Source organism: Balaenoptera borealis (assembly GCF_965194805.1).
Source record: "Balaenoptera borealis genome assembly, chromosome: 11".
In the NCBI taxonomy this organism is placed as follows: Eukaryota; Metazoa; Chordata; class Mammalia; order Artiodactyla; family Balaenopteridae; genus Balaenoptera; species Balaenoptera borealis.
The window spans coordinates 95,077,975-95,654,690 of NC_138868.1; the positions used below are offsets into that span (position 1 = coordinate 95,077,975).

Below are 576,716 nucleotides of genomic sequence, written 5' to 3' on the forward strand. Positions count from 1 at the left end.
CATTTTTGGGGTGCCCCCCACAGCTGGGGACCATTTCATGTTTTTATGTGGGTGTGACCGATGCCCCGGTTGGTCTCCAGAGATGATCTTACACTTCCCTGTGTTTCTCACGACGCTGAACATACAGCAGGCGCCCAGTAACTGCATGTCCGATTAGCAGATTTTTACAGAGACAGGCGAGAGACCAGGCCAGGATGGAAGGGCTGAAATGAAGTACGCAGCCTTTGGTTTTTCCGGAGCTTACCTTTTCTCCCACTGCTGAACCTTCCCCACCACCTGCCCGAGAGAGAAAAGGGGAACTCAGCTACAGCTGGGTGGACAGTGGGAAAGGGCCATTCGGGGCGGCTCACGTGTGAGCTGAGCATTTGAAAGATCGGTCACCATGAAGTGCAGTCATTGCTCGCCTCGGCCTGCAAGGCAAGGGGGACGGTGACAGACTGAATCCTGCTGTACACCCGGCCCGGAAGCACCAGCAGCCTAAACAGTAAGTGAGAACAATCTTCCGTTGGCGGCCAGGCTCGTCCTCTGCAGATCACGTCTTTTTGTTAAAGGAGAGAGAACTTGAAACGAAGAAGGATGAATTGTGAAGACACGAAATCCCAAAGGAAGAGACAAGTGGAGCAGCCAACACAGGGGAGTGGGTGTGGGGTGCTGGGTGGAAATAGGGGAGTGAGGGCGGGAGACGCATCCACGGGAGGGGCCGTCCCGGGCTGGCCCGCGTTGCAGCCTGTGCACCTGCACAGATCGCTGAGTCCGCGATGCCAGAGCACCTGGCCCACCTGTCCGCTGAGAGGGGAGGAGAGATCAAGTACAGGAAGGATGAGCAGAGGAGAGAAGGCGGTCCCAAGGAGCCCAGCCGGCAGCACCTCCTAGCATCTACCGCCCGTGCTCCTGGCCCTGCGCGAGGTGCTAAGGAGGAAGCCGGACCAGGGGCCCATCTTCTCCCAGGCCGAGACGTCCGTAAGAAGTCCATAATGAGAAAAAAGGATCACTTGGTAACATTAATTTTTTTTATTAAGAAGACAGATATTTTATAGTACTTCTTTTTTTTTCTTTTTTTTTTGTAAAAATGGTATACATGAACCAATACAAAATGCGAATGGAACATATGGATATGGAGTTTCATACACCGTAACATCGTCCATGTACACCTCAAAAACAGAACTGCCTAAAGGGAAAAGTCAGACGTCAGTGTGACTAAAGAACAAGCTTATTTGGCATCAATTATACATCCTTCATTATTTTATATTCCTTTAAAAAACACAAAAAACAAGTTTGTTCTTTCTTCACTCTAAAAAAAGTGATCAACCTGTACAAAGTAATACTCAACAATACATTTCAAACAGTGCACTGTATACTTAAGAAAAAAATACATAAACCAATATACAACTAAAATCCATAATTTCCTGTTTTTGCTTTGTTTTATTATTATTATTATCTTTTTCCAATGCATGGGGCCTACACTTTGCAATCTACCTGAGACGGAAAACACCAATCAAAACACATGAACCTGAGACATGTCAACATTGTAAGCCATAGAGTCACATCAGGAGCACTGCACTACTGTACACTTTTCAAAACGGAAAGATGGGAGGTCCCCAAAATGAGATGCCAATTCAGTGAGCAATGGTAGGGTTTGTGGGGTTTTTTTTTCGTTTTTTTTTTTTTTTTTTTTCCTAAAAAGAACAACTGAAAAAAACCTTTCAACGACATGCTAAATGGTTCTCACCCTTCGATACGATTATACTATGGTCGGAATGAGTGCTAAGGGCTCGGAATAGAGCTGCACATTATAAAATTCACTGAAAAAGGGATGTTTGTCGTGGCTTTTTGTCTTGGTTAAGTGCCTAGGGATAGGAGAGGGGAAAACAAAACGCTGCTCGATATGGATTTGCTTTTACATACCAGTCCGTTCCCAAAAGGCCCCCGTATTGCAATGGTTCTATCAAAGGTTAAAATAAAGACAAGAAAAATAAACACGCTTTCAAACAACAAAGAGTTGACACTTTTTTTCCCCTTAAATAAATCAGCGTAAGTTTTCCACATAATGTAACAATAGTAAAAATGCATCTTGCAAAATCCAAAATTACTCACTGAAAATGTTATATAATATATATTTATATATATATAGATCTATCTTTTTTTTGATGCCATCTTTCCATAGGGACTGTATTCTGGAGTCTGGAGCCTTACCAAAACATATGGTAAGAGTTTAGTTTTCGTCCTTCAGGACTACTTCTAGATTTCCTAGACGTTTCAGTGAAAATCCCCACATTTCTTTAAAAAAATGTAAATGGTAACTTGACTCCTCTACCTTTTCCCAAGGCTCCCCATCTAAGATATGTTCAAGGTAACTTATTTTAGTAGCTATGCACTATGGCTGCCATCATGCGAGGATCAGTAATTTTTTGGCAGATGGTTCTTAAGGCTGAGGAAAGAGGCCAAGGCTAGTGTATGAAAGGTAAAAAGATAAAAACACTCACATTTGAGTTTTGATTAAGTAACTGAAAAATCCCTACATGCTGTTTTTCCACCTCTGCTCTGACCTTTTGAGAACTGAGATGGACGGCAGACCAGTTTGAGAACAATACTGGCCCTTCTTTTGTACCTCTTGCCTTTGTCAAGCCTAATCTGAAGGAATGAAAGTTTCACACGGATTCGAGTTGGAAATCCCAGCATGACAAATATCTGTAATATACAGTACATGCAGGCCACATCCTACTGCCTTCCTAACTAAGCACAAAGGAAAAAACAAAACAAAACAAAAACAAAACCAAAAAAACCCCTGTCCCATTCAGTCATTCGCACATGACACAGACTTGCTTTTTCCTACAAATTAGTGAGAAGTAAGGCCGATTGGGAAAGGTGGATGGAATCATTTGGAACAGAAATAACCAGAGCAGAACTATCTTTCCCCCCTCCCTACTTCCCCTTCTGTGGCAACTCAAATTTGTCCACTTATATAAAAGGAACAGACCTCACCTGTCAGGTCTGTTTAGGGCACTGAAAAAGGAGGAGGCCTTTCCGCCCCAAACCTTTCTGGACAGCGTGGGGTATCTATACTGAGCCGTCTACAGATACAGAATTAAAGACAGATTCAATCTCATTGTGACACACCTCACTTGCAGATAACCCTGTACAGTAATGTAGTTCCACAGCAAACAGAACAGTTTCTGAATCACAGTCTAAGTTTTCTAGTCTTCACTGCTCTAAGTATTTGAAACATGGGCAGCAGCAAAGAGTTCTCATTGTTTGTTCACCCAAATCTTTACGACAACAGAGAAGAAATGCATTATGGATACACTAAATTCTGAACTATGAAATCTAAACTGTGCTGGTTCTCCTTTTATGAAACTGAATTTTGAACAGAAAGCAGTTACTTCAAAAAATAAACAAAGGAAAGGAAAAACAATAAGAAAATAAGGGGGGGGGGGTAAGATTCTAAGGAATCCCAGCAGGCAAATTCCAAAATGGGAGATTTTGGAAAAAAAAAAATCCAAAGTTTTTTGGGAAAAATAAATGCACACAAAGGAGGGAGGAAAAAAAAAAAAAAAAGGAACACAACCAACAAACAAAAAACAAGGCACAGAATTTTCTGCAATCTATCCAAACTAAATCCAAGTGTCCAAGTTTGACTTGGTAGGAAGAAATAAAAATTGAAAAACCAAACAAACAAAAAAGAGGTGTCAAACAGCAGAGTGTACTTTTCAAAGAACATTTCTTTCTTTTCTTTTTTTTTTTTTTTGTTTACACAGCAAATCCCAAGCCTTCCCAGTCTCACACCTTTCCACCCATTCGTAAAAAAACACACGAATTTCTCGCAAGTTCCAATATCACTGTCTCTTTATCATCTAAATAGGGCCAGTTGGACACCTCATTGAAACAAAAAGGCTGATCTAGATGAAGTACTCTTTCTTTTCTTCGGAGTTGTTCTGTCCTCCTTCTGCATTGATTATAGCTGTGTCTGCGTCTGCTGCGTCATCGGCTCCTTTGGCTTCATGAGTGAAGTATGTACCTGAAAGATGAAGGGGTAAAGCACCGTGACTGTCTGATGGCCTCTGTGTAAAGTGGTACAGAGATGGCAACTTGCTTTATGGCCATCATCAGCCGAAGTGGTGTGCAGGCAGCAGAGGGGAAAAAACAATTGGAAGAAGAGAGCGAGGTGGGTGAGACAAATGGGGATCCGGGGGTTCCAAAGGCACCACTCCAACTGAACCGCTGCGATATAATTCAGCAAATGAGACATTAGAGCCGTGATTATGACCAGAGGATGTCAGCAGAAGAAGACGTGAGTGGGAGCTAAAAATGCAGAAAGCTGGAGAGCTGCTGACAGTAAACGCCCAGGACCAATGGCCAGATATGTGCACGTACATGGTTAAAGACCAAAGCAAGGAAGAGCAATTAGCCAATAAATGAATTAGGGCCCTGCTGATGTTCTACTGTCATCTCAAATCATTTATCTGAACCCTCGTCTCCTGTCTTCAGGAAGCACTGTTGCCTGTCCGTAAGTGAGAATGTGCTTGAATTTGTACAAGTAGGTTTGGTTTTCTTCTGCCTTCCATCACAGAGTGGGCTTCCAGATCGAGAAATAATTTGATATTGTAACAGCTGGAATCAAGGCGTGGGATCTGCCTTAAGGAACAAGTGATTCTCGCTCCTGATGTCACTCTAGCCCGGACCCAGATTCATGGATTTGCTAATTGGCATAGTCACTTTATAATGACAATAGACAGAACGTTACGGAGTTGGTGACACTCTTTATCAGCAAGTCCCAATGGTTTACACGGAGAAAGACAAGGGTTGCACCTCAGTATGAAATACAGGTAGAGCTTCCACTGCCCATCATAATCAAATCACCCTCCTCCCATTAGGTATTGTATTCTCCAGGATTCTTAAGTAAGAAAGGCTGATCTATTTGTTGTATTTTCAAGTTTTCAAAGTGACAAGTCTGAGAAGGCAGGCGGTCAGATGGTCCCCCCATGTCCCTTTCCGCTATAGAGTATGCCCTCTTCCCTGGGTCCCCTCAGCTGCTGTGCAGACTCTGGCCCTGCTCTCTGGCCGAACAGACTGCCTCCTGGGCGTGGGCAGAGGGTAGACAGAGCGCTGGGCATGGGCAGCACTCATTGAAGGACCCCCAGTACTGAGGGCCCCAAACCGTTTTACACTCGAGATGGGCACTTCGGATTCTTAAGGTGATTGTCAAACACCTTGGACCTCTGTTGCTGTGCTCAGGGGACCCTCCCCAAACCCGAGTTCTACAATCAAGCAGACTGCCGGTGCCTGGAGTTTATACTATAGGAAAGGCTTGGGAGCCCACTGCACAGCGCTTGAGAAAAATACCCGAGAAAGACAAGGGCCGACAAACAAAAGGAAGGATAAATTATGGAGAGGGGAGAAGAGGCTCAGAGCAGCACGGGGCAGAGAGGAGGAGCCTTCCCAAAGATGATTGCCCATCCAGACGGCACAGTTGATAAGTGTGATGATTAATGGCAATTTAAATCAATTGCACTCATAATTTTAAAAATACATATTTATGTGGCTTTTAAGGCACATCAAACCACAAAAGTATTCTAGCCGCTGTGACCAGCTTACCCAGAGTTGGGGGTCGGGGAGCAGGGCTAGTCTACCTGCATCCCGCAAAGCAGAAGGTTATGCAGCTGCTTTTTCCCTGTTTATCATTTTGGGGTTTACGCCACACCTCACACACCAGCCCCTTATAATTTTTACTCTATCCCCAATAATGAACTGTAGAATAACACACCTATAAAGCTTTTCATTTAGAGAAAAATCCAAATCAAGGAGTGCTACTCATCAGCTCTCAGAGTCCTAATCAGCCGCTGCTAAGATTTCTATTTTTTTCTCTCCCAGTTTCAGGAATCAAGGAGGCTGTGTGGCCACAGAAACCGAACTGCCTATCAAGGACAACCTTGCCAAGTCCCCCAAAGGCAGGCGCCGTGGTGATACAAGGCCTCCTGGCTGCCCAAGCGCCTGGCTTACCTTTATGTCTGGCAAAATAGCGCCCCAGGATGATGAGCAAACACAGCATGGCAAACACCACCACGGCCACGACGCCGCCAATCACGGCGTGATCCACTGCCCTGATCGTGCCTTCTTCACCTGCTCGAGAATCTGTTGAAATCAGAAGAGGAATAGGGATGTAGAGGGTATTACGAGACACCAGAAGCCCTGGCGACACTGCCTCCAGGGTCAGAGGTCACCTTCTTTCTTAATGGAAGAGTCAGAGAGAACAGTCAAGATGGATCAAGTTCCACCGAGGGGACCTGTTCAGTGCTGCACTGATCTGTTCTCCCCTCAAGGCATTTCATTCTAAGCGGCATCGGATGCTAACGCATGTAAACAAGCTTAGGGGGCAGGGAGAGAAGAAATAGAGTCTGTCCAGTCCTGACCTGGTCTTGGCATTCCCTCTCTCTGTATCCAGCTGCAGATCCTATTCAGGAGGCCGACCTAACTAGTTAAGGGCGCTCAGAATGGCACCTTCAGGCCGTAACGGGAGCTGTGGAGGGGTGGCTCGAGCATCTTTCTAGAGACGCCCAGGGACTTATTCCCTGCCAGGCATTTGCATGGGAAAAGTAAGGAGCTCAAAAGCCCCAGCTGCCTAGAGATAAAACAAGGATCAGGGGACTAGAGACAAGTGACGTACCTGCTACATTTGGGATGTATGAGGGAGTAAGCCTCAGTCTAAAAACCTAAAAACCTATTTCAAAAAAGACAGCAAGGAATAATTGTCCATTGCCACAGATGGTTTTTCTTTTATTTATTTAACACTTCACGATGCAATTAATTTTCCTTTATAAGCATCACTCCCTCGGGATGTCTTCTTTCGACTGAGGAACGACATGTTTGGCTGGGGAACAAATCCAAAGTGAACCCCGAATGAGCTATGGCCATGCAGAATGGATGTATGGCAGTGTAAACAATTTTAATTTAGGAATGTGTCTACATCACCCCTTGCTGAAATCCTAATGGCACCCGAGATTTATAATGTAGTAAAAAACAATTATTCTCCCGTTGATTAATACATTAACATTTTGGAGTGGAAGCCAAACCATTGTCTTTTTTTTTTTTTATTGAGTCAAGTACGACACCTCCATTAAAATGATTTACTAGCTGCACCTTACAATTTAAGCACAGCAGCAACAGAAACGGTAAAAAACTTTTAACTTTACATGATTTGTGAAGTCATATGTGAAGGATTTACCATTTAAATCTTTCAGTACAAGAAGCACATGGCCTATAAATCTGTCCCCATAGCAGTTGCTGGACGCCTAAGAGAAATGCATTTCACCAGGAAGACGGAGAGTGCAAATTCGAGTCAATTTTTAAGAAAGATTTATCTCTGTCTCTCTCCAAAGAACAGAGCAAATCTCTGAAGCCTCCACCTCTAATAATATTTGAAGTTTATCGATCAAGGGTACAGATCCGTGACAGCTAAAGGTAATGGTGCTCTTCTGAGCCGAAACCTGATACAACGCTCTCAGCAGGAGGGCATGATTTACACTTTCTATCGATATTTCCAATTCTGCTCTGAGATTAAGTACTGAAGGATGTGGGGAAATAACTTGTGACTGAGGGTTCCATGAAAAGTGCTTTAATTAAGAGTTTAAATTAAAAAATGAAGTATTTAAAGTATTTCATTAAGTTACCTTTGAAAGGATGACCAAAAAAAAAAAAAAAAAAAATCCCAAATCCAAACCCAAACAGAAGTGCCAAATCAGAGGCAGCAGCGGGTCGCCCAGGACAACAGGGTGAAGGGAGTTTAATAGGAGAATGGAGATGGGTTGGAGGCGGAGTGCACTGCAGCTAATTAGCCCACTCCGTGATGTGTGGGCCCCTCCAGCCACATGTCTAATAAGCTCGACTTGAAATGTGGCAGAGTGGAATCTCCCTTCGCAGCCCAACGTGCTGCCTACTGCAGAGTCAACAGCCTCTGTGTCTTGAAAGTCATTTCAACGAGGCAGAACTCAGCTACGGAAACGTTTTTTTTTTTATTTTTCTTTTAAGACAACAGAGCTTGTTGAAGGGGAGCGTGCCCTGGAGGGTGCCCCTGGACACGGGGTATCTGCTGGAGGATGGTGCTTTACACGCTGGAGACTCTCACCCCAACTGCACACGTTCAAAATTGCTCACGGGGAGACCAAAGTCCTCGAAAAGCCAGAAAGTTGTGCTTTCCTTAGGGAGCTGTCAAAATAGGGGATCTTGTGGGAATGAGAATTAACTCATCTCCAATGGCCATGAGCTTCAGACCTATTGAGAGATAAGGCTCTTTCTATTAACTCCCTGTGTCTTAAGAATTGGGTGAGAAAAGCAAAGTGATGCCAGCTACTGAGCAGCGGGGAAAGTTAGGTACAAGAGGCGAGAGGTGAAGAGAGGTCCCGTCCCAGGAAGACGGAGGGGAGGGAAGCTGCCCCAGCACAGGCTTAACCCACCGGGGGAAGCACTCCCCTGTCCTCTGTTACAGGGCTGACTTCTCCATGCCTAGGCACAGGAACATTCTAGAAGCCTAGGAAAAGAGAGCCAGAGAGAGAACAGGGGGGAGGGAGGGAGAGAGGGAGGAGAGATGAGGAAGGAGGGGGAAGCTCTGTGATAAAGAAGAACCAACCAACCAACCTCACAGGGTACGTATCCGTGGGATTAGTTTTTCCAGCCAAAATCATTCTTTTGACCTTTGCTCCCCATGAGCTCAGAGCTGAAGAGGCTCAGTGCAGCTCCTTTCTCCCTGCCCTGTGCCCACATTAAATACCTGGGTTCTAATTATCTTCCCTACCCTCAAGGACATACATATTTTACAGATACTTATTTATAGGGGTAATCTCTCCAGCTATCTTCTGATACTCACTTTGATCAGAAAGTTTACTACCACCAGTTAATCCCCGAGACATCTTTCCTGCCTTCAGTTACTGCAGACGGACCCAGAAGGTAAGTGATGCTGAATTCACAGGGCACAGTGTGGGTTGCAGCTCTGCCCCGCCTCTTCCCACCCCTGGCTCGCCCCGGGGTTTACTGCAGCGGGCACTGATGCAGTCCTGGCCATCCTCCATTGCCTGGCATGGCCTGGCGTCCGCTACGAAGAGTGGCGCTGTTTCCAGACTCGTCTCACTCCTTTTTATGTGTTCACGTGTGGGTTGGGTGGGGAGTTTTTACAGTGCCATTGATTGGTCCAAGGTGGTGAGGGGCACAGTTGAAGGCTGGTTACCTACCCCTAGATGCTGTGGACTGGTGCCTCATTCACTGCACGAAGCAGGAACACAAGACTCTACACAGAGAGGCACTGGGCTAAAGCAGTAGGATGCAAACTGGAACCCAGGGTAGTATCAGCCACCAACAGGAGCGCGGCTCTGACAAAGTCCATCAGCTGTGTGGCCTTTCCTGTTCTGCTCACAGAGCAAAAGCTCTGGCCAGTTCCGTGAGCGACTACCTCGAATTGAAAACCCTGGGAAAGTCTATGACTTTCACCGTCACCCACAGATCCTGCTCCTCTTGGGGTGCAGACCCTTTCCCTCAGGTCCCGTGAACTTGCCGGGGGACATCCTCTCCAGATTTCGGGCTGCTTTTCTCAATCAGGCAGAGAAGGAAACCTACAGATTCTACAGCTGTCCTCAGCTTCTACACTGAAAAATAAACACTAGCAACATGCCCGGTCCTCAGGCAAGTGGACAGCTCTTTGGTTTAGAGGGAGTATTTTCCTGTCTCTAAGGGACACGATTGCCCCTCTCAGTAACGGCTGTAACCGTGTTCATCCTGCTGGGACTTAGCTTTTCCCCATCATCGCAAAGAGGAAAGCCACGTTTTGACCTGGTGTACATTTATGGCACAAAGGTTATTCCAGCCTTGAAGAACTAAGCAAGTTTGGGTGACACATTCCCACTGGAGTGTGGAATGCCATCCCGGATCACTTCACACGGGACTTCAAGTAACGGAGGCGTTGTCCTTCCATGAGCCTGATTTTCAGGGGCACTTTGTAGATGCTGGGAAGTGTCAACTCAGAGTTGGGGCACAATCCTTCCTGCCTGCACTGTCCCGTGCTGCAGCCCCGTCTACGGCTCTAAGTGTAGCACGAGACTCTTTAAGGACAGCTCAGTCATGAACTGTTCAGCATTCGTGAGTTAGCTCTTCTTTGGGCAAAAAGCTGGAACAACTTGGCTCCAGGTGAGGGTTTACGAGCTGCTTACAGAATGCTAAGTTGGCCACCACTGCCTGGGTCACAGCTTCACCCACGCGGGGTTCCCATTAGCATCTGAGAAACCGCCAGGACAAAAAAATGCAAAGACTCTCCCAAGAGTGATGTCCCAATCTGCTCAGTTTTCTTTACTTTGGGCCAGGTGAGCTGGCTTGATCTTTTCCTCGTGGGCAATATGCAAGGGGGAGTTCTAAAGACGCTCATTCCTTAGGGCCTGACAAGAAGAGTGACTGCTAGTGGAAGTTCAGCCTCCTTCCCCTCCCTGCAGGGGCTTCCTTTTCTCTACTCGTTCCTGCTCCTCAAATGACTGAGTGCAGGGACTCGGGCAGTCACGCTGCCTAACAGATCCCGGTTGCTTTGGCTACTTTACCACCTGGCACGGGATGCCTGACATAAACTGCCATGTGAATGCCTTAATCGTGGATCTGTGAAAAGCCTGGGAGGCTCTGTTGCCCGAGGCAGAGATCCGTGGATAGCCAGGGAATGGCCAGGATGTCCTAGACAAGCTCCTGGCAGACAGCGACGTTGGCAGAGGGGCCGCTGAGCAGACAGCCCGCTGCAGCTGCAGCCGGCCTACCTTCAGCCCAGGCCACAGAGACGGCGGACACTAAGATCGCCACCTCGGACGAGCGGAAGTGCGATACAGTAATACGGTTCAAGCACACGGCAGAGGGCGGGAGGACCACCCTGCCTTGGCTTTCCTTCACCTTTCAACCCACCCTTGGCCTGGGCTAGAAAGCACGCTTAAAAACTTGGGGAGAGCTAGACACTCCCCTTAAATGCACATGCTATTTTTAAACAAAGGTTATAAACTACCTGAGGTCTCATCTTTAAAATTAATCCCTAAAACATAGGGGAGGTTCTAAGGAGATGGGTCTTCCTACCTCTATTTATTGGACAATTCATATGGTCAACCTTCCATAATTTCTCTATCGATGAATAGCTGGGAAAAAAGTGAAACTGTTGACTTTTCACAGCAGTTCTGTCACTTGCTTTAGTTCTAGTCTTTTTCCCGGGCTGAGGTCTGGCTAGACAAGTCAGTTTAATTAGAAACTTCGAGAAGCGGTGCTGACGGTGGAATCGCTGCCCCCTGCTTCCTAGGGCTGTAGGGATTAGTCTATCGCATAGGAAGCTTAATGACTATGATGTCATTTGTTACTTCTTACTAGAAAGAAAGAAAAAGCCTGACAGTGGATTTTCCACATCTGAGACAAACCCAAAATCTGACCTCAAAGACTAAACAAAACCAAGCCCCAAACCTGGCACCATCTGAAAACCGCAGCTTTTCATTCTCATCACCTATCGCAGCTCCCGCCATGGCAACAAAAATAAGTGTGCATTTTTAAAAAGCACAACTTTATTACTGAAGGGGAACAAACTGAATGGCATGCGCTGACAAAATGCCACATTATTTGCTAATCCTAATATGTTATTCTTCTTTAAGATTTGCTTTTCTCAGCAGCAATTCAATTACAGATGCTACAAATCCTTCTGACATTTAATTCCCTCTTGTCAGAGAGTAGTAAATGTATACAGTACATGCACAGCTTTCCCATTAAGATGTTAATATATATTGGAGCACACTAGCCTCCGTGCAGCATAACATTTCTTTTCTGTCTTCTGAGAAAGTGGAAGGGAAGGAATAAATGTAAGGCAAGAAAAATCATGAAGGTTCTCATACAGCATCCCAGGCATCTAGGACTACCCCTCGGCTGCATCTCATTCTAGCAACGTAACTGCAGCTACGCTATCGTTTCAAAGGAACTATGTTAAGCTACTTAAAGGAAAACTGCAGTCACCATCATCATCATCATCCTGCCACCCAGAGCTCCGCAGGCATTCACAGAAATCAGAAGTACCGCACACGGGCTCTGGCTGTACGTTGATCAAGACCTGGGGCTCTTAGGTGGTTACTGCCTATGTTATCCTCCAGGAACAGGCCCAAACAGGAGATGCAGGAAGAGTTAGGACTTCACCTCCTGTATGGCCCGCTGGAAAGTGCGCTGGATTTGCCCACAGATCTGGCCTACAAGCTGGGCTTCACTGCTTTTCTGTGAGACTTCAGGCAGGTCAATCAGCTACTCTGGGCCATGGTGCACCATCATACAATTCACAGGGGTGTTTTGAGAGGCCAGTGTGTCGCTGAATATGAAGCGGCCTCTCTGGGCCAGGGCTTGGCATATCGTAGGCACTCAGTAAGTGTTTGCCAAATTGAAATCTGCTGTAATAAAGCCTACAGAGGGCTTTATTCCAGTTCTAATCCCTGATTCCAGGCAAATACTTATTAGCTCTTTGGGGTAAGGGTCGTACTGCACACTCAACATTGTTCTCAGAGGGTAAGATGCCCCACAGACACTAGCTGAGTTGAAGTCACCAAACCCCTTCTTTTCATTTATGTAGAATGGCACACAGTGTGACTGGTGGTCCTGGGTGGTGGTCAAGGCTGTGGGCCTGGCGGCTGAAGGCCACCCAATCCAAGTTATCACTCAGGTGTACCATTTAAGTATCAGGATATTAAATTCTTGTTGTCAGCTAAACATGAGAACAAGATTTTTTTTTTTTTAATGTTGATTTTTCTCCCTTCTCAAGTAACTTGATTTTGTTAATGTAACCAACAGTGGAAATGACTTGAGGCAACAGGATGCAAATCCCCCCAAAGACATTAAGCATCACCAAAGAGACCACAAGGCACGCTCCTGAGTCCTCTCTATTCATCTAACAATAAGGACTTAAAAGTGTGGTTGCCTTTTCCATTTTAAGCAACAGGAAAGTACTGAGGATGAGACTGGAGTTTTCCTTAAAGGAGTATACATCTGATAAAGAGAACAGGGTTGTAAAAGTATTTCTAAACATACATTTCCCACTAGAATCTCTCTCTGGAGAAAGATGCTTCAGTGGACCTCAGGCATTTGGGGGTGTGAGGATGGATTAATGAATATGGTGAAGTCACCCCAAAGCAGTGTCCAACCTGTAGAAGTGGAATTCATATTTTGTGTTGTAGCCTGCCAACTCTTTAATTTGGAGGAAAATTTCCTATTTGATGGTCTCCTTCCTCCCCATGGGGGAAACAGTAGCATGTTGGATTATGGGAAGATCAGCAATACCATGAAATTCAAACTTACATCGTGGTGGTAAAGTCATGGCCAAGCTGGCATGGACCCAATATGATTTGTCAGTCTACTGCCTTGTACTAAAAGGAATTTTAAAATAAGGGGATCTACATGTTTTAACCTTCTGCAACTCAACACTTTCCCATGGCATTTAGGACCGTCTCAGTGGGAAGTCCATCCCATAATTTAGGAGATCAATGGGACAGTGGCACTGAAAACATCTGAGCAGAGTTTAAGGTCCCCTTTGAATGGGAAAGAGCATGATTCAACGCTGGAAGAGATCTTTCCCGGTCGTCAGCACGTGGCTCTATACCTGATGGGCTCTGGAGAGCCCAGCTTTCCCTGCTTCATTCCTTGGATGCACAGTCTGAATCGAAAAGGGTCCAAGAGGGAAAGAATTCCCAAGAAGATACCAGAGCAAAGTAAGTGTGGATTTCACAGGGGAAGGATAACCACTTTAAACCTAAGTCTCTGTTTCCTGAAGAGCCAGGAAGACCCATATGTTTAAATTCTGTCTCTTGAGTAAATTATTTACCCTCTGGAGCCCCAGTTCCCTCACTTGTGAACAACCCCTTCCTTAACAATCTCCCAGAATTTTCAGGACAATCCTCCCATGGCTGGCTCATGCTCTCATGCTCATCTCTTGGTCTTCCTGTCCCAATGGCCTCCCCTGGTGAGCATTTCTAAGCTACCCTCCACCTCTTCCCAGCCCCAGTCACTCACTTTCACTTTACCCAGGTTTATTTTTTCCCACAGCATTAGGCTGACGTTATCTTGTGTTTTGAGCTTGTCTCCCTGACTAGAATGTAACGTGTATGAGGGCAGGATCCTGGCACGTGAAATCTGGGGCAGCTCCAGCCTCTGGTTGGTGTTGTTCACTGCTGTATCCCTGGTGCCCAGGCCAGAGCCTAGCACGTAGGAGGAGCTCAAACAATTGTTGAATGAATGCGGATCAAATGAGTGCACAAGCTTCCTGAGCGGTCAAGTACTATACAAATACAAGCTAAATAAGACCTCACCTGCGATTTAGGGGCCAGATCTTGAATTTGTCTACATAGTCCAGCTGGTTTTTGATGTTTTTCTTTATCATCATCATTATTATTACTAGCCTAACAAAAAAATGCAATTGCCTGTTTGCCAAGTCTGGGCCATACTTTATGTGGGAACCAGTAAGGAAAGAGTCCCCCCAGATGCTACGTCTATTGACAGTTTCTTACACACATTTCAAGCAAGTTTAGCCAGACTTTGCGGACACTCAACGACAGCCAGATGGTCTTATATCCCACCCCAGAACTGATAATCTGGATCTGAAGGCCTTTAAGTGCTTCCATTAACTAAATCTAGACCATATTTTGAGCCCATGTTTCCTCTGTAATCCATTTAAGGAACTATAGCTGGCTCACCTAGATTCTTCCTTAACACCTGGCATGGATTTTCAAAGCCACTTAGAATCTGCCTTCCATCCGTACTTTTCTATGCACTGTGAGGGAGACGTTGATTTTTCCGGATCACTTTCTTGTATGTAGGGCCAGAGTTGAAAACGTGTCTCTCTCTGGGAAGCATGAGAGCTCTGAAATTTCTTGTTGGTGCCTTTGCTTTAAAAGCAGAAGCCTGATGGATTGCTCTGATTGTGCCGGAGGGCCATTCCCTGGCACGCGGCATATTTACCACCGCACTCCACTAAACAGTCCCCGAAGGACCTTCCTTCCATTGCTGAAGGGAGGGAGGCAGTTGGAGGCATTTTTTAAAAAGTTTTAAACTAAAATAGAAGGATAAATAGGCTTGAAGCTATTCTATTCCACATGGGTGGCCATAACCACCAGCTGTCACCAGGAAATAGCAGATGTAATTGATAAAGCAATGCAAAACTCTTGTGGATCCGTCATCAATAAAGTTAACACCCAAAAAGTCCATGAAAGGGTTCAAAGTAGAACTGGAGAAGCTCCCCAGGTCCTCCAATAATTAAATCACTGAACTACACACAAGCGTAATTTTTTAATGCAGATTGAAGAGGAGGATCAGCTGGGCAGCTTGCTTTTCTGGGTGAGGCTGGGGCACCATATGGTGCTTAGGAAACCGTCATTAGCTGAGGCGGCAGTGGTGTATGGGGGAGGAAGGGGGACGAGGGGCCAGCCGAAGACAGACCATCATTATTGTGAAGGAAACGCAGGATATAACATTTATCCACAATAAGGAAAGAATGAAATTTCTACCCAGATGGAGCAGGGAATGGATGGTAATATTATTCATTACCACAGTTTAGCATTACATGTACCACACCTCCTCTAATTTATTGATGGACTGTTTAAGACGGGTGTTAACCTGTTTGTCTTGTATTATAATTGAATTCAGTCTCTGGGCTACAGAAATTTAAGAAGTTCATCCTTTCTCAATCAATATGCTCTCCTTCAGTGACCCATTTCAAGACAGCTTCATAAAAAATAATGTATTTTGTTTTAATAAATTTAAACACTATGACAGCTGCTCAATTTTTATCGGGTGTTTTTTTTTTTCCCTTCAGATGTCTCTTTGCTGCCGAGTGAAGCCACGCTCACAATCAATAGTAATTGATTAATCAGCATCCCCTTTGAACAAAGGTGCTAATCAGTTTTTGATTAGTTCATCAAACCGGATGTGAAGGCAGCCCAGCCCCAGCCTGATAGACCATCAGGGTTCTACCTGACTTATGGCTCCTTCGCAATGCACAACTGCAGCGTTCCTGGACGGGGGAGGGGAGGGGGACAACGTAATTATTAATTTAACCAAATTATTATGAACACACACAGTTGTTGGTTTATCACTCCCGACTCAGGGGTGATTGACAGAGCTGCCGCAAGGCTGCCTCTGACTTGGTGCAGAGCCGAGAGACCTGGACTATTCCTTAACTGATGATGTTCGGGGAAGGGATAAGGGCTGATTTAGTCCCCTTTTCCTAAAGAGGAGAAAAATGACTTCTGCGTATCCGAGTGATCCTTGTCTGGCTGATATGCTGAGAGGGATCAGGGCCAAGGAGAACGTGGTCCCTTCTTAGGATCCTTGAGAAGATGCAATTGCCACTGTGTCAGAGGGCTCTTTTATTTAGGGTCAGGGCCCGAACTGAGGAGTCAGTCTTCTTACACTCAGCATGATATTCTAAGCAGGGAGAAGGACTCACTTGCTCCTATTTCCAAAGACTATCAGGCTGACGTGTTTGCGACTTCTCTAAATATACCACAAACAAGAGGCAAAAATAAAACACTCCTTTGATGGCCGGCTATGTTTCTAATCGTCTATTTATTTATCTATCTAAACTCCTTGGGATTTGGGATTCATTTATTCGTCCCAACAAGTATCAACTGCGTGCTTATGATACGACAGGTGTACAGCAGTGAACAAAACCAATATGGCCTCCTGGAGCTTCCACTCTGTGGGAAAATCCATCAGCCAAGTTCAAACTGGGACATGCTACGTAGCAGAAAAATAAAGGCGTCCCTGAGGTTTGACAGAAGCACAGAGGAGGCAATAAATCTATTGCTTGTGAAAGACAGTGGTACTATCTTATTCTCTCACTGGGTAAGTAAGACCTGTAGTTAAAGCTGCACCTCAGCAACCAGCTATTCAAGGGAGCTGCAGTGAAATCTCTTCAAGAAGGGCAACATGGAACCCTTGTTTCCAAAAGGCTGGAGTCAGCGCCTACAGTCCTCTGCCTTGGTTTCTCCTGATGAGGAAGGGCCCTTCCTTATTGACTTATTAAGAAGCAACTGATCAAAATGTTTCAAAAGCTGCAGCTGGTTGGCAGTGAAGTCCCACAACATCATGGGAGCTCATATAATTGTTTAGCTCTGACCATTTTAAATCTCCTTCCCCTCCTTTTTAGGATATGCTTCTTATTTTGGATTAGTAACACCTAAATCCTGGAATCAAGCATGAAACCTACTTTTGCAAGAGCTCAGTGTGCTGTGAAAAAGGTCTGAGGTGGATAATTAGTTTGCATCATGGTGTGTGACAAAACAATTGCCCCCCCCTTCCTTCCTTCCCCTCCCCTCCCCCTCCTTCTAAGATTAACTATGACCTGGCTTTTCTAGTCTATTCCACAGAAGGAGATGGTCAATATGAGGGTTTGTTTTTTTAAAAAATAAAGATCTTGTCTCATAATCCAACATCCTTAAACAGCTTTGAAATGCAACAAATTTCTCATGAACCATTATATGCCTAGAACATAAAAATTATTTTCAGCCACTGAACAGAGTGGCTTTGGTGTAATCCCAAAGATGATTCGACCTGGAGGTCATTATTGACCTGGAGGTCATTACAGCAGGTCAGCCCCCAATCTGAAATATACACGCAATATACAATCTGAAAATACACAGGGAAGAGAGGTGGGGGGAGGAAGAAAGTGTTCATAAAAATCTGTTTTTTTTTCTTTAGTCTTAAAATCCACAATTGCGAATTGACTGCTCAGCGATCCAAATGGCCGTATTGTGGAAGTGGATGGAGGGCCCACAGGTTGGACACTGCAGAGCCTTTTACCTAATGACTAGCCCTTACCTGAGAGGTCCTCACTGGCCAGCTCTTCTGCGGAATTGGGCAACTGAGTAACGCCTTACAAGTAAAAACAAATCGTTTTTCTTTTCATTCCTCAAGGCACATAAACAAAACACTTAAGAACTGAGGATGAATTTCTTAAAAAAAAAACATGAGCCAAATCTCTTGCCATCTCTCGCTCTCTTTTATGGATAGCTTGAATGTATTAATCCATAAGTACGTTTCTCCAATCATTTCATTTTGTTATAGATACACAATTGAGGCAGAAAGATTCCTCAGTCTCCACTTTCAAAGCACATGAAACGTGAAGGTGAATGTTTCAAATCACTCGTTCATAACAGCATGCAGAAAGAAAACAATAAAGCCTGATTGTTAGCTATTGATGTTCTGATAGATCTCTTAAATACAAATATATTTAGAGGTTACATACTGATGTATGTAAGTTTTAGTTCACATTTTACTGTAAATTGAAATCCTTGGGCAAGAATGACAAACACAGTTCATTATCAATTGATGATGATCTTGGATCATCTATTTCAAAATGGTATGGCATCTGCTAACTGCAGTTTGCCTTCATCAGAAAATCTGATTTGCAAAATGATTTTTTTTTTCAAAAAGAGAATTTCAAAAATCAGTGGTATTCCTGAAAAAATGAAACCCTCAAAGCTGAAAAAGCAGTTAGGTCAGGAGATAATCAAGTGGAGCTTGAAATGCCTGTATCCAAGTTAGCACCAATGTTGCCCAGCTGGGATGGCTCTCGGCTAGCTCTGCCTGGAAGGAAAAGAGGTGAAGGGGAAAGCAGATAGACCATGGGGGGCGCAGTTAGGAGATGGCTTCCCTTTCCTCTTCCTGTATTTGCAGGCTGCTCCTTTAATGAAGTCAAAAACACCACAAAGTCGTGTCTGGTTTGTGCAGACCTCCAGGTCTTCTCATTTGCACAACAATTGGCTAATCCTTCTCTGATGAGATTTGTCACTTTTGAAGATACTTGCGGACCTATTAAACAGGAATGAGGGGCATGTCTTGTTTCTTTGTTCATCTTTCCCTTCTCTTATAGCCAAGCGCAAAATATAAGCTCAGTAAGTATTTGCTGAATTAATGATTTGGGAGTAATGCTAAGTGAACTACCAACTAAAACAAATGCTCTGGAAACAAGCAATGTCAAACTGACCGCACTATTCAAAAGCTCCCAAATCAACAGAAACACTTAATGTAGAAATGGACAGTAAAAGCTTGGATTTTGTAAGTTGTTTTATAAAGAAGCCAAATGAATATTGATAGCTAGGTTGGTGCTGTGAAAGGAAGCGTCATACCAGCTCTTGAAGAATTTCCATCATGACCCTTGCCAATATTCAATGGCATGTGCCAATTAAAAATGGGATGATTTGAAGTCCACGGATGTTCCCAAACTATGGATTTAGGCAACTATGGGAAAGCAATGAGTAATGCAATAAATTATAGAGGCAACTGAGTAGGGATGTTATCCACTGGTTCTGAAATCTGATTGGTTGAAAGTGTTCCTAATTCTAATTGGCTTTATTCATTGTATAAAGACTGATGAATACAATTATTTGAATAATTGTTATAAATGGGCAACATAAAGTTCTCCTCTGTAGTTAATTATGAATTTGCAGTTCTCAGGAGGCTAATCCCTCACTTCTAGGTGGCCCAACGAATATCAAAGCATTCTACATACACGCTTGGCAGCCACTGAACCATATTAAACGAGGATGTTTCAAGTAGGTATCTTTACTGCTGAAGGCTTGTTTCCCTGGGGAGGGCATTAGAAAGCTAATTTTAAAAAATAAAGACAAATATGTTTATGAAATATCATTGATATGCAAAGTTTCCCATTAAAAAGCGACAGTTTATACACACCTCATTAAAGATGAAACTGTCATTTTTAATGGCATAAAAATATACCAAATCATCTGGAATCTACAGCTCAGATTATGTCTGAAAGTGGGAAGCCATCTAGGTTAGTGACATTAAATTTGTTTTTGCACTACTATTGTATTTTATGAATCTATAGTGCTCCGCCATAGTTGGATAATTTCAAAATAAATATAATTAGGAAGAGTTTGCTGAAGCACTGAGTGTACAAGTGAGGACAAGCAAAATTTACCTCCTAAAAATTGCTTTGGCTTAGGTAGCTTTCTTTCGTGATAAAAATTATACAGGTCTCATTTTTCTCAAAGAAAAAGACAAAGATGCATTTTGTGAGGCAGAGAATAGTCTTCAAAAGGAAACTCCACCATTTAACAGTAAGTGGGAAATTACTTCTGGGGTTTTTCTCTTGAACTTTTCATATCATCCACTCAAGCCCTTCCTGGTCACTTCAATTAAAATGTATTCAACACATTTCTTTAAACTTTGTTAAACAAATGAAAGTTTACTTTTGGTCCATATGGGATCTTCTTTTGAGCAATTAATAAAATCCTAAGGTGCAAACACGATAATTTAATACACGCACGAGAATCGTCTCTTCCGCAGACGTGATTTTTGCTCCTTCGTGTTGCTGTCAATCACGTGCTGCACGTGCCCTAAGCCTCCTCAGACAGTGCTTCTGCTGTTGGTATTGTTACTTCTCCTTTCCAGCAGAAATCGCTGGCTTCTAAAAATGGTATGTATGGCGTAGCAATTTTAAACCAGGTTAAGGAAAACCTCAAAAATTAGAAACAGCAAGAAATCCTAGAGTTAGTTAAATTCAAGGTCAAGGTCAAGTAAAATCTAAATGTTTGGGGCTCAATTCATCAGGGTTTCCATTTTTTTTTTTTTTTCCTGAAAATTTCAAGATAGAATGATCAAATAAAACCTCTAGGAAACAAAAACTTCCCACTGGCCCTAGTATCATTCCCATTATGAAAAAGTAGGCGATGGTCTCTCTCTTACCTAAGCAGCATATGTCTGATCACTTGGCCATATTATGGAATCTGTTACTTCCATCACCAGCCATAAGAGTTCAGACGCCCCGGCAGTTTTAATCTAAATGCTCAGTCAGTCATCCTGTTCTTCCTGCTTTGTCAGCTTTTGTGGAGAGTTTTTCCCTTCGTCCCATTAGCAGATATTTGGTTCACGCCGTTAAACAGTAGCACATTGTTTCCAAACTGCATATCAAGGCTGAAACACAATCTTCAGGTCCTGCAGCCATTCGTACATAAACCTCTTTAGCTTTGTTCTTGAGTAGAACATACAATGTCTGCAGAGTCCCTTGACTGAATGACAGCCTTCGAATGCCACTGTTGTGTACTCATACAGAGAGATGTGCAGAGGGGTGCATACACAGATGGTGGACATAGAGGTTGTAATAATGCGCACTGCTGGCTATTTTTCTTTAAAATGGGCTTCAGAATTTCCCCACAATTGAATAGAAAGAGAAGAAATTTCATGTGCTTTTAGAATTCCATCACGGCTTGCACGACTTATGAAGTAAGTCAGGGAAAGGGAGAGATCCATGGGGTAGTTGCCTAAGGGCAGAGGTCTAGGGGATAAGCATGTATCTAGCACACGCCAAACATTTTGAAACCAAAACTGAAAGTGAAAAATTATGTCACAGGGGTTCCCAGTTTGAGTCTCACTACAATTGCATACTAAATTAAAAACTAGTTAATAACTCATTTGGGATTATAAATTCATGAGATCATCAGCTTCTACTGTACCAAGAGGTAGAAAGCAAAAGGACAGGTAGACTTGAAAATAATGAAATAGCGGTGGGGCGGAGGGGGGGAGAGACAGAGAAAGAGAAAGACAGAGAGAGAGAGAGAGAAAGAGAAAGAGAGAGAGAGAGAGAGAGAACCCCAAACCCAGAGGAAGCCAGCTGACCGCAGTGCAGCAAAAGCACAAGCACTATTCCAGACCACGGGCATGCTGTCACCCAAAACCTCACACGAGGGAGGTGGGTGGGGGAAGGGAGAGGGGACACACGGGGCAGAAAAAGAACAAGGCACAAGACACTTACAGAGAAGCGCCCCACATTGGAACAAACAAAGAAAAACCATCACACGCACCCACACATCTATAATCATAGGAACGAGTACACCATCCGTGCTTAACGTCACTCATGCATTTCTGCCACAAATTTCAGACCATGTGGTACCAGGATTTGGCAGAGTGTTTTTTTGCATTGCTCAACATGCACACATAACACAGGATTCTTCCCTGTCCAGGCCTTAAGGATGAGCTCCAAAAACACAAATGCTCAAGATCTTTCTTCAAAGATCCCTTCCGTCACCCTAGTCTAGGAATCCCATTCTTACACTCACATTTATCTTCACTGTACTATCAATTATATCCTTAAAGACACACTGTGGCTGACTGTTGTTTGATTTCTTTTTGGAGAAAATCCATTTGCTTTTGAATCATGCCCATGCACTTCTAACCTTCCAATACATGCTTATTCTAATCAGATATTGGTAAGAACAAAAGGTCGACATACATAAACAACTGATATACTTCATACATACTCTAGCAACACAAGCTTGAATAAAATATTTTAATGAGTCTTCAAAGGGAAAACATTTTGTAAAATTATTTTTTTTCCTTTTTAGAAAAGAAAAGAGAAGTATGGAGGGAAATCCAGTATGAAAACTTCTAAGACCAGTACAATGGTCACAAATGGCTGACCCAGTACGTCTTGTCATTTAAGTTGCCAAGTTATCAAACCACAACATTTTTCTAGGCCCAGATCTCCAACATGAGCATCTCAAGATTATTCTCAAATGAATCTAAGTCACATGGTTGTTATACGGAAGAAGCTGGGTTTTACCCATAAGTCATTTGAATAAAATCAGTTCTATATCCTCATCTCCTTGGAAATGTGGTCCCCTGCTTTCTAACTCCAATCATATTCTATTGCCTTTTCTATCCTGACAACTGACCTGGAAGACTTTCTCCCCCTGTCAAGTAAAATTCTAGATATTACTTTGGCTTTCATTAAAGCCTTTTGCTGTGGGCTGGAGAGTATGCTGTTGAAAAGAGGGGTCAGATCCCTTTGGGAGAATGCTGTGAGGGTTGTAGACAAGTTGGAGCATGTATTTATAAATGCATTTTATAGGAATCAACCTGGGTTATCACTTCTCTCTACCTGCTAAGGAATCATATATTATATATGATGATCATATATTATATATATATATATATATATACACACACATACACACATATATATATATTATACTGTTCTTACTTCCTTTTTTTTCTCCCCAAATTTCTTGGCTGTAGGTATACTTCTCATTCACTGCTGGTCAATAACATCCTACTGAGACATTGCTGGCTTGAACACTATTCCTGAACTAATAAGACAGTGGTTGTTTCTCACAGTACACAGGCATCTCTGTTTCCTGTCACATGAATGCTAGAGTCCTATTCCAAGTGTCTCTTTATTATACCACAAAAAGAGATCACCTTCACTTTCTTTCTCCATAGAGAAATACATGTTGAAATACCAGTATCCTAACATCAGGACTGGCCCCTAAATTAATTTCTCATTTTTCAGCTCAGGGGACATATTTTTTACCTTGAATACCCCACCCAACTCCAAGACCTACAACTATTAGAGTCATGTAACTACACAAATGTTACTGAAGGGACCTAGAAAACAGAAGTCTGGAGTCTTGAGATAAATGATCAGTATCTCTTCAAAGATCTCACAGAATTCAGGAATCTTATGATTACATTTGACCCTGGAGTTAATTATAGAAAGCTCAGAACTTAAAGCATCTTGAAAAGAATAGAACAAAAGTCTCTTGAACTACATTAAAATAGCCTTAAAGCTCTGAGAATAATCGATAAAAGTCAGAAAGTGCCCAATTAATGATGAAACTTACAAATAACTGAGCTTAATGGAGTGCAGTGTCTGAGATGTAGAAAACACCATGGGGCATTACCTTGGAAAGTGGAAGTTTTTTACCTAATTGATTTCTCATGATTGTCGGTGTATCTGGCCCTTTAACTAATTTTATGAACTTTTCCCTTTGTGCCAGTGACAGGGAGGGCATGGGGAGGTGGGTTAGGGTGGGGAGGGATACTGCCCCATACCCAAGTCTGTTTTGCTTTCTCAGAATTTCTCATCAGAAGGTCCAAATATGGGGGTTGGTCAGCCAAGCATAAAGGCCTGACCTTCAAGGACAGCTCACACAGCACAGGTTTTGCTCAGAGATTTCTAACTGGTTAAGTCCTCAAATGCAGGTCTGTTTAAGAAGGTCAGTCGTGCCAGGAAGAATTCTTTCTCCAGAAGTTGAATGAACACCATAGGGTTGGCTGATCACCTCTTGTCATTTAACTGATAGATTTCAATCCTGCACAATGTGCAAAGCGATGTAAAAAGGCCCTTTACCAAATAATTCCCTTGAATTCAGTTATTAAAATTCAGCCCATTTTTAACCAACGTATCTTTCTCCAAAGCACAATATCGCCAGGGTGAGATGTGAGCTAAGTAATAAAGTAATATACGGATGAAACATGATTCTCATTTTCTGATTGGAGACATATAGAAAAGTGAATGGACCTATTCCAACCTAGGAAGTCAGTGGAGAAATTCGGAAAAGTATTTCCTGATGTCCCCTGCTGAGCTTCATTTACTCGGTTTTTATCAGCTTTTGGCTAACATCGTGACGAGTTTTTTCTTTTTTAGTATTCTGCCTACAAGGTACCCACACAGAAATTATTTTTTCTAAGTCCCAGTTAATGCTGTTGAAACGTACATATGGTATCATTCTTGTTTGGAGATGTTTCCTGCCAAAGGGTAGCATAAACTTTTATGCACACATGGAGATTAAGGGTGAACCTGCAAGAGGCCGTGGAGGTAAATATGATAATTAAAGAAGAACAATGTTCTTCCTCATCCCTACGTCATGAATTTAAACAGGAATCTTCCGCCCTGACCTGTCCTTCAGTCTCGACTACTAAGTGACATAAATGACTCCTCTGCAAAAATGTACCTAAGATTCTAGCCTATGAACGAAGAAAGCAACTGGGCCTTTAATTCAGATGCTATGATTTTTAGGCAAATAGCAGGTTTTTTTTTGGAGTCCCGTATATTTCAATGTCTGGCGGCATTATAGAATTAAGGGCTACCGTGCAGCTAAAACTCCTGCAGCCCAGCCAGCCGACAGGGAGGCCTGATCTCAGATTGCAACCACTGAACACTGAACTCACAACAGAAATGACAAGACTCGAAATCCTTTCAAGCCTCACAAATTAGAGTGTATTTATGAGGTCCGTCTACTCGGAACACAGTTTCCCTTGAAGACTCCATTGCTCTTTTTCCCAGGCTTGCCTTGCCGTTCAGCAGTGCTGAGAAAGTAGATAAACAGTAATGTGGTACCAACCGTGGACTGCTGGTTCTGTCGTCGCCGTGGTGTCTACAGACGGGAACAGAGGATTGGAGGAAGGGAAGAAACAGGAGGAACGGCATGCAAAAAAAAGGGAAAATGGAAAAAAAATGGAACAGATAATATATGAGCAAGCCGTCAAAGAACATCGCGTGACAAGCAATAATAAATGAAAAGCCAAAAGCATTTGAAGTGAGTTGCACTGTTTTAAGACATGCCTTCAGCTCAAAGCTGCGAGCCAGTGAGGAAAACAGTAGATTCTTTGGTTCTGGGGGTCTTGCCAGGATACATCTACTTGCTAGTCAATAGTCAGGGGAACATGCGAAGTGATGAGAAACACCAGTGCCAACTCAGTGACTGATAGATGGCTCGGAACGCATCAAGGCTCAGGACGGTGACAGGGTAGCTCAGTCGGAAGGCTGGCTGAACAACAGATTCATACATTCAAACATTGCCTTTGTTTTCACCCAACCCACCCAGGCGCTCAGGCTTTACGACTGCCAATCAGGCGTCGCTGAATCAACTGCACGTTTAGGATCCTTTTATGGCTCATGCGCAGATGCCTGTAGATGAATATATGGGTTCAAGTTTTCCATCCAGTGTGTTATTTCAGCAGGGTTCAGCTGGAAAGTTCAATTAACTGGGAGGTTGAACATGTTAAAGGTTTTCAGATTAGTTTCTATACACACACACACACACACACACACACACACACTCATACTCACCACTCACCCATCTTCCACTCTGCGGATCTTACTATGTTACAATCTAAGGGCAAGAAGTCTTGCATGGAAAACACCCAAGTCCACATAATTTGCCAAATGCCACTTCTCATCATGTGACATTCCAAAAATTAAAGCATCCAGCCGTCCCTTTGCTCACGATCCAGAACCACATTCACTGTTGTGAGCTGCCAGGAGTCCTGCCTTCAGGGTGAATCAGGAGATGGCACGTGAGGTTTTTTCACTGCCAGATGCACTTGTTATGGAAGAAACCGTGGTTTGTCTCTTCTTCTATTTCTAATGCCGTTCAAGTTTTCTCCTTCTACCAGGCTTCAAAACCAGGCCTGCTATATTGGTTCCTCTTCACAGGAAATTCCTCAGGGGACTCCAGAAATTTTCTTTTTCTTTTTGGCTCGAGGGGAAGTGGGATAAATATCTAACAAAATGCACGGCAACTTTCTTTTCCCAGAGTCGTTTTAATACCCTTCTTCTAGCCAACTTCATTCCAATGTCAACCCATCTGGCCGGGTTTTAATTTTCAGTTCTGTCTTCTCAAGGTGTCTCCCTCCACGATCCCCTTCTGGCCAGAAAGGAGTGGAGACACTCACACATGAGCTGGTCATGTCGAGCTGTAGTGGGATTCTGGGTTGACACTGCAAGTAGTTACCCATCCTTTTTTTATCATGCAGCTATTTAATAAGCTGGTAATTATTTTCATGAGTTCTGGAGACACCAAAAGACTCTTTTGGATTTGACAGAGGCAATGTTTAAATGCACCAGAATGCCAAATGTAACTTTTTTTTTTTTTTTTTTTGGTCTAACAAGCCTGGTGCTTCTGATTTATAAATATGACACATGAATTCACACCAGTGTTCCCCTTCAATTCCCCTTTCCTCAGAACCCTAGACCATCGAAAAATCAGAGCCCTTCTAAGGAGCCAGAATTAACCAGAAGTCCGAGAGGCCACTACAGCTTAATATAACTTATAGCTAAGTTTCTGAAGAACAAATGAAGGAAAGAAAAACATAAAATAAACCACATCAGAACGCAATACTTACTTACAAGTCTGTATGCATAAAGAAGCAGTTAAAAAACAATACCGAAAATTGTTCATATGAAACATCTCTACATCAGATGCTCATGACACGTCTGACATGTCTCCTTACTTGAAACATCCAAGTCAAGGGTTAGTTTGAGGTGCTTTCAATTGGAGGGGCAAAATCAAATGCACATTTGTACAGAAACACTTATATGAAAGTTAATATATTTTATGGCTAGACACTGGCTTTTTTCCAAAATTAATTTTTTAAAAAAGCAATAAACATTTTGGCTCGTTATTTTTGTAGCAGCACTTCTAATATGCTTTATTTTCACCAGGTAAATCATTAGTATAAAATGAAAGAAAGGGGTTGGAGTAAAATCTAAGGGTCCTCAAAAATAATGTCTTAGCATTAACCGACAACTCCCCAATTTACTGCCTGCCTACGTCACAACATCATGTCAGCTTTATGACGAAATCAAGCTAAGGGAAGCTGGGTGTACACTTCCCTGGGTGTACACTTCCAGGGAATAAATGAAGAAAAGTTCACAGTGCAGCTTGCCTCCCCATTCTGGGGATGGGAAATCCATCAATTGCACCCAACAGGGAAGAGAAAGGGATGTTGAGAAGGAAAACACACGGTTCTAAAACAGTGAAAAGCAAACACATGTTCAAGTCAAACAACACAGTTACTGCAGCTGGGAATGGCAAAACCAGGGATCAGTAATGGAGCGGGAGACGGCAGCAGACACACAGGCTTGGCTACAAAGTTGAGACGGAGATTGAGGGTGTTATCGGGGGAGTCGCTGATTCCATTTCTCTAAGAGCATCTGGTGTGGTATCTGAACAGAGGCTATTTCAAGTAAAGAATGAAAAAAAAAAAAATCTTTAGAAGTGACTTTGTGCTCCCCGCAGGAGAGCATTGTGACAGAATCTAATTCTCCTTCATAATTGCATTACGACTTCATGCAGAAACCACAGACACCCTGGCTCTGAAGTGAGTGCGGCTCTGTGAAGTAGGATTTATTAAGGTATCCTAATCAGGAGACTGGAGAGATGTGCTAGCCCACCCCTGTGCATCAACTTGTGGGGTCACTATGTTGTTTGATAACATTCTAAGTGTACAGGCAAAATGCAAACAGTAACTTTCCAATAGAAAATAACGGAGGCTCTAATTAACTTGAAAAATGAGAGTGCCTAATTGCCCTAACAGAGGCTGTTTCAAACTTCATTCTGCGGCTGCCTTTAAAAAATAATCTTTGCGCTAGGCCTAGGAGAAAAATAGGTCACAGAAAGTTGAGCTGGACTTATGGTGGTGTAGCGTTATGAAATTAAAAAAGCCTCTTTGAGCTACTGTCTCTATTTTAATTTTAATTACAATGAGGGAGAAATTTATTGTACATTTATTTTATATGGTCAAGAAAAAACAATCCCACGTTCCTGCAAACCCAGTTAAGTGTGTATGGTCTCAACAGTCACTCTCTAGCTGTTTTATGAGTATAATTAAACAAGGTATCCAAGGGCAGGGCCTGCACTGCTATTTGAAAGATGAACATTTCACTGAATATCGACTTTCAGTCTCCCAGCCATACAAACAGTTTATGGGACCCTACCTTGAATAAATTAAACATCACCTATATTTCACATGGCAGTATCAGATATTTTCAAAATCAAAAGGCTCAGACAATGTGTCAGATTAGAGACACCATCCATTTAACCAAGTAGCAAAAAAAAACCCCAAAACCAAAAACAACAACAAAAAAACCGCATGCGAGGCAGCTGGACAATGTTTAGCTGAAACAGTCATGTGTAAGCTCCACTGTGGCACATTCTAATCCTTTCATATGGATTCTCTCCAACTTAGAATTGTTCATTGAGTGTGACAGACTGGGGGTTTAAAACTAATCCATAAATTAGTCCGTGGTCTCAAACACAACGGGTGCCATAAATGAAAATGAAAATCCAGGAACGAAATCAAATTCACAACCTTAAATACTTTTTCTTCTCCAACTGCTCTATGGTACTCCTGCTTTATAATGCCCAGATTCACTGCAAGGCTGCATTTGGGGGGGAGGGGGGAGGGTGTGAGTAGGGTGTACATTAAAAATTGCATAGGGTAATAACCCGGAGAACCCAATCTGCTCGAAAGCAGAGCTTAATTGTAAAGAATTTAAATTCTGCCATTTTGATTGTCATAAGCTTAAATGAAAGCATGTTAAGCAGTCCAGACATATTTTAATACACTTTCCCTCGGTTTATTTTCTTAACTAAAGTCAATAAGGAGCCAATGGGTTTTCTTAATTGAATTCCCCTTCAGTCTGTGTTATGGAGCTGCTTTAAAGCTAGACGCTAGGGTAGGCAAGGAATTCCCCTGATGGTTTTATTCTCACGATGGTGCTGTGCTGGCCAATATATATTAAGTATAGTTCCCTCTTTTTCTTTCTTTTTGACATATTTGAAATCTATTGAAAGCAAACATAGCTGCTGGAAAATTAAACTTTGAAATTTATTTTCTACTGGTTTCCCGGTTAATTTTCTTTCCATCTATGTTCAGCTTTAATTAAACTCCCATTGCTCAGGGATGGGAGAAATGGATAGGAACGGAACTGAAGCTAAAAGGCCCGAATAGGAGACCCATAAGAAAGCTTTCTTCTGTCTTCCTGTCATCTCCCCTTTGAGTGAAGAGGTAGTGTGCCCCGTAACAGCAGGAAGGGGAGTAGGTTGTTTTTCTTCTCTTTTCGGTTAATTTCAAGTTTTGTTAAAAGCTTCTTCAGAATTGTTCACAAGTGCTACTGTGCCCCTGAGATCTTTTCATTTGCAAACCAGATGTTCTCAAAATAATAATAATAATAACCACCTGTACCGTGGTTTCATTTAACAAGGAAAACAATTCCTATCCTATGTTGTGTGTCAGTGCTGGGCGGGAGGAGGGGCAGAGACGGGTGAGGCACCCGTGAGGGGAGGAAAAGAGGGATGCAGGAGGGCGATGGCGGGGAGGGGGGAGCAGCTCTAGAAGTAGTAGTTTATATTCATCTCCTGGAGGGCTGGGTCCTTCCTGCCAAGTCCTTTATTTCCCACCACTGAGATAGCTCCAACTTTCTAATCCTAAGAAACCTGTATTTATGAGATTATTCTTTTGCACTGTTGTGCATGAATCTTTAGTATGAAAACATGTCAATTCCCTCTCTCTTGGGTTATTTTTCAACAAGGAACATAAGAGTATGGAAATGATGATAGAAGCATTAGGAAAAAAAAAATCTCACTGACTTCCCATCTCTCGTTCCTTTTATAAAAAAAATGCAGAATCAGGTGACCTTCATCACTAATTTCTTCCATTCCCTCATAAGTCAATACGGGTCAAAAACTGGTTGGCTATGATGCTATTTGTAATAAGTTTATCATCATCAAAAAAAATAAAAATGTACACACTTAAGACAGTATGGAAAAACATGGTCCATGCACTTTTGGGGCAAAAACTTGGAAAGGGAGCTCATTACAAAACAGGTGGCTCATGAGTGTCTACTAGTGCCCTAATAATATTCTTGTCACCAGGCATACTGGTATGTGTATCACTAACATTCGATAAGTATTCAATAAATGATGAATGAAAAACAGTCTTAATGGAGTAGATGCCAACTCTCGAAAAAAGGCAATTTAGTAAACATTCTAGGATGAGAGCTGTATATTTCCTAGCAACAGTGCCTTAATATATATCCCGAACATAAATACACACAACAGACACAAACACTGACGATGGATGCGTGAAGTAAAGTTAGGCCTTCATGCTTAATTTCCCAAATGCCATCCTTTCTTATCCACATTCTATCCATTCTTTGATGGCACAGACCAAATTCTACGTCTCCTGTGACAGTCTCTTCAATCTTCTGAATTAGCCCTAAGTGCACAGTATCTCCTGCTAAGGAGTTCCAGTGGGTATAACCTATTACCTCAGCTATATTTTAAGGGGTTCCAAGAATTTTCTGTCTCCGTGGGCACTAGCACAGTGCTGTACATATTATGGGTCCTTGATACGCGTTGAATGAATGCCTAAAAGCATTACCCCTTACGTCATGCAGATATCAAGAGCACAGAGTAGCAATCATGACGCTAAGACCCTGGAGAACAGACAGCTCTATGTGGAGCAAAGCTCTCTATTGTAATTTAGCTGGTCATGCTACAGAGTCAGTCTTAAGACAGGTGTACTTCTTTCCTTTGTACTTAGGAAACTGAAAACATGTGCTTGGTTGTTGAGTTTCCCCAATTTGGCATCCGCCTGAAGGATAAGGGCTGTTCTCACCTTCTTTATTTATGTGACCTGACCCACGTTACACACACAAAAAAGCTTAGGATGGGAGGCTATGAATGCCAAAATAATAATGTGAGCCTGGGGGTGGGACTCACTTTCTCCAAGGTATATTGGGTACTGAGTGATTAGATAACAATAAGAAAAACCTTACTGTTTTCTTTTCCAAGAAACACAAAATATTTAATTGGATATGTACTTTCAAAAAGAGAAAAACTCATTTAGAAATGACCTACTTCATTCTTATGAAAGGATTCTTAAATGTGTTTCAGAATTTGGCCCTGTAGCTATTCATTTCTTATTCTAAGGTGATTTTAATTTTTTAATTTATGACAGTCACATGTATAAATGTGACCTACAGGTTGAGCTCCTCCTGGCCTGAATTTTATATTTAAGCTGCTAAGGGTGTTTAAAACTGAGCGCTGAGTGTTTTCTATGGTACTTCTCATCAAGCATGTAACTCAGGGCAAAACCAGGCAGAAATAAAACAATATCCACATTAACTAGGGAGGGAAACACAGAATATTTTCCTAAGATGATTGATCCAACTGGCAGACCGGGGCAAAAGCTATCACCAAACACAAAAACAGGTATTTTTATGTACATCTAATATACAAAGTCAACTAATTTCAAAGAAAGTTCAAAACAAAACAAACAACGCCCTCCCCCCTCCCCACCCTCCCATGGCAGTAGATTTTTCTTTGATTCTGGCTTTTGAAAGGAATTTGCATGGAGGCCTCTTACCCCGGGTAATGGTTGGCTGTCTCTGTATTTTCGCAGAGGATGCCAGGGATGGATTTAAAGTGCAATTTAAATTAGGCATTTTGCTCTCCCATATTATACCATATATCTTCATGAGTGAAACCACATGGACAACTTGATATTAAAAAAAAAAAAAAAGGGAGTGGGGGTCTGCCAGTAGCAATAGTCAAAACAGAAATATATGGTCAGAAGATGAACGTACATGAAAGAGAACAGAGACACCAAAGAATCTTATGGGAAATCACAGGAGGCTCTGCGTGGCTCCCATCCCAATTTTATCCCTCAGATGGTTTCTTATTTGGAAAGCGATTCTAATGACATTAATGGCTGAATAGTTAGAAAACCATAACAATGTTGATATGGCAAATTGACATCAAACACTCCTTTCAGTACTCTAGAGCCTGCAAAAATCTTCCGCAGGTGAATCTATCTTTAGACGTGGACTTCACAGGTAAGTCAGGAGAGCTTCCCCACGCAGGACGGATGGGAGGCAGAGACGCCCTGCTCCTCCCTCCCACCTGTGATTCTGGGCGGGCAGCATCGGGTCAGATTGAGCTTACAATTCCTCTTTTTCAAGGGCCTCCAGGATGAAAATTTAACGTATTTTGAGGGAGTCAGGCGACTGGGAACTCACGAAGGCCTGCCTCCCTAACAGGGAGAACAATTCGATTATTCTGGTTATGGAAGATAAAAGACAACACTGGAACACTTCCTTTCAGAGACATCAGAAATCAACTATGACCTTTCAAGTTTAAAAACATTTTTCGATTGCATTTAAAAACAATTTGTATGTTTTTCTTGTAACCAAACGCTGACCTAGGGAATGGGTTTCAGTCACTGCATTTGCCTGGGAGAAAAGAAATAGATGCCCGTGGGCTTCCTCTTCCTCTTCTCTCTCTTTTTTTTTTTTTTAAGCTGAGGCTTTATGTTAATATCACTAGATTTAGCTGTTGAAGCTTTTAAGGCTAATGGTGGCTGTAATGTACCAAACAGTACAAGAGAGAAGAAGAGTGGAGATTAATTTAGCTCTCCATTTGTCAGGATTCAGTCTGGAAGATTTCTTAGGAACCAATCTAAATCTAGGGGATAGCCTGGACCTTTAAAATGGGACACGGAATCATTCAGCTCCATAACCTTTCATCTGTTTGAAGAAAGGAGCAAATGTTAAATTCCACAAGTACACTTTCTGGGCAAGATAAATATATGTAAGACTGCTTGTTAAGACACAGCAAGCCTGTAAGATCACATCCATTAAGGCAGTGGATTCTACAATGTTGTTTCAGTGGCAATTTTAGTGTAACGACTCTTGGGTGTGCCAGAGAGAATCAGGGAATTCATCACCACAAATGCATTTTGTGTGTAGAGCGGGTTCAGCTACTAATACCAAGAGGCCAAAGTGCACCTATGAGATCATCTTATATTACCTTGAGCAAAGAGGCCAGGAGGAGAGACAGAGGAGCAGACAAGTCCCTATAAAGGTACCTGGGATGTGGACAGAAATATAGCATTGTTTGTTTTTAAAATTTCCTCTTAAATGGAGTCTCTGTGGTTGTAACTGTGATAACAGAGTTGTAGCTGTTTGAAGACATGCGATTAGCGTTAGTCCGGAGTGAAGGCTTAGGAGCTGTGAACTGAGGCACCTCTGCTGAGTTGCTGAGATTGATGGTGAGGGGGGAGGATTTCAGAGAGTGTTAAGAAAGGTCTATTTTAAAAAAAGCCTAAGCTAGTGAGAGGCCAGCCACAAATGAAAAGTGCTGTTCCACATTAAAGAGAAATGTGGTATTTATGCCGAATGAATGAAGGCCTTGACCGCCTTAAAATGTAAACCTGACTAGCTACCTAGACGGAACCTTCTACAAGGAGAGGTAATCAAGGCTGGCTCACACCCGGACAACTTCCGCAAAGACAAAACAGACCACGGAAGGGTTTTCTTAATGGGTTCACACATGCAGGGCAGTGGCGAAAGGGGCGATGTAATTTACACTGACATCCAAAGGGCCGTTTGTAGGAAACTATGAAAACCTGGTACACAGCAGCTCAAGCTTAATTGGTTTACTACCCGGATAAGGTAAGAAATCATGAAAGGTAAACACCTGGTTCGCAGCAAGGGAAGTTGTTAGCATGGTTGCTCTGGAAATCAGTCAGGGAGGAGCATCTTTGTTGCGCTTATTAAGGATGCAGAAAGTGGGAGGAATCTCTCCGCTCTGCTAACAAACTGAGTTTACTTAAGAAGCAGAAGAAACTAACAAAAAGCTAAAAGGGGAATACACACAGACAAGAATTTAGGAAGCAGCCTGGATGGAGCTGAGTTTAGGGTGAGACACAAAAACCAACTGGATGGATGGATGGATTTTCAGAAGCTTTTCAATTAAGTGCAGGCACCGATGTTTTCGCAAACATCATTCAGAACCATGCTCACTAGTGGCTTATTTAAAAGTTCTTTGTTCCACTGTAATGGTTAGAAAGGTGAAGAAAACTGAAATTAGACAATCTATTGTTATATTTCATAAACCGATGAGGCCTCCTCTTTCCCTGAACACTTAGAATTTTCATCATGTCTATCACACCAACTCCTGTGAAAACTGAAAATGTCTCCAGAAAGTCAATGTAAAGGATGGTCTTACCTAAGGAGATCCTGCACGTCTAGTCGACATGGTGCGGCCATAACCTTTCCCACCCTGGTCGGCAGAGAAAACTCCAACAAGTCTCCCGGACAAGCGACATCAAGCACTGAGAGCCGCTGGAGACCAACCAGGAAGGGGCTGGAGGGCATAACCTCCTCCCTCAGTGACGGTCAGAAAAAGGAGACCGCGAAACTCACTTTGAATAGGAGTTTCAGACAGTCCAAAGAGCTAAACCACAGAGTGACAACCGCGGTGGTTCCTCCAATGTTTAACAGAGGGCAGGAAGGGGTACTCGAGTGCCTGGAGTGGAACAGATGGTGACTACCCAGGTGACACACGGTCAGTGGGTACTCTCTGGGGCAGAAAGGATGATGCATTTAGGAACATGGCCCACGTGGACATGTTAAAGGGTGTGTATTTTCCTTCACGTAGATTAAGATGAAATTAAGGCAAGAAGAAGATCCAAAGCCGGGATACTTACCGTTTCGTCAACCGTGGCTCAGCGCAAGCTATCCGCGTGTTCTCTAAGAGCCAGGCTGCCATTTTCCCCCTAGCATTTTGCTTTGCATGATGATGCTTAAAAAAGAATTCTGCAAAATATCTGATCTACTGTTAAATGCTTGGATGTTAAAGACTTTTCTGAGGTCCTTAAGAGTCGACTTGAGAACACAGTATCTAATGTCTGTCAAGTTCCCAAATAAAGGAATAATTCCATTCCAAGGAGTTAAAGGGACCTTTTAGGCTTCTTGTTATACATACCAGAAAGACACTGTACATTCAGGACATCTGCAATGGCAATGAAGGTACCATACCTGCGATGATGGTAAGGATGGTGGTGGTGGTGGTGGTGGTGGTGGTGGTGGTGGTTGTTGTGAGAGGAGGGATAGTTGTGGGGGGATCTGGATAAAGAAAAAAAGGAGAATCAAACCCACAATGCTGAGCACAGCGGTGATCAGTAACGACACAACAAAGGCGTGAAGACACTGACACGTTGTTTGATGACTTCTCCCTTTAAAATCCAAAGACTCCCCACCCCACCCACCCCCGGCCCTGCAAAGATTTATGTCTTATAATCATATCCCAAGGCCTTATTCGGAAAAGCTAAGAAAAGAAGAAAAGAGATTTGGGGGCTTCCCTGGTGGCGCAGTGGTTAAGAATCCGCCTGCCAATGCAGGGGACATGGGTTTGAGCCCCGGTCCGGGAAGATCCCACATGCCGCAGAGCAACTAAGCCCGTGCGCCACAACTACTGAGCCTGTGCTCTAGAGCCTGCGAGCCACAACTACTGAGCCCGCGTGCTGCAACTACTGAGCCCACACACGTAGAGCCCGTGCTCCGCAGCGAGAAGCCACCGCAATGAGAAGCCCGCGCACCACGACAAAGAGTAGCCCCCGCTCGGCGCAACTAGAGAAAAGCCTACGCATAGCAACGAAGACCCAATGCAGCCATAAATAAATAAAATAAATTTCAAAAATTAAAAAAAAAAAAGAGATTTGTATCAATGAAGTGAACTAGGGATGAGGAGATGAGAAGTAGAGAAGGGAGGAAAAATCAAAACATATGACACGCACCCCCCCCCCCCATCCTATTTCAAAAGGTGAGGTTAGACCAACTCAGCCCCTGAGAGGGTCCGACGGTTGTCATTTCGTTTTATACTTTCACCGGTGGGAGAAAAGAGGAGATGGCGCTGATCTATCTAAAGGGCTCCTATCGGCCAAGGGAAAGTGTGCGCCTGCCTCTTGCTCTCTGACTGTTAACTTCATTATTCTCCATCAATACATCCCAGCAGGAAGTAAAACTACTTCTATACTTGTAATAAATACACAGAAGAGAGAATGTCACCACTAAATATCAAGTTCCAGGCATGTGAGATTTTACTGAGATTTTATTTTTTAAAAGTCAGTAAATTTTACAACTTGTAAATATTAATCAGTTCATTGCCTTTGCTCAAGCCTGACCTACGTGGGTGACAATGATAAAACTGAAGAACGTTTCCATCTTGTAAACCAAAGAATTAAATACAAACAAGGCTTAACCCTCCAAGCCAGGAATCTGATAGGGAATCCTCTGTCAGGTGTCTGATATACTGTATATTCTTCTATCATCTCCAAAATCATTTAGGGGAAAAGGGAAGGCAAATATGAAAGAGAAAAAAAAAATTCTCAGCCCAACTGATCAAACTGAATGTGTTAAATTGTCAGCAAGACTTTGACCTAATCAATCATTCTGCTATAATAGAGCGTAAGATGATTTGAAGGCTTTTGATTTTAAATTTTATCTAATGCCCGTCAACTTTTTCTCCCTGACACATCTGTTGTCCTTTTATCTCCAAGTGAGCTCTCAGACTGTCTAATTAATACATCCTAACTTTAATTATATACTGTGTCTTTATTGGGTTTGGTGGAACTTCCTGGAAGTTTACGAAAACATTATCCTGGCGTTTGGTTATGAGGTCTGCTTAAAAGATTCCTACCGTTGATCAATAATCAGTTTTAATTTTCCTCACAAACTTCTCTCACACGTACACAAATGTACGAATTTGACAGGGAAGAATCAAGAGCAAACCTGTCTGTTTTAGGGGAGACTCTGTTCATTGAAGTTGGGGATGCCAGCAGTTTAAACGACTATTGAAAGCAGCCTCACACGTGAGTGCAAAAAAAGAATCCATTAAAAAAAAATCTCATTTTCTTCTTTTCTCAAGAAGTAGAAATGATTCATAATTTCAAACTACCTTGTTAGAAGAAGAACGGACATTACACGTCCAGTCTTGCTTTTTGGAGTACTTTCTTATGGAGGCCACAGGTGGGGAAGCATTTTGTGACCTGGGAGACCACTGGATGCACCTACATCCTGCGGCAGGTGCAGGTACAGGTGCAGGTAGGGACGCAGGTGAGCGAGGGGCACCGGTCCCTGAAGACAACCTGCTCTCTCCACGCCCCAATTCAGCTGTACCCAGAGATGTGCCTTCTCTGTTCTGATTCAATGACAATATTTATCACTGAAAAGGAACATCTGTAGCTGGTATGCTATAATGCTATTTCTGTCTCTATTTCTAAAAGTATTGGCACAAAATGTGTGATGTCCACAATACAATCAAAGTGCACCTGAAGGTGATTTGAAATTACGATTACCAACAGGAGTGGAACAGAGACTAACTAACGAGGGCAGAGACTTCAGAAAAAAGGTCACTAATTCCTTTCATTTTGTGAAAATCACACACTTTCAATTATTTTCATCACTACTGGGGTAACTCGTCCTTCACATGTGGCTCAAGTGACCTAAATGAATTAGATTCCGTTACCAGGTGTAATGCTTAGATCATTTCTAGCGATAAGAGCAATGTGAGGTCACTATTTAATACAGAGTTGGAGCTAATAAGCTATGTTTGACACATAGAGGCTAAAAGAACAAAACCAACTGGGGCTCAGGCGCTAACCAGATAGATTCGCCAAGTATAGAAGTTACTTCTAGAGAATTAAACATTTTAAAAGCATGTTAACTCTGAGTTCATAAAGAACTTTGAAAGCTACTGTAGTAGGACAATAAATTGGCTTTGAAAAGAAAACCTACTCACCATCTTCTCAAACTGCTAGAATATTTTATTACTGGACAAGCAACGCCTCAGGTGAGTATTCTAGCCTGTCATCCCAAACATTACTGCTAGTACAGGTTACGGGAGAGAGGTAGCATATTGTGGATCTAGCAAATTCCTAGACCAGGCGAAGTGCACCATCTTGGGTTGGGGAGATAGTTGGATGTAGATGCGCTTGCCTACATGGGCAGGTCTCTGTTTCCTGGCTTTCAAATAATGCATTCTGGCCCAGCGAGTTCATTCCCAAACGACAATCTTGCATTGGAGGGAACTGTTCTACCGGGAAGCAGAGAGAGTAAGAGAAACTACAAAGAAAGACACACATTTCACTGTAGACTTTGGAGTCAAAGTATCGTGGCTCTGAAACATATTTAGTAACCGTGTGAACTTGGGCAACTTAGGTGACCTTTCTAAGCTTCCTTTTATCACCTGTAAAATGGCATGATGATGGCGCTTACCTCGTCATGTTATCGTGGAGATCAGAGGTGATCGTGCATGTAAAACTGTCACCCTAGTGCATGGAACGAAGTGAGCAAGCCCTCAATAAATGCTAGCCAGAGCTAGGATCCAAAATTATTCAAATCTATCTGTCTATCAAAACGTTTCTCATCTTGAGATGTCGGAACAGTGGGTACAATAAGTCAAAACTGTTTTTCCAGATACCTGAGTCTTCTGAATCAAGGAAGCACATAATAGACTGGTGGAAATTTGTCTCTGCTTTTCATAATCTGCCGTTTTTAAAAAGAGCTGAATGAAAGTCTGTAAACCTGGATAACAGCAAGGTTGGGGCCTCACATGAGGCTCAAACCCTGATGCTGAGCATGGGAGGGATGCAGAAGCAAAAGGGGGATGGCTGGAAATGGGGCACTCGGCACCTCCTTGCACCTACACGGAGAGCCATTCCCTTCACTCTGATCTCCTTAACTACCGGGGAGAATTAATGCTATTATGTGTAGACCACAGACAACATGGGTAGTGTGCAAAGAAATCACACCTCAGAAGTCTATACATAAAGTGATTAGATGTGAGCCTTTAACTTTGCATTATGCTAAGGAAAACAAAACTCAGGTAAGGCTAAAGATTATATTTTAATATCCATGTAGATATGAGGTAAAGCATGCTTCTATTTCATCAAAGAGACTGCTACTCCTATTTTCTTCATAAGGAAAGTGGCCAGGTTCTAAGACGTTATGGTGTAAATATCCCATATGTAGATTTACATGTGTATATGTGTATATTCACATACACTTACACTTGGATTATTTACATGGCTCACATGAAGAGAGAAATGCACACACATGTTCATATATTTACAAGATACTGAAATTGTCATGCCTATGGTTACTCATTCTGTGTCATGTCAGCTCATGACTATTTTTCCTGGTGTAAAAGTAACCGAGAGAGTCAACTGGACAGAAGAGACTCAATTCGTCATCATAAGACTAGATAGGCAGTGCACTCCTCAACTAAACAGAGAATATTCACCAGACACAAAATTGACCATGAGCTATAAATGGGAAATAAGTTTAAAATGGCTGGTACAAGTAGGTGCACAATAAATATTTGTTGACTAGAAAGTGAAATTCATGATCATATGCTTTAATAATCCTGCAAAAAGATATTAAGAAAACAGACAAATTAAAAAAAAAGCACTTGTGTCTAAAGCAGTAGCTATAGGTGGTTAACAGAGCTACCAAGGACCTTCTATTTTTTTTTCCAAGTATTTACTGGCTTGCGACATATGGAATGTAATAGCTTCATGCTGAAAATAGGATAGTTCTGTTCATCAAAGCAGGAGAAAGGCTAGCCCAGGTATCATCGGAAAATACCGCTGGGAATAGACTTTCTGAGTTGAAAAGCCATTAATTGGTAAGGTTGAATTTCGCAGTCATTATTTCTAACATAATCTCCATAGCGTGCGCCTGAGGACAGAGCTTTCCTACTCAGCATGACCAGAGCCTGTGATCTAGAGGGAAGCCCCCATGATTAGAAGGGGAGAAGAAAAGTTGCTGTCCTCCTAGTAGTAGCACTGGGGTCCACCTTGGGCCAGGCTTCTTTTAATTCTTGAAGGAAACAAACTGTTTTTTTGGTTTTCAACTTGACCAAAAGCTCTAGGAGTGAATCACAAGCAGCAGCTACATAATAAATGAGTCAAATGGAAGAGGGCTTCGTCTTCTCACGTACCGTATACATACAGCATATAATCCGAATGAGCTTTGCCCACTATGTTTGAAGCCTCACAGCGGTATGTACCGTTATCTGTTTTGTTTAGGTTATTGATGAACAGGTTGGGCCCCGACAGTACGGCGTGTTGAGGCATTTCATCATCGACTCTCACCCAAGTTACCATCACAGGCCTGCAGAGGGAATGGCAGAGAGACAGGTTGCATTATGATTTCCCACCAAGATGTCTGCATCAAACCTCTCACCCACACAGTAAATGAATCCCATGCAGGATGACACAATTAAAGAGGACCTATTTTAAGTTCAGAGAATTACAGCGGTGAAGGCTTCACAAATCTGTTTGGAATATAATTTTTAAAAAAAATATTATCAGGTGTTGAAAAACTTTCAACAGACCACAAGCAGGAGTCTCATTATTTCCAATTCATCTTCAACAAATCAGCAAATAAACCAATGTGCCCTATTTTTATGCCCTGCTGTGTGCTTTCACACCAATTCAGACAGGACAGAGCTCACCCATTGTTAATCATCTCATTAATTAGGGGGAAAAAATCAAATCCTGGGCTAGTGATACATACATTAATCTCATGGTTACTAACACGCCGAGATAGTGGCATAGAAAGTTGTGATATTTAAGTGGATTTCGAGTTTCGCAGAAAGGAATGGACTTTTACAACTGAATAGTGCTTTCTTTGGCCTCTGCTGTTTGAAAAAAAATTACCTCTTCTCATTCTGGAAAGATGTAATCACTTCCTGTCCCCTTACCCCCTACCCATAACACACCCTCCGGCAACCCAAGACCCCACCGCACCTTCCGAGGCCCCAAGCCACCTTATCTATGTGCTCTTTGGCAAAATGCCTGTCTTCCCTGGCTCTCCAAGGCCCTCACGCTGCTCCCGTTCCCCTGTGTGTGCACCTGCAGGCCCCCAGCTTGAGGGACAGGCTCCCAGATCAATGGCTGTGGAGTGACAGCACCTCCACGTGAACTCCTGGGGTCCTACGGCACTTGCTCATCAGAGGGGAGGTTTGCTTCCGTGATTTAAAGACCACATTTGTATCCATCAGGAAAAGGCAAATTTCACAAGATGCTCCAGGGCCCAAATTGCACACACACAGAGTCTTTTTCAAACTCACTGAATTTATAATCCTTCAAGGCAGCCCCTATGAAATCGAGGCCACATCTAGGGCTGGGCCTGAAAGCTGCCATTTCCAAGGCAGGGCCACAGAGATTCGGGCACAGAAGCAGCTTCCTTTCATTTCCTGCACTACCTCTAGGAGCGGCATCGGAACCTAAGACCTGCGCTTCATAGGAATGGGTACTCAAGACAGCCCTGTCAAGTAGCATTCCGGTTTTCCAGTGGGATGTGAAGTCACAATTTTTCTTTAATGACACATGGGTTTGTTATCACAACCCAGTAAATTATTTCAAAATGAGCCCTGCATCCGTCCTCCTCGCAGGCAAAGGCGAACGGCTCTGCCTGGCGGCAATCAGACCTATTGTCCCGCTGCTTGACAGCTGAAACCATCAGTGGGGGTAAATGCTGAGAACATTCACAGCATTTAATGGCAAGTTAAATTACCATTTTTATTGTATGCAATTTCTTGAGAAAATAAATAGGTGATATGCTAGAAGGGCTAGCAGTCAAGTAACCCGTGCTTTGCTCAGACAACCGTGGACCCGGGCCGATTTGAGAGGAACAAGCAAATACCCTCTCTGGCATCAATGTCCCGAAGGAAGCATACAATTTACTGTCCCCGTGGCACATTCGACTGAACACAGTACCTTCTTCAGGGGGAAAAAAATATAGAAACAAAATATAGGTTAGCAAGCCATAGTCTGTAAATGTAGTTAATGTGGATGGTACTTTTAAGTGGCAAGAGGCCTGAGAGAATTAATTTTTTTTGCCACTGGATTGTTTTGGAAGGAAGGCAATTTGCTACCTGGGGCCTAATTCAAACAGTTTACGCAAAGAAAGAGCTGAATCTTTTGCAGTGTTCAAAGCAGAAGAAGACTGCTCTGGTGAAGCTGGAAGTACTTAAATCCAAATAACTTTGAAACACCCAAGGAAAAGCAAAGCAGAAGCAAGACCACCTCCTCCTTCCTAAAGGCCATCTTTACAACTCCAAACAGTGAGTAGAGAGAGAAGCAAATCCTTGGCCCTGGAGAAGGACACACAAAATAGGGAGGGCTGACGTGGGGAGAGAGACCATTGCAGCTAGGCTCCCGCCGGCTCTCTGTTCTCTCAGAGATCATCGCTTAGCTGTCATGGGGAGAATTCTTTCCAAAGACTTGGGGGAAGCTTTGTGAAAATGCTCTGAGGTCCTTGTATGAATATGCTAGTTAGCAAAACTCTGAGGGGGGAGAAAATCATAGCGAGGGGACAGCAGAGGGAGCTCAATGCTGTTTTTTGTTGGGGACCAATAAGAATCTGAGTGAACCCAATCACTAGGTTGACCTGTTGTTCCATGTGAAATGGATTGTTTTTTTCCCTCAGAAACAGTTAAGAACAATCTTCACTCTATTAGAAAGATGAAAGGATTCTTCCTCCTCCCCAAACGAAACGGAATAATAGCTAAAGTGGTACCACCACATGGCTTTTGCTTTATTAGTGATAATACATGTAGTTTCTCTAATTCACTTTCATTAATTTAGCAGGGGCAAGTGCAGTAGCTTTTTTTACACTTTTCAATAAAATAAGAGTGTAAGTCTTTTCCCTTACGCAGTATGTATACATATTCCTTGAGAAAAAGTCCCAAACCATTCCTTACTAACAAAAATATTTCTAGTAGTCACTTTTCCTTGAGGGAAGAAGCAAAATGAAAAGTAAGGCAAATTCATTTGCCTACAGCTGGCCCTAAACACAGCAGCTTAATTTAAGTCTGAAAACCATCTTTCCAACAGCTTAGTTAGACATTAACACAGAAGGTAGCAGATATATCATTAGATTGTGGGCACGCTAAAAAGTTATTAGGATTATTTTATGTGGGTGAGAGAAAATAGTTCTGACAATCATGTTGATGATGATAAAAGAGAATTAGCTGAGATTTCAATCTTAGCTGGCATTTCATTTTTCTCCCAATCCTCACCCTTAAGAACCACAGATATTTATTCCCCTTTTCACTGAATATTCTTTCAGTTCCTGAAAAATCTTCCATCCTTTACAGCAGGAGACAGGTGACAGGCCAATGAGTTGTGAATGCACATCTGTGTGTTGTCACATTTACTGCTCGTGACCCTCTGCCAACCTTGGCCTTCAGAACTTACTGGGGCTTCCCGATGGCTTCACATGTTAACTCAAGCGCGTCCCCTTCCCGGGTTAGGCCTTGTAGAGGATAAGTCATCTGAATATGCACTTGAGGCTTATCTGTGTGACAACAACACAAAGTACAATGTTTAGCAAATGATATCATCAGTCAGAACCAGACTTGCATGCTGTCACAAACCCCATACTACCAGCACTCACGTGCTTCCCATCCTCGTGCCTTCAGTAAAATCCTTCTAATTAGTAAGTAATCCTGGCATTTGCTCAAATTAAATTGACTAATAACTCTAAGGAGTGAACCACGAACAGATAAGAGATTCATAAGCCAACCACGCCACATCAAACATTTCCTGTGAAATACATTTTGTTACATTTAAGTTTATCTCCAGACTCACTCAAGCTAAAGGAAACTCATTTGCCTTCATGCTGAGGTGAAGCCACAGATATCTGCGGTGCTCAGAATTGATACATTTTATCATAGATCATATATTACTATGTGACAATATGTTGTGACACTGCATATTAATAAGTTTGCCCCTTCTATGCTCTTGTTTTCAAATGGGAAAGGCAAAACTCCTGAATTCCACTCAGATGTCTCTAAGAATAAAGAACTGGGAGGTTCTGGTGGCCCCTAATGAAACTCTATGATGGCTCAACGTAAACAAATCAGAAGGAAGGAAACTGACAGTTACCGAGTCTACTATGGTAGGAACCATCCTTGGTGGCGGAAAAAGCCCAGTTTTAGGGACGAGAACATTGGTACCTAGAGAATGATGTAGGTTGTCCAAGGTCATAGAGATAACATAATGAGAGACAGCCCCATGAAATGTATGTTTGGAGGGATTATTGATTCAAACCCACGTTTCCCAGTGGCAATCCATAATTAAAGCCAAGTATACTGAGTATAGCTTCCTAACGCAGTCAAGTATTTAGGTATTCCTAAGTGATGTATTCCTAAGTGTAAGTGAATACTTTAGTGATGTAGGTATTCTTATTTCCACTAGCTATTTAAAAACTGTGTTTGTGAGTTTGTGGGGCTGTGGGAATGAGAGAGGAACGCTAGGAGGTACAGGGAATGGGGAGGGGTTGGAATTAACTTAGATACACACACAAATACATTTACAAATAAAACCTGAATGGAATTGGGAGGATTTTTTTTTTCCCTTTGTTGAACTAATAAACTATTAATCCCTACATCATTTTTCTCATTTAATTTCATGACTTTGTAAATGTATATTTTTGGAAATGTACCCAAGAGGTAATAAATGTGAGAGGGCACGACATCAGTTGGCTGAAAGGTCAAAACAATTGCCATAACTTTACTTTCTCGGACAATCACACCACCCAAACAACAGCCCCTTGGCCTTTTACAAGCAGTGGTTCGCTCATTATCATTCACCCTATGGTATCAGGGAGCAAAGAGAAATATGGCAGGGCTCAAACATCTCTACCTGTACACAGCCAAACAAGCTGCACGAGGTCCTCTCTAGGGATGGCTGTTTTCTGGATGTGTTTTTACAGTCGTGTTACTAGCGCTGGATCTTTCTGTCTCTGAAAACCACGTGGCATTCAAAACCTTTTAAGAGAGGCTTCTTGTACATCGGTGGGCACTGCACGCTGAATTGGTAATGCTTTCTGAGGAGCTAAGTCACTTGCCAGAGAACGTAAGTGAACTGGGACCGAAAGCTCCAGCTGACCCCTGAAAGTAACACGATTCTATTCTTAGACTTGTTGGCAAAGGCCATGTTTAAGAGGAAAATGGCGTAGAGGTCTCCAGATACTGATAGCTGGGTGGGGAAGCTAATCATTAAAGAAAGGCAAAAATACTCAAAAAGGATAAACAGGATGACCTTAAATGAACACTGGCTGCTGGGCAAGTGTCCTGGGTGCCCACCTTTGAGAGCTATAGACAATACTGTAGGCTAAATACAACCATTGGGTGACATATGTGGGTCTATTATTTTTGGTGGTATAATACACTTGCACACAGAGCTAGTTGGTAAAGTTTATTAAAAAAACAACCCACAAGATACCAAGAAAAAAAAAAAAAATGGTAGAAGGTTATGCCACTGAAAACACAGACAACAAAATACCGGCTCCCTTACAGTTCATGCTCAGAAACAGCAGTACTTCCGGAGTTCCTGGTTAGGGAACCTCTGTCATCCTTATCCAGGAACCATTCTGAGGAAAGCTAAATTTAAAGCCCCAAATTTGGGCTGAAATGTAACATTTTCTTATAGGTTAATCTCTGATCCACAGAAGGTCTACATTTTCCATGCACTGCTGACTTTGGCCCATTAATTAAGGAGAAGCAGAATGCTTGCTGGCCAACGTGGAAGGCTCTTTTGTCCTTTTTTCTCCTTTGTGTAATTTACAAGCAAACAGAGAGAGTATATTTTTCAGCACGGTGCACTAAGGGTTTTTACACGCTCAACTTCCATTAATAATAAAGACGGTGTTGAAAATCCATCCACCCTGCCTTTTCAGTACCACTGAGTTTGTTTTAGTTAAATGCTTTTTATGTTCCTAATGGCTGTTTGCCAGTTGTCAATTACTCACATAAATTAGGAATAACAAGCTAAGGCCTTGCTATACCTGGAATTTATGTTTAAAAAAATCATATACTAAGCCACAGGAAATACACCTTCAATTTTGATAACTGATTTTCCCAATTTACTCTCTAGGTTTCTGGAGAAACATCTACCATCTACTTATGGGTACAGCTGCCACAGTTACCTTAATAGCTCACTGGAAAGGTAAATATTAATCTTGCTTGCATTATACAGAAAAATGTCCTCCTCTGTTGACACGTGCAGTATTTATAGGCATATTATTCGACTGTGGGCAGCTGAGCTATCTTCACGCCCAGCTTAGGAGCCAAATAGAGGGTCTGTGTGCCAAGATCCGTCTCTGGGTGAAGGAAACTTAAAAAACAAATTCAATTCCCCCTCCTTTGCCCTGAAAGAGGAACTTGAGCCTTCCCAACAGGTGGAATAGAAACCCTGGGACTCCACTGGCACCTCTAGAACCCAGGGCTGCTACATCTTCCCAGGATGATCCTGACCACAATCCGAGTATGTCAAAATACTGAACAATCCAGATGGCTGATTGCATAGCCCAGAAGCTCATCATTTATATTTTAATTATGTTCATAAATCAAACGTTATAACCCGCCGAATCTTTTCTGAAACAGAACCAGACTCCAAGATTTATTTTTAAGTAATGAGGTAAGGCCCAGAACATTTTCTGGGTGATCATTTTATGCCTCGGTTGGTGTTGGAAGGCACAAGGCTAAAAGCCAGCTGACACTTTCTGCCCAAGTACAATAACTGTCTAGAAATGTACTGCAGAATGGCTTAATGTCACTATAAAATGGAACTGCTATATAAAAATAAGAAAAATAGTTAGGTCTGTGCACTCATGGAACATTACAGCTACAGAGATGGTACCACCAACAGCCAATCAATTAGGTCGAGGGATCTGAGGTTTTCATAATACACTGTAATTGTTTAAAAACCCCATAAAAGACATTTAGCAAGACTACTACAGCAGACAAAATTCGTCCATTGGTCAAAGTCGCACAGAGGGTTAAATACCAGGAGGCTTTAGGTCACACTACAGTAGCAGCCAATTAAAAAAATCATATTAGAAAGACATTCTGATTTGATGAGACTTTCTTTAAATGGACTTTGCTCTCTCTATAAAGGGAAAAAATATATTTATAAAAGGAAACTCTTAAAAGAGGTTAGAATGGCTTGCTGGCAGATTACAATTGATTTCATGCCAGTCTGACCTTGCACCATATTCTATGATCTTTTCAGAAGATGAAACTCAAGACTCTGGAACGTGTATTTCACTTTCCTATGTAAATGAAAAGTCACAGTCTCCTTCCCTCTAGATTACCGCAGTAACATATCAGGTCTTTAAAATTTCTTAGTTAAAAAAAGTACACTGCGGTTTCCTTTTGCCTGGGATATTATCCTCCCCATGTACCAGAGAGGAGCATTGCTGAGATAAGAGGGAAGGTGCCCTGACACCGCGGCAGGAGGAGACCTGTTAGCCCAGGGGCTCCTGACGCTTTCCCTGCCTGAGATTTTCTAAAGCAGGGGACGTGGGCCTCAAATGTTCATTGATGCGCTGACTGCAAGCAGGTCCAGGACCCCAAGTGCAAATCTGTTCCTGCAGGCTCTTTGTGTCCCTTACTTAGATTTCATCCAACATTCTGAAACACCTGTTAGAGTGAGACTGGATGCCTGTCGACCAAGTGTTCATTGTTTCGGGCCCACCAGGGAGAACTCAAGGGCAGTGTGGGCCCAGATGGATCAGAATGGCTGCGAGGACGGTTTGGGTCAGTGCCTGTGCATTCAGGTGGGGAAGCACTGACAGAAGGGCCTTTGTCAATCATGGGGGATTATGGCAGTTTGGAGAAGCACGACAATGCCGAGATGCACCTGAGATTTGGTGAGTATGAGGGGCTGCTTGAGCTCAAAGCAAGAATCAACCCCTATAACACGGCCGCCTAAGCTGCTGGGAGAGCCCAGCTTTGCTCTGAAGGAGGGCGATGTATCACGAGGTCATTGGGGCTGGTGAGAGAACACAGTCACAGCGAGCTCTCAGAGGACTTAAAGAGAACATCTTGCAAAAGGTTTGCTTCCCAGTGTCACAATACGTTCACGAATAATTTTCACTGCCGTTTATTTTGTTTGTTTGCAAGGTGAAGGACCTCCTGCTGTTACATCTGTTGTATGAATCGGAGCACTTAAACTGTTCTTCTTGAGGAGGGCTGAGCTATGATGAGTGGGGTGAGTCAAACCTGAGGGGACGGATGTGGGACCGAAGAGCATGTGCCACATTACGCAGTAAAATGCAGTTTCCTCTTGTTGCAACTTGTGAGTAGTTCTGTGGATATTGAGATTACTGTTTACCCAACAGAATCAAATTTTATTCTGTGATGTTGTGGCAGAGAGTAGTTTCCAGTGCCTTTGAAGTGGGGTGCACACTCACCCACACAGCACTCTTCCATATCTTTGAGAAATCTTCAGAATTAGAAAGTGAACACTGGGTGAGAAAATTCTCACAGCAAGATTTTCTGCACAAGAACGTTAGCTCTGTAACAAGAAAAGGTTTTTTTTGTATCCCTGGTGCCTAGAACAGTGTCAGTGCCTGGCACATAGTAGGCGTTCAATACATATTTACCAAGTGAATGAATGAATGAGAAAGTGGGGAAACATTGGGGCATGGACTTCTAGCTCTGCTACCGGTTAAACAAAAACAAAACAAAAACAAGCAGACCCTGAATCCCTCTAAGCCCTGTTATAAGATAGACAAGGCACATGAAAATTTTCAAGTGTTTATTTGAGCATCCATTTGAACAGGGCAGCCCAAACTGAAAGTGCTCCAATAGGAGCTGGGGGAAAGGTTTTAATAGAAAAGACACGGAAGTAAAGAAAGTGAATTATTTGATTGGCTAGAGCTTGAGCAGTTGCCTAATTTGGGAAGCCTGGTTAGCTATTTGTGATTGGCTGGGCTTGAGTTTCATTGCCTTGGAGGGCATTGGCTTTGGTTTAGGTTTTGGTTTGCCTACATAAGCTACCAAGGTATCAGAGTCACCTTATTAGATTGGTCTAATGGCCTCCTTGTTTAATCACTTTAACAGCCCTCATTGCAAAATACAATTCTATTTTTCTTTTAGAAGGTCAATCCAGCTCCCAAAATTTGAGGTTCAACCCGCTTGTCTGATTTACATACTTCCACTTCACTACACATTTATTTAGCATTTTGGGTATATTTCAAGGTGGTATCTTAAATGAAATCATAAAGAATGTTGTTGAACCATTCTTTTTATTTATTTTTTGTTAACCACCTTAAGTATAGGAAGTTTTATTTGGTTGTCCAACATTTTTAAAAACATATTTTTTTTTAAATTGAAGTATAGTTAATTTACAATGTTGTGTTGGTTTCAAGTGTACAGCAAAGGGATTCAGGTTTATATATATATATATTCTTTTTCAGATTCTTTTCCATTATAGGTTATTATCAATACAAGATATTGAGTATAGTTCCCTGTGCTATACAGTAGGTCCTTGTTGTTTACCTATTTTACATATAGTCGTGTGTATATGTTAATCCCAAACTCCTGATTAATCCCCCACTTCCCCCAGCGATCCCCCTTGGACCATTCTTTTTAGATTTTGAGATGTTAGCTTTACAACCGTTTAACCTTCCACAGAATCAAAATCTGACCTTGAGTTAAAAACCATTAAGAGCGCACATTAGAAGAACTGTTTCACTACATAGTATTCAATGTCCACGGCCACAGAGACACACCTTTTCCAAATACATTAGGTCAGACAGTGAGATGTGGGAAGAGGCCTCTTTCTACAGGGTGTGCCTTCAGAAGGCAGGGATGATGGCAAAGGCTTTCTTCCCTAAGAGTCATGTCATTCAAGTCTTGCTCACAATGGAGTTGGCCCAATATTTACTCTTTGTTTTTTGAGTATTAGTGACTCAGTCTCCCGCCCCCTTTGGCACTGCAGAATGCCTCGCTAACACTCTATAGAGTTAATGGCATCAGGAACTTGGACCCGCTTCTACTGTGTGTTAACACAAAAAAATGATAGGTTAGAACATTAGTTTGAATCAGGGGGTCTCCATGCCTTGATTATTTTTCAGGAGGAATAATAAATACTGAAATAACTTCCCTGGAACTCAATTCATTGCTTTAAAAAAATAAAAGAAAGGGAGAGTGGGAGGAAGAGCATATTCTGTTAAAAAAAAGAGACCGGAGATCAGAGAGAAACAGGCCAAATATGAGAACGCCAGCTATTATGCTTTGAAGAATATAACCTGGGAGCAGAATCGATGGGGGAGAGGATGGGATATGGGAGCTGCCGTGGTAAACTGTGTGTTATCCTCCACTCCAAACAGGAAAGATTTTCCCATTTCCAGGTTTTTCTCCCTCCTTCACTGCAGGACACTATCGATACCAGAGAAACATTTATTTTGGCACAAAGAACAGGTTTTGATCATCTCCTCAATGCCCAATTTTCCCCCAACTGAGGGAATGAAAGAAAAAAAAAATCTAGCCTTCTGTGGACCCTCGATGAACAGGAATATGGATGTACAAAATACCTGGCTACACTGAGTCAATACAACTCATTTTGAAAATGATGCCCACGAACATAATTAACTAGCAGATGATAATCAGAGCAGGGAAGGCATTCAAACACCCATTTTTTGAGTCTTTGGTTTCATTCTCCATTTCAAAACCTATCTCTTAAATTTTTTTTTTTTCAGATATGCACACACACAAAATCCTCACTAGATGAGGATTTTTGCAAAACATTTTAAAGAGCAAGGCTACGACGGGGGAAAGCAAAAGACACACAGCAGTAATTCCAGAGCTTCCGATTCACCTCGGTCCAGAGTAAGGCTTCCCCCCTTGCACAGCAATCTGAATTCCATACTGAGGGTCACACCTTTTCTTTGAATTCCCAGCTTATGTCGCTATGTGTTTCCACCTTGATGCTATTTAGACAGTTTTCTTTTAACGCGCAGACAGTGAACTGTTCTCCTTTAAACAGGCTTTTATTTGACAAGAGTATGTTCGCTCAGATCTGAAGCTCCACTAACCGTGCTACAATTCTACCACATTCTGCTATAATCAACCCTGTTGTAAATTTGAGCAACGCTATATACACAGACATTGGAAAGAAAAAACTGCACAGAAAGAGTTTAGGGTCATATAGCTCAGAACATTAAAAAGCAAAACTGTTCTCTGCCTAACATCTAAGGAAAGAGAGCTTTGAATTCCAGGTCGCGAGCACAATTACTTTCTGTTTTAAACATTTAACTGCGTGCTGCCGTATCCTTGCTGAGTCTCAGAATGAAAGCTAGAAAACTAAGAGCCCTACTGTATGTTCTTCCTTCCCAGCAACGGTCCTATGAGAAAACCTTATTAATGAGCTTGCAAACGAGCACCCAACAGGGAAATGCCACAAACAAGAGCAGCTAATGCCCCGGAAAATCAAATAACTGAACACTTGGCTGATTGTGGTGCCTTCCATATTTATAATAAAAAAAAGGGAGGGGGGACTTTAATTCACTAATTCTGAGAGGTCAACACCTTGCTGAACAAAACAACTCACTTATTTATGTTCAGAAATCTCCAGATGATAAATTACATTGACGTTAATCACTTCAATGCATACTACACAATTAATATCTGTACTCACCAAAAACTTAAGGATTATTTAAAGTATGACAGCATACACATCTGGCTGATTTTTCACATAATTGGGCACCACAATTTCTGCTGGTACCACATACAAGTGTCTTAACAAACAAACGCTGCAAAATTCTGTGTTCAATTAATTGGGACTTAAATCCACACCACAAAAGGGATTCCAAGTTGGAGCTCAAGCCTTGTCTTCTAGACAATATGGTGGCTCTCCGTGTCAAGGGGAGTGTGCAACCCTTCCCTTCATTTTATCCCTCCTCCTTGCTCCTGTCAATTTTAAAGTAAGATATTTAGTGGCATACAACGTAGGTTTTCATTGCCTTTTTAAAAAATAGTATTTTCTAAAAGGACATAATTTATACAGCATTCAAATCCATTATCTGTCATTTTACTCTGTTCTTATCCTGATTAATATCCATCCACCTTAGATGAGGTAGAGAGAGGTTTCCAAAAAACTTCATGTAGCAAAATGGGCTAAGGTTGAACTGAGTATACTTAACACCAATCCTATCAGGTTAGATTTGCCTCGAAGGTAGTCTCATTTCCCCAGAGTAGAGTAATTCTTAATCTGAGGTCCATGGACCAGTTCAGGATGTCCTGGTGATAAACTAATGTTTATCACTGATAGTATAAGAAATCTTTTTAGGTGGCAAAGGAAAGGACATTAAAAAATAATAGTTGTATATTTATCTTAAAGTTTACTAGATAGAATATACATAGCAAATAAAACTCATAATTTTACAGGTGCTTTTACACAGGTCTTGGTTAGGTTAAAGCAATAAAATGACTTAAAAATTCTAAATGTGATACGAACACAGATGACCTGTGGATTTGGTAAAACTTGTGAAAGTGGCCCTTGAATACCTAAAATTAGGAAAACTGTAAATACACTCCTTATACTGGAAGTAAAATGTGGTGAATGTCATAATTTCCAGCTCTATAGCTGTCAAAGGATTTTTAAAGGGGTCAACGATCCCCAAAAGTTTAAGAACTGCTGAGTCCAGAGTTTGGGCCAATTAAAAAATAATGGTCTTGGGCCTCCCTGGTGGTGCAGTGGTTGAGAATCTGCCTGCCAATGCAGGGGACACGGGTTCGAGCCCTGGTCTGGGAAGATCCCACATGCCGTGGAGCAACTGGGCCCGTGAGCCACAATTACTGAGCCTGCACGTCTGGAGCCTGTGCTCCGCAACAAGAGAGGCCGCGATAGTGAGAGGCCCGCGCACCGCGATGAAGAGTGGCCCCCGCTTGCCGCAACTAGAGAAAGTCCTCGCACAGAAACGAAGACCCAACACAGCCAAAAATAAATAAATAAATAAATAAAACTTTAAAAAAAAAAAAAAAAAGGTCTAATGTTACTCCTCACAGAGTATCCAAAATAATTCACCATCCACGCAGACTGGCTACTGAATCTCACGCATTCAAGTATCTCTTCTTTTTTCATGGCCACCAAGAATGTATATATGTGTATAACCGAGTCACTTTGCTGTACAGCAGAGACTGGCACAACACTGTAAATCAACTATACTTCAAAAAAAAAAAAGAGAGAGACATGGTGTGGCTTGTCTGCAGAGAGGGGCCTCCTATGGGGGGAATGGAGCTGAATCCCCAACACCACTGGCCAAGGTCTGAGAAAGTTCTAGCACCCAATGACCGAGTGCCTTGAGCACCTGAGACATGAGGCTTTTTGTTGTCCATAGCTGCTGGTGTTCAAGGAGAGTAAAGCTGGTAGGTAATGAAGTAGAGAATTCCGATGTGTCTGAAGATGCTACGTAAGGAATTCCTGGCTGACTCTGCAAATTTTTCAGTAGTGTTCTATAGAGGGAGGGTAGTGAACTGTCATGTGACTTTCTTGAGCATGAAGCATCGTATTAAGATGCCAGATCAGACTCTAAACTCCATTCAGATTAACACAATGCTTTGTAATTCTTAACCTTCTTTTATGCAAAAAGACATTTTTCCTTATATACATTCCAAGAAATGGAATATCAAAGGATAAAATGTTTGTGTGGCTTACGTTGGGTAAAAGAACAGAGTCTCCCATAAAAAGGTGCCATGTTAAAGTTAAAAATGACCCAGGGATGTGTCTTCAATTTGGGGAAGGCATTAAAGTCACTTTCGGGCAGTTAAGGGCTAGCAGTACTTTGTAAGATTGAAGTCAAATGGATTTAGATATGCAGCTTTATTCCTTTTCTTAGAAGGACAAATCTCACTTGAATCTTCAAAAGAAAAGGCTTTATAAAGATCATTGGCAAGTCTTCCAAGGGGTAGGAGGTGTAGTGCTTGAAATATTTTGCATTTGGAAATGAGTATAATTTTGTCGGTGGGTGGGGCTATATTCTATTTAGAAGATACTCTGGGAAACTAAGAGTTTAGGGGTGGGAACTGGGTGAACAGCTACTCAGGTCTCACAAAGGAGCTAATGTATTATTAAAGCTAATGGGCCCCTACAAGGAAAGTTAATGGGTATTAAGTTTGCTTAAATGAATTACATATTAACAAAGTCACAAGAAATCTACTATCTACCAATTTAGATAATATCTGATCTTTTCTGTTTTCCCATTATAGGGACATTACACCACAATAGTTTTAGTGATATGAAAATTATAAGCATGATGCCCATAATGAAGCCACATAATGAAGTAGATGAAATGAATTAACAAGAAAAACTGGCATTATGTAATGTTAAATTGAGCCAAGCTCACAAAGTGGAATGGGATGGCCTCGTAGAAGCAACTTTTTATAACTTTCTCCATCCCCTGTTTTGCTCAGGCAACCTAAGCAGGTGATACAAATCATAGGGGGATTAATGATGCCCACCCCTGCCACCACCAAATACATACCTAATTCCTAACCTCTGGAACCTGTGACTGTGGCCTTATTTGGAAAAGGATTCTTTGCAGATGTAATTAAGTTAAGGATATTGAATTGAGACCATTCTGGGTTAGCCGGGTGGGCCCCAAGTCCAATGACAAGTGTCCTTATAAGAGACACACAGAGAAGAGAAGAAGGCCAGGTCAAGATGGAGACAGAGAGTGGAGTGATGTGGCCACAAGCCAAGGAACACCTGGAGCCACCAGAAGCCAGAAAAGGCAAGGAAGGATCCTCTCCCTAGAGCCTTCGGAGGGAATTTGGCCCTGTCGACACCTTGATTTCAGACTTCTGTCCCCTGTGAGAGAATAAATGTCTGTTGTTTATTAAGCCATTCAATTTGTGGTAATCTGCTATGGCAGCCCTAGAAAATTAATAGAATAATTCACAGAGAGTAATGCTTTTCCTTTATCTGATGCCCAATCATTGACATCCAATCAAACTCCTGCAACATTTTCACTAGGCACACTCAAATGCCACCTGGAATTTTGCAGAGGTCAAGTTACAGAAGTCTTTTGATAAAAAGTGAGAAGCTGGCTACTCAGCCACAACTTTGGTGCAAGGATAATTTTGTGCAGAAAGCAGATATTTTTTCCACAAGTAGGAGAGCCCAGAGGAGAAGATGAGGAGAGCATCTTTAGTCCATAGGGCACAGTGAGGAGAAACCTCACTCACCATGAGCCAGCTTTTACTGATGAAGCCATCAAGACCACGGCACTCATCCCAAAGAGTTCCACTTTTAAACTCATCACTATCATTTAAGCTAAAATAGAAGAGAACTTGCAATCTAAAACAAGATGCCGATGTTCAGTGGGAATAAAATCACTTCTATAAAAAAATTCAGCACTTATGATGGGGTTAATAAAGCCAGGGGCGGGGGGGGGGGGCGGCTGGAATTACCCTAGATTTTGAAGTTGGCATAGAAATGATTACAGTCAATATTCACAAAATTTAATTAATTAAGTCATGCGCTAGAGCAGATGGAATCATTTTCAAGTTTTACATTTGGGTTAAATGTAGTATTTTCAAAATCCTCACTGGCACTCTATAATATGGCAGTGTTTCAGTAAAATAATCCTTTGATTATTTTTCTACCAAGACAACAAGATAAAAATTCTACCTAAACTATATAAAAACATATGTATTCAATAAGTGGCTTCTGAAGTATTTTTAAAAAACTGCTACTCTATACCCTCAGGATAAAATACTTGGGTAATGCTATGGTTTGAGTGTTTGTGCCCCCCCCCCCACCCCACAAAACTTATACGTTGAAATGCTGATCCCCAATGTGATGGCATTAGGAGGTGGGGCCTTTGGGAGGTGATTAGGTCAGGAGGGTGAAACCCTCATGCCTGGGATTAGTGCCCTTATAAAAGAGGCTGCAGAGAGATCTCTAGCCCCTTCCACCATGTAAGGACACAGTGAGAAGGTGCCAGCCATGAACCAGGAAGAGGGATCTCACTGGAACTTGACCATGCTGGTACCCTGACCTTGGACTTCCCAGCCTCCAGAACTGTGAGCAGTAGATTTCTGTGGTTTATAAGCCACCAGCCTGTGGTAGTTTGTCACAGTGGCCAGAAAGGGCTAAGACAGGTACTCACACTGTACTTCTAGATACCGCTGGGTCTGCAAGTTTCCAGTGACGGCAGGATGCTCCACCTGACAGATCACCGGGACCCCGTCATCCTCCTTGTGCACCTTCAGCATCAGCTGACTGGTCACAGTGTACATGTCTGACCACTCCTCCACCTCCGATTTGCCTGGGGGGACATACCAAGGAACCAGAGCTGAGTGAATCTCCCTCTTTTCTTAAATATCTTCCCCTCCCTCCCTCCCTCTGCCCCAACATTACTATTTTAATAAACATAATGGAAGTCACTCCAGATAAGGGTAATCTGGGGGGTAGATAACTGACAAAATGATAATTTCCTACTTTTCAGCCTTGCAGGATAGTACTTAAGATAAAATCAACTCCACATACTATTTATTATTTTTATGTAAATATATGTTTCTTCTGTCTTAAATTTTCCCACAAAAAATGCAGCTGAAAGTTGACCCATTTTGACATTTGACTGCTCAAGGCATTAGGGAGGAAGAAAAGAGAAGTGCTTTTTCCCCCTACAACCATCTGAACTTAACACATCTACTAGGCTGTCATGCGGTTTAAAAATTCCAGGACGTCATCCAAATCCCTTAAGTAATTCAATCAGGAGTAAAGATATAAACAACCCCCTTTGCCCACCCCCATCAGCAACCATTAACAGGGAAAGCAACTACAATTAAATGAAATTGGAATTGAAATGTTTAAACTCGGAGACTTTTGGAAGAACACAAAAAAATGCAGTGGCAGTGGGTAGAGCAAAGTAAGATATAGGCTTCAGGCCAGAAGGGAGCCACATCCAAGAACACCCAGAAAAGGGGGGAGGAGGCTTCCGGATGGGATGAATAGGCCAAGGAGGCCCCTTTCCTGAACTCAGCACTCCCTGGGACATGGCGCACCATTAACTTTCTTTTAATGTTTTGTACTTATTGGTACACATTTAATGGCTCAATTCACTTAGACAGAAAAGCAGAGGGGAAATGAGAAACTCCTTCCTTCCAAAACCATACCTAGCAAATAGGAGATTAAAACAGAGCAAGCTTTTTGAAACTTAAGCCATTATATATAGATTTTTCTGTTTCTAGATATAGATTTTTATATCCTCTTTCTAAAAGGACTTTCTTTTCTTCCTGGAACTATTTATTTATTTAACAAGCACATACAGAGCACTTACCTTGGCCCAGACACTAAGCCCCATGCTTTACAAATATTCACTCATTTCATCTTCGTAAGAATCACACAAGGTATGTAAATATTAATATCCCCATTTTAGAGGAAACTGAGGCACACAGCAAGCATTTCTGTCAAATGATCAGAGGAGTTCAGGCCCTGAGTCCTCTGTCCTGGGTACTACTTGCAAGGCAACCTTTTGCAAAGAAAGGAATCGGAATGCAGACATGCATGAGGAACTTAGGATAACTGGCAAAAGAGAGTCAAAAATAGGGGCTAGGCTGTATCCTTCAGCCGATGCAGTGGCTAAGAGGGCAGGTGTCCAAGGATCCAGGAATCAAATCTGGATGGCCTGGTACTGAGGGAAAGACAATAGGAGCAGGGTTAAAAAAGTTGCCTGTGCTGCCAGCACAAAGTCAGAAACGTTGCAGAAGAATAGGCTGCTGACACGGGCAACTGAATCACAGATTTCTCAAGAAGGGTGGTGCCTGCAAGTTCGCTATGAAGATAGATTTTCAGCTGCTTAGCACAAGCACCCTTGCAGGAAAGCACGTTGTCAAAACAACCGATAGTCCAATAGATGTTAGAATGACTTGGTATTCATCATGGCCAGGACTGCTATACATTTTTTTCAAGGTGTAACACAAGAATCTGGGGTCCTGACCCACCCTGGGTCACATGGTAAAAGCAAGGAGAACTAAGGGTACGGACATGGCCAGCCTGAGCTCAGGGGATACCTCAGTGATTCTAACTGGTCTAGAGAGTTCTAGTTTACAGGCCTGGTTCTCTCTGAGCCTCTGAGTAAACATCTAGCAGCACATATCACCATGAACCCTCAAACAACAGAATGAGGATATGAATTAGAACAGTAAAATGCTGTTACGCCTTGGGCTCAGACACACTTAGTAACTGATTGCAAACCATATGTTAGGTTGGCCAAAAAGTTCGTTCGGTTAAGAAATACGTTGTTTGATAAAAGTTCTCGGTGAAAATGAAAAATGTGTCTTTCATTTTTGCTTATAACAGAACGGACTTTTTGGCCAACCCAATATAAATGAGCATTTTTGTTCAGGGGTGTGTTTTGCATTTGTCTTTAACGTCCACAAAGGTGTACTCCTGCTGGGATTGACTGTGGACTGGCTACCTCAGTACAAGGCAATTCGCATCTTACCTTTGAGCTCCTTGTTCCCTTTGAACCACCTGATGGTCGTGGCTGGTTTGCTGGCCATGGCAGTGCAGTTGACTTCAATCTCCTCACCTTCCACCGCAGTGTCTTTCTGGATATCGATCATCAGATTACGTGGTGGGACTACAAATTAAACATGTGTGCTTTTTAAACACAGAATCTATTTCTGGGCATATTCTTCTATTCATTAGAAACTAGGACCATTGCTCTCAAAAAAAGGAGATAAATAATAGACATTCCTGATGGGAATTTAAAACAAACTGCCACTGGAGGAAACAGAAGAAAGACAAAGTCATTATCAAGTAAAGTGAGTTACGTAAAATCTCTTACTTTAGAATCTGTCCTAAAGTTATCTGATAAAATGACCAGTCTTCCACTCCTAAGTTATCAGTGACCAAGTTATAAAAATATAGATACTAGATTTGCTATCAATCGGTCATTAGAAAATTGACCAGAAAGTAGATATAAAAGCAAGAGGAGTACACACTATTGACATTACCCTCCTTATCTGGAAGTCTCTGAAAGGAATATTTCTCCTTAAACTCAACCCTTGGATTTCAATCTTCATATGAAAGATTCCAAAGTCAATCAGCAAAGATCAAAAACATGGAGTCCCGTAAAAGAATCACTCCCCATAAACATACACAGAAAAACTGTGCCTCAGAGCCACTTCCATTTAATTCAAATTATTTATAGAGATCTAGAATATGATCTTGACCTCTGATGGATGGTGTAGTAATAAAATCCTTTAGCTATGAAGATGTAGTAATATAGGAAATGCCAGTTAATTTGTAATGATTTTCTATATTCTGAAATCTAAAGCTACAAATTTTGGAAACCAAAGGTGAAAAAGACTATTGAGTGTTTGTAGGTTAGATTTCTACCTCAGAATTAAAACCACTCTTCTCTAAGCATATTAAACATATATGTAATAAAATGATTAGAATAAAATATTTGGGGGCTAAAATGCTGAATATCAAATAAAGAGTAATGATGGTGGTTGATAAAGAAAGCATGTTATCTTTTCGGAAACTGAGTTGACAATGAAACTTCATATAAGTGCAACCTTATGTCAAGACTGAGCTTCTTGAAATAAAAATCAGTAAGAATACTGAATTCAGCAGACTGAATCTAAGAATATATGTCCTGACCACCATGAATAAGCAAAGACGGTTCTAAGACTTATGATTAATAAGTTTCTCGACTCAGAAGAGAAACAAGAAATTAAATATGTATAAACATGCCATCCTGATGATCAAGTTGAATAATACATCTCTGATACTGCTTCAATAAATTATGGGATTAAACCATGTATTTGAGATTTCCAACTGTTCTAGTCCAATGTGAAAATTCTACCCACAGGAAGACTTTTACACTGAATTGAAGCAGTTGAAAATTTCTATAGAGAATTATGGAAAAGGAAAAGGAAAATGATTTGTTGTTTATGATTCTCAGCAAGATAGTTGGTAGGCAGAGTGTAACTATTAGAGCAAAAGCAGGCCTCTTCTTTGTTCCCTGTATAACCGGAAGCTAACACAGTTGCTCAACTGGACGTGTTGCTAAAGTGGTGTGGCCCCAATGAGTAGTTAAACATGGCAAAGAACTACCCTAGTTTACATTTTAAGAAAAAATAAGCATAAAGAGAGATAGTCTAACATCCAGTTTGGAGTTGCACATCTGCCAACATTTTAAGAGACAGAAAGGCAGGTATAAAAGTAAATGGGATGACTTTGGCTAGCTATTTCCTCAACGCAGTTTATCCTTCCTAGATGACAATCAGGTAGGTTAAAGATTTTCATTACACGTATCTAGATAGCTGATATGGAGTACACAGAGAGACTAGATGTTTACGTCTAGGAATATTGAAAAAAATGCTTTGTTAGAGCAAATGTCAGAGGAAAAGATTGTCCAAGCCTAAAGAAAATAAGATCTTGGTGAGCTATGAGGAACAGAAAGAGGCTTAGATAAAAAGGGAATAACTAAGGAGTAAAAGAGCTAGGAATGTCCTCCCAACAAATGTAGGGCTGAAAGTCAAACAGTATTAATTCTTTTCAAGGTCCAGGCAGAAATAAAAACGGAGTGATGAAAATAATTTCTGATATTGACATGTGCAATGATTTTCAACGAGAAATGTAATTGAGTAATGTAATTGACGGGGTACTACTCAATTTAAGGAAACTCAAATTGAGTATGGGATACTCACAGAAGGGGTTCTCTTCGGATGAGACAAAGAGGGCAAATAGCTAAAGATACTGGTAATATACAAAGCTCTCTTCCTTGGAAAATACTACAGGATGGGATAGAGCAGATTTCAGTATGCATGGATAACTTTGGGAGAAACACTTTGATGGTCATTCTGTGGTAACCTGGGAATCTTCCTGATGGGAACAGATCCAGGAGTTGTTAAAAGGTTCCAGCAAATATCAATTGTCAGGTCTTGACGGCATTAAGGCTCAAACATAGTCTTTGTCAGATATTAGTTTTCTGCGTGTTCCTGGGTATCTTTCCTTCATCCTCTCCTTTTTCGTGTTGAGTCTGAAGACACTGGAGAGCTCTCTCTCCTCCTCATAGGCTTCTTCTCACCTCCACTAGCAATTCACCTTCAGTGGTATTTCTTAGTAGAGGAAGTACTCAATTCTCTCCATAAGATGGAGAAGGTCATAAGGATGATGGCGTATTCTTTTCACATTATCAATAATGTCTGCTAGTTCAAAGCAAGGAAATGGCAAGCGGTATGTATAAATTAGGCCAGAGGAAAATTTACCAATGTCTCTTAGATTTTGTGTGGGGGTTGAGAGTGTGAATGGCAGCAAATAGGTCCTTATCTAGATTACCTGTTGCTTGGTTTTATCCATGTTAATACCTCCTCTACTGCAGCAGGTATAATCTACACTTCCCTAATCCTTCCTAGTGATTCCTGTACTAATGCTAGCTCCTCCTGGAGAGCTGACATCACCTGTAACTTGACAGCCAAGGTAGACATGTGGAAAACTTCAAAAGTGGTGGAAAATATGACCAGTGTAGAAAAATAAAGGACTTGTTTATTGTTGACAAGAACATCCTGAGAAATGGCTGAATGACTTTTTCCAAGTCCATAAACAGTTTTCTCAAGATTGTGACCGGTATTATTGATCTTTACAAAGCTTAGAAGAAGAAAGAGTCAAATGTAGTAGGAGTTGTTTGGTTTACAAATATAAAATAAAATGTGAGTCATAATGGTTCACTGATATCAGTTATAAAGTTAACTTCTCTCAGATTTTTTTTTAAAGCAAGAGAGCTATAGAAAATATAAATGAAGTGATTTAAGTCTATCTTTCTGAAAAGAAGGGGGGTAGGACAAGAAAATCTTAAAGTTTATTATGGTCTATTCATTCTCCCATTTTTCCCTTTAACTTCATAATGTCTACTCAAATACGAAAGTGGTTAGTAAGGTATCAAAATCCATCTATAAGAAAAAAATGAATTAGAACTGCTACTAACCAGAGAATACACTTATACATGGTCCATGAAACAGACACATTTAGTGAAAATTGCCTGCAGCCATGAATGAAAATAACCAAAGATATATCTAAGGAGGTGCATAGAGATGGAAACCTGGATAAAAGTCATGTAGAGGGAAGTAGTAGAAAATAGCAAAGAAATGTTGACGTTCTTCTTAGCTAACCTCACATCTGTAAGAGTGCTAATTATAAACATTACGCCTACAACTTTAAAAAAAATCAGCAATATCAAGATGAGTCACGTTAATTACAACAAAAGAGGAGACTTAAAGCTGATGGGTATGTGGAATCTCACTCTAAGATCCTTTAAAATAATTAGGTTCTCCTGCTCCTGGAATCTTAACAGTGAACACTAATCTTAGAGGGACAGGACTGTAATAATATTAGCTACTATAATCAGTAACTATACTAATGTTAAGGCAGTCTATTCTCTCTCTCACTCATCTCCTCTCATGAACAGCAGTATGATCTGGAGAAAGAAACAAACTCATCACAAGTGGAAGGAGTGAACGAATATCCTAAAAGGCACCCAAATGCATGCAAAATATCGTAGGGGAGTTTTCAGTTTTTACACGGATAAGATAATAAACATAATAGTAACTAACAAATACCCATCTCTATGTCTTATAATTATGCTGAAATTTTTGCTGAATGCTTCAAACAACAAATAAAGATGCATGCACTAAAATGAGCATCTTCATCCGATCAAGAAGTTTGACAGCTGTGTAAGTACATATGGGGTCCTTTTCAGAGGACCACAGACAGAAACGAAGACGATGCTAATAGATCATTCTTCATTCATTATAATACCTGAAAACTCTAAACCTTAGGAGGAAGCTTTGAATATAGGAGTATCCAGTGGAAATTGTCAGATTTGGGAATATGAAAGACTCAAGCACTGATGACAACAATTTGACTCCGTCAAGGAATCCTAGAATAAATTCAGTGGAAGGAATATTAAATGAATGCATAATACCTGCAAAAAGAGCATCTACCCGTATTACTTTCAAGTATATTTAAGTTAATGTTTCTATACAATACAAGCAAGGAACCTATTATTTCTAGAACAATCAGACCTCCAAAAGGATTACAGGCATAATGCTTCTCAAAAGACTAATGCTGGGTGTATTCAGTCCAACTGGCCCAGTCTAGTGGGTCTGAGAACAAATGTACCAAACACTGAAAACTGACAGGCAGTAACTGCTTGTCAAAGACCAGATACACTCCTGCAAACAGAAGATGTGCACCTTCAGGGAGAAAATCTTGAAACAGCAGCCTTCAGAATTTTGTTGAAAATAACCTAGACTAGAAGACCCAGAGGTTCTGAAGCAGAAGAGTAAGGTCTGTTTCGAAGTCTAAGATTCTTGATTCTCACCACGTGCTTTGTAACCTGGGCAAGACGGCTAACCTCTATTATTAACATCTCTTTCTTTGAAATAAAGACATTCATACTTAAAGGTATATGTAGCGAAACATTCTGAAAATGCAAAATGCCGTTAAGTATATTCCATCTAATTGCCGTCACTTTCGTGGACACACCATAAACAATGGTGGGCCAGTGGGAAGATGGCCTATTTGAAGTTTATGCAGCTGATGACTTACTCCAACAAGCAAACAGTGTTTCAAAGATTTCTCCAGAAAACTTTCGGTACATCTGCCAAATTCCAAAACGGTCATCCCAGCCAAACCTTCTACACTTACTATTTCTGCAGATCTAATAGGGATCAAAGGCGCAATTAGAGATAAACATGTACACATCACCAAACACAGACCACAGCAGAAGCAACATGGCCAGACATGAAACCTGACTGTCTAAAATCAGTGTTCCTCTTATCAATAACATATATGTAAGCATTAGGGATATGTTTTAGTTTAATGAATTAAAAAAATGTTCCCTATTACAGCTGTGTTTAAATAAAGTAATGAGGCAGCAGATCAATACATACACCCATAAATACATATATGTTCACACACACTAAGCAAAAACATCCTTCATATTTATCTTTCCCCTTTAATCTTCATATCATTGCACTGAAAAGCTGCAGTCTGCCGCCTCAAATAGGCTTTGATTCATCATCTTTCCGAAGGTGTAAATCAGAGATCTTGCCTCACGCTATAGTGTAGGTCCTTGAAAACTCAGTTTCAAAAATCCAAATTGGCTGGTGTTAGGCACTGGAGTATATGTTTGTCTAAAAGGTGACTAGTTCAGACCACCTTCACCACAGGAATATCTGCTGACTCTATCAAAACATACACATGGAAACCTGGCTACCGGGATTCTGCTGAAAGTCGCAATCTAGCCATCGTACCTGAAGATACTTAACCCGCTAGAGACAGGTGTACCCAGCAGCCAATCCACAGTCCTTGCTTATTATCAGCCTTCTCTCCCTAGAAGCTCTTCATTCTTTTACATTCTTTTACACATTCTTTTACACCTAATGGTTGCAATTTGTGGCAAAGTATGTGTTCATGGGGTATGATTTTTACAGCATAATCTTGAGTGGGAGCAATAAATGAGGCAATAAGTCAAGCCGAAGAAAAGGAGATCAACAATATTAAACGAGATGTAACTCAGAAGGAAAAATCATTAAGTGGATTTCATATCAGAGCTCTGCCACAGGGTGCAGATGCGGTAGCCTGTTTCCCCCTCTACTGCACAGAAGGGAAAAAAAAAAGTCCTGGTAGTTAGAAGCAACGACATTACATGTGGTGAGTGATTCATTTGAGGGCTCTAAATTCTCTTGATCTTTGCTTCTGAAGCTGGAGGGTTGAAACCCAAGAGCAGGTGAAATCTAGAAAGCCTGCTGATTGCCATTCCTTAGAGTGTTTGGTAAAATAGGCTATTTTTAAAATTCAGCAAGATGGGCGGTGAGTCCTCCTAAAACAGTAAAATTTACTGTTAACCTTTTCCTAGCTGCTGGAAGCCATGTGGAAGTAAGTACCACCCCCTCGTTGCCCAGGACAAGCCCTGGTGCGTTGCTTACCCAGGACAGTGATGGTGGTGTAACTTTCCTGAGGGGGGTCAGTGTAGAGCTGGCAGAAGTATCTTCCTTCATCAGAAATTGAGACATTTGTCAACGACACTTTGAGTTCACTGCTTGAAAAATTCAGCAGCTGGAACCTGCTGTCCTTCAAAGCTGGAAAACAAAACACAGAGTTAGTGTTGTGAGAAAGACGACAGTCTATTTGCCTTCCCGAGGGGAGGCAAAAGGCAGGTGACTAGAAAGGCAGCTACAGAGCAGACACACAGATTAAGTCTTTCTGCACCTGGTGGGTACTTCTTTGTGCTTCTTGAGTTCCTAGTTAGGGCTTCTGCAATAACTGCTTGTAGACACATATATATCCCTGCCCCAAAAGGAAACTCACACACATGGGTGTGTGTGTCTGTGTACACACGCATATCCCTTGCTGTCAGTTTTGAGCACTTATTCATAAATTGTTTCGGATCTTCTATTGGAGACAGGCAGAATGAGAACAGGAGGAAAGGGCAGGCAATGAGCCCCCTTTGGCACTGAAATTTCAGGGAGTAGAACCTACAGGCTTTTAAATTGTCTCTAAAAATCTGAGGCCTTAAAAGAAATAGAGGTTCTAATATTATGAGAGAAAATTTTAAAAAAGCATTATTAGTAATTTCAAAAGCAAAATGAAAATCATTAAAAAAAAAAAAACTTTATAGCAAAACAATCCAATTTAACTCTGATGCATCTTTGCGTTTGATGTGGTTTGAGGTGGCACTGCCAAAAGTCCATGGCCTGGGGCCTACAGGGGCCTTAGACCTGACCCCATTTTCTAACTGCATTCAGCTCCACGGGGATGAAACTGATTAGGTATAAAGTAGGAAGTCAGAGTCATCCCAAAAGTAATGTATGTGGGCTTTTTATTGATTTCTAATAGTCACTTTTAAAATCCTTATATTAATTTGGCAAAGGCTAGATCAGTATATACTAATGACAAAAATGCATTCTAACAATGAGAAGCTGGCTTCTCTCCTTTTACCCTCCATAGTCCTCTTAATGTTCCATAGGTTTATAACTCTTTCCACAGGTCATGAATGTTCTGAGGTGGTGGGGGGAATGGGGACAAGTGGGCAGGAGGCGACATGCCTGACACCCGCTTTGGTTAGGCACCAATGCTCTCAAATCACAGTTTTTCAAAAGACCTGATTCTTGCTCTTGCCAAACCCTGACACCCATTTGAACCATTGCTATGATATACAATTAAGTTTCGATTACTGGCTTTTGTGATCTTACATTTGGAAGGATTTCAGCACATGGGCACCTCCATCTACCACAGGCTATGATGACAGGAGATTTGGTTTTGTCTTTATAGGCACAGATTGCCTAGGAAACTTCAGTCTTCAAACCAAACAGATTACCTTTGAGAATGCTATATTTTCCTTGCTTTACCCTATTTGAGTTGTTTGTGTCAGCTAAGTATTTGGGACTCAACGGCAATTCACCTTGAATTACTACAATCAATTCCTATTGCAAAGGAAGACTGTCTTACTTTTAAAAAAGGACCATTCAAGGTTTCTATTAAGTAGGAAGATTATGATTGCATGTCTCTTCTTCCCTCTGAAGAACTGATTAAACTTTAAGCATCTAACATTAAATTAAAAAGAAAAAAAAAAGAAAGAGGCCTTGGCAATCTCTTTATCAAGACAACATGTAGGAAAAAAAGTTGCCATCTAATGCTATAGAGATGGAAACTTACGCCGGAAGTCCCTGAAATAAATGGTCTGTCTGTTGGGATTCAGTAGTTGGATAACAGAGTCGTCACTCTTATTGACCTGGCAGCTGATGGTTGCAACTTCTCCCTCGATCACTGTCACGTCTTTCGTAAACAAATTCTGTCCATCACCTTTAAAAAAAGGAGAAAAAAATTCCACCAATTAAAATTTGGTTAATAGGATCAATTAAAATGAGAAACAAGAAGTGAATTAGAAAACAGACACGATGGGAATTCCCTGACGGTCCAGTGGTTAGGACTCCGAGCTTTCACTGCCAAGGGAGCGGGTTCATGCCCTGGTCGGCGAACTAACATCCCACAAGCTGCGCGGCCAAAAAAGAAAATAGACAGGAGTAGCCACATTTGGTAAGGCTCACACACCTTTCTCCATAGTCCACAAAACGAGTCGATTAAGCTGAGCTAGATCTAGGGGCAAAATACAACTAAGCCTGGAATCAACGTGCTGTCAGAAGTTGTGGTGTCCACGCTCCAGCCTCCAATGTTTTTACTAGCCAAGTAGTATGCTGGAGAGGTACAGAAAGGTAAGAGTATTGGCCGTCATGAGGAACAGCAGCTCCCACAAACGGAGTAGGGGAAATACGTATACATCATCCTTCCTTATCTGTGGGTTCGGCATCTGCAGATTCAACCAACCACAGATAGAAAATACTAAAAAAAAAAAAAAAAAAAAAAATTCCAGAATGTTCCCCAAAACTTGAATTTGCACGACAGCAACTATTTACATAGTGCTTACATTGTTTTTACCACTATTTACATAACATTTACATTGTACTGGGTATTATAAGTAATCTAGAGATGACTTCAAGTATACATTTTATAGAAGGGACTTGAGCATCCTGAGATTTTTGGTGTCCGTGGGGGTCCTGGAACCAATCCCCCATGGATACCAAGGAATGACTGTACTCAACCTCAGCTCACATGCCCTTGAGCTATTTGGTCACCTCACAGAAAACTCAAGGGGTCACTTAATAGAAGTAGGTGGGAGGGCTCAGTAAACAATCTCACCTTGTTAGTAGATGTCAAGATTCCCAAAGTATAGGCAGTCCCGTTATTTATTGCGTAGGGGTGGGGACCTGACTGTGACCCTTTGGAAACTCAGTAAAATCCTGGGAACCTTACAGTTCACTTTGTTACTCTGTTCTCAGAAACTACATCTTCATGACTCACCCAAAGCTCCAGGCAGTCCTGAACCACGCCCCTTCTACAGACTACCCCCTTCCAGCCATTTAGAAAATCTCTTACAGAACATGTCAAAAAGTCTAGGCTTTCAGATCCACTGATATCTGGATTATCTCCAGGTCGGCTCTAGTTTGTTACTTCTAAGATAAGTGACAGTAGCCAGGGCCCCTCATAAATGTCCTAAACGATCCACAGCACAGGTAGGAGGAGAGGAGACTCCAAAAGCAAAAGATGAAATAATTGTTGAATGTCCAATTCCGCACTGGGCATAGCAGGGGATTTAGCAGTATAAGACATTGTCCTAGCCTCTAAGAAGCTGCAATGTTGGTGAAAACTGATCCCTAATTCCCACTTACAGAACAAAAAGTATAATACAGGCAATAGGTACAACGGTCAATCAGGGAGGGGACAAGAGAGATTGCTTTTTAGCTATAAGATTTTAGGCAAACTATTTAAAGTCCCTGAGACAATGTCTCATCTGTAAAGTGGGGATAGTAATTAAAAGCTATCTCACAGAGCTGTTGGGAGGATTAAGAAAGATAATCAGGGACTTCCCTGGTGGCACAGTGGTTAAGAATCCACCTGCCAATGCAGGTGACACGAGTTCGAACCCTGATCTGGGAAGATCCCACATGCCGCGGAGCAACTAAGCCCATGCGCCACAACTACTGAGCCTGCGCTCTAGAGTCCGCGAGCCACAATTGCTGAGCCTGCGTGCCACAACTACTGAGCCTGCGCTCTAGAGCCCGTGCTCCGCAACGAAGAGTAGCCCCCGCTCACCACAACTAGAGAAAGCTCGCGCACAGCAACGAAGACCCAACGCAGCCAAAAATAAATACATAAATAAACAAATTTAAAGGAAAAAAAAAGAAAGATAATCAATGTAAAGCACTTAGCACTGTGGCTACCTTTCGTAAAACTGAATAAACGGTAGCTGTGATCATCAGCACCACCATCACTTCTCTAGATGTCAAATCCCAACTAAGCAACTGTACATGTTGCGAGTAGTGTGGATACAAGAATGAAAGCTCACAGTCCCTGCTCTCAAGGAGCTCTCTATGTATTATATATCAACTCAGGGTGGCTTATTCACTCTCTAAAAAAAACCTGTCACATTAAGAAACAAAGGTCAAAGATAAGTACTATTCTAAAAAAAAAAATGAGACCGCATAAATAGAGACACAATTTGAGTAAATGGAGGATTTCCACCTGCTCTCATATTTCTGCTGAAGGATCCTTTTTTGGCGGGACACAGCAGGGAAGTGTGAGAAGGGACGTCTAAGATGGCTTTAAGCCAAATCCACCTAGAAATAAACCAGCCTATGGGAGAGGATTAGAAAAGAGGCAACTAGAGGGATAAGGAAAACATTATTAGAGCCACAGATAAACAAAAATTCTTGATGCTTGAGGAGCAGAGCAAAATGAAACCCAACCTTGAGACCTCTGATCCAGGGAAGAAACCTGGGTGTGAGAACGAGGTCCACAGGGCTTGTAGCAAGTGAAAAGGTAAATCCAGCAGTGAAAGCTTAGTGGGCTGAAGAGTGTTAGAGAATAATAACAAAGAGGAAGGGTGATCAGAGGAGACGAAGTCATGCTTATTTTTTCCTCAGTGGGTCACCGTGACAAACACAGAATTCAGAACCCAGCTGGGGGGAGCAGTTTATTCCCAGATCTGAGACTAAAACAAGGGAAAGGGAATTCCTGCCAATTGAGCAAGCTTTTCAAGGTGGTTTTGCTGGCCCTGGCGGAGGTCTGTACAGAAAGGACAATACCCTATTTCCTCAGGGTAACCCAATCTAGTAAGGAAACATTAAACTGCATGATTCAAAAGCTATTCTGTCTCAAAACATGGGACTTGCCTTGAGGAGATTAGACTATCAAACCAGTCTACCTGGATTGTGGAGGAGATTTCTTCTACCTAAAGGAAGTCTATTAGCAACACAAATAAGAATCTTCAGCTTATAAAAGGAACACATGGGAAGGCTACCCAGTGAAAGGCCTTAATCCCTTTGGACTTATAGATCCTGACTACCATCTTGCAGATGCTGGGACTTAAAGCCAAGTGCAATTCAATTAAGCTCTAATAGAATAGTTTCTGTGGAAATAACCATCCACTCTAATTTTAGTCTTTACTCAGAACCCTAGTATATTCTGTCTATATTCATATTAAGGCTATAAAACATTTGCAAAGGAGACAGGAGCAGAGGAGTTGACTGTGATTTTGTATTTAAAGCAAGGAAAGTAATAAAACAGAACCAGAGGGACTTTTTTGTTTGTACGTTTCTTAAAAAGTCTAAACATTCTTATTTATTACTTATAATCAAATAATATAAGACCAGATCCCTTTAATGTGTCATTGCTGAATAAATCATTCAGGTAAAACTTTTGCCATCTGCAAATGTTTGCCCTTGCTGTGCTCTGGCACATAACAGGCTCTGCAAATCCATGGTGGTAACATCATCATTATTGTATTATTTTTTGAAATTGCTAAGGCCAACCTAAAATCCAGTGTCTCAGAAAATGACAATTCCTAGCTATGTTAACATGGTTACGATACAAATGCTAAAATATTATAAGTGCTGAAAGATATCAAAGTGCCTTGACGGATGGTGGTGGCCCAAGGATGTCACTCTGTAAAAATCACCAATAAATTATATGGGTCAGCTGGACAGTAGTTACATTACACAGAGCTCCATACTTGGAGCGTCGTAAGATGGCTGCAATGGAATAATAATGACCTATTTATTTGAGGCAAAGGAAGCGAATGACAGTGATGAAAATATGATATGTATGTCAGTACTCCTAACCGCCTGAAGCCTTTATGTAAAAATAATTTCTGCTCACGTCCTCAACTATTTCTTCCAAACAGAAGGGTTCACTGTGACTTGATAAATTTCCCCGTGAAACAGATATCATGACAATTAGGTTGTTACAAACAATCTGATGTGTAGCAGAAGACTACAAACAGGTAACTTTGGTGCCTTTCTTAAATAATCCATTTAAAAAACCCTTCTGATTTTCTAAAATTCTATTAGCAGATATACCGCCAGGGCAGAAATAGCACACGTTCTGGGCAAAAGAAATCAAGTAGGTACAATATACTGTAGCCATTAAATAAGGCTGTTATCAGCAAGGTAATTTATTTTAAGGGTGGAACAACGTCTGACACGTATAGACATCTTTGACTGCTCATTGGTATACGTGGGTGAGGTTTAAGAGACGGAATCAAACTGGCTTTTAATTTATACCAGCAACTGTATTCCCTATAACTTCCCTATCTGCCCCACAAATTCTAAAAATAAAACTCTGGCATTAGAGAGGCCCATTCACTCGCAAGCAGGTCTCCCAAAGTACTCTAGAAGTTGCCAGGACATTCATTACAAGGAAGAAAACGCATATTACCTAAAGCAAAAAAAAAAAAAAGATAAAATTTATTCTGATGATCAGTAAAGACCATTTCAGCTGAGTTGGTTAGGGCTGGAGTGGGGCTGGGAAGGCGGTGGACTCAGAAACCCCCCATTAATTCAATCATCAATTGACTTAACTCATGGATTCTTTCCTGAAACCTCATTTTGTTATAAACACTATGTAAATGCATTACACAGAACACTAAGCCTGGGTTGGAATCTATTTGACCAACAAGAGAACTGCCTGAAGCGGGTGATGGGGCAAATCTTCGAGCAAGAAGCTGAAATGAGAAATAGCTCAGGCACTGGGACTTGGGGAAGGGAACGTATGTTGCTCTGACGCCAGGCGTTATGTTAGTGGCTTTGCACGCTTTTCCTTCTCAAACTCCTGGGGTTTTCAATGTCCCCACTTTAAAGATTAAGAACCTGAGACACGGAGAAATTGAAATAAGCTGCCTAATGGAATTCAGCTTAAGTGGCCGAGCTGGTGTTTGAACCCAGTTACATCAGCTTCTCCAGCCCATACAGTTTGTACTTTTTAACCGGCCAACCTCAAGATTTGTTGCCAAGGTTCTACTGGCTCTGCCTTGGAAAATTTACTTGTTTTTAAAGAGGGTGATTTCCCTATGAGCAACTTCTGATTTTTTTTTATTTCCATAATTTATCCAGAACACAATTACACACTTCAAGATGAGAGAGAGACTGTCCTGAATGTAAAACACCTTGTTTACTACTGCTTCCTTCTTCTGGCACTCAGCACACTGCCCCTGGAGAATGCCTTTATTACCAGTGCACGGCCAGCGTTTGCCAGCACTGAGAGCTCTGGCCCCCACTGCCTGTCTGTTAATAAATAAAGCACTTCATTTACACCGGGGAAGTCTCTCCAGTCAAGTCTATAATAAAAGGGCAAGTCACAGTTGGAACAGAATTCGGTTTATACTACGGCAACTATGTAAACTCTTCCTGACTCCGGAGGAGCACCAATGACTCTTTACTGGGAAGACAGCTTGCCCAGAGAAAGAGCAAATAAGGTCCCCTGTTCTACTCCTTCAGTTGCAAAATCGTTATTAGGGGAACCTTTTTTTAAATCCTCTGCTGTGTGGAAGACTGAACCTAACATTAAATCAGAATAGTCAGGTTGTCTAAAATAGGCAAAAGTCCAACCAACAATACAGGCTGTCCAAAAAAAACCAACCAAACCAACAAAAAAATCATCCTGCCAATGATTAACGTAGCCATTAAAAAAGCCACCAGAGTTATCGAAATTGTACACTAATTAAAGCTTTGGGGTTATTAATTCTTCCCCTCCAAATGGTATCTAAGTTGAGACTTTCTAAAGAAGCAAAAGACTTGCATGTTTTTGAAACACTTATTTCTTAGTGGTATGTGAGCCCTGTGTCTTAAAGCTTCAAATGGCTTTTCCCCCATTCTCATTTCTGTTGGATCCCATTTTTACAATCATATCAGTTACGTGCCCAACTTGAAAGAGAAATCCCTTACCTCAACCCAAATACAACCATCACCAACAGAGGCACTGCAATTCCTGCTAACGTTTCTGAGAGCTAGCCTTAGAATTGAGTACATTTCAGGAAAAGAAAAAAAAAATTAAGATTCTGTTGAAACCCAGAGGGAGAAATCTTTCTAACTGCACATGTTCCTCCAAGTCAACGTAAACAGTGTTCACTATAAATCATTAACAAAGCCATTAAGATTTGATTTCTATCTAAGCAATTATTGTCAGCATATTTCGTACACTTCCTTTAAAAGACTCAATCTTATCTTTCAATTCATTAAACTGTTCCTTGCGTTTACAGAGTTTTATATCAAATCAGAAACCTATTTGAATTAATAAGAATTACAGTAAAAGTAATTTGAAAATAAATGATTTGAAGTTCAAGCCACAAAAGCTTTTGATGAAAGAATTTAGTCCCCTTTAAATATTACAGTAACATTTTCAGTCATCCAATGTGCAAATAAAAGACAGTGAGAACCTGTGTCGAAAACGATGGGTCCAGGGCTTCCCTGGCGGTCCAGTGGTTAAGACTCCACGCTTCCACTGCAGGGGGCGCAGATTCCATCCCTGGTCGGGGAACTGAGGTCCCACGTGCCGCGAGGCGCGGCCAAAGAAAAAAAAAAAACCGAAACAGAAAACGATGGGTCTATCAACCGTGGATTAAGGTCAAGGGTGAGCCCTCTTCAACATAAATACAATTCTTTATTTCAAAGAGAGACAATACTTCAACCTTTGTGAATACTAGAATATTTATTTGAAGTCAAAAGCATTCAATCTGCCTGCTGTTTACAAAGCTACTCTTAACCTTTTTGATCCCCATCCACGTTTTGCTATCCCAAACAGTAAAGTCGAATTTGTTGACTGTCTGCTCCAAGAACTGTCTACTCAATGGTCAAAATAAGTATGAATGCAAATCATACAGTTCATAAGCTGGGAGTTAAAATAAGCTAAACCAACTCAATAAATAACCGAGTGGGCAAGAGTGTGTGGCATGGACCAAAACACTTCCTTTGGGTCACCTTCTTTTTCATAGAACCCTTGCGGAAACAAAGGTCAACAGAACTAAAAGGAACCTCCAGATCAACTCTCTCATTTTATAGATAAAGACAGTGAGGTCCAGGGAGGAGATATGTAAGTAAGATCATATGGCATTTATGAGGCCCCATCTCCTAATGGCTCATCAAGGTATTTCTATTCTTGGTTATTTCTAAATAACATTTATTGATTTGCTTCTAATTACAAAAGCAATATATGCTCAAGGTTTGTTTATTTATTTATTTATCTATTAAAAGCTTTGTTTCAAGTGTAGTATTCGTAACACTTTATCCTATGGCATGGAGATGGTCAGGATCTCCTAAGAATCTCCTGTAATATAATTACTGCTGTATCACTTGAACTTATGGAAGGAAAAAAAAATATTGAATTTAATCTAATCTCCTTTTATAATCAGTAAAAGGTGAGGCAAATTTTTGAATGGCAAGTTAAAGAGTAATCTTCCCTCAGTGCTGGTTTTTTCTTCAATTAAAATTGTTGATGTCCCCTGAATACAAAACAAAAAAATATCATCTGACACAACATTAAGCAATTCATGAATATTCTGTATACACGTTCTTGTTTAGTTGACTAATGGCAAATTAACGTTCTCTATTTTAGCTTAAACACATACTATAGGTATGTTTGATTAGCATTGAATTCCAAAAGCTGATTACTATGCATGCTTTGATTATGTAATTACATAATAGAGTGTAATGGCTCCTTTGGAGTCATTATGATCTATATTGCAAATATGTTTCAGTTTTGCTATAGTTTAAATACGTTGAGATGAGAGCTCATAACAAGGCTCCACTTTTTAGTCTTATCAGCTAAATGGGCATTTCCCCATTCATCCCAACATCTCCTTGACACCAATTAAGGCCTATTGTGTCAAGCTGCATACACTTTTCCAGAAGTTCCCTTTGTTTTCTCGGCATTCAAAAAAGGACATTGATTTTAAAAGCTGTATGATGCAAAAGGCCTGGTTTCAAAAAAAAAAAGGCTGAAATTCCATCCGTCATCCACCCTTTGAAAGGTCTGCAAGGAATCACATCTAGTTCATTAATCACTGTTCAGACAACCACAGGGGGGTTAAAGATGGAATTTCACCTTTAACTCGAAAAGGCACACGAAGGAGGGACAGCCGAGAATACTGATGGTCACAGTGGTGACTTGTCACAATGCGTTCAGCCACAGCAACTTACACAAAGGTCCAGTTCTGCAAATCTCATGTCTTGCAATATCCCTTTTAGAAGGGGTAGCTCTGAAAGAGCACGGCCAGATTTTGCCTTCAGAGTTCCCACACCCAGGTTTTGATGGATCTAAGGCTAACAAAATCGACCTAGTGAATAGATTTTGATAATTCCACCATCACCTTACAAATTGGAAAGTTCAGGATTTAAAACAGGACAAAAGTTTTTGCAAAGAACGATGTCAAGATTCTCTTGTCCCCGTGAAATCCTTTAATCTTGTGCTATTTCATTTGTAAGAAGATCTGTTTCTGCTTTTCTCTTCCAAGAGAATGAGCTCTTATACCATGCCAAACCAAAGGTGACCCGAGTCTTAACTTGAAAGACCAATAAGCATCAAGCTGTTTTTACCTTTGGGTCTATTGGTTTTCAGCATTAAGGCTGAAGAACCGCGGTCAAGCAGTTCAACTGTATTGACTGTTGGTCAATACAGTCCAACTGGTATTTACATATAGGATGAGAACCTCTCTTGTGAAAGGAAACATTGATTAGATGTGTGAAAACTCTTTTCCAGGAATACTGTGACAAAAGAAAGTAGTTACAGCAGCTGCGCCTATGCTATTTCAGTTTTAACCATCACATTAGAAGCCTTCCTCTTAAGACTGAGCTCAATAGGACTTTTTAATCAGAGCCCACAGCACTAAGGGGGCCCAGCAATTATGATGCCTATGATCTGAGCTGCCTGATCCCATAAAGCACAGAGGTTCAATGCCCTCTATAGAATGTTTGTGGGGAGTGATACCCATCCGCTAAACATGAAGATCTGAATTAGCTCTTCCATTAAAATCCACTTATCCAAGAAGCGAAGGCAATCAAAGAAAGAGGAATATAAGAATAAACCATAAAAGATAATAATAATCACTGAATCCTTTTGCTCTTCACACTGAAACGTGAAAATCCCAGACTTTCTTCTCCTCTCACTCCTTTTCATAGCTGGACAGCTTTCACGGCCTTTTCGTTCATCAAAAAGATAGCATCGGGCTTCCCTGGTGGCGCAGTGGTTGAGAGTCTGCCTGCCAATGCAGGCGACACGGGTTCGAGCCCTGGTCTGGGAGGATCCCACGTGCCGCGGAGCAACTGGGCCCGTGAGCCACAATTACTGAGCCTGCGCGTCTGGAGCCTGTGCTCCGCAACAAGAGAGGCCGCGATAGTGAGAGGCCCGCGCACCACGATGAAGAGCGGCCCCCGCTTGCCACAACTAGAGAAAGCCCTCGCACGGCAACGAAGACCCAACACAGCCAAAAATAAATAAATAAATAAATAATGAAGATTTCATTAAAAAAAAAAAAAAAGATAGCATCTTTTTTGGAGAGAAGATAGCCTCACCCTGAAGAAAAACTTCCTCCAGTGGACAGGTTTTCTGAGAATTAAAAGAGAGAGGAAAAAACAGAGCCCCCGAAGTAGGAAAGTCACTGTTTTATTTGCTTGTGAGATGGCGCTGAAATCACCTTGAGGAACAGTCATTTTAAGCCTGCTAAATCTGCTTAGAGGCTCTTGGGAGAAAAGAGGTTCTTAAAAAAAAATTAATTAAAAACTAACCACAGCCATCCAACTTGGACCTTGGAGGAGAACAATCTGAATACAGAGGCTTCTTACAAAACTAATTGTGTTGGCAAAGCAAGGAGTTTCTTCTCAATGGATTTGATTCTGTGATGCTCGTTTATGGCAAAAGAAGAATAAAAGAACAGTTTTATATTGCTCTGCTGCAGTAGCAATTCAAAGCGGGGGAGTGTTCCAGCATTTCAAAATACATTGTCTCTTTCAGACAGAGCCTGCTGAAGGCCAACTGTTGATCTTCTGCATCAACCACTTTGCTAATGAACTGATAATATGATATTCCATTCCCTGGGATATATTAAATGGCTACTTTGCAGACTGAAAACTGGTTGTACAATTCTGCTGTCCATGAGCATGGACTATTGGGAAAGAAAATCACATTCTAAAATGGATGCACTGTGCAGGTAGAAGCCAGTAACTGATGAAGCACAGACCCTCACACCATCCAGTGAGATGGTCACTGGTCCCAAAGTTACCCGAAGCCTGGGATAATGGGAATGGACGACTTTAATTCATACAGAGAACTATCCACATTTCTCAAACCATGAGCTATTCATAATGAAAACAAAAGGTTTAAATGATTAAAACTCAAAATACGCATTAAAATATTTGAAAACCACAAAGGACGACACACATATTAGGTTCTACTATTCCTATAAAGATTTAAGGGAACTTGGACTTCTTCCTTACCCGGGAAGAGATCTTGGTAGCCAAGCCATTTACTATACACACTGCAGCAGCCTCTGGAGAGCCCTCACTCTGTAAGAAAATATAATGTTGCCTTTTTTTCTAACCAAATGAAAAGAAATCCACAATTTCTGTCTCAAAGCTATGGAGACAGCAGGCTCTACTGTGGTCTCTTCTTAACTGACACTTCTCAATTTCCCTACATTCTAAGCATATTTAGAGATGCAGATTGTTTACAATAACTGCCCCTCTACAAAGTGCTTTAAATTGAATTTCCTTACAACCCTTAAGCTCAAGTCTCAATGGAGATGGCACGTGCAGTTCCCTTATTTTTTATACCCTGCTTTTAAGCACCCCATTTAATATCATCTTTCCCTTTGATGAGAGATACCATTATTAAACCCGGGTCACTTGCTTCAACTTACTAAAAGCTGATTTTTTTTTTTTTCTTTACGTTTGCCTCCAGGGTGTTAAAAGACTAACAATTAGTGTAAGATATTTAAAATCACAAAGCTATCACATGTAACAATGATTACTACACACAGAAAAGAAAAGGAAAGTGACTGCTTTTCTCCACCTCTGGAGGAAAGAGAAACACATTTCTTTTCTAAAGCGTTCATTATTATTTTAATTTTTTTAATATCAAGAAAACACCCATTATTTCTGGAGGGAGCATTATTTTAATTATCTGTATGACAACAATAGCTAAATACTTTAAAAATGTTTTCTGTGTGCCAGGCGCTATGCGTTGTTTTTTGTGTTATTTTATTTAATCCTCACAACAGTCCTATGTGGTTCAATATCTTATCATCATCCCCATTATACAGATGAGGAAACTGAGATTTAGAGAGGTTAAATAAGTGGCTGGAACCAATATCCAAATGTCCGTCTATTTCACTCTGGCACTAGTCACAATTACAGTATGTTAATGAGGCTTTATTTTATGATGCTAAAAGAATGGTGGGGAACTAATGGAAGAATCTACTGTATCTGATTTATATGAGTTAGGACTAAAACTAAAATAATACAGCTTAGAAGGAATTTGAAGCCTATCCATCAGCAATCAGCATGTTCCAATATGTGACAGCGACATAATTAGCTCTATAACCAGAGTCCAAATACTGGTCCTTTAGTATTTAGAGAGAGGATCTCTGTTCTGCCGAATGATTCCGACTCCAAATGCAGTTCAACTCCAACTTCAGGCATTTAGAGTGTCTGCTTCAAGGGCATTCATTAGTACTGACAATCTATGTGACTGAAATTTGGCTGTAATAGCAGTCTCTCTCTACATCTCCTCGTTCATTTTTCCTGCCAACAAGAGCCATTGAACACCTTCCAAATTTAAAGCTTAGAGCCGACAGGACAAGCAAGTAAGGATATCAGTTGGAACACATCAGATATGGACTCAGAGTGAATGTCAACCTCAACTGACATGACTACAGAAACAGAAACCGGGGAAATGGGAGGGGATAGATGTTTCATATTCTTATTCTAGAGAGTATTCTGAGCGTGTGTAATATGGTTTGTTCAAGAAACAGCTGTAAATCCATGATAAGCATCATGCTGAATAATGTGGCAACATTCAACTTATTCACATCTCCTACCAGGAATCCAAGCAGCCTTGGACTATTTTATGAAATGACAGTTTCTTAGCTGGAAAATTGGGTTCTGTGACTAAGGCCCTTATGGTGAGTTATTCCCTCTATTATCCGTCAGTCACAAAGCAAGTGGTGGTTTTTTAACCTCTGGGCTCTTGAATTGCTGGCCCCAGCTGAGTCTGAGAAGAAACATATGAGTTAGAAAGCTCTTCTTAAGCCAGGGTTTGATGAAGGGATTGCATGTGGAGAGTGGCCAAAGGAGATTCCAGATTCTACTTTCCTGACTGCCGAGTCCCCGGCGGAAAGCCTGTGTCAGTCAGAGGGGCACTGCAACTATCCAAAGTGGTGCCATTATGAAAATAACTTGATTAGTTACCATCTGAATGTGGGCTGCTGATTAATCATCGTTGAAATTAGAGATATGTGATAACGACATCACTTGTACCTTATTTTCACTTAAGAGGTCATCTAAGGAAAATGAGACCATAAGACTCAGAAAACAGGAATTTGTGCTGCAGTTCTGAGCTTACTGGGGGTGAAACCGGGAAAAACTCCGAATCTGTTTTCACATTTTAAAAAGGGTAAATGGCATCTCTCCTCCAAGGTTATCATGAGAATCGAGTGAGGAAATGTGTGTAACAGTATTTTTCAAGCTCCAAAAATGCTAAGTAAAGGATATAATCTTCTCCTTCTCCAGCTTCTTCATTAGCCTCATGGCTCTCTCCATGCAGCCTCTGTCTATAGTGCTAGGACCTTCTTATGAGTTTCCATGATCTGCTGGAATTTTTTTTTTTCAATTTCAGAGCTTTAGCTATCATTCTTTTCATTCTAAGGCTAACTACAAAAGCACAGAGTAAATTAAAACATCTTCATCACTAACGTTCAATTGCAAACTAAAACCATCCTCAGTATGAAAAGTGTAAGATGAATAGCAGATGGAGGCAAAGGAGTGGACATTTAAAATTAGGTTCAATCTATAGCACTACAAATATGACTTATTTTCTGTTTTCCCTCCTTTAATTATACGGCCATAATTAGTTCAGTGAACAATCTCCGTGTTCTAAGGTTGTGTTAGGTTAGTCATGGAACACACAACACCCCTGCTGGAAAACCTCAACCGTCGACACCTCAGATATCAAGTTACTGAATATGCTGTTCCACAGAAGTGAGCTTTCCATATCATTGAATCTCTCTCTGAAGGCCAAAATTAAAACGAAATGAAATGAAACAAAAACAATTTCCACAAAGCTTGCTGACTTGCCACTTTCTTTGTCCTATGCTCCTACGTAAGGAGGATGACGTGAGTTAATGACACGCGTAGGACCATGTGGCCCTTCCCGAAACAATCTCAGCTGTCAGGCTTGTATGTGTGCTTGCTGCTTCCCTCCAATGCTGGCTGTCACTTCTTGAAGATAATCCCTTCCTTTATTCCTAAGCGCAAGAGCTTTGAGAAAGCTACTGGTGCTAAGACCTTTCCTGCTTACTAATCCAGGATGTCTGAGGTCTCTAGAAACCTAACCTTCACTAAGCGGTGTGTCACTGTGGCATGAGGGGGGTGTAATTTCCCCCTTCACTTGACACTGGAGGAAAGAAAAGTGCACAGACAAAATTTAATTAACAATAATATTTGGCTTAGTTTGACAATAATACTTTGACACTAATAGATCTTCTTAGGTAAAAATACGCCTTTGAACGTAGGAAGCAAACCAATAAAAAAATTGGTGACTGACTCTAGTTTGTTTTTTAATGTTATTATTATTATTAGTTCAAACCCATCTATTACTAAGCTATGTATAAAGGCAGGTAAACTGACCATGGAGGATGCTGCAGGATCCAGCTGGAAGTCATTCGCTTTCCCTATGAAGCTCTGATACCGCCCCACGTTCCTAGACTTCTGGCTCATGGTGTGTTGTAATTGTCAGTCTCGGCACTTATTACACTGATAGTTCTATGGTCATTTATTTACAGGGTGGTTTCCTTTTTAAAAAATTTTTGATCTAGGTTCAACTGCTAGCGCTGCCAGTTATTAGCTAAACCTTGCAAAAGTTACTTAAGCTCTTGAAGCCTCAGGTTTTACACATGTAAAATGGGTCTAAAAATTATAATTATTGTATCTCCTTGAGAACAGCCATATTATCTTCTTCATCTTTGTATTCCCAAAGCATAATAGAGGGTCAGTTTATAGAGCAAGTGTTCAATCAATCCTTGTTAGGGGAGTTACTAAGACCTTCACACTGAGGCACTCTCATTTTTGGAGACAAGTCTCTTAACGTCAAAACATCAAGTTGTACCCATATCCCTTATTAAATATAATTGTGAACTTCAAATGAATTTAATTAAGAATTTCCTTAATTTTGCTTTCGAAATGATTAATTCCAATTGTCTGTTGTATTCTGAAGCTAACCATTTGCTTTTCCATGGCTCAGACATTTTCACAAGGCTGAAAAGAAACAGCCCTAGTGCTGTGTCTCCAGTAGTCAACAGAGCAAACAGCCCAGCTTTAAGAAGTCCCTGATGTATATATATGTATTGCATCTTCTTTATCCATTTGTCTGTCGATGGGCATATATACGATGGAATACTACTCAGCCATTAAAAGGAACGAAATGGGGTCATTTGTAGAGACATGGATGAACCTAGAGACTGTCACACAGAGTGAAATGAGTCAGGAAGAGAAAAACAAATATCGTATATTAACGCGTGTATGGGGACCCGAGAAAAATGGCACAGATGAACCAGTTTGCAGGGCAGAAATAGAGACACAGATGTAGAGAACAAACATATGGACACCAAGGGGGGAAAGTGGTGGGGGTGGTGGTGTGTGTGATGAATTGGGAGATTGGGATTGACATGTATACACTAATATGTATAAAATAGGTAAGTAATAAGAACCTGCTGTATAAAAAAATAAATAAAATAACATTCAAAAACAAAAGAAGTTCCCGATGTTGCGAGGGAGACAGACATGTGTACGTACAAGGACAGCACAGTGTGGTGAGACTTGTAAGCCACAAGGATGAGAATGCACTATGGGAACCTGGAGAAGCCAGGAATGACCCTGTCAGGATGGGGGTGCAAATTCCAGAGAGGATGAAGAAGAGACACTAGCAAGAAGGATCATGGTGTGTTTAGAACAAAGGGAAGAGTGTGATATGCTCTGAAGAGTGCCAGGAACGGGCGCTTTCTAAAAAGGTCATTAGGTCCAGATATTGAAGGACACTGTATGCCAGGCTAGGGAATTTGCACTTTATATTGTAATTAATAGGGAGCCATTAAGTGATTTTAATCCAGGGAGTGATATGATCACACCTGTGTTCCGAAAGATAACGTCTGTGCAGAGAGGGAGGGAAGACAGGAGGTGGGAAAAGGCTGGAGCCAAGAAGATCAGTTAAGAGACTTCAGCCGCAGAGTACTCAAAGCTGATAAGAGCCAGGTAAGGGAATCCGGAGGGGGGACGGCAGAGCTCAGGGTGGGAGGAGGGAGAGTGAGGAGGAGTGGGGAGCCCTTCCAGGTGAGGCACATTAGTGGGCTTTCAGCTCCGTTAAGGGGGCCCTGGGTATTCCTCAGTCACCTCTGCTCAACTCCAGTTAGTGTCTAGTGGCCTTCTAAGGAAGGACCAGCAAAGAGCTAACTTTCAAAAGGAGCTGGACGGCAGTTCACACACCCATTCTCATCCCCACTGCTGGTCACCACGGAGATGGGTTTTTGCAGCCTCACTTATATCAAAAATAGAATTAGGGTACCTGGGTGTCCCTCCACCCCTGCCACCCTCACCCCCAATAGAGCCTTGCTAGTTCAGTGTGGTCGACCAGTAGTTTTGAAAATCCCTGCGAGATGATTAAAAATGAAGACTCTCAAAACACACCAGACTGACTGAGTCAGAATTTGCATTTTAGGGCTTCCCTGGTGGCGCAGTGGTTGAGAATCTGCCTGCCAATGCAGGGGACACGGGTCCGAGCCCTGGTCTGGGAAGATCCCACATGCCGCAGAGCAACTGGGCCCGTGAGCCACAATTACTGAGCCTGCGCGTCTGGAGCCTGTGCTCCGCAACAAGAGAGGCCGCGATAGTGAGAGGCCCGCGCACCACGATGAAGGGTGGCCCCCGCTTGCCACAACTAGAGAAAGCCCTCGCACAGAGACGAAGACCCAACACAGCCATAAATAAATTAATTAATTAATTTAAAAAAAAAGAATCTGCATTTTAACAAGAGACTCTAATCATTCATATGCGCATTACAGTTTGAGGAGCTCTGGCCTAGAGTACAGTAATCCTCTCATGATCATAAACATTGAGACTGATGGCTTAACCAAGGAAGATCACAGAAAGAAGTGTGTTGTTCCTAGACAAAAGGTTTCAAGGAAACAGAAATTATGGCTGTGCACATAACTGAATCAGTGAGTCAATTATAAATTGACTCATAATCAATTCATAATTGATTATGAGTGAATCAGTGAGTCATGGGGTGAAGAAGAACGTGAATCTGCACCACCAAGTGAGGCCCGTCTCCAGGGAGTAACATGGCTTCTGCAACTTCTCCTTCTGTAAAAACCGACTTCAAGTTTGCACGATGACAATAAATGACGTGAATCGTTCATGAAGTCAACAGGAACTAGAACCTTGGGTTCTTTTTCAAGTTTCACAGAACCACCACTACACAAATGAAAAATCCTCTCCCAAAGCAGCTAGCTGACTGCAACCAAAGCCAATAGATTATTCTGCATTCAGCTGCAAAAAAACCCCCGACTTCTTCCAGCTCGTGCTCCCACACTCAGTGGGTTTGTAAGTTCGCATGCTGCACTCTGGTTAATTTTTTCTTCTTTGGTTTCATTGTTACTGTATGTTTTGTGCTCGTGTGTGTTGAGCCAGTGAAGACAAAACAACAAATAGGGAAATAAAGCAAGCAGTCCAAAATGAAAACTGAAAGAGGCAGTCCAGGTTTGTTACAAAAGTGATGAGATTCAACTATACAATCTGAAGGGAGGGGAAAAAAAATCTATACTACCCCATTACAGCAGACTTTTTCACTCTGTGTCCAGGACATAAAATTTGCTGCAAAAGCACTATTTACAATAGCCAGGACATTGAAACAACCTAAGTGTCCATCGACAGATGAATGGATAAAGATGTGGCACATATATACAATGGAATATTACTCAGCCATAAAAAGAAACGAAACTGAGTTATTTGTAGTGAGGTGGATGGACCTAGAGTCTGTCATACAGAGTGAAGTAAGTCAGAAAGAGAAAAATACCGTATGCTAACACATATATATGGAATCTAAAAAAAAATGGTTCTGAAGAACCTAGGGGCAGGACAGGAATGAAGACACAGATGTAGAGAACGGACTTGAGGACACGGGGAAGGGGAAGGGGAAGCTGGGATGAAGCGAGAGAGTGGCATGGACATATATACACTACCAAACGTAAAATAGATAGCTAGTGGGAAGCAGCCGCATAGCACAGGGAGACCAGCTCAGTGCTTTGTGACCGCCTCGAGGGGTGGGATAGGGAGGGTGGGAGGGAGACGCAAGAGGGAGGAGATATGGGGATATATGTATATGTATAGCTGATTCACTTTGTTACAAAGCAGAAACTAACATGCCATTATAAAGCAATTATACTCCACTAAAGATGTTAAAATAAAATTATACACCAGTAAAGATGTTAAAATAAAATAAAATAAAATTCTGGGTACTCTGGGAACACCCAGAAACTGGAATTGTGAAAAAAAAAAAAATTTGCTGCAAAACTGTAGGTAATGACATAAACAGAGGTTTAAGGGAAATAATAAGAGTCATAAGCTGTAGGCAGAAAGAAGCAGACACAGAAAGAGCCTCGTAGAATGCTCAGGGGAAGAAAAGGTAAACAAGAGTTTCACTTTTACACGGCCTCTTAATGAACATCCATGGATCAGCCTGGAGCGGATGCTAGAGCGAATATGCCTTGCCTTTCGGATGCAGGCTAACAGCATCCTTAGCAGCAGCTCACAGAAGGAAATGACACCTTGAAAGCAAAGAAGCAAAGGTTTCACCTAAGTGTAAGAACCTCAGCTTGGAGAGGTTCTCTCCTATCACGCTGAAACTTAAGTATATAAAGTTTAGAATTTCAACCACTGTGTAAGTTTCCTAATAAACTTTTCGAATTTTATTTTTTTGGTGGGGGGAAGAGAGGGTAGAGCAGCACAATGGTCATGGCCACGATCTAGTTTCTGTTCTTCCTGTTCCTTAATATATGGCCGATTGCAATTGGTTCGCACTTCATTCCCCTAACCAATGTGTTCTTACGTGAAAGCTTTCAGGATTTTTACTCGTGGCGTACCCAGATGCCTTTCCTGCAGTGGGAGAATATCTCTGAAGGGTTTTCTGCTGGGTTACTAAAGTGCAGTTTCAGAGAGAATAATGTTCTGAATTTCAGTCTCTTAAAAAAGTCGTTGGGTTTACGGGCAGTCAACGCTTGTCACATTTAGCGTGTGAATTACGGACTTCGTGGAAACACAGTTAAACTGCCACAGTTGTGCACAGCCATAATTTCTGCAGAGAAAAGAGCAACAATTGGGGAGCTTTATTACTACTAGTTTTCATTTTTAAGAAGCCAAAATCAACCCTCCTTACATTATAAGGTAGTTTTTCTTTTTAAAAAAGTTTTTTTTTTTTTCTTAAATAAAGAAAAAGAAAAAAGAAAACCTCTAATGGGCTACTTGCTGTTCTATTCACTTTTTAGATTTGTCAATTTTTGAGTGACTGCCAGCACCAGGGACTCTTTGTAACACCCTGTACTTGGGATATAATAAAAATATGCAATGATTAAAAATACTGTGAGTGTAACCGCAGAAGGGACTATATATTCTGGGCCCTAAGGAAGGCCGTTTCTTTGCAGAATCAGACAGACTCCGTTTATGTTATTAAATTGTAGCACTATTCACTGTCCGGGCTGGAAGCTTCCCGACATGTCAAAGGCACTAATATCGGTATGTCCAAAGCACACATTAGAACATTAACCTCTAGAATGCTGGTATCCTCTAGCCTTGCAATTCAGAGTGTAGAATTAGATATCCAGTCCTATGACATTGCTTACATGTCACAAATGTCTATCTGTCAAAAAATGTTTCTTTTTCCTACTAATTCACCTGAGAGTCAAAAAAAGTATGAGGGGGCTTCCCTGGTGGCACAGTGGTTGAGAATCTGCCTGCTAATGCAGGGGACACGGGTTCGAGCCCTGGTCTGGGAAGATCCCACATGCCGCGGAGCAACTGGGCCCGTGAGCCACAACTACTGAGCCTGCGCGTCTGGAGCCTGTGCTCCGCAACAAGAGAGGCCGCGACAGTGAGAGGCCCGCGCACCGCGATGAAGAGTGGTCCCCGCTTGCCACAACTAGAGAAAGCCCTCGCACAGAAACGAAGACCCAACACAGCCATAAATAAATAAATAAATAAATTTTTTAAAAAAAGTATGAGGATTGTAGAGTTTGTAAGCAGAATACATTATTAATATAAATGGTAAGGCTAAACACTATTAATAATAAAAAAAAAAACCCACCAATTAAATGCTGCTTCTTTGAGCCCTAGCTCTGTGCCAGGCACTCTGTTGGGTGTTTTGCCACACCCGTGGTTCTCAACTTGTTTTAGCACGCATCAGAATCCTGGGCCCTACCCTGGGGTTTTTAATTTGGCAGGTCTGGGGTGGGGCCCAAGGATTTGCATTCCTAGTAAATTCCCAGGCGATGTGATGCTGCTACCCTAGGGGCCACACTTTGAGAACTGGCACACAGCATCTCATTGAATCCTTCACTGTGTCCATTTTATAGATGAGGAAACTGAGGCTCAGAGAGGGGCTCTGCCACTTAATAGCTGTATACATTTGGCCAAGATACTTAACTTCCTCAGGTCTCTGTGAGGGTGACCATTCCCATTAGGACTTTTCCCATGGCCAAATCTTGTCCTTTCTATCTAAATGCCCCCCTGACTTTATCCGAACGTTAATCCGTGTCCCGTTTCTACCGCCCATTACTAGGACCGTATCAGCTCAGATTTATGCTCTGCCAGCCGTGTTGTGATTAGGTGTCATCCCTGTCTTTCTATTACTCCGATATTGATGGATAAAATTCTGTGGTGATGCATCGCCTGCCCTTCCAAAGGTTACTGCCAGCAGATGCTAGGAATCAATACACTTCTTATCTGTCACAAACCACAAGAAAAGCATGGTAAACAAGGCTCAATGAAAGGCCTGTGAACAGGTCAAAGGGAGAATCCCAGCTGCACAGTGTCACCAGTTTTTGTTTCCCTACCTAGTCCAGAACCTGGCTTTGGCTCTCAACTATCCGTTTAAGGTTTGGACCATATAATATAGTGGGGCTCAGAACTAGGCCCTGGGTCCAACACCATCTCTGGTGACCCTTGACATGGACACTGCGAGGTGAGGCCAAAAGGCTAAAAATCTACTTTTATTATAACACGCGACCAAGATCGATAAGATATTTGAGCTCTTTGGAGGCAAAGGCTAAATAAATCTAAGGAGATATGGTAGGTTCACATATTTTTTGTTTTCTCCATCCATCTTTCAATAGGAAGAGTCTTAGTTTGGGTGAAAATAAAAAGCACTATATATATATATATATATATATATATATATATATATATATATATACACACACACACATACACATATATATTTTAAATGCTTGTTGCTCAACACATTAAGAAAACATCTAGTTATAGATGTCCTAGAAACCTTTTTTTTTTTAAAGAGGAGGCAAGTTAATTTTCTAACTTGATTTTTCTTCTCCAAGGGAAAGTTGCTTTATCTACAGAAAATAGCAGGCCTAGGGTCCCCACCTGCCTGTTAGAAGTCTGCCCCTTTAAGTCTGAGTACAGCCCAAGTGGAGCTAAAGGAAGGGTTCCTCAAAAGACTACAAGCAGAAATCATGCCATCCAAAGATCTCCTGGACTCTTCTGCATCACTGCCTCTCTCTCCCACTCCTGGATCCATGCCTCTCCCCTCCTCATTCCACCTTGGTTCTAGCCTCCCATTTGCTCAGTTCTGTCTTGAGCTCTGGTGCCTTTATCAACTGACTTGCTTCTCCATCATTTGCTCCATTTTCAAGATGGCAGCTCTTCTTCACCCTCTTGTTTGCATGTGCTTAGACTGACCTCTCTGGCTTGGTCTTAGGACAGCCTCTAATGATCTAGGGACATAGAATGAGTCGGAGGCAGGCTGGGCTTAGCATTTTAAGAACTGTTCCCTTCCTTGGTTTGAAACCTAAGCATATTGTATCAAGAAGCTCCCAGTGTGGCGAGTGGGTTTCTACCTTTGTGCCTGATGGCCTGAGTGGCCTAGGTCAGACCTAAGTTTTCAGAAAAACGATGGGCACAGTTGCTCACAATAGGTGAGATAGTCACATGAGAATGACCAACACCGATAAATGAGGGACCATGCTTATTTACCAGGTTGTAACTGATTTTAAGAAAAAGATTTACAAATGCTTTTAATGAGACTATCCGTACCTTTTAGGAATTTGCAATGTAGAATTCACTCACTTGCTACACAGGCCAAATACTTTTCAACGCTTGAGATTTACAAGCCGTGAGAGAGGAGCCATGAGGTGGGCTAAGTGTCCTGAGGGTGACCTGTTATGGACGCAATGTTTTTTTTTTTTCCTACACAAAACCATCAAAGACATTATTTAAAAGCATACTGAGAAATGGTGCACAAAAATGAAGCTAATATAAATTTATTATTTATGCCACACAAGAAGAATGAGGCCAGCTTTCCTGAGAATCCTCTGGAAGGATTCTCATCTTACTGAAAGCATTGGTTATTCAACCACTGCATTAGGAGTCCTGGGACCTCTACCTGACCACTTTTAAGAATTAATATCCTTCTCAAAAATTTAACTTGTATTCTAATTATAAAAATTATACATACTCATGGAAGAAAAAATAAAGTATACACAAAAAAACCCCCACAACTCTGAGATAATTATTATTAATATTTTGGTATGTTCCTTTCCATATATGGGACGTGTGTGTGTGTGTGTGTGCACGCTCGCGCATTTGTTTGTATAAAATTCTTAATTACTGTATTATGGTACATCATATAAGTATACCAGAAAAGTAATTTAGACATCCTGCTCTTGTTATATATTTAGATTGTTTCTAAGCTTTATGATTCTAACAAATGCTGCAATGAAAATCCTTCTGCAAATATATTTGTTCTGATTTCCACGTATATCGAGAACATCTTTTTCACATCATACATTTCATGCACTCCAGTATAGTTTTACTATTCAATTTTTTAAAAATCACAGCAGCATCTATATACTCTATGTTACATATTTTTTGTTGCTAGCTCAAAGTAACAGTGATTCCGACCCAAAGGAATTTGAGGCCCCTTTGACCTCATACAAAAACTCTTTGCATCTCTCAGGATCTGAGGCACGCAAAAACACTTATGACACTATTCTTACTTTTAAGGCATTCAGAAACTAAGAAGATGAAATCAACTTCAAAATTTAGGTCATGAGTACGTCATTCCTACAGAGAACACTAAACACACTTTAAACGAAAGACTAAACAATGGGTTTACTCATATTACAAAGAATGACCAGGGAACCCTTATAGTCTTTCACCACTGGGTTAAGTACCACTCCTACGTGCTCCCATAAGTACACCACTTGTCCTATTTCAGCACCTGTTTAAACCTTCACATGCCCCACTAAGCTGTGATACTAACAGAAGCAAGTGATGACCAAATATTTCCTCTGACCAAGGCGCTGTACCAAGCTCTGCAAAGGAAGAGCCTGTACGTATCTTTTACACCACCACCATATCCTCAGGATTCCATAGTGTCTGGTAGCAAATATTTGCTGAATGAATGAATGAATAAATGAGTGAATAAAAGAGAATTCAACTGACCATTTCTTTACCTTAAGCTTTCTATGCCCTTGAGGTGTCATTTTCTTAACATTTTATTTGGAAATGCTTTAAGACTTACAGAAAAGTTGCAAAAATAGTACAGAGAGTTCTCATAAACTCCTTTCCCCTAAGGTGAACATGGCACAATTATCAAAACTATAAAATTGACACTGTAAATACCACCACATCACCTGGACAGTTTGAAGAGTACTGGTCAGCTATTTTGTATGTCCCTCCATTTAGGTTTGATTAACGTTTTCCCATAAATGGATTGAGGTCATGGATTTGGGGGAAGAATACCACAGAGGTCATGTACCCTTCTCACATCACATGAGAATAGACACGATATCAGTTTCTACTGGTGATGTTAACCTTGGCCACTTGGCTATGGTGACATATGGAAGGTTTCACCACTGGAAAATAATTATTCTTCCCTTTCCATTTGTTAGAATTGGAGTCACTAAAGTCCAGCCCACGCTCCTGGGGAGAGGAATTCAGCTCCACCTCCTAGAGGGAGAAATCTAAAGAATTTGTGGATATATGTACATGTTCAAATCACTAGAGCAATTAATAAATATTTTGGGGGAGATACTTTGAGGCTATGCAATTATCCTGTTTTCTCCTTCAACTTTTGCTCATTAATTTTAGCATTCATGGATGGATCTTGCCTGTAGCAATCACTACTATGGTGTTCAAGTGGTAAAATTTTATTTCTCCCACTCCTTTAACTGAAGTTCTTGTGTGTAGAAGAGCTTTCCCTTTTTTCCTGTCTATCTATTTATTTTTTTATTCAGTCATTTTTTTATATTAGTATGGACTCAAATGGATGTTTATTTTATCCTTTGGCTTTAATCTGATAATTAGCGTGATTAATATTATTGTGCAAACTGTTCCACCTTGGCCATTGGGAGCTCTTTCTATTACATTCAGCACAACAGAATTAGGGAGAACTTTAAAAGTTACCAGGAACCAGTAGAAAGAGGCAAACATGAAAAAGATAGAACAGAAAAAGAGTCAATTGAGCAACATTTTGGAAACAGATCTTAGAAAAAGATAAGGAGAGGAAAAGTACATCGCTTCAAAATAAGAACAACAATAGCAAAAGATCTGGGAATCTGCTGTAATACTATGTTTATATAAACCTTTTCTAATTCCAGTGCGAAGGACCATGTACATTCTTATAAGGCAGCTGGGAGGTAAGGGCACACTAATAAGAGGAGGAAGATGAGACAGAGAGTCAAATTCTAAGAGGCTCAGATGCTTACTGCAGACCGCAGCCTCCACCCTGTATGTTTAAATACCACTCAATTAGGATCAACATTCATTTTTTATTAATGCTCTTCTGAGACAATGGCTCTTTTATCTGCGTTTTATCTTCCAGCTACATTAAGACCAAGGACACTCGCACAGAAGATATCAAGGAGGAGATCCTGATGAATTGGGAGTTTAAAATACAAATGGAACTTCATCTGTCTTGACTTGTTTTATTAACATCTGAAGGTTGATTTATAGCAGATTAGCAGGTGGGAGGGAGAGGACTGTTTGTGCAATCACTTTACTTAACATACACAATTAGAAAAAACAAACATTCAAAAATGGCTCCCTTCTATGGGCTAATATATGGCACATTCAGTTCTAAAATAGTCACTTCCATCTCTGTCACCTATTGCAGTGACCAAGGACAGGTGTACCCTATCTCAAGACCACAGAAAAACATTCTGTGCAAAACGCTGGTTTAAGAGACCTAGTGTTTCCACAAACACAATGAAAGCTCCTGTACAAGGATGTGTGTGGTAGGAATGGTGAAGTCAGATGGATCTAGGCTCAAATCCTCTTCCCACTTGTGAAGCTTTGTGACCTTGAGTAAGTAATTTCACCTGAGCCTCCATTTTGTCATCTACAGAAATGGAACTATTAAGACAAATCTTGTACGGTATTGCTTATATGTGGAATTTTTTTTAAAAAAATGAATGATATAAATGAACTTGTATACAAAACAGAAATAGACCCACAGACAGAGAAAACAAACTTGTGGTTACCAAGGGGGAAAGAGGGGGAGGGATAAATTAGGAGTTTGGGATAAACATATACACACTGCTATGTATAAAATAGATAACCAGCAAGGACCTACTGTATAGCACAGGGACCTATACGCAATATTTTGTAATAACCTATAAGGGAAAAGAATCTGGAAAAGAATATATCTGTATATCTATCTATCTATCTATCTATCTATCTATCTATCTGAATCGCTTTGCTGTACACCTGAAACTAACACAACATTGTAAATCAACTATACTTCAATTAAAAAAAAAAAAAGGAACCATTGCAGAAGACTACTGTGAAGATTAAATGAGACGATGACTGTGCCCAGGGCCTGACGATATAAGGGTTCAATAAACACTGGAGATCGTATGATAATGATGATTTCTCTTACTATCCTCATTTCCTAAAAACGAGGATAAGCTGCAAGTGGGGTGACCTTACCAAATAGGAATGCCATGGAGGTAAGCAAATGGTTGCACTTCTCCACCTCTTAGGAAGGAAATGGATACATGCAAACCATTACCTTAGTAATGAAAAGCCAGTCAGCATTAAGGAAAATTTACGGCATTCAGTAGACTGTGTTTGCACTTGAAACGAAGTAGGCTAGACAGCCTTGGCTTTATCTGGAGAATAATGGTCTGATAATTTTTAAAACCAAGGAATCCTAACATCTTCTTGTTTTTAGGAATTCAATACCAATATTGAAATTTTCCTCTTTTCTCATAAGAAAAAACTGAGACTGAGTCTAACCTCTTTGAGGGAAGGAACTTGTGTGTTTTGTTCTTGGCTCCTTCTCCAGTGACTAGAATAGTGTCTGGCTCTTTTTCTTAAAAAATTTATTCTATTGAAGTATAGTTGACTTACAGTGTTGTGTTAATTTCTGCTGTACAGCAAAGTGATTCAGTTATACATATATATGCATTCTTTTTCATATTCTTTTCCATATGGTTTATCACAGGGCATTAAATATAGTTCCCTGTACTATGCAGTAGGACCTTGTTGTTTATCCATGCTACATATAATAGTTTGCATCTGCTAATCCCAAACTCTCAATCCATCCCTCCCCCACTCCCCCTCCCCCTTGGCCACCACAAGTCTGTTCTCTATGTCCGTCAGTCTGTTCCTGTTTCGTGGATAAGTTCATTTGTGTCATATTTTAGATTCCACATGTAAGTGACATCATATGGTATTTGTCTTTCTCTTTCTGACTTACTTCACTGAGTATGATCATCTCTAGGTCCATCCATGTTGCTGCAAATGAGAATAATGCCTGGCTCTTAATCTTCCTGGGCCTCTGTGTCTTATGCCAAATCTGGGCACCGTGGCTGGTCCATTCCTACTGTCGTATTTTTTTTAAGCTCCTACAGTTTCATCACTGCTCACAGCAGTCACTGAGTGCTGTTTCTATCCATATGGAAATGCTTTTCTGCACCTATTTCTTATGTTCGTACATGCCCCAGCACTGACCCCTCATAAAATTGTGAAAAAGATTTCCTCCTCTCCGCCATTGACCATACCTCCCTGTGCCGTAAGCACAAACGCTCCTCCTACAGTACAGATTGTCTTATCAGATGTCTTTGGGGCCAGCAGTTCATTGGTCAAAAACATGACATAGTGGGGAAGCACAGAAAAAAAAAAATTTTTTTTTTTTTTTAAAATAAAGCTGTTCTTACTATCTCGATTCTTTCTAGGGTTGCATTTACCTTTTTTTTTTTTTTTACATGCTGTAAATATTTTATTTTAATTTAAAACATATAGCTGTACTTTCACTGACCAACCTCTGGGTGTAAAATCCAAGCCTTTTCTTTCAAATGGTCTGAGAATCAGTGAGGTTGCTTCTCGGTGAGCGTATAACTCAACTAGCAGGACGGTGTCCTTATATCGTGGTCCCTGGACCCCAGTCTCACATCACAAGGAAAACTGGTTAGGAATCGAATTCTCAGGCTCCCATCCAGATCTACTAAATCAGTAACCCTCTGGGTGGGGCCCAGCCCTCTGTTTCAATAAGCTTCCAGGTGAGTCTGATGTCTCCTGAAGTCTGAGCGGCACTGTGGTGACAGGTGAGACCTACTCGTGTAGATGAGTGGCATCCACCTGCCAACGTCCAGTGTGTCGTGAGCGTCAGCCAATAGGACGTGCAGAGTGCCTGGGTCCGCTGGTTACTACTCCAGTGAACCGGTTACTGTACTTAAACACAGCATCAGTCGGCCGTGCCTTAATATCAGGCAACGGTCCTTCAGAGCGGCTTCCACGGATGCTGTTCATAGCTGCGAAATGTAACGTCTCTGAGCCATAACTAACACTCACAACTCCCAGCTTTTCTGGTTCTCAGCTGGGATCGCTGCACAAGGCTTACGGTGCTACCCTACTCTGCCTCTGGCCTCCTGTTAATCATTTCTGTGAGAGAGGAGAGAAGCAGCCAGTCATCTTGACTGCTGTGTCTGCATCCATCAGCCAGTGAAACCCAGTGGGGGCGGTGCACTCACACCCCCAGCCACGCAGGACTGGACCACAGAGGAGGTTGGATACCTCGCCGCGAAGCACACCACAACATACACCGTGTGCTGTCTTCCATATTCACCAACTCAGTGCCTGCCCTATGCGAACCAAAGAACAGCGCTCTTTCTTCTACTACTTGCTAATTTATAGCCACATGAGCATAAACATTTCCTGGGTTCTTTTATCATTCATAACTTTGTTCTGTCAGTAATATCTGTCATCCTTTGTAGCTCGGTAAGCTCTTTCAAAGCCGAGATAGCTTTATTTCTAAATGGCATCTGAGATGAATTTTGATAAACATGCATTTTGTATCTTAATAAAAAAGGGATTTTCCCCCTTAACTACCTGAATATATAAATGTTTAAAAAGTTTCTGAAACCTGCCTTTGCATCTTACATTGAAAATTCAATGTCAAAATAATATTAAGAACACACAACACTGTAGGAAATTGTTTTAACCATGATGTGATAAATAATAAATCAGAATACAAGTTACTCTGCAATTATGGGTTTTCTCCATTCTTTAAGCTTCTTGCCTGTTCCACATCAGTGGATCGACAGCCCTTTAGTTTAACAATTATGCACAGAGGCAATCTTGTTAGGACTTGATAAAACACTGTCACTGTCTTTGTCCCTGCCATGCAAAGATGCTACAGTAAAAGCTATAATGTACCAAGCTGCCTGCACTAAGGCGATGTGCCCAAACAAGAAAGTTCAAAGCAGAGTTCCAATGGATTCAATATAATTTGAAGTGCTGGAGGGCTGATGTAGGCGCCATCACCCAAATATGACTTTGTTTGTAGGTGATCCTCCAAAATTATAGCTCAGACTAACCTTTAGCTGGTTGGGCTGGCTGGTCCACCGTGCCCCCCTTTGGAAGCTTATGCATTTAAGGTGTGGAGCCTTTTCCAAAAGCCAAGAGCTGCATTTTGAGCAGTGTGGTCTCAGCCGAGGCCAGCCACTCCGCTATCTCCTTGAGGGATATTTACTTACATATTCAGTTCAAATTTACAGTACCTGGCTTGCGAATGAAATGCCACTTAAGAAGAGAATGCCATACCATTGTGGGAAATAAATCAAACAAGCACTTCTTATTTTAGCACACGCTGGAAATCACACATTGCGAAAGCTGTATGTAGGTTATCTGCCCAACAGAAACACGTGCCACCCCTTTCAGTGCCTTTCCCTGGCTACTATTCAAACTAACCTAAAATTGCTTTCTTCCACACAAGTCTCCTTACTGAAGAAACCAATTAACCCCTTTGATTCCTTTAAAGCATGTGATGACCAGAAGGCAACCGAGCTGGGTGGAAGCTTTGAGAAGAACACTTTCAAAAGAAGTAAGATGAGGAATAGCCCCCTTGGAGGTCAGAACCGTGTTTATGACATGGTCATGGGGCTGAATTCAAACCTCAAGGGAACAAAACTCAGCAACTAAGGTTGGTCTTGTAAGCAGAGGGTTATTTACGTCTGAGAATATATTGTTAACACATAGCAAACTCAGAGAAGTGGTGATGTCACATAGCGGCTCCCTTCTGCGATGGTTTCACAGAATCATCTTTCGGTAAGTCTTTACTAAGAATTGTTTTGCCAGTGGTGTTGATGGGTTTGCACTGAATCGTCACACCGCTGGCCTTTCAGGTGACAGCCCACACATTTAGGGGGCAGCTGCCTGGGGGGTAAGAGGCTGGTGCCTGGAATTCTCAGCTGTGGATACATGCTCACAATTCAGAGATGCTCTATGTCCTTTGAAGACATTCTTGATTTTTACATTTGAGCTTTGGGTCCACTTGGTCTGGCCACTGTACTAAAATATTTGCAGACCTAGGGATATGTATTTCAGCTTGGGAAATGGTAAAGTTGCTAGAAAACACTGGAGGCTTATTCTCAGAATATCCTCTTCATGCAAAGAAAAAAAAAAAAAAATCCTCACCATCACAACAAAGCCAGTCTCTCTCTCTCTCAGCTCTCTCCTCAGTCAGTCTTAGAGTACCTATTAGTGCCAGGAAACGGGTCACCAAAGACCTCGGGCTCTGTGCTCAGTAAAAAAGCCCCAGGTCTGGGAGGAGCAAAGGACCCCCGGCCCCCGGCTCAGTGCTCTGGAAGCACTATATTGAGAGGACCCGGAGCCAGGCCCAGCAATGCGTCCGTTTATTGTCTGCACATTTTCTTCTTTGCTTTCTTGATGAAACTGTCAATCTTCATAATGGTGTTAGCAATCGTAGGGGTGTGCTGCGAAGCGGCTTTAAAGGCATCTGATAAAGAGAAAACTTGTGCTCTCCTGGTCCTGAGCCCCTCTTTAGAGTCAGTTATCGGTGATAAGGTTGGGCATTCTGACTCGTACGGAGGGCGAGAAATTTGACTTGGCAAGTCAAACTGCCACCAACTCGACAGGACACGTGGGACCCCCAAGCTGCCCTCCTTTCAGTCCCTCACGTGGGTAGAACTTGACATCACAACACTGCCCCATTCTGGTTGGCTGCACTGACCAGAAGGGGGTGAAAATGCTTGGGTATCACATAGGGACTGGTATTTTTGGATGCCCTGGCTCGAAGTATTTCTCTCCCTTAACATGGCTCCTAGACTGGCGTTCCAAGAATAACTATCCCCCCCATGGGACTTCCCTGGTGGTCCAGTGGTGAGGACTTGGTGTTTTCACTGCCATGGCCTGGGTTCAATCCCTGGTCGGGGAACTAAGATCCCACAAGCTGTGTGGTGTGGCCAAAACAAAGAAAGAAAGAGAAAGAAAGAAAGAAAAAAATAAAGAAAGAAAAACTATCCCCACACATGATCCAGCATCATGGTGTGACGTCAGTCCGATGTGCTGGCATTCAAGCAAATCCAAACTAACCCAGGGGCCCACACTGTGCTCCTGTGCAACGTTGATATGGCAGGAAAGGACCCCAAGTGGTCAGTGAGAGCTCCCCAACTCTCTAAATTCCCCCTAACTACCGTCAGAAACAACCCGCAGACCTGAGAGAGCCAGGCGTTTCTTCCCAGGGCAACTCTACACCAGCAGCTTCCCCCAGCCAAGTGGGCAAATCATCAAACTGCAGCCGGCTTCAATGTCTCCTTTGTAGGCCCTCCATTTCCGTCATTCAGGTCTCCTAAATTGTAAACCATTCAAGGGCAAAGTGAGGTTGGTGCTCCCAGTTAGTTATTCTTGAAAACCAGGAGCTGTACTACGCATTCAAAAAAGAAAACTGCTTAGTACGTACTCTGGGGTCCTCCAAACGGCAGGTGATGCCACACACCATCTGTGATCCAAAATCTAAAGGCACTGGGGTCAGGGGTGGGGAGGAGAGGGCAGAGCTGGGGCGTCCACTTTGACTCCAAACCACAGAAGCCAAGAAATTCAGATTCAGAACTGCAAAGTAGTATGAGGTTTCACAAGCAATAATACCTATCAAGTCATGTGACTTAAAGCATCTGTCACCAGCCAGGCCTGGTTACACTCTGCACAGTGGAAGAACCAGTGCCCATTGGTGCACAGTTGGACAGGAGCCCCCAGAAGGAAAGTTAGGTCCCTCTGGATTTTATGAGGCTTTTAAGGACCAACTTCTCTGCTCTAGTATCTTAGAAAGAAAGTTGACTGCACCAAAATAGGCCATTTGTCAGGCAGTTATGTGCTGTATTTTTCCTGCTGGAAATTATGCCTTCTTCGAGGAAGGTTTAGGTGATGAAGAGGATTTGTGTAGAAGTGTGCAGTAGTCAGCGCCCACGATTTCCTTCTCAAATACATCCCAAAAGGGACATGCATTTAAGTAGCACAACAGGCCCCTGTGACCAAAATGACAGTGCTCTTTCCAATTTATACTTCTAAAAGAGAATAAGCAGACACAATAACAAAAGCCTTTAGTCTAGATTTCATATCAGACATTTTGATGAATAGTAGCCTAAAGGGCAACATATTTATAAGTTTTAAGTCTCTCCTGCAACACAAACTGTCCTGATTTATCCCTATGATAAAGGCAGTTCTGAGAGCTACTTTACCATATTTATTATTTTACAGAGGGGGAAAAATGTTGATTCAGCCTTCAATCTGCCACTGTTGGAGTTATAAATGTTGGTAAGAGACCAGTGCTGATGTCTATAAATATTAATCTATTTGTCATAAGTTCTGGGCAGCCCCTTCCCCTTTTCTTCCATAACATTTCCCCCTTATTCTTGCTGCATCTACAGGATTTGCTTTATTGGCTTAAACCTTAAAAGGACTGGAAAGGGTAGCCTCTTTGAAGCCCATTACTGACTGGGTAGGTGATGGCCCAATAAAGCTCCAGTTCAATGTTTATTTAAATGGAAGGGCTTCCCTGGTGGCGCAGTGGTTGAGAATCTGCCTGCCAGTGCAGGGGACACGGGTTCGAGCCCTGGTCTGGGAAGATCCCACATGCCGCGGAGCAACTAGGCCCGTGAGCCACAGCTACTGAGCCTGCGCGTCTGGAGCCTGTGCTCTGCAACAAGAGAGGCCGCGACAGTGAGAGGCCCGCACACCGTGATGAAGAGTGGCCCCCGCTTGCCGCAGCTAGAGGAAGCCCTCGCACAGAAACAAAGACCCAACACAGCCATAAATAAATAAATAATTAAATAAATAAATAAATAAATAAATAAAAGGAAGCTCTATGGACAAATGTCGATACCTCTTTTATTAACTGATAAACAGGCACTCTTATCTGCCTGTATGTACTCCCTACTCTCACCTCTACTCCCAATAAAAACTTCAATATGGAGTACAATCTAAGGTGATTAAGTTCCTTTATTTAAAACAGAATCCTCCTTACTTTGACCCTTGAATTCAAAAAACGCTCCCACTTTCTCTAAAATCCCGTTTTCTTCATTTAAGACACAGTTAATAAATCATTTTGGGGATACACCTCAAGTTGCAACTTCCTTCAGCTGCCTGTGAACCATTGGGAGTTTATTCATTAGCAGGTATGAAAAACATCTGAATACAACCACCAGCCTGTGTTTGTCTACAGTGTCAAAGTGAACCGTTCATTAGCATTTGTGAGAAACGACCTAGTCACCAAAGGGTATTAAGCCAAACTAGATGAGGGGCAGAGGCTTGTGGACTGATGTGTTAATTCACTGTCCTGGATTAAACACCAGAGACAGGTCCTTAGTAGAGCTTCACTGTCACTGGGCTAAGCACCGGGTTACAAACAGATTTCTTCCCAGGAGGTAAAGGGCCAAGATATATAATTATAGCCATTGCCAAATAATTAAATTGAAGTTCTTCTACATATAAGATTTTGGGCTAGGTACAGTCAACTACTTACTCTGTATTCCTCTATATTTGTACCCATTATAGGTGAACATAGGTTATAATCTTCTCTAGTCAAAGAAGTCCTTCTTGGAGATGGAGACTCTTAAGAGAGACTCTACAATACAAAGAGACTAAGGATTTTCAACGCAGTTTTCAGAAGTTTCACTAATACCATTCTTGGCTAAATTAGAAAAATGCTTGGCATAAACACTATATGTGCTGGTTGGATTGGCTGCCAAAGACCCACTGAGATGTGGTATTCCATGTGGATATGCATCTTTAATTAGTCTCAATAGATTTTATATGTATTCAACATTAATCTATACCACCTGTCCCAGACTAAAAGCATGAAAATGGTTCTTCTTAACCACCCTTGCCCAGAAAATTATTCTGTTCCTTCTTCCAATAAATTCTGAAGCCTCTCTGGAAGGTCTTAAATGTTGGTTTAACAACACTTCTTCTATTATAGATTTTTTTTTACGAACTTGCAAAGACTATTGCTCTATGATTTTGTTAAAGGCAAAAGAAAGCAGTTCAAAGATGCGTTATTAAAATCCTGACCTGAGACACCAGCCACAGTCTCACACCTGCATTTTAATTGTAGTCATTGCATTTCTCATTTCTATTAAGCCTCCTAGCCAAGGGATTATATTCAGCTGCAACAAGTCTTCAGCTGTTGTATCCCAGCTCAGAAATTGGTTTTTTGAGCTCATTCACTCTAAACAGAATTTTTTTTTTTTTTGCTTATTATCAACTAGTTCCCTCGGGTTTCAGGTTTAGTCAAGTGCTTATAAGTAACTGGTGCTCATATTTTAATATGCAAAAAACCCCACAAATTAATTTAAAAGTCACTTAGAACTAAATGAAACTTACACAACAACCAGATCGTGATGAGTTTAACCTCAAAAAAAAAAGAAAATCTTTTAACTCTCCAGCATTCCATGAAGCTTAAGTTTCCAATAGGATCCAACATGAGCCATTTCAGGGGGACAAATTCCATGATATTCAGGAATAACTCAGTAACTGTTTTTCAGAAGAGACTCAAAGCAAGAATATTCCTATGACCAAACACTTGAAAAGAGACCTATTTTGATGGAGCTTTATTTATGTCTGTTAGAAAGAAAGCAACACCACAAAGTTTATATGATGGAAAGGCAGATGGAGAGAACAACTTTAACTTCTGCTCATTGGTAAGCAGGTCAGAGGACTTCATATCGGGGTGGTAGGGTCAAGACAGGGCTGGAAAGATAAACCACTACTATAGAGGCCTGTTTCCTCAAGAGCTACTCAGTTGTCTACTCATGAGCACACAGTAGATATCCTAGTAAGATACTAGAAGCTGTATTTCTGGTCTGACATGCAGGCTAGAGAACAAAACTGTATTTGCTGTATTAAGTCACCTCCTTTATGACCATAAGTACTCTAAAAGGTCTAAATGGCTATCTCCATGCTAGATGTCAGAATACAAAAAAATATCAAACCAAAGAGTAAAAACCCACAAAACTTTTTTTTTTTTTAAAGGAATTCCTTTATTTTTATTTTTTATTTATTTTTGGCTGTGTTGGGTCTTCGTTTCTGTGCGAGGGCTTTCTCTAGTTGCGGTGAGCGGGGGCCACTCTTCATTGCGGTGCGCGGGCCCGTCACTATTGCGGCCTCTCTTGTTGAGGAGCACAGGCTCCAGACGCGCAAGTTCGGTAATTGTGGCTCACGGGCCTAGTTGCTCCGCGGCATGTGGGATCTTCCCGGACCAGGGCTCGAACCCGTGTCCCCTGCATTGGCAGGCGGACTCTCAACCACTGTGCCACCCGGGAAGCCCCAAAACCCACAAAACTTTGCCCAACCACAATCAACAGGCTTCAAACATCATCACTGTCTAAGTATGTCTACACCTCCATGGTGGTTTATCATCTTGCTATCACATTAATTTTAGAAACGCCTCTTAAATGTTCCTCATTCACTGAACACATAATTCAATTCTGTGCTAAATTTCAAAATAGCTCTTTTAACTAGAAACGAGAAACAAGAAGTCATACCAGATATCAGCTTGATAATTAAACGAGTTCACCAATGTTTCAAAGACAGAGGGGGAAAAAAAAGAAACCCACTGATCTTTGTTACTAGAAACGTCATGATTATCACACATTTAACCAAAGAATTAGGTACCTTAAATGCCAGATACAAAAATAAATTGTGTTTGGTTTTTAATTAAGCCTTTGTGTAAGAAAAAAATTTAGGCCTGGGGGTTTAGATTGTCATTTTACACAAAAGTAAATGGTAAATGCCTTTCTACATGCGAAGCCATTAGATATAATTATGCAATGGGCAAAGCGTGTATCACGCTGTAAATGTCATTTGGTTTTACCGTTATAAACTCATCAACATTTATCAAAACATCGCCTGGAGAAAGAAGATGCCTAGAGCGAGTGACAAATTTAATGCCATCTTTGAAAGTACATGACAAAGAAGTGTCACCAAAAAACATGCAACTGACATACTACAGGGGTGATCTGCATACCCATTTAATAGAAATTCTGTTCTCTCCAGAGAAGTCTCCCAATCACAGTACAATTCAGTGGGGTTTCAAGATCGGTTTTCCTCCCTGGAAAATCATACCCCCTTCCCCACACTCCTAAATATTGCCATCAGATGTGTGTAATCCCAGCCAACTTCTGCAGGTAGAGGAACGTGTGAATTCATCCAGATGAGCTTGCGGGTTTGATTTCAATTGCTTATTCAACCACAAACCTTAGTGCTTCTTAGTTAGTAATCTCTTAATGGAGTTGTGTTCAAATGGAAACCCAGGGACTGTTCCTGCCAGGTTCTCTTTAGACAACCGGGGCTTGTTTCCCATTTCTTGCTCTGAATCACGGAACAGCCCAGGTGCTTAAGCACGAGCACGAGCTCTGCTAGCACACTGTGTGAACAGTTCTCCTTTCCGAGTGCCATTTCACTATCCCCATCAATCTGGTAGCTATCACCCAGGGAGATGTGTCCTTTGAAAAACAAAATGGCTGGGCTTAAAAGAGTCTACTTCTCCCCTTGTCCCCATTTCAGTTTCACACAACTTGTTAATAAAAAATCTTGACAATGGGCCAGGGTAGTAACGCCGTTGGCAATGTTTCTGTCCTTTGTAGCTCGGTGCCTAAAAACTACCGGTGTGGAAGACAACAGCAACAAAAGCTGGGAGGAACAAGAGGCAGCTCTCGAACTGGCGTAAAAAGGAAGTAGATCCCTCGGAAGAGACGTTGATGTATATAGACCTCATGCTGTTAATAACTTCATTTCACCTTTCCTTACCAGCTACATGCTTCAAGCATCTCTAAGTACCAGGATTTCCTGGGTGGGGTCGCTTCCCAGTGACCCAGCAGCTGCAATAGGAGTGCAGAGCTTGTGTCTTCTCCCCAACCTGGACTTGTTTTCCCCACAAGAGCTCCTCCTTTTGTCCCTGTTTTGACTTTTCCCACATGTGCTAGTTCCTCTACAAACCCCTTCCCATGAACTTGATTCAGGACACCCTCCATCCCCACCGTGGTCCCTTTCAGCAAAGGTACATGAGGTATTTTTTTCCCATCAATCAAGATTACACATTTCAATCACTCTAAAGGGTCGGCCACCATTCTCTTGAGGTACAGAATTATCAAAAAACACTTGGGAAAACCCAGTTCTTTCAATTCCACACACACAAAAAACCTTTCTCATGTTGCATCATTGCTCAGCATCATGTTGCCCCTTCAGCTTCTCCATGGTTGCAGGGATACAGCTATTTCTATGTGTTCCCAAAGCAACCTGCTCTCCCCTACTTCCTTCACACCCCTTTGCTGCCTGATTAATTCCAATTCATTTTTCAGATCTCTGCTCAGATACCATTTCCTTCATGAGACCTGACCGGACTCTGCCTTCTCCAGATAGGCTCAGGATCCCTATAGGGTCAGTCCCACAGCACCCTGTGTTTCCCCATCTCAGGACTTACAAGCTCTTAAATCACTTTACAACATAAGCTTAGGAAACAGATGCTTTGGTGTTTCCCATCTATAAGATAGGGAGAAAAATCTGTCAATTCAATGTGCGTGGCATATAAGATTGAAGATAAAAGGTATATACAGTTCTTTGATAGCAAAGAAACATACGAATTCAAAGATATTATCATTATTTGCTCCTCTTGTATTTTGCAAATCACTTATTAAATGACAAGTGAAGCACAACTAAAAGTAGAAGTATTTTTAAAAGGATTTTAGAGGGGGGTTGGAGGGAAAGGAGTAGAAATGTGTTATAGTTAAAGGCTCATTTTAACTATTCTAAGAGGACTTGGTGAACCTTAATAAGGAGACAAGAATGCATTAGAGGATAATGGTGCACTTGCTATTTAAGGTTCTACATTTCTTGTTTGCCACTAACAGAGATGTATTTTTTCTTTAAATTCAAGCTGATCCCATTAGCACCAATTTTCAATTTCCCAGTCTTCTCAAATAGCCACAGAACATCCAGAAAACAAACTGTCTATTCCATGATTGTTTAGCGGAAGCTTAGTTATTACCATTACCTGTGTTTAATTTCAAGCTTGCCAACTCATAGCTTTGGAAAGAGGGAAGGAGAAAACAGGTTATTTAAAATTGATGTGTTTTATCATTACCCATCATTAAAAAATGATGCCGTTGTACCATTTCAGAAGTGGCAGGCAGTGAATATTTAATGCTCATGCTAGTATTTATTAATTTCGCCTTTCTACAGTTCTTTACAGAATGACAATTTTAAATGACTATGATTTCTATTTCTTACAGATTCTCTGGCATTTCATTTCTACTCGCAAAGCATTTGTGTCTGTGCTTAAGAAGCTACCCAGTAATACCGATAAATCGAGGAACTGTTTAAAACAACAGGCACCATCAAGATTAGGAGGGAAAAAAGTCACACGTTTGGGCCTTTGTTAAAGAGACAGCATATGGGAGAAGAAAGGGTAGGTGCAGCACGTCACTCACAGATCTCTCTGTAGAATACATTAGACCAACATAACAGAGCCAAGGCAACAGACAAAGCTAGGTGGAGACCAATAGAGAAATACACATGAGAATATGCAGTACATCCTCACAATGAAAAATAGAATATTATATATAAAGTCGTACATTCCGCCATATCACTTGGAGGGTTATCAACATATGTATTAGTTTTGTGTTCTCATCACATCATAAACATCTGGATGGCAAAAGCTGTTTTTGACATATACATTTATTTTTCATGTATCTAGAAACGAACTTACTCCATTTTTATTGACAAGTATACCCTCTTTGATAATTAGTCGTCGATTGAAATGCTGCGAAAAGTTCATGGGTGCTAGTGAGCTATTTCTACCCCGTGTGCTCGAATCATCTCTCTACTAAGCCGGCAGTCTGGTTCTGAGCACCTGAAAACTCCCATTCTCCTGTCCTCATACTGTCATCTGTCCCCTGTTTCTTCCCCGCACTAAGCACCCTACCAGCTCTGCAGAAACGGACAAAGAAAAGTCGATCTGTGCCGAACACTAATAAAGACCACATTTTCTCAACAAGATTGCATCCAGCAAATTGTGAGCCTGAGGGCAAAGTACAGAGTGGGGGAAGCTTGTCAGCAAGGGGGCATCTCACAGTTGGTAGCCAACAGCCAGCTTGAGTAGACAAGAACATAGTGCTGGCCAGCAATACCATGCCCACCACCAAGGTGGCCATAGACATCTCTTCTGCTGTGATAAGTTTTTGTTTTGCTTTGTCTTACCTATTATTATTGTACAGCACTGACACCCCGAAAGCTGACGATCAGCCACCGTGCTCTAATGTTGCTACAGAGACTTGATGAAAGCACAGCCTGACAAAATACACAGGGCTCACAACTCCCTGAAATGCAGGCTAAAAGAGTAAGGTATGCTTTTTTCAATTTAGTAGCACAGAATTGCAGAACACCATCGTTAACAATGACAGCAACAACAGTCCACTGAAATCCTGGCGACCATTCCACTGAATGTCAAGATCAAACCAGAACTTAACTAGTAGGAGTGCTAGTTATAATCACCCCAATCCATCCTTTCTGATGACAGAGGTTACGGCAATACAATGTATGTGGTCAAATTGGTAAAAAAAAAAAAAGGCAGGGGGGAACTGAGAAGCCCTTCTGTACTCTGTAAAGTCCCTCCTCCAAATAGGGTTTCCACGCTATTCTCCTGCCTGCTTCACAGGAAGGAGGCTTCTATTCAGGGAGGGAAGGCTGCCTGCTATAATATTTTAATTTTTTGCTCCATGGTCATCATCAAATGACACTGATTGTGCATGTACTACAGACTGAATGTTGAAACTACAAAAATTAATCAGCTACATTTCTCTTTCTCAAGGACCTCAGGGTTTAGTGGTAGAGACAGGACAGACAAGTAAAAAGGAGAAGAATACAAAGCCCGTTGTGCTGAGTACTGAGTGAGGGGTGTGGGCACTAAGCTTTGTGGAACTCCTTTTCCTGCTGCTTGCCGAGGTGCAGTATTCATTCCCATCATCAGTTTCTTTCACCCCTGATATCATACTTACAGTCCCATGTATTGCTCTACCTACCCTGCAATTCTCGCCCCCTCCCCAATCATGTCCTCATGCCCGTTTCACAGCTGCTCATCTGTACAATAAATTCCCTCCTTACCATGTCCTGTGGATTGTCATGAAGCCTTGCCTGACTATGTTGCAGAAAAGTGATCTTTCCTGCCTCTTTGAATTCCTTGTGCACTGTTATAAATGCAAATAATAATAATAATAATACCTTTTCATGAGCTAAAATGAGAAAAAATATGTATGTAAAGCACTCAGAAGAGTAATCAGCACATAGTAAATGCTCAGTAAATGTTAGCTGTATGTATTATTGGTCAGTTGATTATAATGGCATGTGGTAGATATAAGCAAGTTAAAGAAAAACCACTTGTCCTCCAGCAATTCAGGATTTAGTAGGATAGATAAGACAGGTCTTCATAGAATAAGACAGGATATGTCTTATAAAAGACAGGCTATGATAAAGATCCTGTGAATGTTCCAGAGGAATGGGCGAAGCAGGGTCTTACTTGGAGATGACTATTGAGGGCTCTGAACGTCGGGGAAGAAAATACAGCCTTTAACCTTTGGATGCTGCAAAGTGAGAGAAGGTGGTTAAGCCTATGAGTGTGGATGGAACGGAGTGAAGAGGTATCACGTACCACACCATCCTCCAGGAAGAGGAATTCTACAGAGGTTAGATGGATTGAATGCTGTGTGTGTGATGAGGGTGGGAAGTGGGGGGACCACAGACGTGCAGAGACTACCCGAGAGGTTACTGGAGCGTCGCCAGGCAAGCTGAGGCTGGCCTGAATGAGGGGGGGAGGAGCAGCAGTCAGAAAGAGGAGAGATCAGACCTTAGAATCACAAAGGAGAAGTTACACAACCTGGTCGACCTCTGAACGGTGGTGTGGGAGAAGCGTGGAGAGAATGCATGTAAGTGCCAAGAGTGAGTCTGGAGGGCTAAGACTCATCAATGAAGATGCGAGGCCTGGAAGATACGGGCAGGGAAGACAGATGGTGTATTCAACAGCTGAGTGATGTGTAGCTCTACATTTTCAAAGCATAAAGAAAGATGCGGGGCTTCCCTGGTGGCACAGTGGTTGAGAATCCGCCTGCCAATGCAGGGGACACGGGTTCGAGCCCTGGTCCGGGAAGATCCCACATGCCGCGGAGCAACTAGGCCTGTGAGCCACAACTACTGAGCCTGCGCGTCTGGAGCCTGTGCTCCGCAACAAGAGAGGCCACGATAGCGAGAGGCCCGCACACCGCGATGAAGAGTGGCCCCCGCTTGCCACAACTAGAGAAAGCCCTCGCTCAGAAACGAAAACCCAACACAGACAAAAATAAACATAAAAATAAATAAATTAATTAAAAAAAAAAAAAGAAAGAAAGATGCGGATTTGGGAGTCCTGTAAATCAAGATGACAGCTGAATCAGGCCCTCAGAGGTCACTGGAAAGTAGGCAAAACAGGATCAGGCAAGACAGTCTCTAAGAATGTCATCCTTCCCAAGTCCACCTCCTACTGGGCCCTTTGTCAACAGACCCTATAACAACACACAGATCAGAAAATTAGATGCACTAGCACTTATTTCTAATTACAGTATCATGATATGATGTTCCTAGGTTACAAAAATGGAGTTTGGGTACAGTCAATGCCTATCAATGGGCTATCAAGTGAAATCGGCCACATTGAACATTTTTGACCCCTCAAATCAAATATTTCACAAAGAGCACCTAACATAAAAGTGTCAGGCTACGAAAATCCTGTGCTCAGCCTTGACCTTCGCTTGAATATTCAAGATCTACTTTATGCTAAAATTGCTTTTCTTTTCTAAATGAAAAACAGGTAAGAGCCCAGGGATCTGTACCCGGGATTCTGTATTAGATAATGCAGAAAAATTATGCTCTTTCGTTTTCCACCTTATACGAGAAGTCTGAACTCTTCCCTATTCATCCAAAGAAGACAAATATTTAAGGGCCAGGGTAACTGTTACAACTCTCCAGATTTTATTGTGTTATCCCATATCAGTAATGAAATAATTCCTCTGCAGTAAACAATATCCAACACAAAAGCCCTTCAGCAAGGAGGAGAGGGGGAAAAAATAATTTATGAAAATACATGTAATTTTTCACACATACCCCAATATTTTAAGCACATGTTTTGCCACGGGCACCAGATTCAGTTTAATTAGAACAATATTCCTTCCTACATCTGAAATATTTAGCTCCTACCCAGCTCACCGTGCTGCAATGTTCCCTGGTCCCCAAACGAAATTACAGCAAGCCAGCACCCTAGGAGGAGTGTGAGACTTGAATATTGCAGGGCGGTACAAAGTTGAGCCCCTCTCATCAAAGGACAATGGACTTGGCTGCACTGTACATTAACATCAAGCCACTGGATTTTAATCCAGTGAAATACAAGCTTCAATTAGTAAGACATTTGCTATCCAGTTAGGGATGTGAATCTTGAGTTAATAACCTCAACAGACTATCTTATTTCTGCTTTTTTAAAATTATAAAGCAAGAGAAGGAGCACAGACAACGTGGTGTGTGCAGGAAATGCATCGGTAGTGGAAGTATCTCAAACAAGTACAGCACCTTTTCTGGGATACTCTCAGAAGACCAGAAACTCATCAGTTGCAGCTGGTCGTCCTACTCATCCAGCACTTGGTTTTAGTAGTAGATGTACATGTGGCCACATGAGGGAATGCCTTTTTTTCACTAAAATGGAATCTGTGCAGTTTTCTTTCTAGAGGGCTTATAAAAATAAGCTTTTTATTGCTTGCATCTCCAAATTGCTTTATTTGGCATAGTGATGAAAAATGCTGGCATTTATATATAATGTAACCACCAGATAAGAAAGGAGGAAAAGAAAAGGAACAGGGGATTAATTATCAGTCCTACAGAATGAACTTTACCCTGATAAGGTAATACAGTCCCTGTAGGCAGAGAAGATGAAAAAATTATAGCATGCCTAACACACAGACAGTTATGCATATTGTGTACAAATCAGAGCAGGTCTCACGCAGCAGCGATGGCTCAGATCCACCCAGATCCACGGTGCATCGCCATGGTCAGAACGGAATGAGGCAGCTTGCTCCGGGTGTGTGGCAACACTGCGACCAGGCCAGCAGGCAAGAGGACACCCAGAAGGTACATCTTCTATCAAGATGTGGCTTTATCAACAAGCTTACTGATTTCCCTAGGAATGTGGTCTCTCACTGATTAATGGTGAGGAATTCCACCACGACAAGTAACTTATCCTTAATGTGTCCTGCTCAAAAGTAGGCAGCAAAGAGCCACACAGCTCCCTAGACAGTTTGTCAATTTCAGCTTCTCAGTGGAATAGAAATAAGAGCTCACTAATGACAACTGCGGGGACCATGGCCCCTCTGGCGGTGACCTAATGTTACCTACCAATGGATTGGACTCCCAGTAGATCGGGAAACCCACCCAAGTACAAGGCAGAATCTATTTCTCTCATTAGGGAAAAGGGCTGAAAGAGAACCAGGCTGTGTCTTTTTGCCTGAGCCTTCCTAAAGGCACGGGTCATGGAAGACCCTTGACCACAGTGACGCCAAGCCACGCTGAGCTACCAAACTTCTCCAGAGCATAGAGGGTGAGCTCTTTTGAAGTACAGGGAAGGCCCCAGAACTCCCAATGAAAATAAGTAATAAATAATGGGAGTATTAATTCCACCAAATCAAGGGCTTGGCTCTGGAGAATTTTTCCCCCCTCCAGACTTGAGCTTAAAGAGAATACCAAGATAAATGTTATTTTTACCTCTTGGGGGGAAATAGATTTTTTTAAAAGGGCGACAAAGATACTTTCAAAACAATTCTCCAATATTTTTTAGCCAATATCCTATTATTAATTATGCATAAACTTATTTCAAAGTTGCTGAGTTTTTGTAAATCATTGCTCTCTAGCTTAAGACTCTGAATGGCCACTGCCAGTTTCATCTGCCAAATAATGAAACTTGTTCTTCAAGGAAATCATTTAGTTCTATGAGAGTTTAAAATGAGGCTGCTTTTAAAAAGACGGATCTTCAGATCCAGGGCAAATATGCAGTACAAGGTACACCTTAAGTGGAAATACATGAGCTGTCTATAACTACAGTGGTTTTCAATGAAAAAAAGCTTAGTTCCTAAGACAAAAAAGAATTTCCTTTTCAGCTAAACAACTGATGTGCAAGAAGTAAGTTAAAAGTCATGATAGTGTATTTAATGAAGAAAGAAACAAAACACCTTGTCATTGACATTTAATCATAGAGTTTAATAAGTGGTTCATTTTTCAGGTGTACTTCTATTTACAACACAATCTCAACTGGCTTCACCAAGTGCAGCAGGGATCAATGACATACAAGTCGTCCATCTTGGAGTTTTACTGAAACCGTTGAGTTTATCTGAATTTGGTAAGTTGCTCCTAGTTCCTCTCCTTCTAATGACTATTTTTGGTAGGCCTTTAATAAAAATAAGCGTTGGTAACTAAGTATTGCTGATTAATGCGTGCCAAGTACTATGGTGGTTTTTATACAGATTATCTCATGCTATCTTCACAGTAATATCATGGGATAGGTTCGGTGATTAACCTCATTTTGCACATGAGAAAACAGAGAGGCTGAGTAATCTGTCTAAGGAGCACAGCTGAATAAGTGCCTAAGTCAGGATTCCAAACCAGGTTCATCTACTCTATGGCCTAAACATTTAATTTCCAGGATGTTATCACACGTGTACTTTCTAAAGTGCAATGACCTAGATAACGTCATCATGAAGAAAAGTAAAAGGTAAGACACGGCATCTATCCTCAGTGTTCAAATATGGATCCAAACAAGAGGTATCTTAAGTTGAGGTATCTTACTGAGGAAACTACAGTTAGCAATCTGGGTTAACGATCAACACTGAGGTTCTATCATAACACTAGAAAAACAGAGCCTAGAATGCCCATGGGCTTCGTTCTTTCATTCATTTCCAGGAAAATGTTGGTTATTTGCCCTCTGAGGAAGTGTGAGGGGAGGACCAAGGGTTCTCCTCAGGGGTTGTCAGAGCTGATAAATGACCAGGTTAACTCTCCAAGGAGGCTGCATTTTGGCTTTCTAGCCAATGCATCTTCATATACCAATCTCAACAGGCGAAGGTAGCAGAGACTAGAAGGGCCATGGATGAGGGCACAGTCAGGGTCTTGGAAATAATTTATAGGGGCAAGAAAGGGTCTATAAATGAGGACACATTGATATTAAAATGGAAAGGAAAACTAAGCGGGATTAAGAAGGAGCCCAGGGTTTATAGTAAAATAGGGTCTTTCACAGAGCTTAGAAATTACCGGCCTTTAACATATACCAAGGCAAATGGCCCATGAATCCATCTTTTGCCTCTCTGTGGGCTGAATTATACTCCACACGATATGCTAAAGACAGCCATGAACAGTTTTTATAGCTTTGAGGAGTGGCTTTTTAGTTTAGGTTGCATTATGAGAACAAAACAAGTGGTCGTGAATCGTAACATTTTATGGGTCTGCTGCTTCTTATAGTTTTCTAAAATTAAGCCCTTAAATTATACTCCACCCTCATTAGGAAAACAGTCCCAGAAAGAGGACACCATTTTAGAGGCTATGCAAAAGAGGGGATGGTAGGTCTGGAGAGCCTGGAGTATAATTAAATTGATGGGCCCTGAGGAAAGAAGGATGTGGTGGCAGAAAGAAAACACATAGCTGCCTGGGAACCAATCGGCTGGAGTTCACTAGCCGGAAGCAAACAAGGTTCAGAGAACAGCCATTTTCAAATTATAGAGCCTCATGCAGGAATGCAGTGGGGGGGAACCATTTCTGTGCAAAGCCAAAAGAAGAGGAGGAAAGGGAAGAGGTGCTAAGTAAACTGGGGTTGACTGAGTATTCTCCATCCACTGGGTGTTGTGTAAGACCCCTACAGAGTTTTAAGAGGCAGCATAAAAAATAAAATAAAATAAAGGCTATTACCCTCAAGGGAGTTACCATCCAGCTGGGGGGACACAGAAGAAAGAAAACAATGCAAGGCAGCATAAAATGAAATGCCAGTTTCCCTGGAACCTTCTAGAGCTACTCGAGATGTTCAGGGCAAGGTGAGATCTGTGAGAAGACTGGGCAAGGTCTAGACAAGGCACCCTGTCCGAGCTCCCTGAGTACCCTGTACCCCGTGTCTTAGCACCTACAATGCTGCTGCAAAGCCTTTCCTCACCCATGTTCCCCCCCTCACCCCGCCCTGTAAGGTCTTTGAGAGCAGAGGCCATGCCCACCTTGCTCAGTGTGGCAACTCCAGGGCCTCTCACACTCAAGAAATATGTCTAGAGTTGGACTGAATCCAATCCAGGGAGGAAGAGTAAGGAGAAGCTCTTGAGGGGGTTGGGCCTTGGACTAGCTCCTAAAGATGACAGAATTACTGAGGCCGAAGGAGCCATTCCAGGCAGGGGGACCTGCAGGAACCAGGGCGGAGGCTTAAGAGCATGGGCTCTGTGTGTGTGTGTGTGTGTGTGTGTGTGTGTGTGTGTGTGTGCGCGTGCGCCCAGGGAGAGAAGGTAAGACAGACAGACCAGGGCTGGACAGAGAAGCGCTTTCTGTTTGAAGACTTTCTGTTCCTAGAAATGGGTCACTCATTTCATGGCCTAGAGATGATGCATTATTGTACTATTACTAACAGAAATAGATATGAAATATTTTAACACTACCACTGCCGATGTTGTCCGTTGCAAGAAGAAATCATTCAGCGCAAAATAGGGGGACAATGGGCTGGCCAGCGCTTTACTAGAGTAACGCTCCCTTCGTTCCATTTCTGTTCATTAGATTTTAATGTCAGTTTCACTACTTCAGTTTACCAATTATTTAAAGGTTATAGTCAGTCAGACAAGGTTTGTTTAAAAAAAATAAAAAAGGAAAAACACGGGGGAAGATAGTTATCAAAAAAGAATAAAGCACATTCACGTAAGTTTAGAATCTGTCACCAGCCACAATGCCAAAGGCTCAGTTTCTCCTTTCTCATTTTCTCCTCACCACTACTCCATCCCAGCATCCAACAAACAGGGTCACTCTGATGAATTAAAAAAGAAAGACGAGGAAAAAATTTTTCTAATGCTTTAAAGGTATGGTTTAGGCCGTATATTAAAGCCAAAGGTTACGTATTCCTTCATGCCATAGTATTTTCCTGATTTCTTTTTAAAGGCGTTTAGCTCAATAACTAACATTCTCCTATTTCCAATATGTCTAAATGGTTAACACAGGATTTTCTAAGTTCTTTCCTATTAAATGAACTGACCAAAGTCTTTACTTCCTAGTGAAATGGACTCTATCCAAGAATGCCATGGAAGACAAAGAATCCAACTGGTTCAGTGGCTCAATCCAATGAAGCATTCACCCTCGGCCTCTGACAGCTCAATCTCAATGCTTCCTGACAGTATGAAGGATTGCTAATTTCTAACGCTCTCACTGGTGGTTCTTAAACGCTCACCAATGAACCAAATGTTGATCAGTCAATGCCAAGGAATCAGAAACCAAATTGCCAACCCCTTGATTTATACAGTCCAGAGACTCAGGTTTAAAATCAGATCAAACACATTAGAACTCACTAAAATGTTTTAATAGATGCACAGTGAAAATACTTGTGAATACAATTTAAAGGAGAAAGGCTAATATTGTGGCTCATCATATCCAATATGTGTTGAGCACTTACTCTGATAGGAACTGTTCAAAGTACTTCAGATGCACTAACTCGTATATCCTCAGCAAAAACCCAATGAAGTGGTGCTCTTATCGCCATTTTACAGATGAGGAAACTGAGACAGGGAGAGTTTACTTACCTGTTCAAGGCCACCCAGCTAGTAAGTGTTGAAGTCTGGAAACTTGGATAGAGGTTTATAGGTGTCATGTCTGTGATGCAAAGTGTGGTTACAAGGGGAAACATTAGACTTGGACTAGAAATATAAGAAAAATTAACATTCACTGAATGTCTATTAAGTGTTTTCAACTATTTCATTTAATCCTAGAACAAAGACAAAGTGGGTATCAGTAGCCTCATTTTTCTCGATGAGGAAGCAGAGAAATTAAGTCACTTATCCAAGAGCACATAGGTGGTTATGGCTGAGCCCCAAACTCATGACCTCCAGGTGAAGCCCCACTGCAGGTCCCTTCCTGGAGGACAGAGCTTGGCTCTTGGTGACCATGAGTCCCCTGAACCTAGTAGGAGCCTGAAACCTTGACACTCAATATTTGCTTTTTACCTGGTGACATTAACTCCTCTGAGCCTCAGCATTTTTCATCTATAAAATTATCATAGACGTGGCTGTTGTGAGAAGATGAAATATTTTTTTTCCAGCTCTGTTGGGGTATAAATGATGAATACATATTGTATGTATTTAGGTTGTACAATGTGATTTTCTTGAAAAGTGCACAACATGATGGTTTAATATACTCATACATTGGGAAATGATTACCACAATCAAGTTAAGTAACACACACCCACCACTTCTCTTAGTTACTGAAATAATTTCGCAGAAAGCATCACAGACACTCTGAAGTCAAAGACACGGGGAAACTGTAGAAGTATAGACAATAACTGTAGAAGTAGAGACAATAAGAAGTATAGACAATAATAATAACTGTAGAAGTAAGACAATAATAGACAATAATAAGACAATCACTTCTTAGTTCTTCCATTTATCTTCTAAAGGGAGTGGTATTTTATTAGATGTGAATAATTAATTTTTTTAAAAAAATAGAGAACTTAAAATTGTTACTAGCCCTATGCCCACTGAAGTTTACTCTGCATGTAGGGCAGACATGTATCACCCATTGTAATAAATATTCAACAAGGGGTAATATAATGACACATCATAATCTTTTCACACGCACAGACACACAAACAAATAAACAAAAAAGGACATCAAAGGGGGTTTTCTTTTGCTTACGCCACAGAAACACCTATTAGCCATTTTGTTAAAGCCCAGGGCATTCAGCTTATATACAAAATTCACTACTGCCTGCATTTTTAAAAGGAATTTAAATGCAGTGACCTGACCACGGACACAATAATGAAACAAGAATCTCATTACCATGCTCTAAATAATAATATAAAAAAATTAAACTTCAGTAATAATTTAATGTTCAGATAAATGCCTGCTTTAAACCCAATCCCTGGCTGCTTAGGCTTCCTAGTTGAAACAAAACCTAACCAGGGTAAAACATACATTCTGGTAGTTCAATTTGTTACACTCTGGATAGCGTCTGTCTTTAGAGAACTACCTTTCTTCCCAATTAAGGAACAATTTTGCCAATCAGTTTTCCTGGCGACTCAGCCTCACAAAAGAGAGAGGGAAGGGAAGAAACAGGGGGTGTCAGGAAGGTAGCTGTACCTCCTGTCACATCACTCCTGATTAAAGGGGCTCTGAAAGAACAGAAGGAAAGTGCGTTTCAAGAACAACAGAACCTTTCAGCAAAAGTACATTCGCCTAACTGAAAAGCAACTCGAAACTGTTATTTTTATACCCCAAAATGCTGAATCATTCTTCAAACAATTTCACAAAATCAATAAAGGAGAAGTAGGTCTCTCCTGACCCCTTATCCTAACCATTGCCTGTCTGAAATACTGCCTTTCCTTTTCTCTCCTGTTTAGATTTAGGGCCAAGTATCCAAAGAGAGGCAAGAACATATTGCGGTCTCTCAATTAAGAAGGACACGCTACAAAAGAAAAGGGCCTCGTACATCTTGCACCAAAGTTTTTCTTCTAAGGTTTCTACATTGATAATCTACAGCACTGATAACAAGGTTCCTGGGGATGTAACTCGAAGATTGTTTTATTATTAGTGCTGTTATTCTATTGAAAGGTATGATGGAAGGAAGGAAGGGAGGGGGAAAAGGCAAGCCCAGGTGCTTGATTTAAAATCAGAGCAATAGGGTGGTCCTTTGACATTTCCATGATCTGGTCACACACTGGCACCATTCCAGTCACGTGCCAGGGAGGAGTGTTCAAACACAGCGAATTGTACTTGAACGATGCCATCCTAGAGTCCACCTGGGCGTCTGATGGACAGCACAGGGCATCAGCTTTGCCAAATGGTTACCTGGTGCAGCGAAATGTTAGAGTCGACTCTAATACCTGGTCACAGAGAATTACTGAATTACAAAGTGTAAATATCAGTTATCTTTACACAAACAATAAAAAAACAAAAAAATGGTGAATCTAACCATTCCTTTGGGGGCCTATAATATATATCAAGATAGAATTTATTCACTCACTATGTATTTATTGAGACCTACTCTATGACAGGTACTCTTGTAGGTGCTGGGCATATGACACTGAACAAATCTGAGTTCCTGTTTTCGTGGAGCTCACATTCTAAAGATGGGAGGCAGACCATGAAGAGACAGTAACATATAATATGCCAGGTGATGATCAGTACTTTGAAAAATACAGCAGGTTAAGGGAGGGGGTGGGTGGGAAGTACCATGTGTAGGAGGCTAATATTTATGTAGGCCTCATATTTTATATAGGCCTTTATATAGGCAAGGCCTGTGTGATGGAGGGACATTTGAGCAGAATCTGGAGGACATGTGGGAGAGCAAAATGGGTATCTGAGAGGAAGCATGTTTTAGTTCCAGGCAAATGGAGCAATAAAGCATGAGCTCTCCGGGGAGAATGGGCTCAGTGTGTTCCAGAAAGAGCACGGAAGCCAGCATGGCCAAGAGTAAGAGATGGCGACAGAGAGAGAATGGCTCATCTTCTAGGAATTCACACCTAGAACAAAATAAAATAATACTCCCCTTCCAGAATACCAGGAGAAAAGTTACGTTTTACAGCAAACATTTCAAATGAACCACCAAGCTTTGCTACTTGAAGAATTTTCTGACGGCTTATTTTATATAATCGACAATCTAGGCTGTGTAGAGACCCATCTCTACACAGCCTAGATTTTTAAACTAGTTGATGCTAAAGAAGGGTACATTGAACAAAAAATCCACTCAGACCCTCCCTGAGGACCTCCCTCCACTTCTCTCCCTCCTCCCACACCCCCCCAGAAGTCAGGGTCAATGCCCTCGGTCTTCCCAGAGACTTTCATGAATTCCTGTGCCATGGTACTCACCATGCTGCCCTGTCACTGTTCGACACTTGTCTCCTTCCACTAGAGATGAAAAGGTTTTACTTACTTCACTGCAATGGCCTCGCAATGCCTAAGAAGAGTTTGTGGAAGAGCTGAATGAAAAGCTGGGTAGGGCTCAGCCTCCCCGTCTTGACCTTGCTCACTCCACCTCGATGGGGATGACTCAGACGGCCTAGGGGCAGCCTCACTTCCCTGGGGCCTCCTCTCTCCCTGTCCTGTGCCTGGCCACCTCACACTCCCCCCAGATCAGGATAAGAACCCCCATGCTGATTTTGCTTACAAATGGCTTTGCAGAATGACTCTTCTCAAGAAGAATTGAGAAATTCAAAGAAGCTTAAACATTTCTGGAGGTCAAAGATAAGAGTGTTATTTACTTACATATTTGCCTCTTTAATCATTATTTAGCTTTACGAAGGGGGGACGTTCCAGAGCAGCAGTGGAGGGTAGAAATTTCTGTGATAATGGAAGTGTTCTCCATCTGCACCATCCAATAGGACGTCTGAGGCACTTGGGAGTGTGGCTAGAGCGCTTGACCAACTGAATTTTAATTGTATTCAATTTTGATTGACTTAAAGTCAAATACCCATATGGGGCTGAGTGGCTTCTGTGAGGCACAGCACAGTTCTGGAATTTTCTATCATGATGGGCTCTCCTTCAGACAGGTCCAAATTGATTTGAATGCAAGTTCCATGAGGACCAGAGCCTTGTTCGTCACGCTCACAGCCTGTGATGGGATCTGGGAGGTTCTCAGTGAGTGTCTGAGGAATCACACATGCACGCACGAATGGCTGAAGGAAGGGGTGAGAGGGCAGGCTTGGCATTTGCAGAGGTCCGGCTGTACTGACAGTGGATACGCTGGCATCTTCTGTTCCCCGTAGCTCTGAAGTTCTGAGACACTTCCGATGGGACTGTTTTTCTATGTGGACTCTACAACACACAACTGTGTTTTCGTAAACAGTATTTTTAAATGAAAGAAGAACTGCTTATATGAAAGCTGACTCTAAGCGCTGACCATTCTTGCTATTATTGACTGCCACAGAGGGGCTGCAGGACAGAAGTCACCCAGCTAGTTCCTCTTCTCTCCCTGAACATTTCAAAAGTTGGATACACTGTGCAGGAGGCATGCATTTTTTTAACCTCATTTGTGATTTTGAGTAGGAAATTAAAACCTGTACACAGGAAAAGAAAGAAGACCCGATGTATCTGATCAGGGGCGCTTTATGAAGAATTTATTATCAGGGAGGAATATCAAATGAGAAGCCGGAACAGCACAGAAGCCCAATAAAACACCAGCATTTGACAAAATAAAACATGCTGATGGGCTGGAGCTCTTGATGGCTGAGGGGATAAGGAAAAGAAAAGGAGGAAATTAGAACAAATAAGATGGATGATGTAATTAAGAACTGAAAACCAGTAGAGAGGAAGAGAAATTTGAGCTGTTGGCCATGGGAAGTAAGCTATTTCAACCTGTTTAAACACAAAGGAGGGCAGGTTTAGAGTCTATATATCATAAAAAAATTCTATGTTTAAATATCCAAGCCTCAAATTGGGTCCATGGTGGGTTGAGCGTTTGCATTGACCGCCATCCTGTCTTCAGCAAACCAAAGCATCTCCAAATATAATAGTGCAGACCCCCTTCGGCTGCCTGACATTAACTCCATATTGCTCCCCACTCCTTGTTCTCCTCTGATTGCCTTCAAGATAGCACAGGGCCCAACATGAAAGGATCACTATAGCAACCCGGGAAGCTCTTTTATCGGCCTGGAGGAGGTTTCCTAGAGTGGAGCCGGATGGAAGATCCGGAGGGGAGAGCTCTGAGAACTGCCCACTGTCAAACCATCCTCGAGATTCTTAACATGAGGATGTGTATTCCAGAAAATGATTAATGCTTTGAGGGAAAAAACGTGTTCTAATTGAACATACAGTAATTCTGAATTTTCTTTTTGTGTGACAGATAAGATATGATCATTGAATTTCTTTCTCCAGAGGCTTTGGAGGAAAAAAAAACCCTTTGTGGAAGCAATATCTTCGGTGTCTGAAAGATAGTCTTTTTATATGAAACAAATTCTGCATTGGGTTACTAAAAGCATCCACCTGCTTATCAATCTAAAAGCTGCATCTTTAAAGGTCACAAGTGAAGGAAAATCAGATAGACTCATTCTAATTCCTAGCAAACGGGAGCTCATTTCTCACCAATCCACCCTGCAGCGCTCAGTAGCGTGACCTTTCACTTACAAAGAGAACAGCAGATTTCTGTCTCTCATGTGCTACCCTTCCTTCCTCTTCACGAATTAAATGCAGTTTTGATATTATCATCACACCCTTCCAGAATATTCCGTGTAAAGGACCTATGAATTACCATTACTTTGCCAAAATGGCCAGCTAAATCTCTCTCACAATCACTTGGCCCTGAAAAGGAATAATAATAATAATAATAATAATAATAATAATAATAATTATAATAATAATAACAACAACAACAGAATAGAATACTACAGAGTCAGAGAAATCTTATAACACCTGTGATCTGGAGCAGTAATCGAATAAAAAAAAAAGGAAAAATGAGTATCTAACTGCATGTTGCTCTTTTAAATTTGGCCTGACAAATTCAGCTGGGAAAATAATTCTAAGAGATTACAGAGGAGTCCTTCTTTGGCATTTCTGAGAATACAGGCATCTGAGTGACATTAGGAAGTAATCTGTATGTTGGGAACCTATGGAAAACACACTGGGAGAATTTCAAGCCTAAGAGTAATGACGACTGGGGGCTTGTCTTGGTTTCTTACCACCCACTGAAACGACAGCTGGAGGGGTCAGTGACCTGGTGTGATGGCAAAAACACTCATTTCTGAATAGTCACTGCCAACCTTGTTCAAGTCTGAAGTCCAAGGGTTCTAAATACATATATGCACAGCCAGATGGGAGAACTGAACAGAATGCAAGCTGTCCTGTTTACATCAAAATGGCAGGCGACTGTAAGACTATCATTTAATTTTCAGAAGAAATTCTTTGTTGTAGCTTCATGCGGTAATCTCAGGCAATCTGCATTTAATTTCTAAGTGTTTTAAGTTCCTTAATAATATGCAAGAGAAAATGCTTTAAATGGAACACAAAAAAGCAGTCGATTTTATTTCTACATGCCTCAGTTTCCCTAACACGAGAGAGTGGAAATCCATCACATCTCTATCCAAGGCCAATTTAAATTCTATGTGGAAGCCAGGACAAATCAGATGCTTAATACATTTTAAACTAGTGCTAATTAAGAATTCAGAGAAGACAAAGTTTCTTCTGAAATAATAATAATCTACACTTGTCTAGGACATTATGGTGTGCTGAGTACACCATCGCATTTGATGCTCCCAGGAGCCTGTTATCAGGCAGGACAGACAGTGGACATCCATTCTGTGGATGAGAAAATGACACTAGGGGTGGCCGTGCAGCTAATAGCTCACAGAAGATCACTCACTGGGGCAGCTAGAACCCAAACCCTGATGGAAACCTTGACATCCCGTGGTATTTTCACTATCCTGAAACAGGATTAACATTTGGTCAGAAATATTGTTTTCTTTTTGCACATGTTGAATCAATATTGATATTCTAATTTAGGAGACAAGGCCGCCCCCTTGCTATTTGCATATTGTAATAGCCTTCAGGATAATTATTGGATAGATCTTTTGAAAAAGGAAGCCACATGTTTACACTACTTCACTGCTTTTAGAAAAGTAGGGTACATGACATTTACCAAATGCTGTAGCACAATTAGTTGTCATTTAAACTTCTGTGAAGAAATCACATTAAAAAAGGGAAATAAGCAGAAAACCAAAACTTTCAATGACTTCTTTACAGCTAAAAGATTAAATATAACTCTTCTGTCCTACAGAGATCCCACAAAATCCATTAAAGATCTCAGAGGTTCTTATCCTTTATTCTACTACATGAACAACACAAGCTAACTTGTGCTTAAAGTTTCTACCCGACGGTCTCATCTAATCCAAAACCACTAATTTGAAGCAAACAAATAAATGTTACACTGTACTGCTCTCCAGTCAGTATCACTGATGAGATAAACATAGTAGTTCTTGTATCATCATCATTTAATAATATTTATTATTATTGGCTATGATTAGTTCTGTTATTATTATGCTGCTTAAGCGAAAAAACAACACAGGATTTTGCAGATTTTGATTAGTAATCAACATACTCTAATTTAAATCCGAATTTCGGGCCTAGGAACAGAACAAAAAGCAAACCTTCTTTCTTCTAAACCATTAGGCTGGTTATACTTCATAAGTAATCTTTTGGATCAGACTCTATAATTAAGAGAAGTAAATAAGATAATCAAGACAACACATCTTAAGTTATTTCACAAGCACAAATAAGAGATCCAAGTTTTGAGATACGGCTTCCCAATGGCCACCACAGTACAGTTTAGAGCACCAGGTGGAGAGGTGTATCTTGGCAGTACAGGTGCTAACCAGGACAGTGCTCATATGGCTATTGGCAAGGACACATGATCAGAGCCAGCCTGCCTCTTCAGATGCAGCCTCCAGGAGGCCCCTACCACCTGCCCCTGAAGGCTCCTCACGGGGACACTCGAGTCACACATTTGCAAGGAGAGGAGGCCAAGGCTTGTACCCCAGGGAAACCCAGCCTTCTCTCCATTAGTGTCTATACTCAGCGCTTCCACTTCCTCACCAAACACTCCTTCCCTCGGTTCTTATGATTTTTTTAAAATTGAAGTATAGTTGATTTACAACGTTGTGTTAGTTTCAGGGTATATAGCAAAGTGATTCAGTTTTATAATATATATAAATATATATATATATTATAAAACACACACATATATATTCTTTTTCAGATTCTTTTCCGTTATTGGTTATTACAAGATATTGAGTATAGTTCCCTATGCTATACAGTACAGTAGTCCTTGTTTATCTATTTTATATACAGTAGTGTGTATATGTTAATCCCAAGCTCCTAATTTATCACTCTACCCCTTTCCCCTTTGGCAACCATGTGTTTGTTTTCTACGTCTTTGAGTCTGTTTCTGTTTCATAGATAGGTTCTTTGTGTCATATTTTACATTCCACTTGTAAGTGATATCATATGATAGTTGTGTTTCTCTGTCTAACTTACTTCACTTAGTATGATAATCTCTAGGTCCGTCCATGTTGCTGCAAATGACATTATCTCATTCTTTTTGATGGCTGAGTAATATTCCATTGTGCATATGTACCACATCCTCATTATCCATTCATGTGTTGATGGACACTTAGGTTACCTCCCTGTCTTGGCTATTGTAAACAGTGCTGCTATGAACATTGGGGTACACATAACTTTTCCAATTAAGAGTTTTCATCTTTTCTGGATATATGCTCAGGTGTGGGATTGCCGGATCATATAGTAACTCTATTTTTAGTTTTTGAAAGAATTTCCATACTATTCTCCAAAGTGGCTGCCAGTTTTTACAATTTAATTGCAAGCAAACCACAGAACCTACGCTCTTAAAACAACTTCTTCCTTGGGCGCTACATCCAATAGCCTGTTCTCATCTACCTCAATCTCTTCCAGTGTTTAACACTGCACTGACCCACTCCCACTTCAAAACTTTCCCCCCTTCAACTTTGAGAGTCCCCATTTTCCTGGCCAACTTTTCTGGTTTTTGTACCTCCCTCCCCATTCCGCCTCTTCTTCCTGCCCACTAAATGTAGTTATTCCTGAGGGTCCTTATAAGTAATAAAGAGAGGTATCTCAGACTACTGCCAAACTTTCAAAATGTGTTTGCATTAATCAGCTCAATGAGACACAATGCTTATTACTTAATAAATATTGTTTCCATAGACAAATTTTATCAAAAATTTCCTATCAATTCAACTATTAATTATATACAGAAGACTCTCAAATCTCTCCCCAGTACCCTAACACACTTCATCCACTCCCATGTCCATAATGACAACAGAGTCTGGGACATTTTCACCTGGATCAATAAGCACTCAGTAAGTCCACAACAAAGCCTATCACACCATCCATCCAGCTGGCCCTCCTCCTGGCCCCTCCATCACTGTTAAGGGCATCCTCTCTAGTCATCTGACCCCTCTCATTGCCCTGGTCTTCATATCTATTCTTCACTGTGCTGGCCCTGGTTAAAGTTCTCACTACCCCCTGGCTGGACCACTGTGATCCTCCAGTCTTCAGTCACTCCCTTCTGCAATCCATACGTACTACCCCTATTTCCCCTTCTTGGTTTCTTCTGAAGAAAATCCAGAGCTGCTAACATGATACTGAAATCTCTAAAGGATCCTCTATAATCTCCCATTTCAGCATTATTTCTCGTGATTAGCCTCCCCAGGTTTCAGACAAGCTAGCCTACAACACACCAACCTCCCAACATGAATTGGGGTTTCCTGCTTCCATGCTTTATCTCATGCTGGTCCCTCTATTTAGAATATCTTCAACTATTATAATCTTACATGTCACAAATCTTCCCCATTTGTCAATGCCCAACTTCAGGGTTGCTCCTTTCATGAAGCTATTTTTGATCTGCTCAACTAGAAGTAAGTTCTTCCTCCACTGAGTATCAGACCACTTTCTGAGTATTTTTCTATCGAAATCAACATACAATATTTCTCTTATAATTAATCTATACGTACCTCATCTCATTTTAGAATTCAGGCAGTATCTCACTTTTGAATCAAACACATAGTCCTACACATAATGGGCTTGTCTGAATAAGTATTTGACAAATGAACAAATCAAGTGAATTAAATTCCTGACTTCCTACTGCCAATATTTTTTAACAAATCAGTATCTAGTAAATTGCAGCATCTGAGAACAAGCTCCTTTTGTATCCAATAAACATAATGTTTCAAGTACTCCTAAACCACACTCCCCTCCTTGCTATACAGTATTTGGCTTCGAAGAATCAATTAGCGCAAGGGCTTCACTGGATATGCAATAGAAAATTAACTTCTCCTAAAATGGTTTGGTTCAAGTTTATTAGAAAGCTCTCAGTTTTACTGGTTAGCTTTGCAGAAAATTTTGTGTTAACTAGGATCAGAAATGGTAGAAAGCAGAACTGCATTGACAGAACCATCGAGGGTCAGAGAGACGGGGATGATGCAATTAAAAGGTGGACAGACAGGTAGACAGATGCTGAGCTGCATGATCAGGAACAAGATGGTATAAAAAGGCTTCTTTGATCATTAGAGACACTGCTATAATGAAGCTCTGGATATCTACTCGGTGTTTCCGCCGGCTCTCATCTCCAGCAGGTGTCTTATAGAGAAAACAAGGCAAACACAAACAGATCCACTGCCAGCTAGTCAAAGCTGCTTGGCATTTTTTTCCTGTTGATTAAGCCACAAATAAAATCATACATGTTGTGCTTCTGACACAGGCAGAGTAAGCAGTTCGTGAATCTTTACAGAACACATCTATCTGAAATATTTCAGCATCCATTACTCTGCTGAGATCAAGAAACTAATACACACTCAATGGAGTATTCTATGTGATCTGAAACATCCCCAAGGGCCGAGAACACGACACAAACTGTAAGCACCAAAGTGGATTTAAAAGCCAAGCAAACTACGGGATTGGAAATTTGGAAAATGAAGGTAAATCGTGAATCAGGAGGCAGGACACAGGGGCTTAAAGAATAACTAACTCTTCGTTATTTAGGAGAGAGAATGGAGAGCTGCGCTAATGTGGATGAGCCAAGATGGCAGCGCTAAATGTCATTCAGATTTGCCTCTGGAATGCACTGCGTGGTCCCGTAGAAGTAACGGTTTCTCGTTTTGTTTCCGCATAGTTTGAAATGAGAGTAGGTTTCCTGGTCATACACCAGCTGACAGGGATGTAGGTGGTAATTAGGGATTCTCTGGGGGATAATAGGTGCTGTGAATAACCCACATGGTAGAGACTTGAGCGTGAGTCTCAGCACTGTAATGGACACCCTTCTGTGTTAGGCATTCCAATTCATCTCCTTGCCTTGGGTTCCTCCTCTGACGCACGGAGACAACTGTAACACTTGTTTTCTGTCTGGGGGGGATTTTAGGAGTATAACTAAGATGCCGGCATATTGCATTCCTCTCTTCAGAAGAAGCTAAATGACAGCATCATTTCTCACAAAATCTGTTGACTGATTCTGGCTCTAGGGTTAGATTGAGGAGGGCGAGGAGAAAGGGAAGTAGGCAGAGAGAGAAGGAGGAAGAGATCCAGTCACTAGAACTATTTTTACGGCTTGGGGAAGAGGTGAATGCCCCTGTAAATCATACTTCCAAAGACAGATGGCCTTCTTTAACAACAATGTCTCCTTCTAGAGTCATCACTTTATCCTGTGAAAGACTTTAGTTCCGTATGTTCATGAATCACTGATCCTGTGACAACTGTAAGGGCACGCCTCTGAAAGATCTGATCGCACTACACCGGCATGGGGTGGGGTGGGGGGGGTCTTTGATGAGGAAATAGAGAGAGCCAACATTTTCATGTATAGGTTGGAAAATCAGGTAAGACACACCGCTGTTTTCCCCTTTCCTTCTCTACATTTTACAGTTACAAAGCCCATTCCCAACACACTTTAATCAGCCACTCAATATCACATGGCTTTTGCCAAATATAAAAGTATGTCACAGAGCACAAGCCAAGGGAAGAGCATGGCCCACTCCTTCTCAGTTACTGAGCTTCTCTCCGTGACCGTAGATTTCTGTGCGCAGCCCTTTGCACAACCACTTGAAATCTCAACATGATAGACCAATCTGTGGTGTTACCTGAACACTGTCAGGTCAGATTCTCTCAGAATACTAATGTTAAGAAGATCACCATGACATCTGCCTACTGTAGGTAACAATGACCAACCACAAAGGTAATCTTAAATTAGGTTCTCTTTCAAGATATCAATAACTCAAATTGCTTTTGTCATAGTTCTTTTCAAAAAAAAAATATTTTCAATTTAGAACTGGAAGGAAACATGAAAGAGTAGGCTTGACTGCCCGTGAAGCCCACTGCTACCGCAGTGCGAAATGGGCACAGGCTGGGAAGACAAATGAAATAAGACAAATGCACTCTCCCTTATGCTCAAGTATGGTATTTAATACAGTTGAACACTGCATTTCTTTTTATCTTTGACAGGTCCAGAAATGGCCACTTACTTTATCTGCAGCTGAGATATTCTCAAAAATATGTTTTCTTGCCCCACAGGAGAATAGTTTTTTTTTTTTTCCAGAGTTCATTAACAGTAAAAATTGGTGAACACTGCATATGGACTTTTTTTTCCTTCAACCATCATTAAAGATTAAACATCAGTAACTCTTAATAAACTCTAGAAGCAAGAGCTAAAAATGAGTGAGAATGGCAAGCCTAGACAACAGTATGCAGCATCATGGAAAAGCCGTTTAACAGGTATTTCCTCTAAGTTGGGAGATACGTATACAGTATATAGAATCGCAAAGTTGGACTGCTTTATTATTTTGAAATTCATTCTTCTATTCCTGCAGAGTTTTGCAGTTTGACCTATTTGTCTTAAGGTTGGACTGCATTATACATTCTTAAGAAGCAGAAGCAAGACGGAGATGGCCTTGAAAATCACCATCAACATTGTAATCGGTCTCTTTGATAGAGGTGATACAGAGCACTGACACTTTAGCCGCCATTTTCCCTTAAAATGGTATTCTCATTCATGTGAAGACAGAAGCAGAAGCCTCTGCCTTGAATTTGCAATGTTTAAAAATGGGAGAAATATACTGTTTGATTCAATGTTCAACCATTAGCAAAGTGCACTCAAGGAATCGAACTCAGAAAAAAAGGAAAGAAAACTTAGTTTGTAGTAATCTTTCCATAAAGGCATCCAATAGTCCTTTCTGATTGAAAAGTGTGATTTCAGATTAGCTACTCTAAATGTACTATAAAAGGCAAATGCAACAGACTTTTCGGTTGATCCAGCCTAAATGAGGCTACAAATAGGGAAGTAAAACAGTAAAATAATAAAAAAATCCCACACCTACTTAAACAGATATGTAAAACTCACAGTGCTATTAGCTGCTCAATGATAATCGTGAATAACATTACTAGAGAGGAGTTATTGCAAGGTAAGAATTTTCAGGGGGCTCCCTCAGCTAAATTATGGCAATAATTCCTACCCTCTTCATCATGAATAGTTTTACAAATAGAAGAAAGAAACTCTTTCCCTGGCTTTAGGCTTTTGATACTCACATCCTCACTTTAAAGACAGACCTTATGGGACTTCCCTGGTGGCGCAGTGGTTAAGAATCCGCCTGCCAATGCAGGGGACACGGGTTCGAGCCCTGGTCCGGGAAGATCCCACATGCCGCGGAGCAACTAAGCCCGTGTGCCACAACTACTGAGCCTGCACTCTAGAGCCCGTGAGCCACAACTACTGAGCCTGCGTGCCACAACTACTGAAGCCCGTGCGCCTAGAGCCCGTGCTCCACAACAAGAGAAGCCACCGCAATGAGAAGCCTGCACACCGCAACAAAGAGTAGCCCCCGCTCGCCACAACTAGAGAAAGCCCACGTGCAGCAACAAAGACCCAACACAGCCAAAAATTATTAAATAAATAATAAATAAATTTAAAAAACAAAAACAAAAAACAGACCTTATCATCTGTCTTCAGACAGGAATGTCTTTTCCAACAAGGAGGGAAGGTCTAAGATGCTGCTTTGAGAAGGATCAAATTAAGGGATCAAAGAATCCAAGATACAATTTTGTGTTAGTATCTGGTGTCTTTCCTTTTTTCTTACCAATACAAGGTGGATCTTATTTCTTAAGCACATATAAGTATATTACACAAAGCAAGTACTATCCAAATTCTGTCCCAGAGAAGAACTCTTGAAACAAAATTTCAGGAGGAATATTCCTGAACTTGTACAAAGGGAATGCTCATATTTTTTATTCACAATGTATCTTAGCCTAGATCTATTATGATTATATTAGAAGCAAAACCAGGAGAAGGAAAGAATAAAATGAGAACATGTAGTTTCTCCATGATCATCATTGATTATGGTCATCCTAAAGAGGTAAATACGTTATTTAAAACTGTTAAACATCCATGTAGGCTCCGGTCATAATCCCATTTATCCTCGTCAAGCTCAATTTAAGCTGGTGCTCTACACTGGGAAAGTTTTGAGAGAGGAGCTTCTCCGTCCATTTATGAAGCATTTGCCTTTCCCTGAACAAAGCATTTTGCCCCCTTTTTAAATCTCCAAATAGAAACTTAGTACTTCCTTTATTGCTCATAGTTTCTTTTGCACTTCAGGGGATTTATACTGAGTGATGGCAGAAGAATCCCTAGTCTAAAGCAAAATTCTGTATTGATATTTAGGATGATTTGAGCATCAGCACATTAGAGTGAAAGCGTGGGTGAAAGATTCTGGTTATTATTCCGAAAGCTGACTCACCCTCACAGAAGAGCCCACAGCTACTGAAAGGGTTTTATTTTTGAAAAGACAGATAGGATAGTGTGAGCTGACCATGGCTAATGGAAAAGTCTAGCTTCGGCTTGTATGTGTAGCTGGATGACACTGCCTGGGGCGGGTGGTGGTACAGCATGATGGTAATGAGACGTGGGTGTTGGACAGTTTAGTCCAAAAAGCATTCACGGTTTCTAGCTGAACCAAGAAGATGTTCAAGTCAGTCCCCTTACCAGTCTTACCTGAAGTCAAAACAAGATCAAACAAACAAACAAAGCCCTAGTCTACTAGGGTCTTTGGGGAGTGCATCACATAAAAATATCTGTGATCCTTTACAAGCTGCAACATCATTTAAAACTCACGTGTAGACCTTTGTACTTTACTGAGAACACAACCCCCAAAGCCGCTTTTCGTGATTGGTAGTAGGGAACAGTGCATGAAAGCTGGAGTTCTAGACTGAGACAGATCTGAGTTCCAATCTTGGCTTCACTGTTTATCAGGTGTACAACCTTGACTCAGTTACTTCATTTCTCTGACTTTGACTTTCCTCGTCAAAAAAAATAACAATTAAAAAATTAAAAAGAGAGATAATAGTACATACCCCACAACATCATGAGGATTAAACAGCAAATGCATTCAAAATGCTTATCACATAACATAAGGGAGTTCGTTTGGGGTGATGGAAATGTTCTATAGCTTGATAACACATACACATTTGTTAAAATTTATAGAATTGGGGTTCCCTGGTGGTCCAGTGGCTAACACTCTGTGCTCCCAATGCAGGGGGCCTGGGTTCAATCTCTGGTCAGGGAACTAGATCCCACATGCCGCAACTAAGACCTGGCCCAGCCAAATAAATGAGTAAAATAAATAAATACTTAAAAAAAAAATTTATAGAACTGTACACAAAAAGGAAAAAAATGGAAATCTTACTGTATGATAATTTAAAATGAAATTTTAAACATATATGTATTATATATATACATATATGTGTGTGCGTGTATGTGTGTATAACATTGGGTAAAGCATTCAAATAAATACAAACAACACAGAACTGATCACAGTTTATAGCACATAATAAGCATTTAAAAGTGCCCATTATCGATGTGGCTTTTGCTGCTGAGGCTGCTGCTGCGGTTGTTATTATCAAGCCATACAGAATATGAGTAACAAGGAGGACAAAAATAAAGGAGGCAACTGGTAGACCCAGGTAAGGTTCGCCGACGAAGGGGGATGGAACATTGGAAAGGGAAGTGGAGCTGCACCAACGGCCACTGGGATCCAGCTGGGAGCCAGGCTGTGTGTGAGTGGAAGAATGCTGCCATCTCTGTGCTGCTCCCAGGTTAGGAAGAAGACGCATTACCAGTTGCAATTACAGGATGCCAGAATAAAAAAAAGGAAGAAAAAGAGCAGCTATTTCTGCTGCTAGACGTGAAAACAAACCAACGGAGAAAAGTGCTTTGATGAGCAGAGTGTATGCTGCTGTGTGTGTGGGCTGGATTCTACCTCATCCTCCAAAAGGGAAGGGATGAATAATGCTTCAGGTTCAGACTCGAATGGGTGCAGTGCAGAAAAGCCAGCCAAGTATACATTCTGTTCTTAATACCCTTAAATTCTGTTCTCCTTTTTGGTGTAAAGGTTCAGCATACAAAGTTGGAAAGAGGAATATTTTTTTTTTTTAAAGGAGGCAAAGGATATGGGAAAAAATTCAATACCAGATTCCAGTATGCATGTAATCACTGAGATTTTCTATGCCTGCATTTTAAAAAAAATGATGTTTCTGCTCAAGAGCCAGTAAGCCATTGGCTGCCACAGACCATATAATGTGTTGACGCCCCCGAAGGGCAAGCAGACGACAGGAAAGCACTTATCTGGTTGTAAAAATATGTTCCCTCTCAATATGCAGGTCTATTTTTCTTCCTGCAATAAACTACAGTTGTTTGATGCTGTATCTGATAGTTTTATAGTATTTGTTCACATACTCACTAATTTGCAAGACTGGGTAATTTGCAATGGGTCTCATAGGTCATTAGTGCAAATTAACAGCATTCTGTAAAAGATGAAGCAAGAAAAGCGGGGACTTTGCCATAGTGCACGGTTAAGCATCATATTTCAATTTAGGGATCTGACACCTTGTATTCATTCTTCCATAGGAGAAAAAAGTGGATTTCACCACCACCACCTCCTGGCAGGGAGCAGGGAAGCATTAATGAAAGAGATTCTAACCCACGTCTTTAATCTCCGGGTTGTGATATATTTTGAAAATATACAACTGTATTAACATCCTTTCCTGGCACTTGTCCACCCTAAACAGTTTATTTATATTTGAACCTGAAAAGAAGGCACAAAGGCCTCCTTCCTACACAATCCCCTAGGCCTTCTTTTTTTGTCATGGAAAGCACACACATTTTTGCAAAATTACTCAATGTATATGGTTGCATTCTACAGTTTTCATTAAGAATTCAAGAGACGAAAACTGTTGGCTTCCATAGGAAGGTGACCAGATCCACAGGGATATTATGTACAAATAGTCTGGTTAGAATAATAAATGCTGCATGTGCTTTATAATGTTAGACATGTGAAACATGGATTCATTTGTGATCTGAGCCTCAGATTTTTAAAAACGGATCCTCACTTGCCTTGAGATAAACTTAAGTAAATAATGTTTGCCATCAACTCTAAATGAAGAATGACAGTTAAATTTTATAATCATCTTCACAGCTTCAGGACTTACTTTATATTTTCTCAGGCTCATGACCCAAAGGTTGCCATAGCAACTAGGAAATCCTACCTTATCAAGCGCTTACATTTACATTCCTTGCAGCAGCTTCCCTTTATGAATTAAATCCATCATGGTTTTCTATTCTCAAAATAAAAAGTTCTTAGGATTATCTTGCAGAAACAAGGATCAAATCCTCTGATAGAAATACAGTATGCAAAAGTTAATTCAATGGTGATTTTCTTTAGGAAGATATATAACTGTGGCATAATAAACAGCTTATGTCCAAACTTCCTGGCTTCAAAGGAAACTTAAATAGAGACATTGTGCTAAAAATGACACATCTACTACCTATGCATTTCATCTTAGAATTATCAAAGAAATAGTCTGATCGGATATCATACTTCAAACAGGTATACAGACATACAAAGAATTTTAAAACTGCCTAAGATAAAACTCTACTACATATACACATAAATATTAATAAAATGGATAACAAACAAATATATTTCAATTCACAACTCAAATAAGGAAAACAAAACAAATGACAAGCTTCACTTTATTAAGTCCCTATGTTTATAGAGTCAATTTTTGTCCTTGTTTTTGGAGTAGTCAAAGTTACCTGGTAATATGTGATTACTGCCTCTGTGTTTATAGCTGTGCAGGACAATTATGCAAACAATGGAAAAAACCCATCAACCTACCATCTCTGATGAGAGATGGAGAGTGAGGGAATGACTACTACTCCTGTTAGTAGGTACAGCAATCCAAGATGGCGTAGACCATCTCCCCACGCAAGAAACAGAAACTTAGGGGGAAGACACAGAAGCTCAGACAGTGAAATGAAGACTCATTCAACTAAGTGTGAAACCAACTTCTGAGGGTTACACTAGAATCCAAATCCCTTGGAGCCCTCAAATCACTGCTTGACAGTGCTTAGTGGAGATGATGTCAAAGACAGAAAAAAATTAGATTCTACCCTCACCTGCCATCCAACCCCCAGAAGGCCAGAGGATTTATCTAGACTCCCGGTCATGGGCTTCTTCCAGCTCAGACAAGTCTCTGATTACGTACACAGACCTCAACCCAGTTTGCATTATCCGAAAGAACTTTTTCTCTTACTAGTTTCAACACGTATCCATCCAATTCTGTCTTTGAAATTCCTCTCCTTTTCTGTGTTGGCAGTCCTCTGCTTCCTCTAGTCAGCTTTTGCTTTTTTGTCCTTTTGGTCTCTTCTTCTTATCCACACTTTGATTCTCAATCTTTTCTCTCCTCTCTAGCTTGGAGAGTCACAGCACAATGAGATAAAGAATAAATAGAGCATTGGCTGGCCACAATAGAAGAGGGATTCTTTAAAGTTCTATTAAAACCTAGTTCCTTCCACCACCACTAGCTCCCCCCCTTTTGTATTTTCTGCAGCTAATAGGTAACTGGCATCTTGACTTCAGATTTTTGGAGGATGGACAACAGTATTCAAAAAGGTGAAGCACCAAGGGTGCCCTCAATGTTTTATCCGTGACTCATGTTAGAGGTAGAAACAGACTGGTCATTCATTTTAGGATGTTTAGTTCTGAAAAACTTCTATTTCAAATGAAACAAAAGAATATGCAATGTAAACTTTCAGGCAGTGTAATATCCAATTTCTATTATATTCAATTCCAACACGTCTTTCTATGCATCAAATCACTTTCAAAAATAAGTATTATTTAACCTCAAAACTTTATTTAAGATGTATTTGTGGGGGAAATACACAGACACACACAGACATACCCACATACATCACCTACTAAGACTACTCTAGTCATCCACTCACTTTAGCAGTGCACCATTTTAATGATTTCCATGTATAGAACATTGATATACAACAGAATTTGAGAAAACATTTATTTGTGTACTGAATACAGCTCGAGAGAAAAGGCCTGTAATATGTTTTCTAGAATTCCGAGTCATTGAGAATTAGAATTATCTTACATAAATTAGTGAGCAAGATGAACTGTCACAGGGTTATCTCCCCTAACCAGTTTAGAAGTAAACCAGAGCTTTAATACAAGGGAAGTTCTGGGAAGCTCTTTGATGAACATGATTCCACTCTACAGTAATGAAATTCACAAAGTCACATCAATAGCCAATATATAGACATGCAAGAGTTTTAATTTGGCTAATGCATTTTTTATTCATTATTGGGCTTCAGTAAAAACCTGATTTCCAACTTATGGATGCATCAATTACTCAGGCTTCACTTTTCAAAATGAGAAATATTTAAGTTGTCCATGAATAATCGATCGGGTGAGTGAGTGATGCAGAGTCAGAATGTCAGAGCTGGCATCATGCTGTCGCAGTAAAAATGCATGTTGTATTTCAGGCCCATCTGATGCTCATTATAAGATATGTATAACATAGATTTTAAATGCTTTCATTTCTGTTGATCTGGATTTCCATACTTGAGTGCAAATTTAATTTCCCACATTGCAGAGGTATTTGTTATAGATTCTCCTCCAACCCATTAAAAGTATTTGTTGGTCTTGCTTGCTTGGTAAAAACTTCAAACAGAAGTAAGCTTGTGTGAAAACTAGAGCCTAAATAATTTTTTGTCAATGTAATTTTCCTTTGCAAAAAGCAACTTGAAAAGGTAAAATGCCCTGGGTGGCTAGATTCTGCAAGTCAGAAAATGTTCCGCAAAGGGCCCTACTACCTTCCATCAGTAGAAAGGCCCCCAAAACACTTACTTTGTTTCCAATGAGACAGAAGGCAAAAAATATAAACACCAAAGAATAAGGTCAGAAGAAGATTTTAAAATGGATTCTCAACTATTTAAGCCAGAAACAAAAATATGCTGCGGCCCAATTACTGGCGTCATCTAATGCCAAGGTTGATCTTGATCCTTACGTTCTCCTTCAGGTCTTTAAGACCAACTAGGTCCTAAGTGCCTGGGATCTTCCCATCCTAGTGTTGCAAACCAGTGTTTAGGTCTTTATAGGGTGAGGCTTTAATTAATGAAGTTAAAACATTCAAGAAAAATCACTGGAGTTTACAGATTTAAAAATTTAAATGCATATTATCCTTAATATTATATTATCATTATTATTATTATTATCAAATTTATATTATGCCCTGAAAGGCCATCTGCTTATCCAAGTAATGCTGCCATTGCCCTCACACAGTCTGAACTACTCCTTTTACCTCCCCTTCCATGACAGTCAGTGTGACACACTTACATCCTAGTGTTCCATAGCTACGCTTGGCCGTTCCTTTTTTAAAAAGCCACAACTACAACGCCCACCTCAAAGAGCGATTCCAAGTGACTTTGGGCTGGTTCCAAATATATTAAATTACCCCAACGGATAAAGATCTGCTACTGCTGAGACTATTCAAATAATCCAAATAAAATGCATAAAGAGAAGTAGAAAAAAGGTTTTGCTCAACGGCAGCCTCGATGAAATACGTCTATAAGACTTTCTAAAGTGACTACTATAAAAGACACAAAGTATATACATTTTTTTTTTTTTTTTTTTTTTTTTACCTGCAACAAGGTTTTTGTCCTTAACTGGTGAAAGTTTTAAACATCACAACAGAAAATTTCAGTACTGTGGAGCAAAACATGCTACTCTCAGCTGAATAAATCCAATGCTGTTTTCTAGAAGTAATTTTTGGGAAACCCATGGTTGAAGTTCAGACATAAGAAGGGTAAGTCATAGACAGCAGTAAATGTACTCATATATATAGAACCTGTAAGCACTATTTATTCTAAATCTGTGCTTTCACTCACTAAATATATTAGAAAACATTTAAAAGACCATGAAAGATAACTTCCATTTAGTACAAAGCTGACCTTTGGGGTCTCTAAGGAAAATATTAGAATCTTAGAGTGAATTCTTTAACAAAGCAACCTATTCCATTTGCCATATTTGGGTTTTCTTCTAGCAAGGTACAGGTATCAATGACAGCAAAAACTTTCTTTCTAGTTTTTAATCACTAACTTTTGTAAAATATAACTGTTACACATAGCCTAAATGCTAATTCATCAATTTTTACTTTTTGAATGAAATTCATTCATTCATTCTTCTATTTATTCAATCAACAAATATATATTGAGGCACTGTGCTGGATATAAATATGGATGATGAGTTACCTCTTTTCACTTTAAATTATCTATATAGACAATGAGCATTGAATTAAGCTACATGTTACACAAAGGGTAGAGATTTGCTTCCACAACCTGGCAAGAAACATTTAAGCAAGGCGTAAACTGTATTCACGATTTTGAATTAAATCAGAAATGCTCTGCTGAAACCAATAATTTGGGGTTTCATTTTTCTTTTATCTTCTTTATTCTTATTCCAGCTATAAATCATATCACTACCCATTCATTCTTCTAAGACATGGGAACAGTTAAGTGAAGGTTCTGTTTATTCTTTCTCCAAACCAGTGACTAAATTTAAATAAAATGTTCTTGAGGTTAAAGGAACATGCTATTTCTTTTAAAGTTGTCAACCCTCTACAAAAAAGTTAAAAAAAGTAAAACCAAAAGGAGTGTCAATGCATAATTTTAAACCTACAGATTAGCTGTAACTCATGGGCTTTTCAGTATACAACCCAAGAATTCTGTCAAAGTAAAAAAGAAAATAAAAGAGTAGGTGAATGGGGTAGGGGGTGAGCATGAAATCTCAGTGCTCTTAAAATAGTTCCTTTTCTGAGCTAGGCAGCTATGCCAATTCAATCAACCAGAGAAGTTTAATAATGGATTTCAATCAGTCCTTTTCTTCTTTTCACTTTTTGTCAATTAAGAAACAGGAACTCAGTTCTTGTAAGTTATGTAGAATTGAAATGGCAAGTGCAGGAATACCAAGCTTCTCCTTAAGTTGAGCAGTAAGCCAGGCAGCTAATACAGCTTTGGCAACAGAGACTACAGCCCATGCTCGATCTGGCTCTACCCGCTCTGGCAGTGACGTGAGGCAAACCACTCAGTCTCTCTGAACTTCCAAATCCTCATCTGTAAATGGGGATAAAAACAGTTTCTATCTCAAACAATTGTTGCCACAAGGATTACTGAGCACTTTCACATCGGCATCCTGCCCGGTGTTACCAATGAACTTCTCCTTCCCCTTGAGGCTTCTAGAATCTAGCAGCAGCCCTCTACTCTCTACTTCTCAAACCTCCAATCTTCTGACTCCAATGTGTGGACACTGGAGAAAAGATTACAAAATAGATAAGATTTTGTACAAGTTCTATAGGATTGTAAAATTCAGAAATAATTTGGTCTTGGTGAAACCCTGGGGAGTTTTCTTTGAGTAATTTGCATACATTTTAACGCAAAGAGTTTGTGACATCTTTCATGGCAGAAAGTTCAAGAGGCTTTTCCGGTTTACTCTGGGCCCCTCAGCTGTGTTCCAGATAGCTGAGGTCATCTGATACAAGACCTCCAGATAAATGAGGAGGCACTGTACCACATCACTAGATCCTAGAAAGAACAGAAAATTCCTGAACACAACTGCTGACCTAGAAATCTCGTCTTTAAATTGAAGGAAAAAAGAGTATTATTTGTAGGTAACACAAAAGTCTGTGGCATCTTATCATTTCACTGTGCTTTGAGCAAGCTTTCAGAACCATCTGATAGGAAGGGATTCTATTAGTTACGTGCATTACACGCTGGAAAAACAAACAAGTGCCACTTTACATAGTTCAACCAATGCATGATCTGACACCTCTATAAAGCAGGGAGAAAGACAATCTTACTGCATCCTGCTATCCGTGACTGAGTAGAACTAACTATACCTAACTTTCCCTAAGCCCTGTTCATAGTGATGGAGGATGCCACTTGATTTCTATGGAAACAGTTCTGTTTAAGAGCATAATAAACAACAACCACAAATAAGTAACAGAAATTGTAAATATTTAATCAAGGAAGACTTCCGAGGAAAAGAACAAACCGTAATAATCATCGTTATCTTTATAACTAATGCTTGTTGGAAGCTTAGTACGTGTGAGCCTCTGGGCTAAAGCACCTCCTTCAGTCCACACAGAGCTGGTGAGGTCGTCAGTATCACAGAGGAGTAAACAGGCTTAGGGTGGGCAACGAGCTTGCCAGGGGGGGTCAGACACATGTCATGGAAGAAAATCCCTCCCCCCCACAAAAAGCTTCTGTTTTTACAACGAGGAGAATAAAACAACAGTTTCATCATTTTAGACCAATGTACCTGGTGTGTATTTTTTTCTTGATTTTTAAGAAAAGGCTAAATAATCAGACGGGCAGATGAGCAGAGAAGTACAGCAAAAGATTCCCTATATCCAGAAAATATAAATACCAGTTTTTCCAAACTCCGAGGAAGTGTCTTTAGATTAGCTTCCACCAACTGACATAGGGATAAAATTTTCCTACTTTAAGATATTTATTCCTCCTTTAGTTCATTCATCACCCATTTATTGTTAGATATGCCATGCAAACTTGAAATTAACATGTCCCCTTCCTCCAAGAAGCTCACGGTCTAGTACAGAAGACGGAAATATAAACACAGAATTAGGGAAAGATGTGATAGTGCAGTGACAGTCATACAAGATGCTAATAAGTGAGCAAGACAAGGTGGCAGTTGGTTAACTATCAGGAAAAAAAAAATGATTTGTTTCTTGCTCCAATGCTACTTTATTTAAATTTCAGGGACTCTATTTTTTGATAACTCCAATTTAACCTGCCCTAGACATTAAGCACATTCACAAGACATTGAAAACAGATTAGTATCACCACTGGTTAGGTGTGTTTTCTCCCTTTCACCTTTAGCAAGCACTTCTACACTGAAGCATCTCATGTTTTGATCACTGGAGGGTAGGATGCTATATAAATACACTGCGGAAGTGTACTAATTCATTAATAGTAGCCTCAATATAGCTGAAATCACAGGACTGTGACCTTACAATGAATCACACTCAAAACACTTCAAAAAATATCAACTCCTATTTCATGCAGTATCAATACTAGAGCAGTAAGATATATCGAAAAACTGTACATTTAAAATGAAACTATCTTCTACATAAAATAAACAACATCTATTGACCCTGGCTTAGAATATACCTAACTTATTTCTAGGCCCTCCATCACCAAAAATGAAGCAAAACTCAAGGTGATTTTGTCTGCACAAAACCAAAATTGTCTGGTTGCGCTAAGACTTAAGAAGTCAGATGACTCAATGTTAATTGCAGCACTATTTACAATAGCCAGGACATGGAAGCAACCTAAGTGTCCATCAACAGATGAATGGATAAAGAAGATGTGGCACGTATATACAATGGAATATTACTCAGCCATAAAAAGGAACGAAATTGAGTTATTTGTAGTGAAGTGGATGGACCTAGAATCTGTCATACAGAGTGAAGTAAGTCATAAAGAGAAAAACAAATACCGTATGCTAACGCATATACATGGAATTTAAAAAAGCAGTACTGATGAACCTAGTGGCAGGGCAGGAATAAAGATGCAGACGTAGAGAACGGACTTGAGGGCACAGGGGGAAGGGGAAGCTGGGATGACGTGAGAGAGTGGCACTGGCATATAAGCACTACCAAATGTAAAATGCATGGCTAGTGGGAAGCTGCTGCATAGCACAGGGAGATCAGCTCGGTGCTTTGTGACGACCTAGAGGGGTGGGATAGGGAGGGTGGGAGGGAGACGCAAGGTGGAGGAGATATGGGGATATATGTATACATATAGCTGATTCACTTTGTTGTACAGTAGAAACTAACACAACATTGTAAAGCATTTATACTCCAATAAAGATGTGAAAAAAAAAAAAGTCAAGATGACTATCATCTAAATCCTCTCTTTAAAAATAACATCTATTGCACAGCAAGAACTCTGACAATCCCTTGTTTGTGGTAAAGTAGCAGAAGAGACTAAGCCAATCTCAACACAGGTTTAAATGTCTCAAAGATCTTGACATATTCCATACTAAACCATCAGGAGATGGTCGGGAGTATAATTTCTCTAAACAATGTGGACAGGAAATCAGACATTGTCTCTAAAATCTAATCAAGGTCTGTTGTAGATCCTTGGAGGAAATATACTAGAAAAGCCAAAAGCAATAATATTGGCAACAATTTCTCATGTCAACTCAAGAACTGTTTCTGAACAAAGATCCTGAACGGAAACCTAATTTTACATTAGGCAGTGACCATCTGTATATACTAGACAATAATATTTGCAGACAATAGTGATTATGCCTTCTGGGTTTTCCTGAATAATGATTAACATACCAAGGGTATGTACAGTATCTTCCCAAATGAAGAAGAAGGAATTACAAGTCTACCAAAATATCTCTAACCTACCATGCTTCCCAAAGAAAAAAAAGTGGAAGGAAATTAAGCAAGCATTCAAATGTGGTAAAACGGCAAGTAGCTGTCAGACGACTTACGTTCTGTTTTCAAAGTGTAAAAATATGTGTGTGCAAAGTGCCGAGCCCTTGATATTAACCAGAAGGAGGTGAGCTAGATGCTCGGCCAGTGATTACACTCATCTTTATAAATAGCTTTGGCCCCAAGAAACTAAAGGGGTGAATGATCATTGTAGATTCCCTGCAGCTAGGTTGGTCAGGTGACTTAAAGTCCTTGCAACGTGAGCAGGAGGGACTTGTGCCAGTTCCAACCTGGTGCCTAAAGGGCAGGCTGCCCCCTTTTCTCTCTCCCTTCCGAGAGGACAAAACGGTATGACCGGCGCGGCTCCAGAAGGTCCGTGTTGAGGGTGGCAGAAGCATCGTTAGCCTAGGTCACTGAATGGCTGGGTGGAGTTAGGCTATCCATAGAAGCGGAACATCTACCCTAGACTACGAAGTTAAAAAAAAACAACATGTAATTTCTAAATATCTAACTCACTGCAAAACTTGCAGCTTTTCTATCCTCACTAATAGATTCTCAGAGGACTGCGATTCGAGATGCAAGTGTATCGATGACAATATTATGGATAATGTTCTCAACAGACTCATCAGGAGTGACCAGTTAATCCTCAAGGTCAACCAAGTGAGGTCACTGCAGCACTAGTGCCCCAGGACACCCCTGTACAAACAGCACCGTGACCTCGGTTTGTTGTGGACTTGCAAGCACAGGGAAGGGCAGGGGTAGAAGACACCCTCCTCAGGATTCTGTATTCTAAGGCCACTGATAATTACTGTGTAAGGGTAAGCGGGTGAACACTGGGGGAGAAAAGCATTGTCAAAATAATTGCCCCTGCCCTTCAACTTCAAAGGACATGCCTGACTATAATTGATACAAGCGAGCCTTACTAATTTCTAAGAAAACATGAGCAGGGTAGACAAGCGAGCCCTCGGAGTCGAGAGTCTAAGACGATAGTATGATCACGTAGAAAGTGTTCATGCCCCATTCATTTAGTGCCTTCCAGGTATTATGCTGGAGGCCCCAGATATGGTAGCAAACAGAGTACACGTAATTCCTGTGCTCAGGAACTATTACCAGTGGAATTCCTGGAGCCAGATTGTATGACAGACACAGCACCAGGGGGAAGGTGAACAGTAACAAAAACACCCAGCAAGCCATCATCACCAGTCCTGCCAGGAGAAATACAGACTGCAGAGAGGATTTCGTTTCACAGGCAAAGTGACCATACGAAAACAAATAACTCTAAAGCTCAATCAGTTTTACCATGACATACTGGCACCTAGAACAAACGGTCACTTTGAGTGAGTACTCGTTTCATAAATTAGGGGAGGAAGTTCATGAAATGTTAAAAATTCCAACCAAGCAACTGGATGTAAATTGTGATCAGACTCAGAGCTGACACGTTGAACAGTTTAATTTAGGTACAGCTCTCAGCTGCACTGGGCATATGCAAGAGAAGCAGATGCCTTGAATCATTTCAAAGTACATTCCTGTCAGAAATGTCCTTTGTGACACTAAAATCAATTCCCTACGCCTTTACTAACTGTTCTACCAAAAAGAAAAAGGGGGGAGGAGGAGGAAAAAAAGGTTATTTTAATCGAATGTCTTCCCACTAAGGCAAAATTAAACCCAAACCTATTAAACAGTACAAATTTACGTTCAATTTTTATAATTAGTGTTGCTTTCATAGAAAGGATGGCAATAGGACAGGATGGGACACGATCCGTTTTCATTGTGGAGAACTATGGAAGTTTTTGACTTGTCCTGGGGAAATGAGGGAAACCTGATAAAAGCTGTTACGTGAAAAAGGGAGACTCCAATTCTTGTCCAAACTATCCCAGAAAACTGTAGGAGAACAGATTCTGTTTTACTTGGGAATTTCAACTACTTATCCAAACTCAGAAACCGCCCCTCTACCCCCAACAGATTCTTAAATTCACATGGCCACCTCTCCTAAGAATCTGTAGAGCATCTTTAAATATACTTTATGAGGGTGCCTGCAGAGTTGGCTTAGAAATTCAATTAAACTCATGTCTCATATGTTTAGCCAAAAAAAAAAAAAAAAAAATCAAAACGCCACCAAACCAAACAAAAATGGAAACACACACTGAATATCTAAATACTGCAGTGTGTCACATCTCTCCTGAGGGAGGAAAGAGTTCCCCAGTCCCCCTACCTCAAGCCACACCAATTAAAGACACAATTGTTTTTTCTTTTCCTATTTTAGTTATCTTGACCTACCACAAAAGCCCATACTCTAGCTAAAAACAGACGAAGTAATAATAATACACCGTCATTTTCGTTAGGCTCAGAAGGTGTTTTCTAGCACACATCTCTCTGCCTCCTTTCCACTGTTGATTTAATGCAAAGCCTGGTGCCAGCTCCTCTTGCACGCAGGCACTCTGTGAAGAGTAATGCCTGGAAAGTCACACTCCATCAGAAACCAAATAATTTTGCCAGCCATGGCCATGCCTGAGAATACCCGTCATGTGCCAAAGGAAGTTGTCATTTATTGGACTGAGATATATATATATATATATATATAAAATATATATATGTGTGTATACACACACACACATATATGTAACTTTTTTTAAAGCTTAACATGTGAGGCTTTTCAAGCTATTTGGCTTTTAAGGACTCACCATTTGGGACCAGCAAGGTAACGTCTATCTTAGAATATCTGATCACAATGAAGTTAGCCCGAAAAATCTCTAGAGTGGCTTATCTATGAATAATGAGAAAAGGAGTAAGGAGTTCACCCAGGGGGAGTCACATGACTCAGTAGCCAAGGGAGCATTTCAACATCAGAACAAGGCTCTGTTCATACCTAAGCTTATTGACATTTTTCATTCTCTGTGACAGCCAGTGAAGGTAAAATGAAGAGGAAGAGGTTTGGGCCACAGTGTGTGATAGTTCTGAGTGTGAAAATTCTGATCCTTTCCATCTGGCACCTCTTGCTAAAGCCAAGAGGAGATCCAGGCATCAAAAGCGGCATTAGGCAAGTGCAGGAAACACTTACCCAAACACAGGGAGCAAGAAACTCATCCTTCAAATGTATAGCGTTGCCATGAACAGTCATTGTGAACTGAAACCCAGAAAACTGTTAGGTCCCTTCCGTGAGGGTATGTAATGACTCTCATGTAATGACACAAACTCCAGTGATCTATCGTAAGGGGTCCCAAAGAGAAGATGTAGCATACTAGATATCGAGAGAAGCTGTGCTTAAGTTCCTTGGGAGTGTTCGACCAACATCTTTTACAAGGAACAAAACTGACTAGATAGCAAGATAAAGCAAGAGAAAATGCAAAGTGCAATACTGACTTCCCAGTCAGCAAAAGTTAATGAGTTGCAGACCACGAGCATCTCAATGTAAAACCACGGTGTGTGCATGTTATGAAATTACTCTACAAAAGATTGCTTAAGCAAATTTACAATGAAAAACAACATCAAAACACCAAGGAAGTGGAATGAATATAAATAGGAAGCACACTTAGACACCAAGGGTGTCTTATTTTAAGAAGAAAAAAAAAAAAGATCCTCACTTCAACAAGGACTTTTTCAAACTACAGAGCAAGGTCAGATAAGCGTCCAGGTCATCTTTACAACAACATAAATTTTACACAAGCAAATAAGCCCAACTACAGAAAATTGAGCTTCCATTGCCCCTGCGGCCATGCAGACAGCATGCAAAAATCCATCCGTGGGCACTCTTCAAAGGGTCGGACTGAATCCACAACACCTGGAGATGAACAAGAAGAACTTCAATGGGGCCAGTGGGTCCCTAAGGAGCAGTTTTTAACTGGCCCATAAGCTAATAAGAGCGGTTATAAACTGTGAACAACCAGTGCCCTACCAGGAGAAACATTTATCACACTAACATGCCTGAAAAAGTGGAGAGGGCTCATCTGTACACTCTCTGCAGCTTCCATTAGAATGTTAATTGTTCAAACTGAAGAAAAGGAGACAGAAGGAATGGCTTTTACCATCGTGTGTTAAGTTTATTTTTGTTCTTCTGACCAGTTCCCAAGGGGCAGGAGGCTAATGACGGTTCTTCATCATCAACCGCAAAGGATATTTACATCCATCCTGTAACCATGACAGCTGTGTCACTAATTCCCTAACTGCCTCCACCACATGAACCAATCATCTGGCATGAAGCTGCAAGATGGAGTGCCCTGCAATCATTATTCACCAAGCACTTTCATTAACAAACTGCCCTTAATTACAGCAGTAATTGCGAAATTATTTCATAGCAGCAATTATTTTTCTCAGCCAATCCAGGCTATTTAAGTAGGACATTGCCTACGAAAACGGCAAAAGGCCAAGTAATCTATGACCAAAGGTATGTTTTAATTGTACTACAAACTTAAGTTTTCCAAATATTGCATCAGAGGGCTTTGAAATTATATTATACACCCTGTTAGGCACTCCACACACGCAGACACACACACCCCAATAAAGCTAACCTTCTCTACTTCTTTATTTCAATTTGAAAGCAAAATGCATCCATAACATTCACATTAAGCACCTAAACTAATGCTATTGTCTAGCAAAGTAAAAATAATGAGTTTCTAGATCAAAACCTATACTTTGAGAATTGCTGAACACGTTAATCCATCCATTAGAGAGACATCAACTCCCCTCCCCCCAAACCCATTCCTTTCACTCAAGAGCCCTTTGTTCTTTTATACTTATACACTTAGATACCCAGCTATGATAAGGAGTGTTGGTACACCTATCTATCTGCTGGCCTCATACACGAAATCACAAAGTAGTTGCCAGAAATCACATCTAGATATTCAAAATTACAGACTGAAACACATTTATGCTTCGTTTCCTCGTGTTTCAATTTGAGAATTGTTCAACATTTATCCTGAAGATGAAATTAGAGTCACAATGTCCTATTTGGAGAATAGTGAGTTTTCAATGGAGTTAGAGAACAAGAAAGGTGTGATCTGGAGAAACTAGGAGAGTATGGTTGAATCAAGATAAAGCTAATACCGCAGTCAGATTATATGAAGACTTGAATACTATCCTAAGGAGTTTGGATGTTACCTGGTAGACAGCGAAGACCTGTGCAAAGCAAGGGATGAAGACAGCTTGAAATCAGGTAGTGGTAATGGACATGGAGGGAGAGGGTGGAGAAATCCATGAACAATTTTGCAGGCAGAATTATACTTGGTAACTGTTGAGTACAGATGGGAATAGAGAGCTATTCAGAGACTGCTCTATGGTTTCTAGCTCGTAAGAATAGACAGATGATGAGCTAGGGAATGCAATAAGGACCTGTAATACATTTGAACACTTCAAGTTTTCAATATCTATAGGATATTAACCTAGCGATATTAAGGAAATAGCTAGAAAGAATAATAATTAACATTTATGGCTTATTAATTATACGTCAGGCACTGTGCTAAATGCATTAGATGCATCAACTCACTTGATACTCAAAACAGTAGGATCTATGAAGTAGATTCTATTTTTACAACCATTTTTAAGGACAAGAAAGCTGAGGCTCAATGACCCAAGGTCACTATGGCAGAGGAGGCTAGTTGCTTAGCAAATATCCACTCTTCCCTTAGTCCTTGGTTAACAGAACCCTTCTTTTTTAGCTGGCCATGGTAAAGATAACATTTCCCACCTCCCTCACATCTAGGGCATGCTCTCTAAGTAGAAGGGCTGGGTGGGTTGGAAAAGAAACTGGTTCTGCCTGGAGGACTCTTCATTGTCTTTCCTGCTGCCTAAGAGGCAGCTGCTCTACCTAAGCCCCCAGCAGTCATCCTGGATTAGAAGGCACCAACTGGGGATTGTGAAGCAGAAAGAAGGAGGCTGAATTCCTGAAGATCGGGTGGAGGCTCTGAATTGCGCACCTCCAGACTTCTTTCAGGTGACAAAATCAACTAGTGTTTAAACCATCATTTTGGGGGGTCTCTTTTAGAGCCAAAAGGAATTCCTAAATGATACAGTCACACAGCGAGTAAGTAGCACAGGCAGGATTTAAAACTCAAGTCTTTCCGATTCCAAATCCTATGCTCGTAACAAAAGGGCTAGACTGCTCAGGAGAGACTGAGGCTATAGGTGCAGATTGTCAATTACTGGTGTATGCACATCTTGACAGATCTCATTACTTCCTCTAATACAAAAATAATGCAAACTATTCAGCATCATCATAGAAGGGAAGTATTATCATTAGATAAACAATCTGGGTGATGGAGAATTAACATATTACTGATTTTAGAGAACTAAAATAAATAATTCTAACATTCCTAAAATTATCAGGCATAATTTTATCTTCCTGTTGAGGTCTCATTTTGGAGTCCTGTAGAATATTTTTATTAAACAGAGCTACAAAAGAATTGGCAAGTTACTTATATACTGAGTAAATGGGAAATAATCTAGTGCCTTCTTTCCTAAATTTTAATTGGATAAAAATCCAGTTCTGTAAAGAAATGAAATACTAATGATTTTGCAATGAAGTATGTTTCCATATAAAAATAACTTACAATTCCTCCTGTCAAAAGCATTAATAATTTATAGGCTAAAATCAGTTATTATGATTGGATTTGGATTTCCTATGCAGTTAGGTGTTTATAGATATCTTCCCTGTATTACACACTGGTGAGTTCTAACTAAAGGTTAATAACCTTTTATTCCTACAAGAAGAATTGCAAAATTAGTATTTACACCTTCACTTTTATATCGTCAATGCCTGGGTGTGCTGGAGTTGGTGGGAATTCAGAAAAGAAATGTTTCATTTAATTAATTAGAAAAGGTCTTCTAGAAGAATATCTGGAAGGATGATGTAGTTTCAGGTTTTGCGGTGACAACACCCTTAAAAAGTAAAGGAAATCCTTTCTTTATAAAATTTTTTTAAAAATTCAATATAAAACGTGGGTTTTCCCAAAGAGAAATTATATCCTCTTTGTTAAAATATTATTTTTGAAGTTCATGATTTAACTAGAATTCCAGTCTCTGTAGCAGAGAGACAAGACAAATGGTTTCTTCTGTCTAAAGCAATGATAGCTGTATTTTTAAATATCCACATAGTTCATACTTTTAACAACATTATAGCCAGGAAGTGAATGTATTTCATTTTGATGATTTCATATATTGCATTAATGAGAAAAATCGAGGTATATTATCTGAGGATCTAAAATATTGTGTAATTACAAGTTTTACGCCAGCTTTCAAGTAATTCCGTTTTTCAAAGACAGTAAAGGGAGAAGAATCTGAGCTAGACAGATATTCTCTCTCTTAACAATAAGAGAAAGTAATTCAACTTAACAGTTCGGTTCTCTCCCTGAAGAGCTGCGTGATCAGTGAGAAGCACTGGATTAATTCCATATTTTCTCTGCTTATGTATGTTTTTAAACATCCTCTGGAGTAAATATGCTAGCGGTAAGCACATACTACTTGGGAAAAATGCGTGTTGTAGGACACTCTCTAGGCTCTCCTAGTGACTAAAAGCAAACATAATAAAACAACCTGCCATAAATTCAGTGCTTCCTCATTTACCTATTCTTGTCTGAGCACTTTAAAACATGCAAATCATAGTCCAGTGCATTCTTAATGTTTGACCCAGATTACACCAAAGAATACCAGGGTAATAAAAATCTTCCTATGCTTTACTCGCAAATGTTGGAGAATAAAGATAGGCAGAAACTACTACAACCATATAATGTCATGGATTCCTCTTCCTAACACCCTAGTTCCAAGAGCTGCTACCTACCAGAACTTCCTACGGTAGTCAGGTCCTGCTGTAAATTGTCCTCTAAGATTTTCTGACTACATTAGTACCACTTGTTTGTCTTCCTAGTCATTTTGCAACAGTGGTGCGACACTCTAGGCAAAGCATGCCATAGGGTTAGAGCCCTGCTTGAGGGAACCAGAGGAATGCAATCATCACCCACAAATGCACCATCTGTTCTGCCTTACTGCTTAATTAAACTAAAACTGGTAGGTTCTTAATTCTCACAGCTCATAAAAATAAAGGTCACAACAGAGTATGAGCATCATGCATCACCCACATAACCTACAGTTGCTAAAGTCTATTTTGTCAACCTATCACTCAAAAGAAAAAAGAAACACACCATCTAGCTGACGTCAAGGCATTGCGTGATTCTATCAGTCATGATCGCAGATCAGTGACGGGACAGCTGAACCGTCAGCCTGAGTGAACAGAAGGTTCAATTCTTGGCCGTTGTCTTTACCTCTCTCCTAGAGCACTTGCCAAAAAAAATTCTTCCTCACATTATAAGACCACTCATAAATTTGTTTGTTATATCATTCATTCGTTCATTCTTCAACCATTTATCAAAGGCTTATTTATGCACGGCATTCGGTTTGGTACTTTAGAAGATACAAAGATGAATCAGATGCAGACTCTAAGCGTGCACGGCTGCTAATGATATATATATACGGGTATATGTGTGTGTATATATAATAGCTTTATTGCAATACAATTCATACAGCATACAATTTACTCAGTGCACAATTCAGTGGTTTTTAGTATATTCATTCATAGTATATTTTAGTATATTCACAGTGGTTTTTAGTATAATTTAGTATAGTATATTCACACAGAGTTGTGCAACTATCACCCCTTATCCAATTTCAGAACATCATCTTCATTCCAAAAATAATTTTATACGCACAAGAAGCCACTCCTGTTATCTTCTCCCAGTCCCTAGCAGACCACTGACTTACTTTCTGTCTCTATAGATCTACCTATTCTGGACATTTCATATAAATGGAATCACATAATATGTGGCCTTTGGGCTTTTTTCACTTAGCATAATGTTTTCAAGGTTCAACCATGTTACAGCATGTGTCAGAACCTCATTCTTTTCTGTTGCTCAATAATATTCCTGTGTGTGTCTGTGTTTGTGTGTGCATGTGTGTCTGTGTGTATACATTCTGTTTATTCATTCATCAGCTGTTGGACATTTGGGTTCTTTCCATTTTTTGGTTATTGTGAATAATGCTGCTATAAACATTCCTGTACATGTTTTTGTGTGGACATATGTTTTAATTCTCTAGGGTATGCAGTTAGGAGTGCAATTGGTGGGTCATATGGTAACTCTATGTTTAACTTTTTGAGGGACTGCCAAGCTGTTTTCCAAATTAGCTGCACTATTTTACATTACCACTGGCAATGTATGAAGATTCCAATTTCCCACATCCTTGTCAACACTTATTATTGTCTGTCTTTTTTTAGTTTAGTCATCCTTGTGGATGTGAAGTGGCATCTCATTTTGGTTTTGATTTGCATTTCTCTAGTGACTAATAATGTTGAGCTTATGTGCTTATTGGCCAATTATATATCTTCTTTGGAGAGATGTGTTATATATTTTGAGCAACTTTTAATCAACCACTCAGTAGAAATATATGAAGTATTATATTTGTGATCTCCCAGCACCAGTGTGTGCCATTTTCCATCAAAACTCTAATATATCTTGTCATCCTAAAGTTCCTTTTGATGTTTAAATGCAAACACTAATATATATGTCCAAATACAAAGAAGTCTTGAAATTCTATAGCATAATTTAAAGGGTGGGGGGTAACAATAGGTGGGTGAAATTTCACTTGACTAGCTTGTTCTTTCTAGCCAATAGCCCATTTTCCAAGTCTACTAAAAGTCAACTAATAAGAATTTCTGAAGAAGATATGTAACTTGGAAGTAAATGAATTATCGGAAATTCAAGAGGAGGAAATGATGGTGAGAAGAATGAAGGACAAATTCAGCTTCACAACAAGCAAATTCAAGAAGTGTTAGAGTGATGACGCAACCTCAGGAGAGCCTGACTGATTTAGACAGTAGTAGAGAGATTTTGTAGATAACTAGGAGTTATTTCCTAGGAAAGTGGCTGAATCATGGTGTCACTAGCTCAGAAGAAGAGCAAGGATGGGGATGGGAAGGAGGGGAGCAAAACAAAAGGCAGACCCACTGAAGGAGGACTAGTGGATTTTGTTGCTCTTTTAAGGGAAGAGATTTGAAAAAGGAAAAAATAATGGGATTAATCCAATCTGGGCCACAATGGATTTGGTCTGGGATATGTGAGTTGTTGTTCCAGGGCAGGAGGGGGGAAGACCATGCAAAGAACCCAAGCAGGATGGCGCTCAGGAGAGGGTGTGGGTTAGAGATGCTTGTGGGAAACAAAAGAGCTGCAGTCTGTTCAAACAACAGAGAAAAAAGCCTGACATTATTCTTAACTCCTTTCAAGCCAAATCATCCTAGTTGGAAACAATGGGGAACTTAATTCAGTGATATAGTTATGCGATACGATGAATGAAACTAATTGATCCTCCTTACTGCGCCCGTAAAAGTAATCACGTGTCTCCCTTTAGACTTCTCTGAACTGAATCACGCACCTTCAACTTTCTTCGCTGTGCAGGTTTTTAAAACTTCGTAACATTTCTCTCCAGATAAGACAAATAAAAACAAAACAAATAAACGACAGCAACAATAAGCATGATGATTTGGATGCCACGTTCTCTACAAGAAACAAAAGAAGGCAAAACTGTAAAGGAGTCAGCAGTACCTTTACCGGCGATATATTCCAGGCCCCCAATCGATAACTCTGTTCTCTCTTGTTGGTATGCCCGTGGAAAAGGTGCACGACAGCAGAAACAGACAGAGACCTTAAAAAGCAATTAAGGGTGAGGAATCTCCTGCCAAACCGCTAGTACAGATGTAACCTTTTTTTTTCACAGAGGTTAGCTTCATTCCATGGACAAGAAACAGCTTGATAAATACTACATGATGAAAAAGTGATCAAATTTATAAAAACTAAAGATGAGGAATGACCAATGGGAGAACCCCAGGTGCTACGGAGAGTGGCTGCACGGATTTCTGTACTTCCTGCTCCCGGTAGGTGGCGCCAAACTCCTTGAAGAGGAAACAGAAAGCCAAGTTAAAGAGCTCGTGTGTGTCTAGATGGAAGGGCTCAAGAATTTGCTTGTGAGTTGGCAATTTTTCTTTCAAGGCAGCTTTTCTTCACTGGTATTGGCAAGCTTTACATTTCAGAAGTGATTCACCTACGTCAGGTTATTTATGCGCTTCTTTTTTCCCCTCTAAGTGCCCAGCTTCACGTTAACAGTATGACCACCTTCATTGCACAACTCAACTGTATCCATCACATAAATGGAAGGTTCATGACAGCACCTATTAAAAGCATTTTCAAAGGGAAAATAGCATTTTAAAGCCATTAGGATCTCGGAAGTTAAAATCTCTAGAAAGAAATGTTACAAAACTGCTATTTACAACCATCAACCAGAATGAAACCCTGTTTCTGGTCCCCGCAATAGCCACAGGGAAGCAACAATAAGTGGGATTACCTTCTCAGGGGGCTCTGACACCCACATTATGTTTCCAATCTTTCAGGCCTTGGGGTGGAAGAGTGTCAGAAACACGCCTCAGACATGCATCTCCTGGTAGCCCTGTTCTGAAGGCAGCCATGGGTCAGATCTCAGTGCATCCTCAACAAGGGTCCTCGCCACCAAAGAAGCAGTGGTGAGGAGCTGGGGTAGGGCTGGGATGGAAGGGTTGGTCAAGCTGGGATAAAAGGAGGATGAAGAGAAGGGTGTGTCTCTGCGGGCAAACGCAGGCAGGCGAGAGTTAGCTATCTTGTCCCAGGTTTTCACTATCCTCCCCTAGATCCAATGTTTATAACAAACAAACATTTCCTGCCAACCTCCTAAAATTTTTAAACAACAGCAGCCAAGACTGACTTCCATTCGGCACAATTACATAAGACCAAGCAGTGCACTGCTCTCATTTTTGGAGCTTTGTTTTAAGCTCCCTCATTAATCTTTCAGTCTTTTCCCATCTCTGCCTGACTATAACCGCCCTGAATTTATCCAAGCCTACAGCATGCCAGGCTCACTGGTGTCTAAATCACCAGGAGCTGAATACACATGCTACTCGTGGGAGTCTACACTTCCATCAGAAAGAACCAATCACAGCTCAGGAGACGTAAACCTCTTTTTAATTGTATTCTATGATACTAACAGGCATTCATTACACACGGACCTTAAAACAAGATTTGCTCTTGGCTGCTCATAATTGTATTTCTACAGCAGTTTAAACCGTTGGCACCTGCAACTGCTAGCAGGCCTAAGCTAAGAATTTCTATTATCCCAGTTTCAAGGGTTACATTTAAAATAAAACTCAGAGGGGCAAAACACTACATACACACATATTTACACAAATTAAATACTATGCAAAAAGTCAATACCTTCTGCACACAAAACTACATTAAACTCAATTAGCCCTAAGCAAAAACTATAGGAAGCAGGCTTTCTGTGAACCAACGGAGTAGCTGCTCTGTATAATAAAGAATATAAAAGCAGCGAGATTATAGGGTTCTGCAGAATTGTCAATAAATGCTTTTCAAAAATCATTACCAAGACTGATTTCTAAATTAATTAACGTAAATGAAATTAACATAAAACAGTCCAAGCCAAGGAATTTATACACAAGTAATCTCTGACTTCTGGGTTCTAAGAAAGAAGGGCTCTTTAAGCATGTATCTGTTGTCCAAGGTTTTTCCAGGCTATTCCCAACTATAAGGCACAAAACAGTCACCAAACTAAAGTACAGTGTCTTTCTGGTTATGGTTTCCTACTTGATTATGACCAAAATTAAATTATACAAATATTTCACTAAATATCTTCTCAAACCTTATAAATATTAATATGACCTCAATCTCCTATGTGCCCAGCGTTTAAAAATCCATTTAAAAATCTTGGAAACTAATTTAAGATTTCCATCTAGAATACAAATTAGCACGTCCTCTTCCTTGCTCTGTTTTGCTCCGCACCCATATCTGCACGTTTAGTACTGAATGTCAATCGGTAGCACTTAAAGATGATGAATATTAAAAGCATGCTTCTGCCTGCTAACATATTAGAGCCTGGCAACCACTGAATTTGTCATAAGCTACATTTTCCGTAAACAAACCACTGCCTTTAAAGCACCAAAGCATTCCGTACATTCCCAAATTGTGAAAAAGGTACACAGAGGGCGAAATTTTACTGTTAAATACATCAGTATTTACATCAGAGGATTGCACGAAATTGAAATCTTTTTAAAAACTTACCACCTCACAGTAACACTTGGCTGTACTTTCTAAAATATTTCCCTGAGGACTACATTTGAACAATGCCAGCTGCTATGAACTGAACAGTCATTATGTGCCAGGCACTGAGCATTATACATACATGCATGCTTTTGAAATATACATGCTATCTTATCTACATGCCATCTTCACATACATACTACCTTATTTGCATACATGCATGCTACCTTTACATACACAACACGATATGAAACTTCCTACCCTATAAGGTAAGCTATTGTTTTCATTGGGGAGGTTAGATGACTTACTTGAGGTCATGAGCAAAGGAAAGGTAGAACCAGAATTCCAACCCAGGTTTATCTCTCCAATCCCCTATACATTACTATGCAGCCAATTTTCTGTCATATAAAACCTCCTGGGGACTTCCCTGGTGGCGCAGTGGTTAAGAATCCGCCTGCCAATGCAGGGGACACGGGTTCGGGCCCTGGTTCGGGAAGATCCCACGTGCTGTGGAGCAGTTAAGCCCATGAGCCACAACTACTGAGCCTGTGCTCTAGAGCCTGCGAGCCACAACTACTGAGCCTGCGTGCCACAACTATTGAAGCCCACGCGCCTAGAGCCTGTGCTCCGCAACAAGAGAAGCCCGTGCACCACAAGGAAGAGCAGCCCCCACTCGCCACAACTAGAGAAAGCCCACACCCAGCAACGAAGACCCAACATGGCCCAAAATAAATAAATAAATAAATTTATTAAAAAAAAAAAACCCACCTCCTGAAGGGCTGACATTTGCTGGATACTGCTTACTCTGTTGGGTCCAGAGCTTAATACCTATTTATTTTACATTTGCATTAAGAAAACCTTCTCGTATACAAATGTTATTTCTGCAAGGATTCATTCATCCAGAAGACTGAACAAAAGTGCACCTTTGATGGGACTATAGAAAAGATTATTATTACTATTATTTTTTACTTAATTAAAAATGGCTTATTGGGATCACCTCTTTAGTACATGGAAGAGCAGCTGGTTTACTCTGTCAAATCTCTGTACAATACACCTGTTCTTATCCAACTCTGTGCCATATGATCCAGCAATCCCACTCCTGGGCATATACCCAGATAAAACTATTATTCAAAAAGATACATGCACCCCTCTGTTCACAGCAGCACTATTTATAATAGCCAAGACATGGAAACAACCTAAATGTGCATCAACAGATGAATGGATAAACAAGATGTGGTACATATATACAATGGAATATTACTCAGCCATCAAAAAGAATGAAATAATGCCATTTGCAGCAACATGCATGGACCTAGAGATTATCATACTAAGTGAAGTCAGTCAGACAGAGAGACAAATATCATATGATATTGCTTATATGTTGAATCAAAATTTGACACAAATGAACTTATCTACAAAACAGACTCACAAAGAGAACACACTTGTGGTTGCCAATGGGGAGGGCGGGTGGGGGAGAGTTGGATTGGGAGTTTGGGATTAGCGGATGCAAACTATTACAGAGAAGATGGATAAACAACAAGGTCCTACTGTATAGCACAGGGAACTAGATTCAATATCCTGTGATAAACCACAAGGGGGAAGGACATGAAAAAGAATGTATATATATGTATAACTGAATCACTTGTACAGCAGAAATTAACACAGCACTGTAAATCAACTATACTTCAATAAAATTAAAAAAAAAACAACTCTGTCAAATCTCTGCAAAATATACCTGTTCAATGTATCAACAATATACCCAACTGCCTAGCCTGGAAGGTGGAAGTGATTGGGATTGGGCTCTGTAGCTGGAGTTGAAAATACAGCGCTACTTCCTACCGGTATTGCGACCAAGCCTCAACAGCCTCATTTGACAATGAAGTCGATAGTACCTAGCTCACAGATTACTGAGGAGGTTAAATGAAATGATGCATACAGGGTAGACATAGTACTCAATAAATGTTAGCTGTTGGCTTTCTTTGGGGTGTCAGATTTTATCAAAACATCTTTACTACTTCCCTTGGATGCTATATGGTTCTTTAATTTGTCTATTAAGAACTGTCTTACACTCAATAAGTATTTTTTCTACTCAATTTTATGCTATCAGCTCTACAGCTCTCCAAATCATTCTAAATTATTCTTCTGTTTCCCTGGGCTTAGAGAGATTCAAATTCTTTTTCTAAATTATAGACTAAGATCTTCTTTTTGAACCTGATTTTTCTAGCTGCTTAATCACTTCTGTTGACCTCTGATTTTCTACCAGATTGGCCAAATCTTTCTGATATGACGACATCCAGAACAATCTGAATTAACCTTTTGAGAGCCTAAAAATCAGGACTTATTTGAATTCTGATTTCCGCCTCCCCCAGCACTTAGAAACATGTTCCTTACTGCATGCTAATCTCCACCTTTCCTCCATGTCTTACCTCAGGACAGACGTTTCATCACATTTCAGAGTAAAAACTTTTTTCTCTCATAATGAGGGAGAAACAGTGCCATTACTTAAAAAGTTGTTGTTTGTAGATGAAATAACATTTTCCAAATATATAGTGTTAGTTAGTTAATTTATATATGTCTTCATTCATTTCTTCAACAAATATTTCTTTGTGCCTACTATGTGCCATAGTGGGTGGATAATACGCTTGTGCAATGAAAAGATGAAAGCTTAGGCGCTAAATTCTGTTGTCTGCCTAGATCACACAGGTTGTTCGAAAAGAGTAGTTAAAACTTTTAAGAGTCAAATTAATTATACATATATTGTTTAGAAGTATATACGTATATTATGTTTATATTTCCAAATTCAATCTCTCTTTGAAATGAGATATAAAAGTGAGTCTGCAAATGAAAAAAGGAAAGGAATATGAAACTATTCTGTTTTTCTATAGCTAGATGGGATTATGGAGTTTGAGTCTGTTTTCTGTATTGAGTTTTATAGGCATCCTGTTTCTTCACTTAATTAGTTATAAAAACTTTTAATAAATCTTAAAACACTATGTATCTACTCTCAATGTAACCCCAAAAGATCACATTAGTCTTCTTTTAATGAAAGACTCATAATTTAGCACTTTTATTTCCCTTACACTACCTACCAGTTTTCCAGTTAAGAAAGTCATCAGAATATTGTTCAGTGTTGATTTGGAGTTAGAAACTCCACCTGGAATGTGGTATCAGTACCTAAGGTTGAGTCTCCTTTATATCTGAAAAGTGTCCCTCCAATACTTACCACAGTTGATGCATTAGTTTTGCACTGCCTTCCTCACTATGCTCTCTCATTTCTAGGTGGCGCTGTATCTTTCTAGGCTTCTCTGCTGCATTCTGGGCACTTTCGTGAACTTTATTCTCTATCACTGGCTGAGTTTTCTAAGTCTCCTTCTAATATTCACAACGAAGATTTACTTTACCTATTATAGTTTTCATTTCATTATACCCTTTCTAAAATTCTCATTTACGTGATGCAACCTCTTTATGTATGTCACTGAATTTACAAAGCAGAGCTTTTCGGACAGTTTCTTGTTTCATAAAGCAGATCTGTTTCAGAGAGATTTTACTGCAGGTTCCTACAACTCCTTTGCTTTAGAGCTGTTGTTTTTTGCTTTAATTATTCATCTATAATATTTGCCTTGCTTCCTTTTTTACATCCTTGAGCTTGGTTTGTTGACCTTGGTCTTCAATGCTTACCCTACATGAGGACCGCTTTAAAGCCCTTACCAATAACTGAGTTTCATTAATGAATTTGACAGTCTCTTCAATGATCACCACATGCTAGGAACTGAGCAAGGTGCTGGGGATTCAATAAGAAGGAATCCACCACCCCTCCAACTTCCCTTCCCAGCCCTTATGGAGCTTACCAACCCAGGAGACAAACAAAACATACACTGTGATGAAGGGGTGGGGTGACAAAGGATGACTGGTGGTAGGTGTGGCAGGTGCAAATGCTGGAGTACCAAGGGTCACAGACCAAGCCAGAAGCTGGGGGGGGAGAGGAGGGGGGGAGGTAGAGTCTATTTGGAATGAGATCAGTCTCCACTCCCTCCCCTGAACCCTACAAAAAAGCTAAGCCAGAGAAGGAGCAGGTAGCACTATTTACCAAATCAGCTAAAGCAATGGGCAGCGCTGGAGATGAACAAAAGGGAAAACAGGTCAGTACAAGCAGAGAGAGAGCAGGATTCCAGAACCAGAGGCAGAAAAGGGCTGGGGTGGGGGGGATGCAGGGGCAGAGGGCATCAGGTCAGAATGGGGGTAGCTGAAGAAGGGGCACCTCTTCATCTGGTTTCAACCGCAAAGAAGAATAAAAATTCCTTCCAGAAACTAGAATGGGCTCAATGCCTGATACTCATCGCGGTGACTTCTGGGGATTTGTTTCCTCTTCAGACAATTTCATGGGTCTTTTAAAGGAAATAAGGAAGACATTGTTCACAGCACTTCCACTCAGTTTGCTACATTCTTGGAAGTCAGTGGTTCAATCTCAAAGGAAACTTCTTGCTAACAGTACGTTCAGTTACTGATGCACTGAAAACAATGAGTGTTGCGGGACAGACTTCCTAGCCTATCCAGCTAAACAAAAGAGACCCCCGAGACACACATTTCCATCCCGAAAGCCCTGCAGGCGTATCTGTGAAACTTGCCATCATAAGACTCCTTTAATTTTAAGTTAAATTAAGGGCCCCAAAAGTAAGCACATTGTTCAGGTTATCCCAACTAATGTCCTAAACTTACAATTTCAATGATTCTCCATCCAGCTGATGACTCCTACTATAATAAAGATTTCATGAACCATGGAACCAACTGACAAAAACAAAATAAATAAATATCGTTCACAGTTTAGAAGTAAGAAAAAGCACCTGCACAGTCCCATTCCTAATTGGAAAAGGGTAAATATCTGGTGGAGATTTTTTTATCAAATCTATACCTGTAAATGAAAAACATGGGGGTACAAAGACTGATTTTCTAACAAAAACATACAAAGTTAAGATCCCAAATTTCTGAGCTATCAGTTGACACATACAAAATATTTAAACACACACACACACACACACACACACAATGATCAAACAAAAAACTAAAATAAAATACGGATCTATTTTTCTTCAACACAGTTCTATCGTTCCCTTCTCCCTTTGTGTGTGTGTGTGTGTGTGTGTGTGTGTGTGTGTGTGTGTGTGGGCATGTGTGTGTGCGTGTGTGTGTTGCAGGAAGGGGGGGTGTTGATAGATTTCTTTATTCACCATACATTTATCGATCCAGTTGCCCCAGTTTTTGTGAGGTTTTCTAACAATGCCCCACTGCCAGAAAGTTGGAGGGGGAAAAACAAACAAAGTAAACAGATGACAGGGAAGGAACTTGGACTGGAAATTATCAAAGCACACTGTGTGAGGAAATCTATAGGCCAGCACAATCATTACTCAACCATCTGATTATTTCTGAGCTGGGCACAGAAGGAGGATGGATATCTGAAGGGAGTAACCAGCCTGCTCTTGCCCCCTCCTCCCCTCCCCCACTGAAAAACAAGGACAGAAGAAAGGATGCAAACAAGGGAAGGGAAGGAGGAGGAGAAAAAACAGCAAGCTCAGAAGCAAAAGAGGGATGGGCAGATAGAAGTGAGAAGGCTCTTTCAAAGAGGAGCCTAATGGAGTTTGAAATATTGAAAGTGGAGCAGGTCTATTAGGTGTGGCGTGTGTGTGCACAGCTGAAGTGGACTGAAGATGAAGGTCACTTCAGTTGAAGGAGAAGAACTATGAGATCTGGGTAGTAGCAGAGTCTTCAAAAGGAATGCTACACATACTTAGTGAGGATCCTGACTTAAAAATCACTGGGGAAACTGAGACAGTCTCGAAGTAGCTGTGGCTCCGGAATTGTTATTGGGGAGGGGAGGTGGGGTAGGGGGAGTGGGGAGGTATTTAAAGTTGGATGGGTATGATATTTACATATACTTGATACAGTGTCCATTTCCATATCGAAGAATGGGGAAGATTAAAGAGATCATAAAGGAGTCCCCTCAACCATCTTTGGCTTGATGCCTCCACTGACTTGAAGGTAGATTACAGGGATAGCTGACTTATGGAATGATGGAGTAATCTGATGGTAAATAAAGAGTCAAGAAATATCTCTAATTCCTACTACTCTACTCTGGAATAGAGGGAAAAAATGAAGTGACGTTCCTCTTGGATTTCCCTGGGGCTTCCCTGAAATATCACTGGCTGATATTTTCTCACAGTTCCATCCCTGGCACTCTTCTCTGCTTTGCCTACACACGCTAAGCAACGTCAAGCTCATCTCACCGGTTCCAGCCCAGCACTCTAAATTGATCGCTCGTCTTTCTCGCTGGCGGTCTCATCAGTTCTTCAAATCAACATGGTTAAAATTAAGTTTATAATATTCCTGCCCCCCACCCACCCTGCTTCTATTCACTTCATCAACTGAGAAAGTCATCTTCAAAAACGTTTGCCCCCCCCCCCTTCCCCTCTCCCTCCCTCCAAAACCAATTGGTAAACAGTTCCCAAGGATTTCAATGATTTTGCAAATCCATCATCTATTTTCAAATCTGACTACTACACACTTAGGGTCAACCATCTTTTCTCACCTGATCTCACCTCATCTTCCAAATGGCCTCCTAACTAGCTTCTCACTCTTCAGAAACATCCTCTACACTATCACCAGGGCATTCTCTCTAAACAATGATCTGATCAGATCACTTGCACGCTTAAAACTTTCAATGGCTCCTTGTGCCTATAGGATGAAACTCAAAACTCCCTGAGCTCCCAGTCACGTTCTTCTTTAAGGAGAGAGAGAGAAAGAAAGAGAGAGCAAATTCCTGCCACATCTCCCTCAGAACTGTTGGGAGGATCAAATAAAAATGTTGGGAGGATCAAATAAAAATGTATGTAGATGCACTTTCAAAGCTCTAAAGGATTATCCAGCGGTTCTTAGCCTTTATGGGGTCACAGCCCCTTGGACGAGTCTGATATAAGCTCTGGAGTTTTCTCAAAAACACACACGTCAGCATCTACCTGCAGGTACAACTCAGCATCCAGTTTCAGGGCATCTGTGGATGCTCAAAGACCATCCAGATTAAGACCTTACTTAGGTATTTATTATCTTCACGTTGGTACACAGAATTAGAGCCAGCAGCATCTAGATGGCATTTCCAGCCTCGTAAACAAGCAAGTGGCTCTCCTGTGGGCAGTCTGATTATTCATGCAGATGTCTAAAATATTCATCAGCAGGGTCAACGGGTGCACAGTGAATATAGGTGGAAAATTAGTACAGTAGTTAGAGGGTAGGGCTCACAGTCATTTTATTGGAGTGCAGCTGTCCCTACACACGCAACTGTTTGAAAAGAACAGGTTATTTTGAAAACAATCAGCTGAATTGAGTCAAAAAAAACTAGCCAGTGGGCCTTCATCTAACTGAATGAAAATGAAGTAAGGTTCCTTCCTTCTCACACAGCCCATCGATGCAAAAATAGGCACACTGAATCTACAGCATAAATGTTCATTATTCATGAAGGCTGTTTCTTGCAGCTGTATCTTCCACGATCTGGCTTTGGCTCTATTTGTCCATATGTCCTGCAACATGTTTGTACATATTTACACCGTATATTTTAGTTCTCAGAAGCTAAAAGGCAAGGAACAATGCTTAACTCTGCATGTCTGTACAGGACCCATCACCCGGGACTGCCGGGCTGTATCCAACGGCAGCAGACCCAAATTCCGTACCAAGCGTGGGCCTAAAATCCTCATCATAAAAAATTGATCCCATCCCCCTTCAGAAGAATGTGATCATCAAAGTTTGTGCTACTGACCAATGACTAAATCTTCAGTCAATCACAGATGATGATACTATATCATCAAAGTGAAACACCACGAAAGACATTGATCAGTATATATCACACAGTAGATACACGTTCCATAGCCTATATATCAAACAGTAGATACACGTTCCATAGCCTACAATACCACATGAGGGGGCTCTATGTACTATGAAATATACATATTGAGTACAAAAACTAAATGTGTTCTTATTATAAGATGGGCCTAAAACCAATGTTAGCCTTCAAAAATAACCATTTAATTAACCGTTCTTTGTTTGCCTTCTGAAAATTAATATTTTTGGCACATATATCTCAGACATATCCCCTGGAAATATGAACTTATGTCTTTTTTCTCTTGATAAATTTCCAAGAAGCAGTCATTCGAAATCATTAAAGGGCCTTACAGCTGACTGCTTCAAAAATGCCTGCATTTTCCTATTTTGTCACGAGATGGCGATATCATGCATTAGTAAACCATAAAAACCATTAAGTATTAATTTATCTCTCTAGAAGTGCGGTTCTCAAACTTGAGGATGTCAGGACCCTTTAAAACTCTTCAAAATTATTGAGGATCTCAGAGAGCTTCTGTTTATGTAGGTTATATCTATCGATTTTTACCTTATTAGTAGCTTAAATTGAAAAAAGTTTACATATTTCTATTAATGCACTTAAAATACTAATAAATGCATTACTTGTTAACATAAATAATATTTTTTTGTGTGAAATAACTACATTGTCCAAAGCAAAAAGAGTAGTGAGAGATTTTTACAAATCTCTTTAATGTATGCCTAGCTTAAAAGAAGAGACCTGGATTCTTCTACCTGTTTCTTCATTCAATCTGTTGTGATATGTTGCTTTGATTGAGGTAAATGAAGAAAGCTCAGCCTCAGGCAGATATGTACTTGAAAAGGGAAAATCTTTTAACAGTCTTTTCAGATAATTATGAATATCCTTCTTCGATACTATACCAAAACTCAACAAGTGGTAGTTTCTTAATGCTAAGTTAGAATGTGGAATCAGAAACCGTATTAAAGAACTTTCCGACTCTACTACATTAGAATCCATTGGTCTATCTTGCATTTTGAATGGATCTTTTACCCAGGCCTGATTTTTTTTTTTTGTAACAATCATGCATTGGTCATTTGGAAAATATTAGTTCACTAAGTTACGCAGATCTTCCAAATGTTGACACATTTCATTATTTTTTAAAAAAAAACACATTCATTTATCACCACCAAGCTCATCAGAAAAGTCTTTAAGTATGTGGAAGCTGTCAAGTTCTCAGTGAGATTCAAGTTTTCTAAAATTCCTGTTTTCATTCGAAAGCTTGAATTGTATCACTAACAACAAACACTGTCCGCTGTTTCCCTCAAAAGGACAGGCTCACTTTACTTTCAAGAAAATACCCAAGTCTGCATACCCATAGTTTAATCGTTCTTTCGAGTAAAATGGCGTTCCATGAAACATTCAGCTAGCTCAGCTTGTAAGTCAGTCTCATGAGTACTCTTCCTTAAGACAATCATCATACTGGTATGAAGCAGAAGTACTTCATGTGCACCTCCCCTTTCATCACACAGACTATTAAAAAGATGTGTACTCAAGGCCAAGATATGATAAGATTAATAAGTCTACTGCTTCATCGGGACATTCTTTTTTACTGAGAGTGTGCGAGGGTGAAGAATATAATGATTTCTAGGACAGTTTGGTGCCACTGACTTGATTCAGGTTAAGGTGCCAGCAGTTTTACCCACCACTGCTTTTGTGCCATTAGTGCAAACGTCCAGATATCGAAAAAGACAAATGACATCTTAGTATTATAAGAATATTTATTTATTTATTTATTTATTTATTTATTTATGGCTGTGTTGGGTCTTCGTTTCTGTGCTAGGGCTTTCTCCAGTTGTGGCAAGCGGGGGCCACTCTTCATTGCGGTGCACGGGCCTCTCACTATCGTGGCCTCTCTTGTTGCGGAGCACAGGCTCCAGACGCGCAGGCTCAGTAACTGTGGCTCACGGGCCCAGCTGCTCCGCAGCATGTGGGATCTTCCCAGACCAGGGATCGAACCCGTGTCCCCTGCATTGGCAGGCAGATTCTCAACCACTGCGCCACCAGGGAAGCCCTATAAGAATATTTTTGATCTTATGGATCCCCTGAAAGGATCTTAAGAGATCCCCAGGGATCCCTGGACCACACTTTGAGAACCACACTTGAGTTTATAAAAGATATAATACATATATTCAATATACATGTAATGTATATTCAAATATATTATTTTATTCAATCCTAAATACTTTGTGAAATATGTAGGTTAAGTATCCTGACTATCCCCATTTTGTAGAAGGTGAGGCTCAAGATTATGAAATTATTTATGCAAGATCACAAAAGCTAGAAAATGGCACAGAGGGAATTTAACTTAGGGTCTTGTTCAGTCTGTATTCTTTTCACTTTACTACACCACACAAAAAACTAAAATGGACTTATGACAGCATTTAAAAATAAACTGAGGGCTTCCCTGGTGGAGCAGTGGTTGAGAATCCGCCTGCCAATGCAGGGGACACGGGTTCGAGCCCTGGTCCGGGAAGATCCCACATGCCACGGAGCAACTGGGCCCGTGCGCCACAACTACTGAGCCTGCGCTCTAGAGCCCGCGAGCTGCAACTGCTGAGCCCGTGCTCCACAACAAGAGAAGCCACCACAATGAGAAGCCCGCGCGCCGCAACAAAGACCCAATGCAGCCAAAAAAAATAAATAAATTAAATAAATTTTTAAAAAATAATTAAAAAATAAATAAACTGAGTGACAAATTTGGGGGGAAATGAGAAGTAGGGATTCATAGTACAGAAAAACCTCTATTCTTAAAACAGTTGGTAAAGGGAAACCCTTATTTTATCCTTAACGCTTCCATATACCTGCTCTTTAGATGCCTATTCTTCTTAAAAATGTACAATTTATTAATTGGGACCAAAACATGAATTCAGTAAAATACCAAATTTAAGTCCTTTCCTGATGTGTACATTCATAATTTAGTTCTTTTAAAAGCATTACTAGATCTCAGAGCCATAATTGGAAGCACTATCATTTCACAGTAGTAAGGCTAAAAATAAATGTACACCAGGAGTGTTGTTCCAACTTTTTCTTCAAGAAGTAGAACACTGAATAGTTAACACTTTACATGGCATCTCAATATGGGAAAAAAATAAATCAAAGTTATTCTCTCTGGTTGAAACATACTGTGTTGCTGTTATTAGTAGTTACCCTTAATTAAGTACTCACAATATGTTTGAATTTGTAAGAGTTTTACATATATTATCCACCTCATTTAAACTTCACAACATTTCAAAGTTGCCACCTTCTTATTAATATTACCACCATTTTACAGATGAGGCAATTGAGGTTCAGGGAATTAACTGTCTCCTAATACAAGTAGTTAGTAGCTGAGCTGAATTTAAAACCAGTCTGTCTAAGCTTGACTGACTCCAAAGATGAATCGATTAGTTCCTGCCTCTTTTCGGGGGTTCCCGGGCCGGCAGCTCTGATGGGCACCTGCAACTAGATTCCTGGTTTTCCCCAGTTAGTTAGCCTCCTATTGAGATGCAGTTGGTGGAGTCAAGGCTAAATACATGTATTAACTTGATGTGCTGTAGACATTGTTTCATAATCAACACAAATTTCATTCTTTCCGCAGAACTGTATATCTTTCTACTTCACCACCTTGCTATTCAGTTATTCCTCAACATAAACTCTCTTTTCCAGTAAAACTAGGTGGCTCGTGATTTCTTTGATTACACCACAGTCTTCCTCTACCATTCAGCCTGTACCCCTCCATTCTGCCTATTGAAATCCTGCCTTTTATACTTCTGTGAAGTCTTCCCTAAGACAGGAGATGGGTGTTCTGTCTCCTTACCCTCTACCCCTTGGCTCTATATCTTTCTTAATGCTACTTAACTTTTCATATGCATTTGTTGTATCTTCTCAACTAAGTTGTAATTGTTTTTCTGCCCTCTTTGTATCCCCCACAACTTCTATCACAATACTATATATAAACTAGAGGCCCGCAAATGTTGTTGAATTAATACTCTATGGAGTTGTGATAAGGATTTATTAAAAATCCATTTCTTAAGGAATTTATATTAGATAAACGTGTTTTAAGAGGGCCACACTGGTGCTTCTAGTAATAAATCACCTCCACAGAAAAACAACTACCATTACTGAACTGAGAGTGAATTTGTAAGTCCTGCCTCCAAGAGATTAGTTGGGAATAACTTAAGCACAAAGCGGGTGACATAACTGATTGGCCCTGAGTGGACTGTAATTATCTTGGGATATAAAATACTAGTCTGGAAGCTTGGTTCTCCTGAAGTAGTGAATGACTGAACTGGGAGAAAGCTCACACTTCTATAAATACTAGAGGAAGAAGGAGGAAAACAACATCACCATCATCATCACCATGCGAGCTGACACATGTACAGTGTTACTAGCAGCTAGACACTGTTCTAAGCACCTGACGTGTTAACTCATTTAATACTCACAAAACCCTAAGAGTTTGTAACTGGATTTTATAGACGAGAAAATTAAGTCACACACGAAAAATAAGTAACTGCCTAAGGTTACACAGCTAGTAAGTAGTAGAGACGGGACGCAGTAAATTCACTTAAATGTTTGAAATACTTGCCCAACACTAAATTACCATTTGGAGAAAGATTTAAAGAACTGCTAATATCTAGGCACACACTAATGCACTCTCTCTCCATAACCTTGAAGTTACTGTCTTTTTGAAGAATATTAGAAATCCGTGAACCCAATATGCTTTCAAGTATCATGATCACTTAAGCCTTCTGAAGGCTGCTAGTGACCAACGGCAGATGTCTACACACAGGAGCCACGCTGTGCAGGATTCACTGTCTCTGCCTGCTGCCATAATTGGTCACAGCATCCCTCCTCTGGTCTTGCCATGGCTCAAGTCTCCTTAAATACTGGGCAATTACATCTCCCTCTGCTTTCTCTCCAAACATCCAGATTTCTCAATTTTTCCTGGCATAAAACTGTTAAGGAAGGGGAAGAAGACTGCAAGTGCTGTACATTTTATAAGACCCTGTACCTTCATGTTAAAGAGGCTTGTGCCATCTTTTTTACCGTTTAAGGATGTTGTAATTTAAAAAGCAAACACATCTCATCATAGTTTCATGGAGCTTTGGTCACACCTGCTCCACAGAAGCTGTCCTTACCTTTTGCCTCTTCACTAATTTTACTTAATTCAGAATTATTTTAATTTTTAAATTCTCCAATTATTCAATGATTTATGACCATACAAGCAGATATCTAATATCAGAATATAGGAAACGCAGAAAAGAGTATTAGCTCCAAAGTCAAATTACCAGTTGGGCAACTTTAGTTTTGGCCAAGTGTCTTAACCGTCAAATAAGAGAGCGAATTTCCTTCCAATCTACAACACAGAATAAGTGCATCAAAGCTTTTACCAGAGAGCTCAGGCATGAACCCTCTTCAATCTGCCATTTCATAAGCCCAACTGAGATTCATAATATCTTACGTGAAAAGAGGTAGAGGAAAAAAGTATTGCTCTCCCTAGGTATTCTAAATTTTATCTGTATTTCCAATAAGATCACCAAACTACCTAGGATCAAATTTAAAATCAGTTTATTTAACAAGGTCTGCTTCACTACTCCAATCAGGGCATCTGAGTTATAAGGACGAGATTCCAAATCATCCAGCATGCATGCTGAACACTGGCTGACTTCATACATGGTTATTCCCGAGTCCACTCTGACAGTGTCTTTCTCCCTCAATGACTGAAAAATTGTTTTGAGCATAGTGACTACTTAAGATTCCTATCTGACATACCTAAAATGTTTATTAAATAAAAAGAAAGATACAGTAACATGTAGGTTTATGGCTGAATTTTTGCTTTTATGGCATTTGGGTCACATCTACGATTATCTTAGTTGCATCTTTGGTCGTAAATGCAAGCTCCATTGTTCCTATGAGGAGATACAAAACCCTTTATGACAATCCCTTTTACGATGTGTCTTTCTAGGAACTCTCTGACAAACAGCTAGAATTGACTGTACTGAAAACAGAGTTTTTAATAATGAGGCTTACGCAGTGGCTGAAATGTACTAGAATTTTAGGGTGGAGCTGCAGAAAGAAAAAAAGTCACATCATAATACATGTGGTATAATTGGATGCATTTCAAACTAAATTTCCCGCAGTGTGAGATTCACAGAACAAAATAAACTTTCAATCCATGCAAGTGGAAGGAAATATGGGTAGAAAGTCTTAAAATGTAATACATTTCAAAAGTAACATTAAGAGGAGTTCCCGTGTGTACTTAAGAACTGGTGACATATCCTACTTGAAAAACATTAAGTTCATACTAGCTCAAACAGAAAATGTCCAAAGTTACCAGCTCTCAGACTGATGCAGAGGTCTGCATATTCTAAACTCCTTTTCTAGATTTATATCCTCCTAAGTCAGAGACATAATCAGTTTACTCATTCAACAGATAGTTCTTGAGTATTTTTCTGTGGCCAGGCACTAGGTATGTTTTAGTGAGCAAACAGGCTTGTATTCTGATCAATTTAAGTAGCCTCCTGCTGGGCTATAACAAAGCAAAAATAAAGTAAGTAAACGATTGGTAATGACTACTAACTAGCTTTAATTAATAAGATTTGAAAGCCTTAAATAGGATATTTATTCCACCTGCAGAAAATTTAGACTTAAGTAGAATATAAAATAAACCACAAGATAACCTCTATATAAACAAAGCTCTCCACGGAGGAATGTGAGAACTAGAAAATTCTTTGTTTTGCAATTTCAGTTTGAGTAAGATAAGAAAGTTTACAAAGAAGCACTGTGTTTTGCTCAGTAGATAAAACATTAATCTAACTGTTGACCTAGAAATAACATATAAAATTATAAACCGGTCACATGAAAGCTTTAAGGAAACAAGCCTCTCACAGCACTGGTTATTAGTGGATTCAGTTAGACTGTGGATTTACCAGTGTGTGGCAGAGAATTATATGGGGATCCTTTTTTCACTGTTTGAACAGATATTAAGTAGCAGAACTTCTTCTTTACCTTCTGGAGTTCAAGTCTAACACATGCTGAAATGACTGTCAACTCTTATACATGTAACTTAAGTCTCACAGCAATGCAAAATTACCAATACAAACTTAGTGAATTGAGTTGCACCTTATTATACAAACTGGATCGGAATACAATTTACTTCGTGCTTGTCAACATAAATGCTTTAACGTCTAATCCAGTGCTTTAGGCTGAAATTTTATGAATTCATAAAAAAGTCCATACCCGATATATAAGATCCCCAGTTAGAGCCATCTACACAGCAAAAATAAATTATGCCAGCCATTTGTCATAACTGTCACTGAAAAATAAGTAACAACTGAAAAGGTTTTAACTTACCTTAAGAATTTTGACTACATTAAAATACCTCTACTTGCAAAAGCCTTGTCATCACACTATAACACGAGATTAACTTTTCTTCAGAGAAATCAGATTAAAAAAAATCATGGAGAGCCTAGAAAGTGAACTCCAATGTGAGGAATTAAAGAGTTGCATGTGTACTCTGGCCTGAATCAGACTTAAGTAACACATGACGTGGTAACCATATTTCTAAGCGAAATTAGGAAATCCAAAAACTGCCTGTGACAGAGGGAAGATAAAGAGAATCTAAATCTAGCTGGAGGAACAGTGAGTGGAGAAGATAAGCTCCTTACCAGTTTTTAAGTCTCCAAAGCCAATGGTTAGTATATGTGCTTAAACCCTAAGACCCCAATGATGGAAACAGCCATACGGCAGGACTTGCTCTGCCAAGAATAACCTTCCTGATCTCCATCTATCAAAAGACTATGCACCATTAATATCCAATTCTGTCATCTCTTTCGTGAAGCCTTTCTTGATTTCCCCCAGCCAAAGCTAATCTCTCCAACTGATGTTCTTCCATAGAACTTTCTTCCTTTTCAGTGATGTGTTGCTGCTTTGTTTGTTGCTGTTAGTTTGCTGCTTTGTTCACATATTCCAAAATATATTTAAACCAGTCTTTGAATATTTAGGTCATTTCTAGTCATTTGCTCTGTTAAATAGGAAAAGACAGCTACACCGCCTAGGTTTAAATCCAAGGTTTACCATTTCTTGCCTGTGTGATCTCTGATCAGTGTCTTAACCTTTGTGCCCCAGTTTCTTTATCTGTAGAATGGGGATGATAATCTGCTGACCTCAGAGGGTTCCTATGAGGGTTAAATGAGGATGGATGTGTAAAGTATTTAGGACAATCTTTGGTACTTGGCAAGCTCTATATAGTAAGAACGTAGACTTTGGAGTCAGACCTTGTGGGTTCAAATTCTAGCTCCATCTTTTACTAGTTGTTTGACCTTGGACAATTACCTTAACTTCTCTGAGCTTATATAATAATATCTTTCTTATAGGCAGCTATGAGCATTCAGTGAGGTAATATAAAGTGCTTTCACAGTGCTTGACTTAAAATAAGGACACAGTACATGGTAATTGTTTTTATTATTACCATCATAATCATTATAGTTATGAATAATGCTGTAATGAACCTCCGTACACATAAACCTTTGTACGTCTTCGTGAATGTTTCCTTAGGGTAAATTCTTAGAAGTAGAACTGCTTTGCTCCTTTTGACTTTCTAAAATGTCTTTAATAAACCTTTGTATATTTTTTAGAAAGGCCAACTTTTATTGTGCACGTAAGAGTGCAATTTACCAATCTAGGCATGGTAGGTTATTCAAGAATGAACATTTCCTTATTGTAATGACCTTATAATCTAATGTGAGGATTAAGAGATGAAACTAAATAACTGTGATAAAGTATGCAACATAACATTTTCCCTAGTTCTGTACAGTCTTGCCCTGCAGTGCAAGCCCCCTTTAAAATCTAATGTCTGAGCTTTGAGTATTATGCTAATTGTGGGTGAACAAATGCAGTACTGTTTCCAAACTGCTCAAATATATTCCGTATTTCTCCAAGTCACCTGCCTATTCAGCACTGTGAACAGCCCTCTCTAAAAAAAACAAAAAAAAACATAAAGGGCAAAAAGCTGTAGCTTGCCAGTATCTCCATTTCTCCAAATTATTCCGTCAGAATATGCACATCATTTATCCTTTATTTTTATACATAAAGTTCACTTCCATATCATATACAGTCTAGAAAAGATAGCATGGAATAACAGAAAAAGGATGTTGAAGGAGAATCTTAAGACCTGAGTCTCAGATCCAACCATACCACCTATTATCTTTGTGATGTTAGTCAAAATCTTAACCTCTCTGAGCCCTTGTTTTTTCTTCTATAGTAAGAGTTCAGATGGAGTTTCTTCTTAGCATCAATATTCTATATATAATCTCAAGATAGCAGAGAAGAGACCTTTTGCTCAAGTCAACACTAAAATGTGCCAATTAATAAACAAGGTAGAGTTCAGATAAGAGTTTAAAATAAACAAAAAGGGACTTCCCTGGTGGCGCAGTGGTTAAGAATCCGCCTGCCAACGCAGGGGACATGGGTTCGATCCCTGGTCCAGGAAGATCCCACATGCCGTGGAGCAACTAAGCCCATGCGCCACAGCTACTGAGCCTGCGCTCTAGAGCCCACGAGCCACAACTACTGAAGCCCGCGTGCTCTAGGGTCCGTGTGTCGCAACTAATGAGCCCGCGTGCTGCAACTACTGAAGCCTGCGTGCCTAGAGCCCATGCTCCGCAACAAGAGAAGCCACCGCAATGAGAAGCCCGCGCACCGCAAGCAAGAGTAGCCCCTGATCGCCACAGCTAGAGAAAGCCCACGCGCAGCAATGAAGACCCAACGCAGCCATAAATAAATAAATAAATAAATAAAAATTAAAATATAAACAAAAAACTTCAATGGAGTTTTAACAAAATTTATATGTTGTCCAGATAGAGCACCCTGAACACTTACCTACTTCCAAATGCTTATTACGCTACACCAGCATTAATTACAAGATTATTCTTGATCTCCCTGCAATACGACTCAAGATGTAAAAACGTCTGTATTCAGAGTTCAGCACCAATATGGACATGGCAACTCAAGTTGATCTCTACTAATCTGTCCCGAGCCTTCTCCTGCTCCCCGCCCCCAACCGAATCGCAAGAGCAAAATCAATTTCACATCTCTGCAAACCACCTCCAGTCTAATTCTCTGGCACAGATCTCAGTCCAAAACTTGAATATCATATCTCTATTTACTGGATGTTTCTCCTTTAATTGGCACTTTTCTAAATCAGGTCAGGCAGGCTTAAACATCAGTCACAATTTACTCCTTCAGCATCCTGATTCTCTCCTTCAGTTTGTCACTAATCCCCAGTACTTCTCCTATTGGATTATGGATTACATTTACCAGGGACAACATATGCACAGAAGAGGTGCACCATCCCCTATTCTTTCACCCATGACAGACATCACTAACTGACCACAGAACTCCCTCGCCTGAGTCCAGACATAGCTTTACAATCCTCACTATCATAGCACTTCAGGGAGCCACAGCCATTGACTGGAGCTGAGATGTCAGATGAAGCCCAGCTCTCATCGCTGGTCTCCATCCTGGTAACCATGACTACTCCTGCCTCTCTTCTACAAACCATTTATCACATCACGACTGCACTACTGCAATAGCCCTCTAACCACTCTCTGATACGAGTCTCTCTCTTAAGTCATCCTTACCTTGTCTCTCTCCAGCCCAGTCGTCCCCAATGGCTCCGCATCATCTATCTGTCTACAGGGAAAATAAAAACATGTTCACCTCTGTCAGATGTTCAAGATCCTCTACAATTTGGTCCAAATCTTCCTCTCTAGCCTGTCTCTCATAATCCAACAACAGAGTTTTTCAAATATTTCTCAGTTTTTTAACTCTTTCATCCAACAAAATCTTGGGCCAAATCCCAATAAATTAAATTGACAAAACAGCACTGCCTGGGTTGAAACAGACCTAACGGTCCAGCGACAGCACGCGACTCAGGGGCCCTTTGGCTCCTCAGAAGGGACTGAAGCTCTTCTGCAGAACCAACCGCCACCATGCTGGCCAGAGAACACGAGAATCCAAAGTAGACTCCTAACCAGCACTGCTTTATAAGCTCTTCTGAGACTACAAAACAAACCCAGGACAGAACTAATCAAAAGAGCCCAAACAGTTAAACCCAGAGTCCCGCAAAACACACAGACATCCCCCCTCCTCATACATAAATTTAACATGATTTTCTTCTGCTCTGAAAATGTCAGTGCTCAGCAAGGGACAGGACAAGGTTAAGAGAATCTGACAGAAAGGATTGGATGGAGTTGAGAGCTGAAGTCCTGCAAGTTTATCTACACAAGCAGCACAAGTTCTCCTGGCATATTCCCAACTCAGCCCAATGCCCTCCAGCTGCATAATAGCAATAATTTTTTTAAATACCCTCATTCTGTCCTACCACATCTCATAATGTGTAAAGCCCGGCTGGATAGTGTGTAGGATTTTGTCAAGCTGTCTTTAATCTTTAGTTTCACCTCCATCCCTAACAACTGAGCTGGCAAGTACTTAAGTTGCTGATGTTTACATCCTGCTTGTTTTATTGTTCTTTCCAAGAAGCACTTTTTGTTGATAGAGGCCAGAGGCAGGGGTGCCATTTGTCAGAGCTTAACCACAGTGCTTCTTACCCTACCAGAAACCAGGAAACCCTCTTGCTTCACCTCCCAGATGTTCAAGCATTTCTTTACTCAATTATTTTTTTTTGCACTTCTATTTTTTTAAAAATTCTAAATCAAAAGAGAAAATGTACATGCATCTAACTGGTTCTCTGAAAACATGAGCTGAAATCATCTTCTTCATTAGGTTTTCCAGATGTCCTTTCTTCTTAGCCCACATTCAGTACATTATCTGTTGATCATACCACTGAAACCAGACAACCTCTGATGGGTCCTTTTGCTCACGTGAATCCTATTATCTTAAAAAAGTTCCTCTTCCCAGAGATCCTCAGTTTGCAGGCTGGACAGTGGCACAGAAGAAGCAGTCCCCTCTCAAATATCCACATGTGGTTTAGCATTATCCCAGCCTTTTTAATCCCACGTTGATACCTTGCCACCCACTACATGGCGTGGCTTGTCTTCAGAAGTTATGTGCTTAGGGACATAAATGAATGTCAGTGTGAGAATAAGCAAAACGGGTAAATTTTGTAATACATCGCAAAATCAACTCTAAATAATTTTAGGAACCCACGGTTGAAAGACATTCCACGAAGCTTCTTCTCTGTTGGGGCGAATAATGAAGAGCTGACCAGCATTCTTTTTGGAACTCAACTTTGCCCTGGCTTCTTTGGGACGAATAGAAGCTGCCAGGGAGAGGCCTAGATTGGACCAAATGGAGACGGATTCCCGTCTGGAGCACCTAAGAACCCATCATGCCTTATGAGGACTTGCCCCACAATTCAGTTCCTGGGTTTATATTTTGCTTGTTGTTAAATTGTTCCGGTTGAAATTAGTGACCATTACTAGAAACAACTGCTAGCAAACTGTCTGAAGTAATTCCTTCTACCTGATCAGATGACGTACAGCCCTATTTAAAAAGAATATTAAAAAAAAAAAAAACACCCTACATTGTCAGGGTAAAATACCTACTGATTTATTTCAAAAGTCAAAGAGATAGAACAAAATTGAGGGTACCTAAACAAAATGGGTATATAAATACCCATTTTCAATGCAACACCAATAAACTGAGCTGGGGGTACAGGTGAATAAAACCATCCTCATTGCCAATACATCTGCCCAGGATAGACTGCTATTAACGATCTAAACTTCTTTTGCATTCTCAAGTCTAACATCAAGGATTAACATCAGGGATGGACTTCTAAGCAAAAGACACCCAGCTTACTCATAATGTTGCAGGGCACCAGCCCCACACATAGCTTCTTCCTGGCACACGTCTTACTCCCCTCCTTCACCGTTACACTCACCCATTCAATAACTTAATGAGACTGACGTGAAGCAGAGAGCAGGTGTGTGCAATATGCTGTTTGCATCTCCCCACTTGGAGCTATTAGCACCTCCCATCACTCAATTTGGCAGGTCCATTTTAATATTAGCATCACACACAAGCTGCATCCTTGAGAAAGGAGGCCGTTTCAGAGTTTTCTGGTGAACTATTACTTAGATAACAGAACGTTTATTTCATGTCATTATAAAATTAAACTTTACCTCTGGGTCTTGAAAAGGCTAATAGTTCAACTTCCCTTTTTGACATGCAAGAAGATAAGATTCTCCTGACACTAAAATAGGAAAGGGCATCTGTAAGCACTGTGACAATTCTACTAGGCTGCTCAGTCCAGTAGATTATTTTTTTTTTCAACTGTATAAACATATGTACACTAATATATTTTAAAAACGTGCCATGTTACCCATGTAAAGAAAGCTGAATGCCCTCACTTTAATGCCGTGCTACAGTAGTTTTACATCTCGGTTATGTACCTCCGAAATAGGTTTCAGAATTATTCACAATGTCAATTGCGTATTATGGCTCAGCTTCCACCAACAGTTTTGTCCATTACACACAACTACAACCTGTTTAAAGAGAAAGAAAGACATTTGACAAAGTGGGGCATGAAAAATAAAATTAATATAATGCTCTGCTTCCCTTTATACAATGTTATATATTGTGAGGGAGTTCTTCAGGAATGTATTCAAAAGAAGGGAGCATTCATTTTTGGAAGTTAATTACACATTATTAAGTTTTTTTTTAACACTTTTTATTTATTTATTTTTTTAACATCTTTATTGAAGTATAATTGCTTTACAATGGTGTGTTAGTTTCTGCTTTATAACAAAGTGAATCAGTTATACATATACATATGTTCCCATATCTCTTCCCTCTTGTATCTCCCTCCCTCCCACCCTCCCTATCCCACCCCTCTAGGTGGTCACAAAGCACCGAGCTGATCTCCCTGTGCTATGCGGCTGCTTCCCACTAAGTTTTGAGTTTCATGGGAATTCATTCTGAGCACTTGGGTTGTGCTCAAGGATTGAAAACATAAACCACACCCAGAATTCTTTGTTAAAGGTGAGGTGGGTCATACTACCTCTGTTATTTCTAGATAAACTTTACCAGAATAGAGTTGATACAAGTGGAGAGATTACTATTAGAAGTTTTCTAAGTTTGCTAATAAGGATGGCAAATTATCAGGCTGAATTCTGTCGTTTGTTAATCAAATTGAATAGTAATTCCTTCCTGCAGACACATGAAGAAGACAAATTATCAATTTATGTAAATCATAATTAGTTCAGAGGCAGATTCCAATTCTCCTGAAGATTAGCTCGGCGTAGTTTAGGTTTGTATGGCACTCGGTTACCATACAAATTGTTGAAAACCTGAGCCTTCACTGAGGTACTTGAAATCTTGGATTATGGCCACTTGAAGGTTTGCAGTAATAATTCAAAATGCTTTTACTTTGTTCTATTCACCGATGCCAATTTTCACTAAGTGCACAGGCAAGGGACTATGGAGAGAGGTATTCACCGCAGTTCTTGTCTGCTGTTTGTCCCCCAATGTGGATGGATGGCTTTGCTGCCACTGAGACTCAAGGCCCTTTCCAATCTTTAATTTTCTTGAAGAGTGGATAAGTGTCGTGAGCAAAACGTCTCACCACTGCTCTCGAGGTGCTTATTTAAAAAGAAATAAAACATGATTCCTTTCAAGTGCTTTACAATTAAAAATATATGACAGGAGGGTCATCTGGGCAATTTAACTACATCGGGAAGGGTCACAGGCCTACGAAGTTTGAGAAACCCTCAGCTAGCTGGACTCAGTGCGTGTATTCATTGTCACTGGGAGCATATTAGATTATTAAAAGGGACATGCTAATGTGACATTTTACTATTACAAAGGAAACTCAGTACTAAAATTAGAGCATAAATCAGGCAGATATGCTTCCAGACATGCAATCAACTCTGTCTTCCACTCATTCTCCTTTACGCATCAAAGAGTTATATTAAATTTCATTTTGTATTTATTTGTTAACTATGTGTGTCGCTCCTTTCGAAGTTCAATGTGAGCAACAAAAATGTAGCTGCATCCTAGTAAAACATCCCAGTAAAGATGAAGTTTAGTGCAGATAAAGGTAGGTGATTAAGGTGTCAGAAAAATATACTTTAAAAATCAAGACTGAAATATAAACCTATTAGTTTTGAATATTTATCCAGATTACATTTCATATGCAAGACTCTCTTCAAGAAAGCTCTCTTCTTTATTGTAGGAAAGTATCTATACCCATGAAACAGCAAGATTTGTCTTTGAAAAAGAGCCTGACAGCCCAACCAATTCTGTTCCCAAAACAATGGCTAGTTTGGGGGTGTAAACGGCAGACATCCTAAAGTAAATCACTGTCATGAAATAATAATTAGCATTGTAAAAATAACCTCCACTGCCTCAGCTGACTAATGCACAATTCCTGCTCAAGCCCATATTTCAAGTCTGAAAGTCACCAAATGAAATTAGCACTTTCATTCCAAAGGCAGAGTCTGTTGGTATTTTTGCCTGGAAGGAAAGGGAAACCATTTCATACCATCTCACTAATCCAAAATAGCAAAAACTTGTCATCTTTGTTGCTTAAAGGGAAAGCTGTTCCAGGGCTTGGCAGAGATCACAGTTCAATTCAACAGCATTCTCCACCCGTCCCCTCCCCACCCCACTGTTCTAGGTCCATCCCATCAGCAAAGGGATTAATGATGCATATTTCACTCAGATGGTACATGTCTATAGAACTGTGAGGCTGGGCAGTTCCGTGACAGAGTCCTTAATAACAAGGCCAAAATCATGGGCTTGACACCCACGTGGACCAATCTGCTTTCCTCTGTTTCACTGCCTTACCATCTTTAGCACTAGCCATCCCATTGCAAACGTACGCTATTGGTCAAAGGGTGATTCAGGAAGTGCATGAAAATGGTTCAGTGGATCCCAGTCATGAAAGGAAGGGAAGGAAAAAGGAAGGGAGGAGGGAAAGAACCAGGGAGAGAGGAAGATTTTTTTTGCCCTGCAAAATCTTAAAAGTGCTCTGCCTTACTGTCTCAGAGCCTATGACCACTACAAATAAGAATACATAGTGGTAAAGAAAATGGCTAGCTAGCTAATTTATTCTGAGTTTGTCCTATGCTAACTTTCAAAACATTAACTAAATCTATATAAAATTAAACAACGCTTATGAATTAAACACTGTATTTCATGCCTCAAAAGAACTCAGTGCATTAGCAATTAGCATTTTCTTTGTTTTGGATTCATTGAATTTATATCATCCTTCAACACTGTTTAGCTAAAGCAAACAAAAACAAGAAAATCACATTATTCTTTCTAAGCCATACAAAAGTGATCTGGAAAGTCACGTTTAAAATCGCTATCATGGATTAGCTTAAGGCAATTATTTCACTGGCTGCATTCTTTTACGAGAAGTTGAAAAAAAATCAAGCTTCCTGCCTAACAAGAAAAATGAAATCCCATTAGTTGTGTCTCCAGTGTATATTAACATTCCTTTTGTTTAGAAAGGTTAATATCCCCCAAATAAAGGAGCATACAGTGACTGTTAAAATAATTACATCATGACATTTTAGAAAGGTTGGCAGATAGACGTGGTTCCAAGCAAAGAAACAAACAAAAGTAAAAGCGAGTACTTTTTAAATTACCCATGACTTCAAAAAATGGGAAGCACTGGAAATTCCACCATGTTTGCAATTTCCTGCCGGCTTGTCTGGTCTCTGCTATTTGGCTTTTCTCCCTCTTCCTCAATATCTTTCTGTCGTAGAAACTTAGGAAGGTGTACCTTCATGCTCGAAATCAGATGAGCTATTATCTGAAAAGGAAACTACAAATCTGACAACAAAAGAATTTCACAACAGATAGATAGATGGCTGAGAGCCTGAGGTACCAACATCAAACCCAAGTATTTCATGGCCACTTGGAGTCCCGAAGGACAGTATTTAGTGTCCTTAAAGAAAGAATGGTTTTTCTATCCTAGGCAAGTTGATCTGAAGGCCCAGCATTAGTAAGACTGAAGCCAGTGAACAATTTAAGTCTCCAAATTCACTCCTATAAGACCTAAAAGAAAATACTTCAAATTTTATGCAAATAAAATATGGCACCCTGACTCTGATGCATGAGGCAAAAAGATGCAATTCTCCACATAAGGAAAACAAATTATTAATCTGTCAAACCTCTGGATATAGCAAACATTTTTAAATAAAACAAACAGGCACAAGAGTAATCTAAAACCTAACTGGCTCTCCCTTTCTCCTTCTCTAGGGCATGAAAGCCCCTCTGGAGCTCTAGAATGGGGTGCCCTGCTCTTCCACTGTTCCCAGGAAGACAGCCAATGAAACAGGCAAGACAAAGGTGAGGAGAAAGTCAATGGTTTTCCCCACTACTGCTTAAACCATAGAAAGCTTCCTAGGTTAATGATGCCTCAACCTCTGGACAGCAGGTCAGGGAATCTAATTGAACGTGTACTTTAAGAGGCTTATTAATATTCCCAAAAGTCACAGAATGTTTAACATCGGCAATTCCCAGCAACACCAAGAACAACTTGTACGTGTGCAGTGATGAAAAGGATGCTGCCTTAAGAATCCAGAAAAAAAAATTATTATAAAAAATAATGAAAGGTCCCCAAGCTACGATGACAAAAATTCCCAAATAGTATAAATCTACAAAAGGGAATTCAGTGCCACATCTCAGCCAAGAGTCTCACAACAGACCTGTAAAGGAAAGCCTGTCTCGGCTTCCTACAATGAGTAGGCATTCCTTCGGCACAGGGCTTTTCGGCACTGAGTGATGCCGCTTCGTCCCCAGCTCATGCAAATACAGCGCCCTGCACGCAAGAAGCAATCCCTGCACACTTGTTGAATGAAGGAACAAATGAACAATTTAGACGGAATAGTCTTCCAAAGCAGCCTCTAACACATCTAAACCGACACAGGCAATGTAGAGTGTTGGCTGAAATAGACGGATTTTTTTTTTCTTCCAGGAGCCACATAAGAGCTCATCTGCAGGAAAAAAATAAAATAGTAGAGTGGGCAAAGTGAATTCCTTTCTCTTCCATATTCAAGGGACATGTGTTTCCTAATAAGAAGAGAGAAGATGACGATGATGATGATGGCAAACACATAGCATTTGTTGAAGTATCTTACACGAATTTACTAGTTTCACCCTCACAACTGCCTATCAAATCGGTATTACTATGCCCATCCTACAGCTGAGTTAAGACAGAGGTAAGTTTCATTCAACTAGTGCCTGGCACAGCCAGACTGCAAGGCCAGGCAGTTAGATCCTGAATCTATGCTTTAATCTACACTACACTATTTATAACAGCGCTATTCAACAGAACTTTCTGTGATGATGGGCATGTCTACGTCTGCACTGTCCAATACAGAAACCACTCGCCACGTGTAGCTACTGAGCCTTCGCAATGTCACTACAGCAACTGGAGAACCGAAGTTTTCATTTTACTTAATTAAGTTTAAATGTAAATAGCCACATGCTGCTACTTACACTTCAGTTTAATTCTATAACATAGACAATTTGTTCAGCTAATGAAATGCAAGATACTGTAGATGCCACCCTTTGTGAAATCAACTCTTAGCAATTTTCTGTCTAGGAGTTCACAAGTCAAAGTTCGATAACTACTCATTTTGTCATATGAGTGATAAAAGTAGTCTGACACAGAGAGTTTTATAACTTGTAAATGTCCTATTGTCCATATTTCCCTGCAAGTATATGTGTGTGGTGGGGGTGGGGATGGAGTCAATAGCAGGTATTCTCATTCTAAGTCATATTTCTCAAACAATCCTCAAGGAATCTTTCATCTAATTCATTCAACAAATATCACCAGGCAACTACTATAGGCTATGATGAGGATAAACATATAATACTACAAAAGCACATACTCACACACTATATACACATTTTTTGCCCAGAATTTGCCACATAGTATATACTCAATAAGTGCATCATTTCATTTGGATCTTTGTAATGGTCTCTGTCCTGGGCTTCCTTCCTCCAGTATTGCTTCCTTTAAACCCATCTTTCACAAAACTCCTGGAGTGACTTTCCCAAAATGTAGATCTGACATGGGCACACCTCCAGTTAAAATCCTTCAGTGGGTTCTCACTCTTATAAGATAAAATCCAAGCTCCTTAGTTTGGTACCTCCTGGACATGGTAACTTGGTCAGTGACAATCCTCCTGGCCTCATCAATCACTTGCCCGTTTTTGGGAACTAACGAACACCTCCGTAGTGTTCTGTTTATATATTTGTAGACCTTAATTTTTTCAAGGACTGTAAATTAAGCCTTACATTGTTTATCTCCAGGATTGAGTACAATACTTCTCAGGCAGTAGGCACTGAAGAGACACTTATTGAACTAAATAAAATATGAGAAAATTGATAATGAAAGATGGAAGTTATATTTGGCATAATGGATACAAACAACTTATAGACTGCTCTGGGCTGATAGGAAAAGGAACAAAGAATGAATTGGGAAGACATTCTAACGGGCATATGAGCTACAGTAAATTTTAAGTAGAGGGAATACCACAAACATTATCAATTATCAGCTCATGTCATATAATAGGAGTGGAGAGAATAAAACATTTATCCCATTTTCTCCAGGCCATCCACTTTGGCCCACTGCCTTCCTAGATACCGTCCAACTCATCTCCAAGAAAGAAGGACTTTTCCACCTATCATGAGAGCACAAAGGCTATGGCACTGAGGGTCCCAACTGGACAGGCATTGGGTGTTGACGGTTCAGCACCTATTTTTAATACTCTCTTTAACTTCTTGCTTCTTGGCTTCGTGCAGTAAGCAGAGCCAAGCAAGGCCTAGTCTCTTGAGGCAGAATGGCTGTCCTATTTGCATTCACTTTCACTTAGGAGCTCTATCTGTTCCTTCTCTCTTCTCAGTTTGTCTTTAGTGTGGTTGCCAAAAGGCAGTAAGATTCCAAGATTAAGACTTGGAACAGACAGAGGAGTTGAAGGCATCACTTGGGTTCAAGCCTAAACCCATGATCCGATCCAGCTTCTATCAGAGCTCTGCACTGGAGTCCCAAGTGCTGGTACTTAGATTGCCATTCTGTACCTTCTTGCTCTGGGAAGAGAGGGCAGTAAATGGGAGAGGTGATTGACAGGACAGGGTCTGAGCCTATCTGCGTCCTTGCATATCTCATCCCAATCACTAACAAATAGGAAGAAAAGAGTGTTTAATTTGTAAGGATTGTAAAGTGAAGGGAAGTGGTAGAAAATAAGGCTAGAAAACTAGGTTTTGGTCAGATTGACTACCAACCTAAGTAAATTTTAGTCTCTAGGTTCAAAGCAGTGATGGGTTCCTTGTTTGTTTATTTTAAATCATGAACAGGACAGAAAAAGCCTAGTACCTAGCACACAGTAAATAATAAATATTTAATCTGGCAGCTATATCTAACCTGATCTGAAAGCAGGAGAGACTGAAAACATCGGGAAAACAGTTAAGAGGCTATTACAATAATCTAGGGCAAAGAAAGATTTTTTTAAATTATTGAAGAGGCTTAACTGTTTGAAAAAGGGAAAGTATAACTTACTGAGGATCCACTATGTGCCAACCATGATGCTGGTCATTATTTTAATTAGTCTTCACAAATCTATAAAGTAAGCATGATGATTCATGCTCTCAAATTAAAAAAATAAGGCACCAAGAATGTGTAACTTACCCAAGGTCACACAGCTGGTGGGAGATACGCAGTCTTAGCTCTGTCTGCAGTCAGGTACCAAGCACTCTATCCACCCACGCAACCCTGATTCTCAAGACTTGGAAATCAACTGCACGAAGAAGGGCAAGAGGGAGGGTCAAGAAATACTAGGAGGTTTCTGAGCCTTTTCTTATGTACCTTTCTGTTAAGTGAGCCAACAATTTCTAAAGCTGACGGTGTAACAGGCCCTGATCAAAGTACTGGAGACACAAACTTCAATGTGACATAGTCTTTGCCTTTAAGGGATTTGCAAGTGGCCAGATAATTACAAACTAAGATAAATTAAACCCTAAATAGCAATAGGGAGGTCATGAGAAAAAGCAAGTTTATGTGCATAAGAAATTTCCCTGGGAACTATAGAACTACAGTAACTAGAATTCTTCAAATAATACTGAAATTAAGGATAACCACCTCAGAGTTTCCAGAGTGTTCCTCGATATCATTAAAAAGAAGGACTCTCTACAAATTATGATCATTAACTTAATTATAAGATATTATGCATTCATTTTATTCACCACCAACACACTGTAGAGAGGATTTCCCTAAACATCTCTAATGTAGCCACCTATGTCAGTTAAAAGGAATCCTGTCCGTGCTAATTTCCCTGCTACTTGAACAAAACCACTCCTATACATCTTGGAGAAGTTTAATTTGCTGAAATGACACTAATTGAAATTATCAAACTCCAAATCCCAAATTTTCAGGATTTTCGATCCAGAACACAAAGATAAGGAAATAATTAATTCAAAGGCCATCTCAAGAGAAATCAAGTTATGGGCAAACTACTTAGAAACTGAAAACTAAATAGATATAGTTCAACTTCAAATTTCATGCACGCACACACAACACACACACACACACACACACACACACACACACAGAGTCACATGCACAAACTCGGAAAGTGGGTTAATCACTAAATTATTCTCTTATACCTTATGCATTTTTATAACTCTCTTCCTGAAGTACATTATTTGTTACATAACTCACATGGGAGAAGCAGTTGCTATGCCCATTTTATAACATAAGAAACTAGGGCAGTAAGGCCAAGGAACTTGACCTAAATAACCTGTGATTTTGGTAGAGCTGACAAGTCAATATAAAAGGATTTACAATTCTGAAACTTCTAATATCTCCAGAAGCAAAACTATTGGCAGAAAGGACAAATTCCCTCCACGAAAACAGAAGGCATTTATCGTCAACACTTAACATAGACCCTGGCACAGAATGTGGCTTTGATATATAGTTTCTGAATGAACAGATGGACGAATAAGAGAATGTCAATGAATGATGAGTCTAATGAAATCGGTGGTATATTATATTTTTTGAATGGAGCTATAAAGCATGTCAAGTTTTTTTTTTTTTTTTTTTTTTTTTTTTTAAGTAGCACTTTACAGGGAAAATAGCAGTCCACATAAATTCCCAAAATGACTTCTACCTAGTAGTATATGAGAAACAACACCACTGTTTGGGAACTACTACCTTTAAACTCAGAAAATATTGGCAGTGTTTGTAAGTTTAATGCACTACCATTAAAAGACACACACACACAAACTGTAGATAAACAGATGTTATATATAACAGGCTTTAAAAGAAAACTCAATTACCTAAAAAAAAAGTATGTATTTTAGCAATGTATCCATTCTTTGTATTCTACAATTCAAACAAGATGGGTTTTATAACCAAAAGGGGGAAGGAATGTATTCCAACCATGTTATAATAGCACAATGCAAACATTTTCGTAATCCCTTTTTGGAATTCTAATGTTAGCTTACAAAATTCAACTGGCTTTTAGAAGAACCTAACAAATAATACAACTGTGAAGGAAATTTAAATATATGCTCTCTTCTCCCCTCCTGGCACAAACTCCCAACGTGACAATGGAGAGCAAATGCTCAGGAGCCCGCGCTGGAGGTGAGGGCAGAAACCCACCCCAGAGGCTTTCTTCTGCTTGCCTGGCCCCACACCACATTCAGGTTGCACGCAGTACAGACAGAGCCACATGTAATATGTCAACTTTGCTCTATTAATACTGGGAAAATAAACAAAACGAAAAAGATTTTCCTGTAAGAAGACCTTTCAGCACTGGGTTCACTCATTCATTTTTAAATGTTTACTGAGTTCCTATTGTGCTGAAGATAAAGTGCCAGGAACTGAGTCTTATATTCTTGCAAATTTCCCTGTCCCAGCTTCATAAAAATCCACATAAGCCATAAAGAAATGCCAAAGGGCCCAAGGGCAAAGGTTATCACAGACTAACTCAGACGGCCTGCTCTTATCTTTCCCTCCACCCCCAAGCCAGTAGTCTCCAGCATGTTATGTAACTGTTCTGAGTCCTGTTTCCTTTTCTGTCAAATGGGGATAATGAGATTGTCTCTCCCAAAAAATATGTTAAGAAGATTAATAAAATAATATATTTTTAGCACAGTACCTGGCACATAGCAAGTGCTCAGTGAATGAGAGCTGTCTTTGTGGGTCACGCAACATGAGTACCACGGCTATTTAGTCACTCATCATACTCAGATGAGTACTTAGCAGGTACCACTCACATGTTAAGTACTGAGGACACAGACAGAAACAAAACAGAAAGAACCTGTCTTCCTGGAGCTTACAGTCTAGTATGAGAGCCAGACACTAAACAATTAGTTGATTATAATGTGGTAAGTGCCATAAAAAATATTTTTTTTCCTAACAGCTTTATTGAGGTGTAATTGACACAGTAAACTCCACATGTGTAACGTATATAGAGCTGACATATGTATACAGCTGCAAAACCATCACCACAATCAAGATAATGAACAGATGTACCATACCCCAAACGTCCTTGTACACACCTGGAATCCCTCCTTCAGGTACCACCACCTCCCACTACCTCTCAAGCAGTCATTAATCCTTTTTTGTCTCACTGCAGTTTCTTTTGCATTTTTCTAGAATTCCATATAAAAGGAATCATACAGTATGTATTCTTTTTACCTGGCTTATTTCACTCAGAGCAATTATTTTGAGATTCATTCATGTTACGTCAGTAATTTTAAAACACACTGGAAAACAGGACCATCTCATCTACTCCACCACACATAAACCTCTACCTTTTCATTCAAATACCATCTCTCCCACTAAACTCACCCCTTTAAACCCTGAGGAGTACAGATCAATCTAGAATTATCTGCTTTTCTAAGGGTTTGCCTCCCAACTGCAACGTGTTGAATACCTTCCCCCCATTATTCAGTGTTTCACATGCCCACTGAGTATTTCATACTAATCACTATTTTTATTGTCAGAACAGAAAGAGAAATGTTTTGCACCTCTCACATCAAGCAGGCAAAACCAAGATGAGTAATCTTGAAACAATCATCAAAGCAGACTCTCAGTATAGCTTTGTATACATACATGCATTACCATTTAAAAAAAACACTACAAAATGAGAGGCACATCTGTGTGGCTTGTCATAAGATGGTGGGGATTTTTGAGAAACTGTTCTACAGATGTTCTAGGATCTAAAGTATTGTTCCTATGAAGACTGATTATTTTCTAGCTGAGCGGTCAAGTACACTGCTCAAAGGCATGGGCTTCTTAGTCAAGAACCAGTGCAGAAGGTAAGGCAAGTGATTCCCTTTACCAGATTATTAGGTAATGGTAGGATATAAAAGTTGCACTAAAAATTCTCTTTCATTTCGACATGAAATTTCTTATATTTCTAACTAGTGTCATACGTCAAGATGAGATGATATCAAGTACTAAGTACAGTGGTTGGTACGTAGTAGGTACCTCAATATAGCACAGCCATTACAGTAACATCCTTGGTAGAAAACCAGCCCAAGGTAAAGATAAGACATAGTCATACTACAAACCTCCTTAGAGAAATGGGTCCCTTCCTTGATTACAGTGACTCCTACCTTTTCAATCAGTCATTCCACAAAATTGCACATCTCCTATGTGTTCAGCCCTGGGCTAGTTGGCCAATAAATATTTACCAAGTGTCTCCTGCGCCTAGCACTGAACAAGGCTTTTTTAAGGATAAAAGTAAGATAAAATGTTCCCAACTCAACCTCTGTTGAATGTTCCAGATTTCTTTAGTTTAAATATAAGAGAATGGCACGTGCAAACATACACACACACACTGGCTTTGTACTGTTCCAAATACAATTCTTCTAGTAGGGTTAAGTTTGAGACCCTTGAAAATAAGAAGGCCTACACTAAAATGTGAACCAGGATATTTCAATTTCTGGGTCTCCGTCACTCAAACTTATTTTGAGAGCCTTGAATAACAACCACACTAATGGCTGCATCCATTTATTGTGTACCTACTACCTGCGGGCAATGCTACGCCAAATTCTGCAGGCAAGTGCGTAAGAAGATTAATCACATAGAGGAGGGCATACGTAAGCCTTTCTTCGGCAACAAAATAATATACTTGTTATTTTGACTTTTGCTTAAGTTCCATAGAAAAGCTGACATTGATATTGTACTTGTTACTGAAAACTCAAAAAGCTGCCAAATCATCGAAGTCCAACTACAATACAAATGAGCCTCCTGAACAACAACTTGAACTTTTTGCTGACTTTGTGGCCGCATCCTAACCAAAAATATACAGTGAAATTAATTTATCCTGCTGATCAAAGTTTTCCGTTCTTAGGCATAGATGAAATGGAGCATTTGCCAAAACCTGCTAACACTGCTTACGTGATTATGAATGGTAACCGGGACCGTACATGAACAGAATCCAATGAGTAACTTGAGAGAGAAAACCATACACGCACACATTCCAGATGAAATCCTAGAATGAAATGCTGACACCCAAAAGGCATGTAGGTTCAGCGACTGCAGCAGATGAAAATATTTCAAAGCCAGATACATTTCCTGTTGCGAATTCCTTACATTCCATGACTAAATCCTAATGGCCACGAGCAGCCTTGCAATCTCTGATTGTGCTGATGCACAGAAAGGGAACTGTACTCGTGGGGTCGTGCTGTCAGCAGAGCCCCTAGACGTAACACTGTTGCAGTCTGAAGGAGAAATAAAAGTGTCTGGGAGGCACTTCACACGTTTTCAGAGAAGGACTGATGACTGTGACCTTGAGCCCCTTCTAAAAGGTGTGCTTTCTTTAAAGTCTTACTGGGCCCCTGTAGCCTACTCACAAGATCCAACAAGAATTTATTTTTCTGAGATTTTAATTTGACGGTAAGATGAAGCTGCCTGGATACATTTGTGGTCCTCCTGGCGATCACTAATATTTACCAGGTACAAATGTACTTGGGCTTCAACGTACTCAACCTGTGTTTTAACCTATAATTTACATTTTGACTAAGAATCCCTAAAAGACTCTATGTCAAGATGTAACTGCGAATGCCCTATTTCTTGGATCTCAAATTCCGCTAAAAAGAGAAAAGGGGGCGGGGGGGGGGGCGGGAACTATATTACAAAAACGGAAAACGAAAAAGCATCAAAGCAAGTAAAACACCATTCATACAGCATAAAACACTGAATCGCCATCAATACCTAGTGTTTGTCTCTGCGATATCACTAACAAATAATCCTTTTTAAACTGGTGTTACTGACAGTTTTCCAGACACTCAGAGTTGGGTATGCTGGAAATTCTCTTACCAGAGAGAAACCAGGAGGATTATAATGAGGTAGTAGTCAGTGCTGTAGTTAATCTGCAGCTCATAAAGGAAATCAGATTGTATAACTCAGATTCTGCCTCTGACGACTCACTGGAAACATTTTAAGAGCCCCAGAGTAGATTCAGCACTGTAGCCTCTGAATATATTGAGTGACCTGTGTCTTGTTGAAGTTGACCCTGAATGGTGTGTGTATACAGCCATTATTTGTGATTGCTTATGGTTCTCCACCATATTTTGCATCTGATTGAGAGGGAAGTAATTCTAAGAACCAAATTTATGCCACAGAAAATTTATATTGTATCTTCAGATGGTGCATGTCTGGGGGCACATGTGCACCCACCCCCACACGTGCCTGCACACACACACAAGCGAGCAACCCTGCCCCAAATCACACACCCAAACCTGGTCCTTCCAATTTTAAACTCTGTTGATTCCGTTTGAGTATAGGTAGTTTGTCTCATTTAAATAATGGAGTAATATTATTCAAAAACAAGGTCTAACAATGGCTTGTAATAAACTCTTCTCTGAGGTTAACAATGCCTACACCTATGGAATATTAATAAGGCAGAATTTGCCTAAGAAGCACTTGGTATAAAATAAAATGAAATCAAGTGCCAAAACACGGTCAATCCCCTCTGCCCTATCTTGTACCACTGAAAATTAACTAAATTAGCCATTTGGAATGTTGATTCTCAAAAGAATGTACCTTGATATCAGGAAACTACAGTTTTGTATTTTACCTTTTAAACCTGACAAGGTTTTCTGTTTTCTATCTTATCTTCAAGAGAAAAAGGAGCGAAGTACAATCCCCACAGGCCTCAAGAGCACTGAGACCTAGTCAACAAAAATAGTTTTAATTAACAGATAAATGTGTGGTTTAGTTGGTAGGAAATTTACTTAAAAGTGTTTCAGGGAAATGCCTGGAGAATAATAGTATAAACAGATTATTAGAGTGTTTGTTTTTTTTTTAGTAGCTCTATAATACAGTCTTCCATATCTAGGCAGATCTGGGCAGAGACAGAGGGCCTAAGCCTGTATTTAACAATGAATGATTAAAAGCAGAGTAAAAGACGCCAGATACTATTTAATCCTTCTCACAAATAAACATCAATAAAGCTATGAGGTCGTTGAGTATTTTTATGCTTATATAACCCCCAAAGAAGTACTCCTCTCATTGTTTATTTGCGTACCAGTAACATCACCACTTTTACAAATCCAATGCAGGAATTCAATTTATTAGACTTCTACACAATGTTTCTTATGCAGAAAATGTAGTGCAGCTGATCTTTCATTCAATAATCAAGCACCTACTAGGCGCTAGGGGCCAGGAACACAGAGGAAAGCTGCCATTATCTGTTAAAGGATCTGAACTTAATGTTTATCTCATTCACTGATTTCTTCAAGTCTCTACCAACAGGAGAATCAGACAGACATGCCCAGTCCAGATAAATCTTCCCTTAAGGATCAACGGTACAAGCCGAGAGCTCAGGTTCTTTGGCCTCTTGTCGCTACAAAGTTCCTTTGACGCCACAGATTAAACCTGGCACCACTTCCACGACCAGCAGGACATGGCATAACTAGTGCCAAAGTACCGCATGCATTCGAGCACCAGTGACCTTAAATGGAGGTCACTATTACCATCTCCTACCGTTTTTTGACAGTTGGCCGCTGTTCTCTGAATGTCAGAACCCTCTAAATTCTACTGAATCATTGAACATTTGGACCAAGGTTGATGAGGGGTGATCCAGGTAATGGCTTTTCAATATTAAAGAAAACAGTTCCTTCTCTTCTTATAAGAAATGTGTTAAGAAGGATTCAAAAACCCCAGACAGTGATAGATTTGTTTATTTGCCAAGTCCGTTTTAGGGTAATTTTCCTTTTTAAGCAGCAATCTGGATGACTAAGTTAAGAATAATGGAAAGAATAAGATGAATGAATGCAAAAACACAATAGAGGAGGTTTAAGATAAACAGAAATTTGTTTCCTTAGATTCAAGGTCCACTGATCAGTTCATCAGTTCAGCTAGGAAAGGCTGAAGAATGTACTTCGTTCTCTAATAGGAAAGGCTAAGTTTCTTGGACTATTCTAGTGCTTTCACTGGGGCCTGAATCAAATGATCTTGGGACTGCTTCTTCTGGTAATTTTGAATACACGTGTGATCCCTCTCAGTGAAATCTAAGATATGTTCATTCTTATTCTAGCATCGAGTGTGTCTCATTTTCAAACCTACAGTTCCTGGAATGTTTGCTTCTATAAACTCTTTTCTAAGGCCAGGTTTTCCTTTCAAAAGTGTTCCTAACATTTACATTTACACCGATCATTAAGTCTCTTTTATACATGAAACCCTTCCAATTAACATTCTCTTATAACTTTCTTTCACTCCTTCTTTTCCTTTTTAAGTAAACTCCTTTTTAAATCAACCTCTTCCTCGGATTCCTAACGGAAACACCTGGACTTGGTCTGGTAGAAGCACACATCTATCACGGCCAGAAATGTCACCATCTACAAAGTCCCCCATGCATTTTCTATAGTGGAGTAAATTATAAAGCGAGAAGGAGAAGAAGAAGAAGAAGAAGAAGGAGAAGGAGGAGGAGAAGGAGGAGGAGAAGCCTTTTATTTAACTTGTTTGGTAGGGACCAGATCCACTCTGGCAACGTCGTATTTCTGACACAGTATATACATATCCATGACACTTCTAGAATCCTGTCACAGTCAGTTACTATTACACATTTGGCACGATATCACTCTGTACTCTTGAAAATTTTAAATAGCATCACAAACCAATCAATTAATATGCTACATACATAATAAATGCTCAAAGTAGTAAAATAGCCAATTCAGAACTTATATACTTATAATATCAATGTTGACATGTACCTCACTTAACAGTTGCATTAATATTTACTTAATATTTTAATTTGGAAAAGAGAAAGAAAAACAATGGTGAAAATTAAATTCTTCATTGCTTTTCTAGCTGTAGCTCTTTGTAGATGTTTACAGAAAAACTTGATAGGCTTGATTAAACAATGCTCTCCATTCCCCTGTAAAACATGCTAACCGATGCTCAGGGTATTCTGAAGAGTCATACATGTGGGATTCTCTACTATGCCCATGCAAGACTAGTCCCACCAGGTGAGTTGCACTTTACCAGCAGTTCACTGGGTTTGTTCCCAAACCTGTTTATTCCAGTTCTGTTTGCTAGTGTAATTACAAAATGTAACTAAATAGTATGTGAACAGATGATACCATGTAAATCAATGAAATCTAAGTGGAAAAGAAAGTGATTTGATTCTATCAAAATTAAGCAGAATGTTTGAAAGAACTTCATAAAGATGAGTCATATAACAATAATCACTGAATACATGTAGGTTAAATAATTGAACAGTTTCGGGGGACATTTAGTAAAAGTCTAGCAGGATTCTGTGCAGAGATTGTTACACATGTCTTTAAATAACTACTCCAATTTAGACAGACATGGATTGGAAATCAGAGGGATTTCATTGTGGGTGTGGTTTATGCAAGAAAGATGACAGGGAAGTCCAACTAGAAAAGAAAATGTTTTGAACTAACATCAAATATTGGCAAATAAAAAAAGAAAATATATATGTATATGATAAATATAGCTATAAATGTTAAAAAGCTGAAAGTATGTATTTATAATTTGTTAAAACTTTTTTGATTAGCCAACTACTAGAATCAACCAAACTGGAGAAGAAGACCTACTATAACTTTTTAATCACTTCATGTAATAGCTCGGGTGTCCTAAATGCAGCCAAAAAAAATGGGGGGGAGCCCCAAATTTATGAATATTTTCAAAATATCAAATCCAAAATGCTCACATTGCTAATCTTGCTTAAACCAAGAATCAATTTTCAGGACCAGAGCATTTAGAAATTCAGTCTTGATAATATGGGAGGATTTTACCCACTTGTGAGAGCACAGAGTAGGTTTTCTACATGGGGGCTGCTGCCATGAAAGGGCCAGGATTAACCTACACACAGTGTGGTAATATTTTCATCTAGATTTATGGCTCCTCTTTTTGCCAGGGCCCAGTGATTCCTGTCTGTAGGGTCACATGTTATCATACAGCCCTCCACAGATAGCGCTGGCATACTCTTGACTCCGCTCTGATCATATAATGCATGCGCATTTGGAATCATCAGAAGCAAACATCACATTTCTCTACAGCACAAAAACAGGCGAACAAAAAGACTTGATAAGCAAATTGCCTGTCTCCGTGCCTCCTTGATAGGAAAAGTCAGGAACCTACTTAAATATTTATTTTTAATTCCTCTGGCTAAGATTCTGACATGCAAAAATCCAAAATGCATAGCTTTTTGTGTCAAGTGATGTCCAAAGCAACAGGCAGCATGTTTTACATGCAGGTCATCTGTACTGCATTTTTGTAAGGCAGTAAAGAGGGTTAGTCTTCTAGAACCTAGAGTCCACACCCCCTGGGATACCTTGAAAAAAGTCCCTTTCGAAATGCAGCAAGTTTCTAAACTTTTTCTTTCTTCCACTCCTCACAACAACGTGTAAAGAAGTAAGAGTTTTGCTTACTGAGTCTGTGTAATGTAACAAGTGGCACTGGAGTAGAAAAGAAGAGAAATCTCATACCAAGAAGAGATTTGTGTTCACATTTCTTAGAACATGCATTTCTTCCAAATAGGTCAAAATAATTTACAAAAAAAAAAGCTCCCTTAAGGTATCAAATGAAGAATAATACAGAGGAAATGAGAAATATACAATTTGACTTACTCAAGGTTATAGCAAGAAAATGACAAAAAAAAAAAAGCAGACCTAAATTACCTTCACCTCCAAAGTAATCTTTCTACAATTTTTCACCAGGAATTAACGTAAAATGGTCTGAAAAGAGCTGAGAGCTTTTTAAACTATTTTACATGCAGTCAGTCCTTCCTCTTAGTATCCTAGCATCCTGGCAGTTGGAATTTGGGATATTTCAGACCTTGGCTGGGTCATGCCCTCATGTATACTGAGGAAAACAAAAGTCTCAGTAATTTACATTAAAAATTGCTAAGACTTATTTTTTGCATGACATTCTGACATTCTTACTCTTAAAGATGAAAACAAACAACAGGTGCCGGCCAGACAGTACGTTTTCTCTTAGAAAACCATCTAGTGTCCACATAACTAGTCTTTGTGCAGAAAAGCTCCTTTCCATTTACTTAAGTTAACGAATGAAGTACAGACCTGTAAATCAAATCAAGAGTTCTCTTGAATATGTTCTTTTTTTAAGTGATAATTTTTCTTTTTATTCTAATTATAAAACAAATGCATATTCATCACAGAAAATGAAACAGAAAAAAATAAAGGAGCAAACAGAGTTCACAGGAATCGCACCGCTCAGAGTCAACCACCGTTAACATTTTGTTCTACTCTGTTTTTATTTTCCTGTGCACTTGTAGCACATTAATATATGCATCAATTTTATAAATTTTAACAGTATTTTAAGAGGATTATTCAGTCATCTTCTGATTTTACTTTCATTGGTTTAATAAATTTAAGTCAATCCTCCCCTGTGAACATGAGTTTCTCATAAAAAAAACAAAACAAAACCAGTAAGGTCATCTCTAGTAGACATTTTGTAAGTCCAAATTTAAGTAAATCCTAAATATAAGAAAATCTCCCTTTTTCCATATGAGATGATCCCCTCAAATAATGAAGCTTTTTAAAAAAAACTTGACTATATTAACTTTCAGGACTGAGATTGAGATGGCTAAAGGTCTAGGTATAGTTCCTTCATTTAGTTTTATGTATATGTTCAAAATCATAAGGAATATCAGAGTATGTTTAATTTAGGAAAGTGCTTTTTTTCTCCTCTCACATTTTATGAAGAACTCCCCAGGCACAAAAGTGTCTTTACTATCACTAAAGCTACTTTTTTTAGGGACACCTTCCTGAGCAAATCATCTCCCCTTGGAGGTTGTTTGAGACATAGCACTTTTTAAAATTCATGTATGACACAGTTGCCACAAGCTCCAAGTCACTAAATAGAAGGACGGGTTTTCACATGTCTTGCAAGCACACAGTTGTGATCTCCATGGCAAAGACACTTGCAATACTGTTTCATCTGTCCTTTAAAAGGCTTGTTTAATAGAGTTGCCGTATGATCCAGCAATCCCACTCCTGGGCATATATCCAGACAAAACTATAATTGGAAAAGATACATACATCCCTATGTTCATAGCAGCACTATGCACAATAGCCAAGACATGGAAACAACCTAAATGTCCATTGACTGACGAATGGATAAAGAAGATGAGATATATATATATATGTACAATGGAACACTACTCAGAAATAAAAAAAGAATGAAATAATGCCATCTGTAGCAACATGGATGGACTTAGATGATCATACTAAGTGAAGTAAGTCAGAAAGAGAAAGACAAATACCATATGATATCACTTACATGTGGAATCTAAAATATGGCACATATGAACTTATCTACGAAACAGAGACAGACTCACAGACATAGAGAACAGACTTGTGGTTGCCAAGGCAGGCGGTGGGGAAGGATGGATTGGGAGTTTGGGATTAGCAGATGCAAACTATTTTATATAAAATGGATAAACAACAAGGTCCTACTGTGTAGTACAGGGAACTATATTTAATGTCCTGTGATAAACCATAACGTAAAAGAATATGAAAAAAAAGTATATATGTGTATAACTGAATCACTTCGCTGTACAGCAGAAATTAACGCAACATTGTAAAAAGAAATAATTTTTTAAAAGGGATAAAAAAAAGGCTTGTTTACAATAATATCCACCACTTGTAACTGAGAGGTCATACCTAAATGATTAAATTTGTGTTAAATTTCTCTCTCTCTTTTTTTAATCTGACTCTGCATCTTCAGCAAGCATTCATGAAAGCCGTTTTGATGTTCAAAGTAATTGGGACATTGATCTATAATAGGAGAGCCTTTTAATAAACTTGAATATATATAATGACTTCTCTTTTGGGGAATAATATTTCTGGGGAAAAATCCTAATATTAGGGGCACACAGAGTGACAAGAGCACATCAATAGCCAACAGTAATTTTTCTTGCAGCATGTTTTTGTTTGTGTTTTGTTTCCCTGGTTACTGTGATTCTAAGACTGAAAAGAGCACTACGACAACCACATCTGGGGGCAAATGCATTTGTACAATAACCTCTTGTGCAGTACCGTCCAAGAGAACTTTCTGCAATGACGGAAACTTTCTTATCTGTACTGTCCAACGTGGTAGCCAATGACCACATGTGGCTATTGAGCACTTGTCAGGTGGCTAATGCGACTGAGGAAATGAACTTTAGCTGTAAATTTAAATAGCCACAGTGAGCTACTGGCTACCCCGTCTGACAGTGCAGCTCTAGAGGGGAAGGGATGTGTCAGTCCTTCTGACAGCTCCCCACTTCCCAGTGTTCAGCAGAGTGAGTGGAACATTGTTTTTTGTTTTGTTTTGTTTTGCATTTTTATGTAAGTAATAATAATTTGCTAGATGAATCCTAAGGAGAAAGGCCTCTTTTCCTTAATAAGGGCATCATGGAATCCCTGAAAGGAGCAGAACCACCCAGTCTCACTGCAAAGCAGCCACTAAAAGAAAGACAAATTCCACAATCCAAACTTAATATTTCCTATGGCACCTTCTTTGCAACCCTTGGGAAAACCTACAAAACACTAGAGAGGCAATTATTTTATTTTTGAACTGTCTAAGATTCTATGGGAACGGTTCATCATTCTTTCAGAGGGAGAAATATAAACTGGACATGTAAGATTTTATAATCCCATTTGCTACAAGAAGCCTGGCAGAAGATGCATTAATTAACAAAACATAGTCACCATTTTATTTTTCAATTATTTGTTAAAACTGGGAAGAAAATTCTTTCTCAGACTTGCAGAGGAAAGACAGCTAACAAGCTATACAGTAAATTAAAATACAAAATTCTGATGCCACATAATATTCCGAACAAATCTAAGGGCATACTGGCATCCCAGAATCTCTGTAACAAAAGAAGTATATTTGCATTTACACAACATTAACAACTGAAATAAAATTCAACCATCTCACTCACAGAAGATTTTTGATTTTATTAATACCCTTACAGATTTTACCTGTCCATAAGCATTGATTAGAGGGAAAAAAAAAAAAAACAGCACTGTGTCTGATCAGGCTTCTGATTCTAGTATTAACTGAAGGGAGAAGCACAAGCAAAAATCGAGCTACAATACATTATTCTGAAATGCTGCCACAGGAAAAAAGACACAGCACTGATTCCATCCACTTCCATTTTCTTTGCAACAGATCTGTCATTTAAGACTAAGATGTTAAGATATGACTTATCCTTGCTGAAGCCACCTTCTTATAAATGCAGATCTCCCAACAGGCTTCATAGCCCTATCTCTTCCTATAAGTTGCTCCTGATTCAAGCAGATAATTTTGCTCTCTTTAATCCACTGGAACTGAATAAGTTCTTGGCACTTCAAAAAGAATTATGGGAACAAAAATTCTCTTGCCAGAAAAGTACAGGTAAGGCTCTAGTCTATTGATGGGTAAATGTTCCTTATTTTGCCACAGAGCGTGCTAGAACAGTAAGAGAGAGATCAGAGCAGATGTATGTTTCAGGGGGCCTTAATGATAATCTGTGCGAGTTATATAGAGAAAGATTCAGGTCACAGAACATTACACTTACGGCTGCTGTTGTGAACTGAACGTATCCCCATAAAATTCATATGTTGAAGCCCTAACCACCTCCCCCCATATGATGATATTTAGAGATGAGACCTGTGGGAGGTAACTAGGGTTAGATGAGGTCATAGATTGGGGCTCTCATGATGGAATTTGTGCCTTTATAAGAAGAGTCACCAGACAGCTTGCTTTTCCTCTCTGTGCACAAAGAGGTCATGTGAGCACAGAGCAAGATGGCACCCACCCACAGCACTAATCAGGGCATGAGTGTGATGAACTACCTGGGGCTGGGGAAAAAACTACCTGAAATGTTAGAGGGAAGGCTGAGTAACACACACCAAGCTGGGAATAGTGCCTGTTGCCACGAGGCAGCCGAGAGAAAAGGTCTCAGAGTGAAATCTACCTTGCTGGCACCTTGTTCTTGGACTTCTCAGACTCCAGAACTGTGAGAAATAAATTCCTGTTGTTAAAGCCACCCAGCCTATGGTATTTTGTTTCAGCAGCCCAAGGGGACTAACGCAGCTGCACCCTCAATTTGGATTTAAAGTTGGTCTCCCTGATCCCTATATCCCCACCTCTGAAGGAAGAGTCAGGAACGTCCACAGTGAATACCTAACGCCACCACAACCCAGCTATTAAAGAAGTCAGCGTTAATTACTGGCTATTTAACCTATATTTAAAACTAATGAAGACTTCTGCTTTCTGCCAATACGGAGTCACGGGAACCAGATTTACCCTCTCATCTGAAACAACAACAACAAAATGAGTTAAAAAAACAAAGTTTTTCAAGACACTGGACATGAGACAACAAAGGACAGTGGTTCCTGAGAGACAGGAAACAAATGAGGTGAGCCTTAGTACTGGCTCAATCTTACTTTCCAGGACGCAGCCTAGGGAGGGGAAATTGAGGTGAAGCCCAGAGAGACCAAGGCAGCTAGAGTGTGCAGGACCAAGTACTGAGGAGAAGCCACACAGACGTAGAACCCCAGAGATCTGTAGCGGGTCCCTCTCAGGTACTTGGCAGAGCACTCATCAGGGCTTGAGTGTGATGAACTAACTTGGTTGCGGAAAAAACTATCTGAAATGTTAGAGAAAATGGTAAGCAACACACATCAGGCTGGGAATAGTGCCTGTTCCCACTGGACAGAAGAAAAACCTCATAGTTCCCAGGCTATATAGAGTACTTAGAAAGGTATTGCCTCAGTAGTGGGAATAATTGGTCCTAGACTAAACACTGCTCCAGTTCCACCAAACAAATCTTAAAAGCAGAACCAAAAGGATCAAGGTATTTCCAAGTAACATAACTAACTGCATACCAAAACAAAACTCAAGAGTACACACAAAAATATCCAGCACCAAACAAGAAAAATCACAATGTCTAGCATTTAATCAAAGATTAGCAGGCATGCAAAGAAGCAGGAAAATAAGACCCATACTGAGAAGAAAAATCAATCAAGCAATCAAAACTGACCCAGACTGACACAAATGATAGAATTAGCAGACAAAGATATTAAAAGACTTAATATAACTGCACTAGGTGTGTTTAAAATAGAGACATAGAAGATTTTTTTTTTTTAAAGCTCAAATAGGGAATTCCCTGGCAGTCCAGTAATGACGACTCCACACTTCCAATGCCAAGGCCCAGGTTCAATCCCTGGTCGGGGAACTAAGATCCCACAAGCTGCGTAGTGCAGCCAAAATAAATAAATAAAATAAAATCTCAAATAGAACTTCTAGAGATAGTCTTCAACACATGAAATGAAAAGAAAACTGGAATTAACAGCTAATTAGACATTACAGAAGAAAAAAAATTTAGTTTTGAAGATATAACAGTAGAAACTGCCCAAAATGAAACATTGAGACAAAATAAAAAAAAAGAAATCAAAACAAAATAAAACAAAACAAAAATAATCATTAAGCTGTGGGACAACCACAGATGTAAGAAGTTCAATGAACTTCAAGCACAGAAACATGATGAAAATTACACCCAATCGTGTCACTATAAAACTGCTCAAAACCAATGATAAAAAGAAAACCTTAATAGGAGCCAAAGAAAATGACACGCTATTTATATAAAAAGGAAGATAAAAGATAACATCAAATTTATCATTAGGATTATGCAATCAAAAATAGAGTAGAACAACATCTTTAAAGCATTTAAAGAAAAAAATCTGTCAACCTAGAATTAAATATCCAGTGACATTCGCTTCTAAAAAAAAAAAAAAAGGCTTTTTAAGTTATACAAAAGTTGAAAAAATTAATCATCAATAGTTCCGCATTACAAGAAATGTTAAGGAAACTTGATAAGGCAAAAGGAAGATGATATCAGGTGGAAATATGAGTATAATATTTGTATGCAAAGAGGAAATAAAGTATACCAAAAATAATAACTACGTGGATAAATGTATAAGAATGTTCTATTAGTATTTAAAAGATATCTTTAAATATTTAGTTATTTATTTTTAAAGCCAATTAATAGACTGTTTAAACAAAAATAATAATAATGTGCTGTTATAATAATAATGTGAAGTTTATAGTATATGTAAAAGTAAAATGTATGACAAAAGTAGCACATAAGCTGGGAAAGAAAATTAGAAGTATAGGATTTAAGGTTCTTATACTACACGTGAAGTGGTATTATATCACTTGCAGGTAGACTTTAACAAGTTAAAGATGTACACTATAAACCCTAAAACAACCACAAATGTTTTTAAAAGCAATTACAGCTAATAAGCCAACAAAGGAGATAAATTGGCATCATAAAAGGTACTCACTTAACACAAAAGAAGGCCAAAAAAGAAGGAGAAGAAAATACAGATGGGACAAACAAAAAACAAACAGCAAGATGAATTAACCTATGTCAATAATCACATTAAAAGTAAATGGTCTAAATACCCCTAATTAAAAGGCAGAGATTGTCAGGCTGCATGTTTTTTAAAAAGCAAGCCTCAACGATATACTTACTACAAGAAAAACACTTTAAATACAAAGACACAAATAGGTTAAAAGTAAAAAGATGAAAAAAGACTTCTCGTGTCAACACTACAAGCTAGTATAAATGCTTCACTTAAGCACTGTACTTCTAGTGTGTGATATACCTCAAGTGTAATACTCTATCAAATAATTCACATGACATTGGCTAAGAGAAGTATGAAAATGGCTCTTTTGAATTTATTTTCATATCGTTTACAAAATCATCTGGGAAGGTATAATTCATTGTAACAAATATCCTTTAGAGAATCATATAATATATTCTCTTCACATAATTCAGGGCCAGGAAATGTCTGCATTCCATGTGAATTCATATGCTTTCTTAAATCATGTAAGTACTATAGGAGCCAGTTTTCCCTTTATGTCTTGGCTAACAATCAGAAAGCCAAAGCTCAATTTAGTGCCAAAGTCTAAAAATAAATCCACCCCAGGCACTTTGGAGGATACTCACTCTCTCCTTCTAACTGGTTGTTGACCTCTCCTAAAATCATTTTACTTTCACCATAATACTGGAAACTACTTTGAATTCTTTTTTTTAAGAGTCATGTTTTATAACAGAAAGAATATCAGGAATGAGACATGAGTATTTGCTCCACCACTTATAACACGTGTGATGTAAATCACAAAGAGGTTGAATAACAGCTCTGAAGTTTCATTTTGCACCATAAAGTGAGAATAACAGTGGCCACTTTGTCTCTCTCTTAAGAATTTTAATAACTGCACTGTTGGTGGGAATGTAAATTGATACAGCCACTATGGAGAACCTCCACTATGGAGGTTCCTTAAAAAACTAAAAATAGAATTACCATATGACCCAGCAATCCCACTACTGGGCATATAACCAGAGAAAAACATAATTCAAAAAGACACATGCACCCCAATGTTCATTGCAGCACTATTTATAACAGCCAGGTCATGGAAGCAACCTAAATGCCCATCAACAGATGAATGGATAAAGAAGATGTGGTACATATATACAATGGAATATTACTCAGCCATAAAAAAGGAACAAAATCGGGTCATTTGTAGAGACATGGATGGACCTAGAGAGTGTCATACAGAGTGAAGTGAGTCAGAAAGAGAAAAACAAATATTGTATATTAACACATATATGTGGAATCTAGAAAAATGGTACAGATGAACTGGTTTGCAGGGCAGAAATAGAGACACAGATGTAGAGAACAAATGTATGGACACCAAGGGGGGAAAGCGGGGGTGTGGGGGTGGTGGTGGGATGAATTGGGAGATTGTGATTGACATGTATACACTGATGTGTATAAAACAGATAACTAATGAGAACCTGCTATACAAAAAAAAATAATTTAATTAAATTTAAAAAAGAATTTTAATAAAATGTGAAAGTCTACAAATTTAAAAACACAAAGCTAAGTTAATATTAAATGAAGCCAAAGGATTATCAAAATTGATGTGGTTATATTTTTAAAACTGAAATCTCATTTTATGATGTAGTCATTTCCAGGTTAACTTTTTCCCCTGTTATCAATATTAAATCAATTCAAAGCTAGATGAACCCACAGCAGCCTAGAGTATGTCCTGAGAAGCAATAAAATGACCAGCCACAGTCATATTTCAGAACTCTGAATCCAGAAACAAGAACAAGGAAAACAGTGGCACTCTCAGGTGAGCATGAAGGAAAGAAGGCATAACCCAAACCAGGACTGGATCTGCAGAAGTATTAAAGATGGGCCCCCAAAGACTTGTGAATTCAGGTATGCACTTGTTACTCCTTTGATTGTCAATTAACATTTCTGCATAAGAGGAAAGAAAGGGAACAAGGGTACAAGGACATAAATTGTTCTGATATTTTATCAAATGCAGAATTGCCCTTAAGCAAATCTACTCCAGTACTAGGCATTCTGCTCTAAGCAGTGAGAATTCTCCCTCTGGCCTCAGGCAGAGCCTTAGTTGTGAGGTTCACCAGTATTTTAGCATTCCAGGTGGTCAAAGATAACTGCAGCCTAGCTTTTATAGGATTGAAATAACTGCAAGTCTTTTCTAGTAGATGTGTAGAGCAATGAGTTAAACAAGAAAAAAGGATTCAGATGGTACACAGGTGGCTCATCAAAAATATGGTGAGTCAAGAAAGAAAAGGGGAATTCTCAGAAGAAGATTGGAGACACAGCTAAATAGCTACACCACAAACATATTTCATAAAATAGATCTGCAGTTCTTATATGCTGGTGAGTATCAGAATCACTTATGGAAATTAAAAATGCAGATGCCAAACTTTATCTACCAGAGGCAATACCAGTTTGTGTCTGATGTTGAGAACCTCTAATGTTAATTAATTTCATTAGGAACCAGGATTTGAGGCGTAAAGAAATAAATGAAAATACAAATGTGTGATTTAGAGGGCAGCATGCATAAGCCACTTCAAGCCCTGTGGCACCGTCCAGGGAGAAACCAGAAATGGCCACAAGGCTGGCAGGTGAAAAAAAAAATGTGTGATTTAAGTAAGTGTGTGATTTTAAGTAAAAACTGTGTAGTCCTGAATTGGAAGAGTCAAGATGAAGTCATTATGCATTTTATCTTTAAGACAACAACAACAATGTATTTCCTAGCTCTGTACACTAAAAAGATCTAAAAACAATGATTTACTCGAAAGCAATAAGTGTCCCCTAGTGACCAGATTATGGTTTCTAAATAACGTTTCCCACTAAAAGGAACAAGCTCCTAGGAGAAATAGCTGAGTCCAGGTGTAAGGGGTGGGGGGAACCAACAAACCTTATAAAATAAACCTGGAATATCTCATCATATCAGGAAAAATGATGTTAACAAAGATTAACATGGAGTCATGTTAAAAGGTCTCAGGAACCAACATGAAGAGGTTCCCATGGCAAAAACAGGATAAGTTGAGCATCAATAGAATAATAATTGTAATAGATTAAAGTATGTTTCAAGCTATGAGTTCAAAATAATACTGAAACAAAACAAAACAAAGCCCCCACGATTATCTTTAAAGGATACTGAAGAACCAACTAATTATTTGGAAAATTATTAAATAAATGTAAAGAATCAATCATTTATCTTGTCCTTCCTACGTGTACTGCACCTTGAGGTAAATGATAAGGGGAAGTTTCTCTTTGTGAACAAGGAATAACAGAATAAGATTATCACCATCTTGCAGCCCCTATTGAAAGAATCTAAGCAATGATCTTCGAATGGTTACTAACGTCACACATACCCCAAAAGGTACATATATTACGTGCCTGCCTGTGGGTTATTCTTGCACTTCATATACCCACCCCCTCAAAAAAAGAAAAAGAAAAGCACACCCAAATCAGATATACTTCTACTTTGATTTATGGGAAATTAAGAAATAAATATGCTAAACAACATCATGAGGATATAATAAGCAAAATCTGATTGGGGGAAACTACAGATCAAACAGTCTAGTTTCTTCAACAAATAAACTTCAAGGGGGAAAAAAGAAAGATGAGGGAGAAGCTATAGGTTAAAAGATACTTGACATTAAAATGATTCAGAGGGGTGAAAGGGCATTAATGGGTGAGATTATAAATGAAATAATGTTGGCCATGAGTTAATAATTGTTGAAATGATGGGAACATGGGGGTCCAATACACTATTCCCTCTGCTTTTGTATGTTTGACATTTTTCACAGTAAGGAGTTTAAAAATGTCAAACGCAAAAAACAAAGAAAAGATACAAAACTATGGCATTAAATTTCAAATCTGGGTTATCTTTGAGGATGAGAAAAGAGCAGTAATTCTGAGAGGGCATGAAGGGAGACTTCTGGAGTACTGGATAAAGTCTAATTCTTGAGCTGAGTAAACTCAGGTGCTTATTTTGTAGTATTACTGAACATTTATATTTTGTGCTATTATTGAACATTTATATTTTGTGCAACTTTCTGGTGTTATACTTCAACCAAAATTAGTTAACATCAGTACGCAGAAGGGACTTCCCTGGTGGTCCAGTGGTTAAGAATCCACCTTCCGATGCAGGGGATGCGGGTTCGATCCCTGGTCAGGGAACTAAGATCCCACATGCTGGGGGGCAACTAAGCACGCACGCCACAACGAAAGATCCTGGTGCTGCAACTAAGGTCCGATGCAGCCAAAAATTAATTAATTAATTAATTTAAAAAAAATTAGTATGCAGAAATCTAGACCATCATTCATCAGTATAACCACAGGAAATGCATTCGATAAGATGGAAGTATTTAATACTTTGTAATGCATAATACTTCCATAGTGTTTAAGAAGTTTATGGACATTGATCAAAAGGAAAAGACAATGGGTTGTGAACGTTGTATTATACAGCCTTTAATCTCATGAGAAGTAATCATAAGACACAGACCTAACAGAATCAGGACATATTAAATATAAGGAATACACTAATAATAATAATAGCAAATACCTATAAAGTATCTAGCGTGTGTTAGTTGAGTTAAAAGATGGTTATAAATTCTTTTAACTATTCTTTCAGATAAGGTATAAATACTCAACTTTCACTTGTAATGCTAAATTCATTTTTGCTGATATACTAACCAGTCTACATTTATTTACTGGTATATTGTACAAAGAGGAAATTACTGTACTGTACAAAGAGGAAAGTATAGCAAATAAACAAGTAACTTATTTTGAAAAAGCCAGAGTGAGTTGAAGGTCATGTTGCTAAATGGTTACAAGCAAGATCTTTGGTGTCAATCAGTCTTAGATAGGAATCCTCACTCACCTACAAGTTGTGTGACATCAAGCAAGTACTTAATCTTTTTGTGCCTTCGTTTCCACATTTGTGAATGGAGTGGTATTATCACTTCTAGTTACTATGGGATTAAATGAGATAGAACTCTTAGCTCAGTGCCTGCATGCAGCATCTGCTCATTAAACAGTAATTACCATATATTTATTATTGTTGTAATTATAAAAGGATATCCCTCTGCAATATCTCCCTCGGTAGTTTCAAAATATTCCTCTCAAAGAAATATGATGAAGAAAATTACAAATATAGGCTCTGCCAGAAAAAAAGAATGTTTTATTTCAAATAAGATGGAGAAAACACACACAAAAAATAAAGGGGGAAATGACAAAGCACAAGTAAATGGCTAAAAATTTAAAAGCAAGATACCAGAAAAGCTAAAATCAAAACATAATCACTGCTTTCAAGCTGAAAAAATAATGCAAAGCAGATTTAGAAGAAATTATTCCATAGTCATAACCCACGGGTCGAGAGAATCAGGTCTTGCGGTATCAAACCCATGGGAACCCCACCTAAACCTGAGAGCCATGAAAAGTACATTAGCTCTTGTTTGAAGCAGGTACCACTTACCTGAGTATGAAGACATAATGCCCGTCACTGGGGATCCGTCAGGTAATTCCCGAGGACACTGGTGGTCCTGGTCTCTCTCTCAGGCTCCACAGTCTCTCAGAGCCCATAGGACTTTCAAGGTACTTAAATATGTGGTATGTTTTGACAACAGCGTGTTTTATAAGTCATTTGTCATCAGCAAACTTTAGACAAGGTTAATGAAAGTTCTGTCACTTTAATGTCTAGCTGGCTTTAAATTACAAATGTCATGCGCCATGACTAAAGAAAGGGCACTGCAATAATACCATAAACCATCATCTCCAGGGACATACAGGTAATTGCATAGCTCATTAAAAAACTGTTTTAATTATTAATTGACCGTGTCAGAGTTGTCCTTTGAAGTCAATTTTAATTTTTTTTTCCCTTGCAAGCATTATGATTTCAAGCTGACCTACAGAACTTTGTGTACCACCTAGAAAACTGCAGTGGTTACCAAGAAAGCTCTCCAATACTTGGAATTACTTTCAAGTCATTTGCAAACAACTTGCTTATTGCGGAGAAGGAAACGGCAGAACCTTTTTGAAGAAGTCACTTCAAAAGGTGTTCTAATCACCTTATAAGATACCACAGAACAGAAAAGAGAAATGAATTTAAAAAATGCCAGGAGTTAGAGCAAGCATTCATCTTTTTGTTAAATTTTCTTCCATGATGATGTGAAACAAGGACTAAAAGCTTTTGCCGGAAACCACAGGGCTATCTGATCAGGAAGGACTTAGCTAAACTTACAAAGGAGAGAGCTAGTTAAATGTTTTATTTAATAAATAATTCTAGAAATAGGCTGGTTACAATTACCAAAGCTGAATAGTCATCATTCACAAATGTCAACAGTAATAATTTATATACTTAAAGCTATCTTTAAGTTCCACTAACCAAGAGAGAGAACTAGTAGACTCATTTTTTTTTTCTGAGTGAAACTAGAAGGTATCTTACAGAAAGACAAGAGTATGTCCACTCTTGCAAAAGATGCCAGTGGCAAGCTTAAATGGCTAATTCTATATTTATAAAGAGACAAGCATCCATAATGTCAAATGACAGAGTTCTCACTGATTTATTAGCAAATTGAACTTTCACTATAAGAGAAAAGAATTTCTCAAAATCTGGATCTTATAAATTAATCCACTCCTTCTTGAATACCATTTTAAAAAGACAATGTCAACCTTAAGTTTGAACGATTCGTTGTCTTGTAAAAATCTGAGGTGAATATGTCTGGTAGCAAATTTCCAGAACAAGAACTCTCTTCCAACACAACCTAAAAATCTACTGTCATGGGTATTAGACAAGGTACAGTCATGCAGCCAAGCTCAGACTATTTCCATCAACACAAACACTGACAGCAAGCGTGTCCACCAAGTTTGCAGTGCCAACAACTTACAACTCAAACCTGGGATCAATTTATGAACTCCGCTGCTGTTAATGACCACGCAGGGCAAGGAACACCAGAAAAATGACAGCATCCTCAGGACTAACATATCATCTCCCAGAATGTGAAAATGAGATAAGTCAATTCTGCTGCATGGTCTGCACGTTGAGAATTAAACAGCAACTACCAACTGATAACAGAAATTACTCTCATTGGAGGCTCAACACCTGATTCTCCTTTGCCCCACCAAGCGGAGACTGGCAGATAACAGAATGACAGGAAAAAGTCAGTCCACCCACATTTCCAGCATTGTGGAAAAGTGAACAAGCAGAGACACACAGCAAATCACCTAAGAGAAGTAAGTCAATAAATATATAAATAATACAATAAAAATAAAATAATGCCATTTGCAGCAACATGAATGGACCTGGAGATTATCATACTAAGTGGAGTAAGTCAGACAGAGAAAGACAAATATCATATGATGTTGTTTATAGGTGGAATCTAGAAAAAAAATGATACAAATGAACTTATTTACAAAACAGAAACAGACTTACAGACTTAGAGAACAAATTTATGGTTACCGGGGGGGGGGGGGGGGTGCGGGGGGGGGAAGGGTGGTAGGGAGGGATAGATTGGAAGTTTGGGATTGACATGTACACATTGCTATATTTAAAATAGATAACCAACAAGGACCTACTGTATAGCACAGGGAACCCTGCTCAATATTCTGTAATAACCTAAATGGGTAAGAATTTGAAAAATAATTGACACATGTATATGTATGATAAATAGATAGATAGATAGGATAAAGAAGCAGGACTGGACAGTACAGGGGCCAGCATACCAAGGCTCAGGAACCAAATCCAGCCCGCTGTCTGTTTTTCTAGAGCCTGTAACCTAAGAGTAGTTGTTACATTTTTAATTGGTTGAAAAAAAAAACTTTAGGAATAATACTAAAATCACAACTCATGAAAATTATATGAAATTCATATTTCAGTGTCCATAAATAAAGTTTTATTGGAACATATCCATGCTCATTGGTTTACATATTGTCTGCAGCAGCTTTCACACTAGAGCCGGAGGGCTGAGTGGTTGTGAAAGACAGCATATGGCCCCCGAAGCCTAACATATACTACCTTGCCCTTGACAGAGAAAGTGTGCCAACCTCTGCTATAATGAAGTGGGACCTAAAATCCTCACCTTGGATGGCGTATCAAGTGAGCTGGCCCCATCTCCATTCCTTCAAGCCATCCTGATATTTAATAATTTCAAGACTTCCCCCTCAAAGAGGAGATTTTACAATAAATGATAAATATCTCTAGCTGGAGGGTGCAGCATGAGTGTCTCCAAATTGATGATCAAGTTCTGTCTCTAGTATATACATATAAGTAGAATACAATGTACAATATTCTAATTAAATTGAAAAATGGTTGCACAAGCTCTGTTTCTATTAGCCAGGTCTTATTTGATTTAGCAACAGTAATGAATGCTGAATCAGGTCAGGGTTGTTAAACTTGTCTGGTTTTGCCAATCTACTGAAATTAGGATAATAAAACTGAAGACATGTAATATGGTAGACATTTAAAAAGAAAACTCGTTTATCTTCAATTAAAATATCCACTATATGACAATAAACTTATTACTCCTCCCTATAGAAAGGTTAGGTTGACGAAAACAGCACATTATAAAGAATTCAGTCCAGCATGGGGACCATGGAGTTACATTTTAGAACATCAAAAATAGGCTGGTTTTCTTGTGATGCCAACACTTCACAGGTTTGCGGGGGGAAAAAAAACAACAGGCGAAACACAGAAGTTCAAAATATTCTCTAACTGACAAAACGCTGCACTAGATTTTTGGCTTCACTAAAGCTAAAATTCTCTGCATGAAATAAGGAAGGAACGGTGATCCAGTTTCTTGAAATGAGCAAGATCCTACATGGGCACGTTAAATTATTTGCTTGTTTGAGTCATTGGGGGAACTACATGGCCACCACCTCTGATTCACTTTACCTTTTGAGACTAAAATGAAATTATGGCTTATTTCATTTTCTAGATTTTACGCATTTATTGACATAAACACACAGAACATAAACTCCATACTGAAACTATATCAATCATCTTGGTATGTTATAAAATATAGTATCTTTAATAATATTTGTTTTAGGCCCCAATTAATTTTATGAGGGAATAATAAAACAGCAGCCTCTTCCTCCGCCTACAGTATAGATTATATAATAAAATCACCAGATATAGGCCAAACCAATGGGGTGAAAACAACCTCTTTGAAGTTGGCTATGAAGATGCACTAATTCCAACCCTCAAAAGACAATTGACTCCTACGATCCAGTGGCTCCAACCCACTCAAAACCAGAGCAGCCAGAATCTATAGTCAGAAAGGAAGATATGCAGTTCCTCTATTTCCCCAAATTTAGGAGACATAAAATGAATATGGTAAATAAGCTAGACAGGAAATCAAAAAGGGTACAATCTGGAAAAAAAAAAAAAGGAGTATAAAATACTCTGTTAGCTGCTGAAGAGAAGTTCCACAAAACTGCACTTACACAAGCTGTGATGTCCAACTCAAGCAATTCACAACCCTCATGTGCCAGTCCTGATTATTCTCTTAAAAGCGCTACCGTGTGCTATCTTCAAAATATTAAACTGTCCATCAACGTAAATGATCCCATTAAACAATCTCTAGGTATGCCATCCGGCTGAATGAAAAGGAAACCCTAATGATGATCTGAAATGGGAACCAAATGATTTAAAGGGAAATATACAACATTTTCTGAATTTATCAAAAGGCAAAGAGTAATTTTAAAACTCTTTTTTCTATTCTCTACCACCAAAATAAATAAATTGAATAAGCAAGCATTAGGCTAACTTGCAAGTTGTAAATACTAGGAAATTAGTCTTAAAAGACTATTGCTGCCTAAGCCCTCTTTCATTTTTCACTAACAGTAACAAAGCAGAGAGTGAGACTCCAGAATTGGAGGTAACCAAGCAAAGGTTAGATGATCATGTGTGTGTGCTGAAAAGGGGATTCAAGCATTCATTTTGAATAAGGATGGTGAATTGGATCAGATCATCTCCAAGCTTTATCTCCAAAGTATAACATGACTGAAGCCACATAAAATGAAAAACAACTACAGAGATAGCATTAAGTAAGGAGCTTAATATTTGTTTTCAACTCTTAATAAGCGATACTTCTAAAAAATAAAAAATGAGCAGATTCCTCTCAGAAGTGCTGAGAGGCTCCCTTTCACACAAAACCTAAAAGGAAGGTAGTAACAACAACTTTCAAGGTCATGCAAAATGCAATTCCAGAGGAACATCACAATCTATAAACACCACTCAGAGGAAAGTATCTTTCCACCACAGAGGAGTAACAATGGGTAAAGCCAACCATTATATGAATGCATAAGGTTAATTCATTAACCTTATTAGCCAACAGGGAGTCAGCAACATGTAGCAAAAACAGCACAGACTTTGGTCCAATGGCCTTGGGTTCACATCTCAGTTCTAATTTTTATTAAGCTATTTAACCTTAGGAATGTCACTTAACCTTTTGGAGCCTCAGGTTTCTTATCTGTAAAATGGGAACACCTTCTTTACTGGGGTTGTTAACAGGATTAAATGAGAAAACATACACAAACGATTGAAAACAGTACTTGACACAGTAAGTACATCATAAATCAGTTCCCCCCCACACATGAAACAAATATTCACTAAATGTGAGAATGTGTCAGGCTAAGACACTGTTTCTCAAGTATGATACATGAAATAATTTTAAATGGTACCTAAAACTTTAAAAGTTTAATATTTGAGATTTTAATTTAAACATGTATTAAAAGAAAACAGAGCCCCCCAAAAACCTGTAATTTCATGCCAAATACTGATTTGGATGAGGTTGAGTAAAAAAGATTAATCAACCTAAAGGGAAATATTATGTAAAGAATAATATTGGCAATATAAAGATATGGCAAAAATCATACAGGAAAGAAACACTATCTTATAGATATATACACATATATACATATATATGTATACACACACACACACACACACATACACTAGAGTGTTTCTGTCATCAGAAAGTTTACAATCTAATGACTATGTGGATCACAAGTGAGCAAACAAATGAAACACCACATATATTCCAAGTTCAGAGTCATATTCAAGAAGAATGGTGTTAAAAGTCCCCCTCTTCTTGGCTCTTTTAACATGTATCACATATAAAAGCTCTTTAAAAATAAATGAGTTTAACAATCATCATGCTGAGTTGTAACATAAGCTGATTTGGAAGTCCTTGTATAGTAGCATGTTAGGGATTTGTATGTTAAATCTTCTCTTTGAATTATCCAGGAAATCATTCTTGTCTCACCTTTATTTTCTTTATGGGAAACTAAGGAAACAAAGGGTTCTGCTGGTTCAACAGCCAAATCACTCAAGACACTTGGAGCAAAACAAGGAACCATCTACTAAAAACTGTAAGATCCAAGAACGCGAAACGGTTTTAGATTTCAGCAAGTCTCATCCTTAGAGACCCTACATGCCACAAGAATAAGCCGAATTTGCATTTGAGAATCAGTGAAACAAAGTGTCCTTGTCAAGGGAAATGAACAGTAAAATAAGAAAGAAAAAGAAAAGCACTTTGTATGTATTCCCAAGGAAAACCACAGGCTCCTTAAAAGCACTCACAACAGGTAGGACCTTCTTGAAATGCTTACGTATCTTAAAACGAAAACAAATGTCCCCTTATCATCTCATAATTCATGCAATATATTAACTTGTGCCCTTTAACCTCTCTTGAGGTTGTCCTTCTTCGTGATTCCTTTACAACATTTTAATAGTAAACCTCCATCATGTCAAAATTTATCTACACACAGTATTAGTTTAAAAAAATTTTTTTGATAAAAAAATAAAAAGCAACATACAGGCAACCAAAGCCATATTGACAGGGGTTTAATGACCAGGGAGCATATAGTTCTACAGCGGAGATATACAAAAGGGGAACATTATGTGCAAAAGGAAACATATAGAACAGAGTAAGTAAAAAAGATAACTATCAGTGACATTCTCTGAAATACAAGATATGCTTCTATAGTTCGGACCATACAAGGTGAGAGCATGTTAATACCTAATTAGGATCCTGTGTTAGCTAATAAGCAAGAAGAATAAAGCTTCACCATATCACAAAATCACTCTGTCATATTGACATTCATTCCAAATGTCGCTAGTGCATTGATTTTCTTAGAAGCTTCGTGATTCAGCTGCCTCTGAACCACAGTTAGAGCAATGCCCACCTGCATCACTAGCTAAATACAGCTTTAGAAGAGAAATGGATAGAGGGTGGCAAAATTAATAAATTATCATTTTTCTTCACAACTTGCTTAGGAAATATGCATGGTGCAAAAAAAAATAAAATCTGTAAAAATAGGCTTGGCATTTCTAAAAGAGCTTCTTAGATAGGAATTTTTGAAATATATTTTTAAAAATCCTCTGTTTTCTTTAAAAGCAATAATTTAGTCCAAACAGCTGATCTTTATTCTGGTTCTTCTGTTTTCTGCTTTTTTCATCAGTCATCCTTAAACACCTTTCATACCAAGAACCAACAGCAAGGAACTGGAAAAAAAAAAAAGGTAGAAGCTCAGTAGACCCCAAAGAACCCATAAGAGTTCCTCAAAAAAAAAAAAAAGCCACTGATCTTCATCAGAGTAGAGAAGTACAAATCCCAGGATCACTGCCACTAAATCGGCAGACCCATGTGATGAGTGAGTGCTACTGTCAATATGGCTAGTCTACCTTGACTTTTGAATGTCAAAAATAATATGGACAGAATTGACTAAGCAGTCTCCGAGGTACTGCCTTTAAAATTTTTAACTTTATGGCCATTAAATATTGAACAGATAATTGGATTTATCCCCTTCAGTGCTTTATGGATGTACAAAGTACCTACTTTCTCCTGTTTTATTCAAATTAATGGCGCTCTTTTAAAGTGTCTGTCCTGAGCACACACTATAGCCGACTCATTAAAAGGATGTTGCTTCTTCTGCTTACCAACTCTTTTCTCCATTTGTAATAAGAGGGCAAAAACCACACTCAAACCCACATGTACAGTTAAGGGCAAATTTATTGAGAGTCACCCTGAAAACTAGAATTTTCCCTCCCTCAACTCAAGTACGTGGTGTGATATGGCAGTTGATTAGCCGTTATCATGGAAAATCACAACAGAGAATCCATTTCTTCTGTTTTTAATTAAAACATTTATAAACGCTTCTTTGCAACTGGATAGCTTACTGCTACATTATAAAATCAAGTTTGGAGAACATAAGGATGCCAGTATCTCTCTAGAGGATTAGCCAAATGAAACCCTGGATTGTGGATTGGACAGGGAAAAAAATGCACCGATGGACGGGCTGTACAATTCACACTAGTGATAAGGTATTTCTATCAAGTATGACTAACACCTACAAACGTACAATCTGAAAATAACTTTGGTGGAGGTGTTAGTGGAAAGGGGTTAATGGAAATAATGTTTTCATTTTAAACAGTATAAATCCACAACTGGCATTCCATTGGCCCGTGACCTCCCCTTACCCAAATCCTTGTTCAAGTCATTTGCTAGTGTAATTGAAACCTTCTTTGAGAGTCTTTAGATTTCATTTCATGTTTGGGGGACAATACAGCTAAAAGACATTTACCATCCATCTTTCCTAACATTCGTAATCTAAATAGAAGACCCAAATCCAAGACTGTGCTTTTGATGGATCACTCGCCTTCCTATACAGTAGAGCTTAAAGAGATCCCATTATTGCTTTCAGAACCCTTACAGAAAACATACATTCATACTCATTTTAGTTTTTAATCACCCAGCTGAACAGCATATATTTATTTTTAATGGGTTCTTAAAGAAACATAAGTTTTCAATTAAAAAATTCAAAAGAACAAGACAAAAACAACAAACATTAAATGCAGGTGGAAAAAAAAGGCTCAACAACGTGACATGTTAAAAAATAAAAAACTGTAGAAATAAGATTTGCTGCTCCTGAGTAAAATGCTAAAGAAACTCCAAAGCTTTTCCTATATGTGAGTCCTTTTTAACACAGGTCTCCATCTATTCATTTCTCTTATAGTTGAAACAGGCTACAAAGAAACGCTTCCATCTAGCTGTCCAGTGTCATGAATATGACACTACTAGGGGACAGACTTTTGATGATCATCTCAATTATTCTATTAGACATGCATTCAAAATAATGGGTTTTAAGTATATCTTGGAATGTATATGAGGTCTATCTAATATGAAGCCAAATTTTTGCTATAGCTAGGAAAATTCGAAGGACTGAAGGAAAAGAAAACACAAACAAGCCATCCACCTCAGTTAGGTACATATTAGACTAGTGGCTAACTTGATCAAGAAAATTTCACGATCTGTTTGTCAGAAAATCCTCACAAATACAAGCAGATAAAGCCTTGACTTCAACATTCAAATAGGCTCCTCCGGAACAGCTAATGGGCTGCACAAAGGCAGCCTCCTTTCATATCCATTTCTAATTCTTCGCCTTACAAGAGTCACAACTGGCCAGTATCAAAAATACAAATAAAGCTTGCTGACAGCCTCTCAGACACTAATTCTTAAGTGTTTTTGGTGTACAAGCTGCTTTATTTCCTTCTGTTCACTGGGATTTTTCCTATATAAGGACAGGACAAAATTGGACACATTCTGATATTAAGATTACACGGGTTACCTCTAACAAAACTACCTGCCGAACTGAAAGGAGCAACTGCGAAGTTCATTGTGCCCGTATTTCTACAAATCAAGTCTGTCCTGGAATACCATTTCACCTGAAGCTATCTGGCAGTTCATTTAGTCATTCAGGATTAACTGTTGTGCGTCCATCATTCCATAAACCCCAATTGTAATTTTGAACAAGAAGAAGATATAAGAATATCTCATGGGCAAGTCCACAATTTCCAAATATTTAATAAAGAAAAACTATACATTTCACCATGACCCAAAGTGGGAGAACAGACTCATAGCCCATGTGGAGCTACAGTATATGCCAGCCTTTTTATATTAAATACATTTTAAGCCTTCTTGTTGCAAAAAAAACAAAAGATATTTAAATAAGGAGCTTAACTATTTAAAAAATGCACTCATTTGATATGCCCACCACTGAAAGATGTTTTTTTGAAACTAGAATGGTGGAACTAGTGAAATGTATCACTGGGAAGTTTATAAAGGAGTCAAAGAGAGAAAAAAAAGCCAAACAGGTAACAATGGTGTACGGAATCAGGGAACTTAGTCCCCAAGATACAAAGGGGCTAAGAAAGGGCATGTCACAAATTACCTGGCACTTTCCCCATCTGTGAACCAAATGCTTCTGATTATCTACTGTACCAAAAACTTAGGGTGGATGCAAGAATCAAGAGAGGCTTTTGTTCCCTTTGAATTCCTGAGAAATATGCTTGATTAGGAAAAAAATTTTCAAAGAATAAAATAAGGGGATGATTTTAAACTTTAAGAGAATGGACCACATTTCCTTTAAATAAATGACCAACCTTCTACAGTGATACATGTCTCAGTATACCTTTATATAGAGTCTGGAACTTGGGAAGCTTGTTAATGTTTTACATATTCAAAAATTAATATTAAAATAAACAAGGGTGGGGAAAAAACCTAAAATTGAAAGCAAACTGAAGCAAATGAACACAAATGTCCCTGAAATTAATGACATAACCACTATGAAGGAGAGGAGAAAAAAATGCAGGTTTGACCTCAGTGTTTTACTACATTCTCCATGCTAAGAAGGCATGAAGGGAAAACAGCAAACATGTCCTGAACATTTTTTTAGTAGTTTGTTTTCCATAGTGGTATGAGTGAAGCAATTCTGGAACTATGTTTAGATGTACTATAAGACTGAGTAAATGAGTACTGTATTAGGAGCCAGGGTTTTCAATGTGGAAGAAGGAGAATCAAATGTTTGGACTTGGAAGTACTAGGGCAAACTCACAATTTCTAAACTACGGACATGTGTGCAAGCACACATGCGCCTGGTCTTTTTCCTAACTCTGACTTCTGAGATGGCCTAGAAGCGAATCTTCTCTGTTAGTAAGTAGCACACCTAGCACTGCAACATCAGTTGCTAAGACCATTCTCCTCTAAAAGGAACCAGAAATCTCCACAGAAATGGTTGATTACAGGGCTATGGCAGAGAAGGTACAAGATGAGACTAGAACATCTTATGTCAGAAAGAAAGTTAGCACTCAAAGAAAAAAAAATGGTGGGGGCACATCAAAAGAACACAGGAAACAACCTGAAGGGGCTCTCATTGATTAAATCTAGAATTTGAGCACAAAGATATTTAAGAAAAGTAATAAGTAATAAACCATAAAAAGGGGGAGTCTAAGAGTCAATACCAATGATAGAAGAGACAGATAATGGATGGATGGATGGATGGATGGGTGGTGGGTGGGATGAAGGATTCTTCTTTAAAGGAGAATGCTGACTGCTGACTGGTAATTGTTGATGCTCTAATTCCAACTCATCATAGGAAAGACTAGTTCATGCAAGAATCATCAAGAGAAGTTAAACCTAAGGGGAAATTTTTGAAGAGGAGTAAGATATTTGCATTTCTCCACAGATTGCTTATTAGTTGCAAGGGAACGTAGAGTAACTATACAGTGGAAAAATCAGCTAACACCTTGACCAGATAATCAAATTTAATATTACCAATGAAGGGCAGAAGGACACTGGGTACCTCTGGTTGTAATACTCCAAGAAGGACATGTCACTTAATTATTATTCCAGCTGGGAATACATAGCCTTAATTTCACCATGAGGAAACATCAGACGAACCCAAATGAGCACATTTTTATTAAAAAAAAAAGAGAGAGAGAGAAGGGGGTCCTATACATTTTTTAATGTCAGTGTCATAAAAGACAAAGACAGCCCCATTAGAGGAGATATAACAACGAAATGCAATGTGTGATCCTGGAATGGACCTAGTACTGCAGGAGGATTAATGACAAAAAGGAAATCATTAGATCAGCTCACCAATCTGAAATATGGACACAAGATTATAGCATTATATCAATGTTGAGTTTCCTAGAGTTAATAAGTGTACTGTAGTTATATAAGAAAATGTTCTTATTCTTTGGAAATACACTCTTAAGTATTTGGAAGCAAAGAGACATGATGTATGCAGCTTACTCTCAAATGATTTAGGGAAAAAATGCATAGCGAAAGATGGGGAAAGAGAACAGAGGGAAGGGATGTTCATACACACAAACCATAAAGCATACACAGCCCAAAGTCAGCAAGAGGTCAATCTGTATAAAGGGAATATGGGTGTTTTTTGTACTATTCCTGCAACTTTTCATTAAGTTTGAAACTATTTCCCAAAAAAGTAAAAAAAAAGTCAACCTCCTCTTGCATACAACCCAGTGAATTTAAAATGACAGATGCAGTGTTCCTAATCTCATACTTATCTCATACTTTGTCTCTGTTAAGATCACCTAAATGTGGAGAAAGTGTTATGCACAAAGATGTTTGTTACAGTATTGTTTATAAAAGCAAAAAATATACCATATGTATTTTTTAAAAAACTGGGGTTAATGGTTAATTAAATTATGTTGTGTAAATTCAAAAGAACACTATGCAGGGACTTCCCTGGTGGCGCTGTGGTTAAGAATCTGCCTGCCAATGCAGGGGACACTGCTTCGATCTCTGGTCCAGGAAGATCCCACATGCCGCGGAGCAACTAAGCCCGTGCACCACAACTACTGAGCCTGTGCTCTAGAGCCCACGAGCCACAACTACTGAAGCCTGCATGCCACAACTATGAAGCCCACGCACCTAGAGCCCGTGCTCTGTAACAAGAGAAGCCACCGCAGTAAGAAGCCTGTGAACCACAATGATGAGCAGCCCCTGCTCGCCGCAACTAGAGGAAGCCCACGAGCAGCAACGGAGACCCAACGCAGCCAAAAATAAATAAATAAAATAAATTTATTTTTTAAAAAAAGGACACTATGCAGTCTTTAAATGTGTGTACAAAAGTTTATAATAACAATCGGAAATATGTTATATAATATTAAGTGAAAATAACAGGATTAAAGATGATATATAGCATGATCACATGTAGGTAAAGCAGACAAAGAGAAAAAAAAATCATAGAAAAAAGGTTACAAAGAAACACAAGAAAATGCCAACACTGGTCATCTCCCCCAGAGATGGCTTATTGAGGACTTTTTTCCCTTCTGCTTTCTGTAGGTTTCAGATATGTAATGTTTGTATTACAATGTTATGATAAAAATAAGGTTTATTCTTAGAATAATAATATAATAGAAGTAAAAAGAAATAAGTTTAATTTACTTATTAAAGTAGTTCTTCAGGGACACCTGCTGTAAAAAGGAAATACTGTGGATGTCCGACCATCCAAATTTCTTTAGTTATTTTTTAAAATTTATTTTATTGAAGTCTAGCTGATTTACAATGTTGTGTTAATTTCTGCTGTACAGCAAAGTGATTCAGTTACACACATATATATATATAGATGGATACATTCCTTTTCATATTCTTTTCCATTATGGCTTATCACAGGACTTTGAATATAGTTCCCTCAACCATCCAAATTTAATTTGAGCTACTTCTGGTCCCAAAGGTGGGAAATAAAATAGAGAAATTGGGAGTCATGCTAGGAGATGATGGTCTCTAGTAGAACTTACTTAAGGTGGTGAACCATATACTCATGAGCCGCAGATGCCTCCTTTCCCCTTATTCTGAGTCACAGGAAGATGGTGAGATTACTTTACACCATCCCATCCCCCCACCACACACACACCCAACCTCGAAGGAGGGGAAAACGAGAAGCAGGGCACCAACAGGGACTAGCACATGGTGGTGGCCTCAGTCTACCGCACCGTACCTGGCTAAGCTCAAAGGTACACTTCTCACTACTCTTGCTCAGATGCCGGAGAGCACACATTCTAGCTGAAATCCTTCAATTCGGTCCTGGTCAGCAGCTCTGGTGTTCCACAGGTGGAAGTGGACCAGCCCAATTATTCTGGCAGAGAACTTGCCTCTGCATATAGGGTTCATTGTGGTATTCATCGGTGGGGCGAGGGAAGGTAGAGACAGGAGATGTGTGTGTACATGTGTGTTGGGGGAGAGGGAGGGAAAGAGGGAGGGAGGGAGGGAGGGGGAGGAGGGAGAAAACTTCAGAGCTTTTAAAAAGTAGGCGAAGATGATGAGATGTAAACATTTGGTTAACTGAAAGGTTGAACAGAAAACGGAAACACACCACCATTCATTTTCTAACAGCATGTGAGGCTCCCACAGTCACTGCCAAAAGGTCAGGCTATTTTTTTTAATGGGGTTTTTAAGAGAAGTGAGTACGGTAAACAAAAGAGGAAGCTTCTCGATTAAACAATTATTAGAGCTCAGTTCCTGTTTGAGATACGCACATTTGGAAACATTTAATTACATTTATTTCTCAATATACTCTGGTGTGAGTAACCTTGAACTTCGACTGAACCTCATAACTCAGTCAATGAAATAATTAACATTCTTTTGCCAACCTGATTTGGATGAAAAACTCAAACACTTCATTTAAAGTTTATGTGAGGTACATTCATAAGAATACGCTAATTTCTCATTCAGATTTCAAATTGAACCAATTTAATGACTGCAGTAGCAAAGCAATAGGAATGCAAAGAAGAAAAATAGACAATTGACAATTACCCAAAGTTCCTGCCATGTTTTATGAATCAACAATTGTCTCCAAACTTGTGAAAGAAATCAATGTGCATTAATTTCTAGAATCTTATAACCTATCTGCACTTAACTATAAAAAATGAGAATTAGACATACAATTTAAAGAATTCATCAATTTGAATGAACAGAAATAAAGAATGTCTCTATGATCCCATGTTCCCTTTTAAGGCAGCACAACTCTCAGGGCTGTCTAGTTTACCACTATTTCTTCTTTGCATTCATGTTCTTTATCAGCAAAACGGTTACAATGGCCTTTCAGACTTGAGTGATGCATGACAAAACAACATAGTACCATTCTCAAATATGAATAGACTGGGAACACAGCTCCAAGAAGCAACTGCAATGGTTATGCCAGAGAATGAATAACACCCAGCAACATTATCAAATTCTAAAATTAAGCACGAAAAAGGGGTAGAAATAAAAGGAGAAGGAAAAGGCAAAAAAGAAGAGGAGGAGGGGGAAGGGGGAACCCCTGCAATTTCAACACATAAATAATGAAAAGTGAAAATTCACTCCCTTCACTGTCCTTCCTGTTTTCCCCTGAAACAGAATGTAACACTGGGACTTACTGTGGGATAGACTAGACTATTTCTTACCAAGTGATGAATAAATCTCACTCCAGTTTTACCGCTTGCTTCCCCACTCTCCACATTTATAAAGCTTCTTTAAAGCTCTACATATTCTGACGTGCAGAGGCCACAAAGCCACCGCTCTGGTGCTGCAGCTGGTGCGGCCCTGATAAAAAGCAGAGTACCTACCAACAGAGGCATTCAGACAGAAAGACCTGCTTCAAAAACCCTCCAGCAATGTGTATGGAAGGTCCTGGACCAAGGTGATGGATTTCTGTTGGCCATCCCAGAAAAGAGATAACCTGCATAGCACAGAATTAAACTTGATTATTTAAAAAAAAAAAGAAAGAAAGAAAGAAAGAAAACAGAATAGTAGGGCTACAGGGACAATACCACCACTAAGAATAAAGAGTTCTACAAAAGTAAAAACAATAAATCCAAATCTTGTTCAGCTGTCCTATTCTCATTATGCCCAATGCTGACCATCCCATTTAAACCTGTAACCCCACCCAAGCACTCCCAGTCCCCCTCACCCTACTCTATTTTTTCCATAGTTGTTCTCACACTCAAAACACTATATAATTTGCTCACTTATTACGTTAATTGCTTATTTCTCACTCACCCCTTCCTCTGCCCTCCCTGATTGTAGGTTCTACAGAGGGTGGGGTATTTGTCTGTTTAGTTCACTAATATACCTCGGTGTCCAGTACATAATAGACACTCAATAAATGTCAGTTAAATGAATGAATCATTCATTAAGCTAAATGATTTCTTAAAGCTCTTCTTATTCAAACAGAAAAGGCAAAAATTAAGCAGGGAATCTTTAAACAGTTGTAATAGGTCAGATAAAGGGTTATTATCTTTACTATAAAAAGCCTATTTACATTGATTAAAGACCACACACACAAACACTCTCTCTCTCTCCCCCCTCCCACTGCTCAAACACTGACTCAGAAATGAGTAAAGAACCTAAACAACAGCTGCTAAAAAAAGCCCAGCAAATGGTTAAGAAAAATAAACTCACTAATATCAGATAAACAATAAAACAAAACGAGATTTTTTTTCCACTGGGTAATTAGCAAAGATTTTTAAAACTAAAACTTCACAGCACAATGACAGTGCAGTAAAACGGTCATTCCCAGCCAGTAGGAGTGAAATTAAAACAACAATTCTAGAGAATAATTTGGAAATAAGAATTTAGAGCTAAATAGGTCCATATCTCTAACCTAGGAATTTCATTTTGTGAAACCTTATTCCAAAGAAATACTTTGAAATATAGACAAAGATCAAATACAAAGATGTTCATCAAAGCATTATTTATAACAGCAAAATTCTAGAAACAATCTAGGGGATTAACAATGGAGAAATGGTTCAGTCAATTATGGTCCAGCCACTAAATTAATTATTATACAGTCTTTAAGATGTATGCTTGAAGAACTTTTATAAAGACAAGAATGTGAATAATACGATGTCAAATAAATGAAAGCAAGCCAATCTGTTCTGAACCATGGAGGGCAATATTCAAGGAAGGCAGAAAATACTATTATCTAGAGTATTTATCTCCGAGGTAGGATTATAGATGAATTTTATTCTCTATACTATACTTTTATGAATTTTCTTATTTATTTTAAACATGTTCTACCTATATAATAGAAAAAAAATTTTAATGAAAGAAAGATTTCATAGAAGAGTTGAGACAAAATATGCTTTTAAGAGTTGTCAATATTAGCAAGAAGAAAATCTTGTAAAGAAAAGACTTGAAAAAACCGAGCAAATGTTAGTAACATCTGCAAAAACACAAAAGTAGCATTCTTAAGAAACAGAACACCCTTAATCCCCTTAAATAAAAAACAGAAATTAAGAAACCACAGCCCTGAATAACCTCTATAGGGTCCTTTCATTCCAAAAGTATATTCTTAGAATTTTTCTTTTAAAATTCAATATGAAATTAGACAGGGAATCTTTAGACAGGGAATGTTGTAAATTTTATTTCCTAACTCACATAGCTATAAAAGAGGAAGTCTAAAAAAAAAAAAAGAGAGAAAATACAAAACATTTATGGCATTAGCACTGTCCTTCTCCACGAATATAAACTAAAATTATTGATAATAAATGGACTTTTCAATAAATCGGCCAAATATAGAGTCACTGATCACAGCTATAAATCATCTGCTAGGAAAAGGCTGAATTTATAAAAATAACTCTATCTTTATAGATGGTCAGAAGAAAAACTACCCAAGCTCTTAGGAAAGCCCTTTTTCTTAATCTGTACAGGCAGAGTAATCATTTAAACCATTCTAAAACAAATTTAAACATTCAAAACAAAGAAGACGGTTGCGCTTACAGATAGAGACCTACAGACTAACATCTGCTCATGCCCTTTGGAAATCTACAGGACTGTGTCAACAAATATGAACATCCTTTGCAGTCATCTGAGAGCACTGCTTCATGAAATTACATCAGATCTCTATCTAAACCAAGTTTTAGGGCTATCCATAGAGGCAGTAAAAGCAACTGCGAAGAAAAGGTAAGAAAATTCAAGCAAACCTATTACTTTTCTTTTAAGCTCAAATCTATTTCTTAAGGCTAAACAATAGAAGCATGATGCTTGGATACCAAGACTTTCCTTTATAACCTTTGCTTTGAATCTAGCTCCAGAGGGAAAATCATGTTTACAAGAACCACAAGACACGTGAAAAGCAATAACCAAGGTAAATGAAAAAATGCCGGGTTAAGTTTTAGTCAGAACTTTATTGCAAAGGTACTTTGTTTTATGAGATGAAGAAATCTACTTTTCCTCTTCTCCTCTAGCATGACATATTGAAAAACGAAAACATGATTAAACAATTCTTTTAATGTCACCTCATCATTTATAAAGAGCTTAAGGAAAACAATTTTCATACAGGCTGAGCACGGTGGTGCATCATGTGGAACCCAACGTCAAAAACTCAAGTTCAATTTCCACTGCTAATCAAGTTTCTGAAACAGGAACTCTGTTCTTTTCCCTACTAGCCGTGTGCTTTGTTTTTCTTTCGTAGTCTTAATTCAAAATGTTCTAAAATTTTGGAGTCAATTTTTTTTAACAGACAAATGTAGCATGTCAAAGAAAACATCAGAGGTAATTACTGCCCACCCACTGTTCTCATTCCAGAAGAAAGAGACAAAATAGTGGGTCAGAACTTTTGGATTATTTTATTGGTGTGTTTATGAAAGAGAAAAGTGAGAGAATACCAGGGAGATTCAGCATAAAGTAAGGAGAGACAAAGCAGATTTATAAAAATCAAACATATCTGTGATAGTTCGACTCGTCCTTGACATTTTAATTTTCAGCCATTACTACAGATAAAGCAGAGGGTTGCCAAATTTGTCTGGATATTAGAATCATCTGGAGATCTCTTAAAAATTCCAAAGCCCAGGTCCCACCCCCAAACAATTAGACCACAATCTTTTTTTTAACATGTCTCAACACATCCAGAATTGACAATTACTAACATTTTGTCCCACTTGCTTTTAGCTCTTTTTTTTTCCTCTTTTTTTTAATTGAAGTATAGTTGATTTACAATGTTGTGTTAGTTTCAGGTGTACAGCAAAATGATTCAGTTTCATGTATGTGTGTGTGTGTGTGTGTGTGTGTGTGTGTATATATATATATATTATTCTTTTTCAGATTCTTTTCCCTTATAGATTATTATAAGATATTGAGTATATTCCCTGTGCTATACAGTAGGTCCTTGTTGGTTATCTATTTTACATACAGTAGTGTAGACCACAATCTTTGAGGAATGAAATTAGGCATCAGAGTTTTTGAAGCGCCACAGGTTCGGGAACCACTGACACAAAGTATAGTAAACCGAGTAAATTCTTCTGTCTCCTTTGAGATTTACCATAGGTGTCATCCCAGGGAATTAAAAAAGAAAAGAAAGGGAAAAAGAGAAAAAAAAAAAGAAATACCACTCAACCAATGCATTAATCTCTGTTTTTTTAAAGAAAATCATTTACACATGTACTCACAGCCATTACTGAAGCTGGCTCAACAAAATGCTGGAAAAAATCATTATCAAGGTACATGGCACATTATGCTGACATGAGTTTATACTGCACAGCATCATTCCTTTGAGAAGGATGCTGATTTGGGTGAAGAAGCAGAAGGGAGAGAGTCTTATCATAAACTCAAAATGAGGCGATGCAGATTCCAAGGTGACTATCACAGCTTTCTAGTGACAAGCTGGCAGCAATTAGAAAGAGATGTTTGAAGAACATGAATTTGCTTAGCCTCGCCTACCTTAGTTTTTCTTCTAATAAGGGAACGAACGTTAAAACCCTCTCTATCTATTAAGTATAAACATGGAGAAGGAGGGAAAGAAGAATATCCTAAACCCTTAATTCCATTTAAAAAAGGACTTATTGAAGCTAATTTTCTGATTGTACATATAACTTAAAAATGTCCAGAAGATCTTACTCATTACATATCATTTTCTTCCCCTCTGGCTCTTTCTATGTCCTATATCTCTAAAAAAGAAAAAATGGTTAAAGGTGCATGTGTTCTGTTTGCACTATTGGTTCACGACATTCATAGAGTTCATCACGTACAGAGCACCACCTATGTACTTAGCTTCAATCTGCGGAAATCTGTCATCCCTAGGAAAGAGTATGGATTATTTTTATGCCATCCAAATGGGAGAATGTCCCAGATACCAGATGATGAAGGGGCCCCAGAGGGACTATAATGCTAACATGCTTATGAGCACTATAAAATTTGGCTTCAAAGACACTCTGAGTTTGGCAGTGCTTCCACAGATCTCCGTGAATAGTAAAGACACAGTTGCTAATGGTGGTGGAAGCAAAGGGCATGAGGCAAGAAGCACATCCTTGTGTGTGCGATCACATCCCATTAAGATACAAGAAATTCTCTTAGAGAAAATCAGGAAAATCGGTGCATCAATTTATGTGCTACAAACATGGTTTGCTTCCTTACTGTAGCATAGGATTAAACAAATAAATCTGGATCACTCTTCAAAGACCTAAGGTCAAGCTGCATAACATTTTTCCTCTGGGCTGGCTTTTGGCATTCTGGTGATTTCATCGACGTTTATGACAGACCAACCTTCGACAAAGCACCGCTTAACTAATTTTTTTTTTAATAGCACATAAAGGTGAAGGGAATACTTCTTGGCAGAACAGATATGCTAGAAATTAACATTAGAGTTGTTCTCTTTTGCCCTAAATTTTCTTCTGCCTCTATCCTGCAGTGAAGTCACGATGCATCTGTGACAGAATAAGTCCCATGGCAACAGACTGACATCATAAACACCAGATTAAGACTTGGCTGCAAAGCCAAAAGAGATGATGGGCCAGGAAGGAAGAGGCTATAATTCAAACAAATCTCTTCCATAATAGCTATGGGAATACTAAATATTACTGGTCGAGTAAATTGCTTTTTGTATAAGTGTTCTCTTTTTTGAAGTTTGCCCCAGAGTGAAAGTCTCTCTGTTAAGTCAGAACCTTAGCATTATTTTAATGTACTGTTCTATATTTAATAATCTGATGCTTCAGACATGAGTCTGTTACCATGGGAATGACAGCAGCACAAATACAAGATTATGGCTATCAAGAAGGAGAAAAGAAATTATGAATAAGCCTCGTTATGTTCAATAATTAGCAGCTACATGGAAAAAAACAAAACCATGAATTGAGGTTGATGCATTTATCTCAGTGTTTGAATACAACTCTGAGTGTGTTATTGCTTTAAAATGAGATTCTAACAAACCGCCAAAAAAAATCTTGACTAGCAGTTGCTACTCAGTGCTAGAATTTAAAAACTCATCCTGTCTAGCTCTCTTCTGTTTTAATTCTTCCCCTGCAGAAGACTGGTAACTAATGGGTAATACGCAACATCCCAAGATGGATTCTGACCATTTGAACCAACACTTTGGGGGTAAAAGCATGGAAATATTGAAGAGAACGGCTCCTCTACCTTAGTTGACCACAAAAGGAACAGCTTCCAGGAAATGACGTTGCCCTCTCCCCACAATGAAAAGTCTATGTATCAAGATATGGGATGGTGTAATTCAAAGAGCCATGTACCACAATGTCCACTGCAGCACTATTTACAACAGCCAGGACATGGAAGCAACCTAAGCGTCCATCGGCAGATGAATAGATAAAGAAGATATGGCACATATATACAATGGAATATTACTCAGCCATAAAAAGAAACGAAATGGAGTTATTTGTAGTGAGGTGGATGGACCTAGAGTCTGTCATACAGAGTGAAGTAAGTCAGAAAGAGAAAAACAAATACCGTATGTTAACACATATATATGGAATCTAAGAAAAAAAAAAAAGATTCTGAAGAACCTAGGGGCAGGACAGGAATAAAGACACAGGCACAGAGAATGGCCTTGAGGACACAGGGAGGGGGAAGGGTAAGCTGAAATGAAGTGAGAGAGTGGCATGGACATATATACACTACCAAATGTAAAATAGATAGCTAGTGGGAAGCAGCCGCATAGCATAGGGAGATCAGCTCGGTGCTTTGTGACCACCTAGAGGGGTGGGATAGAGAGGGTGGGAGGGAGACGCAAGAGGGAGGGGATATGGGGATATATGTATACGTATAGCTGATTCACTTTGTTATACAGCAGAAACTAACACAACCTTGTAAAGCAATTATACTCCAATAAAGATGTTAAAGAAAAAAAAAAAAAAAAGAATATAAGGCAACGGGAAAAGAGAGAGTTTTGAGCTAAATTAATCCATAGTCTCGTCATGTTCATAATGTATCAATTAACTGGATATTGCTAAAGACACAAGGCATGTATAAGGCATGGGATGGGCCCTCACAACACACATATGATCTGACACGGGCAGGGGGTATATATAAAATTGTAAGGAACAATTTAAAAATACTGTAATTAACATTAAAATCTATTAATTTACCAAGCTTAAAAAAAAAAAAGATATGGGATGGTGGATGCAGAAAGGGACTGCTAAGCATGAGACATAAAAGTCCACCTGGGGTCAACATGCAATCCATGCAGGCCTCTATTTCTTCTAAAGTGACAATAAAGAACATTGTACTCTATGATGTTCACCTTAATGACTAAGGAAGTGTTCCATGCATTTAAAACTTCCCCTAACAAGGCCTGCTGTTGCACTAACTGTAGGAAAGATTAGCAAAATGGTGGATAAACATTTTGAGATTATCAAAGGCTGCTAAAGCAGTACGTCACTAAACCAAAGTCTACACCCAAGTCTAAAGACGCATGTACTAGAGCAATGTCATAGCATCCAGTCTTCCCTGAGTGTTTGGGAAAGTGGGCACATTGCTAGACCTCTGGCACCTTGTGGAATCATCTAGCCTTACTCTACAAAAGTAGCGATTTTAACATGATCCGTTCTAAATCAGGTGGCAAGAACAAAATTTTAATCCTCTCGTAAGGTTAACATTTAACAAAGATGGACAGCCCCTTGGTACTTTCAAACTTCCCTACTCCCATCTTCCATGAGGTTTCTGCATTCTAAGGCAATGGCACAACACATCATTGGAGGAAAGTAATTTTAGAACATACCATCCAAATTAACTGGTCATGAATAGGCTCTGATTAAAATATAAAGAGCTTTTAAAATAATTTAAAATGATTCACTGGAACTAATTTGGAGATATTTTAATCTCTGAATGTGCAATGAACTGTAGTCTCCCTTGGCCCCAGCCTCTCCTTAGAGAGGGACATTTCTGGTTAGGACTTTTGCCATTGGTAAGAGGTATCTGAGCCGCACCAACTAAGCTGCATTTTGCCTGTGCAGTTCCCTCTGCCTTTTCTGATTTGTGTCTTTCCAGCTGAGGCACAGTTCCCTTCCACTTTCCAAACCAGACTGTGGACACTTCCCCTTCTCAGTGAATCTTGCTCTTCTGTTTACTAAGACAGATAGCTAGATAATTCTGAACACAACAACGTGACAATTATTTAACAAATCACATGAGATCAAAAGACCTCAGCTTACATTCTTTAGTCATTTGTTTGAATTCCATCTTAGATTAAACAAAGGAATATTTTCCCAACATAATGTTCTAGCATATTCTCAGGGATTCCACTAAGGCCCACTTGTGAACCAACACCTAAGCCACACTTAACTAGGCTTTTCTAGTGTGACATGAAGTTCAAGGCGATGTTTGCTGCTTTGGAAAGTGCCTTCTTAGACCCACTACAGATTCCTTCACAAAATCCTTTGGCGCCTGATCTCCAAGATTCCCTGACTCTCAGCCAAAGACACTTCAGATAAGAGGAGGACAGCCGATCTCTATTTTCTTGCTTTCTAAACCTTGCTGTTTCTTCTAAGACTCTGGATAAAGAGCTGGAGTTGAGAAGAAGAAATGAGAGACAAATCTACATGCTGGAACAGTGTGATAAACACAGTTATTCCCTGATTTAACCTTCCCAGCAGTCTGATGAAGCAGCTGTGTGAAATCCAAACCCAATACAATTCCAAAACTCAAACTCTTTCTGCTATATCCTTACTGAAATTCAGTCTTCTTGAAAGCAGGAACCCTGGCTTTTAATTCTTCCCTGTAATCTCAGAGACTACACATACAAAGAGTTCTTAATTAACATGTACAAGTAAGAGGCAAAGGATTTATAGGAAACTATCTAGTTTGTCAAGGCAACACCCCTGCCCACACCAGACCAGAGCACACATGTCAACCATAACTTACTACCACAGCATCGAGACGACAGAGTGAAACCTCAAACCTCCACCCATTCTGAAGTTGATGCGTTCAAGCATAAGACAGCCACTTACCTAAAAGAAAGATGAGAGAAAACATCATTATTGTAAATGTGGATATTGACTTCCTAGAAACTTTATCAACAAAATATTAAAATACACTTTCATTTTACAATCAATAGATCCTGAGCATGACAGTATAAGAAGAGCTAGTTCTTCATATCTCTCAATTTTCAAGGCCGACTCTCATTCTTCATTACTGAATATTTAAATTCCATTCACCTTAACTTAGAACAGTATTATTTTTATTGAAGTATAGTTGAATTACAATGTTGTGTTAGTTTCAGGTGTACACCAAAGTGATTCAGTTTTATATATATATATATATATACATATATATATTTATATATATGTATATATATACTTTTTTTTCAGATTCTTTTATAGGTTATTACAAAATATTGGGTATAGTTCTCTGTGCTACACAGTAGGTCCTTGTTGGTTAGCTATTTTATATATAGTAGTGTGTATATGTTAATCCCAAACTCCTTTTGGAAGTCCTAGCCACAGCAATCAGAGAAGAAAAAGAAATAAAAGGAATCCAAGTTGGAAAAGAAGAAGTAAAACTGCCACTGTTTGCAGTGACATGATACTATACATAGAAAATCCTAAAGATGCTACCAGAAAGCTACTAGAGCTCATCAGTGAATTCAGTAAAGTTGCAGGATATAAAATTAATACACAGAAATCTGCTGCATTTCTATACACTAACAGCAAAAGATCAGAAAGAGAAATTACAGAAATGATCCCATTTACCATCACAGTCTTTATTTTTTTTGAGATGACAGAAGACTTTAAAAGCCTAATGAATCTTCTCTCCAGAAAACTACATATAGATATCTCTTTCACACAGCTTTGGTGGGTTCACAGCCCTCCTGCAATCCACCCACCTACCCTATGACTAATATCTGACACAAGATTGGGCTGCAGGATATCCCTGAAGCTTAAATATACTTCAAATTGCTTCAGAACCCACATAAACTTTAAATTCTTAAAAATGTGTGCAATATATGTACAAATGTTTGCACCCAGCATATAGAAAAGACACATTCTTTTTAAGCATAAATGACACATAAAAAATTGGTCAGTACTAGATGGCAAAGAAAGTCTCTGGAAATAGCAAAAAAAATTACAACTATTTGGATGCCAACTAGATCTGTTGGTAATAAAATTGAAAAACTAAATAAGTTAAAGACAAACCAACCCAACAAAGAGCTATCAGGAAAATCCGAGACAGAAAAGGGGTGTGTGTGTGTGTGTGTCTATGTTGTATGTTGGGATGGGGATAGGGCTAAACCTTTAAATAGTGTAGCATATTAGAAAGCTTCTGTAAGTAAAATAGTGTGGTTTGTTACATAAGTAAACAGACCAATGGAACAAAACAAAAAGCTCAGAAACTGACCCAAGTATACATGGAAAATTAGTATATGATAAAGTACCACCTCAAATCAATGAAGGAAAAAAAATGGACTTTTTAATAAACGGTGTTTGGACAACTGGATAGCTACTGGAAAAAAATTTAATTACATTTATATCTCACATTATATACCAGAATACATTCCAAATGAATCACATATTTAAATTTAAAAATAAAATCACACAATTATCGAGAGAAAGAAAACTTGCGTGAACTCCATTATAAACTGAGAATGAGAAAAGGCAGCTCCAAAAATAACAAAAGATTTTAAAAATATTGAATCACTATGTTGTACACCTGATACCAATATAATACTGTAAATCAACTATACCGCAATAAAAAAATAAATAACTAAAAATAAGACAAAAATAATAAAAGATTAACAAATTTGTCTACATAAAAGTTTATTTAAAAATAAAAATACACTAGTCAAAAGACAAATCACATACTTGAAAAAAATAATATTTGCAACTTATCATGGACAAAGGGGTAATATCCCTACATACAAAGAGCTCCTTAAAAAAATCTAAAAGAAAAATATCAACATCACTCCTCACCCCAAAATAGGCAAAAGATTTGAACAGGAAATATATAGAAAAATAAGTGAAAATGGCCCAAAACATATGAACAGATACTTAATGTTACTCATAATAAGAGACATGCATTCATTTTTCACTGATTAGATTGGCAAAAATCCAAAAGTTTGACAACATACTTTGTGAAACTAAGGGGAAGCAGCACCTTTGTATACTGCTGGTGAGAAGGCAAAATGGTACAAACTCCTAAAGAAGGGGACTTGGCAGCTTCCAGCAGAAATGTAGATTTCTAAATCAGTATAGAGGTAAAAGGATAAGACAGTGAAGAAAAAATGGACTCTTCAATAAATGGTGCCAATATAATTCCAATAAATAAATGCAGAAGAATTATGGAAATAGAAAAACATATGGCAAACACCACAAGCAAGAATGGATGCTAAAATGGCAACGTTTAAGACAGTAACTCTGTGGGAAAATGTGGCCAATAGCCCTTAGCCCACTTTGGTTATACAAGACGCTAATAATTGGGGAACCTGGATGAAAGGTCTATGGGTATTTTTTTTTTAATTTATTTATTTATTTATTTATGGCTGTGTTGGGTCTTCGTTTCTGTGCGAGGGCTTTCTCTAGTTGCGGCAAGCGGGGACCACTCTTCATCGCAGTGCGCGGGTCTCTCACTATCGCGGCCTCTCTTGTTGCGGAGCACACGCTCCAGACGCGCAGGCTCAGTAGTTGTGGCTCACGGGCCCAGTTGCTCCGCGGCACGTGGGATCTTCCCAGACCAGGGCTCGAACCCGTGTCCCCTGCATTGGCAGGCAGATTCTCAACCACTGCGCCACCAGGGAAGCCCTATGGGTATTTTTTGTGTGATTTTTGCAACTTTTTGCAAGTCTGAAGTTATTTTTTTATGTTAAAATTTTTAAAAAAATTCTTTAAAAGAAAAAGAGAAATGCTTTTTTAAAAAAAAAAAAACAGCACTGAGACAATCAGATATCCACATGGAAAAAATTAAAATTAGATCCTTACTTCATGCCATACACAAAAATTTCTGATCTGTTAACTGAAAGTAAAAAACAGAACTATGAAACTCTTAGAAAAAAGAGAGGGCATTTTCATGACCTTGAGTTTGCCTACATTAAAATTAAACTTTGTACAACAAAAGATAGCATAAAGAAAGTAAAAAGGCAAGCCATACACTTGAAATGCACATAAGCGACAATGGATTAGGATTCCGAACGTATAGAATGTCCACATATCAAACAGAAAGACAAAACAATCCAATAGAAAAACAGAAAAGATCTGATCAGGCAACTGACAGAAGAGAAAACCCAAACGGCCAATAAATATGAAATGATACTCAACCTCACAAGCCAGGAAAATGCAAATTAAACCAAGGAGATATCTTTTCACTGCCATCAAATTGACAAAAAGTTTTATTATCTGGTGCTACCAGGGTTGGAGAAGATGGGAAGCAACAGAAGCTCTCACACTGCACCTGTGAGAGCACGATCACATTGGAAAGAGATAGATTGTTTTATCTAGAAAAGTGGGGGGTGTCCAAAGTAACTCCACTCCCGGATAGTAGCCTAGAGAAATTCCCACAGGTGTTCAAAAGCATAAGATTTGTACTGGGCACTCCATACAAGAACGTTCATCCTATCAGTGGGGATAAGAGTCAAAAACTGGAAACAACCTAGATGGTCATCAAAAGGCAAATAAAGAAATAAATAGTGGTATATTCACAAAGTGGAATAACATACGGCAGTGAGAATAAACAAACTAGAGCTACATGCATCAAAATGAATAAATTTCACACATAAAGGGTGAAGGTAAAAACCAAATTTCAGAATATGGCAGCATGATAGTATTTACATCATTATTTTTAATACTTTCCTAAAAACACGCAAAATTACTGCATACTATATATGGACACATGTTTATAGGAAAATGACTAACACAGATAAGGAAGTAATAAACACTAAATGCAGGGTTATAGTTTAACCCTTGGAAAGAGGTGAGGGAAAGGCAAATGCAAAACAGAGTTTGCACACATGGTGAAGTATTAAGATGTGACAAAGCCAGGTGTGCGCATGTATCTCCTATATTATTTTCTATGAGTTTTTCTATAAATGCAAAATATATCATTTCAAAAAGAATATGCATAATAAAGTATGGGCCTTTATTATTCAATTGGATTTTGCTTAACGTTGATGGGTTTTTGCAGTTTTTTCTTTAAGGTATTTCCTTTTCCTTGATTTTTATATTGGTATAAAAACATACAGGTTATCTTCAGACCCCGTATTCTAAGAACAAGGCTGCTTTTTGTTTCCTTGAAAGTACCCAAATACTTCTTCCCTCATCATTCGTATTATTCAGTTGCTTCCTAAAGGATTTCTATTCAGAAAAATTTTAAACAGATCCTTCTGGAGTATGTTAGAACCCCAGAATATAATCAGAATGTTAAGATGTTTTAAAGAAATTTGATTAAAAAAAAAAATCAGATCACTTACGATGCCTTTAGCGAAGATTAAATAACCAAATACAATTGCATTTTCCATAATGAATGTCAGGCTATACATTACTGTGCAATTTGTATGTTGAAAAGTAATATGTAATTGTGAAATACTCCACGGTTGAGGAAGCATGATAAAAATTTAATAATCTAGTATAGAGTATATATACAAGAAAGGCAGTTTTCCGTATCACACTAAGTGTTATGCGCTATTGCTACTGACTTTCACAAGTAACTATACTGATTCACCACCTAGAAGGTCAACACATTCTAGCCTTAGAAGTGCTACAAAGGTTTGGGTGAAGGCTAAAAAGATCCCATTCACCTATTCACTGCACTTTTCCAAGACTAAGAGCTCTATGGGTTAATAATGTTTACTAACAATGAGACCAGGAACCTCCCACATATTAATTTCACACAGGAAAAAAATTTAGTGCCATGGTTTCCTAACCCTGGCTTACTGTCTTTCAGGTTGAACCACTAGACAGTTCAATGCAAATCTGCCACCACCATAAGGAAAAAGAACCAAAGCACAGGTATGGAGGGTGGGCCAGCAGCATCTTGGTGTAGAAAGGCTGTAGCACGCATTTTAAGGGCTGCTAAAACAACTAGATATGCACCCAACATGATGACGGTCGACATCAAGGATGTTTCCAAAACCCATGCCAAGAGGATGACTTTTATTTCAAGATTCACTTTGAAATAACGAGCTGTTTTCTAAAGCCAGAGTTTTAGTTCTTGTATATTGAATAAGGATAAGCAATTTTAAAAAGCAAATAAGCCCCTTAAGTATCAAATTTCTAAAACGTGTTCTCTTTGCTCTAAAGGCGGGAGGGAGAATAATTTGCCCGTGGGCTCAGAAACTGAATGACAAGTTTCAGCCCTAAGCAAATTTTCGTTCAAACTGAGTCCTTTAAAAGACTGGAAGGAGGTGGTAAATGTTGGTATTGGCAACAGCTTAAACAAAAGCCACACTGTTTCTTATTTTTACTTGTGAATACTGGGAATAAGAAGGAAGCAGTGATGTTCCCCTTAAAAAAAAAAATAACAGTCCAACGTGCTATCTTTCCTCTACCTAAAGAAAATGTGTCAATGTTAGGTCCTCAAACAACAAATTTTTCCCCAGCACAATAGCTCATTTCTTTATACTACTGCTAGTTGGCTGTCCCTGATGAGCTGAAATCACTGCACAGCTCAAGATCTGGGACTGAAACCAAAAGGAATAAATCAATGAAGGCCTGGATTTCTATCCCACCAAGCAAGCTAGACTCTTCTAAGGTAAGGAGCGGCCAAAAGCAGTGGAGAAGCTCCCAACTGCGCTGGTCAGTGAGCTAAAATTACGTGACGTGGGAAAGGTGTGCTCCCATCCTAATCCTAGGAAATCTCACTTAATCCTCCTGTTACTCTGCCATATTGCAATCACAAGGGTTCTATGTAGCTCCTCCTTCTAGCACTTACTCAGAATCAACTCTACTCCAAGAAAATTAGTTAAGACATCACTTCTCTGTGGAAGGCCTTCTAAATAATCAAAACCTGAAGTCAGCATTATTTCATTGCACAGAAGGTGGGGGCAGGGAGAGATGTTGGCCAGAAAATACTTACTCTAAACAGAAATGTTACATTTTGAAATTGTTCCAAAAAGAGAATATTGGCAGGAACTGCCAAGATTTTGTGCTTTCTGCTGTTACTAACATGAAATAGATTTGCGTTCTAATCCGGTAACATGAAACAAACCAAAAGCAGACAGACTGGCAAATACTAACTCTAGTTGCCCAGTGTCACACACCATCAGTTCAAAGAGGTCAAAAAAGAAGCCCAGGAAGTCATAAAGTATACGAAGAGATGAACAGTGCACTTTTTTTTTTTTTAAATACTGATCTAGTGAGAAGGCATAAAGGAGTCCACCTCAGCAGAAGACTTCAAAAGCTAGATAAGGGAAGACAAAGAAAGAGGCATAAATGGAAAACTCATCAACAAGCTAAGAATATAATCGAGCAAAACTAAACTTCAATTTTTGCAAGAATACAGGCGTTTTGGCACTCAAAGGAGATGCCGTCGCTACACCTCTCTGTATACAAAGGAAATGTGAAATCCTGAAATCCCGTAGCATGTAGTCACTGAAGCGACTGCCAGGTAGGGCTAATCCCCAAACAAGATTTCTTAAGAAATCGAATTCTCCACTTTATCCCTTTTTTGTTTTTTGGTTTTTCATTTTGTTTTGCTTTTTTTTCCTCTTCTTTCATTGTTAAATATTAGCATATTAGAGAAAGGAATCTTGACAAAACAATCTTCAGTCACTCAAGGGGCTAAATCAAGTCCTCTTGAACCCACAGGGCCCACCAAGATAAAGGGCATTGGAATGATGAGTTTTTAATGAAGCAATAGACCGACTAAGTAACTAGGGAAAAGGAAAGGAAAGGTGCTGAAATCTGACCCCGCGGCAAAGAGGCAAAGTCTACATAAACCCATGGAGAAAGCGTGCAGTTTTAAGGAATCTGAGCTCCTTTACCCTCAATACAATCTTATTCAGGGAATGCTTCCATATGCTTAAAAAAAAAAATCCACTTTGCCTGCTCCCAGATATATAGCATCAGGGCAGGGATAAATTTCAAGCTGGCACAAGTCCAAATCCAACAGTTGCAGCTGTAGTAGCTGCCTTGTTTACAAAGCAATTCAGGAAGCTTTTAGAGGGCAGAGTGCACCAGACAGAAGGGGTTCTGTAAGCAAAACATGGATGGATCCCAATGCATTCAGAGCAGACAACACATCTGTTCCCAGGTCCCCCTTGGAGACATGCCGACTACAAATCCAAGTCAACCTTAAATGCTCATGTTTTTTCAGGAAAGCATATCCACTGAAGCACTCAAATCAAAATTATATGCTGGCAGTTATTGGACCCTTGGGCCACCCCCACATTCTAACCAAAACTCTGACAACAACATTCCACACAAGGTTTTGAGCAGATTCCAATCTATGACCTGGACTCCTTTGCTCGCTTAGGACGCCAAGTGTAAGGATGCCTTCAACTGCCACTTTCCACCTCTTATCAACTATGCTCCTTAGCTTCCATCTGATCTTGCGTCTGTCCAGCATAATTATGTGAGGAAAGGGTATGTCCCAGAATCAATGTCGGTTCCCCTTGTTACTTCCTCACATCCAGAAGATTTCAATAATCTCACTTGATTCTATCCCCCTTTAGTCCTTTCTGCTGCTGTCTCTTTGCCATTTTTCTTTTCTTGGCATAGTTTAATTCAGAATTCCTCTCTAAGAAAAAGAAATACACAGTCAAGAAGTGGGGGGGGGGGGATGGCAGATAGGGAAAGAGCAATAGAATAAATGCTGAAAAGGAAACAGAGTACCTTCTGCCTGTTTACAGAGTTTCAAAAAATGTGCCATGATGATGACATGGGTGAGAATATGATGGGCACAGATGGGCATAATTAAAGCAGAAAGGAGCTCTTAAGATGCTTAAAAGGCGGTAGTTCAGCCCTCTTAGCTGAAAAGTAACCAAACATATAAGAAACAGAAGACATTTAAAAGATACGCTTAATTGTATATGGATGACAATGACTATTTGAAATTCACAGGATTTGAAATTCATGTTATCTGTCCATCTGATCTCTCAGGCAGTGGGCTGTAGTTTCTACCCATTGCAAGTGATTTTTTTTCCTGTAAGGCAAAGCATACATCCAGCCTACTATATGGACTCTGCCAGATACTTAGCCTTTTTTAAGGAAAAACAAGTACATCTCAAGCCCTCTGCGAGTCTGGATCTTTAAAAGTTTCTGTACCTTAATGGCTTAGCATAATAAAAAATTGATGAAAAAAATAGATGAAAAGGTTTTCTATCTGCTAACACATCTGACTGTAAAAAAATAAATTAATTAAAGATAAGTTTAACTTGGAGCTTAAAATATTTAATCAATTAATTAAAATAAAATTTAAGAATGCTGGAGAGGGTGTGGAGAAAAGGGAACCCTCCTACACTGTTGGTGGGAAAGTAAATTGGTGCAGCCACTATCGAGAACAGTATGGAGGTTCCTTAAAAAACTAAAAATAGAGCTACCATATGATCCAGCAATCCCACTCCTGGGGGACAAACTATAATTCGGAAACATACATGTACCCCTATGTTCATAGCAGCACTATGTGCAATAGCCAAGACATGGAAGCAAGCTAAATGTCCATCGACAGATGAATGGATAAAGAAGATGTGGTACATATATACAATGGAGTACTACTCAGACATAAAAAAAGAATGAAATAACACCATTTGCAGCAACATGGATGGACCTAGAGATTATCATACTAAATGAAGTAAGTCAGACAGAGAAAGACAAATACTATATGATATCACTTATATGTGGAATCTAAAATATGACACAAGTGAACTTACAAAACAGAAAACAGAGAACAGACTTGTGGTTGCCAAGGGGGAGGACGGGTGGGGGAGGGATGGACTTGGAGTTTGGGGTTAGCAGATGCAAACTCTTATATACAGAATGGATAAACAACAAGGTCCTACTGTATAGCACAGGGAACTACAGTCAATATCCTGTAGTAAACCATAATGGAAAAGAAGATGAGAAAGAATGTACTATATATACATAACTGAATCACTTTGCTGTACAGCAGAAATTAACCCAACATCGTAAATCAACCATACTTCAATAAAATAAAATTTCAGAAAATATAAAATCTGTACTTTCCCAAGTTTGGCTACACATAGCACAGGAATCACACACTCAGGAAGGACCATGACATCACGCTAAACCTTTCTTCTGTGGGTTCCCTGGGTAGAATATTTGTCATAACCACAGTAAAAGACAATCATGATCCAGTTGCCCCCATGACCATAAGTATCGTCTCCTGCACTCAAATGAAAGAGCATATACAACAACAAACCACTGCAGATTTACAGCGGGAGTAAATGTTGAGCATAAAATCCCAACCGTGTCTTTGTGCATGCAGCATCTATACAATAAATCAGCACAAAGCCCAGTACGGTGTACACATGTTAATTACAAGTTTAATCGCACATATTAATAACACCTAGTCTATAATTGCAATGTATTCATGTAAACCTAATCAAGGAAAACTAGAATTAGTTGCATAAAACTTGTAATGAAAAATGTAACGACTACACTAACAAGATAGGGATAGGAATGCATATCTGTGACAAACTGTTTGTGTCAAGAAGAATAGAAAGTGATTCTCTTTCCTGAACATTATTTCAGGCCCATTTAACACAATCTGTACCACTCAATGAATGTGCAGTGTCTTACACACATCAAATCAGATTTGGATAGTGTTCCTGACTTCAGATAAAATGGCATTACTATATTTAGTTATGGAATGATAGGAAGTGCTTACATTTTTAAACTTAATAAAAAGTGGGACAGGTTAAGAATTAGGAGAGCCTGACTCCAATCTGCTATGTGGTATTTAAACAGCAAAACAAGTCTACCTCATGAAATAGGTAGACTTCATGCAGTCTCTGACTTAATTTCATCCTTAAACAATTTAAAAAAGTGTGGTCAGAGAAAGTGGAAGACAGTGGAAATCCTATTTAGAACAATTTCACAAAACCAAAGTCAATCATCAGTCATTTGTTGCATGTCATTTTATATAACCTCACTGCAAAATTGTCACTTCCTAAGTTTCTGAAGTTTCATTTCTCCAAAGAGAACCAGAGTTTAATAAAAACAAAAACAAAGTCAATTAAAACATTAACTCAAATAATAACTTAAGACTGTAATTGTTTCTTCATTCTAATTGCTGTTTGAACTTTATGAACCATTTCCTTACCAGACTAAAAACAAAAATTTTTACAAAACCCTAAATGACAGACTTCTAGATTTTTTTCATGTAAAACTTGGAAATATTCTAGTTTCACTTTTAGTAATATATGCCTTTTTTTCTTTTTTTTTTTTTTTTGGCTCAGGACTAAATCAAGTTGATGTGCGAAAGTATAAAACAGCTATATGAAGAGGACTGAAGAAATTTTAAAAATGAATACTGAGTCTGCTCTTATAAACAGCTTTATGAAGCAAACTTCAGTATTTAAAAAAATTCTACTGAATCTGCTTTTCAAAAGTGAGTCACGATTTCATGTCTATACGAGGGAGAACGATAGAGACTCCCAACTGATGCTAAAGTAGAGGGCCAGCGAGGCAGTGAGCAAGGCAGTGACACAGCCCTCCTGTGAGTCATTATCTCTCTGGGAAAAACAGAAGCAAAGTCTTGTTGCTGAAATTTGTCTCGTAATCGCTCTGTTGTTTAAGACAACCAGTGAGTGAGGTCGCTGCTTCCACGACATCATTTACCATTAACATATCCTGAGCCAGTTCAAAACTACAGGTATTTTACAAGCACCCAGAGCCCTTACCCATTAAAAATAGCTAATAAATAGCCATGCACTGTGATGGAAGAATGCAATATTTTCCACAAGAAATGATATCATTTATCTTTTCCAAAATTTTATTCACACCTCAATTACTGTTCATCTGTCACCATCACTCCTAAAACCCAAAGCAAGTAATCACCTGAAAGATAAATTCTCACTGAACTTCCACTGTGTTTACACATAAGAAAAGAAATTTTAAAACTACCATTTCCTTCAGCCATTAAGTTAGTCACTTTAAGGTTTCTTGGTAAAAAACCTAAAGAAATCCCTGGTTTATCCATGGGAGGGGAGTTGAGAATAGGTAACATTTATACATTTAAATGTTTAGAAGACCTCAAAATGTTTGCTCGGAAGTATTATGAGCTCTCATATGTCATTCAATATATAGCAAATCAATAATGATTCATTCATCATACTTTTTTCTTGCAACAAATGTTTATGAGATTATTACTTTGTGGACAGCAAAACAAAAGATAGACCAACATTCTCAGCCCAACTTAAACCAGTTTTCTTCAGGGTTCCTCTTTCTGCAAAAACTCAACATTATTAATAGTAATCTAAAATAATGATCAAATCACAACTGCTAACATTTATTGAGTGCTTACTATGTGCCAGGCTCTGTTCTAGACACTTGGCAAATATTCATTCATTTAATTCTCGAAACGGCTCTAGAAGAAAGATTCTGTAAGTATTTCCATTATCCAGACAGGGAAACTGTGGCATTGTGTGACTACATAACTTGAACGTGATCACAGTTAATAAATGGCAGAGGTAGGACAGGATCCCAGGGAGTCTGGCTCCAGAATTCAGCTCTTAACCACTAAGCTAAAATTAATTTCAAGCCAATATCTACCATCACTCTCATCACATCACACTCAAATGGATTATATTTTTATGTAAATATACACAGAGCATATAATTGTTAATTCATCAAGTAATGCTGCATTAAAATAACATCCTCTTCTAGAATCATTTGTTTATTTTTTGTGACCTCAATTATTTTTAACCTAATGGACTTTTATTTTCATGAAAGTATATTATTAGGGAATAGGAAAAGAAAACACCCAACACTTCTACTATGTAAAAAAGGACATCTTCATGATATTTAATCATGTAATATTTTTGTTAGTTCAGGGAATCCTAGTTACCTTAGTATTAATCATTTGAGCCCCCATAGTTAGCAAGAAGGCAAAAGTCATCATAACATAAAAAACATACCTAATAACACTGCAATCTATCTATCTCTATCCATAGAATTATATTCTTTATAGGTCTCTGGAAGATTCTACACTGCATGTACAAAGACAACAGCCCTCAATATAAAATTGTAGCTCTTATCAAAGATTCAGAATTTCATGAAATCAGTGAAAGTGATGATAAAGATTGCTCGAATCCCAAGCAAGATCACTAACCAATCAAAGAGCATCTGGCAAAGTTAAGCCAAATAAAAAACCAGGAGGGAAAGTCAGAAAGGACAAAAAGAGGCTAAACACTTGGGAGACAGGAGGGACATTCAGTCATCCAACTTTATCAGAAAAACTGCATGGCAAATACAGTCACCACTTGATCCTTCGCTCATTCTAAGAATTACAGAGTTGCAAGTATATTTTAAATGTTGTTAAATATAAGATAAAATAATATTCCTCATTTTTACTTCCACTCTCCACGATAAAGTTCAGTCAAATCTCTTTACCTCTATTTACATGAAATTCTGGTACCCGCTTTAAGTGAATTCACTTCAGTGACCTTTTCCAGGCATCAATCATCTAATAAGGAGGATCTCCTGTACCCAATCTGCATTTTAAAAGGAACTCACAACTTCAGACTTGGATGAGGGAGACCTAGCATATCTTCTAGCAGAGCGATCTAATGGGGGGAAGAGTTTTGAGTCTGAAAAACTGGTTTCTAATACCTACTGAACTGCACAACAGCTGCAGTGAGTTTGGGAAAAATCTCTTAACCTATCTCAGACAGTTTGCACACTTGGAAAAATGGAATATTCCCTACCTTATGGTGCTCTTATGAGTAGAAAATGAGATAGCACATCTACGAGCGATTTTTCAGCTGTAAATGGCTAACCAAATGTTGGTTATTCTTACAACTCAACTGCCATTCCATGAGTTGATAGTCAATTTCACCAAGCATTCATCATTCATAGATTACATACTGATTGACTTTTGGTTGTATACCTTAGATGCTGAGGGAAGTAACCAAAAATAAAACAATATATCTGCTTTTAAAAGTCTGCTTGAGTTGTGAGCTTTCAAAGCTTATAAGAGAAGGTTTTCCTTTAAAAAATTAGCATACAAGGCAAATAAGTAATATGACATTAAAGGTGTAAAAACAAGAAACACTGGAACTCCTAAGAAATAGTTTGATTCCAACTAGGATAATCAGGGTAGGCCTCCTGAAAGAAGCTACATGAAAGAAAGATTAAGTCAGGGTGATCTTAGAGTTGAAAGACCTTACATCCAACCTCACTGGGTTCATCCTACTCCTTTTGTGTCCCTGTAAAAGGAGTCCTCAAAACACAAACAATGGTGACAAGGTAATATGGGGCTTGCGAAGACGTTCAATTCATTATTATCTACTGTGCCACCTGCCATGTCTGACATGCAGTTTAAATATACTGTAGTGGCACAGCTCATCTGCTGATAATACCAAGTCAAACCATTAATATACAACTCCACTGAAGACACTGACAGAAAATTTTAGCTCCAGGTCATGCATTTAGGAAGAGATAATCAAAGACACATTTTTGTGAAAAGCAGGAATCACATTCAAAAGCCGTGCATCTTTGGCCAATTGTCTGCTGCTTTCCTATATTAAATCTCCAGAGTGAAAAAATACTAAACAATGTACTTCTATTTTTGCCCATCAGAATCACTAAACCCTGATATGAAGCAAACTGCTCAGATTGTAAACATGGAAGGAATAAATCTGCTGGGTAACAGTAAACTCAAGTAGCACAAATCACATCTAGTATTCTTGTAGACTCTCCTTATCAGTATTTAAGCAGCAGAGACAGAACCAACAACCACAGATAAAGCACACCACACTATTTAAATTCATCTGGTGTTCTGGTGTCCTAGTATTCGGTCCTATACAAACCTAGATGGCTTATTCTCAGATTCTACACATAACCACCATGCTAACTTGTTGGCTCTACTATCAGAGACTGTAGCCACTGAGCCCCTTCATGCTGGTTAATTGCAAGGATTATAGACACACACACGCACAAACTGGTCGATTTTGTACTCACAGTCTAAAAACTCAGGCAAGCAAGATGTGATCAGCTAGTCAAGAAATAAAATTAGAAAATGTTCTATACACTCTTCTGGCTTTTTCAAACTATTCAAATAATTATTGTTTAGACTGAATCTTATCAGCCACAGGGTGTTCAATTTAACGTAGAAATAAGAAAGGGGAAAAGCTTGTAAAACAATATAGCAAAAGGAGTTTCAGTGAATTGAGTGGCTTTTGAGATGGACATTTATTAACTATAAACAGATTTTAAAATAATTCTATATGTAAGTGTAGGTATGTTTATAGAAACACAAAAGAGGGGGAAACGTTTAGGGGAAAATGTGATCCAATACATGTCTTTCTTTCACCATCCAGAGGAAAACAGATTTCAACTCACTTGAAAACTGTCTGGCTGGAGACTACACAATTTCCCCCCGTAGCTCATTAAACTGTTACATCACCTTGACAGTCACTTCCTGCAAAGTTAAATGCAAATCAAAACATTTTTAATTGAATCATGCAACACATGACTAAGGCAGCTCACTGTTTAGAGGAAATTTGTGAAGTAATTCATTACTGCGCTAAAGTAACTACACCCCCCCTGATAGAAATAACTCAGATTTTAACATATCAAGTCTGCTTAAAGCCGGGGACACCTGCGGTGAAAAGGTGCTGCGTTTATACTTAGCTACCTCAAGTTCTATGGCTCTGACTCTTTGACACCTTATTCAGAAGTAGCTAAGAAGCAATAAATGGTGAGTAGTAAGGGACTTCAACTTGACATGAGGAAAAACTGGCTCTCCCTCCTCTCCCAGCCTTCACATATAAAAACAAGTCTTTCTTCAACAAAGTAAGATTTAATGAAGACACTAAGAGAAAAACCTTTGCCTCACCCATTCTGGAAAGCAAAGGTCACCTGTGGCTCAATGGTGATGCTTTGTATATTTTGATAATGCACAAAAGAAAATGAAACTTCTTTAATAACATAGCCCGAGGGTATAAGTGGACCACTCAAGTGGTTTATATGATTAGCTTAACAAGAAGGGACATCCACTTTTCTACTGCTTCATGTGATCTATTTACAGTCAAGGTAGCTATATTTAGAAAATTCCTACAGTACCTAAGAACTGAGAGATAAATATCAAACTACTACCCTTTCAGGCTTCCCCAAAAAATTCTGTTAGCCTCAGGAAAGCATGAGCCATTGGGGGTTTGCTTCAGCAGAATCTGAACCAGAAATATTATTCTATATTATACTTAAAAAAAAAAAACCTGCTGCAAATTGCATTCAGTGCAACATTTTAACCTGTACCATATTTGAGATCAGAGTTTATACATATTAATGTCAAAGAGCCTATAGCCCAAACCCCACTGTTTATCACTACCTGAAAATGAAATTAAACATACCACATTAAGCAACCAACCAAATTTGATCTCCATTAAACCCAAGCCAAGAGTGAGACCTTGACAGTAGGACTGAAGAGATTAGGGCTTACTTTAAACAGAGTGACTGCGATAAAACAATTCAAATGTGAGACTTTACAGGAGCAAGTACTTAAAGCACCTCAAGACAAATATTTACATGAACTATACAACATCATAATCTACTAAATATAAAAGATTCAGGAACCCATTAAATCATAATTTAGAATACAAATTTTACAGGAGGGAAGGAAAGGAGACTGCTCTGCTAACTGGGTCCTATAAATGAATGTGCAGTGAAAGTTCTTTTGAAGGCAAGAGGCAAGATCAATAAGGGGTGAAAATGTAAATGTATTAACACAAAGCAAAATGGGGTTCTTATTTTACTACGGTCTGCTACTTACAGCATATTGTACTGGGCAGACAGTCCCCTTTGAAGTTTTTATCCTTAAGAATCCCCTTCCCAGGACTTCCCTGGTGGCGCAGTGGTTAAGAATCCGCCTGCCAATGCAGGGCACACGGGTTCAAGCCCTGGTCTGGGAAGATCCCACATGCCGCGGAGCAGCTAAGCCCGTGCGCCACAACTACTGAGCCTGTGCTCTAGAGCCCACGAGCCACAACTACTTAAGCCCTTGCGCCTAGAGCCCGTGCTCCGCAACAAGAGAAACCACTGCAATAAGCCCGTGCACCGCAACGAAGAGTAGCCCCCGCTCTCCACAACTAGCCCACGCGCAGCAAGACCCAACACAGCCAAAAATAAATAAATAAATTTTTAAAAAATAAAAAAAGGGCTTCCCTGGTGGCGCAGTGGTTGAGAATCCGCCTGCCAATGCAGGGGACACGGGTTCCAGCCCTGGTCTGGGAAGATCCCACATGCCGCGGAGCAACTGGGCCCGTGAGCCACAGCTACTGAGCCTGCGCGTCTGGAGCCTGTGCTCCGCGACAAGAGAGGCCGCGATAGTGAGAGGTCCGCGCACCGCGATGAAGAGTGACCCCCACTTGCCGCAACTAGAAAAAGCCCTCACACAGAAACGAAGACCCAACACAGCCAAAAATAAATAAGTAAATAAATTTATTTTTAAAAAAAATTTTAAAAATTTTTAAAAAAAGAATTCCCTTCTCATTTCATTCCATCCTTATACTGTCACGATCACATACCTCTCACTTTTCTCCAGTTCCTGAAGAATTTCCAACCATTTGCCTCTTCTTCGTACAAAGGCTGCCCCTTTGTTTTGATCCCCTAACCACTCTCCTTTCTCACAATCATGTTTAATCCCTCATAAACACTCTGAAACACTCCAGTAATTTGAAACAACATTCCTACCCTTTGCCCTCTTTCCCCAATCCCAGGATAAGGTAAAAGAATGCTGGGGGCTCCCTCTGACGCCCATCCCCTGCCTTTAAGAAATACACCATAAACAGATATATTACTTTAAAATTTTTTAAACTCCAACTACTCCTAATAACTATTAAAAATTACAATCATCAGAGATGTCCAGTTTGCAAAAATCTCCCAGTTAATGAGAGCTATGTTTTCAGGTTCATAAAGCCAATACCCCATCTGGTCTTTTAAAGTAAGAAATTAACTGAATCCTCTAGAGAATTAAGAAATCTCTGACCATGAACCTGAAAATGAGCCCCCGAGAGTCAGTAATCTGATTAAACTGGGTGAACAAGACGACAGAATGGACCTTAGATGGGGAGATCCAGAGCTGGGAACAGATGCTAGGATCAGGAAGTGGCTTCCATCCAAGCCCAAAGTCAGTCCCTTGGCTCATCTATAGAGATTAGTCAAGGGAACACATTTTTGTTCTTACCCACTTTCATCTCAATTGTGCTCAAGCTCCAAATGATATTTCTCTGCATAGTGAGTTGATTTCTCGATCAATGGATTCCGTTTGAGGCTTCCCATGACCTGGTCCAAAACCTCTCATACTCTCCATGTTTTCTCGGAGACACTCTGGAGAACATTTCTCAACTGGTGTGAAAATCAGAATTACCTAGGGATGTTTTAAAAAAGAGATGCACATGCCCAGGGTCTCCTACCACAACTATTGAATTAGACCCTCCTGGGAGAAGCCCCAAAGCAGGTATACTTTTTAAGCTCCTTAAGCTCCTCTGAAGGACACCATTGGTTGAGCACCAGTGATTTAGAATTGAAAACAATGGGTATAATGTAACGAGGAAAGACACACAGGATCACTGCATAAGGAAGTAGACAGGCAAGAGCAGAGAATCTGGAGCTGACTTCCTCCTGATGGTGAATGTTCTCTCCTCTGCTGGTTGAAAGCGTCAGCCAGGCTCTGGCCCCCTGGGCAAAGGAAGCATCCAATAGCCCTGGCACTCCTCTGCAATATTCAACAGGTTGCTCCAGGGGGTATGGACTTTGAAAGTTGCCATTATACCACTAGAGCTGGCATCCTGGAGTGTCACAGGTGTATTGATAATTGACTCAGTCTGTTTTGTTTACAATTTCCTGCCCAACAAATTGCATGTTTCTGCAGATGTCTAACAAATTCAGGACATTTAATTCCTCAGCTGCCACCGTCCTGCTGTTTCCACCCTCCTCATCCATTGGTTACGATGGTGTCCAAAGACAACATCACCAGCATTAGCCAAGGTCATTAAAAAGCTCTTACAACCATCTGTACCCAGATGGACAGGTCTCCAGCCAAAACGGGAGAGGTTCCCCCTCAAAGGAGGCCCAGAGGACCTGACTCCAAGCAGTGCCACAGTTGGTTTTTTAATTATTGTTTGTGGGTCCTGAATTATTTACATCTCAGCTGTAAATCTTAATGACCCATGCCATGTTCTTCTTGGCTTACTGATGGTAAGCAAAGCCAAAGCAGTTTCGTTTACCTGATTCAACACTGCTATAGGATGGGAGCCAAAGAAAAATGCATCTTCCTAAATTGTCTTACACAGGTTCTTGGAACAAATCATTCTTGCTTGGACACTTGGCTACGTCATTCGCCAAACACTTATCAGTTAATTCCCTACTGCCTTCACACGCCTTATCATCCGATGGTGCATTTCCATGCAAATGACTCATTTGTGTAGGGTTTTTATTTTTTAAAAATCCCTTGTTCCTTGAGCTCTGCATCGCACACACACAAAATCTAACTTTACGTGAAATCAAACCACAGTGATTTTTTTTACGGTGTTCCTACAACATGTTACAGATACTTAATATGATGGCAGGAGTTGCCAGAACAAAGGTTTAAAGACCATAATGCACCCTGGCAAAGTTTGGCGAGATCTTCACAACTAAAACCAAACGCCTAGATAAAGAGAGTCAAATGGCTTTGCTAAAACACGCTGCCTGGAGAAATCCAGTCAGCCTGGGGTTTCAGCTAACTTTGACCAAATGCATGAGGGAAGAAAGGATCTTCGTGCTCACATCTATCTACTTGACAAAACTGGAGATCTCTGTCCTAAGTACTGACCTCCAAAACACTAGGAAAAGTGAATGCTGAATTCCTGTCCTCCAGCCTCTAAGAGGAGCGACTCAGTCACCCTCAGCCACCCCTTTTTACCATAGTTACACCGCTTCTCCACACTCGTTCTTCCTGCCCTTCAGAAGTCGAAGCAGACGTGCTCACCAGCGGTGCCAAACCGTTAGACTCATCAAGTTTACGAACACTGCATACAAAATGCAAACATTTCCTTCCATTTGGGCAAACATTGGCACGGGAAACTTTCTTTCCAATGGTAACAGCAGGGAGCTTAAATAAAAGTTCAGTTTCTAGAAGGGTGGGGGAGAGAAAAAGCTAATTCTAAAAATATGTCATCAGCAGCATGCCATTGCCAGAGAAAATGGTACATGTTTCCCTCAAGCACGGTTCACTCAAATGAACTTGACAGCTTCAGAGATCACTTAAAAGAAAGAAAATTTGTTGCATGAGGCCTGCCAAATACTAAAGAGATCACGTCTCAACAGATAAGACTTGATAGATCCTCATCTTAAATATTTCTGTACGATGATTACGTGAACTCAGAATTAGCACTTTGTCACAGAACTGCACACAGGCTTATGCCCTAAGGGTATTCTTCCAGCCCATTCATAGGAATCCTTACTGGAATCTGGCAATTAACTTTCACATCTTGCTACTGTTATCAGTTCCCCCGAAAATAAATTAAAGGACATCTGGGCATACAAGTAAAATTACACAGCTAAACTTAAAATAAGCAGCTTTCCCCTTGTCCACAGGTGTGTCCAGACAAGGTAAACAATTTTAACTGGGTTACAAATTACAGATGTCAGTGCCTTCTCTCAAATCCACCAAATGCTGGAAAATGCTGCTCTCTGGCAGACAATTTCCTAAAAGGATAGTTTCCCATTTAAACATAATTCTCAAGTTACTGAAAATCCTGTAAAAATCAGGTGTGAATATGCTCATTTGACCCGAAGCTGCAGCTCGCAAACATCTAATTAAAAGGAAAGGCAGGCAGGCATTACAACTCCCCAGAAAGCCACAAAAATAAACGGCTCCATCTTCAAGAAGATGATTTCCAATTACAACACAATGCTGGTCTGAAGAAATGTCCAATGCAGTGGTGAGCAGAAGTATACCAACCAAAAAGCTTTCCCATCTCAACAGGGACAACATGGCAGCTAAGCTATCAAGTCCGTTGTAGAAGCCGAACACCTCTATTTGTTTTCTCATCCTCTTAGCCATAACCTAGATTTCTGGATCCTGGTTTAAACTGAATAGACCCTTTTACAAGTGTAACTCCTTAAAAGGGCACTGAGGGCTGACTTTGCCCTTGGAGAAGAGGAGAGAAAAACTATGGGCTGATCTTTAATATTAAATATTTAATGTGTTTTTAACACATCAGCCCTTTAGATTTAATTCCAGACTTAATGCACCTGTCAGGATACTGACGGTGATGGTTTTATTGCAACTATACATTTTTCTGACATTCAGAAACAGATTTTCAAAAGATTCTGTACCCCAGAAAATTCCAAGCAAGGTTCAATTTAACTGTTTTTAAAACACACTTGGAAAAAAACCATTTTCTTCTACAAAAAAACATTTTCTCCTTCAGCAAAAAAATGATAACAGGTTAGTAGGTGCACAAAATATAAACCTAGAAAATGCTGCAGACATTGCTTTTTTAAATATTTGTGCAGTTTTAAGACAGCAAAGACAAAAGCTGAGCCTTAGTGACAACAGGGTAAAACTTAAATATGTTCTAATTTATGTAGCCATCGACCGCCAACATTCAAGGGAATCCTTAAGGAGGCCAACTGTAACATTAGTTTGATGCTGGGAATCCTATAATTCCATTAAATGATGAAATGACAGAATATGCATAAATGATGTGACCGTATTTAGAAACATCTGTGGGTTTGGGTTTTTTTTCCCGGAAAGAAAATCTTCAGTGGTATGCTTTTTCACTCATCTTTGTGGACTGTACTAGCACCTGGATAAACTTAAAATACCCATCACTATGGGAGAGGGGGATAAAGGTGGGGAGGCACAAAATTTAGATTAATCCATGATGAGCACTTCCCAGAGGGACAACCGATTTTTAAATACATAGTGATCTATCCCTTCTTTTTAACTAGAAAGAGAATGTGGTATGTTCTCTACCCTTGCATCATGGTCCTTCTCTCTAAGAGCATGACGACAAGCTCACTTTGAACATTATTAACTAATATTGATTTAAGTGGACCGGGAACTCTTGAAGTTTTTTACTCATCTGAAATGCAGAGCACATACATATTTTACCAAAAGGTTTACTAGGCATATTAATCTTTTATGCATTTTATTCCTCCAAGCGTGAAAAGAAACAAGTTGAAGTAATAGAGGTTGCCAGGTGTTGGTGGCACCCATTCCACTGTAATGACAGCCATGACTTAAGGCTTTGTCTCGCTCTACTCTTCCTATGAATTGCAAGTCTTCAGGTTGCCACAGCAACTCTATACACTGACAGGTAAGCTTCAGGAAGCATCCTGGTCATCGTTCCCATGCTGCTTGCTTGGCATCAGAGCACTCCAAACTCCCTGCTGCACAGGAGCATCAGGGGATGGTTCCCCTTACAGAGTTATTCTAGCACACTGCCTGGTCACTGCGATTAATCATCCCTGCTTCTTGAGCTGACATAGCAAGGTGGGGAAATGACATCCTAAATGAGCAGAGCTGATTACCTGGGAAAGCAATTCTTCAAGATAGCACAGCTAACTAATAGCTCCATCTGCTACACATAAACACCTTCCAGAGCCCCAGAAGTAATGTCAGAATACAACTAACAGAGTTGGGTCCCGTATGCCGGATTTCTGTGTGTCATCACAGGTGTTTGATGAGCACAGAAAGTACTTGAACTTTTCTTCCTCCGTGGGGTAACCGGTGCTACATCATCACCTCAGGATCACGGGCTCCCCAGAAGGAGATATTTTAGTAGGTGTTCTCCGTTTGATTTTTTAAAAAATAAATGTGAAATAAGACTTCAATATGAAGCCACCTGAAGTATACACAAAGAAGCGGTAGGACAGGCCTGTGGTAAAACACACTTCTCTGAAACACAAATGACAACAAAGCTCCGCGGTAAACCAAAGACAAGAAGCTTTTCCATTGCCCCCAATATATACTGGTATATATTGTGAAAGATTTGTTTTAAAGTGATTAAATAAAAATAGAACCTTTAAAAATGGGGACAGTGCATCCCAGTTCTATAAATGAAACAAACTTAAGAAGGCTGTGGTTAGGATGCATCGATAAGCTCGGCAGACAGTTAAATACAATTTGGCGAGGACAAGTGGAGCTGTACCAAGCTATTATTACAGACGAGACTATAAATGGCTCTCGGAAATTTTTTTAGAAATCTAAACAACCGGCCACTTCTTAAGTCACCCTACAGATTCTGTCTGCTTTTATTATTAATAAATCTTTGACGATATAAATCAAATTTTAACATCTCAACGCTGGGTGTTGAAGGAGGCTGCACATTTCTACTTTCCTGACCAAAGTACTGGCATTTTACAGTAGCTGCATTTAACACTGCTTCTGTATCAGATGGGAACAGGCTCCAGCTCTTTCCACATTAGCTGTGATTTTAATAACACGCCAAGCAAAACAGGCTAGCGTAATAAGTTTCATTGCACCCACTTCAACAACAGATAAGCACCTCATTTTCATACAGTTTCCACTTGTTGCTAGGTAACCACACCATAAGGAGACATCTCTCGGCATTATGCAGAATGCATCCTCTTCACCCAAATTTGATGTGCTCTGGGCATTAAATACTGTTATTTCAACCATACCTATCACTCAAACAGTTTAAGCTTTGGTTTCAACTGCAACATAGGTTTGGGGGATGGTTGCTTCTGAGGGGATTTTTTTGATGTGCCCAGATTCTAAAAGATACACTACAATAACATCTTTCTCTCTTCCCCAAAGCAAACCCACAGCGTCATCCAATGAATTGATAGCCTGACACTTCACAGAGAAAGTAAACCCTCTCGAAAGATGTCCACACTCTGCCCTCTTAACAGTAGACAATGTCAATTAAAAACTTCCTTACTGCTTTACGTGGCCATGAAGGGAACTTTGTAAGCAGGGGTCTGTGTGGAGTTGGGCCTCACCTGCGGGCTTCAGGCAGAAACCCTTTAACTAGGCACATCTAGGCCAAAGCGGGAACCCCATCTGTCAGCCAAACAAACCAGCTTTCTGCTGGAGAAAGGGAAAGCTCTGCGGGAACAGATGCAGCCCGACCTAAGATACTGAAGGACTCGGGCGACAAGGAAGCAGGAGGGCTACCTGCAGGAAAGGCAACAGACACTGACACTTTAAAAAGAAAATAAATCTTAGCAAGCGGCACAAGGCATCTACCAAACATGAATTTTCTTTTGAGCTTCAGGAATATTTTATCCTACATGATTAGTGGATGCCAGAAAATGTTTTATCACCTCAACTTGTCAATGGCGCTGAATGTCTCTCTCACATGTGATATGAAATTGAAGGAAACTAATCAATGGGGTGGAATGGTCTCTCCCACATAGGATATAAAATTGAAGGAAACTAATCACGCTCAGGAGTAGGACCCGGACAGGGAACCAGATTCCGACCCTCAGCCTCTTGTGGACCCAGAGCTTCGTTTCCTATAATTTCAGTGCCACCCAAGGTACGGCTGCCCGATCTCTTTAGAGGCAGAGGAGGGTGGGAGTCACAGAGCAGATTCACTCCCTACCTTAAGCCTTAGCTTACTGAGCAATCCTTCCCCTCTTATTTGCACCCTTGTGGTCTGAGAAGTAGGAGTTCAAAGGGTTTTGCCTCCAGGCCCTCCCTAGATACACCTGGTGCAGAGGCACCTGGCCGGAGAAGCACCTCCACTCTGTCAGGCAGGGCAAGGTCTTCATGGGGTCCGCTGCACCATGTTTGGTGTCATCCATGAAGCTCTTTCTTCACTCACCACCCGCTCCTTCCCTTTGCTCCCTTTGGGTCTCTCCACAGCTTAGATGGTTTGACCTATTTTAGTTCTTTTTAAAATCTGGATAATTTATGTTAGAATGGCAGGGCTGGATCACTACCATTCACAGATGAGGACAGACTAAGATGAAACAGGAAGAGAGATGTGATGGACAAGGCAAGAGCTGGGAAAACATTGCTATGTTTCCCAAGGCACGTATTTTAGCAAACTTCACTTAATCTGTTCTAAAACTCCAGGAACGGTACGAATTGGGAGGGTGAAAGAACACAGGAGGGATTAATAAATCCATCTTTCTTTCTGTTCCTTATGAGAACGTCACTTGGTCCACTCTATTAACTTAAAACAAAAAATCACCTAGTTACTGACAGAAAGTTTAAAATGACCAGCAGCCAGATGTAGAAGGTAACAATGAAAATTCTAAATGTGCATACTGTCTGGTCCAGCAATGCTATTTCTTGGTGTTTATTCTCAACGAACTCTTGCACGTGTGCACGTGGAGACATGTACAAGAATCTTCATTGGAGTACAGTTTACAGTAGGAAAAATCTGCAAACAACCTATATGCCTATCAGTAGCGGGATGGCTAAATAAACAGGCGTATGTGTGCTGTGGAATATGAGGTAGCACATAAATGGAACAAGCAAAACCTGCATGTAACAACATGGCCAGGCTTCTAGGACACTGCTAGGGAAGAAAGCAAGCTGCAGAATGATGAGTACGGTATGATACCACATATGCTACCCCATAGTGTGTCCATGGATTTTATGTTTACATCTACATCAAGATAGACAGATAGATAGGCAGGCAGGTAGATAAGTAGACAGATAGATGAAAAAGTATGGAAGAAAACAGAAGCTAGTTAAACGGAGACAATTGGGGAATCCATCAGTGAGGACTCAGCCTTTTCTAAAATATGTTGAAAGGGAAATATATTCATGTATTTCTTGACTAATTCGAGATTAAAGAAAATGAAAATATATTTATAATAAACTGGAAGGTAATTAAAGGGGACAATGTCAAGAACTAAAGGAAATATGTCTTGAGTCTTCTAAGTTCTATCGAAGGACTAGTAGATGAACTTATTCTACCTCCTCTGAAAGTGTTAATTTTGAAAAGCGTTCCAAGACAAGCGTGCAAATATTTAGAAAAAAAAAAAGTTTTAGTGGATTGTCACTTTAAGTTTTAAATATCTAGACATTTATTTAAAATATCTAAATATTTATGGGTTCCTTTAGAAAAGAGCCAACTTTACCAATATAACTACCTTACTATCACATGGCAATACATCCATTAAATGGAAAAATAATAATAAAATATAATTCTTATAACACCTTCAAGATAATTGGCCATGGGAGAAAATATATAAATTGGACTCATTTATATAAAAGTGAATCCATTAAGAATGGCAAGAGTCCTTGCATCTGGTGAATTTTTTTGTGTTTGGAATTGTGCCTAGAAGTCATCAGATTTGTTGCTAGTGAACCCCCATCTGTCACAGCTTGCATCTGAACTATATATAGCTCTTATTCCCCAAATCAATATGTTATGTGTTCGTGCAATCCAGTATCCAGTCTAGAAGTTTTGCAACTGTCTACAAGCTCCTCAATTCTTATTTTCACAATTCCTTGCTTTGTTATAATTCTTAATATACAACTGACAGAATGTAGAGATACCATTTTAAAGACTTCACTCACCAAAGCTTGGCTGTGGAGAAAAAAAGAAAGTTAGCATTGTGTGTGTGTGTGTGTGTGTCCCCACGCATGCATGGAAACCAGAAAGGATAAAATTATAAAACATTATACTTCATTATAGTGAAGAGGTTCCAGTCCTCAAAGGATTGAAACATGCCTTAGGCAAGATTGTTCTAGTAATATCTCATCTATGAGGCCACAGTATCCAGCAAGCCCAGCTTTCCAGAGCATCAGAGGGAGTGTCAGAGCTCCACAGGGGAGCATCTAAGTCACTCAAATGTCACCAGCCTACTTAAGTCCCACGTAAGTCATGGACAACACTTAACTCTATTAAGTGCAAGACGATGGGCTGTCACCATGTACTACATTAACATACTTTTCATACACATCTAGCAGTCTTAGTTATCTAGTTTTCCGGCCTACAACAAAATCAAAACAAAAAAAATTTTAAGGGAAAAGAAAAAGCTGAGGGCAAAAGAAGAGACAAGAGAAACTATTTTTAAAAATTATTGAGAACTCAGAAAAGCATAGCAATCTCTCCGAGTGTAGAAGAGACAAAACAACCAATCCATATGAATGGTCTCTAAGCAAAACATGTTAATTAGTATTCTACAAGATCTCAGGTCATTTACACAAAACGGAATTCAATCTCCTATGTTTTTTAAAAGGAAGAGAATTGTGTATTTTATTTTGGTACAATTTTCATCAAACAGCAGGCACTAAGTTTGTCTGGTGAGCTCTACTGAGTTGCCAGTGCCATGAGGTTACCAAAAATAAATAAATAAAAATAAGATGATTTTAGGTGGTACTAATAATAGTAGTGTCCAAAACAAAGATGTCCTTGAGGGCAAAGACTTAGTGTGGTTTGTTACCTACTTAATCCCCAGGCACAGAGCAGTGCTTGGAACTCAACACTTCCTGAGGGGATGAATGTATAAATGAGATGAATGAGAGGCTGAAGAAATGTATGAATCAGCAGGTTGGAAAAAAACGGGCTCAGGGTTTCTCCAAACTCTACAAACTTATAGTTCAAATGAAATATAAAAAATTTTAATATTTCAGGGTCACCTGTAGAAAAACAACTTTTTGTTATTTAAGGAATACCATGAATAAAATGTAACGAGGAAAAGAAGGTAATGTGAAACAAATTTAGAAAGAGGAGAGGAAAGAAAAAGTTGATGCCTTTAATTGCCTAGCTTCTTCATAAAACTCCAGAGCGCCTGCATTTTCTCTCTTCACTTCCTCATCGCCTCCAGCTAAAGAGTGGACATGCATGGCACAGGTCCATGATTCTACAGAGATCTCTAAAATTGGGTGTTGAGAGAGCCTGACAGCCTTTGTTTACTTAAGATTTACCTCAAAACTTCATTTTTTACTTTGAAAGGCTTTCGTCCTCTATGTGTTTCAAAAATAAATTCCTTCAACATTAAATCACATCTTCTTGAATTATAAACCTATCAAGCAGAGGGAATTAGCCTTAAGCTGCCAACATCAAAGCAAAGGAGTCCTGCCTTTGGTGAGAACCGCCTACCTGATTGATGGCTCTGTCCCTGCATTCAGAGTCAAGCTAAGTAGAAAACAAAGAGGTTATCAAATTTCAGTAATTAATATGAGTAAACATGAGTTGAGCTAACAAAAGCAATTACCTGTAATTTTAGTGCTATTATCTCAACATTTCATGTTTTGCCTATTTCAACGGAAAGCAGAGATTAAAATGAATGCCTCAGGACCAGAGATTTGGTCATTTCATTCCAAAGTTACCATCCACCTGTGTAGCACAGTTGACAGCTAATTTAATACTCTCCTCCATATAAAATAAATTACTCCAACTTCAGTTTATAAAGAATAAAAAGACTCCCTAGTATTTTCACTCATCTTTGACATGAGAAAAATTATTTAAATTTTCTGAATTAAAATCGGCAGGGAAGGTGGGAAGGAGCTCGTGTTTGTTTCTGATGGGATCTTTCCATTTTGCTGACATTGCTGAAAATATTTTACTCTGATATTATCTTCTGGCTTGGGTCTGCGTCTTTTTGCACTTCTTTCTGGAGTCATAACTGAGCACTTCCACTGCCTTAATTATATTAAAAGGAGCAGGAGGGGTAAGAACTGCAATTTCCTTTCTTAAAGACACAAAAAGTCTCAGAAAACTGGAAGATAGATTGACAACTACTATAAAAAAACACACAGGGCTTCCCTGGTGGCGCAGTGGTTGAGAATCTGCCTGCCAATGCAGGGGACACGGGTTCGAGCCCTGGTCTGGGAAGATCCCACATGCCGCAGAGCAACTGGGCCCGTGAGCCACAATTGCTGAGCCTGCACGTCTGGAGCGTGTGCTCCGCAACGAGAGAGGCCGTGACGGTGAGAGGCCCGCGCACCGCGATGAAGAGTGGCCCCCGCTTGCCGCAACTGGAGAGAGCCCTCGCACAGAAACGAAGACCCAACACAGCCAAAAATAAATAAATAAAAAAAAAAAAAAAAAAAAAAAAACACACACACAAAGTTTAATCTTGGAGAAGTAAAATAAGACTTATTTCAGATTATTTAATGCATCAGTACAAAATGTCACTAAATGACCTCTGACTCTGTCATCCTTGGACCATCGTTCTTCCTCACAGCCCATATCCAATCCATCACCAAGCTTGTAGATATGGCCCCTAACTACGGCTCAAGTTCACCCACTTCTCTCCTTGCCCCCCACCACTACCCTAATACAAGCCACTGCCCCCCTCCTGTCCAGACAGTAGCCTCCTAAACTGTGGGTACCTATCTGCATCCACTCATACCCTTCCACATTGTAGCCAAAGTGATCTTTTCCAGAAAATGACTAGGATCATGTTACCTCTTCCTACCTACTTAAAACCCCTCTAAGTCTTCCCAGTCCTCTTAGAATAAAGCCCCCAATCTTTCCCCACAGCCTGCAGGGCCCTGAGCAATCTGGCTACTACCCGCCTCTCCACTTGCCTCTCTGTCCCAGCCCCTCTGACTCCAGGCACAATGGCCTTCTTTCAATTCCTTCAATGCACCTGGTTCCCTGTGAAAAGCTCTTCTGACCCTTTATAGCCTGGTTAACTCACACCGGCCCTTCTCCAGACCACAGTTCAATCATCACTCCTCGGTTATCTGGCCGCCTAGACCAGATCAAGTTCAATCTTAGTTTACGATTTCATTGCACCGTAGGTTTCTCCTCCAAGACACTTGGACCACTTTATAATTGTACATTTGTGTGATGTTTGCTTCATAAATGATTATATTAAAAATATTTAATAATTGCTCCTTGACTGCAAGGAGCCTTAGGGCAGAGGCCAAGTCTGCTTTTGCTTACCACTGGCCTCTTCCACCCAGCACCTAGCACATACTCATTAAATAAAAACAAATTAATTGTTGCATGCATTGCAATTGTCCATGTGGGATCTGCCTTCTTTAGTGGGCTGTGAGGTCAGAGATTCTGCCTCTTTCCCTCTTGGCATCCTCAGCATCTAGCCTAGAGCTTGGCCCATGGTAGACTGTTGATCAATAAGCGCTTAATGAATGCTTGAGAAGAGTAAACAAATGTTTTTAAAATATAAAAGCAGTAGCTCTGACCATCTCTTGGAATGATTAAGAATCCCAATATTTGTATTGCTCAGGAGAATCAATTATCCAAACTTCCTGCAATGCTGTTCTGTGAGAAGAGATTTGTGGAAATGAATAAGGTGGCTCTGATAGCCTGAGGGTCCGACACATCCACCCACTTAAAACTGCTCCCTTTAGACCAACACAACAGGCCCAGCTCACACATGACAAACAAAAATCTGTCCACACACATTTTTATTTAAACAGGAGTCTATCTGTGCAGAAGGAGAAAGAAATTAACTTCTGTGCACTTCTGAGAGTTTGATTTCCTACCCTAGATTTGCACAGCACACTTAGATGATCAAGGCCTAGCTTCCTAGTTAAAACCAAGCGAACAAAAAGAATACTAGTATTTAAACAACATTCCAAGTCATGGCATGTTCAAGGCCCAACTTGTCAAGTTCAAGGTCCCTTTAAGAGCTTTTGTAAGTCCAATAAGGGTATCCAAATAATACCCCCAGATGCACAGTCCCCAAACCATTACAACTCCATGAGACTTAATGTGTTGACTGTTGTACGGTGCCTTTTCTTCTGCAAAGCCATGTAGATAATATTTCAACAATAACCACACATTTCTCCCTGCGGTATAGACACATACAAAATGCATTAGGAAAAATGCCAATAACTGAAACGCTTTCTCCGCAGCTCTATTCAACTGAGTGTCTCCCAAGTGCCACAGAAGTGCACAGCTTTCCGAATCTGGTTCCAAAGGGAGCTCAGAGTCAATAAGCCTCCTCAGCTATCATCTAGCATGACTAAATCACTCCAAGGGCAAACCTTTCTGAGTTATGTGACCATTTCTTTTGCAGAGTTTTACCGAAAATGGCATGCCATGAACCAATTTAATTCAAGGTAACCCACGCTGCTGGGTGAAGAGGAGCCCCAGAAACGAACGGGAGGAAGAAAATGCAAACCTTTCAAGTTACACAGGATCTTCAATCACACAGAGAAATGAGCATAAATTAATAAACCAGGAAAGTTCCCAGGACCTATAAGGGATCGTTCCAAATAGAACCCCCTTTTTCCATTATTAGAATAAACCCATCACTACGGTGGGGTTTTGCCTTTCAAAGAGGTACAGCCAAGGAAGTGCTCTGCTGATGAGAATCACGCTGTGCAACCGCGTCAGTTGGTTCAATGATGCTCAGAGGACATTCTGGGATTCCTTTCATGTTGTTCTCTTGCGAGCTGTGCACAGGAAGACGAGCGAATTCTCCACTCAGAAAATATTCCATTATTTTAATAGGATTACATCTTAGATTGACAATGTTTAAAATAGCCTCCCGAATTTATTAGCCTGCCAGCGCTTCAAATAAGTAACTTTAATGCTAAGATCTTTTAAGTTTAAGTAAATGACTGGCAATGAGTCACAAAATTTCCTCTAGCTTTCTAAAACACAACACTCTGGCCATCAGATGGGAGTTCAGGAACTCAAGAGTAAGGACCTTCACACTGGGTTCTCCGTGTCTATGATTTGCCACATTTTTAAATACATGAGTTTCTCTGAACTTTTATTTTTTTAGGACTCCTCTTTGGTCTCCAAAAGCATATTCTGGCTTCACAAGATGTAGGCTGACTACCAGGTTCAACTGAATCTCTGACAAAGGTATCGAATTCTTTAGTCCCTAAGGTCTTATTATAACTTCCCTCATCACCCCTCCCTTCTCTTTTAAAGCAGACACATCGATAACAGGTACCCAGGACCTACCATATGCAAGGCCCCCAGCTATAGTGCTCTAAATCAGCCAAGTGATTTTCATTTCCTACTCTGACTATCCACCTGGCCTCAGCTAGGTTAGAATTCAGGCTCTGCCCTTTACTCTTTTACCTTCAAGTTTCTGAACTCTACAAGCCTGGTTTCTTCATCTGTACAATGGGGTGAAAATCGTTCTCCCCTCAGGCAAATCTTGTGAGGATTAAGTGAGGTAATCTGTCTGCAGCACTAACACACTGTTGGTGGGAGGCAAGGACCCGGTCACTCTTGCTGGTTTTCACCTCTCCCTTCCTACTCTGCAAGCCACCGAATTCCTACCCAGCCCCAATTCAAATGGAATGAACTACACTCTTTACAAGAGATTTTCAGAAAAGTTGAGTTCTGATTAGCGTATCAGTTCTCTGAGGATTATCATGAATGTTTCACTTTCTTACACAGTTGCTACCACGTTTCATTATAACATGGTAAAGCTTCAGATTAACTAATAACATGGGTTGGGAAACATGAACAGTAGAGGGTCTGGAGCAGGAGTTGGCCAACTACCACTTGTGGGCCAAACCCAGCCAGAGAGCTAAGAGTGATTTTTACATCATTAAATGGTTGACGAAAGTCAAAAGAAGAAGAATATTTCATGACACATGAAATTCAGATTTCCAGTATGCATAATAGAGTTTTATGGGAACACAGCCACACTCATATGCATTTCCTATGGCTGTTTTCACATTACAACATCAGAGTGGACTCAGTGTGACAGAAACCTATGGCCCAAAAGGCCTCAAATATTTACAGAAAAAGTTTTCCAATTCCTGACATAGACCAATATTTTTCTGGTTTCGAAAAAGCTTAGTACATGATGGTGAACATTTAAGAAACCTACAAAACCCTCTGGAAAACCATACATGGTACTACTTGAATATCTCTACAAAGACGCTAGGCAACAGGGTTTAGGCTAATATATATCATGGTGATGGGGGCTCTGAACTTGAAAAAGGTAACTATCTTCTGCTCTTCATCTTATTCACTGACCCACTGAGCCCAATAAAATAAATTAGGAAAAAAATTTATTCATATACTGTATATGTATACATACACATATATACATCTCACATATATATACACTCCTCACATAAAGCAATGCTTACCTCATGATACAAATGAACTTATTTATAAAACAGAAACAGACTCACAGACATAGAAAACAAATTTATGGTTACCAGAGGGGAAGGATGGGAGAGGGATAAATTAGGAGTTTGGGATTAACATATACACACCACTATACATAAAATAAACAACAAGGTCCTACTGTGTAGCACAGGGAACTATACTCAATATCTTGTAATAACCTATTACAACGGAAAAGAATCTGAAAAAGTATATATATGTATACATATATAAAGTTGAATCACTTTGCTATATACTTGAAACTAACACAATATTGTAAATCAACTAGACTTCAATTAAAAAAAAAAAAGAAATGCTTACTTTATGTCCATCATATGACACAAAGGGTCAAGATGGTCACACGTTCTTCTTCTTTTTTTTCTAATTCTGAAATCTTTTATATCTTTTAATTTGGGTAAATATTGTTAGAGCTTTTTCCAAAAGTATCCCTGAAAACATGTCACCCACCTGAGTGTCTTTTCTGCTTTGCTCTCAACCCCTACCTATTTACTGAATTTTGTTTGGGGAGGGGGCCCCACCTGGTACTCTCTTCTTGACTCTGCTTTATGTCTCAAGTTCCTTTGTTATGTACTTTGACTCTTTTGGACTTAAATACAGCTGAGGTAACAGCAACGACAGTAAGTGTAATCGGTGAGCTCTGGCCCACGAGTCCAAGACTTGACCTTAACTCTCAGTGGACCATTTAGCTTCTCTGTCCCATGATTGGTAATTTATGCACTTAGCTTTCAGAAGAACCAACCAGGAGAATGAGGATAAATGAAAGCAAACCCACCCACCCCTGCACCCCAGAAGAATGAGCGCAGTGCCTCACGTATGATGAGTTGCTTATAAGTTTCTGAAATAGAGGGACTGACTAATCATGCAGTTCCCTCTGTTTCTAACACAGAGCCTGGAATGCAGTTAACAGTGCACTTAATTTTTGCTTTAAAAAGGCCCTCTTTCAGTGGTCAGTCAATAAACTGAAGAGCTACTATAAAAGAGGTACCTGAGTCTGATTTGAACTTTGTTCTCTTTACTTTACTCCTAGCAGCTTCAATGCTCTGAATAGCACTGACAATAAAGATATGAAAGAACAACAGAATGAGAGTAATCCTTCTTGTGAGTAAAATGTCTGTTGGAGAAATCTGCAGGGCAGCACCAAGGATTATATATACTAATACACAACAAAATCTGGCAGAGTATTAAGTTCTAAGAGGACTTACATCCTTGGATGGAATATTTCTTCCCACTTGGAGATACTTCTACTCCAAAAAGATATGGTAATGGTAAGAAATGCAAGACTTGCCCAAAGGCAGAATGGAAAGTTCTATCATTATTGAACACATAAATTCTGAGCTTGTTCAATCCTTTCATGGTCTGAAAAAGAAAGCCTCTCCCTTTTTCCTTTTCCTGTTTTGGGGACAAGGGGAGGAAGAAGGCTAGGCCCAGAGAGACAAGACACAAGGACAAGACCAAATAGACTTAAGAGACTAACACCATCTTAAATTACACTGCCAAGCCGCATCTGCCCAAATCTGCCAGTTGTTGCCACCGGATTTATTCTGAATATTTCTATAAAAACAAATCAGCACAAGAAGTGTTCATGACTACAGAATGCTGTCCTAATCCTACGCAAAAGCTGGTGGACAGTCAGCAGTTTCACAAAAGACAGAAGCAGAACAGAGAAACGGGAATGGACCAAAGCAAGAAGCAAGTCAATATCCCTGAAGTTCCCTTTCATCAGAAAATGTTTAACTCCCAAATCCTAATCAGACCAAAATTACAACTTCAAAGTTGGATGACAGAGGAACTAAACAAAGAACACACTTCTTGCTGGCTGGCTTTCCTTCAGAACCACTTTCCTACCGCAGATTTTATTTATTGCCATGAAAATGATACCTGTCACCAGAAGTTACAGTGTAGACATCACCTAACTCATTATCAGGGCGGAGAAAAAGGGAGAGTTTGGGGAGGTTTTTTCTACTCTCAATCAAAAGAAGTAGGTACTAGAGAAAGGAAAACAAAAACAGGAGAATCTCTGCTAACAATGTCTAGCTCTAAGGCTCCACATGAAAGAAAACAGAACTAGGGGAGTACTGTGAAATGCCTGATTGCTGAGTGAATGTATTTTAGCATACTAGTTGTCATAGCAAGTCAGTGGGATTTGAGAGCATATTTCTGTTTTGACATCTGGCCCATAACAAAATTACTATTGATCTGTTGTGAGCTTCCAGCAAAACAGTATAACCTAGTCTCAGAACAAAGAATCATTCACTAAATAACAGGCAATCATCATGCTGTATTTGCACCCTCGGTCCAAAAATCACATCTTTGCTAGTGTTCTGCTTGGTCCATTTTGGGATGAACTTCCTATTCCTGAATCGAGGTGTCCAGATCTTTTTTAAAAGTGAATTTTACCAGTACAGGATTAATTCTGTCTTTCAGTAGCCTGGTGGCAGCAGCAGTATAATGCTGACATCTACCTTGAACACACACTTTGGTTTGCTGCTGATTCTGGAAACTGACAGGACAAGCATTATTTTCCAGGAGATGTTCTACAGGCAGTGGAAGGAAAACGATGAAACAAATCAGACAGTCAGAACTGTTCATGGAGGTTTGGAAGGGGTAAAAAAATGAAAGAAGAAGAAAGAAGAACCATCAGCCTTATGTCTAATTTACTAAAAAAAAATTTATAGGTAAGTGCCACTCACAAATGACGCAGCTTTCATTAAAATGATCATTTACAATTTTTAGTGGGCTGTATTTTTCAATGATACTAATAAACTATTAGAGAACTTTGACATAATATTGTTTGTTCCAAAGAACCAGGTTCCTTTTGTAGCATGGTTTAGCTGGATATTGACTATTGATTGTCCAGACGGGTAAATACCTCCCTTGTTTCAGACCTTGGCCATAGGTACCCCCAAATATATCACTGCCAGCTTTTCAGAACAAAGCTGTATTAACCAAGAAACTATCTGATGGTTTTATTTGCCTGCATCAGTCAAAGGAAGACAAACATATAGATCAAGTGCATCTGTGCTCTAGACTGCATTGATTTGTTGCATGTGTGGTTAAATCCTGTCAAGCAGTATTAAAGGTGACGCATTATCAACAGAGCACCCACTCTGAGAGTGGCTCAGTGAGTCATCAGTGGGGCTTCCACCTGCCACGCAAAGCAGTTACAAAACTTATCCCAAATCAAAGCACTTTTCAAACATGAAATCTATTAAGCCCCCAGCACTACTTCAGCACGGGGCTCTTGTGAAATGATTTTATAAGGAAAGGCTAACCATTACCTCCCAAAGAAAAAACTGGCCAAAATGTAAAGGAATGGGATGGAGGGAAAGATAATATTATGGGCACAAGGAAGACCATATTCCCAAAGATTTGGTGCCATGGCATCTTAAAAAGAGCCTAGATAGGTACCCGTCTTGGATGATTCAGGTTACTTGACTGCAGGGAAGAGGTAGACCAGATAGCTGCTCTCTTCTAGAAACCATTCATGACTTCGAATATGTTTGCCTTCCAATTCTCCCATACTACCCTTGTTGGCCTGTGGATCACTGACGGGTGTGGATTAATACACTGAAGCAGTACACATTTCTACTCGTGGCCTCAAAGGATGTGTTCTGTTGACAGATAGCAGCTTAAGAGAACCAATTCTTTAATTAATGTTTTGCAGAGATGTCCACATGCTGACCTCAGCAATATTAAAGGCATACAATTATTATGCAAAGTCATGAAGGTATACTCATTTCAGAGTCATCTATGGGAAACAGTCAGATCAACTCCAGTGACAAAGCACAGCTAAGTGGTGTTTTGAGAGAGGGAACCCATTACACTCCAGTAGAACAGAAGGTCTTTTCATAATATCTGCACGGACAGCATGAACAATTGCTCACTTTTTTCTAGTTTATTTTTTCCCATCAAAACACTGGAGTAGGGTTCAGAATTTCTAAAGTGAATCAAAATTTTAATAAATTCTGTTATGCTCGTAATAACAGAAATTATTTTATGCTCGTAAATTTTTAAAATCTGTTCCCTATATTAGCAGCTCTACAAGTGGCAGAAACCAGAAAGTATAGCAAACATTTATCCTGGATTTGCCAAGGCAGGTCTGATTTCAAATATTCTACTCCTTTGTACTCATAAATCACCGAAATGTCCAAACTGGATATTCAACATTTCCATACCTACTTGGTCTTGGGGAAAAAAGTTATTTGGCGTAATCTTTATTTCCCATATTCTCTTGTGGGATTTTGGTTCAGAATATATCATCACTGTATCAATATGTATCAATATGCTAAACAGCAAACATTTCATCTCCTGACAGAGGTTTTCCCTATACTTACCATACATAATATGCTATAATTTTTTCACTGCCTGTATTCTCACTAGACCCTAAGCTCTTGGAGGGCAGGGATTCTGTCTTGTTAACCAATATTTCCCAATATCCAGCATGGTGCCTGGTAAACGATGGGTGCACAGTAAATACTTGTTAAATTCTTGAGTGAAAAATAAATCAAATATAAAGAAAGAAATTACGCACTCCACCCAGGAAAATCTCAAGGTAATTAACTAAATGCAATAGGATGCTTTACTACTCCAGGGCCTTGAACTGTTCCTCGTCATATGCAAGTATCCACGTATTAACTAACTCCATGCAGACAGCAAAGGTGAATTTGGGGGAAACACCATTTATACCACGGAGTGAGTTGCTAGGTTCAGTGAGACCAGGAGGCCACCACTTGAAAAATGATTGAATTGACTCTGCTTCTTCAAGTTTTCCTTTGGAGCTTCTGAAAAACTGTGGCTACTCAGTGGCCCTCTGGCTTTCATTCTTCAAGGACAATTACCTAACTTAAGTTTAGTTCAAGATTTTAGCAATCACTCTTAGAAATACGGAATAGAAATATGTCTTTTTTTTTACTGGAAAAAAAAAATGTAAAACAAATGACAAGGCCCCGAGAGAGAGTGAAGTCCTTGCCTTCTCAGGCCTGTCCCTGTAGGTGTAGATATCATGGTCTTCTTGGCTGAAGGCCTCTCCCCTTACATGAAAAGAGGGGGATATGCACCACAAAGGGTGGAACTCGACAATGAAGAGAATGCCTTGAAGGTCTAAGCACTCAAATACGCCATAAAAATGGATAAAGCTTACAGAGATACTGAATATGCCATAAGACAAAAACAAGATTGAAAGAAAACTAGAATACTCTTTGATTTCTACCAAGACATTTAATAATAATTATAACTCCTACACAGAACTGCAAAAACACTGGAAAAAAGATTAGGCTCACTGCTTGGGAATAACAGGTGAGTTTTTCTCATGACATGAAAGACCCGGTAAGGGATTTCTTCGAGTGAGAAAATTGCTCATGGTGCTAGTCAATTTGTGAAAATGATCAAACTTTATAGAAAGTGAGCAAAATACTGACCCTCATGCACACCAACCACCTGGATACTGCAGGTTAATATTTTCAGAAAACAATATGGACTCTGAAATCAATGAAAAGCTGTTCTGGGGCCCCTTCAGCACCCCTCTTTCTATTTTACAATCCCCAGTATTATGTAAAACCCTAGATCAGGCAACTCTGACAGTCCTAAAAGTTTCAGTTGATCTTAAGTTCAATGAGCAACATGTAATCAAGTGTCTTAAAAGCTGCACCTACAGGGAAAAACAAGAAAAGTGATAGTTACTTCCACTTTAAGCTGATAGGAACAATACACATTCCGTAACATAAATTAGTAAGAGCTGGGCACTGTAGTAGGAACCCCAAATTCTATGATGCATTGAGATCTGATCCCTGCCTTCACAGAAGTCAGTCCAGCATGGAGCCTGATGAACAAATAGGAAAGTATAATAAAATATAGAGAAAGTACAGGCAGATAAAAGGCATGTGCTAAGTGGGTAGGGAGGCGTGAGGCAGGCTGAAGGGGAGAGGGGAGTTGGGCACAACACAGTGAGATCATCTAACTCTACCTGGGGATTAGGGGATGGAGAAACAATGACAGGAATAGATGTACAGAGGAACTGGCTTCTGAATTGAATGACTTAATGATTAGGATGACAAGGAAGGTTGAGGGCACAGCATATGACAAAGGCATAGAGATGTTAAAACAGCTGATATATACACAATGGAATATTACTCGGCCATAAAAAAGAATGAAATAATGCCATTTGCAGCTACATGGATGGACCTAGAGATTATCATACTAAGTGAAGTCAGTCAGACAGAGAGAGACAAATATCATATGATATAGCTTATATGTTGAATCAAAATTTGACACAAATGAACTTATCTACGAAACAGAAACAGACTCACAGACAAAGAGAGCACACTTGTGGTTGCCAATGGCGAGGGCGGGCGGGGGAGAGTTGGATTGGGAGTTTGGGATTAGCAGATGCAAACTATTATATATAGGACGGACAAACAACAAGGTCCTACTGTATAGCACAGGGAACTATATTCAATATCCTGTAATAAACCATGATGGAAAACAATATGAAAAAGAATATATATATGTATATAGAGAGAGATCTGAATCACTTTGCTGTACCACAGGAACTAACACAACATTGTAAATCAACTATACTTCAATGAAAAGAAAAAAGAAAATCTCAAAACAAAAAAAAAAATCAGATATATAAGGAAACAAAACAAGAATGTGCACAGTCAAGGATGTCACACTAAATGGTCAGCGACAAGCAAGGATTAGACTCTGGGATGCAAGGCAAGGGACCGATGAGTGGATGTTACAGAGAATAATTAATATCATCATAATATATGTAAGACCATTCTAGTATGGCTATCTAAACATGAAAAGGCCCACTTCTAAGCTTTATGCTGAGGTCTCTTCCGACTCTGCAATTCTGTGACTCACCAATTCCAAATCCCCACACCCCCAAAAAAAGCCACGAGAAAAGTCCTCATTTGTAACACAAGAAAATAGACAGAATATTACCATCTCTCCATCAGTGCAGGTACATTAACCAAATCCAAAATTTCTTCCTCCCATCAGAAGACCTAACGTAGCCTTAAAAATAGACTCCTACCACAAGCGATGATTTATGACAGATCAGCAATCATGTATATTTATTTCATTGAATTCACTCCTCCTATAAGTATGGAAAAGAAACTAGGAAAAACATTCCCCAACTGCTAAGTTTTTTGCTCTTTGCAAAGCTAATATTAGGATATTCATATTCCCAGTAAACAGCTTGTCTAAAAGAAACTTCAAACTATAGCAACTCTTACAAAAGGCTATTTGCATCTTCAGAAGCAGAAGTCTACAGGCATTAATAAGGATAAGTGCAGCTATTTAGCCCAGAACCCCTGAGGCCAAGATAGATGATCTAACACCTTTTACTTAACAAGTTTCCATGCCAAAAGAGTCCTCTCATCAGCATGTTTATAAGCTTACTCGCATATTCTAATGGTAACAGTACCAGATGACAGATTTATAAGTAGATACAAGAGGGTATCATTTCTCCTCCAAGCATATGCCAAGGCATACATCTGAAGAAAATGCTGCCGATTGTTCACAATACACTCCAGGACCTCTTTTATTGAAAACTAAGTTTAACTATTCTGATGCTAACGTCAAGTAGATACAAACATTCTCCAGCTCTGAGCCAAAGGCTCCCATGATTTACTAATTAGGTGAATGAACCAAGAAAAAAAACAGAAGAACACATGTAGATAGATGCAGCTAATAGGCCTCATCCATCAACCAGCTTCTCCAAAAGCCAAACCACCTGGTTTTCTAATCATCACTCCTACTACCACTTTATAGATTAATTATGCATCAAAAATAATCATTGGTATTTTTGATAATACACGTAGTGGCAGATTGTACAATCTGAGCACAAAGCCCCAAAACAGTGTAATTTGGAGTTTTTTCCAAACCTCTTTTGGTTTGGAAGCCAGAAGTCAATGGTTGCAATCCCAGCAATGCCTCTCTCTGAAGTTCTTTCTTTCTTTTTAAATTGAAATATAGTTGAATTACAATGTGTGTTAATTAATTACTGCTGTACAGCAAAGTGAGTCAGTTTTTTATATATATATATATATATATATATATATATATACACACACACACACACACACACACACACACATTCTTATTCATATTCTTTTCCATTACGGTTTATCACAGGCTATTGAATATAGTTTCATGTACTACACGGTAGGACCTTGTTGTTTTTCCATTCTACATATACCAGTTTGCATCTGCTAATTCCAAACTCCCAATCCATCCCTCCCTCCTCTCACTTGGCAACCTCCAGTCTATTCTCTATGTCCCTGTTTCTGTTTCTGTTTCATAGATAGGTTCATTTGTGTCATATTTTCTTTTCACATATAAGTGATATCATCAGAGTTCTTAATATCTGGCAAATCATTAGTAACCTTTGCCCTCAATTTCTCTCACCTATAAAATTCAAAGACTACCTGCCACGTGCAAAATTTTTCTAGATGGAATAAAAATGATTAAACACATGGTTATGAAGGATTTTAGTGTCCTCAGAAGATGCTGGATCTCAATATTGTTGAAGAATTTTTAATTATAAATATCCACCCAGGGAAAAAAGAAAGCATTGAATCAGTCTTCCAAAAACTAGTTTTTGCATATCTAGTATGTACCAGGCATTCAGCTGTGTTGGTGGATGCAAAGATAAAACAGCCAAATTGTAAGGCGCCCATAGTCCCTACATTTCAGATTACTGGAGAACATGAAATCAGATGTAATATAATAACATGACATACGAAGTGCTACAATAGAACAAAGGACAAAACGCTACAGGAGCAGAGAAGGGAGTTCCCATGTTTTTCAGTATCTTGTCAAAGTAGGAGACAAGAGATGGTTGGTTGGGTTTTATATATGTATTATATTTCCAATAAATCATATTCTGAAATCCAAACGAACACAGTCTGTAGCCAACATTAGGACCATTAACATAACTCTAGTTGGAATTTTAAAAAACACCGTTCCATTCAATTCTAGTAATCGAAGAACATAAAAGATGAAAATAGCTGCCAGCCAAAAATAAGAACTAAATCCCAACCAACACTCAGTGATAAAGGGAAAATTCATTTGGAAAAATGCATTCCAGAAGAAATCAGTAAAGAGTTAATAAAGCCTTCTACAAACTTAAGAGAAATATATCTCTATAAAAACGTACATGTAATATGGCTACAGATCATTGGTTAGCTGCCAGAAAAATGATGGAATATGGTATAGTTTACTTATTTCTTTTTAATGGCGCCAACATTCCACCTGAAAAATTGGTCCCGGAGCTGTATAATTGGGGATAAAAATTAAATGACAGTTTCTATTTGTCATGATGAAAGCTGATCACTTGTGTTTCTTCATTTATCCACGCTGACTAAAGTGGTTCCTGAAGTCTACCAAGCCAATCTTTTTCCTAACAGTGAAAATCATGCTGTTACTAGAATAAAGGGAGAAATGGAATAAGTTGTTGGCATCTGAGCACACACTTCATTCAGGTTCCCGAGTTCTCGGGTCTCTATCTCCAAATTGTCAAGAGGCAGGGGCCAGATGATAACTTTTGGGGCCTCATTAACATATTCTCAATGGAGAATAAGCCATTGGTCCCATTTTCTTATTTCTCAATATTGTGGAATTAAATTACTAATATTTCACATTATCAGTAGAAAATCAAATCCTCTTTATCTTCCTCATATTTAAAAGACTACTCACATAGCAAAGACAACGTCAGTAAGCAAATTAGGACACTAGAGAGAGAAACTAACCCTAGATCCTGTGTAGGGAAGATGGACATCCATAGAGCTTGAGGTCGTTATGGCTGTCGTTCTGTTTTGGGGGACAGGGGTGCGGAGGGGAGAGGTGAGGCAGGCACGAAGACGAATAATGACTGCCAGAGACCCTGGTATCAAAGACAGTTCTAGTATTAAAACATAAAAGTTACATGTGTTTGGTTTTTGCTCATCCTGATCTCAGAAGTTATTTGGAAAGGGGAAGGTAATCCCCCATAAATATATTTAAAGGCTTAAAAACAGATTTATGTCAAGCTGCTTTGAAGTTTACACCTTCCCTTTCCTTCTAGACCTGAGCTGATTTGAGTTTGATTGGATTTTCATCAGTGACCTCTGATGAAGTGTTTCAAAACTAGAGTTGAACCAAGTAATTCAGGGCTGGAGTGAAGGGCAGCAGCTCTGGAGGCACACTGCAGCTCCCCCTCTTGCCAGCTGCGTGACCTGAGGCAAGTTATTTAACCTGTGGGTGCCTCAGTTTTTCGTCTAGACGATGGAGCTTACGAGAGGGTTATAAGTACTAAAGCATGAGTACGTGTAAACTGCCTGGAATAATGACTAGCACATAGTCAATCCTTAACAATGTTACTACTATTACTACGATGCCACGTAAGAGTGGTTTAAAAAAATCATGTAGTCAGACAGAAAATTACTGACAAGGCATTTAATAAAATTATAAGGATGTACTGCTTTACAACGGAAGAATATGGGCAATCAAGCTTATAAAATAGATAAACTCCAGGGTGATTATTCATACGAAAAGTGTTTACTTTATAAAGAGACTCAGCTTAGAAAGGACTCCCCTAGTGGCTGTAAGCATTTCAGTTCAAAACGATGTTACCGAGTGCCTGTTAGATGTCAAAAACTAACTACAGTCAATTCAAGGATGACCAAGACGGGGACCTGGCTTTAAGGAGCTTACAATTTTACAGTAATAATAGTATCTATCACTTACAGACACCTACTATGTGCCAGTAGCTATATAAAGTGCTTTACATGTATGATTTCTCTTACTCCACGTGAATACAATGGGACGGGCATTGTTGTGGCCATTACACAAAACAAAAGGCTAGGACACAGAAAAATAAATTACTGGCCAAGGTCTCATAACAACAAAGTTTTCGTGCTAAGATTTCCACCCTTGTGGATCTGACTTCAAAGCCCCATTCTCATCGGTACATCATACTGTTTTCCACTTACTTGTAATTCATCGGCTACTTGCCAGGGATGGGATCAGGCAACTGAAAGCTCACGTGTTTGGAACTGCTGCCAAAAGATGTTAAACTACAAAAAGGCACTGAGTGTTTCTAAGATGAGAGGAGCTTCAGAAAGGCCATCCCCCTTTACAGACTAAGGAGCTAAGCCCCAGAGGGGTTGTTAAGTAATTCACTTAAAGTCAAAAGATAAAGTAGTTCTAAAAATTATAGTGTAAATCAGCATGAAAATGACACTTCTTTTTAGAAAAATCTGAGGTATAAATAAATCTATTATCCCAAATGAGGTGAACCTAAGAAGCCTAATAGGACCACAAAGGTTCCAAAACAACAGGGTTGCAAATTCAGTCTCAACCAGGAAACAAACAAGAGCAGGGTGTCCTGGAAAGGCAGTCTTGGGGAGAGAGGCTGGGGTAAGAAAAAGTAACATTTCAAATAAAAAGCCAAGAGCCACCCTCATCATCTGTCCCTGCTCTCCAGAGAGCCCACATTGAGACCCCTGGGAGCTGTCAAATGGCCAAATAGATATGGAGCCTGAAGTTGACTAAGATATGGTTAAAAAGAAGCTTCAGGACTCCACTGAAATAGGCACGACCTATCCCTTTAAAACTTAAAATCTGATCAACTCTGGTAAAAACAGAACAGGTGGTTATCCACGTCGTCCCCCTTGTCCGTAGGACCAGTGGGAAGTGAACTATATGATGAACTAAACAGTGATCTCTGGTATATTATCTAGATAAGGGTATCTGGTGCCATTATCAGGTTCTAGATTGGACTGTAAACATCTGTATTTCAAAGAGGCCAGTGGAAAGCACATGGGCCTTAAAAGTTACAAATCTGAGTTTGAAATGTGGATCTGCCATTTATTAGCCATATGGCCCTGAAAAAGTCATTTAATCTTCTCCTGTTGAAAAGGGATAAACAATAGCTAGTCCTACTCTTCTTAGGATTATATAAGAAGCAGAGATTTCCTTGCTGGGTATTGGTTTATTGCCTCTTAACTTCAAATTCACCCTTTTTGCCTGCTCTGAGAAAATGGATTTGAGCCCTTTGAATGTTTTTCCTTTACCCACGGGCACAATGTTAAGCTTTGTCAGTAGAGGGCGCTGGAGGGACACTGTAGAAGGAATAAGGCTTCTCCAGCATGCAGCTCCTGAGGTGCTCCGATTCCCCAGGTCCTACAGAGCAGAGCGACCAAGAACATCCAGAGGCTAGCAGCTTCCCCAGCACCCTCCTCAGGCAATTCTGTATCAAAGCGCCTCCAAAGAGGCACCATCTCATGAACAGTTTTCCCCAGCATCCTACAGGGCGGATTTCCAGCAAGTTCCACAGCACCACAGGAACTTCCCTGACACAGTGAGTCACTGTGCCCAAGAAAATACACTCTGAATCTCAGCCTGGGGTAGCACGAAGGGGGCTCTTCCTAGGGTTCTCTTATCTCAACCTCAGTGTCGTGGCTGCTGGTTGTATCTGCTAATCCTACACTCTTCAGAATTCTCTTTAAATCTCGCTAGCAAATCCCTTGTTATCCGAATCCCCTGTTAGAGTGAATGAGTCTATATTGAACATTGCCTCTTCAAATTACTGTGTGCTTTCTCTCTCTTAATTGGTCCCAGATTAATAGTTTCCTAGACCAGTGCCTGATTTATAGTTCCTGTTCAATAAACAGCACATATAACAACCATAAATGATTGAGTTCCTCTCATCCCTATTCTTAAGAGGCAATCCTTTCCCTTTTTCATTCTACTTTGACCAGAACACGAACCTATTTCTACTACAAAAATCCCTCTGTGATGTAAGTGGAGCAATGAGTTAATAAGAACGCCCAAACTGTTTCTGCCAAATATATGAATCGAATAAAAAAGAAGGCTGCCTCACAACTAACTGTCCCCTTATTCAGCATGTACCTTAGAAGATTCTTTCTGCAACTTCCTTGGCTGACCTAAATGCGACAAAATGTGAAAATGCCTTCTTCTTCTTGCCAAGGATATTTCCAAAATGATCTAAAGAACCAAATTCACTAGTATTTTTAAAAATTTAAGGAGCAGCCATTTTATTTACTCGTCTCAACTCATGTTAATAAATTACAATATTTTGAAAACTCATAGAAAATATAGAACATTACCTATCCCAGAATAAGGGATGAATTTGTGTTAGGGGATGGGGATGAGAGTACCACTCCCAGGGAAAGCAAGAAACAGAGTGGGTTTAGCAGCAGTATTACAAAGTCACCATGTATTTCCTCATCTTGCAAATGTACCAGCTTGGGTACATTCTTGGGTAAAGGAGTGTAAAAATACATTATTCAAGATGTCATGTATTGTTGGCACACATTGTGAAATGAAATTACTGTAAAAATATAGAAGATCTCAAATGTATTAAGTTTCTGTCTGCAAATTCTTTATTTCTAATCCTCAGAATTACTCTTCCTCGGAAAGGAAAGCTATCTCACCTTCGACACAATCCCATGTCATCCGTATTTTTACTTGTGTCTAAAAGTCTCACCTAATTATCAATTTAACAAGGAGCAGAGACCAAGGGGGGGAAAAAAAGAAATCTCATCATCTTTTAGGCAGGCACCTTGTCCGATTTCAAGAGGTAACCCCCACGTTAAAACACCCCAAAATAGATATTGTGAGCCACCGCAGGACCCCAACATAAAGCAAGGCTCCTCATTAAAAGTTGGAATGGACCCTGCCAGAGATGCCTGCAGGGACGCTCAACAATAGCAGTTACACCCCATGCCTTTTCCGACCTAGATTAAATTACTGACAAAATGGACAGACTACCCAAATCTGTGAGCAATACGTTTTGCCAGTGAAAATAATGATCGTGCTTGGTATAGCACACGTGCTTTCTGCTCAGCTTGTCAGCATTTCCAGTTAAGGGGCTCAATGGTCTTTCCCTGACAAAAACAATAAGCTACCTTCATTTCTTAAGCCCCCTCAGGGCTTTGAATTACTGTCCATTCTGCACTAAGGTCAGTCCTGTAAAACTGTTTTATCCCCTGGAAGAGCCAGAAGCAGCAACAGCCCCTACTTAAAACTCAGATGGAGAAAATTCGAGAACACGTGAGCTTCTTGTAATTTTCCACTGTCAGTTTTGCATATTTGCATTCTTAAAAGTTGCATCTACTGCTTGAGATGGCAAGGTGTGTTTCCCAGCAATGTCATCACTTCATGCTCTTGGTGTTTTATATGAAAACGTGTATTTCTCTAAGCCAGTGTGTAACAGAGCAAGATTTCAAAACGGTTTAACTTTATAGTTCCAAACATTCTAGTGAGTTCAACCACCTCATATAATATAGTGAAACGAACACATACAAACACAAACACACCCCTTAGGTGTGCATTTTGTTGGATTTTATTTTTCATTTTATACCAGAGAAAACAACATTATGCCAGATCTCTTGACAGCAAACAAACCCTGTTTAGGAGAAACAAATCTTGCCATTTATTGTTTTCATTCGTTCATTCATTCATTCATTTATTTACAGAATGACTTCCCACACTAAAAAGCTGTTAAAATTTTTGGCTAGAAAGAGAGCTCCTTTCACCCACCCTATGTTTTTCCAAACTGCATGGGAATCCAACATAGTCGCTCTATTTGACCTGGCAAGTTCAACCACTAAAAACAAGGTCCTTTGCCCTAAGGAGGGGGCTAACAGGTGCCAGTTTCGAAATATAGCTTTAAGGCTTCAATAGAAGATGTTGACAAGAGCACCACTCTTATGAAATACTGGTCCCCAAAGGCCCATCTTTCGGTGAGTTTCTTTCCACCTGCGTCCAAGTCTGGGTTTCCAGGCACCATCACTCCTACTTACTTGTACGTCCAGGCCTCCCACAATTCTCAACTTCATTCACAGCCTTTATTCCTGGTTCTAAACTATGCCTCTTCTCTAGTAATATGGCAGGAGGAAACTGGTTAAATGCATCCTTGATGCTGATGTGATCTTTCCAGTTATTGAATGTTTCACTGAATTTTACACTATACAACTTCAAATGCAGAAAGCGGCCGATTCATTTTGTTGATGTCGTTCGGTATAGATAGCCAGCTCCGCAAACTATACACTTTGATTTTGTACATGAGAAAACGTATTTTTCATTACATCCCTTATCCTCCTAATGACATTTCTAAACAGGATTTTAAGAACTGTGAAGCAGAAATAAAATTATGCTCAAGTTCCAAATTGATCTCATAGAATGGAAAATGGCTATCATCACCAGTGAGTATTAACAGGACTCAAAGCGGGCAAGTTTGTAGTTCAGAAACATTTCTCAAATAAGGATCATCCTTTAAATGCCCCTGACATTACCAATCACAACAGAAATTCTTTGAAAGAACTAAAGAGGCTCTGATGAGATCCTTCCCCCCACCCCCAATTCCTTTATACTGTAACCAGACTTCAGCATCTGCTTTGGTGTACTTCCTTCCTATTCAATGATGAATCAGGGCTAACACTTCAGTTACCTGGATTTACACAAAAACCTAAAGGAGCCATGAAATTGCTTCTATAAAGCACATTCTGGGGTGACTTTTAAACAGCTTTAAGAGTAATTTGGAAATAAAAATACTGCTGTAGCAAGTTTTATGTCTTCTACACACATATGCTAGAACAATTTCTTTCTCCCAGAGACAGAAGGGAGGGATATGTCTAAACTTCATAATACGCAGCCAGTTATGACCCACTGTCATCGTGGTTGTATTAATTATCATCTGCCTTCCCTAAGTTATCAAGACCTGAGAGAAGCCTAACAGCCATTCATTTCACATGGCCGTTGTTCCACATTGGAAAGTGCTGTAATTGATCTCAAGGTCTTTCTGCATTGACACAGGTATGTGTACATTCAGCACAACCCCCGAATTTTACCACTTGCAGGCTTTTGAGGATGTCAGTTACTCCCAGCCACAAGGCTAGGGCCCAGTCCCCGCACCACCCCCCCACCGCCCCACCATTATCCCACACTGGCTGAGGGCTCTCCGGAGATGCAACACAAAAGGCGTTTAGATAGCAACTGGCAGCCAAGCCCCAGACTTCAATGAGTTATACGAAACACAAACATGATGGGATTATTTATAGAACAGCAGCAACTATTATTATTTATGCAAATGTCCCTTACAGACCACTTGGAGTCACAGACTATTCATAGGCTTCAGCTTAAGACACGAGCCATCCCAACAAAGAAGCTGTTCTCCAAGTGGAGATACCATGATCTTGGAAATGTGGGAAACACTTGTCCTTGCTAATTTAGGCATTAGAGGGGGTTTCCTGTTTGGGTTGGACTTTTTTCCTAACTGCAGGGAAACAAACAAGCAGAGGAGTAAATGTGGATAAAAGACCAGCCCACAAATTAGGATTACACCCTGGAAGACATTAAAAGCCAGTCCCCTCAAGATGGTCCTGGGTAGAGACAGGAGCGCATTCAGTGCTAGAAGGGAACAGAAAGGTTCTCAAAATAGCCTCAAGTTAAGAATGAAGGGCCTGAAGCTGGCTGTGAAGGATAAGAAATGGAGGGAGAATAAGGAGTGATATGTGTTAACCTTAACTATGTTAATTTCTTATTTAACGTTCTTTTTTTTTTTAACTTTTGCATATCATTTAAAAAGTCCAATAATGTAGCTTATAATCAAATTCCCATCCTCCCACCCGTCCAGTCTCACCCCCTGCAGTGTTTGCCCCTGCTTGCTCTCTTATCTGCCAGCAGCCTCTCTTTCGTGGCAAAACGCCAGCTGCAGTTCTGTCTTCAGCACAGTATCTTTCTGATTTACCACAGCTGTTTATTTAACTTTCTTATATCAAAGATTTGGGGGAAAAAATCACCCCCAGAGACCAGCTGATTTACACAGGGAATAAAGCCAAAATCTCTGGTTTTGATGCTCTCTTATCCAGGTGACCCAAGGTTTACTCTGATTATGTGAACTAGATTTCAGTTCCAATCCCCTTGGCCAAAAGCTATGAAATCCACCTGAATTACAGCTCACCAACTGCACTTTCACCTGGAAACTAGAGGTGAAAGTCAAGTGCTTTATCTGCTCAGACAAGCGGCTTCTCTCCAGATCAGGAGTATTTTAATGAAATGAGACTTAAGTGAATTGTTGACATTAGCATTAAATGTTGTCATTTAATATCAACAGTGTGTTTGATTTGTACACAGTTATGAAATGTCATTCGGACCAGAGAGTTATATTGAGGTTTACCACATTATAGGAATGGATTTCCAGAGGGAAGTGAACTGATCTATCTCAAAATAAAACGTATTTACATTAACACTTGGGGGAAACAGACAGCCCTGCAAACATAGATGGAGAGATAAAAATAAGAGCAGAACAAAACTCAACTTGGAAGAACAGTAGAATAAAATACAATTTCTGGGCTCTGTGCACATGCAACATTTCATTATATGTTTTTTCTTGATCTTTTAAAAAATTAAGTACAAAGTATATGGGAAAGAAATATCACTACTGGGAAATATCTACTATACTTCAGTCTCCAAAATAATTTTTAAGGGGGGAAGTTGGCAGTGCGTAACATGTAGATGGAAGAAATGATTCAGAGGTAGACTCACTTCCTTAAAGGGAAAAACCAAACCTGTAAACATCTAACACTTGCATGGAAAATTATATTAGTTTAACTAGTTGGATCAATTCCATCTAATCTAATTTCTTAGATAAAATTACATTAGTTGTCTAGTTGTCATGTAAATACACTGGTCACATGGAAAGAGAGGCACTCATCACGGGGCTGAACTTTCTTCCTCAACTTTCTTCCCAGAGGTAGTTGCGAATTACACCAAAAACATACTTTCTGACCACAAATCATGAACATTAAAATAAGTATTCCCCCCCAAACACAGCAGCCTAAAAAGGAAAATTTAAACACTATAATTCCTTAGTCCCGAGATTAACCAATTGAGCTAAAAAAAAATACTGGCATATTCCAAAATCAATCAACTTATAAGATATAGCCTCCTAGATCTGGAAGGCACTCCACTCACTTTTATTTTTTTTTAATGACTACATATAACCTACCAGTATAACATGAGAATAGGGATGGAGGAGAAGTAGTCCTTTATTGTAGAATTGTATTTATCACTACTTCTAGAATGTTCTTTTTTTAAAAAAGGCCTTACCTCTCCAAGGATTTGGAAGCAAAATTGACAAAGCTCTCTCTCCTAGAAAGTCTAAGTTCTCTAGGTTCTAGGCAATTAAAGTTGACTCAAAGGAAAACTTGAAGCAAGCTCTTGCAGCAGAAAAACAATGCTGTGATGAGCCTTTGTTTACAACAGATCTTATTTCTTTATCGTTCACTTGAGGAAGCTGTAAGGTCTTTGGCACCTGGCTAAAAATAGCAGAAGTAAAGCAGGTGACAAAGATGAATGGCTCCCAGAGACACAATTCAAAGCAGAGGAATTTAAGAAAAACTTCAGCAGTGTCTGCAAAAGATACTTTCCTGCCAGGTAAATCAAGGTGGAAGTAAACTGCTCCTCTCGGAGCAGAATCACAGTCTGCCAGGCAGGCATTTCTCTTTCAGTGTTTCATGTTCACTTTTGTGCTATGTTTTAAAAATATCTTCAAACCCTAAGAAGCTGGTTTTGCCATGGGATCAAGGAAAAGGGTTTCAATGTAACCTCATAAAATGCAATGACACTAGATCATATCACCTTTCAAATTCATTGAAAGCTCCTGGCAAAATGACAAATCAAAAAGCCCATTAAATCCCAGCAGGAGATGGGACGAACGCCTGCCCTTCCTGATGGACGCTGGGATCCACTTGCCCACTGCCAAGGCCCCCCCTCCTCTCTGTGAAGCTGAGAAGACTCTAGGTCTTTTCAAGAGTTTATTTCAGGTCAGACACCACGAGAGAGGGTCAAAGTCCGTTCCTTTAGGCAAATTTCATCCTAAAGGATGTGCCTTTTACTGTTGCTTATGCTGTAAGTCTGTCCACCTTCTATCTTAAGGGACAAGTCTTACACCCTATCTTCTGATATTTTAGGAAGAAGCCGTTGCCTTGCGCCACCCCACCCAGTTTTCTTGCTGGTTCATAAAATGAAAAGGCTTATAAAATAAAAACTTTTGACCTCTTGGAAGGACTGCAGAAGAAGTTTCAGATCTTCCGTCCATTCAGAGATGGCGGGGTGACTTCCCTCAGGTGAAACTGGAAAAGGCCTCAAAGGAGGGGAAGTCAGCTCTTTCTGGGCTCTCTTTTTCAGATTCTTTTTATCAATATGGCAACTCCTTCTTGGATCGCACCAGCTACTAGCTTTAGGTCCTTCCATTTTTTTTCACAATTGCAAAATCAAAATAAACTCCAAAAGCCTCATACATGAAGCTCCAAAAACTCATGAGCAACCCTCACTGAAAAATTCAATAATCATTTCTTTCCAAATCTTCAGTGTATTTTGAAAAAAAAAAAAAAAAAAAGGTCTGTATGGCAAGCTTGGGAGCAGGATATCTCTAAGAACAGAAGTACTTTAAAGGAAAAAAATGGGGAAAAATATAGACCAAGACAGTGAGGAAGTGTCTGGTGGAAAAATCCCCATATGTACTTTAAATAAAAATGTACTAAGAACTCAAAACGTGTAGGGAACTATATTCAATATCTTGTAATAACCTATAGTAGAAAATAATCTGAAATACACATATATATATACACACACACAAACACACACATATATATATAACTGAATCACTTTGCTGTATACCTGAAACTAATACAATATTGTAAATCAACTATACTTCAATTTAAAAAATTATATACATTTCAGAAGTAGACAACTCATCCATTGTCTCAGAATTTCTGGGTAGTAGTTTCACTAGTAATTCACTTTGTAATACTTTGAAACGTGAATGCATAATATGTACCTTTTCTATATAGTGCAATAAATTTTTTTAACTCTCACTTTTATAATTTAATAGTTATGTGACTTTAAGCAAGTTACAAATTCTGAGTTATGCTTTACTCATCTCTAAAATAGGAATCATGTTTATTATGAGGATCAGATCTGATTAAGTACTAAGGCCAGTGTTTAATACCAGCGAATGTTAAATAAATGTTTGTTTCTCTCTTCTAAAAAAAACAGAACTCAAAATGTGAACAAAGCCCATGGAATGTTCATTGACTCTCTCAACTGTGGAAAAGGTTCCAACAGAGTCAAGTCCCTGAAGAAAATCTTTCAGTATTCCAGGAAGGCCACACAAGTTCTGTGACTTGTTCCCTAACTGTAAAATATCTTCCCTGCAAACCCAGAAGCAGCCAGTCCTTGTAAACACTCCTCCTTGGGAGAGGAAAGAACCTGTTAATCTGCTGTGTGCCCAACACGGTGAAGCATTTCACAGATCGCTGGCACATTAGCACTGCCATCCATTCACGGCAACTTCGTGTTCAAAGATCAAGTTGACACCACGCGCATGTTCTGCATTCTTATTGGGAAATGCCAATAACTGACAGGATCCAAAAGCAACTCTGGGGTGCAAGTAAGTCCTCTCTAAGAAGTGGGGCCATGCTTCTGCCTCGTGTGTTGAATATCCCACAGGTGGCCCAGGGGCACTGTTCCTGGAGAGCAAAGAGAACACAAGTGGCTCTGTGTGTGTGTGTGGTGGGGGGGATTAGTTTCTAGTCCGTGCATTTGTTTTTAAAACTCGATGATGGCCGAAGATCTATAATCTTAACAGTTTCAGCAAAAATCCAATGGGTTTGAATCAAGTACAGTGAAACAAAAGTGGCCCTTTAAAGAGGATACCTCCCCCAAAAGATGTACTGTTGCCATTAATGGAGAAGAATAGTGAGACCTGGGTGGTTTTGTACCCTCGGCAAATCTGAATGTCTAAGTAGTGATCTGCCCATTCAGTAAGACAACGTAAAACATATTGATACGAAAAGGAACCTGCACTCTTAAGTAAAATTCGAAGGTGAAATCTGACTCTACAATCCTCGGGTGCGAGGGAGGAAACAACTAAACTTTAATTTTTTTGAATTACAAGGTCACAAGTGACATACCTATAAGAGGCTAAAGCATAACCTCAATTTGATTTTGTATAATTTTATCTTAAGTCAGATGAACTTGAGTAAAAACAAATCTGAGTTTAAAAAAAAGCAAAAAGAACATTCTTCAAGTCTCATTAAATTATCATTAAAGGCTTAGCACTTGTGTATATAGATGAGATATACGACCAGTTGAATGATACAGTAGAAAGAGCACTGGAACAGGAAATGCAAAAACCTGGATTTTGATCCTGGCTCTTCCACTACCTGTATGAATATGGGTAAATCACTCAAATCCCTTATGAAATAAAGACAGTAATCCCTTTCTGCCACACAGGGTTTTTGCAAGGATCAAATGAAATAATGTACGTCATGTGTATTATAAACCTCAAAAGCACCATATCAATTTAATATTTCCAATTATATTCATGTTAAGATTAAACACCCTGGAACATTAACAGTTTGCCAAATAACTGACTTTCATGGTTCCAAACCTACCTCTGCTCACGCTAGTCTTTCTGCTTGAAATTTCTTCTGCTTCGCCATTGACAGATTCACAGCTCAGTAAGGACAGGAACCTCTCTGTCTTACCCACCTCAGAATTCCCGAAAGTTGGCATAGTGCCTGGCACAGACTTTATCGTTACTATATTATTGAGTGTCTACTAAACGCTAGGTACCATCGGGCTTTCATATACATTTCCTTAATCCACCACCCCACCCCGCCCGGCCCCAAGCCTATTAGATGGGTAACACAAAAGGAAGCTGATCCGCAGAAAGCTTAAGTAACTTTGCCAAGGTGATAAAGCCACATCAATGCCAGGGTCAGGATCCAAACCCAGGTTGTTCAAATTCCAAGACTGTACTCTTTCCACTCGGCTACTCTCCCTTTCACATTGTGGATGCCCAATGAATTGAATTTGATCAAAGGCTTCATTTTAACCACATTGCATCAAAAGACATAACTTAAAAGTACGCATTTGACAATCAACTAAAATTGCAAACTTGACTTTTAAAATCCACGGGCTTAAGCCTGGGTAAGACCTCCCCAAAATGCACCTAGATTCACAGACATAGCAAAACACAACTGAAAAATTCATTCTTCATTGGCCAACACAAAATGGGATGGAAAATTCTGAGTGAGGGGTAGAAGAGAAAATCTGGAACCTTCTGTCTTGCCAGAAAACCCTTAAAGAATTCAGCTCCCGTTTATTTAAATAATTAAGTGATTGCAACTTTATTTAAAGAGCACTTACACGAATCTCAATGCCTAGGCTGTCAAGAAGTGGAACAGACTTTAAAACCTCCCCCCAAACCTCTTCTCTGAGAGGAAAACCAGCCTAAGGAGTTTCAGTCTGATAGGTAATTGTTCTGTAAAATTAAAAGCCACAGAAAATTGGAGTTTCGAATGGAAAATGTCACCTCAACCATAACACTAATAAAAACAGCTCATGAATAAGTGCATTCTGGCAGGAATATATAAAAATTGCAAAGCCCAATGTGGACAGTACAGAATACAGAAGGAATTCACGTGAGTAAACATCAAATGAAAGATTATCCTTATTTGTGAAGCATCCATTCCAGCAAGAAATTGAACTAGAGACCTTTTGTATCCAGAACAGCAGGACTACCTGTGGCGCCCACAGAAAATAGTTCTGGGTAAAGCAACAACCTGATGCTCCAGGGGTGCTAAGGTACCCCACCCCCAAATCTCCACAGAGATCCTCCAACCACATTAAGCTCTGATTCATTTTCAGATGTAGAAATGCTTATATGTAGTGAGGAACAACATGGCTAAAATAATAAGGCTTTAAAACAATGAGCTATGCCTTTCCAGCCTGTTCTACAGCAGAGAGCAAAAACATACCTGGCCTTTGAGAGGCATGTGGGATCAAGCCCCGCCGCCCCCCTCCCCCCGCTTCATCAACTGTGCGATCTTCAGACAAGAAAATGAAGTAATCTATCCAAGGCTCGGTTTCCTCATCAGTAAAATGGGGACTATAGTAGACACTAGAATCGTTGTGAGAATTCAGGGAGACAGTGAAGGTAAAATGCTTTAGCACAGTGCTTGGCAGGCCATCTGTGCTCATAAATGCTGGTTGTAATAACTGTAAGAATAATTATTATAATTATTATTATGTTACACCCTGCCCCAGTCCATACCTGCATTTCTTCTTGCAAGTTAGAAAAGAAAACGTCTCCGGTATTCACCAACAAGTCCTATATAAGGTCCCTTTTCTCTCCATCCACATTTAGCACTGCTCTGACTTATAGGGGTTCAGTCGCCACATACCTCTTGAAGGATACTTGAAATCACATACCACTTCTGCAACTCGACATCCCATTGCACACACCAGTAACATCTCAGGAGACAACATTTCCCTGAACAGGGTCTCTGGAATCAGATACAAGACTAGCCCAGATATCAAACTCAACTGATCCTTCCATTTACGTGTTTCTAAGTTAAGGCATACATACTCGCAAAGATCTAATAGATTTTTTTCTAATTAATCAAAGCCCTTCAAAGTTAGAGCAGAGCAGATACCCCCTTTACTCTTCATCTTCGGGAATGACGCCTAGCAAGGCTCCACAATTCAGTTAATCACTCATCACGTAAACAAAGAAACCTCTCCAGAGCCGAAGAGCCGCATGTGGAGATTCCCGATGCAGAAGGGTATTTTTTCAACAGGAACAATGCAATCTATTCAGTAGAGAAGAGTACACCGTGCCAATTAAATATGTTGGGTTCCATAATTATAACTGCAATAATGAATGGAAAGAAGTGTTATTGCCACACAATGCCCTTCTGTATCCCGCTCAGTGATTTATCTCTGGTCTGATTCCTCTAAATTCTTCCTCTGATTAGATCGTCCTGCAGATTCCTCTCTATCACAAACGTACTTACTGTCTCTACTCCCCCCATGCAACCAAAGGCCTAAATTTAACAAATAACTTGAAAACCGAAAGAACGTCTAGTCTCTTGTTACAGCTGTATATTTTTAAAACATAAAATTTCTAACTACAGTGTCACAATTTTCCCCTGAGAAACCAAAAGCTTTGGATAAAATTTCATTCAGACCTGTCTTACTCTCCAGAAAAGAAATGCAGAGATCTCCTTCCCGCATGGCCCCCCCAACCCCGTTTCTTCCCCTGAAAGACAGAGTCAGCCCAGAGCCAGGATGAGAAGGGTCCCACTTCCCTCCTGAAATCCCGTCTAACGAGATCACTGACTAGTTAGCTGTCTCTCCACCACTAGTGAACCTGAAGAGCCTAAATTTGGAAAAAACTTTCACACACCACGTTAATTCAAAATGGCTTAGTCACTGGTTGCGACCATCTCAGAAATCTGAAGAATTTCATTCTGGACCATATGTGCATATGGTTTCTCTTATCCCCACACTTATGCTTCAGTGGGCTTAATAAATTTTACAAATAAATTACCTCCTAGTACTTCACCAGAACATTCAGACTCCCCGGCCTTTCCATACTCAGACCAGACTATTTCTGTGTGTATATGTATGATTTGGTTAACCTTCTATTAAACCCTCTACTGATTTCCCACAAATAGGATTTAAATTTTGGAACTGGACATGTACTAAGGGGCTTTGGTACCTGTAAAGCAGCCCCTGAACACCTGACACCTTTTTTCTCCAGTTGGCAGGTAGGCTCACAAAGGAGGTTTCTGTTTCCAGAGGAGCTCTCACCAATGCTGAGGCTTTCTTTTTTTTTTTTTTTTTTTTTTTGGTAAATTTATTTATTTTAGTTTTTTTGGCTGCGTTGGGTCTTCGTTGCGGTGCGTGGGCATGGGCTCTAGGCACGTGGGCTCAGCAGCTGTGGCTCGCGGGCTCTAGAGTGCAGGCTCAGTAGTTGTGGTGCATGGGCCTAGCTGCTCCGCGGCATGTGGGATCTTCCCGGACCAGGGCTGGAACCCGTGTCCCCTGCATTGGCAGGCGGATTCTTAACCACTGCGCCACCAGGGAAGCCCAAAGCCTCACAATCTTATCTCCTGGCAGCAAATGCCGTGGCACAGCCAGTCCACGCAGGGTTAAGGAAGCCACACACCCTCCCTTTTCATTTAAGTTGACATCCAGCGCAAACCTTTCCCTTTGGCCACGGGTACTGGTTTGCCACAGTTGTAAACAGCTCTTTGGATCAGTCCCAAAGGCCAGGCTTTCCAGATCCTGGAAGTGTGTCACACAAAATAATATTTACAAATAGCCTGAAACAATACAACTCAGCTACACACAGAGTTACTGGGTAAGTTTGACAAAATGCTCCCCCGCCAGTAACGAAGTGCTGTGGAAACATGTCCAAGGGCCTAAGAACCATGCATTAACCTTTTACAACTGGGTTTCCTTTATTCCCTCTGATGATCTTTAAATGCACTGTACCCAGTATTTTTTTAAATGACCATAAATGGTGAAAATACAATGGTGACAGTAATAATAGTAATGAAGTTAGTTACTGAGTAATTAACATGGTCAGGCACTGTACTTCCTTTCTTTCATGGATCTCATTCTCCCATGTCTCAGCTCTTTTAACCTTAGGTGGTCCTGGCCTGGGTTACTGGAGGTAAAAGCCACCCTATTCTGCCCATGTGCTAGAAAACAGAAAAAGAAAACCACGTCATTTATATCAACTACTGGTCACTGGCTCTCTATTCCCCATCGTACTTTTATTAAGATCCTTATACAGTCACACCCTGGTTTCTTTCAAATATAGATTAATTTATTTCAGGTTCTGAGTCTGTGAACCCATGCTAATTTGCATGACTCAGTAGAAAGGCTCCAAAAAAAAAAATCAGTCAAAAGATCTTTAGTAGGAAGAGATCTTTAGTAACTTTGGGTTAGACAGCTAACATGAAGTAGAATTTCAGTGTAGGAGTTCATTAATTCTTTCAATATATATTTACTGGACCCCCTAACATGTAGATGGTACGATATTAGGCAGCATATATACATGATAGATAAAGCTCCTACTCTGTCACTATTTATAGTCCAGTACGGTGATAAAATGAAAACACAAATAACTCTAAACAAACTTGAATATCATAAATTCTCATAGAGAGTAAGAATAGTAGTTCAGATAAAGCCAAGGTGATAAGGGAAGGCTTCATCTTCATATAGAAATGTAACAGATGAAAAAGGATGAGTAATATCTCAATATAAGAATATGAAAGACAATAAATGTTTTTAAAAAATTCGTAGGGGTCAGAAATTGCAAACCATGGTTGATGGCAAGTTGGGTCAACAGACTGGCACAGGGGAGCATCTAGTGAGCTCAGCAGGCCAGAGAATTCTGCTTTTAAAACAAGGATGCTTTGGAACCAGGGAGTAATCAGAACAGGGCTTAAGGAAGTTAAATCCATCCGCAGTCCATGGGATGGATGGGGTCTGTACAGACAAAAGCCATAAGGGAATAAATAGCTGACCATGAGCCATGGCAATGGGAAGTGTGAGGTAAGAAAGGTTTTATTAGAAAGGTCAAGAGAACCTGGTGCCTGCGTGCACATGAAGCACGGAAGGAAACAGAGATGTCTGCGGAGACTCAGGCCTGGGGCTGCCTGGGAGAAGGGTGGCGAGCGATGAAAGGAAAAAGGAGATGCACGAGGACCTGGGTTAGCAGGTGTAGGGTGGTGGTGGCGGCAGCAGACTTTCCAACTGGGGATTTTGTCTTTGGTGGGTGTATTTGTATATTTGTTGGTGATCTGAGATGGGAAACAGGTAGAGATAAATTCTGTTGGAAACCAAAGTAGTTTGATGGGGCAGTGGGACTCCAAGGGGTGGCAGGAACAGCGGGCAGTTGACAATGCAGTGCAGGGATTTCCAAAAAAAAAAGGTCACTCTGGAGAGAAAAGCCAGACTCGAAGCTGCGGGAGTGAATGCGATCTAGAACGCTAAAGAGGGCCTATGGAAAAGAGAAGAAAACATCTGAGGACAAAACACTGGGGAAAACATGTGGCTGGGAGAAGAAGGAAAAAGAGCCAGCACAAGTGCCACCCAAAAAAGCCAACCTAAAAGGCAGAAGCAGTGCTGCAGAAGAAACAGGGGCATTTTTCAAAGGAAACAGGAGTTAATGGCGCCAAATACTGTAGGGCAGGCAAGGAAGATAAGGCTTAACTAAGGACTACTGGTGCTTGGTGACCTTCAGAAGTATGGTTTCAGGACAGCGGAGGGGGAAGAAGTTAAACTCCAAGACCCAGCTCAGAAGGCTGACTGCTTCAGCTGGCCACAAGGATGGACGGAGAGCAGCAGAGAAGGCAAGAGTTAAACCGGAAAGGAAGAACCTGGGCATCCCACCTGCAGAACAGCCAGCGGCACCTCGGGTTAACCGGAAGTTCTCCCACTCCACAGCATGAAGCTCCTCAGATGATCCACCCAGTTGAGGTCTGCAGGCCACGGTGACCTGTGCTCAGCTAGGGGGCGCCGACGTCATCAGAGGCCTCTGCTGACAAGCGCCTCATCTCATCTCATACAGAATGAAAACAGCTTACACCAGAGCAGAGCCCCATGAACCTATTAAATATTCTACAAGTGATTTCTTTTTGATGTGGAGGAGGGGGAGGGAGGGAAGAAAGGGAAGTTAGAAAACCATCCTTACGTTGCCAAGTATCCGAGCAGCCAGGAGGTAAGGGGTATCATCAAACAAGACTTAATTGCTCTATCCCAGCAGAGCGTGGGAGTCAATTTCCTTGACTTGAAGGCAAGGATGGTTTAAGGAAGGCCCTTGAAGTCTGTGTGTCAGTCAATCTGGCAAGCACCCAGATCATCTTTTTTTTAAAGGGTGCACAAATAAGAGAGGCAGTGATGTAAAAGATAAAAGGGGGAGAAAGAAGGGCAGGGGATGAGGGAGGGGACATCGGTGTGCTCTGCAGAAGGGGACGGTGACAGGGAAGGGAAAGAACAAGACACACAAGGCTCATGTGAACCTGTAAAACAGGCACTTAAGATAGCTTGGCAGAAGTGGCTTTATTTCAGTATGTTTATTTATTAAAACACGGATCCTTGCAGAAAAATGCACACAGAACATGGCATGTAATTCAGGAAACTCACAGACCTGCTGAAAGCCAGGCATGGATCTCCTGAGGGATCTCATGGACCCCACTGCTTGATGTCACCAAACTGAGGTTTTTTGCAGCACCTACACTTCTGACCACAACCAATGAAACGAGTCTACCCCTGCCTCAGTTTACTAACATCTCTCCTCCAGAAAAAAAGAAGAGCTGAGACTAACTGCTAAGGTCAACCTTTGTTTCAATATTTATATTTCCTGGTTTTAAGTAATTTCTCATCATGCCATTAGCCTTCTCTGATCTTAAAGAAAAAACCAATTCAAAGCCAAAAATGATATCACTATCACAATGACTTTTCACCTACACACAGCGGCCAACAAAACAACTTCAAGAAAAAAGGAGGTATACATGTACATTCATATTTCAGAATCATATTATAGGAAACTTAAGGCAGGTCTGCCTCCCTTTCCGTTGTAAAAATCCAGGTTCCTGACATTTCACTGCCATTGGGTACTCTCTGAAAGGTTATGTTTTTGTAATGGAGAAATTCTCTCTGACCCACTGGGGTTTCTACTTCCTCACTCATCAATTAAAATCTTCAGCAAATTTCAGCTTGCTTTAGTGAAGTACAGGTAAGTGTTTTAATGTTCCCAACACGCAAAAAAGATGACACCGCTGGAAGTCCAACATCGCCTGGTCATCTCCCAGTCTACACCTGAAGCCTGAAAACAAAAAGCTTTGAGGGGAAAAGAAGAAGAATTAGAGCCAAATTCTCTATTGGAAATAGTTCCTCGGTTTTCCAGCTCCCAGGTGGAAGTTAATCTTGTCCCCATTTCAGCCCCATCACCACCTGCAAGAAATGCTATATTATCCAGAGGCCAAAGCCTCAGAGATGAATCATCTTCAATTCAGACTTTATGCAGTCTTGTTTGCTCAAGTCTGCTGACAGATGCGGGGCACTCTGCATCTCTTCCCTTTTCCTTTACATTGAATCAATTAGCAATGTTAAATACTTAACACATTAGTGTTATTTCACTGAACAAAACAATTCACAAGCAGCCTCGGGAGTGGCCATGTGAGATAGGGAACGGACCAGACGTGGAGAAAATTGAATGAAGGGAAAAGTAGGTTTTAGGTGACTGTGTATTTTAAAAAATATAAAAATCTGTTCACAATTCACTGAAGATGGATCGCTTGTTTCTTTCCTTCTCCTGACAGGTCCTGAATCTTTATAGAGAACATTAAATTAAAGTGCATAATGGCTTTATGTAGCATAGTGCACATGGCAGACATTAGTCACGTCCCTTAAGCATTTTTCTCATTTTCTTAAGCCTGACTTAGGCCCCATTTCCCCATTGATGAGGGAAGTCCGTACTAACCCACAAACCACATCTGCAGTCTGGTGGGCCATTTTTCACATTTGATGTTGTCAACAGGGGCTGTGTCCTGCACTCAAGCCATCACAGATTATTACATTTCCAGCATAGTTTACAGGGAACAGTGAAAAGCTGATAGGGTCATTCGGGGGAGAAGTTTTGTTTTGCTTTTCCCTCTCCCCGCTTGAAAACACATGGTGCCATTGAGGAGCAGGGAAAAACCAGCTCCAGCTGCCCTGCAGAACCATGAATGCATGAGCTGGAGGATTTTTACTCAAGCACACAGCCCAAATTCACATGTAATACAGCCAGAAGCTTAGAACCAACAACGCTGGGTCACTTAGGGATGTTGCTTGTGTAGTTCAGAACATTCTATGCCGGTATCAGCATACTTTATCAACCTCCTAATCTGGTATGACGCTGTAAAGTGATTGCCAGGAGGCCCTTCTGACTACAGAGCATGGAGCTTTCAATGTTACATGACAGGCTGACCCCCACGAATGCTCTTGAAAGGATACCCCAACTGTACAGCTGTTTAGCAGCGCAAATCTGATGCTAATGAGAAAACTGAAAAGAACAGGTCGCTTGCCACGTGGCTAGATTTCATTAGCATCAGACAAGTTCCTGCATCATATTATTTTTACTGGAAAATAATTAGAGCCCTGGATCTCTGTCTGGGAGCACTACTCCTTCAGCACACTGTGTCAGGGATGGAAGGAAAAAGGCATTTTGATGGGATTCAAAGAGAAAAATAAGATTTCTGCAGCAAGATTCCCCCACAACCGATTGCATGAATCTGGGGGTGGTCTCATCACAGCCAATATCATATCCTCATCAGGAACTTTTCAATGGTTCTAGACAGCTGTGTTCTGAATGACAGGAGAGGTGTTTCTAAAACTTAAAATCAATACAAATAAGATGCTTGGTTAATGCCTTCGCATATGAAGCACAGGTATCCGAAAGACAAAATAGATTTACTTTGGTTACAAGAGCTAACACTGATGGAGCCCTTACCAAGTGCCTTATACTTTGATAAGCATTTTATAGATAGAAATATAAACACTGACACAGATACATAGATATTCCCACAACCTCACAAAGGAGGTATTATTATCCCCATTTTACAGATAAGAAAAGTAAGGCTCAGACAGGTTAAGTTACTTGCACAAACACACACAGTTGGAATGGAAAAAAGTGAGATCTGAATCTTGGAAAGTCTTATTCCAGAGTCTGTCTTCTCCACTGTTAAATTTACTCCCTGTATTTGATATCCATAGAGTTTTTTTTCCCCCCCAAATGGTCAATTTTGATCAAAAAGCCTCTACAGCTTTTACAGGAATGACAAGTAGAACCAGTGTTGTAAGTTTTAACCTGGGAATTTAGAATGCATTTGCCTAGGTTTTTCTTGATGTTTTGATGAGCACATTAGCATGAATTCTAGAATCGGTTTCTGCTGGAATGGGTACCAAGTAATTTACTGCCTTCCAGGTCAGAGTGGGCAGCAAATATGATTTCCATGTATCCAATCCATATGCATTATGGGACTCCAGCAGTAAAACCACGATTTTCAGAGAATGTTCATTTAACCATACAGGTAATTAATAATTGATATGTTATTTACTTTACTTTAAGAGCCAAAAAAGCTATGAAAAAGCCTCTATCACTTCCCCTACCCTGGACTACCCTAAAACCAGAACCATGATGACGTGTAACACCCTGAGTCTACAAGAGTTCTGGTCCACCAGAGTGAACGAAGGCAGAACTAGTTTGACATTTCCTGCTGACTGTGATTAGAGCATCTTTTAATGAAGTTCACTTCAAATCATTTTAAATCCATTTGCTCATGTCAACATCAATGTACTCAGCATTATCTACCAATTAGTAAACCGGAAAATATTCTTTAGATAATCTGAAATCTCAGTAAAATATTCAGCATGCCATTCATTTACTATAAACTGCCCTGTAAAAACAAATTAGCAAAACCAGCTGTCACAGGACAACATAAACATCCATTAATACAGCCCAACTACTTCAGTCTCTGGCGAGATTTTTCAGGAAGGAGAAAATGCGGTAGAGATATAAATCAACAAGAATTCCAACATACTGCACAATATTAAAGGGTCCATTTACCCTCCCTCTGTGTGAGCTCAAACTTGGACTGGGAAGAAAGGGGTTAAATGAAACCTCCTTGGCAATTCTTTCAATGAAGGATCTCCAGTCTGTGCTGCAGTAAGTCTAGAAGACCAAGAGAGTTCTAACATATGCCATGCTTCAGAAAGATCAGAAATGTCAAGGAGCATGAAAGCTGGCCAAATATGAATCTGATTATAAATATGCAAGGGAGCAATCAATTCAATTGCAAGCCCCAGATTTTGCATGACTCAAACACACTGCAGAAAGCACCTTCCAAACTTACAGGAAACCAGTGAGTACACCACTTACCGGGCAACACTGACTCGTCCTTTCCACAAATCAGCCTGACAAAATTCTGTAATTTAAATACGGCAGTATTTCAATAGCCGCCTTCCACTTAGGACCCTTTCAGTATTTTTCATGTTAATGCATTGGTTATAAATAAACTGCAGCAGCACCTGTTAAGAGGGATTAAAAAAAGCTTTTATCTTATGAGACCGGGTGAGAGCTTGTTCTCTGATGAACACAATCATGGTATGCAGAAGACGTCTGTAGTGGAGGAGCAGTATTCTTCAACAGTGATTTCGATTTAAGAATCTAAATTGGGCTTCAGTCACTGATGACTACTTCGACCTTCTAAACGATAAGGAACACTTCGGAGTGGGTACCTAACACAAAGGCTGCGAATCGTGGGACGGAATATGCTCAAATACGAGCACCTAACTGATTGAAGGTAGAAAGGCTTGAGGGGGCAGGCCTGCTCTTTCCTTAGAAGAGCCATGACCCCCAAATGATGGACAGAAGCACCGGAACCAGAACAAAAGGTGCCCACAAACAGTTTCACAAAGTGTTTCCTAAACGCTTGTGGGGCCATACAAGCAGCTTGATTTCTAGGACATTTCCATTTTGAGTTTTGCTGGGTATTTCAAGACATTAAGAAATAAACACACTCAGTTAAGCATGGAAAAGAGAGGAGCCATACATAGCAGGGACCACCTGGACCAATACCATTGCAACTGAACAATTTCTTTAAAGGAGGAAAGAAATCTAAAAAGTTCTATCCTTTTAAGAGTGAATGAGTTTATAGGCACACTAGGGGTTGCTCCTAATGCTGCAGCAAGCCAAGGCTGAAACATAAGGACCTTCAAACGAAAGAAAACAAACCAAAGGAACTGAAAAAAAAATTTTTTAAATCACAAACCCAGTCACATCTATACATCCTCTGAAGAGAAGTCATAAACTTGCCTTAAGTTTACACTTCTCTTCTTGACATTAATTATTAAGAAAAGCTTTTCATCTTGATTATAGCCATTAATAAATTAAAAGTGAATCTATTTCTATAAGTATTTCATTTCATAACCAGGTGCAACACTCAGCCTGTGGCTTTGATATACAAAGAGACTTAATTAATGCAAAAGCAGCCTGTATATGGTATCCATAAGAAAGATAAGCATAAACTTTAAGAATAATTTGCAATTTTGCAAATGTTAATTCCCTACTTCCAACATTTACCAGAATTTTAAGTTTTACATGTTCACTGAAAAAACAATTCAAGCCACACAGAAAATTACAAAAAAGAAAGGCTGTAAAGCACCAAAATATCAGTCTTGTACTCCTGGCACTACATTATGTGAGATGAGACAGAGAACTGGGAAGAAAAAAGCTTGAAGACAGCCAGATCTGGAGCTTTCTCTACAGTAATAAAGGGTCTCCTGGAACAGGTGATTTGCCTAATCCAGAAGAAAAGAACAGACAAAACTTCATGAATAGGATATCTGTTTCACTTGTGAAAATCCTGAAAGTAAGACTACAATTTCTAAAGAAAGCAATTAACAACTTAGTTATCATGGAAATGGCTAATGTACCTTATGTCTCAGGGTGTGTGTGTGTGTGTATGTGTGTGTGTCTGTGTGTGTGTGTGTGTATGGTATCCATATGGGTAGCGTGAGTGTGTTTCTTTCGGAAGGCAAAAAGAGTCTGCTGGTATAGGGCAGGTTTACACCTTATTGTATTTCTTATGTGGGTTGAGTTTTTAGAAACAAAAATCAGGTGCTCCAAATTTTCATTTATCCCAGGACAGTAAATGAACTAAGTCTACATGAAAATTCAGATGGGGAGTGATACCTACCTAAAATGCACAATACATGTATTCTACCCTAATAGAGGCTGGCTTAAGAATTACACAGTTCTGTCAAAACAAACTCTTATGGAAGCCCTGATTTCCACTTCTATAATTTTAGTTATGTCTAAGTACAATCACTTACCTTTCATGTAAGGCACTTCAACCTCTCCACTATAATAAAAAAAATAATAGCTAACACTCATATAGTGCGTACTATGTCCCAGGGATTGTTCTAATAGCTTTATACTTATTAACCTATTTTAATACAACAATTCTACTATCCTTTCTATTTGACAAATGAGGAAACTGAGGCTCAGAGAGGTTCAATGACTTGCCTAAGGTAGCAGGGCCACGATTTGAACCCGATGTGATCTGACTCCTGTGCCAGATCAGTAAATTGTGGGAGACGGTGCTTTTTGGATGGCATGAAACTGTAAGTTGTCTCTATGTCTTACCCCATGAGGAAGTGGTACTGTTAATCATAACCATATTACCCTTAATTTCTGGTTCTGAGATCTTGGATGAGTCATTAATCTGAAAGTCAGTTCTCTAATCAGCCCAATAAGTAAAAACAATGCCCACGTCAAATGATAATGTGAGATATGATACAGTACATGTTAAGTACTTTGTAAACTATAGCATTTGTCTGAAATGTTAGGTGCCATTTTAATGATTAAACTTCTCATAATGCCACCTTCTCTCCTTCTCCGTGTTAGACCACTGGACAGTTCCATTAATTAGATGCGTTAGGAAATGAATAAAAACTAAATAAAGAACAAAGTACCCAGCGTAGTTTGAAACTGTCTTCAAATAAGACTGATTAAACTAGCCATTGACAATGAAACAACATTCATGGTAGGGCATTATGTCAAAAAGCCCATTTAGCTAGCCTAATTTATTCTACTAGAAAAAACCATAAAAACCTTTAAGATCCTATTAGAAAGTAAGCTATCATCCATTAAAACTAAAGTTGAATGGAAAAATTTTAAGAAATGCAATGGATTTGTCAAAAAGTCAAGTAGTATTTCTTACTATTCATTAACAATTATAAAGCACTAAAACTTGAAAGCCCTGTGCAAATTAGGATGCCTGCGTAGAGCAAGACCATGAAATGCCGTATATACCAGGCAATACATTTACTAAGTGCCTACTCTGCAGAGAACAGAACTGCTTCTGTGGTTTGACATTTTCTTTAAAACTACCCTGTCCTAGTTGAATTAGTAATAAAAGGTACCATTTATAAATCCCCTAATGTAGGACAGGGATTGTAGGAGGACATTACCTATGAAATCTCACTTAATCCTTGCAATACAACGATCACATGAAGTAGGCAGTATTATCTTAATTTTTCAAATGAGGAAACTAAGGCCAAACATGTGCATCAATCACTATAAGAAGTGAAGGACCCAGAAGTCAAAACCGGCTCCACTGTCCACAGTGCATGTCCCCTTTCCTCACGTCATCTAAAGTGTCCCGGCCTTTTTAACCAGGATGCCTCAAGCATCATAGGAGAGGGAATTAATGATTCTGGGGCGCTTAAGACATAGCCAAAGGTTGCCTGAATACAGACATCACTAATATTGAAAATTCACGCATGTTCTGTATTCTACATGGTAATATACACTTATCATTTTGATATTTTTTAATTTATTTTTTCTCAAATATTCTAGTGAAATGACACACCAAAAATATGTACCAAATACATCCTACCCCAGTTTAAGGGAACACATTACACCATCCTACCTGTTGAAAACATGGAGAATACATACAGCAATCAACCAAAGCCCTTACAGGGGAGCACAGTCAAGGAGAAATGAGTACAGTATAAACTGAACACCTGTTACTCAGAGAGAAAGGCGAGCCTTTTTCAAGGAAGTGAATTTCCAGACTGATATGTTAAATGATGATGGATATTAACTAGACTTATTGTGGTGACCATTTTGCAGTGTATGCAAATATCGAATCATTATGTTGTACACATGAAATTAATATAATATGTCAGTTACGCCTCAATTTTTAAAAACAAGAAAAAGAACAGAGTACCTAGGCTGAAGTCATTAAAGATGACTCTCAAAAACTATATATATAGGTGTGTGGGGGAGGGTATGTGTGGGAGTGTGTGCACACTGGGCATTAACCTATCGATGTACAAGCTTGGTTTTTAAAAATCAGAAGTTAATTAAATATGACATTCTTCAAAATTCCCCAGTTTGCCAATATTGAAATGTTAATTTATTATTCACCAGCACATTAGCGACACTCTCACCTCTTACTAAGTTCCTTGCATAAGCCATCTGGATTCAAGTCACTCTCACCCATCTGTGTTCTCACATTCACAAATCCTAAACATTCTTTTCTTGCCATACAAGGAACATATATTTCTATTGCTCTCTTTAAAATAAAAGGAAAATGACATACAGCTATCCTGGACTTAGAAAAGAAGGTTATACCTTGTTAAAGGTATTGATAACTAATTATTGTCTGGTAATTAATAGCCTAGTAAGCAGAAAATACTTTGATTTCACATTTTAGGTAATTCAATGCAATCTACTTGTCACATCTACCCTTCCAGAAACGTACTGCACAAACATTTCCTTAAAACCAAAAATTTCAACCAGGAGCAATATAACTAAGATGCCTACATAATTTCCCAGCATAGCATGGGTTCTGGGGTCAGAGAGCCCAGTCTGAGCACTGGTTCAACCATTTGCTAGCTGAATTACCTTAGACAAGGAACTTAATTTGACTGAGACTCAGTTTCCTCATCAGTAATCCGAGATTTAAAAAGCACCTACCACAACTGGCAAAAAGATATTCATATTAATCAATTAAACCGAAAGTCCAAAAGTAGAACCACACAAATATGGCCAACTCATTTTTGACAAAGGTACAAAGGCAATTCAAAGGAAAGGCTAGTCTTTTCAACAAAGGGTTCTGAAACAACTGAACATCCGTATGCAAAAAAGATAAACTTCAATCCATACTTACTACCTTATATAAAAAATAACTCAAAACGAATCACAGACCTAAATGTAAAATGTAAAACTATAAAACTTTTTGAAGAAAACTGGACAGAATCTTCATGACCTTGGATTAGGTAGTAAGTTCGTAGTTACCTCATCAAAGGCACAATCTATAAAAGACAAAATTGATAAACTAGACTTCATAAAAATTAAAAACTCAGTGAAAGACACTCTTAAGAGAATAAAAAGACAAGCTAGAGACTGTTAGAAAATAAATGCAAATCACACATCTGACAAAGGGCTTATATCCAGTACTCTCAATATCCAAGAGTAAAAAAAAAAAAAAAAAAAATTTGTTTTAAATGGACAAAATATCTGAATAGACACCACTTCACCAAAGAAGAAATACAGATGGCACACAAGCACATGAAAAGATGCTCAACAGTAGTCATTAGAGAAACATAAAATAAAACTATAATGGGATACCACTATGTATCTATTACAGTGACTAAAATTAAAACACACACACTCATTGACATTGTTAAGTGCTGACAAGGACGCAGAGCAAATGAAATCCTTTTGCCTTTTGGCAGGAATGAAAAATGGTACAGCCACTCTGGAAATTAGTTTGGCAGTTCCTTTAAAAGATAAACTTATCAAAAGTTGAACTTATTACATGGCCTGGTAATCCCACCTCTAGGCATATACTCAAGAGGAATGAAAACTTATATCCACAAAAAAATCTGTACACAAATATTTCTAGTCACATTACTGAGACTGCCAAAAACTGAAAAACAGCCTAAATGTCTGTCAATAGATGAATGGATAAACTGTGGTACATCCATTCAATGGAATACAGCTTAGCAATATAAAGGAATGAACTACTGATATATGCAACAACACTGATGAATTTCAGATGCGACACGTTAAGTGAAAGAAGACAGATTCAAAAGATTGCATCCAGTATGATTCCACTTACATGACATGCTGGAGAAGACAGAAAACCATAGAAATGGAGAACAAATTGGTAGCTACGAAAGCTATGTGGACTAAAGTGCCTTCTTTAAATTTATACTAAAGGGTTTAGATTAGTAAATTTAACACTAAGGAAGTAGACTTTCTATCCTCTTGAGAAGAGATGCAGATATACATACATCATAATGAATCACAGAGCTCCAAGTATCAATTCAGAAGATATCAAAGAATGTTTTTTTTTTAATTTTTTCTTTATTGTATTCTTGGCAAATTTACTAAACTCTTTGTATAAAGAACAAAATAAAAGCAAGGCATATGAACATTTTTTAACAGACAAGTCTTCTGAATGTAAAAATGTGAATTTTTAATGATTCCTTTAAATTTTCACTTTGTGTCATTGCAAAATTTGAGACTCACATTCAAAATGAAAGGTTTATTTTACAAATTATTTAATTAAAATACTATACATCTCTTCTTAAAATCATATTAAACTATAAATTATTTTAAAAGGGTAGGGGAAAGGCTTGACTACAAAGGGACATCATGAAGGGGTTTGGGTAAATGAGGCAGCAGTATCCTGACTGTGGTAGTCGTACAGTAGTGACACGATTCTGTGCATTTGCCAAAATTTACAGAACCGCACCCTCAAATAATAAATTTTAGTCTTTACGTAAATTTTTTTAAAGATTCCTACAAATAACAAACAAAATTATCACTAGACAAATGATAGAGCAGTTGTGAGAACTCAATGAGATGAATATGTGCTCACAGTAAGCACTTGGTAAATTTTTAAAATTCTTATAGTATTACCTGGTCTCAGTATTTAATATGCAATCCACATTCAAATCAAATTAATACATTTATCAAGGATCAATTATGTTCCAGCAGAGAGCTGGCTTCTACAGTAAATAAAAGACATACAGAGTGTCTGTACTCTCTCAAGAGTTTCAAGAATATAACACATGTTCTGGTTACATAATCTAAAAACTAAGGTTAAAATTCAGCTATAAAATTGTTCAGGAGCAAAGTCAACACTAAATTATCAATAATAAAAGAGGACCAAGGCCAGATAATGCAAGGTCATTTCCATGCGGTTTTTAAGTATACTGGGGGGATTGGTGATTTGTTTGTTTGTTTGTTTTTCCCTCAGAGGCATATTTACCTCACCTTTGAGGCTTAGGCCCAAAAGCTTAGTCCAATATTACAATGGATTTGTATTCTCTATGCAAATCAGTAGATGGCAGCAGGAGGGGGCCAGAAACATGCTGGGTGGTAGGAGAAAGCAGTCCTAGAATTAAACACTGTCGTGCATAATCCACACTGAGAAAACGCAGACTTTATTAGCATCATTACATACCTGGACTGCTCAACACTCACACGATAAGAGAATCAGGACGATAAAGATTCCCTGGTTAAAACTCTCCTGGAAGAAAGATGGCTTAGAAATCAACAATTACGTCTATCACAAAATGAGGCAGCTTAATTTTGGCATCCCATCACACTAGCAAACAAGCCATGGGGACACACCATAACTGAGAGCTAACACACTGACTTCCACGGGAAAAGGCAGACAGCACTCAAGAAATAAATATAACATCCAAGCCCTTTGGCAATTTTATTTACCGCGATTTGTCCTCCTTCCCATCAATGATTTTCAAACGGTGTGTCTTAAAATAAATATAATGGGTCCCACCCAGCATTTGCTTAAGTGAAATAGACTAGAAATGGATACGGCAGAATAGAGCAAGGTACAGTAGGGTAAGATAGGATACAAAAAGGAATGGATAGATTACAGTGGAAAGCATACAGTGGATAGGTTAGGATTGACAGAAAAGGGAAAGGAAGGAAAACATCAAAGTATACTTAAAAAAAGCAAGGGACACTAAACATAGTAATTTATTGTGTATATGGTTGCGTGGGTCATGGTCTAAAATTTTTTTGAAAACCACTGCCTTCAATCTTAACCCATGGTATAATAACCTCTTGTCTAAAACTTCTTTAAAAGCATGTTTTCATACGCTTCCCAAGGACAAGAATCCAATGGTTATTTCCAAGAAAAGGAATTACCTATCCAGCCCTGTGTAACCAAGGCAGAAGGGGAGAAAATAAAAAATGTTAAGCTGTTTTCTAAATTTGTATTATGTCACCAGATCCATAAAATATACCCACAATTTCAGCACTATGACCTAAGATCTACCTCAGCGTGTAGCTTTATCCTCACAGATATCATCACTGTACTGAAACAGCCTCACTCACAGCAAGGGTCTGAAATAGTGACCCTTTTCTGCTCCACTCTGTGTGCTAACAAACTAAGCTTATACACTGAAAAAGGCAATAAAGGGCTGGCTCGTGTGCGTTCTCTTCCTAATCCTATTTGCATCGATGACTCCTCTCCAAAAAAAAAAAACTGATTGTACTACAGAAGCCTCTTCTCCAGACTGCTGATACAATTGGGGTCCAGGCAGAGACTGGGATCAAACACACACACACACACACACACACACACACACACACACACACACACACAAGAATCCTATACATTTGGTGCAATACAATCACAAGCAGATGAAATCCTGAAGACCACAAATTCCATTCCTAAATTCCATGGTATACAGAGTTTATGTAACTTTAAAAGAAATCCAGTATTTGGGCCACCAAAAATTCTTTTAGCAAAAAGCCAAAGTCCATCAAAGCATAATCGACAGCAACCAAATAAGAGAAATAAAACAGGTTGCCTTGCAAAGTGATAATCTAAGGAGAAAGATATGCTGGAAAGCAAGTGAAACGTGAGAAAACAAAACAGCTGGTAGATACCTAGGAAAGAGCTAGATATCAGTCAGTATAAAGGGTATAGAGACATAAAAATAACACTTCTTCAGAGTCCCAGGTATCTAGCCAAAAATAAACTGTAAATATAAGGTTTCTTCAAAGCCTAATATATTTACATGCAGCATCCATTTCAACAGACTCTTTTTTAGACCTTTTAAACAGTAAGCTTTGTATCTTTTCTTTTTTTCTAATTACAAAGGTAACGCATATGCATTATAGAAATTTCAAACAACATGCAAATATAACAGAAAGTAAAAGTCCTTCATAATCCTACTCTCCAGACATAACCTTTGTTAACAGCTTTATGTTTATTCTCCAAATTTTAAATGAATCTTCTAATTAGCTAGTATGCATTATAGATTAATTATACATAAAACATAAGTTTTTAAGAGAAATAGGATCATTCCACATACACCGGGTTCTGCAAGGTGCTTTTTTGCAACCTACTGACATGTATCTTGAAAATCTTTTCCTGTCAGTAGACATAGATGGACATCACTCTTTTTAATGGCTAATAAGTATTCTATTATATGAACAGACCACAATTTATTTAACCGATCTCTTACGGATGAACATTTGGGTTGTTTCCAATTTTTTGCCATTAAAAACAACACAGCAGTTACATCCTTCTGTGTATATATTTAAACTATTTCTGTAAGCTGAATTCCTTGAAGTAGGTTTTTGTTTGGGGTCATAGAATATGCTAAACTTTTTTTCTTTTAATTACCCACTTAACTTTAATTCATACTACCAAAAATCTTCAAGGTAGCAATTGCTTTAATTGCTTAATTATTTTGATTTTCATCTTTAATACTTTTTTGAGAATAATTTATTCTACTCAAAATTAATTGCATGGGGATTAAATCAAAAGGTATGTTTTAACACATTCCTGATCACTTATTAGAAAATATGCTTTGTCTACATTCTACGGAAAATATTCTAGTTTTAAGAGATTTCATGTATCCCCCAAGTCATTCAAATCCTCTTAAGTCCCACATTAGACTTCAAAGTTCTTCTTTGACTCAGATAGATTCACTGTAATCAGTTTCCTGTTTGTCTTCCAGAAAAAGGAAAAGAACACAAGGATCCCCATCACACAGAGCTTTAAAATCCAACCCCAAAAAAAACCCTACAAAATTGTCACTCCTAAATGAGTGCATAAGAAACGCAAATGCAAAAAGTCATGACATTCAGAGTCTGACTTACAGTAAATCACCCAGGACACATTTCATGGTAAACAAAATACTTACTGAGAAATATAGTTACCAGGGCAACCATAACTGACCTTTTATGTTTTATTTATCAATCATATTGCTGAATAATTCTTATTCTTGGAAACAAAGGAGAAAATGTATTATAAACAATGGTAATTAATTAAGGGCCCCCTGCTCCTCACTAAATCATTCCTGCCAAATCTGTGTTTATCCAACAGACATGCTATTATCTGCTTCTTAGTTCTTCTCTAGGCTAAGGTTGGAGATGGCATATCCCAAAGAGGCATTCACAAGTTACCGATATTAAACTTGATACCTTAGATGAGGAAGGTGTAATATGAGAGCTAACTCTCAACAGACGTTCGGACAGATATGGGAATTCGTGCTACTACATCATCACAATGCCTGGCGCCTAGCTGGTACTTACTCTAGAAATATGGAATAATTGAAACTTAAATGAATATATGCATGAATGAATAAATCCACCTACCTTTCAAATTAGACAGTTTCTAAGACTAGAAATTTCAAACATTTCACCAATTAAGCTCTACCTTTTTACAAGTCCCAAATAATATTCTCATCTAATCAAACGTCACCTCCACTTAGGAAGAAAATAGATAAGCCTACTTATTTTTAGTAGCTGAGAGTATAGTTATACCTGCTTGAACCTGGCAGAGAGGAAGAAAAGAAAATGGCATTGGATTCCCAGTGTCCAAAATAGGATATTAAGAGCATTTACAACGCGTGGAATTTATTCATAATCCTCATCGAAGAGGCAGCAAGGGTAGAGAAAAGAGCCGCGTGCTGCCGGTCAGAGTCTGGGGCTCAGTCTTGGCCTTCGATTTACTTGAGTAAATCACTTCACTTTTCTGAGCCTTAGTTTCCTGATTTATAAGATGGGGAGGCTAGTCTGTAGATCTCTGAAGTCGCTTTGGCTCTAAATGTCCATGGCGTACTGACCTGCCGCCCCTCTAAAAGGGAAGAAAGGATCAAGGACCCCTCGGTAGTAAAGTGTCCATCTGGGAAAGAGGAGCATTGCGTCTGTTGCCGAGGCAAGGCCAGGGCGATTGTGGTCAGGTCACCGCAATGTGAGGTTTCCAACCTCAGTCACGTGTTCTCCACAATCTTCTGAGTTCCCACAGCGGGCAGGTAATTTTCAAACCTTCCCCTTTCTCCCTCCAGCTCCATCTGAGACAGGTTGGGACCTAAGACCTGGGACCCCTTGCTGCAGTGCTCGCACTTGGACAAACGTCTCCTCCAGCAAGAAAATACAAAGAAACTATAAGGGACTAAAAATAACCGCTTGCATACAAAGAAACTATAAGAGACTAAAAATAACTGCTTGCATGCACAGTTGGGGCAAATTCTGGATGAGATACAAAAAGGCCAAAAACCCCAACTGCCACTTCTGAAGAACTAGAGCAAAAACGGTGTCAGTAGCAAAAGCAGGGTACTGCACATGCCCCCTGCACTCAACACCACCAAAGGGTCTGCAAACCACCCAAGCCTCCCCTCTGGCCCAACTCCTGGACACTCCCCTACCCTCACCCCATATAAGAAACCAGCTCGCCCTGCCTTGGGAGCGAGTAAGGGAACCTGTTACTTGTTTTTGCTCCCTCCTGCAGCTGCAGGAGCCCCAGTAGAGCCTTGCGTGAACTTCCCATCTGGCCTATAGTCAATTTCTTTTGATTGGGGAAGGCCAAGAACCCTGGTCGGTATCACATCCAACATCAGCAGGTACAACATGGGCTCCAACTTTCCCAAGGAGAATCTTCGTCTCTTTGGTCCTCAGCCCTCCCACATACAGTCCAGCTTACACCCATCCTTCTCCTCAAGGCCTTTCCCATTACCTCCATCTCAGAAGAAAAATTGTCCCTCTCCCTCCTCCTCTCCAAGCCAATGCCCCCCCCCCCACCTGGCCTTCATCACAGCCCTCACTCCTTCGGTGATCAACTCTCACTTCTTCATCTTCAATCTCCCTCTGGTTTTTCTATAAACCTTATCAAATCTCCCTAATTTAAAGTATATATATTTTTAAATTTCCCTCATTCCTACATCTCTTTATTTCCACTTCCTCCTCCCTCGCCCTAACTTCATCAGCTTCCTCTCTTAAAACATGTGTCAGGGCTTCCCTGGTGGCGCAGTGGTTAAGAGTCCGCCTGCCAATGCAGGGGACACGGGTTCGAGCCCTGGTCCAGGAAGATCCTACATGCCGCAGAGCAACTAAGCCTGTGCGCCACAACTACTGAGCCTGCGCTCTAGAGCCCGTGAGCCACAACTACTGAGCTCACGTGCCACAACTACTTAAGTCCATGCACCTAGAGCCCGTGCTCCGCAACAAGAGAAGCCACCGCAATGAGAAGCCCGCTTACCGCAAAGAAGAGTAGCCCCCGCTCACCACAACTAGAGAAAGCCCGCGCACAGCAACAAAGACCCAATGCAGCCAAAAAATTAACTAATTAAATAAATTTTAAAAAACAAACAAACAAAATAACGTGTCTATTCTCCCACCTCCTATTCTGCACTCCCCATTTGCCCCAGCCACTGCCATCTGGTTTCCACATTCACCCAGCACTGAAATTGTTAGGCCGAGCTCCCCTTTATATGCCTAAGTGCCGTGTCCACAAACAGCCTCCTTTATCTAATCTGACCTCGCTGTAGCATTTGACAGTGTTTTTCCCTCCTCCTTAGAACTCTCTTCTCTCTTGGATCCCAAGACAAAAGTCTTTGCTGGTTTTCCTCAAAATTTGACAGTTCCTTCTTCATTCCTGCCCCTGGTTCATCATCTTCTGTCTATCTTTAACTGTTAATGTTCCCTCGAATTCTATCCTGGAACGCCTCTTCTCTCCTTACCCAGTGTATACATTCTTCTTAGGAGAGCTCGTCATGGCCATGGCTCCACTGAGTACTGGAGAGGGCTGCTAGATACTTCCACCTGGACATGCCACAGCCGTCTCCAAAGCTAAGCACGTCACCTTCAATCCCCAATCTTGTCCACCTTCTAAACTCTGTCTTGACTAGTGTACCTATCACTCACCTAGGTGGCCACGCCAGAACTTGATCATTCATCTAGACTCGCCCTCTTCTCACTCCTCATTCAGTCATGAAATTCTACCCTCTTCAATATATCCTGAAAGCAACTCCTCCCAAACTACACATCAGATACAGATACCTTAGCTAAGGCCCTCATAATCCCAGCTACTCTCCCACAGCTTCTCCTTAAATACTCTCCGATCTCTGGTTTCTAATCTCCCCAATCCATTCCACACACAGCCAATTGGATTCTCCCCACCTGCTACTGACACCCTCCATGGGATAAAGCTTCAGCTCCTCCTCATCACTAAGTTGATCCTTCACGATCTGACTCCCGTGTACCTTCCCCAGCTTCACCTTTTGCTGCATCCTCAAAGGCTTTTTCCCCCTGCCATGCCAAACTATTTGCAGTTCCCAGAATGCCCCATGCTTTTTAGGCTTCCGTATCTGTCCACATGTTATCTCTCTACCTGGAAAAACTCCTAATACCATCTGTACAGCTCTCTCCTACCGATCTTTCAAGTCCCAACTCAAGGGCCCCCTGAGAGTCTTTCCTGATGCTAAGTCTCCATACTGAGTGTAGGTACTCCTCCTCCTGTAGCACTCCCAAACTATGTCTATTATGGGTCTAAGCACGTAGCATTGTTATTTTCACTATCTCCTGCACAAGAATCTAAAATATAAATCTCTGAAGGAAAGAAACCCTATATAATTCATCTTTGTAAATCTAGTACTTACCACGGTGTCCAGCACATAGTAGGGGATACCCACACCCACACCCACACAGATAGGCACGCAGCATTTACTCAAAAGGCATTAAAAGGCTGAGGACAAAATTTATAGTCACATTAATTTTAACTCTTGGACAAACACTACACTCTATAGCTTCTTTATATTCACTATAGCACAGAGCCTTCTTGAGTCGAGTCATGGAGTAGGTGCCATTTGTCACGGGAAGTAAAGGTGGGAGATCTCACGATCTTGTTTCTTCTATAAAATGATCAATTTCACTTGAAAAATACTGGCTGTGCACTAGACGTCACAGATTCCCCCAAAGAGTTCACTCCTTCTGGGAGTTTACAGTCTCAGAATCTGTAGACTATATTTCAAGAAAAAGTCTGTAGTAAGTTTTTGGTATACATGCATTTCTGTGCATCAGTATTCTTTAAAATGTCATAAAACGAATGGGACCACACATGAAAATTTTGTTTCCAAATTCATTCCTTATGTTAAGTTTTGAAAGTGAATGCCAATGTCCTTCTGCTGTCTCTCAGTTTTGCTGGTTATTAGGCTTCAAATCACTGTCACTGGGCAAGCAGTGAACATGCAATAATTATTTCATATTTTTCTTTCTCCTTCTCTATCATCTTTAAATCCACAATATCTCAATCCAACTGATGTCAGTAAATCCAGCCTGTCCCAACATTTCTCTAAAACTCTTAAAACTATTTGAATGAGGTGTTGAGCAGCTGTCAGTTATGGATTTGAAAATAAAAAAGAGCCTGAAAATTGTACGTCAGTATAAAAAGATTAGGTGAAGCAATTCAGAATGTTTAAGAACTTTAAATCAAGTTAAAAGCAGTTACTATGGCCAGACTTCATGAAGCTCTGCTTAAGAGTCGCATTAACCTGGCAGTCAAAACTATTTAAAATAAAGAATGTTTTTTTCACATTTCACTCACTTTCGGCATCAACTAAAAAAAAAAAAAAGAAAGAAAAGATAACGTGAATTGGCATACGGCAGTACAGTCATGTAACAGTAACCTCCAAGATTTAGCTTTCTTTTTTTTTTTTTTAATTTTATTTATTTATTTATTTATTTATTTATTTATTTATTTATGGCTGTGTTGGGTCTTCGTTTCTGTGCGAGGGCTTTCTCTAGTTGCGGCAAGCGGGGGCCACTCTTCATCGCGGTGCGCGGGCCTCTCACTATCGTGGCCTCTCACTATCGTGGCCTCTCTTGTTGCGGAGCACAGGCTCCAGACGCGCAGGCTCAGCAATTGTGGCTCACGGGCCTAGTTGCTCTGCGGCATGTGGGATTCTCCCAGACCAGGGCCCGAACCCGTGTCCCCTGCACTGGCAGGCAGACTCTCAACCACTGCGCCACCACGGAAGCCCCAAGATTTAGCTTTCTAAGGACAAAGCTAGAGCTATTAATCTGTGCACTAGATGAGCTATACCCCTCTAAGGCCAAAAGGGATAATTCTTCAAATGAAGAAAGAACAATTAAGATATTCTAGAAGCTTTTAGGTATGAAAAGCAAGAGAGAGTAGAGAAAAATGCACAATTTGGAGACCCACAGCAGCTGAGTCCAAGATTCAATACAAATCTATTGAATTCGGCATGAAGTCAACACCCTCACCCAACCCCTCTTCCAATAATGATAAGCATAAGAATTTGGCTTCTTACTTTTTAGTCTAGAGCTATGCTGTCCAATACGGTAGCCACTAGCCATATGGGGCTATTTAAATTTAAGTTAATTAAAATGAAAGAGAATTAAAAATTCAGCTCCTCAGTTACACGAACCACATTTCAAGCGCTCAATAGTCACATATGGCTAGTGGCTACACCACTGGATGGCACAGATACAGAATCCTTCCATCATCACAGAAAGGTCTACTGAAAAGCCCTGGAGACACATGGCTGGAAAGTTTCAGCACTCCACTGCTCAACTGAGTTCCTTTCTGATCATTCTACCTATAGGAGGAGACTTGTCAGGTCCTAAAGGTAATATGCAAAAATTCCACAAGGATTTACTTTTTACATGGAAGAGTTAAGCAAATGCAGACTACAACTCAGCAGACTGCCATATTGGCCTGAGCTACACTCTCACTAGTCAAATGTAAATCAAAATGCCCCCACACATCAATTTAATTCGTGACCCCCTGCTGACTAATATGCACTAAGGAACCATGCCCAGTCTTTCTGGACTTCACGCAGCTTGTTGAAAGCCAGGGTAGCAAACATTCATCTACCTAAAAAATAGGAGTTGCCGTTAAGCTGACCTAGATTCTTCCTGCCACCCTGAAAGGGCTTCCCGCGCTACACTAGGATTTGTTTTTGTTCTCTGGTGGTGGTTGTTAAAGAAGCACACTTCCAGAAAAAGCTTCCATCTATCCTGCCTACATGCTTAAGCCTGCCAAAGCTGTCATTCATTACGTGAAATACAAGGACAACTGCGAGGTTCGTTAATGTGCTTTTTATTCAACATCAACCTCTAGAATCGTAATTAAACCTTTTGAGTCCTAGGGACAGACTGAACAGGCTCTCACAGCCCCCTATACAATGAATGGTAAGGCACAGTTTGGTGTACCAGTGTACTACAATGAGAACCGGACTCACTGGAGTACTTTCAGTCCAAAAACCTGGAATCGGGAATCAAATACGTGTTCCAACATCCTAGCTGTGTGACTGGCTAAGTTACCTAATTTCATTCTTATACAACCTCCTCCCCAGAGTTCATTCACTTTCAAGACAATCCTTAACTGCTTCAAGACTCTTCAGCAACTTAGTTAACAGACTTCCAGCCCACATCAACCCTGCCTACAACTCCCTCCCCCGTCCACAGCATTAATCTCCAGTCCTCTGATTAGTCCTGAGTAGTTCATCACAGTTCCTTATCCTGTCCCCTAAAAACACACCTCCCTTAAGGTTCTACCTCTATGACCCTCTTCAGGATCCCTCATACACTCCTCTCCAGCACCTAACACAATGGCACACATCGGGCATCTCAGTACATGTGTATCAAATAAGTAACTGAATCAATGCGTCATGCAGAATCAGCTATCAAATCTTTACAGATGACTTTCAAATCTGTATCTCTAGCTCTACTCTCAGCTTCTCTCCTAAACTCGAGTATCACATTTCAAATGACCTTCTAAACATTTCTACTATGTTCTAATGGTAGCTCAAGTTTAACATGTCCAAAACCAAGCTCACTGTCTTCCCTTACTAAGCCCACCATGATATTCTGATTTCTGTTCATTGGAACAGCCACTCTCCTAAGCCACTCAAGTTCCAAATCAAAGCATGCTTTCGTTTCTAGTCTTTACTTTCCCTCAATCCCCATTCTCCAGTCAATTCCACCTCCATTCTTCCTCCACTGCCCTAATTCAAGTTTTCATAAAGTCATACCTGAACTATTATACCCCTAACCAGTGTCTCATTTCTAATCTAATCACAAACCATTGCCAGATTCATAGTCCTAGAGCACCAATCTGACATTACTTCCCTGCTCAAAATCCCTTCAATAGTTCCCAATGACATCCAGAATTAAATCTAAATTTGGCTTTCAAAGTTTTTTCCACAATCTGCCCCCCAGTTATCTTTTGCTAATCCCATCTCTCACATGCCATTTTAGCTTGCCTACCTGTAAGCCTTTACTCATGTGGTTCTCCTTCAACCTGGAATGTCCTCCCTCCTCACCTCTTTCTGGGTGGAAATCTTCCCTGTGTTTTCGAGACTTCATTTAAATGAAAAGCCTTCTACACTCCAACTCCATGTTAGCTCCCTTCTTTATATCCCTCTGATAGAAAGACAGAGATGACAGTGATCTGAAATCTCAGCTCCTTATCCAGTCCTCTGCTGTGGCCACAGTCACACCTTCGGGGACCCCAAAGAGAATATGAGGAAAGGAAAGATGAGGCAGATGAGCATTCCTTGTTACTGCCTATGACTTTAGCCTCAGCCCAGATGTGATCTCAGGAACCAGGGCATCACTCTCTCCAGCCTTGTTGTTTTGAACCTGAAGGACTCATTCTGTTTATATCTGTGGTTTTCAAACCTTTTTTAAAAGAGTATAACACTTTTTCAAAGGGCCTCCTATAGAGATCCAACATATAAATGTGGAACTTATCTTGCTGAAATGGTACAGTGCTCTGGGAACTAGCACCAGATAAATGTTATAAAATGAATTTAACTCTCATGAGTTATTCCATTATAAGTAGATTATATATTCATCTTTTTTTTTTTTTTTTTTTTTAGTCTATCCTTTTCTTCCTCCTTTAGTTCATGGAAAGTTCAGGCCAAAATCCTGAAGGTGATGACCTCATTTAAAAATATCCTAAGACCTTGAAAAATATTCTATTAAAGCCTAACTCTGTATGCACTCACCTTATGAAACAAGGATAAAGGGATGTCACCATGGCTAAATTAATATTAAAAATGAAACATCATTTTTGGTTAAAAAAATAAAGGTGAATTAAAGTTCTGCTACTTCTTTAGCCTGAAATTCTTTCTGGACCAGATTCATGCTATTGCATGAATGGAATACGATGCTGGAGGAATAACATTTCAAGAGGAAAAGAAGACTGAACATGGTGGTTATTTAAAGAATCATCAACTTGTTTGCATGCAAATGACCAGAATAATGAAATAAGCAATCCTGCCAACAGGATCTAGAAGCAATTGTTTTTAAATAGGATGCTTGAAGCATTAGCCACCTAATTCTAGAAGAAACTGACTTACTAATCTTTTCTTTTTCTTGGATAATACCAATCATATATTATATATGAACACACTGACAAAATGTGTATTTCAAAGATATAATTTTTCGTGAACATCGCCATCACATCATTATTTACTTGACAGTAGGTCACACTGATAAAGATATATTTACCAAGATTTATAGTGGAAAGGAAGGGTTTAATTCCTCTGCCTTGAAGGATTTCTTAAGAAGGCAATCTCTGAAAGAGTGTCTACCAAGATAGAGAAGATGGCAAATGGCACAAAATCAAGGAAGATATGTCATTCCACTCAAAACCTCAACTAATTGCAATAATCCACACACGATGCCTAAGAAGTGCAAGCTGTGTAACCTAAGACAATAGAGAGCTATATAGCTACAAGGGAAGCATCGAAAAAAATGCTACAATTCCCCATAATTCAAAACATTTAAAGCACCAAACACAGCCTAGGCTGGATGCATGCCTTAGGCAGGGAGAAGAGAAGTCTAAATGAATGGATGTGACTATGAAGGAAACACTTTAGAAATAGGCCATAAAAACAAGTTATGATAGGTCCTCCTCCCCTCCCAATACTGTCAGGTAGTTAGAGTTATTGAGCAGACATCACTTACGACAGTGAGAAAAAGGCTAGCCACCCCCTCCCCTTCAAAAACGCCTCGACAAGGTCACAGATTTATCAGTGTCACAAATGCATTTAAAAAATACTACAGCAATAAACTCTGGTTAGAGTGGGTTCCACCTCTATATTCACAGGAAAGAACAAACTCCAAATTTCTCCTAAATTAAAAGGTAACATTAGCAAACTCTCTCTCCCTCTGCCTGCATATGCAATCTCTCCCACCTTCCATGGAAGAAGAACAGGAAATCTTCTTTCTGTTTAAAACTAGATAAATTGTAGGCAATTAACTTTATAAGCTTAATTTTGCCACAGTCTTATTTAGCACCAACTACCCAGTCACACAAATAGTGGAAGCATCTCCACAAAACAGACTGCCCTACCCATCTCATTTTTTTAAAACACAGCAACAAGCCATTTCTCATGTTTGATCCAACAACTGTGATCTATTTTTTGATCCTGAAGCCACAGACTCCACATATATCTTTATTACTGTACAAGGAAAACTGTTACCCTGAGGTTTAAATTTTCCTATGTGTACCATGCCTCTCCTGAGAATATATCCGTTTTAAGACAAGGCTCTCATGAAAACTGAGGGGAAGAGGGGCAGATGGCCTCAGAGAGAAGTTTCTTGGTTTGTTGCTGCAACTCTAACATGCCAGTATGGCCCTAGCAATGACACAAAGTCCAGCCATATCAGGACTGTACAGTGATTAAGTAAATGGAAAGAGGTTCTCTTACTTGGGCTGGTATCTAAATCTCTCCAACGACTGCCCAACAACCAAGTATGAACAAACACGCTAGAAGTCAGTCCTTCAGGCTACGAAAACATCAGATAGTGACAGCCCTTCATCCATTAAGAGAACAAACAACGTCTACTAAGAATTACAGTTCTAAAAGCCGATAACTAGACAACCACTAAATTAAATTCATACACAAAGGCCTCAAGCGAATTCTAAACCCCAACTACCAGTATTCATGACAAATGAGAAAAGATAGGCTATATACGTATTGGAAATCAGATTGTGTAACAGGAAAATGGTGAGCGAATAAACAACCTTCGGAGTGATGCATCTTTATGCTGCTCTTCAAGACTGAATTATTATCACCATGTTCTCTGTTCACATTTATGTTGACAATTTCATGGGCAATGGAGACCTAATTTCCAATTCATTCATTGCTTTAACAAATGTTTATTGAACACATACTATGTGTAGGGCATTAACTCTATGCTGTTAAGGATACAAAGATGAATAAGCAGTAGTCCCTCCTGTAGAAAGGCTAGGAGACACCTATCTATGGACACACGTCAACATATGATAATGTAAGAAGTGTTAAATATCATGGGATGGCTAGAGAAATTGTAAAAGAAGTTGAAAGGAAAATATTACATTCAGGCTGGAAAGCACATTAAGATTTGAAAAAGAAGCACTGGACTTGGGTCTTACGTGCGCACAGGATTGAAACACGCTGATATGGAAGACCAGAGGATGGGGCATTTCTGCTGTTGAAAACAAGTCTGACCAGTATGAAATGCACAGGTATAGAGAGGGAACCTGGGGCAATTTGGAGAAAGATGCTTGACAGGAAGAAAGAAGATAAGTCTGGGAGAGCCCCTAAGGAAGTACAAAAGAGGGGCACAAAGAAAAGGCACCTAACCCACCTGAGAGGTCACATACGTTTCCTTGAGAAATTGGGAGCTGGATCTCGAAAGATATGTAGGAATCAGCCATCTAGATAAGCATGCTTCAGGAGGAGGAGGTGACATACAAAAGGCTGAGAGAGCGTGGCGTATCTAGGACACATTTACTTTGGTTAAGTAAAGAACACGGTGTGCAGCTCCTAAAGCAAGAACACTGTGTGCACAGCTGGCAAGAGGTGAGCTTGAGAGGAAGACATAAGTCAGGTGATAAAGGGCACTGTAGGCCACACTGGAGGAGTGTAAGTGTCATCTTTAAGGTGCCAAGAAAACATTTCCAGATTTTAAGCAAGAAAGTGACAATCTAATATGTGTTTCAGAAAGATCTGCCTAAAAGCAGTGTTAAGGATGCATTAGAAGGGATGACACTAGAGGTAAACAGACCAATTAAGGGACTGTTAGATCAGTTTAAATCTACTTTCCTCAACTGTAAAATGAGGATAAGGGTAACTAAGACAGTGGTGGTGAAACTGACAGGAGTGAATGCAAGAGACAAGCAGGACTTAGTTACTAACACAGGGGGAAAGGGTAGCGAAGGAGGAAGTACTCTAAGATGTCTCCCAGATTCACTTAACTCATTGGGCAGCTTGGTGATACCCTTCATCAGCATAGAAAATATAGGATAGTGGGAGGTTTGGAGAGCAAACATGCTAAGTTCAGTTTTAGACATCTTGAACTTTAGGAAAATGTACTTAAGTGTTTAAAACGATGGGTTTTGAAGATAGACCTGGTTCTACCACTTATTATTTGTGCCTCTTGGACAAGGGTCCTATCATCCTCTCAACTTCCTCATCTGTAAAATGAAGGAAGAGAGATTACTTACAGGGTGACAGTAGGGATTAAATGAGATCCTGAATGAAGATACAAAATAATAGTTGCTGTTTTGTTGTTAATATTATTTGAGGTAACTGTGGAATATCCAGATTGAGATGTTCAATAGGCACCTTTGGAACATGGTCTGAGGTTTAGATGCAAAAGGCTGTGCACTTCACAGTAAGTATAACACAATTTTTTTTAAGGGGTAGGAAGAATTGGGGCATTGGGACTTGAGACATAGATCTGCCAATTTACTGGATGAGGAGAAGGGTAAACGATGACTGCTGAGAAGCAAAGTAAGGCACAGTTAATAAACATCAGAGACACACATTGCATTATATGAAAAAGGGCAGTCCCTATTTTCTTGCAAGTAATTTGGTGAGTTAAATGAAAAAAATAAAGCATTCTTCTAACTACCCAAAGAGAACTATTACCCTAGAAGGAAGAAATGGAAGAGATATGAATATAGTAAAAAAATAAAATAAAAAAAAAAGTTTCTGAAGTGAAATAAAGCCAAATGGGGGTAAATCATCAAATTAATATGAGAACCCAGGATTTGTCAAATAAGACATTATAGGCAGATGTTAACACGGTTTATGGAAAAGTATGAAAACAAAGAACAACACTACCTATTATTTTTTCAAAGGAAAAATAGGAAAGATACATGAGAAAGGAATGAAATTGGCTACTACAGGAAGATGGGTGGGAATGGGCCAGGAAGTACAGGGAAGGGAGTGACACTTCTTTACATAGTTTTGATTTTTGAGCCATGGTAATGATTTACATGTTCAACATATAAACTTAAATCAGCAAGGATAGGTAAAACACTAAAATTGAATAGAAACAGAAATTAATGATCCTAAGTATACATCTCATTGATAACACACACATACACACACACACACACACAAAGGCACTAATCTGTGAACTTGTGAACACAGTACTCTGACCATCAACCTTCACTGGATCTATTTTAAAGGCAAAAAGAATGGCAAAAATCTTGAGCTTCACTTGGCAGTTTTGTCGTCTACAGTATTCTCTGTGGAGTAATTCCAAAACTATTTTTTGCATTAATTATAAGACACTGATATGGCTGGGAATCAAGGTTCTCACCGTGAGGGGAAAAAAGTACAAATAAGGAATGAGAAAAGGGGAGAAAGAACCTTAGTTTTACAATAGAATTGAAGACATCAGTATGAACTCATGATTTAAATAAATAAGTATAAATTTTAAATGTATTCAGATATATATAAATATAAATAAATTTATTTATATAATAATAAATATACATGTAATCTCCTAGTTCTGTCCACTGAAACAAGTCAACTGCAATGAGCGCAAGTCTTTGGTATCTAAATACCAGTTGCCCACCAAAAGGAACCACAGCTTCTTGCAGAAAGAGCTGATTCCAGATCTGGAGCAGGGAAAATACAAGGTGAGCTTAGACATCTTCTTGTGACATAAAATAAGAAAGAACTTAAAAATCAACAGAGATGTGTCAAAAGGATACAAGAGCCAGACTGAAGGGGTTCCCTTTAACCAAATTTGACGGTAAAGAAATATTATCACACTGAAACTTTTTTAAATTTATGAGTCCACTGTGATTTTCAAATAAAAAGGAGAGGATGGGGGAAAGGCAAGCTTTTCTTTATTCAAGAAGGCCTCTGCCCAATACAGGGGAATGACAATTAGAAAAAGCACAATTTTATAAACACTGGTGTAATATTTGATTTACACAAGGTTTATCAATGCTGCTAAAACCACTAGATGAAGTGTTTGAGAACAGGATCTTCAATCTCAAAATATCCCACAAATCACTTATTAATGACAAAGGGACAGAAGTGGAGAAATCTGTAAATCCACATCAACCAAGTACTAAACATACAGTTAGCAAAGGGATCAAACTTGCCACCGCTAAAATTAGGACAAACTGCTATTATGTTGCCCTTGATGTGATGTTAAAAGGTGGCAACATCAGCTGTGCCATGTTCCTGCCTATGATTACAGTCTGAATCAAACTAGGAGGAAACAAGCAAACAATCTGTAGAACCGTGGGACATTCCACAAAACTGCAGATCTGGACTCAACAAAATGTCAACACCATGAAAAACATCCCACACACACACTCCTTAAAAGAACCTTAACAAACAAACAAACGAAAATAAAAGTGGAGGGCAAGGGAATGGTTCTAGATTAAAAGAAAAAGAGACATGAAAACCATATCCAATGTGTGATCTCCAATGGAGTCTAGATCAGGGAGGACAAAGAAACACAGATAAAGAATATTACTGGGACAGTTGGGGAACTTTGAACATGGACTAGACATTAAATAATATTGGTGAATATTAAATTTCTTGAACGTAATGAGGTTGTGGAAGAAAATGTCCCTATTCTCAGGAGTCTGGTGCTGAAGTATTCAAGGGTGACGTGTCACTATGCCTGCAACTTGCTTTCACATGGATCAGAAAAAACAAAAAAGACATGTGTGGATACATTATTTAGAGAGCCAGAGATAAAACAAATGGGCAAAATGTTGACAGTTGATGAATCTAAGTAAGGGGTGTACAAGCATTTGTTATACTTTCAACTTTCCTGCGGTTTTGTCAGTTTTCAAAATAAAAGTTGAGAAAACCAACTGTATCCCTCAGGAATCAACGCACCCAACTATAACTGCACCAAACACAATGCCTGGTATAAAAGCAGACACTTGATTTAACAATAATGTTTAAATTCTCATTTTTCTTCCAAGTGCCTTATGGGTTAGCTACAGAAATACAAGTACTTGATTTAAATATAGTATATAAAATATAAGGGCTAAGTAAAATCATAAAGTCCTGCCTGTGTTAAAAGGCCCAGAAACTTGAGATTATAATCACTGTCTATTTCTCCAAGGTGACTGGATAATTCCATTTACTTCCAAAAAACATTCAACTCCGGGAGGGGTCTTAATCTTACTGCCACTTTATTCTTCAGTTTCACCTTAGAGACAGTTGAGTACATCCTGAATTAATCCTTTCAGCACAGAATTTTTCAATATTCTCAAATGTGTGAGGGATTTACAAACGTGATTAGCAGTAGTAGTAGTCAGAAACATAACCCCCATCACTAAACCGTGGCTGTTTTAATGAAAGCCATATAATAAAATACTTCCTTCTCAAGGACATTCATACATATGATCTTCTTTTATTTTTAACACCCTGTAAGGTAGGTTGTTTTTGTTGTTTTTAGCTCTTAAGCAAAGCACTAGGTTTATATTGTTCTGTAATCTAGACCAGGTATTCTGCTTGCCAACCTGGCCCAGAGATGGAGAGATTTGCTTCAGGAAAGGGAAACAAACAGCAACTAACATTCACGTGATTACTAACAAAACTAAAAGAAAGGAGACAGAGGTCTCTTCACAATGATGTGTGCGCACAAGATATGCACAAGGAAAAGTGAAGTTCAGTGTCATTTAAGCTAATCTCTATTTGAACCTTTTAAGAGATAAAACCATTTGAGCAGTAATTTAGTACTGAATTAACTTTTTTTTTTCTCCCTATCTTTGAAGTTTTCATTGTTTAAGTAAGGGTTTCTGCAAGAGAAATGAAGCAGGGTTCCTCTTCTACTCAGAAGCTGTTGATGTGCAGTAACTTCTGCATGGCTTGGCTTATCCCAGGCTGATAATCAGCAAAGAGCCAAATACATACCACATTTGACATACGACCTTTTCCCCCAAGACCGTCCCCAAATACTCCATGATAATCAAGTGTTCATACCACTGAATTATCATGCTGCATAACCTTCCAGTAGCAAAAACTGAACTCTGCAGGGGAAGGATGCCAGACGAGGAAAAAAATAAGGGAAGAACCATGGCAGATATTAGTACCAGATAAAGGCTTTGAAAAGATCCTTCAGATAACAAGTTTAGCAGTTAGACTGAGAAACAAAGATTTCATTTTTTTTCTTAAGCCAGTAACAATTCACCCTCTATGTAATCAACTAAAATGCGATCTGCCACAATGGGAGAGATGCCTGTGTTTAGTGAGATAGCACTGCTCCCAAAGTCAACGCTATTTAAAGCGTTAGCTAAGAAAGACCTGGGTTTTAGTGCACTTCCTTCTGGCTTCCCGGGTAGTACTTCTTAGTAACTGATGTACCGAAAACATGAGCACCAAATGCTCCTCTAAGGTTGCATCTTTTGGAGCATCTTCAGAGGGGCTGATCTCATGTATGCCAAGTCAGCAGCTCCAGACCAGGCTCTCTGACTCTGACCCTTCCAACGTCTCCAACTCCTCAAGGCTTAACGTTTTGCCCCAAAGTCTTACTTTGACAGCTTGTAATTTGTCAGTTCAGTTACACTATTTTCATGCTATAGTAAATGCTTGTATTCCAACATGTACTACCAAATAGGCACAATACACTTTCAGCATTCTAAGGTTTAAAATTTCATTAAAATAATGGCAATAATATCTACATATTGTGGCTTACTGGAAAGAAAGACTCATGTATACACCTGTAAAGCAGAAAAAGGAAATGTCTGTGTGGGCATATATTTTAGATAAGCACGTGTTAGTTAAACTGAAAGATGCAAAGGAAAGATCTTTGTTCTCAAGGTGGGCAAGGAGATTCAGCCGCCCTACAATTATAAACCAAAACAGTTAAGAGGAAAACCGATCAGAGAGCAGTGTTATATGCAAAGGCAACCAGCTGAAGGCTGATCAGGGGAAACCACTTTCTTCCTGGGTTTCACTGGAGAATCATCAGTCTTCCAGTCTCATCGGGATTGGGCTGAAAAGTAATAAGAAATGAGGGCAATTAGAGAAGGAGTGAGAGAGCAATTGAGGAAGGAACAACCTTAATACAAAACAATGTGGATTTCGAATCTGGTGCAAGGAGCAAGAATTTGAGATTAGGTTTTCTGCAAGGGCATGTCCTGATCCTGTCCAGGAAAGAATACAGCTGTGGTAGGAGGACTTAAATTCTGGCTCAGAGAGCCTAGGATCAGGGGAATTGGCTAGGGAGCTTCTGCTAGTAAAACATGGTTTGGAGAGGACGTTGAGGCTTCCAGAGAATGTTGTGGAGAAATAATCAGCCCCATTTTATCCCATTTTATTTCAGTCCAAGGGTGAAAGATAAGGAGGGGAAAAAAGACTCCAAATTTCAGGGCCTTGGAGACCAGGATGACAGTGGTGTCACGTGCAATAATGGAGACTTTGTGAAAAGTTGAGATCTAAGAGGAAAGGTTCAATTTCTGACATGTTAACTTCTAGATTATTCCTAGCCAAGTGGAGATATGGTACAGACAATGGGAGAGACGGGGCCCGGGAGCCCTCTGTTTTTAGGGAGATTCCTCCCCACCCCCTCCAGGGACCTCATAACTTAATTCCAACTTGACACTGCCGTCTAGTGCTGGATGGCTCAAGAGGGTTTAGAGTGCCTACCTTACCAAGGAAGACTGCCACGAGCAAGCCACTTATTCTAGGCATTTTTAAAAGTCCATGCCACTAGAATATCAACATCAAACACTGAGTAGCATTTAAATATGAAACAGAGCACTTTCATTTCAAGGCTATTTAACATTTCTGAAATATCAAACGACTATATTCCAGTAAAGCATCTACTAAAAGAAAAACTTTTCCCCACCCCACATCTCTCGTAAGATAATCACCCCATTCAAGACACCTGTCAGTCATAATAGATTTTTCTTAGCGCTCAGTGTTCTCGAAACCTTACCGCCAAGCTCCTCTTTTGAGTAATAATAAAGGCCACACATCACTTTTGCTGTGCATGTATATAAATACCTCCATCTCCCTTTCTTCTAACCCTAGTTCAAGGCCAACTGCTCCAAAGCTTTTGAGAACCAGCACTGGAAGATCTTCAAAGAGAAAGTGCGCATTAACCACAACAGCAGCTGCTGGCTAGAGCCTGCAATTTAAATCTCTGAAAAAGAAACTGTGGCTTCTGAAATTTAAACAAGGAGGTGCCACTTGTAATTACAAACATTCCAGTGGGTTCCTTCCTTCATTGATGGTTTCCAAACAAAGCCTTTTTATTCGATTTTGGTGGCGCTCCCCAAACCCTAAATGTAGACATTCCTTTGTGCTTTTCTGGTGCCGTGGCCAGCTCAGAAGAGGGGCACAGGAGGCGGGTTTTTACCCGGCCAGGGCAGCTTGGACCCCTCAAAACCATCTCATGTGTAATTACTTGTTTGGCTAGAAACCAAAAACCCAAATGCTTCAGATTTATAGTCCACGTTAAATACATTTGAGAAAGAATTTCTTAAAAGATAGACACACACACACACACACACAAACAAAACCTCACATTTCACGAACCCCGGAAAATGGAACCAACCTATCTTCCGAGAAAGCAAAGAAGTTCCGAAATTAACACTGAAGCATTCTAACATTTCCAGCTGAAATTAAAAATTCACATTTTAAATTAATGGGGCAAACACTGAAAAGTGAAAAAGAGTAACATTTTCTCTTCCTACCACCCCACACCCCCATCCTACAAAAATAAGGCCCAAAAACTTACAGCTCCCTAGGGGTTTCCCACACCAAAGGCATTTTCTGATCACTTCAGTTACAGAATACAGGCTGAAATTAACACTTAGCCAATTAGAAATGGGAAAAGACATCTTTTTCTTTGAAGCCATATATTTACAAAACGCAAAGGCACTTATACCACGGAGACATTTAAAGGAAAATATTCCGAATGAGGGTATCTCACAGCCATCAAACTAAACTAGCCTTTCCTACAGAAGTCCTCCTATGGAGAGTATTCATTATGAGAACATCTAGAAATGGCCAATCTCACCAAGGGTGTTTTCCATAGCTCGCCACTGAGGAATTAGCTACAATTACTGCATATTTACACAACCATATTTACACAATAAAACTCATCTTATCCGATCCAAACAAAACCTTGCTCAAAATAAACCAAACCACATGAAAAGGTCTCCTCAGTGCAGGCAGTAATCATGCTCTGGCTTTTCTAGCTCCCGCCTCAGCTTCTACCCACTGTAACAAGCCTTCACTCTACCTTCCTGGGTAAAGCAAGAGTAGGATGAAAATCTGTATACCAGTGGATAAAATATACATGCAGCTAATGATACTGTGATTATGGGTGTAGAGGAAGAGCTGTATCTTACAGAAATTCATGCTAAAGTAATTTATGGAAGAAATGATAGGATGTCCAGGATTTGTTTAAAATAATCTGGGAAGGGGAGGAGGTGTACAGAAGGTAAATGAACCATGCGTGGATAATTACCAAACCTGATGATCTACAAAGAGGGTTAATTATGGCATTCTCTCTACATTTGTGTATAATTGAAATTTTCCATAATAAAGTGAAAAAATAAAGAAAATATGATTGACGTAAAAAAAGGTCATCTTGCAACAATAAAATAATTTTTTCTTTAAGAAAAAAAATTATTCTGAGCTTTTCCCCAGCCTTAACAGAAAGGCAGGAGTACCTGGTAAGAAAATCAAGATGCGTTTTTGTTCTTGACTTAAGGACCCTTCCTTTTTTCTTATGTGGAACCAGTTCTCCTGTTAATCTGACTCCTTGAAATGACAAAACGAAAGCTTAAAAGTCTAAAGCTGAGGCTTCTGTGCTTCTGTGAAGCCTAGTTTTCACGCATCGGACTTAAAGGACCGGGACACAAATCCAGAGCTCTCCTCTACTCAGGTGCTTTGGACAACAACATTCATGTGTGACTGCCCAATGAAGTCCAGAGGTTTCAGAATGACTTGTCAACACTAAAGACAACCTTACCAAAAACTGGTCCTTTCTTCCCAGAGGTCACACCTCTGACCCAACGGTTTATTACACAGAACAATAATTACTCTTGCTGCCTTCAGAATACAAACTCTTCCTACCCAAGATACCATCTACCCACGATGCATATCCCTAACTGGGCATCCTTGCTGGGAGGTGGAAGAGAAGGTTCACTGGCTGGCTATCAAGAGACCAGCTGGCCATCCAGGAAGCATAGCTAACTTAGCCTCAGTTCAGCGGTAAGCACGGTCCTTCCCTCTCTGGGCTTCGGCTGCCTCATTGCAAAATAATGAGATTTTGCCAGATGATTTCTAATATCCTTCCCCTTTCAAAAATTCCATGATTATAGGAATGTCTAGTTCCTCAACAGGTGATATTAAGAAAAAGAACTTGGCATTAAAATGTTATATTTTCTATTAAATAATTTTAAACGTGACTATGAACGCTGGCTGAGCTTCTGTATACGTACATATATATACATATATGCATGTGGATACACACATATTTGTGTGAGTACACACACACACACACACACACACACACACACACAGGCTGATACCATTAGGTGCTTATATGGGACTAATTGCTTACAACTAGAAGCAGCAAATTTTCAATTCTGCAACAGATGTCGCTGTGTGATTTCTCCTTTCTGTGCTGGATTTTCAGTTGAAAATGCCCAGCATGATGGTCAGTACTATTCTTCCCAAGAAAGAGATACAACATTTGAATCCTTCGGATTTATTTCGTAGAAAATTTCTTTATATGCTGGTAAATTTCCATTCAAATCATAACATTGATTAGTTTGGTGCAATTTAAGAGATTCCCCTGCATAAAAATGGGCCTTCTGTTAAACACACAGGCACACACAAAACCATTTTTAAAATGTAAATTCTAAGTGGCCAATTAAGCATTAATATGTCACATACAGAAACTGAGAGATTGAGTTTATATTCACAGCAATATTATCAAGTTTTTAAAGCCTGAAAATCACTTAGCAATATAGGCCAAGGAATAATAAAAATTCACTTATGTATAATAAGGCCAAAATGTACCAGGTGTGGGCAAAAGTCACTGAAAACTCCAAGAGCACCATTCATGACAATGACAATTTTGGATTTTAGTTTTCACAGCATTTCTTTAAAAATAAATAGTAAGGCTAATATTATAATTGCAAGACCTCTTACCCATCTGACATTCACTATCAACCACTCCCTGACACATGTCACAGAAAAGTGACATCTCTTTCCATTCAACCGATATATCCGCCGAAGACCATCCATCTCAACAGGTAGCTACTAGCACTTTCTTCCGCTGTAATTCAGAGCTGGGAGAAAGGATTTGAAAATCTCCTTTTTAGACCCAGGAACCCATTACCTTCTGGGGTTTTAGAGGGAGCCGAGCAAGCTGAGCAGAGCAGGCAAGGAGTCCAGGGAGTCGAGGGCAAAGTCAGATAAGAATGTGAAGTCAGGAAACGAGAGAGGAAGCACCAGTGTCCTGCCTTGGCTTCTTCCCTGTCCCACTCCCCTTTACCAGGAGGGCCATTGGGAAAACTGGATAAAGCATGTACGACATCCATATGAATAAAGCTCTTTGTTCCGGAGAACTGCCTGCTCTTTTATTCCCCCCTTTTTCTGTATTTGTTCATTTCAAAAGATTGCTCAATGGCTCTCTTGTTCCTCCAAAATGTCCCAGGCAAATAATGCAAGCTTGTCTCGTCACACAAGTCACTAAATGAAGCCTTGTGCGTCTCCAGTGACACACTGTAAATATAAAGTGGCATTAATGAGGGATATTTTATCAAAGCTATCACAGACAAGTGCAAGTCCCTCCCGCAGCTATTGGATTTGAGGCAGGGAAAGGCAACAATAGCAGGGCGGCACTTTTGTAAAGTCCCTATCCCCGGTACACAAGCCCCAACAGGCCACGACAAGCAAAAACTCAGTTCCTGGGCTTCCCAGCACCACCACACATCCCCACCCATCAGCCATCCTCTCTACTGCTGAAAATGTAAGAGGAGGGTGATCAACCACGGGTTCACTGTGGGTCAGAAACAACATCATGCAAGCACCCCAAACTAAACGGGCGTGATTTACACTGAGGAGTGAGCTTTGACAAGCCCATTTTAGCTGCATTTCATTAACATCCATTTCATCCAAACACCACAGGAGGGATGGGAGATTTTCTCCAGGGGATAGATGGATTCAGTTACAGGGGAAGACAGAACCTGGACCCACTGCACAATGGCCCTTGATGGCTATCCCAGTAAGGCTGTAAATGAAACAAGCCTTATGAAGTTAAAAGGCAACGCCAACAGGTTTCTCTAATCCTGGGAGTAGGAACTGGAGGTCTCTGAGAAAGCTTAAACTAAGAGGAGTAAGGAAGAGAAGTCCCCTGGTCCCCACCTGAAATCTACTCTCCGGGTCTAGGACCTGGGGCTAGGCCAAGACCCCTTCTCAAACTCAGCACCAAAAAAACGCATTAAAGGAAAAAAAAAAAAAAAGATTTAAAGAAAGGCGCCTCACCCCCTCACTACAAATCAAACCCAATTACTTTCTAATTTGAACACAATCTGATAACAGCCTACAAACAGGGATGTACACAGGAGCAAGAAGCTGCTTCCATGGTAACTGGCAACAGAATTTTCTTGTAGCTTTGACATGCACGGTTGAGTTCCAGGCCGCTCCTTTCTAAGTCAGCATATAGCCCTCGCTGGGAAGGCAACTTCTTACCGCGAGATAGTTAACAAATACAGTACTGTTGCTACTACCCGGAGCCTTCAATGAGCAGGCTGGACAGAGGAGGTATAATCTGATGCTGCTCTGCTGGCAAGCGGTATTGCACGGCTCCCATTTTTAGTCCAAAGACAATATCCCGACCAGCGCTTCCCCCCAACCCCCGCCTTTTTTTTTTTTTTTTTTTTTTTGCAGCCAATACAAGTCTATTGTTGCCTCTATTATGCGCCAGTTACCGAGCCTGTAACGCTCACGTTTAACCGACACTGGCGCTTTTTACAATGCAGCAGAACGAGGGATCTCTTTCAGGAACATTTCATGGAACCCATCGAGTCAGAGACATCACCCGAAATGAAGTTGTAACCACACCGGCATCGGCTGAACCCAATTATCCCGTAACTCATAAATTAGGAATTCACTGTGCAAAAACACATAAACAACATCCGGAGACAGTGGCATGGAAGAAAAAATCCTCAGCTCTGGAACTGAAGCTGCCGCCAGATTCCCACACCTATGGATCCCCGATAGGTTCCCCAAGTCGAGCTCCCTTGCAAGCCTGTCTTGGGGAGTGGGGGGGAAACAACCACCCCGGTATCCCCCCAAATCCAAAGCTAGCACCCCCAGATCTCCCCATTTCCTACAGCGTGTCTCCTGCGGTGTTTACGTAACTGTGTGTCCTCTAGCGTGTAAACAAACGGCACGGCCCAAGCGGAGAGGCACCCCGGGAGCGGCACGGTGGCCCCGGCGCTGCACCCGCCCGGGTCGGGGGCTCCGCAGGTGGGGGCTGAGCTCTCGGTGTCCTCCGCCACTTGTTGCTCGCGGGTCCTGCGGCTTCCGAGCTGCGAGGAGGGGCTTTGCAGGCGCCGAGCCCTGCTGCATCCCCTCCTGCACCTCCCCGCCCCCCGCGGCCCTGCGCCTTGGAGTCCCGGCTCCCTGCTCCCAGCCCGCAGCAGGCGGCCAGGGGCGCTGGGACGCCGCGCGGCCGCCAAGCGCGGCGGTGGTGGGAAGGGGAGGCAGGGTGCAGCACGGCCGGGCTCTCCGCTGGGGAAGAGCTCCAGCTCCCTTTTGTTAGCAAAAGCAAACACTGCCCTCTTCTTTCCCGACCGCGCCAACGCGCCCGGCACACGGTCAGCCAAACAGCGTGCTCCAGCCGAGTGCTCCGCATCTTCAGGGAAGGAGCGGGGCGCGCAGAGCCGCCCCTGGGCAAATTCCCAAGACAGTTCTGCACGCAGGGAACGCTCGGAGGCCCGGAGGGTGACCGCCTGGCCGCAGAGGCCACGAACGCTCGCTCCACCACCCCCAAGCTGCCGAAAATGACAGGCAGCCTGGAAATCCGGGGTCCCCACTCGCGGCGGAGAACGCTGTGGGGTAGGCGGGCTGCGGGTTCCCGGCTTCTTCTCGCAGAGGCGGCGACAGCAACCGCCTCCCCGCGGGGCCGGGCCCGGGGAACTTTCGCTGCCTGGAGCCCGGCCAAGGAGACCCGCAGCCGGGCGGAGGGGGCGGAGGGGCCGCGATCCGGCTGGAAGGAGACACGAGGGGCGAGCTGTTCGTGGACAGGGGAGAAAGGCAGAGCGCGGGGAAAGCAGGAGCGATCAGACAAATCTGGAGATGTCCTGTGGACCAGTGAGGAATCGCGCTGGAGGGGGCCGCTAGTCGGCCATGGGGAGGTTTCGGGGATGGGGAACGGGGCGCCCGCTAGAGAGGTGGGGGCGAATGGGCAGCCCGGGGAGGCGGGAGGACCTGCAAGTTACGGGGACAACAGCGAGTTAGGGAGGGTCCGGAAGGTTTGGGGGGGTGCTTTTGATCCACCCCCTTCCCCTATATTCTCTAGCCCCCGAGCCCCACATTCTCACTCCACTCCGCGCCCCGCGCCAAGCCGGGGAGAAAAGGTGTGGGTGCAGCCATCCCTACGAGCTCTAATTCACACCGAGCTGGGCAAGGGAGAGGAGATTTACCGATCCCCTCAACCCCTTCCATTCTCAGCCCTGAGTTTCCTCTCCACTCTCCCTCCGATTTGGATTTAGAAAGTGGGGGAAGGTTGTCATGGAAACGTTTCCCCCCTCCATGGCTACGGCCACCGGGGTGCCTTAGGAGATTTCGGGGGCCAACAGGCCGGTGCCCACACCTACCTGTGGGGATCAGTGCCGCGGCAGAGAGGAGCAACAGCAGAAGCCGGAGTCGGAGACCGGGAGGCGCCGCCGCCGCCGCCGCCACCGCCGCCGCCGCACACTGGGGTCCGCTCGGCAGCACAGCACTCGCCATGTCGGGCACCTGCCTCAGACTGGCGGCTGTGGCTTCCTCCCGAGCCCGAGCGGACAACTAATGAGATGCTAATGACATGCGCTGGAGGCGGAGTCCGGACCGACCAATCACATCGCCGCGAGCCGAACCCGGCTCTCGGAGGACTCACCCCCTCCCCCACCCCGCCCCCTGGCGCTGGCTTCGGCGGCGCGCCCGCGCCACCTAGGGGCGGGGCCAGGGGGAGGGGCGTATGCAAATATGTTTATGTTAAAATTTGTTTTCGGTTTCCCGGGATCAAGGAAAAAGTGTTCTCCTGGGCCCGTGGCGCACAGGGGCTCCGGCGCCGGGGGCGGGTCTAGCTTCCCGTACACCTTTATTAGGAATGTTTATAGGAATCGCTACATCAACCAGACGACGAGAATCTCCCTAGGAGGCTCCCCTGCCCGGTACGCAGAGTGCAACTGGCCTGGAAACAAAACGTTGCAAATTTCCGTCACTCACCTTGCACCGAAGGAATAGATCTTTGGGAAACGGGGGCTGTTCGGGAGTAGAGAGTGAGAAGGCAGGTCCCCGGATTGACAAAACAATCTGGGAGAAGTGCATGCGTGCTTTGCACGTCCGGCGGAGCGGGAGAGCCCGCTCAACAGCCTAGCGGTAGACTTGGGCATAGTTGGGAGAAAGGAGCCGGAATCGGGATCTGGGATTTTCGAGTCTCTGTGTTTGCGGTAGATTCTCGGGAAAGGTAGATCGAGGAGGGTTGGCTCCGGCTCCCCAGCTTGCTGAAGGTCTCCTTCCTGGCTTTAATGTATATGTGATATATGTGTATTTAATATACATGATGCACATGTATTATTAGATAATTACGATTACACACACTCAACAAAAAATCTTTTCTGTGAAGGCTTCGGGGTGGAGGGCGGAGACGGGGTGTGAAGAGAAGGTCTGCCATCTTCCTCCTTCAGGGCTCAAACCCACTCCTCCCGCCGCCCCTTTGCCCCTTGTCCCGCCTAAGGCGGCTGGGGACCAACAGGTGCTCTGAGCTTCCCGCGTCTCTGGGAGAGGCTTTCCAGGCTGAAGGGACTCGCTTCTCGGACTCGCTCTCCCTCCCCGAAATTGCCTTTGCTTTCTTCTGAGCCAGGCAGCCGGCTCTCTTGTTTGTCTGCTTTTTAATTACTTATTTTCTTCCCCTCTAGAAAATCGTGTGCTCTCTGACCCTCTGTTGCTCAAGCATCAAATTGAAGGACGAGCCATATTAAGTGTAAAGGTTTATAATAATTTAAGTATTCATAGAATGCAGAACAATAAGATGTAGGAAATACAATTTGCATAATAAATATCAATATCACAGCAGCTAAAACAAACCATAACAAATTATCTGTGGCTAAATGACCAAGAGATTACTGAATGTAAATTGCTAAGTCTGAGCTCTAGTCTAGAGGAGCCCTCTGTCCTCATCTTGCTAAAAAATAAATAAATAAATGTTACATATCAAAAAGGAAGTCAAGATCTGCCAACCCACCAAATGAGTTACACTTAAAAACAGCCTCCTATTATCCATTATGCATAAACTAATTTCAAGACTGCCCTGTCTTCACAGGCCTGGATATTCTGCACTGTAATTACAGTCCCTAATACATGAACTGCAGGCAGCCCTCTAGAAGTCTGGAAAGCTCCAGCAGGCAAACAGCACAACATGAGGCGGGAAGCCATCACCACATGGTCACCGGGATAATGTCCAGTCTGCAAAGTCCTACCTATTCTTATCACCTCCAGAAGTAAAGCTACCTCGATCAGACCAAATGCAAAGCAGAGTCCCACCACAATCAGGATAAAAAAAATTGAGGCCATAAGTATGCTGAAAGATGTATAAACTATAAAGTAAGGTCCTATATCCCAGTCAATCTAGCACCCTAGTGTAAATTTATACTTGCTATTATTATTATTATTACTACTTTTGTATTTATTGAGGTCTTATTAAGTATGCTACATGTGTAATCTCATTTAATCCTTGGAACAGTCCTCAGGGCACACAGTATTCTTTCCCATCTTGTATTTTTTAAACACAGAAAGATTAAGCAATTGCCCTAAGGTCAAAGTTTGTAAGGTGCAAAGCTTATGCAATTAACCACTATGCTATACTGGGCCTCAATAAATATTTGTTAAGTGAATGAATAAATTTCACATTACAATGCATGAATAATAAGCATAAGCTACATTTTAACATAAGGTGAAAATATGCCAGCAACTCAGAAACATTTTTTTAAATAACAGGATTGCATTATACTCCTAAGGAAAAGCATTCCTCATGAGGCTGTAGCTCCAAGAGAATCTAGTCAGGCCCCAGTCCTCCCACACTAGGAACACAGTATGGGGACATTGGAAGATGTGGAGTGTTTTCATCTCCCTTCATTCTCTTGGCACATCAAATGAAGACCTACGCAGATTTCCAGTTGGCAAAGAACAACATGGGACATTTCTGTAGGAAATGCTAATGCTGTATGACTTACCTCCCCAGAAGAATGCAGATAGCTTTAGAAATTTCCACCAGAAAATGCCACCCCTGCCAGACATTTAAGGAACTTGCACATCCAATTTCCCAGGTCATGGGACATCTTTAGCACTAAGTCTTCATGGAAACAACCAGAGCTGAAAATTTAGGATAAAGCTGTTGCTACCCTATCCACTAGCCACACTCCTCTGCCACCCTCAGCTCTTTCACACTGAAGGTCTTGCCAAATGATTTAACATATGGAACATGTGAAGAACGTATCAAATTCCTGCATCTGCTAAATACAAGTTATGACTACTCTGGCTTTCTCATAGTAAAGCTCGTCATTTTCTGCTTCGTGCACTAGAACTCCTCCCCAAGTATGAGTTCCAACATTTCTTCCCCTTGCTGCATGAATTGAACCACTTTTGAAAACCAGATGGTGTTTTTGCCATTTATAACTGATAATCAATTGTTTTGTGAATTTAATTTTTCAAGAAAGAGCTGAATAGTCATCAGAATTACAATCTGGGTGCTACTTGTGTTAGAATAAAATTGCCAGAAGCACCAAGAGCCCGGTTCTTTTCTTTTCCCTAAGAAAACTTGAAAGAGCAAAAGAGAAAGAGACCTTAGATTGTTTGCCTTCCCTAAAACAGTTGAGAAATATGGATAAACATATATGAAAAATAAGCATTAAAGGAAGATTCATGCTTTGGGAAATACATCAGAGGCAATCAATGAGAACTAGTGACGTCCTGCTTTTCAAAAATGCTAATTACTTGAGTACCCAGGTATAAAAAGGCCCATTATTAGGGACAAGAAAACAATATTTTGGAGTCAGCATTTTCCTTGCTACTGGATTATTTGAGTACCCATAGGAAAGTGGTTTAAACAGTTTACAAACTGAATGTTTTTGTCCCCCCACCCCCAATTCATATGTTGAAGCTCTAACCCCACCCCCTAATGTGATGATATTTGTAGGTGGGGCCTTTGGAAGGTAATTATGTTTAGATGAGGTCATGATGGTGGGCCCCCTGTGATGGAATTAATGCCCTAGGAAGAGACAACAGAGTTTTCTCTCTCCAACATGAAGGCACGGAGGAAAGGCCATGTGGGCACAACTGGACGGCAGCCATCCCAAGCCAGGAAGAGGGCTCTCACCAGAGCCCAACCATACTGGCACCCTGATCTCAGACTTCCAACCTCCAGAACTGTGAAAAAATAAATGTCTGTTATTTAAGCCTCCCAGCCTACGGCATTTTGTTATAGCCGCCCGAGCAGACTAAAATAATCCCTAGACCTCAACTTCCATTGTCAAAAAAGTTACTAAAATTATAATAAATGTCGGCTTTTAATGGAAAGTCTTCCATAAATTAAAGTGAGTTAGCAGTATGTTAGATATTGGACTGGAGAGACTCTTGGTCTACCTAGTAGACATCTCACCTATTCTTAGGTTATTAAGACCAAGCAACTATCAGTTTATGAATCTTTGTGAAATATAAAGCCAGCTAGATCTATATTTTTAAATGAGTAGTTAAACACTTTACCCACAGGTTTATTCTTCTAGAATCATAGAGTTGACAGCAAACCCTTGAATATCAAGAGGTGAATATCAGTGGGAAGGAAAGGGAAGTACCGAAGCAGGTTGCAGAAAAACTACTACACATACACTAGGTCAAGAAGCAGCCCCAATGGCCATGAAGGGAAATTTGTCATAGGGACCCAAGTCATAGTTTTTTCCATCATTTCTAGGAATATATCCAGGTATACATGGCTGATCCAAATATATATTCATTAAAAGGAAAGAGATGTATAGCACACCCCAATGGAACAATCACTGTTAAGTTGTGGGAATACAAAGATGAATGACAAACTATCTACTGTCAAGGAACTCAGAGTATAGCATGAACAGTGCAATTATTATATACGGTAAGTGTTTTTATAGTATGCGCACACAGCTCTATATGAACAGAGAAGGGGTCACCTATTATACCCAAGAGGCAAGTGTGAATGTCTATATATCAAGGGAAAATTCCCACAGGAGAATGTTCATGAGCTGAGTGCTGGAAGTTGAAAAAGACTCCACGGGGTGGACAAGGGCAGAGGGGGAAGATGTGACGAGGGAGGTCATTTACAAGGCCCCAAAGCTTAGGAAAGCATGGATCTCTTAGGAAAGTTCAGGATCACAGGTCGCCAGAGGACAGGTGGCAAGAGAAGAATCTGGGGAAAATATACAGGGATCGGGGAAATGTCTTGACTGACATGCTTAAGAAGTTTTCATTGTTGATGATAGGTAATGGGGACCCATTGAATTAGGAGAATTTCATGGTCAGATTTACATTCTGGAAAGATTATCTTAGTGGTATCATGGTTTTAAAAAAAGGCCTTAAAATGAACCTTAGATTTGTATTTTCAGCCTTTGAGTAAATGTTGGTACGATTCACCCAAGACAAGTACAAGGATATGGAATAGGTCCATCTGATTGCTTATTGTTTGTTTGGGGGATGGGCAGTGGAAGAAGATGATTTCACTTCAGGACAGCTTGGCTTTGAGGTGTCTTTGAAATACTTAGCCAGGCTATAAGTCTGAAATGCTGGTCTAGAACTTAGAAACTGGGCTGGGAGTCAAGAGCATGCAGGTAGAAGCTGAAGCCAGGGACTTGAGCAGGGGTGGGGCAAGGGGGAAGCAGTGGTTACCTAGCGACAATATATTGAAGGACTTTTGAAAAATAAGCCAGGTGTACCACTCTGATGAACATCAATTATTTAAGGAGTGGATGGAGCTTAGGAAGGAGAGACGTGGGAATGGGGAAAGAATAAAAAGAGAGCTAAATAAGGAAGAGGCAGTGATTAACCGTGTCAATTTCTTGCTACAAAGAAGTAAAAAAGTACATTTCACAAGAATTATCAAGAGTTGATAACAGAAATGAAATGCTGAGGTCCAGTATGTGACCAGTCTGACATCCCATGTAAACAGCTTGATTCAAGTTTGACAATACAAGGAGGCAGATATGTGCTCACTTTACTTATCTTGCCAGTAGGGCAGGAAGATGTGATTTGCTAGTGATTTTCTGATATGGAAGAAATAGCTTTAGAGTTTTTCAATTTGACGTTCAATTTCATTGACACTGACAGACAGCCTTGGGTAGGCTAGAGGGATCCTTGCAACTGAGGTAACTCAACTAATTATCACATGTAGACCTTAGTTTTTATTTCCAAACTAAAATATGATTGGTGATGATGCTGTAAAAGTTCTTCCCAACAATTTTAAAAGTCACGTTATCCTGGTATGATATCATAATTGTCAGATCTAGCTTTGTGATAATTCCATAGCAGTACAGCATAACTTCCCTGGCAGCAGGATTTCAGCAAGATCCATTAAAGACAGATATTGATATCTATAGATTTTCATAAAGCTGCAAATATAAAATAGCCATATTATGAATATGAGATTGTATCACTCATGCTGCTAAAAGATGACAATGGCAATATAACTTTTGTAATATGAGTTGTAAACAGGACAAGTTCTGAATAGAAATTGTCTCGATCATCTATCTTGCAGTCCCAAACAGGAAAAGTTTTTAGGAAAATGGTCTCACAAACCCATCCTTGGAGTCTTTTGATGGCCCTGTCCAAGTTTTCATGTTTGACCTTCTGATCTCAAATGACACGCAAATCCTTCAGCTGCATTTTGAATTGATATTATACTTTTGTTTCTTCTTCTTCCTGGTTATCCCTGCCTGATTAATGGGCTACTTCGAGATTTTGTATTTTTGCACCGAAGTGCCCATGTTTATTCATTCTTCAAACTCTGTCAACTTAAATCAAATCATCATCTGACTTATAGCAAACAACCAAATCCTAAATTTTCAAAGGACTACATGTAGTGTAGCCACGCAGGTCAACATTAAAGCCAGTGCCTGCCTAAATCCCATGTAACTCTTTGAAAATGTAGGGGTTTGTCAAAAGGGTTCCAGAAGAAGAACAATCGTCTTACTCTTTTGCAGATTTAGGTAGAGCTTTTTTTTTTCCTTTTTTAAAAGTTATTTCAGCTCTCCAAGGATACGCTTCTATCAGCTAGCAGGAACCCTACGTGGCGCTTTGAATGTCTTCTTTTACCTGTCCACAGAGTGAAGAACTGAAGTTCAGTTTGTTTAAAGATCATGTTTTGAAGAAAAGCAAGACTTAATTTCAATCTTTCATGTTTGTTGACAGCTTTGTCACTTCCTAAGCTATTTCTCTAAGACCTTCGTTACAGTACTAATATCTCTCTCTATATTTTATTTATGTGGCTCAGTCTGTGATGAATAACACATTTATGCAAAAATCTCAATATATCTACAAGGTACCAATACATAGAACAGGCATACTCTACACACTGCAGTTAATAAAATGCAGTAAAAAGCATACAGTTTCAGAGGCAATTAGTACAGTTCATGACTTCACTTATTAAAAAAAAAGTCCTGATAATTTCTAATAATTGTTTTTTATCTTTCATCTAAATTGTTCCTCTTGTCTGTGTCAGCTTTGGCCCAGAAATAGGATTGCCACTGGGGAAAGTATACAGCTGCTGCTTACCACACTAGGATGAGGAAGAGAAATTAAGGATCAGGACCCTAGAACCTCCTACAGTCTGCCTTCAGTATCTGCAGATTCTGAATCTGTGGATTCAACCAATCACTGATCAAAAATATTCAGGAAAAAAAATTCCAGAGAGTTCCAAAAAGCAAAGCTTGAATTTGCCATGTGCCAGCAAAAATTTACAGAACATTCACATTGTATTAGGTATTATAAGTAATCTAGAGATGATGTAAAGTGTACAGGAAGTTATACACAAATACTACACCATTTCATATAAGGGATCTTTGTACCTAAGTGGGTCCTGGAACCAGTCCCCCATGGATATCGAGGGATGACTGTACTTTTCTTGGAGAGATACTCCACGGGAAAGTCAATTACCAGGCTTCTCAGTTTGTACCACCAACATGAAGGTTATGTTTTGCTTGCTAATGCAAAGGAAGGGAAAATCCTATGAAGTCAATTCAAACTTGGAAAGGTTAGCAATTCCAAGTTGGTAAGGTCTCTGGCATATTAGCCTCCTAAAGATGCACTTTGTAAAGCAAGATCATCTTAATATCAGACACCACCAATTCACTTCATCTGCCTCCATTCCTGTTTGAGCATGACACCAGCCCAAAGGGGAGGTTCGCAGTCATTTGTCCAGCCCTCCATTTCCAGGCGATGCCAGTGGGTCTATGTTCTTCTCCTAAAGGATCTCCCAAGGAGGCAAAATTTCCAGGGAACCTAGAAACATCATACTCGATATTGAAATTACTCTGTCCTCTCTTCTCAAACTTACAAGGTATCCATCACACTTGTATTCAGCATAACAATGTTACGCTGGTAAATTACATATGTTCAACGTCTACTGCAAATAGAATTTCTGGTTTACAATTTACAAAATTATCTCTTCCACCGTCTGGGTTTGCACTGTGGCTCATGCAGGGGCTTTTACTCAACATGTGTTTTGTTATGAAGATAAAAAAGAAAAAAGAAAAAGCCCTCTCCTTCCTTTTCCCCCTCCTCCATTGTAAGCGCTAATAAAACACGTCTTTTGATTTAGAAGAAATCCTGTTGAGGACCTAAAGGCGTGTCATCATGGAAGCATCACTTTTTCATTATCTGCTTCTTTTCCCAATTGGCAGTGCTTTACAGTGAGCCATATCCTTTTGAAACCAATGATAAAGAGGTATTTGGAATAAACAGAAGAGCCCCTGTCAATGAATCCCTCAGATTACTAGGGATGGTAACTTTTAAAGCCAGTTCCTAGGAACTCAGCCTTTTTATCTTCGAGTATTCAAAATTAATTTGCCAAGCCATACAGGTGGGCTCTCTCCCCTCACTAAAATCGTCTTTAAAATCACTGAAGTTTAGACTGTGCTTTCCGTATGGAAACAGAGGGGATGGTATTTCTAGTGTTTCTTCTCCTTCTCCTTCTTCTCCTTTTTTAAAAAACTGGATCATTGATTTATTTTGAATAATTGAGAAAAGAGATCTGTTTTTGCAGAGGGCAAGAGGGCTGCAGCTAAAGCACAAACATCTAGTACACAACTCTAGCTCAACTCAATTACCTGGGGTCTGGTGAGACTCCAGCCTGCCCATTTCTGTCTATCGGAGGCAGGCTAAAAACCTCCTAAATGGAACTGGTTTGCAGAATCAGGTTACAATGGCCAGTTCCATGTTCTCATCGTTTTCAAAAGATTGCTCCTCTACTTTTGAGAGGCATTGCAAATAAACATGATGAAGAAAAGAAAAAACTCATCTCTTCTCTGGAAAGACTCAGCTAAAGAGAACTTAGTATTCTTTTTTTTTTTTTAAATTTTTATTGGAGTATAGTTGCTTTACAATGTTGTGTTAGTTTCTGCTGTACAGCAAAGTGAATCAGCCATATGTATATATATATATATATATATATATATATATATATATATATATATATATATATATATATCTCCTCTTTTTTGGATTTCCTTCCCATTTAGGCCACCAGGAGCATTGAGTAGAGCTCCCTGTGCTATACAGTAGGTTTCATTAGTTATCTATTTTATACATAGTAGTGTATATATGTCAATCCCAATCTCCCAATTCATCCCACCCCTCCTTCCCCCTCTTGGTATCCATACGTTTGTTCTCTACATCTGTGTCTCTATTTCTGCTTTGCAAATATTCAATAAGTTCATTTGTACCATTTTTCTAGATTCCACATTTAAGCGATATTATACGATATTTATTTTTCTTTTTCTCTTTCTGACTTACTTCACTCTGTATGACACTCTCTAGGTCCATCCACGTCTCTGCAAATGGCACAATTCCGTTCTTTTATATGGCTGAGTAATATTCCATTGTATATAGGTACTACATCTTCTTTATCAAAGAGAGCTTAGTACTCTTGGTCCCTACTATTCCCACAAAGCTCCCTAAATCAGAATCGCTGAAAGGACACCAGGAGAACAACCTAGAAGTCACATTAGGAAGATCATTACTATAGCCCCCTACTCGTTACTAAATAGTCTTTTTTTGTATTTATAAGATGTCTTTTTAGGTTTCCAATCCCCCATAAAATGCATCATTTTAGACACTTTGCATTTCGGTTAAACCCTCGACTCTGGAAGGAATTATCATTTCTCTGAAGGTTAGTTGCTCATTCCTTTGACTATTAAGTTTGCTTATTAGGGTGAAAAAGTGAAATGGACAGCAGGAGGAAATTGATATTTTAGAACACTATATGCCAGGCTGTGTGCTTGTTTGCCTTACATATGTCATGTAGTCTCTTTTGGAGGCTCTCCTTTTTTGTCCTACACTGATAAGTATATCATACAAAAGCCCTCTTTGGCAGAAAAATTTGAAATAGGCTTATTTAGATCCTAAAAAAAGGTGAAGGGGACTTTATTTGAATTTTTGCTGAGGGGATTCAGATTGTCAAACTACGTCACTGGATATATCACTGGAAATATGGATATAAGAGAAAATCTGTATTCAAATGCTTTATAACTATTTTTCTTTGGTTAGTTTGAAATGCATTTTGACAAAGGTGTACAAATTTTAATCAAAGCTGAGAAACATGGAATAAAAGAGAGAAGCGTAAATATTTCCCTCAAGGGTTAAGATAGTTTTTCCTAATACCTCTTTCCATGAAGCTCAAAAGTTAAATGGTCCTGCCTTCATCTTCCTTTACAATTGCTTTCCTGGTATTTTAAAATTAATCAGTCAAGCAAATATATATTGATGAATATACTACGTTTGGCACTAAGAAAGATACGAAGTGTACAAGACATGATATCTTATCTTGAAGAATTTATAATTGAATTAAAGAGGCAAGATCTGTGGAAAGTTAACTAATAGCTCAAGGCAGTATATGAAAAGCATCTGATATGTAGAGGGGAAAAAGCTAGGCAAATATATTAGAATCCTGTTAAGTGATTTCTTATCGTACAGATATAGTTACTTCAAGAACCTGCTTATATTCCTTATACGAATAAAACGAAAAGACCTTACATAACATAATTGACCATAAATGCAATCAAACTTCAAAAAACATTACTATACTTGTACATTCAAATGATATACCTACTGATAGTGATGCCTTATTATTCTGAATTGCCAACTTGAGAAAAAAAAATCAGAACTGGATGCTAAATTTGCATATGATTTCATTTCATAGAAAAAGGTACCCTCTCCCTTCCTACTCTTTTCTCCTTCTTTCCTGCCAATCAAAAACCTGAAGGACATTGTAGTAGGCTGATGAATGGCCCCCCAAAATATCCAGGTCTTAATTCCTGGAACTTCTGAATGTTCCTTCACAAGGAACTTTTACCTCCTATGGAAAAGTGGTCTTTGCAGATGTGATTAAGGTAAGGATCTTGAGATGGGGAGATTATCCAGGTGGGTCCTAAATGCAATCGCAGTTATCTTTATAAAAGGGAGGCAGAAAGAGATGTGACATACACACAGAGGAGGTGAGGCAAAGATGGAGCAGAGAGAGATTTAAAGATGTTGGCCTTGAAGATTGGAGTGATGCTGCCACAAACCAAGAAATAACAGCAGTGCCCAGAGGCTGGAAGAGGCGGGGCACAGATTCTCCCCTGGAGCTTCTGGAGGCTGTGCAGCCCTGCCAACACCTTGATTTTGACAATGGACTTTTGGCCCCCAGAACTGTGAGGAAATAAATTTCTCTTTTTCTAAGCCTCCAAGTTTGTGGTGATTTGATACAGCAGCCTCAAGAAACGAATACAGACACATGTTTATTGAATGTTCTCTATGAGTCAGTTACTCTATATAAAACATCTCATTTAATTCTTGCAACAACTGAGTAGTAGTATTATTATGTGGATGAGAAAATTGCAGCTCAGAAAGGTTAAGCAGCTGGCACAGATTTATCTGACTTCAAAAGCCCATGCTCTTTGTACGATACCATATTTTCTCAGCACCTTTCTTTTCCCTTGATTGGCAGTCATGCTTGTGTCAGGGTAGGATAACCCAGCCTGATGTGAAATGTAACCAGCTTCAACATGTACATGTGTAGATTTCTTTCCTTTTGTCTGCCTCACAGGTTCCATTCTAATCCAACACATACACTCAGATCCTGACAAAACAAAAAACACCATTGCCTTCTTGCTGTGGAAACTGACAATGATTTGGGGCTGAGAGTCCCCCTTTGGAACAGGTCCTTATGGCTTAACCCTCACCTGGCTGGAAGAGTTGTGTCTCCGCCCCAAATTGCAAAGTTCCTCCTGGCTACTGCTGCAAAACTCACCTATCTGACGCTGACGGTGTGCATTGCTAGTTAACATTTTGGCAAAGGAGGTTTTCTAATAGAGGAGAGGGCTGAGGTGGGGGGGGGGGGAGTTAATTTCATCTCTGTTTCCTCTTCCTCCCTTTGATGGCTGCCCTGGCCTTTGAAGTTGGGTAAATACACAGCATGGTGGGAGGGGATGCCAGCTGCCCAGACGCCACTGGCAGGAGACTGAAGGGCTGTTGCCTTCCCTCCCCAGCCTGGGAGGTGTGCCCTGTGGCAACACTTCTTCCCTGGGGTAATTCACATGGGGAGCTGTCAAATGACAAGTCCCAACTGGTACGCTGGTCGTGAGGCTCAGCTTTGGACAAGGGTTTTCTGACTCCAGAATTGTCTTCTCAGATGATATTCCCCTCTTGAAGTCATCATCTGTGATGTCAGGAAAAAGAGGAAACCCTCCCCCCCCCGACCCCCGTCTCTTTCCTTTTGCTTCTTTACCCCCACTTCTCCCCACCACCCTCTTTCCCAATCCTTTTGAAGTTTCTGGGGCTGAGCTCCCTATGTCTTCTTCTTTCTTTTCTAATAAACTGTAAACTGCTGCATGGCCTATTCACGCCACAAGCACCCATCAAGCACCTACAGTATATAATGCCATGTGTTAGGGTTTGTACTGTCCTAAGGCTTAGCTTGGTGCCAAAGAAGTGAGCCACAGCGGCTTCATGGAAGGGGCAATGAGAAGGAGCAAAGGGCTGTGAATAGAATCCAACCTAGCTTTTCTTGCAGGAAAAAGAAAAAACCTTTCAGAGGACTGCTTCCTATTAAAGCAGGCACACCTAGATCCCAAAGATTGCAATGAAAAAAACCCGCACAAGAGACAGTTGGACTGTGCTGACAAGATGATTGGAAACAACCAAAGCTGGAGATCAAAGAGTGGAAGGAAAGCAAAATCAAATGCAAGAGGGGAAACTTTTGAAAGGAAGAAAGCGATGGAGCCTGGCGTGAGTCAAGTAAAGACTCTGTGAAAGGCTGAGGAGAACAGCCCATGCTTAGCAATCCACAGCTTAAGAGAAAAAGATGATTGAAAACCATGTTTTCTCACAAAGGAGACAGGCATCCGCCATGAACAGGCTCAGGTAGGAACTTCTGGGGCCCTGTCACTGGATTCTATTCGATGCCATCTTTCTTGCCTTGGGGACTCAACTAAAACCGCATCTTTTTCCAAGAATCCTTTCTAACTTAAGGAAACAATATTACTGTTGCTACTATGTCTATTAAGAATAATGATAATAATGAAAATGTACTGAACACTTACTATATACACACCAGGGTTTATGCTGAGAGCTCTATCATGTCGAATATTATGTATAATAGTGAAATACTATTCTTATCCACATGTCCTTAACCGCAGATAAAGAAAGTGTGGGTTGAAAATACTAAGTAGTTTACCCAAGATAACCATTAGTAAGTGGTGGAACCAGTTAGGAACTTGTATGTCTAATTCTGAAGTTCATGTTATATTGCCAAATATATGGTAAACAGTATGGATGTACGACACACACACACACACACACACACACACGTGCACACGCATACACATTGTACTCTCTTTAACATCACCCTTATGGAGATGGTTCTCGACAATAGTTCTTTGCTTCTCTTCAGATCCTCTGATGTCATGACCTGCCTTCAACCAATTTCTTTCTGTTACTCTTTCTAGAAATGTTGGTCAATTGTCCCAGGATACAGTGATACTTATCATGGCCTCCATAACATAAAAAATATCTACCCATCTGTAATTCTCTGTTTTCTGGACCATTTGTTTTAATGCAACTTGATCCTCCATGAAGCCTTTAACACTCAGCATAATAGTCATCTTCTCTTTTCCCAAGGTAAATTCAGTACTAATACATGCACAATTTTTTCTTGGTCATTAAGGTTCAAAACCAGAATACAAAATAAATGGCAAGGAGACAAGCCAGGGTTTCCCTGGTGGTGCAGTCGTTGAGAATCTGCTTGCCAATGCAGGGGACACGGATTCGAGCCCTGGCCCCGGAAGATCCCACATGCCGCGGAGCAACTAAGCCCGTGCACCACAACTACTGAGCCTGCGCTCTAGAGCCTGCGAGCCACAACTACTGAAGCCTGTGAGCCACAACTACTGAAGCCCGCGCGCCTAGAGCCCGTGCTCCGCAACAAGAGAAGCCACCGCAATGAGAAGTCCGCACACCACAATGAAGAGTAGCCCCTGCTCGCCGCAACTAGAGAAAGCCCGAGCGCAGCAACAAAGACCCAACACAGCCAAAAATAAATAAATAAAATAAATAAATTTATTAAAAAAAAAAAAAGACAAGCCATAAGTTTATCCATAGGACAATGGAGAACTCAGTGGATGAGTATATTGCAGTCTGGTGCCTTTACAGTCGTTGGCTGAGAACAGACCCTCTGCCATGTTAGCTCAATAGTACTCAGTTTCTCTCAGTCTGAAACAGGCATCAGAATCACCTGGACAGCTTGTTAAAACACGGATTGCTGGACCCCATCTCCAGAGTTTCTGATTGAGTAGCCTGGAGTGGGGCTCTAGGATTTACATTTCTAACAAGTTCCCAGATGCTGCTGATCTGGGTGCCACATTTTGAAAAGCACTGGTGTCAAGAAATGGACTTATATACCTATTTTAGAACTAATAACATAACCAACCTGGGCTGCATGGGACAGTGTTATATGGATATATATATATATACACACACACATATACATAATATATATTATATATATGTATATCACAATATGTGAACATGTATGTATAACTGTCTAAAGGATGTTTGCTCAGATCACTTCTTTTTATCCTCATAGCTTCCCCATGAAGTAGCATTGTAACATCATGTATCTAAGGTCAGACAGGCTTTAGTTTCCATACCCAATTTTCCCATTTCTAGCTCCTTTGGGCAACCCAGTTTAAGCTCTCTAAGACTCATTTCCTCACTCTAAAATTGAAAAATATGAGTGTGTACTTTGTGGTGTTGTGAGGATTAACTGAGATAAAGCAGGAAAAGTGCTTCCCACACTGTCTGACATTTGATAAATATTCCACAAACATAGGTACCATTGTTCTAGTCCTAAAAGAATAAGGAACTTGCTCAAGGACCCCAACTTGCTGGGGGCAGAGCTGAGCTTCTTGAATTCCAGGCCCTGATTCCCATTTGGGTGATTTCAGCACGTGGCAGATTCTTTAGGCAGATTTGGGGATGATGGTACCTCGGTTAATGAAGCCTCAGGGAATGGAGCTCTTTTATTTCACATTTTAAAAACAAACAAAAAACCCTTCATATGTCATTTGAAGAAAAGCTGCATGTATTCACAGCTGCCCATGACAAAAATACCTCTGAGCACAGCTTCTATTTGTCCCTTCCCAGTTGAATGTAAATAAGGCTCATCCTAGGCAAATCTGTTGAAGACGAGGAGGATTCCTTTATTCCACCTCGGTAGCAAATGTCAGGCGTGCTCTTTCCTCCCTTTGCCTTTCAAAATAAGAAAGTGTCTGCTATCAGTCATTTATCGGTAGATTGACTTTAGTGTGAATGAGCTGCAATATATAATCACATTTGTATTTTAAGGCTTTCATATTTAATTACGAGAACCAAAACTTTTTATTCATTAACATAAATTTCAGGCATTAGCTGGCAGACAGAGAGAAATGAAGGAGGTTAAGAGAACCCTGGACTATCTTCTCTGTCTCCCTGAGATATTGGAAGGATGAACTGGGAACTGTCAAACTCTTTCCTCCAGACCAGTGACTTGCTGGGGAGTGGGATAAGACGGGGTAGGAGGAGGGGACTCCCAGAATCTCCATAACCCATCCTCCTGTCAAGTTCCCCAAGTAAACAGAGATGTAAAAATCAATGTGCTGCAAGGTCAACAGAATTTCAGGACAAGTCTGCAGACCCCCACTCAACAAGATTGCCATCCGTACACCCCTTCTTTATAGAAATTCTGAAATGGTCACCATTCCAGACCATTACTCTGTCCTCTCCCCTCCCTTGCATCAGACTCCTTTCTCCAGTTTAGTATGTGAACTTGGACAAATTACTTAGCCTTCCTGGGTCTTAGGTGCCTCAATTTTGAAATACAAATAACATCTCCTTCATTGGGAACAGCAGAACAATAGGAGATACCATAGATAAGGCAGAACAGAGCCTGCATGTGGTGGGCACTCAATAAGTGCTTATTCATTCATTCCGTTTGTCAGTCTGCCATTTGTTCAGCCATTGAAATAAATACTGTGTGCATCTGCTATGAGCCAGGTGTTAAGTTGGCCACTGGAAAGACAACGATGAGCAGGGCATTGGTCTTCTCCCCATGACACACATAGTCTACTGCAGTGGTTTCAAGCCTGGATATATTTGCATCACAGCCTCTGGTGGAGGGAGCTCTTCCTGGACCGCACCCCAAACCTCCTGACTTGGAGTCTCTGGGAAGGAAACTGTTTTATTAAAAGCTCCTCTGGGCTTCCCTGGTGGTGCAGTGGTTGAGAATCTGCCTGCTAATGCAGGGGACACGGGTTCGAGCCCTGGTCTGGGAAGATCCCACATGCCGCGGAGCAGCTAGGCCCGTGAGCCACAATTACTGAGCCTGCACGTCTTGAGCCTGTGCTCCGTGGCGGGAGAGGCCACGACAGTGAGAGGCCCATGCACCGCGATGAAGAGTGGCCCCCGCTTGCCACAACTAGAGAAAGCCCTCGCACAGAAACGAAGACCCAACACAGCCATAAATAAAATAAATAAATAAGTTAATTAATTAATTAAAAAAAAAAAAAAAAAACTGCTCCTCTGATCTTTCTGGTGTGTAGCCAACATTGAGAACCACCCTGGGGGTTCACTCTCTCTCCTCCCTTCCCCTGCTTCTCCCACAACATTAGATCTGGTTCTTCCCCATCCTTCCTTCTGCCCCAGGGAGATGGCATAGTTTAGGTATTCTGATCCATTCTTTGTTATTTTAGTTACTATTTTATATTTTAGTTAGTGTTTAATATTGTTTTGCCCATAATCTTTGTTGTCTAGTATCTTGGCACACGTCCCTCCACTGCCTGTATACTTCTATATCTGGTAATAACGTTTACGACAGAGAGGTTTGTCATTGTGACGCGTCTTCGCTGTTAATAATGGTTGAGCCTGTAGATTTAACTGTGTTGTCTGAGAGCTACTGTTTTTCTAGAGCACCAGTATTCCTTCCTGACCCTTTGCTCCCCAGCTTCAGGTCTGACCACAGCGGCTGGCTTCCTTCAGCTCATATTAATTAATGTAACAAATTGTGGCAGTTTGGAGGTCAAGTTTCCCATTTATATCAAGATAGTTACTGGTTGGCAAAATACTATCTTTGGGTGCCAGAGGCCTTATGATTACTAAGTTCATATCAAGTGCTGTAATTATTGTGATGATTTATCACTCAAAAAACCCTTGATAGTACAACCAAGTCCTTCAAAGATCCATCCAATTTAGCTCTGAATCAATACCAAATGTTATCCAAAAGTCAAGTTCTGTTGTAAGACACTAGACCCATGACTGATCAATAGACAGATAGACAGATGTGCAGGCTATAGCCTGGTCAGTTATAATTCTAAACTGCCAGTTTAAGAAGAAAAAAAAAAAGGAGAAGGAAGGAAGAAAAAGGTTAAAATCCCTAGATTGGATAGAATGAGCTGAAGTGTTTTCAAATGGATTTGAGAAACTGAACTATTCCCAGGCGGAAAGATAAAATGTGAAGCTGCAGTCAGTCTGGCTTTCTGGCTTTCCTAACCTTTTTACTGCCAGATAATGAGGAATCAGCTATAATTTAGACACAGTATTCTTTTCACAGATTATATTGAAGTTTGGGGGTGGGGGACAGAAAGGGGAAGGGAGAGAGACTCACTTTATATCTGGCATCATCTTTCTCCAGCAGAAAAAACTAGCGTGCTCTCTCCAAGAACCACCTCAGGGGAGTGTGGCCCTCTGTGTGTTGTTGTTCCAACTTCCAAGTCAAGAGGGTACGTGCATTGGATTTATTACAATTGGAAGAAAAGAAATTGTAATCTGTATGAGCCAACGACATGGAGCCTTATAATAAGAGAATGAAGGATCGTTTCACATTTAAAGCAAATTAGATTACTGGGGTCAAATTCTTCAGTAGAGACATCATGTCTTCTGAGTGATGCTTGTATATTTGACATCTTTTCCCCTCCTCCAGGTTTTGCATTAACATTTAAATTTTTTAGAAACATATTTATGGAGTGAAATAAAAAAGCCAAATAATGAAAGGATGGGAAAAGGAGAATAATTGATCCATGTGCTGAACCAGAGCTTGTCCTCACTGACGTCTAGACCTGAAAGGCACCTCACGAGATTGTCTGGTCAAGTACCAGGTGTCTAGGTAGGAGCACACCAAGCCATTGAGGAAAGGGTGTCACATGTTCAATTTTTTCATGGAAGGAGATTTTCTAGCTTTTTCACTTGCTGGTTCTGATATTCAATCTCTAAGCAAGACCGAGAGAGTCTATTTGAACACTTGCCTTACAATTTAAGACTTTGCCTCTAATCTGTCCTTTTCATTTCATTCATTTCATGTTCTTCAAAAACACCTACCGCCCACATTGTTCTGACCTGGGATATTGCCCGTAATTCAGCTTCGCTCCCAACCAAAGATCTTCCCCATAATATCATTGAGCTTTTAAGGAAATGTATGAATTGACATCTATATGTGATAAATGCAACATGTATCCATCTTGCTATAGAGCTGTTCTTTCTGTTTCTCACCAAAATGGGAGCCAGTACAGCCCCCGTCCTTCAACCCCAAGTCTAGCTCTGCACCCCTGCCCCCATCCTTGGCCATGATCCCAAGCTTCTTGGGGTCTATCTACTTCTTTTCCACTTTCCATTTCTTATGTCTCTCAAGAAATTGGCAAAGTAAGAAGAAAAAGTCTAGTTCTAATCCAGCCCTGGTCTGTGACTCATTGAAAACTAAAATAAAGAATTCAAATTCAGTTCTGGTCACAGAATGAATAGGGTTTGGGAGTGCAAAGATGAAAATGAATAGATGACATTTTCCATTCCCCTGCAGTTAGAACAATGGGTGGCTGAAAGTTTTCCTCTTCGAGCTCTAAGTCTGTGAGTATAAACAATACTATTTGTCTTCTATCTAATGGTCTCAACACACCTTGTTAACACGTCTCAATAATTACCCCATTGCAGAGGCAGAGAGTGAGAGATGGTAATTAGGAATTGGGCCAAACTGTTCTCAGCAGTGGTGGTCAGAATTAGAGTCAAGGCTACCTACTCCCCCAGACTATTTATTTTCCAGCCAATTCATCCCAAATGGACCTCCCTTGCCCCTTTCACCAGCATCTCCCTTGAAACACATATGGGCCAAGAAGACCCACAGTCACTTCTGGAATAGTAATTTCTCTGCTCCTAAGAAAGGTCTCTCTGGAGATTCTTTGTGCCAAGTGGAGGTTTAGATGATCCAAACATTTAAGTGCATATTGATTGCAGTCAGATGCTGTACTCTGACCCGCCTCTCAAGCTCTGGACTGTATTTCTCTGGAATACTAGCTTTTATGTATTAACCTTCTACCAGCTCCTCATGGAACAGAGCAGAGACCAAAATTAAAGGCCTGGACAAGGGTCAAAGTTTTACCTATGAAGCTGTGCTGGAGCTTGACCTTGAGACTCAGTTTTGCATCAACACAATATTACTACGGATTCTTTAAAGAATCTAAATAATTGGCAACCGTTCTCCTTAATTCACTCTTGTTTTGTCATTCTTCTTTTTAAAAACAAATCTAAGGGAAAAAAGACAACAGAAGTACAGATCTCTCTCTTTATTAAGTTGTGAGGTTATGATTTACTCACATCCAACTCTTGTTGTGGGAAGGGTCGGGATCCCCAAGGAATGCTGACTCTGCAGACAGAAGGAAGAAAGGAGCTTTCAGCATGGAGGGGTGCCGTATCACAGAACCATAAATCCTTGATCTGCAAGATACATTAAAAAATCATCTGGTTCCGCCACCTGCGTTCGGACAAGGAAAGACATCAGAATTTCCTTTTGTCTGGGGGGAACTGGGATCCAGAAAAGGTAACTGGTTAAGCGATTTACCCAAGGTCACCCAGCTAGTGTCAGAAGTGGCCTCCTGCCACTGCCTCCTAGTACAGTGCTGGCAAAGGAGAGCTCAGCTCATCCACAGAAGGGTTGTAAATATCTGTTCCTTCATCAGAAACCAACTACCTTCAGGCCAGATGGCTAGAGTGATAAAACTAATATTAATTTTTTCCAAAAAGCTCTTTTTAGAATGAAGAATGGAGCTGTGCAATTGAAAGCTCTGTCCAAGAAACATGAGATGCACACAGGATGGGCTACTGTCAAGGACAGGCTGTTAAGGGGCCCCCAGGAAGCTTCATGGACTTCAAACCAAATTATTAGAGTGATTTCAATCAGCAGATGGGATTCCACAAACAATAACATTTACAAGGTAATCTCCATTCTAAGAAATTGCCGTTTCCCAAGAGCCAGTTGGTGGGAAAGGGTAGAGCCATCCCAGGGAAAATGCACCTGCTTCTGAATATCTTTCCTCCTTCAATCAGCTTTTGGTTCAACACACACATAGAACACATTCTTGTGCTTACCTACACACACACAACCACACACATACGTAAGCACATGTGAATACATAGGACCCCTCAAACGCCCACAGGGCAGCTCATTGGTAGGATCTTAATCATTGCATACACATGTTTCAGACTGGCTCTACCACTAGCAAAGAGCAAAACAGTGCCGGGCAGTGGTGTTCCCGTATCAAAGAACAAAGTTGGAACTCCCATACAATTATATTTGATCACAGTAGAAGGTGAAATCATTAGATATTAGCGAGGTGCAGTGGAATAAAAATGATGTGTTAGCGGGGGTTCATTACACTGTATTTTCAGAGCCAGGAAGATCAATGCGTTCATGCATCATGAATTAGACTCCGGCTTTAGCCTTCCCTGCTCTCCGGAAACCCAACATGATCTATCACCAGCCATACATCACCATTTCAGGATTGCACATTAACGAGAAAGCTGCAGTTTCCGCCTGTCAAGCTGACCAGCTGCCTCTTTCTCTGCAGAAGGGGGAATATTTCTGGTTCAGGATTTTACTTTTGAAACAAAAAGGGACCTAAGAGGTCAGTGTCAACTGGACAGTCACACAGTCTGATCTTCGTGTTGTCCCAATACTCCAGCTAATAATCCTGTCCCTCCTGGCTTCTGACCATCCTGGATCCAGGCTGGCAGGAATTCGCCGTTATGGCTTTAGATGTTACACAAGGACATAGCCCACGTGACACATCTAGGGTCTCCTGGGGTATGCTCTCTATCCCCTCAGGGTCTGCTTAATATCATTGGGTATATTTAGAAGTCTCCGAGGGAGATTCAGATGTTACATTTCCCCCCTTCTACACCCACTGCCCCTCTATCCTCCCCGCCCCCACTTTCCCCCTTAATAGAGGCTCTCATCACCCAGCAGTTTGCCACTAACACTTTCCCTTCATTTATCCTCAGTCCACCTCCCCTCCCCGCCTGCCTGACCCCACACCTGCCAATGCGGCCCCTCTTCCCTGCTGGTGTTCAGATACCCGCAGACATTTCCGATCGCTGCTTTTAATCGGCGTTTAGCCCGTCTGTCCATATTTAGTTCTTTTAATCTCTCCTCATCATTCAATCCCTCCAGTCTCTTCATCATCTTTTTTTTTTTTTTTTTTTTTGGTGTGTTGCTCTTTCTTGAGTTTTATCTAATTTGTCTACATCATCCTTCTGGCTGTGACATGCCCACTGGCCCTGAACTCCATCACTGCAGGAAGAGCGGCTGGTAGGGCCTTGGTCCACCCTTCGCTTCTCCTCCAGCCTTTACTCAGGTCTATTCCTCACCAACAGAAGAATCAGGAGAAGTTTGGGGGTGAATTTGGGCTGGGAAAGACCTGCCCCTTCCCTCTGTAGCTCATTGCTGAAATACAGGTAAAGGCAATAGGAGAGGGGAGGTCAGAAGAAAAGAGACTGAAGTTAAGTACATGGAAGAACTTCCCAAGGTCTTTCCTTGGGGAACAGAAGAGACTGTGACCTCATCAGCCTGGACTCTGGGAGAAGGAGGCTGTCACAGGTCCCACTGTCCCCTCATTTCTAGCTAACAGGGTTGACAGTGAGCATCAGGGTTGATGGCTTGGGGGCCGTGATCACTCTTGGTGATCTGGGGAAACCATCCTCCCCTGATAATATATGACATATAACAAATCTGAGCACCTGGAAAGGAGTTTCCAGCTCCATCTACGAAGATGAGTTAGAGCTGGCTGAGGCCTTGAAGAACCTTGGTTTGGGAGGTCACAACTTTCTAAGGAACCTTGAACTCAGCAGCAGGAATTATGGACCATAGACAAGGGATAGATGAAGACATTCACTGAAGAAAGCATGGATCAAGATCCCAGATTCAGGAGGCCTATACCCCTAAACCATTGGAAGGCAGTTTCTGGGGAGGAGAGTTGGGCTTGGGGCTGGTTGGAGGAGGGCAGATTTTTTTATCTGAAAGGGTGAAAGGAAGAGCCATAAGTTGGTGAGAGGCTTCCTATTTATTGGGAATTTTGAGTTTATTCTTTTATTTCAATCAGGTCTTTTCTCCAGTGTCACTTCCTTTGAGAGAACTTCCTTGAAAACATCATCTAAAATGGTACCCTACTTAGCTCTCTGTCCACTTCCGTCCAAATATCCCACGTTTTATTTGTTTGTCACTTTATTATTCAATTCCCCACCAGAACATAAGCTCCCTGAGGGCAGGGGTTTCCTCAAAGCAACAATGGTAGTGTCAGACACTGGCTCCATATTTGACTGTGGACCAACTAACTGCTCTCCTGTTTTTGTATTTTTTCCTCCGGAAGTATGAGGTACACAGAGCCCAGTACAGACTCACAGGATCTGGTTCCCCGCATGGGCTGGCAAGGTCTGAGTCAGCCTGGTTCTCCTGGGACCTCCAATCAAAGCCCTGCTGAGTTCAGGGGAGGGAGAATGAGCTGAGAAAACCTGCCTCCTCCATATTGTTTCCTTCTTAACAGCTTGAAATGAAAGAGAAAGAAAGTGTCAATTGTGGAAAGAAAGAAGTGGAAGGTTCAGTCCACCTCTGCCTCCCACAGGCTGCCATCAAACCTGTTTAACCTGTTTCGTTTTCTTTTAAAGCCCAGTACCAAGGAGAGCTCTGTCATTGGCTCTCTCCCCCATGAAAACACAGCTGCTGTGACTTTCAATGACCACCCTAGTTTTACGAATGGTTTAAAGCTCAGGAAGACATAGGGAAAGAGTTTCTGACTTTCTCTAAAGGAATACTTTCCTATTTCACACTTAACTCCAAAAGCTAGTAGGATCCTGCTTGGTCTCCACTGGGAGACCTCCATCCCCTGATACCCGTCATCTACTCATATGTTCTGAAAACCTAAATCTAGGGTTCCTGAGACTTGTGTACATATTTTAAAAATCCACTTTACATATTTTATAGTTGCTCTATCTCTAGCTATACAATTATACTTTTTTTTTTCGCATTCCCCACCAACGTTGGAAACTCCAGAAGAACAGGAAACTTTACGGATTAGTTCACTGTGCCTTAGACACATAGTAGGTGTTCAATAAATACTTGTTGAATTAATGAATAAATATATACTTATATTATATGGTCCCCTTAGCTCTTAACTCTAGGTATATAATAGAGTCGCCTGAGGCTTTTAAAATATTCCCATTCCTGGACCCCATCCCAGACCATTTAGGTCAGCATCTTTGAGGATATGGTCTAGGAATCAGTGTATATACATATATAATTGGCTCATGTGATTATGGAATCTGGCAAGTCCAAAATCTGTAGAGTGGGCCAGGAGGCTGGAAACCCAAGACAGCTGATGGTGCAGATGAAGTCTGAAGGCAGTCTGCTCCTTGGAATCAGTAGTTTTTAAAAGCCTCAGGTGATTCTAGTGTGAGCAAGATTGGGAGCTACCACTCTAGATCCATCAGTGCGTGTAAGCTACCTCCTGGACTAGGTGGGACCATGTTTCAGATGTAGCACTGGGCACAACTGTCATATCCTGTGATCATGGCTCATTACTCAGAGTGGGTCAAGGGAGATGAGGTGGTACCAAGACCTACTCTTTGGGACATGTGATGAGGGAGCCGACTCATTTGCAAGAAAGACTGAAGAATGGTCTTTATAGTTGCACTGCAGATATAAAGTCAATAACAGGGGGTCCATGGGAAAGTTGAAAAGTTACTTGCCAGGAAGGAAAAGAATATGGTAAAAACAATATGGTGAATTGTGGTGAGGGGTTAGAAGTTCAGACAGATGGGCCGGGGGCATCAATGAGGTCCCTCTACAGGCTAGCAGGGCACCAGACAGTGGATGGAGTTTAAGTCAGAACCACTGTCCTTGGGTGGTTAGAAACGGACTTACAAAGCAGAGTCTTCTAGGTCAACTGGAGATTGGTCAGGCTGGTGGAATAGGAACCCAGGGTGGAGAGGAAAACAGAGACCTCTGTACCAGAATAAGGGGCTGCCAGTGAGCCGAGACTCAGAAATAAAGCTGTAGCCAAATCATTATGCAGTTGGTATTAGGAAAGTAAACCTGAGTATTAACATAAAGGGATACTCAATACTAAAGTTTTCAGATGACTAGAAGGAAGAGATGTAAGCTACTTAAACAATTCCTGCCACGTCTATTCTGTTCATCAATGCGTAGCAGAGTACGTGGCAGATAAAAAGTTCTCAGTGAATGAGGAAAGAAGAAGCTGGAAGAGGCTTGAATGTGTCTGCAGGTGAGGGTCATTAGTAGACCTAGTTTTTTTTTAATAGCTTTATTGATATATAATTCACTATACCATAGAATTCATCCATTTAAAGTGTAGAATTCAATGGGTACGCTTTGGTATATTACATTATCAATTTTTAAAATTGTGGTAAAATATAGATAACCTAAGATGTTCATTTAAACTATTTTTATGTATACAATTCAGTATATCATTAATTATGTTCACAAGGTTCAGCCATCACCACTATGCATTTCCAGAACGTTTTCATCAAGCTGAATAGAAGCTCTGCAACGTTAAATAGTCCCCCCACACGCAGCCCCTGGGGACCTCTAATCTACATTCTGTCTCTATGAATTTGCCTATTCTAGACTATTTGTGAGCGGAATTTGCCTATTCTGCTCACAAAGAGTGAGCGGAATCCTACACTATTTGTCCTTTTGTGTCTGGTTTATTTTGCTCAGGACACCTTGTTGTGAGGCGCTGGGAAGGATGGAGGTATGGCAGGGCTTTGAAGTTGGCAAGTCCATTTTTCGTACGGTGGTAGTAATAACCTCATTGCTGTTTCTGCTCCTAAGATCTTGTTTTGGTTTGGTTCCCTAATACTTTGAAGTCTTGTGTCAGTCCCTTTCACCCTCCCCTCCCCACCACTCAATCACCTTGGACTGGATTTTCTCCTCAGAGTTCCTTTTCAAGCTAGTAATAGGGCGAGTATTAAGAAGCTGCTGCAGCCTCCCAATTAATACACATCTCCATAATAATTAGTTGAAGGAGCCCTTTGAAGTCCTGGGATAGAGTGTTGAAATCACTCTCTTTCTGAAGGAAGGGATAGGGCTTCCTCTGCGTTATCAACCCAGAGGGAGCGATACTCTCAGCTCATCTCAGCCTGCGCCTTCTGAAAGGTTCTATCACAAGGACCCCTTCCCTCAGCTCTACCTCCCGGCCTTCTGCCTGCTGTTTTCTCCTGCCCCTTCAGCTCTTTCTATCTCTTAGGATAGTAGCCAAATTCCCTTCATGCTGCTGGGGGCCCAGCTGAGCTGCTGGTACTCACCCTGGCCCCTTTGATGCAGAGTTGTTCTCACAACAGTTGTTCAGGCCTTAACGCACAGGAGGGGCCACTCAATCAGGTCAGATAGGCAAGAACATGTTCAATGCGATACAGACTCGGAGCCCAGGTTCATTCTTTTTAGAATCTCTAGACAAGGAAAGCCAAGGGCTTGGGCTGGAGAAGAAGATGGGGAAGTGAGAGGGAGTCTGAAAGATGGGGTTGGCTGGGGAGAGAAAGGAGAACAAGGCGAGCAGAAAAGTGAGAATTGAGTGATGGCTTTGCCAGAATCTAGGTAACACCCCCTAATCTTACTGTCCAAATCACGTTTGAGGCTCAGACACTTAACTGGCATTCCACAAGGGCTATTTGCGGGGCAAGGGCTTTGATAATCTGGACATGCTTTCTAAGAAATTATATAATATGTGCAACATACTTGCAGAATAAAACCTGGTAGGGTTCTCATTCTTCTAGAGTGCTGTGGGGTTGAACTCCCCACTGCGGGACACAAGAAACCTGATTGCAATTTTCAGCCAGGTCAATGGGTTCAGGCATCCATCTTGACTGATGTCTGATGGAATTAACTGTAGACACACCTCAAGCAGGATATCACATTTAATGTGGTTCTAACTCTAGCTCCCTTCTCAGGAGGAAATTTTTTTTTTTAGGTTTTTAAATAAGCTTTATTTCCTCTTTTTCTTAAAAAATATGTGTGTAATAGATTGGCTCTTAGAAACTAAAATTTATTCCCCTCCATTGGTTTAAAACTTTTTCTCAAACTCATTAGTTTTTACCTCCTAGTACCTTATATGTAACAGGCATTCAATAATATATATATATTTTTAACATCTTTATTGGAGTATAATTGCTTTACAATGGTGTGTTAGTTTCTGCTGTATAACAAAATGAATCAGCTATATGTATACATATATCCCCATATCTCCTCCCTTTTGCATCTCCCTCCCACCCTCCCTATCGCACCCCTCTAGGTGGACACAAAGCACCGACCTGATCTCCCTGTGCTATGCGGCTGCTTCCCACTAGCTACCTGTTTTACATTTGGTAGTGTATATATGTCCATGCCACTCTCTCACTTTGTCCCAGCTTACCCTTCCCCACCGCCCCGTGTCCTCAAGTCCACCCTCTACGTCTGCATCCTTATTCCTGTCCTGCCCCTAGGTTTATTAGAATTTTTTTTTTTTTTTTTAGATTCCATATATATGTGTTAGCATACGGTATTTGTTTTTCTCTTTCTGACTTACTTCACTCTGTATGACAGACTCTAGGTCCATCCACCTCACTGTAAATAACTCAATTTCGTTTCTTTTTATGGCTGAGTAATATTCCATTGTATATATGTGCCACATATTCTTTATCCATTCACCTGTCGATGGACACAGGTTGCTTCCATGTCCTGGCTATTGTAAATAGAGCTGCAGTGAACATTGTGGTACATGACTCTTTTTAAATTATGGTTTTCTCAGGGTATATGCCCTGTAGTGGGATTGCTGGGTCGTATGGTAGTTCTATTTTTAGTTTTTTAAGGAATCAGGAGGAAATTTTAAAAAATCTTTAGCCAAGCAAGTCCTGCTTCGGTTTAAATTCTTTTTTCATTTCCTTTGTTCTGCATCTTTGACTATATCCCCTGCTACTCTAGACATTCCACCTAATTTTGAATGGTTGCTCCCTTTTATACTAATTGTAAAAAATTCTCAGTCTCTCTGGTAGCAGCTTCTTAGTTTTCTCCCTAAGTACAGAATCTGCATTCACTGTATTTCTGTAGGTCTGGCTACTGCTGTTTATAATTGCTACTCTGTTGATCCATTCAATACTGAACCATTTCTGTATTCATTCTACGAATTTTCTATGAAATTACCTAAAACCCCAAGAATATTATCTTTTTACAGACCATAGCTGAACTCTGTGCTTTGTGTGCTCTCTGAGCTAATGTGAGGAGCACTGGGGGGGAGTTTTGTGGTCCCTGACTTATTTTGGGTGGGTGGGGGGTTGGTTAGAAGCGAATCACTGGTCATTTTACTAGTAGCCAGACAAGTCTCCCCACCATCTAGAACACATTGACTCTATATCATTTCTCATGTTAGTTCACATCCATGTGAACATTTATGTGCAGCAAAAACACAGAATTAAATGACCGACTCGGTTGCTTATTTCAGTTTAGAGATTTTATTTTGAACTCCATCAACCGGGCATCAGAACGAGCAATCCAAAATGTTCCCGAAGAGGTATCGAGACTCTCTTAAGTGGGGAGATCTGTGTTCTTCCAGTAGGAGAACTCTGTTTGGGGAAAGAAAAGGGCATTTTCTGCACTGTGGTGCTTCTTCTCATCCAAAATGAGACAGCCTGGCATAGATTAAGCCCCCTCTTGGGGCTTTTTGGAGTGAGTCTGGTGAAGGTGGGGCTGAGTAAGCTACATGTTAGTTGGGATAAGTAGGGCTGGCTGCTATAACAGATAAGCTCCCACATCTCAGTGGTTCAACCACAGAAGTTCATTCCTAACTCACACTATACTTCAGTGAGGCTGCTCCTACTCTGTGTGGTCATTCAGGGACTAAGGCTCCTTCCGTCTTGTGGTCTAGTCTTCTGTAGATCTTCAAAATCCTCTTCACTCAACTGGAAGAAGGGAAAGGAGATGGCAGATCACAGGAGAGAAGATCTATGGGTCAGACCTGTAAGTGGAAAACATCTCTTCTGCCAACATTTCAGTGCTGGGAATTCAGTCGTACGGTGATACCTCTCTCTAAGGAGCTGGGGAAAGTCTTCCCAGAAGGAAAAGGAAATGGGATTTGATGAGTATATAGCAGTCTCGGCTGCAGGCTGGGACAGCATTTCCACTTTCACTGCCCGTATGCATGGTCTCCTCCTCCAAGCTCTCTGAGGTAAGGACAGGACAGCAAGGAATGTGTCCTTTCTGCCATTAAATCTTACTGAAAGGAACACAGCATCCATGTGTTGAGTATGTATTGTGTGCCTGGCTCTGTGCCAGGGGATGCAGCCCGTGGGATGCAGTCTGTGGGAATCAGTGTCACCGAATAGAAGGATTTAGGAACTACTTGGTGAAAATGGAAAGACACCTCCTTCTAAAACATTACCAGGGAGGTTTTCTAAGAAGAACCAGTAGGGAAAGAGAGATATTATTCCAGGACACACTCCCTTCCTTAAAACCCTTCTACTGGCACTCCCACCATCACGCATTCCCACCCCACCATCGACAACATGATAAATTTAATTTCTGGAGCTAATTTATAAGGTCTTTCAGGACTCGGCCTCTGCTTCTTCTCCTTCCTCACCACTGCTTCCTGCACTCCAACGAGGCCGAGTCCGGGTCGTGCCCTAAATGCACCTTGCTTTCTTCTCACTCAGTGCATCCTCCGTGGGGAGGTTTCCTCTTGGAATCCTCTTCCCTCTCTCGGCTTGCTGGATCCTTTTCCTATTTAGGTCTCAAATGGGATGTCATTTCTTCTAGGAAGCCTGCCCTGGCCTCACTCCACCCCTCAAGTTGCATATCGGTGTTCCTTCTTCATGCTTGCCCGGCACTATTTTCTCTGCTATAGATCCTAGGGTCTGCCTTCTTACTGTCTGTGTCTCCACGCGCCAGGCCCACCTCCTTCATTATTATTAGTTTAGCACCTGGTACTGCACCTGGACCACAAGAGGTAGGTACTCCGTGAGTGGGTGAAGCGCAGCAAGGGTCACACTCTCACAGGAGCAGCCCTGGTACTGACAGAGTTCCGCCCCGTTTGTAATTTACACCCACAAGGGAAATCAACGAATTTCCATCACTAACCCTGAGGGTCTGTTTTGTCATTGTTGTTGCTTTTTTGTTTCTATTTTTGTCTTCCTTGAAACATTTCACTTCAAGTGGTGACCCTCCTCCTCTCCAGCCCAGAGTTACCTGGAAGGATGAATGTTGAATTGTTCCTAGATCCCTCGCTCAGGATTCCGCGTGCTGGCACATGTCACACGGCGACTGCGGGCCCATGAAAAGCCGCTCCTTCCCAGCTGGTCAGGGCTTCTCTCTCTGCGGCTGATCCACATTCTCAAAAACACACCTGGACAGCTCACACCTGAGAGGGAGGAGGCAGCCTGCGGACACGTGCACGTGGAGCCCGATTCTGATGTGGGCTTTGCCGCCCTCGTACCCGGACTTTTCGCTCCTCTTCTCCCTATGCTGATTCTGTTTGGCTGCCAGGTCTGCAGGCTTAGCTTTGCCCAGGCTCCGGGAGCAATTCTGACTTAAGGCTGGAAGAATTCAAGCTGCTGCCGTCCAACGGCGTTGATTTGCTCTTGTCAGCCTGGCTACTTGCTTCTTGTCCCTCATCTTGTGGCTCATTCTGACAAGTGGATAGTCTGACGTATACCTCTGTCCCCAAGTCACTGCCTTGGTTATTTTCTCCGTTCTCAGGGCCTCAGAGGCTGAGGACATTCATTCCTTGCTTAAGTGTCCTTCCCTGATCTCCAGTCCCCTCGGGGTCTGCGTCTTGCCTTTTGATCTTGCTGCCTGCAAACAGACATCCCCAGAGGTGGCTTCCTGCCTCCTGGGACTCCTGAGTGCTGCCCTTATTTGACTTATGTGCATCGCTGTGCCCACCCACCCAGGAGGTGACCCCCAATATTTCCCAGGGAAGCCCCAAAGCTAACTTCTTTCTCCCACTCTCATGTGGCCTGTTCCTATATCTGCCAAATTCTGTGTCCCCCCACTGGGTTGGTTGTTCTGCTCTCCCCTCGGTGTTTGCCCCACCTGAGTAGATGAGTCTAATTCCAGATCTCAGGACTCCTGCTGTCTTTCCTGTCCTAATGCAGTTAATCAGTCCATGCCCAACTGTGTTCTCAGATATGACTCTGCCTTCCCCTTGGGACGAACCATCCTTCTTCCATCTTTTAAGTTCCCGCAGAGGTCTCAGTTGGGTAATCAAGAGGTACTCAGGGCATCAGATATCCACGGTACAGAGAGAGAGGTTGATAGAGTCCCTTTAGCTCTAGCTGAAAAAAAAATTCAACAGAAGGTCAGGGCAGCTGTAAGCGAGACATGGCAGCCTTGCTAAGTAGGGATCCCAAATCCCTGTGGTGTGAAGACAGATGTCCCATAAACCCATGTGCAGCCTAATTTATATTGGATGGTTAGTTCTGCCATGAGAAGGTTATCTTGCCTGGGCTGGAAACAAAGGTGTCCAGTGGGAGCTCTCCTCTCTAAAGCTTGCCCTGTGCCAAGAAGGGAGCACCAAACCTTCCCTCCAAGGGATACTATTGCAATCCAGCATTTGCAAGCTTTGCCTAACAGTCCTGGTCCGATAGCCCTTGTTCCCTCTTTACCTGATGTGTGCCTGACCCCAGGCTTTGCCCTTGTGGTTTCCTATTTGCTCCAGCCAAGCCTCCAGGTTTGGTGTCTCAATTTGCCTGCTTCTCTTGCTTCCAGCTAGCTGCTGCTGCTGCTTTTTGCTCCCTGACTTATGGCATTCATTCATTTATTCATTCAAGATCCCTACCCCCAAGGAGCTTATAGTCTAGAGAGAAGAAAATGACACAAATGGTTACTGGGTACAATTGCAAAAAATGTTACACAGGAAAATTTGAAGATGTTATGGAGAGATGACCGGCTTTATCTGGCGGATCAAGAATGCTTTCCGGAGGAAGGGATGGCGCTAGAACCTTCTTTCTTGTACTATGTTGCAGAAGCCCTGTGGATACATTCTGGAATTCCCACGATGTATCCTGGTCTTGATTTTGGCTCTGGGCGGTTGAAGTGAGAGTTGTAGGGAGTGCATGTGTGGGAGTCACAGCTTTATTCTCCACACTGGGCCTCAGTGACGGAAGTGAAGGTTTGTGGCCTCAGGAAGTTCTCCCAAGGCCCTGGATTTCTTTTTCCCCCTCAACCTGACTGCAGGGTCTCACTCTTCTCTGCATCTAGCGCAGTGCCTGGCTCACAGCAAACACTCCACGAATGCTGGCCGATTTGATTAGATTTGATCTGGGTCCATGTAGATAGATACAGGAGGAGAAACAGAAGAGAGTCAAAGAATGATGACCATAAGGGGAGGAGTGATGTAATTTTAACAGGAAAATTATCTGTGAATAGACTATATAGTGTATTCAAACTTCAGTCTTTCATAATCTAATTATATGCAAATACCCCATGTGGTCTTCCTTACCAGCTTGTGTACCTGGATAGAGCATTTTGGAGAATCCAAGCGGAGGTCCTTGAGGTAAGAAAAAATAAAGACAGGGATCTGGAATCTTTGAATTGAAAGACAGCAGCAGGCATTGAATACAAAACAGCCCCGCCCTCCGAGGAGTCTGCCCTCTTCAAGCATCCCCTAATCCTTCCACTCGGATCGCACACACCGCTTGACTCCATTTTTGGAAATCTGTAATTGGTAGAAATGCCTTATCTTGAGGCAAAGTCGTAATTTCTCTTGCTGGTCTGAGTCCGGCCTTTCAAAACCCCTTGGAGTAAACCTGCTTCTTTTTCCATATGATTTCCATTCAGATGTTTGTATTTCCCACTGTGCTGCAGAGCCCTGTCACGCCAGCTCAGCTCTGCTCAGGGGCTGGACTGCAGGAAGGAACTTGGAGGGCCTCTGAACTGTGGGCAGCAGCTCCTGCACCGTCCTCACAGCCCCGTCACGAGGTCACGTCTGCTCACGATGAGGTCCAGCTCCTGTGCCTGAGGCCACGTTTACTCTCTAGTGCCTGGATTCCTGCTTCAGCTCCCCGTCTGGGACCCACTACCTTGGATTAGATCTTCCCTCACAAGGCCTTCCTAGGACTGAAGCCAAACCCCCATCCCTACGGATGAGTCTCCAGTATTTGATGCCAAGTGCTTCTCCTTGGCCCACTGCCTGCTGTCAGATTCTGCTGGTCTCTTCTGGCCCTGCCTTTGACATTAACTTCCTGCATGACCTCTGATTCCCTGTTTCCTGGTCTATAAGTTGAATGAGTTTGAGTGTATCAGTGGTTCTAAAAACAGCCACCACTTAGAAACACCTGAGGGAAACTTTACAGAGTACCAATGCCCACGACAAGGACTAAGATGAAGCAAGCCAAGCCCCTAGGGTAAGAGGGACTCACCCTCAGGGACATTTGTGTGACCCTGCGAGTGATATTTCCTTACATTTTGTGCCCCAGGAGGCTGGCTTGCCTCATCCTAGCCCCAGCCCTGCCACTAGAAGGCCGACACCCAGAGATTCTGATCCGTTTGGTTCAGGAAGAGGCCCAGAAATTGGTATTTTTAAAAAATGATGCCAGAGGTTACTATGTGCAACGAGGGTTGAGAATCACTGGACTAAATGACCTCTCTGGGGTCTCTTACCCTGAAGTGCACTCCAGGACCCTGGGGCTCTTAACCATGCTTCTTTACCCATGCTTGACCCTGGGACTTTGCTAATCACTTGTGATGCCCTACTCTCTTCTGGTGGGTCTCTCTCATTTCCAGACCCCAGCCAGGCTCAGTTTAGCCCATCCTCCTCCTGCCAGGGCTTTGTTCTGACCAATCTTTTCTTCTCCAGGCAAAGCCTCCCTTAGATAACCAAGGTTCCAAATCTACCATCCTGTTAGCTCTGCTTTGGAAATGTGCCAGGTGTCTGTGCACCTTTTCTGTAATGTGATCTGGAGAGTTTGCGATCCTATAGGGCTCTGGTATTTTCTTTTTCATTCATTCAACAAGCAGGTACTGAGGACCTGCTGTGTGCCCCGCCCTGCGCTATTTGATGAGGAGGACAAAGATATATAGGATATAGTTCATGCCTAGTATGGTTTATGGTAGATCAGCCTTTCCCAAAGCCTGCTCTGGTTGTCAACAGATGTTACACAAAACACAAACACACAAAACAAGAAAAATTTCCTGGTAAAATAATCTAGGCAGGCTCTTATTACAGCACTTCTCATCACCTTTAATATGCTAATAGGCACTATGCATCTCCAAAAGGGGAACCCAGTATAAAGTGATTCCCAAATATATGTGACCACCAAACTCCCATGTAACATGGAATATTCCAGAAGACACTTTGGAAAATGCTGTCATAGATCGTAGAATGCTAAACCTGGAATCAACATTAAATCTAGACAGGAGAACTCTATTAATGGGACCTAAGATTGCATTAGCTTTTTGAGCAGCTACATAGTTCTGTTGACTCATCATGAGCTTGAGGCTGGCTAAATTGCTTGGGTCTTTTTCCACACAAACCTCCTTAAGCAGGTTTTTTCCTTTGAGAATCTGGGCTATAGATATTTTTGGAAACTGAGCATAGGACCTATCAAATTTAACTTTATCGTTTTTGGTCCATAAAATCTGTTGAGATCTTTTTGATCTGAATCCTGCCCTCCCACGTATCAGCTAGGTACCCCAGCTATCTGTTGTCTACAGCTTAAGTAAGTAAGCCTTTCTTTAAGGAAGGCCTTCATCCAAGCCTCTGAAGAACATGCTGAATGAGACAGATCCCTGTATCAAACCACTGGAGGTTTTCCTTGGCATTGGCATTGATCTTTTAATCAACAGTACTTGGGTTTAGTCATTCTACAAATCCACCCAGGGCAGCCTTTGCTGAGCTGCCAACTGTCCTTCTGGGTCAAAGGGTAACATGGGAGGTTTTGGGAAACACTTTGTGGAAATCCACATTCCCCTGGTTTACCAGTACTGTAATACTTACAAAGAGAATAAAATAAGGACAGGCTGTTATGAATCTTTCAAAGAGGATAGTGTTTTTATTTTTGTGATTATAAAAGTGACCTAGGCTTATAGAAAATATGGAAAATAGAGGAAAAAAACCTAGTATTAAGAAGAAAATTAAAACCACCCAGCGTCTAATTACCCAGGGATAATCTCAGTTAACTGGTGCTATGTCTCTTTCCAGTCTTTTATTATGCACATGAATTGATTTATTCAAAAATATTTATTAAGCACCTTCTATGTGCTAAACATTGTTCTAGATGCAGCAGTGAACTAAAAGCAACCTCCCTCCCCCCACAAAAAATCCCCGCCCACATGAAGCTTACATTCTAGTAGATGTTTATTAATGAATGAATGAAAGAATAATTTTTAAAACTCAGTCTTTAGTAAAAGATACTCTAAAAAGCATCTTGCTTATCTCTCCCAACTTAGCATTATATCAGAGCAACCATCCCTGGAATGACTTTGTGTTAATGGACCCAGACCAGCTTCTGATGCTTTCTGTTTGCCTTACTAACTGTTCCCAATCTCTTCTTTAATCCTGCAACCTAGAATTTTGTGAGGGGTTGGTATGAAGCTCAGCAGCTTGTGATTTCCAGAATGCAGCTTTTCCCTCTCTTCGAAAATCAGGACAAACGTGCTATTGCCAGTCACTTGGCACCTCTTCTTCTTGACTGTTTCTCCAAGATTACAGCTGTAGTTCCCCAGTCCCGCCTGCCTGGGAGGCAATTTGTCTAGGCTTGAAGACTTGAACTCTTTTACTCTCTCTCCACCCATAATCGGCTTCAGGCTGTTCCCACTTGAGTTCATCCTCCCCCTCCCAGACCCAGATTGGTCTCTGTGGTAGAGAAGGCAGAGGTAAGAGGAGTTGACAGAGACGTGGCTCATACAGAGGAAAGTAAGTCAGAAAGAGAAAAACAAATATTGTATAACATTGCTTATATATGGAATCTAGAAAAATGGTACAGATGAACTTATTTGCAAAGCAGAAATAGAGTCACAGATGTAGAGAACAAACGTATGGTTACCAAGAGGGAAAAGGGGGTGGTGGGAGGAATTAGGAGATTGGGATTGACATATATACACTACTATGTATAAAATAGATAACTAATGAGAACCTACTGTATAGCACAGGGAGCTCTACTTAATGCTCTGTGGTGACCTAAATTGGAAGGAGATCTAAAAAGAGTGGATATGTGTATACGTATAACTGATTCACTTTGCTGTACAGCAGAAACTAACACAACTTGTAAAGCAACTCTACTCCAATAAAAATAAATAAATAAATAAATAAAATAAAAAGAGCTGAGAGGTTCTGTTCTCTCTCTGCTGTCAATCAGCATGAAGACATTTGCTCCAAGCAGCCGCCTTCTCCCCTTCTTCTTGCACTGAACTCAGAGGGAAGATTATGGAGGAGCCCCGAGGCAAGCCCTTTTAATTTTCATTAATCTCAGATGACTCTCTTTCCAAAAAAATTCCTGATAGCGTTCTTGTCGGGCTGAGTGATTGTGTTTCCCTTCTGTATTTGCCCACTCTCTCATTTTACGAAGAAGGAAACTGAGGCTTACGTTCAGTAAAGGGCATGGCGTTAAGCCTGATCCTAAACTGGAACTAGAGTATTCACTTGAGTCAACCTTACAGTAGCTGAGAAAAAAAAAAAAAAAAAAAAAAAGTCTTGCAAGAAACAGATCACTAGGGGAGAGAAAGGACCTCAGGAGAAATTTAATTGAGAACCCCTCTCATGGGGAGAGAACAGTGGATTTCACTGAATGAGCCCCAGATTGCAGCAAGTCTTCCCTGGTTGCAGACGTCCCACCGGGACCATTCTGGTCCGTTCTGCTTGGGGGAATGGCAAAGCCCAACCCCTTTGCCTTCAGCATTGGGCTTCCACATAGGAAGCCAAACAGCTGGTTCTTCTCCGTACGTGGGCTCCCAGCCTTACTCTCTGCATTAACTGGAACCCTTCCTCAGGGGAGCCACTGACAGCTCCCTTTGATTGGCTATTGACAGTCACGCTGGGGTGACTTCTAAGCAGCTTCTTTTTAACCTTGAAAGATGACTATTTTCGTTTTCTTGGAGTCTCTGTCACCACCCGCAGACAGAAGCAGAAGCAGATGATTTAAGAGGTGAGGGAGTAGGAATTCTGTGACCTTCAAACAGAAAGCCCCAGAATCAGTGGACACAGTTGAAACGCTACCTGACCTGCCTGTCTTTATGTCCTGGCTCTATCCTCAGTTCACTGTGTTAGATAAGAGGTTTCCTGCTACGCTCTGAAGGGCTGGAATTACCAGGCAAGCTCAGGAGGCATCTACAACACCATTCTCTGTAAACATCCTTTGCAAATGCTGTGTTAGTACCAGACCTGGGTAGATGCCATCTTGGCATCGAAAGTGCCATCGTTCAGGGCAAAGGGTGGGAGGGGTAGGTACACAAAACATAAAAATTGAGTTAATTTAGTCTATTTAAATGTATAAGTAAATAAAGCTAGTTCACTTGTGCATTTTCTAAACCAAGACCAGGAAACATAAAATTCTCTGTAATAAATTATGAGATAAACGTTAGTTTCATTTTACAGCCAGAAGAGTCAGAAGAAGGCCAAAAAAAGGAGAGGGTAGGGTAGGGGGAGAAAAGGAAGGAGGATGGAGACTGTGCAAGAGAGGAGGGAAGGGAAGGAAAGGAACGGGGACGCTATCTTAATCTTCTGTCTCAGAGATCATATCCGTCTGCTGTTAAATACTTGAAGGGTTCCCCCCCCCTTCCCAAACTCTAAACTCTATAGGACAGAAATAAGGAACATCAGTTTGACCCTTACTTTGTGGAATGAACAGTATGGTTTCTCTATAGGTAACAGCTCTACCTAGTATTCCAATAGAACTCTGCTTCGGTCGTACGCCAGGTACACCTAGACTCCTTGCCCTGATGCTGTCTAAGCGTTATTCTGCTGGAGCAGCACTGGCCACAAGTCCGCTTCTGCATCCCCAGCCAGTGGAATTTGGACCCACCCCTTTTCTTGCAGCAGAGCTGATAGGCCAACTGCGGAACTGTAGTCGGCCTCCAACTGTTCACTCCAGAGTGTGCAGATGTTTGAATTTCTTCTACTTTGGCTATTTCTGCTCCTATTTGCTACCACACGTACTCATGAAAATGTAGGAATTTCAGGAGGTGCAATTCTCTTCCAATGTAAACCTGTTGTTCCATGAATGCCTTCTGCAACAAAATACCTCTATGAAATGTCTATGAATGTCTTCCCCAGCTGTTGAAAAAGGGGTTTTATCATCTTCCGTGGGGTTAGACAGGAAAGGAGTAACTTTGGGGTGAAGAGCTGCCTGGACGACTTCCCTCTTCCATCAGTAGCTCTTTCCATCCCTAAGATGGTTGGATCCTGTGTCCAATCATTAAATGGCCCTCCGACACAGCCCCTGTGGTCGAAGGTTGTTCTGTTTTAATTAACTATTTCCTTCCCATTATATGTAGCCTATGCTTTTATACTTCCCCCTGATTCCTGATCTTGTTTTCCACTCTTCATTGTTGGTTCTGTCAGGCATTCCATCACTTCCATCCCGATGGCATCCACTTTTGAGGGGAACCCAGGCCTCCAGACCTTGGTTTCTTTTCCACTGGAAGCCTCAATTCTCCATCCAGCTCCTGTTAATACTCTGAAGCTGAGGTCATCCCAATATTTCCAGGTTCCAGGACTTTAACCAACACACCACCCCCAACCACATTAATCAAGCAGTTGGTTCTCACCAGATCTCTTCACTCCCTTCCTAGCACTTAATTCTGAACTGCAGGAGGCCCAGTATCCCCGTGAACTACAAATGCCTGGGACTGGGTTAACACCATGAACAAAACCATCCTCTTTCCTTCTGTCCCCCCTCCTTGGTCAAAACCGACTGCTGAGCGTTTACCAACATCGTTCACAGCTGTGCCTCCTTTGGGCTGCCTTCTCTACACAGTAGAGATATGTATACAATCATATTACTCTTAATTTCCATGAGGTTGTCAGGAGCAGACCAGAGAACAGATGTGTTTACCAAAACTTAGAGGGGTTCCAGAGGGAATGAAATCATGAGGATCCTGAGGTTTGGCTAAATAATCTGACTCCCTTGGCCAGTTGTAGAAACAATCCTAGGCCAATGCTTCTCCAACTTTCATGCACAGATAAATCACCTCGAGATCTTGTTAACATGCAGACTCTGACTGAGCAGGTCTGTGGGAAGAAGGCTCGATGTGATGACAATATCACAGGTCCAGCCAGCCTGTGGGCCAGGCTTTGAATAGTAAGGGGCTAAGGCTCCCACCTCACTGGGTTTTCCATGTGTTGCCATTGTTGGTTCCTCTGATCTGCCTGAAGTTCACCATTTGTAAAATGAGAGTATAGAACTGCCTGGCCTCTTAGCCCCTTGCAGTGTGAATATGGAATGTTTGATGTAATGTGTTGTATTCTGGTCAGCTCACATGTCACCTCTTCTCTAAAATCTTCCCCGATTCTCCAGTGGAAGTTCTCACTCTGAGCTCCCTTTATGCTTCAATTCAATTCAGTTTAGAACAGTTCAATTCAATATAACTCAGAAAGCTTCACTGAACATGTCAGGCTGTAAGTTTCTTTCTTTGAGCCTGAAGAGATGATGATGCCATTAACAAGGGTGGAAGATTTGGTTATACAAATGGAAGAGGAGACCTGGGGAGAAGATAACCAAGTTTCTTTTCTTTCCCACACATATTCATGTTATTTCACTCCATGAATTTTCTTGATAACCAAGTTAATATTTGCCCTGCTATGTGTCATATGCCTGTAATATGTAGAGGTGGAGAAGCAGCATGGCATGGCACCCTCTAGGGCCAGACCATGTGTGTTTGGAACTCAACCTCAATGCTCCCTAGCTGTGTGATCTTGGACAACTTACCTAACCTCTCTGTGCCTTAATTTCTTTGTCTTTAAGATGAGGATAATAATAGCACCCACCTCATAGGGTTGTTATATTGTTAGGCGTTGATATTTCTAAAGCACTTAGAATATTATTGATAGTTAGTATTTTAAAGAAATGTTTGTTCAAAAAATATATGTTCTCGGGACTTTCCTGGTGGCACAGTGGTTAAGAATCCGCCTGTCAATGCAGGGGACATGGGTTCTATCCCTGGTCCGGAAGATCCCACAGGCCGCAGAGCTACTGAGCCCGCGTGCTGCAACTACTGAAGCCTGCGCGCCTAGAGCCCGTGCTCCACAAGAGAAGCCACCGCAGTGAGAAGCCCACGCACCACGATGAAGACTAGCCCCCGCTCGCCACAACTAGAGAAAGCCCGCGCACAGCAATGAAGACCCAAAGCAACCAAGAATAAATAAAAAATTTAAAAAATAATATGCTTGACTGTACATAATTAAAAAAACAGCAGGAAATAAAAATAAGTACAATGTAGTGGTTAAGATGCAATTAAAACAAACAGACAAACAAAACCAAAAAATATATGTTCTGGAGGTGTCACTCAAGAAAAGTGAGGGTAGGAGATGTGGATTTGAGGGCTGTCAGTATGTAAGTGTTGTCAGGGCTTAGGAGCAAAGATATTTTCCAGGGAGAATGTCAGCTGCAGAAGGAGTGGTGAAAAGGGAAAAATGGATTCTTTAGGGAATACCAATATTTAGGGGGTCAGCAGAGGGAGAGGGTTCAATAAAGGAGACTTAGGAGTGGTCTCAGAAGTAAAGATGACCCAGGAGAAAGTGAAATCAGAAGCTAAGTAAGTAGAGAATTTCAAGAAATGGGCCGTGGTCAACAGTGACAAACGTCATGGCAACATCCAATAAGATAAGGAACAAAACAAAGCCATTTGTTCATACGGCTGATAAAGCATGTTTCAGGCTACATATAATTCCTCTTTCTGCCTGTCTTCACCCACTAAGCTGTGAGTCCTCAACGTAAGGGGCCGACTTTATTATTCAGCCTCGTACACCCAGGGGTGGGCACACGCCTGCAGCACAGGTGTAGCTAGACTGTCTAATGACTCCATTTCCTTAGTGGTCCACATGACCCTGCTTGCCTACTGAATAACGGGACAATAAACAAGGTGGAGAGAATTTCAATTCTTTCTTCTTGAGGTCCCCAAGAAAAGGGCAAGAATAGTTTTTCTTGATAGTGGGCATCCTTTTCATGTGAGCTTGGGCCACTGCAGAAGTTGAGATGAGGTCCTATGAGGTCTGGGTCGGGGAGAGCGGGCTGATGAAGATCTCAGGTGAGACCATCTTCTTGGCATTCCCAGCATCACCAGGCAGTGATGGCAGCTCTCCCTGTTGGCCCCATGTGCACTAGCATAGTCTCATAGCTTGTGTGTGGTCTGGACCCCCAAGTCTGTCTGCCTCCTGTGGCTCACTGGTGACCGCCATCTTTGTCCCTAGGAGACCGAATGACCACATGTTGGTGGCACTGAGGGAAAAATTCCTCTACAGGGTCAGGTTGGGCCAGCTGACCTTTAAGATCCCGTCCAACCTCAAGATTCTAGAAGCCTGGGTGACCCCTGAAGGTGATGATGGAGCAGAGCCCAAGAGCTTCTCTAGGTGGATTCATGTGGTGGCCGGAAGTTCTGGGTGTACAGTTCTGTGCTGGGTGTTTAGGCTTCCACGGGATTGTAGGATTAATTGAGACAGGAAGGGAGGGAGGCTGGAGAGCTGAAAGAAGGCGGGGGAAGTGTGTGGGTTATAGGACTGCAGAGCCCCCTGCTGAGAAATTGTAAAGAATGAGGGTGGCGGGCTGGGACCGTGTGGGAGCTCTGACTCATGCTAGTGTTGACAAATAGGCTGGATTCCTTTAACGCCACTGGACTTTGCCCTTTCAGGATGTACAGCCAGCGTCAGCACACTGCTAATGGGGCTTTGAGAGTCTCCTTTTGATGAGCGTGTCCCAGAAAGCAGGTATTAGCCATTTCTGCTGGGGAGGCAATGAAGGCATTTGCAGCTGAAATCGGCTTTCCTGGATGCCCTAATAAAGCAGAGACTTTCAAAGCCCCATTAGTGGTGTGCTGACTGCAGCTTTACATCTGTACCAGCCCAGTTCAAGAGCAGAGCGCTGGGCGCTCACATCCCAAACCCCAAGGAATGAACTACCTGCAGACAAAAGTCAGCTTCTTTTTCCATCAGTAGGCTGTGAGCTCCTTAGGAGAGAGACCTTGTCTTCCTGTCTGGGGGTATGCTAGTCTGGTGCCCAGCACAAAACAGACTCTCAATACATGCTAATGGAATTGGTAAATGTCTTTGGTGGGGTAGGGAGTCTTCTGCTAAAGGGAGTCACAATGTGGACAGTTCCCAGCATGGTGCTGGCCCTTGGTGAGCCCTCAGTGTATGATTATGGGATTAATGAATGACAGGTAGGGTTAAAGGGGAAGGGAAGGGAAGGGAGGGGAGGGCAGGGGAGGGGAGGGGAGGGGAGGGGAGGGGAGGGGAGGGGAAGGGAGGGGAAGGGAAGGGAAGGGAAGGGGGAGAGATAAGGAAAAGTAGCTCTTCCCTCCACCCTGCACCTGCCAGTAGGAAGACTATATTTCTCCCTCAGCCAGAAGTAGCTAAGCTTCTCTACAAGTAGCAGACCCCACAGCACCCATGTCTCCCTGGAATGAAGCCAGAGGACCTTTCTCTTGTTAGGTCCCAAAGATGGGGAGTGGCATGGGGACAGAGGGGCCCTTGTTGTCAGGTTCTTTACAAGTTGGGTATGCTGAGGAATTAACATAGATGGGATGATCTTCCTTCTGGGTGAGTTAACTAAGGCTTCCTTCCGGGTGAGTTAACTAAGGCTCTCAGAAGTTATGCGCCTTGTCCAGATTAACACAAACGTAAACGATGGCGCCAGAATTCAAATCCAAGTCGGTCTGCCTTGCAAGCTCACATCTCTCCAACCACCTCCCACTTTCCCTCTGACCACAGATACCTCTGAGGCTGTCACCCTGAATGTCAACTGTTTCTAAACAGATGCCCTCCTCCACCTGCTTGACCCATGTGCACTTGCCCTTAGTTTGGTAACAATCTAGATAGAGGTGGATCATCCCAACTGTCCATCAACTTCTTCCTCTTCCATAATCCGAAGGAAATTCCTGGGGAAGGGGTTGACAGATGGACCAGTCCAGCAGCCCTGTTAGCCATCAGTTTCCATGGGCCAATGTTTCTCCAGGTGGATATGTCCTCCATACCTCTCGTCTCTTCTTTCTGAATACATGCTGTTCCCGACAAGACTTTCCAAGAAGCTCTGGAAAGGAAAATAAATAATAAACAAATAAATGGACTGAAATAGATAAATAAACACCTACCTGCTTGCCCTTGTGTGTTTATCCTGGTTCTTTGTTTGACTCGTAAAGTGCCTGGTCCCCAGAAGGTCTTGTGTCAGCCACTGTGTGTGACTGGGGCTCTTTGCCCTGTTGTTCTGCCATCTGAATATTTCCATTCAGGATTTAGTCACTGCACATCTTTGAGAGTCCTCTAATCAGAGAAATTAACTCTCATCAGACACAGGAATTAATCTTTGTTAGTGCTGTTGTCAGTCTAACTTTGCCTTCCTCGGTGCCAGACATGGAGAGGGATGTCCTAGGAGGGAGCCACTGCCACCACTGCCAAGGGCCTCAGTGGGGACAGGCAGGGCTTCACCTAAGGAATGGAGACTGACCCCTCCTCCTACCTGAGTCAAGAGGTATACGGGACCCCTGAGGAGGGCTATGTTGAGTGACTACAATGTGTGAATAATGTAATGGCAGAGAGGGAGAAGAGGGGCGACTCTTAGATGATGACCCACGATGGGAGGCATTCTTTACCCTTCACCAGCTTGTTAGACTATAGACCCGTCTTTTGAAGCCATCCTTCAATTGGTGTGTGTGTGTGTGTGTGTGTGTGTGTGTGTGGCGGGGACAGACTCTTGGTTGCATTTGTGAAAAGTTTGGAGCCAAATTCCGGTTTCACAGTATCATACCATCTTCAGGCACAGAGAAAGCACAATGCAAAGAATATCAGGTTACTACAGCATAAATAAACATGACATTAACACAATCTTCCACAATATATATTTCCTATCGTCTCGTTTGCTTATGAAAAGTATATTATGGAGAATCATCTGTTAGCATCACACTTATTCACACTGCAACACTTGGTTTCGTCAGTGTCAAGCTATCTCTAGACGCGGCGGTAGTCACCAGTTGTCATCAGAGTTCTAGAGCAGATTTTCATTTTAAATTACAGCATTCTCCTGCATATGTGATTTTCAGGCTTAGAAAATCTCAGGGTCTTTGTTTCTGAGTGAGTGGTGGTAAGAAAAGCACTGAGAATCAGAAAAGATGCCTTTCATCTTGCTTTGTTACCATGTACTCTGTGACCTGGGAAAAATCACCTCCCTTCTCTGGTCCTCAGCTTCCCCATCTATAAATTGTGGTTATTTGATGAGATTTTTGGTGAGTCTTTGAGCAGCTACTGAGAAAGTAGAGCAGGGGAATGGCCTTAATTATCTGAGGTGGAGAAAGAAGGGGATCAGAGTTTCTTTATAATCTGGGGCACAGTGACCAGAATTTATGCCACTTCCATGGCCACATTATCAGAGCTGCAGGAGTATCCCACCTGGACAGGGGTCTCTGTTTCACACTCTCCACTTCTTGGATGATTGCTTTCTCTGCTACTGGGATTAAAAAAAGAAGAAAAAATCCTCCAAGACAAGTCACTTTCTCATTGGCCTGTGACATGCTACATGAACCATCTATATTACGGATGTGACCATGGGTACTGCCCACGTTGATTCATACCTTGGTGACCTCATGGATCACTGACAACCTTGCCACCTGGCAGGCTGCCTGGAATTCACCGGGACCTGTCAGGAGCCCCAGCTGTACCTCCGTTTTGCAGGCGACCTCAGGTCCGGCGGCCACCCTTGGGTTTCAAGCCTACCATTGTCAGTCTAAGGAACAATTGCATCCTCAAATCAAAAGTCAGGAATTCTAAGAGGAGCGGTGCCGCTCACGAGCTGAGTGGCGACTTGCAGAAGTACAATGAGATGACAAAGTCTCTTTCTGGCATCTTTTCATAATGCAAAGCCCCAGGTAGCAGATAAACAATGCACTGCCAGCCAGCCAGAGTTCTTGCTATCTTGTTGACTGAAGCATTCATTGTGAGGCTTCCTGGGCATCTTATTATGGGGGAAAGCAGGACTAGGACCACTTCTGCATAGTGTAGATTAATCTGCGGGCTGCACGACACCTTTACTTCGTGGTCTTTGTCTCATCGGGTGTCATGAGGGAGGGTGAGTTACTCTCTCTGGTTTTGGACACTTGCTTTTTAATCTTTTTTGCTGCCTTTGATTTTTACATTTGGCTCCAGGGAAGGCAGGCTGTCATGGATAGAGCCTCATGCCTGGCGTAGCACGCTGTGTGCTGGAGGAGCATCTCTCTGAACCCTCACCAGTGGGTTCAGGGACAAGGTTACCAGATTGCCTTCCTTGGCCTTCATGCTCAAATGATCTCATCAGATCAAAGAACACAGCTACAAATCCACCCCCCAAAACAACCACCTCTGCCACCAACGCAATCTTGAGACTCTTCCCACAAGTTAGGTTGCAGGAGACGGAAGAAGGATTAAGGCTGAGTAATACAGGTCAATGTCATTTTCTGAGAACACTGGTACTTAGAGACCATTGGCAGTAGAAAAAGTCACTATTTCCCAAACTTGCAAACAGACCCCCTATTTAGGGCCTGGGTCTTAAATAATGCTACATACTTCAAATATAATAGCAATGGGACTAAAATCAATTTGAAATAAGATTTCCCTTTTTGTTCTTTTTCTGTAGTTTTTGAGAATCAGCAAGCAATGCTATAGAGAAAAACACAGTGGTTTTGAAATCAGAGTGGAATTTTTCTGAGTTCGCACCATCTCTGTGTCCCTATTTACAAATCTGTAAAGTGGGGTAGTAATACCTTCTTTGCTCTTGTTTTGAGGCTAAAGTGTATGTAAAGAGCCTAGCACATAGTAGGTAAATGGAAATGCTACTTCTATGAGAGCACAGTGAGAACATATGACTCCAAGATGATTTTGTTGCCTTTTTTGGTGCAGACTTCCAAGAATTAACAATCTAGGTTTAGTAATAGATTTGGTGTATGAGTGGCAAAATGGGCAGATTTTTCTGCCTGGGGGCTCCCTGTGATTTGACAGGGAGATGCAGCCAGTAAGGAAATCCACACTTTTGGTATTTTTCTAGGTAGGAAGGAGTAGTTGTGGCATGGGTCCTGCAATGCGAGATTTGTCTGACTTGAAAAAGAATATTGGCCACAATCCCTTATCAAACCCCCTGGGGCCAGATGCATTTCAGAATTCAGAATTTTTTAGATTTTTGAAAAGTCATGTGCTACAGATACTAGATATTACATAAAACCCCCAGCAGAGTCTGGAGTAACAACTTGGAAGGAAAAACCATGCTGATTTCTGCAGCAAATATTCATCTTAAGTGGAATAAATGAGGTCTACAAAGAAACCCAGGTCAGTTTGGGTCCAGTTTTATTGCCAAATGAGTTATGAAAAATCTTCCAGTATTCAGAGCTTTTTGGATTTCAAAGTTGCAGATTGGTGATTTATAAGAATACTAGAGATGATGACGAATAATAAAAACAGTTGCATGTAATAAGTGTTTTCCTTTTGCCAGGAACTCTAAGTGCCTTTCATATATTTTCTTATTTGTTCTCCAACAACAGTCCTGGATATTGGTATTATTATCTTTCTTTTAGTGAGGAAGAGGAACGGGCTCAGAGATATGAAGAAACTTTCCCTGGGTCACATGGGCAGTCAACGGCAGCCCTAGGATTTGAACCTAGATCCAACCTGATTGCAAAGCCTATGCTGGTAAAACTAGATTAATGTTTTTCCCTGCATGGTGAAGGTTGCCTCACGCTGGAGTGCAGAGAATTTATCTCGTGGATGATGGAATATTTGCAAGGCTATTTTAGCCTTGTGATTTAAGCCAGGCTGGAAGTGTCTTAAAGAGGCTAGTAGCTAAGAGGAACAAAGGGACAAGAGGTGTTAAAAAAAAAAAAAAAAAAAAAAAGGCGGTAAGTGGGGCATACATTACCTAAACCTGGCCATTTCAATATTGGCAAGCCAGCTATGTTGATGCAAGCCCATTCCAGACAGCTTTTGACCTTGATCTGATCTCCCGCCCTTAAAGAAAAGCTTTCTTCAGCTTCAAGTGGCCTTCCTCGGAACTCAGCTATCCAGAAAGGGTAAGTGACCCACCTCGGGCTCAGACCAGGCCTCAGCCCTGTGTGTGACCTCTATTGTGTGGGTAGAGTACTACAGAGAAAAAAAAAAAAATCCTAATGGGTCTTAATGGGGGAGGAAATGGCCATCCTAAAAATAACGCCAGGCCCTGTGGAGTAATGACATCATTAGCCAACCCCAGCCTGACGGATTCTAAGCACTTTTGACCAGACATTTTATTTTAGCACAAGATGTATCAAGCAAATCTATTATGCTTGTCAGCCCAAGCAAGGGTGGCGAGGCAAGAATTAAGTGAAAGGCGCCCGGGAAGGGCCATGACACTTGCTTTAATCACATTTTACGTAATTGGGATAGTTGCTATTTCCGAATCTTTGGCCGGGCAGTCTTTATGACCACAACAAAACAGATCTAGGAGGAAAAGAAATTCCATCATCTGGAGAGGAGCTGACATTCGGATTTAATTCTGTCTTGGGCAAGAGAAGGGGCCTGGGGACCTGGGTTAACCAAGAGCTGCTGAGAAAGACAGAAGTAGGTGTCACAGCAAATTCCTCCTCCCCAGGGTGATTCTTCTCTTTTCAGCTGAGAAGGTGTGAGTGCCTTCCCATGGTCCCTGCCCTAGCAGGGCTCTTAGGACTGTGCATGAAATAACAATTCGTGTCACCCTCCATCTGTCCTCCACTAGATCACAAGCTCCACGAGGCCAGGATTGGACTCCTCCAGACCTTCATCCCATCACTCAGTGAAGCGCCTGGCAAATAGCGAACGTTCACTAAAAATGTGTTCATTTAGAACAAATGACTGTGAATTCATTCATAATGGTGACAGATGATGTTGTACATCTCTGTTTGTTCACTTGTAAGGATGGAAGAGGAAGCCGGTTCTTCTCCAAGAAGGTAGAGCGGTGATGTATCCCCTGGGCTAGGAGCAAAGAGCTTGTATCCTATGGTTTCAGTCAAGTGGTTCTGGCAGCTCAGGCTCCCTTCATGTAAGTAATGACAAAACCCTTCTTATCTCTCGGCTTCACAGAGAGACTAGCGGAATAAATGACATCCAACTTGATTATGGTTCCAAGACAAATCAGCCATCGAAACTCAGACCTAAAGGCTTTTCCCCTTTTCCATTGCGCTGGTCCTACAGCAAGCCTGGCCATGGGATTCTTGTGGGTTTACCTCCCCAAGGATGTGGGGAAGGTGAGGGGTGACCACGCTTTGTGTCTGGCCACATCCTTGTTTCTTCTCCCCAGAACAAAACATCTGCTTCAGCCACCTCCCACTCTCTCTCCCCCCACCCCCTTCCTGTGCCCTCCTTTCTCACTTGCAGTCCTCATTCAGCCTTCCCCTCTCTTTGCTCTGGCCCCCTGGGGCCTGTCATAATTAGAAAAGGAGGAAGGAGGGGAGCCATCCTAGCCCACCGGGGCTTTAGAGGGAGCTGGGGCTGCGTGCTGGAGACGTGGGGCTGCAAAGTTTTCTGTGTCTTTCTTCTTTTCCAGCCACGGTACCTCCCAACACGGACAGGCCCTGTCCTCAAGTCAAGGAGGCCCCAGGGCCAGGAACACATGGCTCTGCATGTAGATATGTGTCTAGAAAAGTGTGAGTGTGTGTGCGCGTGTGTGTGTGAGCATGTGTGAAGATGTGTTATGACTGTAGGTGTGGATTTATGATGTGCCGTGCTTCAGATGGGGGAGCCATGTAGCAAAGGTTGTTTTTATCTGGAAGCTTTAATCCGTGTCAACTTTGGGAGTTCAGATTCTCTAGGGAATCCCTGTGTACTATCCCCTCCTTCCGCTCTCCCTTTGCTCCCCCAGATCCTCCCTTCTACCTTAACAATAAAAGGAAAGCAGTCGTTGGAATTGATGATCAGAGCCATTCCAAATCTTTCCTCCCTTCCCCCAAGACCACGTGTTGGCCTGAGCTGAGTATGTCAGGCTCGGTGAGAAACACGCAGGTCAGGGATGCAGGCTGTTTCAGCTTCCGCTGGACCAGGGTCTCACTCCTGGGCTGGCATTTTCCTGGGGATGCTGAGGGGATCATTAATCTGTCTCCTTGCTATTTTTCTGTCCAGCCCAGGGGACGACTCTAGCCTATAAATCAGCTCAGTATGGAGTGGGAAACTCAAGGAAGGGATCCAGTAAGAAGGAAAATAGACACTCAGGAAGGATACAGACCTGAGGTGTGAGACCCGGAAAATCGAGGGAAGAAAGAAGAGCGATCTTTTGAGGAAATAACACGAAGAGAAAAAATTGCACCAACCCAGCAGGGCCAGATCGGGGACAAAGGAGATCTAGACTCTGGTCTTCAAGATGTTACTCTAAGCTTCTTGCTTCAGCTAATCTCTCTGGGCTACAACTAGGCCATCTGTTCAGGTGGGCTCTCTCCAGGCCCTCGCTCAGTCTTGTGCTTTCCTGGGAATTAGAGCATGTGCAGAGAAACAAAACAAATTCATACATGCAAATGATTCCAACCCTATATATTTGCTCCTGCAAGTTAATTAATCAAAAGTACCCGTGGTAAAGATTTCTAAGGAGAACTGTGATTGATGGGAGGCGGTGTGGCCAGTGGGATGGGTCTGGAATCAGGCCTGTTACTGGTTTTCTCTGAATCTCTGGATACTGATCCGTTAACCCTTGGCCAACACCTCAGTTTCCTCATCCTTTAAGATCAGTTTGAACTTCAGACTTCTGCGATGATGGCAGTCGTTGTCTCCACAGTGATATGAAGCACTCACATCTCTCTCAGTGACTCTCCAGCATCTTGGCCATCATTGACAGAAGCCACACCTGGATGGGAGAAGGGGTTGCCTTGATGGGGTCCATCACTTTCCCAGTCAAGCCCACTGCTCTCCAGGCTATATGGGCTGGACCACTCACTCCTGGGACAAAGTCTGCTCTAGGGGCTGTTATCTTTTGACAGGCAGCTTGGTGGTTTAAAGAGCTCAGGCTCTGGAAAGAGATGGACTTGTGATTAGAAATCATCCATGAATTATGTGGCCCCTGGAGAGACCCTAAGTGTGCCTGAGGCCCTGTAACCACATCCGTAAAAGAGGATCACAGTACCTGCCTTGTTGGTTTCTTGTGAGTGTTAGGGTTAATGTATAGACAGCACCTAGTATAGTTCCTGGAACATGGAGGCACCCAAGGAACAGTTATTATTACTATTATTGGACCAGTGGAGTTGAAACCAGGAAGGAGAAAGGAATAACGGGAATGAAGGTCACCTTCAGGCAGACATATCACAGACTGAGTAAAGTGTGTGTGCACGTCTGTGCATGTGTATGGGTCTGGCTGTGTGTATAGGTGTGTGTGAGAGTGAGTGTATATGTGTGTGAAAGAATGTGTAAGAACGCATGCATGTGTATGTGTGCACATGTGAGTGTGTGTACACATATGTGGATGTGTGTGAGCATGTGAGTGTGTCTGCATGTGTGTTGGGGCAGACATACTTTCTAGTTCTCCAAATGGACCTTGCCTTTGTACACGCTTCTCCCTCTACCTGGAATGCCCTGGTCTTCCCCGCATTCCATAAATGCCTACTAATTTATCAAGAGTCAACTCAGACCATCGCCTCTTTGCAGCCATCCCTGAACTTTTTGGGAAGAGATGCTCATTCTCTCTTCTTCTGTTTCCCTCTGCCTTAAACTAGGGAAGCAGCAGCAGGTGGAGTGGTTAAGAGTATGGGCTCTAGGAGCACAAATCATGGGTTTGAATTTCAGTGCTTCAACTTGTAGCTAAGTGATCGCAGATGAGTTCCGTGGCCTGGACCTCTGGAAGCCTCAACTTCCTTATCTGCAATGTAGAAGTAATAAAGTTGTCTTCCTCATGAGGTTGGTAGGAGGGTTAAAGAATCTAATGCATTTACAGCATTTTCTACAGTACCTGGTACATAATAAGTGCTCAGTCCGTGTCAGGTATCATCATTACTCTACTATTGTTTTGCCACATCATATTGTACTATTAGAATGTTTCATTTACATATTCATTTCCCCAAATCTGTGAACTCTCTGAGAGTAGAGATTTTTCCTCTAGCACCTACCCAGTAGCCTGACATCCAGGAGTAATGGAAAGGAAATGGAAAGAAAAGGAAAGTATTACTTATCTCTTCTCATCCCTATTTCTCTTTTTTTTTTTTTTTGAATTTTTGAATTTTATTTTATTTATTTTTTTATACAGCAGGTTCTTATTAGTCATTAGTCATTTTATTGCCCAATTCATCACACCACCATCCCCACCCCCCCCACGGCTTTCCCCCCTTGGTGTCCAAACGTTTGTTCTCTACATCCATGTCTCAACTTCTGCCCTGCAAACCAGTTCTTCTGTACCATTTTTCTAGGTTCCACATACATGCGTTAATATACGATATTTGTTTTTCTCTTTCTGACTTACTTCACTCTGTATGACAGTCTTTAGATCCATCCACGTCTCAACATATGACTCAATTTCGTTCCTTTTTATGGCTGAGTAATATTCCATTTGTATATATGTACCACAACTTCTTTATCCATTCGTCTGTCGATGGGCATTTAGGTTGTTTCCATGACCTGGCTATTGTAAATAGTGCTGCAATGAACATTGGGGTGCATGTGTCTTTTTGAATTATGGTTTTCTCTGGGTATATGCCCTGTAGTGGGATTGCTGGATCATATGGTAATTCTATTTTTAGTTTTTTAAGGAACCTCCATACTGTTCTCCATAGTGGCTGTATCAATTTACATTCCCACCAACAGTGCAAGAGGGTTCCCTTTTCTCCACACCCTCGCCAGCATTTGCTGTTTGTAGATTTTCTGATGATGCCCATTCTAACTGGTATGAGGTGATACCTCATTGTAGTTTTGATTTGCATTTCTCTAATAATTAGTGATGTTGAGCAGCTTTTCATGTGCTTCTTGGCCATCTGTATGTCTTCTTTGGAGAAATGTCTATATAGGTCTTCTGCCCATTTTTGGATTGGGTTGTTTGTTTCTTTAATATTGAGCTGCATGAGCTGTTTATATATTTTGGAGATGAATCCTTTGTCCGTTGATTCGTTTGCAAATATTTTCTCCCATTCTGAGGGTTGTCTTTTCGTCTTGTTTATGGTTTCCTTTGCTGTGCAAAAGCTTTTAAGTTTCATTAGGTCCCAATTGTTTATTTTTGTTTCTATTTCCATTACTCTAGGAGGTGGATCAAAAAAGATCTTGCTGTGATTTATGTCAAAGAGTGTTCTTCCTACGTTTTCCTCTAAGAGTTTTATCCTATTTCTTATTTTTCCCAGCTGAGGCCCCTCTCCTTCATGCTGCCATCAGAAAGCAGAGTGGGGACTGGAGTGCAGTCTCATCCCCATACAAAGGGCATCCTCAGTCAACACATAAAGGTCCCCGCTGTATCTATACTTAGCAGGCATTCGGCTCCCACATTTATTACATCACCAAGGCTATTTTTTTCCTGATGTTGTCTTCAATAGACTCAATTGAAACACAAGAAAGGCCCTCCTGGCCCATCAATGAGTCCAAGGCCAAAACTTCTGGTGGGACAACATCCTTCTGTTGTTGCCCATAGAAAGTGCCCTCAGCCACCCTGGGCTACTCATTCCCCAAACATGCAACACCCAACCAGACCGTACACAGGGGGAGAGAAGGTCAGCTGACCACAGAGAACTGACCCCCACACGCCACAGTGCAAAATGCATACAAGTCAACCATTGTAGAGCACACAGGCTGTCAGTCTCCCTAACTTGTTTTCCTGCCTTAGTTCTCTCCCATCCCTCCATCTTCCAAAGAGATCTGCAGCTAAGCCTCCCTAGTTTTTAAGGAAGTCTTCACTGAGGCAGTGGCGTCCATCCAACCATCTGGTGAGGTTGGTACTGATTCTTGTTCCCTTGGATGAGTCCTGGGAAGTACCCAGAAGCCTGGTAGTCAGAGCATTTCCTTATGCATCTGTTATTACTCAGCTCATTGTCTAGGACTTCTGCTCTAATGCCCCGCTCTGGCATTTTCTATTCTGGACTCCCTGTCTGGAAAGACCAAGCCCTTTCCTACTGGAACCGCTGCCCTGAAACTCATGCATGTTGGGGGTCTCTAAAAGTTCTTGTTTGTGTTCCTTCCTGCGTGGATTCCATCTCTTTTCATCCCTCTGCCCATTACAAGAGTCTTGCTACATGTGGCTAGATTATCAGTGCTGTATCCCTTCCCTTTGGTCTCACTGATCTCTGATCTTTAGAAGCCATCAGTCTCGTGTTTGTCTTTAGCCCAGTTTTGTGTGGGCAAACATATACACACTAGACTTTTGGGCCTATCTCAAGGTTCCAGCCAGCAAGGTTTGGCCAGTTGCTCTCAGAGCTCCGGGGATTATGTGAAGCAGTGTAAAAGCTGTGTAGCTACTGGCTCTCTGTCTCTACCCTTCCCCTGTAAGGGTGGCTAATGGTGTCATTCCTAAGCAGGAGGTTTTGGCTGATATGCATGTGTGTGCATGCACATGAGTGTGAAAGAGAGAAAAACAGGAATTCAGTTTGAGATATATTCAAAATGAGGGGCTTCTAGAACATCACAGAGGTTTCCAGTAGATGATTTGATATATGAGGGCAGAACTCAAAGGAGAAGTCTGGGCTGCAGCCTCAGACTTGCGAATCAACAAGACATGGAAGAGCGTTGAATCCAGGTGTCTGCTTAAGAAGTGAATGAGAAGAGCTGGGATCTGAGGCTTGACCTTTGAAGCTTCCCAGCATTTATGGGATGGGTGGTGGGAAAGGAGCTGCCTCGGGGTCTGAGAAGAAGGAACTGGAGAGGCTGAAGTAGAATTTAGGAAGAATGGCCTCCCCAAGTGCCTGGGGAAAAAGAATTTCCAGAAAGAGGAATGGTACGTAAGATAAGGGCTGAAGAGTGGCTGTTGGATTTAGTCATCTGATGTCATTGGTTCCATTGGAACTGTTTCAGGGGTCTTGGGGCAAAAGCCAACCTGAAGTTGGCTGTGGAGTCAATACAAGAAGTGAGGACGCTTTGGGGAAAGCTGGCTGAGAAGGGAAGAGACATTGGGGCTGAAGTAGCTACTTCAGAAGTAGCTGAAGAGGGGTTTAAACTACAGGCAGGGCTGGTTTGATTGTTTTGTTTTCAATACAAGAGACTTGTGTATTTTTGAGCCCTGAGGGAAGTAGAGAGAGTTAAATATAATGGTTATGAGACAGGCTGGGACCTGGGACCTGGGATCCTTTGCTGCAGTGCTTGCACCTGGACAAACGTCTCCTCAAGCAACAGAATACAAAGAAATGATAAGGGACTAAAAATAACTGTGTGCATGTACAGTTGGGGCAAATTATGGACAACAAGATACAAAAAGACCAAAAACCCAGCTGCCACCTCTGAAGAGCCAGGTGCAAAAGCAGGGTACCGTGCATGCCCCCTGCACACAGCACCACCAAAGGGGTGGGCAAACCACCTAAGCTACCTTTCCAGGCCGACCCCTGGACACACCCCTACCCTCACTCCATATAAGGAACCAGCTCGCTAGCCCCCCTTCTCAGGGAGCAAGCAAGGGAAACTGTTACTTATTTTCACCACCTCCTGCTGCAGCAGGAGCCCCAGTAAAGCCTTGCCTGAATTTCTTGTCTGGCCTCTTATCAGTTTCTATTGATTAAGGATGGCCAAGAACCCTGGTCAGTAACAGAGAGGGCATGACTGGTGGAGAGAAATGGCTGGTGAGGCAGCAGGCAGGGGATACTGAGCACAGGTGGTGAGATACACCTTTGCCAGGAGAAGGCACCTCCTCGTCTTTGGACTCAATCTAGCAACCCTTAGATGAGGCGAGGGACCAGAGGATGTCAGGTGGCCGATCGGTGGCCTACCGTCTAACGTTTGGCAGAGAGAATCCACGCAGACAAATTTGAGTGGCCTGAACTTGAAATCTCTAAATGAATGAAACTCTCCGAGTGGCATGTCAGGGGCTCTGACCCACGTTCACAGTGACCCATGATGGAACAGGAGGGATGGCAGGTGACCTTGAAGTGCTCCTGTGTGGCACTTGCCTGGTGCTGATGGAAGCTGTCAATCTTGCCTGGAGACGAGGGTCACCCTGGGAGGCTCTGCTCCCCCGAGGGGGGAGCTGGGCAGGGGCTTCCCCTTGGGGACTGATTGCAAGGCTCCTCAATGGGGTCCCTCCTTGCCCGCTACCATTTTTCTTCATTATTTTTGCTATGTCACCCGTCACGTTGTCAGTTTCCTCTCAGAACGGCGATAAATGGCGCCTCTCATGTTGTGTCCTTAGGGGACACCTGTTATTTATTTCAATGATGGGCAAGATGCCATAGCTAATTAAGAAAAATTGTGGGCCGCCCACAGCCATGCTATAGTTTTGTGTCACTTCAGCCCCACAGTCCTTCACCCCACGGTGGAGCCATTTCCCTCCCCGCCCCCCAGAGCTTGTGGGGTCAGGGGATGAAGGGTATGAACATCACTCCCTCCATCCCTAAAAGGAGTTCCATGCCGGTTTTCCTGCTGAAGGACATGGGGAGTCATGGGCCCAAGCTGGACACCTCTTCTAAGTTTCAGGCCTCTGCGGGGGTCAATCAAGTCCTTCCCTTCTGTCCCCCACCCGGAGAAACGTGGAGACACAGCCAGCGGAGTGTTTTCTCCCTCATGACTTGGCAGGGGAGGAAAGGCAGCTACTGTGGCCAGGGCCGCTTGGACACAATGACCCAGATAACTGAAGTGACACCTGGCTTGTGCTTGCGTCACCTCAGTCAGCCTAGTCAGACCTGCTCAAAACAAAGGATGCTGCTGGCCTTACCCATAGGCGACTAGTTTCTTCTGGATTTCCCAGATTTCTGGGCCCTGTGAAAGGTGGTGGCAAGTTTTGTGTGTTTGGGTGCAGAAGATCTTGCTCATGAGATGGTCTCTGGAGCCAGAACGGTAGGAAGGGGGCTCAGGGTGAGGTGGGAAGGGTTATGTGAGGGTCGGTAGGTGTTAGAATGGGCTGCAGAGGGAGGTGGATGAATCTTCGCCTGAAGACATTAACTAAGGGGGAGTCATATCCCAGAGGGTTTAAGAGGATGCTTTCCCAAGGACCAGAGAATTGCCCGGATACTTCCTGTGCGCTCTGGTTCCTGGGTCTTTTGGAATTCTTGGCAGAAATTTTCTTTTAACTTCAGATGCCCACGTCACCTCTGTGTCTGGTGGAGCCTTTATAGTTCCGACAAAAGGGGCAAAGCGCGGCTGGGATTCAAGGGCAGGCGAGGGGGAGGCAGGCGTGGCTGGGCTTGGAGGAGGTCGGCTGGAGGTTGGGTCCAAGCCCAGTGTGAAGGCACCGGCACTCTCTGTGCCCCAAGTGGGATCCAGGAGAAAGCCCAGGGCCGGGGATGGTGACATCGGGCCCCCTGTGCCCTCTCCCTCTGTCAGTTTGTCTGGCATCCAGCCCTTCCTGCTGGTCACGCTATCAGAGCCCAGCCTGAGAAGAAATTACATTGTATTTGGAGCCGCGATAACTTCAGAGCAGGCTGTTTTCTTCACACTGGGACACAGCACAGCTTCCCCTTCTATCTCTTATTTCCTTTCACATTGTACTCGCTTTAACACAGAGTCCGGGGACAAAAGGCCCCTGTGTGCGACTCCCTCCTCCTGACCCCACTTCGTGGCTTCTCCCTGCCCCCAACTGGCCCTGACACACTCCTGGCAGACCACAGAGACGCGATCTGGGGCTGGCATTCCAAGGACCCACTGCTTCAGGAATTGCAAATGTCTCCGATTAAAACCAGCAGGGCTAATCTGAGCTCAAGTTGCTACAATACTGAAGAAAATAACAATTTGTTGGGTTTCTCTGACTCCCCAGGTCTGGGAAAGAAAACATTCACAGGGAGAAAAGCAACAAAGAAGAAAAGGGGAAGAAAAACACACAGATATGTGTGGGTTTGGACCCCATTTTGCCCAGACCATCTGTGTCGAACACTATAGGATCACATGCTTACACCCCGTCTTACCTCCACCGGCTTCCTGGTCAGATGCATGCTCTAGGTGTAATGTAGAGTCCAGTTTGGCAGAATTTTTCTGACTCCCCATGATCCTGGAAACACTTCCGTAAGAATTGGTATACTCCATCCAGGTCCGTCATTACTTCTCTCTTCAAGCAAGAATTCTGTATTCTTTTCTTAATTCAGTTCATTTAGAAAGAACTGGCCTGAACATGTGTCTAGAGTTCACCGGGCAGATGGTAATTTTTTCTAGCATTCATTCAGCAATGATGCTTGATTCTGAATGTCACGTGCTCTGCAGGTATTGGGGTTACAAAGATGAGGTCACCGACTTCAAGGAAGATACAGTTTAATGGAGGAGACAGACCTAGAAATAATTAGTTATGATAGAAGGCTGCATGGAATAAGGGCTAAATAGCAGCATTTGAAATGACTTCGGCCTGGAGATTCAGTCTGCTGCTGAGTCTGGGCTGAGCTGCTGACTACCTAGGAAGCGTGGCCATTTTCCTCCAGTTCTTCTGAGCTCCCTCAATATCCCTCAGCATTTAATTCCTTCCTCTGAGTGTCTGCCTGAGTGTCTGCCTTACTCCTTCTGCCAAGATGGCCTTGATGTGGTCTTCCAACCGAATGACAGTGATGACCATTTCTGAATGCCCAGTGCCTCACAAATATCTTTAGGCCTTGGAGAAGTCGTTGTATTAATAAGTTGGAGAACCTGGATTTACACCCAGCATGTTCAGTTCTTAAGTGCTCTTAGTACTGTATCACCTTGCTTTTGTGTAAGCTTTAGGGTTGAATTTAACACTCAAAACCGTTTTGGAATGAGATGGAATATATGTAATTTTATTTTTATTTATTTATTTATTTATTGAAGTAGAGTTGATTTACAGTGTTTCAGGTATACAGCAAAGTGATTCAAATATATATTCTTTTTTCAGGTTCTTTTCCATTATGGGTTATTACAAGATATTAAATATAGTTCCCTGTGCTATACAGTAGGTCCTTGTTGTTTATGTATTTTATATAGAGTAGTGTGTGTCTATTAATCCCAAATTCCTAATTTATCCGTCCCACCTCCACTACCCCCTAAGTTTGTTTTCTATGTCTGTGAGTCCATTTTTGTTTTGTAAATAAATTCATTTGTATCAGTTTTTTAGATTCCACATATAAGTAATATCATGATATTTGTCTTTGTCTGGCTTACTTCACTTAGTATGATTATCTCTAGATTCATCCATGTTGCTGCAAATGTCATTATTTCATTCATTTTTATAGTGGAGTAATATTCCATTATATATGGGGTATATGTAATTTTAAATCTTTAATTTTTATAATGACCTTATGACTTTGATCATGATATATACTTTCTTGGAAGTATAGAGACTTACCATGTTTAAAATTGAGTGATAATAATACTGCAAAATTCCATAGTGTCTTAATGTTTCCAAAGAGCTTGCATTCATATTTTACCATTTCATCCAATTAACCACTTACATGTACAGTCAAATGACACAAATATTAGTTGCCCTAAATACATCATCTATTCGAGTGACACTGAATAATGGCTCACTCTAATTCATGACAGGTACTCTTCTAAGTGCTTTACATATATTAACTTATGAGACCCTATAGGGAGTCATAATTGTGATTACCATTTCAAAGATGAGGAAACTAAGACACAGAGGGGTTACGTAACTTGCCCTGGATCATAGAGCCAGTAAATGCAGAGCTAGGATTTGAGCTCAGTTTTTCACTTAGATACTATGCTGTACTGAGGATAATGCCTTCAGCTGTTTTGCGTCAAGTTTCCAGCTGTAAGGGGTCAGATTTTATCCCAGTTCCCAGCTGGCTAAAGAGCCAAAGCTTGTATGTTTGACTTATTTCTTAGGGGTTTCCAGAGGCAAGATGTGCTATAAGTCTTGAATCATGACCAGGTGGCTTTAGGCAAAAAAGCTTAGACATAAAGTTGTATAAGAGCATGACATTTGGAGGGAACAGTATTCAGTAGGACTGGCTGTGGGTGCAAAGGCTAGAATAGTGTAGATGAATATGAAAGTAACTGGGAACCACGTTGTACAGGACCTCATACACAATGCTAAGGAAAGATCACATTACACTGGAAGTGATGGGGAACTACTGCAGGATTTTAAGAAGGGGATTGGCACTACTAGGTTTGTTCTTTCCTATTCTGTATCAGGATAGAAAAAGTATTCTTGTGTCAGAATGGAGGATAAAATACAGGTGGAGACAGCTGGCTATCATTAGGAGGCTTTTGCAATGGTTCAAACAAGAAATGGTGAGATTAACATGTGAGGTTGTGAGGTACCACCTCACATGAGTCAGAATGGCCATCATCAAAAAAATCTACAAATAATAAATGCTGGAGAGGGTGTGGAGAAAAGGAAACCCTCCTACACTGTTGGTGGGAATGTAAACTGGTGCAGCCACTATGGAGAGCAGTATGGAGGTTCCTTAAAAAACTAAAAATAAAGCTACCATGTGATCCTGCAATCCAACTCCTGGGCATATATCTGGAGAAAACCATAATTCAAAAAGATACATACACCCCAATGTTCATTGCAGCACTATTTACAATATCTAAGACATGGAAACAACCTAAATGTCCATCAACAAATGAATGGATAAAGAAGATGTGGTGTGTGTGTGTGTGTAATGGAGTATTACTCAGCCATAAAAAAGAATGAAATGATGTCATTTGCATCAACATGGATGTTCCTAGAGATTATCATACTAAGTGAAGTAAGTCAGACAGAGAAAGACAAATATATGATATTACTTATATGTGGAATCTAAAAAAAATGATACAAATGAACTTACAAAGCAGAAATAGACTCACAGACATAGAAAACAAACTTATGGTTAACAAAGGGGAAAGGTGGGATGGGGGAGGGATAAATTAGGGATTTGGGATTAATAGATACACACTACTCTATATAAAATAGATAAAAAACAAGGACCTACTGTATAGCACAGGGAACTATATTCAATATTTTGTAATAACCTATATGGGAAAAGAATCTAAAAAAGAAAAAAATATATATATAAACTGAATCACTTTGCTGTACACCTGAAACTAACACAGCATTGTAAATCAACTATACTTCAATTAAAAATATATATATATATACATATGATGTGAGGTTGTGATTGCCGCCAGGCTAAGACAGTGGCAGGGAGAATAGGAAAGATGCGACAGACCTGAGGGCTATTTTAGAATAAATGAACAAGACTTTGTATGTGGATTAGAAGAGGCAGAGGAGATATGCTTATTTCTGAAGTTTCTGTTTTGGCTAACTTGGGAGATGGTGATACTGTTAACTGAGAGAGGGGAAACAGGGGTAACTGGTCTTTATGGAAGAGATAATCAATTTGGTTGTGGAAATTTTGGTCTGAAAGTGGTCTGGGGAAACCTAGTTGTTGCCACCTTGTAGGTACTAGAAATAGTAGATTTTTTTTTTTTTTTTTTACAAATCCATAAACAAAAAATGTGTATAGAATAAAATGGACAAAGAAAACAAAAAAGCATTTTTCAAAGAAAGATATACAAATGGACAATAAACAAATAGAAAAAAATAAGAAGTACTATTGAAATAATGAGAAAATACAGAGACAAGATTAAAACCAATGCTGTTATACATTCTTGGTGAGGGTTTGGGGAAACTGGTACTCTTATTCACTGTTGGTGGGAATATACATTGGTACCACCTTGTTTGAAGGTAATTTGACAGTATCTTGTTTGACTTTAAAAGTGTTTGCATGCTTGCTCCCAGAAATTTAGCCACAAGGATGCTCATTGTGGTGTTGTTTATAGTAGTGGAAAATGTCGAACCAAGGCTAATGTACAAAACTTGGAAGAAAAGTTTAAACGAATTTTGGCACGGTCGAACCATGGAATGCTGTGCAACCATTGAAATGAGGTGTAGAATTATACTTAGTGATTTGAAAGACAAAAATAAAAAAAGATTGCCAAGTCCTATGTAAAGTATGACCAAAATTTTGGAAAACAAGAAATTTTTAGACCAAAAATTCAATTTTCTGCACAGAAAAGGTTCATAAAGTTAGGTATACATCAGAATACCAATAGTGATTATCTCTGGAAGTTGGAATTTCAGGTTTTTGCATTTTACATTCTTTTGGCTTTCCTAGACTTCCCAATCTTCTGTAGAAACCAGGTATTATTTGTGTTATTTTAAAAAGTGACTTAAAATCTAAAGTATTGGATGATCAAGTTTATTTTTACAAAATGAATAGATCTGAATCTTAGGAAGAAGTAGGTGCTGAGAATAGAGTTCAGAGTCACTGACTTATAAGTGAAGGTGGATGAAATCAACCAGGAAGAACATGTAGGAGCAAAAACTGAGTCCTGGAGAATAACAGCCTTTGCGGAGTTAGTGAAGGGGCGTCAATGAAGGGGTCTGAGAAGGAATGGTGAAGAAATGATGGTAGAACAAGACTAAAAGTGCCCTGTGACAAAGATCAGAGTAGGAGAGGCATCTTTTTTTTTTTTAGGGTGTTCTGCCTATATTTTCTTTTATTAATTAATTTATTTATTTTTATATTCATTTTTGGCTGTGTTGGGTCTTCGTTGCTGTGCGAGGGCTTTCTCTAGTTGTGGCAAGCGGGGGCCACTCTTCATCGCGGTGCGTGGGCCTCTCACTATCGCGGCCTCTCTTGTTGCGGAGCACAGGCTCCAGACGCGCAGGCTCAGTAATTGTGGCTCACGGGCCTAGTTGCTCCGCAGCATGTGGGATCTTCCCAGACCAGGGTTCGAACCCGTGTCCCCTGCATTAGCAGGCAGATTCTCAACCACTGCGCCACCAGGGAAGCCCGGAGAGGCATCTTAAAGAAAGAAGCCATCAGTTGTTTTGTGTACAACAAAGAAGTCAGGGAACTTGGAGGCTGAAGAAGAGTTACTGGACATAAAGATAAGCAGATGGCCTCCGTGGGTGAAGTTTCAGGAGAGTTTAAGAGGCAGAAAGAAGCCAGATGACCCCGGGCTGGACGGTGAACGCACCGTGAGGGATTGGAGATCACAAGTGGAGACTACTCTGAGGGATGTTGGTGGGTAACAGGATGAGAGGACCGTAGAGCTGGGGGAAGCAGAGGTGAATAAGGGGGTGTTTTTAATGGGAGGAGACTTAAGTACAGTAGAGCCCCCACCCACCACATCTGCAAATTCAACCAACTCAAAATCATTCAGTTGTTTTGAAAATTTTTTTTTAATTCCAGAAAATTCCAAAAAGCAAAACTTGAGCTCGCCACTCACCTGGCAACTATCTACATAGCATTTACGTGGTACTATGTACAACTATTTACATAGCATTTATGTTGTATAAGGTATTATGAGTAATCTAGAGATGGTTTAAAGTATATGAAAGGATGGGAGGCTTGGAGGATGTGTGTAGTTGATATGCAAATACTGCGTCATTTTATATACCGGACTTGAACGTTTGTGGATTTCGGTATCCACGGGGGTCCTGGAACCAACCCCCTGTGGATACCGAGGGACGCTCTAGGTGTTTAGGCTGAGTGAAGGGAGCTGTTATTGGAAAAGAAATTGAAGAGATAAGAAAAGCGGGATAATTAATTGGACAAGATATGAGGGAAGTGGAGGAGGAAGAGCATCTCTCTCCAGGGGGTAGAGGGAGGGGGGTTATGGATACTGGGCTGCACCGACCACACCTGCCCTTCAGGACTGCGGGACTTATCTTCCCCACTGCTGGGCATTCTCAACTTCTTTGAGAATTGCCTCGGTTGAAAAGAGTTGCCTCAAGCAAGCCCACACCCTGTTCTGGGGCATCCTACAGGCAATGACCGGTTAACAGCTCCATCCTTCTAACCCAGACAATTCTAAGGGCCATCGCAGCTCCAGAGCTCTCTGTAGGGTTGGCTGAGACTGAATAGTGATGGCACCACAGCCCAGTTTCTCCCTCTGCCCGATCTTGATTGCTTGATTTTCAACACAGGTGTTGCCCCTGAGAGCAACTTCCTCTAATAAACTTCTTGAATATTAAAGTTCCTTCTCCAGAGTCTGCTTCCCAGGGAACCCAATCAGTGACAGAATGTATGAACTTCGATGGAGATATATATACATTTGGGAAAGAAGGATTTCGTATTTGTTATGTTCTATTTTCTCCTGTAAAATTGGAGGCAAGTTCATCCCGTAAGAGACGCATGCCGTTCATTGCAATGTTGTAGTGTTAGAAGAAAAATAAAAAATAAATTCATTGCAATGTTGTCGTGTTAGAAGAAACATTAAAGATAACTTAAATGGACGGCAATAGGTAAATGGCTGAGTAAATTCTGGTGTATCATTTGGACAAAATACATGGTAATTAAGAAAACAATGTATTGACATAGAACAATTGTGGTTTAGTGGGAAAGAGGAAACTTAAATCTAGAGAAGAGGTTTGAAAAATAGTTTAGAATAGCCACCATGGAGACAGGAAAGGGAGCTTACTGCAGTCTAACAAAAGGAATGCCTAGTAGCCCGATGCTCCCAAACAGCTAGTGATGTGATTGTTGCCAATAATTTTGACACAGAAGCAGTGATGAGCACGACAAAGCTAAATTAATACAGTAAGAAAAGCGATACAGTCGAGAGAGTATGTAGTTGTTTATAGTGGTTCAGAGCCTAGGCTCTGGAATCAGGGTCTTGGGTTCAAATCCTGACACCACCACTTAATTAAGGACAGGGCTGACTTCTTGGGTGCAAAAAGTGCCACTTAAAGACTCCTGCTCTCAGAATGGTCCTGTGCTTCAAATTCTTAATAATTTTGTCTTTGAACTTGTGTGTTGTTAAGGCGGATGGGCCCATGGAGCGTGTATATGAGCAGAGGAATCGGCACACGTGCACGACCATTATTACTTGCTGCCTCGATTACACGTAGCCCTCCAGAAGCCCTGCAGCTTCCATAACATACTTAAATTTCTACTCACTTTGCGTCTTGCTGAACTCACATGCATTGTGGGTCCACTGAATTCTGTGCTCACGCTAGGACGAATCTACAACTAGTAAATGGGGCACTGACAGCCCTGACCAGGCCATGCTTCCCTGTCAACCAGAACTTGCTGGGAAAACAAAGGCAATGGCTTTCTCCAAACAACCAAGGAACCTAAGCACATCCTTTCTTACTCGCATTACTTTCCTGCATTAGCCAATCAGTTATGCAGGAAATCATGACATACCAGGAAAGTGAAAGATAGGACCGCCCATAGTTCCCTTTCCTTCAAGTCTTTCCATTTGAAGATAAGAAGTGTTGATAGGATGTGTGCATATCAGGAAGTGAAATAAAAACAGCTAGTTTTGTGCAGCGTTTCCACTGTTGTGGTAAGAGTAAAATACAAATACATGTACAAGCTATGAAATACTGGTGATTCTGCATATGAGTTAAACACTCATATTTGCATTTAGAACTGGCATTGCACGATATAAACAGTAAAACTTATGCTAATAATTTAAAATTCTTACTTTATTTAGAATGATGATTTCTTGTATTACGTTTTATAAGTAATAAAATATTTTAAAGGGAAAAACTTTATTTACTTATTTATTTTTTAACAGCCATAGAACCTGCTCTGGACAAGGTCATGGCTCCTTCCAGGTGTGTCCATGTTGTTGATGTATTTTTTTAAAATTTAATTTAATTAATTAATTTTTTTGTACAGCAGGTTCTTATTAGTTATCTATTTTATACATATTAGTGTATACATGTCAATCCCAATCTCCCAATTCATCCCACCGCCACCTGCCACCCCAATGCCCCCCCATCCCCGCTTTCCCCCTTGGTGTCCATACATTTGTTCTCTACATCTGTGTCTCTCTTTCTGCCTTACAAACTGGTTCATTTGTACCATTTTTCTAGATTCCACATATACTGTTAATATATGATATTTGTTTTTCTCTTTCTGACTTACTTCACTCTGTAGGACAGTCTCTAGGTCCATCCACATCTCTACAAATGACCCAGTTTCGTTCCTTTTTATGGCTGAGTAATATTCCATTGTATATATGTACCACATCTTTTTTTTTTTTTTTAAACGTCTTTATTGGAGTATAATTGCTTTACAATGGTGTGTTAGTTTCTGCTTTATAACAAAGTGAATCAGTTATACATATACATATGTTCCCATATCTCTTCCCTCTTGCATCTCCCTCCCTCCCACCCTCCCCATCCCACCCCCACAGGCGGTCACAAAGCACCGTGCTGATCTCCCTGTGCTATGCGGCTGCTTCCCACTAGCTATCTATTTTACATTTGGTAGTGTATATATGTCCATGCCACTCTCTCACCCTGTCACATCTCACCCCTCCCCCTCCCCATATCCTCAAGTCCATTCTCTAGTAGGTCTGTGTCTTTATTCCCATTTTGCCACTAGGTTCTTCATGACCTTTTTTTTTTTTCCTTAGATTCCATATATATGTGTTAGCATACTGTATTTGTTTTTCTCTTTCTGACTTACTTCACTCTGTATGACAGACTCTAACTCCATCCACCTCACTACAAATACCTCCATTTCATTTCTTTTTATAGCTGAGTAATATTCCATTGTATATATGTACCACATCTTCTTTATCCATTCATCTGTCGTTGGGCATTTAGGTTGCTTCCATGACCTGGCTATTGTAAATAGTGCTGCAATGAACATTGGGGTGCATGTGTCTTTTTGAATTATGGTTTTCTCTGGGTATATGCTCAGTAGTGGGATTGCTGTGTCATATGGTAATGCTATTTTTAGTCTTTTAAGGAACCTCCATACTGTTCTCCATAGTGCCTGTATCAATTTACATTCCCACCAACAGTGCAAGAGGGTTCCCTTTTCTCCACACCCTTGCCAGCATTTATTGTTTGTAGATTTTCTGATGATGCCTATTCTAACCAGTGTGAGGTGACACCTCATTGTAGTTTTGATTTGCATTTTTTAATAATTAGTGATGTTGAACAGCTTTTCATGTGCCTCTTGGCCATCTGTATGTCTTCTTTGGAGAGATGTCTATTTAGGTCTTCCGCCCATTTTTTGATTGGGTTGTTTCTTTTTTTAATATTGGGCTGCATGACCTGTTTATATATTTTGGAGATTAATCCTTTGTCCGTTGATTTGTTTGCAAATATTTTCTTCCATTCTGAGGGTTGTCTTTTGGTCTTGTTTGTAGTTTCCTTTGCTTGGCAAAGCTTTTTACCAAGTTTCATTAGGTCCCATTTGTTTATTTTTGTTTTTATTTCCATTACTCTAGGAGATGGGTCAAAAAAGATCGTGCTGTGATTTATGTCAAAGGGTGTTCTTCCTATGTTTTACTCTAAGAGTATTATAGTGTCTGGTCTTACATTTAGGTCTCTAATCCATTTTGAGCTTATTTTTGTGTCATAGATTAGTTGACCATAGGTGCGTGTGTTTATCTCTGGGCTTTCTATCCTGTTCCATTGATCTATATTTCTGTTTTTGTGTCAGTACCATATTGTCTTGATTACTGTAGCTTTGTAGTATAGTCTGAAGTCAGGGAGTCTGATCCTCCAGCTCCGTTTTTTTCCCTCAGATTGCTTTGGCTATTCAGGGTCTTTTGTGTTTCCATAAAAATTTTAAGATTCTTTTGTTCTAGTTCTGTAAAAACTGCCATTGGTAATTTGATAGTGATTGAATTGAATCTGTAGATTGCTTTGGATAGTATAGTCATTTTCACAATATTGATTCTTCCAATCCAAGAACATGGTATACCTCTCCATCTGTTTGTATCATCTTTAATTTCTTTCATTAGTGTCTTATAGTTTTCTGCATACAGGTCTTTTGTCTCCTTAGGTAGGTTTATTCCTAGGTATTTTATTCTTTTTGCTGCAGTGGTAAATGGGAGTGTTTCCTTAATTTCTCTTCCAGATTTTTCATCATTAGTGTATAGGAATGCAAGAGATTTCTGTGCATTAATTTTGTATCCTGCTACTTTACCAAATTCATTGATTAGCTCTAGTAGTTTTCTGGTAGCATATTTAGGATTCTCTAATATAGTATCATGTCATCTGCAAACAGTGACAATTTTACTTCTTCTTTTCCAATTTGGATTCCTTTTATTTCTTTTTCATCTCTGATCGCTGTGGCTAAAACTTCCAAAATTATGTTGAATAATAGTGGTGAGAGTGGACATCCTTGTCTTGTTCCTGATTTTAGAGGAAATGGTTTAAGTTTTTCACCATTGAGTACGATGTTGGCTGTGGGTTTGTCATATATGGCCTTTATTATGTTGAGGTAAATTCCCTCTATGCCTACTGTCTGGAGAATTTTTATCATAAATGGGTATTGAATTTTGTCAGAAGATTTTTCTGCATCTACTGAGATTATCATATGGTTTTTATCCCTCAGTTTGTTAATATGGTGTATCACACTGATTGATTTGAGTATATTGAGGAATCATTGCATTCCTGGGATAAATTCCCCTTGATCATGGTGTATGATCCTTTTAATGTGCTGTTGGATTCTGTTTGCTAGTGTTTTGTTGAGGATTTTTGCATCTATGTTCATCAGTGATATTGGTCTGTAGTTTTCTTTTTTTGTGACATCTTTGTCTGGTTTTGGTTTCAGGGTGATGGTGGCCTCATAGAATGAGTTTAGGAGTGTTCCTCCCTCTGCTATATTTTGGAAGAGTTTGAGAAAGATAGGTGTTAACTCTTCTCTAAATGTTTGATAGAATTTGCTTGTGAAGCCATCTGGTTCTGGGCTTTTGTTTGTTGGAAGATTTTTATCACAGTCTCAATTTCAGTGCTTGTGATTGGTCTGTTTATATTTTCTATTTCTTCCTGGTTCAGTCTCAGAAGGTTGTGCTCTTCTAAGAATTTGCCCATTTCTTCCAGGTTGTCCATTTTATTGGCATATAGTTGCTTGTAGTAATCCCTCATGATTCTTTGTATTTCTGCAGTGTCAGTTGTTACTTCTCCTTTTTCATTTCTAATTCTGTTGATTTGAGTCTTCTCCCTTTTTTTCTTGATGAGTCTGGCTAGTGGTTTATCAATTTTGTTTATCTTCTAAAAGAACCAGCTTTTAGTTTCATTGATCTTTGCTATTGTTTCCTGCATTTCTTTTTCATTTACTTCTGATCTGATCTTTATGATTTCTTTCCTTCTGCTAACTTTGGGGTTTTTTTGTTCTTCTTTCTCTAATTGCTTTAGGTATAAGGTTAGGTTGTTTATTTGAGATGTTTCTTGTTTCCTGAGGTAGGATTGTATTGCTATAAACTTCCCTCTTAGAACTAATTTGCTGCATCCCATAGGTTTTGGGTTGTCGTGTTTTCATTGTCATTTGTTTCAAGGTATTTTTTGATTTCCTCTTTGATTTCTTCAGTGATCTCTTGGTTATTTAGTAGTGTATTATATATTTAGCCTCCATGTGTTTGTATTTTTTACAGCTTTCTTCCTGTAATTGATATCTAGTCTCATAGAGTTGTGGTCAGAAAAGATACTTGATACGATTTCAGTTTTCTTAAATTTACCAAGGCTTGATTTGTGACCCAAGATATGATCTATCCTGGAGAATGTTCCATGAGCACTTGAGAAGAAAGTGTATTCTGTTGTTTTTGGATGGAATGTCCTATAAATATCAATTAAGTCCATCTTGTTTAATGTGTCATTTATGGCTTGTGTTTCCTTATTTATTTTCATTTTGGATGATCTGTCCATTGGTGAAAGTGGGGTGTTAAAGTCCCCTACTATTATTGTGTTACTGCCGATTTCCCCTTTTATGGCTGTTAGCATTTGCCTTATGTATTGAGGTGCTCCTATGTTGAGTGCATAAATATTTACAATTGTTACATCTTCTTCTTGGATTGATCCCTTGATAATTATGTAGTGTCCTTCTTTGTCTCTTGTAATAGTCTTTATTTTAAAGTCTATTTTGTCTGATATGAGAATTGCTACTCCAGCTTTCTTCTGATTTCCATTTGCATGGAATATCTTTTTCCATCCCCCTCACTTTCAGTCTGTATGTGTCCCTAGGTCTGAAGTTGGTCTCTTGTAGACAACATATATATGGGTCTTGTTTTTGTATCCAATCAGTGAGCCTGTGGTTGGAGCATTTAATACATTTACATTTAATGTAATTATCAATATGTATGTTCCTATTACCATTTTTTAATTGTTTTGGGTTTGTTTTTGTAGGTCCTTTTCTTCTCTTGTGTTTCCCACTTAGAGGTTCCTTTAGCATTTGTTGTAGAGGTGGTAAAAACTTTATATATTAATATTTTAAGGGCATTTTCTCCTCCTGAATTTTGAAAGAGGGCCTGTATTTTCATTTTTCACTGGGCTTTACAAATTATGTAGCTGACTCTGGCTGGGAAGCCTTGGACAATTACTCAACTTCATTTTCTTCATTTGTAAATCGACGAAAAAGATGAAGAAAGTTAATGTACAGAAAGGGCTCTTGGTAGGCTGTGGCATGAATAATGCCATGTGTTTGCCACTCTTATTAGACAAATGGCTACGTGGCTGAACTGGATGTAAAGGCAGGGAGGTCAGAAAGACTAGTCAAGAGAAGATGGGAAGAATTTAAGAGATTGGAGTTCTTGAGGTCTTGGCATAAACCAAACTGATCAAAAAGAGAGCGTGCTCTTATTGGCTTTGTTGATCTATAACCTTGTGCTTTTAAATATTTTGAATCCTAATTTTATTAACATAGTTAAAATATCTTTCCTAAACTCGCTGTCTTGCTTTCTTCTGGCAGGCTGATCCCTTGTTCCTGCCCCCATCAGTAGATTTCTGATGCTCTTTTTCTCAAACGTCATGTTGAAACAGAAACATGGGGTCAAGGTTCCCTGGAGTAATGCCCTTGGCCAAAGATTTGGTCAGACCTTTGTTCTGGGCTCTAGGTAACCGTCTGGGGGAATGTAGGCAAGGTCTCTTCCAACAACCAATCACTAATTCCATTATCTCAGTTGGTTAAAGAATGTTTTTGGAAATCCTGTGAATCTATCAGATTCCTGGAAAAAAATATTACCACAAAGACACACACAGTGAATAAATAAACTTTTAAAATGATGAGCATTTCTAAAGGAATCATAGATGAAAAGATAAGAAATTGTGGGACTTCCCTGGTGGTCCAGTGGTTAAGACTTCGCACTTCCAATGCAGGGCGTGCGGGTTCAATCCCTTGTCAGGGAACTAAGATCCCCCATGCTGCGTGGTGCAGCAAACAAATAAATAAATAAATAAAATGAAAAAAAAAGAAGTTGGGTTTTTGAACTTAAGAGTTGGGCAATGGAACAGTATTAGGTGATGACAAGTTCTAGGGTGCTGCCGTGGAAGTGGGTCATTTAAATGGAGGTTAAATTTGTCGAAGTAAAGGAAATCAAGAAATTTCGAAGTTATTAGATGAGTCATCTACTTGAAGACTGAAGCAATGGGAATGATGACAGAGGTCCAGGTGGGAAGAAGCCAGGGGTCAAAGATCTATAGAAATCTGTGAAACTGACTGAGGTCAGTGGATGGCTACAGTGGGACTGGGGAGATGGTAGCACAGTTGGATGTGCTGAAAGGGTCAAGAGAGGAGGAGAGCTGAACGCAGCTATTTGTTCCAACATGAGGCTAGGCTCCAAAGTCTGAAAAACAAGAGTAGCTAAAATTTAATATAGCAAGGACCCAAATCATATATTCTATCCTAAAGGCAAGTAGGTTGAAGCCAGAGACTAATAGGGGAAACACCAAGATGTAATTGGGGGCTAATAGGATCATAGACATAAAGATCAGAGAACAGCACAGCAGTGAAAGCAACAGAACACAGAGAGGAAATAAATATGGCGAGGTCCTGTAATTGGATGAGGCCCATCGGACTAATAAGGGATCCAGTTAAATGCCTGCTGGCTGCGGCTGCAGACATCCTGAAGCAGCCCCTGGGAGCCTGCATGAGCTGTTGAAAGCCCATCTTACACCTGATCCCAAAGGGTAGCCACTGCTGCTAAGCCTCTGGAGACGAGCGGCCCCTCCCCCCCTCCCCCCGTGGTGAAAACACACCCAGAACAAACTCCAAGGTTGCCACTGTGTGCATGTTTTCAGGGCGTCCTCCCATTTAGTCAAAACACAGTTGGGCTTCTCAGGTCTCAGAAGGTGGCAGTGAGGTGTCCTCAGTCTGGTCCTCAGTCTGTGGGGGGGTCACATGGCTGTGCTCCTTGTGCAGACCCACACGGTGCGCTGATGCCGCTGTGCTAGCTCAGCCATGGGAGGCCTTCCTGGAGGTTCCCAAGGCCATGGCCAAGGTGCTTGGTCCTCACAGGCATCCACGCAGCTCTCCCCCTCTGAGTCCTGCCTCCTCGGAGGTCGGGGTTCCCTGGTTCTCAGGTGCCTGCCTCTCTGGAGGCTGTCAGCCTCTTCCTTCTTCTGCTTCCACCTCCTGAGCGTCAGTCATCCTCCCTGGGGTCAGAGACAGGCCCTTCTCCTTGACCAGCCCTTCTCTTTCAAACCCAGCCATGGCAAAGCCACCAAGCTCCTTCCCTGGATGACAAATCCCATTTAATCACTTGATTGTCCCTGAGTTTCAACAAAAATAATGGCCCCTGGCAACTCCTCCTTTGTGCTACAAAACAGAGGTAAATGTTATTAACCAAGTGAAGAAACTTAGACCTCAAGGACACAAAAGCCTGGGGAGGGGCTGGAAGAAGGGTTGGGGAGGAGAGAAGGAAATACCTTTCGTGCCTTTGTGTTGAGCTCACTGCAGAGAAAAACAGGACAGGTAATTTCGGAGTCAGTTATTCTGCTTCATTGAAGTCTCAATAAATTGCCCTGCTCTATGCAAATTCTATGGCAGTAAGTGTGGTCTTTGGTGGGTTCAGGAATTACCTGGAAGGGGAGCAGGATGGAGACGTGGAACTAGCTAGGTGCCCTGGAGGCCTGTCCCTGGGGCTGGGAGGAGGTGGCTGAGCCTAAAATAGGAACTGGCCAGGCCTTGGGCATCTAATCTCCCAAAGGGGCCAAGTTCTCACTGTGCCCAGTGACCTTCCGCTTCCCGCTGTTACCCAGAAAATGACATTAAACCCAATTGCTCCGTGTGTTCAGGCATACAAATGGATAGCAGAAAGCATTTGCCTGAGGTTGGGGGTGATAAGGGGAATGTATTTCTGAGCCAAATACAGTACGCAAAGTGCACAAACCTTTTCAGGATTACTTATTAGCCAAGGGAACAGGGAGTTGGGGGAGGGTGATGGGGGAGGGAGACGAGGCTGGGAGTCCTGCAGTCACGGAATCCAAGCCGATCCTGGGCTTTCATGCTCATTTCTGGTAACAAGAGGGAAAAGTTAAAACACTTTTTTGTTTGTTTTTTTAAAAATTTTTGTGGAAAAAAAAAAAAGAGACCTCTTGGGTCTCTTACTCCTGGTCAACACTCACCACGCCAGCCGAGCTCTTAACTCAGTGCCAGGGTCAGGGAGAGACTCTGAAAATAATAGCAGCTGCTGTGTTTTGCCTAGAAGCCACACTGTTTTTTCTTTGTGTTTTCCTTATTTTCACCTCATTCATTTCCAGAAGTGGTAGCAGGCCCATGCTTTTTGTTTTCCGAGGCTCTGTGTGTGTGTGTGTGTGTGTGTGTGTGTGTGTGTGTATCTTACAACCCTGGCAAGGGGCATTCGTGAGGAAATCAATATTTGTTTCAAATGTGATGTTTACAGGAAGGGCCTGGGGGAGGAGAGAGAAGTTGAGGCAGAGTGGCTCCGTGGAGGGCCAGGCCAAGACTGGGGCAGGACTCGATGCGCAGGAAGGGCTGCTGAGGGTGAGGCTGGCAGGTGGACTTGGTGGGCCTGAAGGGTTTCCTGAAGAGAAATGGTGGGTGTAGGAATTCTAGGTTCACATCCCCAGGGGCAAAGTCAGATTAGTGTCAAGTCAGGCCTGACATCCAAAGCAGGACGTTGTAGGCAATGGAGATTCTAGACATGAGTCAGGAGGCAGAGCTTTGCCTTTTCAGGCTTCTAGACTTTGCCATAGAGCCCTCTGCAGTGGCTCAGATAATGGGGTGGGCACGGTCCTTGAGCGGGAGCTGAGAAAGCTGGCCGAGCTGGCTAAGATGATGGAAGCCAAGTGGGCAAGGGTTCAGGGTCATTCTCCAGCCCCAGACTCGAGCAGGAAACCAGGGCAGGAGCCCATCACACTGCCCAGGCCAGCACAAGTGGGCCCAGGTGATGCTCGGGGAGCACGAGGGGGACCCAAGCCCCCCAGATACTGGGTTTAGGACAGCAAAATCCAGGCCATGCCTCCTGGTATGGGTGGAGCTCTCACATGCCTCATGGTGCAGTCAGCAGATTAAAGGTCCTCAGGTTCTAGAATGGAATGGAACGGAGAGCTGGCAGAGACTGATAGACCCAGGGAAAGACAAGGACTGGGAAAATCAGCCCTCAGTGGTTCTCCGGATGAGGCAGTGGCCGGAGCTCGGTTTGCCTCTGCAGGTGGAGAAGGGTATGGAGGAAAGTAGCAGCCATCCAGACTCTGCCACTGGCTGGTCGTGGATCCTCAGTAAGTGGACCTCAGTGGGCCTCAGCTTCCTAATCTCAGGGAAATCATATTTCACAGATATGAATCTCATCTATAGTTGAGGATTATAAGAAATACTCTAAAAAATTCTTTAAATCAACTTGAATCTAATTCTGAGTTCCCATTCTTCTGAGCAAGTCGGAAATGTAGTCTTAGTCATTAATGGGACTCCCCATCCTACAGCGATGCAAAAGTCCTGGAGTCTCATGCAGGGCCAAGGCATTTGGACGTCTCTTTTATTCATTCAACAGATACTTTCTGGCTCTTACTTGAACCATGCACTTTTCCAGGCACAAGATATATGAGAGAAAGAGACAGAATTCCTGCTCTCAAGGAATTTATATTCTGTAGGGGATGGTAGGGAGAGGGAGGTGTGTGTGGGTGTGTGTGTGGTGTGTGTGTGTGTGTGTGTGGTGGTGGTGGGGTGGGGTGTGTGTGCAGACAATAGATGTATGAATAAATGAATCAACCAATAAATATGATGATTTCAGGAAGAGGGAAATGTTGTGGTTTAGTGGAGCCCATTAATGACAGCTGTTTCCAGCCTGTGCTCTGAACTGCCGGAGAGACAGACACATGAGTTAGACGGTGGAGACACAAGCACCAGCTTTATCGCTCATCATAGCTAGTTTGGAGGATGAGGCTCAGGAGTGCAGCAGTGATGGGCTTCACGGTGCTGACCCTGGAATTAGACAGACTTGCAATCCAGTCCCAGGCAGAGATGGTCAGTCACAAGCCTTCCCCTGAGGGGCAGAACCTTTTCCACGAAGCCTACTTCTTGGTCCAGGGCAGAGCAGCTCTCGTGCTCTCTGCATGAAGCAGATCCCAGAAAGAGAGGGAGACACTGAGCCAGGTGGTCCTAGCGCCTTCTCCAAACTCACCAATCAGGTAAGACATACCTGCCCTGCAGAGAAGTGAGTAAAAGCTGGGGAGAGAGACCAGTAGTGTTACTCTGTCTAATGGAAGTATCCCCCACATGGAAGGAAACGTCAGCAGTGTTCCCTCCTAAATCTGTGAAGAAATAATATAAAATCAGAGGCTAGAAAATAATGGGTGGGACGTGGGCACATCAGGATTTCTAAAGGATTACTTTAGCTAGAGTGGTTAGGAGAGGCTCTCTGAGAAGGTGACTTTTGATCAGAGACCCAGATGATGGGGAAGAGCCACCTGTGAATATTTGGGGAAAGAGCTCTCAAGACAGGGGACAGCCAGGGCAAAGGCTCTACAGAGTGAGTAAGCTTGGTGGGTTCAAGGAACAGAAAGAAAGCCAGTGTTGCTAGAGTGACAAAGCAGGGAGTGATAGAAGGGAGAGTCAGAAAGATAAGCAGGGTCTGGGTCATGGGGGCCCTTTGTGGGTTCAGGTGAAGAGACCAGGTGTTATTCTAATGGCAAAGAGTAGCCTCTGGAGTGCTGTAAGTGGGGAAGGAGCCAGAGCAAGGTAACAACCTGGGAGAGACCGCATCTCTTGATGCTTCATCTGATGTTCTTCTTGCTATTCTGTGCTGACTCCATCCAGAAAGGGAGGGGCTTGTAATCCCTGCCCTGTCTCCCTTGGACAGTCGGACAGTTGTGGTGAAGATGGAAAGGCAATGCCTGTGATGGTGCTTTGGATGGTTGCAAGAGCTGTTTATAAATACTTGTATCGGCTATAGCCCTCTGGTCCTTACCCAGCTGCTGTGGGCTCTGGCCAGACCGTGTGGCCAGGTGAAGCTGGGGCTGAGCAGCCTGGGAGTTTGAAAAAGGAGGGAGACAGGAGATTCAAGAACTGGAAGGCACCCGCGAAACGGTAGACCCCAACTTCCCCATCTTCAGAGAAGCCCAGTCCAGCCAGGTGAGGCAGCAGGTCAGGGAGGGCAAAAGTGGGGGGGGGCCTCCCAGCATTCGGGTTCCCAGTCTAGAGTTCTTTCCATTGCACTGTGTTGAGGTAATGATCTCATTTTCCTAACAAAGAGTTCATCTTCTTAAAGACAAATAATGAGTGAACACACAAACATTCATGGAGCATCTACTATATTCAAAGACTTTCTATTTGTCCTGACATTCACTATCTCATTTATTTCCTTTTTCCTCTTCCCTCTGTTCCTCCCTTTCTCCGTCTTTTGAGTATTTCTCCCGAACGTACTAAGTGCTGAGCTCACCCTGAGGTCTGGAGTCTCCCCGATACTTCGTTCCCCTTCTATCAACAGGCCAGTCATCATTGCCTTCCCTCTGTCACTGGGTGGTTGTGAGAATTAAATGAGATAACACATGCAGAACACTTTGTAACCTGTAAGGCTTTACTAAGCTATAAGGAGACATGTTTTTATCATTAGCTGATGGAAGGTAAGAAATGTTCAGGCTTCCCATAATGTTGCAACGTCATCCACACTTCCTTGCCTGGACTTCTCCCCATCCTGCTACCCTGCCTCTGTTTTCTTTTCCCCCTTCTGCCCTCACTCCCCGGGGAAACTCAGCCTGGACACAGCAGCTGGTAGTTAGCCAAGTGTCTCCTTTTCTAACCTAATTATCTGAATGGGCTTGCCTGGGGCCCAGGAGGTCAGGGCATGGACAAAAGGTCACACAACAAACCTCCAGGTCTCCTGGGAGTGGGCATTGCCTTGGCAGCTTCCCACTGCTCTGACCCGTCCCACCGACACAGGATTTCAAATCTAGGCAGGCCAGGAGGAGAAAATAAAAATAGAGGAGTAGGTTTACAGCAGGGTTCCTGAACTTACTCTAATTTGGGCCGGATAATTCTTTGTTTTGGAGATGAGGTCGTCCCAGACACTGTAGGATGTTTAGCAATATCCCTGACCACTGGATGCCAATAGCACTTCCCACAGTTGTGTCCGCAGATGTTGCCACATGACCCCGGCGGTGGAGGTAATTGTCCTAGATCCACTGGTCTAGAGTATTACAGATTCAACTGTAATAAACAGTGAAGTAAACATCAGCTCAACTTGTTTAATTTTTTAGTGTTAACCTATGGCTCTAGTTTTAAACTTCGCTCTTAAGCTATTCTGTGTGTGTGTGTGCGCGCGCGCGATAGTAAATGCCTGGAAGAGTTTTCTCTGATTAAAGGTGGACTTATTTCAATGTGATTGGTATATTACCGAACAATTTCAGCATCATGCAACATTTACATTGCTTATGCGTGATCTCATCCTCCGGAACTCTGGGTGAACACAGAAAATGGAACTCAGCTAAACTGAGCCACACACATAGGAATCCACAAGCCACATGCAAGTGCATCAAACACTGACAAAGAGAGGGAGAGAGAGAGAAAGAGAAAGAGAGAGAGGGAGAGAGCGCTTCTCTTTTTGGCATTACAGATACCATATCCTTTTTACAACCAGCCTCCTGCCCTTTTCCTTTCTTTGCCCAGTAGATGGGGACAAAGAGGATAAAAGCTGATTGGAGGCAGGGAGACACTGTGTGGAGTGGAGTTTGAGGACAGAGAACGTCTTTGGGGGGTTAGAGAACTAGAATAAAGTGATGGAAGAGATAGTAGGAAGAGAAAATAGAGGACTTCAACCAAGGGGTGGAAATGATAAGATAGTCAAATCACCTTGAGAAGGATGTTCTAACAGTCAGGGCAACAATGGAATGGACCACTTGGGATGGAGTGAGTTCCCCATTTCTGGATGAATCAAGAGGAGGCTGTATTGTAGAGAGAAGGACGGCAACAATGGGTAGGAGTTTTGACTCAAAGACCTACCTGGTTCTTCCTGACTTTAAGACTCCATAATGTAATGAGAGGGAGTGAGTCCCTGGAAATGGTGTATTAGGAGGATTAATTTGGAAGGTCTGAACGGTCCTTTAGAAGAGAAAGAGGTTGTGGAAAAACTTGCAGAGAAAAGATCTCATTGCAGAGACCTCGTCATAAAGTAACAAGGGCCTAAATGTATATGCTGAGGTGAAGAGTAGGAAAGAATGGGCACAGGAGATGCTAAGGAAGGGGAACAAGCAGGATTAGGGGACTGATCAGATTTGGGGCAAGGGTGGAGAAAATGAAGAAACAATAGCCCAAAAAAGAAAAAAAAAAACACTCTGTTTTTTTGTTTTTGTCTTTTTTAAAAAACTCCATGTTATAAACATGGATGACTGAAATGATGGTCAGCCATGGGGGACGATGATGAGTCTGGTTTTATGCGATGCTATTTTTGAGATGGTACATGCTGTAATCTGCTTGATGATAGGTTTTATGTAGCAATCACCAAAGATGTATCTAGCACAGTGCCAGGCACGGAGTAGGTACCAAATGATGATTTCTTGACGATTCATTGACAGGGTCTTGGTATGAAATACAGGCCCTGATATCTCAGACTATGTATATATAGATATAGATAGATGTGGATAGATATCAAGATAGATCTAGATAGCTAGCTAGCTAGATGATAGATAGATAAATAGGTAACTAGATAGATATTAAGATAGATCTAGATAGATCTAGGTATCTTCTTGAAAAAATGAACATTCCCATCTCAGCTGACTCATTTGGTGGCATAAACAAGTTTACGTGATAGTTTGATAGAGATCAGTTTAGTGTGGGGTAAGGAAAAATGGGAGAGGTATCTTATAGTTTCTCAAGATATTTACAGCTCTTATCATACAGAAGTAGCACTCACAGGGTCCAGACAGATTGAATGCTAAGTGACAGTGAGGTATACAAGTAGAGATGTCCAGAAGGCAGTTGGAGATGCTCAACTGGAGCTAAGGAAGGAAGATAGGGCTGGAGCTTGAGGTACAGAAGACATTGAACTTCAAGGTAGAGAGTGTGAAGGCTGGAGGGTCTAGGGCCACATACCTGAGCCTCGGGCAGGCCCAGGGAGGGAAAGGAGTGTGGGTGTGGGGAGAGGGAGGGCCAGGGTAGGAGAGATGCATGCTGAGGAGAGAGGTGGGAGGGTCCAGTAGGGCAGAGTCAGGGCTGTCATGTGTCAAGTGCTGAGAGGACCAGGGAGCAGTGCCCTGGAAGATGTGTTAGAACTGGCCCTGAGGCGGGGCTGCAGCTAACATCAGAGAACGTAGCTCTAACGGGGTGGCGAGGATAGAATCTGCATTGCAGGATGTCACCCAATCAGTGGGTGGTAAGGAGATGGAAGCAGGGGTATAAATTGACAATTTTGTCTCTGAATGGAAGGCGAAATTTAGAGGCTGTGGTTAAAATAAGTGATTCAAAGTGTAAGGCTTTGAAGAGTACAGGAAATGTTGTTTAAGAAGATGTCTTAAAGGAGACTGCATTTGAGTTGGGTCCTCAAAATGAGTGAGGCCTGGCTGGGCAGAGCAGTGCAAGGAGGTTAACATGTGTACATTTGCCCCATGGTAAAATCTGAGAGGCCCAGGTTAGTCAACTGATATGCAAGGCAGAACACTTGGAACTGAATCCAGTCCAAGTCAGGAAGCTGTTCTTAGAATGGTACCCAGCACTCTTTACCTCCAGGATCCTCTGAAAGTGAAATAATCAGTAGCAACTAGCAGTTTACACATGCAAATTGTTGAGGTGATTGAAAGCTCAGGCTTTGGGGTCCAGAACTAGACCTCTGAATGCCTTGAGCTCTCCCACCTGTGAAATGTGCACAATAAGACTTTCAAAGGGTTGTTGCAGGGCTTAATAAGATCATGTATGCAAACTCCTTTAACACGTGTGACCAACACAGGGTCACCACTCAGCTACTGTTATTATATATGATCATCAGACCACCCAGCTATGTATTATCTTCTGTGATGGAGAAAACTGGTTATCAACCAAGGTAGCTCAGTTGGAACAAGTGGGTGAGATGCAAATCTCATTCCTCCTGTGCCAGAGTCTGTCTCCTTCGCTTGCTTTCCCTTCTCCCCTCCCTTTAACGTTTGGGAATATTTAATGTTCCCTCTTGGACAGGTGAAGGGGATCAAGAGGTAAAACTACTAGGTATTAAGTAAGTAAGTAATGTACAAGGATGTAATGTACAGCACAGGGAATAAAGCCAATACTTTATAATAACTTTGTATGGGGTATAATCTATAAAAATATTGAATCACTATGCTACAAACTTGAAGCTAATATAATATTGTAAGTCAATGTACTTCAATTATAGAAAGAGAAAAAAGTGTTTCCTCTTACATTTGTTAACTACCTATGGGTTGGACGATAGCTGTGCAAGGTCCTAACTGTGCAAGTATCTCTCTCCTTCTCTCTCTCTCTCTCTCTCTCTCTCTCTGCACTTGTTTAGCGACATGTGGTGGGAGCCAGGTGGAGAAGAGGATACGAAGATAAACAAGGCAAAAATTCTGTCCTTGAAATGTCCACAGTCCAGGCTAGTGGGGAAGGCACTATGTAGACAGGCAATTAAAATAAAACGTGATAAGCACCAGAATAGACTATAAACAGCATATTGTGGCAGCCCAGAAGTGAAAGAAGCCATCCCTGGGAAAGCTGGGAAAGGCTTCCCAGAAGAGGTGATGTTCATCTTGAATCCTGAAGAATAAACCAGCATCTGTCAAGTGCAGATCAGGGAAAGGCGTTCCACATGGCAATTGCACAAGGCAAAGGCCTGGGTTCCTGTGACAGCAACAGCACTTTCTGTTCCAGGATAGAAGAGGCTTGGGGTTTAGGAATTTATCAAGGGTAGTGGAAGATGAAGCTGAAAAATAGGGTAGAATCAAATTGTCAAGGGACTTTTTTGGTGGCAGGCCAAGGAGCCTGGATTTTATTTTTGAGTGATGGGAAGCTGAAGTCTTTAGCAGGAAAATTAGCAGATTTAACTATATTTCCCTCTATTTTTTTGGTAACAGTTATGCTGAGAATCAATTCACACACCATGCAATTCACTATTAAACGTGTACAATGCAATTTTTTTGTGTGTGTGTATTCAACCACTAACCTATTTTTTGTCTTTATAGCTTTGCCTTCTCTGGACATTTCATATAAATGGACTCATGTAATATGTGACTTTTTGTGACTGACTTCTTTCATTAACATAATGCTTTCAAGATTCCTCCATAATGCTGAATAATATTCTATTGTATGGATATACCACATCTTATTTATCCATTCATCAGTTGATAGACGTTTGGGTTGTTTCCACTTTCTGGCTATTATAAACAATGCTGCTATGAAGATTCATGTACAAGTTTTAGTGGAAACATATGTTTTCATATGTTTTCTTGGGTAGGAAGGAGTGGGATTGCTGGGTCATATGGTAACTCTCTGTTTAACCTTTTGAACCTTTTCCAGAACAGCTGCACCATTTTACATTCCCACCTGCAATGTATAAGGGTTCCAGTTTCTCCACATCCTTGCCAACACTTGTTATTATCTGTCAGATTTATTTCTCAGGAGTGTTACTGGGGCAGCGGTTTGAAACATAGATAGATATAGAGAGACCCATTAGGAGGCCTTTGCCATGGCCAATATGAGTGATGATGGCAGAATTGGCTGCTTATCTGGCTCATGTTGTAACTGACTGAAGGAACCTGACTCAACCTCTTCTAAGTCTACAGATGGGGAGGTGAGCATGATACCATGACCACGAAGTCTCTACTTCCCTTATGTAGATGGCAGCATGTGCTTTCAGGGTCCCTTTTCAGCCAGCAGGAAGGGCTTTCAATCCAAGAAGAAACATCTTTCTGGGTTTACTGTTAACAGACTCCCAGGTTAGAAGGTAGTCTTGAGAACTTCCCTAGTTCAGCTCTGTGACCAGGGATTAAGACGTCAGGACTTTTCTTCACAGGGAGGGGCTCAAATAGACAGCAAACTTCTTTGGGTGGAGAGTGAGATGGAAAAAATCATCAACCCTCTGGGGAGCAGGACGCTGAGTTCCTTCTGGTGGGGTGGAATCCAGTGGATAAAATTCCCTGAGCCAGTCTCAACAAGAGTCCAAATCAGCACCACCTTCAAATTCACAGCTAACAAAGGTGCTAACCCCAGAGTTTGAAGAATGTCGCTTTCCATTTAAGTCCTTGCTGCCTCGCCAATGTCCCCTGAGGCTCTGGGTTAGTTACTCCCTCGCCAGTATCCCCTCTCGGTGCTGTGGCCACATGATGTTTTTCTCTTTTCCTATAAGGACTAAAGCTCATCTACAGATCCATACCTCCTGGCATAGCAAAGGCTCAGGAGATACTTAGAAGCGTCGCTAAGTCTCAGCTGGGCAGTCATTCGTTCAACCAACAACCCTGTGCTGAGCTCTGGGATACGTATTCTGGAGGCCCTGAGCAAGACAGAGCTCCTGCTTTCAGAGGAGGCTCAGTCCAGAGAGAACCGCTTTAAAGGGAGTGTGTGTGTGCGTGCGCGTGTGCTTGTGCGTGCGTGCGTGTGTGTGTGTGTGTGTGTGAGGATGTGTGGATGCAGACTTTGAATACAGTGTAGTCACTTGCCCTTGAGTTGGTTAGAATTGTACCCTTGATACACCACAGTACTCCTATCAGCACCAAAGGGCTATGGTAGAGTGCTGAATTTCCTCTCCCTAAACAAAACCTAAAGAGGTGTGTGTGTGTGTGTGTGTGTGTGTGTGTGTGTGTTTCCTCCCAACATGAAAATCCAGAGAGTCTAAAGACCCCTGCCCCTTCAGTCTCCATCTCCTCACCCCTACCAAAATACCTAGTCGACTGCAGGACAAAGGGAGAGGAAATTTTGGGTCAGCAAAACCCGAAGTTTATACAAATAAAGCACACACCGATGCCATAAAATGTGTAAGACAAAGACTTCCCTTTAAGCAGGAGCTCTAAAGTGCAGGGGATCACAAAAAAACAAGGAAGTGATGCTTCTCTCCCAATTATTGTGCACTCTCAGCTGTATTTTGTTGACCTCGATGATTTCAATCAGCTTTCAGCCCATCCAGCCTTCACCTGCTATGAATCAAAACCTGGAGGGCTCTCTGTTCTCCGTGCTCAGAAAAAAACCCTTTGATAAGGTTGTTATGGCTGCAAAGCAAAGCGGGTTGGGCTGGGTGCCTTTCCTCGACTGGCATTACACATTTATGATGCAAGCCAATGAAGAAGCCAGGGCTTGGAGTGCAGGGGCTGAGAGGGGCCTAGTCAGAGGTACTGGAGGGGCGGGGTTTGACTTAGGGGGAATTGGAATTGCCTTATTCTGTTGGAACCAAAGGCCCGTGAGGGAAGGGCTGGTGCTGGGAGGATGTGACAACAGGCCTCATATGCGAAGCTTAGCACCTCGAAACTCCGTCACTATTTCTGGGCTCCTTGGTGCATTGGCTTTTCTTGGAGGAAGGTGACGATCCCCAACACTGTAAACCACTTCGGTAGAACATAATCTCCATGAAGGCAGGGTCTCTCTCTTTTTTTTTTTTTTTGGTTTGCTTTGTTCACTGGTCTGTTCTGATGTCTAGAAATGTGCCTGCTACATGGTAGGGACTCAACAAATATTTGTAGCATGAATGAATGCTGGACACCCTCTTTTTTAGAGACACCCAGTTGTGGGTGCAGAGAGTATAAAGCTTTCTTCTTGGCTCTGGTGAAATTAGGAGCTATTGTGGGCTCCAGGCTACCATAGTGACTGGCTGTTGGGTGGTAGGTGGGAGGAAGATAGTGAGTCTGGGACACAGATGGTGGAGGAGAATCAAGGGGTTCAATTAGCTTGTACTAAAAAATACAGTCATATACATGTCACCTTCCCCGTAACCCTCTCCTGTTTCCAAGGGAAAGAAGGAACCTCCTCTCCTTACTTTCTCCCATGGTTAAGCTCCTAAGCATGATTTTTTAAAAATTCCTTTTCTTCTTCAAGGCTACCTGTAACATTTATTTATTCCTATTTGGATGCTGACTTCTTGTGTAACCTTCGTTTTAATCTGTAATATATCAGTTTCCTCATTTGCAAAACGGGATTCATAAAATTGATCTCACAAAGTGGGTGAGGAGAATAAATGAGCAAATGTAAATAAAGTCACTAGTACATAAGAAGTGCCCTGCGAATGCAAACTCTCACTACTACCGTTGCTACAGCTACTGCGAGTAAAATCAATGAAGGCTTCTAGATACAAGTGAGAGACTAGGATCACTCCTTGTGATTCAGGCCTGAGGCCTGAAGGGGAAGAGGGAAGGAGAAGATAGTCATTGCTCGTGGCTGGGACCAGGGCATTGGGCTGGCAGCCTCCTGGTTACAGAGAGGTTCCCCTCCAATCCCTCCTTCAAGCCCAGAATCAATAGGAGCCACCCATGGGTCTCCCCAGATGGTGGTGCCCATAGCCTGGGCTGTCAGTATTCTCCAGGGAAACAGTTTGCTTCTCCTTGGAAACCAGCCCTCACCCCTTTAATGCTTCTTCAACCTTTGTAGGATCCCCATAGCATCTGGAGCCACACAGGATCCCTTGGCCACGTTTTGCATATAGGGTGGTCAGATATTGCAAATTAGATATTGGATCACATGATCTTTCAGGTGGAAAAGTCCATCTAAGAGCCTTATGGAGAAGCAGCAGAATGAGGGGGTTAAAAGTGCAGGCTGTGCTGGGCAGGGGTCTAGCGGGCAGGTGGCCGTTGTTTTGCCTGGGCTCACATCCCACTCAACCTTCACCCGCTGTGTGATGCTGGACATGTTATGAAATCTCTCTGGGGTGAAAACAGAGGTGATGCTCATTTAACAAATATTTACTGATCGCCTCTGTGAGCCAGGTACTCTTAAAAATAGCATCTGCCTCATGGGTGGTTGCAACGATTAGATGAGATAGTGAATGAATTGCACAGAATCTGCTCACAGAGAGCGTGGAACAGATATTAGCTGTTGTTATTATTTCATATGGTTCAGATGCCCAATTGTAGACCTTACAGTACTTGTCATTGGTTCTCTTCCATTAAAGAGAATATTCAGAATTGGAATTGTCCAGAAAAATCTAAGCTGTGTGGTCTGCGGATCTGTCTACCACATGCTTTAAAATTAAAACAAATTTTTTTTTAGTCTGTAGAACCTTAAAGGTACCCAATAATTATTCATGGTTTGGGCCTTCCATTGTTCTATCTCTAACATATTCCTAACTCTTCCCCACTGAGTCATCCTCTGCATTTTTAGGTAAAACCTCATTATTGTAATTGCAGCAATGATGACGCCATCTTGTCATCATGCTGCACTGAAATCTCACCTTTTTCGAAATGCTTTTGAGACACAGAACCTCATTTGTTCCAATGGCCGGGGTTGGGGGCGTATGCCTGCTGGAGTCTAAAGATGATGGTACCCCCTGTGACCTTGCATAACCATGTTCTGTTTCAAGTTTGGGAGGGTGGTGATCTATCCTATGTCACTGCCTATGGTATCTGGGCTGTTTGCTGAGAAGAGCTGTTAAGAATCGCACCCACCCCACCACCCACTGTAGACAGAAACACTGAAATGAACTGTGAATGACTTTGGGGATCAAACAGACAAAGGTTCAATGCCAGTTCTCTCACTTATAGGGAAAAAGCCAAGGGATAGGGAGGATGGGAGGGAGGCTCAAGAGGGAGGGACATATGTATGCATATGGCTGATTCACTTTGGTGTACAACAGAAACTGACACAGTATTGTGAAGCAATTATACTGCAGTAAAGATCTACCTAAAAAATAAAAATTAAAAAAAATTTAAAAAGCCAAGTAGATTCCTGACCTCAGTTTCCTCTGAGAGAAAATGAGGCACAATATATATTCCAAAGAGGTGTATGAGGATTATTACCTAAGAGTCTAGCAGAATATGTGCACACCTCCATAAATATGACTTCCCTTCCCCCTCTCACCTCCACCATCCCTGAAACACTGCCTTCCCTTTGGGCCCCCTGATGTTCTCTGGGTTTGATCCTTATCCTCTTGTCTTCACCATGCCCTGAGTAGTTGCAGAGTGTGTGTGTGTGTGTGTGTGTGTGTGTGTGTGTGTGTGTGTGTGTGTGTGAGGAGGTGGGCAGAGACGACGTGGAGCCTGGCTCCTTCTCTGATCTGTCCTGGGGGAGGAACCTAGCCCAGCAGCCCCACGTGGCTCCCATACGACCATAAGTAAAACACAAACAAAGCAGAGGTTGTTCTGCTTGTCAGCTTCTGAGACCATATGGAGCTGAGACATGATTGTATTACCTCTGCTAGACTGCAGTTGAGCTAAACAGAAAAGCCATAATAAACTATTCTGGGGAGGTCCCCGAGCTCCGCACACAGAGCACAAACAGATAAACAAGAAGGTGGCTGGATGTTTTTTTTTAAAGGAAGGAGCACCAGAGGAAAACAAGGGAGAGAGAGTAAGAAAAAATGGAGGGAGAAGAAAAAGAACAAAAGAGAAAGGGAGAAAGTAGGAGAGAGAGGTATGGGGTAAGACCACTTCAGTGCAACTGCATCATTGGGCATTTGTTTCTGCAAGGATTTATACCCTGTGGGGACTCCGTGGTGTCACCTAGATAGATAGTAAAATCTGATTGTAATTTTGGCTTTTCCATGGTATCTGTCTATGTTTGTGGTAGAGTTGGGAGTATCAAAGAGAAGATGCAAAATGGCATTTAGGAATATTTGAAACAGCTTTAAATCCCCTCTTAGCTCCCTTCTATTCTTCCCCCTTCCTTGCGCCTCTTACCCTCATGATTCCAGTCCAAAACAAACAGGTTGATAAGACTCATATCTTTTGACACTGACCAGACCCTTCTTTTGTCTTCAGTAGAGTTGGGGCTGAGTGCCCAGGAGTCCGTGTGTGTGTGAGTGCATGGGGAGAGGGGGCGGATGGGGAGAGCGGTATGTGGTTCAGACAGAAGCTGCATTGCCCCTCTTCTTGGGAAGGCTATATGCCCACTGGAAGTCTTTCCAGACCGCAGGGAAATGGTAGATAACATAAATAAATCAGGGAGAAAAAAAAAAACCCACAGCCACCAGATGTTGCTCCTGAACAAAGCCTTACAGTAGGAAAGAAGGATTCCCAAAGTGGCAACAAACTCACATGGAAGTGTCTGTGAGGTTAAAACAAAAAACTCCCTGTTTGCATGCTGTTTATTCCAGGTGTGATGAGTAAATCCCAACACTTTGAGAACTGTCATCTGTTTTGAAAGTTTGGGCAAGTGTAGAGTTCAGAAGCAACACAACCACCAACAGTAACTACTTCCACGTGGTAACTACCTCCCGGTCAAACTTTATAGCCACTCTTTAAAATGCTTGAATTATAGAAGCCATATAGCAATGGTAGCTAAGCATGTGGGGTTTTGATGTAGACAAACTTGTATTCAAATCTGAGGTCTAACACTTACCTGCTGTGGGGCACTTATCTGCTGTGGGTATCCAGTGTAGGAAGATGGCAATAGTCAAGTCCTGGGACAACAGTCCTGCACCTACCTCAAAGGGAAAGGTCCAGGTTGGAATGGGAGGATGGAGGACCATGGGGGGAAAAGAAACTGATGGATATAAGTATTTTGAAAATTATTGCTAGGTGATTGATCAGTTGGAGCATTTGGGAGAAAGAAAAGAGTAATTGGTTCATGTAAAGCAGCAACTTAAAAAAGTCAGGCAATCATAAACTCCAGGAAAAACAATCTATGAGAAATGACACATAATTATGGTAAACTACCTGTCTCGGCAGTGAATAATACTCATGCAGTCTTAATAGTATAAATACAGACTACTAATTTAACCCTAATTGTTATATAATTACACCAGAAGGATAGGGGAGAGACAGTAGGAAGAAGGTTGACAGTGTACAAGAGAGCGAAATCCTCAACTGCAATAATTGGAATTTAATAGAAACTGTCTAAAACTGATAACTCAAGAAATAGCAGTATAAACAGGTTATTTAAAATTGGAGGTAAATGCCAGGAGAAAGTACTGAGTTGAGAGAGGTTACTTCTGTGGGACGGAAGAGGTGAGGAAAGGTAGATGAGAAGACTGCTATTGTTTGAGTCTTTCAGCACTATTAGTTTTTTTTTTAAACTATGTACACAGATTACTTTGATAAATAACTTTAAAATATATAAGGTGCTTAGCTTGGTACTTGCCACATAATAAATGCTTAATAAGTGTTAGCCATCATTACAGAACTGGAATGGATGTAAAAGGTTTATTTCATCTATTCTCTTGCCTTTAGCCAGTACAATACCTAAACTCCCCCACAGGGCTGACTGTATCACAGGGTAAATCCAGCGACTCTGCCAGCATCAGCTATTTACGTGTCACTGGCCAAGACACTCTCCCATAGTCCATAACGACCTCAGCAATGTAGAATGTCAGGGCCAATCCTGATACAACGGCCAAATAGGCACAGTTGCTGTAATACTCATTCTGTCCTTGGGGAAGGCTGAATGATGGCTCCCCAAATGTGTCCATATCCTAATCCCTAGAACCTGTGAATGTTACCTTATATGGCAAAAGGGACTTTGCAGATGTAATTAAGTTAAGGACCTTGAGATTATCATCATGGGCAGGATGTAATCACAACAGTCCTGAATGAGAAAGAGGAGGAGTCTGAGTAAGAGATAGGAGATGTGATGACAGAAGGAAAGGACTGGGTTGATGAACTTTGAGGATGGAGGAAGGGGCCACAAGCCAAGGAATAGGAGCAGCCACTGGAATGGAAAATGCCAAGGAAAAGATTCTCCCCTCGGAGGCTGCAGAAAGAATCAGCCCTCCTAACATTTCAACTTTAGCCCAGTGAAACTGATTTCTGACCTCCAGGACTGTAAGAGACTAAATACATGTTGTTTTTAGCCCCTAAGTTTGTGGTAATTTCTTACAGCAGCCATAGGAAACCAATGGAATCCATAAAAATTTCCCTCCCTTTCTTTTCATCCTTTACCATCTCAAGCAATATACATCATGTCTGGTAACCAGGGCCTCCCTGGGAAATGTAAAAATGTATTTGTGTTCGAAGTGTTACGAGTTGTTGTGTATCTTTCAAAGAAATTTTACATCTTGCAAAAAGATTCCAAGAAGAAAGTCTCAAAGGCAGAGAATTATTTTTACTCATATTTGTTATTTCTAGTACCTAGCACAGTATCTGGTTAATAAATGATTGCTGAAAGAATGAATGACTAAGTGGCTAAATACATAAACGAATCAATAACTGAATAGGCCTCTAGACTCAAAGAAGACGCCATCATCCCTCATTAGTCAAAGATATTTAAGAACATCTTCTTTCTGCCTAATTGAAATCCCCCAAGCTGAATTTTAAGTGCTGTCTGTTTTATCCTCAGTGGATTTAGTGAACATCTGGTCATCAACCAACATTTATTAAGTCACTCTTAGTTTTCTTTTTTCAGGCTAAATAATCTCAATTCAATGAACTATTCATACCAGTCTTCTCTTTGTCGTGGTCAGAGCAGGCCAGTTTCCATGATGGGTTTTCCTTTGGGCTCCAACCAAATGGAACTGTAATGAGGTAAGGCTTCTAGTGTATTCTCATTCTCTAATCTTTGCACACATTTGATTAGGGACCACGGACGAGGGACTTCACTGTCTTTGTTGCCAGTGGTGTGCTTATAAAAAGTGGGACAATCAGAGCCCACGGGAATGGGCCTGTATCAGTGGCCTATCTCTGTAACCCATGGAGGCAACACAGTGAGTGGCTAAAAGCACAGGTTTTAGCCTCTGAACTAGGCCTGGGTTCCAGGCCTGTTTTTTTCACTTACTATCTGTGTGACCTTGGGCAGGTCACAAAACCTCTCTGAACTTTAGTATTGCAACCTCTAACTCAAGGGGCCTTATAATGCTGTTGTGAGGGTTAAAGTAGATGTCAAATAGCACTCTTAATTGTGCCTGGTACAAGCTAGCACTTGCTAAATGTGAACTGTTATGGTGAAGACACTGGGAAAGGGTGTGGCAAAACTTGTTTTTCTCCTTCCATAACATTCTGGGCCATTGCTGAGGGAGGGGTAAGGGATTCAGATCAGGCCATCTTGGGCAAGGAAGATCAGAATTCATTTATTCAGCCTACAGGCATTTATTTTGTTCTCTAAAGGAGTTCTCAGTGTAGCAGGGAAATACACAGATAAATTCAACATTGCAATGCAATGTGATAAGGAGTTGTGGAGTGGCTTCGAGAGGACGGCACCTTTGAATGAGTCTTAGAAGATGAATAGGTGGCCTCTAGGAAGAGATAATGTCATTCCAAACAGAAGAAACAGAACATACAAAGCCACCGAATGTGAAACAGCATGATGGGTCCAGGGAAGAGGGCAGCCATAAGAGTTATTATCACATTTCCAGTTCTCTGTCTTCTAAACACATGGTGGGATTGCATTTCTTGGCCTCCTTAGAGTTGGGTTTGACTGTTTGACCAGGTGACAATGTGTTGTGAGCAGAAGTCACAAGTGCCACTCCAGGCCAGAGCATTGTATTATTGATGTAGGATCTTCCCAAACTGGCTTTTCTTTTGTCACACTGACTGGTAATATTTGAAATGATGGCTGCTCTGTTAGTCTAGTCCTGGAGTGAGGAGATAAAGAACAAAGTCCCCAGCTCTGTTCTACAGTCTAGTATATTGCTCACAAAGTAGTGCCTTTTGTTGTTCCAGGTTGGTATGACTTTGTGTTTGTTTGTTACTGCAGCATAACCTAGCCTATTCCATCTGATGGAGTAGATGCAGTCTGGGGAAATAATAACCTGTGTTTATCTTCTCTCCTCTCCTAAGGCCACCCACCCGCCCCAAGACACAGTAGATATAGAGGTAAGTAAACTTCAAGGACAGGTTTGAATGGGAAAGATAAAAAAATAAGGCTATCCGTGTGTGTATCCACCAACTCTTTGTCTTTGAGGAGGGAAGACGTTGGTCAGGGATTGGCTGTAAGTATGGGTACCTTTGTTTCCCTTGACCCTACTGCCTCCCTGAGTCATTGCCCAGCAGTATGGGTTCCTAGAGCTGAGCCCCAAGACAACTCTTTATAATAATGATGACTTACTTTCCCTTTGCACAGTTCTCTGCCCAGGGTGATCTGCTTTCACATATTTTATTTCTTTGACACATCACAACAACCTAGGGAGGTTGGCATTACGATTAGTCCCATTTTACAAATGGGGAAATGAGAGGTCAGAAAGGTTACATGACTTGTACAAGATCACACAGTTAGTAAATTTAAGAGACAGGTTTCAATTTGAGGTCTGCTGACACCAACTTATGAATTCTTTCTGCTCTACTGCTTCCCTTCCCCCTCCTACTCTTTTCTTACCTTGAGGTTGTTCAACCTGCCTTCCTAAATACACTCAGAAACACAGGGCTTTCAATTCATAATTGTGATAGCTTCAGGGACAGAGTGTAAAAAAATATCAACTCATAGGAACTTTTCCCCAGCCATTGACTCTTTTTCCATCGGAAGGAATGTGAGGAGTATTATTATGACCATCAAAATACTTTTATTAATATGGCAATGTCTATTGCTTCATACCTACAGGGATCCAGATTTTAACATTGAGGAGCTTAGTCTTTTCTATCCCAGAGCTTTTGCTCATCTTGGAATATCTTGGACTGGTGTGTTCTTTCTCCACATCTCTGGTCCAACTCAAAGGCCTTCTTTTCCATGGAGCCTTCCCTGATTACCCAGAATCTCCATGTTCCTGTGGCACATACTTCTGGTTTGGTTCTTAACTGAAAATGCCTTCTATTATGGCTGGTTGTGAACATGTTGGACTTCCTCACTAAAACGTAAGCTCTTGGATAACAGAGAATGTGACATTCATTTTTGAGGGGGACAATATAGCACAGTGAAAGGCCCTGGGATCTAGCCTGAGCTCTGTTTTTAGCTAAACTCTATAGTTTTTGATAAATCACATCAATTTTCTCTTCTACAAAATATGAGAGTTGAGATATAGGCTTCAGAGGTCTATGAACCCCCCTAAAATTATATGCAAACATTTATATCTGTGTGCAACGTCTTTAGAGATGGTCCAAAATATTTGTCAGATTTTTAAAGGAGTCTGTGATTCAAGAAAGTTTACAAACCAATAGATTAAAGAATTCCAAAGTTTCCTTGAAGCTCAAATATTCTAAGAATTGTTCTTAAAAATCCATCAATCAGTAGAGCAAAACAGAAAGCCCAGAAATACGCTTATATAGTCATTTGATTTTTGGCAAAAGTATAAAAGCCATTCACAGGGAAAGGAATATCTTTCAACAATTTTCACTGAAACAACTGGATATTTACATTAAAAAAAATTTTACCTTGATCTCTGCCTCTTACCACATACAAAAATTAATTTGAGACAAATTATAGAGCTGAATGTAAAACTATAAAGCTTCTAGAGGAAAACCTAGGAAATTTTCGTGACTTGGGAGTAGGTAAAGATATCTTAGGACACTGATATCAATAGCCATAAAATAAAACAATAATAATTATTATAAATTAGATATTATAAAAATAGGAAACTTTTGCTCACCAAAGACACTATTAAGAAAACAGATAAGTGAGCCACAGACTGAGAAAAAATATTTGCAAAACATATCTGACAAAGAACTGGTATCCAGAATGTACCAAGAATGGCTACAACTCAAGGATGAAAAGATAAACAACATAATCAAAAAAATGGGCAAAAGATTTGAACAGATACTTCACTAAGCAAAGTTTGCAACTGACCAATAAGCACATTAAAAAGTCTTCAACTACTATACATCCATTAGAGTGACTAAAATGAAAAAGGCCGACAATATCAAACGTTGGCAAAGTTACTGGAGCAGGAATTCTCAGACATTGTGGGTGGCAGTACACAACCAGTTTGAAAAATGATCTGGGAGTTTTTTTCTAAAACTAAACATAGTCCTATCTTATGATCACTAATACGACTCTCAGTGATTTATCCAAGAGAAATAAAAACGTATATCTACAAAGAGAGTTGCAGGAAAATGGTCATAGTAGCTTAATTGATTATATGTCCCCAACCTGGGGACAGTCCAGGTGTCCATTGACAGGAGCACAGATACATACAGAGGAGTACCACTCAGCAATAAAAAGGAACAAGCTGCTGATACACGCATCAACAGGCAAAACATTTTGCCTTACATTGTGAAAGAAGCCTTACATAAGGGTACATGGTATATTATTTGACTTATATGAAGGTCTCTAAAAGGCAAAACTGATATACAATGAAAAAAATCACAACAGTGGTTGTCTCTGTAGGAAGGGAGTGGGGCTGAATTGGGAGGGGCCTGAGGAGGGGCATGACCATCACTTTCTGGGTTGATGGTCATGTTCTATAATTTTATAGGGTTTTGGGTTACACAGGTGTATGCATTTATCAAAACTCATTTTTAAGTTCTGCTCATTTTGTGGTATGTAAATTTTACTTCAAAAAAAAAAAAAAGAACCACAAACAAATATTGAACTCTAATGATATGCATGCTAAAGTATTTAAAGTTGAAGTGTACTCATGTCTGTAATTTACTTTGAAATGCATCCAAAAACATAAGATAGATTGATGGGAGATGGCTAGATGGACAGGTATGTGATAAACAAATAAAGCAACATGTTAATTGTAGAATCTAAGTCGTGGGTGTATGGGTGTTCACTACACAGTTCTTTCAATTTTTCTGTTATGTTTGAAAATGTTCATAATAAAATGTTGGGGGAAAAAATCTGTCAACCAAAAAGGCACCAACAAATCAACCAACCAACTAACCAATCAAATAGTAAATCAGCTAATACAGTGTTTCCCAAACTTGACTCTTTTGGATTCTCCCTGTAGTAATTTACTTGAACTTGACTCCTCTTTAAAACTTATGGTCTAATTTTGCCTTATCCTGAGTAATAATATCCGTGATATTTTGTGTGATGTATTAGTTATATATATATATAATATATATGTATATAATATATATGTATATATTTTTTTTAATTTGGTTTTTTTAATTCAAAGATTGTCAAAGGAAGTAAAACAGGAACAGCTAAGCATCTGGTCAAATGTACAGTTCAAAATGTCTTTTGGTGCTTAACAACAAGTCCTAGGAAAGAAAACTACAGAGTTATCTTGAACCGGACAAATAAGTTACCAAGGGCAAGTTTGTGGCACTAGGCTTATGCATACAATGTACATTAACATAAATATCTAAATGTTAACTTAAAGATGGCGGTCATAGGCCAAGTGTAAAGTTGTTGTACTTACCCGCAAAGTGTGCATATCACACATTAGAAGTTCTGGTCGTTGCTCCATGCTGTGGGGAATTAGAAGTGGGACATGTGGTCTCTGACCTCAAAGAGCTTTAGTGACAGCCCCTAAATCTGCGGGCCAAGGGGAGGACAGGCTCTGTGCATCTGGGGGCAGCAGCCTGGACTGTACATGAGTGCCTGGGAAACATCTGCAGCAGGCCTCACCCGAGGGAGGTGAGGACAGAAATAACTGGTGACACATGGGTCAATGGCCTGTCTCCTTGCTCAAGACAAGTGAGGAAAAGACTCTTTGAAGCCTCACGAGCAGACACTCCGTTGGATAGACCTTCAGATTTGAAACTGTTCCACAACTTTGAAGAGAAGGAGAAAACACACCATCCAGCCACCTAATCACAGGGCCCCCCTGTGGTTCCCACCACCCTCCACCCTCCACCTATTCCACTCCTCTCAATTGTCAATTAAAATAAACAGCCTTGTATTCCGAGGCCTGGCTTCAATCTATCTCGGCTGGGAGTATACGCACAGATTTGTGGCAGTGCCCGAAAGTCCTTGCTCAACCTTTTTAATATCTGAACAAAGCAATCAAACCTGATAAGATCTAGCGAAGGCGAGATCACTCTTCTGTCCCTGGGATGGAAGCTTATTAGTCTGTGGCCCACATCATCAGAGTTATTGTGCCATGTTAAATTTATTGGTAGTATCTCACCTCATTAAATACTTAAATAGACCTGACAGGACAGAAAAACGGGCTTTTTAATTTTTTTCCCCTATCCAAAGTGAGCTGGTGTTTCCCATGTCCCAGTTCACCTCTGCTACAGCTGTTGGCAAAGAAATAAGAAAGCAGCGCACTGAATGGAAGGTGCGGGCTGGCTGTTTAGAGATTCCTAGGGTCCTCCCAATGCCAGCCTGACTTGGGCAGGAGGTGACAAAAGCACCCCTGAAGCACCTGTGCGTGTCAGTGGGAATGGGGTGAAAGAGACAGAGGGAACCATGGTGTTCCCTCCCTCTGCCGCATTCCCCAAATCTGTCTGGCTCTGCATTTTCTAGGAGGAGCCGACAATGGCCAGAAATAAAGGTCAGGGTGAGTGAGGAGAGGAAATAGGGCCATATGGGGATGAGGAGGCCGGTGGGGAGATGTGGCAGGCGAGTAGCAAAGCAGCCAGCCTCAGCCCCTCCTCCAGTGCTGGGGCCTGTGGACTTTATTTAGCAAATAGCCCTAGTATCCAGGGCTGGATGGTGACCAAGGGCAGGATTTCCCCAGATTCAGAGCTAGAGAACTTCGCAGGCTGGTGAAGGCTTGCAGGGACCCAGTAGCCTGAAGGCTTCAAGCAAGTTACAGATGTTGCGAGGGGGGTGTCAAAGGATGCTGATTTGGTCCTCTGCCTATGCCTTTCTCCAGACACTGGCTGTGTGTCTGTGTGTGTGTTGGGATGGGAGGCGGGGGGTAGAGTGGAAATTCAGGACCTGGAGAAAATCGGCAACCTGGAAAATGTCCCTTAAAGAGTTTCATCCGGAGCTTGATGTCTTTTCCTCATTTATCAAGCCAATCTCCTTCTCAGTCAAGGTGATTTGGGACACAGACTTCCCTCACCTCCCTCCTCTCCTCATATCTCTACCTGCAGAGAAGGTCTCTGTTCTCCAGCTGTTTCCCTCTCCCAGCACAGGTCCTTGTTTGCACCTTGTTAATAAGGTGGGCAAGGGGCCAGGAAGCAGCTCCCGGGCGCCTTCCGTTCCTAATGCCCTAAATGGCCATGACACTGCACTTAATTTCCGTTTTACTGCAACTGCTGGCGGGACATCAGCGGGCCAAGACCTGGGTCCTGTGACAGTATCTTCAACCATGGCCATCAGCGTCCCTGTAATTAGATGCCACTTGGAGCCCGCCGTCCTGCAGTGCCAAGCTTGGAGGACTTATGTAACTGTATCCCTGTTTGGAGCACAAGTCTCTTTACAAGCTCCTAATCTCCCAGCGTTAAAACAGCCATAATCCCTTGCCCACCCTGGGAGGGAAGGCGGGCCGCAACCAGATGGGTTATCTCTGTTGTCAGCTTAGAATAGTGTGGGGTACATAAAACCCAGGACTTGTGCAGAAAACCCAGGTGGTTGACATTTAGCAGCCGGGGAGCATTGCTCTTTATCTTCTTTGGAATGTTCCATAGTAGACTTGGGGAAGTGAAATGGTCAGAAGCCATGGGTGAGGGCTTCCGCTGCCTTTGGTGCACATCCAAAAAATGTTAAATGGGGACCACTGTGAAGGCTAAGTGGGGAGCACGGAGGATGAACCATGGCGGTAATTAAAGCATGTTGACCGTGTCGAGGTTTGGGGGAGAAGTGGAAGTCAGCCTGTGTGTGTGGATATCAAGGTCCAGTTTGGTCTCAACCAAATGCTGGTTGGGGGGAGGGAGGTAGGGGTGGGTAGAGGAAGTGATTAATTACTGCCCAGGTGGCAGTATGTCTTCATGTAGAAGTTGCAGCCTCAATTATTTTTAGTTACTTCCCCATGGTCTTAAATCAAGGGCTAGTCCAGAATGGGGGTCAGTTGCCGAAATACATGTCCTGGGCGGGGCTGGCAAAAGGTGGACCATGGAGTGAAGGGTCACTTTGGGGCAGGCATCGCCCTGTCTCAGATCAGCCTTCCCTCAAGGACTGAGTGATAAAGCCGACGATAATTGAAATTGGAATCAATAATACCCTAGACACATAGAGCATCTTCAGAGAAGCCCAGTGTCTTTTCTGCTCCATTGATCGTGTTTGTCTTCACCGACTCACTGGGCAGGTCAGAAGCAGTGAGTGGGGACTCCTTTCCCACTGCATGGATGGACAAAGGCAATCAGCCACATCCATACATACACCTGGTTTCATCCACATGCTTTCCTCTAGCACAGGGTTCCAAGTTATTAGGAAGAGTTAACTAGCAAGTCCCTGTGTCTTCCATCCTCAGTGGATGGAAATCACCGGAGGTGCCGATGAAAGCTACGGATTCCCACACTGCGCATGCGGAGTCGGTTTTCAGGGGGTGCGGCAAGGTTATATGCATTTTTAGCAGGCTCTCCAACTGCTCCCCAGGTGACTAGCGTTTGGGAACCCTGCACCCTTGCTGTCCTTCTTACTTTCTAAATAGGGAGGGACTCACAGGGACCAGTTTTCAAACTTGTCAGGGCTGGAGACTGTATCTTCAAAATCCAGGATGCCTTTGAAAGGCAGTAGGAAAAAAAAAAGAAAAATGACCCAAGATGTGGTGCACTTTCTGGGAACATCGGTCTCCTTCTCTGAGTGAAGGTGGGGGTGGGACGGAGGAAACTGGAGAGGGTTATGGAAGAGGTGGTGATTCTAGGTAGGGCAGTTCACTGCCCCTTCTCTGAGCTTGAGTCTCCGCATCTGTAAGGTCGGGGGGTTGGGAGGTGATCGCTCAGGGCCCTTCTTTCTCTGACACTCTGGGCGTCTCTAGTCTTCAGGCCAAATGTCTCCACCCCCACATGGCCTGACATCAGGGAAGGAGGTCCTTTTTGCTTCTAGGTAAGGAAAAGGAGTTGGGGTACCCTGAGTGTCACTCTCACGTGGCTTGTTGACTCTCTCCCATCTTTTTCTTCCACTCAGTCTCCTGGTCTCTCTTCCCATTAGACAGAGGTGGAATCTTGAAGCAGGTCACCCTACCCTCTGCCCAATAAAACCCATGAAAGTGATCTCCCCTGGGCTGTTCAGGACCTCCCGCTCACTTTCTGCTTCCACATTGTCCTTCCCTGACTGGAGAATTTCTTTTGGCATCCTCCCCCATATTTGACCCCCAGGTTGCCCTTCTCAATTTATTGAATATAAATTATGCTCTCAGAGACAAATAGTTCTTCCTTTCTTGCCCCTTATGCTCTATTGCCCTCAGATAAAAATGCAGGACACTCTCTTAACGGGATCTTATGTATCCGAGTTCTCAGCTATCTCAAGTTATTAGGAAGAGTTAATTAGCAAGTCCCTGTGTCTTTCAGCCTGGTTCACCAGTGCCAGGGGAATTTATGGATTATATCCCAGGGAGAAGTCAAGGATGACTCCAGCGTATTTGGCCTTGAAAAACAAAGTTGCTATTTACAATTGACATCCGCTGGAGCCTAATGAAGCATGGACTTTGGGAGAAAAGCTGGAACTCTGGACACAACTATGCTCAATTCAAGAGGCAACTACTGATGGCCTTGGAGCCATCACTGGGGACTGGAGATGCTGGGCAACACCAAGAGGGAGAAGATGTAGACCTCTTCCCAGAAGAACTCACATTGAAGAAGGGAAGGCCCATCTCTTCAATCAGAACTGGTCGGTTGGAAGATGGTTGTACCTGAAACACGCTGAGAAGGAAAGCACAGTTGGAAGGACCTTCAAAACTGAAAACCCTCTAAAATTTAACCCTGTCCAGTGGCTGAGTTAGGCTGCAAGTGTGCAATGTCTGGTTTGAACTCAGTATATTGGAAAATATTTCCTTCTCTTCCTTTAACACTTTTGTTTCTACTACCTAGTACCCACACACAAAGGGTAGAGCTTTTTCCAGTATTTTTATGAGGACATAGCAGGATGTAGGCCTTGCATGGTACAGGCCTTTGATGGTGATAAATTCCATGGGGTTTCTGTTTTGTTTTGTTTTGAGAATGTCAACCTTGTCAATAGACAAAGATAAAGAAGTCTGTGTACGGGAGCAGGAGATTAAGAAATCTGAGAGTTTATGCCAAATTCACTGATTCCCTAATTCATTCCCTGATTCAAGTATTGGTTCTTTGCTATAGTGGCTGATAGACTACTGATTCATTCATTTATTTATTCAATAAACACCCATGGATTTCCTTATCTAAGTTCTTATCCAAGAAAATCAAGCTGAAAGTTATTCTTCCTTCTAGTTTCTCTTTTCTTGGTTTCCTTCCAAAGCAATTAATGGGAGGTAGAGGGCAACAGGGGGAGAGATGTTGACTTTGGCTTCTCTGGGATGCCTACCCTTTGCAATGCCAGACCCCAGAGAAGGAGAGAGCCTTGGATGTGGAGAAAGATGGCAGAGTCTCCTTGGACTCTGACTTCCTCTCCTTTCTTTTGACCTCTTCTTCTCCAGTCCTCTTTGTCTTCCCTTGTTTCTTTGTTCCCAGAGGTTTTTGGCCTTGTTGGGATCGGCCACTCAGGGTATCTGTGGGGTCCCCAGCTCTGCTATCCTGCCTCCCCCTCCAACAATACAGGCAGTAGGCAGCACCTGGTGCTCCTGTCTCCTGAGAGCCTTTTTAATATTATTTCATTTCTTTTAACCTTTATTAAGACAAACATTGAGCTGAGAAGAGTCTATACTCCCATCAGAGACACTCTCCATTTTGATATTAAAAACAAAAGAAAACAAAACCTAAACTCTCCCAAGCTGTGGCCCAGAGGGGAGAGAGAGAGAAGAGAAAAAGGGGGGAAAAAAAAGGAAAAAAGTATCCTAGAGATATTTTTACCTTCAAAGATCCATCACTCATTACTGCATATCACAGACACGTCTACAATCTCATCTTCTTACAATTCTCCGTGAAATAAGTGTAAATGGAAAATAATACCCATTTTGAAAGTTCAACAAAATGTCTTTATCCACCAAATGTAGCCCCATCTGTCTCATTTTCAGAAACAAAGCCTGATTTTAAATAGCAGCTCGCCACCCAAAGAAACACCGGCAGCTCTCTCCAGCTCCGCACGGCAGGGGCTGCTGCGGTACCCCCATGTAATCGCCCACCTCCTGGTCAACATGGGATGGACTTCTGGGGAGGCCAAACGCCTCAGCTTCAGCGGGTTTCCTGGATCCTTCCCTCTGAGGAGGGAGAAATGGTAGAATTCTGTAAACATTTAAAGCCGGCTCTCCCTCACCACCTGGGGAGAGAGTTACCTGGGTTACCAGTCGCCGCCAGTCCCCCATCCCTCCCCGGACCACAGCATGCATTCACCGTCACCCCAGCCTGCGAAGAGGAGGTAAGGAGAAGCTTCCTCCAGCACCTGATTTCCACTTTGATAAACAAATGATGTACCACAGTAGACTTGAAAGTGGAAAGGTGCTCAGAAGCACAAAGAAGGGGAAAAGCTCATACTTGAAGGATTTAACTCTCTGCACTAACCAGCTCTATGATGCTGAGCAAATACTTGAGACTCTCAGGTCCTTCGTTTCTTTTAAGCTCATCTCCTACAACTTAGATGTCTGATAGGGATTCCAATCAGTGTGTCCCAAACCCCTGCTCTCTCCCTTCCTCCATTTTCTCCACTTCAGTTAAAAGCAACTCTATCTGTCCAGTTGATCAAGCTAAAATGAAAGCAAACAAACCAACCAATGTGACTCCACTCCCGCCTCTGATCTGACAACAAAACCTGTTGGTTCTACCTTCAAATAAAGCCAGAATGAGATCCGTTCTCTCCACCGTCGTCCCCACATGCCTTGCTGTAGACCACTGGCATTTCTAGCTGCTTCTACCCTTGGCCTGATTCGACAGCAGGGTAGGGTGGGGAAAGCACAGAATCGGCAGCCTACCTGTTTAGATTCCAAACCAGCTCAGTCATTGACTAGCTGTGTGGCCAGGTTCTTGATAACCTCTCCATGCTTTTGTTTTCTCATCTGTAAAATGGGAACCATAACAGACTACCTCATAGGGTTGTGATGAGGACTGACGGAGTTAAGATGCATAAATGAACTTAAAACAGTGCCAGGTGCATGAGAAGTACTACGTAAGTATTAGGGTTAGAGTTAGGGTTATGATTGTTTATATTATTCTCAGCACAGCACCAGAATGATCCTGTTAAAATATAAATCAGACCCTATCACTTTTCTGTTCAAAACCTTCCAGTATCTCCTTCAGGATAAAATCCAAAGTCCTTTCCTCCAAGGTTGTGTGAGTGTTGATTTCCTGTACCTCTTCTGTTGGTACTCTGTTCCAGCCACTTGGAGCCTGCATTTCCTGGCACACACTGGGTCATTCCCACCTCAGGATCTTTCCACTTGCTGTTGCCTCCAAGGGGAGTACTCTTTCCACGAGAGTTATGTGACTTTTCTCCCTCCCTCCATTCGAAGATCTCCCTCTTCGTGAGGTCATCTCTGACTACTCTTTTTAAAATTAAATCTGAATGCTCTCCATTCCTTTTTTTTCTGCTTTATTTTTCTCCCTAGCACTTATCACTACTTAATATACTATGTATTGTACTTATTTATTTCATTTACTATCTGTCTCTTTCCATTAGACTGTAAGCCCCACAAGTGTAGGATTTTTTCATCTGTTTGTTCACTGATATATTCCCAACTCTAAAATACTGCCTGGTGCAAAATGGACACTCAATAAATATTTGTTCAATGGATGAATATAAATACAGTTAAACCTGACAATCTTGAAGATCTCCCCTTTTTCGTTAATATTCTGCAATCGTATAATGTATCTTCTTACCTGTGGAGCAGAGATTTTTGCAGTTATACCACCTAAAAGAGGTTAAATGACTTTTTAAGAGCCACGGGAACACTGAGGGAGAGCCAGTTCTGGAACCCAGATCTTGTGACACTGACTTCAACTCTCTTCCCTCCCCTCTGAGCCTCCTGCTAACATTGAATTTTCCTAGACACATTTGTTAAATGGATGGATGGATGGATGGATGGATGGATGGATGGATAGATGGATGGGTGCATGCATGCATAAACAAATCCCCCTCCTCTTTGGGAGGCAGGCAAAAGATGGTAAAACTAGCCTGAGGAGAAGGCTGGATTTTTTTTGATAGGATGAGGCTGACACAGAGCCCAGCCAGGAAGGAAGGGTCCATCAGTGCTTATGCCTGGCCATGAATCATCCCCGGTGATTCAGGAGCTGGAAGACCTGTCAGGGAAATCTCAGATGGAATTGATGTATCAAGGTGTCACTGTCGTTTATCAGAAGTGACACTATGGGAGATTGACAGGTAGTCACTGGACAAACAGGCAGATCACAGGCTCATAGAGATGCCTGGCAGCCCCTGTTGCTTAGGAGACTCAAGTCCAGGCTCTGGAGGGGCCTCCACAGAACTTGGCCAGCAATGTGACAGGTGGGCAGGAAGAGTGTTGCGGTGAAGTAGTAGTGACCCAACATGGGTCCCTGTCCCAAGGACCTCATGGGTCACCTAGGTCGGGGGTATTCTTTTTTTTTTGTCAGTGTTATTTCTTTTTCCTTTTTTTTCTTCTTTTCAGAGAGCTCACCACCCCACATCAGCCTTTATGAGGTCCACATGAAAGGGGCCCCTAAGCTGTACAGAGTATAGGTTGGACAGAACCCAGCCTGCCGCTGGGCCAAGGATGTGGGATCATTACATCCTCTCAGATCTGCAGCAACCTGCTCTCCACCTCCTCTCAACATGAGAACAATGGCTAATGGTTACTGAGTACTTATTCCATAGTATGCCCTTAATGCACCTTATTTTACCTTCACAACAGCCAGATGTGGTAGCCATTCTATTCCTCATAATATAGTTGAAGAAATGAGACTCTAAACGTTAAATTACTTGTTTGGACCATAGGGCTAGACAGTGGCTGAACGAGAATTGCAATCCAGGTATGTGTAACTCACCGCCTCATTCTTAACCCGTCAGCATCACTCCACAGACCATCAGAACCGGGCTCTTATCCCACCCCTCAGCCAGGTCCTCAGGGCCATCACCGTTGGGCACTTCTCCATGACTCTCCATTCTTCCAACACAGATGCTCTGCTTAAGCCAAACTCATATTCCTTCCAACTCCCATTCTTGTGAGTTTCTCAAAGGTCTTGTTGTCTTGGTACCTCAGAGCTGAGCGTAGTGCCTGGCTCATAGTCAGGGTTAAATAAACGTTGTTGAATAAAGGAATGACTTGTTTAGACCCCATCTCTGTGCCTTGTAGCTGCCAAATTCATCTCCACGGCTGGTGTCCAGTCAACATCTCTCCCTACCTCCAAAGCCTAATTTAAAACTTGATATTTTTCTGTTGGTTATGAGTGGAACTTGGTGCAAAATTTAAAGAGTATATTATAGTATATGTCAAAATTTGACAAAGTATAATAAACACCTTAGAAATATGTTAATCCTTGATTCAGTAATTTTATTTCTAGGAATTTATCCTAAAGAAAAAAAAAATCACACGTGTACATGAAGAAGTAAGTGCCAGGATGTTCACTGCTGCATTGTTTAAGATGGCACAAAACTGGAAATCCCTGGAATGTCCAATAATAGAGGACTCGTTAAAAAAAATTACACATTCTCTTTTATATTCATACAACAGAATACTTAGTAGTCATTAAAAATAATGAAGATATATATATCTATTGACATAGGAAATTAAGTGAAAAAAGTAGGTTATAAAATAGTACACCCAGAATAATTTGATTTTTATTAAAATTGTATGAATATAAATATATGCATCAAAAAATGTCTAGAAAAACATATATCAACCTGTAGACGATGGTTATCTTCAGGTAAGGATTATGGGTGATTTTTTTTCTCCTTTTTACTTATTCATTTTCTAATTTTCTGCAAAGCACATGTTTAAAAAGAAAGATAAATGGACATTCTCTAAGAAATATTCCCTGATTACTCTTACCTCCCTTAATCCTTCCCAAATCTGATGGCCCCCACTGCCTGGTACTGTTTAGCACATGTGCTGGATTGGGTTGATTGTAAGGGTCTAGCATTGTTCCCATAGGTGATGATTTTCATTCCCCTTATAAGTTCTTAGAAGGTTGGAGTCCCCTCTTCAATCTGTTGTTGTTGTTTTTTAACTCCAGAATTTGATATAGTATATGGGAGGGCATAAAGTTTTTCTCTCTCCCACTGTTTATTCCTATGAGGTAGAAAATGAAGAATGGAATTCCCTGAGTCCATGGGGAGGAATGGGGATGAAGCCATTTCCCCAGGGCTGGGCAAAGGTCCAAATTTGCCCATGACGCCAAAGGTAGTAAATAATACAGCGACCTCTGAGGTCAGGGCCCTGGCCTCCTCAGGCAGCCACGCTGACCTGCATAATGGGCCACAGGAGGTGAGGATTCATGCAGGTGCTGGCTGGGTTCCTGCCAGGCTGGCCTAAAGAACGTCCACAGTTGGAACTAGACAGGCCTGAAAATATGGCCCCCCAGGGATGGCCGGGGCCATGCTCTGGGGAACTGGGCCGGCCAGGGGCCTGGAGGGGCTTCCGAGAATCGGAGCTGGAGACACATGGCTGCCTTGGCCTTCTTCTGTCTGTGCAGCTGGAGCCCCAGGGTGAAATCTACACCCATTACCCAACCGTACAGAGCAAAAAGAAATGAGTTTAAAGCACCAGAAGGAGGACTTAAATAATAATAATGTAGTGAGTGGTTTGGGTAGCAACTGTTGTGGTAAAATCACCTCCCATTTGTACAGAGCTTGACTGTGCACAAAATGCTTTCACATATATTATCCTATTTGACCCTCACAACAGCCCTGTGAAATAATCAGTCTTCACCCAGATTTTCCATCTCCTGATTTCACTCTGCTAAAAGAAGGTCTACCTGAGTGGGAGAGAAGATGACACGGCTCAGTGATAAAGGAATTTCATGGGTGTGTTTCAAGAACAGAGGTCTCCTTCCTATGTTTGGATGAATTTTAGAGAGATAATCTGGCTGGGGGCGGCGGTGGGGGGAATGAAATGACCCCTGAAGGCCCCAAGTTCGTGACAGGATAGCTGGGTGGGCCTGAAGGCCATAGCCATGAACATAGGAATGTGGTGTTCATGCCTTCAAACACATGCCTCGTAGCCCAGTGAGGACAGAGACTTGCTCCTTTTTTAGACACCAGTGGACGAGGATGTCAGGGTCAACCATGGAATTCTCTGCCCAGGCTTCAGACAAGACCCTGTGGTGCGGTGTGTGAACTCATGTGGGTAACAAGCAGGGACAGATGAGGAGCTAGAGTTGGGGAGAGGCAGACTGGTCCTTGAGAGAGGTCTGAAAAGTAGAAAGAAAATTGTCTCTGAGTTTGTCCTGTGAGCTCTGCCGGGGGTGGCAGGAGACTCAGTTGGGGAAAGCCAGCCAGGAAGACTGCGGCTCTGCCCCCATTCCACAAGCAGAGCAGATACGTTCCAGGGTCCATCTCACTGTCAGAAAGGGCTCCGACAGCAAAGGGCTGAATGGATTTGCCCCTGCCTACTCTTAGAGGTGCAGTCATTCTTTCATTTCCTTCTGAGTCTCTCAGCCATCAAGTTGGTGCCCTAACCCCCTCAGAATTACTCTCTGATGTGGCTCCGTGGGCATCTCCTCTTGGGTTTTGTGAACCTCAGGGATGCAGCCCAGTTACTCCTAAGCTCTGGTCTGCATCGTCTTTGCCTCAGGGATGAGGCAGAATGGTGCCCTCTGTGCTCAGGATGACTTTACTTCAAGGGACTTGCATTGTTGGGGTCCAGTCAGGAAGATGGAAACCACACCAGGCATTTCAACAGAAATGATTTGACACAGGGGATTGGTTCAACAGAGGCAGGCACTTATTACCTAGGTCTGGGTGAGCAAAGAGAAGAGCTTGGGGCTGTCAGAACTTAGAAGCTCCCAGGAGGGACCCTGCACCGCTGGGATCTAGACCTTAAAGGGGTGGGGGGCTGCTGATGCACCTGGAGCTTGAAGGAGGGGCCCCAGGGCTCAGTGTGACCCACTGCTGCCGGTGACTCTGGAGTTCAGGGAAGGGGCTCTGCAGAGCTGGGACTCTGTCTGCCAAAGGAGAACTGCCTGGCTGGTGCTGGGATCTCGAGGGGATGCAGTGAGCCTGGTACAGGATGAGCCTGGAAACAACTGCTGCCTCTGGGCAAAGGGCTCCTATGCTGGGGCAGAGGCAGCAAGTGAAGAGGAAGGAGCAAATCCTGTCTCCCGGCCTCGAGCTTTCCAGTCTCCCTCTAGCTCTCCCTATTGATAGAACCAAACAGGAACCAGGGGGCTGAGGAGAAATGCAATGTGCAGAGTCCCAGCCCAGCATCACAAAGCAAAACACAGAAAGGGGGGTTTGCAGCTTCACAATCGGCAAGGAGCCTTATTTCTAGAAGATGTATTAATGGGGGGACATTTTCCAGATGGACATAAGAAACTTCAGAAGGTAGCTGGACTCTCTTATAGCCCATGCTCTTGGCCAGCTCCTTGAATCACCACGTCTGATCCCCCACTTCTTTACTTTCTACGATAGGTCCTAGGGCTTTTACACATTGCATTTAAAAAAAAAATGTGAGGTGGGCAAGTCTCCATCTTATTCCCTTTGGGATCATCTTGATCCTTTGACCCTCGCCCCAGACTGAACAAGGCCCACTTCCAAGTCACAGGAAAAATGGAGCTTCAAGTGTCAGACAGTAATAGCAAGATATTATCAGTGTAGGCCTGTGATTGTGTCGTATAAAAAATAAAACACATACCAGTTAATCAAAGCACTACAGACACTTTTAAGTAATCCCAGTTTGGCTTTGCATAACTCCATATACCGCCGGCAGCGCTCTTGTCTACCACCAGAGACCATAATATACATCAAAAATTCTCCTTTAAATTTATTTTCAGTAAAGATTGGTCTTTTGAACTGTGGCAGTGGAGGCTTAAGGGTACAAAATCTCTCTCGCCTTTTTCTCTTTCATTTTCTAGCTCCCCTGTCTTTCTCTTTGGTGGGGCGGTGACTCTGACGCGGGGGAAGAGAGCAGCAGTGGGTTCCACACATCTTGTCGAACCTTCTGTCCTTTGCATGGATCAGTTCCTCTCATCTGCCACTTGATTAAGACATTAAAGCAGGAAGGTGAAGGAAGGTTGAGTTGCAGCAAGAGGGAGTGGGAACAATTCCCCTCCGTTCGCCTTGGAGAAAGGCTCCAATTGCTGGGCCCAAGACGGTACTGGGCTATCCCAGCTGTGATGGTGCAGCCTTGGTGCTTTCTCAGAACCCCAGATTTTGTGGAATGCACAACACTGGGTACCTAGGGGTACTGATGACACCCCCATACCAATGTTGAACCCTGCCTTGCTGCCCTCACCAACGGGACAGCAAATAGGACAGCCTTCCCAACTCACAGAGAGACTGCGGCTGGTCACTTGGTTATGGGAGTACATTTTAGTGGCTAAAGCTAGTCCTGGTTTGAATCAATCAGAATCAATTACTTGATAGCTGTTTGACCTGATGTCAGTTTTTGGTGTGAGTTTTATTATGGTAAAATATACCTAACGTAACATTTACCATCTTGAGTGTACAGTTCAGGGGCATCAAGTCCATTCACCCTGTTGTGCTATCATAACCACCATCCATCTTCAGAACTTTTTTATATTCCCAAACTAAAACTCTATACCTTTACAGAAATAACTTCCCCTCCACCCGCCCCCCCACCCCCAGCCCCTAGCCACCACCATTCTCCTTTCTGTCTCTGTGAATTTCACTACCCTTGGTACCTCGTGTAAGTGAAATCTGAAATACTGTATTTCTATTTATTTATTTATTTATTTATTTATTTATGGCTGTGTTGGGTCTTCGTTTCTGTGCGAGGGCTTTCTCCAGTTGCAGCGAGCGGGGGCCGCTCTTCTTCATTGCGGTGCATGGGCCTCTCACTGTCGTGGCCCCTCTTGTTGCGGAGCACAGGCTCCAGACGCGCAGGCTCAGTAGTTGTGGTGCATGGGCCTAGTTGCTCTGCGGCATGTGGGATCTTCCCAGACCAGGGCTCGAACCCGTGTCCCCTGCATTGGCAGGCAGATTCTCAACCACTGCGCTACCAGGGAAGCCCCTGTATTTCTCTTTTGTGACTGGCTTAATTCTCTTAGCACAATGTCTTCAAGGTTCATCCATGTTGTAGGATGTGTCCCTAAGGTCAGTGTTTCTTCTGAATAAACCAAGAGTTGCCAGCTCATACACTCTGCTTCCTTGCCCTGCCTCAAATGAAGAGTTGGTTAAGCGAAACGTATAGGAGAATATATCCACAGCTGCTTAGAGCCAGAAGGGGTCTTAAATATCACCCGCCTCTACCTCCTGGCCTTAGAGGACACCCTCACTTCCACCTCTGAGTGGAAGGGTGGGCTGATAAGAGTATTTTTTAAAGCAATTTACCTTTTTTCCTGAGATATTTATATCTATCAACTCATGTGATCATAACAAGTCTAAGGTAAGTCCAGGCAGGTCTTATTTTCCCCATTTTACTGCGGGTGACATCAACGCCAAGAGGCTAGAGATGAATTTGCTCCTGACCCCTTGCGTGGTGGCTCTTGTTTCCGGTCTCCATCCTCTCCGCAATACCATGCAGCCTCCACGCTAACCCAGGTGCGCGTAGCTGGTTGTATTTCATTCCTTACTCAAGGATCACTTACCTCTCTCCTATCTTCTTGGAGTTAGTGCCTCAGAGCCCCAAGTCAGCTATTTTAACCTCTTAGATTATGTCCCAGAAAAGGAAAGGGGCTAGATAGTCACTGTCAGATATGAGCTGGGATGAAGATGGGACCTCAGAACAAAGGAACCAATGCACTTGAAAAGATTCCATGGCTTCATCAAGGCCACCGTCTTATGAGTCAGGAGATTCTTTCTTAGCATCTGACCTAAGTCCCTTCCACAATCGTAATAATTTTCTCCCCTCTTGTCCTGAGCTCTCTGGGAACAGAGAGGGGCTGCTACTGGCATTTATGTTGCAAGAGACAAATTTCTCCCTCAGCCTCTTTTGCCCTTGGCCGAGTCTCTCAATCCTGACCTTCCGTGGGGAAGAGAGGAATCCACCGGCAGCGATTTTCCTCGTCACCGATCCTGGCAGCAGACGCTGGGGTGTGAGTGCTCCGGGTGCCATGAGGGTCACCCCACGGGCTTTCTCCCCAGGGTCTCCCAAGTGTTGGGTGAAATTTAAGAAGCACAAGCTGCCTTCCATCCGCCAGTTCCAGGGGTCAGGTGCCCCCAGATGGTGCAGGCCAGGGGACAAAGGGCAAGAAGGAGCCTGTCGATTGGAACATCAGAAGAGGATAAATAAGCACTGTCCTGTTGGCCGCCCAGGTCTTTCTTTTGATCTTCTGAAAGCAATACAACTGTCCAATAAATACTGCACCCTTATATAAATAAGCACCGGCCTTTGACCGTCTCTTTAGCCAGCTCCCTGGATTCCTAAGAATGAAAACACAGGTACATGTCCTAAGAAGCTGCTGCAGCTGGGATGGGAACCATAAAGGACATCCCACAGAGAAGGTGGCAAGACAGTGGGGCCAAATGGCAGCGTGGAAAAGGGGGTAAAGACTACGGAATCTACTTCTCTGCCGATAGGGAGGCTTAGAAGTGCTGGGTCCCAAGCAGTCTAGGTGGGAACAGAAGAAACAATCTTAGCTGGGCTTGAGCAGCCAACAGACTCTGGAGTCGCAGGGCGGAGGCTCTGGAGTTTTCTTCTCAGCCACTCCAGCTGCACGTTCCTGAAAAGCCGGCACTTGTGTGAAGCATGTCCCAACTCAGACGTGAGTCACGCCAGCTTATTTTAAGGCCTGACCTCTTCCCGGGAAGGGAAACCGGCCTGGAAAGCCACGTGCTGGAAGGCGACCATGGCCCCAGGCCAAGGGAAACAGAGGTCCCTACAGCTCCCTGACATTCTACTCCCCAGAAGCCCAGCGCAAGCAGAGGCGGCAACAGCTGGTGGCACTCACCGCCCCTCCCTCCCCGGGGCAGTGACAGTGGGACTTGCAGCGCCCGCAGCTCTCGGGTCCATCGAGAGCCCACTGAAGGCTGGGGGATGGGGCAGCAGGGCAGGGAGAAGAAGCCCTGTTTTTCCCTTCCTGGGGACTCTCGCCTTGTTTTTAAGTCCACACCAAATTGTCCTGAGAGGTCACTGCGCTCCTTTGGGGATAAATGGACAGAGGGAGTCTGAAATCTCATGCTCACTCAGCCCAATGTATTTAAGTCTTTTCATAATTCATAGCCCCATTTCCATACACTGGCCCACTTAAGGATAGATCTCAGGGAAACCTCAAAGCTGTTCTGATTGCACGGGCTCATCCAGCATCTTCCTAAAAGGTTCTCGACTCGCCTCTCAGAATTGACGGCATCAATGCTTATGAAGAAAAACTAATAGCGCCAGCTGGTAGTCACTGAAAAGTCACTTAATATTTCTCAGTGCAAGGAGCTACACTTAATGGGACACAATGTTTTTTTTCCCTAAGCAGTTGGAAAAAATCCTTGACATCCTATTAATAATGTCAAGTTTTATTGGCTCTCTCATTTGACATGATATTAAACTTTTCAGACTCTATCTCGACTGAGGTACAAGGTTGTTAAAGTGCGGACGGATTGGAGCATTACAAAACGTGGCGTGGAACCAATGCCTGTCCAGGTGAGTGTAGAGAGATGGGAAGGGATGAGAGGTGGGGCTCAAGAGACAAATCCTATTTGTGGAAGACTTCTGAGGACCCCACTCCCTTCCCTGCACTGTCTTTTCCTAACACTGATGGGGCTTCAAAACTCCATGGCATCGGGCCACTCATCGTCCTCTGCAAGTCTACTTCCCTGCATAGAATGAAGTGAAAACAACAAAGTCAAGACAAATGACAGAGTCTGTGGAAGTCCAAGCACAGTTTCGCTCCATGGCACTTCCTTGGGACAGGAAGTGTCTGGCTTTCTAATAAAAACAATGCACAATAAGAATAGCTGTTGTTACTAGTACCCACACATGGCTGACTCCGTTCTAAGTGCTTTGCCGTATTAACCCCTCTTGGCTCCTTACGAAAACTGCATGAGTTAGTTGCTATTTTCGTCCCCATGGTCCCCATTTTGAAGATACAAAACTGAAAGAAAGATGTGCCCAAATCTCAGGGCTAGTAGGTAACACACCTGGGAATCCGCTCCAAGCAGAATGTAGCTGGACACCAACGGCTTACCATTCTTTGATGCAATGGGACCCACTTTGGAAATGCAGTGTCACCTCTGCAGAGGTTAGGGACCCCAGCCTGGCCCTTAGATCTCTCCCCAGCCCCGGCATCCCTCCTCTTCTCACCATTTTACTGTGGGGACCTGATGTGAAAACAAGCAGGCGGTTTCTAGCAGACAGGCATCGGCTTTGCCTGTCAGGCGCAAAACCATGAATAACACATTTTAAGCAAAGAACACCCCAGCAACCCAATAATGCACGTCTAAAGCCATTTTGATGTTGGAGAGATACAGTAATACTTTTATGCTTTGTTTAAAGAAATTGTTTCCAGCATATTTGTAATGAAATCACTCCAAAGAGTTTATTTTGGATGATTGATTTATAGGAATCCGGCTCACACGCCCAGAGGATGACACTTAAATCATATCTTCTTTTCATTTATAATAAGGAACAAAATGATCATATTTTGACAAGTCTGATCATTTTGGGGGTTGAGCAGGTTCCCTCGGTGGGCTCAGTCTATAGCTTGAGGAACTGAGAGAATATTATTACGTCTCATTAAAATCAGCTGCAGCTGCTTCAGCTGGCTGCCCCAAGAAAACAAAGCGATGGACGGTTTATCCTGGAGTAGGCTACCTAATGATTTTTAAGAACGAGACAACTGGAAATATCTTGAGTTGCGATTGTCAAACCCAGCTGCCTTGGGTTTGAATTTACAGCAGCAATCCCTTAAAGAAGACCCTCTCTGTCCCCAACAAAGAGGTGACTTGCCGATTCACAGGTCTTTCTGTGCCCTCCCTCCCCCCGCCCATCCCCCCTTGATGCTGCTGCAGGCTCTGACCTTCTGACCCTCTGACCCATAGAGGCCTCATTGCATTCCCAGGCCTAGTGGGAATCTTAATGGCCAGCCATGGCGGTGGTGAGTGTGACATTTGCTGCTTTGGTGCCTGCCTTCTCACTAGATCCAACAAGCCGGGTTGTAGCCCTTGTTTGTTTTCAGATTTACAGCTGGAATAGATGTTGCTTGCATCCCATCCCCAAATCCATGCTCACTCCCGTATTTGTACGCAGCTCCTTGGCTGGGCTTTGGGTCCCGCTGAGTCCTGCCCCGCCTGGGAGGGTCTACTTTCTCCTCTGCTTCCCCTACAAACCGTGGCAGGCATCCTCTTCTGGTCTCTCTCTCCAGCAGGGGCCCGGCCCTCCACCCCTCCCACTTCTTGGGAAGATGAGAGTTCAGTCTGTGACAACCACCACACAGTGAGAAGACCAGGAAAGTTCTCCTGGAACAAAACCTCCCCAAGTTCTCGGGGGCCGTGGAGGTCTGTGTAAGAGGAGTCCAGTGAAAGATCTTCCTTCTCTCATCTCCCTCTTTCATCTTCCCTAATCCCCTCCCCTCAACTTATCTTTCTTTTTCTCTCTGTCCCCAGCCCCCCTCCTCTTTCTATTCACCATCAAGAACAGCCAATTTAGCGGGCGGCCGTATGGCTCCAGCAAAGTCCCTGGGATCAGTGGCTGTAGGGAATGGCGGAGCCAGAAGGGAAAATCAAAGATGAAATGAGCATTTGGATCTTACTGAAACTGACTACTCTTCTGCCTCATGGTTCCGGGAGATTAGGGGATGGGGTCTGTGCTTCCTTCCCTCCTGAATCTGACCCACCGCTTTCTCTCCTGTGAGGCCCTGTAACACGGCCAGTTAGACACTGGTTTCAGCTGTCAAAAAGTTTTCCACCCGCAGCCATGCTGGGGCTTTGAAGGTGATGTCGGGGTGGTGGACAGGCGAGGGTGAGGAAAAGCCATTTCTGGGATGGACAGAGCTCAAGGTCCAAGACCAGAAGATGTATAGGTGGACATGAGTGGGTGTTTATTCCAAACAGGAGGGGCTCAAATGGTAGCAAGAGGGATGAAGCTTAGATATAAAGAGGAACAAGGGTTTTTTTTTTTTTTTAATTTAAAAAAATTTTTTCTTAAATTTTATGGCTGTGTTGGGTCTTCGTTTCTGTGCGAGGGCTTTCTCTAGTTGTGGCAAGCAGAGGCCACTCTTCATCGTGGTGCGCGGGCCTCTCACTATCGCGGCCTCTCTTGTTGCGGAGCACAGGCTCCAGACGCGCAGGCTCAGTAGCTGTGGCTCACGGGCCCAGTTGCTCCGCGGCATGTGGGATCTTCCCAGACCAGGGCTCGAACCCGTGTCCCCTGCATTGGCAGGCAGATTCTCAACCACTGTGCCACCAGGGAAGCCCCGGAACATGGGTTTTGAAAGTAAGCCAGGATGCCTTTAATAATTGCTATAATAACTACATTTTATTATGTAGTATATTTACTGTTCTAAGAACTTTCTTTTACAATCTCATTTAATCCCTCCAACGACCCTACAAAAGAGGTATGCCTGTTAGATTTCCATTTTACAGCTGAGAGAGCTGAGGTTCAGATAAGTTAAATAACTTTATCCAAGGCCAGCAGCTAGAAAGGGACAGAGCCAGAATTTAGACTCAGGCAATCTGATGCCAGAGCCTCGGCTCCTAACTGCTGCCTTCCAGCTGCCTCCCTGGACAGAGGAGGGAAGTGCTGGAGATGGTTCTTCCTGGCCAGGTGGGGTACACACCTGGAAGACCAAGAGGTGGGTGAGTGGACTTGGTGGCTTTGTGAGTCTCTGAAGAGTGTGGGATTCTCGGTGACTGTGAGCCTGGCCTTCTCACTGATGCGGCTTCCTCCCTCTCCGCCCTTCCCACACAGTTTCTCCAAGCTCCATCCATCCCACGAGCTGGGGGGAGGGCTGAAGTGAGGATGAGAGGTCCTCGTGAGGCTGAGTCCAGCCCTGGATGCCTCTGCCCGCATCTGCTTTGCTTGGGGTGCAGTTGCCTGACTCGCATCTGTTACACTGGGTCACCAGCTGCCAACTGCGGCCAAGGGGTCAGTCACCTTTTCCATCCATCCTCCGTCCTGATCTGACTTACCTCGCACAAGGGGTGCCCCCCGAGCCCGCAGCTCTGGTCCTCCCGGTCTCCTTCTCAGCTTAGTGGGTTTTTATGTGGCCCAGGAGTCCTTGTCAGTTTCAAGAGTCCCCCCCCACTGACCTTTTAATAAACATTTCCTGTGTTATCAGAATATTTCCTAATTCATTCCCTTCTGTCCCTGAAAGTCTAAATCCTATTTAATGTCCTTCGTTTTCATTTATAAAGACAGATACAAAATAATTATTTCCTATCTCTGTGGTTTCCTTATCTCTTGTCCTAATAATGCCTTCGGCAGTCGAACATTTCCCGTCAGTTGAAACAGTGTGTTTGTTTTTTGTTCTTTAAAGAAGAAAAATAAAATGCTTTACTGGGCTTTGTCTCATCTATCTCTTCCCTTTCAGGCTTTCTTGGCCCCCTTCCTCTCTTCCTCTCTGTCTTTCCCTGGGTGCCTCTCTCTCCCTCTACCAAGTCCCCGCTCCTGCTGCCCAGGCCCTCGTCCAGCCATGCTCGGCTCCCCTCATTTTCCTGTTCGTGCTGCAGTCTGTCTGCAGCCTCACATCTGAATTTCATCAGCCCCTGAGCCTGCCTATGAGCTCAAGTCCCCCAGCTAGTAAAATTGGTTTGGAGGAGCAGCCGCAGTTTCAAAAAGAAACATTCTTTGGTTTCCTCTCATGAAAACTAGTGAGCAGAGAATTCACAGTTCCCTTCTCTGGGCGTCTCTTTGAAGTTTTTGATTGAAAGGAGAAGGGATGAAAAGGGATGGTGGGGGTGGGGGAGATAGTGGTGGGCATAAGGATTCCAGATTTAAGTAGCAACTCTGAAGCTGGGGACCCAGACTTCCAGCAACCCTCTCTGTTCCCCGCCATTTGGGTTGGGACAACACTGTTATTTTTGGCCGTTCTGTGTCTGATCCAGTCTTTCCCCCTCCTCTCTTTTATTTTGGGATAAAATTCAATACACAGTTTAAGTCTGGGGTTTGGGAGAAAGTCGTTAATGGAAGCAGACTGATTTTACGGGAATTGGTTATGTTCTTGGCAGAGTTGTTCAAACCCAACCATTGGCACTGGCCGAGCGCCTTCCATATATCAATCAGCTCCATAAGAGATCACATTTACTGTCGCAGCCATTCTGTAACTAGGTGCCTTTGTTACCCTATTTTACCCACGAGGAAACTGAGGCTCAGAGAGACTAAGTAACCTGCTCCCGGCACTCGGCCAGCAATGGTACAGCCGGGCTCAGAACCCAGGTCTGCCCGACTCCATGGCCTGTCCTCCCAACTCCGGTATCTTCTTTCTTCATGCCCTCTGTTCTCTAACACCCGGGTCTTCAAGAGAAAAAAAATGCTGTCACTCTTCCAGCTTTAAAGTCTTTGTCAAGGCCAAGAAGGAACTCAGAAGAGCTCTTTGTCAAGGTTATCTAATGGATGGACCCGGAGCGCTTTTATCATTCACGGGGAATGTGGTTACAAGACACAGAAAAGAAAACTCAAGAGAAAAATGTTTGAAAGCCTGGTGATAGGGAGAGGTCAAGGACTGCTGGACGGGCACCAGAGACATTCTCTAAACCAAACCCCTTCATTTTATAGTCAAGGAGACTGAGGCCTAGGAGGGGCGGGTCTGACCCTTCCCTTCACTTGGCTCAGCAGTGAAACACACTGATCTAGCCGCGGCCCCCAGACAGCTCTACTTTACCTTCTGGGAAGCTGCGTGGGGATCAGCTGAGGGAGGCCAGGGAATTGGGCATCTTCCTCTGTAAGATCCAGACTTAGGAGACAAAGGGGTTTAAGGAGGCCAGAACTAGCCAGAAGCTTCTGAATAAAGAAGGAGCAGTCATGAGGCTGACACTCCCCTAGACAACAAAACTCTGAAAGAGGCAGGCATCCTTGAGGCCCCAGCTCCTACTGGAGGATCCTTTTCTGGTCAGTGGATTAGGCTAACCTACCAGTGCTGTCTTTCTTCTGGCTCCCTGGAAGGTCCTGGCCTGGGGGACCAGGTTGCCCATGTACTTGGACTCGGTGAGATGCATACAAACCTTACAAAATGTCATCAATACAGTCTGTGCAACTCAGGCCAGAGGGCAGGAAGGATAATGCCAGCAAGGAGGGTCCCCTAGCTGAAGACTCTCTGTAAAGCAGTGTTAATCAAACAACTGTTTCATAGAATGGGTCACCCAAATCCCAAACCTCGCCAATTGAGATAGCATCTTCCAGTTGATGTAACCAGCAAAGAGAAGCATATTAAACCACTGGTATTTGGTGCAGCCACTATGGAGAACAGTATGGAGGTTCTTTAAAAAACTAAAAATAGAGTTACCATAGGGTTCAGCAGTCCCATTCCTGGGAATATATCCAGAAAAGATGAAAACTCTAATTCGAAAAGATACATGCACCCCAATGTTCATAACAGCACTATTTAAATACAATAACCAAGACTTGGAAGCAACCTAAATGTCCATTGACAGAGGAATGGATAAGGAGGATGTGGTACATATATACAATGGAATACTACTCAGCCATAAAAAAGAACGGAATAATGCCATTTGCAGCAACATGGATGGACCTAGAGATTATCATACTAAGTGAGGTAAGTCAGACAGAGCAAGAGAAAAATTGTATGACATCACCTACATGTGGATTCTAAAAAAATGATACAAATGAACTTATTTACAAAACAGAAAGAGACTCACAGACATAGAAAACAAACTTATGGTTACCAAAGGGGAAGGGGAGCAGAGAGAGGGATAAATTAGGAATTTGTAACTGAATCACTTTACTGTACACCTGAAACTAACACATTGTAAATCAACTATACTTCAATTAAAAAAAAAAAAAAACCCATCAGTATAACTGGCTTGAAATGGGGCCATGAAGGAATGGGGCTCCAGGACAACTATGGTTTGGTGGGTGTGTGAGTTGCTAGTGACGGGGAAGATGGTGGATTTTGAAATGATCTGAACATAGGTTATCTCACTGGGGGATCAGGACCTTGGAGGGTGGGGGGAAGAGTGGGAGAAGGCTGGGGAAGGGAAGCACAATCCTGAAACGTGGCTTCCTAGGCACACAAGAAACTTTGCCAATCTCATGTTGTTCCTGACAGCTGCTCTGGGGTGAAGGGAGACCTTGCAGAGTCTAGAGGAGTGAAAACCTGGTCTGGCAATTCCCAGAGCTGAGTTCTGGTCCCATAGCTGCCTCTCTGACCTTCAGTTTCTGGTCCCATAAAATGAGGGTGTGTGGCTATCAGTATTTTCCAAATTTCAATTTATTCAAGTACTATTTTTATGAGGAGTTTTGTCAGATCTTTAAATATGTTTCTTTCAATTGGCTTACTAAAAAATTTTTCCTCGCTCTAAACATACTATGCAAAATACCCAGGTTTGGTGAGCAAGTCATATTTTTTTCTAATGTAGATTAAAGTAAACTTAACTGTTAATTTTCTTTAAGGCTCATCTGTGTATCACCTAAATTACCTTTTGTCCTACCCTCTGAGGAACTCTGGGCTGAGCGATGGCGGACTCCCTCCATCTCTGCGATGCCATGATGCATTACATGGGGGGATACTTTCCTTTCCCTTTCTGAATGGAGGACAAGATTTGCAGAAGCTCTGAGTCCCTGTTGGGAAAGAGAAGAGAATCTGCATGTTTCACGGATGCTGAAGCCAAATTCTGGAAGGAATGACAAAGTCATTGCTAATTGCAGCCAATTATTCTATCGGGTGGTACTAGTAAGGAAAATGACTTCAAGTCTAGAGTTGTCTTGGAAAGAATTACCATACTGGTAAATAATTTTGATTTGAGTAATTTTTAATGCTAACATTTGCTACAAGTACCTAGAAAATTTTTTAAAAAATGCCTTCATTGGAGCTTATTAAGGCGGTTTTGTAATTAATGACCCACCAGTCATACCTGTAATTTTGGGTATAAAAAAGAAACATTAACTATGTGTGTTTTTTTTTTCTTTTTCCGAAGAGTAGAATTATTTTCTCTCAGCCCCCCAGGGCCTGAGAGCACCCACTGGAAGGTGCCCTAGGTTATTATTCATCCTTTGTTCTAAAGAAACAGAAATTCATCATGGTAGACTGTGCACTGTGTATTTCCAACTGGGTCTCTAATCCCTTCTGTGTCTTTTCCTGGCCATGAGAGAGTGGTTGGTTCCTTCCCTTTACTCTGTGACTCAATTTCATCACCTATATAATGAATACAAAGTGAAATGGCCTAAGGACTGTTACACTTAATCACTGTGGCTGTGTGTGTGTATGTACATATATATGTACACATATATATTGTACATATGTACATATATATGTACATAAGGAGGTGCTGCATCTTTAAGCAAATACTTGTACTAAACTGCTTGGAATAATTTTATTAATTTATCATTTCATTTATTCTCATTCATTAAGTACCTTTTAAACACTATCATTCATCATTTAGTCCATCCATCTATCCATTGAGCTACATTTTCAACAAATATTCATCAAGTATCACTTACATGCTCTGCCCTGAGGGGAGATACAAAAGCGGTGTAAGAGAGAGTTCCTGCCCTTCAGGGCCTTGGAATACATTTGTCAAAACGATATTGACAGATGATCATTCACTAGCCATGCGACCTGGTGGGAGCCAATGATTTCATGAATGATGCTGAGTGTAAACATTCTAAGAAGTAACTGCTTTAAGAATTCAGAGAAGGGGAGAAAGATCTTTGCAAGGTGCTGGGTTCAAAAAGCATTTGAGGAGGAGGGGAGACTTGGGCAGAGTATTAAATGATGAATTGTGTTTGGGTTGGCAGAGAAGAGAGCAAAGGGTAAGAATCGGCATTTAAGATAATCAGCTCTGCCATTCACTTGCTGTGGGACTTACGGCAAATCTCTTAACCTCTCTGGTCCTCAATGTTTTCCTCTGTAAAATGGGGGATTGGACTGGTTGCTTCAAAATTTTATGATCCAGTGAAAATCTAGACAGGGGAAGCGCATGAGTGGTTTTGGTAACACAGGGGAAAGGCTTAATGACCTTTGAAAGACATTATCTGATTTTCCCAGAGTGACTGTTCTGCATCAGAAAGAATGGGCTGTGTTTGAACTGGGGGCCATAGCCTGGAGGTCTGATCTGGATTCCCTTGGACTGGAAGAAACACACTCTCATTGTCTTTGCCAACAACTGCCTGTGGCAAATTCAGTCCCCTGCTTGATGCAGCATTTGGAGGAAATTTTTCCATGAAAACAAAAGTTTTTGCTTAATTATTCAGCACACTCATGCGTTTAAAAATACTGTCCACTCTCTAACTAACTGTCTTTTTAACAAAGCTTTTTGGCTCCCAAGGAGCTGGGCCTCCATTGTCTAAGGCTTCCTTATAAAGAACTCAGAGCCAGGCATAATCCCAGATGTCCCCGTGTTTAGAGACAAGCTTCCCCAGGCAGAAAGAGGTGTCTAACTTGCCTTTCTGTAGAGATGTGACGAAGGCACAGCCAAGCTCCCTGGGGACTGGTGTAGGCAGAGTGTGAATGGGGGTGAAATGATAAGACAAGGTCATTTGCCCAAATGTGGATGGTGAGTTTTAGAGCATCAGAGAAGACTTTCCCCACGCTGCCTCTTGATCCAACTGTATTTATCCTTTCATCTAAGATCCATTCATCTCGCCATCCATCTAACATAGACGCATTGCCTACTTGCTGCACCACGCTGTTCTAGTTCCTGAGACCGCCACGTATGGAGAAGAATCAGTATAGGACAAGTTTCAGGGGAAACTGGAAATTTTCTAACGGCCCAGAGGAAACGTTGTAATTTTTGCCTTACCCCAATTTAATATCTTTGATTTCTTTCATGCTTTCTAGTCGCATGGCATTTAGGGTGTTTGTCTCAACTGATGGAGGTTTCCATCTTGAGGAGAGATCAGATCTCGGCTCTCAGAGAGCAGAACAAGGTCTGTGTTGTTCACTTCATACACAGGGCAGCCCAGCATTAGATCAGCAGAAGCCCAAAGATGGAAAGATTTGGATAATGAAAATGCTATTTATCAAAACGGCGGCCCACGTAGATGCCAAATTTACAGCATTTAATGCAGTCACCAGCCTACGTGTGTCCCCTTAATATTCCAGCCTGCTTCCCCAGCCTCCCCGCTGAAGATGCCAGGAATGGCAAGATCAAAAGAAAGAGAGACTGCCTGAAGTTGGAATCGTGAGTCATTGTAGCGTGAAGCCAGAGGGTCATAAGGAAATGGCACTTTGCTGATGACCCTGCCAGAGGGTCTTTCCAGCACCACTCACTCACCTTTTCTGGGGAGCTGCCTTCCTTCCAGTAGGGACGGAGGTGTGGGTTTGAATGTTGGGGGGCGGGGCAGGGTTTGAGGAATGGGACCTGCAACCACCTCCAACCTTGTGCCACAAAAGGCAGGTCAAGCTTACCATTGGATTTTCATAACTGGAATAGAAGGTGATGAGAAGAAAGTAACATTAAGAAAGCCTTGAGGGGGACTTCCCTGGTGGCGCAGTGGTTAGGAATCCGCCTGTCAATGCAGGGGACACGGGTTCGAGCCCTGGTCTGGGAAGATCCCACATGCCGCGGAGCAACTAAGCCCGCGAGCCACCACTACTGAAGCCTGTGTGCCTAGAGCCCGTGCTCCGCTACAAGAGAAGCCACCGCAATGAGAAGCCCGCACACCGCAATGAAGAGTAACCCCCGCTCGCCGCAACTAGAGATAACCCACGTGCAGCAACGAAGACCCAACGCAGCCAAAAAATAAATAATAAATAAATAGATTTATTAAAAGAAAGCATTTAAGTAGCTATCTGGTAGGACTTCCTATTGAGGTACCCAAAGAGACTGAGGAATTATCAAATTAGCCATGACTTTCGGTTTCTTCATTTGCTAAGTTGGGATAAGAATACCTATCTTGAAGGTATTTATGATGATGAGTTTTTAAAAGGTAATGTATCTGAAGGCACCTAGCACAGTGGTTGGTACATAATATACACCTAATATTTGTTACTTGAATCTGGATCTGAATCCTAGAGAAGGGAGGAAGACTTCTCAAAGAAGATGAACTCCCATAGCTGGACTATGTCAACTCCTAAGAATATTTTGGCCAATAGGATGCTGCCTTTCAGTGACCCCCCTCATGGACAGTCCATCTTGCAAATGGCTCTTCTGATATTGACTTTGAAAACATAATGATTACCCTGAGCTCCTTTTGGAAACATGAAAAACATAGTGCAAAGAGACCAGAGCCTTCCTCAGATTCCACAATTTGCTTGTGCCAAGAGCCAGGAGGTCTCCTGGGCCCTTAGCACTGAGCCCTGGACATGAACTATGGCGTCTGAGCAGGCAGGAGAAAATAAAAGCCCAGTATTTTGTCAATAAGTGTCTCAACTCTGTATTGCTAAGTGTATTCTTTCTACTTCCCCATTCCTTTCTTCCATTGAAAGGTGAGAGGGCAGAGATTCTCCACCTCCACTAAGGACAAAATAGCAGAGAACAGGCTGACACTGTGATTGTGAGGGTATAAGGTAGAGGTTGGCAAGAACTTCCAAACAGAAAAGAAGGGATTAAAATTGGCATGCACAGCTGGGGCCGACCCTAGGTTCTTTTTCAGGCGCCTCTAAGAATGGGAGAGGCTACCAGCTACTGTCTACATAAAGCGTCTCAGAAAATCACCTTGTAAGATTTCTTCCAGATTCCCTGGAGACCAGCGGGGAAGCAGCTGTCATACTTAAGAAGCTGCTGAGTGTGGTCGGTGTCAGAGGCAGTCCCTTAAAAGGGTACGTTTCATCTCTGCTGCCATTTGGTAAAGGAAGGCACTGGGCTGGGAGATTCACTTGACAAGCGGGGTCAGGAAAGTGGCAGTTGTTGATCCCAGGTGGCCAGAAAGCCTCCCAGTGAAGGTAAACAGAAATGGAGCTAGATCAAGGGGTGAGAGGTCACTGCATTAGGAGGCTGATGAGGCCAGTTGTCTTCTGGGGTGTCTGGAGGCGGGGAGGCTGGTGTGATTGGCCTCAGCCTCAGGATCGGGGGAGGGGTGAGGGGGCAAAGGACAAGAGCAGGAGGATGGAGGAAGGAGACCCCAGAAAGAGTGGGAAAGGGGCATCTCTAGCCCAGAAGCTATTTCTACTTGTAGCATGGGTACTGCTAGCTTTGGGCAGGTACGCCTCGTGCTGCAATTGTGCCAAATGGAGTTGAGTGGTTGGCTAAAAAAAAACTCCACTTACTCATTTGCATGTTGTTTTGCATCTCATTTGCATACTATTCACTTAATGTCATATGCACACAACTTCCCAGCTCCTGCTTCTTCCCCTCTCCAACCCCCACAAAGCTCCTGCATCTCCTTCCTTTCTCAACACCTCTGTTCCCATTTTTTCTCCCCAATTTGTACTCTTCTTCCTTCAGAGTGGTAGATAGAGCACAGGCTTTGGAGCTGGGTAGACCTGCCCTCTAACACAGCATCCTCTGTTTATCTATCTTTAGAGCTTTAGCAAATCTGTAATCTCTCTTATTCTCATCTGTAAAATGGGAACAGTTAACACCTACGTCTCAGAGTTGTTGCAAAGAATGAATTAAATAAAGTCAGCAAAAAAGCGCCTGGCCCTACGGTAGGAACCTGACTCTTTATTGATGCCCTTCACATCAAGTCAGGAAAATTTTAAGGCTCTGGGATCCCTACTTGGTGTTTTCCTTGGAATTTATGGATAAGCTGGTTGATTCTTCAAAATCTCTTCTTTCTTGGTCATGTGTCTAAGCTGCATTTAGAGCCAGGGCAACGGGAGGAGAAACAGTGTCAGCACCGGTGCCCTTTCTGGGATTTTCCAGCATCATCTAACTGAGGACTTTCTCATTTGTCTTCCCCAGAGCCCAAAGCCTGAGAATGCCCTGGTTGCTAATCCCAGGGCGGGCTTCCTTCCTCTGCATCTGCTCTCCAAGCCTCACATCAGCTTGATCCCCAAAGCCGGAGGGCACATCCCCAAATCCCCGGCTCTACCGGTGTCCCTAATCAGGCCACCTGTCCCAGCCTGCTGAAGATGCCTGGGTCAGCTTCTGAGAGCCTCTCACCTCTTTATCCAAACAGCATCCTGGCTTCTCTTCAGGCATTAGATTCCGAGTTCATATTTCGCGAGATGCATAGTGAAGAGAGAACGATTCAATCTCCCCTCTGCATCCTGAAGAGTCACTTCTGTGAAACTCCCTCCACATCCTCGTCACTTGTAGTCAGCCATTTCTGTTTCACCTTTCTCTCCAAAGTGAGGACGAGGGGTTCTACTGTAAAATAATAAGAAGAACTAACACTCGGGTGGCATTTACCGTGTGTCAACACTGTTCTAAGTGTTCTGTGGATATTGTCTCATTTAATCCCCAGGACAACCCTATGGAGTCACTATCATTATTATCTCCATTTTACAGATGAGATGACAACTTGTTCTGCAAGGGAGGGTGGAGCCAGGATTCTAATCTGGGCAGCCAGCTCCAAAGTCCATTCTCTTGACTCTTTGTTATAATCAATCAACAATACGGGAGATGTGTGCAGGACGAAAAGCAATTCTTGATACTTTTTCCAAATTTTTGGAATCAGAAAGAGCAGACTTTTGTTGTAGTGAATGAGATTAGGTAAGACATCAGGTAGAACTACCTGTTTCAAAGAGTTAACAGTAGGGCCAACACCATCATATATGTGGGCTACATGGTACCAGATGGTGGCTCTCTTGGAGTCTCTGAAAACCTTGTGTTTGTAAGCATGGAGGAGGGGTGGTATCTATTGAGTGAGATGTTGAGGTTGAGGACAGGATTAAGGACTGCTGAAAGGTGACCAGAGAATCAATCAGTCAGTCAATCAGTGGATTAATCAATATTTGTTGAGTATTCAGTAGAAGGTACTTAAGTAAAAATTCGCTAAGAATCACTTCTGTGCAAAGCCCTGTGCTAGGCACAGAGGATGGATGGGCCGGGTCACTTATTGGGTCCTTTCCGGGTTCAGAAGACCATAAAGCCTCATTGTTTGGGCACACAGGGCAGACTCCACTGCCTTTACTTTGCCCTCTGGTTTATGCCATCATGTGGTCCAGATCTCTGTCCACACCTGCTCAGGACCAAGAGGCCCTGCCCCTGGGCTGCGAATCCCTCCAAACCTGCTCCCAGAACTCTGCCCCAGAGGGTTTGCCTGGAACTATGTAACTGATTCGCTGGCCTGTGAAGACTTCTCCCTCCGAGGGCAGCCCTGAACCTCGTCTAGTTGGTTCCTAGGAGGGTGGAGCGTCAGTTCTTTCTTTTTTTTAAACTAATTAATATTTTATTTTTGGCTGTGTTGGGTCTTCGTTGCTGCACACGGGCTTTCTCTAGTTGCGGTGAGCGGGGCCTACTCTTCGTTGCGGTGCGTGGGTTTCTCATTGCGGTGGCTTCTCTTGTTGTGGAGCACGGGCTCTAGGCGTGTGGGCTTCAGTAGTTGTGGCAGGCGGTCTCAGTAGTTGTGGCTCGCAGGCCCAGTAGTTATGGCACACGGGCTCAGTTGCTCGGATGCATGTGGGATCTGCCTGGACCAGGGCTCGAACCCATGTCCCTTGAATTGGTAGGCAGATTCTTAACCACTGCACTGCAGGGAAGTCCCAAGTTCTTTCTGATCCTATCATCTGATCATAAGTTTGCAGGGGAGTCACTCATTCACTTGGCCATTGAGTCACATATTCTACAAACAGTTATTAATCATCTCATATGTGACAAACCCTGTGCTGGAGCCCAGGAATGTAGGGATCAAAGAATTCTGTCTGTTCCTGCTCCCCAGAGCTTACCGTTAGCCAGGGAGACAGACAACTTCAGAACAGGTTGTACCATATCCCCGAGATCCATCCTGGGTTAGGGGGACAAGCTCAAAAATCTGTCCCTTTATCAAGGTCCCTCACTGACACTGTATTTTTAGTTTGGCTGCATTTGCCATCCATCATACTAATTAATTAATTAATTAATTGCATTTTATTTTATATTCTGGGAGTTTGGGTGTTTTGAAGGCAAAATGCAAATGTATGCAAATCAGCACACAAATGTATGCAACGACAACATGGAAATTTGTCCCCAGATTTCCTGGGAAAAAAATCTGGAGGCCTCAGCCAGTCCCTCAGCAGGCTGCCTGTCCCCAGGCCTGTCCTATCTTCCCTTTTGTTTGGGTTCTTAATCTGCGCTGGGCTCCCTGCCTGGCCACTCTGAGGTCAGTAATGCAGGTGGACAGGCGACAGCCTGGCCATCCATTATCCCGAAACCTCTCGGCTTCCCGAGCCACCAAAAAACTCCCTCGCTCCCTGTAATCGGCTTTCATTTGAAACAATCAAGAGATTTCCTACCACTTTCCCCTCTGACCAGGTCTCGTAAACCACCCAGATGCTGAGTTTCAGGCTTAGAGCTCGGTTTGACTAAGGTACTTAATGGAAGCGGTTGGCAATGTCTGCTCGCTCTTATTGAAAAATAAATTCAAACCATTTTATTGACCATCTTCTGTGCGCAGAGCCTTGGTTTCCCCCGGGGGGCTGGGGGATGATGGTTAGGGCTGGGGGAGGTGAGCGTTGGGAGGGCTGCAGAGACACTTTGGCTTTGCGAGGTAAGGCTGCCCAGCGGGTGTCACAGTGATAAACAGCCTGTCTCCTGCTCCGGACAGGAAACCTCATGGAAGCGGCATGGGGGGAGGAGGGGCTGTGAGGACAGAGGCTGATGGGGACAGCACCAGAGGAGGATCGGCTTCATCAACCTGCAGAGTGTCAACGGGTAGTCTGGCTCTGCAGAGCCGGAGAGCAATGGGAGCTTGACAAAGCAGGCTCAGTGCAGCCAGGGTTGGAAAGGACAGCGGGAGGAAGGCTGGTCCCTCTCACCAGGAGAGGGGGGACGTGGCACTACGGCCAGGTCTTTGCTTGGGCACACGTAATCTCAAATGCCATCAACTGATCAAGTGTGGCCAGACCCTCGTGAAAATGTGTAAGCTGAGGGGTGCCTGAAGGATTTGACTTAGACTGAAAGTGAAGAACTTGCGGAGGGTGGGCATACTGAGACACTAAGAACAGGTGACTAAGAGAGGATGTGAAATCTCCTTTTCTTGGAGAGCCTTTGAAACAAGTTCAGAACCCATTTTTTTGGGTGGGAGAGGAGGCACAGTTCTGTCTGGAGGCAGGGGAATGGACTAGATGACTTCTGGCAGTCCAGGGAGGCTAAGGATAGATCTACCCCAGTCGACACACGTCCGGCATCAATTTGCTGCCCAGGTGTGGCCATCCCCAGCGACACAGAGTTTAGTCTCTCTCGTTCTCTTTTCCTCCCTCCTTACTATGATTGTCTCAACAGCTCAGTGGGTCAAACCATCCCCTCCAGTGTGAATTGGAGCCCTGTTTCATCCGCTCACTCATGCCATCTCCTTTCTGTGTGTGGATGCAGAACCTCTCCCGTCTCTGGGGGAGCTCCCCTTCAGGCCAGCCGTGTTGGGCAGCCTCGTTGCCATTCCGGCCAGAGCCTGGAGCTCAGCCCTCCGGAGGGGCACAGGGCAGCGTTCTGGCAAGCAAGCATGTCAGAGCGGCTCTGGCGTTTCCCTAGAACAATTCAAATTGCTTTTTTTACACCTCACTGCACTATGCCAACCCTGATTCACATTATTTGTGCACTCGCTAAGTGTACATTATCTGATCCGTCACCCTGTAAAACGCTGCAAGAGGAATCTGTGGCTCCTGTCTGCTGCTGACTGTGGGTCGGGCACAGGAGTCTCTGTACACATATTTTTGCAAAATGGAAAGGAAGGAATAAACCCACTGCCACCGACAACGATACCCCACTAGAGCCGGGGGCCAGGAGAGAAAGTGCATGACTCCTGCCCAGGTAACTTGGAGGCTCCTGGAAGAGACGGTTCAACCCCAAAGCCCCAGCACCTTTCCTTCCCATGGCCTCCTTTCTGTATCGCATTATTTAACAGGAAGAGACAAGCAGGAGGGGAAATAAGGCTCTGAACCTAGCTATGCAGATTTCCTCTGACTGGAGTTAACGGGCCTGGGGAGAGCTGGAGGCGAGAGATAAAGTGAGGATGGGCGTGTGCGGGTGGGCAAGAGGGACAACACTCCCTGTCCACAGCACCTCAGCTTCCCTCAGGGGTGAATAGGGCTCCCTGTCCTGCTCAGCCCAAGGTACTCGGGAAATTGATCAAAGACCCCAGAGTCCTTCCATTCTGCGTCAGCTTGGGGCTTTACTAACCGGCTGCCAGGTTCTCCTACCAAGCCTTCAAGATAGCTTACCTCTAGGAAGCCCAAGCCTTTTGGAGTTATTAGAAAATGGGTGGATTTACACAAACGAACTTATCTATGAAACAGAAACAGACTCACAGACATAGAGAACAGACTTGTGGTTGCCAAGGGGGAGGGGGGTGGGGGAGGGATGGAGTGGGAAGTTGGGGTTAGCAGATGTAAGCTATAATATATGGAGTGGATAAACAGCAAGGTCCTACTGTATAGCACAGGGAATTATATCAATATCCTGTAATAAACATAATGGAAAAGAACATGAAAAAGAATATATATGTATATGTACAACTGAATCACCTTGCTGTATAGCAGAAATTAACACAACATTGTAAATCAACTATACTTCAATAAACACACACACACATGCGCACACACACACGCACACACACACACACACGCACAAAGAAAATGGATGGATTCCTACTTTTGACCAGATATCATTCCACCCTTCCGCTCATTTCCCTTACAATCTGGGTGAATGGGACACTTTTTGGTTCCTAGAGATCGCACTCTGTCCCAAATGGTCACTGGAACGTTGGTAATCCATCCCAGTTGAAAACCAGGGTCTGATTTCTAAATGGGAACAGCTAGGATCTTCTGTGGATTGGCTGAGAGCCCCAGTTCACATCTGAACGTGGATCCCTCTCTCTGCGTGGAGAACTTCAGGATCATCTTCACATTCAAGATGGTGACTCTCTCTGCAAGAGTCCGGGTTTCCTGCACCACCTCAGCCCTGAGTTTAATTCACCACCTGTCTATGGAGAGCACACAGGTACCTGAGCCTGTCCCAGGGCCTGTGGGATGGAGGAAGCAGAACAAGAAAAAGACTTGGTTCCTGCCCTGGGGTTGCTTATGATCTGGTTGGATTGACAAATAGCTACCTTCCCCAGCTGTTCCTGATTTGGCTTCAGCCCCAGGGCTCCTGAAGGGCATTTTGCAGCAGTGAAGCCCAGGGGTCGCCCAGCTGAGATCCGCATTTTCTTCCTTTTGGCAGGAGCCAGCAGTTTCTACATGGGAGCTCACATCTCAGTGAAAACGAGAAATCTGATGCCTCACTGACAACTCATTTTCTCAACCTTCATTCTGGGGAAAGGCGACTTTGTGTTCTAGCTGCCATATTGTAGCTGTAACCCCTGATGCACCATCAATTAAAAACAGCAATAACTATGCATGGGAAAGAAGCCACAGATAATAGGCTTCCATTAGATTAAGTAGTTATATGAATAAAAAAAATAAAACCTATACTTCGGCTAATTAAACCCACTCACCATCTGATTAAGATGTGCTGTGAGACCGTGGAAAAGTACCAACCACTAACTGTAAGTAATCTGGCACAGATGGGAATTAATAGTATATTCCCTGGCATGGAGATAATGGATCTCCATAGAGGCTCATCAGAGCCATTAATAAGAATGGACAGTCCCAAACAGCTGGTTCCTTATGCCGGGGTCAGGGCAGGCCGTGCTCCTAGTAAAAATAGCTTCTCAATTCCATTCCACCTACTGAGATCACCTGCTGAGGAGGGGTAGGCATGCTGACCTCTTGAGATGCCATCAGATTTAAGGTTCCGCTGCAGTTGTAGACCTGCGGTCTGGACCCAAGTGAGTGGAAGAGGAATTGTGACCCAACTGTGACCCAAGAGTATGGAGTTAGGACCAGCTGCCCTGCCTTGTAGGGCTCTCTGTGCCAGACCAGAGTACTTCAAGGTAACTAGGAACCAAAGCAGTGGGTGTCCTGGGAAGGTAGATGTCCGTTCCTGCGAAGCTGCACTCTGCAGGGGGTGGGGCTTGGGTTACCATGGGAACCAGGCCTAAACCCAGGTATAGGCCCATAGGGGGCCCTGGTTGACACAGCCCAAGGTTGCTGTTTTGGGCGCTGAGAATCCAGGGCGAACCCAGAAATGACCTGGGAGAAGCAGCTGTGGTGAGAAAGATGAGGGGGTCCACTGGGCGGGGAGCGAGGTGGGGCTCTGAGGGCCAGGAGCCGGCAGCTCGGAGCTCTCGCAGACAGAGTGTGTCCAATGCCCGTTTAGCAGCTACTCTGAAGCCGTCTCTGCCCTTCGGAGCAGCTGCGAGGAGAGCACCGGGCCTTGCCTTCTAATTACCACTAATTGGGTAAATGCTGAGATGATCTCTCTCTCCCTTCCCCTTCACTCCCTCTCCCCACAAAGGCAACTGAGAGATACAGAGAGGTCACCAAGAGACTTTTCCAAATGGAGACAGGCAAGGACGACACGGTGTGAATACCAAGCAGTCACTGCCCCGGGGAAGGGAAGAGGAGAGAGGCTTCTGGGAGGCTCTGAGAGAGGAGGGCGGGGACACGGGGCTGGGGGGTGGGGCCTGAGGTCTGCGGGCTCAAGCCACTTCCCCAGCCTGGCTTCCTCTCGCCTCTCCTCTGGAGCAGCAGAGATGTCTCGCTTAGGTGGGGGGTAACGCAGTCTGTCTTCTGGGGCTTGATCCGTGAAGATTCCTCCTCTCCGGATCCTTGAACTGGGTCTGTGTGTATGGGGTAGGTTCTTCCGGCAGTCTGGACGGCAGAGGGGCCCTGGCCTGCTCAGGCTGTGGGCAGGGTCAAAGGCACTGGGAACACCAATGCCGAGCCCCCCAGGGCAGAAACGATAGTGCATCTCCTTTCCCTCAGGCTCTGGGTGGGAGCCATGCCTATGTCTGGACAGACCTAGAAGCTCCTGGATTTTCGGTTAGAGGTAATTAAGTTAGTTTCAAAAAAGCTTTTGCGTTTGTCTTCATTTTTATTTTTCGTCGGGATCATATCTTTATCTTCCCCATAGCTTTGTAAAGCTGGGCGGTGACAAGGGAACGGCTATTCCATTTCACCGATGGAAAAACTGAGGCCACGAGTGCCTGTTCATTTCTACTTCAGAACCAGGACAAGCATCCGAATGGTCTGAAGTTCTAGGCAATCTACTAAAAATCCATAATGTCCGGAAAAATATTGCTCTGGTTTTAAGTTAGGTGAGGAAAACGTGCTTGTTTCAAAAAATGTATTTGCATAGTACTGAAGGGTTTCAAGTAAAATGTAAATGTCCCAAGCCCATTCTCATCTCCTAGGTTCCACTAGTTAACCTTTGAGAAATTTCCCATTTCCAAATAAACGTGCATGTTTATCTCTCTCTATTTTTTTCTTTTCCACAAATTAAAAAGGTACTTTAACACTGTATTACAACTTTAGTTTTTCATTTACCTGTTATAATTTTATTACTCTTTACAGTTTACAAAGTGCTTTTGTTCTCACATTAACCCATCAAGGTAAGTGGGATGAGCATTATTGGCTCTGGTTTTCAGACACGGAAACGGATTCAGAGAAGCAAAGTCGCTTTGTCTGTCCACTGTTAGGCAGCCGTCGGTTGTCGGAGCCAGAACTCGAACGTGGGTTTTCTGGATTCAAGTGCAGTGTTCTTGCCCCAAACAACAGCAGTGGCAAAGACGGACACAGAACATCATAATCATGAGAGCAAACACTCACAGAGCCCTTACTGAGGGTGAGGGACTTCTCCATGTTCTCTGTACCTATTATATCATTAAAATCCCACGACTCTGTGAGATGAGCACCGTTATTACCATCCTCGAGTCACAGAAGAGGAAACCAAGTCACAGAGAACTTAAAAATAATGTGCTCAGGCTCACACCCCAAGCAACAAACCCCAGAGTTTGCCTCCAGAGTCCATTCTGCACGTCTACACTACACTGCCACTTAGTCTGTGCCAGAGGCTGCTAGATGCTCTTTTATGTATGGTAGCTCATTTCATCCTCACCAAAACCCTATATCAGTACTAATTAACATTGGACCATGCAACATCTTCACCAGTGTCCCAAGCTCAGAAATAAGGAATCTCCCAACAGCACTGGGAAACTTCTAACTCCTTCCCAGGTCTATGCTAGAGGCTTTCCATACACCTCTTTATTTCATAACGTGAAAGGGTTGTCTTCCTCATATTACAGATGGAGAACCTAAGACTCAGAGAGGTTCAGTAACTTTCCCAAGGCCACACAGTAAGTGAAAGAGCCAAGACTGGACGCAGGTCTATCTGATCCTGAAGACTGGCTTTGTTTCTGCTCAACCTATATCTTGTTTTCTGGACTGGTTGGGACTTCAGTATCTTCCCTCCTTCCTATTCCAAGGCTTGGGAAAACACCAGCTGCCCGCCTGGGGAGGAGCAGTCAGTGTATGGCCCTAGCCTCTTCTATTCCAGAAGAATAATGGATCCTGCCAGCCTTTCAATGTGCTCCCTACCCTCCTGGAAAAGCAGCCCCCCAGGCTATTTGTGTTTACAGGCCGGCTTGGCTGGAGACCTTGCCAGGGTTTGAGCATCTCGCTCCCACTCTGAAACCCTTACGGCATTTGAAATGCATGTCTTGACACTGTGCATTGGCCCTGTATTACAACCTTGCATCTGCCTGGGTCCTTGGCATCTGCCCTTCTAGACTGGAGGTGCTGCAGCAGGCACAGCCCAAAGTATGCAGTCCAGTGCGTTGCAAATAATAGGTACTCAATAAACGAGCCCTCCGGTATGACACTGACTTGAGTTTTCAGGGTCTGACTTTCCTAGGAGAGGCTCCGTGTGTGACAGATTCTTTGCAAGCAGTTTGCATTTGAGGTTCCAGCCTTAACTATCCTTCCTCCTCATGGCCTGTGCAGGGAAGGGAGGCTTCACGCCAGCTCTCCCCTGCTGCTCCTGGATAGATGCTCGCCTGCTTCCCACCACGTTGCTGTCAGCACCCGGCCACCCACTGCAGAGGGTTGCAGAGCTACACGTGAGGAGGGTCTGGTAAGAGCTGAAGGGTTCAGGCCAGGGACACTGCCATCATTTGAGTTTCCCAGCATTTTCAGGAGCCAAAGGGTGTGAGGCGAGCAAAGCAAGACAGCCCAGAAATGCAAAGCCTGCTGGTGGTACCTTTGTGCAAATCAAGGAACAAAAGTGTGTGTGTATAGGTATATATCTCCCAAACACTGGTTTTTGAGGCAGAGTCCAGATGCAACTTTTCACCGGTTACACTGAGGAAGGGGAGGGCTAGGGTAGAGCTTAATCCCACCGGGGCAGACTCACTGCTATGGAATGTTCTGTAGCTGTGGGGGAGAGGCAGACTGCTCCACTACCAGGGAGGGCTTTGAGGGGACATGGGAAGACTCCCCTGTGGGAGTCGTGATCACCCTACCACCACCGCCAGCCCCGGCAACCACCATCTGCTTTCTGTCTCTGAATTGGACTACTCTAATACCTCATATAAGTGGGATCGTACAGTGTTTGTCCTTTTGTGTCTAGCTTATTTCACTCAGCATAATGTCCTCAAGGTTCATCCATGTCATAACACAAGTCCGAATTCCTATCATTCTTAAGACTGAGTAATATTCCATTGTATGTATAGATGATATTTTGTTTTTCAGTTCATCCATCGATGGACACACAGGTGAAGTTTTAAACTCTGTGATGGCGTAGTTTCTTCTCTTTCCACACATGCAGCCAACGGTCATCCATTAACGTCTTTCTGTATTCAGTAAGCACACGTGGTGCATCTTCAGTGTACCAGGATCTCTGATAAGATTACGAGAGACATCGAACAGCGTCCCTGCTCTCCAAATGCTCACAGACCCAGCAGGGAATTAGTTCCTTCATTAGGGTACAGCGAGGGCTGCGTAGAGGAGGGGTGGTTGATTTCTCTGGCAGGAGAGACAGGCATGTGTATCAGGAAAGGCTTCACAGAGGAGGCAACCTTTGCGCTGTCTCTTGACAGATGAGTAGGTGATTGGCAGGCAAAGGAGACTGGGAGGGCATCCAGACAGGGGGGCTGCACAGCTGTGAGGGAGCAGCATGGGCTGGAGGGGTGGGACGGCCCCTGAGAGGCTGCAGGCTCTGCCAGTGACTGGGACATGGCGGGGGGGTTGGAGCAGGGGAGAGAGGGGAGGAAGGCACAGAGATGAGGCTTCAGGGACAGGAGGGACCCAGATTAGTATGGGGTCCTGTTCACCATACTTCAGGGTGTTGTCAAGGAGCCAAGCCCGGAAAAGCCTCACTAAGAAGATTCCATGGAAAAGGAGTTTAAACCATGCTAGATGATTGGACAAATGATTTTCAAAGTTATGACACCTCTTGAATTTAGTAATCCAAAGATGCAGGATCCCTGGCCTAAGGATGATTAACTGGGTCCCTAGCTCGGGCCACGTGAGGGGATGTTAGAGGTGCCAGTTGTGTTCAGCAGGGGGCTGGTGCTGGCATTTGATAACTAAGGAAGACCACCCACCTACCAGAAAAACCACAAGATAAAATATGCCCAGACACGCTGGGTCAAAGTAGCTAAGAAAGCCCGTCCTAGCTTTCAACTAGGGAGGAAGCAAGACTCCCATTGAATCTGAAACAGTGCCACACTGAACAACTAGGAGCAACCTGGGACTCTCTGAAACTTACCTAAGAGAAGGGAAGGGGACCTGGACTTGAGTCAGGACACCTGATTCAGATCCTGGTTCTCTCGATCACCAGCTGTGTGACTTGGGGAAAATTGCTTGACCTCTCTGAACCTGTTTCCTCATCTGTCAATAATGCATGACCAGACCCACGTTATTTATTTTTCATTAGAAATTCAGGAATGATCCGAATAAATCAGAGAGTGCAGGTGATTACATCTATGGGGCACTGCCATCTCTCCGAACCCCCCGCATCTGGTGCTGATATAAGCTGTGCATTGGAAATGACAAGATGGGGGTGGCCTGCAGAATAGAAGAGGAGAAGTATGAAGGGAGGTGGAGGAGTCGAGCTAGGGCTCCGGGGGCACAGACATGGGTAAAATGTTCCCCAGTACTTGGATGTTGGTAGCAGAAATTTACTCGGGAGCTGCTCTGGGATGTCCTGGTGATGGAGTCTGGAGCGAGACCATATAAGGGGTGACCGCCTGGGACTGCCTGTCTCTGTGGGCAGAAGTAGCAGGGGTCTTTGAGAGTTAGTGCTGTGCCAGGCGGTCCCAGGAGCATAGCATCAGATCTGAATTCAGGAAGGAAAGCTGGAGTCTCCACAACCTCTCTGCAGGGTTCCTCATCTGTGAATCTGAAATAATACCTGCTTTGCCTGGTCGGCATTCAATGTCAATGTCAAAGTGTTCTTTAAACTATAGAGGTCTGAAGAAATGTTTGCTTCTTGTATTGCCCTTCCCCGTTCGGGCGGCTAAAAGATGGTGCTGTCTTCACAAAAAACTTGCAGCTGTTCTCACTATTTCTTGGTCCGTGGAGCCCACCCATCTGCCCAAGACACTTGCTGTTCGCCAGCCTCGGCCGCCCAGTCTGCCTGTAAAAGCTAAGAATACGTCATAAAACTGCCTTAGGTTTTATGAGCCCTCTTTCCCTCCCAGGGACCGATCTTGGTGCTGTGAATCACACCAGTGCCTGTATGTGGGGCTCAGAGCGTGTGGCCAGGAGGAGGAGGGCAGATAGGGTGGAGAGAGGTGGCTTCGTGGGGGGTCTTTGGAGCAGCAGGATTGTGCCACCTCAAAAGGGCTCCAGCTCTGGGTGACCTTGGCTGCCACCTTGGTTGGGCCATTTAGTCTGGCCCAAGAGACAGGAAGGTAAAGGAAAAGAGGGAAAAAAGATGTCGTGGTGCAATACATAAGTTTGGAGTCAAACAGACCTTGGTATGTGTCTCGCCTAAGCTGTTTTCTAGCTGTGTGACTAGGCAGGTTGCTTAACCTCTCTGAGCCTTAATTTATCATCTGTGAAATGGGGATAATGATAGAACTAAGCTTACAGGGTTGTTCAAATGAGATAAATGGAACAAAGTGATTGATATGTGTCTAATATTATGATTATTTTTTGCACGATGTTTAGAAAGTAGTAAATGTCCAATGAATACTTTCTGAATGGATAAATGAATAAACAAATACATGGAATGAACTAGTTGAAGAAGAAGAAAAAGAGGAAGAAGGGAAAGAAGGTCTACCTCAAATGTCACCACCTCCTCCTTCTCTTACTCTCTCCAGCTCCCGTTTTCCTCACCCACAATTTGAGGGTTTGAGATTAGTTCATTTTCAAGGTTTCTCCCAGCTCTCATATTTGAAGACTCTTGATTCATTCCTTTACTCATTATTTACTGAGCATCTAATATGTGCTAAGTAGTGTTCTAGCTACTGTGAACAAAACACAGGAGGCCCTTGCCCTCTTGACATTTGATTTCTACTGGTGGCAGAAGTGGGACATACACAAAATATGACGAGTGAATACATTATATAATAAGCTAGAAGTCGTGAAGTGCTATGGAGAACTGGAAAGCAGGGTGGGGATGCTGAACGCGGGGAGGAGGGTATTTCGCTTTTACTTAGTGAGGTCAGGGGAGAGGTCCTTCACCATGTCCCCTTGGGGCAAAGACTTAAAAGAGGTGAAGGAGTGAGTCGTGCTGATAGCTGGGAAAGTCTAGGTAAAGGGAACAGCCAGAGCAAAGGCCCTGAGGCTGGAGGTGGTCTGGCATGGCAGAACAGCAGGGAGTATCCAACCTTGTTCTCACTGAACAAGAGAGCACAATACAAAATGCATTCCCCTTGGTTGACCAGGAGAGGACTCCAGCTGTGGTCCACCACCCCTCTTGCGGACCCGTGTCCCCAGTCTCCCTATGTCCTGTCCTGGCCAAGGTATCCTGCCTGAGAATAGATGGGGTTGAGGATATTTCCTTTTACATGAAATAATTTAAATGTTATCAGTTCCTCTGCTGGGTAGAAATGAAACACCAGACCTTTGGCTGAGCGGGAAGGATTGAGAAGTGGCTGCTAATCACGCATCTTCACCTGGAAGAAAGCGGCAGGTGAGGAAGGTGGCTGCGGCTCTTCCGTGGGGCTGAGTGCAGTACCGGCTCCCGCTCAGCTCCGCCTAGTGATGGGAGGAGCACTGGACGGGGAGTCGGGATAGCTGCTTCCCCCCGAGACCCAGCCGCCAACTGGGCAACCTGGCTCAAGGCATTTCACTCCCAACCTCTGTTTCCTCTTCTCTATGACTTGAGGGTGTTGAACTCGGAGATATGTGATTTCTCCAAGTCAAGCGGCCACGTGTCTGTCTTTCCCACTAGACTCTAGACTCCTAGCAGGGCAAGCCTGATTCATCTTTAATCCTCAGCATCTATATCAGAGGGACCACGTTTCCTAAATAGACGGAGGGCTTGGTTTTAGGGGAAGGGGCGTCTCTAGAGCCTGGGGACTTTGTCAAGCAGGGCTTTACTGGGAAATAGCCCTAAGCTCAAGCCCTTTGCCTGCTCTGGCCTCAGATAGCCTGCTTGACCGCCCACTGACCCCTTCAGCCATGGGACCTTCTACCCAGGGGTAGTTGATGGGAAGAATCGGCTTGTTTACTTTTCATTAACTTCTCTCAAGTGGGCTGTGTGTAGGGGGAGAGGATGTTGGGAGCTGGTTGGACGGGTGGACAGGCCTGGGGTCAGCCTCTTCCTCTGAGAGACCCTCTTAGGCCAATTCACCTCCACATCTTCCTCATTTCTCCTGAGTTCAAAGCCCTTCCTGGGAAGATGCTTCCCAGCCCCCAGCCCTGGGAGTCTTCAGCCTTGCTCTGGTCTCACTCGGAGGCCAGCTGCCCTAATGAAGGGAACCTATGTTCCAGCATGCGTCCCCAGGCTCCTCCAGAGGGAGGTCCCGCTGGCTGCAGGCAAGGCGCCCGTAATTGGCCTGTTACTGATCTGTAGATGGTGATTCTGAATCTGCCACGGCTGCTCTGTGGGGAAACGAGTGGTGGGGATGTGGTGCTTATGGAGGAGGGGTCTTGACTGCCAAAGAGTCCCCGGGAAGTTGCAGTGGCCCTCATGTCTGCATGGCACTGACAGGGTTCTTGGGGCTGCATCCTCTAAGCCTCCTGCCCCCCAGTTTGTGGCAGCAGAGAGGATGGGGAACTGGGGGAAAGGTCTCTCTCTTCCTCCTGATTGGCTGGCAAAATGGGTGGGGGAGAACAGGAAGTGGACTCTTCAACCAGGACCTATCCGTGCCTTTTCCCATCAAGGAGCCGAGGCATCGCTGGTGACCCGAAAGTGACATTTCAGGCTGGTGTGTCAACTGAAGTCCCTTCCCGTGGGAAAAAAAATAGCTCCAGATGATTGGGCCACATCCAAGCGGAGAGACTGCCTGGGCCATTGACTTAAAAAAATAATGAATGTAAAGAAGATAATGAAACCTAACTTCAGCACCTTATTTACATGGCCTCAGACCCACACAGAGAAATCCCTTAAGCCTTGGCTCGTCTCTCCAAGACAGGCTCTGAGACACAGGGCAAAGATGCCGGGCCTGGAGCTTTAGGTGTTCCAATGACCTCTGAGGAGTTCTTCACATCATCTGAGTCTCTGTTAGCTGTTCGAAAATGGGGATTCCGATGGAACAGGGTAGGTGAGAGAATCATGTGAGAAAGTAGATGGGAAAATGCTTTATAAACCAGCACTAACAAAAGTTAGCTATTACTGTTGTGTTCATTTTTAGTAGCTCCCAATAAGCAGCATTTCAAATCAAGATTTGTAATATGAACAAAGGTTTTTGTACCTGGGTTGCAGAAGCCCACCATAACCTCTGCCCCCAAAAGGCAATGAGGGTTTAGAGGGTTTCAACAGCTTCCCCCAGGCCCCACCCAACACCAGCCCACACTCAGGCAGCCCACACTCAGGCAGCGAGCTCCAAAGACCTTGGGCAAGTGACCTAACCTCCATGGGTCTCACCTCTTTGTAGACCTGTGAGCTCTGACATATAATTCACCGGAAGATGCATTCTTGTTCTCTTTGGCCACCTCTCTCCTCAACTCCATCTCTTCCCTAATCCTGTCCTAAACCTTTCCTTCTCCTCTCTGGGGATCTACCCTGGCCTCTCTGAATCTTCCCTTTGCTACCCTCACCCACAAGCCCCCTTTCCTCATATTCTTTGGTGTCTTGGCCAGAGAGATCTGTGTCCTTCCCCAAGAGACGTCCCTGAGAATTCTTTAAGCGGCTGGGAGGGGAAAAGGATCGCGTGTAATTTTGGTACCAGAGATAATCAGGTGATTGTGCAATTAGCAGTAATTGGATCGCTCCCGTAATTTCCTTTTAACATGAGCCCCCTTAAAAAAAACAATAACAAACTAAGGGGGTTTTCTTTCCCCTTGTCTCGTCTGGAGTGTCTGTCATCAGGAATGCGCCGACTCCCACGTACTCCGCGCGGCAGCTGGGGGGAGGGGAAAGATGCCGGCGGCAGAACTCCTGAGGAAGAGGATGTGCCCGGCGGGCTGCTCTCCCGGGCTCCCCGCCGGGCTCAGGCTGTGGGACGGGACCGCGGGAGGAGGGCACTCCAGTCTCCAGAGACGGACTCCCGCTGACTGCCCCCCACCGCCCCCCGGGGCCCCTGGGTCGCTGGGAAGGGGTCCTCGGGAAAGACACCAGAGCCTGGGAGGGCGCAGCCGGGCTCACAAGGGCTTGGTGAGTGGAGGGAGGCCCTCCTGTTCCACGTCGCGGTCGGGGCGCAGGGGCCAGCGCTCCAGGGTCCATCGGGCCCAAGCTAGGGCTCCGCATCACACTCGCCCCTCACCCCATCCCCAACCCTGCCGCGTGGGCTGTGGCACAGAGGTGGCAAACACCCCCAGGGCCTTGTGCCCGGTAATTACCAAGCAAATTCCCAGCGAATTCCTCTCCCCACCCCGGGGCAGCGCCTGCTCCGTGTTCTCTGATTCAGGCCGGGAATGTGCAAACAGCGCCTGGGAACCTGCGGGGACCCGTAATTGCTCTGGAGTTGCCCGGGACTTTGCAAGGTACGCACGCGCCGCGCTGCTCCCGGCACGGTGCGCACCGATCGCCTGGCGCCCTCCCTCCCTCCCTCGGAGGATGCGGGGACTGCGGGGACTGCGCCGAGCCAGGTGGGCGAGCTCCGATTCCGCGGAGCTGAGCCGCGGCCAGGCGCTAATGGGGCCGGGGTGCGGGAAGCAGGTGGGGACACGAGTGACCTGTGGCGGGAGAGGGGCCACCTGGCCACGTCCCCGGGAAGGAGGGCCTTGGGGGACATGGGCCCCTTCTGTCCCTTCCCTCCGGTGGAGAGGCTCCTCATTGATGGGCCTTGTCATCCTTCAAGTGTAATTTTTTTAAATTGCAAAAATCTTACAGAGCTATTAACCTCAAAAGAGTTTAACATATGGCAGACCGAGTCTCCCTCTTACCCTAATTATAAGGCTTGCAGTAATGGGGCTGTCTTTTAAGTTACAGCTGCTGCGCTTTTGGCTTTCGCTAACATTACATCCTATTAAAGAGCTACATTAAATGCATGCAAATTGCCGGAGCTACCGCGCTCTCCCGACCAGTGAGGGGGACGGATTGCAGCCCAGGCGGCGATATCGAGGGTCAGACTCACCCTGCTGCGAACGCCATATGATCTATCAATCAAACTCCTCTCATTAATTAACTAATTCATTAAATATCTTTATATATGAAGGCCCGGCCAGGCGGAACATTGTGTTGACAGGGACGTCCCGTCAGCACTTAGCCCTGCGCGCTCCCCTCCCCTCCCGCACAAATCACCCGATGACTAAGAGAGGTCAACTTCCCAGTTTCTGCAGGGACGGAAGCAGCCGCTGTGCCCGGACCCACCCCTGGGGGGCCCTCCTCGCTCCTTCCGTCCCATGACCCCCCTCAGTGACCCTGCCCTGCCCTCACCGTGTAGGGTTGTAATGAGCTGTATTTATGGGTCTGGTGCCTTGGCTTCCCCGGCACCTGGGGGGCTGGAACTGGACCAAATACGGCTCATTGGGGAGCCCCAGTGCCCAGTACAGGACCCAGCATGTAGCAGATGCTCTAAATGTTTACGGAAGGAAGACATGCTGTATTGGAGCGCTTTCCTCTCTCCAGAACCCCCAGCACTAAGGGGGCCTCCTTTCTAAGCTCTCTGACCAGTTCAGAGCTGGTCATCCACATAGCCACAATCTCAGACACTGAAGCAAACTCTGGCAAGAAGAATGAAACTATGTCGTTCTATAAACAATAAAGAGACATTTTAGAGTGGATGGTGGGCTTCCTTAGTTGTTTATATACACACATACATATATATTTGCTGAGCAAACTAAGATATAATCACTCCTTTGCTATGCTATCTTATTTAATGTTGACTTCAACTATGCCAAATGGTTATTTTTACTTCCAGGCTAGGGGAGAAGAAACAGAGGCTGGGAAAGATTAACTTATTCAAGGTCAAGTGGCAGAGCCAGAATTCAGAGTCTGGCTTGCTGGATCCAAGACCAGTGCCGACTGCTCTGTCATAGGCATGTAAAAAATAACGCTTGAGAGGTAGTGGATGTGCTGCTTTCCTCGGTTGCCTGCTGTTCCCTTTTGTTCCCACAGTTGTCTTTCTCTCCTTGTTTTGTAGCAGCCGCTGTCACCACTGCCTTCTCCGCTGGGCTGGTGGGTCTTTGCTCTGTGTTTGGGAAGATGGAGGTCACAGGACACCCCATGATCAAGGCTCCTGGCTCTTGACTGTGCTTAGAATGACTTGGAGTGATTTTCCATATAGAGCACCTGGGCAGACAAAGCCAGTTGCCTTATAGCTGTGTTATCTGGCAGAGACCTGGGCCCTGAGCAGCTGGATACAAGGAATGGGAATGGGATGGGCACCTCCAAACCAGCTCCTGGAGAACACTCCTCTACCGGGCTCTGGCCCCCTTTAGAGAGGGCAGTCACAGGTGAGAGCTACAGGTCAAAATAAAGAGGGTCTCTGCAGAGTTTAGCTTTGGTTCCTGCTATTCAGCTCATGTAAGTTCCCAATCCACCCAGATGAAGTGAGCTGTGCCAGCAAACTTCCAAAGCCTAGGAATTCCTGGAAAAACGCATTCCCAGATCCTTCTGTACTCCTCTCACCCGCCTCTCTCCATCTCGCTCACTCTCTTGCCCCCCTGAGACATGGGGCTAATGGACTTTGGCTGTTAGCACCCGGGATGTTGGGCACCAACCTTGCGATGGGCCTCTAGAGCTTCCTCTGGCCCCCTTGGTTCCCAAGAATAGTTTTGGAATGGGGTGTGCTGTGCTAATGGGGGTTAATGGTAACCTCGGAATCAATTATCCCTCCCAGAAGAAAAATCTCCCGGCTTAGACGGCATAGACTGTAATAGTGAAAATGGCTCTAGATTGGAAAAATTGGCACGTTGTAGTCCAACAAGGCAATTTTTGAATTGTTCTATCCAGCTGTGTGCCTCTGGACACTATGCTGCTGGCGTCCTAAAGCTACGGGATGGAAAGCAACTTTCCAGCCAAAGACAGCTCTAATGTGGTTTTTTCACTTCTCACCCCAGCCTGAATTTGTTGTTTTGTTTACCTGCCCAAAATCCTTGGAGCTTTGGCCTCTACCTTAGCAACTGTCAGAGCTATTGGATGAGAGAGTGCTGTGGCCTTCTGTAGAACCTCACTCCTCAGGGCAATGGGCCTGGGAAAGAGGGTTTCACAGGCTGCAAGGAGAAGCTGGGACAGCTCAGGCCCATAGCTCCCAACCAGCTTTGCCTGGTCCGTGTCAAATCTGGGCCTCTCTTGGACCCAGAAGAGAAAATGTCGGATGGTTATGCAGGGTGCTTGATTTTGATGGGCTGTGTTTCCTCTATTACAATATGCAAACCATTTTGTCTTGTTTTTATAAACATTAAAATGCAAAGCAATGCTTCTTAGAATAAAAATATATGATCGATATTTCAAGTAATAGAACAACAGAATGGGAGAACTGCAAGGCAGCATACCACTTACTTAGTAAATGTCCTTATTGTACAGATGGGGAAATGGAGGTGGCCCAAGGTCACGTATCTGTTTGGTGGGGAAGAACTTGCTCTCACTATACGGCGCTCCAGGCTTTGGATAATGGTGCAAGTGGCCAGCGGAACCTGTCGTTCGATTTCTCTGTTCCTGTGGCCACAGCTCTCTACTTTCAGCTTACTCCGCCTTCCATGAGTCATCTTAATGGTGGGCCTTATTTGGTGACTCAAGATTAGAACCACGTAATGGGTTGAAATGGAATTAGGAACAAGTGCTAAACTGGGGCTCGACCTGCCAAGTGTTCTCCCTGCCCTGCTCCCCCGCAGCCCATTTCCCCCAATACATCCTGAGATCTCTACCATGCCCATGGATCCTTTCATCCCCTTACTCCTCTGGATACAGCCCAGGTTCCTTTCTATGGCTTATCATGTGATTCATGAGATGACTTGTGCCTATTTCTCCAGCCTCACGTCTCACAACCATTGACCTTCCGCCCTGCACAACCCTGTCTTCACCCCGTCAAAGCCAGTTATCCCGTTGCATCTTACCCTCTTCACCTTTGCATACCTCATCTGCCTTTGCACGTTCAATTATACCCTCCTCCTAGAAGTCTCTATCTTCCCCAACCTGTCCCCCTCCTTCCTACCCCCCTTCATCTGGCTAGATCCAACTCCTCCTTCAGTCTCAGCTAAAACACCAGATTCTCTTCACCAAGCCCCACAGTCTGGATTAGGTGCGCTTCCTGTGGACTCCTGAGGCATCCTTTACTTCCCCTGTGCTATCACTTACCACTCTGTACTGCAATTGTCTGTTGACCAGTTCGAATCTTCCATTAGAATGTAAGCTCCAGGAGGGCAGCGCTGTGTCACGTTCACCCCGAAGACTGTCTGGCTCATGACAAGCACTGCCTGAGTAGTTGAATGACACCTAAAAATGCTGCTACTACTACAACAAAAAACAACCGGTATTTATTGAGTGTTTTCCTCTGCCGGAAACTATGCAAAGTGCCTTCTATGCATCACCTAATTTATATTAGTTCTTGTATGAATTGAATGAGGTGAGAACAAGGCATTCTAATCCTGGCTCTGCCTCTAGCTGCCTGTGTGACTTTCAACAATTCCCATGGTTTCCTCATCTTCAGAATGAAGGAGAGAGAAGGGGGCAGACAGACTTCCTTTCTCGGGTTCTTTTTCCTAGGCAAAAAGGGAATCAAGAGTCAGTCTATGCAGGCCTGGGGAAAATCAACCCTCAGGATTCAGAGAACCAGCGGACACGGAGGGTCAACTTTCTAGTCCGGGAGCAGGAGAGGCATCTGGCCGTGAGGCTGGGAAGGGCAGCGGGTTGTTCTCCCATGCTGTGGTAGAGCTTCCAGATAGAGAAGCCCGCTGCTAGCTGAGTCATTAACGCTGGTCTCCTCACCTCGGGCATTGTCTGATTTAAGTGTAATAGCTTGTTTGGTGGATTTTGCCTTCTATAGAAATCCCCCCAAGAGTGAAGTGTCGCATTCAGCTGGGAGAGCACAGGCCTTTGTGCGCTGATGGCCCGGCCTTGACTGAATGTGTTTGGAGTTGGTTATCAAAGGGGAGGATAAATTAGAGCACAGAGCTGAGAAGAGAGGAAGAGGGGGCCCTTTCATGAGCAGGGCTGAGCACTTAAGCAGCTGACTTGGAGCTGGGAAGCCCCTGAACCTGGCCCTCTCGCCTTTTGGCAGTGGCAGAGCTGCAGGCAGGCCTGGCTGTACCCTGGCAGAGCCCAGATTCTGAGGTCCCACCAGACCCTGGGGGATGGGGGTGGGGGCGGGACAGGAGGGGGGGTGAGTGGTGTTGATAACAGGATGACCTCCGGGGCTTGGAGGAGGGCTCCTGGGGTGTAGAGGAGGCCAGCACCTTCCTTCCTTGCGCAGCTTTCCCCCTGCCCCCTTCCCGGATTTATTGAAATCATGTTCTGATGGTACTGTAGGCTCCAAGGGACCGCTTTGGTCTTGGGGATGCCGTTCAGGGGCTCCACCCCCATCTGCCTCTTTCCAGCCCCCAGCACACACTTACCAGCTGGCTCTCAGGACAGTTTTATGGAGTGCGCTGGTCAGCCAGAGATATTGGAGCTCCCAAAATAAGAGATCCTGGGCATTCGACCCTCTCTATGGTCTTGGCTTCTGATGTCCAGATTCGGAGGCCAAGCTGGGCACAGCTGTCAGCTGAGCCACAGGCAGGGCTGCCGAAATAGTAAATTACACCGAGTGCCCAGTGCCCAGTTTTTGCCTGCAAGAATGCTTCCCTCTGTTTTTCAGTGGGTCTTCCCCCCCCCGCCCCCATCAGTGTCCCTGGGCCCCTCACTGACAGCTTCTTGCCATGTGGGATCTTGATCAACAAGCTCACCCCTCGAGGAACCAGAGAACTTTTGTTTGCTGATTAGCGCTTAACCCTCAACATCTTAGGTTCATATCATTTTCCAGCTGGAAGGAACCCAAGACACAAGCTGTAGACCTATTTTTAAAACCCGTTTGGAGTTGCAGATATTTTAAAGAATCGTCTGAAAGTTATGACCCCTCACCCCAGAAACACACACATTCTCATGCATACAAAAGTTTAGCTGCCATTTCTGGGGGGTTACACCCTCCGAATCTATGTATACCTCCCACCCTGGCTGCACATTTGAATCAGCTGGGAGCTCTGATAAAATTCTGAGGTCTAGGCCTTACACACATAGACTCTGATTGAAACGGTCCAGGGTGGGATCTGGGCATCAGTATTTTTTCTACAACACTCCAGGGGATTCTAACGCAGCCAAGATTGAGAATCATTGCCCTAAGGCCCCTTAGACTCTCCTCCCCACTCTGATTAAGAACCCCAGCTGTGGACAGTCAATGCCTGTACAGAGAGGCATGTAGGAAGGCACATGCTGGGGTGCTTGTAAGGATGAGGTAGACACCATGAACGGATATATCATTTTGCCCACTGCGTTTAAAATCTTTTCCTTCTTCCCTCACCCCTTGAGGGGTGCTTCCTTGGTGTTCATTTAAAATAATTTTAGCACACCACAGTGGGAAGGGAGCCCGGTTGCCTTGATGTGCTTCTGTCATTTCAAGGAACTCAATAAAAATTTCGTTTTGGTGTTCATTCAAGGCAACTTCCTCATAGAGGTCTTATGCTGCAAACCCGAGTTTTCTTTTCATCTGGTCACCCCCGGGGAAATTGTGTATTTGAAATTCAAACAATATTTGGGCAAAAAGCAGTTCTCATTATATGCAGTGGAGAAGGCCAATGAGAGGAAAGCACGGGGAAATGATTGAGTGACATTTCTATTTGCTGGTTTGACTTTTCCGCCAGGGGCCGCCGTGCTTTGGGGCCGCCAGAGAACCTCAGCCTCCTAGGATGGACTGGAAATGCCAGACCCCCGGAAAAAAGAATTCGGAGGAGAAAAATGAGTGGGCTGGAAACGGATTTGAAGAGTCAATGTGACCTCACACTGATGTCGTTAGTGAGATAGGGAGAGAATTCTGTGTTTTGCACAAGTTCTGTCTAGGAAGGAGATTGTTCCCGTTATGGACTCTCAAGGTTGAAGGGGACTCAGAGATTGTCCGGATCTACCTTCTTTGGTAGGTGGATCCCCTCTCTAACATTTGAATTGACCCTGGTCAAGCATTTAGATGGATTCATGCATTTATTCATTCATGGATGGAGCACCAGCCATGTCTGACACTTGGCAAGTTGTGCAGGGGAATTCAGAGACTGATGGGTCACCCCTGCCCTTAAGTAACTTACAGTTTCCTGAGGACTTGAACAGCTAAAATGCCAGGGAGACATGGTAAATGCTGTGAGGGTAGGAAGCTGGGGGGTGGGGCCGGGTGGGGATGTTAAACTTGACTGAGGATCCATTAGGAGCCGCGTGGTAATTTCCCCGAATCACATCTCTTAATCGTTACAGCAACTCTGGAAAATAAGTACTATTATCATCACCCCCTTTTTATAGACAAGGAAACTGATTTTCAGAGAGGTGAATTTGCTTTCTCAAGGTGACAGAGCCATTAATAAGTATTTTAGAATAGGTATTTAAGAGTAAGTATTTTAACCCAGTATGTCCCAGGCCAATTCTCTTGCCACTGTAACAATCTGCTTTCCTAAGAAGAGTTCAAAAAGGGCAAAGACTGACTTTTGGCTGGGCTAGGGGATGAGAAGGGAGGGATTTGGGGAGGCAGAAATGGGGCGATAGAAGGTACACCGAGAACAAAGTTTCCCAGGCTCAGTATCTCTGGGGGAAGAAAACGTAGCAGCTTGGGCTGGAAAGCGGGGATTGAGAATGAGACTAGGAAGTTAGGTTAGGACAGGGTTTTGAAGGCGTGGAAGCTACTGAGGTGGATTTGGGGTGGGATAGAGAGTGAGAAAACCCTAAACATTTTTGAAGAAAGAGGGAGTCTGATGTGAGCATTGCTACTCATAGGAGAAAGAGTGGAAATTTTGATTCCTGGCCCTGTCACTGCCTCGCTATGCAACTTTGGGCAGATTATTTAATCTCTCTGTGCCTCAGTTCTTTCATCTGTAAAATGGGAATGATAAACAGTACTTACCCCATGGAGCCGTTGTAAGGATCAAATGAGTAATGTCTGTGGAGTGCTTAGAATAATGCCTGACACACAGTAAGGTCTTCGTAAATGTTGGATATAACTTTTACCCTTCAGGAATTTAATTCTGATAATGGTATATATAGCAGGGGGTGACGTGGGGAGAGATAGAAGGCCCAGATGTTAGCTAGGAGGCAGTTGTAACAGTCTGGGCAAGAGGGTCTAAAGGCTTCACCTTGACTGGTACCCATGGAATGTAGTGAAACACCAGGAGGGGGAATCAGTGTTACTCTGCTTCTGATTGGCTGTGGAGGTGCACTCAGGAGCCCCCCGAGGTAACTCGCAGCTGGGAGAATGGCAGTGTCAGTCCTAGACCTCGGCACTGGGAGAAGCTGCAGGTGAGTAGGGGAAGACGAGAAGGTTGGTTTAAACCCATGTGAAACTAGAGTGAGAAGCAACCCCAGAGCCAAAAGAGGAGCTGGGGTCGGGGGGCTTGGTCTAGCCCTGCCCCTGGCTTGTTCCTACATGGCTGCTCTGCTTCTTTGTCCCCCCACCTGGGTCCTGGGAAGCTCTTTCCTCACGCTACCTTTGATTCCTGTGCTCCCGTCTCCTCTGAGTCCTTCCTGAGTCCCCCACATGCCCTCTGCAGCTGCTTCCCCAAATGGTCAGGGCACGGGGACCCTGGGTCCCTGTCAAAGCAGATCACATCTCCTGCTGTTGCTTTGGGAAGGCTGGGTGTGAGGGATGGGTGGGCAGAATACCCAGGCTGTGCGGATCAGGAGGGAGAGGGAAGGATTTGGGGGATGGTGGTAAGTAGCAGCAGAAAATAAGTATTCTGCCCTAGGAGGAGAAAATTGGTGAGTGACCAGCTTCGGGGGCTTTCAGGGGCTTCCTGCTGCTACAGGAATCCCTTGATGGGGACCCAGTGCCCTTCTGAATTCCCCACGCCTGTCTGATAGTATGCACGTGGCATTGGGAGGGGTGTGGGTACCAGCTCACCAGCTGGAAGGGATGCTGAGGGAGGCTGGAGGGCCTCTGGTGGGTATGGGGGCTCAGCCTGGACCCCCCATCCCCAGTCCTCCATCCTCCATTCAATCCCATCATGCCTGTGGGCATCAGGGATTCAGACAAAAGGAGCCTTGCAACGGAAAGGGGGAGTCTTATAACGAAATTCCAGGCTGCTGTCAACCAGGCGCCCTGCCCCACAGAACAGATGCCAGACAGGTTGCAGTGTGTCAGGCCCGGGCCTGCCTGGGCCTGGCAGGGGGTCCTGCAGGCAGGCAGAGTCAATTACCCAGAAAGGTTCCACTTAACTTCCCCTGCTGTTTGCAGACCCTGCCCCGGCCTCTGCAGCCTCGCTGGCCTCGGCCAAGCACCGTCGGCCTGCACTGCAGCCGGCTGCCTGCCAGCTGTGTCCTCGGACGTGTCCAGGGCCGCCGGATCCAGGAGTCTAGCCTCCTGCCCTCATTGGCTCCAGGGCTGCCTGCTCTGGCTCTTGGCCAGAGGATTTCCATCAGTCCTCCTGCAGACCCCACAGGATCCTCAGGTGGGAGGGGCATCAAGGGGCTCTCCTGTCCCTCTTGTGAGGCATCAGCATCCTACATGTCCTCCTCTTCCTCCTCCTCGGTCACCTGTCCGAGTTCAGTGGGTGGTGACAATCTGGGCTCTGGAGTCGGACAGACATGGGTTTGAAGCCGGGATCAGCCACATACCGCTGCGGGACCTGGCGCGTTGATTTCACTTCTTTAAACTACAGTTCCACCATCTGTGAAGTGAAAATAATAATAATATATATCTCATAGGGTTATTGTGAGGATCAGAGAAGATGGTGTAAAGTACCTGAAATGCCTGCCCAGGATAAATGCTCACCAATATTCTTTCCTTCTTCCCCGCGCCCTCACCTCTTTCTCCTCCTCCCCCCTCCTTCCCCTCCCCCTCCTCCTCCTCCTCCTCCTCCTCCTCTTGCCCTCCTCTTCTTCCTAGTTATTCATTTAAGATCCTCACTTATCAGGAAGTTTGTTGGTTCGGTTCCTCCTTTCTGCTGTAGAATCCTGGATTGAGAGAAAACCTAGTTTCTAGTCCAGGCTTATCTATCAATTCTCTTCAGACAGAATTGAGTCTACAACACCAAAATATATTATGAAATTAGGGTATGCTTTCCCCAGTGGGTTAATGCTGTTTAACCAAGGTCAAGGTCTTTGGGTTAAGTCCTAACCATCCCTGGCTTCTACCCATTGAGCCCCTGAAGTTTTGTATCTCACGGACATTTCCTCTCTCTGCACCCCCTCGACCAGCCCGGTCAGCTTCTACATGTTTGCTGTTGGTCAGAAATGCCCCAAAGATGCAGTTTAGAGCTCCTGCAGGTATAATGCTGTGATGGGATTTCAGCTTCCAACATGCACCCAGTGGATGGAAGGTAGAACACTGTCATTTGGTCATTAAGTCATTCAACAAACACTCACTGAGAGCCTGCTATGTGCCTGGGAAGTGAGGTTTTAAAGGCAAATAGACAGCCCAGCCCCTCAACAAGTGAGCAGTCTGCTGGGGAGGTGGATGAGTAAACAGATAATTAGAATCGAATGTACTAGATGCTATGATAGGAGTAGGATAATGTGTTGGAGAGGCTTCTGGGATGGAATGGGAGCTACATTCTGCAGCTCAAGTATGATTGATATGGGAACATTGAAACCTGCACTGTCCCTCCAACTCTGAGGAGGAGAGTGATACCTAAGGATGGAAGCAATGAGCTTCTCAGTGGACTCCAATCCAGCCACCAGCCATCTTCCTCGAGCTGGACTCTTCTGTTGCAATCCGCTCACAAGGTCCTCTGTCCAAGGGGCCTCGGCTACAGCATCTCAGGTCTGGGGCAACCTTCCCCGTCTATCTCCTCTGCCATGTAGATGAGTGGGGGAGGTGGGTCTGACGATCCTGTGAGCAGTGACTGCACCCTAGCACTGCCCTAATTGTGCCAGACAGGACTGTTTAAATACCACCAGACAGAATATTACTCAAATTAAAAATGAGGCCTTAAATGTCATTATTTGTGTCATTATTAATAGCCCCTAATTGTGTTCTCTAATCATCATGAAATTATGTTAGTATTAATATTCACGTCAAAGCTGCCTAGGGAACTTGGAAGATTTAAAAAAAAAAATTATACCATATGTCAGTTCCCATGAATGTGAAGCAAAGGCTGGTTTTAGTGCTTTAGTTCCAACTGGAGATGAGATGGTGCTCTCCACGGCTGGGGACCAGGATAGCCTCTGACTGCAAGGGCCTCCTTAATTTCCGCCCCCCTGAGTCACTGACTCCTGGACCCCTCCACTCACAGGCGTGAGTAGGACCTGTCCTCATGGAATACTGTGTGGGTCTCCGGCCAGCTGCCCTCACTGGTGAGGGGATTGGTGTCTGCTCAGATTGGAAAGTGTTTGGTGCCCTGGGACATGACACCTTTCCTCTCCTGCAGCTTTGAGACCTGCCTGTGTCTAGACACCATAATGAGAAACACGTGGCTGGCCTGCCTGTCCTCACTCTCCATCTACTCAGAGACGCCACCTCCGTGCATTTGGGATTCTGCCTGAACTGCCCTTCCTGCCTCAGGGAAGTGATGCCAAAAAAAAGAAGAAAAGAAAAAAGTTGGAGTCTCCCAGAGAAACGTGTTGTATAATGCAACATAGAAAGAACTTTTGGAAAATAGAGATTCAGAATTTAAAAGTACATACAGCGTGTCCATACAATCTGGAAACAGGTGAATCTGTGTCCTCAAGGATATCTTTATCCTGTAAGGAACGAAATAGAATTATCTATGTTTCCACATTTTTTTGGACAGCTCTGGATTTTGCCCCGTGCTAACCTTGCCGGGGCTCCTTTGGGGGAAACACCGACTCCCAGGATGAGGATGGGCTCCCTTTGGATGCTTTCTTTTCTTATCAGAGGCATTGGGAATGAGAGCTTCTGTGGGGGATAAGCTGCATGTGCCTCTCACATCACATGGGACTCGAGTTCTGCCTCCCCCTCAGACTGACACCAGCCGTAAGAGGTGGGGAGGTAACGGGGACGGGCCATATTGCCAATTAGAGATTCCCTCCCTTTGGGGATGTGTGGGGCGAGTGCCCTGGGACCCCCAGAGGCATCAGCCTCCTGCTGACATCACTCACTAGCTTCCCTTCATCCTTTCTACAACATTTCTTTAGGCTGCCTGCTCACCGCCTCAGTCATCCGCTAATGGAGTCCACGTGACCGCAATGTGTCAGACAAATCTGGGGCAACCGCCTCACTCTCTTCCCGGAGCCCTTGGAATTCTCTGGAACTGAGAATATTCAAATGCCTTTCTTGGTGAAACAGCAGGCTTCCAACCCGCCCCCCCCAACCCCAAATATTATGACTTGAGTTAAATATAACCCAGAGCACGAAAATAACAGCACAACATGGGGATCGGAGAAGCCATGGAGCGAGCAGCTCACACACAGTCACACTGTCTGTCACCCTGGGGGCGGCAGGGCAACTGCAGATCCCGGGGCCACCCAGGCAGAAAGCCCACAAAACCCCGCAGAGGTCTGGTGCCTTCCGGACCGGTGAGTAGCTAGCTACGTTAGCCTGGGTGGGCCTTCTCTCTGCTGCTTTTTGCAGAGATTCTCCTTTTTCCTAATCAGATGTGGTGTGACTTAAAGAGTTGGGGAGGATCTATCTTAGGTGATGTGTGGCAAGGGAGACTTTCCTGCTTCTTCAGACGTGAAGGGAGGATCAAGGTAGGAGGGGGACCCTCAGGCGGCGGCACGTCCGGCTGGCATGCTGATGTGGATTTCCAAACCCAGAGGACACACGCCTGCCCCTTGTCACTGGACCGCCTTTTAAGATAATCTAGAAGGAGAAGCTTGATCTGCGGAGGGGAGGGTGGGCGGATGCGTGTTTAGGGCCATGAGTCAGGTTCTGCAGCCTCCTTTCGTAACCTCATGCATAAGCGTCCGCTAAAACCTCAGTGGGTAATAGATAAGCAAAAGGTCTTCTGAAAGTCAGCCTCTCTGAATTCCAAACCCAATGATTACTGTAATTGTTGGCCTAGGGCTGGATTTGAACCAGTGAACCTACAATAGAATAGTTAAATAGGCCTCCTCTCAGAGCCCTTCTGCCACTGAGTTACCCAGCAACAGTCACGTGGCTGCTTCTCTCTCCTCTGCTTTGGGCCAAATAGCGAATAGCTCAGGCCAGTCCAAAAGAGCAGGTACGTCGGTGTCTTTCTCTGTATTACGGATACTTTATACACGTAGGAGGATTTATAGCGTTTGTAACATGCCTTCTTCGATCCCCATAAGGTAAGTAGGGCAGATGTAATTACCACCCACTTTACAGATGAGAAAATCGAGCCTCAGTACAGGTATCAGCCAACAGCTACGTCGCTTACAAGTGACACAGTGGAGTTGACCCCAAGTCTTCTGATTGCTGGGGCTACATTTTGAATAGGCCCCTCCCATATGGTACACGGCTCTTTGCCCTTCCACGCTCCCCTTCCCCCACCCCCGAGGCAGCTTGGGAATTCTGAGAAAAGTCAAGGGGCTAGCTAGACCATGAATTCTATAAAGACAGCGGCAACAATACTATTAAGTTCTCTGCCCTTCCCCAAATCTTTTCTTTCTTTCAGTCAGATCTCAGGTGTGCATGAGATGCAGTCCAGAGGGATGCGTGGGAAGGTGAGAAAGGAAGGCAGTGAGAAAGATTTTACCCTCTCAGGGTCTTTGCTTTTGTTCTCCGTGGCCCTTCCTCGAAGATGAGTCAGCGGAAAGAGCTCCCAATCCTCCCAAATCCAGAAACAAAACCACAAAGCGCCTCCTCCTCACCATTCCCACCCCCTCCCCAAGTCAGCAAATCCTGAGATGCCTTCTTTGAGAGAGAGCTTGGGTTGAGGAAGAGGGTTCCAGCTTCACACGGGGCTTCATGTGAGGGTCTTAGGAAGAGACAAGAGCCATACTAAGGACACCTACCCTGGACTCCCACCTGAGCTGCCTACCTGCCTCCTGCTTGAGGAAAATAGACATAAAGCCTCATTGGTGGGACTTTCAGTTTTGTCCCCTCTTTCGTCTTGAGAGCCACTGTCCGGATTTCCACTTCTGTGCCCCCTTATCCTTCCTCCACCCCCATCTTCCGCTCTGCAGAGCCCCTGCTAGAAGCTGACAAAGCTGACTGCCTGCTTAATGTGCTACAGGTGTTGTTGCTAGGCAACCACCCTACTCTGCGGCTCAGGCTCTGTCAGCCCAGCTCAAACCCCTGGTAGCACTTAACCCCATAACTTCTTACCGCAAACGCTAATGACCCAGGCTCACTGAACAGCACATTTATACCCCATGATCAAGGAGCGGAAGGATTGATTCTCAGCACCTTCAGACCTTCAACCAACACTGCTCGCCATCGAGCCCTGCGTCAGGCTGCCCTGAGCATGATGTGGAGGCCTTTTGTCTCTAAGTGTCTGTTCCTCCTTTCCGGCCGCATCTGGAGGATACTGACTGTAAATGTTGACCATCTCTCACCACTGGACGGGATTCTCCTCGAGTCAGCCAAATACCTCGACTGCTTTCTGGTCCCCAGGAAAGAGGTGGCAGGCTTTTTCTGCATTTTAAACTACGTTCAGATTCACACTTTTGACCCCAGATCTCACAGTTACGAACGAAATTCATTCTTCGATGTCTGTGCTCAGTTGAGCTGAGGATGATCACCAATTTCGCCAATTCTTCCAACACTTGAATGTTTTCATACGTTCCTGTTCTTGATCTTTGCTTCCGAAATGGAATAACTCACAGTCTTTTGGCTTAACCAGGCGTTACAGGAAGCTTTAAACATGCATAGATAAACACTTACATTAGCACATAGATCAAACTCTAGTAGAATTGATCTGTTCCTGAGTTGGCCTTTCCCATTCAGACTGTGATCAAACTGCTCAACTCATGCCAGGTCCTCAACAACAGTTGGTGAAGGCATGAACACAGCCATGTTTTTACTTCTCTTTTCTAAACCACAGAGTAGGGTTGACAGTGATGAGAGAGACCATTAAATGCCAAAGCAAATTCCCCCTTCCTTCCTTCTTACTTTTCTCTCATGAGTCTAAACTCTGCCTAGTGTATATATGTCCATGACACTCTCTCATTCTGTCACATCTCACCCCTCCCCCTCCCCATATACACTACCAAATGTAAAATAGATAGCTAGTGGGAAGCAGTCGCATAGCACAGGGAGATCAGCACGGTGCTTTGTGACCGCCTGTGGGGGTGGGATGGGGAGGGTGGGAGGGAGGGAGATGCGGGAGGGAGGAGATATGGGAACGTGTGTATATCTGTAGCTGATTCACTTTGTTATAAAGCAGAAACTAACACACCATTGTGAAGCAATTATACTTCAATAAAGCTGTTTAAAAAATAAATAAATAAATAAACTCTGCCTATAAGCCAGATTATAGGAGATTCCCACATGGTGCCGAATCTCCTTTCTGCTGGTTAGGTGCCTGATTGTGGGGCAGGTCTAGACTTGCTGGGCCATGACAGTGGAGATTCTCACCCATCCCCAAAGGCCAGCTTCTCCCAGGTGGGCTGGGCACCTCCGCACGACGCCAGAACACTGGAAGGGGTCTCAAGGGGTCACTACTGCTTTCTGTTCTAGCTGGAAAAAGTGCTTAACCCTCCCCCTCCTGGCAGTTATCTAATTATTCAGGAGTGCGGGAACAGAGAGAACTTACTTCCATTGAGCATTTATGTTCATTGTTTATTTAGGAGCAAGTATTTCAACCCCAGAGCCCCACTGCAGAGTAAGTTTCCTGCTCCCCGTGGATGGAATGTGTCAGGCACAGGACCAGTGCTTATGTGCACATTCTCATCTAACCTTTGTCATAGCTCCAGCATATGGACAGACCTATTTCTATCCTATGTGTGAAAAACTAGGTTCAGAGAGGTGGAATAACTTTCTCAAGTTTGCACAATTAGTAAGTGGCCCAGCTGGTATTCTAAGCTACACTGTGTCCTGGGAGATCTGACAACCACAGCTCCAAGAGGTTAGGTGACTTGCCTGAGATCCCACTGCCAGTTAGTCATGGAATTGGAATTCTCATTGATCTGACTCTAAAGTCCTTTGCATGTTTTTAGAGTTATTCCTCCAGTTTCTGTGTTGATGGTGCCTCCATAGTGGTGAGAAATTCCTGTGTCCAGCGTGGAGGAGAAGTAGATTCTAGGGAACAGCAAAGATGGCATCCTGAACAGGCTGTATCCGGAAGTGAGGGTCCCTGTGTATCTGTTTTCCATTTCTTTGAAAGGACAACACTGGAGAGAGAGAGAGAGAGGGAGAAGGGGAAGGGGAAGAGGAAGAAGAAGGAGAGGAGGAGGGGGAGGAGAGGGAGAAGAAGAGGGAGAAAGTGGAGGAGGAAGAGGATTAGGAGGGGGAAGGGAGTGAAGAAGAGAGAGAGGAAGATAGAAAGACAAGGAGATAGACATATACACACAGAGACAGAGACAGGCAGAGAGAGGGAGATGGAGAGAGAGAGAGAGAGGGAGACAGAGAGAGAAAGACATACACACAGACACACACACACCCCCCCGCCACAAACCTCTTGTTCCTACAATTCTATGGCCCTCAGCTTCCCTCCCTCATCTTGAGGCAGTGATGCCTTGGCTTCGGGTTAAGCCACTTGTTGCCAGCTGGTGGCATTAAGAGTTGGGAGTGCCAGTTCGGTCACAGGTGACAGGATTGGGAACATCATCATGGCCCTGGCTCCTTCCCAGTAGAACCAGTGGGGTCTGGGGAAATTACCCAGTTGGGGAATTAAATGGGGGCAAAAAGAGATGGCAGATGATGGGTCCTAGTGGGGAGGGGAGGGGTGAAGTGCTCGCCCCATGAGTTTAACACTTTCATGCAAGTGGTTTCTCCATAAAGTATTAATAATGTTCCTATAATTGATACTTCAGGGCAATAACCTCTGACAAAATGGCCCTGATTAGCTGATAATTGAGTGTGTTGGATTGTGTCCTGAGAGAGCTGAACGCCAGGCAAGGCCCATTAGCCCATCATAATGACCCCTTTTGTCAGGTATTAGTGTCATTAAGAGCCCGCTCTCTGAAATCAGTCCCTTTATTTAACTCTTTTCCCTAATTATATGGATCATTTTACAAATCACAGCAAATGTTTGCATAGAGCCCCATCACGCAATGGAGTGAGGAGCTTCAGGAGCAGGCTGGAGATTTCTGAGTGGAGAGTCCTTGGTAAGGAGGGTACTTGTGGTCACTGGGAGATTTCCCGAGGAGATGGGCCCCTTGGAAAGCATTGCACGATAACATGATGCGCCCTGCCGGCCAAGGTGCCTGCAAGGGGGAACATCTGGATGGGGGTGCCTTGCCACGAGACCTTGCAGGCCAAGCCTATAGGTCACCACCTGTGCCCCTGAATCCATCTCGGCAAAACATCTGACCTCCTGGCCTCAGAGAAGCTGAATCCGTACAGAGGGTGCCAGGATGGAATATGTCGGCACCTGAGCACAGCCATAGGGCCTCCAGAAGACACAGAACACCAGAGCTAATCATCTGGGTTTTGCCCAGAGCTGACTCACATTTCTGTCAGGAGGCAGGAGCCTGCGGGAGTGGCTGGAGAGGCTAAGTAGGGCCCAAATCATCCAGATCTGGGAAAATGTGACCACGGTGCCCTTGCGTCCGTACTTAGAGCTGGCGGCTAGGTAAGCAGCCAGTGCTTCTGGGACTCCTGGGGACTTGGAACCTGATCAGCCCCTAGGCCACACACACAGAAGCTGACACAACAGGAAGCTCAAGGGACAGAAGGCTGCTTCTGACCTGTTCTTCCAAGTGCCTTCTCACTCATTAAAAACTAGAGAGTTATTTGTAGTGAGGTGGATGGACCTAGAGACTGTCATACAGAGTGAAGTAAGTCAGAAAGAGAAAAACAAATACCGTATGCTAACACATACATATGGAATCTAAAAAAAAAAAAAAGGTTCTGAAGAACCTAGTGACAGGACAGGAATAAAGACGCAGACGTAGAGAATGGACTTGAAGACACGGGGAAGGGGAAGTGTAAGCTGGGACGAAGTGAGACAGTGGCATGGACATATATACACTACCAAATGTAAAATAGATAGCTTGTGGGAAGTAGCCGCAAAGCACAGGGAGATCAGCTTGGTGCTTTGTGACCACCTAGAGAGGTGGGATAGGGAGGGTGGGAGGGAGATGCAAGAGGGAGGAGATATGGGGATATATGTTTATGTATAGCTGATTCACTTTGTTGTACAGCAGAAACTAACACACCATTGTAAAGCAATTATACTCCAATAAAGATGTTTTAAAAAAAAAAAGTAGAGACAGTTTCCCATTTATTCGAATCCACTCACTGCCTGACACATTTTCCACCCTCCCATCTCTGTACAAAGCTTTTTAACCCAGGGAAGGTTCAGTGTGGGTGAATCAGAAAGAGGTTTCGGTCTCTAGAATGAATTGCTTAGAGATGAGGGACTGATAGCTTGTTGGCAGCTAAGAAGGGTATATTTTTATAGATACCAAAGATGAAGCTGAAAGGATATCATCTATCACAGGAAAGGCACAGACGTTGCTGAGCTGGGGGGGATAATTTATTTATTTGGCAAAGTGATGGGTGAATTTCCCAAGAAGAGTTAGGACTTGTTCTGGGTCCTGGGATGGAGTGTCTGGACAGTATCTCCTACCCCTGCCCTGGTTCTGCAAAGTGAAGGCTCCTTGACTTTGCTTTCCCTTGTTTTAATCACAGAGGAGCTTGTGCTCCCATGATTTGCTTTGGGCCTGGTGAATTTCCCAGCATTGGCCTTGGGTGGAGAGCTGCCAGCTGTGCAGAGAAACTGCCAGGGTTTCTGCTGAGGAAGCAGAATTTTGGTGGTAGAGTGTGACATTCTCTTCTCAAAAATAATACCTTTCATTTAAGGTAGGAGAGGAGGTTTGACTTACCCTGAAAATATGATTTTCAGCCCTGTTTTGCTTGGGGCAGACTTTTTTTGCAGGTCCTAGTTGCTGAAGCAGGGAAGGGAAGCCCCAAAGCTGCAGGTGGGAGTGGTGGTCTCAGGGACGCTATGCTCCAGAGGATTCCTCTGAGAGTGGGGCCAGACATGCGGGAATCCTACTTTCCGGCTGCAGCTCCCTCGGTGGTCCAGTTCTGCTCAAACCCCAAGGAATGCTGCTCCCATGGAACAAAGCATGCACCTCACCAACTGGAATACGAATAAAGTGATATTATGTATGTTTAGACACATAAATTAACAACTATTTTATGTTATGGCAATTTCTGAGCAGTCAATAGACATTTCTTAAACGTTGTATTGCTGAGGCCCTGAAGTGGACACTGGTTATATGCTGATGAATGGGGCATGGAATCTACTCTCAAGTAGCTCAGACTCCTGCATGTGTGGTTGTGGTGGAGTGGCGTGTACACAGACACTTAAATCAATCTAGTGTACTGATGCTGTAATAGAAACGTGGGCTGGGTGTTATAGGAACGCACAGGGGAAATAACTAACTGCCTCCTGCTGGGAGAGATGGAGAAGGCTTTCCCGAAGACATAATACTTAAGCTGAGATTTGAGAGTTTGCTAGATAAAGGAATGAAATAAAGTGCCATCACAACAAAGAACAGCTACAATTTATTAGGGATTTTGGTACAATAATCATAATACCCGATCTTATAGAGCAATTACTATATGCCAAAACACTTTGCATAATTTATCTCATTTGATCCTCACAGCAACCCTGTAAGATAGGTATTATTATTACCCCCTCTTTACAATTAAGGAAACAGAGGTTTCAAGGGAATTTACAGATATTAAATACTCTGTTGGGGTCACATAAATCTTAAGTGATTTAAGAAATCACTCCTGCTGTCCTTAGCTGCTGGGCGCGAGGCTCTGGGTGAGGAGAAGTGGGGGAGAAGGCTGAATGGAGCCCTGCGGCCCATGGAGCGAGGGGAGCCACTCGGGGGTTCCAGCCACAAATCCAGATCCGAACCTTACCCAGTAACTCAAACCCAAGATCCCTCTGTCCTCACTAGGAAGATCTGGGATGTGGGTCTCTAACAGGACAGAGTTCAGCCAGGGGTTCTTTAGTGGTGTTTGGCCCTCAGTTTACATGTGCAGACAGGTCTGCCATCTCTGCTTCACATAAGCTCTCCTTTCCAGCCAAACTGTTCTGTTCAGTGTCTCTTGAACTCTTTCTGGGTCTTTCTGGCCAGATCTCCTACCTAATGGGATTTTTCCCATCAGAATGTCTTCCGCACCTGTCTCCTTTCAACTAAACCCAAATCATCCTTCTAAGCTAAACTCAAGCCCCATGACTTTGGTGAAGCCTTTCCATCCCTTCATCCCACAATTACCCCCTCCCATTCCTACAGTGCTTGGTTCATCCCTCCTCCTGTTGTGGGTAACACAGTCATGGTCACGGGCATCACCCCCAAGGGCCGCTGTGCTGTGCTCCGTGTGAGTGGATCCCCCAGTTTGCACTAGAGTAGCCACCAGTGTGCCTTGGATGTATCTCCTCAAGAAAAGTGTAAATTTCTTCAAGTGAGAAGAGGTGTCTTATCTTAGACATCTGCAAGTGTCCTGTGATGCCTCATGTATAGTAGTTGCTCATTAAATACTTGTTGATGGATTTGCCACAGTCAGTAGGCGTGAGAAAAGCTCAAAGATGAGGATGTCAAGGCTCCACCTGAATTTATTCTCTAACTGGATGCATTTTCCTTAAGCTCTGAGCCCTGGTCGCAACATCGTCAATTTGCGAGAGGAGCAACTCCATCCACACTTCCCCCATCCCAGAGGAGGGCGGCAGAAGAGGATTCTTGCCTACAGGGTACATGGTGATCTTGGGCAGAAAGGCCTGGGATGATGGGAGATGTTATCAGTGCTAATAAAGTTCTTGTCTCTTGGTCAGGGCTTGCTAATTGCCTGCAAAGCACGGTAATGGGAAGACAGTTCCAGGCAGGAGAAGAAACATGTTCGTTCAGGGTCAGGGGCAAGATGTGGGTCTCTCTGGCTGTCAGGCTGAAATCTTCGTCTCTCTGCTGGTCTCCCTGCCTAGATGCTCCTTGGAGCGCTTTGTGGGTGTGCAGCTTAAAATAATGCTGCGTTTGTTTGGCTTCGAATGCACTACCTTGGAGATGGGTGGCAGGCATGCCCACCTGGAGTTTGTCTGGAGCCTGGTGTCATCTCCAGTTGACTGAGTACACGCAAGTGAGCTGGGGGAGGCTCAAGGTGTCACCCAAGGCAAGGAGAACCCTAGGAGACAGGCTAACGCTGGGGACAAAACCAAGCCAGGCAAGAAACTGAATATCAGTTAAGACATGGTGTCCGTCACTGCTCTCCTCTGCTTCCATTTCTGCTCCTGCCATTGGCTCCCCACTCCCACCCCCACCCCCACTTCACTATCCAGAGCCATTGTTCTCCGGGGTGGGTGGGGAGACACAAAAGAAAGCACAGAGTAGATGCTCAATGACTTTGTTGAAATGAATTGAAGAAGGCACGAGGGCTGGGCACGAGCAAACAGAGGGGTGCTGGCTGGTTCCTTTAACAGATACACTGCTCTCAGGAAGGAGTTCCTTAAGAAAGGGGCCAAAGGAATTATTGATTGGGAGTTGCAAAACCACTCTGTCAGTTCTTTCAAAGAGAGAATTTCTTTCTCCTACGGAGACCGCACTTAGCATGAGACGGGCCAATGTACAAGGTTACACGCCCTGTCTGTCCCTGGCCCTTCGCTCGCTGATGGCTTCATAGCCTGTCTCACAACGCGCTGCCTTCTCGCCCTGCGTGCGCCTCTCTCCCCCTGCGCCCCAGAAGGTCAGCAGGTTGTCTCTTACATTTTTGTCTGTTTCAGCTAACAGGTCTCTGACAGGCAGGGTCCTTCCTTTCCAGGAAGACTGCCGTGTCCACAGCGAGGCTGCCTCTGTCCTACTTTGAGGGCCCTGAACTCACGAAGCGGAGTTGGGTCTAAGGACAGTGTGACCGCACACCAGGGTCTAGCTGCTAAGGAACCTGCTCAGATTTGGGAGGAGCAAATTTGAATCACAGATGCAAATTGCTTAACTTTCCGTCCTTCTTGATCTCTTCCTCATGTGAAAGGAAGAGAGAATTCGGAGCTGGTCTTCTCTAAGAAGGTGCTCCTGGTGAACTAGCTCCCAGAGTCTGAGAACCAGAGTTCATCTGAAGCTTGGAATTCAATTGCTCTAACAGTGAGGGGCTTTGGGGGTAGGCTGGGGGAATTCTCTGGGGATTTGTAGCCCATGCTTTTCCCTGATTTGCTGTCACTGCCAATCTGGGAGTCTGAAATGTGTTGACAGCAGACATTCTTTGTGTTCAGACTGTAAGAAGCGATTTGTGGGTACCCCGACTTTGTCTCTTCCATTGGCAGCCCGAGAACGAAGCAAACAGCAGAGGAGACAAGAGGGAAGGAAAGAAGGGGCTGATGGGTGTGTCAGAGTGAGGCCCAGAGTCCCCGTTTTCTCCTTTCCTCCTGCAGATGACCTCATTTATTATGGAAAAGGTTTAGGTATTGAGTCATAACTTGCAAGAAGGAGAAACAGCCCAATCGACACCTCTCCAGAGCACCTGTGGAGGCGGACTGCTGCAGGTAGGGTGAAGAGGGAGGAGGGGAGAGTAGTTAGAAGATAATCTGGTTTAAGAAGTAGCTCTGGACCATCTGCGCTTTCGTTAACCATGGAACATGCGTGTCTAATCCCAATTAACTTCTGCCACCATCTCCAATCTCAGCTTCTCTGCTCACGCCAGTGACAAGACTTTAGCTGCAGGCCAAGAGGCTGGGAAGACCCCACATTACCTAGGTGGGAACAACCAGATGGGCCCTGCCTGCTGGGGCACTGGTGGTGGTGGAGACAAGGCAGAAGAAGTAGCTGGGTTATTAAGTAAAGTCTTGCCTTGGCCTCCAGCTCTTCCCAGTGAAACTTTATCCAGGGAACTGGGGAGAATCTTTTTGGACTTGGCCCTTAGGCCTTATCGAGGGACTTTATCAACATTCCCAGAAGTGGAAGCGCCTGACAAGCACTCTGTTTATGCACCAGGAAGCCATACAGGATGGACCCTTAATGCGCTGCCTGTGAAGGCCTATGCATGAGCTGGGGTGATGTCCAAGGACTACTTCTTTGGGCCTCAGTTTCCTCTGCTGGACCAAGAGAGAATTTGATTAGGTGATCTACAACTGCGCCGTCCAATATGGTAGCCACTGGCGACGTGTGGCTATTTGAATTGAAATGAATTGAAATTAAATACAAAATTCAGCAGCTCAGTCACACTAGCCACATTTCAAATGCTCAATAGCTACATGTGGCCACTGGCTGCTGTATCAGGCAGTGTAGGTATAGACCATCTATGTCACTGCAAAAAGATCTGGTGGGCAGCGCTCATCCGTAACGTCTCTGGCAATTCTGCTATTGCGTTATTCTAGAATTGTCTGCTATCAAGAGTCCTGCAGCATTAGTTCCTTTGCCCCCTTGAGTTTCCTCCCCACCAGCTGCTGTCATCTGCGGCCACTTACACAGCACACAACACAGCAATGCCCACACACACACACACACACACACACACACACACACACACACAGGGCACACAATGCTTTCTTCCAATCAGGGCAGTGTTGAGAAATTTGATAGCCTGACTTGAGAACAACTGACTAATTGGGTGCACTCCTGACTTCTCCTTACATTTTAGGGACTTTCTTTGTCATGTAATTATTCGTTGTCCACCATTTCCTGAATGGCTACTACATGCCAGGTACTGTTCAGAGCACCAGTGGAATGTGGAGTTTGGGGATGATCCCTTATGACAGCGAATTCCTTTGCAGTAGCAGGCATGGCCACTGTGAGCATCAACAACCCTCTAAGTGTCCACCTGTGGCCTTGCCCCTGAAGGGTTTGCATGGCACAAACAGCCCTCACTTTATAAACACTTGATATGAACAGATGGGGGCTGGGAGGAGTTGAGGAAGATGCAGTGCGATCAGCATTTGGTTGGAGGCCTGGGCAGCATGTTATGGGGACAGAGCAGGGACAGTCACATGACCCCCCTCCCGGGGCCTCGATTTCCCCAGGTGAACAGAGGGCAGGCCTGGCCCTCTCTGAGGCCTCCTCGTGGCCGAGACCCTCTCTGCAGGAGTCGAGATGTCTGAGCACTCTTTGGAGGAAAAGTCTCACTAGGTGCAAAATTCAGGCTGCACAGGTTTTTCTCCATTTCCCGACTGTGCTGTCCTTTATTCTTATAAATCCTGAGGCTGCCTGGAGGCTCCTTCCCTCCCCCTACAGCCCTCCCTCCTTCCCGGCTGCATAGCCCCAGCCCAGTTCTTGTCATATTTCCTACTGGATCGGGTGTTTAATTAAAATCATAATTAAAATTGATCTCCTCATTAGCATGCACCTGGTCTGCCTCTCACATCCTTGCGTTCCATTATCCACTGAAGATGTCAGGGCTGACAGGCGAGAGCCAGACCCCAGGCCGGCCCCACTTGATGGGGTTGGCAGATGACAACATCTGGACAGAGAGGACTTTGGGGGAGAAGCTGCATCCGCGGCAGAACAACAAACAATTAGCGCCAGGTGGGCTCTCTGGGGAAAGGGCCGGCTGCTGGAGGCCTGCGGGCAGCTGGCCACATCTGTGGTCCTACCGGAAGGACTCCTCCCGCGTCCACCTTCCTACCCCTACTTTGTGTGTGTGCACACACATATACATACACCCGCATGCACACCCCTCGGGTGATCTGTGACAAGTCAACAAACTCCTGGCCCCGGAGAGTCAGGGAGGGGGTGAAACCAAGAAGGCCTCTGGTTTCCAGGGGTGAACCTCAAGGAGCCTCCATCAGGGCTGTGATGACCACCATCACGACTCTCCTCCAGGGGGCGCCAGTGAGAGTGAGGCGAGCCACAGGGGGTCAGGAGAGGAGCTGGCCTGAGCCTCCCAGCTTGAGGAGACCTGCAAAGAAATGCTGGGGTGTCAGGCGTGAGTGTGCAGTGCAGGGCTATGAACCCTATGGCTACTTGACTTCCTGCCTGGCCCCTCTCACCCATGGAAGGGGAAGGAGGCCCGGGAGGAGAAAGCCAACAGGGCATGAACTCAGTGCAGGAATGGAAGCTCCACAAGAGCAGGGGATTTCTTTTTTCTTTTTTTTTTTAATTTTTATTTTTAATTGTTGTTAAGAACACATAACATAAAATTGACTATCTTTTTTTTTTTTTTTTTTTTTTTAGAAATTCACGTTCTTTTGTTTATTTATTTATGACTGTGTTGAGTCTTCGTTTCTGTGCGAGGGCTTTCTCTAGTTGCGGCAAGCGGGGGCCACTCTTCATCGCGGTGCGCGGGCCTCTCACCATCGCGGCCTCTCTTGTTGCGGAGCACAGGCTCCAGACGCGCAGGCTCAGTAATTGTGGCTCACGGGCCCAGTTGCTCCGTGGCATGTGGGATCTTCCCAGAGCAGGGCTCGAACCCGTGTCCCCTGCATTGGCAGGCAGATTCCCAACCACTGCGCCACCAGGGAAGCCCAAAATTGACTATCTTAACTGTCTCTAAGTACAGTTCAGTAGTGTCAAATATATTCACATTATTGTACAACCAACCTTCAGAAGTTTCTCATCTTGTAAAACTGATGCTCTGTATCCATTAAACAACAACTCTCCATCCCCACCTCCCCCAGCCCCTAGCATCCACCCTTCTACTTTCTGTCTCTAGGAAGCTGACTCCTCTAGGTGCCTCATATCAATATAATCATATGGTATTTGACTTTTCGTGACTGGCTTATTTCACTTAGCATGATGTCCTCAAGGGTCATCCATGTTGTAACATGAGTCAAAGTTTCCTTCCTTTTTAAGATTGAATAATATTCCATTGTATGTAAATACCACTTTTTGTTTATCCACCCATCTGTAGATGGATAGAAACTTGGGTTGCTTCCACCTCTTGGCTGTTGTGAATGCTGCTGCTTTGAGCATGTAAGCGCAAATATCTCTTCAAGATTCTGCTTTCCATTCTTTTAGATATACACCCACAAGTGGAAGTGACCAGTTCATACGATAATTCTGTAACAAAGAAGAACAAACCTGACTCCACATCGGATCTGTTCCTTTAGCTCTAACCCTTGTGCTCTGTTGCCTGTGCTTAGTCATGCTGGCTCTGCACCTTTGTAAAACAATGTTGCCTGTAGCCTGAAATATACAGGATAGCCCCTTCTCAAGCCTCTGACCTTTAAAGGTATAACACTTTTCCATTCATGCAGAGATAAAAAGTTGCAGAAAAGAGAATAACATTTGTCTTGTTGGAGGAAGATTGTGACCAGATCTACATGGGCAGTTGCAAGAACAAAGGATTCTGGCACCAAGAAATTGGCACCAACCAACCACATCCCCTCCCCTTGTAGTATAAAAGAAGCCTGAATTTGAACTCAGGTAAAATGGTTCTTTGGGATGCTAGTCTACCATCTTCTTGGTCTGCTGGATTTCTGAATAAAGTCGCTATCCCTTGCCCCAACAATTTGTCCCTCGATTTATTGGTATGTCGTGTGTAAAGCAGTATAAGCCGGGACTCGGTAACAATTCTGTTTTTAATTTTTGAGGAACCGCCATACTGTGTTCTATAGGGGCTCTGCAATTTTACATTCCCACCAGCAGAGCACAAATGTTCTAATTTCTTAACATCCTCATCAACACTCATTTTCTGTTTTTGTTTGTTTGTTGGTTTTTAGTAATAGCCATCCTAATGGGTGTAAAGTGATTTCTCATTGTGGTTTTGATTTGCATTTCCCTAATGATTAGTGATGTTGAGCATCTTTTCATGTGCTTATTGGCCATTTGTATTTCCTCTTTGAAGAAATATCTATTCGAGTTCTTTGCCCATTTTTTAATCAGGTTATTTGTTTTGTTGTTGATGAGTGGGCAGGGCTTTTTATCTGTCTTGTTCCCTGCTGTATTCCTGGCACCTAAAACAGAACCTGGCATATTGCATGCACTCAGTTTACTTACTGAACATTTGTTGAATTAGTGAGTACCTTTCATTTTCAGAAATCACTAAATGAAATGAGATTCTTCCAAAGGGGTGGTGAGGATATGGATGTGATATGAAATGTGATATCTCACTTACTCCACCGTTTTTGCAAATCCTGTGTGAGTTCTGTAATAGAAAGCTAGGTCAAATTGACCTCACATCTAAGGGAGTTTTGACCAAGGTGGACATCCTATAGTGAAGGAAATTTAGGCTTTGGGGTTAGACCTCAATTCGTATCCCAGAGCTCTGCTACTTACTGGCTATGTGGCCCTGTGCAAATGACCTCTCTAAGCCTCAGTTTGCATATACATAAAATGGGAATAAAAATACCTACCAAATAGGGTGGTCACAAGGAAGACATGGAGTAATAAGGTCCTGTAACTGATCATTCCCTTTCTTGCTCTTCCTCCCTGTGATTCTAAAACTCTGATTATAACATCCTACAAATGACCAGAACACCAGGACTCACATTGTCCCTCGTGTTAAGCACATGGTATCTGTTGATCACTTTCTCTGTGTGAGACACTGCACTTAGGAGGGAGGCGGCTCAGAAATGTGGAAGGCATGGATGGGTCCTACCCCTGGAACAAGGCGGGGGGCAGGTGAACCGAGGCCAGAAGAAGGCTGGAGTGACCCCGAGCTGGGTTTGCAGGAAGAGTAGGGCTTAGATAGGCCAAGAGAGTGCCCTGAAGTGGCAAGGGCATGGCTTCAACATCAGGTTCCTGTCTTCAGACTTCTTCCTGCCCAGTGGAGGCCACCCAGGAGGTGTGAGCAGGGGAAAAGCCAGGTGAAAACTGGTGAGGGCTAGCTGGGCTGCAGAAGAAGGCATGGAAATTATCCAAGGATGCAAAGCCTCCTTGCAGTGAAGAGGTTCTTCCTCTGGCTGCTCAAATTCCTTCTGCTGGAATTGAAGTTTGTTTTCTCCTCTGCAGTCTTTGGGGGAAGGAGAGAATTGCTAATGACCTTCCTCCATTACCCGCCATTGATTTGTGGGAGGGGAGCTCTGCCGTAGCTTGGTCTTCCTGCCTTTCCCTGTGCACATCCCTCTGGATGTACTAACAAGGGCTTAACCAGAGATGAATAAGTGCCAAGGCATTTTTAGTTTATAGGACTTCTCCAACATTCCTCCTCCCTCTCCTTCCCCCCTTCCCTCTCCTCCCCACCCCTCTACCTCCCCAGTCCCTGTCCTTGGGGGCTCAGGGCAGAGGTCACCCTCCTGGGGGAGATGATCCTCCAGTCCTGCCCAGGTGGGCTCACCTCTGCTCCTCCCTGGGAGCCGCCAGCAGGCAGCCTGGAAGCCCTGGGAAGTCAGGTCAAACGCAGACGATTGTAGGAGCAGGAGCCAGCGGGAGGGGGGGGTTGTCCACCAGGGAGGTGATTAGCTCTGCGGCGCCTCTAATAATCATCTGTGAGGCTAACAAACAGCACAGAGGAGGCAGCGAGGGCAGGCTGTGCGCTGGCTGTCTCTGTCCTTGTTAAGGTTAGGTGACGAGGGAGACCTTGTTAATTGCAGACTTATCCTGGTTACTACCAGCTCTCAGCCAACGAGCCACAGGAGGCAAAGCCAAGGCTTAGTGGGGAGATTTGGAGCAGCTGAAGCCTGCTGGGGTAGAGTTTCGTCCCTACCCTGGGGACCCAACCTGTGAGAAAGCCCTGGGATTCAAAAACTCAGTTCATCCATCGGTCAGTATTGGCTGGCTGCAGTGTGTTCTATAGAACATTCAAAGGAGTCCCGAATTTCATTTTTTTGAAAGATATGAGTTGAACCAACAAAGACGAGTCTCCATCTAGCGCATCAGAGGACCCCCCCAACACACACACACTCTCACACATACACACTTACGCTCACACACACTTGGTTCTGAGCCTTCTGGTGTTAGATGCTCTATAAATATCCGTTGCATTGAATTAAACTTGAAATTGAACCCAGAGAGAAGGGGTGTGGCTCTTCTCCCTCTGGCTTCCCTGGCTCCTTTGCTGCTTGACGCTGTAGCTGCCTGGAAAAAAGGACAACACAGAACGAGGTGGGAGGACCTGCCTCAGCTAGGGGGTGGTGGAGGCCATGAGGGGGCAGGAGCAAAGGAAATATAGGAGCCGGGCTGGCAGCCGGGGGTGGGACAGCATAGACAAGACACCAAACTCAGCCTTCAAGGAAATGCAGGGTGGGAGCGTGGCCACAGCAAGAGCCCTGGTTAGCGTGACACAGAACATGCCCAGGCCGAGCCCCATGAACAGAAGCCCAGAATATTGAGTAGCGAGACGGAGGTGTGGGCAGCTGGTTTGCCGAATGTCAATATGGGAAAATCTTAAAAAGTGCAGTTTTCTGAGGCTAGCCTCTGACAGAGAACAAGTGACTCTTAACCCCAGTGGATTATAATTTAAAGACCTCAAAGGAGCTCCTAGAAGTAAGAAGCTTCATGGAGGATGCTGGAAAGAAAAGGGTAGAATTTCCTCCCTATTGGGTGGATGTTTGTCTTCTGCCAAGAGCTACCAACCAGTCTGTCTCTCATATCTGGACAGTGCATGGGGACAGCAGCCCTGGCTCTGAACTGCCCCATCTTCTCCAACTGTTAGAATTTTCTTTACTCCCCTCTCTTCCTGGTTGCCCCTCTCCACTCTCCTCTGCGGACTTCATGGCTGCCTGCAGTCGCCTGGAACCCACCCCTTCCCTAGGCACCCGCTCCGGATACCCCTCTAAGATCTGATCTGGGGCGGCAGGACTAGTAGTGGTGCCACGAAATAAGAATGGTAATAATGATGAAGGAATGAATGACCATCTGTTAGGTTCTTATGATGTGCCAGGGCCCTGAGCTAAGTGCTTTATAATGCATTATTTCATGTAATACTTCTAACAATCTCATGAAGGATCATTGAATCGTTTTATAAGACCTGATTTATAAAAGAAGAAACTGAGGCTCCGAGAGGTCACACAACTCGCCCAGGGTCACTCAGATAGCAAGTTGCTGCGCTGGGATTCGAACTCTGAAGGGGATGTTCTTTCTCCTGCAGAGAGGACTGGGGAGCTGGGAAGGCCAAACCCCTGGCTCCTCCTTCTCCTGCTGTCGCAAGGGCTCAGGGTGCCCAGCCCCGTCTATTATCCCCCTTCCCCGCCTCCGTCCCATCTGAGACGGCCAGGAGCAGGGTTTCTTCACCTCGGTGGACACCCGAAGACCCACCATTAGTGTCTGGACACGCTCTTTGTCTGTTTCATATGAAACTAATGAATAGAGACCTTGGAGGAAGTCACTTAAATCCCTTGATCCCGTTTGTTGAGGGAAAAAAAAGACAAACTCAGAAAGTATTTCCTTCAAGGATGTCAGAGTGGGGCCCTGTGTTCTTTCCTACAGTCGGCCAGCGAAGTAAGAGGCCCCAGGCAGAAGTTTCTCTGGAGCATTCAGTCAGCAGGAAGTCCCTCCTGCAGGGCACCATGGCACTGTCCCTGGGGACCAGAGTCCCTTTAAGACCTTTCTCATCTTTTCCCAACCTCCTGCCCTGCTGGCCCTGCCCCAGCTCCTGAGCCATCATCAGCTCAGAGCTGGTGGGGCTGGGGAGGAGCTTTTCCCCGCAGCCTTTCTACTCTGGGTTGGCTTCTGTAGTTCCTAGCTCCTGCTTAATAACCCTTGGTGCTGTTCTGAGTGCCTTGTTGCTACCAATTCATTTAATCCTCCCAGTAATCTGGTAGGGTGTGCACCATTCCCATTTTACGGATGGGCAAATGGAGGCACGGCAAGATTAGTGACTTCTCCAGGGGCACAGGCTGGAAGTGTTGGAGACAGATGTGAACCTCCATAACCGAGTCCACGGCTCAGACTCCTCCTTATTTGTACTGGATGCTGGGGACATTTAAAGTGATCTTTTCTTTTTTTTTTTTTTTTTTTTGGCAGGCTGGCCTAGGAAACTTTCTACTGTGAATAACACTGATCTACATGCCAAGCTCCAAGCAGCTGACGTATTAATGAGCATAGCTGTGGCCTGCCTGCTTTTTGTGTCCCCCTCAGAACTTGAACAAAAGGCACACTCCATGGGTGTTGGGTAGGTGGTTGATTGATTGGATTTTTACTGGCAGGAAGCTCCACTGGCTTCCACAGCTGCTGAGGTTGGAGAAGGAAAGGAGGGAGGAGGCGTGGTGGTCCACGGGAATGGGTCCCCCTATGAGCAGCTCAGTCCTGGGGTGTGTGCCATGCCTCTTCCTTGGGTAGAGTGCCAGGCGGACACTGTGGGTCCCTGTGAAGGTGGCAAAGCAGATGTGTTCCCATCCCCCTCTCAATCTAGTAGACCCTTCATTCCTCTTCTTCAGACTGGGAAGCTCTCCGCCCCGGGAATCTGCAGGATGAGCTGAACTGGACTTGCTTACAGGAGGATAATCCGTAGGGCCAGCTGTGCTTACTCTTCTCGGGCTGCCGTGGGATGGAGCTCCGTGGATCTCCCGGGCCAGTAAGGGGAAACCAAAGGAGGCTTGACTCCTGCCTCCCACCCGGGGAGGGAGGTCGGGCTGTATAGAGAGACACACAGGTTAGTTCTAACAGGTGTCTGCTTTCTGCCTCCGGCTCAGGGTGCCCACACCTGCTGCTATGTGTCCAGGTACCCCACCTGTTTGATCCCCACTGCGGGGGACTGGGGGTGGGGAGACCGGGGAGAGCTGGGAGGAGGGGAAGGAGATATAACATACTGAGCCGAGAGCACTCAGGGAAATAAAGGATCTATTTTTTTTTTTTCCATTTGTTCTCAGCAAACATTTGTCATTTAATTTCTTCCTAATTACACAATTACGTAATTATGTAGTATTAGTAAAATAAAGCCTAAAGACGTTTGAGTAAAGAATTACTTAAGTAAATAATGTCTGACTGAAGTAATTATATCCGGGGTTTTCTTTTTTAAAGTAGAATTGGATGAAATTAGTCCAGGCATTGTTGCGGAGCTGAGTGGGAGTGGGGACTGTACAGCCAGGGGGCAGAGATAAAGCTCCCCTGGTCCTCCTGGGGTTTAGCTCCCAGCATCTTGGAACTTTCCTCCCTCTGTAGCTGAGGCTCCGATGGCAAATTCCAGCTCTGCTATTGGCTAGTGGCTTGGGAACTAGCTTCCGTTTTGAGCCACACTGGGCCCGTCAGAAGGGCTAGTTCCTGCCCCAGTGGGAGAGGAGGATGAGGGAAGTACTCAGTTACTGAGGGCTGTGCCTCGGCCTCCCCAGGTTTACAAAGAGGCAGCCATACATGAGACCACCAGGTCCGTAAAGAGACCACCCCCCCCCAGCTGCAGGGCGAGGGACTAGGTCCCATGAAGTGCTGGGGGGCGATATGGTGGCAGAGGTGGATGGAAGATCTCAGGGATGCAAAGCTACCCGGAGACCTTATGTGGACAGGTCACCCGGGGTCAGGTGCCGTTTGCCCTGGGCATTTCCTTCTTGGCCTGCAGGGCTGAAGAGAACACAGTTTCCTTCAAGGTTGGCACTCAGCACCCCTAAGCCCCGGTAGACTTTGACCTGGCAGTGTGCTTAAAGGGGGAAGGAAGCAGCCCTCCCAGAAGGGGCTGGGAGGCCTGGGATGAAGGGAACTCTTGGATGAGGCTGGTGGCGATGCAGCCAGAGTACCTCCTGGATGCCTGCTTCAATCTGCCCTTGATAAGACCAGAGGTCAGCTCTCAAGACACGAGCCCCTTTTCTCCACACTTCAGAGTTTGGTGAAGGACTGACCCAGCAGCTTCTTATAGAAGGTGATTCCTGGGGGAATCAGGCCGACCTGTGCTCCCTCCATCTCTCCCCTCTTCCCATCACTACAGTGCTTGCTTATCCTTCAGAAGAGAGTCACTCATTCCTTTGATCTGGAGGGCTTGTCCCTCTCTGAAATCCTCCTTGTGCAATGGAGCCCCAGACAAGGTAAGTCCTTAAGACTTCTCAGCTTTCTCCTTAGGGCAATAGAACCAATATATTCCTCCCCTGGAGCTGTGTTTTAGTTTCCTGAGGACTTGCAGTCCCTGCTGAGGCCCTGGGAAGCTGAGGTATATGTCACTGATCTTCTGTACTTCTGGTGCTGGTGGGTGTCAGACAAGAGTTGCGGATCATGCCGCCCTGCCTGCTGCAAATCTCCGAGAGCTCGAAGGAGACCAGCTTGAACAGGAAGCACGTAAGCCTTCGCAGCCTTCTCACTGGGGCCATGGCTTTGGGCCTGTGATTGGCAGCTCACCGACACCAGCATCCTTTGAGAAAGGAACACAAAAGAGGCTTCTGGAAAGTTACTGAAGCCACGGGAGAGTATTGGCAAGGAATGCTGACACAGTCCTTCAGGCCGAAAACTGTAAGGTGGGTTCAAAACATCCGTTTTTCTTGAGTGGTTTATCTGTTGCTCATTGAGCTACAAATATCTGGAAGTATTTAGTAAAGTTGAAGATACATTGCCCTACAATTGGGCAACTGTACTCTAGGCACAGGCTCTAGAGAAACATATAGGTGCATAAAGAGACATACACCAGAGGAATCATAGCAGCATTGTTAGTAATAGGAAAAAAAAAAAGAATAAACAACCTAAATTGCTATTAACAAGAGAATGAAATGAATAGGTTGAGGAAGTTGTGAAATACTCATTGAATGGAGTTCTTTTCAGCAATAAAAATGAAGGAAGTGGAACTACATGTATCAACATTGACGATTCTATGAAACACCACGGAGCTAAAAAAGCATGTTGCAGAAGAGTATATACACTGTGATACCACTTATAAAAGCTGTAAGCGATGCAAAACCAAGCCATGTACTCTTTATGAAGAATACATAGGAATGTCGACACCAAATTCAAAGATGGTCGAATTCAAGAGCGTGGGAATAGGGAGTGGGAGTGAGGGTTGGGAGGAAGGGGCTGTAGTACGTGGGCATCCAACCTTATTGGTCATGTTTTATTTATGATGCTGGGATATGGGCACAAGGGTATTTATCATACTATTCCTTAAATTTTCTGAGTGGTTGAAATATTTTCAGAAATATTTTACAGTATTAAGAAATAAAAATGTGAAAATCCAAACAACAACTAAGGACCCCCTCGGCTTTTCTCAGAAGTGCCAGGATGTGGGGTGTGTGTGTGTGTGTGTGTGTACATCCATGTGTGTGAGTCTGAGATGGCAGAGGTGGGTGCTGAATAGTTGGGGTGAAGAGCAGTGTAGAAGACCTCAGATAGACAGGGTCATAGCTGGCTCCTGGGAAGTTTTCTGGGTTGAATACTTATTCAGTAAAGTTCCTCTCTTCACATAATATTTGCCTACGTAAGAAGCTAAATATTCAGTGAGTAATTAGCCAGTTCAAATTTGTGGTATGAAAAGACAATTCTTTCTAATTATAGGGATGTCAGTTAAAAGATGCCACACTGGGATGCCATTCACTGCCAAGACAGCCTTAATAAAATTCTCACTGTGATTTAGATTCAAAAAGGTTAAAAAAAAAAAAAAAAAAGACACCATGATTTTTGATAATTAAATATTTACGAGAGCTGAGAAAATAAGTCACACTAATGTTTCAGGCTAATCAAAAGCTCTTAAAAATAAGTTCCAGTAAGGATATTGTTGCTCTCACAGCTCCGCTGCCAGGTTCACAGATTTTTCTGGACCAACAACAGAATCACGGCCGACTCTCCTGGAGGGTCTGACAGGCAGTCCTTGCACATTCATCTCTCCTGGAGACATTATTTAATTTACAGTTACTTTTCTGCTTTGTAATTTTCCATAGTCCCACTGTTGTCTGCTCCCTCCCCCCAGTTAGATTCTAAGTGACATGACTACAGAGCCGTGTCTTTTTTTAGGGGGTGGAGGTAGGGATGGGAGGGGAGGTATGTCATCTCTAATCCAGTTCTCTCTGTAAGGGAAGCTCAATAATGAATTGAGCTTGACAAATAGTTAATGCGATAGAAATTGTACCCTGACTTGAAATTTAGCTCCAATACTCTCTGGCTGTGAGCCATTGGACAAGTGACTTCAACCTGTCTCAGTGTCAGTTTTGTTTCTGTAAAATGGGGATATTACACAACTACCTTAAAGGATTCTTTTTTTTTTTTTAATTGCAGTATAGTTGATTTACAATGTTCTGTTAATTTCTGCCGTACAGCAAACTGATTCAGTTATATATACGTTCTTTTTTTTACATTCTTTTCCATTATGGTTTATCATAGGATATTGAATATAATTCTCTGTGCTATACAGTAGGAGCTTGTTGTTTATCCATTTTATATATAATAGCTTACATCTGCTCACCCCACCTCCCACTCCATCCCTCTCCCAGCCACCTCTCCCTTGGCAACCACAAATCTGTTCTCTATGTCCGTGAGTCTATTTCTGTTTCATAGATAGGTTCATTTGTGTCGTATTTTAGATTCTACATATAAGTGATATCATATAATATTTGTCTTTCTCTGTCTGATTTACTTCACTTAATATGATAATCTCTAGGTCCATCCAAGATTAAGGTAATTTAAACCCATCTCTTCTTATAGGAGACTTGCAGGCATTGTCTACTCATTTCTGTCTTTATCTCTATGACCTGCTACCCCTCCCTCTGTGGGCAGAGGTCAGCATGGGCTCCACCCTTTCTCCCCTCAGCTCCTGGTTTTCTCAGGATATGCTCCCATGACCACAGCTGATTGGTCCAGGGATGGTAGCTGACCCAGGCTGGGCCAATCTGAGGACTTTCCCAGGATTTTGAATTAAGAACTGAGGAAGCTAGTCAGACCATGTCTGCTTAAAAATACAGTAAATAGGAAACAGCCTAATTGTAGTATATCAGTTAAGATTGGATTTTGCTGCATTTAGCTGAAACCCCCATCCCACCCATGCCACAAAAAAGCACAACTAAACAAAAATAATAATTAAATAAAATAGACATATATGTTGCTCTTCTGTAAAAACAGTCCAGAAGTAGGCAGTGCAGGGCCAGCTGAGGGCTCCAAGGTCAGGCTCTGATCTTTCTGCTTCTCCATCCTCAGGGCAGTTTCCAGCCTCCAAGTTATCTCCTGTTCCAGTAAGGGTGCAGGAACTTCAGTGGTCTTATTTGCATTTCAGGAGGTTGGAAGGACAAAAGGGAGAAAAAGAGCATGGCCCTCATTTTTTAGAAGGCCTAACTCTTCTCCTCACATCTCATTGACCCAAACCTAGTCACATGGCCAAACCTAGCTGCAAAGATAGCTGGGAAATGTAAGCTTTTAGCTGGGAACCATTGCTGCTCAATAAAACTGGGGTTCTAAGGAGGAAAGGAGGAATGCATGTTGTACTAGGCTCCCAGTAATCTCTGCTCCTTGGAGTAATTCTGCCACATAGACAAAGCTGGTCTGTTGTCACATCTCTATATTTCCCATGGCTTGGTTATTTAATCTTAGCTCTGATTATGGGAGATACTCAGGATCCTTTTAATAAATTCCTTCTTTTCTTTCTTTCATTAGAAAAAGTGTCAGTCACAGCCACAAGGGTCCTGCTCTTCCTCTCCTTTAAGACCCCTTTACAGCTCCCTGTGACACTGGAGGAACTCTAACAGCCCTTGTAGGTTTATTGGTTACTTTAACTAGAGGACTGGCTCCCACATGCGTTCACTTGTGCAAGGTTGTGGTGCTTTGCCCTCTGAGTTACTCTCTGCCTCTTTGGTGCTAAATCCAAGACTCTCTGGCTCTCTCCTTGGTTCCGGGTCCCAGAACACTGCAGAGAACTTGGAGTTGGTTTCTGCTTTCTTGTTTCTTCGAGTGTTGTCTGAAATCACTGTTGTTTCTCTTCTCCACTTAGAAGCACTGGGAGAGAATATGAGCTCCAATGACTCAGCTATAAAACTGCTTCCTCTCCTCCTGCCTGGCAAGACCCCAGGAGAGGTCTCCAAGACATTGGTCTGTCTGCAGGGTTGTGCCAGGACTCAGCACACCCTCTTATATCGGCAGAGAGCAAGGTAAGAATAAGGAGAAGAGGCTTTCCTTGGCACTTCTCTGGAGAGTCACTTATACCACAATTCTGGTGACTTCTAGCCTGGGGGTTCAGTTGACCTTGGGAGAGCCTGGAGGTGTGCTTTGGGAGGAGGGCTAGGCATCCTGAAGATTACTTTTTGACAAACCCAGGAACTGCATGGAAACAGGGCCTATTCCACCCCACCCCCACGCCCCATCCCAGGGAGACTGGAGGTGGAGCTCAGAGCTGATCATGGGATTTGCAAGGGCAGGTCATTGTGGTTAGCTGATGGGCATTTGAGAATGCATTTTGTGCTGAGTCTATGGGTAAAACATACTTCTCTACGAGGTGACTTTATTGCTGCAATGAACCTCATCTCTGTGAGTCAGAAGGTCATCCTCTGCAGCAACCATGTGACTGGGAATCACAGAGAAGAGGAATCGAAGGGCCTCCAAAAGTAATTTATTAGCGCTCAATTATTGAGCACTCGTTACCGGCAAGTCCCATGCTAAGAGTAGGTATTATCTTATGTCATTTTTCTCTAACCCTCTGAATTTGGTAATGTTAACCCTCCAGTTCAGCAGATGGAAAAACCGAGGCTCGGAGTCATCCATCCCGTTGTCAGAGCTGGGATTCAAATTCAGTGTCTGATCATTCCAAGCCTCTCCCCCTACTCACCACACTCTACCACCTTCTGCAACGTTTACTGAAGGTCCCCACTGTGCCTAAGTTGGTTTCTAGATGCCACAGGCAGGACTGGATCAATATAGAGGCTGCCGTAACCATCTCCAGGAGGCCTGTTTCCCGCCTCCCTTACCATTAAGTTCCTGTGTGTCAACATCACGCAGAGCTACTACTGAGCAATTCGATGGAAATATAATGCAAGCCGCATATGTATTTTTACATGTTTTATTAGGTACATATAAAAAGAAACAGGTATCACTGTAGCTCATGCTATCTGCATAAAATATTTTAAAAATCACATTACAGTGGTATATCAGTGCATAGAAAATAAAATCATTCCAACTGAATCAATCCATTGACACTGACACAACCAGTGTTGTTTTTATTTATTTATTTTTACCTTTTATTTTTTCATTGAAATATAGTTGATTTACAATATCGTGTTAGTTTCAGGTGTACAGCAAAGGGATTCAGTTATACATACATATATTTATATCAATTGTTTTTCAGATTCTTTTCCATTATAGCTTATTACAAGATATTGAGTATAGTTCCCTGTGCTATACTGTAGGTCCTTATTGCTTATCTACTTTATATATAGTTGTATGTATATGTTAATCCCAAACTCCTTATTTATCTCTCTCCCGATTTGTGCTGTGTTTTCAGTACAAGAAATGACACACATTGCTGATACATGTACTACAGTACAACAGTGATATCTAATGGGATACAAAGGTTAAAGTGAAATGTGCTTCTGTCAAAACAATAAAAGCGTGTCTAATGCCAAAATATTTTACACTGCTTCTGCTTTTTAATTTAAATTAAATAAAATTAAAAATTTAGTTTTTGGTAGCATTAGCCAGATTTCAAGTGCTCAGTAGCCAAACATGGCTAATGGCTACCATTTCAGACAGTTCAGATCTAGCATCTAATTGAAATTTTTCATGATGCAAATGCACTTAATGCATCCTGAACAGAGAGAAGACATACCAGGCTGGAGGAGGGCGTCTGTACAGAAGAGAAGTGGAGAATGAGGCCGGAATGATGTGGGGGCCCATGGGAAAGGGCCACTGTCAGTTTCTGAAAGAGGATAATGTGGTGGGAATGGTAATTTAAGAAGATTAATCTGGATGCATTAGACAGAATGGCTTGCGAGGACACAGATTAGAGGCAGGACCATCACATTATGGGGAAGGGGAGTTGATAAAGCTGTGAACTACAGTGAGAGTTACCAGAAAAGGAAAAAAATATGTCTGAGAAACATTATGAAGAGTTACTATGAAAAGACAGCCTCTTCAATAAATAGTGTTGGGAAAACTGGGCAGCTATATGCAAAAGAATCAAATTGGACTGCTTTCTCATACCATATACAAAAATAAGCTCAAAATGGATTAAAAACTTAAATGTAAGACCTGAAACCATAAAACTCCTAGAAGAAAACACAGGCAGTATGCTCTTTGACATTGGTCTTAGCTATTTTTTTTTTTAATATATGTCTCCTTAGGCAAAGGAAACAAAAGCAAAAATAAACAAATGGGACTACATCAAACTAAAAACCTTTTGCACAGTGAAGGAAACTATCAACAAAATGAAAAGCAGCCTGCTGAATGGGAGAAAGATATTTGCAAACAATGATAAGGGGTTAATATCCAAAATATACAAAGAACCCATACAACCCAACATCAAAAAAACAAACAACCTGATTAAAAATTGGGCAGAGGACCCAAATAGTTTTCCAAAGGAGACATTTAGATGACCAACAGACACATGAAAAAATATTCAGCATCACAAATTATAAGGCAAATGCAAATCAAAACCACATTGAGGGCTACCCTGGTGGCGCAGTGGTCAAGAATCCGCCTGCCAATGCTGGGGACACGGGTTCGAGCCCTGGTCTGGGAAGATCCCACATGCCGCGGAGCAACTAAGCCCAGGCACCACAACTACTGAATCTGCGCTCTAGAGCCCGTGAACCACAGCTACTGAGCCCGCATGCTACAACTACTGAAGCCCGTGCGCCTAGAGCCGGTGCTCTGCAACAAGAGAAGCCACCGCAATAAGAAACCCGCGCACGGCAATGAAGAGTAGCCCCAGCTCGCCACAACTAGAGAAAACCTGCGTGCAGCAACGAACACCCAATGCAGCCAAAAATAAATAAATAAATAAATTTATTAAAAAAAAAAAACACATTGAGATACCACTTCACATTTATGAGAAGGTCTATTATCAAAAAGACAACAAATAGCAAGTGTTGGCAAGAATGTGGAGAAAAGGGAACCCTTGTACACTTACTGGTGGGATAGTAAATTGGTGTAGTCACTATAAAAACCAGTATGGAGGTTCCTAAAAAAATTGAAAATGGAATTACCATATGATCAAGCAAATCTACTTCTGGGTATTTTCCCAAAGAAAACAAAAGACTAATTTGAAAAAATATATGCACCCCAATGTTCAGTGCAGCATTATTTATAATAGCCAAGATATGGAAGCAACCTAAGTGCCCATCAATAGAAAAATGGGTAAAAAAGATGTGGTGTATATATACAATGGAATATCACTCAGCCATAATAAAGAATGAAATCTTGCCATTTCCAACAACATGGATGGACCTAGAGGGTATTATGTTAAGTGAGATAAGTCAGACAAAGTTAAACACTGTATGATATCACTTATACGTGGAATCTAAAAAATAAAAACAGGAGAAAAACCATAACAAAACATAAACAGACTCATAGATACAGAGAACAAGCAGGTTGCTGCTGTGGGTGATGGGGGAATAAGTGAAATAAGTGGAAGGGATTGGGAGGTACAAACTTCCAGTTATAAAATAAATAATGAATAAATAAATGTAATGTACAGCATGGGAAATACAGTTAATAATATACAAATAACTTTGTATAGTGACAGATGGTGGCTGGACTGGTCATGGTGATCATTTTGTAATAGATGGGAGTGTCAAATTACTATGTTGTGTACCTGAAATTAATATAATATTGTAAGTCAATTATACTTCAAAAAAAAAAAAAGGGTTACTATGGGTCAGTGGTTGGGTGCATAAGGGGAACAAGAAAGGGGGAGAGTTGACGATGACCCTGAGGTTTTGAGCCTCAGACAATAGAAAATGTTAATACCACTGATAGGAATGAAGTCAGGAGGGAAAGCAGGCTGGGGCCAGGGTGGGAGGAGATAGCTGATGAGTTCAATTTTGTACAGACTGGATTTGCACTAATTCCTTCCATTATCTCTCCTCTTTACCTCTTCTCCTCTCTCCTCCCTCTTACGTTTCCCTTCCTTCCCTCCTTTTCCTGTCTCTTTCTTCTCTTGAAATAGATTAATTGAGCACCCATCATGTGCTAGAGACAAAGAAGTTTAACTGACATTTTCCAGGCCTGATGAAGGACCATTGAGGGGGTGGTGGGTACTTCATCAAAGACAACAAAATAAAATTTCCTTCTTACTTCCTTCTGCTGTACCTGGCATACCTGTTGGAATTTGGCCTGGGTTGGGGAATGGAGGCGGCAGGATGAAAGGAGTGTAAAAATTATTCATGTTTCAGGTTTCCCTGGTGGCGCAGTGGTTGAGAATCTGCCTGCTAATGCGGGGGACACGGGTTCGAGCCCTGGTCTGGGAGGATCCCACATGCCGCGGAGCAACTAGGCCCGTGAGCCACAACTACTGAGCCTGCGCGTCTGGAGCCTGTGCTCCGCAACAAGAGAGGCCACGATAGTGAGAGGCCCGCGCACAGCAATGAAGAGTGGCCCCCGCTTGCCACAACTAGAGAAAGCCCTCGCACAGAAACGAAGACCCAACACAGCCAAAAATAAATAAACAAATAAAATTAAAAAAAAAAAAATTCATGTTTCTTAAGCATGTAGTATGCGTCAGGCACAGTTCTAAACATTTCAGGGTGACTTAGCATCACATTGAAGAGCATTATTTCCCCCTTGACAGGTAAGAAAAATGAGGCACAGAGAGATAAAGTCACTTACCTAAGGAAGCACAACTGGTAAGTGGTAGGCGGGATTTGACTCTTACAATTGGTGTTGAATATTCACCGCGAGTTGGGTAAAAAGAGTCAGTCACCTTGTTGTGGGCTGATTTTTGCATCCTCCCCAAATTCCTTTGTTGAAGCCCTAACCCCCAATGTGATAGTAATATTTGGAGGTGGGGCCTTTGGGAGGTAATAAGGTTTAGATGAGGTCATGAGGGTGAGACCCTCTTGATGGGATTAGTGCCCTTGTAAGAAGAAGAAGACAGAGAGACCCCACTCTGTCCATGCACAAGCACCAAAGAAGGGCCGTGAGAGCACACGGCAAGAAGGCGGCCGTCTGCAAGCCAGGAAGAGGACGTTCAGCAGGAACTGAATCTGCCCACACCTTGATCTTGGACTGCCCAGTCTCCAGAACTGAGAGGAATAAATGTCTGTTGTTTAAGGCACCCAGTCTATGGTGTTTTGTTAAAGCAGCCTGAGTTAACTAAGACATCGTACCACAGGGGTGCCTTGCCTTTCCAGCCCTTTCTGAAGGGCAGGCTTTTCACAGGGTGGGTGGCTCCCGTGAAGCCTCTGGGGGGCTTTTCCTTCCACAAGTGGGGCTGGTGACCAGCAGGAGTTTGTGCGGAAAGCAAAGGACTGACCGCCGTCCTCCTCCCAGCAGAGAGAGAGGTCAGATGGGGGATGCTTTCTTCCAGCACCTCTCCTTATTGTTAATCGAGTGACTGCTCCCAGGGATCTGGTTTTCTGCTCTGAATGCTGTGTTTTGATGGTGTTTTTCTAATATAGTTACCCACCTGCAAGTACATCCCAGAAAAAAAGGCCTTCAAATGGAATAGGAGCCGGGGGAGGGGGGAGGTAGGGGATGGGGAGGCGATGGGAAATATTGCACTGCTCCCGTACAGCAGCTCAAGGGATTTATTCTAGGCTTTCAGAGCCAAGTGAATATTGCTTATTCATGTGCAATCTAATCCTCCACGTGGCCTGGGGGCTGAGAGCGGCAGGGATGACCTGGTTGCAGAGGGGGCAAGGAGGGGCTGGAGGGCCCGTCCCTGGGCACTGTGGGCAGACCTGGCATCCTGTGCTCTGGGAGGGCTGGCGCTGGAAGAAGGTGTCCCTTGAATGGCTCGGATGCAGGGGCAATGACTGGGAGGGAGTTAGTATGGGCTGGAGGTGGACTGGTGATCAGACTCAGGATGTCTCAGTGGATTCAAGGTACAGAGTGTGCGACTCAAACATCTAGGGGACAGAAATGCCAGGCGCCCCTCCGCCATGCCCCCTTGAAAGGACAGCCGAGCCGCAGATTGATGCACACTCCCAGGCAGAGAATGTCTTAATCACCCACTCGGTGGGTGATGGATCATCAGAGCAAGAGCAGCAGAGCTACTCTTCGGCCACCCCGAAGCTCTGACTTGATAACATGTGATAATTCACTTAGGGGCACAGGGAAGGAGAAGATTTCCCAACTGCGGCTAACCAGGGCTGAAGACCTGAAAACAACCGCTTGGGACTGCTTTCATGTTCAGCTGTCGGCTTAGAAGCAGATGTCTAAGTGAACCTGGACATGGGTCAAACAAATATGCTGGGAACTGCGTGCAATGCACGGATCTGTTGTTATATCCTGCGGAGGGCCTGTGTGCCCAACCTGCTCCCCTCCAGCCACACAGAAGAAGAGACAGAGAAGAAGGCAATACCTCTCTGTAACATCTGATGGGGTTTGGGGGGTGGTTCTAGCACAGAGACATCACTGAACAGCAGGCAGTCACCTCTGCAGGGCACAGTGATGGAGTGCGAAAGATAAAGTGGCCCTTTTTGACCAGTGGAAGCTCAGGGACTGGTGACCAGAGGCCTGCTCTCTGGCCACAGGGGCCTTTGACAGTTCAGAGAGTCCAGCTATAGGAGAATCCTGTTTTCTATAGGGAAGGGAAGTGCTCCCTAGAAGCCACTGGGTGGAGGGCACAGACATCTTCCCTAACAACCCATCTCTTCATTCTTCTCTCCATCTCCTGCCAAAGAAGTAACCTACAGTGGTTGTGTTTCAACCAAAAGCTGAATTGGCTTGGGGGGTGGAATCCTGTGCTTATTCTCAACATGGAAAGAGGTAATGCCACATTAGGTATGCCCCACCTAAGGGGCAGGACCACAGGTGTTTTTCACATAAGAACACCTGTGCTGTCCTTTAACTGAACAGGTATAATAAGAATAATAGAAATACCAGCCGATATCACTATTAAGTGTTTACCATGCATCAGCCCCTGGGCTAAATAGTTTTGTGAACATAATCACTTCTGATCCCCCATTAACTCTTCCTGTTGACTTAGCCCTTCTCCTCTGACCTCACAAACACTCACAACCACATTCCCCAGGATTGAAGCATCTGGGAACTCAGACCAAAAATAAACCCAAGTAATCTCTGAGCAGGTGTGCGTTACCTTGGGTTGGCTCCAGGCGAATGATTAATTTGCTGATACCTTTACTGGCTGGCTTATGGCAGATGGGGATGAGAAGCAGGAAAGCAACTGGACAGGTCAGAAGTGATGAGACACCTGACAGTGAGTTTAGACACTGCAGCCACACTGTGTAGCTTGTAAATAGTAGCTTGTCCTTGTGGAGATATTCTAGGCTGGCAAAAGTACATGAGAAGGCACTGCAGCACTATTTACAATAACCAGGACATGGAACCAACCTAAATGTCCATTGACAGATGAATGGATATAAAAGATGTGGCACATATATACAACAGAATATTAGCCATAAAAAGAAAAGAAATTGAGTTATTTGTAGTGAGGCGGATGGACCTAGAGTCTGTCATACAGAGTGAAGTGAAGTCAGAAAGAGAAAAACAAATACCATATGCTAACGCGTATATATGGAATCTAAAAAAAAAAAAATGGTATTGATGAACCTGGTGGCAGGGCAGGAATAAAGACATAAACATAGAGAATGGACTTGAGGACACGGGGTGGGGGTGGTGAGGGGGAAGCTGGGGCGAAGTGAGAGTAGCATCGACATATATTCACTACCGAATGTAAAATAGTTAGCTAGTGGGAAGTAGCAGCATAGCACAGGGAGATCAGGTCGGTGCTTTGCGATGACCTAGAGACGTGGGATAGGGAGGGTTGGAGGGAGGTTCAAGAGGGAGGGGATATGGGGACATGTGTATGCATATGGCTGATTCACTTTGTTGTACAACAGAAACTAACACAGTATTGTGAAACAATTATACACCAATAAAGATCTATTAAAAAAAAATTACATGAGAAGTATTCTTAGCCTCCATTTTACAAATGAAGCAACTGAGGTTGAAAGAAGTGGAGTGATTATCCCAAAGTCACATAGCAAGTAAGTTGCACAATCAGGATTTGAACCCCGTGTCTGTCTCACAGCAAAACCACACCTGTCTCTCTCTAGACCAAATCTCAGCACAGAGGAAGTCATGAACAGCCCCATGCTGAATACAGAGGAGACATCCTGCCCAACAGAGTCCACATCTTTGAATAGATATTGCACTGGGGATGAATAAGGATAGGAAAGTTCTATTGCTCTAATAGAAAATACCTTTATAGACTGGAGAGTCATTTCCTACACCAGTTTCTCTTTTCCTTGGCTAAGAGTCAGAGTTATAGACTCTCAGAGATAGAAGGGACATTGGAGGACATCTAGTTCCATCCCCTCTTTTTACAGAAGAAGGCAAAGAGGCCCAGACAGAGGAACCGGGCTGTTCAAGGTCACACAGCTAATGAGTGATATGACTGAGCCTAGAATTTGGGAATTCTCACTGTTAGGCCCAAGCTCTTCCCATTGCTCTGTGAACTTTCTTATGTCTTCGGGTTTTTCTCACCTTGAAGGACACATGGCAACTTACCCCAATCTCACTTAGTCTGAAGATGAAATGTTCAAAACAAATTTTTCTACTTTCTCCCTACTCCTTCCCCTCTTCCCATCCAACTAACTGGAAGGATGGTTTGGCACCAGAACAAGCTACCTGAGACAAGGAAGGGGGCACAGATTTCCTCAATTCCTGGATTGGGAAGATATTGGTGTTTTAGTTTTTTAGAAAGTATCTTGAAGGCTTACCTAAAACTATAATAATAAAGACAGTGTTCTACAGATGAAATGATAGACAAATAGACGAATTGAACATGGCACAGTCTAGAATCAGGCCCCCACACATATTCAGTCACCTCATTTATGATAAAGGTGACTGCAGTGCCATGGGGACAAGGATGGCCTTTTGCAATAAGTGATGCTAAGTCAACTGGATATCCTTATTTGAAAAAAAAATTTTTTTTAAATCCCTACCTCACACCAAACAGATAAATTATAATTCTAAATGAGAATGGTAAAATTATAAAGGCTTTTAGAAAAAAACATGGAAGGATATCTTCAGGATCCAGGTTAGATAAAGATTCCTTCAACAGGACACAAAATGCCTAACCATAAGGGGAAAAAAATTGATGAATTAAACTACATTAAAATTAATAACTTCAATTAATAATAAAAAAGGTAAAACCACACAACTAAGAAGGCAAAAAAGGTAAGCCACAGAGCTGGAGAAGATATTTGCAAAATATATATCTCTCAAAGGACTCATATTCAGAATATGTAAAGAACACTACAAACCAATAGGAAAAAGGCAGATAATTCAATAGAAAAAATGGACAAAATACTTGAACTGGCCTTTCCCAAAAGATCTCCAAGTGACCAATAAACATATGAAAAGGTGCTCAACTCTTTTGATAATCAGGGGTATGTAAATTAAAATCACTGTGAAATATCACCCGGTTTTCAGTGGAATGTTTCAAATAAAAAAGAGACAATGCCAAGTATGTCCTGAGGATGTGGAACAGTCAGAACTCAAACACTACTGGTAGGAGTGAGAATTGCAACAACAATTTTGGAAAACAGTTTGGCAGTTTCTACTGATACAAAACACACATTTCTTAGAGCTAACAGAAAAACCGTATGTGTATTTATCAAAAGACAGACACAAGTATGTTCAGAGCAGCATTTTAGTAAAAGCAAAATATTGGAAAAAAACCAAATATTTATCAAAAATGGAATGGATAAATAAATTGGGTATATTCACACTCTGGGAAGCTATATAGAAAAGAGAGAACAAACTATAACCAATGCAGCATCATGGATGAGTCTCATAAATATGGTGAATGAAAGCAAGCAGACGCAACCGTGAACATACTAGATGATTCCATTTATATAAGTCAGAAGCAGGTAAAACGAATCTATAGTGTTAGAAGTCAGGATAGTGGTTATCTTTGAAGGGAGATGGTAACTGGGAAGGGGCAGAAGGGGAGCCTCTGGGTAGGGCAAGTGGAAATATTCCTTTGTCTGATATCATGGTGCATTTGGTGAAAACCATTGAGTTGTACATTTACGTTAAACTACCATAAAACATATCTTCAACTTATTTTTCTCTTCTAAAATGGAGGAAAGTCAGGAGAAAGGGACGTAACATCTATTTATACCTACTTCAAGCCTGCCGTCATGCTAGATTTTACAGGCGTTAGCTCATGTAATCCTCCCAGCCATCCTGTGAGATAGGTGTTTGTTAGGTCCTCCATTTCACAGATGAGGAAACTAATACCCAAAAAGTGTAATTGTCCAAGGCCATGCCATTAGCAAGTGCTGGAATGAGATGTGACCTAGGATTTGAATCCAGGTTTGCCTGGGCCAGGAGCCCGTCTTTCCTCCACATCATGGTGCTTTCAAGGAAATGGCCTTAGCGTTGGGGTCAGAAAATCTAGTTTTGAATCCTAGTGCTATCCCTCACATGTTGTGTGACTGTGGGTAAATGGATCTAACTGGTTTTCATCTGTGGTTTGGGGAATTTTGGCCGGGGTGGGGAGGTGATACTGGTAGAAGAGTCTAGAAATGTACACAAAGTCACATCACAGAGCCCTGTACTCAGCAGATGCAGAATCCTTTTTGCTTCATCTAAACCTTACTAGGCATTCATATCCTTCCTAGCAGGCGTTGTGCACCCCAAAGCAAAATTCACCGTGCCCCTCTCCCTGGTGTCACGGTTCAAGTGAATTCAGCTGGAAGTAAACATCAAGGGCAAGTTTGCTGGGAAAAAGGAGCCATGTTCAGCCTGAGGGTGTATGTGAAAGTGGGCAAAAGGCCTTGTTTCGGTGTTGAGGGAGTTTGCTGGTGACCTTATGAAAATGAGCTTCAGGTCTGTTGTTTTAACACCAGCTGGCAGAATTGAGTCGTCTCCCCTTGAGTTGTCTCCTTGATAGGAGAGGTTGGAAACGTGGAGAAGAATCTTCCAAAACCTGCTAGAATCACTCTCTTAAAAACAGCAGATTCTGCAAGCTCCTTTCACAGCAGAACTGAGTGAAACTTTTTTTTGAGTCCCCTAAGAATAGTCAGGAAAATGGATGGAGGGTAAATAGCATCTGTATTTGTTCAACATTATGTCACCTGCCCCACGTTGCTTAATATCTGCTTAGGAATTGGGAGCTCCTTGGGCTGGCAGGGGGAGTGGGGACCTGAGCTCTACAGGGTGCCCTTCAGAACAGGACATGTGGATGGATTTTTTTTTATGAACTTATGATCACGGTCCTGTACTATACGTGAGGCACATGAAAAAAGATGCCAGTTCTGGGTAACGTGGAAGAGTTGTCTTTTCTGTGTCCACACCTCAAAGACCTTCTCCCCCTTTTAAAGGCTCAGAGATCAGTGCTATGAGGTGGGCGGGGGAAAGCAAGGGTTTTAAGAGGGAGGGATGAGGGGCAGTAAGCAGGAACCAAGCCCCCAGCCTGCCTGTCCCTACCCCACCCCCCTTGTCTTCACCAAAGTCTTCGTTTCTCTGTTCCTAAATTGCACACATTGATCTGCTGTGTGCAAAGTTGCAAAGCAAGTTGGCAGGAGCACTGGATTGTATCAGGTCTATGAGGGAATAAATATACTTGGGGTTTTAGTTTAAATGAGTTGAGAGCTCGGGAATGGCTTGACAGCCATGGGGAGCCCAAGCGTCTGTTTCCCATCAAATAAGTCCCTTTGTAGGTTGCAGCTGTCAGTCAGCGCTGCCCCATGGGTACCTGCCCTTGGGGACAGATGTCCCCACCCACGCTGCTGGCCTGTCACTGCAGAGAAGAGGCGTGGGTGGAAGCGAGGCTGGGGTGGTTGGTGGCCGGTGGCTGGGAGGGTCATCTTTTTCACACTGCTCTGACCTCTCCCCAGTCAAGGGCTTGTCCCTAATGCATGAGCTTTTCTCAGGGGGAAGGGATGGGCTGAGAGGGGACCCTAGGCTCTGGGTTCTTCATACCCAGCCACCTGGGTACAGCCTGTTTTCTTATATTAATATCTTGATTAATTCCAGACCAATTGTCCTTTTTTTTTCTTCTTTTTTCCTAGCATTTGCAAACCACCTACTCCTCTGTAAGAGTGACTTTGATTGAAGTTTGAAGTTTTCAGGTTCAGCTGTTTTCTAGTTACTTGTTGTTAGAAAATGTAGCAATTTCCCCCCAATAAAGAGGGAAAAGGTCCTCCTCCCTTCCCCCTTCCTCCCCTCCCCTCCAGGCATCTCCTGATGTGTCATAACTTTAAAAAAGGCCTGCAAGATATAGTTATTTATTCTTCTTCATCCTTCCCTCAACTCGATTTTGGGCTGAGGCCAAAACTGGGGGGAAACGATGAAGCAGCCATCCAAATAGTCTCCTTCAAAGCAGAAGTGTTTGTTCCTGTGACCGCTGCCCTCCTGATGCTGCCGTCTGGGGATGGGGGTGTGCTAGTGGGGAGATTAGGGGGGTCAGGGGTGCACTCAGCATCCGCCCCTGCACGGGCCGGCCCTAACCCGTGGCCAAGGCTGAGTGGTTATGAAAGACCCTCTTGTATTGGATACAGTCAGCCCAGAGGGAGGCCCCCCCCCCAGAAGGTCACTGGCTCCTCCCAGGGTCGACCTTGCTGAAATTTATAGCTCCCCTCAATATATCTATTGTGTGGCTCCTTAGGAAGCCGTGGGGGTGAGTCAGTGCTTGGGGACCTGGGGAGGTGGAACCAGGCAGGGACCAGGGAAGCCCTGCTGGGGCAGGAGGAGCAGGCAGAGAAGCCAGTGTCCCCTCCCACCCCTCCCTCTCCAGGCTGGGGCTCTTTTCAGAAGGAGGCAGAGGCTACCTGCACACCCTTGGGAATGCTCAGAAGCTTGGCTCCGAATCTCTGCGCCAAACGAGAGGAGGAGGCCCTGGAAGGGAGTTTGTGCCCGGAGAGGACGGGTGCTAGGTGACGCTCCCCAAAAGACAGCAGGAACCCTTTCTCCCAAACCAGCCGGGCCTCATCAGTGAGTCATGCCAGAGGTTCTTCCCTGTCCACAGTTACTGGGGCTTCTTTTTTTTTTCCTCCTGATTTACTTTATTGCTGTTCTGAGAAGGAACACACACACACACACACACACCCCAGCAGCTCAAAGGCATGATGAAAAAAAGATTGGTTTCAAAAAGCTGGGGGTGGGGGTCAGAGCACAGGCCCTGAGCCTAATCTGGAATTTCCCTGCGTGGCAGATGAGAGCCGTGGAGCCGGGGTGGAGATTCGCCCCCCTCGCCCCCCACGGCCCCATCGCAGCTCACCTGGCTGATCGCAGCCTTGCTGCAGTCTTCCTGGGGGAGCAGGCTGAGGTCAGGAGGCAGCAGCGGAAGCGAGCAGCTGAAAGGCGGGCCGCGACTCTGCTGGGGGAGGGTCGGGGCCCAGGAATACCGCAGGCTTGGGTGAGGAGGCTGTGGGGAGAAGGGCCTGTAGAGTGGGGTGCAGGCTGAGCCGGGGAACGGGAGACTGAGTTTACGTGGAGGGTGGTTGAAGGGCTCAATCCGAGCTCCAGGTGTCGGCTTGAAGCGGGGCTGCAATATCCCTGCTCAGGGTGGTCCCCGGGCTGGGGGTGGGGAGAGGCTGGCAAAGGAGGCCAGCCCGTTGGGAGAAGCTCCGGGAGGCCCAGACATTGGCACGAGCTCAGCTTCTCTTCTGCCTCGCCATTTCCACACATACTTGTCCTCTGCCTCAACGAGGCTCAAATGAATCACTTCTGCCTCAAAATGAAAAAGGAAAAACTAGGAACAGTCCCATGGATGCATGAGTTCAGCTCAGAGCCTCTGCCGCAGCAGCCCAAGGGGAAGTCACAGCTCACGTCCACCTGGGGGTTCAGGCAGAAGTGGCCTGTGCTTATAAATGCTGTGGCCTGTGCTATAAATGTGTCCCGTGGCTGATTTTGGTGTTGTAAGGGATATATTTGTTAAATTCTCGTCAATATCCAAGGGGCCCTGTGTTTACTCCATTAGGAAACCTGATAGAGCTAATCAATGCTGGAAGGACTCTAGTTAACTCCGGAGGGAAGGCAAATACAAACAGCAGCTGTCAAATAGATGTAAAATCCCCCCCACTGCATTTGGTTAGGGTGGCCGCCAGCAGGCCCGTGCCGCACACCTGGGCTGTCGGGGGTGGGGGGGCCAGGCTCTTCCCCGGAGGGCAGGAGTGGACAGGACACCTGTTGGAAGTCAGGGCCTGGCTGGCTTCTGAATGTGGGTCCGGTTCCACATTAGCTGTGGGCCTTGGGCAAGTCAGGTGGCCTCCCTGGCCCTCAGTGTCTTTATCAGAAGGGCAGTCGCTAATGTTGAAATGCACTTCACATCTCATCAAGGGCTTTCATTATCTTACTTGATATTCTTCACCCTTTGAGGTGGGCATCATTATCATTATTTCCGTTTCACAGGTTAAAAAAAATGCAGCTCAGAGACATTAAACGACTTCACCAAGGCCACAGGCAGATAGAACCATTGAATCATAAATCCAGGCTCTCTCCTACATGCTTTCTTTCCTCTAGGCCATACCATTTCTGGAAGGGCTTTACACAGTATTACCTCATACGATCCCTCTAACCCCATAAGGTGGTTACTTACTGTTACCACCAAGTGACAAATTAAGAAGTCAAATCCCCAGGTTCAGAGAAGTAAGAGACTGTTCCAAGGTCATATAGATTAATCTAGTCCCTACAGCCAACACCACTGCTTGTTCAGATCATACCAGTGCAAGGAGGGATTGGGAAGAGCTGATATCCGAGGTCTTTTCTATGTAAAACATGCTGTGTTACTTTAACTTTCTTTTCCAACCTCACGTGCTTAGAGAATTCCTTTCTTCATATACCACCATGGTCACCAATTAGTCTGGTGCCTCCAGATGAAAGAGCATCAGGAAGGAGACACAGAGAGGCTGGGTCTGGGGTGCGGGCTAGAGCACTGAGAGTAGCCACACCCTCTCCCCATCATGGTTTTCTGCTGCCCCACCCCTGCCCTCCCTGGCTCAGGAAACTCAGGAAAACTACCAGCTTCCTGGAACCCTACCAGCTTCCTGGAACCCTGACTGGACAACAGATCCAGGGCTCTGTGAGGCCGGGCTTACACATCTCACCAGTAGCCAAAGACTTCTCCCTAGGGTGAGTTCACCCTAGACTTAACCTCTTTTATTCTTCTACTTATGACTGAGCTTAGGTCCTTTACCTGTGGCGTGCTGCTTAGCTCCAGCCAAGTCTCAGGGGGGGGACCCTCCAAGATTTACTGGAGAGAAGATTTCTCTCCCTCTTTCGAGAAGGGGGCAGTCAATAGGGATCTTCTTCCCCAACATCACATCCTAATGTCCACTTTTTACCCTGCATGGGGAGACCGGAAGAGATAGCTAGGGCTCTGGGATTATTATTGATAGTGATTTCTCATTTTACACGGGTTGCTTCACATGTCGTTTACAGACAACGTTTACCTACATTATCTCATCTAGTTTTCAAATTCAATGTAGGGTCCAAGACTATTTTGATTCCTGTCCTATGAAGGAATAAAGAAACTAGACCTAAGAGAGTCCAGGTGATTGGTTCAAGGTCATGAACGAGTAAGAAGCAGAGCAGGGTCTTCCCAACGCTTGGTCCGGACCTCTTTTCACTTAAGCAGTGTTGTTCCTCCGGCTGTCCTGTGAAATGCTGTGACGGCGGCTCTCGGAAGGCAGTGTTGGTGGCGATAAAGAACTGGCTGTAGTTTGGGAGGTGAAAGGTTCCAGGAGCTTGACAGGAGGCAGTGGCCTCTCTACTCCCAGGAGGCAGGTGATGCTTCTCACGGGGGAAGCCCCCATAAATGTTTGCTGTATAAATGAATGAATGAGTAATTGAGTGACCAGATCTCAGCTTTCCCGATTCCTAGTCAAACGTGCTGCCCAGGACACCACTCTCATTCCAGCACTTTTTCATTGATCTGAAAATGTAAAACTCAGTCTTCAGACCCTTAAAAATAAACCCACCCACGGGCCTTTTGCTGAGAGGAAATACAAGAAGCAGTTTGGGAGTGGGGGGAGAGGGAAGAGATTTTCGAGGTAGGGACTTGAGGCAGGGACTTGCCTGGCCCTGTGGTCGAAGGGCACCCAGCACAAGGAGCTGCCCTCGATGCTTCCCTGGCGGCCGCATCTCTGGGGACGGGGAGATGAGAGCCAATCCCATCCTTTCTGTAGGGCCCGTTGGACGTGTAGCCTTGGCGTCCAGCCAGAGCCCAGGCTTCAGAACGGAGGAGGATCACTAAGCAGGAAATGCGGCCGCCTCATTCCAGATCTCTTCTGAATTTCACTTGTGACAAACCACTCTTCATAAACCCCAGAACTGCCCATCGTCAGCGGGGTGAGGGAAGCAATGCTGCTGAGAGGGAAAAACAATTAGAAATACAATTAGTGTTGTAAAAGCAGATCATAAATATTTGAGTCCTCTCTCTGGAGAGGAGGGACAAGATGACAGCTCACAATTCCTTGTATTGACAAAAGAGGAAACAGTCCATGAAACTGGTCATTTGCCTGGGCACTTTTATCTATCAGATCCAAGAGTCAGAACAAGGGAAGCATGAATGATTGGATTAGCTGCCCAGCCTTTATGTGATTTTGCCGCATCAGCAATACGCAATGACTGCAACCCTCAGACGTGGGCATGCACACGCGCACCACACACACACACACGCACGCATGCACGCACACACACACACACACACACACACAAGCCAGCGCAGTGGACACGCTCCCACACAGCTAGGCAGAGGTGACCACGCGCTCGGACACTCCCATTCAACAGCAGAGGAGGATGAACTTCTCCACCAAGGTCAGATGTAGAAAAACATGAGGATCCTCCCTTAGAGTTCTTCCTCTGCATCCTTGGAGGAGAATGACAGAGTCCGGGGCATCCTCTAACACCCCATCTCCCTCTCAAGGGCCCAACCCCTTGTGATGCCCTTTGAGTTGGTGTCATGTGTGCCTTGGCCTTTCCTTCCAAGCGTCCATTTGGTTGTTCCTTGGGTGGTCTTGGCGCCACGACATGCTGGATGAAGCAAGGCCTGTTCATCTGGTAACCCCAGCCCCTCCAGTGCCTGGCTTCTCACTTAACTCTCTGGAGCTCCGGGGCGCCTCCATGCCCCGGGTGGGGAAGGCGGGGGGTGGACATGGGGATTGCAAGTGCCCTGAGCTGTGTGGGACCCAGCCCCCCCACCCCCTGCAGTTATATACAACCACCTGGCACCTATGCCCACCAGCAGGAAGCAGAGCTCCCGTTGCTGGGGGCACTGTGCCAGCATGGCAGATGGGCATGTGTGTCAGCTGCCAAGGGACCTCAACTAGGATCCAAATAGGTCTGCATTTTTGGAGGGCAGGACATTCTCTCCTTTGCTCCCCTTTAATGCAAGACCAGCTGATGAAACCATCTATCTGTGTATTGCCTGGGTTCCTGGATGCATGTAACTCCACTTACCCCCATTACTGGGGAGGATGAAAGGATGGATGGGGCACACTGGCCCCTTTCAGTGTTCATATACACCTACATATGTTCTGGGCATGTGCACCCCTGTACCGAGAGGCATGGGATCCCGAAATTGACTTGCTGGGAATTTTCTTTGGCTTTCTGACAAATAATTGCACAGCTTGATTACCTGAAAGTGGTGGGAAGCTCACTACCTCACGGGCAGCTCCTCCTTTGCTGGCTAAGAGTAGTTGTTGGACGATTTTATTCCATAATACAAAATCTGCAACCAGATTAATTCCGGCTCTGCCCTGGAGCAACTGAGAACAAATCTGCCTTCTCTTCCTATACGACAGCCTTCAAATATTTTAAACCAATGGTCACATCCCTGAAGAATCTTTGCCTCTCTAGGCTAAGTATTTCCCATCCCTTCAATTCCTACAGTCATACCTTGAGTGACATAAGACCCAGATTGCTTGTTAGGATCGAGTAGTGGATTGTTGAAAAAAACAACAGGTGCTGAATTCAGACCTAGCTGAGTGTGAATCACCCTCATTCAGTGGAGTTGACTGAATGGAGACCTGGTGTTTGCAGTCGGAGCTGCCATCTTGCAATTCAATTACCCACACGTTTGGATTAAATAGCATTTACTGAACTGTTACTATATGATAAGGGATCTATCCTTATTAAAAGTAGGTATTATTACTTCTAATTTAGAAATGAAAAAAACTGGTACATAGAGGTGACCTAGCTTCCTGTGGGTCACACAGCTAGTCTATGAAAAGCAAGATTATGAACCTATTATGGTTTTTGTTTCCAAGTCAAGTACGTGTCCATGACTGGAGATTGAGTGGGATACTGGAAATACATATGATGTGCATATGTAAGTATATCCATCCATGGTGGAAGGCCATCTTGTCAACAAGAACACTCCTGAAGCAGGGGTATGTGCAGGGGCAGGAGTGATGGCCCTTCACCCTTCCCTCTCTGTCCTCTTTTTCTGTTCAAGTGTTTTTAAGACTACAATATCTTCAAGTTATTCTCATGTATTTGAAACACAAATAAAATGAATTAGACTGTATCTTCAAGTTGGTTAAAATCCAATGGATGAGCCAAAATATACTTAAGAATACATTCCCAAGTGTCAGAGGCAGTATGGCCTGATGGCTAAGAGCATGGACGCTGGAGCTCTAGAGCCTGGGTCCCAATCACAACTCTACCACTTATTGGCTCTGTGACCTTGGCCAAGTTAATCAATCTCTTTATTCCTCCATTTCCTCATCTGTAAAATGGGGATAACAATTTTTAGTACATATCTCATAGCATATGTTTGTCAAGAACAAAGAGCTTAAATTTTCTTTGGATTGAGGTATACTTTATATATGGTACAATTAACCCTTTTCAGTGTACAGTTTTATGAGTTTTGACAAATGCATAAAGTCATGTAATCACTACCACAATAAAAATACAAAACAATTCCATCAACCCTCCATATATCTCTTGAGTCCCTTTTCATTCAATCGCCTTTCCATCCTCAGCTCCTGGCAACTACTGATCTGTTTTTTGTTCCTATAGTTTGCCTTTCCCAGAGTATCCTGTGAATATAACTATACAGTATGTAGACTTCTGAGTCTGGCTGTTTCACTTAACATAATATTTGAGACTCACTCATGCTGTCGTATATGTCAGTAATTCATTTTTGTCATTGCCGAGTAGGAGTCCACTGTATGGATATACTACAGTTTTACACCCATTCACTAGATGAAGGACCTTGGGTTGTTTCCAGTTTTTGGTGGTCATGAATAAACTTCTCTACACATTCACATACAGCCTGCGTGTACATGTCAGTTCATTTCATATGGTAAATACTTAGATTGGAATTGCTAGATCATTTGCAAGTATATATTTAACTTTATAAGAAACTGCCAAACGGTTTTCCAAAATGGCTGTATCATTTCACATTCTCACCCACAATGATAGAGAATCCTCCTTGTCTTATATCCTCCCCAGCACTTGGTATCATCATTCATTCATTCATTTATAATTTTAGCCATTCTAATAGGTATGCAGAGTTATCTCACTTTAGAACATGGAGCATCTTTTCATGTGATTGTTTGCCATCTGTGTATCTTTTTTTGGTGAAATGTCTGTTGCTCATTTTAAAAAAATGGGTGGTTTATTTTCTTATTGTTGAGTTTTGAAAGTTCTTTATGTAGTCCTGATTCAAGTCCTTTGGCAGATATGTGTTTTGGAAATATTTTCTCCTTGTCTGTGACTTGTCTTTTAAGTCTTTCAAGAATGTCTTTTGGGGCTTCCCTGGTGGTGCAGTGGTTGGGAATCTGCCTGCCAATGCAGGGGACACGGGTTTGAGCCCTGGTCCGGGAGGATCCTACATGCCGCGGAGCGACTGGGTCTGTGAGCCACAACTACTTAGCCTGTGCTCTAGAGCCCGCGAGCCACAACTACTGAGCCTGCGTGCCACAACTACTGAAGCCCATGTGCCTAGAGCCTGTGCTCCGCAACAAGAGAAGCCACCGCAATGAGAGGCCCGCGCACCACAACGAAGGGTAGCCCCCGCTCACCGCAACTAGAGGAAGCCCGCTGCAGCAACGACGACCCAACATAGCCAAAAAATAAATAAATTAAATTAAATTAATTAAAAAAAAAAAGAATGTCTTTTGAAGAGAAGTTTTTAGCATTGATAAAATCCAAGTTGTCAATCTTTTCCTTTATGGGTCATGATTTTGGTGTTACCTAAAGTCACAATTTTTTTTTTTTTTTAATATTTCTGTCTAAAGGTTTTATAGCTCTAAAGGTTTACTTTAGCTTTTACTTTCCTTTTGGGGTAAAATTTTGTATATGGTGTGAGGTAAGGTTAAGGCCTCTGGTGCCACGGCTGCTGTTGGACGCCTTGGATCCTGCATCTTCCTCTTGGCCAGGCTGTTTGTATTCTTTAGAGACTTTTCACATAATGCCTGTGCTAGTATTTATAACTCTGCTTAACTAGGCTGGCCTCTGCTGCCCTGGGCATTTCTTAGACTCAAGCGGGACGGAGTTGCAATCTTTCCAAGCCACTCAGTAATTATTTCCCACTCAAAGCACAAAGCATGCTAAGAGCTGGAAGTTGCTTAGTGTGCAGGCTGCCTGGGGTTGGGACATGTCCAGTGAGAGATGTGCTGGGTCTAGCTTAGTCACACATAAGCCAGGGACTGTAGCCTTGAGAGTTGGTTGGTCACACTGCACATTGGGCTGGGGCTGGACGACTCGTCTCTCCTTCGGCCCTGGGCCTTTGGGTGTGACCATCTGAGGAGAGCTGTCGACCAACCAATCCTGAGGTTCTGAGAGGTGGATGGGTAGCAGGGGAGGTGAGTGCAGTCTAAGTCTCTGAGAAAATATGTGCCAGTGGAGCAAACACAAGAGTCTCTTATCAGCAGCTGATTTTCCCTCTCTCCCTTTCCTGATTGTAAAGACAAACAGCAATTGTACAGCACCTGGGAAATGCCTGCGGTGCCAAGATGCCCTTGTCTCTGCACTCATCTTACCACATCACACCTTTCCCTTCTCCTGTGCCAGTGTCTGGAGCAGGAAAGTGGTGGTGGGGGGTGGGGAGGAAGGAAGGAAGAGTGGTTCAGGCTGAAGGCAAAGCTTCAAGGCTTTGAAGTGTGAACTCAGCAAGGGCTCCAGATGTTCACATTTCTACTCAAGGCACCAAAACAAGATTCAGCTGCCCAAGCTTGGGCAAAGGAAAATAGAACCATCAGAGTCCCTAGCCTGAAAATATTCCTGGAAAATTCCTTTGTCCCTATCCTCCTGCCTCTGATCAGGATGTCACTTAAGTTGACCCAGATAGAAGAGCCCAAAAGAGATGGTGCAATCTCCTTTGGTTACTATCTCAAGTGTCCACCTTGATTTAGGCATTTTGGTATCAGGACTGGTATTTAGGCCTATGGGGTCTACGGAACAGGAGTTAGCTGGTGGGCAGAGGCAGGCAGTGAGATCAGGAAGAGACCAGAGATAGGGCGGAGGTGGGGATGGAGGGATCGGGAAATGAGAAATCCAAGTGCTGATGCCCTAACACTTCAGGGATTCCAAGCAGAGAAGGTCTCACTTCAGAGCAGGCAACTCAGGGGTTCTGCTAGTTCCCTTGGCCAAATTACTGCATTCCCCTGGGCTGCTGCTTTTCATTTGTAAACTAGAGGAGTTAACACTTTCCCCCCTCAACTACCACCACTAAGGGTGCTTGACCCAGAACTTGCTCTAAGTGATCCAGGAACTAGATTTGCCCTCTCAAGGCCTTCATTAATTTCTGTGTTAAAATAAAGGGTTAGATGAGATGATTTCTCTGATTCCTTTCAGGAGCTTACCTTCTATGATTTTATTTTATTTTTTAAATTTAAAAAAAGTTTGTATTTAAGTATAGTTGATTTCTACCTTCTGTGATTTTATAATTTTTATTTTTTTATTTTATGCCTACAAATTCCTGAAGAGCTATGAGACTGGGTAAAGTTACTGGAGAAGTACTCCACTGGTGCTGAGGGAAGGATGAGAAGATGCAGTCTTAGATTATAGTGAAGGGATAGAATTTGAACTGTGACTTCCCCACTTCTTTCTGCTTCTCTTTATCTTATACATCTTTCAAGACGCTTAGCTCAAGGCCCATATGGTCTGGGAGGCCTTCCAGTACCAGCTCGGTAAATGCACTCTTTTGTAAATATAATCTTTGTGTGCAGCACAGTTTGAGCTGTATTAATTAATTCATTAATGTATTTACTTATACTGCCTTGTGCCAAAGTGGAGTTATGGTGGCTTACACAGATATGTGAAACGGAGTGAGATAATATATATTAGAAGCAAGTGGGAAAGGAAAATATGAAAACAAAGGAAGACATGTCACACAGGATCAGGAGTGAGGCTAATATAAGCATAAAGGGCTTGAAATCCCAAGCACCTACTACTGGTAACCAGGGTCTGAGTTTAGAATCTAGGGTTTCTGGCAGCCAACCTGGGCAAGGTAATGTGATCAGTCTCACAATTACAGTGTCTGTAAGATGGGAGAACAAAAGGAAGGAAGGAGGGAGGGAGGTAGGGGAGAGGAGGGGAAAGGAGGGGATGGGGAAAGGAGGGGAGGAGAGGAGAGGGGAGGGAGGAAAGAATGGAGATGGGGAGGAAAAAAGGAAAGAAGATTGTTTAGGAGAAACCCAACTTTCCCAGTGCTGACCCAGGAAGGGAGAGCTCTACCCGATGAACATCGTGACCCGATGATCAATGTCCTCAACAACAGCCTCGCAGGAGACGCAGCGCCTCACTTTTTTAGGTTGCTCCCCGTAACCTCATCCTCCACACAGACCAAACTTAAACTCAGGAAAATAGGAGGCCAGAAGGACATGGTCCAGGAGACAGCTCTCTGCTGACCTGGTTTAATCCTGGGGCCGATTCGTTGTTCATGTTTCCAGAGGGAGGGAGGGACGACACATCCTTCAGGCACTTTTATGCATTTTCTTTCCCTCAGCTGGGCTTTTGATGGACACTGCATGGCACTGAGCTTGAGACTATATTCCCTGCCAAATACCTAAAGTGCAGCTATTGGGTTGCCAATTAAATACGGACCCATATGCCTTACAAACACACAAACGGTTAGAATCTGTCAACCCTGGGGTAGGGCTGTCATTCTCTTATGAAAATTGATGCACCTACCCAGGAGCTGGGCTGGATCACAGGGCCACCCCCTTGGCTCTGAGCTAAGCTGAAGGGGTTTGCAGGGTGATTGATCCCCTCCTAAGCCAAGCGTATCTGTACTATAGGATGGAGTGATTTCTCCGGGAATGGAGACCCTCTGATTCTGCCCTTCCTAAAACGAGAGGCTTTGTCTATGTGATTTCCAAGTTCCCTTCTGGCCCAAACATTGCTAATTCCAGAAGGAAAATGCTTCATGGGAGGAGGGCTGTTCAACACTGGAGTGGTCTGCCATTGGAACGGAGAAATTGTCTGCCTCAGAGATGTAGAGTCCCATGCTGTCTGGGGTAAATCGGAACAGATCTGCCTGGAGGCAGGGAGCTGGACAGGATTGGCCTCTGGAATGTTTATCAAGGTGTCCCAGCAGTGGGTATTCAGCTGGCTTATCATCTTGTGTCATAAGTGTGTATGACCTGCTTGTGTCATCTGTGTCCTCCGGGCTCAGGCCTCCCTCCTCCTGGGGGGGCACAGGCATGTGGACTCTGGTCCACGTTGATCTTGTTCCTCCCCCATTAGCAGCTGCAGCACCGGAGCCCCCTCTACAGAGTCCTTCCTGGGAAATGTACTAGGCAGCACAGCACTCCGCTCATAAACATACAATAAACGGCCCGGCAAGTGGTCGGCAGCGTAATGACTCTAACCCAGCAGCGTTCTTGGAAGGGCCTCTTCAGAAGCAAAGCTGAGAAGACTTAAAGGAAATCTTTGGGGGTAATTAGGTTTCTGGAGAGCAGGAACTTCTTAAATCATGGAGAGTCAGAAAGGACCTGGTCTCTAAATCATACATCAGGCCAGGCTGAGCCCCGAAGGCCCCTCTGTTGCCCGCCTCCCCCCTCCTTGGAGGGCTGTTGGCCATGAGGCAGCCCCTCTTTAAAAAAAATTTTTTTTTCACCTCTTTATTGGAGTATAATTGCTTTACAATGGTGTGTTAGTTTCTGCTGTGTAACAAAGTGAATCAGCTATATGTATACATATATCCCCATATCTCCTCCCTCTTGCGTCTCCCTCCCACCCTCCCTATCCCACCCCTCTAGGTGGTCACAAAGCACCGAGCTGATCTCCCTGTGCTATGCGGCTGCTTCCCACTAGCTATCTATTTTACATTTGGGAGTGTATATATGTCCATGCCACTCTCTCACTTTGTCCCAGCTTCCCCTTCCCCCTCCCCATGTACTCAAGTCCATTCTCTACGTCTGCGTCTTTATTCCTGTCCTGCCCCTACGTTCTTCAGAACCAATTTTTTTTTTTTTTTAGATTCCATATATATGTGTTAGCATACGGTATTTGCTTTTCTCTTTCTGACTTACTTCACTCTGTATGACAGACTCTAGGTCCATCCACCTCACTACAAATAACTCAGTTTCATTCCTTTTTATGGCTGAGTAATATTCCACTGTATATATGTGCCACATCTTCTTTATGCATTCATCTGTTGGTGGACACTTAGGTTGCTTCCATGTCCTGGCTATTGTAAATAGTGTGCAGCCCTTCTTTTCACATTCATGTGTTACATTCAGCCCTCTAGAGACCCACCCTGACCCACATGAGAAAACCCTGGTCACTGAGAGGCCCAGGGAGGCTGAGGTGAGAAGCGGTTTTCCTGCCTGGGGTGGGACACTACCAGCTGGATAGATGGCTTTTTGTGTGGGTGGCGCATGGGTGAGGGGGTTCATGGCAGCAGAAGGATGGCTGTGATAACTGAACAAAAATGCCTTTCAGCCTTGTGATCCCTTGTCAAGGACTGAAAGGAAAACTTCCAAACTACTTCCTTCTAATTCCCCGAAGTCCCTTCCCCCCTCTTGCTAGTATTTGGGCCTCGAGAGTAGTTGACAGCCTGGCCGGTGCCGAGTAGGAGGGATGATGCTGGCTTACCTTCTTTCTTGGTGGCCCGCCCTCCAACCCTTCCCCACTTCCTCTTAAATGGAGAGGGAAGTAAACTCACCTCTGTTCTCTGGGCTCCTGGAGTCCCAGCTCCCACCCCACTCCTTCCCTTGGGGGCTCCGTGGGGGGCCCGAGAGCCGAAGGGCCTGAACTGAAAGGCCCATTCCTACCAGCGCTGCCTGCGAGCTGGGGCGGGTGCAGTTAAGGAGTAAAAAGCAATCAGGCGATTCTGGGGCCTCTGTGACACGCAGACCTTCAGGGCATTCAGGGAAAGTAGATTAAAAAAAAAAAAAAAAGAAATCTTTTTCCAGATAAGAGAGGCCTGTAAAGAGGCCAAAGAAAGGAAAAACCAGCCCCCCACCCCTTTGATCACAGGGGATTGTAATTACTCAGATATTGATTGGGATAATAAGTTTGCCAAAACTCCAGAGAGGGAGAGATATTCCTCCAGGTATTTTGCTTTGGCAGGATTTGCTGAGCTCTCCTGTGAAGTCAAAGTCAATTTGGAGCCCTGGGCCTGACCTGGAAGCCTGCAAAATGGGAGGTGGAGGCCTTTTCCCCCAGGAGCGGGTACGGTACCTGCCCCGGTGTACCGCCCTCCCTCCCCGGACTGTTCCCACTGCACTAATTAGCATGATCAAGGCTGTTATTAATAACCTCCGGGGCCTACCAGGGTGGAACAGAGGCAAGAACTGAAGCTGGCCCCCTCCGCCTGGACTCCAGAATCTTCTTCAGTAGTTTCCTCCCTCCCTCCTGCAAGCCTCCTCTCTCAGATTTACCCCTGAGCTATACTCCTGTCGTGTGCATGCACGCATGTGCACACGCACACGTACATGCCCTACCTACGCTTCAGCCACACCGGTTTTACCCACAATCCCTCGTGTCCCCACCCAGCACACGCAGCATGGGATTACAAGCTCTGGCTTTGGGGTCAGAGGGACCTGAATTCAAGTCCTACTTGGCCACTTACTAGCCCTGCAATCCTGAGCACGTCCCTTTACCTTTTAGAGCCTCAGGATTATTAGTAGAATGGAAATATTAGTAGCACCTGTCTCCCCTTGCATGGCTGTTGAGAGAGAGGATTAAATGAGATGATGTGAAACATTGGAGGAAGCAATCAATGCAAATAGAGGCCACTGCTATTGTTTTTCTCCAGCCCTTCTCTGAGATTTGGCACGGATAATTGCTTCTGCAAGAATTTCTCGCATCAGAGCTGCAAACCAAGGCTCTTCTCAATCTTCCAGGCCCAGCCTACACCCCAGCTTTGTCCCATCCAGTGCCACTCTCTCCTTTTTGCTTCCACTGCAGCTACCTGTATCTCTTAGAGCTGTTATCATGCTTGCTTTGAGATCTGATTTTGAATTGGAGGAAGGCAGGGATTGTCTTCTTCATCTTTTTCTCTCCTTTGCTCCAATACCGGAGTTTAGTACTCTACACATCTTAAATATAGTAGGTCTGCAGTACATTTTTGTCTAGCTCTCAAAATAATAGATACCATTTAGTGAGCAATTACTATGTGCCTCTTTCTTTTCCTTCTCCCATTTAATCCTCACACCAACCCTATGAAATATTATGACTTCCTTTTTACAGATGTGGAAAGTAATGCTCTGGAGAGATTAAGTCACTGGCTGATCACAGAGCTGACGAGTGGCTGAGCATTGCTCTAGCCCGAGACTGTCTGTTTCCAAAGCCCCTAGTTATATACGACTAGGCTAAAGCCAGCACATCTTTCACGGGACGTATCCCAACCCCCAGGTAGCCTGCACACTAAGCAACTTCCAGCTCTTATCATGCTTTGTGCTCTGAGTGGGAAAAGAGCTACTGAGTAGCTTGGAAAGATTGCAACTCCGTTTTGCTTGAGTCTAAGAAATGCCCAGGGCAGCAGAGGCCAGCCTAGTTAAGCAGGGATATAAATATTAGCACAAGCGTTACATGAAAGGTCTTTAAAGAATACAAACAGCCTGGCCGAGGGGAAGATGGAGAATCCAAGGAGTCTGACAGCAGCTGTTGCATCAGATGCACTTTGAGGTATATGGTGTGAAGTGCCAGGAAGTCTGCCTGTCAAGGATGGGCTCCTCAAATATATCCAGGCTGACAGAAGGCAGGGGAGAAGGTTGGTTCCAATAGAAGGAAAGTGCTGATGGGGAGCTGAGGAACCAGTGGAGACTTGGCATTAGAGCTGTAGAAGACAGGAAAGATGGAAACGAGGGGACACATCACCATAAAAGACTGACAATGCGAATAGTGATGATGATGATGATGACGATGATGATGATATTGATTGAGGATTGCTTGCTTTGTGCCCAGTACTGCCTGATGTACAAAGTGATCAGCTGTCTAGTCTCAGCAACATAAACATGATTCTTTCAGAACACAAGGGCACTCCTTTTCAATCTTTCTCTACTGCTGACACCCCAGAGAACTCCAACCTTTTCTTATTCTCTCAACAGGCATTTATTCTATGCCTCGCCTGTGTTTGCCACCAGGATGGATTCTGGGGAGATGAATGAAACTTGTGATCCAACCTGGAGGACCTCACAGTCTAATGAGGGACAGGACACATAAATAACTACGAGGTAGTGGGATGCAGAGAGGTATATTCAAGTGTTCTGGGAAATGGGAGCAAGACTCCGGAGAACAGGCAATATTTGAGCAGAGATGACTTTTAAGAATGGGAGGATTCGAGTAGGTAGAGTGTGAAGCAGGAGGCATCGTGGGTAGAAGAAGCAGGTTGGTGAAAGCTTGGAGGTGTGAAAGTGTACGGTGTGTTCAAGATGGGCGTAACAGAGACCCCCTGTGTGTCTAGAGTTGGGGTATGTGAGAAGTTGCAATAGATGAGGTCTGAAGTATATGGTGGGTATATGGTCACTGGAGGCCACTCGAGAAAACCGTTCTCTTGCTCTCTGTACATCCCCTGATTGACCAGTGCCTGCTTGCCTACACCTTGCTCACATGACTGACCTTCCTACATACTTGCCCCCGCCCAGCTAGTGATTGTTCTAATCTTTAGATCAGTGCATTTCCACCATCATAGCTTATCAAAGGGGTGATAAGGGGCGTGCCCCTCTGCTAATTTCCCTGGTAACCGATGAGTCAACATGATCTCAAGTCCCCCTAAAACTGGTAACCTGCCTGCCTTCTGCAGCACATGGCGGTGTGTCGCTCCAGCACTTTGCTTCAGACATGTAAGCTCCCCCATCCATTAAACCATTGATGTCTCTGTCACTGACTCTGGGCTCTTTCTTTAGTCTGGAAACTGGGCAAGCACAGGGCTTGTAGGCCTGTGGGGTACAGCCCAACAATGGGACAAAATGGTGAGAAATCTTTGAAAGACATGTTGCTGAATCAATCAGCAGATTTATTTACTGAGCATTTCCTATGTGCCAAGTATGGAACCTGGCGCTGGGACTCTAATGGCGAGCAAAGCCAAGTCAGTCTCTGTTTCCTATGTAGGATGGCCATATATCCCAGTTTTCTTTTTGTCCTGGAATAGTTACTACTAGCACTCCTTTGACTTTCAAAAGTGTTTCTGTTGACACTATAAATTATATGGTCATGCTAACTATATAGCTTCAGCCCAGTGCAGAAAGACAGATATTAATCAATCATCCAAATCTATAACTTCAAATTGTGCTAGGTACTACGAAGGAAAGGTACAGAGTGCTGTTACAGTGGGCACTGGGGAGCAGCTCCAGTCTCCAAAGGAACTGAGACTTCTCTTCAGGCAAAGACATAGAAGGTTTTTAAGTTGGAGATCAGATCTCAGTTTTAGAAGTCATGGGATTTCTATGTTTGTTGAAGATTTCTCTCTCTCTCTCTCTCTCTTTAAAATCTCCCAGTTATTAACAATAGGAATTGAAACAAAAATAACACTTTCAATGTATAGCATTTCACATTATAAATGAACTTTCACAGGTATGTTTTCTCATCAGAGGGGGAGAGTAGAAAGTGCAAAGAATCAGATGAAGCTAACTTTCTGTCTTTGCTCTGCCTCCAAGCAGCTGCCTGCCTGGGCAAGTTCCTTCACCTGACTATGCCTCAGTTTCCACATCTTTAGAAAGGGGATGCTCTAATTCAAAAAGATATATGCACCCCAGTGTTCATAGCAGCACTATTTCCAATAGCCATAGAAAAGAATGACGTATTGCCATTTCCAGCAACATGGATGGACTTAGAGAATATTACACTTAGTAAAATAAGTCAGACAGAGAATGACAAATACCATATGATCTCATTTATATGTGGAATCTAAGAAATAATACAAATGAATCTATATACAAAACAGAAACAGACTCACAGACATAGAAAACAAACTAATGGCTACCAAATGGGACAAGGAGGTGGGGAGGGACAAACTCGGAGTTTGGGATTAGCAGATACAAACTATTACACATAGAAGAGATAAGCAACAAGGATATACTGTATAGCACAGGGAATTATACCCAGTATTTTACACTAACCTATAATGGAATATAATTTGCAAAACAAACAAACAAAAACCAAACAAACCGAATCACTTTGCTGTACACCTAAAACTAACACAATATTGTAAATCAACTATACTTCAAGAAATAGTCATAGATCTGCATGCCAAAAAAGGTCAATTTTAATGTATGATCATTTTTTACTGAACTAAATATTTTGAAAATATTAGGAAAAAAAAGGAAGGGAGTGGTCTTTCCCACATACAAGGGTGATTGGGAGGATGAGAAGTCATGTAAATGAAAGGGCTAGCACAGTGCTTGGCACATAATAGGCTTTTGAAAAATGCTACCAACCGTTATTAGGTTTTCTGAGCTTGTGGACACTTAAAGGAAGGGAAAAAGCTGATGGTGTTTCAACCATTAGAAGGAAATTGGGCTGGAAAGTCCCTGGCAGTCCAGTGGTTAGGACTCTGAGCTTCCACTGCTGTGGGGAGTCAATCCCTGGTTGGGGAACTAAGATCCCACAAGCCCCACGGTATGGCCAAAAGCAGAAAAAAAAAAAAAAAAAAATAAAGGAAATTGACAAACGTCCCACTCTGGAGGCAGATGTTGGTTACGGGGGAGGCTATGCATGTGTGGGGACAGTGGGTATGTGGGAAATCCCTGCACGGTCCCCTCAATTTCTCTACGAACCTAAAACTGCTCTTAAAAAGACAGTAATGAAACAAACACACAAAGGCACACACAAACGAACATCCCTTCTTTTCAGGTGGACTCTCCGTGGCCCTTAGGGACCAGAACCTGCTTGCCTGACGGGCCAAGAAGACGGGAAGAGAGGAGTAGATTTCCAGACCCAAGCTGTGCTGCCTTCAGCTGTCCTGAATGTCTGGAAATCAGACAGTGCAGCCTTGACAAAAGTTTACTTGGTCCCATCTTTTCTCCTTCTGTGGCTGACATGTGACCCCCTCGGTAGTGATGGAGGGCTCCTGAGAGCAGGGATGCAGGCAGATGCTGCGCCCGAGGCAGGGGTGGGTGGGGCAGCCTAGCTGGGGTTGAGCAAAGAAGGAGCCAGGAGCCTGTGTGAGGGCGAGGAAGGGGTGAACCCTGCAGCCCCAGTCACTGTTTCAGGGCTGGAAGTATTTTAACCACGTCCATCCAAGTCTGCCTGGTTTCTTGACTGGGAACTCCTGGAGTCTGCATCGCATTTTCCTTCTGATTTGCCCCTGGTGTTGTTCTGCCGTGTATTTGCTGGGACCGCCTTAACAACGTACCGCAGTCTGGGTGGCTTAAACAATAGAAATTTCTTTACTCACAGTTCTGGAGGCTAGAAGTCTCAGATCAAAGTGTCAGCAGGCTTTTTTCTTCTGCAGCCTCTCTCCCTGGCTCGTAGGTGGCCGTCTTGTCTCTGTGTCTTCACGTGGTCTCTCCTCTGTGTGTGCCTGTGTCCTGATTTCCTCTTTTTATGACACCAGTCATAATTGGATTCATGTCCACCCTAATGACCTCATTTAACCTTAATTACCTCTTTAGAGACCCCAAATCTCCAAATACAGTCACATTCTGGGCTGCTGATTGGGGCAGGGGGTGCGGTTAGGCCTTCAACATATGAATTTGTTACGGGGGAGGGATTCCGTCTCCGACATACAACTAGGCAAGTTGCATCTTTGTCTTAGTCTCCTGGGAGAAAGAAAAGTGGGTTGGATGACCTTCTGGGCATCGTTCCTTGGAGAGGAGTGAAACTGGGCACCTGCTGGATTTTTGAAGCAGGCAGGCCAGGCAGAGGTTTGGAGCTGGTGGCAGCCTGTGCAGATGGCAGAGTTTTCCGAATAAATGGTGATTTTCTTCCTTGGTGATTTCCCAAGGCCACTGAGGCCTGACAATTCTGGCAGGGAAACCAAATGTAAATGAGTCTCTTTCAAGTCTGCCTGAGGGGTAGGCATTAGTCAGAGAACTAACCACCTCACCTGACTGTTTCCTGTGCTCTGCACACGTAGAAGGGGGTCGTGAAGAAGCACAGTCACCGATCCAGAGCTACTTTCTACCTAGACAGAAGACAAACACAAACCCTGAGCAAACCAACGGGAAATGTGGAGCAAGTGGGGCTAAATTCCTCCACCCTGTGAGCACAACAGTGGAGGCAGCCTGTGGACCTCAGGGTCGGGGGCAGGCTCGCTCAGGAAAGGCTTCTGAGACGGTCATGAGAAGGGCGACCATTGGAACTTTGGAACAGTGTTTCGAATTTTAGTTCAACTCCTATATTTTCAGACAGAAAACTGAGGCTCAGGGAGGTTCTAAGCTGGCTTGAGGTTCTAAGCTCATGAACAAGAAAGCCAGGAGTAGAATTCAGGTTCCCTCCCTCTGTGTTGTGTCACTCTTACAATTACACTGGAAGGGGAGAGGGAAAGGACCAATTGAAAAAGATGTCAGAGGCAGGGAGTAGGGAGAGTGGATTTTATGGATGGGACCATATTGAGGAGAAGTGAAAAATTGGGCAGATAAGGTTGTGGAGGGCCAGGAGGCCAAAGACCTTGAAGGTTGAGTGGACAAAATTTTTTTTTTTTTCATAATTGGCAACAAGGGACAGAGGGATAGACTTCCTCTAACTATCTCCCAGGGGTTTCTACTGATATTACTTGCAAAAAAAGATTATTCTGCAAACACCCCACCTTTACATCAGAAGCCCAGAGTGTTTCAGCTTGTTGAATTCACCCAGCATGGTAATCTGGACCAGCAATTGTGAGCTCCCTGTTCCACGTTAAAAGATAAGGCATAAGGTCCCAGACCTTGTGGACTCTGCAATGGAGCCTCTTATTTTGTAGCCTGGACAGAGCTAAGGACCCTTGCTACACAGAAGTGAATTCCCATTGGCCCAGTCTCAGCCTGCCCTGCCTTTACGCCTGTATCTTGGGTAGGACCCCATGGGTTCCTTGGAGCTGCAGCCTTGTGTCTGTGGATGCTGGACGGGCACAGAGAGGAAGGGAGAGGGCGAGGAGCCTGCTGAAGAGGCCGAGAGGATACAAGGCCTGAAGGGGACCCGCTGCTTGCTGTCATTGCCTTGTTGGTATTGCAGAAACAGGGCTCCAGCACCAGGGGAGGATGTCAGGGTCAAGAACTGCAAACTGTAAACCACAGTGAAGTGAGATGAATCAATCTTCAGTGACCTAATAGACAGGAGGAAAGCCTGCTAATAGGAGGCTTAAAAAAAAGCCTCCCAGGATGTGCAGGGCTGCAGGAAATCACGGCCAGGCCAGCTCTGTCCACTCGGACAAGCAGGCTCGGGTGCGTTTGGTCTTATGTTTGTCAGGGAGTGGACCAGGCCAACCGGGACCAGAAAGCATCTCCACAGCCACACCCTAGGAGGTCAGGCTTGAAGAGGGTTCCCTGGTGCAAGTCTGTCTTTTTTTACCGTAGTCGTGAACCCTGGAGAGGAAAGCATCCCTTCCGTTTACATGGTTTTCATTCTTTTCTGATTATAATACGTTTGTTATTGGAAATATAGAAAACATACAGAAAAAAGTAGGATATCATTCACAGTCACACAACCAAAGATCATTACTGTTAATATTTCAGAGGATTTCCCTCCAATCTGTTTTTCTCTATGTATACAAATTTCAAAGTAAAATTGGAATTACTTATTATATTTGCATTTTCATAATCTTTTTTCACTTAAGATTATATCATGAGCCTATTCCCATCCTATTAAATATTATTCTATTTTATTTTATTTTAAAATTTATTTTATTTATTTATTATTTATTTTATTTATTTATTTTGGCTGCGCTGGGTCTTAGTTGCGGCATGTGGGATATTTTAGTTGCGGCATGCGAACTCTTAGTTGCGGCATGCATGCGGGATCTAGATCCCTGGGCAGGGAACAAACCTGGGCCCCCTGCATTGGGAGCGTGGAGTCTTACCCACTGGACCACAAGGGAAGTCCCTATTCTATTTTAAAAAACAGGGGCTTCCCTGGTGGCGCAGTGGTTGAGAATCTGCCTGCCAATGCAGGGGACACGGGTTCGAGCCCTGGTCTGGGAAGATCCCACATGCCGCGGAGCAACTAGGCCCGTGAGCCACAATTACTGAGCCTGCGCGTCTGGAGCCTGTGCTCCGCAACAAGAGAGGCTGCGAGAGTGAGAGGCCCGCGCACCGTGATGAAGAGTGACCCCCGCTTGCCACAACTAGAGAAAGCCCTCGCACAGAAACGAAGACCCAACATAGCCAAAAATAAATAAATAAATAAATAAATAAATAAAAACAGGTTCATAGTATTTAATTCTGTGGATGTAAATATATCTGATCAACTATCGTTAGATATTTAGATTGCTTACCAATTTGCACCATTGTAAATTCTACTGCAATGAACATCTTTGTATCACAATAATATTTGACCACGTTTCCGATGATTTCCTTAGGGAACCTTCCTAGAAGTGGAGTCAGTGTTTCAAAGGCTCTTGTTGCACGTTGGCTACCTGCCCTCCTCACCCCCTCACCCGAAATGTTATACCAATTTGCACTTCCGTTAATCAGTGCTCATTTCACTGCCCACTTGCCAACACTGTGAATTATTACATTCTTTCAAGTGGAAGGTCATCTTTCCAGAGTCATGCTTCCCTTACTGATGAGCTTCAAACATGGCAGCTAACTTCTTTGTGTTTATTGGCAGAGCTCAGTAAATTCACACTTGGGGAGAGTCAGAAAACTTGGGAAGGAAAGAACATTTGATCTACAGGCAGCGTTAGGTGCTGGGGAGGGAAAGAGGGGACCCCTGTATGAGGTGGGGCTTGATTCCTGCTTTTCCAAAAACCCAAAGTCTGTTGAACTGCTATACAAAGCCCCTCCTGCCTGGGAATGCTCCCGGGCTGATCAGGAAATGAGAGAACAAAGCAAGCTGAGACAAAGGCAGGCTTAGTGGTCTGGAAGTCCAGCGACGTGCAAAGCCCCTGACGCTAAGCAGAAATGAAAACATTAATGGTGAGACACCCAAAGAAAATGTATTCCATATGCACAGGCCGCTGGCAGCAAAGGAATACAAATGCACTTGGACTTTAGCCAGGGGAACAGGAACAGCAGCCGATAACTTTGGACTTGCTTTCTAACACCCTCAGGTCAGTTTCAGCTGAAGGCACTTGGGGTGCTGAAATTGACCTTCTTCCTGACTCCAGTGACCGATAAACATGTCAGTATTGCAACTTATTTTAAATAATGGCCAGAGCCACCATTTATTGGGTAAGCCCAATAGCGGATCAGGTGCCTACTATCCACTCACGCTCGTTGCTTTTATGGAACACATGTAAGCCTCAGACCAGTTCTGTGCAGCAGGAATCATTATCCCCATATCCCAGATGAGAAAATTGATGCACAATGAGATTAAGCCACTTGCTTAATTTATCAGAGTGGCAGAACCTGAATCTTAAATCAGGACTCACTGGCCCACTGCCTGCGTTCTTACCACTCTGTCTGGGCGGGGTCTGGTTTCCAGACTCCTGGGTGTGGAGATGGGGGTAGGAGAGCCCGTGCAGTCTGGGATCCAGAAAGGCTAGGCCTTGCAGCCTTGGGAAGCCTGGCCACCCAGGCTGATGTGAGGTGACAGGCTCCTTACTCGGTTTGCCACACCCTGCCAGTGGTGATGTGGCAGAGGTAAGAGTGAGCATTCTTAGGGTGATAAATGGCCAGCGGGTCTTGGCATGTCCTTCCCATGGCAGTGGAGCCAAATCCTTCTGGGCAGGACATTCCCAGAAAGCACCTTGGTGGTGGGTGGGTGGCTGGTGATATAATCCACACTTTCCCTGATGTGAAAAGCCACATGCACAGAATTCCTGGGAGACAGACCGGCAAAGAAATAGTTCCAGTGTCCACGGGAGGGTTGCAACCTGCCGGTCATCAGACTCTAGGCTGTGGCTGGGAGAATCGCTCTTCCTGGATCTGACTTCTCTTGATTCCTCTGGCCTGTCTTACGGATGGATTCTGTGGGTGGCAGGGAGCGGAGTCCATGTAGAAGGAAAGAGAAGGAATTATTCCTAAGGAATCTCTGGGAGACCTGGAAATTGGCTAGCTCCCAGCCAACCCCTAACTTCCCTTCTCATTAGGGCCTCCTCAAACTCCCCCAAATTCTCCCACTGCAACAAATGTTTTGCTAACCAAGAAGAACTCTTAGTGCTGACTCGTGCTTTTGCTGGAAAAACACTGGACAGACAAGAATAGGATTTTTTTTTTCTGTTTAGAAAAACAAAGCAAGACAAAAAAACAAAGCACAAAGCTTTTAAGTTAAATGCTGGGGGATTGACTTCTCAGGGCAAAAAGGGGGATGACTATTGTCTAGCTGAGAAGCCCCAGGGTCTGCTAGTCCGGTGTGGGATTAGTTGTGGGTAGAAGGTTTTGCATCCATGGTTTTGCTCAATCCCTGTATCCAGATTCTGAGGCTCCAAGGTTTGGTGCACACAGAGGATAATAATGTTAGCATTTACCGAGTCCTGCCATGCGTGAGTCATAGGTGTTAAGTGCTAGGTGTGCTGCCCTATTTAATTCTCTGGATGTTGCCTTGGGGTATATGCCCATTTTGTAGATGGAGACATTGAGGTTTAGAGAGGTGTGTGGCTTGTTCGTGACTATGTTTAGTCAGGGCCAGAGTTGGGGCTCAAAGCAGGCAATCCCAGACCAGAGTGCACACTCTCAACCTCTACCCTCTTGTTATTCTGCTTCCCAGGGATCGAGGGCTTATGCTCCAGGAAGGAATACATGATTTTTTTCTCTTGGTCCTTGAGTATTGCAAATAAATACCCATGACAAGGCCTCTGGGAGGGGCTCTCAAGTCAGCTCAATGGGCTTAAAAAGGATCTATAAGACAGGTGGTCCAAGGCAGGGTACTGGCTTGTCTGCTTTTTGTTCTTGATGAATAAACAGCCTCAAGAGGGGTTACTCCGATAGGTACCATGTCCACCCACCCCCCACCACAGAGTCTAACTGTGAGTAGATTTGAGAGGGAAATCCTTGTTTGGCTGAAGTAGGAGGCATCCTAAAAACACACTGGGCTTTATCTGCACAGTTAGATGGATGGGGACGATGGATAGATGCCAGAGGAAGCCTGGATGTGAGAATCTGGCAGACAGAGATGGATGTGAAGAAACAGGGAGTGAGAGAAAAGCAAAAGGCAAAAAGCCACATGCATGGGTGGAGAGAGATGCTTCGGAGTGGCCGGGCGATGGGGAAGCAGCAGGGGCTGGGCTGCAGCCAGGACAGAGGAAAGGGAGAGGCGAGCCTGATTGGCTTCTGTGATTGGAGTGGAGGGGAGCACGTCCCCTTGGGGTGACCCAAGGGTGAGAAACATCCAATACAGAAAGAAGCTTGCTTCCTCCATGCCCAAGGCTGCCTGGAGAGAAGTAGGAAAGACTCATAGATGGAGAGCTGTGGTCCTCAAAGCGTGGTTCGTGGGCCAGCGGCTTCAGCATCACCTGGGCCCTTGTTGGAAATGCACATTTCAGGCCCTACATCAGACTCTCTGAATCGGAAACTCTGTGGCCCAGGTCAGCATCGTGTGTTTGCGCAAGCCCTTCAGGTGCTTTTGACACACACTAAAGGCTGAGAACCAAGATGATGTAGAGGGATGGGGAGAATGAGGAGGTGAGAGCAAGAGGGCGAAGAATTCTAGAATCAAGTTCAAGTGTCGGCGGGAACAAAAGACAAAGAACAAGAGTTTTGTGCTAGAGGGAAAAGGGAACATTGCCTGGGGATCATGGAGGTCCATCAAAGGAGAGTGCAGTGCTGGGAAGCGCTACCCTAAATCATTCTGGAAGAGGATGGGGCATGGAGGAAGGAGGGCAGGCTAGCAGAAAGCACACAGGCCAACCCAGGAACGCAACAGCCCCTTAAAGGGACAAGGAAGGGTTTTAATGGTGCTGGAGTTCTAACTGTCCTCCCCAGGAACTGGACCTCAGGTTTCCATCAACCTGGGGAAGAGCATGAACGCACAGAGGAGACACTAGCAGGGGGGGCACTCAGAGATCAGATCGATGGCTCCAGGAATGGTCTCCGCTCCCATTTCCTTGTTGCCATGGTAGAAATTCATCCAAACTCTAACATGCCCAGAGATCCCTTTGTTTGGATATTAAACTTTTCCTCTTCCCTCACCAAGGGAGGCCCTGATAAGCTCTTAAGAACCAGGGTGTGGGTGACCAGAATTATAGTGTACAGAGTGATGTGTCACTGAACACAGGGCCCAGGCTTTGTACTGGTGCCGTCAGGAGAAGAAACCTTCTCAGGGAAAGGCAGGTGGGCTAACAATCCCAGCCTTCCAGGCCTCTGTTTGTACATAACCAGGGGATGAATGCCTCCTCCATCTTCATTGATTTTTATTTTATTTCGCTTTTATTTTACTTCTTTGTCCACTCCTGACATCGGAAGGAAATGGATAGACTGGCAGCTGGAGACATTTCTCTCTGGATCCTTACTTACAGCTGATGCCATGACGCTCTGCACAAACAGCGTTTCCTGAGACCCCAGACGTCGGAGCAGCAGAGAAAGGCCCAGCTCCAGGCATCTCCTCACACTCACTTATGACTACAAAAACCTTATAATGGTCCGGGGAAACTTTTGCCTGGGTAAATAACCATTATTGTGCTTACAATTTTGAAAATATTCATTTGAGGCCTTTTGAATGTAGATTCAAATCTTCTCTGGAGATTGTACTTGAAGAAAAGGCACTTTTATATGACTTTCCATTTGGATTAGCAGGCAGACCACCTGGAGGCCTCTTAAGGGCCACACTTGGAGAACCACCGTGCTAGCAGACAGCATGGGTCGAGGGAAAGGCTGTGGCTCCTGTTAATAGATCAGGAGGAACTAGCTAATGATTTTGAGGAGGAAAAAAAAAAAAACCCAACACTCAGTTGAAAGCAATCTCCATTAGTGCAGCACACGCAACACAACCGTGAATTATTGTGTTGATGGAAGAGACAAGCCATAAATTTCTCCCATTAAAGTTCTTGACTCACAGTATCAGGCAGAGACTAATGATTTAAAAATAATATGTGCAAATGTCATCAGAATACAGATGACCTGGCTTGTGGGCCCACTAGGGGAAGCCAGTCTGATGCCTTGGACAGAGAAGAGAGTACATTTAGGGGTTGGGGCAGGATGCATTTTGTACACAATGGGAATATTTTCTTTTCAATCAAAGGGAGGTACTCCGGAGACGTGAGAAGGGACTATATTTGCTCTGTGGGGCAGTTTGGAGGTTAAGGCTGAAGCACCAGGAAAGGAAGTTCAAGGAGACCCTCAATGGAGGGTTCTGATTCCTAGTTGCTCTGGCATCACTTGCAGGAAGGGTTCCGACCAGGCAAGACCCTGGTTGGAAGGCAGTGAGCGCAGCCTGGACCCCAGATGGCTGCTGTCCTCCCTGCTTTGCTCCTTCTGGGGGAAGAGCTCCTTTCCTCTTTCCATCCTTATTCCCCTCTGTGGTCTCATCTTCTACTTTGGAAGACCTCAACCAGGCTCTGGAGCTGTCCTCGCTGCCTCTTTTTTCCTTCTCTATAAATAAGCTCACTTATCAAATCATCTGTCCTTTATCATTTAGGCAGCCCTTTAAATCTCGCCTGCTCAGCCTTCCTGGATTAGCAGCTGAGAGGCGTTTCTTCCCTTTACCCCAACCATACCTCTCCAAACATGAAAGCCACGTGAAATCCAGTGCCTCCCCACTCACCCTCCCATCAAACCCACCAAGGCACTTAGCCCCAGAGGGGAACCAGCTGAACCAAAGAGTGTTTTATTTGTGTATTTGTAAGCATTCATGTTTACTATAGAATAGCTTCTGCATATTCTTCCTGCCAGCATGGGTTTATTTTTCTAATGGGAATCCTCACCTCCGTGTTTCTTGGCTGAGTCTACTCTTTGCTCTACCCCTGCCCCAGCATCTTAGTCACCCACAAACTCTAGTGACTCATGGAGGGCCATTAACTAATCTGAATAAGGGGATGGGGGAACCCTTGGTACTATCTTCGGGAGAAAGGAATGAACACAACTTCTAGGGATTTGGGGACCCTGTTGAAGAAAAAAAATAGCTTTTGATATGACCCAAGCTCATATTTTCTAAGCAACACGGCTGCCTGGGGTGGCATTTGGCTCTGGGAACTGACCTCTTAGAAAACTGGGCCTGGCTAACTGAATCCCAAACTTGCCTCCTTCACGTCTCCATCTTCCTACTCCTTGATACTCTCCAAGGGGCAGTGTCCAGCTTGCTTTGAAGGAGAGCCATCAACCACTATGTAATCAGCAGTGTTTTAGAGGAAAATCATACCTGAGTTTACACTTTCCTAAACTTGCTACTTGCTTGTTTACACTTCCCTAAGGTGCTGCAGTGACCGGGGGATTAGGCTGGGGTTTTGCATTAATTCCCACACCATTCCTCGTGCAGGTGGGGCCCTGACTTTGATCCTGACATCTGGGACCCCTACGCCCCGGGGCTCCGAAGCCTCTTGCAGGAGAATGGGGCGTCTAGAAACAGTCCCGGGAGGTTCTATGGGATCATTTTACTCTATTTCTTCCCTGCCCGCCCCCCTCCCCAATTTTTGTATTTTTTATTAACAAGGATGAAAGTAAATGTGAACTCGAAACAATAAGGCATGGAAAAATCACAGAAATAACTTAATTAAGTTTTTAAAGATTTCCATGCTGGAATAAATTAGCCTTCCTGCAAATGTCACAATATTCAGGAAAAAAAAAAAATTGTAATCAATGGAGCACAGTGGTTCCCCGCTCTTTATTTAAACGAAAGCTTCATGGGTGCGGTTCCTCTACCCCTGCTCCTGCCCTGCAGATGCGGCTCCCTGGACCCCTGGGCTGCTCTGCTGTGGGCAAGGGCACCAGCCTCTCACATCAGCATATTCTGGCTACCGCTCCAAAGGATGGAGGGGAGCCTTGTGGGTGGGGCTGAGGGGTGGGAGGACCGGCAGGGAGATTGTTCTTGGTCAGAGTGAGGGCTTGTTGTGGTTCTGTTTCTCCTTTGAAAGGTAGCAAAACCTAATCTCTCTTTGGGGATTGGGAATCTTCAGCGAAAGCCGGGGGTTAGGGAGCTCTTTCCTTTAGAGCCAGCAAGAGAGTGTGATGAGGGATCAGACGGCAGGGCCAAGGGGGGAGAGGTTATTCCCCCCCCCCCAGTCCTTTCCTCATAGCCAGGGCTGCCTGAGACTGGAAGGGGTCACAGGGAGGCAGGGCAAGAGAAAGAGAAGGATGGAGGGGAAAGGAGAGGGCCCAGCTGCCCAGCCTGTGGCCACACAGACAGCTTTCCACAGCCATCAAGACGGAGGGCGGATCGCTAGGCTAATGAGTACGGGCCGCTGTGCTGCTGCTTCCAACCTGGACTTGAGTGGTAAGTGATGTCATGCCAGCTGCCCAGCCCTACTGTAATGCAGCTGTCAGGGTCCCGTGGGGAAAACCTGGGGAGAAATACAAGAAGCCTCAAAAGCAGCAAAAGGCCCAGTCAAGTGAAGGGAAATGGAATTACAGTAATGCTGAAAGCCGGCACACTGGAGGATTAAGACACTTTGTTTTGGAACCAGATTCGACTCAACCTGGGTTATTAAATTATTTATTGTTTGCCTCTCCAGTAATGGGAGAGAGTAATGGGGGAAGCAGTCAGCCAGGGCAAAAATTGTTTTAATTATCAGGCATGTTTGGGGGCCAACCTGGATCTAGCCCCCTGAGCATGGGGCTGAGTGAGGTGGAAATGGGATATTCCGTGTTTAATTAGATTAATCAGATCCATTGGCTGTAATAACCCGGAGGCCGGTTACGTGAGGATCCTTCAGACTTACTGTGAGGGACGTCAGCCCATTGCCCAAGGACGTTCCATGACCCTCAGCTGTTCTGCTTTGGTGAGCGTCACTTACTGCTACCCCAGCTGCTGCAGCAACCTGCATCCTGCCAGCGCCACTGGGTTTAGAGTGAGGGCGGTGACAGGCCTACAGGAGGTGGCAAGGGGCCAAGGAAACAGAAGACTCTCTCAGTCCATCCTGGCCACTCTTTACTTATTGGCTGTCCGGGATAATGCAATGATGATTTCTGATACCTGCATTTTTTTTTTTTTGAATTTTCATTCAATTTTATTTTGTTTTGGAGTTCTACTGGGTTGTCTTCAGACACCTTCCTTTCATATCTTAAACTGTATCGCAAGCGTGCTACGGGAGAACCCAATAGTCTAGGGGATCCCAATAAAGTTTAGCACATGGTTCACATAACGTTCCGGAGTATTTCTTTCTGAATATAGGAGTTACCCGTCCAGGCGAATGGAGGAAAGTTTACACTTGAGGGTCCCTTTGAATGACGGGAGTTCAAAAATTCTCAGCTCCTCCACCTTTGTTCCTCTTTTCCTGGGTTTGGAGGCCACGTGTCCCGCAGGGTACGCCTGCCTCTCTCTCGGCACGCGGATCACTAGCTCCAGACCGCTGGAGGAGGAGACTACGCCGGAGGAAAGGAAGACTCGGGCGCGCAGCCAGAGGGAGCGGGCGGGGGCGGGCAGGAGACGGTGATGAGCATTTTACATACATCATTTTGTTTGATCTTCACAATAACCCTTCTTTTTTTTTTTTTAAAGGAACTCCTTTATTTATTTATTTATTTATTTATTTATTTATTTATTTATTTTTGGCTGTGTTGGGTCTTCGTTTCTGTGTGAGGGCTTTCTCTAGTTGTGGCAAGCGGGGTCACTCTTCATCACGGTGCACGGGCCGCTCACTATCGCGACCTCTCTTGTTGCGGAGCACAGGCTCCAGACGCGCAGGCTCAGTAGTTGTGGCTCACGGACCCAGTTGCTCCGCGGCATGTGGGATCTTCCCAGACCAGGACTCGAACCCGTGTCCCCTGCATTGGCAGGCAGACTCTCAACCACTGCGCCACCAGGGAAGCCCCACAATAACCCTTCTCAATAGGGTAAACATGCATCACGATCTGAACGGGATCATCCTGACTCATGCCTGTTGTTTCTGAGTCATTTTTAAGGCTCTACCCTTTCACTGGCAAACGAGTCCTTATTTGAACCGTAAATGATTATACCCATTTTGTAGATGAGGAGCTGAGGCTTAGCGCTTTGCCTAAGTCCCCCCAGCTGGTCAGGGGCTGACCAGGTTTTACACTGGGCCTGTCTGGAGTCTGAACTCTTGACGCTACTTCTTCAGGGCTGGTGGAGAAGAGGAAAGCAGGGATACGAGGCAGAAGGGGAGACTACGGTGGTTCTGGTGCTCCTCTGATAGGTAGCAAAATAGAATCTCTCTGTAGGGCTGGAAGTTGGAAGTTGGGGGCACCCAGCTTAGGAAGTAGTTCAAAGATGCCTGTTGACTGACTGGTCAACCTAAGGCAGCTGAGGAAGAGGGTCTGTCCTCCTAACTCGAGGTCCTGGGTAGACTTGTTCAAGGCAGGCACTTGGAGAACCCAGGTCAGGACTAAGTGTCGTTCTTTGCCAAGAGGTGACACACACATGCCTGGCTCTTCTTAAAGTCCAGTTGTCTGGGCAAAGAGGCAGGAATCTGAGCCTCTGGTTCCAGCCTTTGGCCTCTGATCTGAAGCCACGAGAAATGACAGTAAGAAAATCCCCCCACCAGCCGGCTGCCTTTAACACATACATTCCGTCCCATCCCGTTTGTGGAGGAGGAAAAGGCTTGGTGAGCCTGGCTACCTTTGTGAAGGCTGCAAAGTCTGCGCCTGAGAAATGCAAATTGTTGTTATTACCATGCAAACTGTTGCTGTAAAGGGCTGGTCTGGAATACTTGGCTTCCTTAATTAGAGCTGATCTTTCTTTCCCTGCAAATTTGGGGACTCTCCTGTTATTAATGACCTTTTTGGATCCATGCCCAGGACTTAGAGATATTGTCTTCAGATACAGGTAATCAGGTCGCTACTGATCCTGAACAAATGGGGGAAGTGATTTAATAATTACTCTGCACTGTCTGTGGGTGACCTTTCATTTGTCGAGATGAGGGGCATCTGTTTATCATCACCCCCACGTGGAAGATTTTGATTTGGGGAGACTAGTTCTCCTGGAAGGAATCCATTTCACTCTTTGCCTTTGTAGAAGTTTGCCTGGAAAAGTATCATGTGCCACAGCACGTGAGAGAGCTGCAGTGGCAGGAATAGAAGTGGGACACACAGGCTGAAAACACAAGTTCCTCTTAAGCCTGCGGTGAATGATTGACTCCCAGGGCGGGCGGACTTGTGCGCTGGTGATGTAGGTCAGTGGTTTCTGGAGGGACCGTGTATTTCCACCTTTTTTGCACTTACAGTGTAAAAGTTCTGATACCCAGTTCCAGTGTGTGTGTGTGGGGGGGGGGAGGGGGTGGTCCCCACTTACCAGGCAATTAGCACAATTCTGACACTGTCTACCTGGTGATAGTGTCAGATCCCACAGGTTAAGGGTTCAGTCTCACAAGACTGCCCCGCAAACCCACTGCAGACACCAGTTGCAAGTCCACGTTGTCACCTGTGCTTCTGATGGACCTGCTACCGATTCCAACAACTCCCTCCTTGAGTTCAATTAATTGCTAGAACAGCTCACAGAACTCAGAAACATTTGACTTACTAGATTACAGGTTTATTATAAAAGGATAGAACTCAGGAACAGCCAGATGGAAGAGATGCAGAGGGCAAGGTATGGGGAAGGAGCACTGAGCTTCCACGCCCTCTCCAGGTGCGCTCCTCTCCTCAACTCTCCACGTGTTCACCAACTCGGAAGCTCTCGTCCTTTTGGGTTTTTATGGAGGTTTCACTACATAGACTCGATTGATTAAATCATTGGCCATTGGTGATTAAACTCAGCCTCCAGCCCTCTCCCTTCCATGGAGGTCAGGGGAGTGGGACTGAAAGTTCCAACCCTGTAATCATGTGACTTGTTCCCCTGGCAACCAGCCCCCATCCTTAGGTGAAGTAGGGGCTTTCAAGAGTCACCTCATTAACATAACCTCATCACTTAGGAAATTCCAAGTGTTTTAGGAGTTCTGTGCCAGAAGGGGACAAAAACCAAATGTCTATTTCTTACTGTAAATCGCAGTATCACACAGCACAATGGGAGAGATGGCCCTGTGTGCCCGGGGCGAGATGTGGCGGATCTCACTTGGGGAGACCTGGGCAGGGTCATGGAGGAGGTGCTGGGAGGAGGGACCAGGGAGGCTCAAAGCTCCGTGAGGCTGAGTCCCTCCAGGTGGAAATTCCTCTCTTACTGGACCCTGAGGGGCCTCTGGAGGGCTTGGTAGAGTGTCTGGTAGAGGAATGGCAAGGACTGAAGGCTGGGGAAGGAAGGCGGATTAATCTGAGCTGTACAGAAAGTCACACACTGTCGGGTGCGGGCAGTGTCTTAAAGAACTTGGGGCTAGCTCTATCACCTCATTTCTCTGTGGCCACCAAGCCCATGCTTACACGTCTCCCTTGGGGAACTCACCCTTCCTTCCTTGATGTCCTAAGGCCTCCCTTCCATTTCCAGCCATTTTAATATATTTCCTTTTAAAAATTGAGATAAGAATATCTGTTCTATAACATTTGCCCATTGACCTTTGTTCTTATTTTGGGGCATCGATTTGTACAGCTCCTCTGTCTAAGGATGGTCCTTCAGGCTTTGGAACAGAGCTCACCTACTCACCCTGCATCTTCTGGCTAAACATCCCATTTCTTTACATGTTCTTCGCGAGTTATGGTTCCAAGTACTCCCACCACCCTAGTCACCCTCCTCTGACCGAGTCTTGTTTTATGTATCTGTGAACATGAGGATTGCCATCAATACTCAAGTCTGGTTTGAGCACCACAGAGTAGAACAGGTCTATCTCCTTCTTTCTTCCAGAACGTATGTTTTATAATGCAACCTAGGAAAGGACATTTTTTTTTAAAGGGGTGGAAGAAAGCCTTGGAGTCCCTTTAGAAGAATAAGTGGGAGGGATCCCGGAGATACATAACTTTCTGGGGGGCTGGTGAGAGTTTCAAAGGGAGGGAGCAGGGGGTGGCCCCAGCAGTGTTTGGAGCACTGCCTTCCTCTCAGATGAGCAGGGAACCAGAGCTGGGCTTGGGAGGGGGGAGATGAGCGAGGGAGCAGCTCTGGATGAGAGGACACGGGCCACCACTGAAGTGGGAGTCACTCTGAACCTCAACAAGACGACCTCGGAACACTAAGGCCTCAGGGGAGAAGCTCCCCCCACCCTGCTCCCTGCCCGTGCTTCCTGGTCAGTAAGAGCCCCTTGTTCACACCCCAGAATGGTCTGGACCTCCATTCTTCTCACCTGCATCCTACATGTAACCATGTGTTCAGGTCCTGACTTTCTCACTGGACTTTGACAGCAGGGTCCACGCATGTCCTTCCCATGATCCTTCATCCCCAGTGCCTAGTACAGAGGAGGCACTCAGCAAAAATGGGCTGGATAAATGAACCAAGAAGCAAACAGTGAATTCTCATCGTGCTTGCCCTGAGGTTTCTGTTGATGGGTTCTGTTCATTGGCCTGTTTGGAAATTCCTGTTACTTCCTTTCTTAGTTGTAACTGTTTTTCTCCTACTGCAGTGAACTCCCCATTATCCAGCCATGTTAAGAGAGAGGAAAGAACCACAAAAACATAAAATGATTCTAGCTGAAGAGAGCTTTAGAAATCCCCCAAGTTTATTGAAAAGACCTCTTTTTTCTCCTTCATCCCCACTCCACTAAATTCTCTCACTTCTTTTCTTTCTTTTTTCAAAAATTAATTAATTAATTGATTAATTTTTGGCTGCGTTGGGTCTTCGTTGCTAGGCGCTGGCTTTCTCTAGTTGCTTCGAGCAGGGGCTACTCTTCATTGTGGTGTGTGTGCATCTCATTGCGGTGGCTTCTCTTGTTGTGGAGCACGGGCTCTAGAGCGCAGGCTCAGTAGCTGTGGCGCACGGGCTTAGTTGCTCCGCGCCATGTGGGATCTTCCTGGACCAGGGCTCAAACCATTGTCCCCTGAATTGGCAGGGGGATTTTTAACCACTGCACCACCAGGGAAGCCCCCTTTCTATCTTTCCATACCCCAGCTCTACAAGGAAATTCCCTTGCCATCACCCCTAACTCCCTTTTTCCTACCTCCCTCCACTGCACTCATCTGGAAAACCCCATGCACCCGATCACTTTGCATCTTCTCTGAAGCAGCTCAGCATGGCTGGAATACATCTTCCTCCCCTTGAAACAGATCAACTGAACTCCAAGGAAGACAGCCCTGCCCCACCCCACAATGATCTCTAGTAACGTAGCTTTTGCGATCTGTAGGTCCTGTCAGCTGCTACTCTATTTCTATTGCCCATTTTAGAATAATATTTTTTTGAGGACATCCTTCTGGGTGACTTTTCTGCATATCTACTCTCTAGGCTTGGGCTGGAAAGCATCTTAGGGATCAGCTGATCTTGTACCTTTCAGTGTTGTTATCTTGAAGCGGGAAAACTTCCTTTTACATAGAACCATTATTTATAAAAGAGGTGAGTGTGAGCTCTTGCCGAAGAGGTGCTGAGGGCCAGGGTCCTTCCACTTGGACCCTCCATTGCTCCTGAGGCTGCTCCCGTTTCTTAGGGCTCCTGCAGACTCCGTTTGAAATCGCTGATTTAGCCTGAGAAGCTTGTTGTTAAGGTGAGGGGACTGAGGTCCAGAGAGGTGAACCACTTGCCTGAGGTCACACAATAGACCCAAGACCCAGAATGTTTACTCTGGGACTCTTTCCACCAGAGCAGGACACCTCTTGCTCTGACACTTATGCTTTTTGGCCTCCCGAGCCTGACTCTGGCCCATGGTGACCTGTGCTGTGACCACCATCACCTCCTATTTGGACCCAGAAAGTCAGTCTCCCTGGCGGACAGACAGGCCGGCCGTCCTGGGGCCACATTCCCCAGCACAGGGGCACTGCCATCCTCCCACCTCTGTCCTTTCTAGGGATTGCAGCCCAAAGCCTCTTACAAAACTGTCTTCTGAGGGCCCCTTGGCTGTCCTGTTTGTAAAACCATTCACAGTCAGCCCTGCCTTTCATTTCCTTAATCTTAAATTGCATCAGAAAGGGAGAGATTAGAGGTAAAACTTCAATAAAAGACTGAACAAAAGCCCGCTCCCACATTGGATTCTTACACCTAGCTTTGCCTTTTCTGCCCTCCCTCTTGTCTGACAGACTGAGTGTATGAACCTCTATTTTTTTTGTAAAAACTTAGATTAAAACACTATTTAGAAAAGGTCCGCAAGTTTGAAGTCACCTCTGGTTCATACATTAAACATCAAATGTACATTAACTGTGAATTATGGTCATGAAAAGTAAATCCTTTAATGCCGTTTTCTGTGTTCCACTGCTGAAGCTTAGCATTAATGGCCTCTTAGCAACTCTGTCAATGGGTGGACTTCTTATTTTCCAGCTCTCACCACCCCAGAGGCTTCCCTCTCTGTGCACCTGTAAATATACAACTGTGGGAAAAGATGGTAGGGAAGGTTAAGCTCAGAAGCAGATCCACCTGGGTGGCATGAGCCATCAATCCCCAATGGGCAGGTGGCCACACCTTGCGTAGGGCACCATTATAGTTCCTTTACAACCCTCGTGGGCTCAGTTCAATTCTGTTTGCAACATTAAGTTCTGGGGCTGTAATTGTTAGGAAGGTGTCTAACCAGTATGTAGATCAAGCAGTCGATCAGAAATCCTGTCAGTGGAGAAGCAGAGTTGCACACAAAGGGCTTCTCTTCCTGAAGAAGAGGCAGGTGCAAAAGTCAGGTATGGGTCTCGGTGTGGAAGTCATGTTCTTGCATTTCTGAGCCATCTGCCATTTTTTGCAGGACCAGGGTGAACTGGACAGGTAAAGAGCAGGGGTGATATATATCCAAAATGCTTACTCTTAGGAGAAGGACATTTTCCCTCTAAAACTGTAGGAGCTCTCCCTGTAGGAGCAAAGATGCAAACCACCTGCAAAGGCTTTTGCTCTAATCTGATCTAAAGCCTGGGAGGCCAGAAACCTGCTGGAGTTGTGGACAAGCCTTAGCAGGTTTTGAAACAAAATTAGGGAAGTCAAAATGAATTACTTCTTCTCCCAACCTAAGTTAAGAGACAAGATCAGATAAAGTCAAGATAATGATTGAAAACGATTTAAAAAGGCATTGAATTTCATTTCAGTGTTTATGCACCTTTAAAGCTTGCACTAAATTGTACAAGTTATTTAAATACATTCTTTAATATTTATGCTTTGTTGTTTTAATAAAGACTTCTATTTTTAAATAAAATGCATAATTAAGTGGAACAGATTATTTTCCTCTTTGACATGCTTAATCACGCCTCTGGGAAGCATAACTTGTTCCAATTATAAAGTCCAGACACTACCGTCTACCATGGAGCACCTGCACCCAGTAGGTCCTCAATAAATATTTAATCATCAGCTATTATGTGCCTGACACTGTGTTACAGTCTGGAGAAACAAAGGAGAGAGAAAAAAAGACATGGTTCCTACTCTAATGGAGCTTGTATTGTAATACAATGAGAGAGTCAGACATTAGTTATACAAATGAGGGTAAGGTTATAAGATGAGATTGGTATCAAGAGGCATGGGAACACTGTCTGGTGAGAGCTTATCCCAAAGGAACTTATCCTAATAAGTTGGAGAGGCGGAGAGATCAGGAGGGCTTCGTGAGGATGTGATGGTTGAGCTGGAATCTGGGGGACAAGGTGGAGATCATTGGGTAAAGAGAGAGGGCAGGAGAATCCCATGCAGAGCAAGTGGGATGAGCAAAGCCTAGTGGTAGGAGGCAGCATGGTGTATTTTGGGGGGACTAAAGAAATGACTGGCAAGGATGACGGGCCTGGCCAGAGCACAGGCTGTGCTGTGGACAGAGGTCCCAGCTGGGCTGAGGAAGGTGTGTAGGGGGCTAACATCCAGCCCTGCTCCAGTTGCCAAGCTAGAGCCTCATAAGCAGCTGTGTCAGCCCACAGGAAAGGGCATCTTTTTCCAGTTGGGCTGCCCAGAAGGGGCACCTTTATCTAATTCCCTCCAAAGTGCCCTGAGTGCTGTCATCCTGGTGTCTGGACTACGGCAAGGGAGAGGAAGAGTGAGACCAGGTAAAGCTGGAAAGGCAGCCAGACTTGAAGCCCCCTTTTGTGGGCCTTTATCCTAAGAACAATGAGAAGCTAGTGAAGAGTTTTAAGTGTATATGTGTGTGATGAACAGATTTGCATTTTGAAAAGATCACTCTAGTTGCAGTGTGGAAAACTGATTAGAAGGGCATCAAAGTGGAAAGGGGGTACGGTTTTGGGCAGAAGACCATGAGTTTCTTGGACTATCGAGTCTGATGTGTTTTGCAAGCATCCTAGTGGAGCCGTAAGGCGAGCAATGAGATCAGACAAATTGCAGGTATAAAACTTAGTTTGTAGTTGTCGTAACATCCAGGCGTTGGCCACAGGGCATGTAGCAACTTAATCCGTGGGTCGACAGGGAGAGAAAGAGAAGGAAACTAAGTACAGGCAGGGCAGGGACTAGTGCAGTCTGCCCCAGTGGTAAGGCGGGCTCTCAAGGGTAAGCTGGTAGATTCAGCTCAGCACAGGGATGGTCATGGTAAGGTTAGTGCTGACACATTGCTTCTCCTGGTGCAGGTGGTGGTGGTGGCGCTTTGGACATTTCAGCGATGATCCAGGCCAAGGACTAAGGGTATTGAGATAGAGTTCAGTTTATTTGGAAAAAGGACTGATATAGGATGGATACATTGGAAGATTCTAAAACAGAGATTTAGGGTGGGGTGATGGTTCCAGAAGAGGATCAGAGTGCAAACTCAGAACTGGACAGAATCCAGCCATGCTCACTAGGAGGACAAGGTGCGCACTAGCGGGAAAGGTGAAGCTTGGTGGACTTTAAAATCCTCATGGGTTTAGCTCTGGGCCCACTGGGTATCTGGCTTAAGGATGCGAGACCAATTATAGCCCCTCAACCGCAGGTGGGGTTGGGTCCCTAATAAACAACTGGGCTTGGTCAGGACAGGTTAGGGACAGGGCAGGTTTGAGTCTGCAGGTTGAAAATTTTCAGTACCTCCAGGTGCACAGGGCTGGAGATGCAGGAGCTCCCAGTGATAAGATCAGGAGTTCTGTGAATAGAAACATATAAATTATGGTAAACACTGTTTCCTCCCTCTTTTGGGTCAGTTGCCAGGTGTTCTAGTAGCCCTATTAATTCTATGTGGAGGATCAATTCCTTACCAGGCTGGGATAAATTTTGCAGGGCTAAAGAAAAAGTTGAGGTCACCTAGTCCAGAAAAAAGAAGGCCAGGAAGTAGAATCTTCTCAGCTGGCAGGATTTAAACTAAACATATTCTTATTAATGATAATGCCAGGCACTCTTCTAAACATTTTATGCGAATCAACTAATTTAATTAACTCAATAACCTCACAATACCTCTGGGAGCTCGGGTATCATCTACTACACTTTACAGATAAGGAAACTGGCGCATAGCTGAGAGGTTAATCTTCTCACTCTAGGTCCCATAACTAGTAAGTGTTCCAACCAAGAGTCAAATCCAGACAGTCTACTCCAGACCTTCATGCTAAATGTCTACATCATACTGAACATGATGAGAAAATCATTGAGTTCTCAAGGAATGTTTCATAGAAGTGGTTTAAAAATCCTTGAAATTCTGGAGCCTAGAATTCAGTGGGACCATCCCTGTCTTCCTTTCCTCCTAGGAAGCCTTGCAAACCTCGTGAGGGATAACTGAAGATAGAGGATACCGCTGGGATAATTATTCTGATGTCTAAGAAGTGAGCCTCTGAGGGGCTAGCCAAGCTGGAGGAGGGTGGCAGCGTAGGGGGTGAGCCTGGCCATGAAATCAGGGCTCCCCAGGCCACATCTTACAGTAGATCTTGGGGACATGGCAGCTTCCACTTCTGAATCCCCATCATCTGCCTCCCTGGTTCCCAAGACACAGATGCGGCCATTACATCTGCATTGATTGGTCAAGAGGTAAAAGTTGGTGGTGTTGCACTCATCTCTCTAAATAAGAGCCTTGGACCTGTAGCACTGCCTCTATTCTTTCCAGAAACCTCTCTCCACAGTGGGCCACAGAACACTGACACTTATTGTGAGCTGTTTAGGGTGAATGAATGAACTAATTGGTGCAGGCAAAGTCCTGTTTTGTAACTACGAGGCAGTTTACAGGTTTTCTCCCCAGGCCAGTCCCCTGGGCAGACAGCCTCGTGGTATAGCTCAGCTGATGGATCTTTCCTTGCTCCCAATCCCTGTGTTTCCTGGACACTTATCCTTCCTCTAGCAATTTAGCCATGGGGCAGCAGCCCCTCCCGGTCTGAGCTTCATCTGAAGGTCAGATGACTTTCCTTTGATCTAGAGCAAACAGGCATGCAATCACGGCAAACATAAGACTTGGGGAAGGAGTTGGTTTCTAAAAGGCCATGTTGAGGAACCGAGTCAACTGTATTGTGAGGGCTTTTGCCCAGTTGGTATTTCTTTTTATTTTGAACTTGTTCCCTGGTTAGAGGGTTGGGATGGGAGGTGTAGTGAAAGTACCTGGCTAGACCCGACCCTCATTCCTTATGAAATATATTTGCCCATGAAACATCCTGTTCCAAAAGAGAGGCAAGATCTGCCTGGCTACTGAGAAGCCCTTTACTGAAGCCAAGGGCCAGATGTCCAAAGTGGAAAACAAGACTTACGGTCACCCACCAAAAATCTTTTTTTTTTTTAATTTTTTTTTTAGCATCTTTATTGGAGTATAATTGCTTTACAATGGTGTGTTATTTTCTGCTTTATAACAAAGTGAATCAGTTATACATATACATATGTTCCCATATCTCTTCCCTCTTGCGTCTCCCTCCCTCCCACCCTCCCTATCCCACCCCTCTAGGTGGTCACAAACCACCGAGCTGATCTCCCTGTGCTATGCGGCTGCTTCCCACTAGCTATCCATTTTACGTTTGGTAGTGTATATCGGGTTGGAAATCTCAGGCTGTGATGGGAACCCAGATGGTCATTCTCCTTCCAAACCCCCACTTCCATTTGTCCTTTGTCTTCTGTCTTTTAGATGATAGACTCTATCAAAGACTGAGAACGATGAGCTGGGATTAGATATCGTTTGGGATGAGGCTGAAGAGTTTGGTACCACCGACATCATTTCTACTGCCAATAAAAATCAAGGGAAATCCTGTGGGATGGGAAGGGATTCATTTGTCCCTTAAATGAACAAAACACTGTGGAGAAAGTGAGGAAAAGAGTTCTGAGAAGATCTACTCTGGAGGGGCCCCAACGGTAGCACCCAAAATATTCCTCTGTGTTTCTCCCTTTTGTCCCTGTCATGCCCTACACCCAGTGGTCCATTTGGGCTCAAGAAAGAAACAAAGTGAATTCTACTTCCCCTTCATCTAAGTCCTTTATGAAAGAAAGGCTCTGCATTTTTTTTTTAAAGGAACTATTCTAAAACTGAAAGAAGCTAAAAGGGAAATGAAGAAAATACAAAAATGCATAAGTGTATGCAGGCTTAAAATACAAGTATTTGTGCAATAAATCATACTACTTATTGAGCAGGGAAGTCCAGCTTCACTCTGCACCCTGTTTTAGGATTCTGTCCAGAGTCCCTCTTTTTTGGTTCTAGAGCTGTTTCCCCTCTCGTTCTGGGATGAGGTCTGGAAGGTTCTTACATCTATAAGTGGAAAAGTGAGCTGTCAGCCCCTCCCCAAGGAATAGGGCACCCCTTAACTTCCTCCAGGACCCCACTTGCATGGAGCAGATGTGAACAGTCTGGACACGCCACCTGCTAATCACAGGGAAGGGCCAAAGGGCTCTTTTTTTCCTAGAGACCCTCCACAAATTCCGACCAAGTGTCCATAGCACTGTAAACCCCAGCACTGTAAACCCAAACAAGAGAAAGTCCCAGCTCATGCCACTAGTTTTGTTTATTTCCGCACCTTGTCTTCTGCAGGCATCAGGTACATTGCAGACAGGGAAATTGGGTTTCAGAAATAGCACCTGTTGGAGAACGGCAGGCATCACCCCCACCCCCCGCCAGCACCAAATGGTCTTAATTAACTTTGGACACTTCCGCGCCTCACACTTTATTTCTGAATGTTATTGAAAGTTGTCAGAACTTGTCTCACTTTTTTATTTTATTATTAATGTGTAAATACAATGCCTCAGGAGTGTTACTAAAACACAGAATCTAATCCCAGGAGATTAATTTATGAACGCAGCATAGGGTGAAGTTGCATCCTGGCGACTGCAAATTGATGTTGGTAAGAGCCACAAGCATCGGCCTCTCTAAACCCACAGGGATCCAGAGGGCCAAGGTGGCTGGAGGCAAGCAAGGATGAGGGGGAGAGCGGAGCTCTGCTGATTTCTGAGACCCCCCAGGACACAGGACCTTGGTTTACTCTTGGTAGGGAAGAGGAGAGTAAGGCCATCTTTCTCTCCCGATGGGGCAGTGCTCCCTGCAATTCTGTCCATCCATTAGCCAAGTCCATGGGCGTTTATTGAGCTCTTATGCTACATCAATCTAAGCTCAGCTCCGTGGGAATCCAAACAAGCAAAGCAATAGTTACCGCTTGTGATGACCTTACCGTCCCCGGGGGAGTCAAACATAGGCACTTGAAACTATTGGAGAATAAAGCCAGGACATGCTCTTGGCAAGCATGGCATTGTGTGCAGCAGATTTTTAAATGCATGGGTTAGGGAAGAGGAGAGTCCCTGTGGATTGCAGTGATCAGGTAAGTCCTCCAGGTGGGGGACTTGCTGGGGTAGGATACACCGACTGCAAGCATAAGATAGTGGAGTTAAAGATATGTGTCCTGGGTCCTTCCTCACCAGTGGGGAGACTTGCCTAATATCGCAGTGGTGTCTTTATTTCCACAGAGGAGCTGAGTTCAGGCAATCTGGTGGGAAGGTGGAAAGAGTATTTATTTAGAAGCTGTGCTCTACCCAAGCTTGAGAGAGCATCTGTCTATCCTTATCCGGAGTGGGTCTGGTAGCATCCTGGCCCAGCATCACTCATCTGCCCCTCCTGGGAGCTCTGAGCACTGAGGCCAGCCCTCCGAATTTGAGGCGTGGTTCTCATTGGTGAAGGCAGAGAGGCCACGCCCATAGCCAAGGGGAGGAGCTGGGGGGTAGGGGGTCCAAAAGAGCAAGCTGGGATCCTGGGATGGGCAGGTGAGGGAGGGGAGCTGGGTCTTCCATCCCGGGCTCCTGATAATCTGCTGTCTTTTCAGGGACCCGGAGCAGGTGGGGACACCGGTGTGGACGGCTGGGGTTTAGCTCCTGCCCACTCCCGAGGATGCTGGGGGTCCTCCCTCCAGTTTCCCTGTGTCCCCTTCTCCAGCTCGCCTCCCGCCTGCCCTTTGGGCTGCGGCTTGAGGCTGCGGCCCCTCCCTGCCCCTCGTGGGAGCAGGTTTGCGTGTGTGAGTGCGGGGTGGCGGGGTGCAGACCCTAGGGGAGGCCTGAGGTCGCACGCGGTTCCCCCCGCCAGAGCTGAAGCGGGGGCAGAAGGTCGGGTGAAGGGAGCGGGCGGGGTGGGCGGCGGAGCGTCGTCCGGAGGGCTCCGCGGGGCGGGCAGGATCCCCGCGCCTCCCTCCTCCACCCGAGGCGCCGGGACGGATGCTGCGTCCGCCGAGGGCTCTTTACCGCGGGAAGCAGCCGGGGACCGCGGCGGCGGGGCGCCTGCACGCCCATCCAAGGGCAATAGTGTCCGCGAGCTGACATGTCCCTGGGACTGGTTGCGGGGCCCGAGCCGGCCCGAGCCGCGGCCGTTGATTAGAAGCTCCGGCGAAGCCGCCTGCTGATTCCGGGGGAACAGATCGGCCGCTGCTCGCACTGTATTCTCGCCGGCGCCCCTTCTCCCCTTTCCTTCTGCGGCGCTTCTCTCCCTCCCTCGGGGAGGTCCCCGGGGACGGCCGCGCCGAGGCCACCCCTTCTCGCCTCCCACCCCGCGCTCTTGCCGCCTCCGCGCCCCCTCCCCCTCCCAGGGCTCCCCCAGGCCTTGCAGAGATGGGCAGGGGGTCCTCACAGGGGACCCAGTGGGGAAGGGCTGGCGTGGTGAGGGGTGGGGTGGGATAAGGGACGCAGCCTGGCGAAGGAGACCCTTCTCTTTCAGGAAATCCAGCCCCCAGAGAAACCAGAGCCCAGCCTTGCTCTTGAGCAAATGGTACATTTCCATCTCAGTTTCCGTCCCTGTCGTGGGGCTTTGGCTCTGAGTGTGTGTGATCTCCAGGATGGGCGTTCCAGAGCAGGCAGAGACAGACTCATGGCCTCAGGACTTTGGAGAAAATGCAGAGCATGGTCCCCTCTCTCTCTCGGCTCTTTTCTCCTCTCCCCAGTCACCTGCGGGGCACCCTACTTCCCCGCATCCCCACCATGCATAGAATCTGTAGCCCAGATCCCTGGCTGGCCAAAGGGCTGACTGCGCCTACAGGTCCCCCTTCTTCGGGCAGGGTGGGGGTGGGGGGGCTGGAGAGAGGCAGGAGGGAGGGGAATGAGGGGGTGGGAGGCTGTGCACATAGTAGGCGCCGAGAACACATACAAGGGGTCAGCCACATAGACTAGGCAGTGTCCTGGGTGCCCCGGTTGCTGGGGAAGTGAGATTCAGAGCAGCACACCATCCGACAGACAGACAGACGTGGTGGTCTCCGCAGCTCAGCCCTAGCAGCCGGGCTGGTGGGAGGCAGCCGGCGCGTTTGAGGGCTCACGCAAGCCCAGCGACTGAAGGGCTGCTCTTCGGAGCTGCTGCCAAACTAATCTCAGTCCGGCAGCCCCGTGCTTTGCCTTCAGTCTCAGCCCATTCGCTGGGTCTGCCCTGCAGAGGACGCCTCCACCTCCTCCTGGGGCTGTGGATTAACCCCTAAAAACTGAGTTGTGTTTGCAGAGCTTACTCTAAAGCCGAGGGAGCCTCGCGTTCTTGCTCCTTGTTGACTAGGGGGATCCGTGAGGTCAGATGCTGCTGGCAGTGGCTCAGCCCTGGGCCCTAGACACACACTCAGTCTGGGAGTCTTCCAGGAAATCTTTCTCACACGGCCCAGCCTGTGAGTTCTACCTTCCCCAGCCCCACAGGGCACAGCCTCCCAGGCCTTTTCCTAGAGGCACATCCCTGCCTTAACCGGGCTGGGAGGGTACCAGCATCTCCATCTTACCGGTAGAGGCATTGCTGCTCTCAGATGTCTGCCCATAGACCCAGGATCCAGCAAACACCCTTCCTTTGATCATTACTAAAGTGGCCGATTCATACCACTGGGGGTTCTGCTTGGATTCCTCGTTAGCTCTCCTGCCCCAGAGCGCCAGTCTTGCCTGACTGAGGTTGCAGGACTGACCTCCTCTCTGGCCCTTTCCCACCCCCATCCCAGGGAGCTCAGTCTGTTCCTCTTGGCTTCCTGATGCCACTGGGGTCTGTTCTGACCAGGATGACCATCCAAAGCCACAGCCATATTATCCATCTGCCTTGGAGGGTCTCTACTGCCAGCTCCCCACTAAATATTTGGCTTCCCCCTTCCCTATGGGTACCAACCTGATCCTGAATCAAGCCAAGTCCGCTCCCCCCACCATGTCACCCCCTTTCCCATTAGCTCAGTTTACATCCTGTATCCTTTCAGGCTCCCTGTACCATCTATCTGCTCCAGCTTGACAGAGAACAGGAATGACAGTGAGTCCTACTGCCCTTTCTCTGTTTAAGTGGTTTGTGTACAACCCTCTAGCTCTCTAACCTCTCACGTGAGCAGGTACCTGCCTTTTCTGTAGCTCTGACTGTGAGGCTCTTCTTTGAGAGTCTGGGGGTGATTGTGAGTGAGATCTAGGTTAACTACACCACTTGAGTGGGCAGTTTCTTTGAGCCAGATACTGTTCTAGGCACCAAGGATAATGAAGATGAAAAGATAAGGTCCTACCTGCTCCCAGAGATTTTTCTTTGTGGTGGGGAACCCGGAAATCCATCTGAGGTACAATATGAGAGGAGCTGTAACAGAGGCAGATTCTAGCAGAAGAGGGGGTTTCGGGGAACATCTTGCCTTAGAGTTCATTGGGGCCACTAGTCTCTACGAGTCTCCCCCCCCCCCCACAGATGAAATGGTCAGGAGAAGGGAAAGAAGAAGAGAATTGAGCTGGACACAGGGAGCCAGCATGGGTCTGGAAGCATCTCTTATGTGAATGGATTTCCCCTTACTTGCTTGGTGCTGTGTGGGATATGGAAGTCTTGACCTCTGGAGGCTCAGTTGCAATGGAGCTGACAGAGACTTACAGTAAGTAACTCTAATAAAAGGCAGATTGAGAAAAGTGCCATAACGGGTACAATCAATATATTACTAGTATATGGAGAAAAGGATACTTTGTTGAAAAGTTTTAGGGGAGACTCCATGGAGCTTTCCTTTATTACACATTACTATCAAATAACCCTTTTCTTGCACATGGGGCAGGACGGTAAATTATTATTTGCAGTGGATAATTCTATATTTGGATACCTAACATCCTCCCTGCCTGTTTTTTTTTTTTTTGTAATGATCTTTCATGCAACTCTCAGTTCCTTGAGATAGGTAGGCCTCCCCGCTTATTCTTCCACTCCAGGTGGAGTTTGAGATTCAAGGTTAAATGGTTGAACCGGTGATCACATTCCAAGCCCGAGGTCATGGTGATTGGTTCAGGGATGACCCAACTCACCCAGTGAGTGTCCAGCTCAGGACTTAAGTGAATTGTCGAGGAGAAGAGTAGCTCCTTCTCTGCTGGGTTTGGGATTGTGAGAATGCCATTCTGAAGCAGCTGCTACCATCTTGCTGCCACCAGGTCTTGAATGGCATGGAACCGGGACAGCAGAATGGGATGGTGAGAGAGAAACTCTGTCCTGGGGACAGTTCCCGAGTCACCCTCTAGATATCTAAAGCCAGGCTCAGCTCTGGACTTGTCAGTTACACCATCCAACACATTCCCTCTTTGTTTAGGTAATTTGATTGGGGATTTGATCCCTTGTAACATGTAGCCAAAAGAGATGTAATTGATACACGTTTAGTTCTGTGCTCAATGCTTTTAATTATAGCCTCTATTTTGATAGCTGGCAGTTACTGTTTCCATCTTTCTGATGCAGAATCTGAGGCTCAGAGAGGTCAGGACTCCAGGAGTTGGAAAGTTTACTCAAGGACAAAGGTTTAAGAAGCTCAGGCAGGGCCTTAAAGGGTCCTTACCTTCAGGGAAAAAAAAATTAAGTCTCAGTAAAAATGAGAAAGTTCAATCAAATGGCAAGTTCCTCTTCTAGAGTCTCACCCCTTCCTTCCTGCTGTTCTTGGCGTGGCTTCTGGGCCTGCCAAGGTGTGGCAAGAGGCACGACTCATTTTGTGGGTAGATATACAAATTCTGTGGGCCAGTAGATTTGTGGCTCTCTTTGCACAGCTATAGTTATTTCTGCAAGACATCAGCGTAGGGAGACACCAGGTCATCCAAGCAGGGTGAGGGGCAGGCGCATGAGGATGGCGAGATGCCTGGAGTAATCATGCCAGCCCGGGGAGCGTCCTGCAGGCTCGGGTGAGAGCAGGAGAGATTTCTAATTCTGCTCAACCTGCCCTGGCTGTGCCAGGGGATGCTCTGGCCAGGGGAGGGTTAATGACCAGAGGCCCTCCTTCAGAAAAGAAAAAGGCGTCAGTAACAAAACCCAACAGAACGAGGGAAGAGACGCAAGTTACCAGCCGCACACCCACATCTCCCGCTACAAATGCTTTTAGCCGCACGTTGAATCTTCCCTCTAATGGCACCTCCTGTTAAACGAGATATGTCACCCGACCTGAGGAGGCTGACTTGAAAGGCAAATAGTTGGAAGTGATTCCACATGTTATTACTGAGAGCTGTTCTCACATTTCCGGCAAAAATAATGGAGCTGAGGTCTGAAGGGATGACTAATACCTCGCCATTACTGACCCGAGGCCGGGCATTACATTGTAATCCTGGCCACTCAGTGGCCCTTCAAGCCTATTTTTCGGTGCTTGTCCTCTGGGTGCTTTCTGCTGGTGGCCCTGGTCACGTTAACCTGGGCTCCAGCCTATTGAAATGAGAAGGCTTTCATCTCCATGGCGACAGGGAAGGAAGGGTGAGGCCACCCAGAGCAGAAGTGACTAGGCCTCAGATTTGGGTTTGTCCTCTGCTTCGAGGAAGGGCTGCGTCAAACTTGTCCCAGACACGTAGGAATCTGTCCTGATCCTAATTTCATCCAGGATTCTATCATTGTCTTTAACAGCTTTTATGGGTGTTTTACAGGCCTTGCCATCAGGAAATTCTTTGCGTTTAATCTTAAAGGTCTCCTGTTAAAATGTTAGCCTATGTCTCCTTTTCTTTTTCCCTTCAACAGTATAGGAGAATATTAGATTTAAAGACCTTAGAGAGGGAATTTAACAAGAGCCAACATTTATGGAGGGCTGGTTATGTGCCCATCACAGTGTTGGGTGCCTTAATACACAACAGATAAGACCATGGCCTGGGTCACCAGTGGATGTCGGTGTATCTGTCTAATGGACATTTTTCACCCCTTGTTTCCCTTGACCTCTCAGTGATATTCCACCCTCTTGACCATTCTCTTCAGTTGAAGAACCACCTCTCCTGTTCTCTGTGATGCTGGGTTCACCCGGATTCTTTCTCCTGGCTGGGGGCTTCTCTGTCTCCTCTGTGGGCCCATCCTTCTCTGCCATCTGCCATCTATACATTGGAGCTCCTAAAAACTTGGCCCTCATTTCTTACGATTCTAGACTCTTTCCAAAGTTGACCTTCCCCATGGGTTTGGCCTCAATCATCATCCTTATGCCAATGGCTCCCTCACCTGCCTCCAATCCAGACCTCTCCTGTACTCTCCAGAGCTGCATTTCCAATGGCATACTTGGAATCTCCACTTTGCTATCCCAAAGCTGCCTCTAACTCAACATTTTCAAAACTGGAATCCCTCTCTTCACTCTCAATCTTGTCCTCTCCCGCTGTTCTCTTTCTGCATGTTCAGAAAGTCTGGACTTCCATCTGCACAAGCTAGAAAACTGGGGAGGCTCCCTCTCTCTCTGAAACCCTCAAACTGTTGATCACCGAGTCCTTGCTGATTTGACTTCCTCATTATTTCTTGGCTCTCCCTTTCCCTCGGCCACCACCTTTGGCCAAAGTGCCATCCTCTACTGCTGGTTACAGCTTCTGAACTCACCTCACACAGGCTGACCCCTCTAGTCTGTTTTCCACCCTGTGGTCCAAGAGCTCTTTTCAAAACTCTAATTTGGCCATCCTGTTCTAGGTTGAAAGCCTGCATTGGTTTCCCATTGCTCCTAAAATGTAGACCAAAGTCTTTACCAAGGCCCTACACAACCTGGCGGGGCTATTTCCTTGGTCTCATCGTACACTATTCTCCCCTCACTTTTCAAACCCCAGCATACGTCCTTCCCTCAGTTCCTTAATCCAGTCTCCCTCTTGCCCCAGGATTTTTGCACATGCTGCTACTTTCCCCTTTGGCCAAGTTGACCTCCCCCTCCAGCTCTTGACTTGCGTCAAACTTCCATGACCTCTCAGATCAGATGAGGTCTGTGCCATGCAACCAGCTTTCCCCCAGTGCTTAGAATAGCTCTGGCCCCTATATTCCACTCTGTAGCATTTGTTGGGTGACCTACCCATTCACCGTGCACTCAACCATCAGCTGTGAGTGTCACGCCTCAGGTCCTCCTGTGATGCCCCTATTTTCCTGTCTGGAAAGGGTGAAGAGGCTGCCCTCTCAGTGATCAGGTGAAAGCTCAGGCAAGTTCAGCATTTTCAGACCCTATTTGGCCCCTGTGGTGTGGGTCGCTCTAGAGTTTTCCCTGCTGCCTGAGTTCTTTCTTGAGTCTTGCAGTCTTTTCCCAGCTGTTCCCAACCAGTGCTTCTAGCACCCTCGATACGGATGTCCAGGACCATCCTACTGGAGTAGGAAAAACTCGGGGGGCTGGCCCGGCCTGGGGAGGGCACAGGAACACCAGACCACACACGGACCTCTGCTCCTATATCTGTCACCCAGGCCTTTTGTCACCCTGGGTCTGCTGGCTGGTGGGGTCCTCAAAGGACTATGCTGGCAGCCAAATTCTCCTTTTTGGCAAAGTCTCTACTCCTTTTAGAATCTAAGCTGATTTATTTGTTCTCTTTAGAGCATTTACTTTCTCGTGTATAAATATTGGGCCATGGGGTCGGAACTTGTGCTCCGCAGACAGGAGTGGTGACAGCCGCGACAGTGGTTTATTTTTAAATAAAAATTGGAAAGTTACAAGGCTCCTGAGGTTTTCTGCATTTCTATTTTTCATTCAAAAGAAGAAGAAAAAAAAAAAAAGGCAGGGGAGAAAAAAGGATGGGGGTGGGGGTGGGGAAATATGGCCTGTATCTCTGCGTCCATTCTTCAGGGCTTCCTGTTTTCACCTCCTTCTCCTGCCTCCCTTCCCTGGCACTTGGCATCTCTGTAAAGAAAGGGAAGGGGTGATTACTTCTAAGAAGGGAGTGGAGGATCTGTTCAAGCCGAGCATTAGGCATGCAGCCCCTGAGCAAGTTGCATGCATGGTAAAATATTACCTTAATAACATACTCACAGAGAGCTATGTGTAAATGGTAACAGCTGCTTTTGTGATGACCGTGTTATAAATGATTGCAGCCCTGGTCATTAATAATGCATTTGAACAATAACAACTTGATTCCAAGGAGGAAGTTCAGCCTTTCATTTTTTTCCTGGCATGCGAATTCACTCTTGCTGTTCTGTAAAGTAACTGGGCCCAAGGATTGAAGGCCCACACTGGGCCTTCAGAACCAGGAGCATTTCAGCCCATTCCTGGCTCCCAGCCAGGTAAAATGGGGCTTCCAGAACCCACCCTAGTGCTTCCGCTACACCCACAGTGTTAACCTTGCAGCTGGCCTACACCTTTTAAGCCTCTCCACCTCCCCTTGGACCTAAAGTATCAGGAACCTGCCACTCTGAGGGTAGCTCGAGGGTGGACACCCCATGAGATATCAGGATCCTGGAAGTTTCCCAGCAGGTGGTGTTGATTATTCAAGGGTTACTTTTCTTTAACATGTCTGAGGTTACTGTTCTGCCTGAACGACAGTACAGACCCTTTAGGATGTCATATGAGGAAATGTCACAGTCCAGCTCCGAACCCTTGGCCACATATCCTGCCACTCTTACTCCACACTATTCTAATTACTCCAAACTTCTCAGGGTTTCAAAAACATTCCCTTCTATTTAAGACCTTTGTACCTTGGCCTATGCTGTTCTCTCTGTTCTATCTATACAACTCCTACTCATCCTTCAAGACCCTGGCCAAATATCCCCCCTTTCTCTACCTCCCCAGGGCAGGGTTAGTTGTTCCATCCTCTGTAATCTTATCTATACTATAGCATTTTGCACAACTCTGGCACTAGTCATACCACACACTGTAATACTTTGTTTACATGGGGGTTTTCTCCCTGAGCTTGGAGCTTATTAAGGGCAAGAAATATGTGTTAGTATCTTTTATATCTCCATTCCCTACTGCAGTGCTCAGTAATCATTAAATATTCAATAAGTGTTGAATGAAAGAATGAACAATCATTCAATAAATATTTTTTCTTATGTTTGATAATATTTTGGGGCCCTGGATCCTGAGCTGGAATCAGATACTCCTGTGAAGGCTAGTTCCTGCCCACCGGGGTGCCCCCTTGAAGCATTGTGATCCTGAGTTGGGGGCAGCCCAAAGGTGTTTAGTGGTTACCAGCATCTATGGGAGTGTAGCCCATAGGCCCAGGCATCTTCCATGCTACACAGATCATAGTCTGATACTGCCTGCCCCTCTTAAGACAAAAGTTTCTCCTAGGAAAGGGAGAAGGAGGGATAAACTAGGAGTATGGGATTAACGAATGCAAACTACTATACATAAAATAGATAAGCAGCAAGGATTTACTGTACAGCACAGAGAACTCTAGTCAACATCTTGTAATAACCTGTAATGGAAAATAATCTGCAAAACTATATATGTATTACTGAATCACTTTGCTGTATACCTGAAACTAACACAATATTGTAATCAACTTCAATACTTCAACTTCAATACTTCAATTTAAAAAAAAGTTTGTCTTATAACTGCCTTGCTCCCTGTCTCTCCACCTCTATTCTCCTACTTAAACGTCACACAATTTATTACGGGCCTCAATATACCAAAGATATGCACCTTGGGTAAGTTTTACGCACACAAACCCATAATATTCAATTCATTTGGCATGCCTTCAATATAGGGCAGACTTCTATCATTGTTTCTGGCTCCGCTTCCTGTATACTCTCCTTTCAACCTCCGATTCTAGCCCAGAGGCTTTTCTTTAGTTTTCGTAATCATTGGGAAAGTAAGATCTTTTTTCCCTGGACCCTAAGTTCATTCCTCCACGCAGCCATCTGAACCCAACAGGAGTCCTTCTGCGCTGGAGCCTCAGAACTACAATGAATTAGGCCCTCCCTTCTCTGGGTATAAAGACCCCACAGTTAGTTCTCTGAAACTGCCCCTGTTTTAACTACTTCTTCCTGCTCTAAAAGCTTTTTCTTGCTTCTGCCTTTTATGACTGTACTCTAAAACCCCTCTCATCTCTTCCTGTTCTAAAACTTCATCATCCTTTCAGAATCCATGTTTTCTCTACGAGTCCTAATTTTTTACAACTCTGACCTTGGATCATCGCTTACTCCATCTGTTCTTCCTGGCCTGGCTTTCCATCAGAATTGCCAATCCAAGGACTCATCTTTCAGCCCAATTTCTCTCCTCAGATTAAAAAAAAAAAAAAAAATCAGAAAGCATTTGCACATCTATAGCTTCAGGAATTTATTTTATTTATTTATAACTTGCTCTCTTACAAAAAGGATTTAAAACAGTTTGCAAAGATGCAAACGATATGGCAAGATAAAATAAACAAAAAACAGGTTTGAAAAAAGAAGAAGAGGCAAAAGTAAAGCAAGTTTAGGAGAAGCTGATGGAACCATGAGTGAGGTGCCCTGTGGCATCGTGAAGTCCCAGCTACCTGCTGATGGTGGCCATGGATTTCACCATGGGTATCCCACGGTCAAAACAAGAGGGGAATGAGAACACTTACGAAATTCAGTATCCAGGAGACAAAAGTGAATCTAAGTTTCTCATGAAAACTACAAACATTTAAGGTACCAATACTAGAGTCAGATTTCTGCTCTAAGGCTTGGGCTAGGTTCTCTTAATAAAGCAGTTTCTCCACAGTGATCTTAGACTAAACACTGATGAACGTTCTTTATGCAAACTTGTTCTTATTAGAAAAGTTCAGCAAATTTTAACTTAGTAGGAATGTTGAGAGGATAGTCAAGCACCGGACTGGTGTTTGAACTCAGTGATCTTGGAGCTTCCCTTCAACTTGAGTTTCTAGGTGCGCTGATGGTTACACAGCCAGGTAATATGTGATCCCTGCCCTCAGGGAGCTTACACTCTCACAGGACTGCTGCTCTCACATCTGAATGCACAAGAATATCACTGGGATACATGCTGAAAATGTGCCCTGCCCCAGGCAGGGCACCAGAGCCTGTATTTTTAACAAGCCCCTTTGTGATTCTCATACAGATGCTTCAGGTAAGAACTATGGTGATGGGGAACCAGAGCACGGGTCATCAATCCACAGTGCAAAGCATCAAATCTAAATGCTAAAAACAAGAGCCTGAAGGGTGGAGCAATCACTCTGGCAGGTGTGCTAAGAGAAGGAGATGGTGGTCATGTTTGAGCTGAGCTCTGAGACATGAGTAAGAGCAGACACAGGATGAGTGAGGGGCACTTTCATGCAGAGGAAATAGACTAGGCAAAAACTCAGGAGTGGAGAAGTGCAATGCTTGTTTAAGGAAAAACAAATAGATCAGATTGACTAGAGTATAAGGTCTATGTAGAGGAAATAGTAGAGAATAAGTCCAGAAAGGTAGGTTGGGGACAAATTATGGAGGGTTTTGAATGACAGACTGATGAATGGGAGCTGTACTTAGTAGGCAATGGGGAGCCATTGAAGGCTTTAGAGCCCCAGGATGATGTGATCAAAGTAGTACTTGAGGAAGATTAATTTGGTTGTAGTGTTTGGAATGAATTTGAGAATATGAAGACTGCACAGGGTTTGGTCCATAAAAGGCACCCTGTAAATGCTTGTTGAATAAAATGTTTGACTAGAGCAAAGAAAATGTCATTGCAAAAGTCTAGGTGCAAGGTGATAAAGACATTAAAGAACTAACAATAAGAAATAAAGAGCAAGGGAAGAAGTCTGTGATATTCATAGCAGAAATTACAGACCAGGATGACCTGCTGTGCAGGGTGAAGAGAAGAAAAGAGTCATTGTTTGCTCTCAAGTTTGGAACCTGAGCTACCGGGAGACCTGTGGGTCCACTCCCTGTACCAAGAAAGTCAGAGGAGGCCCTGGTTGTGGTAAAAGGTGATGAGTCTTTGAATTGGGAATGGGAATTGGAGCTTACAGGAGAGATCAGGGCTAGCAATTCTGGCCCAGGCGGAGCGGCTTCTGCAGGAACATAGGCTGGAAGGTAGCATCTAGAGCAGTTGCCCACACTTCAGTGTTGGGAGAAGAAAAACGAGTCATCCTAGGAGACACAAGGATGCTCCTGCATGGTGGGGACTAATTTAGAGTCTGGAATTCAAGGGAGAGGGGCATTTAAAGAAGGAAGCACTGAGAGCAGTGCTCTAGGCTGCCGACAGGTGGGGACACACCGCAGCTGAGGCTGCGCTTTGGGATTTAGCAATTAGGTTGTCACCGCTGACCTTTGAGAGAGTAGTTTCAATGAGCAGTGGGGGTGTTATTTCAGTTCCATTCATCAAGCCCCCAATTAGACGAGGGGTCCTCAATCCATATGCCTCATTTTTGAAGATTTCTCTCTTTTTCTTTGCCCTAACTCTACCTGTTCCTTCCACTGTTGGCTCCTGGCTAGACCCACTCCCTCCTCCAATTCCATAGGGCACAAGGGAGCCCTTAAGGCTATCGGCCTTTGGTAAAACCTCAACGACTGTGAAATTCCATCACCCAAGCAATATAAGCGGGTGCAGCCCAGAATCAGTTTCTTCCAGGCCTGCTGCCTGCTGTCCTTCTGGCCTGGTTCCCTTTATGCTCACGGCTAGAGTTCAATGCCAACGTCAACAGCTTGTTTTATGTTTGACAGTTTATAGTTCTCCTTCTCACTATATTTATCAGGACTATTTGGTTGCAAGTAACAGAAACTCAATTTGAATTGTCTTATTTTAACAAAGGGAATTTACTGGCACATGTACCTGGGGACTTTAGCTACTACTGGATTCAGGGGCTCAGGTGATGTCATCAGGATTCTTTTTCTCTGTGTCCACACTCTGCCTGTCTCTGCTTGGCTTCTTTACTTCCTGCTACAGAGAGGTCTTTTTCAGGTGTCGGGGAAGGTTTCCATCTCTAGCTCCCCCTGGCCCCCAGCACTCAGGCTGGAAAAAAATCCCAGGCAGGGAAGAACAATGATTGGCCAGACATGGTCCCAGGCCCATCCTTGAACCATCATTGTGCCCAAGGGCATGAGGAGCAATAATTGGCTGGACCTGGATTGCAGGCCATCTCTGCTCCTAGGGGTCAACAGCATCCCGTTAGAATCACACGACTGACATGGCACAGAAGCAGTTTCCCAAAGGAAGGAGGAATGTCGGTAGGTGACAGTGGTGAGGGGTCAGTTCCAAACAACAGATTGTCCAGTGACACCCCATCTACTTGGCTTACAGCTTCTCTGTCACCCTGGTGAGACTGTGCCTATATGTCTCACTTTCCCATCACTGCCCCAATTAGTGGGCAGAGAACTAAAGATGAAACTGAATGCCAAGGCTTCCCCCTCCTCCTCCTCTCTGGGCTCGCTTCGTGACAGCCATCACCTACGTGGGTATGTCTCCTGATTTCCAGCGGCCCCAGGCTGCGGTGGCAGGGGAGGCTTAGATCAGAGTGGTAATGGGCTGGCTGAGGTGTGTGAGAGCAGAGGCTGAGCGAGCCCCGGCTGCTGAGCCAGGCAAGATGAAGGTGCCATAAGCCAGGAGCCGGAGGGCAGATTGCCCACTCGCTGCCTGAATCCGCAGGAGGACTTGGTGCTTTCTGAGGGCCTGAGTTGACTTGCTCTGTGACCTTAGGCTAGACACTTAATTGCTCAGGGCGGCTTCCCTTCACTCTCCACCTGGAAGCAGAATAGTGACATGACTGAGTGGGCAGAAGCTGCATCTTTTCAGGGGGTGTGTTGGCTTGGAGGTTGGTTCTCTGGAAACTGGCTCCCCATCCATGCTGTACCCCTGAGCGTGGGCCCCCTGGCTCTGGGCCCACCAGCCTGCTTGGTAGAGAGCAGGTCTCTGAAGATCTTTGGCTTAAGGTTTTCTGATTTCAACCTCCTGAACTATTTGCTGTTGCACCTGAGCTGGGAAATAGATGACCTTTTTCAGGGTAATAGTTGGGAGTGGGCGTGTAGGTTTCAAGGTGCTTAAAAACATGTGCTTTCAGAGCCTGGGGTGTCTAGTGCCACAGAGGCCCTAACGAGGGGCAGGGGTTTGGGAGGGTTGGTGGGTTTTTATAACCGCTGTTCCCTCTGGTCCCCTCCTCTCCAGGTTCAACACCAGGAACAGTTACATGATGCCCTTGGGGAGTGTTCTCAGAATACAGACCCACCAGAGCGCTGGGAGGGGGAGGCAGGTAACACAGGTCGGGTTACAGTCAAGCGAAGGGGGAGGATTTACCTGCCAATCATAGGCGTGTATCCGCCTTTACCCTCTGCCCTGCCAAGCCCTGGAGCATGTTGCTCAAACTTTAGTGTGCTTTGGCAACCACCAAGTGTGGTAGAAGAAAATGCATATTCCAGGGCACCACCTCTAGAGAATATGAATCAGTAGGTTCGGTGAGGGGTTCTAGAAGCCTGCATTTTCAACAAGCAGCTCAGGTGATCCTGATATCAGTGGGACCAGATTCTGAGTGAAGGAAGAGGGTAGGGCTCTGGGCCTTTCATCTGTGTTTGATTGGAACAGCTTAACTTTTATCCGCTTTGTACACTGAGGTTCTAGACAAGTGTACATTAGAACAAACAGGCTCATGATCTCAAAGAAATTTGAAAACTGCTGAACAAAAGCCATCTAATCACCTTGGCAAATTTAGAGTCCAGGCTTCTCAGCCTTGCGTTCAAGGCCTTCCATGACCTAATGCCTCTCAGGGAGGTTTCAGCCACAGGCAGCTCAGTATTTCCCAAACATGCTTCCTACATCCTTCCCATAGTCCTTTTCCTGCAGGAAGCCTTCCAGGGCTACACTAGAAAGCCAGGGTCCGTGAGTTCTCTGGGAAGCTGGAGGGGGAGGGGCGGAGGGTACGCCCTCTGAGCACATCCCTCCAACATGTTACCTTTTCGTGAAATTTGCCAAGGTATCATCTTGAGTTAATGGGGGTCAAGAGGAAATAATGAAAGTAAGGGACAGAGAGACTAGAAGTCAAATGGCTTAGAAAGCCCCTCCCTTCCCCATACCCTGCTCCTGGGTCTCTCACCCTGTACTAGGACCTCACGATGACCCTGGGTACGGGGAGTCAAACGTTTGCCTGATCAAACCATCAGGAGGGCAGAGCAGGTGGACCCCACCCCCCCAGCTTTCGCAGCACCCCACTCTCCCAGGCACAGGCACTGTACACTGTCTTTCCCCCAGCAGCATGAAAATATGCCGGACTGGGCGCCGGTGAGTGAGGCTGGAGGGGCCTGCCGGCCCCAATGCTGGGAGAGCTGGGCCTCTGGATTCTGTTCCCCTTTGCTGGGGGGAAGATGCGTGAAAGGGGAGCTGAGAACACAGGGTTCTCTCATCCCGAGAGCTGTCAGCCTGACCAGAGTGGGTGTTCATTTTCAGAATAAATAATCAACTCAAAAAATGTACCAAATTCATTTTCAGATTGGCTTGTCAGATCCACGTTTGCCCAGGACGAGCCGGTTGAATAAAATGTATCTTGGGGAGCAAGGTGAACCAGCCTGTCTCATTTCCTCAGGGACATCTTGTAAATAAGGGCCATTCCTGAGGCCGGAAGCAGAGAATTCCCCAGAACAGATTGAATTCTGGCTTTGTCCTAATGAACGTCAATATTTATTACCAAAGGCATTGTGCTCCTTGGAGTAATAGAGCATTTCACCATCTCAGCGCCCACCGGTTGCCTTCCCAGGTACCAAATGCTATGTAATTGCTGCTCATAAAGGCAGCAGACAATATTGCCAGGGAAACTCACTTCTGGCTGTAAATCTTCATCTTCAAAACCAGCAGAGTTTTGCTTTCCAGTTTGGAGGGTGTCCCTGAGGGCAGGGCCCACCCAGATTTTCTGGTTTTCCTCCTTTGGCAGGGAGCCTCCCAAACCCCTCTGGGGAGAGGGAGGGGCTCCTCCTGGGATCAGAATGAGGGCATCAGCCAGCAAAGGCTGGAAAGGCGGAGGAGTGATGGAAGCTACCGTCCCCACCACAACTCTGAGCTGAGGGAGAGACAGAGAGTTGGAAGGGCCTATGAACTTGTCCCGTCAACGCTCTTACTCTGCAAATGAGGAAGCGGAGGCTCAGAGAGAGGCGGTTTTTTTTAATGTCGCGCAGTTCCCAGGCCAGTGCCCTTCACATTTGGCCACACCGTCTCCTGGGGATTAAACAGTGAGCTCCAAAGAACTCCCTGAACTGGCTGCTGCCTGCGAGGGTCAGTGGTTCCCAGCTGGACACTTCCCTTGACTCCTGGTAAGTCTGGAGCCCTACTGCCAAGGGGCCTGGCTTCTTGGGGCCTTGTCCAGGCAGGGTGCTTCTTCTAGTTGATGTAAGCCTACAAACTGCCCTCACCTGTCTTGGAGAAGCCTCTGGAAACCAACTCCAGATCCTGCCCCTCAGCTGAAACATTCTTGCGAGCAACAGTCTCACGTGGAGAGTTTGTACAAGGAAAAAGAGATTAGCTTCAGCTTTTCCTCGGAGTGAATAATCCAGTTGTTTCTAGTAGGACCTTAGCTCCACTAAGGGTAGAGGCGTGTGCCTCTCCAAGAAGGGGTTTGGAAGGGTCAAGGAGAGCCTGAATCGCGTGAACTCAGGACACCAGGCTGGGCCAAGTTCAGCTTCTGGATCTGCTTCCTTTCCTTTTGCCAACTTGCTAAGGACAGAGATGGCCCGGGGCAGAGACACAAAATGGGTTTTAGAGAGTGATGTCATGTTGTTCCCAGATACCAGATCGCTCTGCAGAAACTGCCTGCCTGCTGTTATGGGAGTTGTGTTGGAGAGAATTGTAACTTTTGACAATGGGCATCTCATCTCGCACAGATGCGTCCTTTATAGAATCTGCCAGCAAGATTACAGAGGCATCGCAGTGTAATGGGAAGAGGAGTCAATAATTCTGGGGTTATTGATTGTAACCAGATCTATTCTTCTTTTTTAATCTATATTTTATCCACTTTTTTCAACCTGCATTTTTTTTTTTTAAACCCATACTCACAAAAGCACCTGCTGGATCAAGTGCAGTTGATTACATTTTTAAAATGATGGGAGTCATTTGCTGCTCTTAGGAGAGTCTGGGGCATGGCAGTATGTGGCTAGAGGGGGAGGGAAATGCATGCAGGGAGCAGGGTGGGGGAAGACGTAGAAAGGAGGGAGGAAGGCATGGTCAGGGGAGGGCACGGAGCAGCGCCGGGAACGCCCCCATTCCGCCCCCGGCTGACCCTGCGGGCCCTGAAGCCGGGATCTGATGAAGACTTCATTAGAGATTCAGACTTCCCGCAGTTCCTGGCCCCACTGGGGCTTAGTGCATCCCAGGGGATAAATCCTCATCTCTCAGAGCTTACTACCTCCAGGAGATTCTTCCTGATAAGGCAAATGGGAACACTGGTGCGTTAGGGCAGGTAGCCCATGCACACGGATATCCACGTACATACCCTGGTGCGTGCGCTCAGTTGTACATATGTATATATTTTTTTCATATTCTTTTCCTTTATGAGTTATCACAGGATATCATATATAGTTCCCTGTGCTATACAGCAGGACCTTGTTATTTAACCATCCTATACATAATAGTTTGCCTCTGTTAATCCCAAACTCCCAGTCCTTCCCTCCCCCACCCTCATGTACACGTCCATTACAAAATATGTATGTATAGCACACAGCAGACAACTTGATGTTTATAATTGTTGGATTGGACTGTGTGGGATGAGCTTGTAAGCGCTTAAAAAATGGATTATGCATTTTCGATGTCCCCAACATCCTTTTTGTCTCTAACCCACTACACAGTGTAGCATAATAAAACCAGTGGGTATTTGCTGAATAATCCTCAGTGAGTTAAGTGGTCACTTGAACATTCTCTCCTTGTGGAGAAGTGACCAGGGACTTCTCCACTCATCAAAATAGGCAAAATGTGACTTTGAGTCAATTTCATTTTCTAAATCACCCTATGACTGTATTTCCATTTATTTCTCTTCCAGTTGATGAGACTCCCAGCCTAACAGAGGCAACTAGATCTGTGATCGTGAACTAGATCACAGAAGGCCCAAGTTCAGAGGCCCCTTAGAGATTGCCTCCTCCAGATCTGCCATTGTCCAGAAGAGGAAACTGGGTCCCAGAGAGATTAAAATGACCTGCCCCAAGGCCAGCAACTGGTTTGGGTTAAAATCAGGAGCATTTCAGTGTATTTTCCCCATGCACAATTGTTCTCTTTTCTTCCTCTTCATTTTCTTCTATAGACAGTAGCAGGGCCTGGTCACCGATGTCTCTCTCTCTACTTCCCCAAACTTGCTCACAGCTTCCTTCTCTCTCCTGTTTGCTTCTAGATGGATTAGAAAACAGCAGGGGCTTGAGGAAAGTGTAAGAGGCAGAAACGGAGCTAGATTTAGGGTCATCATTACCCATCAACTCATTTTGGGTAGACCTGGACCACTTTTTTTCTACGCTGGGGCTGGTACTGACATTCTGTGGGGTGAGGTTTTGAGGTCAAGTAAAGAGAGAAAGAAAGAAAGATCGTCATGTCATTTTGCTTTTTGGGTGGGCAAAAATACTGCACAAGAATTCTGGATTGTGTTTCCACATCTAAGATGTGGGGGAGATTTGGGAATGGATGAGAAAGAAAGAGGGGTATATATTTTTTCTCACTCTAAGGCTTGATTGTAATATGACCAAGGGGACCTACAAGGATGACCATGATCCCCTGGCTGGCCTTGACTTCTCATCTGTCCCTGTTAGCACCCCCCATTGCCAACTGCTCAAGCCGTTATCCAGAGACCTACACTGTCTTTTTTCTTTATCCCTGTTCTCTCTGAGATGATACCAATCACTTTGAATCAGAAGACTTGAGAATGAAACTAATCTCTTACACTCAGTAGCTATGTGATCTTGGGCATATCACTTAATTTCTCTAAATCTCAGTTATTTCACTTGTAAAGGAAGGGTAAATATGCCTATTCTCCCTACCTTACTGAGGCATTGAGAACCAACACTGATAGTTTGAATAATAACATGGCATGAGTTAGACTGTGCCACATACATGTAAGAGACTTAAAAAATCAAGCTGTTTATTTTAGAGCAGTTTTAGATTTATAGAAAAAGATGGTTCAGAGAGATTTCATATAACCCACACTTAGTTACTTCTATTATTAACATCTTCTATTAGTATGGTACATTTGTTACAATTAATGGCCCAATATTGACAAATTATTATTATGAAGTCTGTAGTTTATTTGAATTTCCTTAGTTTTTACCTACTGTCCTCTGTTCCAGGATCGCATTCAGATACAACATTACAGGTAGTTGTCATTTCTCTTTAGGTTCCTCTTGGCTGTGGCCACTTCTCAAACTTTCCTTGTTTTTGATGACCTTGACGGTTCTGAGGAGGACTCTGTAGAATGACCCTCAGATGTGATTTTTCTGATGTTTTGTTCATGATTAGACTGGGATTCTGGGTTTTATCCAGGATAGATCATGCCCGAGACTTTAATTATATGTATTGATGTTATTTTAGAGTTACATTTTGTCCTTAAGAAAGGAACCCCTGATTTAGAACCCTTCCCAACAGTGTCTGGGTTACATGGGCCCCCTCTTGGCCCTGGAATAAGACTCCTGGTAGGGTTTTCTTTGAAATATAAGAAACTCTTTCCCTCTAGTCCACTGAATCTGTCTTTCTGGTCACCTGGGCCTGACACTAATGAGCTGTTAATAACATGACCATTGCCTATGCAAATGAAGTAAGCGAGGCTGGGTGGGGAGGTAGTGTGGTGACAGCCCGTTCCCTTCGAGTGCTAAGTAATGAATCATGTTGCTGTGGTTATTAACTGCCTTAACTGAGGTGCCGCAGGAGCTGACCCCACGGGCCCCTGGGTTCCTGGTTTATTTACATCAGCAGCCCATTTCCCAGGGGACGCTGGGCATGCACGGGGTTAATCACCTCATCTCTATATTAAGGGAGCAGTGAGGTATCAGGGACTACAAAGAAAAGAGTCTAGCGGGGCTTCCCTGGTGGCGCAGTGGTCGAGAATCTGCCTGCTAATGCAGGGGACACGGGTTCGAGCCCTGGTCTGGGAAGATCCCACATGCCACGGAGCAGCTGGGCCCGTGAGCCACAACTACTGAGCCTGCGCGTCTGGAGCCTGTGCTCCGCAACGAGAGAGGCCGCGATAGTGAGAGGCCCGCGCACCATGATGAAGAGTGGCCCCCGCTTGCCGCAACTAGAGAAAGCCCTCGCACAGAAACAAAGACCCAACACAGCCAAAAATAAAATAAATTAATTAATTAATTTAAAAAAAAACCCACAAAAAAAAAAAAAAAAAAAGAAAAGAGTCTAACTCTCCATTTGGGTGCTGACTCCTGTGTGTTTTGAGAGAGTTACTCACCCTCTCTGTGTCTCACTTTCTCTTCTGGATGCTTGTAAGTGATGACTCTTGTGAATTTGCCTCTTCCTTGTTGTAACGTGGTCTGGGGCAATGGTGGTGCTGATGCAGGTTTATAGTCTGGACTGTTTTGCACTCAATTTACCTGTTTCTGACTTGTGGGACAGGGTAACAGATCTGAATGGGGACTGACAGGCACCCCTCACTGGAATGTTTGTATAGAGCGGGACCTGCCTTCATGGGTGGAGGTGCTGTCGTTTCTCTTGTTCAGTCCAATGCCTCTGAATCACCTCTATCGAGGCAGGGCTTGTCTGATTTGCAAAGAAAGGCTGGAAGACTTGGCATCTCTGTGCTGACATCAACCCTAGGTAAGAATCCTCCACTCCATTCCAGCCCACTCAGTTCTGCATTTGGATTGTTTCTTTGCCAGATACTGCATGTTACCTATGGGTTCTCTCTACTCTTAGGGTTGTCTGGTCTTCCTGTTTCCTTCCTGTCCTCGGGCCCTGTACTGTGTCCTTTTAGTTCCTTTCACCACTGTCTAGAACCCTCCGGACACTGCTGCCTGGCTCATGGGGCCATTCCAGCCTGATCCAAACCTTCTACCTTCAGGCCCTGCTTTCCCAGCTGGCACTTCTTACTCTACCCTGCATTGGTCCCCAGGCAGCAACTCCTAACTGGGGGCAGGTCCAGCCGTGTCAGGGCCAGAAACTGGGGGTCCAAGATGAGCTCCTGTCACTCAGGAGCCTGCTTCCCAGTCCCCCTGTCATGGGCAGCGTCCCCCGGTGCCATGTTGGCACCAGCTGGCTTACAAGGGCGCGTCCTCCCTACCTGCTTGCCCAGCTGTGTTTGCATGTACACATGATGCCGTGCCAGACAAGCAAGTTCACAGCCACTTAGGGGGATGATCAGATCCCTCAGTGAGTTTGTTTTAGAGTCTGTCAGGGACAGTGATATCAAATAGAGGGGTTTTTGCCCCAACCACATGCCTTGGCATCCATCCAGGTCATTTAAAGGAAACAGGCGATGGAAAGAAATGAGGTGGTGGGCAATTAAGGGACACATTGTTTCCTCCTATTCTCCAGTTGTTAGACTTCCACAAGGAAGGGAGAAATTGAATGCCTACTGTATGTTGAGTTCTTTACTACACTATTCCTGGTCTACCATTTCTTCTCTCCTCTGTGGTACCTTCGTTCACCCAAGTTATTACTAGAAACCTCAGCTTCATCCCAAACACCTCCCCTTTCTTTACACTCCCAATAGTCATTCATTTCCTAAATCTCATTTATTGTCTTTATACCATGCTCATAGGGTTGTAGAAATCATTTTTATTTTATGGGTAAGGAATGAAATTCAGAGACACAGAAATCTTACTGAGGTCACAGAACTAGTAGGTGGATGAATGATGTTTTAACCTGGTTTGTCTTCCTCCACAGTCTTTGGCAATTCATTGATCGACAGACGCTTAGCGGCCCCTATGACGAGGATGGTGCTAGATGCTGGAGGACAAGTCATGGTCTTTACTCAGGGACCCTGTAGTCCAGGAGCAGGGGTAAATATGTCCAAAAAAGTCAGAATACAGTGGAGGAATTGCGTGGCTCTGTGAGTGCACAGAGAAGAGATTGGCTAACTGCTAGAGGAAAGTCAGGAAAAACTTGGTGGAGGAGGTGATGACTTTGGATCGGAGTCTCGAAGTTTGGGAGAAGTTAGCCAGTTAGACTAGAAGGGAGAGAGAACTCTGTTATAGGAACAAACACGAACAAAGCCATGGACACAAGACAGAGCATGTGAGGAAAACCACAAACTCCTGTGACTGGTGATGGCACGTGGTATCAGGGGAACTGTGAGATCACATGCCGGGTGAGGAGTCTTAGCTTTTTCCTGAAGTCTGAGAGGGAAAGAGATGCAGTCATGAAGGTGCCTTAAAAAAGGAACTGGCAGGAGTGTGGAGTGTGTACCTGTTTGTGTGAGTGCATATGTATTTGTGAAGAAGCACTAAAGCCATGAAAACCAATTAAGAGGCTTTTCCCACAGGTTTCAGAAAAGGTGATAAGGGCCTGGACCAAGCAACAGCAGAGGGGATGGTGAAGAGGGGGCGGAGTTGACAAACCATTCTGTTAGACAATAGAACAGACTCAGAGATGAATGCGCTGGTGGGGAGACGTGAGGAAAAGGGAGGTGTTTGGGATGATCATGAAGTTTCTAATTAAATAACTTGGGTGAATGATGGTACCATTAAGTCAGATAAGGAATGGGAGAGGAAAATAATGAGGTCAGTTTGGGAGATTT

General features: G+C 42.7%; 1 protein-coding gene and 1 long non-coding RNA gene across 7 annotated transcripts; both read right to left on the bottom strand.

The window, feature by feature from the left end:
* Positions 1-996: 996 nt before the first annotated feature.
* On the bottom strand, positions 997-326,099 carry CADM1 (cell adhesion molecule 1). 6 transcript variants are annotated; one of them, XM_082339770.1, is made up of 12 exons: positions 325,930-326,098; positions 66,928-67,074; positions 65,199-65,351; positions 58,700-58,837; positions 56,360-56,518; positions 43,654-43,753; positions 40,389-40,561; positions 35,426-35,512; positions 25,161-25,193; positions 17,836-17,889; positions 5,998-6,129; positions 997-4,015 (listed from the first exon to the last, which is right to left on the bottom strand). In XM_082339770.1, the coding sequence occupies exons 1-12, from the start codon at positions 326,060-326,062 to the stop codon at positions 3,897-3,899; spliced, it is 1,428 nt and encodes a 475-aa protein (XP_082195896.1). In that variant the 5' UTR covers positions 326,063-326,098; the 3' UTR covers positions 997-3,896. The 6 variants fall into 6 exon arrangements, with proteins under 6 accessions (XP_082195896.1, XP_082195899.1, XP_082195897.1 ...); XM_082339773.1 differs by lacking the exon at positions 35,426-35,512 and having other exon boundaries at positions 325,930-326,099; XM_082339771.1 differs by lacking the exon at positions 17,836-17,889.
* LOC309604816 lies at positions 17,974-25,150 on the bottom strand. Its single transcript, XR_014231080.1, has 2 exons — positions 19,146-25,150; positions 17,974-18,828 (listed from the first exon to the last, which is right to left on the bottom strand). It is a non-coding gene; the product is annotated as an uncharacterized lncRNA (long non-coding RNA).
* Positions 326,100-576,716: the final 250,617 nt, after the last annotated feature.

Bases quoted from the DNA above. Each gene is read 5' to 3' on its own strand.
- CADM1 (XM_082339770.1), bottom strand. From the start codon at position 326,062: ATGGCGAGTGCTGTGCTGCCGAGCGGACCCCAGTGTGCGGCGGCGGCG. The intron at 65,352-66,927 runs GTAAGTTTCCAT...TTTGTTTTCCAG, and splicing joins TTATTTCAGGGACTTCCGGC to CTTTGAAGGACAGCAGGTTC. The intron at 35,513-40,388 runs GTACGTGAGAAG...TTCTTTATCCAG, and splicing joins TTATATGCTGTATGTATACG to ATCCCCCCACAACTATCCCT.